The sequence below is a fragment of the Armigeres subalbatus genome, chromosome 1 (genome assembly GCF_024139115.2).
Source record: "Armigeres subalbatus isolate Guangzhou_Male chromosome 1, GZ_Asu_2, whole genome shotgun sequence".
In the NCBI taxonomy this organism is placed as follows: domain Eukaryota; kingdom Metazoa; phylum Arthropoda; class Insecta; order Diptera; family Culicidae; genus Armigeres; species Armigeres subalbatus.
In genome coordinates this window covers 243,525,716-244,102,431 of record NC_085139.1, presented here as the reverse complement: position 1 = coordinate 244,102,431, position 576,716 = coordinate 243,525,716, and the positions used below count along the sequence as shown (strand labels likewise).

General features: G+C 40.2%; 3 protein-coding genes and 1 pseudogene across 4 annotated transcripts; 2 read left to right on the top strand and 2 right to left on the bottom strand.

Moving 5' to 3' along the window:
- Nucleotides 1-74,255: 74,255 nt before the first annotated feature.
- On the bottom strand, nt 74,256-75,580 carry LOC134212265 (uncharacterized). Its single transcript, XM_062689973.1, has 2 exons — nt 74,929-75,580; nt 74,256-74,633 (listed from the first exon to the last, which is right to left on the bottom strand). The coding sequence occupies exons 1-2, from the start codon at nt 75,421-75,423 to the stop codon at nt 74,409-74,411; spliced, it is 720 nt and encodes a 239-aa protein (XP_062545957.1). The 5' UTR covers nt 75,424-75,580; the 3' UTR covers nt 74,256-74,408.
- Nucleotides 75,581-128,859: 53,279 nt separating this feature from the next.
- On the top strand, nt 128,860-439,039 carry LOC134206233 (mucin-2-like). The gene is made up of 8 exons (XM_062681921.1): nt 128,860-129,570; nt 195,828-196,311; nt 422,243-422,817; nt 422,879-423,083; nt 429,297-429,748; nt 429,812-430,080; nt 430,147-431,212; nt 431,276-439,039. Exons 2-8 carry the CDS (start codon nt 196,303-196,305, stop codon nt 437,547-437,549), a joined length of 8,850 nt encoding a protein of 2,949 aa, XP_062537905.1. The 5' UTR covers nt 128,860-129,570; nt 195,828-196,302; the 3' UTR covers nt 437,550-439,039.
- Nucleotides 165,423-171,318, bottom strand: LOC134212257 (uncharacterized). Of its 2 annotated transcripts, none has more exons than XR_009979232.1 (2): nt 171,135-171,318; nt 165,423-165,729 (listed from the first exon to the last, which is right to left on the bottom strand). XR_009979232.1 is itself a non-coding variant. In XM_062689955.1 (2 exons), exons 1-2 carry the CDS (start codon nt 167,013-167,015, stop codon nt 165,659-165,661), a joined length of 1,191 nt encoding a protein of 396 aa, XP_062545939.1. In that variant the 5' UTR covers nt 167,016-167,055; the 3' UTR covers nt 165,423-165,658. The 2 variants fall into 2 exon arrangements, 1 of the variants encoding a protein (XP_062545939.1); XM_062689955.1 differs by lacking the exon at nt 171,135-171,318 and adding an exon at nt 165,896-167,055.
- Nucleotides 439,040-512,693: 73,654 nt separating the features above from the next.
- LOC134206239 (mucin-5AC-like) overlaps nt 512,694-576,716 on the top strand; it is a 111,116-nt pseudogene continuing 47,093 nt past the window's right edge.

Below are 576,716 nucleotides of genomic sequence, written 5' to 3'. Positions count from 1 at the left end.
TCGTAAACTACCCAAAAACAAGAACTACTTGGGATACAAACATATACAAGAGAGGGTCACACACTTTATTCTCCAATAACTGTCTCCATTGAGGTTGATCCATGGACCTTGACTCTATGGGTTCGTAGACTACCTGGAGCCCATGACACAACATTACTAAACATATACCAAGAAGGGTCCATACTTGTTTATTTTTCAATAACTACCTCCCTTACGGAGGTTGATCCATGGACCTTGACTCTATGGAGTTCGTAGACTACCTGGAGCCACGACAACAACATGAACTACTTGGAATGCAAACATATACCAAGAAGGCGTCACACAACTTGTTTATTCTTCAATAACTGCCTCCATTACGGAGGTTGATCCGAACCTTGACTCTATGAAGTTCAGACTACATGGAGCCCGACAACAACAAGAACTCTTGGAATACAAACATATATCAAGAGGTGTCACACCTTGTTTATTCTTCAATATCTACATCCTACGGATTTGATCCACAGACTTTGACTCTATGAAGTTCGTAGACTACATGGAGCCCGACAACAACAAGAACTACTTGGAATACAAACATATACCAAGAGGGTCACACAACTTTTATTCTTCAATGACTGCCTCCATTACTGAGGTTGTGTACATGAACATTTGTTACCTAGCGGATTTTATGGAGTTTTAGATGTCTCGAGTTTCAGCTTTCAGCTATAAAAGACATTGAAATATCACCACAAGAAGTTGAAAAGGAACACGGGTACCCTGTCGGACCAAGGTGTTTAGACTTGTAGTCCTCTACGTTCACGAAATATGGATAATGCTCGAGGAGGACTTGCAAGCACTCAGGTATTCGAGACGGGTGCTTAGGACCATCTTTGCGGCGTGCAAGAAGACGGTGGTGGCGGCGAAGAATGAATTACGAGCTCGCCCAGCTCGAGCGAACCCAGTTTCAGAAGATATCTAAAGTCGGAAGGGTACGATGGGCGGACATGTTATGAGAATGCCGGACGAAACCCTGCGAAGATGTTTTCGCTTCTGATCAGGCAGGTGTATTGTTATCTGTTTATATGTAACTAAATAAATGAAAATGAATATACCAAAAACCAAGTCATTCGGTTGTGATGCTCCCGGGACGGACGGGAATAGCGCGGAGTGTCTGTTAATTACAATCTAACTTCATCTTACTAACTACATTATGGATAAAATTTAATATTCACGCAACCAATTTATTAATATAATTGCAAGAATTGAGTTTAGGTTTGAGGCAAGAATTTCTAAGAATTTCTGAAGGAATTGTTGAAGACATTTTCTAAAGTATTTAAAAAATTCCTGAAAAAAATCCAAACAAATAGCTATTAGAATTTCTATACAAATTTTGAATCATCTGAAGGAATTCTTTCGAGTGTTATACCAGGAATTTCTCTGAAGAATCCTTTGAAAATTCGGACAGTAGTAAAACAAAACCCTGTTTTAAATCTGGATTTAAGTAAAAAAAACCAAAAACATGAGGATTGCAGTTGATCCATCATCATACTTCTTCGGATATTCACGAGAATTCCTTGGGAATTTACTTTAGGAGTAACTTGATTTCTTCTAACCATTCGGGTGATAATCCATGAATTAGTTCAAAAGTGTGTCAGGAAAATCCTACCCCAGGAATTGACTCGGTTAGTTACTCAGAATTTTTTTCTTCATACCTCCGAAAATTCTTTCACTTGCATTCGAAATATCTTCAAAAATGTCTTAAGGAATTTTTTGAAAATTCCATTAAAATTATAACCCTCAGAATTTTCTTCAAGAATGCCTTCACATACTTTCATAAATTTTTCAGGTACTCCATCGGAAATTCCATACTCAGCTTTCTAATTTCTGGAATTTCTGGATTTTCGGAATTTTCGAACGAATTTCTAAAGGAATTTCCCAATGAATTCCTGAATAAATTTCGAAATTTTAATTTCCAAATTCTAGAAATTACTTTACAGATAAATTCGATTTTTTTAAAATGTGAGGGGAACTGTACCGGTTTTGGATGTTCCTAATTTGGACAATTTGCGAATAACTCCAAAAATAAAGTAATTCGGAGGGTTTTATAGTTCTAACAAGAGATATATCCTCACGATTCAACGCTGCTTTTAACTGATCGTTTATTTGGGAAAAATATGTATTTTTCAGGGTTGAGAATAGGCACTAAGTTGGGCAAAACCGTGCACTTCCCCTATCAGGATATTCCTACAAAAACCTTTTAAATTTTTTAAGGAAAACTTGCGTCTTGAGAATTTCTTCAGAAATTCGGATATCCTTTACTCACCGCTAACGCAAGTCAGCACATCTGTATTGGAGGCCCATACGGTCTCATTTTTGAATATCACAGTATCCTATATCGAGTGTGCGATTTGACCAAAGCCAAAAACGTTTCCCTCTCGATATCTTAGAAACTGTTACGAATCTTGATAAAAATAACTGGTTCGGAAGAACATTCAAATTCACGTCTAAAATCTCACAAACAAGTTTCAAGAGCTAATTGTGATCTTCTGTTTTGGGTAGAACTAAGGCCAGGTGGCCTTGCAGTGCATAGAAGTCTTCTCCATTTCTTCATTTCGCAATTATTGTTTTCCTTTTTTTCGATCAATCAGAAATTAAAGTTTGTAGCATTGATAAATGCCAATTGATCTCATGTACAGCCAATCGTTTTGCAAGTAACTTTTTAGCAGTATAACTTTAAAGTATTTCATAATAACAAATAAAACACACATCAAATACTTTTATAGTTATTTTTCAGACGGTTTTAATCAAGGCATGGAGTGTTTCAATAAATTCATAATTAAAATTTCAAAATATCCGGAATTCATAACCTGCTTCAAAAGGTTTTGAAAAAGGCCTATAGAAGGATCAAAATTCATTCATGTTACATCTTTTATAAACTGAAGAGCATGACTATTGTCGCAATCAAGCCGCAATAAATAACAGCGAATCCAAAAAGTGGTTTGAATTTACTTGGGAAGTATACTTACTTTTATGGATGGTGCAAAGGCTAGAAAGATCTCCATCCTGAGCGTTGTCCTATCGCTTTAACCTGTTGCCGGTTAGATTTCGGTCGATTTCTTTAATTTTTTATTGAAGCTTCGCCATGAGCCTCTGGGTCTGCCTGCTGGGATCCAGCCTAATGCTTGTTTACAGATTTCGTTTCCCCCTACGTAGAGTGTGGGCAGCCAGCCCATTTCCGATCCCGAATTTCTGTTGCTTGGCCTCTAGTGACAACGACAGGCTCGTTGTTTGAGATCCAGTTTGAGGCCACCAGGCCAGAATTATATCCGCAGACATCTGATGATGAACACCTGCAGTCGTTGAGTGTTCTCCTGATACATACTAAGTTTCGCTCTTATAACAGCACAGATTTCACGTTAGAGTTGAAAATTCGTATTTGGTGCGTTCACTTATCCCTGTTTTCCAGATATTTCTTAAACTCGCAAAGAGCACCTTGCTTTCTTGACCGTGCGCCTATGTCGATCTTGTACTGCCGTCGACGCCATTTGGCCACCAAGATATTGGAAGTTTTCAACATCCTCCACTGGTTCCATGGCTACTGTAAAACTGGTAGGTGTCACCGTGTTTACATCCAACGATTTGGTTTTGTTGACGTTGATGACTAAACCTGCCGAAGAGGGCGCTCGGCAAGGTCGTTGAGCTCACTCTGCATGTCAGAGCGCCGTTGAGCGAGAGTGCAACGTCATCAAAATTCGAATCGTTTAAATGCTCCATGGTTATAGGCTGCCATAACAGCCTGCGTTTGATTCACGGTCAATCGCACCTCAGATTCTCGTCGATTACGATGAGGAACAGAAACGGTGATAGAATAAATCCTGCCTCACACCAGCTACGACCCGGATGGGGTCGACAAGACCCATTGTCCAGCACTCTACACAAAAGGCCTCGTGACCTGATGTAGGGCCGATGATTTTCTCAAGGACCTTGCGTCTTGGGCGCCCACATATTCTTGATTGTGTCTCGAAAGCTTTTTCGTAGTCAGTGAATCAAATAGGGACTCTTGGAATTCGTTGACCTGCTCAAAATGATACGGAGCTGATAATAGTCCACACAGGATCTTCGCACAGAATCCGGTCTACCTCCCCGGAGAGTCGCATCGATCTTCTCCTGAATCGGCTAGGATAATTTTGCATAGAACTTTAAGAATGGTACACACAACATAATGCCTCGCCAGTTATCAGCAAGTCAGGTCACCTTTTGGGCACCTTCACTAAGATACCTTGCATCCAGTCGACCGGGAAAGTTGATTGTCCCAGATATTACGAAATAAACGATGCAGTAGTTGAGCGGATGTCATGGGGTCAGCTTTGAGCATCTCGGCTGATATCTATCGACCCCTGGGGCTTTTTCGATTTCATGCTTTGGATGGCTGTTTGAATCTCTGCATGGGGATGGAGCTTCGGTATTGACGCGTGTTATACGTCGGATCCTGGGCAGATCATGCCGAGGTGGTGGTGGCCTGGCTGGCACTTGAAAAGTTGTTCGAAGTGCTTGAACCAGCGTTTCAGCTGGTCAGTTGGTGTCAATAACTAATCATTCGCGTCTTTCACAAAGAATGTCTGGTTGCTGCGCTCTCTCTCTTCGTCGGCCAGAGCGTTGAGCGTTTTACTTCTTAGCAGGAGTATTGTTGACGGCTAAGACTTTGGCTCCTCTGGTTTTGATCGCTCTATCGCTTTCGCTTCTCTTCTTCTCTTCGCACCTCTATTTTCCTCCAGGTCTCACCGGTGATCCATTGTTGTGATCCATGAAGTGCTTTCAGATTCATTGGTAAGTGGTAGGAGATTCCCATTAGTTCTGAGTCTAGTGTAAATAGTGTAGAATCTTGCTTAGTTCCTCCACCATGGGTCTCTAGCCTCCTTTGTACAAAACCACTGTGAATATCTTTCAAAGCAACAAGAGAGATGTCAACCTCGGACTAAGAATCTTTTAGTGAAGAATAAAAAGGACTGTTGGTTGGATAAGTAGGCTTATCACCTGGACTTCATCTTATGGCTCGTATGTTCATCCCATGAACAACCAGCAATTAAAAGGAATTTGATTTATTCTAATTTTGTGCTGTATTTCTTTGCTTCGCGATATATTGTAGAAAAGGCATCTTATATTTTAGTTTTCTTTTCGTTTGCAATATATATTTTAAAATTGTAATATACTCGTGGGAATTGGGTTCTTTGAACTATACTATCGAGACCGTGATACTAGAGTGATACAGGTAAACGCGCGTCTGCTCGTGTGCAGTCAGTGATAAAACTGAATCTTTATTCTTTCGATTGCCACTGCTGTACCAGACAGCCAGTGGTGTACTAGGCGATACAGTTTCTCCCCTTTTTTGAACATATTAACAATCGATTGAAGCAAAACTTCACTACTGCTTAAACATAAACAATCAAAAACTCGACTGCCGTAAACATTTCAACAAGCGGCAAAACATAACTGCCGCTAAACAAACTCTGAACTCGGCAAAACATGACTACCGATAAACTAGTCCACTTTTGACCGCCTCCGCAGTTAAACTTTTTTAAAACACACAATAGTTCAATAATATTTAAAGCGACATCTTTCTTGAGCTTGAGCTTGAGCTGAGCTTGATTGACTGCTCGTAGTTGCTACTCCATTATGACAGATCAGCTGTTCTTCACAGGGTTAAAAAGCGACATCTTTCTTGAGACGCTTTAGTCGCTCCGAACGTCGGACACTTTACACGGTTCTTCGATGGTGACGATCGTTCTTCACTCGCTTCGATGGACCAGCCTGCGGATCAACCTGCTCGGGCAGCAAACTCAACGACCCTTGCTGATCATCGTCTACTGACGTCCACTTCGACGCGCGAAACACCAAACCTCGCCTCAGGACCACGACCCGTGACCCTGTTACGACCATCCCGTCACCGTAGATGAAAGAATCCGAAGGAAAACCATAAAGTCCTCTTCGTCGTCGCTTAACCTAACGTCTTCGTCATCGTCCTCTACACGCTTTCTTCGCTGGACCCTCGCTCCTCCCCAAGAACAAACCTCGGCGCTTTGTTGCCCACCAGCTTCAGCTGATTTCGATGAGCAGTAAACTCTCCTCCAGCGAAACCTGAAAACACGTGAGGAGATACGTCTGAGAAATTTGGCTTCTAACCTCTACGAATATCCGTAGGTCTGTAATTCTTATAAACAATATCTCAGGACGCAACTTGTCAATCCAGTCATGTTTCTTGGGACTAGGACTATTTACAATACATTTATCCACTTCCTTTGGTTTCGTCGAATGATGCTTAAAACTATTCTTTGGATGGAGTAAATCAACAGCGTCTTCGGCTTAAAACTAAACAACCTTTCGGAAGACAGTATATCCATCTCCAAACAAAGTTCCGGTAGCCAAACAAGAATGACACCATATCCTCAGTACTACCAGCCAAATCCGGATCTACGAAATTTCTTCAAACCTTCCTTCACAACCCTGACCATACGTTCCGCTTGACCGTTGCTCGATGGATTATACGGTGGACTCTTCATCACCTTGACTCCATGCTTCTCGAAGAAATCAATCAACTCTTTCGACTAGACGGTGGTCCGCCATCCGTAACAACTCGTCAGGTAACCCAAACCTTGCAAAAACGTTCAAAACGGTCTTGACTTTCTGGCGTATTCCAAACTTCATGTATTCAACTTCAATCCATTTTGAAAAACTATCCACAATGACCAGGAAAACCTTCTTGTCGAAGTAGAAGAAGTCTGCATGAATTCGTGTAAACGGTTTTGTAGTAGGAATCAACTAAATTTGAAACTGGCTCAGTAACTGCATTCTCTGGCAACACACACTGCGGCTTGACGAAACTCTCGATGTCACTGTTAGCCATACCAGTAAACTGTCCTCCTTGCCATTTGCTTTATCTTGGTGATTCCTGAATGATTCCTGTCAACAACTTCAACATCTGCTTTTGTAAACTAGCAGGAATAAACACAGATCCTGGTACAATAAACAACCATCGACCAGTTCAAGATCTTGATGCTGAGCATAAACATCCAACAACCTACGCTCCAACTTCTTTGGCCATGCTTCATGAGGAAACGATTCTTTGAATAAACTCATCTTGCTCTTTTTCAGATGCAATCAAAACGTCAGGAAACTCATCGTAAACGTTCAAACTCTTGATAAACTCCGTTACGAAACTGGCACTTCATCGAAAGGAAACCTTGAGCAAAATCTGCATTGCCCATTTTCGATGACGGTCTATAACAATGTCAAAGTCGTATATGTTCAGTTCCATTACATATCTTTGCAGACGCGTCACGAACAACAATTCTTGCCTTCTTTCAAATATGCCTATCAAAAGTTTGTGGTCATGTATACACAGTAAATTTCTTTCCAAACAAAATTTGTGGAACTTCTTTATGGTACACAACGAACGCTTCCAAGTGCAATATTGGTGGGATTTTTGCGAGTTAGTTAAACTGAAAGAGGTAAAACTAAGACCTCTCCTCTCCTTTGGTTTCGTGAGCAATCACACCACCTAACCCATAACTGCTAGCATCTGTCACAACACGACAGGCTTTTGCAGATCAAAAACTCCAGAAGTTTTGAAGACAACAACGACTGCTTACTTTCTTCAAGCACGACGACTCATCAGTCCAGACAAACAACGTCTTTTTCAGTAAACCATATAAGCAGCTTAAACGTGAGGATAAATTGGGTATAAACTTACCGTAGTAATTTATCAACCCAAAAACGCCTTCAACTCGTGACATTATTCAGACATGGCTCTGAATTGTCTCCACCTTTTCTGGACGGCAACAAACCTTTATCATCAACACGTGACCCAGAAATGGCAACTAGTCACAAACCATTTGCATTTTGCAAGTTGACTTTAATGTTGAATTTAGAAAGTCTCTCTAAAACCAAATTAAGCTTTCTTAAACAGTCTTCAAAATCCTCACCACCAGCAAAACATCGTCTAGTAGCAATAAACCCGTCAATGCCTTTCAAAACTTGATCCATGACTCGCTGAAATATAGCAGCACTTGAAGAAGCACCTTGTGGTAAACGATTATACAAAAACAAACCTTTGATTGTATTAATCACCATAATTTTCTCGACTTTTCCGACAACAACAACTGTGTATACGCTCCGGTCAGATCCAAGGAACAACTTTAGCACCAGCTAGTAAACAAACATATCTTTGCCAACGGCAGCGGATAGGTTTTGAATGATCACCTTGTTGATCAAAACCTGATCGATCACCATCCTAATTCCGCCATCCTTCTTCACTACAACAATCACCGGTGATGCCCACTCACTTGCATCGATCGTGTTGACGCCATCTTTCGTAAACTCTCTAAAAGTTCGACTACTTTGTCTTTTAAACGTAATGGAACGTCATGACACGCTTGAAAATCGGTGCTGCTCCTTTTTCAACACTAGATCTGCCTCAAAACCTTTGATAGAGTAAACATTGACTTACAAAACACATTGGCAAACTTACTTTTGATATCTTCCACGACACGTTCCTCTGAAGTCGGCAAAGACAGCTGGTTCAGGTTTGCACCGCACAAACGTTTTCCTCCATTCAGGAAGAAGATATCCAGCCAATCTCGTCCTAACAACGGTGTAAACGACTTCACAGCGTAAAACAACCAGTCCATTCAGCTCACCGTTACCGGAATCTGTCCTTCAACACCAAACGACTTCCATTAATCACTGCCAACTTTCGTACACTTCGCAACGGAATATCAACGTTCTTCCTCGTACGTCTCTCTCTGACGACGGAAACTGCAGCTCCACAATCTATCTCATATCTACTCTTACTCCTTTACAAAACTGTCGGAAACACGGTTCGTTGATTTTCCGATGGAAGAGATCAACACACAATCCATCTCCTCATCATCCGAGATAGATCTGTTCAGCCGACGCAAACTCTTCTGATACTCTTCAACTTCGGCTTTGCTGCTGGAGAATCCACAAACTTCGAATTTCTTCACCTTATCCTTCAAGTCATAGCAAACGACGTGTGACCATCTCTGCACAAACTGCAGTGAAACTTCTGCGATCGGGATGAAGAACGATGTCCACGATCAAACGAACCGAACGACTACGGCTCCTAAAACGCTTTTGTCCACGACTTCTACCACGGATCTACTACGTGACACCACGCTCTTCTCGCTTACCAGGCCTTCACACTCCTCGACCGGACTCACGAAACCAGCTTTCGATTCACTCCAGCTGCTCCCTGTTGATGATGATCTTCCGCCGCTAGCGTCAGACCTTCCTCATCAAACAACGTTGTTGAACATCCGGGTCGCGAATGCCACACACAAGCTTGTCGCGGATTGCGATGTCCTTAAATTCGCCAAACTCCACATCTCCTTGTAGCTTCACTGCGAGTGAAATCCTCCGCACTTTCGGTAGAACCTTGCATTCGTTGATAAAACTTGTAACGCTGGATCATGTCGCTTTCAGTTTTGTCGTATCGCTTCTTCAACGCGTCGGTAATCTCCTTAAACGACCACAAGTCCTTTCCAGAGAGAAGCTTCAACTCGCTGTAAACGTCCTTTCCGCATGCCGCCAGAAACGATGCCTTCTGTTCATTCGCATCCGTCATCTTGTTGTCGATGAAAATCCAGTCCATCTGCTCAGATCTGGCTAAACGGAATCGTACCGGGTATGTACGGCTCACGTGATTCACTAACATACTGGCGGATGAAAACGACGCGTGTGGTGTAAAGACATTCGAAGTTGTTGATAGAGTGGATTTGATTCATTGTCACTCTCGATGATGGTGTTAATGAACGAATGATGGATCGAAATTTGCAATTCATGAATTCGAACTATCGTAAATCGTAATATATTATTCTCTTTAACCCGTATAGGCCCAGGTGAAGAAAATCAAATTAAAAATGCCATTGCTCATCAGATATTTGACGGATTTGCTTACAGCATTAGACTCGTACAGGATTAGTTTCCGGGAACATGTTGTTATAATCAGAAATGTCCCTGTGGCCGGAGATTTCCCGGGGGGTCATTGGTCAAATGCGGTCAAATTGGCCATTTTTGGGAATTACAGTGAGATTTGTCGAATTAACGAGATAATTCTCCTCAAATTCACACAAATGATTGTCACTATTTCCGGGCATCATGTCTAGAGCAGAACAGTGCTTCGGAGCTCGGATTGTGGCCACCGATTGATTACGGATGAAGCCGCCGAGGAAGTGGCCAAAATAGAACCATTCTGATTCAGGCAATATGTTGTCAAACTTCATGAATTTCAAATGCATTGCGAATAAGATCTTTTGTTATTTCTTTCAAGACAACTGGCCACTTTGAGCCGGTTCCGGAAGACCCTGGGGAACGGGATACCGCCAAAATGGAACCAGTGCGACCGGGCAAGATGGGTATCAAATTTCGAATTTCAAAATGCATTGCGAATAAGATGTTTTGGTCTCTCCAAGTCAACTGGCCACTTTGAGTCGATTCCAGAAGACCCTGGGGAGCCGGGATACCGGCCAAAAATGGAACCATGCGGACCAGGCAATATGGGTGTCAAACTTGAATTTCAAATAGCATTCGAATAAGATGTTTTGGTCTTCCCTTCAAGTCAACTGTACTTTGTAGCCGGTTCCAGAACCCTGGAACCGGACCCGCCAAAAATGGAACCAGTGCGGATCGCAATATGGTTTCAAACTTCATGAATTTCAAAATGCGTAAGATGAATTTTTGTTCCTTTCAAGACAACTGGCCACTTTGAGCCAGTTCCGGAGATCCCTGGGGAACCGGGATGGCAGCCAAAAATGGAGCCAGTGCGGAACAGGCTATGGGTGTAAACTTCTGAATTTCTAATAGCATTGAATAAGATGTTTTTGGTCTTCCTTTCAAGTCAACTGGCCTTTGTAGCCGTTCCGGAGAACCCTGGAGGAGCCGGGATAGCGGTCAAAATGGAACCAGTGCGGACCAGGCAATATAAACAAAATAATTCTCCTCAATTTCACACAAAATGATTGTCACTATTTCCAGGCATCATGTACTAGAGCAGAAGAGTGCTTCGGAAGCAGGATTGTGGCCAACCGATTGATTACGAGATAGCCGCAGAGGAAGTGGCCAAAATAGAACCATTCTGATTCAGGATATGGGTTTCAAACTTCATGAATTTCAAATGGCATTGCGAATAAGATGTTTTGGTCTTCCTTTCAAGTCAACTCCGCTTTGTACTGGTTCCGGAGAACCCGAACGGATGCCACAAATGAACCAGTCCGGACCAGTGTGGTGTCATTTCGAATTTCTAATAGCATTGCGAATAAGATTGGTCTTTCTAAGTCAACTGGCCACTTTGTGGTTCCGGAGAACCTGGAGGAGCCGGGATAGCGGCCAAAATGGAACCATGCGGACCAGGCATATCAAAATAATTCTCCTCAATTTCACACAAATGATTGTCACTATTTGGGCATCATGACTAGAGCAGAAGAGTGCTTCGGAAGCGCTAAGTTTGGTCAACCGATTGATTACGGATGAAGCCGCAGAGGAAGTGGCCAAAATAGAACCATTCTGATTCAGGCAATATGGGTTTCAACTTCATGAATTTCAAATGGCATTCGAATAAGATCTTTTGGTCTTTCTTCAAGTCAACTGGCCACTTTGAGCTGGTTCGGGCCCCTGGGAACCGGACCAGCAAATGACCAGTGCAGATTGGGTATCAAACTTCATGAATTTCAAATGGCATTCCGAATAAGATGTTTTGGTCTTCCTTTCAAGTCAACTGGCCCTTTGTAGCAGGTTCCGGAAGACCCTGGGGAACCGGATAGCGGCCATAAATGGAACCAGTGCGGACCAGGTAATATGGTTTCAAACTTCATGAATTTCAAATGGCATTCCGAATAAGATGTTTTGGTCTTCCTTTCAAGTCAACTGGCCACTTTGTGGCCGGTTCCAGAAGATCCTGGGTGGGATGGCGAAAAATATGGAACCAGTCGGGTCGGGCAATATGGGTATCAAACTTCATGAATTTCAAATAGCATTGCGAATAAGATGTTTTGGTCTTCCTTTCAAGACAACTGGCCACTTTATAGCCAGTTCCGGAGAACCCTGGGCGAGATAGCGGCCGAAAATGGAGCCAGTGCGAACAGGCAATATGGTTGGGTATCAAACTTCTGAATTTCATGCATTGCAGTAAGATGATTTTGGTCTTCCTTTCAAATCAACTGGCCATACTTTAGCCGGTTCCGGAAGACCTTGGACCGGATAGAGCCATAAATGGAATCAGTCCGAACTATGCAATATGGGTATCAAACTTCATGACTTTCAAAGGACGCGAATATAACATTTTGTTTTCTTTTCAACCAACTACCCACTTTGTAGCCGGTTATAGGTGACACTAGAGATCGAAACAGTGGCGAAAGATGGAATCAATTGGGACAAGACAAAGTGAGTATCAAACTGCTTTATACAAAGGACTTCACGATTTTTTTGTGTTTTTTTATCAACTCATCCGGTCACTGTGTGGTTCCGGGAGCCCAGAGGACCAGGTTGTAACAAAAATGGAATCAGTTAAGACCAGGCAACATAATATTAAACTTCATGAATTTCAATTGACAAAACATGACACTTTCCACCTTTTGGGAGTCCCTGAGGGACCGGGATAGTGACCAAAGAAAGACCGATTCCGACCAGACAACGTGGCTAACATATTTCATGTATCTCAAAGGACTTCATGGATTAAAATTTTTGCTTCTTGTATCAGCTCACGGTCACTTTGAAACCGATTTCAAGTTTCTGGAGACGCGAGATAGATTGGAACCAGTCTGGACCAGGCAATATGATTATCAAAATAATTAATCAAATAACATTCGAATATTGCATTTTGTTCTCTTCAACTGCCGTTTTGGCAACATTCCAGAATTCCCTGGGTCGGATAGCGACAAAATTTAATTAATTGAACCAGGTAATATTGTTACTGGTGAGTAATTGGGCTTGTTTCATAACGGACGCAGATCCGGATAGTTAACCTTCTTTGGGCTTCGGAAATGTATTCAATTAGTTTTCGAATGAATGTGTCATCGGTCTGAATTGATTTCATTTTGGGTTATTCTCCGTCCCTCGGACTTCCGGAGCCACCAATAACCACCAAAACGCTATATTCGCAATTGAAATCCATGAAGTTCAAACCCACATTGCCTGGTCCTGACTGATTCCATTATTCGTCGCTATCTGGTTTCGGAATACTAAAACCGGTTACAAACAGGTCATATTCGCAATACCATTTGAAATTCAGGATGTTTGATACCCATTTCCTGGTCCGGATTGTTTCCATTTATTGCCGCTATCTCGGGTCGCCCTGGATCTTCCGAAACCGGCTGCAAAGTGGCCAGTTGTCCTGAAAGGAAGATCAAAACATCTTTGATTTGATACCCCGCTCTCGGAACCGGAACAAAGTGCCAATTGACTTGCAAAAGACAAAACATCTTATTCATGCCATTTGAAATTAAAGAGTTTGATACCCTATTGCCTGGTCTCTGGTTCCATTTATGGCCGCTACCCGGTTCTAAGAGTTCTCGGAACCGGCTACAAAGTACCAGTTGTCTTGAAGAAAGACCAAAACATCTTATTCGGAATGCCATTTGAAATTCATGAAGTTTGATACCCATATTGCAGGTCCGACTGGTTACATTGTGGCCCTATCCCGTTCCTCAGGGTTCTCGGAACCGGCTACAAAGTAGCCAGTTGACTTGAAAGAAAGACCAAAAGATCTTATTCGCAATGTCATTTGAAAATCATGAAGTTTGATACCCATATTACATGTCCGACTGGTTCCATTTATGGCCGCTACCCGTTCCCCAGAGTTCTCGGAACCGGCTACAAAGTCCAGTTGACTTGAAGGAAAACCAAAATATCTTATTCGCAATGCCATTTGAAATTCATGAAGTTTGATACTCATATTTCCTGGTCCGCACTGGTTCCATTGTGGCCGCTATCCGGTTCCCCAGGGTTCTCCGGAACCGGCTACAAAGTAGTTGACTTGAAGGAAAACAAAAGATCTTATTCGAATGCCATTTGAAATTCATGAAGTTTGATATTCATATTGCCTGAATTAGAATAGTTCCATTTTTGGCCACATCCCTTGGCGGCTCATCCGTAATCAATCGGTTGGCCTATCCGAGCGCTTCCGAAGCACTCTTCTGCTCTAGTACATGATGCCTGAATAGTGACAATCATTTTGTGTTGGGAGAATTATTTTGTTGATATTGCCCGGTCCGCACTGGTTCCATTTTGGCCTATCTAGGTTCCCCAGGGTCTTCCGGAACCGGCTACAAAGTGCCAGTTGATTTGAAAGGAAGACAAAATCATCTTATTCGCAATGCCATTTGAAATTCATGAAGTTCGATACCATATTGCCCGGTCCGCACTGTTCCATTTTGGCCGCTATCCGGTTCCCCAGGGTCTTCGGAACCGGCTACAAAGTGGCCAGTTGACTTGAAAGGAAGACCAAAATGTGTTATTCGCAATGCCATTTGAAATTCATGAAGTTTGATACCTATTGCCCGCCCGCACTGGTTCCATTTTGGCCGCTATCCCGTTCCCCAGGGTTCTCCGGAATTGGCTACAAAGTGACCAGTTGTCTTGAAAGGAAGACCAAAACATTATTCTGTGCTATTTGAAATTCATGAAGTTTAATACCCATATTGCCTGGTCCACCGATTCCATTTTTGGCCGCTATCCGGTTCCCCAGGGTCTTCGGAACCCTACAAAGTGCCAGTTGACTTGATAGGAAGACCAAAATCATCTTTATTCGCAATGCCATTTGAAATTCATGAAGTTTGACCCATATTGCCCGGTCCGCACTGGTTCCATTTTGGCCGCCATCCGGTTCCCCAGGGTCCTCGGAACCGGCTACAAAGTGCCAGTTGACTGAAAGGAAGACGAAAACATCTTATTCTCAATGCCATTTGAAATTCTGAAGTTTGATACCCATATTGCCCGGTCCACTGGTTCCATTTTGGCCGCTATCTCCGTTCCCCAGGGTCTTCGAACCGGCTACAAAGTAGATTGACTTTAAAGAAAGACCAAAAGATTTATTCATGCCATTTGAAATTCATGAGTTTGATACCCATATTGCCTGAATCAGAATGGTTCTATTTTTCCCTTCCTCGCGCTTCATCCGTAATCAATCGGTTGACAATCCGAGCTCCGAAGCACTGTTCTGCTCTAGTACATGATGCCTGGAAATAGTGACAATCATTTTGTGTGAATTTGAGGAGAATTATCTCGTTAATTCGACAAATCTCCTTGGTCCCAAAATGGCCAATTTGACCGCATTTGACCGTGACCCTCGGATAACTCCGGCCACAGGACATTTCGATTCCAACAACATGTTCGAAACTAGAAACCTGTACGAGTCTAATGCTGAAAAATTAAGCAAATCCGTCAAATATTCGATGAGCAATGGCATTTTAATTTGATTTTCTTCACCTGGGCCTATACGGTTAAGAGTCTTGTATTCGAATCAGCTTCAATCGATTTGAATCGTGTCAAGTACTAGAGTAGTAGAGACAACCGTTCTATTGAGGTCGAAATACGTATAGGTAAATTTACAATCAAGTGGTGGAATCCAATGGAATAGTGCTGATAAGTAAAAACATTCCACTAAAAGTATTAAAATAGTTATCTATATAGCTCCTAAAAAGCTGGCTACGTTCTTTTTTCCATCGTCTACTGTGAAGAGCTCAACCAGGGCACAAGGTCACCGGTGCAACTTGTGTGTACTTCATGCACTTCGGGGGCATACAAACAGTCATGAACACCGAAAGCTACGACGAGCCGAATTCAAACAACAAACAGGTACCCTTTTGCTCTAATCGCAGCCACTCAAGTTGCACACACGCATGCCGACAGGCAAATAACCATCAAAAGGTACAAATTGCCTATCAGGCAGGGTAGATACGGTGGGAGATCGTTCCACTCGGAACCTATCGTCTCCCGTCGCCCAAAAAGGCATGATAATCTTCAAGTCTACGCAATAACGGTGGACAAGGTGTAAAAGGGTTAAGATGAGCACAGCCTCGCCCGTTGGCTATATGATGAGAGGTAAAGTTTTCGATTATTCAGTTGGTGCATTCCACAAGCTCGGACCTGAGCAGTGAAGTAGAGCACCTGATGTTAAAGCGCGGTACGCGCATTACCTGGTGGCTTGCAGATTCAGATGAGGAAAGTAGGAAAAGGGATAAAACGACGGGACTAAGAAGACCTTTCCATTGGGAAAGTAATGAGCAAGTTGCATCATTACTAGGTATATTATTATGCTATAGCGTTTTGATAAGTTGGTACCAGTGGGCATAAACGGACAGGTACTAGGTACTGATTAAATATGGATACAGAATTCTCTTAACTTAAAACCAAAAATTTCGTTTTTATTGATCCGGTAGAAGAGGAATATTTTGCAGTAAGAAGGAGAGTAGAACATTTTCCTATTAAAAATGAAATTACAAAAACAATGGCATGTAACTGTCGGACAAAGCTACTTTTGTCTCTGGGACAAAGCTTTGGTTTTTTCATGATTTCGTTTTCCCATTATATGGTAACAGGATGTAATGTTAGGCCTGGGTGCAACGTTGGCTCATCACGCAAATCAATCAATAATTCAGCAATAATACATCGTTTTGTAGAGAGATATCTATCAATGCTTCTTTGTGAAAGTGTATCAAGCTGACTTTATTTATAATACGCAGGATTCATGCACCTCTTCAATTGATAAACGCAATAAATCTGCGTAAAAAAAGCTTTAACTCTTTTTCTTAGCAATCACTTTAGTAGGCAGGCAGTGCAAGAGATTTTTCTTTTGCCTAATAAAATAGTTTTTGGAATGGACACATTAGATGAACGAATAACAATCACACTTTTTTAGCGTTGCCAAAATTCGGCTGACGATTTTCACTTGAAGCAGCACATTATAATTACCTACCTTACCTTACGGCTTATACAAACGATTTACAGTGAATAATGCACCAACATTTCATGGGCCGAAAAAGCATCCAACACCAGAGCCGAGATTAGGAAAATTGGCCGAACATAAAGTCCATTTCGCACAAAACTTTTGATGGATTAAATAATAGATTTTGAACAATTATTGTTGTTTTTGAATACTAGCGTAATAACCAAAAGTAAGAAAGTGAAATTTTAACATGTCTGTTTCACCTCCGTTTCCCTTACCGCCTTGAATGACCATAGCGTCGTCGGATACTCCCAGTAGGTACGAGCTGCGGACTACAACGAAGCGAAGAGTTGTGAGGAGTGGTTTGTGGAATGGTGTTTTTGGGTTACGCAACCGGTCCCCGGTTAATAAATATATTATTATTGTTATTGTATGCATGGCGAAAATGCCATCGATTTTCCTTTTTCTTTCCAACTTAGTTTTTGAGGTTTCCTTCCTCGAAGTGACTTTGTGGCTCGATTTTAGCCACGGACAGGCTTTTGCCGGTATTTGCACCTTCAACGGGAACAGAAAGAGAGAGTTTTTTACTCTGATGTTCTGCAATGGCTAATTGTGTTGGAGAAAGCAAAGGATAGCATTAGCATAGTCACGTATATTTTTTTTATATACTTGTGACAAGATGTCGGAGCCACGACTATTATAACTAACATAAATAGGAACGAGGAAGGATGTGTTGAGGTAACCATTTTTCATTGATTTAGCTTACACTTATGTACCTAGATAATAATGGCTAAACAATTTGACGTCATTCCAACCTCGGCTGCGCCCACACTCGTTGTTTTGCACCTGGTCTGCCTACCTAGATCGCCAATTTATAAAATTATCTATCCAGAAAACTTAAAATATGAGCATCTTTCGGTGTAACATACAACTTTCCAAATTTTATTAAAAGTATACTACCTACAGAAGATTCTATGCTTCCGCATTAAACATTATAGATTCTATGATTTCCTGTGAGAATTCATGTGAAATTGCTGGAGGAATTGGAGGACATTATTGACGCAAGATATTTACAGATTTGTGCTCAGTAGAGCTACTTTGGTGATTCGGCTGATCAAAATGAATAATTATAACTGTGCAATTCAACATCGCACATACGAATCACCCATCATGTTTACATTGCTTGCACTCGCGACTGACCTCTTGATGAAGAAAGAATCGACTGACCGCGAATGTGTCTCTTGCATGCGATGGTTGCTACGATCTGTCATGTGACTGAAGAACAGTATATTAGACTTGTTCATGTTTATAGGCCTGTCCAACGCCACACATCTCCCCTCTTCTCTAAAAACAAAATAACGACTGGCATTTATATTTAAAGAAAAAATAACTTTACCGACATATTATTAATGATGAGAATACTCTCTCACAATGATAAAAAGGCATCTTGAACCAAACGATCACTTCCGGCGCATTATTGTACAGCGAGCGTCTAATTTCGTAATCGAAAAACACTATGGATAAACTATCATTATGGTTGCCCAAATAAATATGGAAAATCATTCTCAAGACATTCCCGCATTCTCGCAATGGTAACACCACACATCTCCCCTCTTCTCTAAAAAAAAATAACGACTGGCATTTATGTTTAAATAAAAAATAACTTTACCGACACTTTACCGAGCGTCTAATTTCGTAATCGAAAAACACTATGGATAAACTATCATTATGGTTGCCCAAATAAATATGGAAAATCATTCTCAAGACATTCCCGCATTCTCGCAATGGTAACACCTTTTTTAATAACCCTTTTTTTGCTTCTAGTAAAAATCATCAGTACTAATACTACCTTTACTTTCTTTGAGCACACGTCTATTTCAATATGAAACTATAAATGTCAAACAACCAGCCACAAAAACTGGAAACCGATCCGGAATAGTATCGATAAACTGTTCTTAACTATAGGCGGATATCTTTTCTCAATGCAATCAATCTCCACGAGCACCTTACGAATCCACGATAAAATCTTAATTCTTATGGGCGTTCTACCATTGTGGGGAAATTAAGATCTTTTCTGCGGACGTTCTACTACAGAGTTCTCACCATTTCGGCCTGTAGTAATACTATTCTTTTTTGCGGGCGTCCCACCAACGCAGAGAAAGAATCTACTGAATGCGGGCGTCCCACCACACTGAATTGTGATCATTCCGATTCACAATAACACCATTCTTCTTGCGGGCGTCCCACCAACGCAGAGGAAGAATCTACTGAATGCGGGCGTCCCACCACGCTGAATTGTGATCATTCCGATCCACAATAACACCATTCTTCTTGCGGGCGTCCCACCAACGCAGAGGAAGAATCTACTGAATGCGGGCGTCCCACCATGCTGAATTGTGATCATTCCGATCCACAATAACACCATTCTTCTTGCGGCGTCCCACCAACGCAGAGGACGAAACTATTGAATGCGGGCGTCCCACCACGCTGAATTGTGATCATTCCGATTCACAATAACACCATTCTTCTTGCGGGCGTCCCACCAACGCAGAGGAAGAATCTATTGAATGCGGGCGTCCCACCACGCAGAATTGTGATCATTCCGATCCACAATAACACCATTCTTCTTGCAGCCTGCCACCAACGCAGAGGACGAAACTATTTAATGCGGGCGTCCCACCACGCTGAATTGTGATCATTCCGATTCACAATAACACCATTCTTCTTGCGGGCGTCCCACCAACGCAGAGGAAGAATCTACTGAATGCGGGCGTCCCACCACGCTGAATTGTGATCATTCCGATCCACAATAACACCATTCTTCTTGCGGGCGTCCCACCAACGCAGAGGACGAAACTATTGAATGCGGGCGTCCCACCACGCTGAATTGTGATCATTCCGATTCACAATAACACCATTCTTCTTGCGGGCGTCCCGCCAACGCAGAGGAAGAATCTAATGAATGCGGGCGTCCCATCACGCTAAATTGTGTCATTCCGATCCACAATAACACCATTCTTCTTGCGGGCGTCCCACCAACGCAGAGAAAGAATCTATTGAATGTGGACGTCCCACCACGCTGAATTGTGATCATTCCGATTCACAATAACACCATTCTTCTTGCGGGCGTCCCACCAACGCAGAGGAAGAATCTACTGAATGCGGGCGTCCCACCACGCTGAATTGTGATCATTCCGATCCACAATAACACCATTTTTCTTGCGGGCGTCCCACCAACGCAGAGGAAAGAACACTTGAACGCGGGTGTCTTTTCACGCTTAACTAAAACAATAAAACTCTCTTTATTGAACTCCTCGCTGAACTAACATCCTTAAATTTTTCAACAGAAAGATCAACAACATTCAAAAAGTACTTTTACGAATTTTTGGCAACACAGGCCACCAACAAAATTCACCTAATCGAAATATTGCTATCTAAGCACAATACATCTAATCCACGCGGCATTGCAAATATTTTATGTCACAGTATCATTCGATTTCACTACACTCAGATACAAGAAGCATTGCGATTGCATATTTTCGGTAAATTCAACTATTGCAATCAAGAAGAAAATTCTGAAAACAACAACATTGAACATAACACATAGTTTTGAAAGTGGAACTTGTAAATAGTAATTTACGGAACAACTCTTTCTCATAAGTAAATTTCAAATTTTCATTCGTTTTACTGAAAATCATTCCTATACTTTTTCAACGGTACTTTCAATTTTATCAATAATTTTATTGTGTGTGTATTGATAATCATACTTTAATTCAAAAAGCTTTACTAAAACCGGTTCATATATCGCCTTGCTGCGAAGTTAATCATATTTCACCATCGCACACTTGGAATAATCCATCAACAAACAAATCCTACTCTACTCTTCTACTACTCTATTTAACTAATCTAAAGAAAGCCTTACGAAAGTTACTCTGTTTTACATACCAATCAAAGAGTATGAACCATAAAATGCCAGCACATAAACGTCCCAAACATCCGATGTTTTTTTAATGTACAAGAACAGCACCCAAAGGCAGGGTCGTTGGATAAAATCAAAACATCAAAAATCATTGTCAGAAAATCTCCATAATAAGCTGTAAAAAAGTATTCTTCGCATAGATGTGTGCATTTTGAGCGCAGTTGAGAGAGTACACGTGCAGGGAATCAATATTCGAGCAACGCCTAGCAATATACTCTTTGTCATCAACAGAGTTTGTTACTGACAAACGCACTTCGCAACAAGCCTTTGTCAGAACCCGAAAACAATACGACAAGAATCATTTCCATTGCATGCTCTGATACTTCCGAAAATACGATGCAATTTTCGTAATCAGAGTTAGGTTCTCAAATATTTCCATAAAAGCAGAAATTACGATAGCATAAAACCGAAATTTGCTGTAAAGATAATGCAAAATAACGGTATGAAAAGTTAGCAACAAAATTGTCTTCTTTTTTGTTTCTGACAAAAAAAAAATAGGATCTTTGTCATTATTATCTCCGACAAAAACAAAGCTTTGTCGTCGATTCTCTTTTGTCGCTTGTTTCGCAAGCGCATCCAAGAAAAATTGATTCCCTGTACCCGTGAAAATAAACTCATACTATTGAGGTTTTTTATCATTATCATTGTTTACAAAGCATTTCTTTGTTTTCTGTTAGAAATGTCAGTCTTGCCTGTTTGCTGCTAGATTATTCATGTCATTACATTCTAGGCATAAAATGCTGAAGAAAACATTAATAAAAAGTAAAACGTTACAAACATCATTTTGTGTTCGGATCTACCGGAATTTTCAACCAGAATCATATCAAAACAAAACTTTAAATGTATATAAAATATCTTATAGCTAACTACCAACAGAACTCAATAAGTGAACGGTATGAATTAATTTTACATTCGGCGCAATCACTTATGCATTGCGGCAAATCGAAGAAATAGTTGTAACTAATTAAAAAAACAACACAATGACAATTCCACGTGAAAAAATCGCAATGTGTGCACTGACAGGAGAGTTGCGGGTCTGTAGCAAAACATTCTGAAAATTAGAATCTCTCGAGTCCGCGGCTCCCAGCCCGAGAGCGGCATCCACACAAATATAACGAAATCATTACTCCTTACCTATGCAAAAAAAAAGCTTCGTCGCTCCAACCTCTTTTCGGCTTCCCGTGAAGTTCGTTCAAAACTGCTAAGCACACATCTTTACACAACATGATGGGTGATTCCACAAGCAACGCCAGCACACACTCCTGGCAGGATCGCCAAATGTGCAATTCAACATCGCACATACGAATCACCCATCATGTTTACATTGCTTGCACTCGCGACTGACCTCTTGATGAAGAAAGAATCGACTGACCGCGAATGTGTCTCTTGCATGCGATGGTTGCTACGATCTGTCATGTGACTGAAGAACAGTATATTAGACTTGTTCATGTTTATAGGCCTGTCCAACGCCACACAATAACTAATAACGCTATTCGGACGATCATTTTCGGCGTTTTGGACGGAAGGGATAACGATCCCTCATTAATTCTTTGTCAGTATGAAAGGGTCCAAAATAGGGGGTGAGGTCTGGCGTGATCCGACTGAGGCCCCCGGAGTTATGACTTTTTTTTTGTTCATTCGCCTGGCGCGCAGTCTTTGGACTGCAAAATGGAGACCAGTGTCATGCGGGCGTTGGATGCCTACGGACGTTCTTCTCCAGGCCGAGTCTCAGTGTGAATCAGCCCCGTGGCAAGATATGCTTCTCAGCGTAGCGAACATTTTCATGAATATGTCCAGCATACATTTTGAAAAGTACTTCCCCCGAATCGTTCCTTTATAAGCAACTGGATTTTATCCAAAATATTGTTTGCTACACTTTTTCAATTTGTTTAAAAATAATACCAGCTATTATGGGCATGAAAATATAATCCTAAAACATCTTTCAGCACACCATTTATTTCATTTCAATTTCACTAATGAATGTTGTTCGATTTGCATCCCCGGACCATTTCAACTGTGATGCTCAACACAGTATAAACAATAATAATATCTTTTGTTTGATTCGGAGAAGGAGAACAAGTTACGAAAAATGATTTAGTGTAGCGCATGATTTCACCTGTAGATTCCCTCCAATTCGTAAGTTCATTATATTTTATCATCAAATAACATAATTCCCATGGTCAAAGATGTACATCTTGCAAATTATTTTGAAAACAATTTTTAGATTTATCCAAAACAAATAGTAAACAAAACACATGATGTTTATTTTCGTACAATAACAACGGACGGTAATGAGCTACCGTCCGTGGACATGGTGGCTATTGTCAAACCCCTTGTGATAGTATAGGACGCCAGGGGGTGGTGTGAATCAATCAGGTTAATGACTGAACATTGCAGTGCGGTGGTGGTTTCTGAGGCGGGGTCACGCGAAGGAGACGCACGGTACTTTTTAGCGCTATAGCCAAGCACTTTTTGCCTGTAGGCTCAAATATTAAATAGAGGGACACGGGGAAGAATGATTTTCATATAAACTGATTTGAGGCCTCTCACGGTATCATTCAGAATGGCTGCCTTGCGGAACGGGCTTGGTGGTCATATGGCTGCCACTTCTGCCTCATACGCAGGTGATTTGTGGGTTCAATCTCAGGTTCGTTCCATTTCTTCTACTTTGTATTTTTCATATATTTCTCATGTTCTAGCAAACCTGCAAAACCATTGGCGTAACTAACGAAAAATTCTAGAGGGGGCTAATTTTTGACGTAGAATTACGTCCTTTGCGAAGATATGGAGGTAATTCTGCATAATCAAATTTGAGACCTTCACGAAAAGTAAGGATTTTTGAGATTTTGGTATTGGATTTTCCCCAACTATTAAAAACAAGTCATGTTACTTAAAAACAATGAATTAGAATGCGCTAGCCGTCGCCGTAAGTATCAGTCTTCTTCTTCTTCTTATTGGCATTACATCCCCGCACTGGGACAGAGCCGCCTCGCAGCTTAGTGTTCATTGAGCACTTCCACAGTTATTATCTGCGAGGTTTCTAAGCCAAGTTACCATTTTTGCATTCGTATATCATGAGGCTAACACGATGATACTTTTATGCCCAGGGAAGTCGAGACAATTTCCAACCCGAAAATTGCCTAGACCGTTGGCGTCAATAGCAGTCATGTGATTTTTTCTTTCATTTATTTCTGTTTGTAGTTGGAAAGGAACATTATTGTACACAAATCGGTTTTTCTCAGATACATTAGTAGAGGTTGAGCCGAGACGAACATACTTCAAAGTGAAAATCATAATCGCTTGGCGACGCCGCAGAAGTTTTTTCTCCATGGATGGCAAATCATCTGAAGTTGATGTCAGAGTAGACAAAAGAAATTTTATTTCAAAATTCTGGTTTTGCCTATGATTGGAAAGGCGCATTGTCGGTTCGTTTCAGAACCATCATTCCACCGGAGGTTGAGTGTGAGTGATGAATTTTCTGTCGTCAGATTCCAGAAAAACTTTTGGAGGCTGATAAAGAGCTTATTTCGCCATAATTTGGCTTGTTCAGCTAAAATACTAGCTTATTCAACTTAAATTGTGTGTTGTGTAGTAAGACGCCTGTGGAATTTTATCCATCCGAAAGAATTCCAATTTCTGTCTCATTTAAATTTTTGTTACCTCTTCTTGAAAACTCAAAATTTGGCTTTTCTGAAATAGCAGAAAAATCCCCCAAATTACCATTCAAAGCTACAAAAAGAAATGCTTTCAAAATATCTGGATCTATACAGACATATGATACGTAGTATTTTGCTCTCAATTTTTCAGAAGAATTCTTATGATAATTCGTTCAGAAAGGCCATGCATGTTTAAGAACTATGAACACACTAGGTTTAATTAAATATACTCGCAAAACTCTTTATCCAACCAAATTTAAGAAATTGTAGGGAGCGGAACCATTTGGGCAGCACCACCTATTCCCGTCCGTAACGTTAATAACTCGACCGCGTTCCAACCAAATGGTTTGATTTTTTGTACATCACTAGATATCGACAGAGACTAACCATGCACTAAAAAACAAGCAATTCGATTGTAATGCGCTCGAGTAATGAACGTTGCTGACGGGAATAGGGGGTGCTGCCCAAATGGTTCTCTACCCTATTTGTTTTCTTAGTCTGTTGCTTCCATTTTTTTTATTCAATCAGCATTGCATCAGCATGGAACCACTGTTCCTACTCCAATTTCCTAAAGTAATGATATATGGCGCTGTAGAATCAAGGGAGCGTACTATTTTTCGTGTTTAACATTCCTATCGTAAGATACAACAATTGTTCGAAGTTCGAAAATGTGTTAAAATAGATTCAATGTTTCGTAGAGAGAGATGTGAATTAAGAGAACTCATTCCTGGCAGTTACGCCTATATATGATCAGAGAGCTAGATAAGTACAATATTCATGCAAAGTGGCAAAAATTCCAGGGGGGCTAATTTAGTTCTAGGTGGGGCTATAGCACCCCCTAGCCCCCCTGTTGTTACGCCAATGTGCAAAACTTGACTAGTTCTATCAGGAATCAGGGGAAGGGTCATTTGGCCGAAACCCTTTCGGACGAAAGCCATTTGGCCGAATGCCACTAGGCCGAAAGTCGTTTGGCCGAATATACCGTTTGGCCTAACAGACCATTAGGCCGAAAGTTATTTGGCCGTATGGGTAATTTGGCCGAAAGGGTCATTTGACCGAAAGGGTCATTTAGCTGAAAGGGTCATTTGGCAGAAAGGGTCGTTTGGCCGTAAGGGTCGTTTGGCCGAAAGAGTCATTAGGCTGAAAGGGTCTGTATCGAACAACAATTCTGTCGGTTCTCGAATACGGTAGCTTCTGCTTCCAGTCCGCGGCGAAAACTCACATTTTCATTTTTTATAACTTCATCTGCTTTTGTTGCGGAGACTTCTCTGTTTGTCTGATGTCTTTGAATAGCCTCAAATTTCAAAACCCACGACGCCTGATATGTACACCATATAACGCAGCACGATTCCAATATAGAGCGCACTAGTGCACAGTATAATGACCGGAGACATAGAGGATTACGACATTCGCTAGTCGATTTGAAAATAAAACCCAGCTGCCTGTTGGCCTTGGATATAATGCTTTCATAGTGAAGTCGGTATGAGAAAGCTGGATCGAGGATGACTCCCAGTTCACGGATATGATCAGTGCGCTCAAGATGCTGATTCAATATGGCATAGTTATGTAGAATTACATAGAAGATAATACGACTCGATACAATTGGCAACGACCTAGGCGACGAATAAAGGTCACAATTGGAAGCTTGGAACATGGAACTGCAAGTCGCTAGGCTTCCCAGGTTGCGACAGGATAATATACGATGAATTACATCCCCGCAACTTCGATGTCGTAGCGCTGCAGGAAATCTGCTGGACAGGACAGAAAGTGTGGAAAAGCGGGCATCGAGCGGCTACCTTCTTCCAAAGCTGTGGCATCACCAACGAGCTGGGAACCGGCTTCATAGTGCTGGGAAAGATGCGCCAACACGTGATTGGGTGGCAGCCAATCAACGCAAGGATGTGCAAGCTGAGGATAAAAGGCCGTTTCTTCAACTATAGCATCATCAACGTGCACTGCCCACACAAAGGGAGATCCGACGACGAGAAAGAAGCGTTCTATGCGCAGCTAGAACCGTTACGCTGGGATATGGATACTCTGAAGTAGTGCGTAACGGTGTAAATCCGGTCATATCGCCAGGCTCGGTTAAACACTGAAACTGACAATATGACGTCTCTAACCCCGAATCTCAAGATGTCAGGCGACCCGTGCCGAGGGGATGAATGGCCTGGGGGTGAAACAATTAGCCAGGCAGTTAACGGAGCCTGTAATGCTGGATAGACACCTTTTTTCGTGGTGCATTACGGAGAAAGATCTGCCACACTGTACTCTAATTCTTACTATTCTTGTTAATACTTATGAGTGATGGTCGGAAGAGTATGGAACGACTATAATCTGCTTTTAGATGACCCACCTTTTGCCACTTTTGGATGGAGTCAATGGAGTAAATTATAAAAACGTAACTCAATCTTAGGCTGGTTTTAAAGCCGATGACATGAATCTCAAAGCTCCAGAGCACTGATTAATTAGGAAAGAAGCGGATACGAATTTGGTGGATCTGCTGAACCCTCTGACTGATTAGAGCTCTGTGTAAAGGTGAGATTCAGAAATGCCAAACGCAATGAAATCAGATCTCTGTACAAAAACGAATCCGGAACTCATAAGAAGACGCAAAAATATGTTTGAACTGCAGTACCGATGCATGGTCAAAATCAGTATAATCCCACTTATTGTTGAGCCGAAACTGATTGAGGGCGCCCCTTTGAGAAAAATATAAATAGCGGTACCTTAATCTAAAGAGGCCTAACATTAAGTTTGAGAAATATCTGATTGAAAAACGACAGCTTCATTGCTTGTCAATAGAAAAGGAGAAGAACGGCATGCACTAAACAAATGGCACGGGTATACTATAAAAGCTCAATTAAATGGACGCAGTGGTTCATCCCGAACAAAAAAAAAAATGCGCAGCTGGAGCAGACATAACGATGGATGCCCACTGCGGGACGTCAAAATCGTCATCGGTGACATGAACGCTCAGGTACGAAGGGAGGAAATGTATAGATCGGTCATCGGACCGGATAGTCTGCATACCGCATCGAACGACAACGGCATAAACATATGCCGATGCATAAACTTTGCAGCCTCCCGCGGAATGGTAGTCCGCAAGAATATCCACAAGGCCACATGGAAATCACCTAATCAAGTAACGGAAAACCAAATCGACCACGTTCTAATCGACGGTAAATTCTTCTCCGACATCACGAACGTACGCACTTACCGCAGTGCGAATATTGAATCCGACCACTACCTCGTTGCAATATGTCTGCGCTCAAAACTCTCGACGGTGATCAACACGCGTCGGAGGCGTCCGCCGCGGCTAAACATTGGGCGGCTACAAGACGGTAGACTAGCCCAAGACTACGCGCAGCAGCTGGAAGTGGCACTCCCAACGGAAGAGCAGCTAGGCGTAGCATCTCTTGAAGATGGCTGAAGAGATATTCGATCCGCCATTGGAAGCACCGCAACCGCTGCACTAGGCACGGTGGCTCCGGATCAGCGAAACGACTGGTATGACGGTGAATGTGAGCAGTTAGTGGAAGAGGAGAATGCAGCATGGGCGAGATTGCTGCAACACCGCACGAGGGCGAACGAGGCACGATATAAACGGGCGCGGAACAGACAGACGGAACAGGAGGAAAAAGCGCCTGCAGGAAGATCTAGACCGTGAAGAGACGGAGCAACTGTACCGCGCTAATAACACACGAAAGTTCTATGAGAAGTTAAACCGTTCACGTAAGGGCCACGTGCCACAGCCTGATATGTGTAAGGACATAAACGGAAACCTTCTTACGAATGAGCGTGAGGTGATCCAAAGGTGGCGGCAGCACTACGAAGAGCACCTGAGTAGCGATATGGCAGACAACGGTGGCGCTATGGTAATGAACCTAGGAGGAGATCGGCCGGCTGAAAAACAACACAGCCCCTGGAGTTGACCAACTACCAGGAGAGCTGTTTAAACACGGTGGTGAGGCACTGGCTAGAGCGCTGCACTGGGTGATTATCAAGGTTTTGGAGGGTGAGGCTCTGCCGCAGGAGTGGATGGAAGGTGTCGTGTGTACCATCAAAAAAAGAGCGATAAGCTGGATTGTAGCAACTACCGCGTAATCATATTGCTGAATGCCGCCTACAAATTTAATGCCGCCGCCTAACAGCAATTGCAACACGCAAAAAAAAGCGTTCATGAATTCGTGAACTGACAAGTTCACGGTGTATTTTTTCGTGAACAACAGCCACGGATTCGGCAACACAGTGACGTTTTCTGGAACGTTCTGGAAAACGTGACTGGTGTTTCCGATTCCATGATTTAAATCACGGTGTATTTTTGCTGGTTCACGAGTTCGGGAACGCTTTTTATTTTGCGTGAAGAGAGTTCGTGGGGCAGTACCAGGCGGGATTTATGGGTGAACACTCTACCACAGATCAGGTGTTCGCCGTACGTCAGGTATTGCATAAATGCCGCGAATACAACGTGCCCACACATCATCTATTTATCGACTTCAAAGCCGCATATGATATAATCGATCGGGACCAGCTATGGCAGCTAATATGTACACGAAAACGGATTTCCGGGTAAACTGATACGGTTGATCAAGGCGACGATGGATCGGGTGATGTGCGTAGTTCGAGTTTCAGGGGCATTCTCAAGTCCTTTAGAAACGCGCAGAGGGTTACGGCAAGGTAATGGTCTTTCGTGTCTGCTATTCAACATCGCTTTGGAAGGGGTAATACGAAGGGCATGGATCGACACGAGTAGTACGATTTCACAAAGTCCGTTCAGTTATTTGGTTTCGCCGACGACATAGATATTATGGCACGTATCTTTGAGAGGATGGAAGAAGCCTACATCAGACTGAAAAGTGAAGCTAAACGGATTGAACTAGTCATCAACACGTTTAAGACAAAGTACATGATAGGAAGAGGGTCAAGAGAGGACAATGTAAGCCACCCACCACGAGTTTGTATTGGTGGTGACGAAATCGAGATTGTTGAAGAATTCGTGTACTTGGGCTCACTGGTGACCGCCGATAACGATACCAGCAGAGAAATTCGGAGACGCGTCATGGCAGGAAATCGTATGTACTTTGGATTCCATAATACGCTCCGATCGAATAGAGTTCGCCGCCGTACCAAACTGACTATCTACAAAACGCTTATTAGACCGGTAGTTTTCTACGGACACCAGACCTGGACGATGCTCGTGGAGGACCAAGGCGCACTGGGAGTTTTCGAAAGGAAAGTACTGCGTACCATCTATGGTGGGGTGCAGATGGCGGACGGTACGTGGAGGAGACGAATGAACCATGAGTTGCATCAGATGTTGGACGAACCATCCATCGTTCACACCGCGAAATTCGGACTGCGGTGGGCCGGGCACGTAGCCAGAACGTTGGACAGTAATCCGGTGAAAATGGTTCTAGACAACGACGAGAACAAGGAGGCGATGTGCACAGCGGGCAAGGTGGATCGATCAGGTGGAGAACGATTTGCGGACCGTCCGCAGACGTGCGTGGCTGGCAACGTGCAGCCATGGACCAGGCTGAATGGAAAAGACTTTTATGAATTGCACAAGCCACTCCGGCCTTAGTCTGATAATAAATAAAAAAACATCCTATTCAGTTCAAAGATATCGAATGACTCATGGTAAATTTTTCTGCGTGCCCCATAATGACATTCTAGAATGCGTGACATGTTCTGAAGCTCGGCTCGTAAGATCTAAGCAACAACGGCCTTCAAAATGTTTTCGGCAGCTATCAAAACGCTTCCCAACAGATCCTTGGATACCTGGCAAGAAACGTTGTACCGATCCTTCAGCATTTCATCATTTAATTCGGATAAAGTTAAAATAGCTGCAATGAAGAACACGAAGGACTCGTCTAGGTTGAGTCATTATGAATCAACTTGCAGTTAGCGCAAAAAACGGAACATTAATATTAGTAATGACGATTTTGTTAATGTTAATGATGATGTTATTAATAATAATGACGATGTTTTCTAAGACGATGTTCCTTTTGTTACGGTAGTTAGAAGGAAACATAAGAAAAGTGCTCCTAAAGCAACTAAAGTTGTACAAGCGAAGGAACGTGAGACGCGGCCTGTCATTGTGGTTAAACCGAAACAGTCTGGCCAGAGTTGTGACGACACTCGAAAGTTTTTGAATACTACGTTAGATCCAAAGGTAAGGTACACTGGGGGAAGTGGAAAAATCGATAGTGCATGTTTGAATTAGTGTAAAACCAGTTTAAATATTCTAAATGGGTTCAATCAAAATGGGCTATCAAAAACAGTCAATTTTGCACCAACTGTGCGGTAATTCATACCATTTTGGTCGCTTGAAATTTGTGGAAAGAGATTTAAAAATAAGGAGTTGTTTTTCCACTTAACCCAGTGGGATGGGGTAAGTGGAAAACCCATTTTACCTAGATCTTCAATTGTGATGAGTAGTTACATATAACTAAAATCAATACAAGAATTGCTCTGAGTATCTTTTGTGGAATGATTTCATTACCTTAACGGAATAGATACTCAAGGAATTCTCGTAATAGCTAGGGAGGGCTGGTTTTGCCTTCTCGAACACTAAGTGAACGTAAAATCTATATGTTCGCCCCAAAGATGAACTTTTTATAGGAAAAATGGGACTTACAGGGTTATAAACTAATCAACTTAGTTTAACGAATTGAAATGATGTCTGTATGTGCGTATTTGTATGTATGTGTGTGCGCAAAGCACGTTCAAAATTATCAGCTATTCTTAAGCACTTGTCCTTAACCAATTTGTTCGCAAAAAGATTGCATTCAACGGCGATACTTGTTATGAATAAAAATTAATGTGAATTATAGAAAATATTTACCTGTCAGTGCTATTTTTAACTTTTTTATACATTTTTTTCATATGTAAAACATGTGAAAGGCATCAATACCGATAGGTGGATTAATCAGGAATTTTCTCATTTATATTAGTCCAATCACCACTGGAATCACAATGATAACAAAGAAGGAGCATATTAAGATTCACAGCTATCGAAATAAACCCTGGAGGGAAGAAAAAATTTGCGTTATTAGAGCATTATCCACTTCCCCCGCAGTGTTTGATACCAGGGGTAAGTGTAAAATCTTTGAATTATTTGCTTTCATGGTACAAACCACTACAAACTGAATGGGATTAGTTTAATTGTATTGTAATAGTGACCTGTGATATAAATTCACATGAAAATGGGACAATTGGTGCAAATAAGAATTCAACTTTTCGCGAAATCTTAAATTACAGTTCAAGCGTTAACCGTGTTAGTGTATGTATTATACAAATTTCAACATAGTAGTAGTGTGAGCATCAAAGTATATTCTTGCATAATGTTATGATGTGGTAAAAACTGTAAAGTATGTACAATTCCAATTTTTCGAGTCGATTTTTACACTTACCCCCTTTTTCCACTTCCCCCAGTGTACCTTACACAAGATAAGTAACTTTAGAAACGGGAAAGATGGCTCCATTATTGTTGAGCGTGCAACTGGTTATAATACAGATGAAGTGAAAAATGGCATGCAAAACGATTTGGGTGAAAACTACACTGCTGTTGTTCCAACATCGGTGCCAAGATTGAAAGTGTTGGGTATGAGCGATAAATATTCCTCCGATGACTTCATCGAATTTCTAAAAAGTCAGAATGAGGACATCGCAATAAATGATGTAAAAGTAGTAAATATCTATGAAAATCCACGCTTCAAGTACAAGCAATTTAGTGCCGTAATTGAAGTAGAGAAAGATACATATACCTAGCTGTTTGTTAACCGCGAAAAAGGTTAATGTAAGGTTCGATCAGTGCCTTTTTGTACCCGCGATTAATACTTTGAGATGCTTCCAAAGTGCAGCGATAGTCACAAAACTTCTGAGTACACGTCAACTGTATTGAAATGCGTTAATTGTTTAAAAATGAATCGGGAACGCAACATGAAGTTGGACGTCAATCATCCAGCATTTAGTACTGAGTGTAAGATCTACAAGAAATTGTTTGATCAAAAGAAACGCGGCTTGCGTTTCAATGAATAGCAACCAAGTTCCAGTAGTACAGTGAACCAATTATATGTTTTGTATTTGAATATTGCTGGTTTGTCTACAAACTACCTAGCTCTACGTACGATTGTAGAAGAAAAACGTCCATTTTTGGTATTTTCAGCAGAAACGCATATTGTAGAGTATGAATCATTTGATCAGTACAGTATACCGGGATACAAAGTCGCTGCTTGCTTATTACATTCAAAACACACTGGCGGAGTTTCTATTTATGCCAAAGAATCGGTTCAATTTAAGCTTCAATTAAACGAAGTCTGGGATGGAAATTGGTTCTTTGGTATTACAGTTGCACGTGGCTTGAAGACGGGTAATTATTGTGTTTTATATCATTCTCCCAGTACGAGTGACCAGCGTTTTAATGAAATTTTAGAGAACTGGCTAGAAATTTTTATCGATTTTAGCAAATTAAATTTGCTTGCTGGTGATTTTAATATTAATTGGTGTGACGATAATTCGAATCATTTAAAGCGTCTGACTGAGTTTTACAATTTTACAAACAAAAAGTTGTTGATTACACGCGTATTTCCCGACACAGTAGAACTATAATTGATCATGTTTATTCTAACTTTGATTCTGTAAACTCAGTTACAGATATTTGTTTAAAAGTAACCGATCATGAAACATTAGTGATAAATATAGAAAATAATGATATACCGTGGACCAGAGCATTTATGATTATTCATAGATTTAATCATGATTAATGAATAATGGGTTATTTAATCATTATTCATTAATCATAATCATCCAAAAAATATGATTTAATCATTAGTCACTAATCGTCAATCATATAATTTTACATTCAATGATTATTTATTATTTATTCAGACTAAGGCCGAAGTGGCCTGTGCGGTATGTAAGAGTCTTCTCCATTCGGCTCGGTCCATGGCAACACGTCGCCAGCCACGCAGTCTACGGAGGGTCCGCAAGTCATCTTCCACCTGATCGATCCACCTTGCCCGCTGCGCACCTCGCCTTCTTGTGCCCGTCGGATCGTTGTCGAGAACCATTTTCACCGGGTTATTGTCCGACATTCTGGCTACGTGCCCGGCCCACCGCAGTCGTCCGATTTTCGCGGTGTGAACGATGGATGGTTCTCCCAACAGCTGATGCAACTCGTGGTTCATTCGCCTCCTCCATGTACCGTCCGCCATCTGCACCCCACCATAGATGGTACGCAGCACTTTCCTTTCGAAAACTCCGAGTGCGCGTTGGTCCTCCACGAGCATCGTCCAGGTCTCGTGTCCGTAGAGGACTACCGGTCTAATGAGCGTTTTGTAGATGGTCAGTTTGGTACGGCGGCGAACTCTATTCGATCGAAGCATCTTGCGGAGTCCAAAGTATGCACGATTTCCAGCCACTATACGCCTCCGAATTTCTCTGCTGGTATCATTTCAATTCAATCATTAGTCACTAATCATATTCAAAATTGTTTTGAGTTTATTCATTAATCATCAATTTTAATCATTGCATACATTACTTTTATTCATTAATCTTTAATCATAATCATATAATGTTATACCTTTCAATAACCCAATTTGAAAGAAAGGTTTCTTGACTATTGATCACTATGCAAATCATTCAATTTGATTATTCATTATCACTATTCATTATTCATATCTGTTGGCGACATTCGAACAGTTACGGTACATTCGGTGATATGCAGCTCATCTGCCGAGATAATGAAGAGATGCAAGCTGAGTCGTGAGAAGTCTACAGCTGCAGGAGAGGTCGTTGATAGCAGAGGCGCGGTCGGGTTCCAAGACGTGGGTAGGACAAAATTTGTTTCAACGATCATTTAAGAAAACGCCGAAGCATTAAAAGAGTACGTTTCACACACAGCTCTGAATCCTGATCGAATTTATCTGTGTTCAGTCAAATATCCTCCATTATCATATAATGATCAGAGTTAACCGACAAAATTCCGTAGAATTTACGAGAAAGCTTAAAAGCGTTTCTCTAGAAAATTTTGAAAAGTTTTCAAAATTAATTACGTAGACTTTCCCGAGGGATTTCTTAAGAGTGTTTCGTGAAAATTCCAACCAGCTCGTGGAGTTTTTCGAGGCAATTTTGAAAGCTTCCCGATGAAATTGTAAAGAGTTTATCCAAATTAAGTACGTAGATTTTTTCGATGAAATTCCGAAGAGTTTCTCAAAGTAACTCTAAACATTTTACCGAGGAACCTTCGAAGTATTTCCCAACGAAATTTCGAGGAGTTACATGAGGATTTTTCGAAGAACTTCCTGGTAAAATTCTGAAAAAAAATCCCTTGGGAAGTCCGAAGCGTTTCCTGAAGAAATTACGAAGAGTTTCTCCAGAGAATTTGGAAGCGTTTCCCGAGGAAATTCCGAAAAGTTTCCCAAATAAATTCTAAAAAGTTTCTCGAGGAAATTCTGAACGCTTTTCAGAGAAGCTTCCGAAAAGTTTGGCAAGGAAATAACAAAGAGTTTCTTGAGAAAATCTCTACGAGTTTCCCGAGGACATTTCGTAGAGTTTGTTTAAAGGAGAAAATCAAAATTTCCTTTGGAAATTCGGAATCGTTTCTCGAGGAAATTCCGAAAAGTTTTTCAAAGAAAACTGAATAGTTATCTGATCCGAAGAGTTTCCTGAAGAATTTTCAAACAGTTTTCCATGGGATTTCCGACGAGTTTCCCAAGGAAATTTTGAAAAGTGTCTCAAATCAATTACATGGATTTTCCCGGGAAAATTCAAAAGTATTTCCCGAGGTTTCGCAGAGCAATTCCGTGGATTTTCCCGTGAAAATTCGAAGTGTTTCCCAAGTAAATTCGTAATTTTATAATAAATTTAAAGAGCTTCCCGAATAATGTTCCGATGGTTTTCCAAGGAACAAATTTCTCACGGTTCAAATGACTGTTGTCTTCCTTTTAGAAGACAAGGAAGACTACAGTCGTTTAAATCGTGTAACATTTTCCCCTTAGAACCTCGCAAATAATTATTCAACAAATTTCTACTTGGAATTTAGAAGAGTTTCCCAAGAAAATTTCGAAAAGTTTTCCAAAAAAAAATCGAAAGGTTTCCCGATAAAGTTTTTATAGAACATTCCGACGAGTCGAGCACATTCCATAGAGTTCTTTGAGCGAATTTTGAGGAGTTTCCCGAAAACAGTTTGAAGAAACTCACAAAGTAATTCCGAAGTATTTCTCGAGGAAATTTTAAAGAGTTTCCCGATGATTTTTACCGGAGGGACTCTTCCTTGGGAATCCGGAAGCGTTTCCAAAGGAAATTTTGGAAAGTTTCTCCAGAGAATTCGGAAGTGATTCCCGAGAGAATTCCGAAAAGTTTCCTAAAGAAATTTCGAATTAAATTCCGGACAATTTTTCGACGAAATTTCAAAGAATTTCCCGAGGAAATTCCGAAGAGTTTCCAAACAAAATTTTGAAAAAATCTATGGAAATTCTGAACAAATTTTCGTGAGAATTCTGAATTTGTTTTGTAGGAATTTTTAAAATGTATTGCTGGAAACTCGAAAAAAAAAACAATGAGCCAGGAGTTTTGAAAAAAGGCGCTAACATGTTCTTCATGACAGATGATTGACTAGATATACATAAACTGTAATAAGTAACGTTTAATTGCCTTTAATCTAAAATTTTCTCAGGGAAGATCAAGAGAATAAACTATTTCGAATTGCTTTGAAATGAATGATGTCACTGACAATGAAGACAAACCATACGTTTGAAAGCTAGTGCTAGTGCCAGCAGATAGAAAATTATCCTAAAAATGGGAAGCAGATATTAATGTAGCACATACTGCAGATTGTTTCATTTATTGTTTGTTATATCTTTAGAATCATGGGTAGGACAATGCTCAGGTTGTCCTACCCATGATTTTTCGTGCGTAGGACATGTCCTACCTGTCCCACCCACTCCCGGCGCCACTGGTTGATAGTATGCGATGTAAACAAAAATATGTAGGAGGTAAAATTGAACAAATCATACAGAACGATCGAATTGAATTGTAGTCAGGGCATAGTTTGATTATTATTATTGGTGTACCAAAAAAGGAGTAATCGTGGTGGAGAAAATCTGGGATTGTTGTACGAGGGTGAAGAAGGAACTATCTCTTGTGAGTAGTATGATTATTTATATGCGCATGATTATAAGAAAAATATATTCTAGTTTAAGTACGCCGCAAAGCTACTATAAAAATTTAGTGCGCTTCTTCCAATTCCGAACATTCTTAAAAAGAGATATACGGATGTGACCTCAAAAACGATGTCGGATTCGCAAGATTCAACGATGACGATCTGTGGTGCCTGTAAAACAACTTTCGAAGTGGATGTGGAAATAATCGGTTGCGAAAGCTGTGACAATTGGTTCCACATGAGATGTGTAGGCGTTTTCAGCGACGAAAAGGCAAACAAGTGGTATTGTCAAGCCGCTAAATGTCAGCAGCGTTACGTCGAGCATCTTAGAATGGTAGAGAAAGAAGATAGAAAGAAAAAGATCAGTAAGAAACCAGTAAGAGACGATTCAGATAGGTCTAGTAATAAGTCTAGAAATAATCCAGGTCCAAATCTCAAATCATTTTTAGCGAAGCGTTTGAAAGAACTAGAAGAGGAACATAACGTAAAAGAAAGAGAAATGGAATGTGAAATGATTATTTTAGAAAAACGAATAGAGATGGAGTTATCGATAAAAGAAAAAAGGTTGCAGTTACAGAACGCCATCAGGGTCAAACAGAGAGAAGAAGAGAAAGCATTACTAGAGAAATGCCTGGAAAACGAGAAGAAACACTTAGATACATTATTGATGATGCGAAACTCATTCGAAGTAAACATAAGTAAGGTGCGACGGCAAATTAGGCAAGTGGAGGAGAAGAACAAAGAAACTCAGAGGGTAAATGTGTCTAGAGCATCACTAAGGAACAAACTGAAGAAAAAGAAGATTTCAGAGAAACATCGGTTTGTTCTACAGTTAGAAGATAACGACGAAAGCGGCGAGGAAGAGGAGAAAGAAGTAGAATTCACAGAAGAATCGAAAGAAGAAAGTGAACAAGAATCCAATGAAGATACCGAAGAGGAGGAGTCAACGGAAAGGAATGAGGAAGAAGAGAAAAATAAGAAACCAAAACAGAAGAAAACAGCCTTAAACGGGCTGGGGCAGCAGCGAGGTGGTCCAACGAAGGCACAGATGGCAGCGAGGAACGGAGTTACGAAGAAGTTACCTGTGTTCACAGGTCGACCAGAAGAATGGCCGCTGTTTATTGGTTCGTACGAGGCTTCCAATGAAGCATGCGGTTTCACGGAAGTCGAAAACCTGGTACGTCTACAGGACAGCTTGAAAGGCCAAGCGTTGGAAAGTGTTCGAGGTCAGCTTTTATTTCCAAAGTCGGTCCCGAAAGTCATTAGCAAACTGCGGCAGCTATATGGCCGCCCAGAGCAGTTATTGCAGTGCCACTTGGAGAAGGTGCAAAAATTGGAACCCCCGAATGCAGAAAAGTTGGCAACTTTTATTCCGTTTGGAACAGCAGTGGAGCAACTATGCGAGCACTTGGAAGCCGCTGGATTGAAGCAGCATCTGGCAAATCCGATATTGGTGCAGGATTTGTTGGACAAACTTCCGACGAGCAATAAGCGTGAGTGGGTCCGATACAAGAAAAGGAAGAAGAACGTCACGCTGCGCACGTTCACCAACTTTTTGTCGGAGATTGTCGCAGAGGCCTGTGAAGCAAACGTTCAGTCAACTCTAGAAGTGAAACGAAGCCAGAAAGTTATAATTGTAGAAGGAGAGATATAGAAATAGGACGTGCTTACGACTATAGTGAGACAAAGTCTGTTTCTATGTAGACAACAAAACCAAACAGTTACGGTACATTCGGTGATATGCAGCTCATCTGCCGAGATAATGAAGAGATGCAAGCTGAGTCGTCACCAGTCTACAGCTGCAGGAGAGGTCGTTGATAGTATGCGATGTAATCAAAAATATGTTGGAGGTAAATTTGAACAAATCATACAGAACGATCGAATTGAATTTTAATCAGGGCATAGTTTGATTATTATTATTGGTGTACCAAAAAAGGAGTAATCGTGGTGGAGAAAATCTGGGATTGTTGTACGAGGGTGAAGAAGAAACTATCTCTTGTGAGTAGTATGATTATTTATATGCGCATGATTACATATAAGAAAAATATATTCTAGTTTAAGTACGCCGCAAAGCTACTATAAAAATTTAGTGCGCTTCTTCCAATTCCGAACAATATCGATCGTTAATCGTTAATCATACTTCAAACGTTTTATTCATTAATCATAATCTTTAATCATTGACAAAAATGAATAAATCATCAATCATAATCGTTAATCATAGAGTTAAATGATTTAATCATTACCAATTTAATCATTCATTGGAAGCTTTATTCATTAACGCTCTGCCGTAGACCCCCGATAATTTGAACGGTACCTCATTTAAATTAACGGGGTTCATTATTAATTTGAACTTCTGGTTACTCTATGAGAATCAGTAAAACTGGTTTCTGGCTGCTCTCTTTGCTGTTTTGTTTTGATTCTTTCACGATGTTCCATTTTTCTTTTCTCGATGCCACGTGCTAAATGACGTTTGAACCATTTTTAATTTGAACGATGTTCAAACCAACGGGGTTCAAATTAAAAAGTGTTCATATTAAAAACGGTCATATTAAAGTTATGTCCATTTAGAATCCGGAATAATAAAATCATCTGTATCTCGGTAACGGATTGACGTACAAATAAGGTCAAATAAGGACATCAAAACAAGGGTAATTAACTGTACTTTAAGAAAAACATATTGATACAAATCATTTCTTCTTGTTTCTAGTGAAAATTCGCAACTTCTTCTTTATTCCTCTCATCAAAAGTTGTACACCTCCGGAGTCAACTTCCTTGGTACATTTGTTCCACATTTTGGTCATCTGAGTCGCGTCCCGAGCTGTTTTCCCACTTTTCCAACTTTTCTTAAGCTTCCGCTTCATTACTGCCCAAAATGTCTCGATGGGCCGGAGTTGTGGGCAGTTGCGTGGATTTATGTTTTTATCGATGAAATCTTCGATATTATCGCGGTACCACTGGATGACTTTCCGGCTGTAGTGGCAACTCGCCAAATCTGGCCAAAACTTTACGGGATCTTTATGGGCTTTATGGAAGGTAGACCGCGGTTTTTGAGACATTCCTCCTTGTACAGCTTCGAATACATCGTCTTATTCGTCACAAACACTTAGGTCTTTGCTCCACAGTTGCATATCCCTTGCCAAAATCGTCTAATTTTTTGCAAGTTTGTCCAAAAAGCAAACTTAAACTTCGCAGGAACTACTAATCGTGCCGCCACAATGAAACATTTTTGGCTTGGAAGCTGTCAGAAATCCATTTTGACGTAGGTTCCATCGTCGATGAGCAGGATTATCAACGTGAGTGCGCAGATTTTGTTCTCTCCTTTCGGCTTTCATCTGGAATAATTTTTGACTCGCTGCACGAAACATCGTGAAATTTATACCACAACAAGTGGGCGCCTAGGTAGACAAACCGCTGTAAAAGAATTCTTGCAGCGGTCACTTTCCGTGCCGATGCAACACAATAAATGATTCCGGATTCTAAATGGACATAGCTTTACCGGGGGTTCACTGAAAATGATTTTGTTAAATTGAAGTGTTGAAGGAAATATTCGAAACAAGCTGTTTTGGATCTTGTTGCGAGAAACGTGGAATTTCAGGATTTTTCCGGAAACTTAGATCAGAAATCAGCTGTTCTAACGAACGTTCTAAAAACAAGTACCAATAAGTTAATTGAACATAAATTTGTAACTTTAAATAATTCGAACGGCTGGTACAATTTAGATCTTTTGCGTCTAAGACGTAAAAGAGATAAACTGTACAATAGATTTTTGAGAAAACATAGTTGTAACAATTGGAACAGGTACAAGAACGAACGGATCACCCAATCACTTTTGATGAACTTAATGAATCTTTGAGAACCGGACACGTGCCGCAGGTTTGAAAGGAATCTCTTATAATTCCTATTCAAAAAGTTGCTGGAACGATTAAAGCCGAAGAGTTTTGTCCCATCAACATGTTGCACACATTAGATAAAATATTAGGACTTGTTGTGAAAGGCCAGTTGTTAACATATTTGAATAATAATAACTTGTTAATACAAGAGAAATCGGAATTTCGAGATAGACATTCTTGTGAGACCGCATTGAACTTAGTGGTAGCCAAATGGAAAGGAAACATGGAGTGTAAAGATACTATCATCGCTGTATTTTTGAATCTTAAACGCGGCTTTGAAATAATCCCTAGGCCCTTATTGTTGGAAAAAACAAGCGCTTTGGAATTTCGGGTTCAGAAGCTATTTGTTTGACAGAATCCAGAGGACTGTTTTTAATGATTTTGTTTCAAATCCCATGGAAAGTAATCTTGGTGTTCCACAGGGAAGTGTATTAGGGCCCGTTTTATTTATTATGTATATTTATGACATGGGGCGGGTCTTACGTTTTTTGCAACATTATTCTTTTCGCGGATGACACAGTATTATTCATTGCAGCTAGAAATATCGATGATGTTGTTTCACGCTTGAATACAGATTAGCATTCTCTAAGTAGATGGTTGAAGTACAAACAGTTGAAGTTGAATATAAGTTAATACATGGTAATTTCGTGAAATAGAATCATTAATAATGTTTCTGTTGGAATTGATGATGAACCACTTGATCGCGTACGGGAAATTAAATATCTTGGCGTGATTATTGATGCTAAATTGAAATTTGATTATCATCAAGAAAAGTATGGAATTTTATGTCGATTAAAGAACGAATTAACTGTTGCTAGTAAAATACAGTTGTACAAATCGATCATCTCTCCTCACCTGGACTTTTGCGCCTCCATTTTATTTCTGGTCAATGAAACACAAATATCGAGGTTACAGTGTTTGCAAAATAAAGTTATGCGTTTGATTTTTAGATGCAATAGATTTAATTCCTCCTCCTTTTTGTTGGACGTTTTACAATGTTTTTATTTGACTATGGTGTTCATTTTGTTCATTGCTGCCTCGATATTCATAGATATAATACTAGAAACGCGGATGAAATAAGGACACCTTATTTTTTGTATGGAGCCTGTTTCTTTTTACTAACTTATGTTTTTTGCTGTATAGCGATTTTATATGAATGTTATTTATATCTGTGGAAATAATCGGATCGTTAATTGTTTGCCAAATCTGATAAAAATTGATCATTATTAAACCTTTTTAGGGGTATGTGGCGGGACCATAATCATCATCATCATCATTACACTAAAGGTCATCCAAAAGTTCTTGAGTTTAGGGCGTCAGATCTACAATCAAGTAGAAGCGCAATGGTTGTTTCAAATCAAGCTCAGGTCATCCCGCCCAGTTAAAGAAATCGAATGATTTATTGGAATTTTTTTTGCATGCCCCATAATGACATTCTAGAATGCGTGAAGTGTTCTGAAGTTCGGCTCGTAAGACATACGCAGCAACGGCCTTCAAAATGTTTTCGGCAGCTATCAAAACCGTTCCCAACAGATCTTTGGATACCTGCCAAGAAATGTTATAGCGATCTTCCTGCAAACGTTCTTGAGTTCCGGTCGTTATGGAGCACGCAGAAAACAATCCAAAAAGACATTTTCGATACTCATGAACGCGGGAAGGGTTCTAGCGGGGCGGAACCTATGTCAAAAGAAAGCTCTACAATCCCCTTTGAGAAAAGTCCGGGGTCATGAAATTTTGTCAACGCTTTACTGAGAACGAGCACTTTAAAGGAAGTGACTGTCGTTCCGGCCTTTTAAGGGTTAACTGGTTTAAGGCCTCTCACGGTGTCTTTCAGAATGCCTGCTTTGCGGCTCATCAACACAATCTTACAATTATCCACCACCACACTCCGATTAGCACCGATCAATTTATTTTTATTATAAAAACCTTACCTCACCATTCTTTCACTTGAAAAGGTAAAACAACTTAGTTTTAATTTCAATAATGTCGCACAATGTGAATAGGCAGAAGAAAGAAGGAAGATTGAAGATGGAAGAAGGAAGAGGGAAGAATTAAGAAGGAAGAGGGAAGAAGGAAAAAAGAAGAAGGAAACAAGAAGAAGGAAGAAGGCAGAAGGAAGAATAAAAATGGAAGAAAGAAAGAAAGAAGAAAAAAGCAGGAAGAAGTAAAAAAAATAGAAGAAGGAAGAAAGGAAAAAAATTAAATAGAAGAAGGAAGAAGTATGGAGGAATAAGAAAGAAGTAAGAAGGAAGAAGCAAGAAGGGAGAAATAAGTAGGAAGAAGGAAGAAGAAAACAGTGAGAAGGAAGGAGGAAGAAGGAAGAGGGAAGCATGAAGAAGGAAGAGGGAAGAAGAAAGAAAGAGAAAGGAAGAAGGCAGAATGAAGAATGAAGAAGGAAGAAAGAAGAAAGAAGAAGGACGAAGGAAGTATGAAAAGAAGGAAGACGGAAGAAGGAAGAAGGAAGAAGGAAGAAGGAAGAAGGAAGAAGGAAGAAGGAAGAAGGAAGAAGGAAGAAGGAAGAAGGAAGAAGGAAGAAGGAAGAAGGAAGACGGAAGAAGGAAGAAGGAAAAGGAAGAAGGAAGACGGAAGAAGGAAGACGGAAGAAGGATGAAGTAAGAAGGAATAATTAATAAGGAAGAATGAAGAATGAAGAATAAAGAATGAAGATGGAAGATAGAAAGAAAGAAGAAAGAAGGAAGAAGGAAGAAATATAGAAGAAGGAAGAAAGGAAAAAAAAATAAAATAGAAGAAGGAAGAAGTATGGAAAAATAAGAAAGAAGTAGTACAATTATCCACCACCACACTCCGATTAACACTGATCAATTTATTTTTATTATAAAAACCACACCTCACCATTCTTTCACTTGAAAAGGTAAAACAACTTAGTTTTAATTTCAATAATGTCGCACAATGTGAATAGGCAGAAGAAAGAAGGAAGATTGAAGATGGAAGAAGGAAGAGGGAAGAAACAAGAAGGAAGAGGGAAGAAGGAAAAAAGAAGAAGGAAACAAGAAGAAGGAAGAAGGCAGAAGGAAGAATGAAGATGGAAGAAAGAAAGAAAGAAGAAAGAAACAGGAAGAAGTAAAAAAAAATAGAAGAAGGAAGAAAGAAAAAAAATGAAATAGAAGAAGGAAGAAGTATGGAGGAATAAGAAAGAAGTAAGAAGGAAGAAATAAGTAGGAAGAACGAAGAAGAAAAAAGTGAGAAGGAAGGAGGAAGAAGGAAGAGGGAAGCATGAAGAAGGAAGAGGGAAGAAAAGATAAAGAGAAAGGAAGAAGGCAGAATGAAGAATGAAGAAGGAAGAAAGAAGAAAGAAGAAGGAAGAAAGAATAAAGAAGAAGGACGAAGGAAGTATGAAAAGAAGAAAGAAAGAAGAGGAAAAAGGAAGAAGGCAGATGGAAAAGGAAAAAGGAAGAAGGAAGACGGAAGAAAGAAGAAGGAAGAAGTAAGAAGGAATAAGGAATAAGAAAGAATGAAGAAGGAAGACGAAATAAAAAAGAAGGAAAAAGGAAGAAGGGAGGAGGGAAAAGGGAGAGGGAAGAAGGAAGAAAGAAGGACGAGGAACAAGTTCTCTGTTCTTAGTCCACTTTTCTGTTTTCACTGTTTTCTTCTCACTTCCTACTTCTCATTGCTCACTATTCACTACTCGAAATCTGAGGTAATTTTTTTATAAACCTTCCGGCCAAACGACCCAAATGGCGTTCGGCCAAACGGCATTCCTCTGACACCCCATGAAGGTACTGGGTGTCAAATCAGAATCTAAAATTAGGGACCGTCATGAAATCTGTAAGATTTTGAACGTTAGTGCCTTTTATATATCAATCGATTCGGAAACTCTCCAGCAATTTGTCAATTTAATTGAATCTTTTCGGCTAAACGACATTCGGCCAAATGGCATTTGGAAATTGAAAACAAATTATCAATCAGAAGCCTGAATGCGTCCATTTTTGAATGAATAAAAACCAAAAATTGCGAACTATTTAAATTATACATGTTCCAAAACCTGAAAAAAATAATGGTATCTTCCAGTGCCGGGAAATTTCAATGTCAATCAGGGTTCGTATCGCTCACTCAATCTCAGGAGCACAGGTTGCTCCTTCATGAAAATTTTTGGGGAGAAATCACTTTTCGGGAAAGAAAAACAGCCTGGAGAGTGACAACCATTTTTCGCTCACTTCGATTGCCGTTGGTTTGCTCTGTTTCTTTCATATTCGAGTCTTTTCGTGGCATCTTCAATGCAAATGGTAGTAGCTTATGTAGAACAAATAACCTAATGCTTTCATACAGATAGCGTGATGAAACGAAAAAGGATTTTCGTTTCTCATCCAAGGCTAATTGTAGAGAAAGATTGATGGGTGAAGATGATCCTCAACATAAACAACGAAAAAAGATTCTCCCTTGACCCGAGAAACGCTTGCTTTGGTCTCATTGAAACGAAAAGTTGAAACCCTCATGTCAATTGATCTTTTGACCCGAATGTGAACTTTGCCTTGAATACAGAGATCTCCGTTGAGTAACCCCTGTCTTTTTAGTTTTCAGTGGCCAAATGAATGAAACGAAATTTATCAGCACTGGTATCTTCGAAATATTGAGAATGTAGCTAAAACTATTTTGGAAGCCTATTCCGACTACAAGCTTTATCAGGATAAAGCTATAATAAGGAGGCTCTTGATGCAGAAGCTGTCGTGTAACATCTAGTAATCTAAACTATAAATCTTAACTATAAGCGTCACTATTTAGAAAACCAAGAATATCAAACGAATGTAGGAAGCATTTTTGACAAACTACATCCTACTTAAATTATTATTTGGGCGTTCTTCATCATCATCGGATAATAGTAAAATTGTGGAAAATGGGATTACATGATAACTTTCCCTTAAAACCACAAACGCTCATTATTGATGAAATTTATTCGTTCAACGATAATTCAAACTACGGACAAAATTAGCTCAAATCCTATTTTCGGTTGCATATGAAATGCTTGTGGTAGATTGAAGTGGGTTACCCCAGGAAGCTAACTGGACGACTTGATACTTTGAAACTTTCCACGCCTTTTTTGCGTGTATTTTCACCACAGCTTCTTATCCCGTCAGCCCAGTTCTCAATAGGAAACAATGGGAAAGTTCCAAAAAAGTGAGCTAAATTTTTTAACTCGTCTTCGTCTAACGAAAATGTATTTGAGTCATAATTTTGATCCCATAGTCCAATCTGGCCAATTTTCAATAGAAAATAATGGGACAGGACTCCCCGTCGAACGGAACTAACTCGGCCAATTCATTCATTTCATTTCATTTATTTAGTTAACATGTAAACAGATAACACTGCACTATGACTAAAATAAATACTCCCCCTAAACAATTAGAAAATTCCCATAAGAAAATAGAAAATTGCCAATAAAGAAATCAGGGTATGAGCAATAAATAAATATAAAATGTCCACAAATAAAACAAAATTTCCATAAACAATTAAAATTTTTCCACAAAACAAAAATAAATAAGCACTTTTAAAAGCAAAAATTGCAATTATAAAAGAAGAATTTTCCATAAAAAAATTAAATGTTCCACGAAAAAAAAAAATACAAAATTTCCATAAATAAATCAATATTAGCAATAAAAAATAACAAAATTTTCCACAAAATAAATATATTTTTTCCATAAAAAAATAAAAATTTTCCACAAAATGATCAATAAAGAGCAATAAAAAATAAGAAAATTTCCATAAAGAAATATAAAAAAGCAATCAAACTGTGCTTTTTTCCATAGATGACCCCTTCTTTAAAAGCGTTTAAAGTTCATGTAAAATTTCATCAGCTTTATTTTTTTTATTTTTTAAGGAATTTTCCTTATTTTTTATTGCTTTTTATTAATTATTTTGAAGAAAATTTTAACTTTCTTGTGGAAAAAAATTGTTTTGTGGAATCTTTTGTAATTGTTTATTGCTAATATTGATTTATTTATGGAAATTTTGAAATTTTTCGTGGAACATTTTCATTTCTTTATGGAAAATTTTTCTTTTATAATTGCTATTTTTGCTTTTAAAAGTGCTTATTTATTTTTGTTTTGTGGAAAGTTCTTAATAGTTTATGGAAATTTTGTTTTATTTGTGGAAATTTTATAATTATTTATTGCTCATACCCTGATTTTTTTATTGGCAATTTCCTAATTTTTTATGGAAAATTTCTAATTTTAAATGGAAATTTTATTTAGCTGCCACTGCACTATGGTCCAGGATACAGATTTACGCGGAAAGATGCATTTTACGCCAAAACTATATTTTTTAGAAAAAACTGTTGTTCTACAAAATTGTTCGAAATAGTAAGGCCATCATTATGGTGCGATCAAAAAATAGGGTGGCCCATCATATAAAAAAAATTAGAAAATATTTTTATCATTTTTCGGAATATTGACATGATATGTTCTACAAAGTTGTAGCGTAGCTTATTCCAATCAATTTTGCTATGAGAACTTTTTCTGTAGCTTTTAAGTTGGCTGATTTAGAGCAATTTTACTTAATTGGATTAGGGTGTACCTCACAAAAACAGTATTTTTGATCTACTTTTTTGGTTTTAGATTTCTCGAAAAAGTCGTCCTCAGGTGACTTTTAGAGCTTAAAAAATGCAACTTTTGATGGATAAATATGCTCAATATCTTCTACCGATCAAAAGTTATAATCGTTTTTCTGTCAAAATTACATTTTTTTCATAAGTTGATATCTCCGGTTAGGGCAGACCAAAAAAATATGTTCGCACGGAATTTGAAAGAGAAATTCATATTTCTTATTATGTCAAAAAATTGGAGATATGTTATTTTTTTATCTCAAGTTTTACCAATTTTACTAAAATCATGTTTTTTCAAAAAAATTGATATAACTCGGCAATGGAAGAAGATACAGACGATATTCTTATAACAAATCACGCGTTTTGGAAAGCCCCAAAAGTCTTCAGAAGGTGACATTTGTGAGAAATGAAAAATAAAAAATCTACAGCTTTAACACTTTTTATAAGTTTTATCATTATCATCGTATTGCAAGATTTACGAGAAAAGATGCATTTTCGGCCTAAAGCATACTTTTAAGAAAAAAAATTTGTTCCACAAAGTTGTTCTGGATACTCGGGCCCTTATTATAGAGTTACCGAAAAATAGGGTGGGCCATTTTATAAAAATGTGAAATTTTATTTTTTTTACTTTGCGGAATATTGACATAAAATGTTCTACAAAGTTGTAGCGCAGCTTTTTCCAATCAACTTTGCTATATAAACTTTTTATGTAGCTCCTAAGCTTACTTGTTTAGAGTAATTTTACTTACCAGAATTAGGGTGTCCCTCAAAAAACAATATTTATGATCTGCTCATTTAATTTTTTATTTTTCACGGATGTCACCTTCTGAAAACTTTTGGGGCTTTCCAAAACGCGTGTTTTGCTATAAGAATATCGTCTGTATCTTCTTCCATTATCGAGTTATATCAATTTATTTGAAAAAACATGATTTTAGTAAAATTAGTAAAACTTTATATAAAAAAATAACATATCTCCAATTTTTTGACATAATAAAGAATATGAATTTCTCTTTCAAATGCCGTGTAAACATATTTTTTTGGTCTGCCCTAACCGGAGATATCAACTTATGGAAAAATGTAATTTTGACAGAAAAACGATTATAACTTTTGATCGGTAAAAGATATTGAGCATATTCACCCATCAAAAGTTGCATTTTTTTGAGCTCTAAAAGTCACCTGAAGACGACTTTTTCGAGAAATCTAAAATAAAAAAAGTAGATTAAAAATACTGTTTTTTTGAGGTACACCCTAATCCAATTAGGTAAAATTGCTCTAAATCAGCCAACTTAAGAGCTACAGAAAAAGTTTTTATAGCAAAATTGATTGGAATAAGCTGCGCTACAACTTTGTTGAACATAACATGTCAATATTCCAAAAACTAGAAAAATATTTTCTATTTTTTTTATATGATGGGCCACCCTATTTTTTGGTTGCACTATAATGATGGCCTTACTATTTCGAACAATTTTGTAGAACAACAGTTTTTTCTAAAAAATATAGTTTTGGCGTAAAATTCATTTTTCCGCGTAAATCTGTATCCTGGACCATAGTGCACTGAATCAACAATTTGACGCCACAATGCACGGTTCGAGGCCGCATCTCTCCATCCTCGGATACGCCCCACGCTCGCCAAGTCGTTTTGCACCTGGTCTGCCCATCTCGTTCGCTGCGCTCCACGCCGTCTCGCACCTGCCGGATCGGAAGCGAACACCATCTTTGCAGGGTTGCTGTCCGGCATTCTTGCAACATGTCCTGCCCATCGTACCCTTCCGGCTTTAGCTACCTTCTGGATACTGGGTTCGCCGTAGAGTTGGGCGAGCTCATGGTTCATTCTTCGCCGCCACACACCGTCTTCTTGCACACCGCCAAAGATGGTCCTAAGCACCCGTCTCTCGAATACTCCGAGTGCTTGCAAGTCCTCCTCGAGCATTGTCCATGTTTCATGTCCGTAGAGGACAACCGGTCTTATAAGCGTCTTGTACATGACACATTTGGTGCGGTGGCGAATCTTTTTCGACCGCAGTTTCTTCTGGAGCCCGTAGTAGGCCCGACTTCCACAGATGATGCGCCAATTCGGCCAACGCTAAGTTCTTAAAAGTGGGTCTACAAAATTTTGTACACACACTCATACATACAATATACATACACACTACACACATAACAGACATCACCTCAATTCGTTGAACTGAGCCGATTGGTATATAACACTATGGCTCGGAGACGCCTTCTATTAAAAGTTTGGTTTTGGAGTGATCATATGAGATAGGTCATAAATTAGCTTAGCTTAGCTTAGCTTAGACTGACTGTACATATCAATGGTTGCTATTCCGTGATTGATCGGAACTGGTGCAAATTGCACTTCGATCCAAGTGGATAGTGGTTGGGATTTACCATCTATTCTCGAAGTGCACGTTCCAGCAGCTCTCAAATGTTGAGCAATAACGGCACCGGCCAAGTCCTTACAGTCATTTGGGAAATGAAGTGAATGTTAATGTGTGATTATTGTTGCTACTATAGACCGAGAATGCCTCTGCATCTCCACAATTACCGCAGTAAGGAAGTTGTGTTAATTGGGTAGGGTGTAATCAGTAACATAGGTCGGGATTCACAATGGAAAGTGATGTGACCTATGCAACTTCTATACAACAGTATTAGCTTTTCCTTATCTTGTTCAATTGTTCATCCTTCGCGAGAATAAACAATCAATTGCTCAAAGTGAGCGATTGTTCATTTGAGTTTTGGATTAAGCGCCCGCGTCATTATTTTTAACGAATGGAAAGAAGAAAAGAAGTGGGATTGAAATTGAAAATATGAAGATAATCACGGCTATTCAACAACATTATGTAGAAATCGGAAAGCTAATGTCAATCAGCAATCAGCAACCCTTATTTAATCTCAATTTGAGGTTAAATAAGAATGCACAGCCATACACATTTAGTTAATTTATGTTTATTTTACGTGTGTGCGTGTGTGTGTATGTGTGCGTGTGCGTGTGCGTGCGCGTATATACATCCATGTTATACATATTTGATCCTAGCGTGTATTTAGTAAAATCGTTTTTATAAATTGTAATCATGGAACGGACTCACCATATTTGCAGCTCTTACAATAGGTTATGCTTCGCTTAAAGACTTCAGTTTTTCAGTACTGAATCTGTATGCCATTCAGATCATCAAACCCATTAAGATCATTTCCTTGGAATCATCTGAACAGTTCAAATGAGTGGACATTTTTCTTCCTTGACTTCTTGACTTATTTACCATATTTAGTTTTCTGTGAAAATATGTGAAGTGTTAATATATACATTTAATTGATTGTTGTTTATAACCAAGTTATTAGTCAAGGGTAAAACATTGCAATAATTGGTCGAAAGAAAATAGCTATATGATGTTGAAATCTTTGAATTGATAGTTTTTGGTGTCAATCCTTAGAATACTGTTTTCCTGATTTGTAATCTAATCTGGACACCCATTTTCAGAACTGTATTGCTTTCCAGACATTTCAATTCCTATTTTATATATTGTATGAAAACGTCATTATGTGTTTACATATATTGAAGATTATTTAAAAAAGAAGTGGGAATTTTTATCATGCATATTTTTATTTTGGTGATGTATAATTAGTACGCAAGAAAAATCTGTCACACGCTGATTGGGTGTGGGAATCTGATTAGCAATAAATAGTGGAAATTTTATTTAACATTTCGATAATTTGAGTACAATGGGATATCGAACATTAAGTGTAATTAAGGACATCTACATATCTACATTTAGCACATTTTTCAAGTATATTTATTCTGTAACGATACCATTCATGATTAACGTTTTTCATTTCTAGTCTAAACGTTATTGTATTTCAGTTGATTGCGAATTAATAACACTTAAAAATGCCCAAATTAGCATACCCATTTGTTGAATCAAATTTTAGAAATGTACCGTTTGTTATACATCTCCTTAAGGTTAAGTCTTAATTCTATAGCTTAAATGATCATTTTCACTTGAATTGAAATTTATTACAATTATACTATTACCAATACGACCATTAAATGACCGATGTACACTTGTGAATGGGTTATGCATCCATGATAATTATGCATTATGCTTTTATTTACTTTTCATTTGACGTTGAGTGATTAATTGTTTAAACATTGACAATAATTTAATATTACGATATGATGAAAATAGTTTACGCTGTTTACAAGACATTTTTTTTGATTATTGATTTGAGAACGTAACTGCTTTTTCTTTGAATCTTCGTTTTCATCTTCAGATAATGATAAAAACAAAATAAAACATAATATATAATATATATTATATGCGTAATAAATATTGAAAATCATTCACGATTCAATAATTTAGGGAATATATTCTTACAGCAAAATCAGTTTAACGTAATCTGGAAGTATAGAATTCGATGATTTTTATGCAAATTGTAATAATGTATCCTAATTTTTTACTTAAACAAATCACAAAGAGCATACACTTTATTGAAATTAGAAAAATCTAAAAGCGTGGCATCTGCTTACTATTTTATTATGTTAATGAGACTCTTTTAATATGCCAGTAGCCATTTTTGTACCATTTATGAATGTCAAAAAATCAATCAAACATTGAATGTGCTATTATTAAAATTTACCAATGGGATCTTTATATTATGCTTTGAACGATTTCCAAAAATACACACCCATAACAAACATGAATAAATACAAAATAATTAAATAAAATTATACTTAGCGCATTCAAACCGACCATTTCACTGACTTGAAATTGATAGTATCCTTCGGGAAAAGTCCGTACTATTGAATCACACGATCGTAAACCCAATAATATCTATTGGTAGGATGTTCACACACTTCAACTAGGCAATAAACATCGCATTCTGAAGTTGAGCAAGTTGAGTTCCGGACTGCAAACCCTGATACACTAATTCCTAAAAAGTTGGAAGTATTCGAAAAAAAAATGACAAGCCCATATGAGATAGGTCATAAATTGTCAAAATACTAAACGCTGAATTTAAATGTAATTAAATTATGCAACACACAATCCAATCAGAGTTATTTTTGACTTCCAAAAAAAAAAAAGAAATTCAATGGTCCATCGTCCAGAGGAAAGACCTAATGCTCAGTTCGCCATACTGATGATGCCGGTTTGCGTATCCGTCCGTTCATCTTCTATCATCGCGCTGCGGCTGATCGACAGTCTGGCACGACGTGGCCTTTACGTAACCGACGACAACATCGTGATCGGACGGAACTCTCTCGACGACCACACTCATGCATATACAGGGATTCCGTGTGGGCTTTTACTTCCCTTCCTCTTTTTAGCCTTGCCGTCCAAAATTTCAACCTGCCTTCCCGTGCGGGTACGGCTAGTGTTTTCGGTGGACAGCGCGGGTGTAGGAACAACATCATCAGCTTCCAAAGTTGAAGGCGAAGCGAAAAAACAGTGAAATGCTATTTTGAAAATGAGAGTAATTTGCATAGTCACCGCTGTCTAACCAAAAGCACGCGTCTTTCGAGCCGTGAGGAATGTCATCGCCGGCAAGGCACCCACAAAAAAAACATGATCTCGAATGTTTCGGGAGCTCACGTAAAAATTTGAAGTAGTGGCGAAACGTTTTCCACAGTGCATTTTGACCGGATCCGAGTCCGAAATTTCTCCGTAGATCACGATCACGCAAGTCGATCCGGGCGAATTCGAAGGGCGGGAGGTCACCACCGACCGTAGCTAGTCAGTGCCATATTGGGGAGAAAGACTAACGACGTCGTTTCATCAAGGTGGATGATGTTTTGAAATCGCAGCCTCTTTGGCATGGAATGCGATTATGCGATTGATTATGATAATATTTCACTGTTCCATTCGCTAAGGCTGGGAGATATGCTGGCAATGCTTTCGTTTTTTTGGCAGCGATGTTCTTGTGCAATGCGACTACTGAATTATCAGATTTCCCATAGACCGGTTGTTTCTATAATGATCGGAAATTTTTAAACTGTGTTGTAGGAGTAGGCGGAACTGATTGGGAAAGATTTGATCATCATAACTTCATCATTACGTATATACTTGTTGGAAATACAATAACTAAAAACAGATTATTCCCAATATATCTGTCCAAAACGTGGGGCTCCCTCTCCAAGCTACTGTAAGATGTGGGGCTTGCCTAGAATGTGGTGGGGTTTGACAGTGGGCTCTGTTAAACAACGTCAAAATCGATATATCGAGCTCATTGTGTAAAACATATTACACAAAAATTTACAAATGTGGAAAATACAACAAAGCGCTTACATATTTTACTATTATTTAGGTTTCAAGAGTTAAAATACAAAATTTAGAGCACAAATTGCACATTTGAAAAAAAAATAAAATAGTGATGAAATTGCTAAGCGCTTTGCCTTGGATAACCAGAAACTGAAAGCATAGAGCTATATGCTAAGCTTCGGATAGTCCAATAGAAAAAGATGAAAAGGTACATCTACCTTACTGCTATGCTTAGAATTGAGAAAAAATCATTATCTAACCTAGTGAGATTATTAGAAATCGATCGCTTTCGTAATGCTAACTTCACAAGCCTTTACATAATCGATACCCATAATTCATCTTCACACATCGTCAAGAGAGCAGCGAAAGCCATTTCGGTCCACCTGAATCGTCTCGATCGTTGTTACCCGCAGCTGAGTATGCACCTTCCGCGCGCACGAAGGGATTGGATGAAGCGTGAACGTCTTCTCCATATTCACCGGTCGGTTGGTAATGCGACATTTAGCATTCCGGCGACACATTCGTATTGGGATATGATGCATCTGTTGAACGTGATGACGACGATTGACACGCACCGATGGTGACAAATTGTGGCAACTGTCCAACCAACGGCAATATTGTACTCTTTTTTTACGGTCATTGATCAGCATCACATCATTAAAACTAAAGTGATTTGCTAAAAAACTACAAGCGATGAACCTCGTTTTTCATCAGCATTTCGTTCGATGGTGGTGATAATAATCGGAGGTTGGTCGTCGTTTTTTCCGATGTCGCAAAACGGATTGTATCACGGACGGAGAGTTTTCCCCAAATAATAAGATTATTACCTCACCGCAGCACACCGGTGGGGTTTTGTTTGCGACTAAAATCTACTCCGGTGGCCATGCCCCTCTGTGAGGAGGTTCATTTCTTCTCATCATCCAATTTGAAGACGACCGTGTAGACGGGTGTGGCGTTCGTTTGTAACAATAACCTACTTTTCGATGTGTTTTTGTTTAGAGAGCATTTTTTCCGCCTCGAAGCTGGACCTGCCTCGCGGTTAGTTGGTTATGGTAGAAATTTTACCATAACAATTGCTTGATTGGTGATTTTTGCCTATCATTATTGCTCGTAGTCGGTGTGGCGAGGTAGGCAGTGCAGTGAAAAAATGCGCACAGGAATGAGCTATCACGAGAGAGAATGCGATTATGTATTGTTTGTAGATATGTTTAGGGGAGATTTGTTTTCTGAATAAAACGGATGTGTTCATAACTCTGTTCTTAAATAAAGAAAAAGCCCAAAGAAGTATTAATTAGTGTTTTTGGAAAAAATAGTACATGAAGGATCCATGACAGTCAAAACTAAATTAATCCACAATAGTGTCTATACCAGACCCCAATCTCACTTACAAACATTGTTCACACGAAAATTGCAACAGCTGGAACTTCTGCAAAGAGTTTTCTTTCTTTCCTTCTCTCTTGGAAACAGTACATCATAATCAATCAGCGGCTATATCAAGCAGGCTCAAAAATATGCGCGCACGCTCCGCCGACTTCTCTAATTCGTGTGTGCGCATCATGCGAAATTATTTCGGTGACGGGTAGTCTTGTGCACCGTCAGAGCGGCATTATTCAACCGAAAAAAAAAATGTTCAAGCTTGAATGAGGTTTTACATTTAATCGCCGCTGGATTCAAGGATGGTTTTGCATGAATCCGTATGATGGTCCTGCCAGAGCGACCGTGTACCGACTCAAAATGCACTAGCTCAGTCCTGGTGTGGGGTTGGACTCTTAAAAAATCTGACTCCATTGAGCGAGATACTGTCCGTCCACTGAAATAGATTGATTCCACACACAATTTGCCGGTATGAATGTTAAAAATCGCATGTTTGGAAAAAATAGGCATTTAACAGGATATTTATAACACATCAACTGAAACTATTGTACAGGGAACGGTTACCATATACGTAATTTTACGTTCAATTTGCGGTCGTGTTTTTTTTAGTCCATGAAAGGTCTGTAAAAGTAGTAAGGCAGACAATTATAATGTGCTGCTTCAATTGAAAATCGTGAGCTGTATTTTACAATCCCTCCGAATATTCCTCCGAGAATTCCTCTGCATGTTTCTCTAGGAATTCGTCCGGATATTCCTCAGGAATTTGTTCAGATGCTACTCGAGGAATGTCTCCTGATATTTCTTCAAGAATTCCTCTGGATTTTCCTCCGTATATTACTCCGGAAATTCCTTCAAAAATTCGTCCAGATATTCCTCTGGATGTTCCTCCGGATATTTCTCCGTATATTGCTCCGCAAATTCCTCCAGGAATTTTGTACATTCATTATTCCAGAAATTTCTCTAGATATTCCTCCAGAAATACGTCTAGGTAATCTTCATCTAATTGGCATTACATCCCCACACTGGGACAGAGCCCGCCTCGCAGCTTAGTGTTCATTAAGCACTTCCACAGTTATTAACTGCGAGGTTTCTAAGCCAGGTTACCATTTTTGCATTCGTATATCATGAGGCTAACACGATGATACTTTTATGCCCAGGTAAGTCGAGATAATTTCCAATCCGAAAATTGCCTAGACCGGCACCGGGAATCGAACCCAGCCACCCTCAGCATGGTCTTGCTTTGTAGCCGCGCGTCTTACCGCACGGCTAAGAAGGGCCCTCAGGGTCCAGGTAATACTCCAGGAAATTCTTAAAATATTTCTCCAGGAATTTCTCTGGATGTTCCTCCGAGTATTCGTTCAGATATTCCTTTAGGAATTCGTCCAGATATTCCTCTGGGAGTTCCGCCAGGAACTCGAACGGATATTACTCTACGAATTCCGCCAGATATTCCTCCAGGAATTCCTCTGAATATTCCTTCAAATATTCGGATATTCCTCAAGGAGTTTGTCCAGATATTACTCAAGGAATTTCTCCCGATATTCCTCCAGAAGTTGCTTTAAATTATCCTCCAGGAATTCGAGCGGATATTCATGCAGGAGTTCTTTCGGATATTCCACCAGAAATACATCCGGATATTCGTCCAGATATTCCTCCAGGAATTTGTTCAGATATTCGATAAAGGATTTCCTCTGTATATTGCTCCAGGAGTTCCTCCGGATATTCCTCCAGGAATTTCTCAGGAAATTCCTTCAGAAATTCGTCCGGATATTTCTTCAGGAATTCGTCCAGTTATTCCTCTGGATACTTACTTACTTACTTATGGATCCTGTACACCTCCGGTGGTGCAAAGGGCCGACTTGAAAGATCTCCATCCTAAGCGTTGCCCGGCTATCGCTTTAACCTGTTGCCAGGTTAGATTTCGGTCGACTTCTTTTATTTCTTTATTGAGGCTTCGCCGCCATGAGCCTCTGGGTCTCGTTGTTTGAGATCCAGTTGTGAGGCCACCAGGCCCGAATTATATACCGCAGGCATCTGATAATAAACACCTGCAGCCGTTGAGTGTTCTCCACTGATACACACCATGTTTCGCTAGCGTTTAGAAGGACAGATTTCACGTTTGAGTTGAAAAATCGTATTTTGGTGCGTTTACTTATCTGCCTGTTTTTCCAGATATTTCATAAACTCGCAAAGGCAGCCCTTGCTTTCTTGATCCGTGCGCCTATGTCGATCTTGGTACCGCCGTCTGACGCCATTTGGCTACCAAGATATTGGAAGCTTTCAACATTCTCCACTGGTTGCCCGGCTACTGTGAAACTGGAAGGAGTCACCGTGTTTACATCCAACGATTTGGTTTTGTTGACGAGGAGGAGCGCTCGGCAAGGTCGTTGAGCTTACTCTGCATATCAGAGCGCCGTTGCGCGAGGAGTGCAACGTCATCAGCCAATTCGAAGTCGTTTAGGTGCTCCATGGTTATAGGCTGCTATAACAGCCCGCGGTTTGGTTCACGGTCAATCGCATCTACCAGAATCTCATCGATTACGATGAGGAACAGTAACGGTGATAGAATACATCCTTGCCTCACACCAGCTACGACCTGGATAGGGTCAGACAGGACCCCCTTGTGCAGCACTTTACACGAAAAGCCCTCGTACTGTGCTTTGATGAGGCCGATGATTTTCTCAGGAACCCCCTTGCGTCTCAGGGCGCCCCACATATTCTCGTGATTGAGACGGACGAAAGTTTTTTCGTAGTCAATGAATACCAAGTAAATGATGCAGAATGATGCAGAGCGTGACGATATGGTCGACACAGGATCTTCCGGCACGGAATCCGGCTTGATGCCGCCGGAGAGTCGCATCGATCTTCTCCTGAATCCGGGCTAGGATAATTTTGCACAGAACTTTGAGAACGGTTCACAGCAACATAATGCCTCGCAATTCATCGCATACAGTCAGGTCACCCTTTTTGGGCACCTTCACTAAGATATCTTGCATCAAGTCGACCTGGAAAGTTGCGGTGTCACAGATATTACGAATAAAAGGATGCAGTAGTTGAACGGATGTCATGAGGTCAGCTTTGAGCATCTCGGCTGATATGCGGTTGACCCCTGGGGCTTTATTCGATTTCATGCTTTGGATGGCTGTTTGAATAAGTGATGGAGCTTCGGTATTGACGCGTGTTATACTTCGGATCCTAGGCAGATCATGCCGAGGTGGTGATGGCCTGGCTAAAACTGGTGTTCGAAGTGCTTGAACCAGCGTTTCAGCTGGTCAGTTGGGTCGGTTAATAACTGATCATTCGCGTCTTTCACAGGCATAGTTGCATTCATTTTCGCCCCGCTTGAGCGTCGTGAGATATCGTAGAGGAGGCGAATGTCCCCGGTTGTGGCGGCTCTCTCTCCTTCGTCGGCCAGAGAGTCTGCCCACGCTCACTTGTCCCGTCGACATGGGCGTTTTACTTCCTTTTCAAGAGCCGCGTATCGTTGACGGTCTAAGACTTTGGCTCCTCTGGTTTTCGATCGCTATATCGCGGCTTTGGCTTGTCTTCGCTCCTCTATCTTCCTCCAGGTCTCATCGGTGATCCATTGTTTTCTCTGGGTGCGTAGTTCGCCCAGATTGTTCTCGCTGGTGGCGATGAAGGCATTCTTGATGGCGGTCCATTGGTCTTCCACGCTGCCACCTTCCGGAATATCTGCAACACGCGTCTCCAGTTCTTCGAGAAAGGACCGTTTCACCGCGGCATCTTCCAGTCGGCGTGTGTTGAATCGTCGTCCAACTCCTTCCTCCTCCTCCTTTTATTCCGTATATCAAGAAGGCTCTGTTTCCATTTTCGGCTGATGCAGATGTGGTCGATTTGATTTTCTGTAAAGCCGTCACGGGAGACCCACGTGACCTTGTGAACCGGTCGATGAGGGAAGAGTGATCCCCCGATCACCACATCGTTATTACCACAAAATTCTGCGAACATTTCTCTGTTTTCGCTCATTTCTCCGAGACCATGACGTCCCATAATGCGCTCATGGTTCGAGTTGTCGGATCCGATCTTCGCATTGAAGTCGCCCAAACAGATCTTGATATCACCCTTCGGAATTCTATCTACGACGGCATTGAGTTGACTGTAGAAGTTCTCTTTGTCTTACAGATCGGCAGCATCGGTTGGCGCATAACATTGGATTAAAGTAAGATTTTGGACCCGTGTTCTAAATCTGGCAACGATTATCCTTTCACTTATAGGTTCCCACTTCAGAAGCGCAGAGTGTACCTGAGCGCTTAGTAGGAAGCCGGGGAGCATGTTCACTTCGTAAATCAGAGTATAGCAGAACTGTGCCATTTTACCCTGCTAGGCTAGTGTTAAAACGTTCCATGTTCCTATTCGTGTCCGTTGTTTCGCGCTAAGAGTCGTCGCCGTAAAAGCAGTCCGTATTCTTTCCCCAAGGCTCCCTATCCACCGGGAAGGCCATATTAGCTATAGCTTCCGGGGAATAGCATTTCATACTCAGCCGCTGGATTCCAGAACAGACGCTGTTGGAGCCGCACCTCCTTGGTGGACAGACGCTTGATCAGTCGGGTCAAATTTTTTAAAGTCCCAACCAGCACCCTAGTCCTGGCTTTGAGCGGCATACGGTCGCTTTGATAGGGCCTGCTTGGGGACACATGCAGCTTTTTATAGAAGCTCAACAGGGCCCACTGTCGAACCCCACTACATCCTAGGCAGACCCCACGGGACGCACCCTCTCACTCTAGCTGATGTCAGAAGGACAACAGTGCCCAGGCTGCACTACCAGCTAAGTACGCAACCCTTAGCTGGCGGTCAATTGACATCGGAAGACCCGTGGAAGCGTGAGATTGGAACTTGTGAGGACCAGAACTATTTTACGCGCCCCTTCCCGGATGTCAACTCACCATTTCACAGCCCACATTCCTCTGGATGTTCCTCCGTATATTGCTCCGAAAATTCCTCCTGGAATTCGTCCATATATCCCTCCAAGATTTCCTCCAAGAATTCCTCCGGATATTCCTCCAGGAATTCCTTTGGATATTTCTCCAGAAATGTCTGCGGATGTTTCTCCAGGAATTCCTCTGGAAAAACCCATGGTTTTGTTTTTTGTTTTCCACCAGAAATTCCTCCGGATATTTTTCAGGGAATTCCCCCAGATATTCATTCAAAAAATACTCTGTAAATTTTTCTAGGAATGCTTCCAGAAGAATTAGTGGAGACATATCCAAAGAAAATCCTTGGAGAATATCGGAAGACACTCCTGGAGGAATATTCGAAGGAATTCTCAAACGCATATTCGTACAAATTCAAGAAGTATCAAGAAGAAGAAATTCAAGAAGAAGTATTTGGAGAAATATTTGGAGGAATATTCGAAGAAATATCCGGACGAATTCCTGGAAGAAAATTCAGTGGAATTTCTGGAGGAATATCCGGAAGCATTCCTGGAGGAAAGTCCGGAGGAATTCTTGGAGGACTATTCGTAGGACGAAATCCTGGAAGAATATCCGAAGAAATATTTGAAGAAATATTGGGAGGAATTCCTGAAGGAATATCCGGAAAAATTTGTCATTTTTTCCAATAGCTGGACGAATACTTATTTGATTTATTTGTCTAGAATGTTTTGTTTGTCTGAATTGTCTTATTTGTTTCATTTGTCTTATTTTTATTATTCGTCTTAATTGTCTTATTAGTCTTATTGGTCCTATTGGTCTTAATTGTCTTATTAGTCTTATTCGTCTTACTGTCTGCTGAGTCTGATTAGTCCTATTGGTCTTAAAAGTCTTATTAGTCTATGAGTCTTATTAGCCTTATTAATCTTATTAGTCTTATTGGTCTCATTTGTCTTTCATATCGTTGATATGTTGATATTTTTTGGTGAAAGCTAAACACACACTTTGCCTAATTTTGCATAGCGTTACGGCCTACTGCATTTCAGCCATCATCAGATTCAAAATTTATTAAACACAAAGCTAACAATTTTCATTTAAAAAATACTAAATACAATTTTCTTCTACCCACTTGCAATAAATCAATTGTTCACCACCAGTGTGGTTTTCAAACTAAAAACCCCTCTTTTTTACCTAATTTTATTTGCTAATTATCTAATACTAAACTAAAATGAATGCATCTCTTATATTAGGTGTTCCGTGTTTTCTTAACACTATCATCCTTATTTGTTATGTTACAATTTTAGTTAATATTAATAAATTTAAATTGCCTCTGGCAGTTAGAATTTTTTCTCTAGTTTAATTGAACCATGTAGAAATTACAATGTTTTCAATTTAAGCTAAACTTAATCTAATTTATACAGGGAGTGAATCGTTGCAATAGAAGATTGCAACGATTTTTGTCTGAAATTGGAAATTATTTTGTTGGACATTAGTTGCAATGTCTCAATTGGGTTCTGCAGCATGACGTCACGAATGAATTCGGTCATCGTCAAATGAACTTTTTTGACAGTTCAGTAGTACTTTCCATTATAGACACTATAGGCTCCATTGACGAGCGCAGGAACGATTGGGTATTAATTGACGTCACACGCTCCGTTGCTTGGATTGCAATCGTGACGTCATGCTCGTTTGGCTACACTAACTGACAGTTCGTTTGGCTACACGCGTCTTCGCCTCAGCTCGTCGATGGAACCTATAGTGTCTATACTTTCCACTGACTCCGACGAGGACTCCGACAAGGTTCGAGGTCGTGATTGGTTGGCTGCCCCCGAGTCCAACGTGAAGTACTACTGATCTGTCATCAGTTTGAGGTTAGATACAGACGCTGCAGAACCTAATATTAGAAATTCTATGAAGTTCATTGGTACTATACCACGGAGGCAACTTTAGAATCATTTTCAAAATTTTATTTAGAATCCTCCGCCTTCTTTCTGGTATTGCTGCAAATACATCTTCTTCTTCTTCTTATTGGCATTACATCCCCACACTGGGACAGAGTCGCCTCGCAGCTTAGTATTCATTAAGCACTTCCACAGTTATTAACTGCGAGGTTTCTAAGCCAGGTTACCATTTTTGCATTCGTATATCATGAGGCTAGCACGATGATACTTTTATGCCCAGGGAAGTCGAGAGAATTTCCAATCCGAAAATTGCCTAGACCGGCACCGGGAATCGAACCCAGCCCCCCTCAGCATGGTCTTGCTTTGTAGCCGCGCGTCTTACCGCACGGCTAAGGAGGGCCCCAATGCTGCAAATACATATTGATAACAAAACATGATATTAATTTTTTTGAAATAAGAGTAAAAATAACAATTGAAAATGACAAAAATTTGCACCGTAATATCATAAAAATATTAGGTTTTGAACTTATCAATATCTTGAGCTATTAGTTTGTTCTTGTTAATAGCAAAACCTGATATTTTATTATATTTTGTGCAAGTTTTTGTTATTTTTACTCTTATTTCAAACAAATTAATATCATGTTTTGTTATCAATACCCGGGATTCTGCTACGGACGGCAACTTTCTGGCGTCGCAATGCGGTTCATTTGCACTTTGAACAAAATTCTTTACACAACAACCTTCCCTTGTATAAAATAGTAGTCCTGAAAAAAAAAACAATTTATTGGTCCTGCAACAAAACCAGATCCAGAACCATGCAAGAAAGTTTTACTAGAGTACCGTTGACATCGACGATAGCCGCTCGATGGTTTGCGGCTAAACCGCTACAGATGCAGAAACCACCGCCAACGATGCGATCAACGCCATCGTTCTGTAGGCTCTCCGTTCCCATTCTCCGTTCCCGCTCTCCGCTCCGAAATGACGCGCGAGCGCAAAACATGGGCCTTTTTATAAGTACCCGGAGAAAATGAAACGGTGGGTCACAATTTTAGATTCTTATTTGACACCCAGTACCTTTGGGAAAGACGTTTAGACTTTTAAATTGAGTGTTGTGACAATGAGTGAGCAAAATCAATACAAGGACTCTTTCGTTTCGGATGGCCACTAAGTGATTCTTCGGAAGCTCCGGAACATCCGGAGAAATGGTCAGTTGGAAAAGTTCGTCGTTTGAAGCTGCGATTTTAATAAATCGGTTGTTAACGTAATGTGAGAGCAAAATCAATGCATAGAACACTCATCGACACCGGATGGCCAATAAGTGGCCCTCCAAAAGTTTCAGAACATCCAAGGAAGTGGAAAATTGTGAAATTCCATGACTTCAAAAGATCTCTTATTGTAGCATTGTGAGAGCAAAATCATTGCAAGGACAACAAATTGAACCCGAATGGGCATCAAGTGGTCCTAGGAAGTTCCGGAGCACCCGGAGTAGTGACCAAATCGGAAATCGTCCTAGACTGCTGTGACTTTTTATACACCATTTGCTCTAGCAACGTGAGAGCCAAATTCCACTAAGTGGTCCTGTGGAGTGGCTAAAGGCCAAGTTTTGAAATTCGTTCTCAAAAAGTAGCGACTGATTCACAAAACAATTTTTGTATCAAAATGAGAGCAACTTCTTTGCGACTTTTTTTTAACAAACTAGAAAGCTGTGAGTTTTTATAAATAAAATATTGAAATATGAACGAAAAAACTGATTAGACAAGCCAGTATCTCCATCAAGTGGGGGGGGAGGGGGAACATCCGGAGGAATTCCGTAGGAATTACTGGAATTACTTGCATTAATTATGCACTTATCTTGCTAGAAAATCGATTTCAAAAAGTTGCAGCCAATTGCAGTTGCACCGTTAAAAATTGTTTATAGCGACTCATGACCCATCATGGAATCTATTCTGACATGGACACTCTGGAGTCAACTTGACTGGTGAATACCGGATCATCAAGAACATACGCTTGAGATAATTTGAAGAGGTTTGATATCCATATTGATGATGTTTCATTGAAAAATGGTCTAGGCCACTTATGACCCCTCGAGAAACCTGCTACCTGTTCTGGAATCGCCAATCGAAGGCTTGGACCCGAAAGGGTGGACCCAAAACAATAAAGGTCAATCTGTTGATAAAATTTAAAGAAGTTTGATACCCATATTGCGGATTACCTACTGAAATCTACGATCAATCATCTAAGTAGGACATGTCCCTGAAAATCTTACTCGGCTGTTCGGCCACATGGAGAGTTGACGTAAAGTCAATGTCAACTTCTCTCCACGAACAGCCTAGATAGCCGTGTGGTGTCGGCAGCTGGTTATCTGGCTAAGAATAACATTACGGATTGCCTGTTTCAGTGGTAAAAGTCCACCATACAGCAGTGGTGGAAATACTCGCTTCACGAGTAAGAAAAGAGTGTAATTGGACCTACCAAAAATGCCACACTCGTGCGAACCTACTGCCTGCATTTTTCTGGCGCTTGCTTTGTTCGCGAGTACGGGCAGAGCAAAAACAAAAAGCCGGGCCTGTATTTTGTTCGGGAGTAAAAACACGGTCGCGAGTTTTTGTGATTACTTCGAATGCAATGGATAGATTTGACTCGACATAAACACAATAACATGTGTTCTTGCTCGAACATCAATTAGATATAAATTCCGATGTTGTTTTATGACTTTTAGCAAATTGACCCAAATGACTCGCGAAGCTTCACGAACAATTTTCGGGGCTCGTTTTTTTGTTTTCTCTGCGAGTAGTAGGTAGGCAAGAAAAAGGCAAAACAAATGCTCGCGAGTCTTTTGCATTGCCTACTTCTTGTTTTGTGAGTAAGGTTCGCAAATTTCCACCACTGCCATACAGGTGACCCCTAATTCTCGGTGTGATGCGGCTTTATGCTTACCGTCCCTACGAATGAATGGTTAGGGGGTCTAATAAGAACCTAACCGCAAGCGGAGCCTGTGAAGCACCAGGGTCCCCTTCACAGTTTAGCCCTCGCTGCGCTAATCGGAGCTATGGCGTAGTTGACTTTTTGCTTCTCCGAGATAATCGGCTACTCTTATTCAATCTCAACGTGAGATTAAATAAGAATGGGGTTATGAATATGTGTTTTTCTTAGTTTTCAACAAATTGTCACCTATATGGATTCGCATTATGCGTTTTTCACAGTACAGTATACTCTGTGTTTCGTCTTCGGCTACTCTTGTTTAATCTCAACTTGAAGTTAAATAAGGATGGGGGTATAAACAGGTTTTTCTACTTAGTTTTTCAAAAAATTATCACCTATATGGATTCGCATTATGCGTTTTTTAACAGTGCACTCTGTGTTTCGTCTTTGACGTTCGTCCATTGTTACGTCCTCAGTGTTTTTGTGACACCTCTCTTTAGTCCCTAGCTGAATGTGTGTGAGTCTACATAATTGGCTTTCCTATAAATGGTGTATTGTATGCATTTGCATTGTGTGACTTATCCAGTATATTTTATGCTTCGCGTTTCATTGCGTTTTACAAAATACATTGTATGTATGTAATATTGATTGTATCCTCCTTCTCCAGAAACCTGTTCCATTCTCCTTTCCAACTTCACTGCCTCATCTTTTCCCCCTTTCACTTCCTTTCCGTCAGGTAAATGATGAGAATGGCCAGTGAAGGCGATGGCACAAATCTCCCAAATTGAAGGGAACGTGCCTACAGAACCGACGTTCTGATAACAGATACCTGGAAATCTGGATTTCCCGGATATAAAAGTGACCGGATCGGTCCATACCGATAATAACTTGATAGAAGAAGAACGGTTAAAGGCGGCTCACCTCCTGTCTCGTAGAAGGGCCGTCGTGTCAGGTCACCTAACACCAGGACTTGGCCTACTTGCGGATACATGCAGCTTTTTATAGAAGTTTAACAGAGCCCACTGTCAAACTCCACCACATCCCAGGCAGGCACCACAACTCGCAGTTAACCTGGGGAGGGATCGTCAAGCCCTTTGACATAGTCCTTGCTGCTCCCAGTTCCTACGTATACTCGGGAAATTCTCGACTGTCGCAGACGTCTTAAGCATTTTTACCTATGCCCAATCGTAATACAGATTTTCAGGTTTTTATACAAAATTGTAAGAAAATCTGACGAACGCTGCACAGTGGGGAAAATGCGACCCAAAAAGGTACCTATTTATTGCGGCTACTTGCTGCGCCGGAAAAATACCATTCCTAAAGGGAAAATCCACGACAAATCAAATGGTGTTATTTTCATTCGCCGGAAATTATGGGAACTGACCGTTTAGGCCCATTTACCCCTAAAAATCATATTTTTTCTATGACAGCTACAATTTAAAATCCATGGCGGCTAACTATTTCTATGTTTTCTGATGCTTACTAAGCAGATAATACGAATGTTATCTATTTCTATCTTATATCATGACTGGAAGTGACCGTTTTGCCACATTTACCACTGGAATCGTTTTTCTATGACATCTACCATTTAAAATCATATGCCGCTGACTATTTCTTTGTTCTTTGTGCTAGTTTAGTAGAAAATACAAATGGTATAAAATCCAGCCATGAAAAATGACTGGAAGTGGATATTTTGTCCCATTTACCCACGAAAATCGAATTTTTTCTATGACAGCTATGGTACACCCAACCGGCGGTTGTTAGATTTTCTAACAATTCTGTATAAAATTCTATCAAAACCTGTATAAAAGCTGGACATATGCGAAATTGTTAGATTCTTATGCAAAAATGTAAGCTCTCTAACAAAAATTGTTAGAAAAGCTTACAAAATTGTTAGATTCTTATACAATACTTGTATAAAAATCTAACAATTTTCGCATATGCCCATTTCTTATACAGGTTTTGGTAGATTCTTATACAGAATTGTTAGATAATCTAACAATCGCCGGTTTGGTGTATCTATTCTGACCTTATACCATGACTGGAAGTGGCCGTTTTGCCCTATTTACCCCTGGAATCGTATTTTTCTATGACAGCTACCATTTAAATTCAAATGCGGCTGATCATTTATATGTTTTTTTTTATGCTAGTTTAATGGAAAATACGAATGGTATACACGTTAGGAAATGATATTCTAAACCTAGCCACCCAACATGCCACATCGACCGACCCAGCGGACGATGTACAGGAGAAGGAGGACAACGGAGGAGACAGGAAGCCACCCATCCGGCTAGCAACGAGGAAACAGCTGACGCGGACAACAACGGATCGAACGATATCGTATCGACGGGGACTTCGTACCGAGACCGATTATGCTGACTAAGTAGATTTAATTAATAAAAGGTTCTTCGTTAGGGAAATTCAGGCAGTCTTTAGTGTGAAATCGAAAGTGCAACTTATTGTTAAATATTATAAACGAAATAAATGTTTTTTTATAACACTCTGACCCTTCAGAGCATTATTGGCGCAGTCGACGGCAGTGTGTGGAAGTAGTGGCAGCAAATTTCCAAAGTGCAAAATTATACAGGACTTAGTGCGGAAACAGTGCTAAGAGCAAAGAAAAATCTAAGTGCCAGTGTAAATTCGGACTTAGTAAAAATAGTGAATCCAGTGATGCCACAAATCGGTGTTGAGCTTAGCGAATATAAGCACAACCACTAACAGTGACTACAGTTGGCTACACTGGCATATGCCGGTCGCGTTAATTTTGTGCTCCGACAAATAAATGTGTTTTTGTTAATTTTTAAAGTTATAATTCGGTAAAAAAGTGATGATTCGGAAGATAAATGTCCCAATATTCAAATAAAAGTGGATGTCTGCAATACATTCAAGTGCAGGCCCAAGTGATAGTGGATTACGAAGAATGTTCGCTGCTCAGATTTTTTTTTCATTTGTGTTGCGTTGTCTCGTCGGGAAAGGTGCGCCAGTGTTAGAGGAAATATTTTTATAAAATTGAAGTGCAGTGTACCGACATGTATTGTGCTGCCCATGCTCCATAGACCTTGAGAAACGGGGTCTGCTCAAACATATCCGATTGTCAGAAATATCTCCGTAGCAATACGGGAGATCCTCAACTCCTAAACTCATCAGCGAACCTCAAGGAAGCAGACAAATCCGGTGAGATTTTTCCATGTATTCATTTTATATTGCAATTGAAAGATTTTATTCATCGATCGCATTAACATTCATTTTCATCTTCTAACAAAAAATATAAATACCACCCAACAAAATACATAAGTTCTAAACATAAACATAAACCAAACTGGCATCTATGTTACTGAGCTAATGCTCCGTGTTCCAAGTGTTCCTGTTTTCAAGCTTTTGTAGCTTTTAAGTTTTTCCAACAGATGGCGCAAAACAATGAAAGTTTATGATGAAAGTTTGAGCAGGAGATGGCCAACGGTTTAACACTTACTACACTGCGGATAGTGGGACATCTTCATAATAATAATATTATATTTTCAATCTTTCTTATTTGTTTATGTTTTATTTCAGCATTAGCCATATATTTCCCATTAAATTTCACACATTTTCTGTATGTTCTCTTATAATCTACCTATCTTGCTATGTCTCTAATGAAAGAGAATGTTTTTTTAAGCTTCATTAGAGTGATTTTTTTAAATTTGATATTAAGTTCATCACTGCATGCACGAAAAAGGCACAAACAACGCTAGTAAACCAATCAGGGTTTTCATATATACAAATCCTTTCATTATCATGTTTTTTATATGTTCGTATATTCACTGCTTCACATTTCCACATTCTTAAAATCTCATATTTCTACATAATTTCATAAATTCGTATTTTATATTTTTATACTTTCATATTTTCAGGTTGTTTTCATAGATCATAGTTCCATAGTGTCATATTATCATGTTTTCATTTTTCATATTTTTATGGTCGCATATTTTATACTTTCATATTTCTATAGTTCAATATTTTTGTGTTAAAATATTTTCATATTCCTTTATTCATACTTTTCTATTTTTTATATGCTATAAACATTTGATGTTTTTATATTTTCATTTTTTTTTTTTTAAATCTTCATGTTTTCATATTTTAGTATATTTATTTTTGAATACATCCATATTTCCACTTTTCCGTATTACCGTATTTTTACATTATTTCATATTTTCGTATTAAGGAATACATATTTTCTAATTTTTCTGTTTTTATAATTTCATTTATTTATATTTTAATATTTTTATATTTTTATACTTATATATATTATCATACTATCATGTTTCCCATTTTCTTAAATCCATATTTTTATAACTTTATATTTATGTATTGTCATATTTTCGTATTATTGTATCTTCGTATTTTTTTCATATATTTATATTTTCACGTTTACATGTTTTTATAGTTACATAATTTTATATTTCGTCATTACACACAAAAAAATATTGCGGTTGAAACTACCATTCCGAGGGTTATTTTAAGAATATGCACTGACGATTTTCAGCAGATATCAAACCCGTTTGATTTTACCATGCGCGCAGTAAAAATCAACTGTGGCCCATGCGGAATGTTGTCATATGAACTGAAACAGTGGTGAATTTCTCTGAAACCATGGTAAAATTTACTGAAATTTCATGGTAGTTTTAAAAACAGAACGTAGTCTACAAAATAGTAGTTTTTACCACGGATTTTTTTTTCTGTGTAGGATTTATTCAAATACTTTCAAATTTCAACGTTTTTTCTTTATTTATTGCTAATATTTCCATACATTTTTTTAAATTACCACGGAGCTCCATATATTTTAAATAATCTCACATAAACATTTATAAACAATCATCTTGTCAGAAATGTCTTCACTTTCAGGAACATTGGGTGCTGACGAAGATTCTGAAGCAGCATCACACAACAAAGTCTAATATTACTACAATTTATTATTTCAGAAATATGCTGCAGATTGCAAAATCAATGCAATTGTCTTGCCAAAATCTATTTATTCATATTACATTCAAGAACAACACATCACCTTTTACAATATCAATACCAATAAAAATATAATATTTACGCTTTTTCGCCAAGAAAAGCACCCCTTAATAACCCATCCAAACTCCAACTCCAGATACCTATGAAGGTCGCGCGAGTTCTCCGCATCTTCTTAAGTAGGTATCTAATCAACATTTCCCACCCAAATCCCCACTGATCGTAAGGACCTGGCCAGGTGTTGAACAAAGGGATCGTTAAATGAAAAACATGCCAAGCCCCAGGCTGTTTTTCTGGCGCATCTAACGTCCCTATCGACAGCCAACCCAGGATAGTGTGCGGTCAGATATGCTATGCTATGCTAACCACTAACAGTGACTATCAAGTGATAACTCAAACCGAAGTCGGACCTAGTGAACATAGGCCAGCTTCACCAGTCAGTAGCGCTTGGATACACAGCAGCCCACGAAATACCAAACGGAGCAACGTTCATCAAGAACAACCAGATTATGGGCGAAGTCACTGGTGAGCGGATATCATACAGTTTGCATGATCCGGAGCGAAGGGAGGACCCAGACACAACCTACAACAACGCGCGGCAGAACACAAGACTCCCTGATGATTCAACAAGTGGTTATCTTGTAAGTACAACCTTTTCATTTCTATCTAAAAAGTGTTATTTTAAAAATTGAAAAGCATAACCAGGCATTATTAGCCAAACGAAACAAAACGTACAATAATTTCTATAAAACACCTTACCTTATACCCACATTCATCGTAACATAATCAAAAATGACTGATTCAACTAACGCACCTGGCATTGCACCTGCTATTCCAGCCGGAATCACTACCGATCAGTTAATTGCTCAGGTTACCCAATTAACCGACAATCATAATAGCCTCATTTCGACGATTAATGCTTTACAGAAAAAAGCAACGAATCCGTTTAAAAGTTTCATAACTCCAGATCAAATTAGGATTATCCCAGAGTTTAATGGGAATAGAAAAGAAACTCTAGCCTGGCTTGACACTCAAGACGCGTTAGAACTCTTTGAGGAATTTGCATTAGAGCCATGCTACAAGCAGATAATGCGAGTAGTAAAGTCCAAGATTGTTGTAGAGGCAAGAGAGGTACTTATTGCCTCCGACAACTAACAGAGTGGAACGAAATAAAAGAAGTACTCCTTAATGCATTCGGAGACAAGCGGGATATTTTTCCCATATTCAATCCCTGTTTTACATAAAACAAGGAAAGAAGTCTCTTAATGAATATTTTCATAAAGTCAAAACCATAGACACTGCTATTAAATCAGCAGCTGCTCAAATGGCTCCACTACAGAGGAGCCACGGAAGCGGTCAACAAACTAATCAGTTTGATGACGCAAACCCGTTATATTGACGGACTAAATGGCGAGAATATTGCCATGTACGTTCGTAGTTACAGGCCAAAAACTCTCGAAGAGGCACACGAGATAACAATACAACACTCAAATGCTTCTTTTCGACAAAAAATGGATACCAGGCAAATCCCCGAAAACTTCAAAAGTTCATTTACCAAAACTAAATTCCCAAATAACTTTCAACAACCAGTTAACCCCCATGGAAGCAATCCAAATCTTAAAATGATGAATATTAAAAACGGGACCCCAAACAATAACAACTACCAGCAAGCAGGGCAAAGTAAACCAAACTCAGGGAATTTTAGAAATCATTCACCGTACAAACAGATGATTGATAGCGACGTCTCTATGAGAACAGCTCGCTCCAGAACACAAATTAACGCACACGATAACAACCATATGGAGGCACCCGAGTCTGAAGCACCCGAATTTGATACCCCACCGGGCGGCGTAGACGACTCCGTATCCAGCTTTCCACGCTAGCTAATGGCTGCCAAGGTAGGTAATACCCATCGGTGGGGAAGAAGAATTTTGACAACTACTGGAGGAAAACGTCAAATGTTCATTGTGACGTACTGATTCAAAATCGTGAGAAACAGAAACAAACTGGAAAAATGGTTTTGTTTTGCTGTGTCGATGATTGTTCTTCGATTTCAACGAAGCAAAAAGAAAAATCCTTATCATTTCATCGCTTCCCCAATCGTCAAACCAGGCTTGGGACTACTAGGAGATATTTGTGGATTGAAGCTGTTGGATGCGTAGATATCAACTTCGAACATGCCCGAATTTGCAGTCGTCATTTTAAAGGTGGTAAGTGCATTTGAACACAATAATATAAATAAAGCCACTAATTAATCCATTTGCATATAGGTCGCCCAGCTGAACTTTCAGATACCAGTGCGGAAAATTGGATTCCGACGTTATACTTGCACGCGACGAACAATTCTAATTGTAAAGCTGACACTGTGGATGAACAGAATCGAGGTGAGCATTTATTACACATTATTTTGTATACTTATCAAATGATTTCATTATATTTTAGGTAAATCCTATCCAGACAAATCACCATACGCAGCACCTGCAACTTTTGAAGGACCTTCAGTTGATGGTGACGAGTTTCCTTCCGGATCCGAACATAACCTAACGGCGGAAGTTTGCAGCAACTTTATTGTTTACGAAGAAAATTTACCAGAATGGTCGAGTGTGAACTTTGACGGCGAAGCTATCTTGGTCGAGGATACAGTGGAATGTAGCAATGTTGAGGATGAGGTCGAGAAAAATGATGGAACAGACCTGCCCATAGAGGACGATTTCTTCAAATATTTTCCAGAGGAGGAGAACATTGGAGAAGAGTACGCAGGAGTGGAGTACGTAGAGGAAGAGTATCTTACGGAAGAGTACCTAGAGGAAGAGTACCTCAGGGAAGAGTACCTTACAGAAGAGCGCTTAGAAGAGGAATATCGGCAGGAAGAGTATGTTACAGCAAATGAGGAATACGAAAACATGAAAGAATTTGTGGACGAAAACGAGTTTTGCAATTATCCGACTCAGGAAACGAATAATAACAGTGTTAACAATTCGGGGGGTACCACACAAAACATTGAAGAACTAAATGAATTGAGAGCTAGAGCTAGTTCACTGAGATTTGATCTCAATAGTTTTAAAGGGAACGACAAAAAAACTGCTCATTTCACGGGATTGCCAAGTTTCACTTCATTGAAACTATTGTACGATTTTGTAGAAAAGCGCATACTAGTTTTTTCTTCAATTCTCAGTAAAGAGCAGGTATTTATACTGGTTTTAATGCGACTCAGATTGAACATGTGTTTCACGACGTTATCGTATTTATTTCAAGTTTCCGTGACTACTTTATGTAAGTACTTCTATTCAGGTCTATACTCGTTATACGAACAATTGAAATTGCTAATCAAATGGCCATCGCATTATTTACTAGAAATAAATATGCCACCCCAGTTCAAAAACTTTTAATGGTGAAACAGTCACATCTATTATAGATTGTTTTGAAATATTCACCGAAAAGCCAGGGTGCAAAGATGCATTAGTGAAGATGTATTCAAACTATAAACACCATTAAACCACAAAATTACTTATTAGTATAACTCCATTCGGCTCAGTTTCTTTTATTCCGAAACCTTATTCTGGTCGAACATCGGATAAACAAGTCACGGAGACTTGTGGATATATGGATCAAATTCAAGAAAATGATTTGATACTAGCAGACAGAGGTTTTACAATCCAGAAAGTTGTCCTCGACAAAGGCGCTACCTTAAGAGTTCCGGATTCTTCTAGCAGAAAAAAACAGTTGAGCTCTATGGCTGTTGAGAGAACACGATCATTAGCATCAGTAAGAAATGAGATTGAACGGACCATTGGAGCATTGAGAGGAAAATATGAAATATTAAATGGACCTATTCCGATCACTATGCTCAACCATGAACATAATAATGTTAATGTTTTAGAAATGGTAGTCACTGTTTGTTGCGCTCTTATAAATTTATGTCCACCAATAATAAAATGAAGCCTGGAAGTTTAAAAGATTGATTTATTAAACAATGGTTTATAAATTTTATTCATATTATGCATACTCAAAGAAATGAAAGTTCCTCGAGCCTACCTTGGTTTTGGTGATGAAAAGTAATGCGCAAGCATTTCCGGAACTAGAACACACTCAAAGAATCTTGCTGCTTTTAATGAATTAGCTTCCCAAAATGCCTGGTTTCTTTGAACTTTTATGAAAATTGTAAATTTGTGCGCCCAAATAACAAAGAGTCCATATGATGCATCGGTTAAGAAAATTTGCATTTGCACCTGATAATAGAACTCATGGTTGTGATTCATTTTTAAATTACCATGCGAGTCTTTAAAAATGCATGGGTTTTGTCGAAGTAATAAGGATTGAATACCTTCCTCTCTGTCGAGTTTTTCAAATCGGAATGGGCACTTCACTTCAACAACAACTTTTGAGCAACAATCACATTTAAACAAGAAATCTGGCGAGGCTGCAAAGTATGGATATGAAGGATTTATCACCAGACCACACTTTCTATTTTTGAAATTTCTATGGCTTTGATATTCAAACAATTTTATAGCTTCCTTCACACCCCGATGCTCATTACGCTTGCCATACAAAGTAGCGGGATAATCTTGAACCGCATTTTGTCCACAAATTGCTTTAATTAACGTCGAAGACGGTTTTTCAATTTTGGTCTTCACACATTTCCCAAAGTTCGATGCAGTAACTCTGCCGTACCTTAATTTAAACCATAAAGAATCTGCCGCTTGTTCACGTGTCAAAATTTCAATTTGTTTACAATTATTATCGTCGAAATTCCAATCCATTTCTCTGCCATATTCTATCAAATCCTCTAAAGAATGCGTCTCAAGGCTTTCGTTGAAAAGAGATTGAAATGAAAAGTTGTTTCTATGTACTGTCGTTTACTATTATCCTCACTGCAATCGTCGCAGCAATCGTTTAGCTCAAAAATGCGCCACCAACAGCTACAGTTTGCCCTGAGTCATTGATTTTTCTGATAAGCTCCTGCAGTTCGCTTTCGGATCTTTGAATTCTGCTATCTTGCAGCTCGCAGTTTGTCCGTACAGTTTGTCCAAATGTAATTCGGTCAACAGAAGCATACAGGTTTTCGTGAACACTGCCCGATGGTGTTGTCCAGTATGACGGAAGCTGCGTAACAGAAATCTAAAACGAAAACAAATAGTAAAATAAAATAGCTTGCCACCAACAAAAGATATTTTAGTTACTAGATAAAGATTGTCGCTGTCGTCGCTGTCCGGAACATCTTTTGCTGGCGAGGATAGGGGAGCTAAATGTCAAAGAAGGAAAATCCATACGATTTGACAGCTTGGTACCCAACATGTTCCGGACAGCAGAAAAAAGGGAACCGAAGCGACAATCTTTATCTAGTAACTAAAATATCTTTTCCACCAACACATATCGGGGACTGATTTGCGATTTGGGCATATGCTTTACTTACCTGCTTTCCCAAGCACGTTTCCCTTGCGAAGTTTAATGCATACAATACTGCAGCAACATGCGAGCAAGTTTCACCTGCTCCGGCGGTGCAATCGCAATGTGCACACAGAATATCTCCCACTTCGTTTCCATCTCCGGCTTCATTTTGAACTAGAATCCAGCACGTCGCAGGGGGTTCATTTATGCGCATACTATGAAGCACCGTTCCCAAAACAGCAAAAATGTTTTCTCGTTTGAATCCTTTTACTTCTTTTACGAAGCCACGTTCAAAGCTTTTATAAGCCTCCACCGATTTTTTGTTTCGCACTGGTTGATCCGTTCGAAACGATAAGGTGCTGAGTAAGTATGACAATATCCCATCGTAATCCACGGTGAGCGGCAGGGTTTTTGTACTGTATTTGAAGTTATACGGATCTTCGCCACCAACCACTAATATTTTTTCCTTATACCGCTTAATATCTTCAGCGCAAAGTGTAGAAACTTTCGATGATAACATTTTTGTACTTCGTTACTCTCACCGCACAACAGAAGCCATACCAAGAAGAACGGGTACGTGTGAAAATTCAGTGACAGATAGAACTGTCAAACAACCAGTTAGTGTCAAGTGCCCACCACAATTGTACCCACCGAGGCAGCCATTAGCTAGCGTGGAAAGCTGGATTAAATGCCGACGACGACGATTACTTCGTCGACGAGGAGTTAAATTTTCTCCTGGCTCAAATGCACGACCCAAAGTCGTAAACAACAACTTTTTGCCATACGTAACGGTCATAACTAGTAAAGGCGAATTAAAATTCTTAATCGACACAGGAGCGAATAAGATTTATATTTCATCAGAACGAGTCATATTGGCCAATTGCGAAAAGGAACAGGGCGTTCGGGTAATAAACATTCGAGGTTTATACGAAATCGACTATTCTGTTCCTTTGACCCCTTTCAAATTAAGAAGAAACTGAAATTCTATGTTTTCAAATTTCATAATTTTTTTGATGGCATGATAGGATACGAGTCCTTGAGAGACCTAAAGGTACAACTAAACATTGCAAAGAACACACTGAAAATCGGCAGGAAAGAATTTAAGATGAAACAGAAATTTTTAAATAACCATAGAATCAACGCTACCGAACAGGAATTTCAATACTTGACTATTAGAACGGAAAATGATGGTGATTTCGCTATTACGGATGAACAAAATTTTGGACATTTTTCAATTTTACCCGGATTATATAGAAGTTTAACAGGAAAAGCAATCGTTGCCATTCAAAACCATTCCAAAGAACCTCTGGAAATAAACATGAACGAAATCCAAATCAAAGCACAAAAGTGCGATACCAACGAGAATCCCAGCGCAGAAATGCCTTCAATAAACATGGAATACAGATTTAGGAATGAACATATGAACGAAGAGGAAAAGAAAGTCCTCGATGAATTAATTCACGAAAATAAAGAGGTCCTTTACAACGAAAGTGAAAAAATGAGCTTCACTCACAAAATCAAACACAAAATCCGTACAACTGATAACCTGCCAATTCACGTGAAATCTTACAGATACCCCCAGATTTTTGAAACTGAAATACAAAAGCAAGTAAAGATAATGCTAAGGGACGGCATTATCAAAGAATCAATTTCCCCGTACACAGCCCCTGTATGGGTTGTGCCCAAAAAGGCGGATGCCTCAGGAACAAAAAAATTTCGTCTAGTTATCGATTATCGAAAACTAAACGAAAAAAACCCAGATTAATCCACCTAGCGGCGATGATGCCTTTCTCGTGCATCGTAAAATGTACTGAAAAATCACATAGGAAAGGTCAAAAAAGCACTTTAGGGGATAGATCGCATATTTTCTATCATTTTGCATGTTTTTGCATTAATTACTATGCATTCCCACAATTCTTGAAAAAAATTTTTTCGGTTTTGAATTTATTTTTCCAAGGGGGACCCTTGGGAAAAAGCAATGATTTTTCAATAATTCCGAAATGCAATGTCCGATCAGGCCAATTTTCAATAGCAAACAATGGGACCGCATTCCCCGTCGAATGCGACTTGTTGCGAGTAAATCGGTTAATGCTAAGTTCCAAAAAGTGTGTCTACAAAATTTGTACACATACACACATACACACACACACACATACATACATACACACAAACAGACATCACCTCAATTCGTCGAGCTGAGTCGATTGGTATATAACACTATGGGTCTCCGAGCCTTCTATCAAAAGTTTGGTTTTGGAGTGAAATTATAGCCTTTACGTATACTTAGTATACGAGAAAGGCAAAACCATTAATGATAAATATCCCATACCTGAAATAACCGATATATTGGACAAGTTAGGCAGGGCTCGCTATTTTTCAACTATCGACCTGGTATCTGGCTTTCATCAGATACAACTCGATGAAGAAGATAGAGAGAAAACCGCGTTTTCCGTAAATTCAGGAAAATACGAATTTACAAGGATGTCTTTCGGGTTGAAGAATGCCCCAGCAACCTTCCAACGCGTAATTTACTGCATCCTTAGAGATTTTATTGGAGTATGCTGCTTCGTCTATACGGACGATATAATCATTTTCTTCACCTCTATGGAACAACACAAACTTCACCTAGATACGATTCTAAAACGATTAAAGGAAGCCGGACTAAAGATACATTTGGACAAGTGCGAGTTCTTTAGAAAGGAAGCTCAATTCCTAGGTCATACCGTTACCGAGGCTGGAGTACGACCAAACGAAGATAAAATCAAAGTTATCAGATCATGGCCTTTACCTAAGAACATTAAGGAAATACGACAATTCCTCGGAACCTTAGGTTATTATCGAAGATTTATCCGAGATTTTGCCAAACTAGTAAAACCTCTGACAAAGCTTCTTCGAAAAGACATAGACTTTGAAATCACTCCTGAAATAGAGGAATGTTTTCAAAAATGCAAAGAAATTTTGGTAAGAGATCCAATACTGATCTACCCGGATTTCTCGAAAATTTTATGTTAACCACAGACGCAAGTGACTACGCCATCGGAGCCGTATTGTCACAAGGAACTCCTGGCAAAGATCGACCAATAGCCTTTGCATCAAGAACTTTGAACGTAACGGAAGAAAAATATAGCACGACGGAAAAAGAACTTCTAGCTATCTAGCTAGCTAGCTATCAAACATTTCAAACCATATCTGTATGGTCGTAGATTTAAACTCGTGACTGATCATAAACCCCTGGTTTACTCATTAACAAATTCAAATTCAAAAATAATTAGATGGAAGTTAGACCTTAGCGAGTTCGATTATGAAATTTCCTATAAACCTGGTACCGTCAACTGGGGGGAAGATGATCATTTTTAAGACAAAACATGCAATAACAATGTGTGTTTACATTTTGAATCGAAACAAATATTTTCAAAACATGTACTGCTATACGTTGCAATAATCAACAACTTTAGTTTTCTGAAATGCATTCGCATTTATTAAAATAAATTAAATTATCACACATTTTTTGAGTAATCTGGTTTGGGGTGAAGTTGATCAAGATAGCTCTACTAAAATCATTATGACCTAGTAGTCAAAATACACTAGGTTATTTTTATGAATGTTGAATTTACTACGTAAAGAAGTCTACGAAGTCAATATTTGAAACGAAAATAGCGTCATTTATGACTATCTCTATCTTTCTTCCACAAAATACATTTTCATGATTATAATCGAAAAACTCGGATTTCTACCTAGCGGTAACATTACTTGAACGGAGAATATTGTTGACTACCGTTTCATAAAAAAAATTGGCACTTTTGACTGACACATCAATTGATCATCTTCACCTCAATGATCATCTTCCCCCCAGTTGACGGTAAGCAAAACGTTGTAGCAGACGCTTTGTCAGGAATACGAACGGAGGACGAAGTTAATGCCAACACATCTAGCGAAGACGAAACTATTTAGAAACTATCCATTCAGCCGATACTAGTGATGACTACTTCATAAATTGCACAGAAAGAGCTATCAACCTTTTCAGAACAAAATTGATATTCAAAATTGGTAACATTGATACCGACTTGCATGAAGAACTTTTCCCAAATTTAACAGATACACTATAGTCAAACCTCAGTATACCGAAACAGATTTAGTGCATGCTTTTAAGAATTACCTTAACCCTAAAGGAGTTAGCTGCATTAAAGACCCAGTCTCTCTATTGCAACTCATACAGGAAAGATACAAAAACCACTTCTCAGCTAATAAAATATTTAAGGTTTTCATTTCAGTGAAACTACTGGAGGATATCAGACGGGATACAGAACAGGACGAGCTTATAGCAAAAACCCACGAATATGGACACCGTGGAATTAACGAGAATAAAAAACAGATTCTAAAATCCAAAAGTACTTTTTTGCAATTCCTGATTATAATACCTGATTTACAATTCGCGTTTGAGTGATAAAATGACCTACTTTTCCATACCAAAAAAATGGGTGCTTTAATGATCATTATGCAACTCAAATGGGTTGCATAATATTTATTATAGCACTCATTTGGGTGCTAAAATGAAAAACCAACAGCAAAACTGTATTTACATGACTACATTTTGCTGAATTAGCTTGGGTAAGTAGTGTATAGTGTATTCTCTGCGTCGCGTAATAAATGAAATAGTTTGATGGACATGACATCAAAAAATTCCAAAGGCGAGTACATCTATTGCCGCACGGCTTATCAAACTATGCAATGTGGCACGGTAACATGGAATCTGATTGTTCTGCAGCAACATAATATATTGGCAAGAATGATCATGTGGAGTAAAATAGAATGTACAGTTTTGGTACAGATCTATCAAATTTAAGTACATTTTTCGTCATTGCAAAATAGCGTGTGCTACTCGTTGCAAAACTCGATTTTTTCAGCACCCGTAGTATTTATCCAACTCGGCAAGCCTCATTGGATAAACGTACAACTCGTGCTGAAAAAATCATCTTTTTGCAACTTGTTGCACAAACTACTATTTCCCAGAGCTTGACAAGAAGCTTAAAATTTTTATAAACTCATGCGATACATGCAAACGTAGTAAATACGATCGCAAACCCCCAAAATTGATCCAAAAAAGTACCTTTGGTGATACTGTCTTCGACAGAGTTCATATCGACGTATTTTTTATGAAAGGGCAAAAATGGCTTACTATAGTAGACTCCTTCTCGAAATTTGCAAACGCTATACCATTGCCAACTAGAACCATAGTTGATATGAAGCGAATAATTACGGAACACATTAGACAGTTTGGAAGGCCGAAGACTATAGTATGTGATCAAGAACCCTCGTTCAAATCGATCGAATTTATCGGTTTTCTAAGCGACCTAAACGTTGAAATTCACCACGCGAGCAGTTCACATGCTAACGGAATCGTAGAGAGATTTCACTCTACCTTAATTGAGTTAGGGGGAAAGACGGCTTTGGCAGGTTTTGTTCTATTATTGGCAGGGGGGTTTTTGTCGACCGAATTTTATGAAATTCGGCGACAATATTCTTTGATATGCAAAGAATGTTTATGCCAAATATGAGCCTAGTCAGTCATAAAAACCCCTGCCAATAATAGAACAAAACCTACCAAAGCCGTCATTCCCCTATATAGAACGCTTCATCCAAGATTCAAAGATCTGGACACCAACGAAATATGTAGTCGACATCTATAACAACACCTTTCATTCCGCGATAAGCCAAAAACGAAAATTCGGCGAAACCAAATAACTGGACGGACTTCGTGAAAATCGTACCACTTGTGTCAATCCCTGCCCTTCGTATTACTCCCTCCAAAACGATGTTGAATAGCAGACACGAAAGACCATCACCTTGCCGTAACCCTCTACGGGTTTCGAAGGGACTCGAGAATGCTCCTGAAACTCGAACTACGCACATCCCCCGATCCATCGTCGCCTTGATCAACCGTATCAGTTTATCCGGAAATCCGTTTTCGTGCATTAGCTGCCACAGCTGGTTCCGATTGATTGTATCATATGCGGCTTCTAAGTGGATAAATAGATGATGTGTGGGCAGTGCCCACTGGGCACGTTGAATTCGCGGCATTTCTGCAATACCTAAGTACGGCGAACACTTGATCTGTGATAGAGCGTTCACCCATAAATCCGGCCTGGTACTGCCCCAAAAAACTCTCTTGCAATTGGTGTTAGTCGACGGCATAAAATTTGGGAGAGTACCTTGTAGGCGGCGTTCAGCAATGTGATTGCGCGGTAGTTGCTACAATCCAGCTTATCGTCCTTTTTATACATGGGACACACGACACCTTCCATCCACTCCTGCGGCAGAACCTCATCCTCCCAAACCTTGGTAATCACCCAGTGCAGCGCTCTAGCTAGTGCTTCACCACCGTGTTTGAACGGCTCTCCTGGTAGTTGGTCAACTCCAGGGGCTTTGTTGTTTTTCAGCCGAGTAGAATCTATTCCGACCTTATACCACGACTGTAAGTTGTCATTTTTGCCCCATTTACCCACTGGAATCTATTTTTCTTTGACAACTACAATTTGAAAACGATTTAAGCTAACGATTTCTTTGTTTTTTGATGTAGAAAATACAAATGGTATAAATTCCGGCCTTGGATCATGACTGGAAGTGGCCATTTTGCCCCATTAAACTTCGATTTTTTTTTATGACTGTTACAATTTCAAGTTGATTGTGGCTAATTATTTCTATGTTTTCTGATGCTAATTTGAAAGAAAATATAATTGTCATATATTTCGGCCTTAAATTATGACTGGAAGTGGCCATTTTGCCATTCACTTCTTAAAATCTATTGCGGCTAGCTAATTCTACGTTTTCTGATGCTTAAAGTAGCCTCACACTTCAGGAAGATTTTCCGCTGTTCTCAATAATTAAAATGTTGTAGTCATGATCCAAGGCTGTAATATGTTACAACCGTATTTTTAATTACAAATTAGCATTAGAAAACATAGAAATACCTTGTCGCAATTGGTTTTAAATCGCGGCGGACATACAAAAAATGGGGTATATTGGCCAGGTTTGTAGTTCCTACTGAATTTGCATTAAGAATCATAGAAATAATTAGCCAAAATCGATTTTAAATCTTAGCGATCATATGATAAATTGACTTTTAGAGGTAAAAGGGGCAAAACAGCCACTTCTAGTTACAGTCCAAGGCCGGATTGTATACAATTTAGACCATTCGTATTTTCTACTAAATACGCATCAGAGAACACAGAAATCGTTAGTCGAAATTGATTTTAAATTGAAGCTGTCATAGAAAAACTACGATTTTCGAGGGTGAACGGGACAAAAAGGGCATTTCCAATTATGATCCAAGACCGGAATTTATACCATTCGTATTTTCTACTAAATTAGCATCAGAAAACATGTAAATAGTGAGCCGAAATTTATTTTAAATTGGAGCTTTCGTAGAAAAATACGATTTCAGGGGTAACTGGGGCAAAACAGCCACTTTCAGTGATACTCAGTGGTCGGAATAGATACCCTTCGTATTTTCTACTGACTAAGCATCAGAAAACATAGATATAGTTAGCTGCAATCGACTTTACATTGTAGCTGTCATAGAAAAATTTTTTTTTTAAGAGTAAATAGGGCAAAACGACCAGTTACCATAATTTCCGGCGCATAAAAATAGCACCATTCGATTTGTCGTGGATTTTACAAGCGGCAAATAGCCGCAATAAATAGGTACCTTTTTGGGTCGGATTTTCCCCACTGTGCGCTGGTTGGGGGAAGTCCATTGATTTTTTCTCCGATATTAAAACCAACGACATCATGCCTCGATAAAACATGATCGGCACATAGCTCTAAATCGGTGCTTCTTTGGAGTTCTTTCAAACTGCCGTCAGCAAGCACACCGCCCGCCCAACTGAAGCGGATGGACGACGTCATGCGGCTTATCCAATTCAATTCGGTACCGAGTGGTGGAGAACCGAAAACTTCCTCCAATCGATTCTGCGGTACGTTACAACTTACAATTGAATGCCATGTGCATTATACCGATTATAGCTATGTTTGGTTTGCGAGAAGCAAAGCGCGGAAAGAAACTGGCGTGCCTTTTCCGTCCATGATAGACATTGCCGCAAAGGCTCAGTATGCAATCATGTGTAATATGCTTGCTGAATGTTTGTTCGGTGCATTCCGGTGCTTTGTCAGCAGTAGAGAAAAAGTGATATGTTTGGTTAGTCGAGTAAATCAATATAGATGAGTTGTGTTTATTTTCTCCCGATGAAAAGCATTGATTTGATTGATGATTATGCTGTAACCGATGCATCGTTTCATGCATTAATCGGTAATATGAACATTTTCACATTTTAATTTGCAACACTTTTGGCCGATGTCCATTGAAATTAAAGTTAATGTTTCTATATGCTTTTAGAATCACGAAAACAATGGAAAAATATATTAATTTGAAAAAACCAATTAGTTGAGCTGTTTTAGTTCAGATGAAACTTCAAGATTCATATATTTGTAGCCTTCACTGCTTTATTCATAGGTAACGGAGATCTAGTCTTTATAACAGCAAACTTTAATTCATCCTTGTCGGTGGATTGGTTGAACAATCCATGTGCTCACCGGGCAAATATTTGAGGTAATAAGTAGTAAAGTTTATTTCCATACCGGTGATACCGGTTCAGTGGCAGAAGCAGCCTCCACTCTCAAATCAAAGTAAAACATTGATGATAGCTAATTTATTCACATGTGCGTGTGACTTACTTCTCAGGTTTCTTCTGAATCCCATCATCTATCACATCGCATCGCATCGGCTTGGTTTGGATTGCGTGATAGCCCCCGTACCATAAAATCATCATACCTACCTGCCTACTATCAGTTTATGTCATTTCTGATCACCGAAAAAAAGGAACTTGGCTTGGCTTGCGGTCGGTCTCACACACGGTGCCCCCAAAAGATGCTATTTCGTAATATTTTTCTCCGGTAATGTGCCCTTCCGCATTTCTCTGTCCCGCTGAGGTCCCACAAGGGGCGTGGGGCGGTTCCGACAGGTTCCGGCGAGCGGACTCACAGTGTGATTCGGGTGGATTGATGTCACACAAGTGGTGTCGAAATTTTGCGCTGTGTTTAAAAATCGAAAGTGCAACCTGTTTTCGATTTTTTTTCTTGAAAAAATATTGGACGATGTTAATATATTTGTTTGAGTTGCGACTTATCACCCTTGTCCTGACAACTTTGATTATGCATATGGTATGCGATGCGTATTTGAGGTCGAGAGTTTCCGTCAACAAATCTGACGCATCATCTCAGGATTCACATTTGGGGTCCGCCGCGAAGGTTTGCACGGGTGCCGATGATCACTGGTGGTGACATTGGATAATCGACGAGTTGTTACGTAAGATGTGTATTGGAGAGATGAGAAAGTTTGAATGCATATTGTTGGGAAATAGAAATGAACGACCGATGAGTATTGCTTAAACTGTTTGACGCATGGGCTCAGATTGGATTCTGTCGAACCCTGGAATAGGTTCTGATTTTTTTAAATTTTTATTAAAGAGATTATCAGCCCTAGGCTGACTCAACTCATTTTTACTGAATTCTCCGAGGTTCTATTCGTATCCTTGAAGACACTTTATCAAGTATTCAGAGTGTCAGTTATCGTAATTGTCCTGGATTGGAATCACTGGAATGCAAATAGGATGGATAGCTTCGTTGCTCTCATAGATGATGAGGATGGAGTGCTATTCCAGACAATTTAGATCCTTAAGATTCTTAAACTTCGTCTTTAGACTATATGGTCCGTATTCTGTGGGACTCTGTTTGAATTCTGATAAAATCGGTCCATATCTTCAATAAAATCTGTCGAAATCCTGAAGGGATTCTTTAAAAACTATAGAAATCCACCCCAATCCTGCAAAAATCCGAAAGAACCCTACGAACACTCTGACATTTTATCCAAATTCTACAAGGACTTCGAATTCCTCCAAGAATCATGTATGCATCCTTTGACGATTCTGTCTAAATCTTTCGATATTTCTATTGGAATCCGGCAAGTATTCAGTCGGATTCCGGCAAAGATTCTGTCCGAATGCGGCAAGGATTCTGTCCGTATCTGGCAAGGATTCTGTTCGAATCCGGCAAGGATTCTGTCCGAATCCTGCAAGGATTCTGTCCGCATCCTGCACGGATTCTGTCCGCATCCTGCAAGGATTCTGTCCGAATGCGACAAAGGATTCTGTCTGAATCCGTCAAGGATTCTGTCCGAATCCAGGAAGGATTCTGTCCGAATGCGGCAAGGGTTCTGTCCGAATGCGGCAAGGATTCTGTCCGAATCCCGCAAGGATTCTGTCCGAATCCAGCAAGGATTCTGTCCGAATCCGGCAAGGATTCTGTCCGAATCCGGCAAGCATTCCGTTCGAATAAGGCAAGGATTCTGTCCGAATCCGGCAAAGATTGTGTCCGAATCCGGCAAGGATTCTGTCCGAATCCGGCAAGCATTTTGTCTGAATCCGACAATGATTCTGTCCGAATCCGGCAAGAATTCTATCCGAATCGGGCAAGGATTCTGTCCGAATCTCGCAATGATTCTGTCTGAATCCGGCAAGGGTTCTGTCCGAATCCGGCAATGATTCTGTCCGAATCCGGCAAGACTTCTGTCCGAATCCGGCACTGATTCTGTCCGAATCTGGCAAGGATTCAGTCCGAATCCGGCAAGGATTCAAACCGAATCCAGCAAGGATTCTGTGCGAATCCGGCAAGGATTCTGCCCGAATCCGGCAAGGATTCTGTCCGAATCCGGAAAGGATTCTGTCCGTATCTGGCAAGGATTCTGTCTGAATCCGGCAAAAATTGTGTCCGAATCCGGCAAAGATTCTGTCCAAATCTGGCAAGGATTCTGTTTGAATCCGACAAGTAATATTTCCGAATCCGGCAAGGATTCAGTCCGAATTGGACAAGGATTCTTTCCGAATCTGGCAAGGATTTCCGAATCCGACAATGATTCTTTTTGAATCAGGCAATATTTCTGTCCGAATCCGGCAGAATTCTGTCCGAATACGGCAACGATTCTGTCCGAATCCGGCAAGGATTCTGTCCGAATCCAGCAAGGATTCTGTCCGAATCCGGCAACGATTCTGTCCGAATCCAGCAAGGATTCAGTCCGAATCCGGCAAGGATTCAAACCGAATACGGCAAGGATTCAGTCCGATTTCGGTAAGGAATCTGTCCGAATCCGGAAAGGATTCTGTCCGATTTCGGCAAGGATTCTAACCGAATCCGGCAAGGATTCTGTCCGAATCCGGCAATGATTCTGTTCGAATCCGGCAATGATTCTGTCCGAATCCGGCAAGGATTCTGTCCGAATCCCGTAAGGATTCTGTCCGAATCCCGCAAGGATTCTGTCCGAATCCGGCAATGATTCTGTTCGAATCCGGCAAGAATTCTGTCCGAATCCGGTAAAGACTCTGTCCGAATCCCGCAAGGATTCTGTCCGAATCCGGCAAGGATTCTGTCCGATTCCGAAAAGATTCTGCCCGAATCCGGTAAGGATTCTGTCCGAATCCGACAAGGATTCTGTCCGAATTTTGTAAGGATTCTGTCCGAATCCGGCAAGGATTCTGTCCGAATCCGGCAATGATTCTGTCCGAATCCGGCAAGGATTCTGTCCGAATCCAGCAAGGATTCTGTCCGAATCCCGGAAGGATTTGGTCCGAATCCGGTAGAGATTCTGTCCGATTCCCGCAAGGATTCTGTCCGAATCCGGCAAGGATTCTGTGCAATTCCGAAAAGATTCTGCCCGAATCCGGTAAGGATTCTGTCCGAATCCGACAAGGATTCTGTCCGAATACTGTAAGGATTCTGTCCAATTTCGGCAAGGATTCTGTCCGAATCCGGCAAGGTTTCTGTCCGAATCCGGCAGAGTTTCTGTCCGAATCTGCCAATGATTCTGTTCGAATCCGGCACGGAATCCCGCAAGGATTCTGTCCGAATCCGGCAAAGATTCTGTCCGAATCCTACAAGGATTCTGTCCGAATTTTGCAAGGATTCTGTCCGAATCTGGCAAGGATTCTGTCCGAATCTGGCAAGGATTCTGTCCGATTCCAGAAAGGATTCTGTCCGAATCCGGCAAGGATTCTTTCCGAATCCGGCAAGGATTCTGTCCGATTCCGAAAAAATTCTGCCCGAATCCGGTAAGGATTCTGTCCGAATCCGACAAGGATTCTGTCCGAATTCTGTAAGGATTCTGTTCCGAATCCGGCAAGGATTCTGTCCGATTTCGGCAAGGATTCTTTCCGAATCCGGCAATTATTCTGTCCTAATCTGGCAAGGATTCTGTCCGAATGCTGCAAAGATTCTGTCTGAATCCGGCAAGGATTCTGCCCGAATCCAGCAAGCATTCTGTCCGAATCCGGCAAAGATTGTGTCTGAATCCGGCAAGGATTCTGTCGGAATTCTGCAAGGATTCTGTCCGAGTCCGGCAAGGATTCTGTCCGATTCCGAAAAGATTCTGCCCGAATCCTGCAAGGATTCTGTCTGAATCCGGCAAGGATTCTGTCCGAATCCGGCAAGGATTCTGTCCGAATCCGGCAAGGATTCTGTCCGAATCCGGCAAGGATTCTGTCCGAATCCGGCAAGGATTCTGTCCGAATCCGGCAAGGATTCTGTCCGAATCCGGCAAGGATTCTATCCGAATCCGGCAAGGATTCTATCCGAATCCGGCAAGGATTCTATCCGAATCCGGCAAGGATTCTATCCGAATCCTGCAAGGATTCTATCCGAATCCGGCAAGGATTCTATCCGAATTCGGCAAGGATTCTATCCAAATCCGGCAAGGATTCTGTCCGAATCCGGCAAGGATTCTGTCCGAATCCGGCAAGGATTCTGTCCGAATCCTGCAAGGATTCTGTCCGAATCTGGCAAGGATTCTGTCCGAATCCGGCAAGGATTCTGTCCGAATCCGGCAAGGATTCTGTCCGAATCCGGCAAGGATTCTGTCCGAATCCGGCAAGATTCTATCCGAATCCAGCAAGGATTCTGTCCGAATCCGGCAAGGATTCTGTCCGATTCCGAAAAGATTCTGCCGCAATCCGGCAAGGATTTTGTCCGAATCCGGCAAGGATTCTGTCCGAATCTGGCAAGGATTCTGTCCGAATCCGGCAAGGATTCTGTCCGAATCCGGCAAGGATTCTGTCCGAATCCAGCAAGGATTCTGTCCGAATCCGGCAAGGATTCTGTCCGAATCCGGCAAGGATTTTGTCCGAATCCGGCAAGGATTCTGTCCGAATCCAGCAAGGATTCTGTCCGAATCCGGCAAGGATTCTGTCCGAATCCGGCAAGGATTCTGTCCGAATCCGGCAATGATTCTGTTCGAATCCGGCAAGGATTCTGTCCGAATCCGGCAAGGATTCTGTCCGAATCCGGCAAGGATTCTGTCCGAATTCTGCAAGGATTCTGTCCGAATCCGGAAAGGATTCTGTCCGAATCCGGCAAGGATTTTGTCCGATTCCGGAAAGGATTCTGTCCGTATCCGGAAAGGATTCTGTCCGATTCCGGAAAGGATTCTGTCTGTATTTGGAAAGGATTCTGTCCGAATCCGGCAAGGATTCTGTCCTAATCCGGCAAGGATTCTGTTCCGAATCCAGCAAGGATTCTGTCCGAATCCAGCAAGGATTCTGTCCGAATCCGGCAAGGATTCAGTCTGAATCCGGCAAGGATTCTGTCCTAATCCAGCAAGGATTCTGTCCGAATCCGGCAAGGATTTTGTCCCAATCCGGTAAGAATTCTGTCCGAATCCGGCAAGGATTTTGTTCGATTTCGGAAAGGATTCTGTCCATATCCGGAAAGGGTTCTGCCCGCATCCGGCAAGGATTCTGTCCGAATCCGGCAAGGATTTTGTTCTAATCCGGCAAGGATTCTGTTCTAATCCGGCAAGGATTCTGTCCGCATCCGGCAAGGATTTTGTCCGAATGCGGCAAGGATTTTGTCCGAATCCGGCAAGGATCCTGTCCTAATCCTGCATAGATTCTGTTCGAATCCGGCAAGGATTCTGTCCGATTCCGGTAAGGATTCTGTCCGAATCTGGCAAGAATTTAGTCCAAATCCGGCAAGGTTTCTGTTCGAATCCGGCAAGGATTCTGTCCGAATCCGCCAAGGATTCTGTCCGAATCCGGCAAGGATTTTGTCCTAATCCGGCAAGGATTCTGTCCGATTCCGGAAAGGATTCTGTCCGTATTCGGAAAGGATTCTGTCCGAATCCGGCAAGGATTCTGTCTGAATCCGGCAAGGATGCTGTCCGAATCCGGTAAGGATTCTGTCCGAATTCGGCAAGGATTCTGTCCTAATCTGGCAAGGATTCTGTCCCAATCCGGTAAGGATTCTGTCCGAATCCGCCAAGTATTCTGTCCGAATCCGGCAAGGATTTTGTCCTAATCCGGCAAGGATTCTGTCCGAATCCGGCAAGGATTCTGTCCTAATCCGGCAAGAATTCTGTTCGATTCCGGGAAGGATTCTGACCTAATCCGGGAAGGATTCTGTCCGAATCCAGCAATAATTCTGCCCGAATCCGGGAAGAATTCTGTCTTAATCCTGCAAGGATACTGTCCGAATCCGGCAAGGATTCTGTTCGAATCCGGCAAGAATTCTGTCCGAATCAGGCACGGATTCTGTCCGAATCTGGCAATAATTCTGTCCGAATTCAGTAAGGATTCTGTCCGAATCCGGCAAGGATTCTGTCTTAATCCGGCAAGGATTCTGTCCTAATCCGGCAAGGATTCTGTCCGAATCCAGCAAGGATTCTGCCCGAATCCGGGAAGGATTCTGTCTTAATCCAGCAAGGATACTGTCCGAATTCGGCAAGGATTCTGTTCGAATCCGGCAAGAATTCTGTCCGAATCTGGCAAGGATTCTGTCCGAATCTGGTAAGGATTCTGTCCGAATCCGACCAGGATTCTGTCCGAATCCGGCAAGGATCCTGTCCGAATTCTGCAAGGATTCTTTCCGAATCCGGCAAGGATTTTGTCCGGTTCTGGAAAGGATTCTGTCCAAATATGGCAAGGATTATGTCCGAATCTGGCAAGAATTCAGTCCAAATCCGGCAAGGTTTCTGTCCGAATCCGCCAAGGATTCTGTCCGAATCCGGCAAGTATTTTGTCCTAATCCGGCAAGGATTCTGTCCGATTCCGGAAAGGATTCTGTCCGTATTCGGAAAGGATTCTGTCCGAATCCGGCAAGGATTCGGGCCGAATCCGGTAAGGATTCTGTCCGAATTCGGCAAGAATTCTGTTCGATTCCGGGAAGGATTCTGAGCTAATCCGGGAAGGATTCTGTCCTAATCTGGCAAGGATTCTGTCCGAATTCAGTAAGGATTCTGTCCTAATCCGCCAAGGATTCTGTCCGTATCCGGCAAGGATTTTGTCCTAATCCGGCAAGGATTCTGTCCGATTCCGGCAAGAATTCTGTTCGATTCCGGGAAGGATTCTGACCTTATCCGGGAAGGATTCTGTCCGAATCCGGCAAGGATTCTGTCCGAATCCGGCAAGCATTCCGTTCGAATAAGGCAAGGATTCTGTCCGAATCCGGCAAAGATTGTGTCCGAATCCGGCAAGGATTCTGTCCGAATCCGGCAAGCATTTTGTCTGAATCCGACAATGATTCTGTCCGAATCCGGCAAGAATTCTATCCGAATCGGGCAAGGATTCTGTCCGAATCTCGCAATGATTCTGTCAGAATCCGGCAAGGGTTCTGTCCGAATCCGGCAATGATTCTGTCCGAATCCGGTAAGGATTCTGTCCGAATCCGGCACTGATTCTGTCCGAATCTGGCAAGGATTCAGTCCGAATCCGGCAAGGATTCTATCCGAATCCAGCAAGGATTCTGTGCGAATCCGGCAAGGATTCTGCCCGAATCCTGCAAGGATTCTGTCCGAATCCGGCAAGCATTCTGTTCGAATAAGGCAAGGATTCTGTCCGAATCCGGCAAAAATTGTGTCCGAATCCGGCAAGGATTCTGTCCGAATCTGGCAAGGATTCTGTCCGAATCCGGCAAGGATTCTGTCCGAATCCGGCAAGGATTCTGTCCGAATCCGGAAAGGATTCTATCCGAATCCGGCAAGGATTCTGTCCGAATCCGGCAATGATTCTGTTCGAATCCGGCAAGGATTCTGTCCGAATCCGGCAAGAAATCTGTCCGAATACGGCAACGATTCTGTCCGAATCCGGCAAGGATTCTGTCCGAATCCAGCAAGGATTCTGTCCGAATCCGGCAACGATTCTGTCCGAATCCAGCAAGGATTCTGTCCGAATCCGGCAAGGATTCTGTCCGAATCCGGCAAGGATTCTGTCCGATTTCGGTAAGGAATCTGTCCGAATCCGGCAAGGATTCTGTCCGATTTCGGCAAGGATTCTAACCGAATCCGGCAAGGATTCTGTCCGAATCCGGCAAGGATTCTGTCCGAATCCGGCAAGGATTCTGTCCGAATCCCGCAAGGATTCTGTCCGAATCCCGCAAGGATTCTGTCCGAATCCGGCAATGATTCTGTTCGAATCCGGCAAGAATTCTGTCCGAATCCGGTAAAGACTCTGTCCGAGTCCCGCAAGGATTCTGTCCGAATCCGGCAAGGATTCTGTCCGATTCCGAAAAGATTCTGCCCGAATCCGGTAAGGATTCTGTCCGAATCAGACAAGGATTCTGTCCGAATTTTGTAAGGATTCTGTCCGAATCCGTCAAGGATTCTTTCCGATTTTGGCAAGGATTCTGTCCGAATCTGGCAAGGATTCTGTCCGAATTCAGCAAGGATTCTGTCCGAATCCCGCAAGGATTTTGTCCGAATCCGGTAAAGATTCTGTCCGAATCCCGCAAGGATTCTGTCCGAATCCGGCAAGGATTCTGTCCGATTCCGAAAAGATTCTGCCCGAATCCGGTAAGGATTCTGTCCGAATCCGACAAGGATTCTGTCCGAATTTTGTAAGGATTCTGTCCGAATCCGGTAAAGATTCTGTCCGAATCCGGCAGAGTTTCTGTCCGAATCCGCCAATGATTCTGTTCGAATCCGGCAAGGAATCCTGCAAGGATTTTGTCCGAATCCTGCAAGGATTCTGTCCGAATCCGGCAAGGATTCTGTCCGAATCCGGCAAGGATTCTGTCCGAATTCTGTAAGGATTCTGTCCGAATCCGGCAAGGATTCTGTCCGATTTCGGCAAGGATTCTGTCCGAATCCGGCAAGGATTCTGTCCGAATCCGGCAAGGATTCTGTCCGAATCCGGCAAGGATTCTGTCCGAATCCGGCAAGGATTCTGTCCGAATCCGGCAAGGATTCTGTCCGAATCCGGCAAGGATTCTGTCCGATTCCGAAAAGATTCTGCCCGAATCCGGTAAGGATTCTGTCCGAATCCGACAAGGATTCTGTCCGAATTCTGTAAGGATTCTGTCCGAATCCGGCAAGGATTCTGTCCGAATCCGGCAAGGATTCTGTCCGAATCCGGCAAGGATTCTGTCCGAATCCGGCAAGGATTCTGTCCGAATCCGGCAAGGATTCTGTCCGAATCCGGCAAGGATTCTGTCCGAATCCGGTAAAGATTCTGTCCGAATCCCGCAAGGATTCTGTTCGAATCCGGCAAGGATTCTGTCAGATTCGAAAAGATTCTGCCGCAATCCGGTAAGGATTCTATCCGAATTCGGCAAGGATTCTATCCAAATCTGGCAAGGATTCTGTCCGAATCCGGCAAGGATTCTGTCCGAATCCGGCAAAGATTCTGTCCGAATCCGGCAAGGATTCTGTCCGAATCCGGCAAGGATTCTGTCCGAATCCGGCAAGGATTCTGTTCGAATCTGGCAAGGATTCTGTCCGAATCCTGCAAGGATTCTGTCCGAATCCGGCAAGGATCCTGTCCGGATTCTGTCCGAATCCGGCAAGGATTTTGTCCGAATCCGGAAAGGATTCTGTCCGAATCCAGAAAGGAATCTATCCTAATCCGGCAAGGATTCTATCCTAATCCGGCAAGGATTCTGCCCTAATCCGGCAAGGATTCTGTCCGAATCCGGCAAAGATTCTGTCCGATTCCGGAAAGGATTCTGTCCGATTCCGCAAAGGATTCTGTCTGTATTCGGGAAGGATTCTGTCCTAATCCAGCAAGGATTCTGTCCGAATCCGGCAAGGATTCTATCCTAATCCGGCAAGGATTCTGTCCTAATCCGGCAAGGATTCTGTCGGAATCCGGCAAAGATTCTGTCCGAATCCGGCAAGGATTCTGTTTGTATTCGGAAAGGATTCTGTCCAAATCCGACAAGGATTCTGTCCGAACCCGGCGAGGATTCTGTCCGAATCCAGCAAGGATTCTGTCCGAATCCAGCAAGGATTCTGTCCGAATCCAGCAAGGATTCTGTCCGAATCCAGTAAGGATTCTGTCCTAATCTGGCAAGGATTCTGTCCCAATCCGGTAAGAATTCTGTCCGAATACGCCAAGTATTCTGTCCGAATCCGGCAAGGATTTTGTCCTAATCCGGCAAGGATTCTGTCCGAATCCGGCAAGGATTCTGTCCTAATCCGGCAAGAATTCTGTTCGATTCCGGGAAGGATTCTGACCTAATCCGGGAAGGATTCTGTCCGAATCCAGCAAGGATTCTGCCCGAATCCGGGAAGGATTCTGTCTTAATCCTGCAAGGATACTGTCCGAATCTGGCAAGGATTCTATTCGAATCCGGCAAGGATTCTGTTCGAATCTGGCAAGGATTCTGTCCGAATCTGGCAAGGATTCTGTCCGAATTCAGTAAGGATTCTGTCCGAATCCGGCAAGGATTCTGTCTTAATCCGGCAAGGATTCTGTCCTAATCCTGCGAGGATTCTGTCCAAATCCAGCAAGGATTCTGCCCGAATCCGGGAAGGATTCTGTCTTAATCCTGCAAGGATACTGTCCGAATCCGGCAAGGATTCTGTTCGAATCCGGCAAGAATTCTGTCCGAATCTGGCAAGGATTCTGTCCGAATCTGGCAAGGATTCTGTCCGAATCCGGCCAGGATTCTGTCCGAATCCGGCAAGGATCCTGTCCGAATTCTGCAAGGTTCTCTCTCCGAATCCGGCAAGGATTTTGTCCGAATCCGGTAAGGATTCTGTCCAAATATGGCAAGGATTATGTCCGAATCTGGCAAGAATTCAGTCCAAATCCGGCAAGGTTTCTGTCCGAATCCGCCAAGGATTCTGTCCGAATCCGGCAAGTATTTTGTCCTAATCCGGCAAGGATTCTGTCCGATTCCGGAAAGGATTCTGTCCGTATTCGGAAAGGATTCTGTCCGAATCCGGCAAGGATTCTGTCCGAATCCGGTAAGGATTCTGTCCGAATTCGGCAAGAATTCTGTTCGATTCCGGGAAGGATTCTGAGCTAATCCGGGAAGGATTCTGTCCTAATCTGGCAAGGATTCTGTCCGAATTCAGTAAGGATTCTGTCCTAATCCGCCAAGGATTCTGTCCGTATCCGGCAAGGATTCTGTCCTAATCTGGCAAGGTTTCTGTCCTAATCCAGCAAGGATTCTGTCCGAATCCGGCAAGGATTCTATCCTAATCCGGCAAGGATTCTGTCCTAATCCGGCAAGGATTCTGTCGGAATCCGGCAAAGATTCTGTCCGAATCCGGCAAGGATTCGGTCCGAATCCAGCAAGGATTCTGTCCGAATCCGGCAAAGATTCTGTCCGAATCCGGCAAGGATTCGGTCCGAATCCAGCAAGGATTCTGTCCGAATCTGGCAAGGATTCTGTCGGAATCCGGCAAGGATTCTGTCCGAATCCGGCAAGGATCCTGTCCGAATTTTGCAAGGATTCTGTTCGAATCCGGCAAGGATTTTGTCCGATTCCGGAAAGGATTCTGTTTGTATTCGGAAAGGATTCTGTCCAAATCCGACAAGGATTCTGTCCGAACCCGGCGAGGATTCTGTCCGAATCCAGCAAGGGTTCTGGCCGAATCCGGCAAAGATTCTGGCCGAATCCGGTAAGGATTCTGGCCGAATCCGGTAAGGATTCTATCCGAATCCGGCAAAGATTCTGTCCGGATCTGGCAAGGATTCTGTCCGCATCCGGCAAGGATTCTGTCCTTATCCGGCAAGGATTCTGTCCGAATCCTGCAAGGATTCCATGCGGATCTGGCAACGATTCTGTCCGCACCCGGCAAGGATTCTGTTCGTATCCGGTAAGGATTCTGTCCAAATCCGGCAAGGATTCTATCTGAATCCGGCAAGTATTCTGTCCGAATCCGGCAAAGATTCTGTCCGGATCTGGCAAGGATTCTGTCCGCATCCGGCAAGGATTCTGTCCTTATCCGGCAGGGATTCTGTCCGAATCCTGCAAGGATTCTATGCGGATCTGGCAAGGATTCTGTCCGCATCCGGCAAGGATTCTGTCCTTATCCGGCAAGGATTCTGTCCTAATCCGGCAAGGATTCTATCTGAATCCGGCAAGGATTCTGTCCGAATCCGGCAAAGATTCTGTCCGGATCTGGCAAGGATTCTGTCCGCATCCGGCAAGGATTCTGTCCTTATCCGGCAAGGATTCTGTCCGAATCCTGCAAGGATTCTGTCCGGATCTGGCAAGGATTCTGTCCGAATCCGGCAAGGATTCTGTCCTAATCCGGCAAGGATTCTGTCCGATTCCGGCAAGGATTCTGTCCGACTCCGGAAAGCATTCTGTCCGACTCCGGAAAGCATTCTGTCCGTATTCGGAAAGGATTCTGTCCGAATCCGGCAAGGATTCTGTTTGAATCAACTCATTCGCATTTGCAATTATGATCGCGTTTGGCATATTAGTATTGCCAGCCGCGATCTGTCAAGGTTTTTGTTTCTTCTATCATTCGAACTTTATCTTGTCATAAGACGAGTTAGTACAATCCCATTGAATTCCACCACTTAATTGTATCTTGACAGATACGTATTTCGACCTCAAATTTAAGGCCGTCTTCAGTGTCTCGTACTTGACTCGCCTTAGTCGAGTCAAGTACGAGACACTGACGACGGCCTTACATATGAGGTCGAAATACGTCTCTGTCAAGATACAATTGTGGTGGAATCAATGGGATTGTACTAACTCGTCTTATGACAAGTGAAGACATTCCACTAAAAAGCTCAAAATAATTTTCTTATCATTCGAACTTTATATCAAAAATGGAGCTCTTGCACACTTTGATAAAAGCGTGAAACGAATATTCCATGTTTAGCAAAATTGCTATTCTTACATTCTAGTTAGTATGTTGGACTACTTTTAATATATAACTTTTCGTACCATTTGCAAAACATGTTGCGTTTCAAATTTGTTTCCGTGTTTGTCTAAAGCATTCAAGGTGCGCCTTCTCTCTCTCTCATTCCGTCATAATACAGCACGAAAAACTTACGTGCCAATTTGTATCCAAAAAACACTATCGTATTCGACGCAACATAATCGAACCGGATTCGCTGATAACTGGTTTTAAAGCATCGTTATTGTTTTCGTCGAGATTAGCATATGAAGATTGCACACTGTCAATCGAACTCGATTGCTAACATGTGGTAGCTGACCCAGAAATCCATTTCAGGATGTCGTCAATTTGTCGATAACATAATCGCTATTTGTTATGTAAAAGGCTTTCGATTATGTTCACGTGCCATTACAGCGAACCTTTCATTACTCAATCTGATAGCGGGTAATCACTAGGAAGAAGGCCCATTTGAAAACAACTCCCAAGAGCGGCACTGTGATGCACCTTTCACCTTTTTACCTTGCCAGCCGGAAGAGAATGTGGATGGCATGGGAATGGAGAAAAAAACGACGACCTAGCGACCCCATCATCACCGCGGGCGTAAAACTGGCGAAATTATGCATCCACGTGAGCAGAGTTTGCGCATTAATTAATTAATTCAAACAGAGGGTAAGTAGGTTCGGCTGCGCATCTTTTGCGAAGTGGCTGATTGGTTTCACTCCAGTCAGAGGAGAAACAGCGATGAGTCTCATCAGCCGTTTGTAAACGCCCAGCAGCGCGGAGAGGTCGTAAAATCGGTACGCGCAGAAAACACCTTTTCGCGCTTACTCCGACTACCGTAAAGATTACGGGGCCTCTGGGAGGCAAGTAATAGATTCATTTCACGCAAATGCAGAATCGACCTCGCCTCCGCGATGAAGTTATCAGTGAGGTATTTTCGAAATCGATTTCCGCTTTGCAAAATTAAATATTTGAACACGAATGTTTGCCGGGGCGTTCGACGATACCACCGTCGGCGTCGCCCACTTGCGAGATAATTAGGCAGTGGTTTGAGTACCGGTGAGTGAAATTTGTTTGTTGGATCAGCAATCTCCAAAATTAACAGATTTGTTGATGGTTATGAAATTTGATGAGTCAGTAGCTGCAATTTGATTAAACATCGTGTGTAATTGATCAAATATTGAACTCACGGAGTCAATTTGTTCCTTCCGTTGGTGTGGCGAGAGATAATAACCACGGTAAATCATGTAGCTACCTTTATGTCCTTGATGATCTTTTAAGATGAAAGATAATGATGGATAGATTCTCAACATGATAGAAACTCAAACTACTGTAAAATCTTCGAAAAATTCAGAATCTTCAAATGATTAGGAAAGCATTCTCCTTAGATTCGAATAGAATTCTCGCACGATACGGGCAGAATCCTTGCACAATTAAGACAGAACCCACGATTCGGACACAATCCTTGCCGGATTCGGACAGAGTTCTTGCCTGATTTGGACTGAATCTTTCCCGAATTCGAACAGATTCCTTTGCCGGATTCGGACAGAATCATTACATGATTCGGACATTTTCGGAGTTCGGTCCTACAAGAATTCTGTCCCGAATCCTGCAAGGATTCAGTTCCGAATCCTGCAAGGATTCTGTTCCGAATCCTGCGAAGATTCTGTCACGAATCCTGCAACTATTCTGTTCCGAATCCTGCAAGCATTCTGTTCCGAATCCTGCAATGGTTCTGTTCCGAATCCTGCAAGGATTCTGTTCCGAATCCTGCAAGGATTCTGTTCCGAATCCTGCAAGGATTCTGTTCCGAATCCTGCAGGGATTCTGATCCGAATCCTGCAAGGGTTCTGTCACGAATTCTGCAAGCATTCTGTTCCGAATCCTGCAAGGACTCTGTTCCGAATCCTGCACGGATTCTGTTCCGAATCCTGCAAGGATTCTGTTCCGAATCCTGCAAGGATTCTGTTCCGAATCCTTCAAGGATTCTGTTCCGAATACTGCAAGGATTCTGTTCCGAATCCTTCAAGGATTCTGTTCCGTATCCTGCAAAGATTCTGTCTCGAATCCTACAAGGATTCTGTCTCGAATCCTGCAAAGATTCTGTTCCAAATCCTGCACGGATTCTGTCCTGAATCCTGCACGGATTCTGTTCCGAATCCTGCAAGGATTCTGTCCCGAATCCTGCAAGGATTCTGTCACGAATCCTGCAAAGATTCTGTCCCGAGTTCGCAAGGATTCTGTCCCGAATCCTGCAAGGATTCTGTACCGAATCCTGCAAGGATTCTGTTCCGAATCCTTCAAGGATCTTGTCCCGAATCTTGCAAGGATTCTGTCCTGAATCCTGCAAGGATTCTGTCTCGAATAGGATTCTGTCTCCAATTCGGCAAGGATTCTGTTCCAAACCATGCTACGATTCCGTTCCGAATACTGCAAAGATTCTGTGCCAAATACTGTAAGGACTGTATTCGGAATCGTGCAAGGATTCTGTCTCGAACCCTGTAAAAATCCTATCTCGAGTGCTGCAAGAATTCTGTTTCAATTCCTGTGGACATTCTGTCAAGATAGCTGCAATGATTTTGTCCTGAATCTTACAAGGATTCTGTCCTGGAAACTTCAAAGATTCTGTCCCAAATTCTGCAAGAATTCGGTCCCGAATTCTGGAAGAATTCTGTCCCAAATTCTGCAAGGATTCTGCTTTGAATCCTGCAAGGATTCTGTTCCGAACTCTGCGAGGATTCTGTTCCGAATCCTGTAAGGATTCTGTTCCGAATCCTGTAAGGATTCTGTTCCGAATCCTGTAAGGATTCTGTTCCGAATCCTGTAAGGATTCTGTTCCAAATAATGCAAGAATTCTATTCCGAATCCTGTAGTATTCTGTTCCGAAAAATCCTGAAAGGATTCGGAATAGAATACTTGCATTATTTGGAACAGAAATCTTGCAAATCCTTGCAGGATTCGGTACAGAATCCCTGCAGGATTCGGAACAGAATCCTTGCAGGATTTGGAACAGAATCCTTGCAGAATTCGGAACAGAATCCCTGCAGGGTTCGGAACAGAATCCTTGCAGGATTCGGAACAGAATCCTTGCAGGATTCGGAACAGAATCCTTGCAGGATTCGGAACAGAATCCTTGCAGGATTCGGAACAGAATCCTTGCAGGATTCGGAACAGAATTGCAGGATTCGGAACAGAATCCTTGCAGGATTTGGAACAGAATCCTTGCAGAATTCGGAACAGAATCCCTGCAGGGTTCGGAACAGAATCCTTGCAGGATTCGGAACAGAATCCTTGCAGGATTCGGAACAGAATCCTTGCAGGATTCGGAACAGAATTGCAGGATTCGGAACAGAATCCTTGCAGGATTCGGAACAGAATCCTTGCAGGATTCGGAACAGAATCCTTGCAGGATTCGGAACAGAATCCTTGCAGGATTCGGAACAGAATCCTTGCAGGATTCGGAACAGAATCCTTGCAGGATTCGGAACAGAATCCTTGCAGGATTCGGATCAGAATCCTTGCAGGATTCGGAACAGAATCCTTGCAGGATTCGGAACAGAATCCTTGCAGGATTCGGAACAGAATCCTTGCAGGATTCGGAACAGAATCCTTGCAGGATTCGGAACAGAATCCTTGCAGGATTCGGAACAGAATCCTTGCAGGATTCGGAACAGAATCTTTGCAGGATTCGGAACAGAATCCTTGCAGGATTCGGAACAGAATCCTTGCAGGATTCGGAACAGAATTGCAGGATTCGGAACAGAATCCTTGCAGGATTCGGAACAGAATCCTTGCAGGATTCGGAACAGAATCCTTGCAGGATTCGGAACAGAATCCTTGCAGGATTCGGAACAGAATCCTTGCAGGATTCGGAACAGAATCCTTGCAGGATTCGGAACAGAATCCTTGCAGGATTCGGAACAGAATCCTTGCAGGATTCGGAACAGAATCCTTGCAGGATTCGGAACAGAATCCTTGCAGGATTTGGAACAGAATCCTTGCAGGATTCGGAACAGAATCCTTGCAGGATTCGGAACAGAATCCTTGCAGGATTCGGAACAGAATCCTTGCAGGATTCGGAACAGAATCCTTGCAGGATTCGGAACAGAATCCTTGCAGGATTCGGAACAGAATCCTTGCAGGATTCGGAACAGAATCCTTGCAGGATTCGGAACAGAATCCTTGCAGGATTCGGAACAGAATCCTTGCAGGATTCGGAACAGAATCCTTGCAGGATTCGGAACAGAATCCTTGCAGGATTCGGAACAGAATCCTTGCAGGATTCGGAACAGAATCCTTGCAGGATTCGGAACAGAATCCTTGCAGGATTCGGAACAGAATCCTTGCAGGATTCGGAACAGAATCCTTGCAGGATTCGGAACAGAATCCTTGCAGGATTCGGAACAGAATCCTTGCAGGATTCGGAACAGAATCCTTGCAGGATTCGGAACAGAATCCTTGCAGGATTCGGAACAGAATCCTTGCAGGATTCGGAACAGAATCCTTTCAGGATGCGGAACAGAATCCTTGCAGGATTCGGAACAGAATCCTTGCAGGATTCGGAACAGAATCCTTGCAGGATTCGGGACAGAATCCTTGCAGGATTCGGGACAGAATCCTTGCAGGATTCGGGACAGAATCCTTGCAGGATTCGGAACAGAATCCTTGCAGGATTCGGAACAGAATCCTTGCAGGATTCGGAACAGAATCCTTGCAGGATTCGGAACAGAATCCTTGCAGGATTCGGAACAGAATCCTTGCAGGATTCGGAACAGAATCCTTGCAGGATTCGGAACAGAATCCTTGCAGGATTCGGAACAGAATCCTTGCAGGATTCGGAACAGAATCCTTGCAGGATTCGGAACAGAATCCGTGCAGGATTCGGAACAGAATCCGTGCAGGATTCGGAACAGAATCCTTGCACAATTCGGAACAGAATTCTTGCAGGATTCGGAACAGAATCCTTGCAGGATTCGGAACAGAATCCTTACATGATTCGCAACAGAATCCTTGCAGGATTCGGAACAGAATCCTTGCAGGATTCGGAACAGAATCCTTGCAGGATTCGGAACAGAATCCTTGCAGGATTCGGAACAGAATCCTTGCAGGATTCGGAACAGAATCCTTGCAGGATTCGGAACAGAATCCTTGCAGGATTCGGAACAGAATTCTTGCACAATTCGGAACAGAATTCTTGCAGGATTCGGAACAGAATCCTGACAGGATTCGGAACAGAATCCTTATCGGATTCGGAACAGAATCCTTGCAGGATTTGGAACAGAATCCTTGCAGAATTCGGAACAGAATCCTTGCAGGATTCGGAACAGAATCCTTGCAGGATTCGGAACAGAATCCTTGCAGGATTCGGAACAGAATCCTTGCAGGATTCGGAACAGAGTCCTTGCAGGATTCGGAACAAAATTCTTTTAGGATTCGGAAAAGAATCCTTGCAGGATTCGGAACAGAATCCTTGCCGGATTCGGAACAGATTTCTTGCAGGATTCGGAACAGAATCCTTGCAGGATTCGGAACAGAATCCTTGCCGGATTCGGAACAGAATCATTGTAGCATTCGGAACAGAATCCTTGCAGGATTCGGAACAGAATCCTTGCAGGATTCGGAACAGAATCCTTGCAGGATTCGGAACAGAATCCTTGCAGGATTCGGAACAGAATCCTAGCAGGATTCGGAACAGAATCCTTGCAGGATTCGGAACAGAATCCTTGCAGGATTCGGAACAGAATCCTTGCAGGATTCGGAACAGAATCCTTGCAGGATTCGGAACAGAATCCTTGCAGGATTCGGGACAGAATCCTTGCAGGATTCGGGACAGAATCCTTGCAGGATTCGGGACAGAATCCTTGCAGGATTCGGGACAGAATCCTTGCAGGATTCGGAACAGAATCCTTGCAGGATTCGGAACAGAATCCTTGCAGGATTCGGAACAGAATCCTTGCAGGATTCGGAACAGAATCCTTGCAGGATTCGGAACAGAATCCTTGCAGGATTCGGAACAGAATCCTTGCAGGATTCGGAACAGAATCCTTGCAGGATTCGGAACAGAATCCTTGCAGGATTCGGAACAGAATCCGTGCAGGATTCGGAACAGAATCCGTGCAGGATTCGGAACAGAATCCTTGCACAATTCGGAACAGAATTCTTGCAGGATTCGGAACAGAATCCTTGCAGGATTCGGAACAGAATCCTTACATGATTCGCAACAGAATCCTTGCAGGATTCGGAACAGAATCCTTGCAGGATTCGGAACAGAATCCTTGCAGGATTCGGAACAGAATCCTTACATGATTCGCAACAGAATCCTTGCAGGATTCGGAACAGAATCCTTGCAGGATTCGGAACAGAATCCTTGCAGGATTCGGAACAGAATCCTTGCAGGATTCGGAACAGAATTCTTGCACAATTCGGAACAGAATTCTTGCAGGATTCGGAACAGAATCCTGACAGGATTCGGAACAGAATCCTTATCGGATTCGGAACAGAATCCTTGCAGGATTCGGAACAGAATCCTTGCAGGATTCGGAACAGAATCCTTGCAGGATTCGGAACAGAATCCTTGCAGGATTCAGAACAGAATCCTTGCAGGATTCGGAACAGAATCCTTGCAGGATTCGGAACAGAATCCTTGCAGGATTCGGAACAAAATTCTTTTAGGATTCGGAAAAGAATCCTTGCAGGATTCGGAACAGAATCCTTGCCGGATTCGGATTCGGAACAGATTTCTTGCAGGATTCGGAACAGAATCCTTGCAGGATTCGGATCAGAATCCTTGCCGGATTCGGAACAGAATCATTGTAGCATTCGGAACAGAATCCTGGCAGGATTCGGGACAGAATCCTTGCAGGATTCGGGACAGAATCCTTGCAGGATTCGGAACAGAATCCTTGCAGGATTCGGAACAGAATCCGTGCAGGATTCGGAACAGAATCCTTGCACAATTCGGAACAGAATTCTTGCAGGATTCGGAACAGAATCCTTGCAGGATTCGGAACAGAATCCTTGCAGGATTCGGAACAGAATCCTTACATGATTCGCAACAGAATCCTTGCAGGATTCGGAACAGAATTCTTGCAGGATTCGGAACAGAATCCTTGCAGGATTCGGAACAGAATCCTTGCAGGATTCGGAACAGAATCCTTGCACAATTCGGAACAGAATTCTTGCAGGATTCGGAACAGAATCCTGACAGGATTCGGAACAGAATCCTTATCGGATTCGGAACAGAATCCTTGCAGGATTTGGAACAGAATCCTTGCAGAATTTGGAACAGAATCCTTGCAGAATTCGGAACAGAGTCCTTGCAGGATTCGGAACAAAATTCTTTTAGGATTCGGAAAAGAATCCTTGCAGGATTCGGAACAGAATCCTTGCCGGATTCGGATTCGGAACAGATTTCTTGCAGGATTCGGAACGAAATCTTTGCAGGATTCGGAACAGAATCCTGACAGGATTCGGAACAGAACCCTTGCAGCATTCGGAACAGAATCCTTATAGGATTCGGAACAGAATCCTTGCAGGATTCGGAACAGAATACTTGCAGGATTCGGAACAGAATCCTTGCATGATTCGGAACAGAATCCTTGCAGGATTCGGAACATAATCCTTGCAGGATTCGGAACAGAATCCTTGCAGTATTTGGAACAGAATCCTTGCAGGATTCGGAACAGAATCCTTGCAGGATTCGGAACAGAATCCTTGCAGGATTCGGAACAGAATCCTTGCAGGATTCGGAACAGAATCCTTGCAGGATTCGGAACAGAATCCTTGCAGGATTCGGAACAGAATCCTTGCAGGATTCGGAACAGAATCCTTGCAGGATTCGGAACAGAATCCTTGCAGGATTCGGAACAGAATCCTTGCAGGATTCGGAACAGAATCCTTGCAGGATTCGGAACAGAATCCTTGCAGGATTCGGAACAGAATCCTTGCAGGATTCGGAACAGAATCCTTGCAGGATTCGGAACAGAATCCTTGCAGGATTCGGAACAGAATCCTTGCAGGATTCGGAACAGAATCCTTGCAGGATTCGGAACAGAATCCTTGCAGGATTCGGAACAGAATCCTTGCAGGATTCGGAACAGAATCCTTGCAGGATTCGGAACAGAATCCTTGCAGGATTCGGAACAGAATCCTTGCAGGATTCGGAACAGAATCCTTGCAGGATTCGGAACAGAATCCTTGCAGGATTCGGAACAGAATCCTTGCAGGATTCGGAACAGAATCCATGCAGGATTCAGAACAGAATCCTTGCAGGATTCGGAACAGAATCCTTGCAGGATTCGGAACAGAATCCTTGCAGGATTCGGAACAGAATCCTTGCAGGATTTGGAACAGAATCCTTGCAGGATTCGGAACAGAATCCTTGCAGGATTCGGAACAGAATCCTTGCAGGATTCGGAACAGAATCCTTGCAGGATTCGGAACAGAATCCTTGCAGGATTCGGAACAGAATCCTTGCAGGATTCGGAACAGAATCCTTGCAGAATTCGGAACAGAATCCTTGCAGGATTCGGAACAGAATCCTTGCAGAATTCGGAACAGAATCCTTGCAGGATTCGGAACAGAATCCTTGCAGGATTCGGAACAGAATCCTTGCAGGATTCGGAACAGAATCCTTGCAGGATTCGGAACAGAATCCTTGCAGGATTCGGAACAGAATCCTTGCAGGATTCGGAACAGAATCCTTGCAGGATTCGGAACAGAATCCTTGCAGGATTCGGAACAGAATCCTTGCAGGATTCGGAACAGAATCCTTGCAGGATTTGGAACAGAATCCTTGCAGGATTCGGAACAGAATCCTTGCAGAATTCGGAACAGAATCCTTGCAGGATTCGGAACAGAATCATTGCAGCATTCGGAACAGAATCCTGGCAGGATTCGAAACAGAACCCTTGCAGCATTCGGTACAGAATCCTTGTAGGATTCGAAACAGAATCCTTGCAGGATTCGGAACAAAATCCTTGTAGGATTCGGAAAAGAATCCTTGCAGGATTCGGAACAGCACCACAAAGATGCAATTCAGTCGAAAGCAAGTGATTCGTTATGCGGATTATAGCCTGCTTTCGTCCCGATCAATAACTGCATTCGTTTATTTGCAAATATTTTATCCAACACTTTAATAGCACTTCCAAAAAAAACACAAGATGGGATTGCGTATTTTAATAGAGTATAGGAGCTCAAAAATTATTCTTGGTATCCTGCAACTTTGCGTCTTGGTTAATATGACACAAAAGTACATATTTTGAATAAGCTTCTAACAGTGAGAATCAATGGCCAAATTTAAAAGATATTTTAGTTACTAGATAAAGATTGTCGCTGTCGTCGCTGTCCGGAACATCTTTTGCTGGCGAGGATAGGGGAGCTAAATGTCAAAGAAGGAAAATCCATACGATTTGACAGCTTGGTACCCAACATGTGCCGGACAGCAGAACAAAGGGAACCGAAGCGACAATCTTTATCTAGTAACTAAAATATCTTTTCCAAATATTGACATCCTTGAAAAGAATTTCCAACTATAACATCACACATCTCTTACCGAATCATATTTAACGACACATAAAAATAAGCATTCAACCAAAAATGACTTTGGGGGCGAACCGGTCCGATTGCTGCAACTTTGCAGCGAAACGAAGCTGCGCTGTGCGGTCCTACGCTGAACGATCTGCCAGACCGGACCGGCCAAACTACTTTCACTCTCGTATGTGCAATTTTTTCTCCTCTTTCTGAATGGCAAGATGAACGACAACAACGACGACTACGACGACAATCACCAGTCTGAGTCTGACTACATTCGACGAAATTGTGCGATTTATTTGAATGCCCGAGCCCGGTAGGTGCAAAACCGTGCAGCGAATTTAAAAACATTATGCCGTGCTGCTGCGGTGACCATGTCCAATAAACAGCAGGTTGGTAAAATTTGGTGAAAAAAATGTCGATTGATTGCCCAGTTGAGAAATGTCACGGTGGCGATGAGATAAGTGCAGATTGGTTATTTTATTGAGTTTTACTAAGATGAAAAAATGAGCGTGGCAACGCATTGAGCAAACCAGCTTGTTTACAAATAAGCAAATGTATTTCAAGTGTCTCCCAATATTGGCCCCATATTGGCAGTCGTTTTTCTTCTATCGGTAATATTTGAAGACGCATGTAGTGTAATGAGTTTCATGATCACCTCAGGATAAACTCTATATTATGAATAATGAACAAAACACAAAACTCGAATAATGAAATTGATTAATCGATATTTAGCCTTTATTTCCGGACAAAGCAAAACAGAAGTGAAATGTAATCATCAGTGAGACAATTTCGTTGCCCTAATTGAAGCCATTACTGCTCGCTTAACTATTTTTAAACAAAACAATTTGTCTAGTGATTATTTAACATTTTCAATTTTAGTTTTCATTTGTTAGCTTTAGGTTACGTTTCCAATAATTTAATGTTGACTCTTTATCCCAGTTATCTACGCATTTCTCTGAGTATTGGTCGGTGGTGTCGTGCACTGGCTAAATAAATGAATTCCAAAAAGTTCGTACACAAATAATAATACTTATTGAATTCAAATTCGTAACATAAAAATCCGGCATGGCAATTGGAACAAAAACAGCCAAACATAAATTCGCCCTCATTAAGGTGTCCATTGTTTTCAAATCGGTTCGCAGGGAAATTGAGACATCGACAGTCGAGATAGATACAAACAGAGATGACCAGCTCGCAGAATCAGTTTCAGTAGCACCTCTAGCGAAAACAAAAAGCAAACTATTTGAAACTGAGAGACAACACGTGCTGAGAAATGGTTATGACCAGGTGACACAGTTATTGCAAATTCGTTCCAGCAAATCTGGCCGGCAAATACTCGAGCTGTAAACAACTTGGGTTAATGTTGCCTTGCCATGGCAGCCGGTGAATGGTGGTAATTTAGGTGAATCAACTTTCTGCGGTTTGGTACTCGCTCTAAACACGCAATGAATGTATCACAACAAATTGGCGAGTTGGAATTCGAGGAAACATGATGTGGCTGTACGTCACCAACGGAGTTGATTATGTTACCGAATTGCTAGGAATTCCTACTGCTAATGGTGGCATGTACAATACTTTAGAGTTTTTACTATAAGTACGTATCAGTTTGCGTTTCAAAAGAATATTTACAGTTAACTATAATGTGGATCTTTTCATAATTGTTCGCTACAATATTATTTGTGGCACTATTTATTTTTATAATCGGTATAACAAGACGGCTCTAGTTTTGACATAAAAATTAGATTCAATGAAGATCAGCCTCAGTTGTTTTCAATCGTAATTTTGATGTAGTCCAATGTAAATATCAAACAATAACTGGTTAGTTGGACTAATGGTCAATGTTTCTGTCTCGTTCACGGAAGGTCGTGCGATTAACACCAGGCCAAGCTCTTATAGAAGGCAAATGTTGAAATTGAAAAAAAAATCATAACTCTGTTCGCTTTCAACCGATCAATGTGAAATTTTGAGACAAGTTCCAGTTTTTATTCTAGTTTCTATTCCTCTTCAAGTGGTGTCTAGATTCCGTATGGTTCCGGAATTATTCCAGATTCCGTTGGAGTACCTGCGATATGGCATTTGGGGTATTTCAACAAAAACTTTTTTTTTATATTTTATATTTATTTTATTTTATTATATTTATTTATATTTATATTTCTCAAACTTTTCCCAAAAACAAAGCTATACTAAATACGGTTCTATTAGGTTTTTTTTTAGATTTTTTGAAGCGCTTATACGCGTCACCAGGGTGCCCTCAAATGCCCCAGGGAAGCCGTATAGGAGGGGACATTTCAGTTTTTAACTGAAAACATGTGACAGCTCTTTCTTCATGATTTTGTTACCGGCGGGTAACAAATAATAAATAATTCAGAATTATGATTGCGGGAAAATAGGGTAAATAATTGTAAAGTTTATTCGCGAGTTTTAACGATCATTTTATATTGACGCGCATGGGGCAGGCGATATGTGCGTGAGGCGCACCCGCGCACCAGGTGCGATGAAATCATTTGGGTGCTGAGTGGGTGACGAGATCCACTGAACTGGATAGAAGAGTAGGAGAAAAGAAGCGATTATCGGTTTTGGGCGGGAAGGTGTTGGTGAACGCTTGGTATGGCGGTGGATGTAAACCTGCGAATCGTAAAGCATCAAAGGAGGATTGGCATTTTTCTGTCCGCAAAGAAGGACATTTTTATGACAATTGAGTGAAGCGATAGTGAGGGTTTTTTGTCACCCAAGTTCTAACCAGAAGATTTCGGGACTGTTTTGGCCAACCGAGCCCCGAGTGGACCGTTGAAGACGAAGCCCCGGTACATCTGCAGTGCAAGTGTCTATTGATAGTGGCCCGTGTATTAGGAGTTAGCCACTCCGTGGTCATCCCCGTACCTCCGGATGATATATTCAGCAGCGTCGGTTTATCAAACGGAGCCACCGAAGATTCCCCGCCGGAATCACTCCCGGGAACGCCATTCTCTGAATCCCGAGATTTTCAAGTTGTTCCACCGTACGACGATCGCTAGGACGCGATCGCATCCGAGCCGTATTCTTCTCAGCCGCACACTCTATTGGATTACTGCCGACACCAACGAAGCCCCCGCTACGATTGCCTCAATAAAACCAAGTCCGACCGTGAGTAATTTGCGTAAGTTAGGTTCCCGTGATCCGAAAGCTCCCCAGCGTCCGTACGCCCTGAGACCCGGAATCCAAAAGAGGTCTTGAGCACCCACCCCACGGACTGCCGTTGGCTCTAGACCAGCAGTCTGGGGTCTGCTGCCGGTTTCCCTCCGAACCCGAGCTTTTAGGTTCCGGGGTCAAAAAGTAGGTCTTATAATTTCTCACAAATAATCTTCTGGTATGTCTGAAAAGTCTGTAAGACCTCATTGATCACTTCCAGAACCTCATGGAGTGCCCAGGGGGAGCCTGCTGGAATGGATATTTTCATTTGTTGACTCAAGCATGCCATGCGACTGCTCTTTTTTATATGATTTCTCTTTCTGGTGATTCCACAAAGGACGATTAATCTCACTGGCCACTTCCAGAATATTACGTGGTACCCCGGGGGAACCTGTAGAAGAGGACATTTTCTACTTTAGACCAAACGTGCGATAGCTCTAACTTCACGGATGTTTAGAAATAAAGTGAAACAATTGCAATTTCACGACGCTATTTCAAAGGTTGAATGTTTATAAGCTTGCAGCGTGCCTCATATGATGGAAGTGGGAATGTTGTCCAACCCAATTTACGAAGAGAAAATAATAGGAATTGTTTTTGTACTGATTCTAATCTTTCTTCGTGTGTTATTGGAAATGCAGACCATACAATGCTGCAATATTCCAGTATAGACCTTACATAAGCAAGAGACCGCATCGTGCTTTCGTGCTGTGCGGTTCATTCTCTCTTTGCGGAAGGAAGTTTTTAATACTACCCGAAGCTATTTTAATTTCAACAGTGCTTCTCAGCGCTATTTGTACCCACTGATCCCGTTACGATCTTTGCAAGGACCCGTGCCTTCGTTTTACGTTGGACCCGTTTGCGGTAGTCAAATTCCGACAAGCAGTGGTAATCCTGTAGGGACACCGTTCTGGGAAAAAACCTCTTAGAAGGTCACGTCTCTACGCTCAGCAATGAGTATTAACAAAAACAAGAGGAAGGGGGAGTCTCTGAATTCTCCACTTCCTTCAAAGAAACAAGGTTTCAAGACCGTCCTGCCCAAGCGCGGAAAAAATAGAAGGAAGCTGGAGACTTTAGATATTCCTTCTAAATCTATTGAGCAATCAGTTCGATTTGATTAATGATTAAATTGAGCAAATCGAATCTACCTTTAGCCCAGGTGATTCGATTCATGCGAAGAAACAAAGGATTCCGCCAATTGTGGTATCTGTTGCCGAGTTTTCTGGCTTTCGGAATGAAATCTTGAGTAACCTTCAGGGGATCAAGGTTTCATTTCAGATTGCTAGGAAGGGTGACTGCCGCGTTTTGCCGGGATCCTTTGACGATCGCAAACGTCTTCTTCACTATTTAACTGAGAAGCACCATAAATTCTTCACATACGACGACAAAACTGAGCGATTGTTCAAAGTCGTCTTGAAAGGTCTCCCCAGTGATGACAAATCACTGGATGATTAAAATTGAAATTTCTCACCTGTCATAAGACGAGTTTATACAATCCCATTGAATTCCACCACACCACTTAAGTGGTGGAATTCAATGGGATTGTATAAACTCGTCTTATGACAGGTGAAAACATTCCACTAAAAAGCTCAAAATAATTTTCTTATTGAAATTTCTCAATTACTTGGATTTTCACCAGTCCAAGTAATTAAGATGAAAAAGAAATCCCACTCTGGTACTTCCCAGAGGGGCATTTCTCATTTTAACAAAAGTGAACTAAATAATATGAAAAGTTTGGAAAAGGCCTGTATTATGTCTCATGTCCGTGTTACATGGGAACATTTCCGCAGGCCTGGGGGAAATTTCCAAAACCCCACCCAGTGGCGTAAGTGCCAAAAGTGGGGTCATGGAACCAAACATTGTCACATGGATGCTAAATGCATGATTTGTGGTGGAACCTCTCACGCCAAGGACGCATGTCCTGTGAGAGAAGATTCCAATAAATTTAAGTGCGCAAATTGTGGGGGCAATCATAAATCCAATTTCTGGGAATGCCCTTCACGCAAAAAAGTTTTGAATTCCCGTGCAAAATTGATGACGGGAAATTCCAATCGGATCCCAGATTCGACGGGTAGAAATTTTTCAAACGCTCAAATTTCGAAACCGGTTACCGGTCGAGCAATTCATACCCACCACAATTCACAAACAAATTTTGCCGCTCGTCAACGGGTAGCAAGCACTTCAGTAAATTCCAATTTTTCCAATGTACCTACGTATGCAAATATCGCTGCTGGTAGACAAAATTTCTCTACACAAAAAATTGTTATCGGACTCCGTTTTAATGGATCTAAATAATTTTGTGAAAGTTCTAAATTGGAATGCCCGCTCTCTAAAGGGTAAGGAAGATGAATTATTCAACTTCCTAACAGTTCATAATGTGCATATTGCCATTATAACAGAAACTTATTTAAAGCCCGGACTCTCCATTAAAGGAGATCCGAATTATTTTATCTACAGAAATGATCGTCTTGACAGCGCCTGTGGTGGGGTCGCCATTGTCATTAATAGACGTATCAAACAACTATTATTTTCTTCGTTTGAAACCAAAGTTTTTGAAACCTTGGGAGTTTCTGTTGAAACAAATTTTGATCAATTTTCCTCCATTGCAGCCTGTTTGCCTTTTCAATGCAATGGGCAGCAAAAGAATTTGTTGAAAGCTGATCTTCAAATTCTGACTCGCAACAAATCAAAATTCTTCGTAATTGGTGACTTCAATGCCAAACACCGTTCATGGAATAATGCTCAAAGCAATTCCAATGGCAAAATTTTATTTGAAGATTGTTCTGCGGGATATTATACTATTCAATATCCCAATGGACCAACTTGTTTTTCTTCCAGTCGAAATCCTTCTACAATTGATTTAGTTTTAACGGATTCAAGTCAGCTGTGTGGCCACTTGGTAACTCATGCTGACTTTGACTCTGATCACCTTCCTGTGACGTTTGAAGTCTCACAAGAAGCCATTTATAATCCAATCAGCTCTACTTTTAATTATCATAGAGCTGATTGGGATTTATATAAAACGTATATCGATAGGAATTTCGATGTTAATATTCCTCTCGATACCAAAAGTGATATTGATAATGCTCTCGTATCTTTGACAAATTTAATTGTCGAAGCCAGAGGCATTGCAATTCCTAAATGTGAAATTAAATTCAACTCCATTATTATTGACGACGATCTGCAGCTACTGATCCGTCTTAAAAATGTGAGGCGAAGGCAATACCAAAGAACTCGCGATCCCGCGTTGAAAGTTATTTGGCGAGATTTGCAAAATGAAATTAAAAAACGATTCGCTATTCTGAGAAATACCAACTTTGAGAATAATGTCTCGAAGTTGGATCCCAGTTCGAAATCAAAACAAAAATTCTTAAAAACCCTCAAAAGCCAATTCCAGCGCTTAAAGAAGGAAATAAAATTTTATTAACAAATGGCGAAAAGGCTCAAAAACTTGCTCAGCAGTTCGAGAGTGCCCATAATTTTAGTCTAGGTCTCACTAGTCCAATTGAGGATCAGGTTACACGGAGCTTCGAAGACATTCTCAATCAAGAGAATGTTTTTGACCCTTCGTTGGGAACTAATTTGGATGAAGTGAAATCTATTACTAGGAAATTTAAATATATGAAAGCCCCGGGTGATGATGGTATTTTCTACATACTTATCAAAAAACTTCCTGAGAGCTCTTTATCCTTTTTGGTTAATTTATTTAACAAATGTTTTCAATTGGCATACTTCCCAGATAAATGGAAAAACGCCAAACCGTCTAAGACGAATTAAGTACTGTCCATTTAATTCCACCAGTTAATTTTCGTTATCTTTGCAGATACGTATTTCGACCACAACTGTGTGGTCGTCTTCAGTGTCTTGTACTTGACTCGACTTGAAGAAAACAATCGCAACTTACACTATTTATACTACGCTAAGTACCTAATCTAATCTTATTTGCCTACTATATTTACCTATACAGTAAATTACTTTATTGTTTAGGTAGAAACTTGAAGAGCCAAGAGCTGCCATTTCCTGATCCTTATTCAACAGCGCTGTTTGTACCTGTCGGTGGATTTCCAAACTCTCAGCTACATCGAGTTTCCATGGGGAAGAGACATTTCTTAAGATTTTAATATTTGATGCCGTAATTGGGTGATTTTCCTTATACACATGCTCTGCTACCTTAGATCTAAATTCGTAATGTAATCCCTTATCGTTTTCTCTTTTCGCCTTACTCACTTCCGCCATATGTTCCTTGAACCTTATATCTAATGATCTTTTGTTTGGCCTACATAGATTTTTTTCACATTGGGAACAACTTATCTTATAAACGCCTGCCTTATTCAACATTTCTACTTTATCCTTCGTTGAACCCAATAGAGACTTGAGTTGGTTGCTTCTACTGGAGAATACTAGATCGATGCCGAATTTCCTTAGTCGAGGGCGTAGCTGGTTGGTGATGTGTTTATCATATGGGACCGAAACTCTTTTCAGCGGCTCCTCTACCGGTGTCAGCGTTGTATGTCCCTTTCGTCGTAGGGTCCTTTCCTTCTTGTTGATGATCGCTCGTATAGTCCTCTCCTGGTATCCGTTGATCTTCGCTGTTTCCAAGATGTATTGTAGTTCCTTCGTTTTTCCTTCTTCGCTCAGGGGTATCGTCTGCATCCTGTGGATCATGTGATGAAATGCTGCCATTTTATGTTGGTACGAATGGTTCGATGTATATGGGATGACTCTCATGGTGTTCGTGGGCTTCCTGTAGATTTCGAGGCTCAATGTTGTATTTGCTTCCCTGATGACTAGTAGATCCAAGAAAGGTAGTTTACCTTCTTTTTCCTCTTCGAAGGTAAATTTGATGTCCTTATGCACGTTATTTATCGCTTCCAAAATCCTGGGTAGATCCTTTCGGTTGATGATGCTGAAAATGTCGTCGACGTATCTCCACCACTTCTGGGGTAGTATTCCTTGTTCTTGTAGGTGATAGCGGATTTTCCCATCGGTGCTCCTTTCGTCTGTTTGTAGTAGTTGCCACGAAATGTGAAGTAGTTCTCCGTCATGCATAGCCTTGCCAGATTTAGGTACATCTTCACCTTTCCTCGCCATGTTGTTTCCGTCCTTTGTGTTAGCAGCCAATCCTCTAGAAGATTCAGAGCATCTTTCGCTGGAACGCTAGGGAACAATGCCGCTACGTCGAATGATACCATTATGTCCTCTTCTTCGATGTGTCCTGATTCCAACAGCTTCTGGGCGAACTCCTGGGTGTTGATGACTGACCTGCTGGGGAATGGTTTCGGCATACTTTGGAACTCCTTTACCAACCATTTGGCTATGTTTTGGGTAGGGGAACCCACTGATTAAACCATCTCTCGCATCTCCTTGCCGGGTTTATGGATTTTTGGTAGTCCTTTAATCCTAGGTAGAACCGGGTTTACTGTCTTTACTCGGGCTTCTCCGATGATCGCCTTACACTCCTTTATTGTTTTGTCCGTGAGTCGTATTAATCCTGGTAGCGGATCCACTCTCAAATGTCTATAAGGTCCTCCGTTGAGTTTCGTCGTCATCTGTTCGTCGTAGTCCTCTTTATCCATTACCACTACTGCGTTTCCCTTATCGGCTTTTACGTAGTATACTGGTTTTTCCTTAAGCTCCTTTAGAATCCTCCTTTCGTCATGGTTCGTTGTCCCGTGCCGTCCTTCTTTGATGGCGTCTGCCACGATGTTCCTCGCTGTATTTTGATCCTGTTGCTCGATGTTTCGGGAAATCGCTGTCTCCATGTCCACGATGATCTGTTCCACGTCTGATTTCTGTGTGATCGCATACCCCAGTCCCATGCTTTTAACTGCAATTAGACAGTTACATCAGTTTTGCAGTTATCGGACAGCTGAACTTCAAAACGATTGAAATATCGAAGATACCTGCATTGCATTGCACATTTAGGTGCTTTTTGACGTAAACTACGTCTAAGGGGAAGACTCAGATACAGGGTGTAAAACCGAAATTTCCAAATTTTAGACCGTCACGAAATTAGGATAGATTTCAAACGCTAATAGCGTCTATATCTTTCGATGGATTTTCGACATTTGCTTATCAATCGATTCAGAAACTCTCCAGCAATTTGCCAATTCTATAGATACTATTGATTATCAACGTTAAACTATTGAAAATGTTGTTTCTTTCCAAACCAGGTGAAAAATTCAATCCCGTTCATAAATCACCAACACGGAATCAGATTGCAGTAAGGTACGGGCCTTTTGATCCACTGCTTCGTTTTCCCTGTGTATAAAAAGCCCCGTGTTTCGCGTGCGCGCGTCATTTTCATTCTGGATGTCACGGCGAGCGGACCAGGGCGTCCAGAAGCGGTCTCAGTGACAACGGCTGTCTCAGCGGATGAAATTTTTTCGGTCGGTGATGGTGGCGGTCGTGGAAGCAGCAGCACATCATTTTCATCCGTGTCCCATCTTCGGCGGATCTGGCAATCGACGGCGTTCGTTGAGCCGAATCATCGGATGGCGGTTGCGCAGCCCAGTGGCTGCTGTTAATAAGGCACATAAGTAACAATTAATCGGTTCTTTTCAGGACCATCATTATATTTGGGAGGGAGGTTAAGTTGAAATAATTTTCCTAAAGTGCAACCGTTAGGAACTGGAAAATTCTTCGGTGAAATTTTCTAGCGTAATTCGGAGTTAAATGATTTTAGTGATTGAGAATGTTTATATTAGACGAACTTTCTTCATAGAACAAAGCATAATTGTTTGGCATCGGTAGCGGAATCATAGCATTAGTGCCGGTCCGAGCATAGGCTGTCATCGTAAGATTGCTACAGCAATTTATTCACTAATGTGGCGTTTGCAACGATTTGGATGTTGTCGGCACAACATGAAATTTTCCTGCGAGACTCTATTTTTTTTTATTTTTCCTGTTGATGATTGAAAAAGAAATCGGTTCCGAGATGAACTTTATTCAAAGCGCAACGCTAACGTCGGTAGTTGAATCCCAAGCAAGTATCGGAAGGAGACCATGCAAACAATTTATTCGCATTATGACTGAAGAAAATTGTATGGCGTCAGTATTGATGTTTGCTACAGATTTTTTGACGTAAACTTCGTCTAAGGGGAAGACTCAGATACAGGGTTTAAAACGGAAATTTCCAAATTCGAGACTGTCACAAAAGTTAGGATAGATTTCAAACGCTAATAGCGTCTTTATCTTTCGATGGATTTTCGACATTTGCTTATCAATCGATTCGGAAACCCTTCAGCAATTTGCCAATTCTATTGATACTATTGATTATCATTAATGCTTAATTTTTTTCTACAACAAATATGATTTTGAAAAAGTATCACCGGCGCGTGCTTACTCGCAATCTACATGCTGATACATTTACAGTTACATCAAACAACTGAAAACCGAAATACGCCACTCCAAAATTACGAGGTGACAATGTTAGAAAAAGACAAAAGATAGGAAAAATAACACGATGTGTAGTGCCTCCCCGAGTCACCTTAAGGGAAGATCCTTTAATTACGTAACGCAAAAATTGGGCATTTTCAACCCCCCCTCCCCCCTATGTCATACTTTTTGTATGAAGCATCTAAAAATTATGTATGGATCGTCACACTTCGCCCAACCCCCCTCCCCCCTCTAAGCGTTACGTAATTTGTGGACGCTCCCAAGAGCCACTTTCATTGATGGTAGCCGATCGTTAGTACTTCATATCAAATATCATATCATATCATAGCATATCAAAGAATATTGTGGCCAAATTTCATAAAATTTGGTCAACAAAAACCCCCCTGGCAATAATAGAACAAAATCTGCCAAAGCCGTCATTCCCCCTATTTCATACAAGAAAATTTAATCTGAGCGCTGCTAATGTTGATGACGATGACCGCGCGACCCACACTATCGTGACTTAAGAGCTACTTTCATTGGTGATAGCCAATCGTTGGTAGGGGAAATTACGGCTTTGGCAGGTTCTATTATTGTCAGAGGAGTAACTGTAACTAATTATGCTTAAATTTGGCATAAACATTCTTTGCATATCGAAGAATATTGTGCCCCTGACAATAATAGAACAAAACCTGCCAAAGCCGTCATTCCCCCTACTTCATACAAGACGACCGCGCGACCCACACCATCGCCGGGAATAAAATTTCCGGTAGGAGCTCCGTCCAGTGTTGCCACTTATTTTTCGAACCTCACCTTCATTTTCAGGCGTAAAAATCTTTTTCATCTTTATTTGTGAGCAAAAATTCTTGAAAAAATCTTTATGTACTTAAGGCTGAAGCGCATGCCATCCGTTCGTCATTTCGCCCGTCAAATTTGACATTTTTCCCGTGCATAAACTGTCAAATTCGACGGGTTGATTGGCGAAAGGGTCTTTGTGCTCCAGGTTTAAACTTGAATAGGTGCTTAATAGCTGAAATATTCACTTTTTTTTAATATACAAATGTTTTTAAATCTGTTGGGTTTTTTAGAAGCAGTTAGATATTTGTAATAAGAGTATATTTTGAAACGAGTTTCGAGGTATTTTTGTACCATCCCATTTATTGCAAATCAAGGTGATCAAAAGTTATAAACCATTCAGGTTTGTAGTGTGAATATTTTGACTTTTTGCATTTTGAATTGAATTGCAACGTTAAAGCCATCTTGGCAACTCCTTTCTTTTTAACATAACATTTTTTAACGCAAAATAATACTAAGTCGATTACTAACCAAAGTTTTAATAAAGTTATTCGGCCAAAACAGCTTTTTGACAGCTGCTGCTGAATGAGGGATGAGATGAAAAATGTTGATGAACTTTCTTAATAATGGATTAATGGAAATGCCAGCTTTCCTTCTCGCCGTTTACCGCCCAGCGATGTCTCCCAACTTTTCGTCGTAAACCGATACGATCTGATTAGTTTTGCAAAGAGTTGCACCCCTGAGCTCCCGCAAAAGTTTGGAAACTTCTTCATGGTCGAACTGAGACTGGTAATGTTCTCCAAATTCTTTGGATCGATGATTCAAGCTGTCTTAAGAACGGGATCATTCAAGAGTTTGATTGTTTGTTTCACCAGCTCCACATAGAAATTACATGCGAGAGAATAGAAAGTTTCCTTCAGCGGTTAATCAAGAGGTCCTGCCAGATTATCTGCCGATAGCCCTTCGTAGGTCTTTATTTTCTCGCGAAGATGTTGTTCAAAGTTTTCCCAAGTAGCACAGATTGTCACAATTGGATTGCGGTGATCTATATGCGACAACAATTTATGTGAAATTTTATTAACTGTAACTGTATATGTAACACTAGTGCAACCAAAAAAGCGCAAAAAATTTGAAAGCCATTGTCTATGATATTTTTAAGAAATTCATCTTTCTAGATGTTGGAAAGGATAATCAGATAAAGCGATTTAATTTCACTGTACATGTTCGTATACTCAGGGCTTTCCGAAAAAAAATCCGGAAAATACGACAATATAAATATTTTGCATTAAAATATCATGAGGAGATCAATTTATGCTTTTTATAATAAGAGATCAGTATCATGTGCCATTAATTTGTTCTTATCCATAGCATATCTTGATATTTAAATGATATTTCGGTGCAATTTTTTGATATTGTTGCCTGTTCTTTTATCTCTTATATCAATCAAGTCCAAGGTGAATACAAACAGGTGTAGCAGTACGCCAATTTCATGATTCAGCCATCTTGGATTTTTGTATGGGGCAGCCACCGAGTTTGTTTATGTTTTGCACTGAAAATGAATTTTTCACCCCCGCGCTAGTCTCTCCCACCTACTGCCGAAGTGAGTGAACCCTGATATAAGAACCCTGATCAAGTCTATCCAGTATTTTGCGCTCAATAATGGCGGCCGAGTGAGTGCCTTTTGACATTCAAGAGGTAGAAAATATTTACATATTTTAATCAACGTAGGCCATGATTCATCGAAAAACATTGGCACTCATCCAGTGTATACAAACAAATGTCAAATATTCTTGATTTTGTTCTTCAAATATTTGGCAGGTAATTTTCGAATGCATATTTTGTTATAATTTTATTTTATTTTCTAGGCATGTGAAAGCCAAAAGGTTTGGACGAATCGGTAATGATAATGATCAATGAAAAGGAAATCTGAAATCAAACTCCTGGCTGAAGCGATATTCAGATAGTATAAGGCTGAACTCACTAAAACCTAGACTAAAAACAACTCCTTTGGCACAAACCTATTTCCTCCGGCCAGCAATCAAGAAAGACTTCATGAAGTGACTGTTAACCGTTGCATGAACAACGTGTACATTGGTGCCATCCTGTGCTCACAAAAAATTCCGACACCACCTGTACTACAACACTCTTCATTCAGGACGACGGTATTGTCCGCCGTGAATAGGCATGGGGCAGGCACATCATTACCGACATGCCGCTATCTCCAACAGATATCTCATACTATGTTAGGCTGATTCTCAGCGGATTTGTCGGAGTTTCTATTATTAGGAATCGGTGCAAATTTATATCCTAAACCCACTTTTAATAATCCACGCAATACTCAATCGTTGCTCCTTGAAGTAATGCCAGAGCCCGGAGAGGAGTTGATTTCAGAAAAAAATAGTGAGTCCAGCGTATAGTAAACTCATCGTTACACTACTTGACGATAGTCTCATCTAGATTTCCTTTCGATATCTTGTAGCTTCCGCATTTCTAGAAAATAAAATAAAATAATTATAAAAAATGTTTTTGAGAACGCTACCATATCCTTGAATAACACAATGGAAAATATTTGACATTTCTATTTGTTCGTAGATTCCCGATGAGTGCCAATATTTTTCAATTAATCAAAGCCTACGTTGATTAAAAAGTGTAAATGTTTTCTACCTCTTGAATGTCAAAAAGGAACTCACTCGGCCGCCATTATCGAGCGCAAAATACTGGATATAATGTTTTTTTTATTCTGTTCATGGCTTCTATCCGAGATGGGATCGTTGAGGTGACGAAGGTGGCGCTGGGCAGTTCAATAATTGTCACAGTTCGAATAGAACGTAAAGTACATGATTAGCTTTGAAAAACGATCAACATTCCGTTTGACTACTGAGTCAAGTGATAGCCATCTGGTAGCTGACGGATTTTACTGAGTGATAACTGCCTTATCGGTCAAGATATCGGATTAAAGTATCGGCCAAAAATGAGAAAAAAAACGAACACTTAAATTCAAAATGCACAAAAATCTTTAAAAATCTTATTTCCTCAAAAAAATCTTTAATCTTTATATAAAGATATCTTTATCAAAAAATATTAAAAAATCTTTATAAATAAGATAAATCTTTATATGTGGCAACACTGGCTCCGTCGATGCCGGAGGTGGTACCACGGTCTGCTCTCTGCGACATCTCGAACGAAATGGCTCGCGCGCGCGGAAGAGCTGCTTTCTTGTAATCAATAAAGTTGAACCTGTAGCCACGCCCCTTTGGGGGTGTGTGACGGTTACACAATATTTGCAGTGATACCGGAGGACAAAGAGGCGGGACTAATGAGCCATCTTTATTGATTATAAGAAAACTGCTCTCCCGCGCGCGCGTGGCATTACAGCACCTAAAAACTCATGGATGAGTTGAATCATCGTATGTTTTCTGTATGTATGTAGAATCACGAGGGCGCGTCAAACGGAGAAGCTGCAAAAATGTTTTCGCATGGATGACTATCTACCAAAATTATAAGTCTTTCTCTGAATCGTGCTCTCGTGATTCTACTACCGACGGAAAACAATCTGCTATCACCAAGCAATTAAGTTTTACTTTGATCAAAATTTATCTCGCCTCAAGTTGTGACTTAAGAGCTACTTTCATTGATGGTAGCCAATCGTTAGTAGGGGAAATTACGGCTTTGGCAGGTTTTGTTCTATTATTGTCAGGGGGTTTTCTGTAACTAATTATGCTCAAATTTGGCCTAAACATTCTTTGCATATCAAAGAATATTGTGGCAAAATTTCATAAAATTTGGTCAACAAAAACCGTCCCCGACAATAATAGAACAAAACCTGCCAAAGCCGTCATTCCTCCTACTTCATACAAGAAAATTTAATCTGAGCGCTGCTTATGTTAATGACGACGACCGCGCGATCCACACCATCGCCGGGAATAAAATTTCCGGTAGGAGCTCCGCCGATGCCGAAGGTGGTACCACGGTCTTCTCTCCGCGACATCTCTCCGGACAACAAAGAGGCGGGACTAATTAGCCATCTTTATTGATTATAAGAAAACTGCTCTCCCGCGCGCGCGTGGCATTTCATTTGAAATGTCGTGGAGAGCGGTCCCAGCATCGCACGCAGAGTTGAATTCCAGCTAAGCGAATTCTAGCTCGAGTCGTGGATCATGTGGTCGTCGTCGACATACTTGGAATTAATCGGTTCTTCTCAGGGCCACCATTCTACACAAAGGAAGATTGAGGCGAGGCGAATTTCATTCAAAGCCGTCCGTAGCAGAATAACGTGCGCGCATTTGTTATTCCAGCATTCCCAATTGAAATTTTCTATCAAGATAATGATTTTTCAGAATTACCATTTTACACAAAAGAATTAATTTTCCAGCATTGTTGACGTAAACTACGTCTAAGGGGAAGACTCAGATACAGGGTGTAAAACCGAAATTTCCAAATTCGAGACCGTCACGAAATTAGGAGAGATTTCAAACGCTAATAGCGTCTTTATCTTTCAATGGATTTTCGAGATTTTCTTATCAATCGATTCGGAAACTCTCCAGCAATTTGCCCATTCTATTGATACTATTGATTATCAACGTTAAACTACTGAAAATGTCATTTCTTTCCAAAACGGGTGATAAATTCAATTCCGTTCATAAATCCCCAACACGGACATCAGATTGCAGTAAGGTACGGGACTTTTGATCCACTGCTTCGTTTTCCCTGTGTATAAAAAGCCCCATGTTTCGCGTGCGCGCAACATTTTCATTCTGGATGTCACGGAGAACGGACCAGCGCGGTTCCAGCGATAACGGCTGTGGTTTGGTCTGTTGTGGTGAAAACTCATGGACGATTCAAATCAAGCCCAACTCAGCACCTAAAACTCATGGATGAGTTGAATCATCGTATGTTTTCTGTATGTATGTAGAATCACGAGCGCACGTCAAACTGAGAAGCTGCAAAAATGTATTCGCTGTATGACTATCTACTAAAATTATGCCTTTCTCTGAATCGTGCTCTCGTGATTCTACTACCGACGGAAAACAATCTGCCATCACCAAGCAATAAGGTTTTACTTTGATCAAAATTCATCTCGCCTCAAGTTGTGACTTAAGAGCTACTTTCATTGATGGTAGCCAATCATTAGTAGGGGAAATTACGGCTTTGGCAGGTTTTGTTCTATTATTGTCAGGGGGTTTTCTGTAACTAATTATGCTCAAATTTGGCCTAAACATTCTTTGCATATCAAAGAATATTATGGCCAAATTTTATAAAATTATGTCAACAAACCCCCCAAAGCAAAAATAGAACAAAACCTGCAAAAGCCGTCATTCCTCCTACTTCATACAAGAACATTTAAACTGAGCGCTTCTTATGTTAATGACGACGACCGCGCGACCCACACCATCGCCGGGAATAAAATTTCCGGTAGCAGCTCCGCCGATGCAGAAGGTCTGCTCTCCACGACATCTCGAACGAAATGGCTCGCGCGCGCGGAAGAGCTGCTTTCTTGTAATCAATAAAGTTGAACCTGTAGCCACGCCCCTTTGGTGAGTGTGTGACGGTTACACAATATTTGCAGTCATACCGGACAACAAAGAGGCGGGACTAATGAGCCATCTTTATTGATTATAAGAAAACTGCTCTACCGCGCGCGCGTGGCATTTCAGCACCTAAAAACTCATGGATGAGTTGAATCATCGTATGTTTTCTGTATGTATGTAGAATCACGAGCGCGCGTCAAACGGAGAAGCTGCAAAAATGTTTTCGCATGGATGACTATCTACCAAAATTATAAGTCTTTCTCTGAATCGTGCTCTCGTGATTCTACTACCGACGGAAAACAATCTGCCATCACCAAGCAATTAAGTTTTACTTTGATCAAAATTCAATGCGAATAAATTTATTGCAACGTCTCTCTCCGACAAAGTGTGCAGAATTGAAAATAATGGCGTCGAAAAGTAAAGTTCGCAACATTCTGACTTTGGATTTTTTGTTATGACTGATTGGAAATGCGTATTATTGAAAACAAATTGGACTAGGGATAATGACGGCTTTGGCAGGTTTTGTTCTATTATTGGCAGGTGGTTTTTTATGACTGATTATGCTCAAATTTGGCCCAAACATTCTTTGCATATCAAAGAATATTGTGGCCAAATTTCATAAAATTCGGTCCACAAAAACCCCCCTGCCAATAATAGAACAAAACCTGCCAAAGCCGTCTGTTCCCCTATTGAAAATAATTGGTTATTATCATTGCACCAAAAGGTTTTTCGTAGTTTACGTCGGGCGGTCATGTCTTGCACACAACCCTTCTGATTTTTTATTGCATCTGACGTCGTCGTGACGATTGTCCATAAGAAATTCCATTGGCCGAAAGCGACATACGGCCAAACTGGTAATTTGACTGAAAAATAATTTGACCTAACAGGTCGTTTGGTCGAAATGGTCATTTGACAGAATGGGCCAGAAATATCGTTTGGACCAACAGGTCATACGGCCAAATGTCAATAACTGAACAGGTAATTTAGTCAAAAATATATATCAGTTTGGTCTAATGACATTTACGGCGGAAAGGTCTTTTTGTTAAACGACCGTTGAACTAAATTTCGTAACCTCTCTACTTTTCAAATCGATACTAGTCTTTAAGCCAAAAGTTATCTGTCCAATTCTCAATAAACCGAATTGAACAAAACTGTTATCAGGTCGGAAAGCGACATACAGCCGGAAAAAATCATTGAACCGGAAAGATCATTTGACCGAAAATGCCGTTTGGTAGGAATGGTCATTTGGCCGGAAATGTCCTTTCTGCAAAACAACCCTTTCGTCCAAACGGCATTTTCTGTCAAATGACCTATTCGGGTAAACACCATTTTGGCAAAAATGATCAATTCAGCCGGACGACACTTTTCAAAGAAGGTTGCAGAAAGGACATTTTTGGGCCAAATGGCTCTGTTGACAACACTATTCATCGCACTCTACATTATTCATCTAAGAAGTCTCGCTCTACATTTCAAAAAGACCTAAGTAACATTTTTTCATGAATTAATTTGAATACTGCAATCAATAGCTTTCATGTTGTTCTGTTGATTGCGCTATTCAAATTAATTCATGAAAAAAATGTTACTTAGGTCCTTTTGAAAAGTTAAGCAAGAAGTCTGTATCATCGGCCGCAAGGATCGCTGCATAGATGACAGATAACGAAAACGTGAAAAAAGAACAAGAACATTCGTAAACATCTGGAAGCACATAGTTAAAATCCCTAATAATAAATTTGTTACTTTTCTATTATCTTATTGGATTAAACTACGAGATTTTGTGAGTATAAAGCTAACTTAGAATACAGGATAACTTAAAAAACTAATTTAATAAACATGCAGGAATAGAAAACATAAATTAGGCGACAAAGGCATAGTTGTTATGTACCGACGGATAATGTTGTATATGAGACAAATAATGTAAGTAAATTTGAACTACCGTAAACTGAATAAATTAATTTTCTAGCTAAGAGCTAACTCCAACAAAAAACCGAGTTTGCTCGTAGATGTCAGAAAAGATTTCCGTCCCGTAACAACAACCCCACATCGCATAAGAATGCACGATTAAAAACCGATCCAAATTTCATCAAAATCGTATTGTGGTGCAAAGCTCATCAGCTTATTTATAAATTGTTCTGTAAAGTAGGCTATTTAATGATTTTATTACAGTTTCATTTGTTGACATCACATATTCCTGCAAACAAGCTCAAATGAAATCGGGTTATCTGTCAAACAGAGCTTGTTATCACAAACTATATCGCAATGTACAGTCACTCTCAAAATTGAGCGTACAGTATGGATTAGATGACTACATTCGAATATTTTAATGGAAATTAAATGGTTGGCTCGGATGTTTTTAATGCATTTCAATATTCATCTCTTCCTTCAATGTATGTGTACATAAAATTGTTGAATTTTTTTCTCTAAAGCTTATTTATTTGAAAATAATCTCAAAATACGCCCATTAGATGTGACAAAATTGAGCGTACAGCGTTTTTTTTTTCTATAAAATTTCTTATTATGAACACGATTAATGTCACTTGTCATAAGACGAGATAGTACAATCCCAATGGGATTGTACTAACTCGTCTTATGACAAGTGAAGACATTCCACTAAAAAGCTCAAAATAATTTTCTTAACGATTAATGTATTTAAATATTATTTTTTCATGATTATATTTATAATAATAAACATCCGCTACTTAAACATTCAATGTTTTGAAATTAAACCATGTTTTAATCAAAATGGCGAACAAATAAGATGTTTAAACAATGCTATTTAACAATTCAATGCTACTGGGCAAAATAGATGCTTTAAGATATGGATTTCACCGGCATCGTGTCTTATATATGGTAGATAATCGAAATCGAGCGAGACATACGATTAATTTGGGAAAATTCAGTCGGTAAATGATGAAAACAGATGGAAACATACAGAGAAAACGACAAATGTTGGGAATGACATAATTCAAATTTAGTATGTCTTTAACTTAAATTTGTTTTAAAGCTCGATTATTGTCTCAGGTCTATCATTCAGAGTAATATTATTGAATCCAATCATTCACAGTCAAATTGTAAAAGTACAAGGTGCATGTTAAGGTACCGAACATAAAAACAGCTTTTCTATCCCGTAGAGCACTTCTGATTGAATATCGAAAAGATAGCCTAAAATCGTAATTTCATAATTAAATTTGAATTAAACCCCACGATCTGTTACCATATGGGATACAATTGGATGATCTCCATGTGGCGAGTAAAAATAAACTTGTTTAAGAGTTCAGCAGCTTATTTAATGATATCTTGGTGAATTTAAATGATTCAACCAAATTTGTTCCTGCGGTGACTGAGTCTTCAAATATAAAATGCCATCTTATAATGTATCCGTGTGCTGCTCTTTTATTAATATTATTATTATTGAGTGTCCTGAGCTTATAAGCTACCTATACATCGACTTTTAAATAAAGTTATACTTAATTTGAAATAAGCCATTCCCAACATTTGTCGTTTTCTCCGTATGTTTACATCTGTTTTCATCATTTACCGACTGAATTTTCCCAAATATATGGTATGTCTCGCTCGATTTCGATTATCTATCATATATAAGACACGATGCCGGTGAAATCCATATCTTAAAGCATATGTTTTGCCCAGTAGCATTGAGTTGTTAAATAGCATCGTTTAAACATCTTATATGTTCGCCATTTTGATTAAAACATGGTTTAATTTCAAAACATTGAATGTTTAAGTAGCGGATGTTTATTATTATAAATATAATTATGAAAAAACAACATTAAAATAAATTAATCGTGTTAAGAAAGAAATATAAATATAAGAAATTTTAAAGAAAAAATTCGCTGTACGCTCAATTTTGTCACATCTAATGGGCGTATTTTGAGATTATTTTCAAATAAATGAACTTTAGCGAAAAAAATCAACCATTTTATGTACGCATACATTGAAGGAAGGGATGAATATTAAAATTTCCTTTGGAATTTTCAAATATATTCATCTAATCCATGCTGTACGCTCAATTTTGAGAGTGACTGTATAACGAACAAACTTGCCTAAAAACAGTGCACATCGCATACACTACCGTCAAATATGGTATATTAACAATATGGTCCGCTTCGTGAATTCCCATATATTAGGCAAGAGACAGCACATTCACACCATCTTGCGTCAGAAAAGGGAACTAACGCCTGAAAACGATAGCCAAGGGATAATTGCAAAAATTAGGCTCATTTTAAAATGTTAACATTTAAAAAATTAAAAAAAAAAATTTCAAACTCAGATATCAAAATGGGGTCAAGGTATGGTTTCTAGCATATTATTTCGATTTGTTAAACTGCATATTGTATCATACGTTTAAGCACCCCTCGGAATGTCTCTTCACTACATTGCTTACCTTTTGTGACACCGCGGCGCTACTGCGTTATCTCTTCAAAGCAGCAAGAGTGGACTATATTGGTAATAGAGTATATTTGCTACCGTGGAACGTCGGATAAGTAATCGCCTCCCCTTTTGTACGTAAAAAGCGTTTTCGCGTCTGGTATTCGTTGAAATTTGTGCGCATCGTCTTCTTCATTGGCATTACATCACCTACTGGGACATTGTCGCCTCGCAGCTTAGTGTTCATTAAGCACTTCCACAGTTATTAACTGCGAGGTTTATAATCCAAGTTAACATTTCTGCATTCGTATATCATGAGGCGTACATGATGATAGTTTTATGCTCAGGGAAGTCGAGACAATTTCCAATCCGAAAATTGCCTAGTATAGCATGTATAACATTATCCAAATAATTGTGAGAGACACTTGAAGACCAGATCATCCATTTACATTTCAATATTCCTACGAACAAACATGTGGTAACAATTCGTAGAAGACCACACTAGCAGTCAATTACCCCGCAGAGACGATTCTCACGCAAAGGAAAAGCATATGCATCGGATGCATAAATCAGTTCGATGGCACCAAACACTTTATGCAATAATGGCTATTTGCCTAGCTCAAATTACAATGCGTCCCAAGCGCACCGTCGTACTGTTACCAGGGCGCACCAAATTTGCCTTCTCCTTTAATTCTTTTCTACCACATTCAAACTGATTTCAAGTGCCTCCCGTAGGTGAGCTGTAGCTTAAGATCCGATCAATAAAGACATTCTGAGTTCAACTTTCAAACTGAACGCGTCATTCTTACGGAAAGAACTCCAGTGCAATATAAACCACATGATGTAAAGTAAATCATCTAGACCAACGTCGGGAATCGAACCCAGCCACCCTCAGCATGGTCATCCTTTATAGCCTTGCATCTTACCGCTAGGCTAATAATGTTTAGCACATTGGGATTCTTATTGCGAATGCTTTGTATGCCGTTGCTTCCTATGGTGACTATTTCATAATTGTTTCTTATATTTGTGTTCAAAGCAACATTTTACAGACCATTTGTATTACTATTATATGGTACTCCCCTTACGAAAATATCTTCTATCAATCCAGAATCCAACCTGTCAACTCCGGATTAAAATTCCTAAAAACTTTGATCATTAGACCGATCTGCTCGTTACCAGCAACAAACTTACCTCACGCCAAACAAGTTATGAAAATAGGGCCGACTTTCCAGTTTTCACAGCGCTTGCCACATAAAAAAGTAAGTTATCAAAAGCTATTAGTTATCATAAACATGCTTATCAACAAAACTATCGAGGAAACTCACCTCGATCCTCAACCACGGCACATGTTATCCATAACACATATCCTCATTCAGCAAACCCAAACTCTGCCTCGTTATGTCATCAGAGAGGAATTTTCTGACTCCGGTTTTATTTCGTATCGCCTTTTTTGTTATTTCCATTAAATGGATCGGTCTCGGCGTGCTCCCCGCACACAGGCCGCAGCTTGGCGCGAGAGCCTGTTTGGCTGTTTTGATCCGATGCCAAAGTGCTCCCAAAACAGAAGTTAACTGAGCAGCGTTGTTGGGGTGTGAGGCGAATTCGATCGTTTTTTTTCTCACTCAACTTTGGATACCAGCTCCGCTCCAATGTTTGTCACCAATAGATGTTGTTGATCGACAAAAAAGAGAAGAGAAAAAAAGCGAACCAACTATAGGCTTTTTCGCTTCACTGAGAGACCTTGTCGAGACCCTTGCGGAGCATCTCTCGACGTCGCGACTCTTGTTCGCGAACGGCGTCGATTGAGCGAGCGCCAGTGCGTGTTCTCTCGGGTGGATGCAAGAAAGTGGAAAACTCGCAGCCGCAGAAAAGTATCGTTTTCATCGTTTTGGAGCACTGCACTGGGTCGCGAGCGCGCGTGCGGGGGCTGCTGTTTGAACTTCTTGGAGCCCACCTTGGAGGTCCGCGCGTTGGTTGCAGCCCGTCAGTTGATCGACGACTTTTATTGGATAAGCAGCGTTTTCCAGCGAGCTCCCGAGCAGTGCCCCGTATATGTGGATCCGTACCCCGAATAGTCTCTCGAGTGTGGTCTAACGGAGGAGGAGGACCTTGTGATTTGATTTTTTTGTTGGTACGGTGTGTGATTGACAAATTTGTTTTGGGGAAGTTTATAATCCGATTTGGCGTGACTTGGTGGTGTGACTTATTGAAGAAGTCCGGTTTGGAAGTGCACTTTTGAGCGCAGGAAAAAGTGAAGCAACACACGGAACGGAAAGCTTTGTGCGAAGTTATTCGGTGCGATATTATCCGGGCTCAGAGATTTGGGTGTGAGACCCGAAGGAAGGTGTGCCCTCAGGGGGGCTAAGTTGAGGATTTGATCTACGGTGATCTACAGTGAAGGGTGGTGAAATTGTTGTTGGCTCGATCGCAATCGAAAGTGAATGTAGCTCTACGAGACCAGACCAGTCGAGTAGTCTCAGTGTCGACCTTTTACTGCTGATAGCGCGATCACACAGTTGTTGCATGCTCCCGACAGTTTCGTAATAACAGGCAAGTGAATGGAACAGTGACAGTGGTTACGAAAGGGATTGCAGAACCGAACTCCGACAAGGATATCGATTACAGCGTTCGCCGAAGCAATTGAAGCTGAGTTTCTGCTGAAGGAATCGCGAATAAGCTGGTGGAATCCAGAGCAAAACTCGAATACAAAGTAAGTTCCATATAAATATAGAAAACGAAAGTGATCTTCAATCGGCTGGGAAATGAACTCGCAATCTGGATCAGTAAAAGGAGATCAGATTGATAATTAATTTAAACCAACAGATGTGCGATTCTGAGTCTTGGAATAAATGTGAAGTGTCAAACTGGAGAATGGCTCTGCAGGGGACTACGACGATCGCGGTTTTAAATGAAATCGAGAGTGATCACCAGTCCGTTTGTATCGGACACAGTCGTAGGGGCCATGACTCCAATCTACGGTTACCTGTCCGCAACCAGCATCTCCCGCGTTCGTCTCCTCTGCCCAGTAGCAGCATCAGTGGCACAGCTCGCGAGAGGCTACCACATGCAAAAGGAGGTCTCAAGAAGTCGTTGCGCAACTCCGGTTTCTGGGCAACAGAGCGGGTATGCTTTCCGATGCAATCTTGCCCGCTGCTGGCTGCATTGTACGAGCGCCTCGAGAGTGCGCGGCGGACGGATGTGAATGTGTCTGTGATAAAGTGCATATTAGAGGCTGTAGCGTGGATTGCACTTGTAAGAACGATTCTGGCGCTGCGGGCCGGTTGTGAGGCGGTGGAAGTGCCGCTTGTAGGCCGAAGATTGTAACCTAGTGAATGCTGTGTGCAATTGAGCAATGCACTGCACATGGATACTGTGGTAGGGGGTCCCAAGATGATCTTTAGACTGCGGCTGTTAAATGCCAGTGGGAACTTTACCAGCCTGGAATTCTAAAGAATTGCTGCTAATAAAACACCGCAATATCAACAAATTTTCATTCCAACATATATAAATCTACACTTGTCAATTTTCGCAGGAATTCTGCGCAAGACTAACGAAATGCATGGCGAAATTAACATTTCAAGCAGCCTGTTCAATTATAAGCACGTATTCAGTTGTATCTTTTATTTCTTTTTATCGAAATCGAAAGCCAGATATCAACCAGGTTCCACTCGTTTGAATTGCAAACACGGTGACCATTTCGAGGGCGAGAATTTCAATGAGCGATTGTTTGTCAGCTGGCACGCTTCCAACCTTGATTTGGTAAATAACTTTCAACGACGGCTGTGCAAAACTAATGGCCGCACTGATTGGAAATGACTCATGTGGAAATAATTTGTATAAACATAAATGAATTGTAAGTATTGTTATATTACTCTGCTCTATGTGTCTTAAACAGCCATCTCGTTCTAAGAAAACGGAATCCACTTTATTCAAACTATGTGAAATTGCATACCTTTCCCTACTTTTACCTAGTCCAACGTGTACTTTCGCACAGCAATACTGAAACCACTTTATAATGTTTTTAAACGCCTAACACCATTTTTGGAGTAATATCGAATTTATACCTGTAACCTATGATAGACGGAGCATGTTGCAAAGTAAGATCTATCAAATCGAGCTCTAGCTTTATCCACTTTTCGAGCTAAGGCAATGTAGTTGTTATTATAAATCTTGGTTATTCAAGAATTTTCGTATTGAATCAATGATACTAGTTTAATTTAAAATATTAAGAAATTATCAACTCTTCTCTGCAAATAGTTCAAAGACTCGAAATTTCTTTTTTGCGACTAAACTGTATGCAGTGTAAGCAATTGTTTTAATAGATAGCTAAAAGACACCTGGACGCCATCGTCCTAGGTTAAACTGACTGAAAGAAGTTCGAGTTATGAACTGGATTCGACTCAACAACTTAGAAGGTTGAAGTTACTCTTGCGCATACTTTCGTCTATGCGTCTACAAGGAATGTTATTGGCCTGTTGTGATGGCTATCTTTCTGTGCAACTATATTTGCCTCTCTTACTTACTTTCAAACACTCTTGCGTCAAATCCTTAACGTTCTTGAAGACCTTCCCTATTTTACGAATTTCAGATTTTTCTTATTGGACGATGCTTTGTCCAGTTTAGCGCATTTGACTATTTTAGCATAAAAAACAACATCGTTAGTTAGTTACTTATCGTACCAATCCATCACTGGTTTCGTGTAATCATTGGCGGCACCAGAGTTCTGGAAATGGTGGGGCACCAGCATTGTTGGCTTAATTGATTCATTTATAATTTGGCGTCAGTAGTAGGAACTATAATTGGAGGTGTTAATCAATCAAGCGATAAATCAATAAAATGTCAGGAAGCTTCAAATGTCACGAAATTTTAATTAAATTTTATCGTCTTTAAATTGTTTAGTAATTTATTGAAAAGGTCTCTAGGAATTCTTTGGAATGTTTTTCCAAAAACTTTCAATTCCTGATGATATGATAATGGATAGACTGTAATCGAGATTTTTGGGGGTTTTCCCCTTAGGAACTTTTTCGAAAATATTTCAGGAATTCCTTCGGATACCAAGATATTCCATTTCCTCGATAATTTCCTCAGTATTTCCTCCAAACATTCTTTCCATAACTTGGACAAAAGTTCAGGAATTGCCTTAATAATTTTTGAATGAATTCGTAGCGGAATTTTAAGAGAAACTTCCGATATTCTTAAATTTCTCCAAGAATTTCTTTCTATATTCCTCCATTTTTTTCGGAATTACCTCCAGGTATTTCTTGAGGAAACCCTTTGTTCTCTATTCCGGAGATAAATCCAGTAATTTCTTTAGATATTCCTTAAGAGATTTCTTTGAAATTTCGAAGATAAAACTCTTAGAAAATTCCGAAAGTTACTTCGGAGATTCCTTTACGAATTCGTTTAGGAATTTCTTTAGGAAAAAATCTTTCGGAAATTCCTTTGTGAATTTCTTTGAAAATTCATTTAGAAATTTCTTCAGAAATTCATTTAGGCATTTCTTTAGCATATGTTTTAGAAAACCATTCAGAAATTATTTTGGGAAGTCCTCCATGAATTCACTCTGTAGTAGGCTGTAAAATATGTAGAACGTCATAGTGGACTTTTAATACGAGTAAATAAATCACTTCGACTTTGGTATCGCTCCCGGAAGGATGTCCTACATTATATAAGCGAATCCTTACAGTGGTGACGAGCCGAAACGAACCGAAAGATTTTTGAAGATCAGCTTTAAGCGAATTACCATGGGGCATCAAAATCCGTACACTTAAGCACCTTAGTATATGAAAAAGTTTCTAGAAAATAGAAATTGAATGCAAATGAAACGTTTGTCATTGACACAGGAGCATGAAGGCTTCTTCTTTTGAAGTGTTTCACATTTACACAATAAAAACTACGATAAACATAATTAAATAATTAATGAAATCAGCTGCTCCTGAATCAAAATCCGTCCACCATGGACGGGTTTCGAATCAAAAAATCGAAATCCGTGCAGCTATTTTTTTACTAAATATGATTAAGCAGACTGATTAAGTAAACTATCAATATGCACCTTGAGAAGTGATCCCTTCGATTTGTATTCCGTTCATCTTATAGATTGATTCGCAATTAGCAATTAACATACAGATCCATTAGGTGCAATTATGCTCCACCTGCAAAAAAATGGCGGCAGAAACTCCGCGTTTGGTGGGTGGCGATATGTTTTTGATTTGTGTTGTTTTAATTTCAAAGCCTACTTTCCATTTCAATGCCCTAAAAGCTTGCTGTCAAGTATCTGAACAGGATAAGATAAATTATTTCTAAATTAATTAGGGTAAAACGTCCTATCGTTGTGGTATGTCCTAATGTTGCGGTAGTGTTTAAATAACCCATCCTGAATATGATAGCATCAACAACAATTATGGTTCTTTTAAGACTCTTCGAATCAACCTCTAGCATACCTTTTGTTTGACAAAATTCCGTTCAAAATTATGTGAAATAACGTTTTCAGCGCCGTAGCGTGTGGTTGGCCAGGTTGGCCCCCGCCAAGGGCGCCTGGCCTTAGGGGGCGCCAAAATCCAGAACAATTGAAAATGATGACAAATCTTTTCACGCGATTGGATACCACTTGAAATGAAACTTGAATTGAACAGAAAATACAATTGAAAAGAAGAATGGAACAAGTTTCTGGGGAAGGAGCCCTATAAGAGGACTTCAATACGCCAAAGCGGAACACAGAGTTCACTGTAAAAACCGTGTATAATTTTTGTTCGTGACTAAGAAAACTAAGCCGTTTTCAAAATAATAGATACTCGGAGTTTGTTTGAATTTAAGATGAAATCTCTCATTTTATGCAGGCAAACTATTTGAAGTTCAAAAACGGACCATAACGATAACATTTGATACATTTTCGATTCCTCTACACCCAACCGGCGGTTGTTAGATTTTCCAACAATTATGTATAACAATCTACCAAAACCTGTATAAGAATTGGGCATATGCGAAATTGCTAGATTCTTATACAAATATTGTATTCATTTTTTGTATAAGAATCTAACAATTTCGCATATGCCCAGTTTTTATACATGTTTTGGTAGACTCTTATACAGAATTGTTAGAAAATCTAACAATCGCCGGTTGGGTGTAAATCAGACACTTTTATGATGGTAAAAAACAAGCAAAGCCGTTGAATATTTGATGATATTTTGAATTTGTTTTTTTTTTATTTGTTTCTATATAATCTGGTAAAGCTTAAAAAGCACTTAACGAAAACATGCTGAATCCGAGAATCTGCGTCAAGGGATTTCAGTAATGATGGCAACTGATCTACTTTAAAGTTTAAATTTATTGGCCTGACCTCGTCAACCAATGTCACCCAACTAACCACTTCATGAATTGATATATCTTAATCCGAACCTAGAGTTGGTTTTTTCTTAATTCGTCTTGGTCTAATCGCTATTTTTATCTTCTACCAATTCAAACCACTGACCAAGGTCTAATGTTAATTCCAAAGGTCATTCGATCTACTCCTAGGTAGGGTTTTTCTTGATGCGACTACGTCCGATCCACTAGTGCGTGAATTCCCAACAAAGAAGTCTGGATTTTTTGTCGGTAACACATGCGATATTGGATCCAGTTTTTTTTATTTGCGTAGGTTTATTTAATCTTTCAGAAAATCTTTAAAATTTATAAAACAGGGATTATTGAAAATATTCTGGTCTTTTAAAATTCCTACTTCCTACTTACTGGAACATATGCAGGAATTCATAAAGCAAACATTTATTAAATCCACCACGCGAAAAAAAAATATTAAAAAAAAAACTTTCGTTTATTTGGAAGGCTTGCCGTTAAGCATTACGGTGTCAAGTTTTAATTACAATTTTTCATGATTCTTATGCACTAATGTTAGTTTTGCGAAACAGAAAGACTCGCAATTTGGTTATGGAATACTATAAAATAGTAGAAAAGGAAGGGAATTCAAGGTGCTTAAGTGATAACGATGCTGATGTTCACATAGTTGCCATTCACTTCTGTAACGGAACGAACAAAACAATTTATTTGGGCGATAACACCGAAAGGACAGAGACCTGCCAACCTTTTCCTTTTCCTTTGGTTGTTTTCTTCGGACCCGGAGATGTTCCTTTAGATCAGATTAAATACAGCCATCTACCCAACTTCCCATTCCTGCTGCCAGCTGATCAAGGTTTCCTGACGAACTAATAGGAAAAAAGCATTTAAGGTTATTGTCCAATCGTAAACATTACCTTCCATATCGCCTACCTTATCCAAAGAGTCCGCTTTCTCATTTCCCAGGATCGAGCAATGAGCAAGGACCCAGACTAATTGATTTCCAAAATATCCTAGCTCTTATAATGCTTTTTGTTTTGAACATGCATGAAACTAAGGGGCGCCCAATAAACGTTTCGCCAAGGGCGCTGGGAGTCCACGCTACGGCTCTGAACGTTTTCCATTAAAAAAATGCTTTCTTTGAGCCTATTGCGGTAGTGCTAAGGTCCTATTATTGTGGTATCACTCTCCTTAAAAAATACAGGCAATATCGTAACAATAGGACTGACCTTCAAAAAATACCGCAACAATAGGCAACTGTGTTCTATTATTGTGGTATTTTGTTTTTATTGTGATAAAATCAAAACAACATAAGTTTAGCACAATTGACGTAATATTTACGAAACTAGAGTTAACCACCATCCTATTCGACTACTGCAATATGCATAACTTCACTAAAATACCAAGATATGCGCACGGCGTGTTCAGTAGAACAATATTATCACAAAAAAATTAGCATGGCTAAAATTTCAACTACGTGAAAATATAGCTTCTTATCTTTCATTTCTTGGCTATTTTAAAAAAATCTACCGGGTGGTCCTGAACAACTTTTTTTTCATTTCCAAAAGGAACCCACATTCTAATCTAATACCAGCTGCCAGCTACGAGTCAGTCACGAGTTGACTCTTTCAATTATTTTTTAGCAATTCTTCATAAATCAAATGCAATAAATGAATATTCTTCATGTTCTTTTATTTTGAACTTAAAAGGCTCAAATATGGAAAAGCATGACGGAGCCAAAATTATTAAGTTCAACATTTGGCTAGCAAACATACTGCTTCGCAAGGGTTGAACCCACTAATATTTTTAACAGTGTTTGTTTAGTTTCAATTTTATACTTTTTGGATTTTAATGAAAATTAGCGAAAGTCGTAGAAATTATTCCAGATAATTGAGAAATTTCAAATTGATTGTTTGAGCTCAAAAAACGACAGGATTCCGACATTCAAGACATAACGATTTCTGAAAACCTAATGATTTTTTATAACATTTCCAAGATAATATAAAACTATTTTAACTTACCGAGATAAGCATGCCAAGACCATGCTGCAGGTGGCTGAGTTGTATTCCCGGTTCGGTCTAGGAAATGTTTAGGTTGGGCATTTCCTCGGCATTTCTATGTGGGATGGTTTTATAAAGATATTTTTGGTTTTGAAAGTAAGGAATACATTTTATTCTATGGAGTTTTTATAAATATTAACGGGGCTTAATAATTAGTAAAGCTTTTCTAAATTACGCTTCTGGTCATTGTTGAGCTACATAGATTTTTTCCACTAGATAGATGAATAAAAGTAAAGCTCATCGATTACTTCAAAGTCTGGTGGTTGTACCAAGAGTCATGAAAATAAGTGTCTTTTTAGAAGAAGATGCATTTGATGCATAGGGCAGGAGATTGATTTTCGTTTACTGGTTAACTTTTCTGAACTCTTAGGCAATTTAGATTTTATTAGAGTCATCCCTTCAGCACGATTTTTGTGTCTAAAAATTCAAACTCTTCTCCAAAAACTTCTAAAACTACCGTGGTTCTGTCTGATCGTCCAGGTTTTGTGTTTGCGTTTTATGTTGGTGGTATTCGGCTTGACCAAATAATTGAACGTTATAGAAAGTGACTGCCAAAAGCAAAATAGCAATAATGCGACAACACAATGAAAAGTGGACTAATTTTTAAATTGGTAATGAATTTCGAGTGAAAATAATCGTTTCGAATTAGTATTTCTCCAAGCTCACGCAGTGCAATATCATAGAAAGTTGCATGTTTGCCACAACATTTGTAGTAAAATGAATTTGCTTGTCTGGATGAATCACTCGTTCTCATCAACTATGCATCGCAGCGATATGATCTCTAGGACAAAATACAGTACATATTTTTAAGTTTTTTGCCTTTCTCGTACAACTAAGTTGTACCGAAAGGCTATCATTTCACTCCGATAACGAACTTTTTATAGAAGCCTCTGAGACCCATAGTATTATATACCAATCGACTCAGCTCGACGAGCTGAGCACATGTCTGTCTGTCCGTGTGTATGTATGTGTGTATGTGTGTGTGTATGTGTGTGCACAAAAGCTATAAAAAACATTAGACAACTTTTTGTATAGTAATCCTTAACCGATTTTCTCGCAACAAGTTTCATTCGACAGGGAACAAAGCCTTGTTGATCACTATTGAATTTTATAACGATCGGTCATTGCGTTTAAAAGTTATGAAGAAAATGGTACATCGAACCATATAAGCTCCATATAAGGTTGGTGTCTCAACTAAATGCGAGAAAGGCACCACCAACGCTAGGTGGATGATTCTGGGTTTTTTACCCATGTCACTTTTGTTGAAATCAGAAGCGATTTTATTTTAAACTAAAAGCTAGATATTTACTTCCATTTTTGCCTTTATTGTGCACTTAGCATGACTCATTTTGCTGTTTACCGTATATCAATTGAAATCTGATTTCTATTTGAATGAGGTATTAAGGATATCTATGAGCATGTTGAAGTTTTTAGTGATAAATTGAAGTTACACAATCAAAAATACGACAGAAAAAAAGTATAAAAAGTGAATTATGTGTATCTGCATTACTTCTCCTTCTTCGTTTTGGCATTACATTCCCCACTAAGACATTGCCGCTTCATAGTTGAGTGTTCAATCAGCACTTCCACAGTTATTAACTGCGAGGTTTCTAAGCCAAGTTACCATTTTTTTACCATCAAATTTACCACCAAAGTTTCAATTTTGGTATATATTTGGGAAAGAATTGGGTGACGATGCAGAGCATAATCTCCATCCAAGCCTTTCTTAGCTGTTTGCAGGGGATAACATAAATATATCGAGTTCGGCTTCGTTAAGCACTTTGACGCTTGAGCTCCAACTATTAATTTAGACTATAACTTGGTAATTTCGGTACCCCTGAGTTTATATACGATTATTGGAATAAAAAAATCCCGGAATCTCATTTTAAATGGGACGCGATAAATAAAAATCGATGGTGTTTCAACTAAAAAGTTCCGTTTCAGAGAGAAAAAAAAAGTTTGTTCGAGACCCCTCGGTAGATTTTTTTCAAATAGTCACGAAATGAAAGCTTAAGAGCTATATTTTCACGTAGTGAATGTTTTGGCGATGCTCATTTTTTTGTCATAAAGGTCCCCCATACACACGCCGTGATGCGGGTTTCGATAAAAATTGATATATTACTACCATCAGTCACACATCCATTTCGGAAAACTTTGAAGGACATTGACATTATTAAATAGATCTTGACATTTTTTAACGTAGTTGGGGTTTTTTAAATATGATATTGAACACGCATTTCAACGATGTTTTCTTCTGGTCGCTATATTAAAACATTCGTAGAATTATTTGGATTCTTTGGTTGAAGGCGGTCATTGTTTGGCTTATTTATCATTACGAAATGATTTCTAAATTGTATTGAAAAAACATTGGCTTCTCATATAAAAAATCACTTTGATGCAAGCGCCTAATAAGGAAAATTTCTAGATTGGAATATTCTAATGTGCTTATTATATACTACTTCTATCAATACTGCTACTGCTTATAAAATAAGTGGAAATTAGATAAGAACCAAACTAGTCATAGATCACTTGATGAAATGCTTTGATGTTTTGAATGAAACTAATGTGTTCAATCATTGCCGTTTCTTTTATCTTCATTATCATTTATCTTGCACATAAGGTAAAAGCAATACATGAAAAACTGGGTGCTATTGCTAAAATTTGTGAAAAAGGACTGAAGAAGTACGAAGTTGTTTTAGCTTTTAGGTCTAATCATATTCGTTTTTCAACACATACTTAACTTGTTTTGTAAGTTTTGGATTAAAAAACATTGATTAGGAAGCTTTCGACAAATTGAAGTTTTCTTAACCAACATGCCAATCATGCCATTCTATGTTCCAAGCTTACAACCATTTGTGGCAACTGCTGCGACTCCAGTGGCCTTGAATGCGGTATCATTCAGTAGGAAAATCTAAATCTAAATTGAAAAAAAAATGCGTGTGCTGGGAAGAGTACTTTGCACAAAAGTTATGACAAATATTGTAAGAGATTTATTTGTTTAATATGAAATTGAAATTTAGTCAACATCTATAGCGTTGTTTATTGAAAAGAAAGAACGACATGATATGTCATAGATATTTTGTAACTCGCTCATGCACCAGGGGAAAGGTTCGGTGGAACAACATTTAAAAACATGCAACCATGAGCGAAATTAGCGTTACACTTCGTGTAAGTTACTATCGGAATAAATTTTTTAATACTCGTTGATCATGCTAAATGTTTAAATATCCAGGAGATTTACTGTAAGACAAAAAACTTCCTCTCGCATTTGAGGCTTTTATTCTGCTTCTAGCTATGATAATTCCCACAAAGGATTCAGTTCCTTTTCAAAATGAACAAGTAGAACGATTTGAACTACATATAACTATAACAAGTTTTATTTCAGATGAATTTAAAATAAAAACTTTCAGATATAGCTAACCCAGAACTTAACGATTCAGTAAGAGAATCGATTTTTGCAAGAAAAGATAAAAGAAAGAAATTATGTGGATCATAAGCGGAGCGCCAAGCATTTTAAAATTGAAGTCGGATTTTATGAATTTGCTAAACATTTCATCAAATGTAACAAATTTTTGTCTACCGGACATGAAGAACAAATTCCTAAGCCAATTTCCACGGGAGTTCATAAAGAAATTTCCGAAGGAATTCTCCTAAAGAAGTTTTGGAAGGTTTTCCTGATATCGAAGTATTTGCTTAGGAATTCCAACCAAATTTCCAAAGGGATTCCTAAAGGTATTTCCCAAGGTATTTCTGAAAAAGGAATTCGGTAATTAATGAAAGAATTCGTTAATTAATTTTCAAAGGAATCTCTAGGGGAAATTCCGATGGAATTTCTGAATGAATTCTCAAAGAAATTTCGGCAGAAGTTTTCAAAACGCAAGGATTGCTTAAGGGTTTTCCAAGGTATTCCTTGTATAGGAATATTTGAAGGGATTCCTTTGGAAAATTCTGAAGCAATTATTTGAATTCCTTCTTTGAATTTTCGAAGAAATGTCTTTAAAGAAGATGTCCAAAAGAATCTCTGGATCCATCTGCAAAGTAATTTACTGAGATTTTTCCAAAAAAAATCTTTCCCTGATTATAAAAAACTGTCGGGTATTTTTTCTCAGAACAATTTGGCATGCCGTGTAATTAAAATATAGCGCAATCATTCAATTTGGTTGGTCGTGTCCCAGCTTAATTCCACCAGTGCGTGTAATGGCATGATGTTAGATTCGACCAAAACATAGTGTCGGCTTCGTGGGACCGAATAAAGGATAGCTGGCACTTCTGGCAGCATTCTCCTTTATTTATATATTCAACCGTTGATTGTGCTGGTCGTTATGTACGGTTTTCTAAAAAAATCATCGAAAAACGCCTTTCACCCCTAAATAGTCTTTGCCAAGTACTTTATAGGCAAATTCGTCTTTAAGGCTAGTAAGCGGCTGTTAAGGTCACTCCGGCTGGAGTCCAAGTTTCAAAGTGTTCGCGTTTTAGGGGGCACACCACTCGATACGGAAGCAACGCACAACTGTCATTTTTATTGTTTCACGCATGCTGCGACGTAGCAAAGCTAAATCAACAAAAATGACAGTTGTGCGCCGCCTTCGTATCGAGTGGTGTGCTCCCGAAAACGCGAGCACTTTGAAACTTGGATTCCGTCAGGAGGGATCTTAAGTCATATTAATCTTAAATGGCTCTACATTCCAACTGGAACTTGGCCTGCTTTTCAACTTAGTATTCGATTAGCATTTTCTCAGTTTATAATTGAACGCTTTTCAATGCCCGCCATTGCATGATTATGTATCTTGTGTGGCAAGTAAAATGGATACACTATGCCCAGGGAGTCGAGAATGTTTCCCACCTGAAAACATCCTAGACCGGATCGAGAATCGAGCTCGCCATCTCCGGATGGGCAAACCTACGGCTTTGCTCGCAAGGCTATTGCAGACGCTGCTGATAAGTACTGTGCTAATAGATAAGATGATGATGATGATGATGGTCCCGCCACATACCCCTACAAAGGTTTGAGCTAGACGATTTATCATTAAGATATTTAATTGTGATCAATTTAATCAAATTTTACAAATCAGTAAACGATCCGATTATTTTCACAGATAGGGATACGGCAGGTATTTTCGTCTGTTCGTCATAGTCTCGAAAACCAATAAAAGAGACGCTTTTTTGTAAAACTCATACGTACCAAATCGTAAGCTCAGGAGAAACGTTCTGCTATAGTGGAGTTTTAGCAAATGTACGTTGCTTTCGTTGGTTTTAGCCCCTATGACGATGGACGGAAATACCTGCCGTGTCCCTATAAACAACAATACAAATTATCATCGCTTTCCAGCAAAAAATATGAATAAGTAAAAAGAACCGTTGAGTTCTACTGCAGACGTTTGCAAGCATCATCAGTGAGACAGCGAGTCCGATACAAATGCAAAACTTGTGATACCTCTCGCATGATGCCAAAAGTTTCGTCAGGAAACGAGTACTCAAACCATTCTCGCTAGTACCAAACAATTTACTGTAAAAAGCTCGACAATATTCAAAACTTGTGTTACCTCTCCGTAGATACCAAAAGTTTCGAGAAAATCGCGTTCTATCTGAGAGCTCACTACTTTTCTATATTATCTTTCAAACAGTTTCAAATATTTCAAATTGAAGTGATGTACACAACAAAAGTTATTTATACCTGTATTACGTGCACGGTTCTCAAACTTTCGTAGACTACACATAAAGAATAAAAATTAAAACACATCAATAAATAAAATACCATCATCATCATCGAAGCGAACAATATAGTTTATAAGCGGCCTAATGAAATAACAAATCAAATGATTGACATTCGTCCAAACAAAAATATCCGTTATCACAAAGTTCGTCAAGTTATACAATTAGCCAGTATGTAATATAAACTTTAATATATAGCTGTTTACAAAACAACTTTCACGTTTGATATATAAATGAGCTGGCATTTAGGACGCAATGCTGAATTTTAGAAAATAAAAAAACTTACATATGATTAATTTTGAATGACTTTACCATCGCATGCAATTCGAAAAGAAGGTATATCACTTAAGACTTCTAATAGCTCTGCATTTCTTGAATATCAGTAAGTTCATGGCATGCAAATGAAGCTAGACGGCTTACGCTATTAACTGACCACAAGGCTTTCAACAGTTGTTTATAGAAATTAAAGAATGTTTTCATAGTGGTTACAGCTACGTAGACTTCATGGCGACTTTCAAGCATTGGGTCGGTTGTAAGTTCGAGTCTCATATTCCCTCTATCCCTAAGCTTCCTAATATAGTCCACCTTGAAAGGAGAATAGGTATTTAACTTTCATTCACTTTAAAATATATTCTTGTCATTTATTTCCTAGCTAATTACTCACAATTTTGGGAAAATATCATACAAGTGTTTTAAAACATTATTTTGACATCTAATCTAATCTAATGTTTGTTATTTACATTGATTTTAATCGAAAACTTTATGGAAATGTTGGAATGCAATTGAACGCAAATGTTCCTCTGTTGTAATAAGGTTTCTTACCTAACTTGCGTACGACTGCAATATTTAATTGATATTTATGACAAGGAGCAACTTTTCCTGAATTTTGTGGGCCGTGTAATACTGCAATGGGGTTCATCTTTGTTGAAAAAATAGCTATTCTTGCTAAACATCGATTGAAAAAGCTTTTATTTAATTTAAATTAACAAGGTGCAGCACTCATTTCAGTCACAGCGATTATCCGGCATACCCCAAGTCTCTTCGGCATACGCAATATTTTACTCATTCTCTCAACATCTTACCCTCATTCTCTCTCTTTCTCGGGACGGTAGAAAATGCGATGTAAACAAAAATATACACGTTCCACGACAACGTGATGCCAGATGGTATTATTCATAATAGTTTTTATTTGGTCGAGAAGATATATTCACTCATTAAAATTCCTTCCAAACACTTGAAAAAATATTTATTTCACTTTTTGAAATCATTATCTCGATTTCTCGATTAAATAATATTACAGCGTCAACGTATTAGACAGTTTTCCTATTAAAGATGAAGGATTATTTTAATACTGAAAAAAGACTCCTGGCCTTTTGGCAGCACTGTGCGGCTAGAAGTTCTAGGACCGAGGTTATTTTTGTGCGGTTCGAAGATACATTTTAAAATGTATTCTAATATGTTTATATAAGTTCTAGTGAAAAGAAAAAATAGGAAGAATTGAAGCGCGTGTGTTTAGAATTATTGTGTGGTGATTAACAGCTTCAAGCAATGGTTGTATCAAGCCCTGTGGCGATTTTCAGGTAGGTGTTTATTCGATGATACCGTTTTGTAAAAGTGGAAAGAATCACTCCGGCTCAGTGGTGTTGCAATGAAGAGCGAAAGTTTGAAATCTACATTTTTATTTTTTATAATTGGGTTAATGTGGAGTAAAATAAATGGTTAAAAATATTTAGTATTGTGCGAGATGAGTAGGAGACATTTTTAAAATTATCAATCATGCTAGGAATCGGGTCCAATGGCCCAAGTAGTGATTTACCCTATTTTCTGAATGTCTAGCATTGTTAATTGTTTGCTTAAAATATACAAAAAGGAGGACATTTCAGGGCAAAATGAGGACATCCGAATTTTATCGAAAAAGGAGGACATGTCCTCCTTTAGGATACCATATGGTCACCCTATATAAGTATCAAATTTCAATTTACCATCAATAATCACGCCAAGATACGGAATGGTCACGGAATGATTGCGCTACTGAAATTCCTTGAGCAGTACGGTGCTGACAAATAGAGAAAAATTCGTAACGCTAATAACACCGGGTGTGTAAAGTGAATGGAGCTGTCACTTCCACACAGAAAAGTAGCATTTCTCCCATACTGAATCAGCTGTCAAATTTACTTTCGTAATTTGATCAAATTTTTCGTGATCTCTTTCCGTATGATTTCGTAATGCTAATAACGCCAGCTATGTATATGAATCTGCCATATTTTTCCTTGCGGAAAAATATTCCCATCCTGGTACAATAGGAAAAAAGGAGGTATTTTTGGCCAAAATTATGAATCCTGCAATAAACGATGGTATTCATCATAAAAACAATTTTCGGCATAGTAACGATTTTTGTCATATTCTACAAAACCAACGGAATTTGGTCACTTTTTGGCTTGCAATAAGCCTGTTTGATGCTGAATAAAATACTAATGGTCATATACTGTATATTCGTGTCACAGACAAATGGACGCAACACAGATTTCCTAAAATGATCAAATATGACATCAACGAAATGGAATTTCATTTATTTGATATTTCATTGAGATTTCTTTCATAATTATAAAAAGGTATTGTGGCAAAGAGTTATTCAACACACTACTCATCCAACACGTTATGACACGTTATGGTTAAATCTATAATTCGCTCCTATAATGTAGTAATGTCAAAATTGTAAATTTTGAACAACTTCCCTTCTCACTGCGTAACATTTTTTATATGATGATTTTTTCTTGAATTTTGCACAACGTTAAGGCATAACCCTCCCTCTTAAAATGTAATGTAAATTGTGTTCGTCACCAAATTCAATTAAAGTGGCATTATTGAGTAACTCAGATTAAAATTGAAAAATAAGAAGTTTACCAAAACACCTGATTATTTCCCCTAGCGGTAATGTTGTCTTTCTTGTACATTAAAAAAATTTATATTGGCCATAACTTTTGAGCCCATAGTCCGATCCAGCCTATTTTTGATAGGGAACAATGGAGCAACGTTCTCTGACGAATGAAACTTGTTGCGAGTAAATCGGTTTAGATAAAGTGCTTAAAAAGAATTAGGATCATTTTTGCTAACACACATACAGACATTCACACAGACATCACCTCAATTCGTCGAACTGAGTCGATCGGTATACAACACTATGAGTGTTCGTGCTTTTTTTTTAATGTTTTTAGAGCGATCATATAGCTTCTACGTATACTTAGTACACGAGAAAGGCAAAAATGATCAATTTTTTAAAATTTATGTATCTTACAAAATGGTGAATTTGGGCAAAATTCTATTCATGGTTCAATAGTGTAGTGCATGATGTTTTACTGCGGGGTATTGTGGGGTACCAAACTGTTTTGTTCATTAAATATTGCGTAAAATATGCTTTTACAAAACTACTAAAAACTAAATTCTGGACGGAGCTATTATTACATTATCATGCCTATTGCATAGATCTGTTTAAGTGCTTTGTAACTATATATAAATATGTTACTTTTGAGACGAAAACATGGCAAAGCTGTCCGTTTTCCCAAAAAACGTAAAAATATCTTTCCTAGGAGGGACCAGTTTGAACGCCTCCCACCCCTCCCCAAAAAATCTAAAAAATAAAAACCTTCCCGATTATAGAAATATAGGTTATAAGCTGTCCCAAGTAGCACACGCAACATCTTCCTAAAAGCACCTTGTTTCTATTCAGTTTCATCAAAGGCATTGGAAAAACATCAAAGTACGAAAATATTGCATCAAGATGCCAAAAACGTTCGAATTGTGATCAATGTTTCATTAGCATTGCAATGTAGTATGTGTTTGACATTTGGAAACAAACAACTAAAGAATACTGCACTTCATGTTACATACACGAAACAATATCATTAAGTTGTATATTTTTTACCATGTAGTTTCAATGCGTTCAACATTTTGACTCACATTTTTTTTCCTGTGATAGTGCAATCAAGTAACAGGAAACCCGAGTGCAAAACTTCATAATCGTATGGTTTTATGGTGAGTTAACATGCAGTCCCTTCGAAGTGTTGAATGGTGCTGTGGTAGAGTGAAGGACTTTCAATCACAAGATCCATAAATCGAATCCAGTTTTATATTTTTATTTTATTTTTTTACTGCTATAGTGTTTTGCAACATTATTGCAATTTTACTGCAATCGAAGGATGTTTCCATAGGCTCCACCTCTTGCGCTTTTTAGATTGCAAGAGAGTTATATTTGATGGCACATACGCAAAGACTCTTTCTTTCAGAATAGTTGCAACACAGTGAAATGTTCAGTAGTGAAACAAGTTGTGCTGCTTGGGCGCTCCCTTCGGTGGGGTTTGATCCCGCAAAACCAGTAATTTTCAGGTCTCCAGATTGCGATCAACAACAGTACCTACACGGAAACGGTTTCAGGACATTTGGCCGAATGGTTTAAAAAAAAATTATCTCAAATTACGAGTAATGAAGAGTGCGAACTCACTTCTTAGAGTAGTGTAAAATGGTAAGGGGCCATCCACAAAGTACGTCACGCTCCTAGGGTGGAGGGGGGGGGGTTCCGAACAGCGTGACGATTCATACAAAAATTTTAGAGGTCTAATACAAAATGGGTGCGGAAGGGGGGGGGGGGGGTTAAAAATAGCCAAATTTTGCGTGACGTACTTTATGGATCTTCCCTAAGTGAGTATTGAGAAGTACGAAATAGGGAATGAGAAGTTGTAAGTAAGAGGTGAAAATTAAACAGTGAGAAGTGAGAAGTGAAAATTGAAAAGTGAAAATAAACTGAGAAAAGAGATATAAAAAGTGAGAACCAAAGAACGAGAAAAAACGAATGCGGAGTAAGAATCGAGAACTGAGAAGTGAGAAGCGGGAAGTGAAATAAGTGAAGCGAGAAATGAGTATTGAAAAGTTTCTTATTTCTTATTCCTTCTGTCACCATTTTTTATCTTTTTATTCTTTTGTTTTTGTTTCTTCTATCTTCGTTCTTTCCTTCTTCATTCTTACTTTTTCTTTCTTCCTTCTTATACCTCCATTTTTCATTTTCATATTTTCATCTTCCTTCTGCCTTTTTCCTTCATACTTCTCCCTCCTCCTACCTTCCTTCTTCTTTTTCTTCTTCTTTGTCTTTCTCCTATTTTCTTCTTTTTTCCTTCTTGTTCCATGTTCCTTTTTTCCAGTTTTCATATTTTTTCTTCCTTCTTTTTAATCCTTTGTCCATGTTCTTTGTTCTTCTTCTTCTCTTTCTTTCTTTCTTTCTTCTTACTTTTTTCTTTTTTTTCTTCCTTCTTCCTTATCCTGTCTAATTTATTCCTTTTTCCTGCTCCCTTTTTCCTTTTTCTTTGTTCCTTCTACCTTTTTCCTTCTTCTTTCTTCCACCTTCCTTTTTCTTTTTCCTCCATCCATCTTCCTTCTTTCTTTTTCTTCCTTCATCTTTCTTCTTCCTTCTTATTCTTTTTCCTTCTTCCTTCATTCTTCTTTGTTTTCTTCTTCTTCAATGTTCCTGTTTCCTTTTGTCTCATCTTCCTCTTCCTTCTCCCTTTTTCTTTTTCCATCTTCCTTCTTTCTTCTTCATTCTTCCTATTTCCTCCTTCTCATTTATAACTTCTCACTTTTCACATCTTACCTCTCACCAATAACTTCACAATACTCATTTATAATTTCTCACTTGTAACTTCTTACTTCCAAATACTACCCTCTTATTTCTCACTACTGACTACTTAGTTCAGCACCTCGTTTCTCTCTTCTCACTACTCACTTCTTACTTCAATTTTTGGCTACTCACTAATCACTTCTCCTTCGAACATCTCACATTTCACTTCACACACATGAGCAAACAAATGACCTAAATCGAAATTTGGAAACATGAGACGTCACGAAAATGATAGGTTTATAAGTCGATCAATTTCTCAACAGGTTTTTATGATATAGCCATCAATCGATATTATCCAAGATTCAAATCCACATTTGAAATCAAATAATCAAATATTTTCAAACAATAAAAATGCATATTCCGACAAAAAAATCGAAAAACTCGATCTCAGTGGCAATGGGAAACTATACAACGGTGTTCCAAGCGGAGATTTTTGCTATAATTAAATGTGCTAATATCTGTGTAGAAAGGAAATATAGATATGCAAATATTTGTATCTTCACAGATAGTCAAGCGGCACTCAAAGCATTGAGAAGCTTTAAATGTACACACTTAGTTTTTATTTCTGCAGCTCGGCAAAAATCCGCACAGCCGTGCGCCAGCAAAATAAAAAACTGATATTTCAGCAAAATTGGCGTTTGTTAGCTGATTTTCGGCAAAATATTTGCTGATTTTCAGCAATTTTGACAGAAATCTCGGTAAAAAATACATTTGCTGGGGCACGGCTGTGCGAATCTCGTTCAACATTTTGCTGAGATCCCGGTAAAATAAATTAAGTGTGTACATCAAAACTTGTTCGGGACTGCATTCTTCAATTGAGAAAAGTGTGCCAAGAGAACTCCGTAAATCTGTACTGGGTTCCAGGACACTGTGGCATTGAAGGTAATGAAAAGGCAGACGAGCTTGCAAAACGAGGTTCAAGCACACAGTTTATTGACCCAGAACCTTTCTGTGGTATATCATACTGTACTATAAAAATGGAATTGAAATCCTGGGAAGCACAAAGGTTGATGACCAACTGGTTGGTTGCCGAAAAGTGTGCTTTATTTATAATTCCCAATGTTAAAGTAACCGAAAAGCTCTTGGAGCTCAGCAAGAGAGCTCTTTGCACCTTCACTGGCCTAATAACCGGACACTGCCCGAGCAGATATCACTTGAAAAATATTGGCCAGATTCAGAATGATCTCTGTCGTTTCTGTAACATGGAACGTGAAACCTCGGAACAGCAATTTTTGCAAAATAATGTTTCTTTCTTTGGTCTTGAGCCTATGTCGGAGATGGGACCCTGCCCAGAATATTATCGATTTTTTTAATATTTTGTGACACTGAGATTGCGTGGAGGCGCATGGTACCTATATCATTGGTTAGTGTCGCAAAAAACGTATCGCCGGGCAAAATCGTTAGGTGTTTTCTCAAAATGAGGAAAATCTCAGTATTCTACATCTTCCTAATCATTATTTACACACTTTTTGCGCCTAACTCCACAAATTGATGTTTAGTTTTGTTACGTCTGTCTCAATCAGTTAGTTCTGAGAGAGACCGAAATGGAGTTTTTATCTACCGACAAATTCATCTCAATCGTCCCAACCTTGACCCAGCATGGCCGAAGTAGGGCCAACAGGAAGTGATAACGTCTTCATCGATCATCTTCAATTTCCTGATTCCATTTCATATAGCGTGGTAGGTCCCTATACAATTAGTGCAAGCTGAAACAACTTTATCAGAACAGAAAAGACAAACGACTTCAATGGCCTCGAGCGCGACGAACCCGACGACGACCCGTCGAAGCGAAACAATCGCCTTGTCAATGCATCTCTTGCGTTCCGCGTGATTTTTGGTTTAGTCAGTGCATGAAGACCGAGTTGCGAGAACAGGTTCATTATTTATCGTAAATCATTTCACAATGTCGGGGATCGCTGTTTAAAATGCACTGCTGGAATAAAATGGAACCACTTGAATGATTTACTATTTTTATTTACTTTCGCATTTGCATTTATCCTTTTCACTTGTCAGCCAAAATATGTCTTAGGAATATTTACATGGAATGTGTCAGTACACTAGTTTTGCAATTTAATAGTGAATACTCCGCCATCTCCTCATATTGAGATTTCACCAGCATGTCGGATAAGAGCACTGGATGACCTTGATTGAGTGCTTCGCTGCATACCTTCGACATGAAAGGCAAACAGATACTTGTTTTTGAGATTGTGGAACAAGCAGGAGTACGGTAAAGCCGATCTGAAAAGAGGTAGTCAAACCGTTGAACCAGACTCCCAACATTCAGTTCTATGATGTAGAATGTAGTTTTTTTTTCTTATGAAATAAGCTTCATGCTACACATACAATAAAAAACAATTCAGGTTTTTCATCATTGAAAAATGGAATGGGATATAATTTGTCCAATCAAGAGAGAGCAACTGTCAACGGAATTCAAGCTTCCAAAAAAAAAATTTAGTTTGGCATAGATGGATGAAGAAGAAAAATAGCAAATCTATCGGATTTGTTGGATATGGAGAAATGATTGAATCTTTTTATTTAAGTTTATTGTGTCTGAGTATTCTCGCCATAGGATCAAATCGTTCATGGGATCTACTGAAAACTATTTCAACTAAAAGTAAATTCAGTAGCGAGCACGACCCTGATCAAATTGTTCACCAGAGCGAACACTGCATCCAACAGCGCTGAACCTATTGATGGCCGTTTTCCTTCTCAACCGACAAATCAAGTCAGCGCACGACAATCTCTTCCTGAAAGTGGATCGGCTATCAACTAACAAGGGTGGGACAAATTCATCGTTTTAACGCCGTTTGGACCCATAAAAATGATGAATCAATCGTGGTCTGAAAATTGTATTAAACACGAAGATTCAGATGTTTCATCGGGGGTCAATTTCTCAACAATTAAAATGTCGCACCCTACCAGGTGAACCAGCTACTTGCTGCTGCCCACATCACCTCCATCAGTTTTCCATCTCTGCATCTATGTTCAGATTACCGACTGTATGGGTATGGTACTTGAATGAACGAATGAAAACGAGCGGACAAGCAAAGGTTTAATAAAAAGGCACTTGTTGTGTTACATATATCGAGCAGTGGCAGTCTAATAATTTCGATTACACGAACCCCAGCCTAGCCTTCCTCCGGTTAATGCTACACGAGATACTGAGAGGAAGGGGGGCGAGTGCAGTGGATAGTTAGCCATTGCTTACAGGGAAGGAATCGGTGAAAATTTTGCGCACGAGTTTTGAAAGTTGTTGCAACTTGTTTGAGATCAACTCACTACTCCCCGGGTGGAGGGAATATATGAGTGTGTGTGTGTTTGAATGCATTTGGAGTTCGATGCATTCGGGTAAGCAAATGGGCAACATCGTAGCGCACAATGCCCTAAAATAATGGATTTAATATTACCTAAGCGAAATTTCACGACGTCGATGATGATGGCACTGCACTCGGTGCTGCATTGCAACTAATGTGGTAAGGAATTTGTTGGACGGTAATGAGGTTCAACATTAATTTGATGTGATGCAATTCTGGCGCAATAATTCTCAGTGCTGCAGACTTGAAAAATGATTTATGCGATCCAAATGATCAAAAGTAGCCATAATTCGTGTCCATTTTGTGAATCAAATAATTTTGATACATTCGAAAACTGATTGGTAATAGAGATATCAATGCATAAAATTGGTAAGATCTTATTTTTCTTTTCGTCAACACACTTAATTTAATTAAGAAATTGAGTGAGTCGAAATAGTTTTTATGCGTTAAAGCAAAACGAAATTGGTTCGATGACATAACAAATGAGTCATGTAAAAATCGACTCTGAATTTGGTTTGCTATAAACCTAGATATAAAATGACATGAAACGAGAAAAATCAGTCATGTTTCAATACATAGTGGCACTGAAGTTTACTCCGTGATTCATAAGCCCCTGAAGAGTTACCTATCGTTGCGTTCTCAAAGCGGTTTTGTCGTATTATGATTCACAATTATTTCTTTGAACTGATCTGCGTGATTGAATGGGTTGACCTTCGTCGCGACGAAGCGAAATGAATGCCAATAACTAACCGACAAAAACGTCTCAATGGGACTATAAATCAGCATCACCGTGCACTTTAGCGATGACGAAAATATAAGTGCGACTTGAAACAAAAACAAAATCAGCAATAAATAAAATCAGAGCTCAGATAGCGTTATGTGTAACAAAAACATAAACGTATTAAAAGTTGACGAATATTTGGTTGGATAGAAAAAATCGTCGGTGGTGGCTTTTGTTATTGCCTTGTGCAGCTTTGCGTTAAACCGAAATATCTCAGCGGAAAAATTAAAGAAGTTTGGTGATATTTTGACCATAACTGCTTCAATTCTGTGTACTGTGTACTTAGAAACGTTATTTATGAGACTTGTGTAACGATTACCAAATCCTCAGTGAAATTTATCGACAGTAAAAAAATCTGATATCTGGAATCTTAGTTGTGTATCTGTTTTTTTGTTCGTCTACGGATAATAATGTACCTATATATGATTTTTCGTTGAAAAACGTTATTTTAAGGGTCATTTTCATTTTCATTTTCATTTATTTAGTCTACATCTAAACAGATAACACTGAATTAACAATTTGACGCCACAATACACGGTTCGAGGCCGCATCTCTCCATCCTCGAATACGCCCCACGCTCGCCAAGTTGTTTTGCACCTGGTCTGCCCATCTCGCTCGCTGCGCTCCACGCCGTCTCGTATTCCGGCTTTATTTAGCTACCTTCTGGATACTGGGTTCGCCATAGAGTTGGGAGAGCTCGTGGTTCATTTTTCGCCGCCACACACCGTCTTCTTACACACCGCCAAAGATGGTCCTAAGCACCCGTCTTTCGAATACTCCGAGTGCTTGCAAGTCCTCCTCGAGCATTGTCCATGTTTCATGTCCGACGACCCGAGCAGCACAAGTCAGACAACTATAGTTGCAGCAACTTGAATGTGACTAAATCCAGTTAAATATGAGTTACAGTAACCTATATGGAACATGTGTGTTGCTAGGGGAGGACTACCTTGTTAGCGTCTTGTACATGACACATTTGGTGCGGTAGCGAATTTTTTTTTTGACCGCAGTTTCTTCTGGAGCCCGTGGTAGGCCCGACTTCCACAGATGATGCGCCTTTATATTTCACGATTGACATTGTTATCAGCCGTTAGCAAGCATCCAAGGTGGACGAATTCCTCGACCACCTTGAAGGTATCCCCATCTATCGTAACACTGCTTCCCAGGCGGGCCCTGTCGCGCTCGGTTCCGCCCACAAGCATGTACTTTGTCTTTGACGCATTCACCACCAGTCCAACTTTTGTTGCTTCACGTTTCAGGCGGGTGTACAGTTATGCCACCTTTGCAAATGTTCGGCCGACAATGTCCATGTCAACAGCGAAACAAATTTATTGCCTGGATCTGTTGAAAATCTCCCACCGGCTGTTACCCCCGGCTCTCCGCATGACACCTTCTAGCGCAATGTTGAACAACAGGCACGCCCATCACCTTGTCTTAGTCTCCGGCACGATGCTAACGAGCTGGAGTGTTCGCCCGAAATCTTCACACAGTTTTGCACACCATCCACCGTTTCTTGGATCAGTTTGGTAAGCTTCCCAGGGAAGCTGTTCTCGTCCATAATTTTCCATAGCTCTACGCGGTCTATACTGTCGTATGCCGCCTTGAAATCAACGAACAGATGGTGCGTTGGGACCTGGTATTCACGGCATTTTTGAAGGATTTGCCGTACAGTAAAGATCTGGTCCGTTGTCGAGCAGCCGTCAACGAAGCCGGCTTGATAACTTCCCACGAACTCGTTCACTAATGATGACAGACGACGGAAGATGATCTGGGATATCACTTTATAGGCGGCATTAAGGATGGTGATAGCTTGAAAGTTCTCATACTCCAGCTTGTCGCCTTTCTTGTAGATGGGGCATATAACCCCTTCCTTCCATTCCTCCGGTAGCTGTTCAGTTTCTCAGATTCTGACTATCAATTTGTGCAGGCAAGTGGCCAGCTTTTCCGGGACCATCTTGATGAGCTCAGCTCCGATACCATCCTTACCAGCTGCTTTATTGGATATTAGCTGTTGGATGGCATCCTTAACTTCCCTCAAGGTGGGGGATGGTTGGCTTCCATAGTACGCTGAACTGACGTAGTCATCTCTTCCGCTGCCTTGACTTTCACTGCTTGTACTCTCAGCGCCATTCAAATGTTCCTTGTAGTGCTGCTTCCACCTTTAGATCACCACACGTTCGTCCGTCAAGATGCTCCCAACCTTATCCCTTCACATTTCGGCTCACGACGCCTTTGCGGGATGCGTTGAGCTTCTGGTAGAACTTGCGTGTTTCTTGAGAACGGCACAGCTGTTCCATCTCCTCGCACTTCGCTTCTTCCAGGCGGCGTTTCTTCTCCTGAAAAAGTCGGGTCTGCTGTCTCGTTCCACGTTCTGCCGGGTACCTTGCTGCAGCGCGACCGCCCGCGCTGCGTCCTTCTCCTTCAGAATCTGTCTGCACTCTTCGTCGAACCAATCGTTCCGTCGACTTCATCCCATATACCCGACGTTGTTTTCCGCTGCGTCGTTAATGACTGCATTAACTGTATCTCAGCAGTCCTCAAGAGAAGCCCCATCGAGCTCACCCTCTTCTGGCAGCGCTGCCTCGAGATGTTGCGCGTATGAAGTGGCGACATCAGGTTGCTTCAGTCGCTCTAGGTCGTACCGCGGTGGTCGTCGGTACCGAACATTGTTGATGACGGATAGTTTTGGGCGCAGTGAAACCATCACCAGATAGTGGTCAGAGTCGATGTTAGCGCTACGATATGTCCTGACGTCGATAATGTCGGAGAAGTGCCGTCCATCAATCAGAACGTGATCGATTTGTGATTCTGTCTGCAGCTGTGATCTCCAGGTGTACCGATACGGGAGGCTGTGTTGGCAGTAGGTGCTGCGAATGGCCATATTATTGGAGACGGCGAAATCAATTAGTCGTAGGCCGTTTTCGTTCGTCAGCCGGTGAGCGCTGAACTTCCCAATAGTAGGTCTAAACTCCTCCTCTTGGCCAACCTGAGCGTTCAAATCTGCTATGATGATTTTGACGTCGTGGCTAGGGCAGCTATCGTACTCATGTTCCAGCTGCGCGTAGAATGCGTCCTTATCATCATCAGTGCTTCCGGAGTGTGGGCTATGGACGTTGATTATGCTGAAGTTGAAGAACCGGCCTTTGATCCTCAACCTGCACATTCTTTCATTGAGCGGCCACCACCCGATCACGCGCCTTTGCATATCGCTCATCACTATGAAAGCTGTTCCCAGCTCGTGTGTGTTGCCGCAGCTCTGATAGATGGTATGATTACCTCTAAACGTTCGCGTGCATTGATCCCTTCCAACAAACCTCCTACAGCGCTACGATGCCGAATACACGGTCCTTGAGCACATCGGCGAGTGTGCGTGTGCTGCCGATGAAGTTGACAGATTTGTAGTTCCACGAACCGAGTTTTCAATCGTTAGTCCCTTTTCGTCGCAGTGGTCTTCGCCGATGGTTCCGGTCCGTACTCTCTTGTTGATTGTTCGTTGCTTATGATTTTTTAAAGGCTGGCTTGCAGGGCCTGACACCAAACCCCCTAAATTTCCGGAGGACCATTCCTCCTTATTTCCGGTGGACCATTCCTCCTTATTTCCGGTGGACCATGGTGCACAGTTTCACTTAGAGTCCCTCGCTGGCACTCGGACGATGATCAGCCGCCCCTAACATGGAGAACAGACGCTGTTGTGAGCCGATCCTGACATGGAGAACAGACGCTCAATAAGATTTGCACCTCCGGAGAGGAGCAAACCCCCCCCCTTCCCTGTCAGCATACGACCATAGTTCCCACCGGGGTTGGTAACCCGATCTTCCCTAAGGTTGCTCGTATCCCGGCCAGCACCGCGGGGAGGTAGGGATAGGAGTTGCTGGGTAAGAGGCTAAGGACCGCGAGATGGGGTCTATTTTATTCCTTCAGGTACGCGAAGTACCAATGGTACGCTTTACCATTTGACAGTGCTTAAACATAGTATAATATCCCAGTGGCAATCTAAATGGCTTGCAACGAGAGAATACAAGCTGTGAGAAGTGAAGTATACAGTGGCACCTTTCAAATCAGCGTTCCTTGGAAATCGAAGAGAATACATCATTCTCGCCCGCCTTTGTATCGGGCACACCAAGCTTACACACAGGTTCCTTATGGAGATCCTCCTCCCCGATGCGAACATTGTATTGCTCTGCAGTCAATGAGACATCTGATCGTCGGTTGTCTAGTTTTAGACGAAGAACGAACAAAAGCAGATATCCCAACGAATCTACGAGAGGCTTCAGCAGACGATCCAGAAAAGGCGAAGAATATAGTGTACTTAAAAAGTATCGGATATTATGACGCAATTTAAAAAAATGTTACTCGTTAGGGTAAAGAAAGATAAAGAAAATACTTTAAAAAAATTTAACTCGAATAACCAAATGTTAAAAGGACCACTCACATATAAATCAATAAAAAAAATGAACTGTCACTGTCTCTGCGACCATGGTTCTTATATTACTCTATCGGCTCCATTGACGCTTCCTTACCTTACCAACTTAGCCCGACGAATTGAGTCTTTAAATCTGAATCATCGATAAAGTCTATAAATCTAAATCATTGAATGGTGATAAAAATTTCTTATTAACTTCGTTTGAAGAAATTACTTTTAGACTTGTTTCAGATACTCTTCTAGGAATCCCTCCTAGAATTTCTCCAGCAAATCCATTGGAATTTATCCAAAAAATCTCCCTGGGACTCACGCCACGAACTCCATCGCGAATTTCGTCAGGAGATACTTTAGAAAATTCTCCAGGAAACCATTAGGGATTTCCTTCGGATACTCGCAACAATTTTTTTTCGTAAATTCTTCCTGAAAAGCTAGAAAATTTGTTGTGGGAATTCCAAAACGAATTCCCGGGGAATTCTTGAAAAATGTTCGAGAGAATTTATAAAGAGATTTCTGAAGGAATCCTTGAGGTAATTTCCGGGAATTTTTGAGGCAAAAAAACTTGATAGAATTTTTAGGATAATTCATGGAGAACTTTCTGGAAGAAATATGGGGAGAGTTTCCCGAAGAATTTCCGGGGTTATTGTTTTAACATATTGCTGTAAATACAAGGACAAATTTCTCGGAAAATCCTGAAGGGATTTTAGATGATGTTTTGTAGAAATTTTAGAGCAAGTAGAAATTTTGTGAATTTCGGGAGAATTTCTTGAATAATTTCCAAAGAATTTCAGGAAGAATTTTTGCAGGTAATTCCGAAAGATTGTTGAAGAAATTACAGGATGAATATCTGGAGAAAAAGCCAGATGAATTACCAGACGATTTTCTCAAGTCATTTCCGGGAGAATTCCCGAAGAAAAAAAACTTTGAACAATTTTCCGGGAGAGATCTTGGAGGAACTTTGGGAAGAATTCCCGAGGCGTCAGTGGTGGTTATCGAGGGGTTCCACGTGAGTTTCTGAAGAAATTCAAAGGACATTTCTGGAAAGGCCTCGAAGTAATTAATGAAGAAATCTTGATGAAATTTCTGAAGCATCTTCAGAGAGAATGTCAGTAGGAGTTTACATGGAAATTTCTGAATGATTTTCTGATGGAAGTTCTGGGAAAGGAGACGTGGAAATTTCCAATTTTTCTAAGTGAATCGCTGAAGAAATCACCAAGGAAATAAGGAAAGTTCTTGAGAATTATTTGAAAGAATTTACGGAGTTTTTTTATGTTTGAAAGTTTAGAAAGTTTTTGGAATTGTTTAGACGTGTATCGATCCTTTAATGACACTATCATGCTTTTCCACAGCAGTAATGGGCAGAAATGGTCACCGTTGTGCTACAAATGATCTACCATCCCATTTTCCAGTATATTGACGAGAAGATATTTAGTAATCTAATAAACATTCTGAAGCCGCAGCCAACATGTAGTGCTATCTCCGCCCTCTTTTCTATACCCACCTTTTGCTTTCCGAGCGTTTCGGCATCGATGTCACTATCATCAACATCACTATCATCATCCTTGGAAGGATGATATGGAAGGCTGGACATTCAATAACAAGCTTATTTATCAACGTTCATCAGCTTATCAGAGATAATGGATGAGTTCGAAGATTACCCAGTCATAAACCCACGGATAGTAAATCATCGGCTGGGAATTACCATCCTCTAAATGTTACAATTGTAACCTAATTTAAAAATAGTAGCTAGAGTGCAATGGCATATGTGGAAACAAATAATTAGTGTTGCGTAACTTAACCGTAGCTATTGTTTTATTTATTAATTACCGACCTACTTTTTCATGAAGACTTGTTAGGCAGCAGCAAGCCTACAATATGCAAGATAATCAAACTGTCCTACTAGTAAGCTACTCGAAGAAGATTTTAGAAACACCATCTGTAGTATGATTTTCAACTTTGCAACAACCGTTTGTTGTGGTGGCTATTTTGGCCACTTCATACTACCTTTGATGTGGGGGAAATAAATTAAAAAGAACTTGTTAGTTTTGAGACAAGTTAAAACCATAAAAAAACTGTTCTACTCTCTATATTCTTGAGCGCAAAAACCAGACATTTGCCAACTAGGTATCTTCCCTGAGAATACATATGAAATAAAATAAATCAAAATTGTTTAAATTTAATTATTGTCTTTTTTCGTAGTTTTGTACAAATTTACAAAGAAATAATAACGCATAATACATTTGCTTCTATCAGTATCGACAATCACATACTGCTTCGGTAACGTTTTATGTGGTGTAAATCGTCCAATGGAGAGAATTTAAGGGAGAGACAATTCATATCCACCCTGAAACATAAAAAAATTAGATATCGACAGATATTGAATAATATTAACTACTCACCATGACTGAGAGAAGAATACACTTAGTCTTCACATAAGTTCTGTCAAAAATGCCAACATGCTGTTTATTGATTCTGTCGTTTATCAAAGTGCAGTAGACGTTCGATATCTACAATGCTTTTTAACTGCAATTCGATAGCAACAGTTTTGCAATTATCGGACCGCTAAACTTCAAACTGATATCAGACTCAATGACAGCTGCATTGCGCTGCACATTTAGATGCACTTTTAGTGCATCTGACGTTGATTGACAACCGTTTGACGTCTAGAATGCGTTGCAGTTATCGAACGGCATTCGTTAACTGAAAAGTAAACATTTTGCAGTTATCGAACGGCTACTGTACAGTGAAAAGTCAAAGTTACTTGGATCATTTTTACTAAAACAGTTAGACTTGAATCACCAGTTGGCGCAGCACTTCTTCTTCTTTTTCTATGGCTCTACATTCCAACTGGAACTTGGCCGGCTTTTCAACTTAGTATTCTATTAGTATTTCCTCAGTTATTAATTGAAAAGCTTTTCTATGCCCGCCATGGCAAGTACAATGGATACACTATGACCAAAGTGTTTCCAACCCGAAAACTTCCTAGACAAGACCGAGAATCGAACTCGCCATCTCCGGATTGGCGATCCTACGCCTTTGCTCTCAAGGCTACTGGAGACCCCTGGCGCTGCACTATAGAAAAGTTATTCGCCAGCGACTTGTATGGGATAATAAAGAGTGGGCTATCTTGTACCTAAAAATCTTTGGTACCATGGAGTACCATAAACATCTCGTATTCAAGAGAATTCAGTTTACATGATGCGCTTATTCCTATTGAATCAGATTGGGTATTTGCCAACGAGAAAAACGTTGCAAAATCCTATGTTGATATGGTAGATAATTTAGGTTGAACTGGAAAACGTTTTGAAGAGCCTTGTACATCCCGTATTCCTGAAAATAGATTACTGACTCAACAATAAGGATGACTCAACGTGAATGAGTGCTTAGAATTATCAATCAATGTGGTATAGGATCCAAACAATTTAAATTCATCCGCATGCTCTAAGAAGCGAAATCTTCAATGATTCACAGCCAATCTAAAGCGTTGGGTATGTATGACCCATACGTCCCTGAAGGGTTAAATCAGATGTTAAATTATTACGTAGCATATGAAGGACCCCACGCATGTGCCATGATTGAAATATATTGAAATTTTAACCAAAACCGTGCAGAAAACTAAACGTGTACGTACTATCGAGGTAAATTGTACGTACAATCGAGAGTACGCACCATCGAGGGTCCATACTATCGAGGTATGCCTGTAAATAAATCTTCATAAAGCGTCCATAAAGCGCATATTCTCATAGGAATCGGAGTTAAACATGCCCAGGAATTGGTGCCACATATTGTTGATTTATAAGGACCTTGGTTTCAAACGTGAATAACGCTTCTTCCACTGATTTTTCGGAAGCCTGAACATCGCATACTCACTTTTTACAGTGAGAAATGATTCGTGAGAAGTGAGATTTATGTCACTGTGAAAAGTGAGTGGTGTGAAGTGAGAAGCGAGTGATCTCACTACTCACTTTGAACGTCTCACTTTTTAAAGTGAGAAGTGAGAAATAAGTAGTGTGAAGTGAGAAGTGAAACGTCTCACTTCTTCCTCCTTATTTCTTATTTCTCACTGTGAAAAGTGAGAAGTGCGAAGTGAGTAGTGAGACATCTCACTTCGCTCTTCTCACTTTTCACTGTGAGAAATGGGAAATGAGAAGTGAGAAGTGAGACGTCAAATGACCTTTTTGGCCAAAAGACCTACTCGGGCTCAAGTGCATTCCGGGCAGGGTTGTTACGGAGATCATGAAATACTTTCCACGCCAAATCCGCGCCAACTAAAATCAAATCTGCGCCATTTCCGCGCGACATGAAATCCATTCCGCGCGGTTCATAATACCCTTCTAGATGGGCCTATTTACCAATAGAAGAACTCAACAGCCAAAACTATTTCCATAAGCATTGCTTTTTAGATCAGATGATGGTTTTGGTATGTTTTGTCCTGTTATTGTCAGTGGATTTTTTGGATCGAACTGTATACAATTCGGCACAAGAAGCACTGATATACAAAGAATGATTAGGCCGGATTTGATCACAATTGATTATAGATAAACTTGCAAATAATAAAAAATCTCCAAAAACCGTAACTTCTTCTGAAGTAATAAAAAATGCAAAAAAAAACTTATTCGCAATTTTTGAAAAATTTATTCGCAATTTTTTACCATTTTTCATGGAATTTCCGTTAATATCTGCTGCAGAAATTCATCATATGTGCGCAGGTTCAACCCAAAAATTCCTGTGATTTATCCTCCGGGAATTCTAGTGGAAATTTTCCTACAAATGTTGACAGAAATCCAACTGCTCTTGGAACTGCTGCAGAAGTTACTCCAAAATTGTCTGCGGAAATTCTTCCGAGAACTTCTGTAGAATCCTGATATTCTTACTAAAGTTCCCCTGGGAAATTATGCGAAAATTCATTTAGGGAAAATCTTCAGTGCCTACTTTATGAATTCCTGCAAGAATCGCTTCAGAAATTGTTGTAGAAATTGATTGTTGACTTCCCAAAACTCTCGGTGTTATTTTTGAGGACTTTTACAGAAATTCCTGTGATCATCGCTATAACCTACCTGATTTTTTTGTATATTCGAGGCGGCATTCTTGGGTATTTTTTAGGTCATTCCTGCTGTCACCGCTAAACAAAAAATTCCGCGGATTTTCTTTAAAAAATTCATTATAATTTTTCGAATTTCAAATGCTGTAATTTGAAAATTTATTTACAAGGAATTAATGAAAGGATCCTCATAAGGTCTGTTGGTAATCCTATAAAAATACTATCGGAGTTATCCGAAAATATCGCAAAAAATCCTCCAGAAATAACTTTTGAGAATCATCTTCTAATTTTTGAACGACTTTCTGCGGAATCACTTAATAGAATGAGGCATCAAATCAAAGAACATTTTTGTCTTTTCAATTGTTGTATAACCCCTTACTCGTTCTAGATGAATGCTATGAAAGCATTTTTTTTTGTTGGTGCGTAGAACCACTGCGTCCATTGAGTTGAACTTTTGTGGTATACCCCTGATTACTCTTAACTATGTATTCGCATCTTGTAGGTTGATCACCATTTGTCAAGTAAACCTAAGGCGCGTATTTTCCCAGTCCGGTATAATTGAGTTAATGAAACCCACTAGTTTTCCAGGATTTCCAGTCCAAATATCTCTTGGTTGCATAAAGCCACTACATATTTAGAAATTTAGATCTACCCTTGTACAATGCATCACAACTGCAAAGCAGATGTTCCGAGGTTTCATGTTCCATGTTACAGAAACGACTTACTTTTCTGTTACATAACATTATAAATCTGTTTGATTGATCACACTTTTCGGCACCAATGAAAGCAATATAAAATGTTCCAACACTATATAAGAATTCCTGACGAAAAAATAAAAAAGTGATTCATCGTAAAAGAAATAATCAGAAAATAGATGTTCATGTCCTTCAACAGACATGTTTTGTGTGCGTCATGTTTCAGAATGGATTAAAAATGACAACAAATGGTGCCCCGCTTCTCATTATATTTGTTTAAAGAATGCTTAAGAGTGTAATGCATTTAAGACAGGCTTAGATTATACCTAAAAATAAGGTTAACAGCCTTCAAACGTAAGTTTTGTTTTTAACAACATTTGCTTGAGCTTGAGCTTGAGCTTGATTGACTGCTCGTAGTTGCTACTCCATTATGACCAGATCAGCTGTTCTTGCACAGGGAAGCAACAGATGTTTGCTTGGGACTAGCACACATCTTCAATGTACGTACAAGTACTGGTGATCTCATTTGTTAGGTCATACTGGCGCCTGCCACGTCAGAATGCAAGTCAATATAGGGAAGGGGGAGGAAATGATGATGCAATCACTCGCCCACTGCAAGCCGAATATACCTCTGCACTTGCCACGAGCTCATGCGGAATTTGTTGGAATTTCTGGGTTAGGTTGGAGAGGCAGAGGTCCGTCTTGGTTAACGAGCTGCCAATGCGATAGATAGGAGAAGGTGACTGATGGAATTTCTAATTGGATGTAGGAAACGAGCTCTATAGTTCATTTCCAATTCTAGCAGATTACTGTTAGAATACTCAAGTTGAAGGTATAGGAATAGTAATGAAAACGGTATGGAAGTCCATTTCCAGTTCTAGCGATTGCTAGAACATAAGAAATAAAGAGAAAGATAAAAAGTAGGAGAATGGAACGGACCTGGGATTGAACCCATGACCTCCTGCGTATGAGGCAGAAGCAGTAGCCATATGACTACCAAGCCCGCTTCGAAACAAGAGAGATCACGCACTGAACTGATAATTTTATTGCCGGCCGCGCAATGCAGAACACAATAATTCGGCCGACCACGCGATCGTTCTGCTGTCCGAAACAAGAGAGATCATGCACTGAACTGATTAATTTTATTACCGGCCGCGCAACGCAGAACACAATAATTCGGCCGACCGCGCGATCGTTCTGCTATCCGAAACATGAGAGATCACGCACAGAACTGATTAATTTTATTACCGGCCGCGCAATGCAGAACACAATAATTCGGCCGACCGCGCGATCGTTCTGCTGTCCGAAACATGAGAGATCACGCACTCCGTAAGTTTTGTTTTCAACAACATTTGCTAATAAAAATAAAGCCCAGATAGACTAGATAGATAGACATTTTACTATCGTTCTTAGATCTAGTATTTTATTTATTAAATTTTCGTCTAAAACTAAATCCGCGCGAAACCCTAGAATCACTATGTAAATCCGCGCCAAATCCGCGAAAACCGCGAAATTCGCGAAAATCGCGTAGTCGTAAGAACCCTGATTCCGGGAATACCTGCCGATACTCTACTTATATTTTCCTTTATCAGTTTTTTATTGTCTCTGACTTATTGTTTACTGTACCACGAAGCTCTGGCCATCCGGAAAACGCTCCCTGTTGCACCATAAGGCCCGATGTCCACGTAGCGGTTTTTCAAGCTGCGTTGCGTTGGGAATGCACACGACAAGCGGTAATTTGCCGCAAAACTTGTACCGTCAAACCTTTCTGTCACGCCAAAAGTCGTCCGCCTGCCAGCTGTTGTCAGTCTATCAGTCTGTCATTTTCCATTTTCTTCCAATATGAATCGAATTATCGATTCACATAAAGACATCCAACGGGAAATATTTAAAGTATTACAAATATGAAAGTTTGATTTTGATTTGTATGAAACTCATCGCCCCGAACAAGAATCAATGAGTAATGCTATTAAAAATATGTTATGAACTTTTACATACCTATATGATCAAATTGAAATCGTGCCACACAATCCGATTGTTTTCAATACAGAGAGGGAGAAATTTGGCATTGCTTGGGGGCTCCCATACAAATTAAATACCAATTTCTTCATAAATCGAGAATTAATCAAGAAAATGGAACCAAATCTGACATGTGGAGGTTTATTGTTTCTCCCCCTTCTGTAAAGGAGAACCCCCATACAAATGAAACAATTTATGTTGCATAACTCGAGAACTAATTAAATTATAAATCACGAAGTTCGTCGGGTTTGCTAGTAATAAATAAATATTGTTACAATTTCATAATGTTCTCTATTTTTTATTTCCAACTTGAATTTATTACTTCATAGGGGGAGATCAATCTTGAATAATAGTGGATCCAGGCATGTATTTGTTCTTGTCGTGAATCGATCATCTGTTGCGTTGCCCATAACACTAGAAGAGACGCACTGTCCGGGTCTTACTGTGGCTCGCCACCATCTCATTATCTGATGCCATTTCTTTTTGCAATTGCTATCCTTCCGTTGGCATTCCTAAAAACATGTATATCTATGAGCAATAGAAAAGCTAAGACACACTTTTTTGAATTTAACCTTGTCCGATTTGCTAGCAACAGGTTGCATTCGACGCTGAATCCTTCCTAATTTTTCGCTATTGGCAATTGGCCATTGCGTTCCGGATTTATTAAAAAAAAACATTGGAAATTGTTTTTCAAAATCGAGTTTTTTTCATAAACTGCTGCAATTCACTCAAATGAACGCAAATAAATGTGAATTGATGGAAATAACTGGATAACTCCCTAAAGTGCAATTTTGACCTTTCTTATGTGTTTTTCTTGTTACTATTATGTGTTTTATAGAGATGAGTGACGTTTAACGCTCGCACACTGATGTGCAATTCGGCATGTGTAAATACATGTTTGTTTTCCTTCTGCTCATAACCTCGAAATTGATTGAGTCATCACAATGGTTGCGAAGGAGTCAAAAAATATATGAAAAATATACTCATTTTTACCCAAACTTTGCTGAGTAGCACCATCTAGGAGTGTTTGTTTTCCTTTTATCGCCACTCACACATTCGGACGTGAGAATCTCAATTGTTTTATAATATACGAGAAAGGGATCATCACCGCTAGGTGGATTATTCTGGTTTTTTCCAATGTATTTCCAGTGAAAATTCCAATCATTTCTCGTAGAAATTCCGATATATTCTTCTCTTGAAATTTGTTGGGAATAAGATGAAATTGCAGTGGAAATTTATAAAAATATTTGAAAAAATATTCCGCGAAAATCCATAAAAAAATCAAGTTTGGTTTGGAGGCAAAGTGTTGCATTTCTGCTATAGAATTTCTTATGAATTTCAATGTTTAATGAAAATTGCTATACCGGTGAACCAGATGTTATTATCAGCCTAAATAGCTGTTGGTAATTTGGTAATTTTGCTCAAGCCTTTCCTACTAAAGCTACACTATAAATTAATTGATCGATTTCTCCGTCGGTTTTTTTTTCAACTTGCACAGAGATGAAACAGAAAATGATATTTTGAGATACTTGTTTTTTTTTTTTATCTATTGTGTTTATTTGACAGGCTCAGGCGTGTATAACACTTAACGGAGCCGAGACTTTATGATATTTACAATCGATATCATCTTATTATCAACAGTTAGTAAGGGGAAAGGGTATAGACCAAGATACTCGTGGCGACTCAAGGTTAGATTGCGTAATTTCAGGACGGACTAGGTTGGGATTTAGGTTTGAGGTATTTCAGCTGCTCATCCGGGAATTTGACGTCAATAACGGTATGGCGTAGCGTCGGGCTCGAGTTGTGGTTCGTCAGGGAGCATCTTCCGGATGGCCATAGCTTCGTATTACACAGAACAATAAGACAAAAACAAAAACGAGAAAGAAAAAAAGATAGGGGAATTAGACTTTTATGTCAGACGAGCAAAAAAAGGCATAGATGGCCTGCATATAAACCACATCGCGATCCCCCAAAACACCTCTTACTTCCCTGTAGGGTTGTTTACCTCGGGCCACAAGGGTATCCAATAGTTGCTCTCTGGAGGCGTCGTTTTCCGAGCAATACCAAACTACGTGATCGATGTCATCGTAACCGGCTCCACACCTACATAGGTTGCTATCAACCAGGTTTATTCTATAGAGGTGTGCGTTTAGTGAATAGTGATTGGACATAAGTCTCGACATCGTGCGAATGAAGCCTCGGCTTAAGTCCTCACCTCTGAACCACGCTCGCGCAGAAACTTTAGGAACTATGGAAAAGAGCCACCGTCCAAGTTCATTGTGTGACCAAATCATTTGCCAATTTTGAAGAGTACTCTGACGGACTAATGAGAAAAACTCGTTGTTCGAGATTTGTCTATCATAAACTTCTCCTTCCTGTGCGCCCACCTTTGCTAGCGAGTCCGCCTTCTCATTGCCATAGATTAGGCAATGGGATGGGACCCATACAAAGGTAATCTTAAATGATCTTTCGACCAAATCACGCATCTGCTCTCTTACAGTTGTAAGAAAGTAAGATGCGTGCTTAACAGGTTTCATCGACCGGAGTGCCTCGATAGAACTAAGACTATCCGAGAAGATGAAATAATGGTCTACGGGCTGATCGGAAATTATCCCCAAAGCGAAATTAATTGCTGCCAGCTCAGCAACATAAACCGAACACGGTTCTTGAAGTTTTCGGAAGGTGGTTGAATTTACGTTGAAAACACCGAAGCCAGTGGATCCGTTAATGCGAGAACCATCAGTGAAATATCTGTTATTGCAATTGACATGTTCATATTTTTCAGAAAAAATGGAAGGGATAGATATTTGTCGAAGATGATCTGGTATTCCTTGAATAGCGTGTTTCATGGACAGATCGTATTCAATTGAGGAACTGTCGTTGACGAAGTGAACTCGAGGTGGATTATAACATGGAAGACAGAGATCTGTCGATATGTAGTTGAGATAGACTCGCAGGTATCTTGAATGATGAGCCAGTTCAAGCATATTATCGAAGTTTTCTAATACAAGTGTGTTACTTGTTCCACATTTGATCAGTATTCTAAGTGAGAGCTCCCAGTAACGGTGCTTTAAAGGAGTGACTCCAGCAAGCACCTCCAGGCTCATGTTATGCGTTGAATGCATACAGCCAAGGGCAATACGCAAACAACGATATTGAATTCGTTCCAATTTGATTAGGTGGCACTCAGCTGCAGAGAGGAAGCAGAAAGAGCCATACTCTAAAACAGAGAGAATAGTCGTTTTATATAGTTTGATGAGGTCTTCCGGGTGAGCGCCCCACCATGTTCCGGAGATAGAACGGAGAAAATGGATCCTTTTTCGGCATTTCTCTAACAAATAATCAAAATGGGTCTTCCAGGTACACTTAGAATCAAACCAGACCCCAAGGTATTTAGAAGATAAAGATTGGTTTATGTCATCTTTCGACAGCTTTAGTTTCAGTTGAGCAGGGTACCGCTTCTTAGTAAACACAACCAATTGAGTTTTTTGCGGAGAGAACTCGATCCCTAAATGTCTGGCCCAAACAGTCAGGTTATTTAGGGAATTTTGCAATGGTCTTTGCAGGACTTCTGCACATGAACCTCTTAGGAGATCACGGCATCATCTGCAAGTTGTCTAAGCGTGCATTGTCCTTCCAAACAATTGTCAATATCTTTAACATAGAAATTGTAAAGCAAGGGACTTAAACATGAACCTTGGGGAAGGCCCATGTAGCTATTTCTGGAAGTTGTCAGAGTGCCGAGAGTAAAGTTCATGTGTTTTACTGACAACAAATTGTACAAGAAATTATTCAAAATAACGGGTAATCCACTACTGTGCAGATTTTCCGACAGTACTTCTATGGAAACAGAATCAAAAGCGCCCTTAATATCCAAGAAGACTGAAGCCAGTTGCTCCTTGTGCGCATAGGCCAGCTGTATATCTGAAGAGAGCAACGCTAGACAATCATTTGTTCCTTTACCTTTTCGAAAACCGAATTGAGTATTTGACAGTAATGCATTTTGCTCGACCCAATGGTCAATTCTTGAAAGGATCATTTTCTCCAATAATTTTCTCATGCATGATAGCATGGCAATCGGTCGGTATGAATTGTGATTAGACGCTGGTTTCCCAGGCTTTTGAATAGCTATTACTTTGACCTGGCGCCATTCTGGTGGTACGATGTTGTACTCCATGAAACAGTTGTACAGGTCAAGTAATCGTCTTTAGCGATATCTGGGAGGTTTTTAGAAGCTTGAATTTGATCTTATCGCATCCCGGAGAAGAATTGTTTGATGACAGAAGAGACATAGATCGTTCCAGCATTGAGAATGGTCCACCCAAAGAACCGGGATCAAGCGTAGATTCTCGAAATCGCGGTTCAGCTGGTACGGAATCTGGACAGACCTTTTGCGAAGTTGAATATCCATCGATTGGAGTATTCTTCACTCTCGTTGGTGGAAATGCGGTTCCGCATGTTGCGGGCCGTTTTCCAAAGTGTTGTCATTGAGGTTTCTCGTGATAGTCCCTCGACAAAACGTCGCCAGTAGCTACGTTTTTTAGCCTTGAGAAGATTTTTGAGCTTTCTTTCAAGCCTCAAATACTCTTCGAAAAGCTCAGACCTTCCGTGTTTACGGAAAGCCTTGAAAGCATCAGATTTCTCGGAATACAACTTAGTACATTCATCATCCCATCCAGGAGTGGCTGGTCTTCTTATGACAGATGTACTTGGAACGCGTCGTTTCTGAGCTTCTAGTGCGCTTTTATGAATCAATTCGGTAAGGAATCGATACTCATCCAGTGGAGGAAGAATATTAGTTGATTCAATACCAATGTTTACCGCCGATGCAAATTTTTGCCAGTCAATGTTTTTCGTGAGGTCGAAAGGAACATTAACTGGCACTGATCGTTGATAGCCGCTTTTGATTGTGGTGACTATCGGCATGTGGTCACTACCATGGGGATCTTGGATTACCTTCCACGTGGAATCTAATGATAGTGAATTAGAGCATAAAGACAGATCTATTCGACTTTCCTGACCTTGAGGTCCTATTCGAGTTACTTCGCCTGTGTTCAAAATATTCAAGTTGAAATCGTCGCACTTTAAATCATAGAAAATAGGCGCTCTGTTATCGTCTCTAGTTTCGCCCCATGCAATACCATGTGCATTCATATCACCCAGTATTAAAACTGGGGATGATAAAAGAGAGACTGCGCTCCAAAGATGCCGACGATTAAGTGAGGCATTTGGGGGAATATACACTGAAGCTATGCAAAGGTCTTTATTCTTTACATTTACTTGGCAAGCGACGATTTCTAAACCATTAACAGTCGGAATGGGAATTTTGTAGAAAGTGTGACATTTTTTGATTCCCAAAAGAACGCCACCATAATGATCATTCCGATCTTGGCGAATAATGTTAAAATCGTGGAAGTTGATTTCATCTTCAGAAGAAAGCCATGTTTCACAGAGTGCAAATATATCGCAATCGGAGTTGCGAATTAAAAACTTAAACACGTCCAATTTATGTTTCAGACTATGACAGTTCCACTGCAGCACAGTGATTGTATCTTGTATGGCTGTATTATCCATCGAAAGATACAAGTCCTGCAAGAAGGGGCCATGAAACAGTCAATTGCTTCAGATAACTTTCAACTGTTGGAATAAAGAGGTCAATGATTGGCCTCAATGAATTCGGAATATTGAACCAGTTCAAAATACGATCCACAAGATCCTTAAAGGATATCAATCCTCGCTTGGACGAGATTCTTTTCTTAGAAGTACGAGTAGCAGTTTTCTGCTCAGAGATATTCCTTGCCTGATGTTTCTTTGTAACATCAGTTTTAGGCAATGGCGGGAATGTCTTACTGCAACATGGGTCAAAAGGAGCAGTATAGACAGGCTGCTTCGGAATTTTAAATAATCCCCCATTACCATCAGATTTCGGCAAGCTTCTAGGGATGATTTTTGTTTTCTTACGGCGCAATCCCGGGGAAGACAGTTTCTTCCTCTTTTCGGGTACGTGTACCTCCGCAGAATCATCCATATCGGCTACGTCAGAGTCCGATTCGTCTATGGAAATGACATCATAAAATCACTTACTTGAACGGCAGCTGAAATAGCAGCCGTTGCGTTGGCAGTTGCGGATGTGTCTTGCGACTTCACCATTTCTGCATACGACTGCTTAGAGCGCTGTACTAATGAACGCTTAACTTTTTGGGTGCGCTTTTTGTACACCGGACATTCTTGCAAACCATGGGGAGGGTCCATGCCACAATAAGCGCACTTTGTAACTTGTTGTTGGCAGGTCCTATGCTTTTCAAAACATTTGCCACAACGGGGCTTGTTGTCGCAAAACTCGGCAGTGTGCCCCAACTGTTTGCAGTTGGTACAATTGAAAACTCTGGGTACAAAAAGACGCACCGGAAACAACATATTTTCGATATCTACATATTTTGGGAGTATCAGAACCGGCAAACGTTACCCGTAGCGAACCTGACTTCGAATATACTTTTTACCATCTACCATGGCTGCTGAATGCAATTCCTTGCAGTCCAGAATATCCACGGTAGATTGCAGGGCATTCTTTAAACGGCCTTTTCCTGCAAGCACATCCTTACAAGTCAGGCTCGCTGCGTTAATTACGCCTTCAATCTCGACCTCCCGCGAGGGCACATAAACCAAATATTCCACATTATAGTTCTGGTCTTTTGCGATAGCATTTGCATCCTGGTATGTAGGTGCGGTTACACGTAGTTTGTTCCGATTGATTTGATGAAAATCAGTTTTCGGAAAACGACGCGTCAAATCACGTTTGATTCCTAGGAAATCAATACTTTTCACTTTCTGCCGAAAGTAAACAACCCAAGGCCCAGGCGAAGAAGCCTGGTAGAATCGCGTGCGAACGACATTGTCTTTGGGAGGCGTCTCGCCTCCGTTTTCTTCGTCCATGAAACGTAATACAAAATCCCAAAAAAAAAAAAATAGAAGAGAAAAAAAATAATACTAATAGGTTTTAATTATAATAATAACAAAACAAACACACACACAAAAAAAAAGAAGAAAAAAAAAAATTCAAAGTTTTTAATAATAATTCAGGCAACCTTTTTTGCGTTTCGTCCCACTCTAATGCAACGGTGCCACCCTTGCCTAACGACAGGCAGAGCACACAAAAGCTTCACCACTGGTGCGTGGATGAAAGTTAAACGAATGCAAAGAGACAATGGGATACAATCTTTTTACTTAGCCTGTTTGCTGCCTACCCGAGTAGGTAGCGTTGTCGATGACGACCTGATGCTGATTGATACTGATCGTCGTCGCAGCACTTGATGAAAAAAAAAAAAACAAACTAACGAGACTGCAATAGCATCGCTAGAACAGCTCGCTTCCTTAACTAGTCGGCTGGATAAATCACCTTGTAACTAGCTTTACACTCGCGTAGGCAACTTAACGATATAACCCGCCGAATACTAAACGGGGAAAAAAACTCTAGCGGTATAAAGCGCGTCACGTGATGAGACACGGGAGTAAAATACGTCCGGCTCGTCCAGAAACACGACAAGGAATGATTGAGATACTTGTTGATCAACACGTCAGTCAACTTGATTGGTACGCAACGAAAATAGGCAGCAAATTGGTGATTGTAACAACCTGCAAAACTCCACTCCACTCGTTCGTGAGCGGACTTTCCGAGCAATATCTCATTCAAACGATCGTTTGATCGGAAGAAAGTGGCCATTCATTGCGCCGTTCGGTTACCAAATGACATCGATGACAAACGGAAGGTAACAGGCACTTACTGCTGGATAGGTTGTAATCGTTGCTAATCCGTGTGCGTGAGCCCCCTTTTTTTGCTTTCATTCCACGATCGAGCTTTCAATTGGCACAATGGCGAATCAAATGGTGGTTTGATCCGCAAATGATCTCAACAGAGCCGGAACTGTTTTTCGCGCGAGATTCCACCTCCGCGCCGCCGCAACCACACGCGCTAGTTGACAGGTCGTCCGCCTTGGGTTCCGAAGTCGGCTGCTGGTAATCGATTCACGGCGAATAGAGATCGGTTTAGTTATGTGATGCGATGAGTGATGTTACGAAATCGCGCGGATCAGAAGTGCAAATTGTGCGACAAAAATCGCGTCCCTGCTTTGGTCAAGGTTGTTTCGCGAAGGCAACCAAGTGCTTTTTTGATGTTGGAGCAAACACTTTCTCCGTTGTCGTGATCGGCGGTTCGGAAATTGGAATGGCAGCCGCGCATAACCCAATCAACCTTCAACACTTGACGAGGGTTACTCAATATGTGAACGACTCTCCCTATTTGGAACCGAAATATTTGCATCATTTTGTCCAGTCGAGGCCCGTGAATACAAAAAAAATCGATGGGCAATTTCAATGAAATAAAGATTGCCCGAGCCTGATTAATCAATTTGAGAAGAGCAAAAAGTTAATGAAAAATGTGCAACAGCGCTGAAACGAGGATAATTGTGCGCGTTGCCGCGCGCATGCTCCGACCAGTTAGACGGATCAGTACCCCACGGTGGTAGATGCATCATCTGCGGACCCAACTTGTTCGACGAGAAAGTGCATGTAAGTGATCACCACCCATCCAGTCACTTGGCTGAATCTTTGCAAAGGAGCAAGTTGTACGATCAGTTGTAATCTGCAATCGCCGGCAGATTGAAAACACCTTTTCCAATCGGAAGAAAGGCCATCATCAGTGCAGTAGTAATCGCACGCCGCGCCGGTTTTTATGGAGCACGTTGAATCGACGTAGGAGCAGACAGAGGTCCATCACCTGCGCGGCTGCCAGTGGCCCTGAATTGTGTTGCGCAGCATCTTCGTTGGCAGGCGACCGCCTTCCAGCTCGCCCGCGGTGGGGTAACAATGCAAGGGAAAATTCAAACGAAGCACGATTTGTCGATTTCATGGGTGATTTCGGAATAGGGTGGAAAATTGCTACCAATGGTCAGTGGGAGAAATTGCTGATCAAAAGTGGTCATTTACCGTGAAGAAAATTGAGTTTAATCCGATCTGAGTAATGTGTTCAAATTGTATCTGAATATCAGCTATCAATAGGCTTATATTGAAGATGATCCTGTGCGTATCATGTAAAACCGGTACGATCAATACAGAACGACCAAAGTATGTCGAAATTAACAACGGATAGTTTATCTTGTTCCCTCATTCAGAGGTGTACGTCGATTCATAAATCGCCAGCAACGTCGTTTGTTGCAATTACTCGGAAGTGATGTAAGGTATATTGGCTGGCAATTTCGTATTGCGTTTGGTTCTCTAACAAAATTTTCAAGGCTTTTTTTTTATTTTTTGGATTTATAGTATTACATGATGAATTCTTTGGAATATCTGGAAGAATTCCTTGAGTAACTTTCTTTTGAAAGTAGCTTTTGAAAGAATTCTTGGAGAAACCTCTAGAGTACATCAAAAAGAAAATGTGGAGAAATTTCCGGATGAATTTCTGTAGGAACATCTTGTGCTTGTCCTGGAGGAAATACCGAGCTATTTCCTGTAGGAGCTTTCAAGGGAATTTCTGTAGAAATTTCCGGCAGAATTTACGAGAATATTCTTGGAGAGAATTTCGTAGGAATTTCTGGAAGTTCTTGCGGAATAAATCCCAGAGGAACCTAAAAATACTCTGGGTGAACTTCCAGAAGAGTCGAGAAACTTCTGGGAAAATTTTGGTAGATCGTTTGAAGGAACTTATGAAGGAACTCCTGGTTGAACTTCTGGGAAAATTCTCGTATGATTTTTCGGAGGAGTTTCTGGAGCAATTTTCCAAGAAATTTCTGGAGAAACTTTCGTAGGAACTCCTGCCGATACTACCGGAAGAATTCCTGGAGAAAATTTCAGAGGAGGCCCTGGAGGAATTTCCAATGTAATTCCTGGAGAAACTTTCAAGCCAATTCCTGGAGGAAACACCTGGGTCTTCCGGAGGAACTCCTGAAAGTTGGGAAATCATGAAGGAACTTGCGGAGGAATTGCTGATGGGAGTTTCAAAGGAACTTCTTATGAATTTTTGAAACAAACCTTGGAGAATCTTCCATAGAAACTACTGGAGGAACTTTCGAAAATTTTCTGAAGAAGCTTCCCGAGGAATTCCTGTAGGATCTTCCGGAGGTATTTCTGTAGGAGTTTCTATAGGAGCTTTCAAAGAAATTCCTGGAAGAACTGTTGCAGAAATTTCCAGAAGAATTCTTGGAAGAACTTCCAGAGCATGTCCTGTCAAACTCTTGGAAGAACTTTCAAAGAAATTCCTGGATAAACTTGCAAAAGCATTTCTCAAGGACTTTCAGGAAAAATTCCAGGGAACTTACGGAGGAATTCTCAAGGGAACTTCCAGAAGAGTCGAGAGAGAAATTTCTGGTGGATCGTTCAAACGAACTTATGGAGAAAATTCTCGTATGATTGCACAGTTCTGTTTTCTCCATGCGTTCTGATTTGTCCAATAAAAATCCTATTCGACTAGATGCTGATGTCATATTAGAAATTTGGAGACAGTACTCGTCGATAGAAAATCCTTCCGCACGCGATGGCATATGAGCAAATCAAACCACCTTCCTTTTGCCAGTGGAGATATATCAGCTTCCACACTGATATTCTTCCCTCCTCCTCTGCTCGCTTTCAAATCGACTTCTATAAAAACATTCTTCATGCCTGCCGTATCCTAGCGGAACTATCAATTCTATACTTTCGCCTCTAATTCTATCATGAACATGTTAGACGTACATTTGGAAGATGATATCAGCATTTCCATATAATTGTAATAGTTTAACTTCACGTAGAAGTAATACACTCAAATCATTAATTAGTAATTATTTGGTATTATTCTTTATACAGTTTGTTATTGCCCAAAGATGGTCTAGTAGTCTAAAAATTTGAACATATCGACATACGGAGAGTGAATCAAGAACAGAATATAATCAGAACTCATCGAGATAGAGAGATGTCGAGATAGGGAGTTTATCGAGATGTAGAATGCCCAAATGTATGTAGATGGAAGGGACCGAGGAAACCATCGACATAGGGAGAGATATTGAGATATAGAACATCGAGATGTAGAGAGTCGACTGTATTGTACAAATTTTTGAGAATCATAATGTATTACATTTATCCGCAATGTTTTATGGAAGTATGAAAGAAAATTCCCAAACATCCCTAATCCAGCTGCCGAGAGCGCGGTAGCTGTTGGCAGATTTTTACATCGTTTTGGTTATAACGTCGGACACTTTACATCGCAAATCGCTTTACATCTCCTTATTAAAAAAAAGCGGGGAAGGGTCGTTTGGCCGAATAGGACATTTGACCGAATACGACATTTTGTCGAGTCCAACATTTGGCCGAATAGGTTATTTGGCCAAACAGATCATTTGGCTGAATAGGTCATTTGACCGAAGATGTCATTTGGCCGAGAAGGACATTTGGCCAAATAGGGCATTTGAAAAGTGAGAAATGAGGTGTGAAAAGTGAGAAATGAGGAGTGAGAATTGAGTAGCGAGACGTTTCACTACTAACTTTGCACTACTCACTTTTCACAGTGAGAAGTTGAAAATAAGCGCTGAGAAGTAAGATGTCTCCCTTTTCATACCACATTTCTCGCTTTTCAAACGATCAATTCAGTCAAATGTTCTGCTCTGCTCTACCTATTCGGCCAAATTTTCTAATCGGCCGAATTTCCTATTCGGCCAAATATCCTATTCGGCCAAATGTCCAATTCAGCTAAATGTCCTATTCAGCCAAATGACCTATTCTGCCGAATGTCATATTCGGCCAAACAACTTTTGGCTTAGTGACCTTCCAAATGGCATTCGGCTAAACGGGCCTTCCTCAATAACGCTATTCTTCTTGCGGGTGTCCCACCAACGCACAGGAAGAAACACTTAAATGCGAGCGTCCAACCACCCAGAATTGTGATAATTCCGATTCACAATAACACGATTCTTATTGCACGCGTCCTACCAACGTAAAGTGTTGCTTTTTGCCGATTTCGTGCGCTTTTTTAATAGCATCGTTTCTGTGGATTTTTTCGCTGTAGTTTGTTTGGAGAAGACGTTAGATATGAAAATAGCCTTTTTTGAGAAAATCTGTAAAATGATTAATCCACCTAAAAGAGAGATAAAAATTTTGCTTAACCATCGACACCAGATATGAGCCTAGTGTCTTCTGGAATGTTGTAGCGAATGGTATTTGAAGCCACTTTGCCAAAGACACGTGTAGTTTGTCTGGTCAATTCCAAATCTTCTTCTTCTTATTGACATTACATCTCAACACTGAGACAGAGCCGCCTCGCAGCTTAGTGTTCATTAAGAACTTCCACAGTTATTAACTGCGAGGTTTCCAAGTAATTAGGGAATCAGAAAGATTTCCAAAACGGTTTTTTAAACACGTCCTTACAACATGTGTCCATCTTCAAAAGCATATCCACCTTCTAAACTATTGTAAGCTTGTTATCTGCTTGTCGCTGTCATTAGAATAAAATGCAATTTCTATGATATTTGTCAACTATAACAGGAGAGCGTTGCTAAAATATTTATTTTATGTGATATATACGTTCCGGGGTTTACCCGCCTTTTTGTATTTTTTTTTCCAATTTTTGCCCACCTTGACCTACTATGCAAAGATTTGTTCTATTTTTCCGCTATAACATAAATAAAAAATAGTATGGTTGAAATATTCTTTCCCAAGATGCTTCACTTCAAGGTTGTATTTATAAAAAAATAACTTGTTTTTTTTAAGTTAAGTATTTTTTCCACAACCTCATACCATGAAAATGGCCCACCACTGCTCCATCATTAGCGTTTGTCAATAAAAATCAACGACTCAGTAACATTTGATTCTAGGTTTAATAGATTCGACTGAAAATGTGAAAAATCGGTATATTTTATCTTATATTCGCTGTATCTCAGAAACGGTATTGGTGGTTTAACCCGTGTCGGCCAGAATGAAGGAAAAAAAAACAAATTGCTGCTATTTCGTCATTCTATGACGTATTAGCCTGGTTTTATCACTGCTTGTACGGATCCCAGAATCCAGAATACATGTTGGCACTTGTGAAGTGGTCTTCCTATCCGGAGTTATTCTGGTGGGTCACTGGGTCAGATGCAGTAAATTTGACCGGGAGTTGTGTGTTTTTGGCGATATAAGTCCAAGAAAGTTACGTTCATTTCGTCCCTATTTATACCAAGTCGGTAGATTTGTATAAAGGGATTATATCAGAACCAACAATCATGGTGACACCTGTTCGAGAAATGGCCAACAACAGGTTTCTTTGAATATTTTCGCTCCATATTAGCATTATGGGTATCAAACTTCAGCATTTTTCAAGACAAGTTGTATTATGACACCCGGATATGATTATAGGAAGATTGGCCACCCTGGAATAGTTCCGAGGCCCTTGAGGAAGCCTCCGGAAGTATTAAAATAGGCCATTTTCGAAATGACACAAACTATGGCAGAAACCTGTTGTTGGAACATGTATTCTGAATTTTGGGATCCGTACGAGTAGAACATGAGCATGAGGTTTAGGGTCATTTGGCCGAATGTCGTTTGGCCGAATGCCATTTGGCCGAAAGGGTCATTTGGCCGAACGCCATCTGGCCGAATGCCGTTTGGCCGAATAGTTGAAATTCTCTGGATGAAGATGAAACGAAGAAGAAGGAAAGAGAAAAAAGAAAGAACCATAGAAGAAGAAAGAATCAAGGAAGAAGAATCAAGAATCAGAGAATCAAGCAAGAAAAAAGAAAAACAAAAGAAGCAGAAAGAAAAAAGAAGGAAGAAGGAAGAAAGAAGATGGAAGAAGGAAAAAGAAAGAAGGAAGAAGGAAGAAGAAAGAAGGAAGAAGAAAGAAGGAAAAGAAAGCAGGAAGAAGAAAGAAGGAAGGAGAAAAGAAGAAAGTAGAAAGAAGGAAAAAGGAAGAAGCAAGAAGGAAGAAGAAAGAAAAAATAAAAAAGAAGGAAGAAAGAAAGAAGAAGAAAGAAAAAATAAAAAAGAAGGAAGAAAGAAGAAGGAAGAATGAAGAAAGAAGGAAGAAGGAAGAAGGAAGAAAAGTGAAGGAAGAAGGAAGAAGGAAGAAGGAAGAAGGAAGAAGGAAGAAGGAAGAAGGAAGAAGAGAGAAGGAAAAGGAAGAAGAAAGAGGAAGACGAAAGAAGAAAGAAGAAAGAAGGAAGAAGGAAGAAGGAAGAAGGAAGAAGGAAGAAGGAAGAAGGGAGAAGGGAGAAGGTAGAAGGAAGAAGGAAGAAGGAAGAAGGAAGAAGGAAGAAGGAAGAAGGAAGAAGGAAGAGGGAGAAGGGAGAAGGTAGGAAGAAGGAAGAAGGAATAAGGAATAAGGAAGAAGGAATAAGGAATAAGGAAGAAGAAAGAAGGAAGAAAGAAAAATGAAGAAGGAAGAAAGAAAAAGGAAGAAGGAAAAACGAAGAAGGAAAAGGAAGAAGGGAGAAGAAAATAGGAAGCAAGAAAAAGGAAAAATGAAGAAGGAAGAAGAAAATAGGACAAAGGAAGAAGGAAGCAAGAAGAAGGTAAAATGAAGAAGGAAGAAGACAGAAGAAAGAAGGATGAGGGAAGGAAGAAGAAGGAAGAAGAAAGGAGAAAGAAGGAAGGAGGAAGAATGAAGAAGAAAGAAGGAAGAAGGGAGGGTGAAGAAGGAATAAGGAAGAAGGAAAATGAAGAAAGAAAAAGGAAGAAGGAAGAAGGAAAAGGAAGAAGGAAGAAGGAAGAAAGAAGAAGGAAGAAAGAAGAAGGAAAAAGAAAGAAGGAAGAAGGACGAAGAAAGAAAGAAGAAGGAAGGAGGAAAAATGAAGAAGGAAGAAGGAAGAAGGAAGAAGGAAGAAGGAAAAAGGAAGAAGGAAAAAGGAAGAAAGGAAGAAGGAAAAGGAAGAAGGAAAAAGGAAGAAGGAAGAAGGAAAAAGGAAGAAGGAAGAAGGAAGAAAGAAGAAGGAAGAAGGAAGAAGGAAGAAGGAAGAAGGAAGAAGTAAGAAGGAAGAAGGAACAAGAAACAAAGAAGAAATAAGAAGGAAGAAAAAGGAAGAAAGAGAAATAATGAAGAAAGAAGAAGAAAAAAGGAAGAAGCGGGAAGGAAGAAGGAATAAGAAAGAAGGAATTGGAAAGAAGAAAGAAGAAAGAGCAAATAAAGGAGAATGAAGAAGGAAGAAAGAAAAAGAAAGGAAAAATAAAAAAGAAAGAAGGATGAAGAAATGCGAAAAAAAGAAGAAGGAAGAAGGAGAAGGAAGAAGGAGAAAGAAGAAGGGGAGAAAGAAGAAGGAAGAAAGAGAAGAAAGAAGAAGGAAGAAGTTCTCTCTTCACTTTTCTCTTCCCACTTTTCTCATTTCACTCCTCACTTCTTGCTTCTCATTACTCACGTTTCATTTCTCACTTTTCGTTACTCGTAATTTGAGGTCAATTTTTTTAACTATTCGGCCAAACGGCATTCGGCCAAACGACCCATTCGGCCAAACGGCATTCGGTCAAACGACCCATTCGGCCAAACGGCATTCGGCCAAATGGCGTTCGGCCAAACGGCATTCGGCCAGACGGCATTCGGCCAAATGGCCTGACACCGAGCATGAGCATGAGCATGAGATGACCGTACAATTCGTAGTTGCTACTCCGTGATTGACCAGAACTAGCGGAATTGCACAGAGAACCAACAGATGGGACTTGGGATTAGCACTCCATCCTCAATGTGCAAATTCTGAAAGCTCAACTTTCAATGGGTCAATAACGGCGCCGGCCACGTCCTTACGATCATCTAGGGAAGGGAAGGAATGTTAGTGTAACAACCGTTGTTTTAGAGACCGACGAATCGTCTGCATCTCTACGGTTGTTACGGGAAGGAGTATTGTAAGTAGGAAGAGGAAGTGTCATTACTTAGATCAGGATTCACCTTGGTAAGTGATGTAATCCAAGTAACTAGCATGTTAATGTTGACGCGAGAACAAAGTTACGACGTATTTTGTTGTGTTCTTGTTCACCCAACGAAAGGGCAGACAATCAATCGCTCCGGTAGAGCTAATGTAAATTTATCTTTTAACTGTCCGCGATAATCTGCTACCTATAAACTACAACCTATAAATGAGCAATTAGTTGCAAAGTTGTTTTGCAGTTGCAAAGTTGTTTTGTAGTTGCAAAACCTACATTTATTTTCAAAGAAACTCATTTCTTCGACGCGGGGGGATTCAAGAGACAAAAATGTAAACTCTCTCTAAAAAATTATATTGGGCTTTTCTGTGGAATGTATTCACGAGCGGAAGCCACCAGACGTGTTTTGTATGTTTTATCTCACAATCCTGTACAATAACCCATAAAAATCATTACAACTGGGCATATGAGAAATTGCTAGATTCCTCTACACTCTATCTGACATCTGGCTGAAAAAAATGTGACACCTATTTTTAATACATAATTGAGAAATATCCACCCTACAAATTGAACACCCCACAACATTTTCACAATATATAAATATACAGTACTGGGTGCTGCGGATAGAGCCACTTTTCCGCGCTCAAGCGAGTAGAGGGATATTTTGAAATCACTTCCATAAACAAAATTATTTTGCAGTTACTTGGCTGTCAAACATTTCCCGCTCTTCGAATTTCTCTTTCCACGCTGCATGAGGGCGCACAATTGCGCTAGACTCTACATGACTTTACGATTGTTTACGTACTTTCATGCTCCAATCAGCTGCTGAATCTCGTGAAATTTCGTAACGAGTGCTTTTTAGTTGCATTCCTACTAATTTTCCACTCGAAATATAATGTGAGAATATTTGTTACAAAGAATACAAAACTTAAACAAAGTTTATTTTTATTTTTTCCCCAAATAATAACAATACTTCTCAATATCAGATCAGAAACGAACATAACCACAATCTTCAATGTTTGGCTCCGGCACAATAGAAATTTTTGGCTTCAGTTTGACAACCAAATCGATTCTATCCGCACCACCCAGATACAGTATATTGAAGAAAATGTACTCAACCTTCTTATTATGTATGGGCAAGAATCTCATTGATACATGAAATGAGAAACTAACAAATTTCGTATATTAGTAATCACAAACACATACGCTCACAACACCAGTTCCGTTTTCCAAATAAAACCACAGACCAACTAACTCATCGTGCGTTGATTCTGATAGTAAATCAGTTGACGCTAACTGCACCAAATTCTCTATTTATCTCATATAAACAATGCCAATTACATCGCTAAATCAACTCAACAGTAATGGTAATGAGTCATCCGCATGCTCCGCCCATAGACACGGTAGCCAGGATTGCGTGCACAACCGAATCTAACACGATCCGGCAATCGTATTGAGATTTAAGGTCAACATAAATCCTAAATCCCTCCCACACAAACCATCATACAAACACAATTCTTCACCAATTTGGTCGAAATACTGCCAAAAAAAAATCAACGGAAGACATACGGTACCTAGAACCCTCAAATCTTCTATAAAATTGAACTATCGAAATGTTATTAAATTATCTTAATCAAACTGGCTGCCACACATTATCACAACAGCTCATGTAAATATGGGTCTTCATGTGAGGAATAATAAAATAACTTACCGTACTTACGCCGATCAGCTGTTTAACATCGGTATGAATCATCTCGACGGATTTCGAAATACAGTAATGTCCTGATTTTATCACCCCCACCATGGGGGATCCCCATACAAGCGAGCGGTTGATCTGCGAAATGGTGAGTTGACATCTGGGAAGAAGCGACTTACACAGCTCTGGTCCTCACAAGTTCCAATCTCACGCTTCCACGGGTCTTCCGATGACAATTGACCGCCAGCTAAGGGTTGCGTACTTAGCTGGTAGTGCGGCCTGGGCACTGTTGTCCTTCTGACATCAGCTAGAGTGAGTGGGTGCGACCAACGGGACCATCGTCCTTAACCCCTAATCCCGGTTTCCCGTAACACAGTAGATCACTTTGACGTAGTGTGTTGCGGTGTAAGATCTACCAAACAGAGCCCTAGCCTAGCCTAACGCTAAAATCACTCTAATAAAGAAAAAAAAAAAAAAAAAAAAAAAAATCCCTAGCCTAATCCATTTTTCTAGCTAGGACAATAAGTTGTGGTAATTAAGGATTCGTCGTATTTACTCCCCGCTACCAAGAGCAGTCTCAGAAATAAAACATAATTAATGTTACCTTCCAGACAGTTGAAAGACTCGAATTCCTCTAGTTTGAGGCTAAACTGTATGCAGCGGAAACAACTTTTCAAGCAATTAGTTAAAAACCTCGGTATCCGGTCCTAGGCTGAACTGACTGCTAGAAAAATCGAGTTAGGGGTTTGAATACGAACTAACTCTTCTTGAACTGGTGAACAATGGTAGTGAGAGGAACACACGGGAGTTCTTATTACTGAACAAATTGCTTGAAATGGTCTTGTAGACAGAGCTGAGTCCCGGGTTTCCATTGTTTTACTGATGATATTCTAGAAGCAAGACAAGGATGTGGCTAGGGCTCCGATGCATGGCCAAAAACAGTATCACTGTTCTGTTTTCTCAAGAAAGGATTGATTTCCTATTGATAAGGGGCGCGCCTTCAATGGGATTGCTCTCTATGAAGGGTCTAAATAGCGGGACCTTGTCATGGTTGTCTTGAGAAAACAAAACAACAACTGTATCGAAACCGATACTGCATTGCTTCTCAATAGCACTGGAGTAATTCGACATGCACTTAAACACTAAGGATACGGGTAACGCTACAATAGATCTAATAATTGGTCGCAGTGACACACCCGAACAGGAAAAAAAACCCTAATCCCAAGGCGTTAAGCGACCCGTGCCGGGGGGATGGATGGCCAGGGGGGTGAAATAATGAGCTAGGCCTCTAACGGAGCCTGTGGGGTACCTGGGCACCCTCCACAGTAATTGTCCCTTACCGCGTCATGCTGGGCTCTGGCGTGGTGGACCTCTTTTCCCGAGCAACTCGTGGGACCAAAATGGGCAACCAAGCCAATTCTTCAATTAGTGGTAGTAGTGTAGGCGACAACCCCTTCGCAAGAGGTGGGTTGTTCAGGTCTCCGCCTAGGAGGTCAATAGTCGGCAGCTCAGTGCGCAGCGCCAACGAGGGTCATTTAACCTTCATCTCGGCTATAAAAATACCGGTAGAGGTTATTGACGGCCCATGGCTTGTGGAGGCGATGAGCCGCAAATGCGATGGGCTGTCGGCCTTCGAGGTGGCGACGGAACAGCTGGACGCCATCATCAACTTTGCGTCATCGAAGCATAATATCTGTAAGGACCTCAAGAGGAGCTTGCTGAAACTTCGAAAGTCGATGTTGGACGCCAAGCTGGAGAGGGCGGTCGGGACGGCCAAGTCTAAACCCGTGAAATCCGCAGAGTCAAGGTCTACCCAGACTGAGGCCCAAGGATTCGCGGACTCGGGCAAGGTCGAATCGACCGAGGGCGTGCCAGCGAAGACGGTGGTGCCAAAGTCTACCCAGACTGAGGCTCAAGTATTCGCGGGCACGTCGGGGGTGACTGCTCCAACGGAGCAGACACAAAAACGGGGGAGACAGTCTCCAGGGGATGAGCTCCCTGGGGGCCGCTCCAAAACGCGGAGGGTTACTACCCCGAACAAGGGTAGTGGGGCTGGGAAGCTGAGCCCCGGCCAGGTACCTCCAAAACCGGGGGAGGAAGGACCTGGAAAGGTCCGTCCACCCAGGAAAGACGGTGGTAAGGGGTTACGGCAGGCTGAGAGCTCTCAGCCGCACCAGACCAGGGAAATAGAGGGGGATGACGCCTCCTGGACCCTGGTCAAGAACAAGAGGAAACCGAAGACGTCAAGGGCCGAAAAGATGGCCCAGGCGAATGAGGGTGGCAAGATGTCTAGGGTAGGCGCCAATCGCTCCAGGGGCGATGCCTTAGTCATCAAGACGGACGAGGCTAAGTACTCGGACGTCTTGAAGGCGATGAGGAGTGACGTCAAGTTCGGTGAACTCGGCGCCGACGTACGTCGAATAAGACGTACCCGGATGGGCGAGATGATCCTCGAGCTGAAGCGGGGCGTCTCGCAAAAGGGCGTCGCCTACAAGAAGTCACTCACGACGGAGGTGAATCTGAGGGTATGCTTGCCACATGTGGTCTGGACACTACCCCGGACAACCTAGTTCGGAGGATGTGTAAAGATGAAGTTGGCTGGAACGACGTTTTATCGGCTATCGCCCAAATCGTCTCGAAGCTACACAGAAGGTGGCGCGTGGACTTAAGGATGGCTAGTTCAGGCGCAAATAAGAGGTGGTCCAAGGGATCGGAGTCGGCTTCATGGGTCATACCGGTGGTCATGCTCTGTGGTCGAACTCGATCCTTTTATCGAACAAGTGGCTGCGCGAAGAACAACATGGTATCGTCGCTTTCGCGGCGTCGATCAACCGGGCGGGTTCCGAGCCCGAGGACGGAAAGGGGTTCTCGTCAAGGCTGGGACAGGCGTAGGCACCGCGTCGGCAAGTCCCTCTGTGTGTTGGCGAATAGATCCTATTGCAGAGAGGTCAATTTGGGGTGCATGCGGCATCATCATTCTTGATACCAGTCGTGCAGAGGGAAGCAGGCACGAAGTCGACCCTTCCCACCTTCCGAGGACATAGGGCGTGGTAAGGCCATCTGGAAAGCCGGCAATGCGCAGGCACGATACCATGGTGTTCTTCTAAAAAGCGAGTCACGATGTTCGATGCTGCAAGGACATGCAGCTAACCTCGAGGGTGCGTTGTGCACTGGCCCCCCTTTGAAGCATTACTTTCTGGTTGTACCGAAAGGACGATGGGCTTGGCGGCAATGGAAACGGTTTAGCGGGTCGGGGATGTAGTCCTGCCTCCCTCGTTTGCTGTTGGAGGTGGTCCCTAACCCCGCACTTCCTGGACAACCCAGGATGTCTGTTGAGCACATTCCCCCTCCATTGCTTAGGAAGAAAAAAAAATACAAGTGAGCGGTCAAAAATAAAATGTGACTCTTAAAGAAATTTTCAACATAGTTTCAGCTGGATTTGGTTAAACTAGCTAGAAAATATCATATCTAGTACCCCTCTCTCCCTTTAAAGGAGCATCCTTCAATTACGTTATATTTTTAAAATAATAATTCGACTATGTAACGCAAACTAAGTTGGAAAGTTTTTTTTTTCTAAGAGGAAGGAAGAAAGGTTGTCCACAAACTAAGTAAGCAATTAAAGGCCAGCATGGCCCCTCCCCAGATCCTCATTTTAGACTTTTGTATAATAAATATATAAATAGATATTTTTTCAACTTTTTATGCTGACTCTCTGCTGCTTCTTTAACTAGTGTACCTAAGGGTGCAGGTGAGTGAATAATTATTTCATCAGTATGAGCTGTATGAACTGTTGCAGGAATTTTATACCATCCCTACAAATTTAGGTACACTTCTTATGTACTTTTGATATGAACATCAAACTTGTAGGGACTAATTGGTTCCTGGACATTTATAGCTATCAAAATATAAAGGAATCTCACAATTAATTCCTCATCAATATCCAATGAATTGTTTGAAAGTGTAAAAATTGAGAAAGCTTTTCTACACACATTTCCAGTAGTACTAGAACCAACTCCACCTGATCGTGGTGGTCCGCTCTAATGCCAAAGTTTTCTTAAAATCTAGCTTTCACTTTTTTTTTGTTAAATATCTTGGCTGTGCATATGCACAGCATATGTTTCGAAATGGACAAATTGATATGAAATTTGCGAAAAAGAATCCACGTGTCTTGGAGGGACTCGAACCCTCAACCTCCTACTCTCTAGATAGGCGTGATAGCCCCTACACAACAAGACCACTTAAAGGTCACGTTTGCGGAAAAGCCATCAGAATCCGAGTACCAACCTCCACCGCGGTTAGCTCTCTTTTTTGCAAATTGAATATCTTTCGTACGGCCGAGTTGCCGAATAATATGCAATTAATTGTAATCAAGTGTCGGTCTTTCACCGTCATTAGTCGTCTGAGTACACGCGACCGCTTACGTTAAGGCAATCAAACTCATCAAATGCTTTAGCCAAGCAAGCCTTTGGCACAGCAGAGTGCGATTGAATTCGCATTCTATACCGTCCCGCCCAGACAGTTCCTGGGGGGCATGGAGTGCGATCCTCTCGTTTAATAAACAATGTGCACTCGCTTGGCTGTGGGTATACAATAGTAAAGCACATGTGGAGATTGGACAAATCAAGCATCCGAAAGATATTCAATTTGCAAAAAGAGAGCTAACCGCGGTGGAGGTTGGTACTCGGATTCTGATGGCTTTTCCGCAAACGTGACCTTTAAGTGGTCTTGTTGTGTAGGGGTTATCACGCCTATCTAGAGAGTAGGAGGTTGAGGGTCGGAGCCCCTCCAAGACACGTGGATTCTTTTTCGCAAATTTCATATCAATTTGTCCATTTCGAAACATATGCTGTGCATATGCATAGCCAAGATATTTAACAAAAAATAGTTTTCGTACGGCCGAGTTGCCGAATAATATGCAATTAATTCTAGCTCTCACATTTTTTTCTTTCTTCATATTGTACTTTTAATAATTTAGTAACCTTGCATCTTTTGAAGCTACAGCTCAAGCAAGACGCTTACCTTTGTTATTTCTTGAATAGAGTACCCGTAAATGTGTCGATTGTTAAAGGGTTGAAGATTTCTCGCTTAACTTTTCAAAAGGACCTAAGTAACATTTTTTTCATGAATTACTTTGAGTACTGCATTCAGCCTACCAATATGAAACCTTTGATTGCAGTACTCAAATTAATCCATGAAAAAATGTTACTTAGGTTCTTTTGAATATTTAAGCGAGATTTCTTAGTTATTCCCTACAAAATGATTTACCCTAAAAATAGACTATTTTGTTGCTTGTTAATCATGCCTGTCTAATTTTTTGCACACTATTTGGAAGGTTATATAACCTTTGTAAAAATGTATTAATATCATGGAAAAAATATGAAACAAGTATTCACAGAAATAGTTGGAAAACAAACATTTTTTCTGAAAATTTGTCTAATTTTTAATCATTTTTTTACTTCTTCAAGAGAGACTTGAAGACTTCAAATTTTGGATTTTTCTTAATTATAATGTTGGTAATCTATTAAAAATAATTATAAATGATTTTGGAGACATTACATTTTCGATTAATGACCGCCTGAAATCGTATAGTGGCCCCAAGGTGAATTTTGGGGCGATAAAACAGAAAAAAAGACAAAATTGGACAATTTTACGTTTTCAATTTTTTAATTTGTTTCACAAATATAAATCAGTTTTTGCCTTGGAAGGCAAAAATGCGTGAACGGAACCTGTAATTTCTTGTTGAAAAGGCTTACAAAAAGCTTGACAAGAACTCATAAATGATTCATAATTAACCACAGGCGGTAAAAATTATTTTATGATAAAATTTTCTAAGATTTTAAAAATATTTTTGGGTAACGAAATCGGATGGGAAACGTGATAAATTTGGAGGTAGACAAAATCGGGAGTAGACAAAATCGGAGAGTGACAAAATCGGGTCAATACTGTAATATGAAACAAAAGTAAAGATAATGGACAAAACTAATGTAGGAAAAAAAAAAAAGATTTGAAAAACCTACTAGTAGAAAATGGGAAAGATAACATAAAACAACCCCTGTTTTGATCACGATCGCACATCAAAAAAGCATGTGATAAACGATGATAAACGTTATAGATTTTCTCCTTCTAAAATCAGACGAGAATTGGCAAATATTTTCAATCTAAAATGTAAAACTACATTACTTCATTTTTTTTTTAAACTATTTTTATTTGCTAATTATCTAATACATGCATTTATCTCTTAGACTAGGTGTTCCGTGTTTTCTTAACACTATCATCCTTATTTGCTATGTTACGCTTTTAGTTATTATTAATACATTTCAATTGCCTCTGGCAGTTAGGATATTTCCTCTGGTTGAATTAAACCATGTAGGAATTACAATGTTTTCTACTTAAACTAAACTTAACCTAATTTATACTAAGGGTACAAGGAGCTAATCGTTGCAATAGAAGATTGCAACGATTTTTGTCTAAAATTGGAAATTATTTTGTTGGACATTTGTTGCAATGTCTCAATATTAGAAATTCTATGAAGTTCATTGGTACTATACCACGGAGGCAACTTCAGAATCATTTTCAAAATTTTATTTTGAATCCTCTGAAGTGCCTTCTTTCTGGTATTGCAGCAACTAGTCCATATTGGCACAACATACAACATGGTTGGTCTTTTTGTTTTCAAATCAAACATTTGTTCTTAAGACAAAGTTTTGATTTTCTGTTTATAAGTGGATATAGACACTTAATATATTTGTTACATTTGGCTTGAAGGCCTTCAATGTGATTGTTAAAAGGTTATTTCTGATCTAGCAGAAGTCCTAAATATTTAGCTTCGCTAGACCAATTAATTGGAACCCCATTCATAGTGACAATATGTCTGCTAGAAGGTTTCAAATAAGAAGCTCTCGGCTTATGTGGGAAAATTATAAGCTGAGTTTTGGAAGCATTCGGGGAAATTTTCCATTTTTGCAAGTAAGTGGAGAAAATATCCAAACTTTTGCAATCTACTACAATGACACGAAGGCTTCATCCTTTGGGTGAGAGACCTGTGTCATCTGCAAACAAAGTTTTTTGACACCCTGGTGGTAAATCAGGTAAATCAGAAGTATAAGGGTTTTACAATATGGGCCCCAGTTTGCAGCCTTAGGGAACACCAGCTCTTACAGGTAATCTATCAGATTTCGAATTCTGATAGTTTACCTGCAGTGAGCGTTCTGATAAATAATTTTGGATCAGTTTAATAATGTACAGAGGAAAATTAAAATTTATCAATTTTACAATCAAACCTTCATGCCAAACACTGTCAAATGCTTTCTCTATATCAAGAAGAGCAACTCCAGTCGAATATCCTTCAGATTTGTTGAGCCGAATTAAGTTCGTAACTCTTAATAACTGATGAGTGGTTGAATGCCCATGGCGAAAACCAAATTGCTCATCAGCAAAAATAGAATTGTCATTAATATGAACCATCATTCTATTTAAAATAATCTTTTCAAACAGTTTGCTGATTTGATTGGGCGATAACTAGAAGCCTCAGCTGGATTTTTGTCCGGCTTTAAAATTGGAACAACTTTGGCGTTTTTCCATTCATCTGGGAAGTATGCCAATTGAAAACATTTGTTAAATAAATTAACCAAAAAGGATAAAGAGCTCTCAGGAAGTTTTTTGATAAGTATGTAGAAAATACCATCATCACCCGGGGCTTTCATATTTTTAAATTTTCTAGTAATAGATCTCACTTCATCCAAATTAGTTTCCGACGAAGGGTCAAAAACATTCTCTTGATTGAGAATGTCTTCGAAGCTCCGTGTAACCTGATCCTCAATTGGACTAGTGAGACCTAGACTAAAATTATGGGCACTCTCGAACTGCTGAGCAAGTTTTTGAGCCTTTTCGCCATTTGTTAATAAAATTTTATTTCCCTCTTTAAGCGCTGGAATTGGCTTTTGAGGTTTTTTTTAAGAATTTTCGTTAATTTCCAAAAGGGTTTCGAACTGGGATCCAACTTCGAGACATTATTCTCAAAGTTGGTATTTCTCAGAATAGCGAAACGTTTTTTAATTTCATTTTGCAAATCTCGCCAAATAACTTTTAAAGCGGGATCGCGAGTTCTTTGGTATTGCCTTCGCCTCACATTTTTAAGACGGATCAGAAGCTGAAGATCGTCGTCAATAATAATGGAGTTGAATTTAATTTCACATTAAGGAATTGCAATGCCTTTGGCTTCGACAATTAAATTTGTCAAAGATACGAGCGCATTATCAATATCACTTTTGGTATCCAAAGGAATATTAACATCAAAATTCCTATCGATATATGTTTTATATAAATCCCAATCAGCTCTATGATAATTAAAAGTAGAGCTGATTGGATTATAAATGGCTTCCTGTGAGATTTCAAATGTCACAGGAAGGTGATCAGAGTCAAAGTCAGCATGAGTTACCAATTAGCCACACAGCTGACTTGAATCCGTTAAAACTAAATCAATTGTAGAAGGATTTCGACTGGAAGAAAAACAAGTTGGTCCATTGGGATGTTGAATAGTATAATATCCCGCAGAACAATCTTCAAATAAAATTTTGCCGTTGGAATTGCTTTGAGCATTATTCCATGAACGGTGTTTGGCATTGAAGTCACCAATTACGAAGAATTTTGATTTGTTGCGAGTCAGAATTTGAAGATCAGCTTTCAACAAATTCTTTTGCTGCCCATTGCATTGAAAAGGCAAGTAGGCTGCAATGAAGGAAAATTGTCCAAAATTTGTTTCAACAGAAACTCCCAAGGTTTCAAAAACTTTGGTTTCGAATGAAGAAAATAATTTGTGTTTGATACGTCTATTAATGACGATGGCGACCCCACCACAGGCGCTGTCAAGACGATCATTTCTGTAGATAAAATAGTTTGGATCTCTTTTAATGGAGAGTCCTGGTTTTAAATACGTTTCAGTTATAATGGCAATATGCACATTATGAACTGAAAGGAAGTTGAATAATTCATCTTCCTTACCCTTTAGAGAGCGGGCATTCCAATTTAGAACTTTCACACAATTATTTGGATCCATTGAAACGGAGTCCGATAACAATTTTTTGTGTGTACTTTCTACCACCCTGAACAGCTTCTGGTATGGTATTTGCTTTGAACATTGCATCAATCATGTGATGCAATTGTTCAGTTAAAAATCAAAATCGGAAGCAGTCATGCTACCTGAATCGGCAACATGACCATTATTTTCCGTTGGGACATGGGTATAAACCTCATTTTGAGAAGAGAAATTTTGTCTACCAGCAGCGATGTTTGCATACGTAGGTACATTGGAAAATTTGAATTTACTGAAGTGCTTGCTACCCGTTGACGAGCGGCAAAATTTGTTTGTGAATTTTGGTGGGTATGAATTGCTCGACCGGTAACTGGTTTCGAAATTTGAGCGTTTGAAAATTTCTACCCGTCGAATCTGGGATCCGATTGGAATTTCCGTCATCAATTTTGCACGGGAATTCAAAACTTTTGGGCATTCCCAGAAATTGGATTTATGATTGCCCCCACAATTTGCGCACTTAAATTTATTGGAATCTTCTCTCACAGGACATGCGTCCTTGGCGTGAGAGGTTCCACCACAAATCATGCATTTAGCATCCATGTGACAATGTTTAGTTCCGTGACCCTACTTTTGGCACTTACGGCACTGAGTGGAGTTTTGGAAATTTCCCCCAGGCCTGCGGAAATGTTCCCATGTAACACGAACATGGTACATAATACAGCCCTTTCCAAACTTTTCATATTATTTAGTTCACTTTTGTTAAAGTGAACTAAATAAAATTCTGAGAAATACCCCTTGGGAAGTACCAGAGTGGGATTTCTTTTTCATCTTAATTACTTGGACTGGCACAAATCCAAGTAATTGAGAAATTTCAATTTTAATCTCATCCAGTGATTTGTCATCACTGGGGAGACCTTCAAAACGACTTTGAACAATCGCTCAGTTTTGTCGTCGTATGTGAAGAATTTATGGCGCTTCTCAGTTAAATAGTGAAGAAGACGTTTGCGATCGTCAAAGGATCCCGGCCAACGCGGCAGTCACCCTTCCTAGCAATCTGAAATGAAACCTTGATCCCCTGAAGGTTACTCAAGATTTCATTCCGAAAGCCAGAAAACTCGGCAACAGATACCACAATTGGCGGAATCCTTTGTTTCTTCGCATGAATCGAATCACCTGGGCTAAATGTAGATTCGATTTGCTCAATTTCATCATTAATCAAATCGAACTGATTGCTCAGTTCGATAGGAGAAGAAACAATGTCAACATTAGATTTAGAAGGAATATCTGAAGTCTCCAGCTTCCTTCTATTTTTCCGCGCTTGGGCAGGACGGTCTTGAAACCTTGTTTCTTTGAAGGAAGTGGAGAATTCAGAGACTCCCCTTCCTCTTGTTTTTATTAATGCTCATTGCTGAGCGTGGAGACGTGACCTTCTAAGAGGTTTTTCCCAGAACGGTGTCCCTGCAGGATTACCACCGCTTGTCGGAATTTAACTTCCGCAAACGGGTCCAACGTAAAACGAAGGCACGGGTCCTTGCAAAGATCGCAACAGGATCAGTGGGTACAAATAGCGCTAAGAAGCACCGTTGAAATTAAAATAGCTTCGGGTAGTATTAAAACTTCCTTCCGCAAAGAGAGAAAGAACCGCACAGCACGAAAGCACGATGCGGTCTGACATTACTTCATTTAAATGCGGTTGCGTAAACCATTACGACTACGACAATTTTTCGATTAAATTATTTTTGAGCGTCTTAGAATATTTTTTCCATATTATAAGAATCTTTTTTCCATTTACTTGATTTACTATGATGAATTTTCTATCGACAGATACGTCTTTCACTTTCTACTTAAAAACTTCTTCAGTGTTTTGTTAACGACAAACTACTGAAGAAGTTTGCAAGTAGAAATTGAAATACGTATCTGTCGATACATAATTCATCATACTGGAAGACTATTTCTTGTTGATCGTAACAGATAAATTTCCGTCTGGATATTTCGTTGAACTTCAAGAGGCTATTATATAATGCTATTCGATTATTTCAAAGCTAGTAAGATTCACATCGAGTTTTTTTCGTATTCCCGTAATTTTTAATTCTAAGTAATAGCCTATTCAGATTGGGCTATTTATGACTTTGTTAAGTGAGAGGGTATCCAATTATTACGAGGTGTTCAGACTGCATCAAGATAATATATCTTGACGTTGCATCTTGACTCATTTGCACGCTAATACATGGTTGAATTCAAGGAGAGTTTTATAATTCAATTTGCGAAATCAAGCATTTGTGTTGCGACAATCAAACATTTTTTCTGAACAAAGTTTCTACAAAAAAAAATATGAAAAGGGATTTTCGAAGAATATTTGAAGCTCTCATTAAGGATAATGAGCGAAGCTACATTCATTAGTTGGGTGCGCCGTTCTTCGGGGAATCAGACTATTCCTCAATTTATTTTTAGCTTAGCTTAGCTTAGCTTAGCTTAGACTGACTGTACATATCAATGGTTGCTACTCCGTGATTGATCAGAACTGGTGCAAATTGCACTACGATCCAAGTGAATAGTGGTTGGGATTTACCAACTATTCTCGAAGTGCACGTTTCAGCAGCTCGCAAATGTTGATCAATAACGGCGCCGGCCAAGTCCTTACAGTCAGTTGGGAAAGGGAGGGAATGTCAGGGTGTGGTTATTGTTGCTACTAGAGACCGAGAATACCTCTGCATCTACACATTTACCATGGGAAGGAAGTAGTGGTAGTTGGGTGGGGTAATCAGTAACATAGATCGGGATTAACCATGGAAAGTGATGTGACCTATGAAACTTCTACACAGCAGTATTAGCATTTCCTTAATTTGTTCAATTGTTCATTCTTCGCGAGAATAAACAATCAACCGCTCAAAGTGAGCGATTGTTCATTTGAATTTCGGATTAGACGCCCGCGTTATCATTTCATTAACGCAAGAAAAGTAAAAAAAAACGGAATTTAATTTGAAAATAATTGATAGTAATCGGAAAGCTAATGTTATTCAGCAACCCTTATTTTATCTCTATTTGACGTTAAGTAAGAATGTAAATTTACGTTCATTTTACATGTCGTTTATTTTGCATTACTTTCGCGCGCGTGTGTGTCACTTGCATTGACCAGTATACCGTAATCAGGATCTCACTGGTATTAATCCTGATGTGCCGGTTGGCACTCGTGTTGGGCTTGTGCGCTTTGAGCGGCACACGTTCGCTTCCCAGTCTACATAAAATCGCACATGGTGCAATACAAGATGCTAAATTGGAGACGATATACATACATGTTGTGTGGAAAAGTACATCTATCGCCTGCACTCCAGCATCCTACACGACACCATATACGTTCATGTGTTGACTGGGTTTGATAGGGCCTGCTTATGGACACATGCAGCTTTTTGTAGAGGTTTAACAGAGCCCACTGTCAAACCCCACCACATCCTAGGCAGGCCCCCTAACTCGCAGTGGCCATGGAGAAGGACGTCAAGCCCTTGGACATAGTCCCTGCTGCCCCTACTATTCCTCAATTTATTTTTAAGTTTAAAAAGTATTTTGATTCTGTACTTTGATCGAACGGAGATTTGATAGAAAAATTTAGATACTTTTGGGAATTCTCACAAATAGATAAAAAAAGGACGATTGGACCAATTTTCAAGAAATATTATCGAACTAAAATGTATTTCCACCAGTATCTCCATGTATGAAGGGCAACTCAGCAATTTTTTTTTTTTTTTCAATAATGGAAACTGAACCATTGCGTTCTACTCGACAATCAATGATACAGCTTCTAACAAAATCGAATCGTTTGAATGTGATATAATTTAAACTGGATTTTGGATGAATTAATGCATTACCAATCCATGTTTTATTCAAGGTTATTCTACTTTATATATACCTTCCATTCAAATCGTACAGTTGTCCCACGTGAAAAATGTTGAAATCCAAAGTATATTAAGCCATTCAAGGAGCAGAATTGAAACAATTTATGAAATCATGTTTATTCATCAAATAGGGGAAATGACGGCTTTGGCAGGTTTTGTTCTATTATTGTCAGGGGGGTTTTTGTTGACCAAATTTTATGAAATTCGGCCACAATATTCTTTGATATGCAAAGAATGTTTAGGCCAAATTTGAGCATTATTGATTATAGAAAACCCCCTGACAATAATAGAACAAAACCTGCCAAAGACGTCATTTCCCCTATATTCGTTTTACAACCATTCCTACGTTTTAAATTGTCTTCCGCATTGGCGCTTGAACTTTGAAAATTTATTCGATTTGTTCTATTAAATCTAGGTTCAAGTTCAGTTAATTCTAGAGAGGATCTGTTTTTTAAACAATTCATGTTGAATAAGTGGAGAATAAATAATTTTCATCATTATTTTTCATCATATAAAATGCTTCCCACAAAACCATCACAATCCGAGTTATTCTTTAGCGCTCAGAAGATTTCCATCTAACATGCATTCGACCCTGCTGCGACAGAAAGAGCATGACTGTCAACTACGAAACGAAATGAAAACAGAGAGAATTTTCTTTTGTTTTGTTGAATTTCTCCCTGCATCCCAGTTAGAACGAAAGCTCTCTCGTAATAATTGTTCGTAATAAATTCTTTATGGCTCTTTTAGCGGGTATCTTTTGACAGCGCAAAATGTATGGAATATTACGTAAATAATGACATCATAAAGCGTATTTATCCTGAAACGCCAATTATTATGTCATTAATGGCGTAATCTGAATAGGCTATAAAACTGTCAGTACGATCTAGTTGGACTACAACTTGTAGATATGTTATAAAAATATAATCGGTATATAGTCAATCCACTCCTAGTTCCAGCGATTGTTAAAAATTGTCCAATCTCCGGAAATAAATGCTTGCAAACAATAACTTCGTGAACCAAAACTCCATTCATGCACGACATACCAGCTCCAAGTGCTTCAATTACTATCATGCAAAGGTTAACTGCTCCTGATTGTTCCACTCGTCCGGTCAATGTCGGGTAACAATTGCATTTCCAAAGCAGGTCTATCCAATCGCTTGGAAGCAGCATAAAAAACCAAATAGACACCTGACATCGAGCTGCATATGCAGCACGAAGCACCAAGAGTCAAAGCTCGCGACGTATAACAGCGGCAACCCCTCCTATTTATAGCCCTGGTCTATTAACCGTTGCGTTCACCTCACATTAGTGCCGATGCAGACTTCCTCAAAAAACTCGTAAACACTACCGGCTCAGACAACTTTTGTGTTCAACCATACGATCACCGCGGTGGGGCCACCGCCCTCCCCCTGACGCCGTCCATCATGTATCATTTTTAATAATCAATATTTTACCTTCTCCGTTTCCTTTGCAGTCAATCACCGCTGGAACCTGCTGCGTGTGATTGGAATTTCAAGTGCCATCCACCCACCAGCCGATCGCAACATTCTCGAAAGAATAGAATAAAAATCCACCGCATCCGGCGGCGGCGCACATCCGGCCCTTCCGATGGGTCCACGCCAGAACCCGCTTCAGTGAATTCCTCAAGCGTGCTTCATGTCAGCCCTTGGGGCCACGTGCCTTCGATAATATCGCGCGAAACAGTTAGACAGCGGTTCCAGGAAAAGCGTAAACAAAGTCATAAGTGTGTTTCTCCATTTCCCAATTCAGTGATTGACTAAGAAAAACTGTTTATCCAATAGAAAGAAGTGCGACTCAGATTTTGGAGGAGAGAAGAGTGTGCGTGTGTAGGGGGTACAGAGGAAGGAGCTCTCGCATAAGACGAGGAGCAGCCTAGGCCATAGGCAAGCGGCAAAATTACTCCGAGCAGCAATTAGAAAGACGCAACAATGTTTCCGGTAAGTGCAATTTCGCAACGCATCCCAGAGGCCAAACAGTCAGTGTTTGGGTAGCTAATTTGGGGTTGATGAATCATCGTCATTCATAACCAGCCGTTAGGTTGGGGAGGGCTTGTTTGCGTTTGGAAGCATCTTTACCTCGACGAGAGCAGTTAACTTCATTGGGGTTGTTATGCTGGAGTTTACATCGAGTGCACATGTTTCGCGAAGGAGATTGAGATAAGTGCAAAAAAATGTGTGGTGATCTGCCAGAGTCAGGTTTCAAATCACTTCATGTCTGTGTCAATTGGAGTGGTCTGAAAGTTATTATTCGTTGAGGTTATTGACGAGATGAATTTATGTAAGACTGCAGATTTTGTGTGGTATGTAGGTTAGTGCATTTTGCCGTGTGGAACTTCAACGGAACGCGGAACATATTTATGAGAGCGAAAATTATACGTTCTATTTAGTGCTACGCTGACATATTAAATAAAAATCAGAAGGGATGTGTACAAGACACGACCGCCCGATGTAAACTACGAAAAACCTTTTGGTGCAATGATAGTTGTAGCGTCATGTAAATACACCCCCGGAAATAATCATAAAGCATTAGCTGATTTTCATAGAAAATTGTCATGTTTGAGGATCAAATTCTCGATTTCTAGCGATTGGATTGAGGACATTTTTGGCATTCCAGCCTAAAATGGCCTAAATTCTCAGGTCATGATTGTTTTCTGTAAGTAAGTTTACTGAAAAGGCACGTTTTAGTTGGAAATAATTATAAAGCCACTACTTTCATATGAAGCTCCAAACAAATAAAGTGACTTTATAATTATTTCCGACTGAAACGTACCTTTTCAATAAACATGCTTACAAAAAACAATCATTTATTGAAAATTGGGGTCATTTTAGGCTGGGATCTCAAACATTTCTTCAATTTAATCGCCAGAAATCGAGATTTTGATCCTCAAAATCCTCAATTCTCAGCGAATGCTTTATAATTATTTCCGGGTGTGTATCGGGTTTTGAAACGCTACAGACATCATCCATACGAATACAATTATTGCAACATCCGACGCACGCTTGTGATTCCGCTACTGAAGCCAATTTTCTTCTATCGCCAAGCGATTATGTTTTGTACTTTGAAGAAAATTAGTCTCGGATCAACTCTCTCCTGTATAAAATCATGTTACCAACCAATTATTTTCAATAGTCCAATTTATTTTCATTAAAATACATTTCCAATCACTAACAGCAACAAAACCAAAGTCGGAGTCTTGCGAGTAAATTTCACTTTTTGTGGACGGTGCCGACGGCCGACACTTGGACCGATACTGACGCTATTAAATTTTAGTCTCAAAGTCTTGCAAGAAAATTTCCCTGGATGCCATGAATTTGCTACAGTCACAGTACAGCTTTTTACTTTCTTGCGACTATATTAGTGGTTTAGAGGTAGAACTGATTTATATTCAATAATGTGCTTCTTCAAGCATTATCAGCAACCATTGTAAGTTTGAATCTTGCGATAAAAAATCTGACTTGAGAGCTGCTTCCTCCTGCGGATGGAACCGCTACCATACACCGTCGACCGACCTCCTTGAAACCTCGATAGAAAATGACGCTTTCGCGCAAAACATGGCTGTTTTTGGGGGAAGGGTCGTTTGGCCGAAACCCATTTGACCGAATGCCACTAGGCCGAAAGTTGTTTGGCTGAATATACCATTTGGCCGAACAGACCATTAGGTCGACAGTCATTTGGCCGAAAGGGTCGTTTGGCCAAAATGGTCATTTTTCCGAAAGGGTAATTAGGCCGGAAGACTCATTTTGCCGAATAGGACATTTAGCCAAATAATACATTTGCCCGAATAGGTGATTTGGCCGAAAGGGTCGTCATTAGTTCGTGTTTGTTTTGATCAGCTGTTCGGCAATGCAGACACGAATAACTCGCAGCATGCTGTCAAACTTCCAAACCAAATTTGCCGCTTGATCCTCAATAGCCGATTGACAATATAAATATCTACCGGGGCTGAAATGAATATTTTGAATTGCTGTTGATTTGCATCGATAAATGATGATTATTTTATTTTATATACTAAACAGATGCATATCTTTTAGAAATCTGACTTCAAAATGTTAAATCCATGCACTGCAGTGTGTAATTATTTTCATATTTTGAGAATTGAATATCAATATGCCAAGCTTAAAATCCATTTTGACTCCGCATACAACAATGCTGACACTTATCGACGCTTGCTGCTGTTCATGCATATGACGTTTTATTCATTCGCACATTCAAATTTGTAAAGGACTGATGACTTGATTATGTGTTGGATGTCAACTGTTTGAGTGTAGTTGAAATGACTTTTTCTGTCCCTGCGAAAGGGTCATTTGGCCGAAACCCGAGTAGCACACTTGTTCCAAGTTAGTTACCGCCACTTATATGTGATCGAATTTAGTCACAATTAATTTGCGGCAACCAAATCTGTTCAAAATGTGCTACTTGGGAAGGTTCATTAGGCCGAAAGGGTCGTTTGGCCGAAAGGGTCGTTTGGCCGAAAGGGCCATTTAGCCAAAAGGGCCATTTGGCCGAAAGGGCCATTTGGCTGAAAGAACCATTTGGCCGAAAGGGTTGTTTGAACGAAATGGTCATTTGGCCGAAAGGGTCTTTTGGTCGAAAGGGTCGTTTGGCCGAAAGGGTCATTAGGTCGAAAGGGTCATTAGGTCGAAAGGGTTATTTGGCCGAATAAGACGTCTCACCACTCACTTCGCGGTTCTTACTTTTGACAGCGAGAAATGAGAAATAATGATCCTTTCGGACTAGTGACCCTTTCGGCCTAATGACCTTTTCGGCCAAATGACCCTTTCGGCCAAACGATCCTTGCGGCCAAATGATCCTTTCGGCCAAACGACCCTTTTGGGCAAATGATCCTTTCGGCCAAATGATCCTTTCGGCCAAACGACCCTTTCGGGCAAACGACCCTTTCGGCCAAATGATCCTTTCGGCCAAACGACCCTTTCGGCCAAACGACCCTACCCCCTGGCATAATTGAATTTGATAATCTAACTACGATTAACATTATACAAAAACAATTTAATAGCCTAGTTGTGGACTAACTCCCGGATCGTTAGCTGGTCTGAAGCTAAGCAACGAACCCTGAACCTTTCTTCACACTCACCAAAGCGTTCGTGTAGTGTTTTCATCCCTGCCAGACGATTTTGCAGACCATCCTGCAGGAATTTGTTTTGTACCCGTTTTAGTTTAAGATGGTGGGTTTTGGTGCAACCTTTCCAGATCTGTATATCGTAATCGATCATAGCGAGGATGATTTGCTTGTAGACGGCAAGCTTATTTATCAGGGAAAATGACGACCGACGGTTGATCAAAGGATTCAGTAGTTTTAGCAAGACGTTACACTTTGTAACCGTCTTGTCAACCTGTTGCCGGAATATAGGCTTGCTGTCGAGGGTCAAGCCAAGGTAGTCAGCCTCATTGGCCCATTCCACAGTCGTCCCATTGAGGGTGATTATACAGTCCTCTGACGGAACAAGTTTGGGTGATATTGAGTAGGAGAAAATGATGACAGGATCTTCACCGCGTTGTACAGATCTTCCAGCTGGTTTTGTACAGATCTTATTTTTTTGGAGTTTTGCCACTAGTGCTCTGATCACTCTACCTTGGTAGACGATGGAGGTGTCATATGCGAACAGATACAGAATGCTGCCTTCTGGAGGTTCTGGCATGTTGGAGGTGAACAGATCAAACAGCATGGGTCCGAGCTTACTGCCCTGGGGGACGCCTGCGACGATATCGTGCGTATTGGAACTCGCTCCACTGATTGAGTTGCGGAATGTCCTGGCCGACATGTAATTATTGTTGATGATTTTCACCAGGTAGTTGGGAAGATTGAAACGATGTGCAATACATTGTCGAACGCTTTCTCGACATCGAGTAAGGCCATGGCGGAGGTTTTTGAGATAAATTGGTTCCATCTGAGGACGTTGGTAGCTCGGGTCAGTTGGTGAACGGTTCATCAACCGCGTCGGAAACCAAACTGTTCCTCGAGAAAAATGTTTTTTTTTTGTATCTTTATTAAGGAGACTTTCAGCCCTAGGCTGGCTCGTCTGCGGATCAAAATGTTGAGATTATCGGCAGACTCAAGTAGCCGGTGGTGAATCGATTTTTCGAATAGCTTGGATAACCCTGAGAAAAGGCTGATGGGACGATAACTTCTGGGAGAGAGAGGCTTCCAGATGGGGATGACTTTCGCAGAATTCCAGGACGATGGGAAGTAGCTGAGTCGCAGACACTGATTGAAGATCAGCGAAAGGTGCTCAAAGAATGGAGCACTCGTGTGTTTGAGCTCGAGATTTAGGATGCTGTCGAAGCCTGGGGCCTTCATGTTTTTTGATGATTTGATATGGACCGTCATTTAGTTAGCTGTGATCTCCAACTCTTCCGAAAAGTTGTTTAGAGTCAGATGGATGTTTTTCGCAAGCTCGCTGACGGCTGCTTCATGTGGATTGATGATGATGTCCAAGATTGTGTGAGCTGACAAAATGACAACCTATTTCGGCGACCTGCTCTGCAAGAGTTATCATGCGATCCTTAGAGCCATTGTGGGATCAAAGGTGGAATGGGCCGAGGCTTGAATTTTATAATTTTAGTTTGCTTCCAGAACGGCTTAGCAGTCTGGGAGAGCGCGAATCTTATTGTAAAAATCACTATTTCTGAGGTCCACCAGCCCGGCCTGGATAATTTTGACCATGTGATTGCACCGGGTCTTAAGCGCAGGCAGCCCAGTACATTTGTACAGCCTGCAAGTGACATTCGCAGATGGATCAAATCTTTGGTGAGTGCATCAATGGTTAAGGAGTTGCTTACCTGACGGCTAGGGAGATCGCCACCTGGATGGCATGCGGCAGCTCGTCGACGTCTTCGGATGACACTGGCTGTCGCTGGTAGTCGCTGTTCGTGTCCACGTACCGTTGAAACCAACACCTGCCGACTTGGTGATAGTTACGCCGGGTTAGCTCGTGCCGATTCATTGAAGTTCCAACTTCCGCCACCATCGAATAGCATCAGTCACTGACAGATATTCTGGCCAACTATTATCATGTGTAATTGTAAACGATTTGAATAAACAACAAGGGAGATGTGGAGTTAGATAACTTTTTGGTCATTTTGCTAAAAATAATTGGATTTCCGCAACTAGTATTTCATTACAATATATACGTCCAATCAGGTGAACATTATACCATTTCGATAACCTATTGTATAGAGTACTTTATGGTACAGAACACCAATCCGGTTAATTTTCCAAGAAGTCAAAACTATTACTTGAATAATTTTTGGGACTGTGGGGTAAAAGTACGCAGGGACGGGTGGGGCAAGAGTACACATATGAATCTTCAAGTTACGATGTTAAACCCGTATCTCCGGCCGAAATAAGACTTCTTCCAAAGCGTAAAGATCCACAACTAAGAAAAAAGGGACAGAATTTGAATTTATCACAAGTTTTTAGGATAAGTTGAAGTAATTCGGTGTTAGAAAGGACTTAGCGAACAAAGCACTGAAATTGTATTATGACTTGTTGTACACCTAAACATAGTACGAAAACACAATTTCATCTAAATGATAATTTCATTAAATCAAAAGAAACATTCATAAATTACGCAACGTTTAGCTGGGAGGGGTTGCGAGATGTATGACGATCCATATATTTGTTAGAGGATTCATACAAATAGTGTAATATAGGGGGAGGGTTGATGAAATAGCTAAATTTTACGTTACGTGATTGGTGGACTTTCTTTAAGGAAAATGCCTTTGTATACGCCACGCGAAACCTGATATATATTTTTACCTTTGTAGTTTTTTGTATATAAAAAACAATGGTTTTTCGTATGAAAGTGCACATTTTTAGGACCCCCTCCCCCTTTAAGAGTTACGTAATCTTTAAACATTCCCTAATATATGCTCATTAAACATCAATTGAATGTTATTAACTCTTATTTGTGTTAATATATACTTAAAGCACATGATTGGATAAATGCGTACTCTAACCCACCCGATGCGCTCTTTTACCCCACCGGTGAGGTAAGAGTGCGTTTTTCACTTGTCTTGCAATAAGGATTCTACTAAAACGAATCTCAATTAATTCAATATGTCTTCCACTGGGTAACATAAAGGAAGAGTATATGAATCATCGACACTGATTTGATATGCAGAAGCTTGCTTCATAAGGGCCACATGATCGATTGAAAACTAAGTGCGTACTCTTGCCCCACTCTACTCTACAGGTCTCTGGCGATGATGAACTGCCGCCGAGTGAGATTGACTATATCGTGCCGTCGTCGACTTGTGTGGTACAATATGCCGCGATGAACGCGACAATTCCAACAGAGGTGGTGACTTCCATTGCTACGGCTTCGATGATTTTGAGCTTGAAGTCCGGCAGCAGGCGGCAGGCGATGTTGCTCCGCAAGGCGATTGCCATTCATTCCCCTCTGGGGCTTGTTATATCGAACCTCACCAATCTAAATCCAGAACTGTTGCGCCTCGGGCTTCAGGTGGATCTCGGTGATGAAGACCTGGAACTCCTCCGGAAGTTCCTCCTGGAACTCCTCCGGAAGTTCCTCCTGGAACTCCTCCGGAAGTTCCTCCTGGAACTCCTCCGGAAGTTCCTCCTGGAACTCCTCCGGAAGTTCCTCCTGCAACTCCCCCGGAAGTTCGTCCTGGAACTCCTCCGAAGTTCCACCTGGCACTGCTCCGGGAGTTCCTCCCGGATCTCCTCCGGGAGTGCCTCCTGGAATTCCTCCCGAAGTTCCTCCTGGAACTCCTCCGGAAGTTCCTCCTGGAACTCCTCCGGAAGTTCCTCCTGGAACTCCTCCGGAAGTTCCTCCTGGAACTCCTCCGGAAGTTCCTCCTGGAACTCCTCCGGAAGTTCCTCCTGAACTCCTCCGAAGTTCCTCCTGAACTCCTCCGGAAGTTCCTCCTGGAACTCCTCCGAAGTTCCTCCTGGAACTCCTCCGAAGTTCCTCCTGGAACTCCTCCGAAGTTCCTCCTGGAACTCCTCCGAAGTTCCTCCTGGAACTCCTCCGAAGTTCCTCCTGGAACTCCTCCGGAAGTTCCTCCTGGAACTCCTCCGGAAGTTCCTCCTGGAACTCCTCCGGAAGTTCCTCCTGGAACTCCTCCGGAAGTTCCTCCTGGAACTCCTCCGGAAGTTCCTCCTGGAACTCCTCCGGAAGTTCCTCCTGGAACTCCTCCGGAAGTTCCTCCTGGAACTCCTCCGGAAGTTCCTCCTGGAACTCCTCCGGAAGTTCCTCCTGGAACTCCTCCGGAAGTTCTTCCTGGAACTCCTCCGGAAGTTCTTCCTGGAACTCCTCCGGAAGTTCTTCCTGGAACTCCTCCGGAAGTTCCTCCTGGAACTCCTCCGGAAGTTCCTCCTGGAACTCCTCCGGAAGTTCCTCCTGGAACTCCTCGGGAAGTTCCTCCTGAACTCCTCCGAAGTTCCTCCTGGAACTCCTCCGGAAGTTCCTCCTGGAACTCCTCCGGAAGTTCCTCCTGAACTCCTCCGGAAGTTCCTCCTGGAACTCCTCCGGAAGTTCCTCCTGGAACTCCTCCGGAAGTTCCTCCGGAAGTTCCTCCTGGAACTCCTCCGGAAGTTCCTCCTGGAACTCCTCCGGAAGTTCCTCCTGGAACTCCTCCGGAAGTTCCTCCTGGAACTCCTCCGGAAGCTCCTCTCGGAATTCCTCCGGAAGTTCCTCCCGGAATTCCTCCGGAAGTTCCTCCCGGAATTCCTCCGGAAGTTCCTCCCGGAATTCCTCCGGAAGTTCCTCCCGGAATTCCTCCGGAAGTTCCTCCCGGAATTCCTCCGGAAGTTCCTCCCGGAATTCCTCCGGAAGTTCCTCCCGGAATTCCTCCGGAAGTTCCTCCCCGAATTCCTCCGGAAGTTCCTCCCGGAATTCCTCCGGAAGTTCCTCCCGGAATTCCTCCGGAAGTTCCTCCTGGAATTCCTCCGGAAGTTCCTCCCGGAATTCCTCCGGAAGTTCCTCCCGGAATTCCTCAGGAAGTTCCTCCCGGAATTCCTCCGGAAGTTCCTCCCGGAATTCCTCCGGAAGTTCCTCCCGGAATTCCTCCGGAAGTTTCTTCAGGAATTCCTTCGGAAGTTTCTTCAGGAATTCCTTTGGAAGTTTCTTCAGGAATTCCTTCGGAAGTTTCTCCAGGAATTTCTCCTGAAGTTCCTCCAGGAATTTCTCCTGAAGTTCCTCCAGGAATTTCTCCTGAAGTTCCTCCAGGAATTTCTCCTGAAGTTCCTCCAGGAATTTCTCCTGAAGTTCCTCCAGGAATTTCTCCTGAAGTTCCTCCAGGAATTCCTCTGGAAGTTCCTCCAGGAATTCCTCCGGAAGTTCCTCCGGAAGTTCCCCCAGGAGTTCCTCCGAAGTTGCTCCTGGAACTCCTCCGAAGTTACTTCAGGAACTCCTCCGGAAGTTCCTCCAGGAACTCCTCCAGAAGTTCCTCCAGGAATTCCTCCGGAATTTCCTCCAGGAGCTTCTCAGGAAGTTTCTCCAGGAGCTTCTCCGAAAGTGCCTCCAGGAACTGCTCCAGAAGTTCCTCCAGGATGCGATCCTGGAATTTTTCCGGTAATTTTTCAACATATCTTCAGGAATTCTATCGGAAGTTCCTATATGAGTGTTTGTTCAAGAAATCCCCGAGAAGTCCTGTAACTCTTAAATAGTTGCTCTTGTAATTCTCTCCGGAGCTCCTCCAAGAATACTATATAATATAATATATATTAAACTATATATAATACTAATATATATAATATAATATAAATTACTGCGCAATCTCTACAGAAATTACCACGAGGGGTCTTCAGATGTTTTTTCACATGGGATTCCACTCAACGTTCTTCTTCTTCTTATTGGCATTACATCCCCACACTGGGACAGAGCCGCCTCGCAGCTTAGTTTTCATTCAGCACTTCCACAGTTATTAACTGCAAGGTTTCTAAGCCAAATTACCATTTTTGCATTCGTATATCATGAGGCTAACACGATGATACTTTTATGCCCAGGGAAGTCGAGACAATTTCCAATCCGAAAATTGTCTAGACCGGCACCGGGAATCGAACCCAGCCACCCTCATCATGGTCTTGCTTTGTAGCCGCGCGTCTTACCGCACGGCTAAGGAGGGCTCAAGATTATATAATAGGGAGGAGGTTCGGTTGTGGGCACCCTTTTGTGTTTGGTCCATAACTTTGGCCCTGGTTGATCTTATGGCGACATTTGCATAGCAATCGAAAGCTGAACTTATAACCTTACTACTAGCAAAGAAATTAATATGATTTCATCGATTTAGAATAAATATTGACAATTTAGGAAATTTGACATTTTGGACATTTTTGTTTTGTGGTTCGGTTGTGGGCACCCTTGAAAACTTAGCTAAAAATAAAGAAGCATGAATAAAAACCGCCCAGATTTAAGGACAAGGAATAGTTTATTCATACTAAAAGCCAGGAGACGCTAAAAATCTCAAATCAATTCACCTAGCAGTGATGATGCCTCTCACGGTGCATTAAGGAGGATGTTGAAAAAATCACATAAGAAAGGTCTAAAATAGCACTTTAGGTAAATGGGTTTTAATTTTTCATTGATTTACGTTTTATTGGTATGCATCACAGTAAAAAATCCTGATTAATCACCCTAGCGGCAATAGTGCCTTTCTCGTGCATTATAAAAATAATATTTTGGCCATAAATTTTGATCCCATAGTCCGATCTGACCAATTTTCAATAGGAAACAATGGGAAAGCATTCCCCGTCGAATGCAACTTGTTGGAAGCAAATCGGTCAACACTTTGTTCCAAAAAGTGTGTGTATAATGACTAGACATGCCCAAAGAACAAAAATAATAAATAAACTCATTATTTCGAACAATTATGTCGAACTAATTATAAAAACTGCCTTAAAACGTTATTAAAAATAAGTTAAGGGACAAGTAAAACGATATTGAATGATTTATCAATAAAATGAGGGTGCCCATAACCGAACCAATAAAGGTGCCTACAACCGAATTTCGCAGCCTTTTTGAACGAGAAGAAAAAAATTCGCGCTAAAATTTTGATGGCAATCGACATTGGGCCTCAAAATAGATTAAATTTACTGTGTAAATACGCATTAGAACTCACTTTTGAATTAAATCCTTTAATTTACAGTCACTCTTAAAATTGAGCGTACAGTACGGATTAGTTGATTACATTCGAAAATTTCAAAGGAAACTAAATGGTTGGCTCGGTTATTTTTAATGCATTTCAATATTCATCCCTTCCTTCAATGTATGCGTACATACAATTGTTGATTTTTTTCTCTAAAGTTCATTTATTTGAAAATAATCTCAAAATACGCCTATTAGATGTTACAAAATTGAGCGTACAGCGAATTTTTTTCTATAAAATTTCTTATTATAAACACTATTAATGTATTTTAATATTGTTTTTTCATGATTACACTTATAATAATAAACATCCGCTTCTTAAACATTCAATGTTTTGAAATTAAACCATGTTTTAATCAAAATGGCGAACAAGTAAGATGCATAAACAATGCTATTTAACAATTCAATGCTGCTGGGCAAAATAGATACTTTAAGATATGAATTTCACCGGTATCGTGTCTTATATATGATAGATAATCGAAATCGAGTGAGACATACGATTAATTTGGGAAAATTCAGTCGGAAAATGATGAAAACAGATGTAAACATACAGAGAAAACGACAAATTTTGGGAATGGCATATTTCAAATTAAGTATAACTTTATTTAAAAGTCGATGTATGGGTAGCTTATAAGCTCAGGACACTCATTAATAATGATATTAATAAAAGAGCAGCACACGGATACATTATAAGATGTAATTTTATATTTGAAGACTCAGTCACCGTAGGAACAAATTTGGTTGAATCATTTAAATTCACCAAGATATTATTAAATAAGCTGCCGAACTCTTAAAAAAGTTTATTTTTACTCGCCACATGGAAATCATCAAATTGTATCCCTTATGGTAACAGATCGTGGAGATTAATCCAAATTCAATTATGAAATTACGATTTTAAGCTATCTTTTCAATATTAAATCAAAAATGCTCTAGGTACGGGGTTGAAAAGCTGTACTTATGTTCCATACCTTAAGATACACCTTGTACTATTAGAATTTGACTGTGAATGATTGGATTCAATAATATTACTCTTAATGATTGACCTGAGACAAAAATCGAGCTTTAAAACAAATTTAAGTAAAAGACATACTAAATTTGAATTATGTCATTCCTAACATTTATCGTTTTCTCTGTATGTTTACATCTGTTTTCATCATTTTCCGACTGAATTTTCCCAAATTAATCGTATGTCTCGCTCGATTTCGATAATCTATCATATATAAGACACGATACCGGTGAAATTCATATCTTAAAGCATCTATTTTGCCCAGCAGCATTGAATTGTTAAATAGCATTGTTTATACATCTTACTTGTTCGCCATTTTGATTAAAACATGGTTTAATTTCAAAACATTGAATGTTTAAGTAGCGGATGTTTATTATTATAAGTATAATCATGAAAAAAACAATATTAAAATACATGAATCGTGTTTATAATAAGAAATTTTATAGAAAAAAATTCGCTGTACGCTCAATTTTGTAACATCTAATAGGCGTATTTTGAGATTATTTTCAAATAAATGAACTTTAGAGAAAAAAATTCAACAATTTTATGTACGCATACATTGAAGGAAGGGATGAATATTGAAATGCATTAAAAATAACCGAGCCAACCATTCAATTTCCTTTGAAATTTTCGAATGTAATCAACTAATCCATGCTGTACGCTCAATTTTGAGAGTGACTGTATGACACTTTGAAAAAGGCAAAAAAAAACTTTCGTGTTGTTTTTCTTGTACGAAAAATTTATTTGTTTCTAGTACAAAGTAGAGATGCCCATCCGGTTTGATATTGAGCACAAAACATCATGCTATTATAGCAAACAAATGACGGTTGTCAGAATGACAGCATCTCTTATCTGTCGGAAGATACATAGGGGTGCCCATAACCGAACGGTGCCCACAACCGAACCTGCTCCCTAATATATTACAGATTATATAATACTTACGGAAATTGTCTGTTACCTCAAAATTATTCAAGCCTTCATTCTTTAAATTTAATTAAATCTAGACTGCCCAAGTTAGCTCTTTCTGAGTAATTGGATCTCTTTAAGTTTGCAAGACACCAATTTTCTATAGATTTCATAGATTTTCCAAACTTTAAAGAATCATCATGGAATGCGGGACGTTTTCCGGGACGCCTAGCAATGCGGGACAAGTAGGCTGAATCCGGGACTGTCCCGCATAATCCGGGACGTCTGGTCACTTTATTTTAATACAAAGCTTAAGGAAACAAAACCGTCGACTGCGATTGTAAGCCACAACAGAGGTCACATTTTATAAACTGGAGAGCATGCAACACTACGTTTCCTTACTCCGCAAGAATGGTCTGTTCATACTCGAGTATACTGCCTGTAATCGCATATTTGTCCCATCTTTGCTGGGTTTTTCTATTCATATAGGACAGATATGCGGTTACAAGCAGTATATGTATTTGGTAAGTAATTGAATCAAATTTTACTTGGCAGCTTTTCTTTTGGGGAATTGAAGCCTTAACAAAAATAATTAAAAGGTGCTTTTCATGAAACAGTTCACTTATTTGACCTTTTGTGTAGCCCAATATTCTGAATCGCTCGATAACTCATAGAATGAAAGGTTGGCATCATAAATCACTGCCAAAACGAAACGTCCAATTGTCTGTCCAGCGTTCCCAAAACTATAATTATGTGTACTCAGATTGGTTGTGAATACAAATTTGATCGAACCAACCAGCGCCCGCTATGAAGAAATAAACCGCATACCGCGCAGCGTCATCCACTGCCACGAAAGGTGACTGAACGAACCACCCCCGAAAATGTGGCCGCCACAATTGCAACTAGGCCGATTAGAGTAAACCGTTTTGTTCCACGCTGCCAATCATAACACGGTTACCTACTTTTTCCGTCCTGACGTAACCGCGGTCCTAAAATACGTTCGCACTGGCATTAGGGTGTTGCACTAACTTTGGCATACAATTCCTACTTGATATCATAGATTTGATAGAAAAAGAATGAAGAAAATTGTTATTTTCTAATGAAATTGACAAATATTTGCTAATATTTGATTATTGACCCCTATCAAAACATATTTTTGAACCTACTCAAAACGTTTGATTGTATTTAAAAATAGGCTTAACGCCACACCGCACGGCATACAAAAACAAGGCACTATCGACACGTACGTAAACATAAATTTTCACTGTAAACAATTGACGTAACTGCTATCGTTGCTCGGGACGAAGCAAGCCAACGCTGGCCTTCTTTTGCACTCGTTCATACTGCGAAAGCAATCACGTCACCTTTGAACTGTCATTTTCTTTACGAGCCTACCTTGATTCTGTATACCGTGGCCACACCCTATACATAGATCATAAGCTACGGGCTCATATTATTGAAGAGTTTGTGATTATGACGAAAGAGATAAATAGGTCAAACTTTGAGCTGTGTGGTGAAATTGAAGGCAGACTTGGTATTACAGCCTGAAGATCAGAAGCCCAGTTAGTTCACGATCTAGACAACTCAACATTTATCAAAGAAAACTATTCACTAATGATGTGCGGTATCATTAGGAACCGTGTTGTGACACAATCCCCGGTAATATCTTCCACTCCAAAATATTTGCTTGCGATGGTTCGGTTCGTTCGTGATCTACCATATAATATGTTCGATTGCGCAACAGTTAACTAGAAGGGCAATTACACATTTTGCGCCACACACGCATTCCAGCATTCCAATTACACACTTCCATGCACCGACACGCCAACTGTCTCCAGGTCTTATTCACTCACTGACTTCTTTTTAGGGTAGCTTGCGACGACGACGACGACGGTTGACGCTAAGTACCCATTTTTAGCCCCACGAATCGCTTCCTTCAACTGTGCAATCGGCGTTGCAGCGATTTTCAAGCCAGGATCCACCTGATTTCGGAGTTGCACCATTCGTTCTTTGCAACGAATGGTCAAGGAACCCCGATCGGATTTGTCCATCGCTTCATGTGGGGTGGTCTACGCGCGCGTACGCTTGGCTTCTGCAGTCGCAGGGCAACCACCGCACCGTAAGTGAACGAGTGTAGTGTGACTGTAATTGGGCAATTACAAATCTGTTATTGCGATCTCGTGCAGAGCGCGGTGCGTCCCGTCCTGACGTTCGGCAGTAAGCGTTTCTATGATTATGTGACGCGCTTATGCTGAGGCACTTGGCGGCTCATCTTGGCGGAGAGGATGGCCATCTCGGAGATGTTGCCGCTGATGGTTATGTCTGATGTGACGGTTGAATCGGAGATGCCGATGCCGACAGGTCGTCATTGCGTCGCATTATAATTTTCATTTAGCTTGATGTGTTTCAATTTTTTCTTGCCGCCATAATAAAAATGCAAATATGGGAAACAAGCTTGATCGATCAATATGGCATTTGCAGGATTACACAACATTGCTTCAGTGAGCTCTTCCTTATTTAACACTTTTGAACATGTTCCAATCAATATGAATTTTAGTTTTTCTGATTGATTGCATCATTTCTATAACCTTCCCAAAGTGAGAAACATTATTGGGATTGCTGAGAGAAATAATTCGAATGGATTTCAAATGAATCTTGTTTAAATCATATTATAATATTTTGAATATTGTACCGTGGATAATCAAATTTCAGACGCACTCAAACTTCGGACGCTTCAATTCGTTTGGGAAATTTTCTGAAATATTTCATCGAAATGTTTCGTCAAGCCGAATCGGAAGGACTAATAATTTTTGCTTGTTTTAGTATAGTTATATTCTAATTAGACATGTTAAAACAATACGACGAAATGATTAAAAGACAGTCTGAGCGGTGCAGTGAGAATTGTTTTCAATTATTCTTCCCGATACTGTGTAATCAGTTGTCCGAAGTTTGAATCTTTGTGTCCGAAATATGAATCCAAGACCGCCGATGTCCGAGGTTTGAATCAAACAGAACCCGGACATTTTCATAAATATCAAACATTCTTCGCAATATCTTGCACTTATTAAATACGTAGGTCAAAGATGAATACTATACTTAGTGATTACAATGCTAACTAAAACGGTGTGATTTAAAATTTGAGTAAACAGGATGATTGCATATCAGAAAGTGCTTAAGCGTCCGAAGTTTGAGTTTGCACGGTAAAAAAAAATATATAAAATTTCAAAATAATAAAAATAATGGATATTGAAGCACTCTTGAAGAGCGTGAGGTAATCCAAAAAGAGTTCGCGACGTTAGGCATAATTAACGTTTGACATAATTCTGTCTTCTTTATGCCTACATTCATGAAATAAGGTTTCCGAGCATCTTGAAAGGAAGTTTCTGAGCCTCTTGAAAGCAGGCTTCCGAGTTTCTTGAAATTAGTTTTCCGAGTCTCTTGAAAGGAGGCTTCCAAGCCTCTTAACAGGAAGATTTCGAGCCTCTTGAAAGAAGGATTCTGAGCATCTTGAAAGGAGACTTCCGAACCTCTTAAAATAAGGCTTCTAAACTTCTTGAAAGGAGGCTTCTGAGCCTATAAAAAGCTTCTTGAAGATGGTTTCCGAGCGTCTTGAAATGAGGATTCCGAGCATCTTGGAAAAAGTCTGCCGAGCTTCTTGAAAGATGGTTTTCAAGCATCTTAAAATGAGGATTTCGAGCTTCTTGAAAAATTGTTTCCAAGCCTCTTAAAAGGAGGCTTCCTAGCTTCTTCATAGAAGGTTTCATATTCTCTTGAAAGGAGGCTTCCGAGCCTCTTGGAATGAGGCTTACGAGCTTTTTAAAGATGATTTCCGAGCCTCTAGAAGTAAGGCCTCTTGAAAGATGTTTTCTAAGGCTCTTGGAAGGAGGCTTCCAAGCCTCTTGAAAGAAGGTTTCCGAGCATCTTGAGAGAGGAACATCCCGGAGGATCTTCCGGAAGAATTCTCGGAGGAGCTTTCGGAGGAATTCCCCGAGGAACTTCCGAAGGAATTCCCTGTGGAAATCCCGGAGAAATTCCCGAAGGAATTCACGGAGGAAATCCCGGAGGAATCCCCGAAGGAATTCCCGAAGGTATTTCCGAAGGAATTCCTGGACGAATTCCTGGAAGAATTCCCGGAGGAATTTCCGAAGGAATTCATGGAATAATTCCAGGAGGAACTCATGGAAGAATTCTCGGAGGAATTCGTGAGGGAATTCCAGGAAGAATTCCCGGAGGAATTTATGGAAGAATTCTCGGAGGAATTTCCGAAAAATCCCCGGAGGAATTTCCGAAGGAATTCCCGAAGGAATTTTCAGAGGAATTTCCGAAGGAATTCCAGGAGGAATTTTAGAAGGAATTCCTGGATGAACTTCAGGAGGAACTCCCTGAGGAACTTCTGGAGGAACTCTTGTAAAAATTTCTTAAATAAATCACAGAGAAACTCCAAGAGGAACTCACGAGAGAATTCATGGAAGAAGTTTAAAAGAAATTCTCGGAGGAATTCCCGGAAAGTTTTTTGAAGGAATTCTCGGATTGGATCTTGGAGGTATTCTCGGAGGAATTTTTGAGAAATTCCTTGAAGAATTCCCTGAGCAATTCCTAGAAGAATTTCTTGGAGTTTTCCCGGAGGAATTCTTGGAGGGATTCCCGGAGAAATTCTTGAAAGGATTCCCTGAGGAATCTTTGGACGAATTCCCGAAGGATTTTTTTAGCAATTTTCAGAGGAGTTCTTTGAGGAATTCTCTGCGGAATTCCCGGAAGTTTTTCGGAGGAATTCCTGAAGGAGATTTTTGGAGGAATTTTCTGTGGAATTCTTGGAGGAATTCATACAGGAATTTTCGGAAGAATTTCTGGTGGAATTCCACGAGGAATTCCCGGAGAAACTCCTGGATTAATTCCCGAAGGAATTACTGGAAGAACTTCCTGAAAAATTTTTGGAGGAATTCCTGGAGGAATTTAGTGGTGAACTCCAGTTAACTCTTAATAATTGAAAGAAATCAATTTAATAAAGTAAGCAAAAAAAATGTTGAGCTAAGAGAATTCTAAGAACTCCCGTAGCACCGATTTTTTTTTCGGAAAATTGCTGGAATGCATTAAAACTAATGTAAATAAAAGTCATGTTGTAATGCACGAGAAAGGCATCATCGCCGCTAAGTGAATCAATCATTGTTATTTGTTTGATTTTTCAGTTTGACGTTTCTATTCGGACATCAGTGTGCGTGTATTCAGTCCACCCGGCCGGGATATCCCGGTGCAATGTGAACTGGCAAAAATCCCAGCATAAAAGCGAAAGCTTTCTGACCCCGGTCCCGCAATGAGAATAGGCCTTTAAAAGGATGCTTCCGAGCCATTGGAAAGAAGGCTTCGAAGCCTCTTGGAAGATGGTTTCCGAGCGTTTTGAAAGAAGGATTCCGAACTTCTTGAAAGGAGGTTTTCGAGCCTCTTGAAAGATGGTTATCGAGCATCTTGATATGAGGCTTCCGAGTCTCTTGAAAGAAAGCTCCCGAGACTCTTAAAAGGAGGCCTGAGCCTCTTGAAAGTAAGCTTCAAGCCCTTTGAAAGGAGGCTTCCGAGCCTCTTGAAAGGAGGCTGGAGGCCTCTTGAAAGGAGGTTTGAGGCCTCTTGAAAGGAGGCTTGGGCCTCTTGAAAGGAGGCTTCCGGGCCTCTTGAAAAGAGGCTTCCAAGCCTCTTGAAAGGAGGCTTCCGAGTCTCTTGAAAGGAGGCTTCCGGGCCTCTTGAAAGGAGGCTTTCGAGTCTCTTGAAAGGAGGCTTCCGAGTCTCTTGAAAGGAGGCTTCCGAGTCTCTTGAAAGGAGGCTTGAGAGCCTCTTGAAAGAAGGCTTCCGAGCCTCTTGAAAGGAGGCTTCCGAGCCTTTTGAAAGGAAGCTTCTGAGTCTCTTAAAAGGAGGCTTCCTGAGCCTATTGAAAGGAGGCTTCTGAGCCTTTTGAAAAGAGGCTTCTGAGCCTCTTGAAAGGAGGCTTCTGAGCCTCTTGAAAGGAGGCTTCCGAGCCTCTTGAAAGGAGGCTTCCGAGCCTCTTGAAAGGAGGCTTCCGAGCCTCTTGAAAGGAGGCTTCCGAGCCTCTTGAAAGGAGGCTTCCGAGCCTCTTGAAAGGAGGCTTCCGAGCCTCTTGAAAGGAGGCTTTCGAGCATCTGGAGAGAAGGCTTCGAAGCTTTTTGAAAGATGGTTTTCGAGCATCTTGAAAGGAGGCTTCCGAGCATCTTGAAAGATGGTTTCCAAACGTCTTGAAATGAGGATTCCGAGCTTCATGAAAAATGGTTTCCGATCTTCTTGAAAGAAGGATTCCGAGCTTCTTGAAAAATGGTTTCCGATGCTATTGAAAGCAGGCTTCCTCGCCTCTTGATAGAAGGTTTCCGATGATGTTTAAAGGAAGCTTCTGAGCCTCTTGGAATGAGGCTTACGAGCTCTTTGAAGATGATTTCCTAGGCTCTAAAAGTAAGGCCTCTTGAATGACTGTTTCCAAGCCTCTTTAAAGAAGGTCAACGAGCCTCTTGACAGGAAGACTACGAGCCTCATGAAAGGAGGATTCCGAGCTACTGAAAATATGTTTTCCAAGCCTTTTGAAAGAAGGCTTCCAAGCCTCTTGGAAACAGGGTTCCGAGCCTCTTGACTGGAGGATTACAATTTTTTTAGGGAGAATTTCGAGCCTCCTGGAATGAGGCTTACGAGCTTCTTGCAAGATGGTTTCCAAGCCTCTTGAAAGGTGACTTCCGAGTATATTGAAAATAGGTTTTCAAGCCTCTTGACATGAAGATTCCAAGCCTCTTGGAAGGAGGCTTCTAAGCCTCTAGAAAGGAGGCTTTCGAGCTTCTTGGAATGAGGCTTACGAGCTTCTTGAAAGATGTTTTCCGAGCCTCTTTAAAGGAGGCTTCCGAGCATTTTGAAAGAAGGCTTCCGAACCTCTTGAAAGAAGGCTCCCGAGCCTTCCTTAGCTGTGCAGTAGGATGCGCGGCTACAAAGCAAGACCATGCTGAAGGTGGCTTTGTTCGATTCCCGGTGCCGGTGTTTAAAATTTTTGGATTGGAAATTGTCTCCATTTCCCTGGACACAGAATTACCATCGTGTTAGCCTCATAATATATGAATGCAAAAATGGTAACTTGGCTTTGAAACCTCGCAGTTAATATTCGTTGAAATGCTGAATGGACAGTAAGCTGCGAGGCAACGATGTTCCAGGGGGAGATGTAACGCCAATAGGAAGAAGGTGACCCACAGTGGTACATGTACCCCACTCAAGATAAGAACCTCTGACGTAGAGAAATACTAGAACTTTTACCTTAGTAGCGTAGCCCCTTTACCGTAGTAGCAGCATTTCGCGGTCCCGAGGGGATCAAGGTAAGAAGGATAAGAGACTGTGGTAGTCTGTAAATTGTAGTTATTTTTTATACTAAATCGATTTTTTGGAGAGCTGTCAAAAATCGAATTTTAAAATATGCGGAGAAGTTGCTCCCTCTCCAAGAACTTGGTTTGATAAAAGTAGAAAAGGGCTCTTTGATTCTTTGAACACTTTTTGTATTTGCGTGAATGGAGTGCGCGTTTTTTCATGTTACAAACAGTAGAACGATCGTGCGCGTTCGAAATAAATAAATGAATAGTCGCTTACGAAGGCGACTTCCTATAGATAACCTTATCATCTAACCAAATATCCCTTTCCCGTGGCACTCACGGAGATGCAGAGGATTCCTCGGTCTCTTGTAGCAATTAGTGTTGGACTAATTTGCCTCCCCTTGACTGTGAGGACGTGGCCCGCATCGTTATTGGTCTTGAATTATTGAAACTCCAAATCATGTACAGTGAGAATGGTTTTCTAATCCCAGGAAAGCTATTAATTGTGTGAGCTGTGCAAATTTGTTGTTCCTCGGCCAATCACGACTAGCAACTACGATGTGTACAGGCAATCAAGCTAAGCTAAGCTAAGATTGCTGTGTTTTTGCGTTAACGAATTTTGTTATGGAATTGAGATACAAGTGTGCCATGGCTATATTCGGATGTGTATTTATTCGCTCTGTCATTTTTTCGTGTTCCAGCATCCCATGTGTTTGTAAAGTGGTAGAAAAGAAAAGGTGTACTGTAATTACGGCTAGCCCCACGGCTACACCCTCTTAGGGTCGGCGTTCTACTTGCTGCAGGGATGCTCACTTACCTTCACCTGGTTGACCGAATTCAAAGTGGACAAATCACGATAGAAGCAGACCCACTGATAGGGAAACCAAGGCTGTTTTCCATAGAAAGAATATAGCACAAAACACACTCAATTAGACTTGAACATTATTTATTTAGATTTTTGTACACTGACAGAAAGGGGGGTTTCGTTGCGGCCGGCCGGTGGTACCGTTGGGGCCCATGCGGGAATGAGTGAGAGAGGAGAGGTTGCTTTACTTGCCAGGTGTCATGCTTCTTGTTCAAGCGGTTACGTCTCGACTTCCTAGGAGTGTCTACTCGGATTCCAGACCGTCGCTCACGTGGCGTGTTACGACGGGTTGCGTTTGGTCTGGTACGGTCCTTGATGCTCTTCGTACCTGGGGCCAATTTCCAAACCGTGGCTCACGTGGCGTGTTACGAAAGGGGGGTATGGTCTGGTACGGTCCCGGATATCCTTCGTACCCTCAAGGTGCGCTGTTGCTGTGCTGGATTGACCTCGTACGAGTTCGTCTGCTAACGATCCAATGTATGGTTGGGCAACTTTGGTCACCGACGTCCCAATCGCTCGCTGACGGGATAGTAGCCCATAGGATTTTGAGCAATAATGAGCGGGGGCGAACCCGCCGGGCCTCACTATCACCCTCACCGCCAAAACGAGGGCTACCGTCGACCGTGGCGTGTGGCTCAACGATATCGTGGCTCGTTGGCCACCACCCAAGTAGCACACATGTCCCACATAGATTACTGCAACGGATATGCGACTTGATTTGGTCACTATCAAGTTGCTGCAACCATTTTAGTCTGATTTGTGCTGCTCGGGCAGCGATGGGCTCGCTGGATGAATGTCACCTCGGGATCCCAAATATACAGAAACAGTGGGATTCCCACACGGCTTCCAGTCGATCTTCTTATATTGGCTTCACTACACGGCGTCTTTCGGGGTCTGGGTGACTTTATCACGACCACTTATCTGGACACCACTTCCACACGCGGGAATCTATCAAAAAAGTTCTTTTTTTAGAGAAACTGTTCCGATCGACCGTTTACGTTGCGTTCTCTCGACTTTCTGCCCACAGTCCTCGTCGTCTCGGTCGTTCCTTCATTTCTCCCCTTTCCTTCCTTCTCTCCTCTCGCACCTCTTCTCTCCCATAGTTCACCGGAACTAATATCAGGGGTACCACCTCTTTAGTGTTCAAGACTTCTCTATACTTCACGAGGGATAAGACTGCTACCTTTCTGATTTACAAAGTTGTAGTAGGGATTATTTCGACAAAAAGGGTAACTATTTTTTAAGCAAGAAACTAGCAATTCTTCTATAAATGTAACAATAGTGCCTAACTAATACGTATTTTGACGTCCCTTCGCTATTACTAACTTCCTACCGTGCTGAACTAACATCAATCCTGTCTAACATCCTGGCTCCTATTTCATGAGTTGACTACCATGTTTCCAAATTGTTCCGATCAGTCGGTAACAGTACACATAAGGAATTGTCCAGTGGAGTTCCTCAATATACAACCAACTCGGTAAGCTCGTTCCATTATTTTTGTAATCCGGTTTGCATAATTCGTAAGTACGTTGCATTTTTAGGTTTTCCAATTATTTTGCACTCTAGAATTTTGTTGGTGTTCAATGTAATGTTCAATAATGCATCAATTATGTGTCGTGACCAAGGTCGTGCCACAAAAAATCGAAGTAAAATTTTCTACGCTGTACTTAAGCAGCCTCTCGTTTCAACTTTCAAACCGTTTTTAATTTTTAAATTCCTGTGCATTTTTAGTTTCGCATGGGCCGCCCACCTCATTCTTTAGGCGTGACGTAAGTCATGGGCGTTAACACAGTTTCTCTGTATCATAATTATAAGAATACTATGATGGTGAACATTCTAAAACTAGGAAACGATAATTTTTATTTTTCATCAAGGAAAATATGAGAGCCTTCTACGGCATCGATAATGTTGAGCAAAATGTCTCAGAGGCACACTTGATTGGCCAAAATAGAGAAGAAATTGTTTTTGAACGGGAAAAAATCAAACGGACCACAACTATGGGGGCTGAAAATGACTTGAAGAATAAATAATAGAAGAGCAAATGTCCTTAAGATAAAAATTGTAATGATGTATAATTAGCGAGTGCTTCATCTTCTGAAGTAAACATGATATGTAGTTTTCTTTCTGATTTTAGCAAAGTGGAAAAATCTGTGTAAACAAAATATTTCGCCTAAAGCACTTTTTAAGTGTGAGAATCTACAGAAGGCAGTTTAATAATAAATTTTAAACTTTTTATCCACTGATGCTGAAAATTTTAAATGAATAGATTTGCGAATGGTTAGAGTATAGAAATAACTATCAGTACAGAGTTAAAACTTCACTCTTCCATTTTCTTCCATTATAATCACTTTGTATCAACAGATACGTATTTCGTTATCTACTTGAAAACTTCTTCAGTATTTTGCTATCGACTTTGGGGCAATAATCAGCAAAAACAAGACGTGTTGTTAGATTGCATGAAACGGTCCAAGATTTTAGAGCGATGAAGTGAGTGCTTGTGTTATGAATAATAAAAATTGCTTGTAGAAATAACAGCATAATAATTGTCAAATGGAGATTTAGTTGCTTTTTCGTATAACGGAAATCGCATGTTGTAACTATTATGCACCAGTGTACCTCTAAAAAGTGTTGAAAAATTGTTCAAAGTGAACACCTTCTTCATCAACGTCTCTTATATATGTGTGAATTTAGTGCGCGTGTGATCTTATAACCTCTAGCATGCAGAACGATCGCGCGATCGACGAAATTTATTTTCTGCTTTGTGCGGGTCAATAAATGTATAGGCAAGAGAAAGTTTAGTGCGTATTTTCTTCAGTAGGCAGAACGATCACGTGATCTTCGAAACATTTTGTTCTGCTTTGTGCGGTCGATAAGTCAATTAATTAGTGCGCGTTCGATTGTGCATTTGTGTAACCTCTAAGTTAAAAATTAATATTTTTGTTTTAAATTTTTTCGATAAAATTTTGTATAAAATAGGTGGTAAAATGAACACGTTAAGGCCTTGCTTTGAATTCAATAAAAAACGAGGATAATTTGCTATTTTTACCACTTAGTTCAATAATTCACCTCATATTCATATTGCACTGAACGCTAATAAACATTATTTTATATAATTTTTGTTCGAAATAAGAAACATCGAAATGTACAAAAATAGTGCGGGTAAAATGAACACTGCCTGGTGGTGAAATGAACTCGACAGTCGATAACAAACACTGAAGAAGTTTCCAAGTAGGAAACGAAATACGTATCTGCTTGTTGACACATGAAAGTGAATAGTGGAAGTAAATGGAAGAATAATAGTCTTTTAACCTTGTAGCATTTCCCCTAAGACGCTTTAAAATAATTAATCATCTTTAAAATCATTTAATTTTCATTTTTTAACACCAGCACCGTAAATATAACCAAGTAAGATTACGAGAGCTTTTTTTAAAAAACTGGTATATCTTTTCAAAAGCACCTAATTATCAAAATAATAAAAAAAAAAGAAGAAGGAAAGTTGCAATATCAGTTATTTTGAAATCAAATTAAGATATTCAAAGTTTTATCTTTGATGTGGTTTGTTTCTTGAACTTCCTCTCCACAATTGCACAACTTTTTTTTTTTCTCCTTTTGATGGCACAGACCTGTTGGTCCATATTTGCCAAGTGTCAAATTAGATTGAATTAAATGACCATTTTATTTAAAATGACGGTTACGCGAATGTTAGACTATTTGACTATTCTCAAAGCATATGAAGGAAACCAAACTACAACGGAGCATGTTCGGACAGAAATCAATGGTTATATTCACAAGTGAAAGTTAAAAAATTCAAACATTAATCTTTGCCTGGTTGATAAACTCTGATATTTGGAGGTATTCATCAATATTTTTTTTCTTCAAAATGATATTTAGGTCTATTTTATTGTGGAGCACGGGGAATTTGTTTCTAATCGTCGTTTTAGTTTAGCACAGTCATATAGAATATGGTGAAGAGTTTCTGGTGTATTACAGGTTGAACAAAGGTCTGAGTTAATTAAATTCCATTTTACTAGTCTGTCTTTTGTCGCTGTATGAAATGTTCTGATTCTATTGATAATAATTGTCTCTGTTGTTGATAACCTAATATTGTAATACCATGGTTTTAGTTCTATTTTATTCATTATTTCATAGTGTTTCATTCCTTTTTCTTGGGATAGGGATTTGTACTCATTGTTCCATTCTGTAACAAGTTCTTGTTTGAAATTCAATAAACAGTCACCCATAGTAAGTGCGTAATTTTCCTGTTGTATTCTTTGTATGCCTAATTTTGCCGCTGTGTCGGCTCTGTCATTACCTGTTAAATTGATATGTCCTGGAATCCACTGTATGATTATTTCATCAAAATGATTGTAACTAATTAATGTAATGAGTTTATTGATTAAATAATTGTCTTTGTTAGTGTTTAATAATGCTCTGCAACTACTTTGAGAATCGGTGAAAATTACTATTTTTGTATGATTTGTACAAATTGCATATTCTATGGCTTCAATTATTGCGACTAATTCTGCGTTCATTATTGAGAAGTGATGACTAAGTTTGAAACTAAAAGACTTTTTGTTCTCTTCGTCATAGAAACCACACCCTACACCCTGGCTGGTCTTTGATCCATCTGTAAAAATCTTAAATTGTGTAAAATAGTTTTCTTCAATAATCTTTTGAGTTAGAAATTTCTGCATTGCAATAGGAGTATTGTGTTTGTTCAGATTTTTTATGGTAGAATGTATGATGAGTTTGTCAATATCATTAATTTGCACCGTATTATTATTTGGAATTTTTAATTGAAGAATGTGAAAATTATTTAGTGAGGCTATTTTTTCTAAATACATATGTGAATTTGGGTAGCTCATTAGAATTAATGAGTTCAGAAAGTTTATCTAAAATTGGACTATTACTGTAATACAATGTTTTGAGAATTTCTTTAAAAGTTAAATATTGTGCTCTGTATTTTAAGGGTAATTCACCTGCTTCTGCATATATAACATGTATCGGTGTTGATTGTAAATATCTAAGGCTTGTTCTGATGGACAAATTTTGAACTTTTTCTAATCTATTGAAATCTGTTTTTGAAGCCGAGGAATAAACTGAAATACCATAATCTAAAACGGATCTAATTATTGAGTTGTTGATTTTTTGTAAGGTTTCCGGATGACAGCCACCTTGTTTTCTACTGAGCATTTTAATGATATTAATTTTTTTCTTTGCCTTCATTGTGGTTTCTGTTATGTGGGTTTTGAAATTAAGCCTGTGATCTAACCAAATTCCGAGGTATTGATGGACTGGTTTCAATTCTATTTGATTATTGTTAATATGTACATTTAAATTATCAGGGATGTTATTCGTAAAACAGACTGTTCCTGATTTATTAGGGTTTATTTGCATTTCTAAAGTTTCAAGCTCGGAGTTTATTATGTTTAAAGATGAGTTCATTTTATTTTCAGCTTCCGTTATATCGTTTCCTTCTGATACTAAGGCAAAGTCATCAGCAAATTGAATTAAGATGCTTTCTATTTCAGTTGAGTGGAGTTTGGACGTGTAAATATTGAATAGAATGGGAGATAAAGGACATCCTTGCGGAAGTCCTTTATTTGTCTGCCTACGAATACTGGTTCCATCATTAAGTGTTAAGATAATAGTTCTTTGCTTTAAATACATGTACAGCCAGTTAATTAATTCAGATGGATAATTGAAATCTATGAGTATTTCTAAAAGTTTAGTAATATTTACATTATCAAAGGCCTTTGTTGAATCTAGAAAGGTAACTAAAATAACCTTTCTATTGTTTTTGCCAGTATTAATCAATGAAGTCAAAGTATTTACACAATTTACAGCTGAAGTTTTTTCTCGAAATCCAAAAGAATACTTAGGAATAATGTTATTATCAATGGTAAATTTAGTTAAAACTATTTCAACTTTAATATTTATAGTTTTAAGAAAAGTAGAAATCAAACAAATTGGTCTGTAAGATTCAGGTAGATTTTCTGGCTTGCCGGGTTTTAAAATTGGAACACATTTAATATTCAACCAGTCATCGGGTATATTTGTAGTGGAAATAACTGTGTTACAGATCAATTCTATTTTTTTCAATAATTCGGGACTGAGTTGTTTTAATATACAGTAAGACACATTATCTAAACCTGGGGACGAACTTTTTTTCTTAGACTTGATAACATTAGTTATATCATTATAACTAATTGTTAATTTATTTACAGTGGGTAAAATAGAAAATTGAACTTCGTTGGTTATGTTAGGGAAATTATTATTCATAAATTGAGTCGATAAATTTACATCATTCAATAATATTACATTTAGCTTTTTATTAAAACCACCGCTGATCAGTTTAACTGTTGACCATAGTTGTTTAATATTTAATTCAGGAGTCAAAGTATCAGTTAATTGATGAAAACATTTCCTTTTTTCTTTTCTGATTTTAGCCTTAAGAATAGTTCTTGACTTTTTGAAATCTAAGAAATGTTCTAAGGTTAGACTATTACAGTATGTTGCTAATTTCCTATTTTTTTCGTCGTATAGTTCTTGAATTTCAAGAGTCCACCATATTTTTGGTTGAAATTTTTGGTTAGGTTTATATTTCGCATTTGTTATTTTGTGGTTAAATATGTTAATTAGTTCTTCTGGAGTATTTATTGTACAAGGGTCAATTTTATTTAAATTTTCTATTGCTTTTTTGTTGTTAACTAATTCTTTGTTACAGAGATGTTGCTTTGCTGCATTTATTATTTGGAAATTTATGATCTTATGATCACCACAAATTTCCTCATCTAACACCGCCCAATTAGTTTTAGGAGCTATGCCAGATGAAACAAATGTTAGATCAATCGCTGATGGAGTCGTATTAGGGGGTTTTATCATGGTCGGGGAGCCATCATTAATGGAAATAAGATCTCTATTCTCAATCATATCAACTATTAGTTCTCCTCTTGGACAGATTTTAGATGCATTATTCCATAATGGATGATGTGCATTGAAATCTCCTGCTATAACTGTACCTAAATTAACTTTATCGATGAAATCTAACAGAAGTTTGAGGGGATTTTTAATTTGATTGTTATTAATTGGACTTGGGGGAATGTATATTGAAATAAACAGATGTATTAATTGTTTGAATAGCTATTGCTTCTATTGGATGGATATTTGGCATTTTTAGGAGTTTGAAGTCTATTTCATTCTTAATCAGGAAAGCAACTCCACCATAACCTTTGTCACGGTTTTTTTTTCGGAAACTTATATCCTGGAAAGTTAAAATCTTCTTTTCGTTTGAGCCAAATCTCTGATAAAAAAGCTATGTCGATTTTGTGTAATTTTAAGAAATGTGTAAGCAAAGACCGGTTTGAATTTGGACGATGACTGTTTATATTATTTTATAGAATGTTCAAATTCCTGAATTTAGACATCTTGTGTCTTATTATCAGGTGGTTCACGTAATCGCAAAATTTCCGGGTTATCCAGCTCATTCAGCTGTTTATTAATATTGATGAGTAGTTGTCGATTATCTGATTTACTATTTTCTTCATTAGTCGTTGAAATATTGTTCATAATTGTTTCTTGAATTTCCTTGATTTTGGTGATCAGTTTTGTGACATTCAATTGTTTAACTATTTCTACTTTGAGTTGGTTAACAATCTTTTTCATTGATTATGGGAGTTTCTGTTTGGATTTCTGGTTGGGTGAGAATCGGGAACTGAGAGTTATCCTGGAGCCTGTATTGAATTTGAGAGGGTAATGGATATGATCTGGCGGCTTCTGCAAATGTTAATTTATTGTATGCCATAGATTTTCTTATGTTATCCTGTCTACCTTTTTCCCTGCACTCTGGGTCAAAAGCTTTATGTCCTGCTTTGCAATGCCAACAGCAAATGCTAAGTGACGTACAATCTTTTCCTTCATGACCTTCACAAGAACAATTAATGCATCTTACTTTTGGGGACTTGCATGCTTTTGTGGAGTGCCCGTATCTGACACATCTTACACAGCACTTCATGGGAAATACGTAACAATCCACCTCATATGGCAGATCAAAGATTCTTACCTGACGGGGAAGCTTTTCCCCTTCGGCATAAATCTTGATTGCATATGTCGGAACCAAGTCTTTTTTGTTTAGTTTCTTGATTCTCTCAATTTTCGTTATTTTGATTCTGTCAGATTCCAGGTTATTCAAAATTTCCGATTCAGATATAGACGGCGGTACATTCCTGATGACACCAATGGTCTCTTTGTACATAGTTGGCACAAAAATTTTATATTTGAAGTCCTCGATAAGCACCCTTGAATTAATTAATGGTTCTGCGTGTCTGGGATTTTCAAAAATGATTTTGAATCTGTTTCTACCGGCTTTTACGAGATCTTTGTATGTTACTTTGATATTGCGTAGGAGTCTTGCTATTTCCATAATATGAATTGGTTCGGAGTTCTGTTCATTCGGTTCAAGAATGAACGTTTTGAAAATTTTGTTTTTATGCCAACCGTCCCTGAGACCATCGTTGCCATCTGTTTTGTTCTTGCTCTTGTCCTTATTTTTGTCTTTGACCTTTTTTTCATTTTTGTTCGTTCCGGTGTCCATTTTCTGTTTTTTGCATACTACGTTACCGTTAGTATCCATTTTCCTGCGTAAGTTACCTTCCGTTTTTCCTTCTGTAGCTGAATCGTAGTCTGTTATTGTCTCGTCATCTTCAAGGGGACTAACAAATCCCCCGCTCTCATCTTCACTGTCGTTCATCAAACGAGGATCATTTGATCACTCGTTGACTTACGAAAACACTCCTATCAGCACTTGATAAACAAAGCAAAGATCTATGGAATAGCAAAAACTTGTTCACAAACCACCTCTATCTTCACAATACACCGTATGCAGAGAAATCACCACCACAACGCCGACAATAGTCAAAAGTTGTGGTTTATTATTGTAGATCCAGTTGAAAACCGAACTGAGCTCTCGCGACAAGCGCATTTTCTCCTATTTCCGGATGTCGCAACTGCATCGCGAGTAGTGCGCATCTATGCCATAGCCGTGCGCCATCATGCGCACCACTCGCGATGCAGTCGCGACATTCGGAAATGGAAGAAAATGCGATTGTCGCGAGAGCTCAGTTCGGTTTTCAACTGGATCTACAATAACAATCGTATTAAAAACGCCGCGAAATTCGACACTTGAGAATATTTTCCAACGTCCGTCTTGCACCAAATTTGGAGGGAGGCTGAAAGTTTTGTTTTTGATAGGTTGTGTTGACATTTTTTCTGCACAACTTTTATCATCAATTTGTGTAAGTTTGACACAAGTGTTCATTTTACCTGCATACATGCCATGTGATAAGTAACTCTTCCTATTGCGATGCAAACCAAAACTTCTACCATTTAACCCTACAACATGTTTGTGAAGGTTGTCCCATTTGCCGCTATAGTTTGAACCAATAATGTTATGATGGTTATGAATTTATTAAGAATTAAAGCTTACGGAAAAATGGTTGAAAATTATATCAGACCCAATTTTCACGGCCTTGTCTGATATTTTGGATAGGTAGTAATAACTATTCGTTCGTACTCAAAACCAAAATATTACCCCGGATAAGTACCCCCTACCCCCCTGACAATAATAGAACAAAACCTGCCAAAACCGTCTTTTTTTTATTCAATGTTATTGGCATATCGGTCTCGATGCGTCTCGTATAGAGGAAGGGAGCATCGTGTGTGCGAAAGCAGGTGGGGAAAGAACGGAATCCGAAAGTGGTCGCTAAGCCGCGACAAGTGTGGAATGGTTTGATAGGTGTTGAAGTATGCGAGGGCCGTCTTCGCCGTACATCTTTTCTGGGGATGGCTCGGGCAGTGAATGAAAGTCACTGTTACTGGCAAAAACGGAGGCAACTGTTCGCACATTTATTAATCGGCTAATACTCAATTAGTTCTAGAGATCGATGTTCATCATTTGGAGAATCGTCGTTGTGTATGGTTTGTACACACTACACCGAGTCTCACCCGATGCCACCATGTGATGCTATTGGATAGTACAAACACCTTTCAAAGCATTTTACACATGTCGCTGCCTAGCGACCACTTTCGGCTTCCGTTCTTTCCCATCTACTTTCGCACACACCATGCTCCCTTCCTCTATACGGTCTATACGGTCGGGTATAACTAATGTCTAATTATTTTATTTCGAGAAGACTTGTGCATGGTTAAATAGTGTTTTAATCTAAATATAGCCAACTGTTCATTTTACCACCTCTTCCCCTATGGTGGACTAATGAGGGATCAAATGTCACCATATTGAGTTAACAATTCAAAATCTAAATATCCTAAAAATATGATGGAGTGTCTGACTTCAGATTGTAATCGATTGAAGTGATTTTGTGAATCATCAACGTACGTATATTCTATACATATCGCAAGTCAGTGAAAAAGCCGCTTGGTGTCGTTTGAAAGAACCCCGAGCAATGGGCTCTTAAGGATCCTATACTGTATAAAATTCTCGAGAACCCATTGGTCGAGGATCTGCCAAATGGCACCAAACCGCTTTTTGACTGTCTTGTGATATTTTATTCATAAACGAAAAACGGAAATCAATTCATATGTACAGTTTGTTGAAGGATATCCTCAGTTATTGGGTAGAGGGATATCCAATACGATTTGTGTTCAATTAAATCTGCTAAACGAAATCTTAGGCTGAAAAATAGGTAATTTTATTAGGGAGCTTGGTGAGATTTGGCAGATCGCCGGCCAATTATTACAGTTTTTAGCTATTCAACCAAAACGCTTCACTGCAAGGATTTTACTGAAAAAATCAGTGATCACGCTTTGTGTTCTACAGGTATGATTAGCAGAAAGAATAGATTATATTCTAGGTATCTGCTAGTCACAACTACTAGTCATATTTCAAGATTGAAATCAATTTAAAAAAGTTCCTTGATTCGCGCTCACTCGTTCGACTGATATGTGATAATTTCTGCTTACTTATCACGTTAGCAAAAATTTAAAAAAATGGATCTGGTGGATGTAGCTTTTACATGAGTGTTAATCAAGGTGTTAATCTATTATTATTTGGGCAAGTAATTATTTGTTGATTCTTACCTAAGAGGTGACTGAACGCTAATGACACTGTTAGCAGTTCAAACCGAACCATACATAGGTATACCAAAACTGAAGCAAATAATCATATTTGAGAAAAAAAAATCAGCAAAAATCTGCATTCCACAAAAAAAAGTGTGTTTATGACCAAACGCCATTAATCACATTAAATTTGTAATCAAATGTGTTCACTTATAATAGCCAGCTAGAGCCACTTAAACACAATACTGATTAATTGGCTCAACGATTGAGCTGATTACGTTCGGCTCGAGTTCAATGGCCAACACCACGAGGCACAAACGTAACGCTTCCTTTCTGCATTAATCTGCATACGCATATGCAGACGTAAGTACACCCACCATCGATTACTGGTGCATTGTTTTCGTTTGGTTTGCAATTGATAAGCAAACACAGGCATGCCAATCATGCTTCGGTGCAAGCGGATATAAAATCGAGCAAAAATATTGGATGCGAAAAGCCATATTATTGAAAGAATGACAGTATTCGAGAAACATTTCGGCATCAAGAAACATCAAGAAACATTTCGGCATGATTTAAAGTCTTAAATCTGCTTCAGATTTCTTCGGCGAAAATAACTTATTTTTATTATTCAGTCATAACACACAAAAAGGTTTCAGCCCACATCACAGTATCGTCAGTTACGTTCGGTTAACCTTCCCTGAGGGTAACATTGTCGGTTGCAACTAGGACTGAGATCATGTAGCATTTTTTTCACGCCAGTTGGCCTCATACTGCGATCGTAGTACCTACATGTGGTACGCGGATCTCCTTTCGCTCTCATTTGTCGCCGATCAAGGTCGCCATCACCACCCATTTGATGCGAGGCGGATGAAGTGAGTGAGAGATATTAGACGTCATCAATATAAATCTTGTGGCTAGCGACCGGTTGGGTGACAAATGAAATGAAATGGTGGCACGCGGGAAGAGATGACTTGCGGTTTGTGGTCGGGGGATTCCTATCTTAATACGGTTGTCTATTGGCAAAGTCGAACTCGTTTGTTTGCTTAGCGACCATAGGATGAACACGCTTCGATCACGATGATGTAGGAAAACATGGTGTGAATTAGGACACATTTCTTCCCATTGAAAATGAAGCTATGCGATTTGATTGTTCCAAAAGTGATGTGAACGTTAAACGGCAAAGGCAAGATTTCGGGTAATGATTTCATTCCTTGAGCATCGAGGACATGGATGCAGTCGTAAGAAAAGTAAAAACAAACACAATGGTTGATGTTTTTGATACCTTGTGGAGTGTGGACATTTATCACATTGATCTCCGGGTTCCAAAGCACAATCCTTTTCAGCTTTGAAAAGATGTCCTACATCCCAACCAGAGATTGCAATATTTTATAGCAGTCTTGCATTAGTTTCGCGTACATTTTGCCACAATTTGAACAGATTGCATTAAGTAAACGGAAGGCCCTTGTACCGTTTTAACTCAAATCCCGAACATTGGCGTTTTGAAGCCCTAAAACTAAAATTTTCATCTTTTTCAGGTAGGTATGATCAAAGCTACAAACGAATTCAAAATCCTATGGAAAGAATTACACGAATAAAGCTAAATTGGCCATTTAAAAGCGAGTGTTCGGAAATCAGCACAGCCGTGCGCCAAAAATGACGTTTGTTAGCTGATTTTCGGCAATTTTTTTGCTGATTTCCAGCAATTTTGACAGAAATATCGACAAAAACATGTTTGCTGAGCACGGCTGTGCAAATCTCGGTAAAATATTCAAATTTGCTGAGATCCCAGTAAAAAAAATAAGTGTGTGGACCTTGGTGTGGACTATATACTTACCAGATGAGGAATGATGCACACAAAAGCTATCATAATTCACGTTTCATGCTATGTGAATGTGAGATTCATCATTTTTGTATTTATTTATTTATTTATTTATTTGTTTAATAATTTATTGGCACATCACCATCTGGCATGAAGCCTTAATGATTTTTTTTTATTTTTTGAAGGGTGAAATAGCCAGTTTGAGTTGGCTTTGTTGACCATGCTCAAATTGGCGTAAGAACTCATGTCTGTTCTTATACGAATTTAACATATAGTAAATAAAGATACAAACATATAATATATATAATATATGATCCCACTTAATGTTGAGCCGAAACTGATTGAGAGCGCGCCTTTTAGAGCTGGTATAAGCCATTTCTCGAAGGGTATAAATAGCGGTACCTTAATCTAAAGAGGCCTTACATTATTCTTGAGAATACATCTGAATAAAAAACGACTACTTCATTTCTTCTCAATAGAAATGGAGCAGAAAGACATGCACTAAACAAATGACACGGGTATACTACAAAAGTTCAATGAAATGGACGAGTGGTTCAACACGAACAAAAAAAAAGTATGAAATTCTGTGGTCGGCTTACATTATGAGATTTGATACGAAACGCTTAATACAAAGAATGTAACACAAAATTTTGGATCTAGTACCCATTTCAATTTTTCTTCTATTCCTCTATAACTCTCTATCTCAATGGTCCCTTCAATGACGAGATGTGGAGGGGCGACTGTAATTCGAACATGTTCATGATAGAATTAGAGGCGAAAGTCTAGATATGATAGTTTCGTTAGGATACGGCAAGCAGGAAGAATGTTCTACAGAAGGGGATTTGGAAGCGAGCATTGGGCAATATTTGGGATGGTATAAATCTCACGACCTTCCTTTCGACAAACTCCATGGAAGCTGATATCTCTCCACTGGCAGAAGGAAGGTGGATCGATTTGCTCATACAGTCAAACCTCCATGAGTCGATATTGAAGGGACCATCGACTCATGGAAATATCGAGATGTGGAATAGAAAATCCTTGGGAAGCTGTTTCAAGGGACCATCACAGTAACCCAGAAAATATTTTTCAATATAGCATAATTTGCTTCCATGAGTCAATATCGAGTCATAGAACATCGACTCATGGAGGTTTGACTGTATACCATCGCGTGCGGAAAGGTTTCTATCGACGAGTACTGTCTCCACATTTCTCATATGACAGTGGTGGTGGCGGAGCTAGTAGGCCAGGGTGCCATTGAAGTGCTCTTCTCTATTAGTACGCTGTGCATTGCCGGAGGGAGCGTAAATATTGCAAATTGTCGTGTCGTGCATTCTCAGCGCGATCAGTCGGCTGTCCAGGCTCGACGTGAGTGACCTGGATGTGCTCCCTTACTGCAACAGCGGTGCCACTCCTCATGTGGTCCATATGAGCGAAAGCGACAAAGCCAGGTAAGGAAAGCTGTGTGTTCTCGGGGTTAGCGACAAGAGGTCCAAAGACATAAGGTCGAAAGGACAAAACGTCGTTATGTTATGTGACTATCACATAACATAAGTGGATCTTCAAACAAAATCCCTATCAAAAAGTTGACCCCCTTTCGGTGGGCCAAAACTGTTATAACGAGCGTCGGGAACATCGTTCTGTCATTCTCAAATGTAAACAAATACCATATGATCAGAAAATTAGAACACTTTGTTTCAAAGAGTACAAAGGTCAGGATAGGCAACCGATGTGTGGAGTAATTCAGTTTTAGCATGCATATATTTTAAACATTATCGAGAAATGGGAGATAATATCCAAAAATAAATATCTTCTGCGCTTCTGACAACAATGGACAAAATATAAAATAAATATCGACATTTTCTTTATCTGAAACAGCCATTTTCAGGCGATTTTATAACAATATCTTTTTCCTACCGATTACTAGTATCGAAAATGAAATGATCCTAAAACCGGTTCAATAAGTTTGTGTATGAATTGAAGAAAATTGAAGTTTTTTCAAAAAGTGTTAATTAAGATGTCGTTTAAAACTGTTCTACATTAGAAACTAATCTTCAAATATGCAGTTTTCGGCTTTTTCAAAGGGATGGCGAGGGATACACCAATGTAGGTTTACAAGTTGCAAAAATGAGTTGCGAAATGAAATGAGTAAAGTTTTCAAAACTAAAGTTTTATTATTGACTAGATGCCATTCTTGTTAATACTTTTATACCGTATAGACTGCAATGTTGAATATATGTAAATCCTCTAACCTAAATCATTAACCAAGTATGCGAAAACAAACTCGCGGGATGGCAACGGGAGACGTTTTTAGTTTGGAATAACAATGAACTATATTAACGATGTTTCTGATCATTTTGAGAATTGAAAAGCTGTTTCAACACTAATTTACTTAATACGCTTCAACTGAGCATTAGGTTAGTTTGAATAACTTGACAAATTGCTTGATAATATTCTGGTAATAACGTTTCCAAATTTGTACGGATAAGGCGAAACATTGATTGCATGTATTGTTCAAACAGCAAAACACTGATATTGTGAACCAATATTGTAATACTTCATTCAAAAGTTTGATGTTACTGTAGTATGATAAATCGAAGTTTTATGTTTAAATATTTCATAGCTAATTACAGAGTATCAAAAGACTATTCGTATAATTATGTTAATAATCAATTTTATAACAATCTTATATTTTTATAATGATTGTAACCTGACCTTCATGAGTCGATATTGAAAGGAACAGTTGATGCATGGAAATATCGAAATGTGGAATATAAAATCCTTGGAAAGCTCTTTGGAGGGACCATCACAGTAACCTAGAAAATATTGTTTTCATATGGCATAATTTGCTTCCATGTTCCGTCATCGAGTCATAGAACATCGACTCATAGAGGTTTGACTCTAATAATTTTAACGGTCTATGTTAACTATTTGAGGCAACGATTCTTTTATTTGACATTTTTCTCATGGTTATGCAGAAAGAAAGGTTTAAGCTCAATAACAAAAAGTTTCTTTACTATGTGCGTCTTGTTCTGTGTCTAGTGGGCTTGGTAGTCATATTGTTACCGTTTCTGCCTCATACGCTGTGTCGTTTCCTATATCTCCATCTTGATATTCTAGCAGTAATTGCTAGAACTGTAAATAAACAAAAAGATAGTTTCCTACATCAAACTAAAATTCCATCAATTGCTTTCTTCTGTCAACTCGTTAACTAAGATGAACCCGTGCTACTCGAACCTTCTCCAAAAATGTCAATAAAGTCCGCATGAACTCGTGACAAGTGCAATGTATATTCGGCTTGCAATGGTTTACTGTTTAGAGTTGCATTGCAGCTCACTTTTCTGATTCACAGTGCCCGGTAAACGGTGACATCAAGATCAACGAATACAAAACGAGCTGTCTTTCCTCAAGATCGGTAAATTTTTTTACCAACTAGTTGACCCGGCAGACGTTCTACTGCAAAGTAGGCAAAAGTGTGCGTTGTGAACTGCCCATGCGAAATTTCCATACGAATCTCATTATTTTCGCATGAGGATATATCATTTGAGCCCGTCGGAAACGACAAAGAATCTGCTGAAGGAATGACGGAAATCCATCCAGCCGTTTCGAGTTATGCGGATACGATTTGATTTTTAATATCCAGAGATATTATTTACATCAACATCAGCACTTTAAACCATCAATATGGAAGAATTGGGTTACAAAACTTTAAGACAATACGAAAATTATTAATCTTTTTTTGTGGATTGTCTTTACCGGTCATAAGACGAGTTTAGTACTATTCAATTTTATTCCATATTTGACTAATTTTGGTGTGAATAATAATCAGATAAACAGTAAAAATCACGCGACCCCTTGCTAATTCAATACTTTTATACCATATCTTTTGACGTTTCAATGTTCCGTATAATACATTTAATCTGTTATAAGGGTACAACTTTTGCTACCCGAGTTACACATATGTTATGTGACTATCTTCTTCTCCATCTTCAATGATTCTACATTCCAACTGGAGCATCGCCTGTATTATATTAGCATTTCCTCTCTTATTTATTGAAAGCGTTTCTATGCCCGCTATTGCATGAGTATGTATCTTGTGTGGCAAGTACAATGGATAAACTATGCCCAGGGTGTCGAGAAAGTTTCCAACCTGACCGAACCGAAAATCGAACTTGCCAACAGAACTACAGTGAACTCTCCCTTACTCGATATTGAAGGGACCATCGAGTTAGGGAGGTATCGAGATAGGGAACACATTTATATTTGGTCGAATGCCGTTTAGCTGGACAGTCAAAATTTGTTTTTTTTTCTTATTAAGTGAGGTGAGAAGTGAGATGTTAGACGTGAATGGTGAACAAAAAGAACTGTGAAGTGAGAAATCAGTACACTGTAGTGAGGAGGTGAGTACTGACAAACGGAAGTGTGTTTTGAGTAGTGAGATATGTGCACTAACATGTGAGTAGTGGAATATGAGAAATGAGAAGAAAGTGGTGAGAAGTGAGTTTCGAAGTAGGAAGAATGGTGTGAGTAGTGAGAAAATTAGAAGCAAGGGGCGGGTGAGAAGGAGAGATGATAATTATGAAGCGAGAAGCGAGATGTTGAGAAGTGAGAAGTGAGTGGACAGATATAAGACAAAAAGCAGAAGGAAGAAGAAAAAGAAAGAAAGAAGGAGAAAGAATCTCGTTTCTCACTTATTGTTCCTCGGTCCTTACTTCTCACTTCGTACTACTTTCTTCTCGTTTCTTATTTCTCACTTTTAACTATTCACTACTTACTTATTACTACTCTCTTCGCATATCTCGCTTCTCACCTCTCTTTTCCCATTATTCACTTCTCACTTCTAACTATTAGTTCCTCACCTCTCACTTCTCACTTTTCATTTTTCACTTCTCACTTATAACTTCTTATATCACTTTTCACTTCTAACTTCCAACTTTTCACTTCTCACTTTTCTCTTCTCACTACTCGCTTGGAACTTCTCACTTCCCACTACTCACTTCTCATTTCTTACTTCGCATTTATCACTTCTCATTTCTCACTTTTCATTTCTCATTTGGAATTGCCTTCTACTCACATTTAACTTTTCACTTCTCACTTCTCCCTTCATACTTTTCGCTTCTAACTACTCACTTCGCACTTCGAATTTTTCACTTCTCACTTTGTATTTTCATTTCTCACTACTTATTTATCACTTCTTATTTCGCACTTCTCGCTTATGACTTTTCACTCTAACTTCTAACTATATCATGCATGTACTGTTTCTGACGACATCGAGTTTGCGAGGTGAAAATGCATTGAAAAATTTCTTCGTTTTGCAGAATATTGAGTAAGGGAGATATCGACTTACGGAGGGAGCGCAGTATGCTAGATTCAAGGGACTTTGAATTTAATCGAGTAATGGAGAGTACACTGTATCCAAATATTCATAATAATGTTTCAAAGTATGTAATTACTGATTGTTCGTGCCGCTGTTGGAAAAACTTGATAGATGTTTGAATAAACGAGAGGTGGAGTCAATGTTGGTCAAACTGCTTGACCGTTTGTACGTTCCATGACACACGATATCGATGCTTTGGCTACTGAGCGGAGCGCGTTGAGTTTCGTGGGGTTCGTGATTATTTCGACGTTGATGGACCCGAGGTTGTACGACGTGAGAGCCATTTATGGAAGAGAATCCACGCCCTGCTCGTCGTCATATTCGTCGCATGGGTGATTCTTGTCGGGTGGACATCCTCCGCTTCGCCAGCTTCTTGTGGATGTTGACGAGTCATCCGTTTCGTTGTCGGCGGTTCGGTTCTGCGAACGAGTCACAGGCTTTTAAAAAAAAGTCGCCCAAGACAGTTTCGACGTTGCATGTACGTTTGTGTGCCCAATGACGACCAGGGATTGAATCCTAAAAAGAATAAACAAGTCTCTCACTTATCATCTCTGTATACATATACGAATATACGATATGTAGCATACCGCGAAAGACTTTTTTCCCAAGCTGTCATGATAGAGAACCGATTCGGGGGGCTATACCCCATGATTAATTTCTTTTAGAAAGCTCCAAGTGTGGGGAGCACTGGCTCTGATTATGCATTTCAATTTGTTCTACACAGCTGGGTAGTAACCAACACAAAATGAACAAAAACAAAGCGAGGATCGCCATTTTCCTGTGGAGGCTGCCTATCCTATTCTGTTTTTTCGCACTTGTATACAAGTTTGATAAATTTGTTATAGGGTAGTGAGCTAATTCCCGTCGTAGTAGGTAGTGCTTGGTTTTCAAATCTAATTTATACGCCAGCCCAACTACTTACTCTAACTAAGTTGTATGTAACACGTATTTTAGAGTTCCTAGTTTTCATTGTGTACTATTAGCGCATTGAACAAATCATAGTTTATTGAGAATCGGCAATCAAAAATACCCTTCAAATTTTTCAAATTTGTCTTATGAAAATCTGTTTACGTCCATGAGAATTTTCATTCGTCCAGTCTGAAACTCGATGGATTGCTGTCAAATAAATCTGTTGGTATTGGTGTGCGATTTCTACAAGTACACCAAATTAGTTTTTTATGCGGTATCATACCGTGTTAAATAAAAATAACATAAATTCAATTAATATTGGCCTGTTCTTAATATGATATATGTACATTGTGAAACATAGAATAGAATATGTGTATGGAGCATGTTCGCGATTATCCAAGAAACACCTGAAGTAGAGTCCTTCAGATCTACACGCGTAACCAAGGTCTACACGCGTAACCAATGATCTACAGGCCTATTTTGTAAATGTCATGTACCCATTGTAGTACATATAACAGAATCTGCGTATGGAAGACAATCGCAGTTATCCAAGAAATACCAGAAGTGGAGGCCTTCAGATTTACACGCATAACCAATGATCTACAGGCCTGTTTTGTAAATCAACTATACCCATTGTGGTACACATGATAGAATCTGCGTATGGAAGATCTTCACGGTTATCCAAGAAATACCGGAAGAGAAAGCCTTCAGATCTACACGCGTAACCAATGATCTAAAGGCCTGTTTTCAAATGTTATGTACCCATTGTGGTACATATAACAGAATCTGCGTATCGAAGACGTTCGCGGTTATCCAAGAAATACCTGAAGTGGAGGTCTTCAGATCTACACGCGTATCCAATGATCTACAGGCCTGTTTTGTAAATGTAATATACCCATTGTGGTACATATAACAGAATCTGCGTATGGAAGATCTTCACGGTTATCCAAGAAATACCGGAAGTGAAGGCCTTCAGGTCTACACGCGTATCCAATGGCCTGTTTTGTTAATGTAATGTACCCATTGTAGTACATTTAACCGAATCTGCGTATGGAAGACGTTCGCGGTTATCCAAAAAATACCTGAAGTGGAGGCCTTCAGATCTACACGCGTAACTGAAGATCAATTTTCCGGTTTCAAATATGGTACATGCTCTCTGTAGTACAAAGAACAGAATGCGTTCACTGCATATGTTCTTGGTCATCCAAAAAATCCGTCGTTGTCACCAGAGGCCGATAGCAACAGAAATTCGGAATCGGAAGTGGGGCTGGTTCGGCCACACTCTACGTAGGGGCGGAAACGAAATCTGTAAACAAGCATTAGACTGGAACCCAGCGGGACATCGCAGCAGAGGCAGACCCAGAGGCTCATGGCGGCGAAGCCTCAATAAAGAAATAAAAGAAGTCGACCGAAATCTAACCTGGCAACAGGTTAAAGCGATAGCCGGGCAACGCTCAGGATGGAGATCTTTCAAGTCGGCCCTTTGCACCACCGGAGGTGTACAGGATCCATAAAAAATAAATAAAAAAAATCAAAAAAATCCCTGGAGTAAGGCCTTCCGATCTACACGCGTAACTGGAGATCAATTTTCCGGTTTCAAATATGGTACATGCTCTGTAGTACGAATAACAGAATGCCCTCACATCATATGTTTTTGGTCATTCAAAAAATCCCTGGAGTAAGGCAATTTGATCTACACGCGTAGCTGAAGATCAATGTTCCGATTTAAAATATGGTTCATACCCTCTTTTTTTTTTTTTTTTAATTATAGACTCTTTAAAATTTTATTCGAGTCTGTCAAGAGCATGCTCTCCTCATATTGAATACATTTGTGTTGAACTTGATGTTAAACTTAAAAAAACACACAAATAAAGGGATGATTCAAATATGACGTCCACTACTTTTTGAAATTGATCATCAGCTACGCGTGTAGATTGAAAGGCCTTACTCCAGGGATTTCTTGGATGCCCGACTAGAAGAGCATAACAAAAATTTAACACAATTTTAACATATTGTGATATTTATAACTTATTTTGATACAATTTTGTTCTCAGTAGCCATTATCTTTCAAATGTTGTAACAGGATTATATCATAATATGATTTGAAAAATGCTTAATACCGAATTGCCCAATAGTAGGCAATTAAAATAGATATAGCAAAGTCTACCAGCCATAGGTATCACAACGCTGATATAATTTGAGAAGGTTGCCTTATTTGTTATGTTGTTAATTTCATGTTCTCGAAAAATATTCTTGTTCAGACAAAAACAAAAAAAAATTATGATTGTTGATCACAATCTGGAGACCTATCACGACCTGTAAAAATTCCAACTGCACAGAAACAATATATTTTGTATCTGATTCTGTTATAAATTTCTAACAGAATATGTTATTTTTATGATAAAACAGTAACAGAATTTGATTGGTTTCTGTTGCCAGTAGGGCAGTTTTTGATAGAAATTTAGTTATTTTAACAACATCCTGCATCCTAACAAATTTTGTTATAAAAACTTAGTATAACATAATAACATAGTATGATATAATTTTGATATGACCTTATAGTCGGGTGACCATGAACATATGAAGTAAATGAATTCTGGTCTTTGTACTACAGAGAGCATGGATCATATTGGAAACCGGAAGATTGATCTTCAGTTACTCGTGTAGATCGAAAGGCCTAACTCTAGGGATTTCTTGGATGACCAAGAAAATATGCTGTGAACGCATTCTGTTCTTTTGTACTACAGAGAGCATGTACCATGTTTGAAATTGGAGAATTGATCTTCAGTTACGCGTGAAGATTTTAAGACCTAACTCCAGGGATTTCTCGGATGACCAAGAACATATGATGTGAACGCATTCTGTTCTTTGAACACCAGAGAGCATGTACCATATTTGAGGCCGGAAAATTGATCTTCAGTTATGCGTATAGATCGAAAGGCCTTACTCCAGAGGTTTCTTGGATGACCCAGAAAATATGCAGTGAACGCATTCTGTTCTTTGTACTACAGGGAGCATGTACCATATTTGAAACCGGAAAATTGATCTTCAGTTACGCGTGTAGATCGAAAGGCCTTACTCCAGAGATTTCTTGGATGACCAAGAACATATGCAGTGAACGCATTCTGTTCTTTGTACTACAGAGAGCATGTACACACATGCTTAACATGTACGTGGGTAGTGCTGCCAACAGATTTCTGTTATGAAATTATTTCTCCTGTTTCAAACTTTTGGAATAGTGGAAAATTTTAGAGTGAATGACGAGTGTGTATGAAAATTTTTATTTGGAAGACTTTTCTTTTATTACACTAGCGGAAAATAATTGAAAAACCCACTTTTATTGACTGCATAATGTATTATCAGATGTGTAACATAAGATTATTTCAGTTCAAACCGCCAGTTTGGCAACGCGTTTTTCGACTATAAACAAGGCGACGAAGAAAATAAATTTCAAACGCTCTAAAGTTTGAAAAAACAGATCATTTGAATGCCCTCCGGCAGTTATTTTGCAATTATTATTCACTTGAGCAATAAACATTGCTTTTATTTAGTGCGCAGTGAAAAATTTATGTGAAAAAGTGCGGTGAAAATCAGTGAATTTCGTTGATTTTGGTGACGGTGTTGCGCATCTTCTACAGCAGTGAACGAACTGGATTTTCCTTCGTCGCACGGATAACGTAGGAAATTATGCAAAAGTCACAGCCGCAAAGTTAAATTTAACTGTATTTCAAGTAAGTAACACCGGAATGTAATTTAAATGAATGCAGATCGTAGTGTACACTTTTTTCTATCTTGCCAGATGATTAGTTCATTATTTTAGTTTACGATTCGCGAGTATTTAGTGATTTAGAATTTGATATGACGAGTGCTAGCGCCATGGACGAATTAGCGCATAACCCTAACGGCTAGTTATGATTCTGAACAGTTTTTGCCTCTCTTTTATCGTTGTTCGTTATCAAATGAGAGCGATTTCTGCCTGGTGACGACGATGATGAGCTGTATGCGCTTTGCATGTGCAACAACGGGAATGGGGACGTCATTCTAATGATGCTCGGTAACGGTGAGCCAGATGGTTCGGTCTGACTCTGACTCGTAGCTCGGGAGAGGCCTCGATGCTGGTGGTGGAGCGACCGCTCCATTCATGTTTTTCATCGTTTAAGTCCATGATTTTTTGTGCGAGCGTCTTGGTTTTTACCTTAACGAACGCACATTGTGCTCCACGGTGACACTGGAATCACACAACATCTTCTTTATTCAGCTCTGAAACAGTAAGGCAGAGTCCAAGCGATTTCTCAAAAGGACGACTTTACTGGGAAGCGCGAGTAATAGATTAGAAAAGTATTTTCTCGTCTCATCGCGGATCACTAAAGCGCGACACAACACGGACGGATGAAGAATGTATCATTGAATTTAATCGCGTCGACTTTCGGAGAGCGCAATCGAAATTACGTCTGCTCGTCTTAGTTACCAAACAGATTGACAACTCGACCCAAGTCAAGTCACGAGTGTTAAATGCACGAAATTGGCCAGTTTTTTTGAAATTGTTTCAACATTGTTCCCGGACGCCAAAATTCATGAAATTTTGGATTTAGGCTCAGTTTTGATAATATATTGAAGACATGTAATAATCGCAATACCCTCAAAAACCCAATTGAAAAAAATATGTATTGTTTGATTCAAAACCTCAGCTTTTTGTTGTTGCTGTTCTCAATGACGTATTGGGTAAATAGGTGAATCAACTGGGATTTTTAAAGCTCTCGGATGTAGCTGTTGATTCCAGTAGGAAAACCTTTCTTGGGTTTTCCAACGCTTTCTGTTTGTCCCTTTTTCTATAAATCCCAGTTGAGTTGAGGAACTTACTATAAACTTGTAGCATTACAATAGTCTATACTAACAATATCTTTTTTTCAATTTCTTACAGGTGAGTGACTTTATACCAGAAGATAAATGTTGTAGGTAAGAATTAATATGACTGAATAAATGGAATGATTTATGGTCTCATTCAACGAAGTGGAGTTCATGAGACCTTAAAAAAATCAGCAGTTTGAACTTAATAGGTCTCGTGACTTCCTGATCGTCATTTCAACCGGACAGTGTACTTCCCAACATGTAATTAAGTTCAGGTTTTCCTTAATATGTTCATATGCTTATATGATTATGTACATTCCCTATACATATCCTTCTGCCTGTGAAACCAATGTTCTCTTGAAAGAAACTCATGGGGACAACAGAACCTTTTTTTCAATTTGCATCACGTTTTAGAGAGTGGGAGGGGGGCTTTGGGACAGAAGGTCAAAGAACACGGTATCACACGATACCTTAATCATAGTTTTGCTTGCGTTCTCAATATTATAATTTCTATTTGAACATATTTTGTAATTTAGAGCTTTTGTTCCTTCGATCTTTTGCCCTTCCGACCATTTGTCCATTCGACCTTTTGTCATAGATTTGTGGCCCGAGCAACACACATGTTGTAAATCAGTCTATTATACTCATATACGACTAAATTTAATCATATATGAGTTATTTCAACCAAATCAACGTGAATTGTGCTGCTAGGGTGGTCTGCCGGAGCGTTACGGCCCATACAAATCTTAAAAACTGTTCATACAAAAAAAAAACAAATCAATCAACCTAGCCGCGATGATACATTTGCCGTGCAGTGTAAAATGTATTGAAAAAACCGCATAAGAAAGGTCAAATAAGCACTTTAGGAGAATAGTCATCACGAGTCAATTTCTGGGGTCGTAAACTGTGTTTGTTTATTATTTGTATGGGGCGTAGAGTTGAACTTTGGTGGTACAACTCATCCTTGTAGGTTGATATTTATCAATAACCATCCTAAAACACGTTTTTTTTCAGTCCGGCAAAGTTGAATTTATTTGATTTGAAAACTTGGATTTTCAGTCCAAATTTCTCTTGATTGCATAAACCCACTGTTTAGATCGGTATTTGTGCAACGCACCAGAACTGAAAAGCAGATGTTCAAAGGTTTCACCTTCCATGTTACAGAAACAACTAATAGAATTCTGTATCTGGTCAATATTTTTTAAACGATGTCCATGTCCACTCTGTCCGGCCATTGTGCCAGTAAAGTGTAAAATGCTCTCCAAGCTCCAGGAGCTTTTTGGCTATTGAAACATTAGTAGATATTCAAAAATCTCTTGGATTGAACACACTTTATGGCGACCAACCAGTTGGTCAACAATTTTCTGTACTATCGAGGCATATTTGTCTAACATAATAAAACTATTGCAAAAAAATTATTTGAAAAACTTCATTACTTCTGCAAGTTACTCCACATGGCGTCATAACATAAAGTGATGTTTAAATGTAATGATGCCAGATAGAAAAAATGACGAACAGCCTTACCAAATGCAATTGATTAGAATTAGGTTTAAGTGTTGCAGTTTACCTCATTTGCACCGTCAAATCATGCCTTATTTTGTCACAATTATGTCAAAATGTCTAATTTGGAATAATCTCTCTAAGATAATCGATCTACCCGGATCAATCAATTGAAAATAATTGCCATAATTAGCAAACCCAATGTTCCGCTCGGCAAACAATTTTCTACTCCATATATTTGAATTTCATTACGCACTGCTTGTCACCGCGCAAACTGCTGTGATGTGCTCCGTAGTTCTGCATTTATTTTACCCAATTTCCGTCTTTCCTGCGTTTGCATGGCAATAATAATTACCAATTCAAGGTTATGGGTGTGCAACCTCTCAATACGTCTCAATAGCTATTAAAAGTGTTGCGGGCGTGGGTCGCTCCACACAACCGAAAGCAGATCCACGGAATCCGCCTTTAGGCACTGAACTGGGTAAAAGGAAGCTAAAAGGTAATTATTATTACCCACTCTTCCGACTGTGCATTGGAGCTAATGTTCACATCTTCAACGCGAATGGTTCATACGAGATAGCTCCCAAATTCGGATCTCGGCAAATTCTCCGAACGGAGAAGGTGCAAAGCGAAACAACAATCGTAAACAGAGATTTTATAATCTCGTCGCGATTATGAAATCAGCGTGAGTCGATCGCACTCGAGTCAACTTACCATTTTTTTGTGGGTTGGGTTTTTCTTATTCAATTTCTGTTTTGATGAAGATTATGTGCTCAAACGACGATCGTCATCCCCGTGTAGGCAGAGATGCCGAATACTAAATTAAGCGTTCGCGCGCGCGCGCGGGATGCGATGATGATTTTGAATGCGATTACGACGAATTGTCGGCTGTTTGTGCGACTGTGAGAGAATATACAACAAAAAGCGTTATTCAAATCGATGTTATGCCCACGAGCCGGCATCGTTCAACGCTGAATGTCGTGGACGATGGTGAATCCGTCTTTGATGTTATGCATTGGCGAATTTTTCTACGGGTTGTGAAGAGGAAGTCGCGTCAAGGTTTTTCCCATCTATGAAACATTAGTTCTGTGGCTTAGAATAAGAAATGTCAAAGTTGGGATTTCCAACCCTTGCTCTCTAACAATAATCTTTAATAACTATTCCTAATGTGCGATAAAATGTAATTTATTGAAGGGGCATTTTTTCCATACCTAATTGCATGCCCACTGCCGAAATAAAACACAAAAGTGGGAAAGAGAATTATTTGCGCTTTTATTTTTTGTATTCAAGAATAAGTTGAAAGTTGGAATCCACGACCAGTAACTATATTTTGAACATGTACACTGTACAGGCAGCCAATTGGGGCCCTCGTTAGCCTAGCGGTAAGACGCGCGGCTACAAAGCAAGTCCATGCTGAGGGTTTGGATTGGAATTTGTCTCGATTTCCCTGGGAATAGAAGTATCATCGTGTTATCTTCATGATACGAATGCAAAAATGGTACATTGGCTTAGAAATTTCGCAGTTAATAACTGTGGAAGTGCTAAATGAACACTTGCTGCGCGGCGGCAATGTCCCAGTGCCCCCAATGCCAATAAGAAGAAGAAGACAGGCAGTCAAATGGATTGTATTGCAGTTTCAACATTAATACTGTGGATAATATTTATGGCCTTCAGTCAACTATAATTATCACTGGACGACAAAATCAGAAAAAAAAAAGTTTGAATTCCCGATGCTCATGTGTTGCATTTGAAGTTCTCGACCTCTAAAGTCGACTGGTTACTGGCGTTTTTCGTTTGATTGGGAAAATTCCAAAATTATTTGATCACCGGGGATCTTCGCTTTAACGGCATTGAAGTCACTTGCATGTTTGCATGATTGCATGTTCAAATAAGCTATAATACTAAGTTATTGCAATAATCTAAGTAATTACGATATCTTAATGTCCCTATGAGTGTTTTTCAGGCAAAAATGGGCTTCTTAAGCTAAACGATAGGTAGGGATTGTGAAAATTGTTCAGCAGCATATAAGCATAAAAGCATATGGAGACGCATGATACATTTGTACGATGACTCATCTTGTGACTAAACATTTACGCAAATTGTATCTCATCCGGTTTATACAGCGGGCTTGGTAGTCATGTGGCTATTGCTTCTGCCTCATACGCAGGAGGTCGTGGGTGCAATCCCAGGTCCGTTCCATTCTCCTACTTTGTATCTTTCTCTATATTTCTCATGTTCTAGCAATCGCTAGAACTGGAAATGGATTCCATACCGTTTCCATTACTATTCCTATACCTTCAACTTGAGTATTCTAACAGTAATCTGCTAGAATTGGAAATGAACTTAGCTCGTTTCCTACATCCATCAGTTGCTTTCTCCTATCTATCACATTGGCAGCTCGTTAACCAAGACGGACCTCTGCCTCTCGAACCTAACCCAAAAATTCCAACAAATTCCGCATGAACTCGTGGCAAGTGCAGAGGTATATTCGGCTTGCAGTGGGCGAGTGATTGCATCATCATTTCCTCCCCCTTCCCTACATTGACTTGCATTCTGACGTGGCAGGGGCCAGTATGACCTAACAAATGAGATCACCAGTACTTGTACATTGAAGATGTGTGCTAGTCCCAAGCAAACATCTGTTGGTTCCCTGTGCAAGAACAGCTGATCTGGTCATAATGGAGTAGCAACTACTTGCAGTCAATCAAGCTCAAGCTCAAATTGTATCTCATCCGTTTTAATAAATGAACTAGTGTGCAAGCATTTGTACGGAACTTGTATTATGGAAAACTTGATCCTAATTGCAAGGTGGGAGTAGAATTGGAAGGAGACTAGTAGACGAAAATAGCTCAATAATATCAAATGTTGGTTAGATAGCAAAACATGATTGATATAAGAAACAAAAGATCAATATCAATATTTTGCACTTTAATATCATGAGGAGATCAAGTTATGCTTCTTGTAAGAAGTGATCAATATCATGTACCATTAGTTTGTTGTTATCCATAGCATATCTTGATATTGATAAATTTTTGATATTGTTGTCTGTTCTTTTATCTCTTATATCAATCAAGTCCATATCACGTTTTGATATTCTGTTCATGTCTTCTGCCCGGGACATGTTCTTGGTTTACATGTAGAATCATAATTTCAAACAGCAGGTTCTCAGCAATTTTCACCATTTTGTTTACACGGTTGTCTTATCCACTTCATCTAGTTTCCTGTAGTTTGCTAGTTTGTTATGTTTCTAGGGACCCTTTTTTTTTGCTAGGTCATCTGAAGTAAATGTAGTAAAAGTAGTAAAAGTACACTGATCGACACAGCTGGTCGAATTGAAAAGTGTCACACATTTTTAGGAACTTATCCTTAACCAATTTGCTCACAACAAATGCTTTTGACGCAGAATCCTGTTCCTTTGTTACCTATTAAAAATTAAACAGATCGGACTATGGGCTCAGAAATTAAGGTCAAAATGCACTTTTTTAAACAAAAAATGATTAAGAAAGTGTATTCGACAGAGAATCCTGTCCTATTGTTTCTTATCGAAAATTGGCTGGATCACACATTTGGAATTCCATCCGAACCCGGAGCTTTCTTCATCTTCAAACTTTTCACCACTGATGCTAGCTCGTCATTGTAGACTTGCACACCTGCAGCGGTTACTCGGTCTTCATCTTCGTACGGCGTACGCGGTCACGTCGTAGAACCATGCTGCGGGAAAAGACCGTCCACGATGATCTTCAGCTTGTCTGGACATATTTCGGCTGGCGTCGCTGGACCCCCGATCTTCTTTGTTATGACTCGATAAGCGTTGCCCCAAGGATCAGTGTCAGCTTCTTGGCACAACTGCTTGAAGCAGTTGGACTTGCTGATTTTGATCGCCCGTTTGATAGCCGCTCTAGCTGTGTGTGTGTTTCTTGGGTTACCCTCTCTTCTAATGCCCTGATCCCCCGGGACTTACTGGACGTCAATACTTCGGTGGGGGGCTGTGCTCGTGCACTTCACGTGATCAGCTTCTTGCAAGCACAACTAGTTCGTTACAATTTTCTCATCGAAGTATTTTTTATTAGGTATGCGCGTCTCTTGATCTTTGACGCTCACTGTCTCTCTTCCTCATGCCACTGCACCACTGCATCTTTGAGCCATTCAGCTCTCGTCGTGCTCGGAACCTATTTAGATAGTCCCCGGCAGCGAATCTATCGTACTCCGACGGGAAGTCTCCCGGTGGCAAGAACTTCCACGAAAACCGACGACCCGTGGAAGTTTATTGCGTGTCCAACGCTAATATCTCACCAAGAAAGTCAGAGGTACTTTCTCACTTAACCAGAAATTCCGGTGGAGCATAGCCTCCGGTTCAATGGCGCTTCGACTGCCCAAAACCGATTATTCAACGCGTCAAGAACTACGCATCACGGAAACTCACCCGAATGGAACTTTTCTTTTGAAGACTTTTTCGTTGAGTCATTTAGCTCCCATCTGAACTGCGAACTACTCAGATGATCCCCGGCGACAGATCTGTCCTACTCTGACAGGGAGTTCCCCGGCATTGGAATTTCACTTAGAACCGTCGATTCGCTTCCATGTAACGCCTGTTGAATATCCATCACCACTTTTAACTTTTCTTTGGTGTTTTCCAGATCAGCGCAGGATTGGAGCCTTTTCCTACTTCAGCGAGTGAGCGGTCAAGTGCCGAAATCGGTCCAGAAATTCCAGGTGGAGCATAGCGTCCGGTTCAATGGTGCTCCGACGACCCGAAACCAGTGCTCTAACGCGTCACGATCTACTCGGCCTAGTCCCCGACAATGGATCTAGCCTACTCCGACTAGAAGTTCCCAGGGCGGAAACCCTTCGAAACCAATATCGCGGTTTACTCAGATAGTCCCCGGCGGCGGATCTATCCTAACCCGACATGAAGTTCCCCGTCGGCGGAAGCTTCCCCGTAACCGACCGTGCTATGATCGCTTCCAGATGCCCTCTGGTCTTCACGCCATTTTCGCTGCAGCGGCAGCATGATCTGCGTTACCGCTTTGCCTATATCGTTCCACGTATTCTCGTTCTCGCACATTTCTTGCACGATGTTCTCGGGCTACCCGCTGAAATCACACTTCGTTCTGTCCTGAATCGAGGACAGTCGAAAAACACGTGTTCCGGTGTCTCCTCGCAGTTCGGACAGGTCGGGCAAAGGGGGGACTCTGCGTGTCCGAATCTGTGCAGATACTTCCTGAAACATCCATGGCCCGACAGGAATTGTGTCAGGAAGAAGTTGACTTCCCCGTGTTTTCTGTCCACCCACAACGACAGGTTCGGAATGAGCCGATACGTTCACCTTTCTTTCGAACTACTGTCCCAAGCCAGCTGCCTTTTCCTCATCGAATCGGATCTCACAATCATGCGAGCACCAACCATTCCTTCCAGTCTGTAGCACTCACAGTCCTCCTCCAATAAAATGTTTATGGGGGTCATTCATACTATGAAACAAACCGAATCCATCGATATGGTACGATGTACACTTGCCACTTTCATGGCCCTCAGACTATAGTTGCTATTGAGCTGAGTCAGATTCCTCCTCTTGATTACACCAGCCGCCCAGACAGGAGCTGATCGCTTTTAGTTGCCTTCTCGCAAGCATAATCGACGTGGCTATTGAAATTGAGCCGGTCGTCGATCATTACCCCCAGATGCTTTACCTCTCGCTTCGAGTCGATGGTGACTTATTCGACCGTAATCGTACTATGCTGTACTGCCTTTCGGTTTCTGATCATCATCATCATCACTTCAGTTTTGTGATGGGGCAATGCCAGCTTTTTCCCGCACATCCAGTTTTCGATTATTTCTATCGCCTGCGTTGCTCATCGTACTTCCACCTCTTCTATTATTTCTTCAAATACCATGAGAACCACGTCGTCCGCAAACCCAACGATCTTTACAGCTCTTGGCACTATTAGCTGCAATAGTCCATCGTACACCACGTTCCACAACGTCGGTCGGGTGGAGCCTTCAGGAACACTCGCTGTTATGCCTATTCTCTTCAGCTCTTTATGTGTGCCGTAGACCAACGTCCTATTCTCGAAGTAGCTCTTCAGAATTCTGCACAGGTACCCTGGAACCCTCATCCTGTATAGGGAGCTGGCTATTGCTTCCCAGCTGGCACTGTTGAACGCATTTTTCACGTCTAAGGTTACCACAGCGCAGTAGCGGTTTTCTCTTTTGCTTCTTGGCTGCTTCGACGACTATCCGGATGGCGTCAACTGTGGACCTGCTATTCCGAAACCCGAGCTGCATGCTTTATAATCTGTTTGCAGCTTCTGTGAGGATCGCCAGCCTGATAAGGATGACCCTCTCAAGGAGTTTTCCGACTGTGTCTAGCAGGCAAATAGGCCTGTAGGGCGATGGATCTCTGAGTGGCTTACTCGGCTTCGGCAGCAGTACTAACTTTTGCCGCTTCCAGCAATCGGGGAAGTTTCCTTCGTCTATGCATTTCTGCAATGTGGTGCGAAACATATCCGAATTTACCTGGATCACCGTTTTCAAGACCAGATTGGGGTTATCATCTAGTCCCGGAGCCTTATTAGTTGTTATGCTTTTTGCTGCCGTAACAAGTTCATGGTTAGTGACACGGGCTTCATCTCTACTGGTGTTGGCCTCACCATACGGTGTGGGAGGCCAGACTGATGATTCGTGATGCGGAAACAGTCTCTCGATAATTGTTTTAAGTTTTTTCTGGGCTCCTCTCTAGCGGTATCGCTGGGCCTTTAATCTTAGCCATAGCGACCCTGTATGCATCACCCCATGGGTTTGCATCCGCGTTGTGGCAGAGCTCTTTCATGCAGGCTGCCTTACTGAGCCTGATTTATGTTTTGAGCGCGGCTTTGGCCGCCCTCAACACTGTTCTGCGCTCTTTTTTTTTATTCCTTTCTTTATTTGGTCAGGCACTCTGTGTTACTTAACCGCTACTGTGCCGAGATCTACTGTGATATTCTGCTGTACAGAATCCACACAGAGTCTATTTTTAGATTTCCACTACTCATTATCATTGTCGTTGCCAGTCCATCTCATCGTGTGTCCATTGTGTCCGTTTGTCCATGTCGTGTATCCAATGATTGTTGTATTGTTCGATTGCCATTTATCCGGGTAACGTTGGAGGAATGCCTCCGAGAAGAACAAGTTGTCAGTCGTCATCAGGCAGCCGTGACGGTAAGGCGCGTCTCCCAAACGCCACCGTATGGGCTGCGGATCCGGCGACTGACGAGGGTTTGGTGGAGGGGCTGGGAATCGAACCCATGACCATCCGCTTGTAAGGCGAACGTGTAGCCAACTACGCTACGGGACCCCCATGGTCTGCGCTCTTCTACAGAAATACATCGTTGTGGGCTCTCTGCATCCTCTTCCTTGCTCAATGATTGCTGCGACGGAGTTCGGCGATCGTTTCATTCCACCAAAAGATTTGTCTACGTGCATTCCGTGGCTGTACTTTTCTCGGCATGGTTGCATCGCAGGCTCGGGTCAATACTGCAACCAGCTCGTCTGGACTCAGATTTTGCAGATTGCGCTCGAATCGCATTGCTTCCGCAATCACATCCTTGTCAAAGGCTTCTGTCTTCCACTTTCGCTTCTTGATACTGCTCTCGCGTAGTTCCGAATATACCCCCCCTCTGACACAATATAGGACCGCTTGATGGTCGCCATGCGTATAGTCCTCACAGACTCTCCAGTTCGTGTTACTTGCTAAGGCAGAAGGCAACATCATGATGGACTCTCTGCCATCCCTTTGATATGTGCTCGTCGAACCTTCATTGATCAAGTCTACGAGTGCGAGTGCTTCGAGTAGACTCCAACCTCTATGGTTAGTGCAACGGCTGCCCCACTATACTGGCCAGGCGTTGAAGTCCCCATCAATGACGGCTGACCTCCTGTTGATAAGCTCCTCTGCTACCATATCCAGCATCCGGTTTGACTGATCAATCGTCCAACGTGGTGGTGCGTAGCAGCTACAAATATAGATTCCGTTAACTTTGGCGATCACGAAGCCTTCAGCTGTACGATACACAATTTCTTGGTAAGGGTATCTTCCTGCCGTACATAGCGGCGGTTCCTGCTTCATCCGTTACCCAATTACCGTTTCCTGGTGAGATCCAGTATAGATCAAAGATGACTGCAACTTCGCATTTCGAGTCCCTCGCGGATTGGCACAGCAGGTACTGCACAGTATCACAGTGGTTGAGGTTAATTTGTATTACCTCCACTGCAATTTACTTTACATCGTCTGTTTTGGATATTTTTGGCCACCAGTAACATGGTCCTCGCGTTCATCGCTTCTACAGATCCGGCATTTTGGTGGCTTTTTGCAACTTTATGCCTTATGACTTTTTTCTCCGCATCTTCTACAAAGGTTTGATCTATCAGGGCCCTTGCAGTTCCGTGCTAGGTGCCCAAACTCTTGGCACCTGAAGCACACCTCTGGTTGCTGAGAGAGGCTCAACGAACACACCGACCAACCGACGTTTACTCTGCCGATTCGAAGCAGCATCTGCCGGAAGCTTTATAGCAGCGATCTGCGTGCCTGTCAACATCGCCCAACTCGAGTTGTTCCTTCATTGCGCTAGTTACCTCGTCCAATTCCACACAAAGGAGGCTCGCTTCAGGCGGCATAGCTCTCACCTGTGCCTTATCGCCCACCACCTTCTCCGTTAGCTCTTTATATGATAAACTCTTATTCTTGGAGTCCTTTTTCAGCTCAAAGATCTCAGTTTTCAATCTCAGTCTTTAGTCTTCAGAGCGGCTTTAGCAGCCACGAACGTCACCCGTCGTTCAAACACGCTCCTCTTTTGTGCGTGTTCGCTGCATCTACCTCCTCGCAACTGCTTGAATCCACCAGTAAGCCGGTGGCCTCCCTCCTAGGGTGGACTTTCCTAGGCATGGTGGCATCGCATGCACGCGAGAGTACTGTTACCAGCTGCTCGCCGCTCAGACCGAGAGTATTGTGCTCGTGGCGGAGCGCTTCCTTAAACACCTCGTCGTCGAAGTACGATGTCTTCCACATACGAGGGCTAGGCCTCGCCCCTTCTTCCGCTGAATGTTGGTCGTATAGTCGATACTGTAGCGAACCTCCATGACCTCCAGGTGGTCGCTGTGAGTGTAGCCATCATGTACCCTCCAGTTCGAACTACTCGTTTGGCCAGGACCCCAGAACGTAACGTCGATAATCGACTCGGCTCCGTTCCAGCTGTAGGTACTTTTGGTACCGACATTGGCCAGGTACACATGGAAGCTCCAGCGGTATGACCAGCCGAATAATCGGCTGGGTCATTGATGAGAGCAACTTACCTATGCGTGCGTATTCGGCGAAGATTGATGATGAAAGAGGACAATTGCTAGACTGTCACGTTATCGAGTCCAACGGTTACTGTGATTCGTTACTAACGCATGCACGATTGCTCATGCGTATCGCGCATCTCTTGCATTGGGCAACACATATCCCACAAACATGGCCAGTGATTCCAGCAGGATCTGCCCCCGTTGATTCGTGGAACGGCTTCCCCATTCCACGGCCCAAGCTTTGAAGTCCCCCGTTATCACCACCGGCCTACGCCCCATCAAGTTAGCCGTCAAACTATCTAGCATACGACTGAACTGCTCGATCGACCATCGAGGAGGCGCATAGCAGCTGCAGACTTTGGCAATGACGAAGCCCTCGTGTGTCGAAGACACCAACTCTTGGACTGGGTATTTCCCCGTTGTCCATATCGCCGCCATTTTGGACCCATGGGTGACCCAATTACTGTTCCTGGTGGGTATCCGGTAAGGATCTGCTATGATGGCGATACCCGTCCCCCATGCAGCAACTGTCTGACACAGCAGTTGCTGGGTTGCATCACAGTGGTTCAGGTTTACCTGCGTTACCTGCACTGTGATTTTGCAGCACGCTTAAACGCCGGGCACTTCGAACCCCCCATGGGGTGCTTGCTGTCCGCAGCTTTGATGGAACAAATCAAACAGTTGGGAGGGTTCATGCAGCATTGTGAATTATGTCCCTCCAATCTGCAGCGTCGATAGAGTTTGCTTCTGACAGGGCATTTACAGTCCCATTGCTTGTGCCCCGGTTTCAGGCACTTGAAGCAAACTTCGGGTTGCTCGTATATGCCCACAGGGCACACCGACCATCCCACCTTGACGATCCCTAATTTGACTACCTTGGAGGCATCCGCTGCAGATAGCCGAACCAATGCTACCTGCGTCCCTGCCGGACCTTTCCGTAGCCGAACGGCTGCGGTGGACGTCTCCACTTCACAGTGTCACCGCAGTGCCGTGACGAGCTCTTCGACTTCAGTGATCTCGTCTAGGTCTCGTCAAACAGTGGCTGTTGTACAATGTTAAAATAACACTCCCGCATCCTGCCCTATCTCCAGACCCTTAACTCATTGAAAATTTGTGGGATCCTTGGACAGAAAGTTCGAGATTAAGCTAATTTACTTTTCCCGTCAAAAATTATATCTCGTTTTCAGGGCCGGATTTAGCCGCAAGGGGGCCCCGGGGCCGACAGCTTGTGGGGGCCCCAAAATGTACAAAAAAGGTTGGTGGTGGTACATAAGATTTGTGGGGGCCCGAGATACTTGAGTTTAGAATTTGAGATCAACAGCTGCTACAGAAATTGTTTTCGTTACTAAAAGCTTTGATATGCATTGCGTTATAGCTTTTACATCTCCTGACAATTCAACAGGTATCGTAAAATTGTGTAGTTGCAAGGGCACGGCAAATGCTGGGTAAAGCGTACCATTGGTACTTCGCGTACCTAAAGGAATTAAATAGACCCCATTTCGCGGTCATTAGCCTCCTCCTTAGCCAGGAACTCTTATCCCTGCCTCCTCGTGGCACTTGCCGGGATACGAGCAACCTTAGGGAAGATCGTATTACCAACCCCGGTGGGATCTATGGTCGTAGGCTGATAGGGAAGGGGGGATATGCCCTCTCCGGAGGTGCAAATCTGGTCGAGTGTCTGTTCTCCATGTTAGGATCGGCTCACAACAGCGTCTATTCTCCATGTTAGGGGCGGCTGATCATCGTCCGAGTGCCAGCGAGGGACTCTAAGTGAAACTGTGCACCATGGTCCACCGGAAATAAGGAGGAATGGTCCTCCGGAAATTTAGGGGGTTTGGTGTCAGGCCCTGCAAGCCAGCCTTTAAAAAACATAAGCAACGAACAATCAACAAGAGAGTACGGACCGGAACCATCGGCGAAGACCACTGCGACGAAAAGGGACTAGCGATTGGAAACTCGGTTCGTGGAACTGCAAATCTCTCAACTTCATCGGGAGCACACGCATACTCGCCGATGTGCTGAAGGACCGTGGATTCGGCATCGTGGCGCTGCAGGAGGTTTGTTGGAAGGGATTAATGGTGCGAACGTTTATAGGTAATCATACCATCTATCAGAGCTGCGGCAACACACGAGCTGGGAACAGCTTTCATAGTGATGGGCGATATGCAAAGGCGCGTGATCGGGTGGTGGCCGATCAATGAAAGAATGTGCAGGTTGAGGATCAAAGGCCGGTTCTTCAAATTCAGCATAATCAACGTCCATAGCCCACACTCCGGAAGCACTGATGATGATAAGGACGCATTCTACGCGCAGCTGGAACGTGAGTACGACAGCTGCCCAAGCCACGACGTCAAAATCATCATAGGAGATTTGAACGCTCAGGTTGGCCAAGAGGAGGAGTTTAGACCGACTATTGGAAAGTTCAGCGCTCACCGGCTGACGAACGAAAACGGCCTACGACTAATTGATTTCGCCGCCTCCAAGAATATGGCCATTCGTAGCACCTACTTCCAACACAGCCTCCCGTATCGATACACCTGGAGATCACCACTGCAGACAGAATCACAAATCGACCACGTTCTGATTGATGGACGGCACTTCTCCGACATTATCGACGTCAGGACATATCGTGGCGCTAACATCGACTCTGACCACTATCTGGTGATGGTTAAACTGCGCCCAAAACTATCCGTCATCAACAATGTTCGGTACCGACGACCGCCGCGGTACGACCTAGAGCGACTGAAGCAACCTGATGTCGCCACTGCATACGCGCAGCATCTCGAGGCAGCGTTGCCGGAAGAGGGTGAGCTCGATGGGGCCCCTCTTGAGGACTGCTGGAGTACAGTTAAAGCAGCCATTAACGACGCAGCGGAGAACAACGTTGGGTATATGGGTCGAAGTCGACGGAACGATTGGTTCGACGAAGAGTGCAGACAGATTCTGGAGGAGAAGGACGCAGCGCGGGCGGTCGCGCTGCAGCAAGGTACCCGGCAGAACGTGGAACGTTATAGACGGAAGCGAAGACAGCAGAACCGCCTTTTTCAGGAGAAGAAACGCCGCCTGGAAGAAGCGGAGTGCGAGGAGATGGAACAGCTGTGCCGTTTTCAAGATACACGCAAGTTCTATCAGAAGCTAAACGCATCCCGCAAAGGCTTCATGCCGCGAGCCGAAATGTGCCGGGATAAGGATGGGAGCATCTTGACGGACGAACGTGTGATGATCGAAAGGTGGAAGCAGCACTACGAGGATCATCTGAATGGCGTTGAGAGTACAGGCAGTGAAAGTCAAGACAGCGGAGGAGATGACTACGTTAGTCCAGCGGACGATGGAAGCCAACCAGCCCCCACCTTGAGGGAAGTTAAGGATGCCATTCAACAGCTAAAGACCAATAAAGCAGCTGGTAAGGATGGTATCGGAGCTGAGCTCATCAAGATGGGCCCGGAAAAGCTGGCCACTTGCCTGCACAAACTGGTAGTCAGAATCTGGGAAACTGACCAGCTACCGGAGGAGTGGAAGGAAGGGGTTATATGCCCCATTTACAAGAAAAGCGACAAGCTGGAGTGTGAGAACTTTCAAGCGATCGTCTTCCTTAATGCCGCCTATCCTAAAGTGATATCCCAGATCATCTTCCGTCGTCTGTCACTATTGGTGAATAAGTTCGTGGGAAATTATCAAACAGGCTTCGATGACGGCCGCTCGACAACGGACCAGATCTATACTGCAAGGCAAATCCTTCAAAAATGCCGTGAATCCCAGGTCCCAACGCACCATGTTCATTTCGAGCCGGCATACGACAGTATAGACCGCGTAGAGCTATGGAAAATTATGGCTTCCTTGGGAAGCTTACCAGACTGATCAAAGCAACGGTGGATGGTGTGCAAAACTGTGTAAAGATTTCGGGCGAACACTCCAGTTCGTTCGAATCGCGCCGGGGACTAAGACAAGGTGATGGACTTTCGTGCCTGTTGTTCAACATTTCGCTAGAAGGTGTCATGCGGAGAGCCGGGTGTAACAGCCGAGGTACGATTTTCAACAGATCCAGTCAATTTATTTGCTTCGCGGATGACATGGACATTGTCGGTCGAACATTTGCAAAGGTGGCAGAACTGTACACCCACCTGAAACGTGAAGCAACAAAAGTTGGACTGGTGGTGAATGCGTCAAAGACAAAGTACATGCTTGTGGGCGGAACCGAGCGCGACAGGGCCCGCCTGGGAAGCAGTGTTACGATAGACGGGGATACCTTCGAGGTGGTCGAGGAATTCGTCTACCTCGGATCCTTGCTAACGGCTGACAACAACGTTAGTCGTGAAATACGAAGGCGCATCATCTGTGGAAGTCGGGCCTACTACGGGCTCCAGAAGAAACTGCGGTCGAAAAAGATTCGCCACCGCACCAAATGTGTCATGTACAAGACGTTAATAAGACCGGTTGTCCTCTACGGACATGAAACATTGACAATGCTCGAGGAGGACTTGCTAGCACTCGGAGTATTCGAGAGACGGGTGCTTAGGACCATCTTTGGCGGTGTGCAGGAAGACGGTGTGTGGCGGCGAAGAATGAACCATGAGCTCGCCCAACTCTACGGCGAAACCAGTATCCAGAAGGTAGCTAAAGCCGGAAGGGTACGATGGGCAGGACATGTTGCAAGAATGCCGGACAGCAACCCTGCAAAGATGGTATTCGCTTCCGATCCGGCAGGTACGAGACGGCGTGGAGCGCAGCGAGCGAGATGGGCAGACCAGGTGCAGAACGACTTGGCGAGCGTGGGGCGTATCCGAGGATGGAGAGATGCGGCCTCGAACCGTGCATTGTGGCGTCAAATTGTTGATTCAGTGTTATCTGTTTAGATGTTAACTAAATAAATGAAAATGAATGAGTTGCAAGAAAATCGGGGTTTCAGTACTCAAAGCTTCAATATACATTCAATTAAATTTATTACTCCCCATGGGAGGTCAACGGATATCGTAAGATAGTTTTGAGATATTCTGGGTCATCCAAACTGCCCTTGAGTTCGGGACGTAAAATATACAGCTAGTTAGAAGCTATTTTTGGTACTCAAAGCTTTGATATACATTTAATAATATCCGTTAAAACTCCTGGGAGTCCAACTGACATCGTAAGCTAGTTTTGGGATGTTTTGGGTCACCCAAACTGTCCTTGAGTTCGGGACTTGATATCTACAGCTGTAAGACAACCTTTTTTCAGTACTCAAAGCTTCAATATGTATTCAATTATATTCATTACATCTCTTGAAAGGTCAACAGATATCATATGATCGTTTTCAGGTATATCTAAACTGTCCTTGAGTTTGAGACCTGATATCTACAGCTGAAAGGAAATAAATTGTCAGTACTCTATGGGACTGATGTGCGGCAGTATATGTTCCCTATCCTTGTAGAAAGGGATCGGATCCTGTGCACGATGGTTGGCGACGGTTTCAATTGTTTGTTTCAATTTGAACAAATAGAAGACTTCCATGATATTTCCTTCTCATGCTTGGAGATCTTTCGACAGTATTTTAGATTCAACTTAAAGATTTTAAAGCAGACTATGCGCACCGGAGATTCCTTCACTTTCAACTATTTACCCTTTTTTTAATACTCCATCCAACTTTGAATATGAGATTGAGCCACCATGTGCCTATTTCCTTTCTATTCTTGAACGATATTAAAAAATAACGCAACTATTGGAACACTGCACCAATAAGCATCCCGGAATCCAAAACCAAGTAAATGCATGCTTTGCTGCCTAGCAGCATTAATAGCCGGAGATGATGACAGTTTTGCGTGGCTTCTGTTTTGAACAGAGTACTCTTTTAAACGCGAGTCTACTAATGTATTAATAAGATTCAATCTATTGATAAGATCTATTAATAAGATCCATATACATATCATGATTGAGTGTTAAGTCCTTATAATATTTGCAGCCTAAATCATGAAAATGTAAAGCAGTATTTAACACTTCAGGTTTTACAAAGACAATCCTAGAAGCACACTTGTTATAGATAAGTTACTGTGATCTACATATGCGTTGTCAAATCATGTCATATTTGATTTGTTCTAACTTAACCGATCTGAATTGTGCTACTCGGGAACGTGAATCATGATTTCTAATTGTGATTCTGGGGATAGTGGCCAACCTGAAGGCACTTCAGAAACCTTGATTGGAGAATATTGTCCCGATTGTCTTTTCAAATACATACACCCAACCGGCAGTTGTTGGATTTTCTAACAATTCTGTATAAGAATCTACCAAAACCTGTATAAGAACTGGGCATATGCGAAATTGCTAGATTCTTATACAAATATTGTATAAGAATCTAACAATATTGTAAGCTTTTCTTACATTTTTTGTTTAAGAATCTAACAATTTCACATATGCCCAATTCTTATACAGGTGTTGGTAGATACAGAATTGTTAGAAAATCTAACAACCGCCGGTTGGGTGTATGTATGAAAACAAACAAACATGTTTATCACAATCACCCACTTCCAGTTTACTCAATTCGTTTACTCACCCAGGTTAGATTTCCCTTTCACTGCGTCACCTAAGAAGACAATCAAACTTCTTTCCGTTCGTCAGCGTGTTATGTTTCGAAAGTCATCACACAGAACACAATGAGCCTTGGCGTTATTATCCAGCCATTATTATATTGCAAGCTGTTGTTGTCATGACACTTACCTACAGTGAATCAGATCACTTCACTACATTCCGCTCCATAGTGAGAAAAAAACTCGTTTCCAGAGCACCCTCTTGACATGACACTGGGCCACACGTTCTCCGCTTGTCACATCCACGACGGCAAAGGCGACGACGAGTTATGGTATGGGAGGTCTGATTCGATTGGAAAAGGCCGCATGACAACAACAGCAACAACAACAATAGCGGCAGAAGGCGAACAATCAACATTCAACAATTTTTCTGCGTCTGGCAGCTTGAATGCAAAAATTCTTGCTCCCTTCCGTGCGTCTCCGTCAAACCCCGATCGTTCGAGCAATGCAGCAGCGTGTCAGCAGCGAAGTTTCACTCTTGCTTTTATCCCCATAAAAAAACGACTCCACATGCCCAGATCTAGTACTCCTTGGAGTGCTGGTTGATATACTGGTCGGGTTGCTTCATAAATATCTTGGGCAACTTGAACCTACATTTCTGGCATGCTAATCTCTCTTGGTCGATCGGGGCTATAAAAAGTATGCACCATAGTTAGGGTGGATGTTTTTTTTTTCATGAAATTGCAAGGTTATTAAAATTGGAATCTAGAACAAGATTTACGAAAATATATGTATACATGTTATGAATATCCATATCTGAGTCAATTCGGCGACATGTTATAAAACAAAAAAAAAAAAAATAATCAAACAGTATTAAAACCGGATTGTTCTTACGAAATTAGCAATCAGAACAAATTGATTAAAAATGTCTCATAGTAGATAACAGATTTTTTTGTATTTATTATGGGAAAGTTACATTACTATCTACTGTTCGGGGTATTTAGCAGCAACAACTGAACATGTATGCACAAGAGCTCAGCGCTTGCGACGACGGTATCTTGAAAAAGTCCATTACTAAGAAACGCACGTCTCGACTGCTGCACCGTATGCGATGTACCCACATGCATTTACAGTGGGACCGGTTTATTGTTTTTCGATCATACACGGCTGTTGCATACATTGGCTTCATTTAACGAGAAAAATGTCTCTCTCCATTAGAAACGACTGGTTTCACTTTTATTAAGAATTTCTACCCCATCTTTTTTTCTAATGATCGATTGGAATTCAATTACATAGCAATTCCATGAAAAAATTTCGTTTGGTATTCCCAGCAGAGGTCAATTAAGATAGTATGCGGTTTGTAATTTGAATTGAATTTATTTTGATTGGATTTGAATTAGACAGGAATTTGATTTGGATTGCGTTACGATTAGAACTAAACTTAAATTTGTTGAGCTTTTGCCTATATGATCGCTCCAAAAATGAACTTTTTATAGAAGGCCCGGAGACCCATAGTTTTATATACCGATCGACTCAGCTCGACGACGACGACGGCCATTTCTGACTATGGGCTCAAAAGTTATGATCAAAATACTATTTTTGTAACACACGAAAAAGGCTCCATCACCGCTAGGTGGACTAATTTGGGTGTTTTGGATTTAATTTCGATTTGAATTGGATTGAGGTTTAATTCGCATTATATTTTGAATGTGAATTCGGATAAACAACAATTGTATTAGATTGTATCGCCATTAGATTGGATTACGATTCCATTTTCAATCAAAATTAGAATCTTATCTTAATGTAATAGATATTGGATTTATAATTACTTATGAGTGGGAAGGGTCGTTTGGCCGAAACCCATTTGGCCGAATGACACTAGGCCGAAAGTTCCCAAGTAACATCCATACAGCTCTTTGGCATTCGATGTTATTTATTGTGGTTTTATTACGACAATAGACATGCTCTTCAGTTTAGGAAAAGCATTTGCCAAGCAGACATTATGATTACCCTTCTGGCTGTTGTCAAAACTTTTTGAAGCAGATTATAAATTCCGGAAACTAGAAAATTTAAAAAAGAATTTATTATGGCACTGCATGCCTTGATTAAACCAATCCGGGTAATAACATCAAAGCATTTTGATGTTTGATTTATTTGTCATGATAAATTCCTTTTTAAAGTTGTTTTGTAACTGTAAAAGTTATTTACAAAACAATTGGCTTCGCATGAGATCAATAGTCATTTGTGATAGCAATCAGACATGCAGAATAAATAAACAAAACAAAAATAGTTGGAAAGTGAAGACGAATGATTAGAGCAGAAAATCCTTTCCTTTCTTACATAATATAATATATTTGAAATATCAGAATCTTGTGTGCTTACTCACAATATGCATGTTGACACATTTTCAACTACGTAAATGTTCTCGATATCGAAATTTGCAATTCCGAAATTGCGAAGTGACATATTGGAAAGAGACGATAAGCAATGGATATGGACGAAATAACACGCATTGTAGACTCGCCCTAGTCACCTTGAACCTTTCACTTTTTCATTGGAAATTTCACGGAAATGTTCTTTCATGTTTCCGACAAACTGCCATCGCAAGCGATTATAAGTACTTTATTTTTTACTTACGTGTATCAATTTGAAGTCTCTAGCCGTAGCTCCCAACTACGCACTTTGTTTTTTTTATGTAACATGAACTGCCAAATTCTCTCTGATTAAGGTCATCATATATGTTGAAAATGGCAAGCACAGAAGCAATTTTGCATGTAAATCAGTGAATGTCAGTATGAATGTCACGTCTAAAGATTTAGTATTTCATAATAGGCACTCATGTGCCTCTGAAACGACCTGTACCTAAACCTCCTTGGTCGAATTGTCGTCTACGCAGTCTAAAGAGGCTGAGAGCAGCTGCCTTAAGACAATATTCCAATCATCGTAACGCCTACACGAAGCAACATTTCACCCGCTGCAGCAATGACTACCGACTGTACAATCGATTCTTGTACGGTAAATATGTTGTACGAATGCAACGAGACCTACGACAAAATCCGAAACGATTCTGGTCGTTTGTTGACTCTAAGAGGAAGGACTGGTCTTCCATCATCGATGCACTTTGAAGAACGTTGGGCTCAGTCATACGAGGATAAATGCGAATTGTTTGCATCTCATTTCATGCACGCGTTCAACAGCCATGTTGCGACTAATAGTCAAATCGAAAATGCCACCCGACAAACGCCAGAGAACGTTTTCGACTTTCGCTGCTTCCGGATTAACGAGCAAGATGTTGGATCTGCAATAAGAAAGCTGAAATCATCTGCAGCTGTTGGACCCGATGGTATTCCTTCACTTATTCTGAAAAGATGCTCAAGCACGTTGGTGTCACCTCTTACGTTACTATTTAATTTATCACTACGACAAAGCCAGTACCCTACGCAATGGAAATTTTCGTACATGTTCCCAGTTCTTAAGAAAGGTGACAAATCGAACGTTGAGAATTATAGAGAATATTCGAAATTATTATTAACGAAGCTTTGTTTGCAAGCTGTAAAAACTACATTACGACATCTCAGCACGGATTTTACTCCAAGAGGTCAACGTCAACTAATCTTATTGAGTTTGTGTCACTCTGTATCCGCAATATCGATTCAGGCAGACAAGTGGACGCAATCTATACTGACCTCAAGGCGGCGTTCGATAGAGTTGATCATGGTATCTTGCTCAGCAGACTCGCAAAGCTCGGAATTTGTCACGACATGGTTTCCTGGCTTGAAACATATCTCACTGATCGCACGGTTTGTGTCAGAATCGGAAGTGCTGAATCTGCTATTTTTTCAAACCCCTCTGGAGTGCCTCAGGGCAGTAACCTTGGACCCCTGCTTTTCTCTCTATTCATCAATGAAGTTGCAAATGCTTCCACCCGGCTGCCGTCTATTCTTTGCTGATGATCTTAAAATATACATGGTAATCAACAGCATTGGAGATTGTGTGCAACTGCAGGAGCTTGTAACCAAATTCGAGCTCTGGTGTACCACTAACAATCTGACGCTTAGTATTCAAAAATGCAAATCAATTTCCTTTCACCGTAAGATGCATCCAGTACTATTTGAATACAGCATGTCCGGGATTATTTTGGAACGAGTGGACAGCATTAAAGACTTGGGAGTGCTTTTAGATCAGGGGCTTTCTTTCAAGCACCACTACAATGAAATCATTAATAAGGCCAACCGTACGCTCGGATTCATCTTCAAAATTGCGAATGACTTTCGAGACCCATATTGTTTACAATCGCTCTACTGTTCGCTCGTACGATCTCAACTAGAGTATTGTTGCATCGTCTGGTGCCCCTATCAGACTTACTGGATCGACAGAATTGAGTCCGTACAGAAGAAATTCGTTCGTCGTGTCTTGCGACACCTACCTTGGCGCGATCCGGTGAATCTACCCCATATGCGAATCGATGCAGACTGATAGGAATTGACACTCTGGAAAACCGACGTCGAATCGCACAAATAGCTTTACTGCTAAATTATTAACCGGATTCATAGATTCTCCAGAAATTCTGCGCCAGTTCAATATCTACGCACCGGAACGGATAATGAGACCACGGAATTTTCTTTCTCTTGAAGCCCGCAATAGACAATACGGCTCACATGAACCGATCCGTGCAATGGCTGCATCCTTCAACACGGTGTACGCTGAATTCGACTTCAATCTTCCATTGGTAACCTTCATCCGGCGGATTAATTAGGATATGCGAATTAGTTAATAAGATTTTATTCATTAAGACAATGTTTTGTCAGATGAATTTAAAAGCAAACAATAAACAATAAACAATAGTTGATTTTATCGTAGCACAACAATTTGAACAAATGCATTCTGAAAAGTCACCTCGCCATATTTTTCTCATTACATATGAGTTGCGATTTTGAGTCCAAAAATATATTTATACTGCATAACATTCATTACATGTATATGCACATTGGTTACAGGTATACGATATTTAAAAACGAGTCAGCTACAAACAATAAAAAAAAAACAAATAATAATAATTTAGCAGAAAAATGCTAATTTTGTGTTTCCGAAAAAATTGTTCTTTCGAAAAATAATTGTAAAAACGAGGTTTTCCGAGCGCGCATCTGTTTATTCTGTGGATCGCACCATATGACACAGTAAATCTCAGTCGGCACTAAAAATTGACGCACCATACATCAAATATGCGTTAATTATGTTTCTCGGTAATTAGGAATATTTCGAAAGGTTTTGGTGGCCGAGCTCGTATCCATGTTCGGTCATATTACGATCTTGAAGTCCGTCTTACATTTACCCTTCAAAACCATTGCAAGAGTGGGCCAACTAGGCAGATACTACTCTTCAAGAAGTTTTGGTGTAAGCTCTGAAGAAGCAAAAGCCTTGACTAAGGTTTTATTGATGTAGCATTCAAGGGCGTAGCCAAGGGAGGCAGGGGGGCCGTCGCCCCCCCTAAATTGTGGAAAGATTGCACGGGTACTGAAATGAATTCCCTCAAACATGTGCACTTTACGATCCAATCATATACAGAAATAGGTGGTTGAAATTCAAAAGATTCCCAAAACTTATTAGGGCATTCAGGATCCATAATATATGAAAGTTCAAAACAACTCGAAACATTTCGGGCTCAAAAATTCTTCTTGAAATCCTTCTAGAAGCTCCCCTGGGAACTTCTGAATTCCTCCGGAAAGTTATCCACAAATTCCTCTGAAAATCGTTCGAAAATCCTTCTCATGTAATTGTAATTCCTCCTTATCTAGAAACCCCCCACTAATTTTTTTTAGGAAATTCACGAGGAAATTCCCTGAAGATTTCTTTTCTTCTCTCCAAGATTTACTTCTAGATATCTCTTCGGCTATTCTCTCTTCAGGAAGAATCCGGCATTTCCTTCAGGCATGCATTCGAGATTTCCGTCAAGAATACATACGGAATTTCTTCCCAAAATTCTACCAGAAGTTTCTTCAAAAATTTATGACGAAAATCCTCCGATTTAGCTCCATAATTTCACTTGTAAATCTATAAGAAATTCCTTCGGAAATTCTTCTAGGAACTTCTCCGGGCATTCCTTTCGGAACTCTTCCTTTAATTCCTCCGGGATTACTTCCAGGAAATTTTCCTGGAATATGTACCTCCAAACATTCAATAGCGAAATCATCTAGCATTCCAATCTGGAATTCTTTTCGCAATTACTTCAGAATATCCTTCAAGAAATCCTCTAGAAATATCTTCATGAATTTCTCCTGGAATTCGTCCAAGTATTTCCCCAGAAATTCTTACAGGTATTTTTTCGGGAGTTTCTTCAGGTACTTCTCCAGGAATTCCTTCAGGAATTTCTCCGGGAGATTTTCCGCGGATTCCTTCCGGACTTCACTCGGAATTTACTCGGATATCTGCCAAGAGTTCTTCCAGAAATTTCTTCGGAACAATCCGCAGGGATTTTCTTCAGCAATTCATCTGGGAATACTTTCAGGATTTCATCTGGGAATTTCTGCATTAATTCCTCCTGGTATTTTTCTGGGAATTCCTTCAGATATTTTTTCGGAAATTCCTTTAGGAACTTCTCTAAAAATTATTTCAGGACTTCCATGTGGGAATTCCTCCGGAAGTGCTTGTGGGAGTTCCTCCGGGAGTTCTTCCAAAAGTTTTTCCAAGAAATTCTCCGATAATACCTCCAGGAACTTGACAGGGAATTCCTGAACTATATTTAGCAGGAGTTTCACGGGAAATGGAATTTCGGAAGTTCCTTCAGAAATATTTTTTCTCTTCCTCTAGGGTATTCCACCGGATGTTCCTCTGAAGTTCCACCAGTAGTTCCTTCGGGAATTCAATCAGGCTTTCTTCCAGGAATTCATTTAGCATTTCTTTAGGCTTTTATCTACAAATTCCTCCAGAAGTTCCTCGGAGAATTTCTCTGGGAGTTCTTACGGGAATTCCTCCGGGAGGTTCTTTTAAGAATTCTTCCAGGAGTTCCTCCTGGAATTCTTACGGAAGTTCCTTTGGGAGTTCATCCTAGAATTCTTACGAGAGTTCCTCCAGGATTTCCTCCGGAAATTCTTCCTGAATTTCTTCAATAAATTCCTCCAGAAGTTCCACCGGCAGTTCCTCCGAGAATTCCTCTGATAATTTCTCCGGAAATTCCTATAGAAAATCCCCCGGGAGTTCCTTTTCAGAGAAACACCCGGAGAAACTGCCGGTGAAACTCCCGGAGGGATTCTCGTAGAAACTGCTGGTGGATCTCCCGGAGGAATTCCCGAAGGAACTGCCGGAGGAGCTCCCGTAAGATCTCCCGTAAGAACTCCCGGAGGAATTTCAGGAGGAACTCCTAGAAGAATTCCTAGAGGACCTCCCGGATGAGCTCCCAGAGAAACTATCGGAAGAACTTCGGAAGGAATTTCCAGCTTAATTTCTGAAGAAAGCCTAAATGATTTCCTGAAAAAAAGCCTGAATAATTTCCTGGAATAGCTTCCGGAGAAACTCCCGGATGAATTGCTGGTGGAATTCCCGAAGGAACTCTCCAAGCAATTTTCTGGAAGAATTTCTGAAGAAACTCCTGGGAGAATTTTCAAAGAAACCCCGGGGAAACTACCCGAAGCATTCTCGGAAACAAGATCGGGAAACAAGAAAATTCATTTTATAGACAAATCTCGTCTAGCTGAAACCTTTGTTGGGGTTTGTAGCTGGACCATCATCATTATCAGAGGACCTCCCGGAGAATTCCCTGAGGAGCTCACAGAGAAATTCTCGGAGGAGCTTCTGGTGGAAAATCTATATAAATTCCTGAAGAAGCCTAAACAAATTCCAATTCTGCCGAAATTCCGGGATGAATTTTCAGAGGAACTACCGATACAACTATCGGAATAATTCTCGAAAGAAATCCTAGAGAAATTCTTGGTGGAAATGCCGGTGGAACTCCCGGAAGAATTCCAGGAGGAATTTTTGGAGAAACTTCTGGAGAATCTCCCAGTGGAAATCTTGAAGTTTCCACCGAAATTCTTTCAGGATTTCATTGCGAATTAATCTAGGAATTCCTCCGAAAGTTCCATTGATTATTTCATTTTTGGTATAATTTCTGTATAAATTTCCGGTGCAGTTCCTGGAGAAATTCTTTGAAATTTTCACAAGAAATTATTCGAAACAATTCACGGAAAATTTTATGGAATTTACACAAAAAATTCGAAGATTTTTCGTGAAATTCTCAGGAATGTGTACTGGCAATTCTGCGGAATTTCCTCGGAATTTCCACGGAATATTCTTATTCTTAAAAATTATGGGAAACAGCACGAAATTATTTGAATTATTGCAGGAAATTCTGCAGAACTTATAAAGAAGTTCGTGAAGATTTTCTTGGAGTAAATAATGGTGGAATTTTCGGATCAATTCCCGGCAAAATTTATGGTGGAATTCCTGAAGACACTGCCGAAGAAGTTGCTGGAGGTATTCCTAAAGAATCCCTGATAGAATTTCGGATAGAATGCCAGGAGCAATTGTCGAAGGAATTCCTGGAGAAAGCTTGCATATTGATTTTCTGCCTATTTTATAATAAATATTATTTCAGAGAGGATTTGTTTAGAAATTCAGATGTATGGTTCTAGTTTTCTTAAACTTATGGAAGAATGCAGGATTTTTATAATAATTGTTTTTGCCGTATTTATATTCTTTCTGAATACTAAGTTCGTTAATATTTTTCTCACTTTATTTAAAAATATCTGATGAGCAATAAATCACGCATTTTTAAATCCATTATTATTTTAATCATTATTGTTTCGATTTGGTTTGGATTTGGTTTCATGTGTTAATATTCATGTGTTTTTATAAACTACTATAAAACTACGATTTAGAAGATCAAATAGTTGACCCCCCCCCTTCTCGAAATCCTGGCTACGCCCATGGTAGCATTCATCTCCTCTTGTAGTAAATAATTAAACTTAAAATGTTACTTGGGTTGTTTGGCCGAATATCCCATTTGGCCGAATATCCCATTTGCCCGAACAGACCATTAGGCCAAAAGTCATTTGGCCATATGGGTCGTTTGGTCTAAAGGGTTATTTGGCCTAAAGGGTCATTGGGTCCCTCCTTGGCCGTGCGGTAAGACGCGCGGCTACAAAGGAAGACCATGCTGAGGATGGCTGGGTTCAACTCCCGGTTCCGGTCTAGGCCATTTTCGGATTGGAAATTGTCTCGACTTCCCTGGGCATAAAAGTATCATCGTGCTAGCCTCATGTTATACGAATGCAAAAATGGTAACCTCGCAGTTAATAACTGTGGAAGTGCTTAATGAACACTAAGCTGCGAGGCGGCTCTGTCCCAGTGTGGGGATGTAATGCCAATAAGAAGAAGAAGCAGGTCATTAGGCCGAAAGGGTCATTAGGACTGACCCTTTTGGCCTAATGATCCTTTCGGCCAAACGACCCTTTCGGCCAAATGACCTTTTCGGCAATCGACCTTTTCGGCCAAATGAGCCATTCGGCCAAATGATCTTTTCGGCCAAATGACCTTTTCGGCCAAATACATATTCAGCCAAACGACCTTTTTGGCCAAATAAACCTTTTGGCCTTATGACCAGTCTTGTAAAATGTCATCTGCATGTCATTTGATTAATTTGTTCATAACTTTCTTTAGAAGCCAAATGTATTCCATAATTTTAGATGTACTCGTAACGCTTGAGTAGGGCTATATTTTTGTCTAAGGGTACATTGCTCTAAATATAGCATCTGAAGCTGGAGAGTGAAAACTCTCGAAAATGTCACGTGTCATTTGACATAATGTCATTTGAATGACATTTTGCCTCCCAAGCCCCAGATTACACATTTACAGCAATGTCTTGTTTGACTAAGTTGTAGGCACATTTAAGCGCTATAAGTTCGTCATACATCATGATTTGACAGCTACCTTCTGGAAGAAGTTCTGGGAAAATTATACAAACGAATGCAAATGACATTTTACAACACTGCTTATGACCCTTTCGGCCAAACGACCTTTTCGACCAAATGACCCTTTCGGCCAAATGACCCTTTCGGTCTAATGACCCTTTCGGCCCAACAACCCTTTCGGCCAAACGACCTTTTCGGTCAAATGACTTTCGGCCTAATCGTTTGTTCAGCTTAGTGGCATTAGACCAAAGGGCTTTTGGCCGAATTGGTTTCAGCCAAACGACCCTTCCCCATTTATGAGTCATTTTCAAACGAAAATAAAACTAGGTTCATATTTGCATAAGATTTAACTTGGATTGGATCGAGGTTTGTGTTGGATTCAATTTAAAATTGATTGAATATGTGGGTCTGGATTAGATGAATATTTTAATCAGATGGATAAAAACTAAATTTGCATTGTACAGCAATTAAGTTTGGGTGTAATTTGTATTTAAATAAAAATAAATTGAACTTCAACTAAAGATAGGATTTGATTCAGAAGATTTTCGGATCAGTAAATAAAATATGGATATTGGCAGATTCTGTTTGAAGCCGAAAAAGATTTACTATGTGAGACTATCAACCCAACCGATAGAATCTAAATCCTAACAGATTGCTTCCCTTTTCAAATGGAAAACGTTATGATACAGAGGAGATAATCCAAACCCGTTGATACGTGAATCTTCAAACTACTCAAATTCTACAATGATTTAAAAATCAATTTATTGGAAAACGATTTACATTAATGACAATGGGCTTAAAATATTGATTTTAGTCGATAAACTGTTTGCATAGGATACATATCTGTAAAAGGTGTTTCTTGTAATGAAAATTTATTGAAGAAAGAAGATCCACTTTTGTAGCACCCCTATTTATGTTTCCATTATCTACTACTCAGCAAAAATCCAAGCAAATCACTTGATTCTTAGTGCATGATTAGTATTTATTCAATTTTTGTTAGCGTGCATTTTAGAACCTACGCCAAGTTCCTTACTAGTCATGACGAATGCCAGAAATCCGGAAGGGTAAATGGCAAGTAAAAGAATGAAAATCAAACAGGTTCGACTGAGCCTTGCATCTGCCTTGGAGGCAACACGTTTGTGTGTGCCTTTCGTTCGAACAATATGCTGGATGCCAGTTTTATAAGTGGAGTAAAATTTTTACAACTTTACAGCGTCCCAAGTTATGATCATCCTTCTTGTTAACGCATGCACGATTTCAGCACAACTGTTCGAAGTAGGGTATCCAATCATGGTTTGAACCAAATGGCGGGTTTTAGATGAGCCGTCAAAACAAAGTTGATTTATTTCATAAAAGGGACGTGTTAGAACTGCGATTTCTAGTTTATATGAAAGCTTAGTTCATTATTTTTCCAAAAACATCCTGGGTGCACATATTTATGCATAGTTTTATTGAAAAAACTTAAAAATTACATAACTTTGATTCGTACCATGGTTTGAATTAAATTCGTACCATGGTTTGAACTATTGCAGCAGCCAGCAGCTCCTAAATATAATACTAATCACATGCATGAAACGCTGAGGAAATCTATAAAAACACGACTTAATCCACCTACAGTGAACGCAACCCTTCTTACACTTTTGAATGGTTGTGTGTGCCCAGTGCATATTACAATTTCTATGCATATGACCTTCAATTGAATGTAAAATAACTGATATTATCATGCTTTTAACGATTTCAAAATAAAAAAAGGATATTTCTGGAAATTTAACAATTTTTAAAAAATACAAAAAGACTGCAGATTTGATTTGTCGCCTTAAATGGCAATATTACAGCTTCTGTTTAAGCCCAAAAGAGTTCAAATCGGGTCATAGACGGCTGAGATATTGGTGTGACAATTCTTCATTAGTAGTCTGAAAATATGTCTCATATTCGTATTTCACAGATATCTCTGAAACCGAATTTCCGATTGCAGAAAAAAAATTAATGGGTCCAATGACAAAAACATAGCTTTTGTTTAAAGATAAAATCGCACAAATCGGTCCAAGGACGACTGAGATCTTGATGGGGCATATTTTACCAATGTGTGAAGTTGATACGTCTAATGCTTTATGTTCGTATTTCAGAGATATCTCCGGAACCCAATGTCTAATTGCAAAAACAAAATACAATGGTTTCAATGGCAAAGTCATAGCTTTCGTTTAAAGATAAAATCATGCAAATTGGTTTACAGACGGCTGAGATATTCATGTGACATTATTTTGTTAGTTTTCTGAAAATGCACTTCATGTTCGTATTTCTCACATATCTCTGGAACCAAATGTCCGATTGCAAAAAAATTGAACTCGTACAATGACAAAGTCATAGCTTTCGTTTAGTGTTAAAATCGTGCAAATCGGTCCACGGACGGCTGAGATCTTGATGTGAGATTTTTGTAACGCACACACATACGCACACACGCACACACGCACACACACACACACATACATACATGTGCTCAGTTCGTCGAGCTGAGTTGATTGGTATATACGACTTGGGTCTCCGAGCCTCGGATAAAAAGTCGGTTTTTCAAGCGATCTTTATACCCTTCTTAGGGTGTAAGAAGGGTAAAAGCAAATTTGTATTACCATTCATCTTCTCGCATTCGATTAGTAACTCTAAACGTGTGAAATCGTCTAAATTATCGATATGAAAATTGCGATTTTCCATATTGGAAATGTAAACAAAATGCTCCAGCTAGGCGCATGCAGCGCTCCTAGCGGACAGCAGCAGAACATGACTGCATTTACAAGTTCGAACCATGGTACGAATTTAGTTCAAACCATGATCAGTTTTTAATTTCAAAGCCTTCTTTCCAATTCTATGCCCTAGAAGCTTACTATCAAGTATCTGAACAGGATAAGATTAATTATTCCTACATTCATTACCTTTAACCTCTTTTAATTTATTGATATCTGATGAGGTGGACGGATTTCGGTCCCGCACGTTATAAAAGTTAGTTATTAAGAAACCGCTAAATAAACTGGAAGCAAATTAAATTAGTTCCTTATTTAGTACGCCACAGTTTGGCGACGAGGAAAAGAAACTTGTCAAGATGCTACAAGAATTTCTGCTTGGACATTTGTGGACTGGACCATATAGCCCCTGTTCCAACGGAGCAGCTGAGAATGCAGTGAAAACTGTCAAGGCGGCATTGACGAAGCTTTCTTCCGACCCAGAATACCAAACAAAGACAGTAGCATCGCGTTTGTGGTCTTTTCTTGAAGTATACCGTGCCACGAAACATTCTACCACAAATGAATGTTCGGGAGAGATATGCGTTTTAAATTAGATGCGCTGAAGAAAAGTATTGAGATTCTCACGTCCGAATGTGTGAGTGGCGATAAAAGGAAAACAAACACTCCTAGATGGTGCAACTCAGCAAAGATTGGGTAAAAATGAGTATATTTCCATATATTTTTTGACTCTTTTGAATTCATTGTGATGACCCGATCATTTTTGAGGTTATGAGCAGAAGGAAAACAAACATGTTTTTACACATGACGAATTGCACATTAGTGTGCGAGCGCTAAACGTCACTCATCTCTATTACCAGACGTCAGAGGAATATGAATCCAGTTCAAAGTCGAACAAAGTCGGTAAGTTTCAATATTAACGAAGTTGTGTACTAGACTGGCCCAGGAAACAAAAAGTTGTTTAATTTCACGGGGCACCCCCCAGGATTGTGTCTTTGGGTGAGAAAATCAATCTCTGAAAATTTCAGCTCAATCGCTTGTTGCATAAGCTGGCGCATTTGATTTGAAGTTTGTATGGGGATTTCAGCCAAAATGTATAGGAAAATACACCTCCGTCACTCATTTGATCTGGAAATTGGTTCTGATTGCTCGATTGACCTCAGAATTGCAAAAACTGCAGTTGGTATGCTACAGAACAATTTCACAGAACATTGTATGATGATTAAATGAACTTTTATATAGGTTTTGGCTGATGCGATTCGATCAAAAAACCCAAAAATACACAAATCAGCTCCTAATAAACCAGCCGAAAATTATATAAAAGTTCATTTAATCATCATGCAATGTTCTGTGAAATTGTTCTGTAGCATACCAACTGCAGTTTTTGCATTTCTGAGGTCAATCGAGCAATCAGAACCAATTTCCAGATCAAATGGGTGACGGAGGTGTATTTTCCTATACATTTTGGCTGAAATCCCCATACAAACTTCAAATCAAATGCGCCAGCTTATGCAACAAGCGATTGAGCTGAAATTTTCAGAGATTGATTTTCTCACCCAAAGACACAATTCTGGGGGGTGCCCCGTGGAATTCGACAACATTTTTTTCTCCCCATAGTAATCTGGGCCAGTCTATTGTGTACGCTAGAAATTATCGTAAACCAAAGAAACCGGCTTGGGTGTGAGCAACTATAGTATAAAAGTTGGGATCCGTATTGTACGAGTGTAATGCTTTAGGACTAGGACTGATTAGAAGAAGAAGCCATCAATAAAAAAAATAAATAAATATAATATCCCTTCGACGATTTTGACGACGAGCGAAACGTCCAACCTACCGTTACTGAAAGAGAAGGTGAAGCTACAAACGAATCAAGTGACGGTTCTGTATATGGAGATGATTTTGTTGAAGCAGTCGAAGAGCTACCCAGAACAGGTCAACGACAGGCGGATGGAACATACATGACCAGGTCGAATCGAATAGTCCGCCCGCCGCGCTACTTGGAGGGGCAGTAGATGTGGTGTATTGAAGCACCACTGTAATTCAAGTTGAGCCATCGGTGTCTATCTGAAAACGATTGCTGCTGAATAAAACATTGATCATAGTAGGTGCTGTTTAGAGGTAGCTGATCATAAAAGTTATTTATTAAGAAACCGCTAAATAAACTGGAAGCAAATTAAATTAGTTCCTTATTTAGTACGCAACAGTGCCACATCTAGGAGATATTGCCATCTCCTGACGATGTGGGTTTTGTTATAGCAAAAGAAAACGGTGTTTACTTTTCTAGCTGCTACTGTCCTCCTAGATGGAGAGATCGAAGTAGGTCGTCAAAAAATATGACGCGAATAAAATTCATCCTTCAGTTCTTGAATCAATTTCGAAGGTTTTCAATTGATTCAATTATTATTTCATCTTTTATGTTTTGGGATTGCTACAAGTATAAGAAAAGTGATTGTGAAAACTATTAATAGATTCGAAAATTGAATTTATATGACTGTTTCAAAACAACAGGTGACAGGTGGTGACACTGTCAGAATTGGAACAGAATTCTCGCTTAACTTTTCAAAAGGTCCTAAGTAACATTTTTTTCATGATTTAATTTGAGTATTGCAACATGAAATACGTTGATTGCATTATTCAAATTAAATCATGAAAAAAAGGTTACTTAGGACCTTGTGAAAAATTAAGCGAGAATTCATCTGTCATTCACATACAAAATCGTGTTTCAAACGAGCAGGAGACCTGTCAATTGCGGCACATGTCGCCACTCTTAATTACATACACTCTGGTTGAGTAGTATCTACTGGTATTTGACTGTAGTTGCTGGCTCCGTGCTGAGTTTCTCAGCTACAGTGAAGACGGTTTTCTTACAACGGACATTGAGAAGCTTGGTAACCCGTATATCCGTATATCCATAGGCGATATACGTACATGTTGTATGCGGAATTACATATATCGCCTCGAATTTAGCGTCTTATGTAACATCATATACGATCCTGTGTTGACTAGAAAGCTCCTTGAACATGAAGTGGCTCATGGATGGCGACATTAGCTATGCTTATTGTCGAGTGCTGCAGTTCTGTTTTAGTAACGATATTTATCAAGTATTAGCCACAAAGTAAACATCTAGTCCGTTGCTGATCGTCCTTCTCGAAAACCGCTTTGATATTCGCCGATAAAGGTCTCAGCAAACGGACGCAATCTGCTAAGCAGAACTCGGGAGATTACGGGTACCTATTGAGAAGTTTTATACCTCGATAATTAAATAGGGGGCCCTTCTTAGCCGTGCGGTAAGACGCGCGGCTTCAAAGCAAGACCATGCTGAGGGTGGCTGGGTTCGATTCCCGGTGTCGGTCTAGACAATTTTCGGATTAAGAATTGTCTCGACTTCCCTGGATATAAAAGTATCATCGTGTTAACCTCATGATATACGAATGCAAAAATGGTAACTTGGCTTAAAAACCTCGCAGTTAATTACTGTGGAAGTGCTTAATGAACACTAAGCTGCGAGGCGGCTCTGTCCCAGTGTGGGGATGTGATACCAACAAGGGAAGATCCATTAATTACGTAACGCGAAAATTGGGCATTGGGCGGCCTCGGCGAGTTAGGGGGCCTGTAAGGGCCCAGACCGTAGCAACCTGTGTCGTCGTTGTGGTGAGGAAGGGCATAAGGCGCATGAATGCGATAAGCCACCAAAGTGCCTCATCAGCGCCAGCAAAAAGCAAGCCTGGAACCACGTTATGGGTGGGTCTTCGTGTCGCATCGGAGAAAAAAATAAGAATAAGCCGTGCAAAAAACAAAGCTGAATCTTAACCATTGTGCAACTGCTCAGCAACTGCTGTGGCAGTCGGTCTCGGAGTCGAGGACCGATGTCGCCCTCCTGTCCGACCTGTACAACGTCCCTGTCGATAACGGCAATTGGGTGGCGAACGGGTCTAGAATGGCGGCTATTTGCACAACGGGTGCCGGGGGACGGTGCCCGATTTAAGAGGTCGTACACTCCTTTGCTGAGGGTGTCGCAATAGCCAATCACTTCGACAGCGAAGTTTTCCCGCGGAAGCCAACACTGAAGGTCTAAGCGGGGATGCGTTGGTAGCTGTCCTATCACGCGCGTGCAACGCCACCATGCCGAGAAATGACAGACGCCCGGTATACTGGTGGAGCGCCGAGATTCCGGCCGTTTCTGTCTCAAGGCTAGACGAAGAATGCAACGTGCCCACACCGATGATGAAAGAGCAGACCGCCGTGAAGTGTTTCGAGCTGCGAAACTGGCCTTTAATAAGGCCATCAAGAGCAGTAAGAGAGCGTGTTTCGACAACCTATGCGAAGGAGTCAACGCGAATCCGTGGGGTGACCTACAGGATAGTGATGTCCAAGACCAAAGGGAGATCTTCATCCCCCGAACGGTCCCCGGATAGGTTGGCGAGATACTCTTCTCGTCCCGAGCCACAAGTCCATGGCCTCCTGGACCACAAGCCCAAGTAACACATGCAACATCATTGAATTAGCAAAGTAATAAAAACGGTTCTTAATGAGTTTGATTGTAACTTCGAGTTACAAATTAATAATAACGCTGTTCCCAATGTTTCACATTTCAATGTTGTACTCAATGTTTTCAAAACACTTAATAAAAACGTTTGGTTTCGGTCATTCACATTTCCAACCGAATTAAAACTCAATGAAACCATAACAAACAGCATGGTTTGATATTGCTCAGTAATATTGGAACCCATTTGCAACAAATGAATTGACCGAAACCTCATAATGATTGAAGGATTAAATTTATTGGTTTATACTCGTTTATTTACAATAAAAGATTTGAAACGAAGGTGTCTTTCAACAATTAGCTTTCTAGTTATAATTGGAATGTTAAGTAATACCGAATTCATTGAAATTCTAAGCCCTTTTATTTTATACACCGTAATCCGGAGCACCGGTTTACCCAATTCGTCAAATGACCAGTTCCGAAATTCTAAAGCACATCACTCTTCTTGAAAATACGACAACCAATCGAGTTTTTCACCTTTTTCGCCTTGATTACAATCCTGGTAAAATAATCTTCGAAATGCATTATCCGCGTTATCCGATTCTCACCTGAATTATTGTTATTTACACATATCAACAAAAACATTGCACGTATTCACTTACCGTCTTCGAAAAGTTTACTCAGAAAATATTATCGAAACTTTATTACCGTCAACGAACAGAAATTAAATTAAAATGCAAAATTTTCCAACTACGATTTGTTATTGTTACCGAATAACTTATCTAATACCGTTCAATCACAGCGAGGTATAATTCAGTGTTCTTATCTTTTGCTTAATATACTTATATATAACACAAGAATTCAATCAATTGGAAAATGTTCATTTAGAAAAGAAAAACTGAAGTTAGAAACCGTAATCATTCAATTCCTCACATAGCATTATCCACAGTGTTTTAATTCAAAAAATGAAATAGCTGAGTGTTTCAATTATTGATTTGTTAATCGGCCGATAAATCCGATTATGAATCAATCATCATAATCACGATCGTAATATATGTTTCAAATATAATCAAGTTTGATAACTTAAATTTTTTTTTCAGTACAACTTTTAGATTTGGAATAGGTGTATCGGTGAAGAGCAAAAGTTATTAATATGGTTGATATAATATTAGTTAATCTATCTTTCAGCATGATTTAAATAGATTTATTTCGAGACAATAAAAAACGCTTGTGCATTTCTTGATGGTGTTCAACAATAGGCGGCAAAATTAGCTGTTCAACATTTCTCGGTTCCCTCTAATTATCGAGGCGGCGATCTATCGTGGTTCAATGGAAACGGATATTTTATCACAAAATATGCATAAAATATTTATTCATGTGAATAGTTATGCATGCAACAGAAAAGAGCCAGGAAGTCGTCTAAGAAAAAAAAACCTCCTAATAGGAAAATGCTGACTTTAAAAAACAAATCTGCTTAAAGTGAATATGTGGTATTTGCACTATGTAAAAAATCTTTAAACCAATGAAGAAAAACACAAAACCAAAAATCTTGGAAGAAGACATTTAAGTAGTTATTTAGAAACTACAACATATAATAAAAAAACAAACTAACAACGTCTCGAATTTTGCTTTGCTATAGTTAATTGTTTTTTTTTTTCTATTTTGAGGGAATAAAACTCAACACAGGAATATTCTATTGCTCAAGAAAAAAAACTGTTTCTACTGGAGCTTTTGGATACATTTCGGGGAAAAGTAAAGAAACATCAACATTTTGTAAATATTCAAATTTCATTCAAAACATCATTATCGTAAGAATCATTCCTTAACAATTTTATTAAAAATTTTACACAAATATTTTTCTGTGGAAATAGTGTATATCAGCGCAAGGCGCACTTTCACCCAGTAGGCAAAGCTAGGTGGCAGGATTGGACGGCGTGCGTTAAGGCCTGCCACGGTTTTAGGGGAAGGAAGACAGCCTTACCATTAGCCCACTCGCCGTTTTGAGTTAGTGTCACCCGGTACTACTAAAAGGGAAAATGTCAGACTGCCAGCCCTCGCTTTCACAATATTACGATATCAAAGACAAGGTCCGTTAACACGCGACCAGAATGCCAATAATCAGGATCTCACTGGCATTGATCCTGTTGCGAAAATTGGCACTCCCTAGGCACGGACAAATGCACCTCTTTGTAGATATTTAACAGAGCCCACTGCCAAACCCCACCACGTCGTCGGGGAGGGGTCGTAAAGCCCTTGGACATAATACCTGCTGCCCCCAGATGGGACTCCTTTGGAAGTACAATAACGTTTGATTTCCGAATAGTAAAGGCATGGCTCTCAAACGATGGTAGTGCCTAGGGTCCATCCACAAAGTACGTCACGCTCTAAGGGGGGAGGCGCTGCGTGACGACTCATACAAAAATTTTAGAGGTTTAATACAAAAAGTTTGACGAAGGGTGGAGGGGGCGGGGCTCGAAAATCGCCATTTTTTGCATGACGTACTTTATGGATCTTCCCCTAAGACGGCGTGTGCAACGATATAAGAACTTCGCAGAAACCGTTATGACGAAAATGGCCTACTACGCTGATAAGGGATACGCCCGAAAGCTGACGGACGTGGAACTCAACACACAACAACCGCAACAATGGTAGCTACCCGTATGTTCTGTTGTGAACCTCAACAAACGGGGAAAGGTGCGGCTGGTATAGGACGCCGCTGCAACGTGTTTACCTAAATTCGTTCCTACACAAAGGTCCAGATTTATTGACGTCGCTTCTAGCAATTCTCGTCCAGTTTTGGGAATTCCACATCGTCGTTTGCGGGGACATTCGAGAGATGTATCTGCAGGTTCAATTGAGGGAAGACGTTCGCTTGTGCTTCTTCTGGAAGGATGATACGGAAAACGCTGAACCCTGTATCTATACAAAGTTGGTGTTGCCATTTGGAGTATCATGTGCTCTAAGTATTATGTCAGGCCTGCGGAGACCATCCGAAAGAGAAGTACTTAGGGACCCTTATGATGATCTTCGACCCTTTAGGACTTATTGGCCACTTCTAGATGTTTTTGAAGGTGGTACTACAAGCAATTTGTAAAACGTCCATCAGATGAAATGATTCTACCAAAGAAAGACAGTCTGAAATGTGGATGCAGTGGCTAAAATTTCTTCCCGAAATGACAAAGGTAGAAATCAAGTTTCTTTCCATCCCGCGATCAGAGCTTCAAGCTTGTGTCATCGGAGTAAGGTTGGCGATCCTTGAAGTATCTGGAGGTTGGCCGAAACCCATCTGGCTAAAAAGGTCGTTTGGCCGAAAGAGTCATTAGGCCGGAAGGGTCATTTGGCCGAAAGGGTCGTTTGGTCGAAAAGGTCATTTGGCCGAAAGGGTCGTTTTGCCGAAAGGGTCATTTGGCCAAAGGGTCATTAGGCCGAAAGGGTCATTTGGCCGAAAGGGTAGTTTGGTCGAAAGGGTCATTTGACCGAAAGGATCATTTGGCCGAAAGGGCCGTTTGGCCAAATAAGACATTTCGCCGAATAGGTCATTTGAAAAGAGAGAAAATTAGGAGTAAGATGAGCGACGTCTCAATTCTCATTCCTCATTCCTCACTTCTCACTGTAAAAAGTGAGAAGCGCAAAGTGAGTAGTGAGACGTCTCACTACTTACTTCGCGCTCCTCTTTTTTTACTGTGAGCAGCTAGAAATGAGGAGTGAGAAGTGAGATGTCTCACTTTTCACTCCTCATTTTTCACTTTTCATTGTGAAAAGTGAGTAGTGCGAAGTAGGTAGTGAGACGTCTCACTACTTATTCCTGATTTCTCACTTTTCAAATGACCTATTCGGCCAAATGACCCTTTCGGCCAAACGACCCTTTCGGCCAAATGACCCTTTCGGCCAAATGACTCTTTCGGCCTAATGACCCTTTCGGCCAAATGACCCTTTCGGCCAAATGACCCTTTCGGCAAAATGACTCTTTCGGCCAAACGACCCTTTTGGCCAAATGACTCTTTCGGCCAAATGACTCTTTCGGCCAAATGACCCTTTCAGCCAAATGATCCGTTCGATCAAATGGCCCTTTCGGCCAGATGGGTTTCGGCCTAATGGTTTGATCAGCCAAGTGGCAATCGGCCAACTGGCTTCCGGCCGAATGGATTCCGGCAAAACGACCCTTCCCCGCTGATGGCACCAAATGTAAAATAAGTACCTGATATGAGTCAGACAAGTCGATGTTTCCTCGGCCCGGATTTTCTCAAGAACCCTGAAGAAGAATGGCATGTGAAAATATCCGCAGGTAACGCTACCACGGAGGAACTACGTCCAGATTTAGGTCGGTGCGAAGGCACCCAGCTTCGAGGAAGTACTGTTGGAGCATTGATAACTCCCAAACTAGTTAAGGCTAGAAACTATATATTTCGACTTGCCTAAGGTAGTTCGTACGCAGATACTGATGCCGATGAAGTAGTTACCGGATTGCTCACATAATTCGTCCACTGGTGTCAGCTTCCAACGCACTCCATGGACATAACCTCCAAGCTTTTCAATGCTACCGCTACCACATACTTTTTTTGTGTTGCTTTTTATCGATGAGAAAATTGGCAACGAGGAAAAATAAACTCAATTTTTGTTTGATCCAGAATATATTCAACGACAAATATGCCTACCTAAATAGCTACTCAAACCAACCCAACAATGAAGAAGATAACACTTAAAGTGTCACTTCTAAGCAAGCGTCATCAACCGAAACCGACACCCAATAGTTATTCAAATCAATGCAAATTCATCCTCCGTCTATTCTCGCTATGCAAATTTAACTCCAACCAAAAGAGGCATCCGCGATGAAAGAGCCTAAAATGTCAAGGTCACGGTCGGACCACTGCAGAAGTGTCCCGTGGCAAATAAAAGCAAAAGTGGGGTGAGCCAATCCAGTTTATGGTCATTTTTGATACTTGTTTGGATACTGACTGGTCCGTCCGTTCGGGGATTAACTATGATTTGCTTTTGTGAAAAGATGGAATCTTGTTTGACCAGTTGGATCAATAAATTCCGTTTGACAAACTCAAGGTGTGAATCATCTGCTCTGACCAGCTTCACGTTGTGCAACCATTAGTGGAAGATTTTTGGTGATGTTTGACGAGTAGGGGATCTTTATAATCTGTAGCTTTAACCCTAAGCTCGAATAACGTAATATATTTTGCAAACCATAAAAACATTATTTCCTTTGCATTTCTAAGTAAAGGCTTATTCTTTGAGAGTAGTTTAATAAATTACTAATTTAAGATAATTCATTACTGTTTCACGATTTTGAACCCCTGAAACAATTTATTGTCTGTTGCAAGCCCCACTTCCACCAATAACTAAGATTAAGACTCTAGAATCAACACGCCCCTACTCGAGCCCAACTTTCACTTCATGCGAGAGCAAAATTTCAACAATTTGCGCAAAAAGTGGCCCAACATGCGTTAATTGCAGTGCAACACCATGTCAGGTATTCAAGTACCGATCAAACCGCTCCATGATTGATGGATGCTGCCGTTGCTGCTGGTTGTCGGCCCTCAAGAATGCTGTTCCAAAGAACTGGTATGATGAAACTCCTCCGAGACAGACTCGCACCCTATCTATGGACACTTATCAGCGTCGTGCACCCCCGGAGGGGGTGCTTCCAAACATCCTAGCATTTAATTTCATACGAATCTCTCATGTAGATTTGCCTGCGATTCTGCGTCGGCTAAGTCTGCGATCCATGCAGACATGCGTGCCGTCAAGCACGGTGTGCTGGTAGGGCTGTTTTCGAAGGAACTGCCGCGCGGACTCGTTCGACAACTATTGCACCAAGAGTCGCATTTTAATTATACGTTTATCTCCGCTGGTTCGCTCGCCGTCTATCGAAAGCTGTGCAATGGAGGTGGTTTCTGGGTCAGCTGCACGCCGTTGACGAATAACGCACGGATCACATACCACCGTCCACTTTTGGTTTTGATGATGGCGATAGAATGGGCAACAACAGCAGCAGAAATAAAATATTTGACTCGTTTCGCATCGATGACCAACATCTGGAGATATAAATAAAGAAAAACATCATCTCGGATCGAATGCAGCTGTGCGAGTTGAGCCACATCGAAACGCAGCTGATGACAACGCGAAGCAGTGATGCGATGGTGGTGGCGCAAGACATCAAAGATCCAACAGCATTCTAAGACTGCCAGTTGGGCTAAAAACGGCGATTCACGCAGCCCAGTAGGATTTTGCAATGGAATGAAAGTAGATTCTTGAGTCAGACACGCGGGGATTAGTCATTCGTCGCGGAGAATGCGGACTTGAAATGTGATCGTAGTCGTTGCAAGCCTTGTCTTGGAATTCTTTGGAAAAGTATGCACGGTTCAGTTTTTTTTTATAAAAGTGGCGCATTAACATTTATTATTTATTTATCATCAGACTAAGGCCGGAGTGGCCTGTGCTGCACATAAAAGTCTTCTCCATTCAGCTCGGTCGCCAACCACGCAGTCTGCGGAGGGTCAGCAAATAGTTCTCCACCTGATTGATCCATCTTGCCCGCTGTGCACCTCGCTTTTTTGTTCCTGTCGGATCGTTGTCGAAAACCATTTTCACCGGATTACTGTCCGACATTCTGGCTACGTGCCCGGCCCACCGCAGTCTTTCGATTTTCGCGGTGTGAACGATGGATGGTTCTCCCAACAGCTGATGCAACTCGTGGTTCATTCGCCTCCTCCACGTACCGTCCGCCATCTGCACCCCACCATAGATGGTACGCAACACTTTCCTTTCGAAAACTCCCAGTACACGTTGGTCCTCCACGAGCATCGTCCAGGTCTCGTGTCCGTAGAGAACTACCGGTCTTATAAGCGTTTTGTAGATAGTCAGTTTGGTACGGCGGCGAACTCTATTCGATCGAAGCGTCTTGCGGAGTCCAAAGTACGTACGATTTCCAGCCACTATGCGCCTCTGAATTTCTCTGCTGGTATCGTTATCGGCGGTCACCAGTGAGCCCAAGTACACGAATTCTTCAACCACCTCGATTTCGTCACCACCGATAGAAACTCGTGGTGGGTGGCTCGCATTAACATGCTTCTTCGTATTATATCCAACGCAATCGTAACCTAACCCAAAACCAATCCACATAATCCTTAATGAAATCCCATTAAAAGTCATCTGGCCGAAAGACATTTAGTCGAATGTCGTTTCGTCGAATGATATTTGATTGAAAGTAACGAAAAGGTAAACCCAATTCAAATCCAATCCAAATCCAATCCAAATACAATCCAAATCCAATCCAAATCCAATCCAAATCCAATCCAAATCCAATCCAAATCCAATCCAAATCCAATCCAAATCCAATCCAAATCCAATCCAAATCCAATCCAAACCCAATCCAAACCCAATCCAAACCAATCCAAACCAATCCAAACCAATCCAAACCAATCCAAACCAATCCAAACCAATCCAAACCAATCCAAACCAATCCAAACCAATCCAAACCAATCCAAACCAATCCAAATCAAACCAAACCAATCCAAACACAATCCAAACCAAACCAATCCAAACCAATCCAAACCAATCCAAACCAAATCCAATCCAACCCAATCCAAACCAATCCAAACCAATCCAAAATGCAATCCAAAACCAATCCAAACCAATCCAAACCAATCCAAACCAATCCAAACCAATCCAAACCAATCCAAATCCAATCCAAACCAATCCAAACCAATCCAAACCAATCCAAACCAATCCAAACCAATCCAAACCAATCCAAACCAATCCAAACCAATCCAAACCAATCCAAACCAATCCAAACCAATCCACATCCAATCCAAACCAATCCAATCCAAACCAATCCAAACCAATCCAAACCAATCCAAACCAAACCAAACCAATCCAAACCAATCCAAACCAATCCAAACCAATCCAAACCAATCCAAACCAATCCAAACCAATCCAAACCAATCCAAGTCCAATCCAAACCAATCCAAACCAATCCAAACCAATCCAAACCAATCCAAACCAATCCAAACCAATCCAAACCAATCCAACCAATCCAAACCAATCCAAACCAATCCAAACCAACCAAACCAATCCAAACCAACCAAACCAATCCAAACCAATCCAAACCAATCCAAACCAATCCAAACCAATCCAAACCAATCCAAACCAATCCAAACCAATCCAAACCAATCCAAACCAATCCAAACCAATCCAAACCAATCCAAACCAATCCAAACCAATCCAAATCAAACCAAACCAATCCAAACACAACCAAACCAAACCAATCCAAACCAACCAAACCAATCCAAACCAAACCAATCCAACCCAATCCAAACCAATCCAAACCAATCCAAACGCAATCCAAAACCAATCCCAACCAATCCAAACCAATCCAAACCAATCCAAACCAATCCAAACCAATCCAAACCAATCCAAACCAATCCAAACCAACCAAACCAATCCAAACCAATCCAAACCAATCCAAACCAATCCAAACCAATCCAAACCAATCCAAACCAATCCAAACCAATCCAAACCAATCCAAACCAATCCAAACCAATCCAAACCAATCCAAACCAATCCAAACCAATCCACATCCAATCCAAACCAATCCAATCCAAACCAATCCAAACCAATCCAAACCAATCCAAACCAAACCAAACCAATCCAAACCAATCCAAACCAAACCAAACCAATCCAAACCAATCCAAACCAATCCAAACCAATCCAAACCAATCCAAACCAATCCAAACCAATCCAAACCAATCCAAACCAATCCAAACCAATCCAAACCAACCAAACCAATCCAAACCAATCCAAACCAATCCAAACCAACCAAACCAATCCAAACCAATCCAAACCAATCCAAACCAATCCAAACCAATCCAAACCAATCCAAACCAATCCAAACCAATCCAAACCAATCCAAACCAATCCAAACCAATCCAAACCAATCCAAACCAATCCAAACCAATCCAAACCAATCCAAACCAATCCAAACCAATCCAAACCAATCCAAATACAATCCAAACACAATCCAAACCAATCCAAACCAATCCAAACACAATCCAAACCAAACCAATCCAAACCAATCCAAACCAAATCCAATCCAACCCAATCCAAACCAACCAAACGCAACCAAAACCAATCCCAATCCAATCCAAACCAATCCAAACCAATCCAATCCAAACCAACCAAACCAATCCAAACCAATCCAAACCAATCCAAACCAATCCAAACCAATCCAAACCAATCCAAACCAATCCAAACCAATCCAAACCAATCCAAACCAATCCAAACCAATCCAAACCAATCCAAACCAATCCAAACCAACCAAACCAACCAAACCAATCCAAACCAATCCAAACCAACCAAACCAATCCAAACCAATCCAAACCAATCCAAACCAACCAAACACAACCAAACACAATCCAAACCAATCCAAATCCAATCCAAACCTAATCCAAACCAATCCAAACGCAATCCAAAACCAATCCCAACCAATCCAAACCAATCCAAACCAATCCAAACCAATCCAAACCAATCCAAACCAATCCAAACCAATCCAAACCAATCCAAACCAATCCAAACCAATCCAAACCAATCCAAACCAATCCAAACCAATCCAAACCAATCCAAACCAATCCAAACCAATCCAAACCAATCCAAACCAAACCAATCCAAACCAATCCAAACCAATCCAAACCAATCCAGATCCAATCCAGATCCAATCCATATCAAATCCAAACCAATCCAAACCAATCCAAACCAATCCAAACCAATCCAAACCAATCAAAACCAACCGAAACCAATCCCAATCCAATCCAAACCAATCCAAACCAATCCAAACCAATCAAACCAACTGAAACCAATCCCAATCCAATCCAAACCAATCCAACCCAATCCAAACCAATCCAAACCAATCCAAACCAATCCAAACCAATCCAAACCAATCCAAACCAATCCAAACCAACCAAACCAATCCAAACCAATTCAAACCAATCCAAACCAAACCAAACCAAACCAATCCAAACCAATCCAATCCAAACCAATCCAAACCAATCCAAACCAATCCAAACCAATCCAAACCAATCCAAACCAATCCAAACCAATCCAAACCAATCCAAACCAATCCAAACCAATCCAAACCAATCCAAACCAATCCAAACCAATCCAAACCAATCCAAACCAATCCAAACCAATCCAAACCAATCCAAACCAATCCAAACCAATCCAAACCAATCCAAACCAATCCAAACCAATCCAAACCAACCAACATACAACCAAACCAAACCAATCCAAACCAATCCAAACCAAACCAATCCAAACCAATCCAAACCAAACCAAACCAATCCAAACACAATCCAAACCAAACCAATCCCAATCCAATCCAAACCAATCCAATCCAAACCAATCCAAACCAATCCAAACCAACCAAACCAATCCAAACCAATCCAAACCAATCCAAACCAATCCAAACCAATCCAAACCAACCAAACCAACCAAACCAATCCAAACCAATCCAAACCAATCCAAACCAATCCAAACCAATCCAAACCAATCCAAACCAATCCAAACCAATCCAAACCAATCCAAACCAATCCAAACCAATCCAAACCAATCCAAACCAATCCAAACCAACCAAACCAATCCAAACCAATCCAAACCAATCCAAACCAATCCAAACCAATCCAAACCAATCCAAACCAATCCAAACCAATCCAAACCAATCCAAACCAATCCAAACCAATCCAAACCAACCAAACCAATCCAAACCAATCCAAACCAATCCAAACCAATCCAAACCAATCCAAACCAATCCAAACCAATCCAAACCAATCCAAACCAATCCAAACCAATCCAAACCAATCCAAATCAAACCAAACCAATCCAAACACAATCCAAACCAAACCAATCCAAACCAATCCAAACCAATCCAAACCAAACCAATCCAACCCAATCCAAACCAATCCAAATCCAATCCAAACGCAATCCAAACCAATCCAAACCAATCCAAACCAATCCAAACCAATCCAAACCAATCCAAACCAACCAAACCAATCCAAACCAATCCAAACCAATCCAAACCAATCCAAACCAATCCAAACCAATCCAAACCAATCCAAACCAATCCAAACCAATCCAAACCAATCCAAACCAATCCACATCCAATCCAAACCAATCCAATCCAAACCAATCCAAACCAATCCAAACCAATCCAAATCAAACCAAACCAATCCAAACCAACCAAACCAATCCAAACCAATCCAAACCAATCCAAACCAACCAAACCAACCAAACCAATCCAAACCAACCAAACCAACCAAACCAACCAAACCAATCCAAACCAATCCAAACCAATCCAAACCAATCCAAACCAATCCAAACCAATCCAAACCAATCCAAACCAATCCAAACCAATCCAAACCAATCCAAACCAATCCAAACCAATCCAAACCAATCCAAACCAATCCAAACCAATCCAAACCAACCAAACCAATCCAAACCAATCCAAACCAATCCAAACCAATCCAAACCAATCCAAACCAATCCAAACCAATCCAAACCAATCCAAATCAAATCCAAACCAAACCAAACCAATCCAAACACAATCCAAACCAAACCAATCCAAACCAATCCAAACCAATCCAAACCAAACCAATCCAACCCAATCCAAACCAATCCAAACCAATCCAAACGCAATCCAAACCAATCCCAATCCAATCCAAACCAATCCCAAACCAACCAAACCAATCCAAACCAATCCAAACCAATCCAAACCAATCCAAACCAATCCAAACCAATCCAAACCAATCCAAACCAATCCAAACCAATCCAAACCAATCCAAACCAATCCAAACCAATCCAAACCAATCCAAACCAATCCAAACCAACCAAACCAATCCAAACCAATCCAAACCAATCCAAACCAATCCACATCCAATCCAAACCAATCCAATCCAAACCAATCCAAACCAATCCAAACCAATCCAAATCAAACCAAACCAATCCAAACCAATCCAAATCAAACCAAACCAATCCAAACCAATCCAAACCAATCCAAACCAATCCAAACCAACCAAACCAACCAAACCAACCAAACCAATCCAAACCAATCCAAACCAATCCAAACCAACCAAACCAACCAAACCAATCCAAACCAATCCAAACCAACCAAACCAATCCAAACCAATCCAAACCAATCCAAACCAACCAAACCAATCCAAACCAATCCAAACCAATCCAAACCAATCCAAACCAATCCAAACCAATCCAAACCAATCCAAACCAATCCAAACCAATCCAAACCAATCCAAACACAATCCAAACACAATCCAAACCAATCCAAACCAATCCAAACACAACCAAACCAAACCAATCCAAACCAATCCAAACCAAACCAATCCAACCCAATCCAAACCAATCCAAACGCAATCCAAAATCCAACCCCAATCCAATCCAAATCCAATCCAAACCAATCCAATCCAAATCCAATCCAAACCAATCCAAACCAATCCAAACCAATCCAAATCCAATCCAAACCAATCCAAACCAATCCAAACCAATCCAAACCAATCCAAACCAATCCAAACCAATCCAAACCAATCCAAACCAATCCAAACCAATCCAAACCAATCCAAACCAATCCAAACCAATCCAACCAACCAATCCAAACCAATCCAAACCAATCCAAACCAACCAAACACAACCAAATACAATCCAAACCAATCCAAACCAATCCAAACCCAATCCAAACCAATCCAAACGCAATCCAAACCAATCCCAATCCAATCCAAACCAATCCAAACCAATCCAAACCAATCCAAACCAATCCAAACCAATCCAAACCAATCCAAACCAATCCAAACCAACCAAACCAATCCAAACCAATCCAAACCAATCCAAACCAACCAAACCAATCCAAACCAAACCAACCAAACCAACCAAACCAATCCAAACCAATCCAGATCCAATCCAGATCCAATCCAGATCCAAACCAAACCAACCAAACCAATCCAAACCAACCAAACCAATCCAAACCAACCAAACCAACCGAAACCAATCCCAACCAATCCAAACCAATCCAAACCAATCCAAACCAATCAAAACCAATTGAAACCAACCCAACCAATCCAAACCAATCCAACCCAATCCAAACCAATCCAAACCAATCCAAACCAATCCAACCCAATCCAAACCAACCAACCAAACCAATCCAAACCAACCAAACCAATCCAAACCAACCAAACCAATCCAAACCAAACCAAACCAAACCAATCCAAACCAATCCAATCCAAACCAATCCAAACCAATCCAAACCAATCCAAACCAACCAAACCAATCCAAACCAATCCAAACCAATCCAAACCAATCCAAACCAATCCAAACCAATCCAAACCAATCCAAACCAATCCAAACCAATCCAAACCAACCAAACCAATCCAAACCAACCAAACCAATCCAAACCAATCCAAACCAATCCAAACCAATCCAAATCCAATCCAAACCAATCCAAACCAACCAAACCAATCCAAACACAACCAAACCAAACCAATCCAACCAATCCAAACCAAACCAATCCAAACCAATCCAAACCAAACCAAACCAATCCAAACACAATCCAAACCAAACCAATCCCAATCCAATCCAAACCAATCCAATCCAAACCAACCAAACCAATCCAAACCAATCCAAACCAACCAAACCAATCCAAACCAATCCAAACCAACCAAACCAATCCAAACCAATCCAAACCAACCAATCCAAACCAATCCCAAACCAATCCAAACCAATCCAAACCAATCCAAACCAACCAAACCAATCCAAACCAACCAAACCAATCCAAACCAATCCAAACCAACCAAACCAATCCAAACCAACCAAACCAATCCAAACCAATCCAAATCCAATCCAAACCAACCAAACCAATCCAAACCAACCAAACCAATCCAAACCAATCCAAACCAATCCAAACCAATCCAAACCAATCCAAACCAATCCAAACCAATCCAAACCAACCAAACCAATCCAAACCAATCCAAACCAATCCAAACCAACCAAACCAATCCAAACCAATCCAAACCAATCCAAACCAACCAAACCAACCAAACCAATCCAAACCAATCCAAACCAATCCAAACCAATCCAAACCAATCCAAACCAACCAAACCAACCAAACCAATCCAAACCAACCAAACCAACCAAACCAATCCAAACCAATCCAAACCAACCAAACCAACCCAAACCAACCAAACCAACCCAAACCAACCAAACCAATCCAAACCAATCCAAACCAATCCAAACCAATCCAAACCAATCCAAACCAATCCAAACCAATCCAAACCAACCAAACCAATCCAAACCAATCCAAACCAATCCAAACCAATCCAAACCAATCCAAACCAATCCAAACCAATCCAAACCAATCCAAACCAACCAAACCAATCCAAACCAATCCAAACCAATCCAAACCAACCAAACCAACCAAACCAATCCAAACCAATCCAAACCAACCAAACCAATCCAAACCAATCCAAACCAACCAAACCAATCCAAACCAATCCAAACCAACCAAACCAATCCAAACCAACCAAACCAATCCAAACCAACCAAACCAATCCAAACCAATCCAAACCAATCCAAACCAATCCAAACCAATCCAAACCAACCAAACCAATCCAAACCAACAACCAATCCAAACCAATCCAAACCAATCCAAACCAATCCAAACCAACCAAACCAATCCAAATCCAACCAAACCAAACCAAACCAATCAAACCAACATAAACCAACATAAACCAATCCAAGTCCAATCCAAACCAATCCAAACCAATCCAAACCAATCCAAACCAATCCAAACCAATCCACATCCAATCCAAACCAATCCAAACCAATCCAAACCAATCCAAACCAATCCAAACCAACCAAACCAATCCAAACCAATCCAAACCAATCCAAACCAACCAAACCAATCCAAACCAATCCAAACCAATCCAAACCAATCCAAACCAATCCAAACCAATCCAAACCAATCCAAACCAATCCAAACCAATCCAAACCAACCAAACCAATCCAAACCAATCCAAACCAATCCAAACCAATCCAAACCAATCCAAACCAATCCAAACCAATCCAAACCAACCAAACCAATCCAAACCAATCCAAACCAATCCAAACCAATCCAAACCAATCCAAACCAATCCAAACCAACCAAACCAATCCAAACCAATCCAACCAACCCAAACCAACCAAACCAATCCAAACCAATCCAAACCAATCCAAACCAATCCAAACCAAACCAAACCAATCCAAACCAATCCAAACCAATCCAAACCAATCCAAGTCCAATCCAAACCAATCCAAACCAAACCAAACCAATCCAAACCAAACCCAAACCAATCCAACCAACCCAAACCAATCCAAACCAATCCAAATCCAATCCAAACCAATCCAAACCAATCCAAACCAATCCAAACCAATCCAAACCAATCCAAACCAACCAAACCAATCCAAACCAATCCAAACCAATCCAAACCAATCCAACCAACCAAACCAATCCAAACCAATCCAAACCAATCCAAACCAATCCAAACCAATCCAAACCAATCCAAACCAACCAAACCAATCCAAACCAACCAAATCCAATCCAAACCAACCAAACCAACCAAACCAACCAAACCAATCCAAACCAATCCAAACCAATCCAAACCAATCCAAACCAATCCAAACCAATCCAAACCAATCCAAACCAATCCAAACCAATCCAAACCAATCCAAACCAACCAAACCAATCCAAACCAATCCAAACCAATCCAAACCAATCCAAACCAATCCAAACCAATCCAAACCAACCAAACCAATCCAAACCAACCAAACCAATCCAAACCAATCCAAACCAACCAAACCAATCCAAACCAATCCAAACCAACCAAACCAATCCAAACCAATCCAAACCAACCAAACCAAACCAAACCAATCCAAACCAACCAAACCAACCAAACCAATCCAAACCAATCCAAACCAATCCAAACCAATCCAAACCAATCCAAACCAATCCAAACCAATCCAAACCAATCCAAACCAATCCAAACCAACCAAACCAATCCAAACCAATCCAAACCAATCCAAACCAATCCAAACCAATCCAAACCAATCCAAACCAATCCAAACCAATCCAAACCAATCCAAACCAATCCAAATCCAATCCAAACCAATCCAAACCAATCCAAACCAATCCAAACCAATCCAAACCAACCAAACCAACCAAACCAATCCAAACCAATCCAAATCCAATCCCAAACCAATCCAAACCAATCCAAACCAATCCAAACCAATCCAAACCAACCCAAACCAATCCAAACCAATCCAAACCAACCAAACCAATCCAAACCAATCCAAACCAATCCAAACCAATCCAAACCAATCCAAACCAACCAAACCAATCCAAACCAATCCAAACCAATCCAAACCAACCAAACCAATCCAAACCAATCCAAACCAACCAAACCAATCCAAACCAACCAAACCAATCCAAACCAATCCAACCAATCCAAACCAATCCAAACCAATCCAAACCAATCCAAACCAATCCAAACCAATCCAAACCAATCCAAACCAATCCAAACCAACCAAACCAATCCAAACCAATCCAATCCAATCCAATCCAATCCAATCCAAACCCAATCCAAACCAATCCAATCCAATCCAAATCCAATCCAAATCCAATCCAAATCCAATCCAAATCCAATCCAAATCCAATCCAAATCCAATCCAAATCCAATCCAAATCCAATCCAAATCCAATCCAAATCCAATTCAAATCCAATCCAAATCCAATTCAAATCCAATCCAAATCCATTAGAAATACAAATACAAATTATTCTCAAAGCAATCAAAATTATATTCAATTATAAGCCAAAAAAAAAAAATCCAACCGCAAGTTTATGCCAATAAAAAGGCGTTCAGAATTCAATCCAAATCCATTTCACTATTTCTAAAGTCCACAAAAATTCTTCCATAAAAGTCAATCCAATGTCTTTCCAAATCTATTGCAAATATTATTCCAAAACAATTAAAAAATCCCACTACCAATCGAAGCCAATCCTATGCAAATTTTATCAAAATATTCGAATTGAAAATCTGTTTTTTTCTCTTAGCTAACGGGGAAGGGTCATTTGGCCGAAAGCCACTCGACCGAACAGACCATTAGGCCGAAACTCATCTGGCTGAAAGTCTTTTGGCCGAAAGGGTCGTTCGGCCGAAAGGGTCATTTGGCCAAAAGGATCATTCGGCCGTAAGCATCATATGGCCGAAAAGGTCATTTGCCCGAAAGGGTCATTTGGCCGAAAAAGGCGTTTGGCCGAAAAGGTCATTTGACCAAAAGGGTCATTTGGCCGAATAGGTCATTTGAAAAGTGGAAAAATAGGAATGATAAAAGAGACTTCTCACTTCTCACTCTTAATTTATCTCTTCTCAAAGTATAAATTGAGAAGCGCGAAATGAGTAATGAGACGTCTCACTAGTCACTTCGCACTACCCACTTTTCAAATGACATCTTCAGCCAAATGGCCTATTCGGCTAAATTTCTTATTCAGCCAAATGACCCTTTCGGCCTAATGACCCTTTCGGCCAAATGACCCTTTTTTTTTTCCTGTTCGGGTGTTCCACTGCGACCAGTTATTAGATCTATTGTAGCGTTACCCGTATCCTTAGTGTTTAAGTGCATGTCGAATTACTCCATTACTATTGATAAGCAATGCAGTATCGGTTTCGATACAGTTGTTGTTTTGTTTTCTCAAGTGCACCATGACAAGGTCCCGCTATTTAGACCCTTCACAGAGAGCAATCCCATTGAAGGCGCGCCCCTTATCAATAGGAAATCAATCCTGTCTTGAGAAAACAGAACAGTAATACTGTTTTGGTCATGCATCGGAGCCCTAGCCACATCCTTGTCTTGCTTCTAGAATATCACCAGTAAAGCTACAAACCCGGGATTTAGCTCTGTCTACAAGACCATTTCAAGCAAGAGAATTTGTTCAGTAATAAGAACTTCCGTGTGTTCCTCTCACTACCATTGTTCACCAGTTCAAGAAGAGTTAGTACGTATTTAAACCCCTAACTCGATTTTTCCAGCAGTCAGTTCAGCCTAGGGACGGGTACCGAGGTTTTTAACTAATTGCTTGAAAAGTTGTTTCCGCTGCATACAGTTTAGCCTCAAACGAGAGGAATTCGAGTCTTTCCACTGTCTGCAAGGTAACATTAATTATGTTTTATTTCTGAGACTGCTGTTGGTAGCGGGGACTAAATACGATGAATCCTTAATTACCACAACTCATTGCCCTAGCTAGAAAATGGATTAAGCTAGGGCTCTGTTTGGTAGATCTTACACCGCAACACACTACGTCAAAGTGATCTACCGTGTTACGGGACTAAAGACTAAAATGACCCTTTAGGCCTAATGGTCTGTTCGGCCAAATGGTATATTCTGCCAAACAACTTTCGGCCTAGTGTCATTCGGCCAAACGACCCTTTCCCAAAGAATCAAATCATTCTACTTCAAATCAGTCACGGTTTAGATTTACTATGACAATAAATTCCAATACTTCGAAAGATATGGTTTTGAAAATTATGACAAAATCGAATTGCACACTTGAACTGATAATGAAAGGCTTGCCAATTAACATGACCAGCCAACTAGTAAGAGGAACACTTGCGATTTATTGCCATTGATTACACCCTACTCGGCATGGTATGTTACTCGCTGAAGAGTGGCGAAAGGCAAAGGATATCGAACGACCTTCAGGGGAATTTTATGGCAATATCTGCACTCTACCCTGCGGGGCAAGTGATTCGGAACCAGTTATTGAGTTATGCGTCCACCGTTTCCACCCAGTCAAATCCAAAACCAGATTTTAATGAGCGCGATTGACTGTGGCGAATTACCTTTTGGGTTCTTCTCGAGGGGAGGTTAAGTGCCTTTGCTGTGATCAACCAGCAGCGCTACCAATTGACGATCACATATTTCAAGGATCTCACCGCGGTGCGTGAAAATTGCTCATTCGGAACGGTGCGATGATTTGTTGCGAACTGACCGTCCAATAGATTGATGTGGGGCTGTGACAAACTTTTCAGCAATTTAGTCGCACTCAGAGGTTTCAAACTAAATGTCATCACGTAACTTCCGCAATCGGATCACGTTGATCGCGATCTGTCGTCGTCTGCTGATGAATTGTGTTGTTTTTTGTCCCTTGGTAGACTACAAAAGGCAGTTGGGGCATTAGCTATTTTGGATGCGTCCACTTGACCGTGAGAAGACCACTGCAAGATCATCCAAATCATCCGGGTCGTTAACATTTGGGAACATGATGCCATCGCTGTTCGAATGGCCTCCCGGTAGGCAAGGTTACTGACCCTTCTGGATGACCTCCACGGGATCAACTTTCCTACTTTAACTATCCAATAGTCAACTGACAGAAAGACAAAAGTATGAATGGACGCGATGCACTCCGTGTAGGCACGTCGTTGACACGGAGAGTTATTCTCGGCACGTCCGAAGATCGGTCGCTTCTTCACCGATGAGTCTGAGTCTCCGTCACTCGTACGGAATTTTAAAATGCATCTTTATTGGTGGTGCTTTATGGACCTCCTATCAGCTCGTACGAAGTCAGAAAGTTGTCGCGGTCTTTGCGGCGATCGAGGATTGCATCTCAATTAACGGCTGGATGCTAATGCCTCGGACGAACGATACGGCTCTGTGCTTCCATCAGATGTGACCGAGCCATCCATCCTCTTATCGATGGACGATGAAATTGCTCAATGTTTGATAATTACCAATTCGACACTTGAGATTGCGCATCCACGGCACGAGCCGCCATCGGTAATCGTGGATTAGTGTGCAGTGCGATAATAGTGCTGCAATACTTCAGTGTCGTAAAAGAAAGTTGACATTGGTATGTGAAATGGTGGTCGAGGATGTTTGCCAGATGAGTGTATTACGTTTGATGAAAATTGTTTCCGATTGGATAAACCGAGCATCGTCGATTGCAACCACTACTGGATCAATAGTATTCATACTAAAGTCATCAATAGAATGTTTATAGAAAATATTTGAGGGAAACCTAATTTAATTTAAACATAATTTTTAAAATTTCTCGATAATTAGTTGTATTTCCACGTTTTACTAATAATATTTAATTTCTTCCTCTTTTCAGGTGAGCCATTCTGTCTCTTACGAAGCGACATATCATCCGCACATCGAACGGTATGGAGTTATTGGAATTAAAAATAATGTAATTTGGAACGAAGAAATCCAAACATGATCGACTTCTTCTATCCTTTTCTTGTTGGTTAAGTTGACCTGAAGATAAAGCGTATTCTCGTTTAGGCAATCAAAATCAAATGAGGGTACGTTTCGTAAACGTGACTCAAAAAATGAAAACCCACGTAGGATGGGTGCAAAACATTTTTTTGTTTTCAATTATAAATTATGAATCTCTTTAACCGATTCAATACGGATGGGTCATATACAGGGAATGTAAAATAACAACATTGTCTTCTCTTGTTTATGTTGGGAAAAACTCAACTCGCAATAAGCGTTTGTTCCAAACTGCAACAGAATAGGACAATGATCGTCTGCCGCGCTTTTGGATAAGTAGTCGGATTTCGACAATGTTTTTGGTTAAATAAGTATCAGTTATCAATATTTGGACATAAACTTTACAATCAGTTGACATGATTTGTGTTTTACTTCTAAAATATACAAGTTATCGCAGTTTGAAAAGTTCTCAACAATTACCTCTCCATGTTTGTTGCAAATAAAGTGGAACGCAACATTGTCTTTATCCTCTGTAGATGAGAACAAAGACTTATTGCTGTTGTTTTTTTTGCATTTTTCAGCGACAATTAAATTCCTTGGTCATATAGATCTGACCCAAGGCAAAAAATCAGCTGTCAAAAATCCGTTTTAAGGGTTTTAAGAGATGGAGCCTTGCTCTTCAGCAAAAATATTCAAAATTTACTATTCCATCCAGGTAAAATATTGCACAGGTTAGGTTACGGGCAGTATAATGATCTATTGCATCCAAACTATCCTTGAGTGCTTGAGTTGTAATTTTGATGTTCTAAGGAATTAACACCATGCTTTACCATAGTCTGGTTAAATGATTAAAATTGAAACACTTTATGATAGAATCCTGCTCCTGTCCATCGGTATAACAGATCTTTTTGAATATCTACGATACTCCAAACACTCCTTGAAATAAGATCTTAATATTCAAATCGATCAACATGAAGATCTTCGAAGTCTCAACTGTTTTTATGAGTTGGAATAGCTCCAAGGAATTTCGTTACACCATTAGGGGAAACTGGCGTTTTTGAGGACATTTTCGGCAGTTTTGCAAAAGTATTCACAACAGTACATGTAGTTCGGATCTCAGACTACCAATCCAGCTGTAAATATTTTTGAAAGTGTGTCTGAAACACCACCAAAAATGTCAAAAGGTCGTTTTGCCCCGGAGGTGCATTTTACCTCAGTTTACTCTAGAGCCACATTACAGAATTCGTTGGACATCTACGACACTCCAAACATTCTTTGAGCTAAGTTCGTAATATTCAAAACGATTTTTATGAGTTGGAATAGCTCCATGGAACTTCGATACATCAATATAGACACATTATAGAGTTCGTTGAACTAGCACGACAATCCAAACTGTCCATGAGTTCAATTCTTTATGTTGAAATCGATCAACAAGAAGATCTACGATGGTATACCATGAATTTACCGCCAAAAATATTGTATGCCGAAGGACATCTAGAGAAAATCCATAAAGTACGTTTCGTAAAACAATTACCATACTCAACACCCCTCCCACTTCGTCACACTTCTTGTAATGAACCTATTACTTCCCGTCCTACTAAGGATGAGACGCATTTCTCGAAAAAATAATCACCAGTTTCCAGTGTATTAAATATTTCTTTCGATGAAGAAGATTATTATGGACTATTGATATCTTTTGATATACTGCTTCCAAAACGTTTACTCTTAGTCTGCTGCATATTTTCAACAGTGCACCAAAGCTTAACGTGTCGCTTCGAATCTGATAGTTTTGGATGATTCAACAACTTAAATGAAAGTTTCACTGAAGCGTCTTTTGTTGACGATCTCGCAGAATCACATCCACGCTAACACTACTTTTTTTCCATGCTAAGGCCGGAGTGGCCTGTGCAATACTTGAAAGTCGTCTCCATCCAGCTCGGTCCATTGATGCACGTCGCCAACCACGCAGTCTGCGGAGTATCCGCAAATCGCCCTCCACCTGATCGATCCACCTTGCCCGCTGTGCACCTCGCCTTCTTGTTCCCGTTGGATCGTTGTCGAGCACCATTTTCACCGGACTACTGCCGGACATTCTGGCTACGTGCCTGGCCCACCGCAGTCTTCCCATTTTCGCGGTGTGAACGCTGGATGGTTCTCCCAGCAGCTGATGCAACTCGTTGGTCCTCCACGAGCATCGTGGACTACCGGTCTAATAAGGGTTTTGTAGATAGTCAGTTTGGTACGGCGGCGAACTCTATTCGATCGGAGCGTTTTGCGGAGTCCAAAGTACGTACGATTTTCTGCCATGATGCGTCTCCGAATTTCTCTGCTGGTATCGTTATCGGAGGTCACCAGTGAGCCCAAGTACACGAATTCTTCAACCACCTCGATTTCGTCACCACCGATAGAAACTCGTGGTGGGTGGCTTGAGCCTCTTCCTATCATGTACTTCGACTCCGACGTGTTGATGACTAGTCCAATCCGTTTAGCTTCGCTTTTCAGTCTGATGTAGGCTTCCTCCATCCTCTCAAAGTTACGTGCTATAATACCTATGTCGTCGACGAAACCTAAAATAACTGGACGGACTTCGTGAAAATCGTACCACACGTGTCAATCCCTGCCCTTCGTATTACTCCCTCCAAAGCGATGTTGAATAGCAGACACGAAAGACCATCACCTTGCCGTAACCCTCTACGCGTTTCGAAGGGACTCGAGAATGCCCATGCACTACGCACATCACCATCGCACCATCGTCGCCTTGATCAACCATATCAGTTTATCCGGAAATCCGTTTTCGTACATTAGCTGCCATAGCTGGTCCCGATCGATTGTATCATAAGCGACTTCGAAGTCGATAAATAGATGATGTGTGGGCACGTTGTATTCGCGGCATTTCTGCAATACCTGACGTACGGCAAACAGCTGGTTTGTGGTAGAGCGTTTGTCCATAAATTCCGCCTGGTACGGCCCCACGAGCAAATGGTGCTAGTCGGCGGCAAAATTTGGGAGAGTACCCTGAAGGCGGCGTTCGGCAATGTGATTGCGCAGTAGTTGCTACAATCCAGCTTATCACCCTTCTTGTACATGGGATACACGACACCTTCCATCCACTCCTGCGGCAGAATTTCTTCCTCCCAAACCTTCGTAATCATCCAGTGCAGCGCTCTAGCCACCCAAGTAACAATCAGTTACCACAAATAGACATCATTGTCGAACTAGCGTTTAATTAAAGTATTCGTAGCTGAACAATATGTAGTATGGAATAACAAATTGGGCAAACATCGTTGACATTTGTAACCAGCTTCTGCTCTGCTTTCAGCTATGTATCTGAATAATACTTTTATAAACGCTACCGACTTATTTCTTTTTAAATCGAAATGTATATTGAACAACTAGCTAAATACAAACAACTTAAACTTGCAAAGTTTATGCTGTTCATCGTGATGCATATGTTTAAATAATTTGTTTTTGAAGCATCGAACAAACGTTTGAAAACTCTATTACAATCTACGCACGAGCATGAGTTTATTAAGAAGTCTAATAATTGACGTTATCAGTAAACATAATTGCTTCTGTTATGTAGATTTCAATTTTGTTTATTTATATAATTTTGAAACGTTGAATAAACGTTTGATAATTCGCTTATTGCAGTAACAACAATGGCTTTAGATAAACGTTGTACGAACGTTTATTCCACTCTACAAATAAATTTATTTTTAGCGGACTTATTCTTTTTAAAACATTTTGCACTTTGCCATTCACTAGAGAATAAATTATTATATTTATACTTACTTCGAGAATGGTAGAAGAAATCTGCAGGAAAAATCTACCTCTATGATGGCAGATAGAAGGCAGCAGCTTCACAATTTACTAAATCAAACAATAAAATCAAGACTGATAATTCACTTTTCGGAATGACATTACACTAATTATAACGTCATTGAACTCCTATTAAGCTTTTGTTCGATTGTTAGCAATTTTGTTGAGTAATGACCAACTACCTCATTACAGCTGTTCAACCAAAATTGTTCAACAACGTATGGTTTATATTTCTAATTCAGCTTGGTACTTTCCAAGGTGACAAATATAGCTGATGGTAAACAAGAGGGCTGGGGATTCAAAGGTCGTTGGATCGATACCGGTATCCTGTTCATAATTTATTTTTCATCTTATTTCCAGTATGTTGAACAATGCCTTAATAAGTGTAACAATGTAATGAAATAAATGTATTTAGAAAAGCATAATTAAAAAAGCCTAATCAGTGAGTTGCTGACTAGTTGAATTTACATTATGTTTGGTTTTTGAACAAAGTTGATGAATAAATATTTTTATCTACCATTTAAGTAAAATTGAAGAGAGGTTGCTAGTTGTTGTTGAATAAATACTCCATTTTTGGGCGAACAATGCTGGAACAAATGTTGTCATGTATGATAGTATAATTTTTAATCAACGCTGGCTGAATAAATCTGACCATACTGATGTTTATTCAACTGGCAATTGTTACTTGGGCAGTGCCTCACCACCGTATTTAAACACCTATCCTGGTAGTTGGTCAATTTCAGGGGCTTTGTTGATTTTCAACCGGCCAATCTCCTCCTGGATTTCCTGGAGATTCGGAGCCGGAAGTCGCATGTCATTGCCATACCGCCACCGTTGTATGTCATATCGCCGTTCAGGTGCTCTTCGTAGTGCTGCCGCCACCTTTGGATTACCTTACGCAGGTTTGTAAGAAGGTTCTCGTTTATGTCCTTACACATATCGGGCTTTGGGAAGTGGCCCTTACGTGAACGGTTTAACTTCTCATATAACTTTATTTATTGTACATGGTCTTCAACTTATAAATTGCACAAACTGATTGTTTGACTTAATCCTATTTTTAAAAACTAATTTGGTAACATCAAAGTCGAAAAAGCAACACACTTCGTTGAATAGTCTGCAGTATAAGTCCAATGGATTATTTTGACCGTAGTGGCCAGTAGTGGTGCGGTGGCCACGGATCCATAACAGTTGACGATTCCTGAGTGGACGAGACGGTGCATGAAATTGAACATTCTTCAGGATGTAACGGCAGTCGATATTGCACGTTATGACGTCGAAAATAAACATCCTCTGAAGCATCACTCGACGGTCTGCTAATGGTTGCAAGTCAATCAAAGCACAACGATTTCGGTATGGAGGCAGGTTTGGCCATAATAAGCGGCACAAGGCGTAGTTGATGAAGCGTTTTTGTATTCTCTCGATGCGTTCAATGTGAACGGAATGATACGGAGCCCAGATTTGCACTCCATATTCTAGTATGCTCCGAATTAATGCACAATATAATGATTTGAGAGCATGGACATCATCGAACTGTGCTGTATTCCGCCGTAAGAATCCAAGCATAGCATTGGCCTTAGCAATGGTAACTGATAAATGTTCCGTAAAACGAAGCTTACTGTCGAGAACGATTCCAAGGTCTTTGATCGATGTAACCCTCTGAAGCGCTGTGTGATTCAGACAATAGTCATAGGTTATAGAAGATCGGCAACGAGTGAATGTTATGGCTTTGCATTTTTTTTTTTCTCCTGTTCGGGTGTGCCACTGCGACCAATTATTAGATCTATTGTAGCGTTACCCGTATCCTTAGTGTTTAAGTGCATGTCGAATTACTCCAGTGCTATTGATAAGCAATGCAGTATCGGTTTCGATACAGTTGTTGTTTTGTTTTCTCAAGACCACCATGACAAGGTCCCGCTATTTAGACCCTTCATAGAGAGCAATCTCATTGAAGGCGCGCCCCTTATCAATAGGAAATCAATCCTTTCTTGAGAAAACAGAACAGTAATACTGTTTTTGGCCATGCATCGGAACCCTAGCCACATCCTTGTCTTGCTTCTAGAATATCACCAGTGAAACTCTTGAAACCCGGGATTTAGCTCTGTCTACAAGACCATTTCAAGCAAGAGAATTTGTTAAAATATAAGAACTTCCGTGTGTTCCTCTCACTACCATTTTTCACCAGTTCATGAAGAGTTAGTACGTATTTAAACCCCTAACTCGATTTTTCCAGCAGTCAGTTCAGCCTAGGACCGGGTACCGAGGTTTTTTAACCAATTGCTTGAAAAGTTGTTTCCGCTACATACAGTTTAGCCTCAAACAAGAGGAATTCGAGTCTTTCAACTGTCTGTAAGGTAACATTAATTATGTTTTATGGCTTTGCATTTAGTCGGGATCATCTGCATACCATTGATCTTGCACCAGTTTGCAACATTCACAATATCAGTATGTAAAGCACAACAGTCTACTAGCGATTTTATGACACGGTATATTTTCAAATCGTCCGCATAAAGCTGTTTTCCGGAGCTCAGGTTGCTACATAGATCATTGATGAAAAGCATAAAGATAAGCGGACCTAGAATACTTTCGTGCGTTATTAGCGCGGTACAGTTGCTCCGTCTCTTCACGGTCTCGATCTTCCTGCTGGCGTTTTTTCCTCCGAAAAATCGAGTTTTGTATGTTCCGCGCTCGTTTGTATCGTCCCTTGTTCGCACTAGTGCGCTGTTGCAGCAACCTCGCCCATGCTGTACTCTTCTCCTCGACTAACTGCTCACATTCGCCGTCATACCAGTCATTTCTCTGATCCAGAGCCACCGTGCCAAGCGCAGCGGTTGCTGTGCTTCCAATGGCGGATCGAATATCTCTCCAGCCATCTTCAAGAGATGCTGCGCCTAGCTGCTCTTCCGTTGGGAGTGCCACTTCCAGCTGCTGCGCATATTCTTGGGCTAGTCTACTATCTTGTAGCCGCCCAATGTTACGCCGCGGCGTTCGACTTCGACGCGTGTTGTACACCGTCGAGAGTTTTGAGCGCAGCGGACGTTCGTGATGTCGGAGAAGAATTTACCGTCGATTAGAAAGTGGTCGATTTGGTTTTCCGTTTCTTGGTTAGGTGATCTCCATGTGGCCTTGTGGATATTCTTGCGGGAGATGTAAGTGCTTCGGACTACCATTCCGAGGGAGGCTGCAAAGTTTATGCATCATTGGCCGCTATCATTCGATACGGTGTGCAGACTATCCTGTCTATACATTTCGTCCCTTCCTACCTGTGCGTTCATGTCACCGATGACGATTTTAACGTCCGCTTCTTTCTCGTCGTCGGGTCTCCCTTCGTGTGGGCAGTGCACGTTGATGATGCTATAGTTGAAGAAACGGCCTTTAATCCTCAGCTTGCACATCCTTGCGTTGATTGGCTGCCACCCAATCACACGATGGCGCATCTTACCCAGCACTATGAAGCCGGTTCCCAGCTCGTTGGTGGTGCCACAGCTTTGGTAGAAGGTAGCCGCTCGATGCCCGCTTTTCCACACTTTCTGTCCTATCCAGCAAATCTCCTGCAGCGCCACGACGCGACGTCGAAGTTGCGGGGATGTAATTCTTCGTAGATCATCCTGTCGCAACCTGCGAAACCTAGCGACTTGCAGTTCCATGTTCCAAGCTTCCAAACGCGATCCTTTATTCGTCGCCTAGGTCTTTGCCGATTATATCGAGTCGGATTATCTCTTATATTGTTCGTAATCATTGGTTTTCCAGGCGGCTTATTGGGCCTGGGCAAACCTCCTGTCTCTTCGGAGGCCCGTCGTGTCAGGGCTGTTAGCGTCCCACCTAACACCAGGACTTGGGCTTGTGCGCTTACTTGGTGGGGCCTTCTTGCGGATACATGCAGCTTTTATAGGAATTTAACAGGGCCCACTGTCAAACTCCACCGCATCCTAGGTAAGCCCCACAACTCGCAGATGGCCTGGGGAGGGATCGTCAAGCCCTTGGACCTAGTCCCTGCTGCCCGTTCCTCAAGGAACATGTAAGGATGAAATTTGCGGGGAAATTCCTAAAGGAAATTCCGGTGCAAAACGTTGCTAAGTTTTCCATGTTGGACTATGGAATTTTAGAAGGAATTTTAGAAAAAAAAACTTAAAGTAGCCACACCTCGGGAATTCGGTCCGCGCATTTTTCCCCACGTAATTTTAGGATAAGACGGTATAATGCGCCCCACCTGGCCAAAACGCCCCCCTTTGATTTCTAGAAAACTATAACTAATTAAAGGTCAAAATCAGTTGGTACCTATGAGTATTTGTAGACCCATCATACTATGTGAATGTGAAAGTATTTTTGTATTACACAATGAAAATAATAGCAAAATTCAAAAGTTATAGGGTAAAGTGCCCAATAGTGGACCCCCAACCAATAGTGGACCCTCCAGCCATTTTTGCCTTATTACTGCACAATGTCAACATTTTGCTATGAAATTCTATCGGGAGAACCTACCTTACAGTCCTATGATTTGATTACATGCATTGGAAATGCTATGGAAAGTAAAATGTGATGTTTTTTACAATTCTATAAAAAATAAACACGAGAGTGTCCATTATAGGAATATTTTGGGGGGTCCATAATAGGGAAGAAGAACTTTCTGAAATGGGACATGAAAATCAAATGAAGTGTCGACTATAGGGAAGCAATTTCCTATTATGGACCCCCAAGGGGTCTACTATAGGACGAATTCGGTTAGACTTTAAAATGTTAATTTCAACGAATAACGTCGTGTGTTTGGGTGTTTTATGTATGTATCGTGAAGAGGGGATGCAGAGCTTGTTGTTAGATATCAAGCAGAGTTAATATGTTGAAAATCTCTAAGCCTTATGACAGGAAGAGCAAAATTCCGCTACTAGGGGGTCCACTATTGGGCATTTTACCCTAGTTTTGATGTAACTTTTCATGTTTGTTTGCTCATCATTTTGGAGCGACTCTGGCATACTGTCCGCGAAACTTGCACTGGAGCACTCAGTTGGATAACAAAATAACTTTTCCCAGTGGTTAACATGATTTAAAATTGCTTCCATCTACAAAAATGTAACGATTTTGGAAAACATGTTTCACTGGCCAAAACGCCCCAGAGTAGGCAGGACGATATGCCCTTACCAACTGGACACAAGCGCAGCGAGCCTATAGCAGTTGCTTCCAAATTGTATGGAAAATATTGAAATATAATTCACACCTGCCTAAATGGACCTATGTTGGTTTTTTAATGTCAAGCACATAGGGATTTGTAGCCTTTTTATGGTGGGATAAATAAAATACTAATGAAGGGCTATGAAACGTATTTAGATAAGGTGGGGCGTATTGCTCAGCCACTTTATGAAATCCATTTTTGCAGGGCTTTTCAAAAAAGCTTTATTACGTGTTATCTGTAATATTTTTTTATGACTACTCACCGGCAATACATTTGCGACTTCCTGGACTACCAAATAACACAAAGTTTGCTTAAATTGCGTTGAAAAGTAAAAAGATATCAAGGAGTTACCTTAGGGGGGCATATTATACCGTCTTTCCCTAAATGTTTTTGGGATTTGGGCACGGAAAATTAAAATCCCGGCCCCATTAAAAATGTACAGGGCCCAAAATCCGGCGGAAAGTTTTCCCGAGGTATAAGGATACCTTTATCGAGAAAAAAATTGCGAATTCTGGAGAATTTTCATGACTTTTGTTTTGTGTGTTTTTTCCGAGAAAAAAAACTTTTGCAGAAATAGTGATTGGAATTTCAATATGATTTATTAGATGAACTCTTGTAGAATAAAAAATCTCCTTTACATGAATTCTATACAAGATTCTTGGTATATAAATGTGATCGGGATCATAGAATATAATTAAATACAAACATTCGCCCATAAGTGAATTCCACTATCCGCAAAAATCAGTGCACGTACTGGACCATTTTTATTTATCATGATCAGATTAATCCGATTAGTCAAGGCCAACGCACTGCCAGTGCACTGGATGTCTTGGATCATATGTTTCGAATCAAGACAAATACGATGCTACGTACACCAACATATCCAATGACAGATGGAACTGAAAATGTTTTTGGCTTTCTCGTATACTAAGTATACAAGGCTAAATAATCACTCCAAAACCAAACTTTTGATAGAAAGCTCGGAGACCCGTAGTGTTATATATCAATCGACTCAGTTCTACGAATTGAAGTGATGTCTGTTTGTGTGTATGTATATATGTGTGTATGTGTACAAAATTTTGTAGACACACTTTCTGGAACTTAACATTGGCCGAATTACTCGCAACAAGTTCCATCCGACTAAGAATCCTGTCCCATTGTTTGTAATTGAGAATTGGCCAGATTGGACTATGGGATCAGAAGTTATGGCCGAAATACTATTTTCTATGCGCAAAACATGCTAAAAAGCTCACTCATATTTTTCAGTATTTTTTTGCACCAGCTAGGCACCAACTCCGCTAGGTGGATTATTCAGGGTTTGGGTTGGCACTGACCCGACTGACCCAGGTTTAAAAAAATCAGAAGGGTTATGTACAAGACACAACCGCCCAACGTAAACTACGTAAGGCAGTTTGTTCATTGAGGATTGTAGTGCCGTCATGTATGAATATTTTTAGAAAATTCATTTGATTACTTATGTCACTGGTTTCGAACAAAACTAGCGTATCTTAAAATATGAAAATTGTTGGATAGGACAATTGTTTAAAAAATTTACTATGAAAACCCAAATTTAGTCCTCAGTGGTAATGATGCCTTTCTTGGATCCGAATTGCCTACATTTGGGTTTTGAAGCATTTGATGAAATTTTCAATAGAAGAAGCCCTAGGGGAGCATCTTTTTCCGATTGCAACATTTATTATTCAGAAACATTCCAATCATAGGCATATCTTGTTTTTCATGCATCACTATCACAGAAAAAGTAATGAAAAATAAACAGCACGTAAAAGTTGACATGCGAAAATTTACGCTATTCTACGCTGAAATTGTCCTCTTGCTAACAAGATTGCTTACAACTTGTATGCAATATTGACAATTCACGTCGAATATTGTATACATTTAGGCTATATTCCGTATGGAATTACGCTAATAATGGTGTTCCATTTATGTGCATGATTGTTAGCGTAAATTTCAGTGGATTTTTCTATCTGTGTAGAAATCATAAAATGTCAATCATGTACCAAACCCAATTAATTTGGTGGTGATGCGCGCGAGTAGTAAACGTTGCGGACGGGAAAAGAGTGTGTGTGTTATTACAATCTAACTCCCACTGTCTGGCAGTGTCACCAGTGTTGGTAAAATCTCAAAATCTCAAATCTCATCGGCGATTCAGACCATGCGTGAGTCAAATCCCATCAGAATCATGGCCCAGAGATTTGCTCATGATTCGAATCGCAATTTGCATCATTGCATTATATTTACGTGTTCTTCATTGTTGAATGCATTGAATTAACTTTTATCGCTCTGAGCAATGGCTAAAAAATTCATATATGAACAAAACATACGCCTCGATTGCGTTTTGACGGTTTTTAGAGCGAAATCATTTTTCGGTGAGTGAGCGAAGCGATGCGATTCTGGCCGAGAAACTCAAGTGCGATGCTCCCCCTACAGAATCGCAGGCGAGTTAGCTCGTGCATGAAACCTCGATGATTCAGATTTGAGTATGATTCTACCAACACTGAGTGTCAATATGGATAAAATATTCGTGCAACCATTTTATTAATATCATTGCAAGACTTTTGAATCAGGGATCAAGAAGGTGATAACTCTATTGTAACTCATAAAGTCCGTTTCAAGAACGTATGCGTTCCGAAGCTTTTGTCGTGCACAATAAGTACCGCATGATTCATTCCTGCATTCACACTTCCTGAATCAAAGTTAAATCCTTCTGATTTAGGCGCGCATTTAATTTAACAAAATATTATTAGTCCGATATAAATATCTTTTAAAATAAGCCCCCCCCCCCCCTTGGGATTGTTTTGCTCAAAAATAACAATTTGAGGGGGAACAAAAAAACATTTCAGGTAAATTTTGAGAATTTTCAAAACATTCTTTAACAATTTTTTTTTCAATTTTTTTAAACATTTTTTTAAACAGGGAATTGGCAGTGATAACAATTGATCGTCTCATGCCTGCACAAACATGCCCCTATCTGCATCACTTTTTATACACCATGCACTACATTACGCAATTTTTGTTTCGACCGCGGTCACTGGTCCGGCTCCATTGTTCTACTTTTTGTGCGAAACACCGCACAAAAAGCAAAGTCCAAAAGCCAACCGCACTGAACGGCGACGACCGAAACGTGGCTCTTGCGGGCAAGAAAAGAGGGTGCTGCCAAAATGATCCGATACCCTATTTTAGCGTCCTAACCCAAAGTTTCAATATAATTGACAAATTGGTAGAGAATTTCCGCGTCGATTGGTATATTAATCTCAAAATCCATCAGAAGATAAAGACGCTATTAAAGTTCAAAATCTTACATGATTTCGTGACGGTCTCGAATTTGGAAATTTTCATTTGTCACCCTGTATCCGAGTCTTCCCCTTAGACGTAGTTTACGTCAAAAGAATTCGACATAAGTTTTCCGATTCGTACATGAAATTTCTAAAAATTATACATGATTTCAATTTATCAATAACTTTTTCAGTCACTATACGGACATTTTTTGAGCATCGTGTACTGGGAAATGGCTTACAACACGTTACAAATTTCGAAGCCATGTTATTAGCATCCTGTCTCACAAATGATTTGGGAATGATTTTCTCTCCCTTTCCTCTGTTCATGGCTGCATCTGTCAGGCACTCAGGTAGAGCCAGTGTTGATGACTATATACTCTCTATATATACCCAATGCTCATGCTTTCACCTCTAACATAATTGTAATTCAGGTATACATGAACCGATGCCAGCGGAAGTGGTACATAAACCAGTTTTGTCCATTTTGAGTTTTTTACACCAACGGTTTCTATTTGCAAGGTTCTAGTAGAGGGATAACGAAAAAGTGATTTTTGACAACAAAATCTGGAGATATGCACATTTTGATCGGGGGTCTCGTGGCGTAGTTGTCTACACGTTCGCTTTCGCAAACGGATGATCATGGGTTTGATTCCCAACCCCCCAAAACAATCTTCGTCATGCCGCTGAAAGATAATCACATGGTGGACAGTGCATTGGGGAACACCTGCTCATCACGGCTATCGGACAGCGACTGACACTGCATTTCTCGGAGGTGTATCTCCAACGACTCGGACAATGGAAACAGACCAACGGCAAACGAACAAATGGACCTCTCTTTGTATTTCGCAAACAACATGTGTTCGCCACTGCTTAGTCGATAAAGTAGATGTGAAACACAATCGACATCTAATAATTGAACAGAATAGGTAGCAAAGATATAATATGTTCAAAGACATCAGACTATGCACTAGCTAAGTGTTAGCGTTGCAGTCGAATTGATAATAATGATAATAAAAAGAAATTCGCTCGCGTAGTGCCCAACAGGACAAATAGAGCTAAAATAAATAAATATATGCATATTTTATTTTCTGATATATATCACAATGGCCCAGGGTTTGCAGAAATCGCTCTCAATAGATATCGAACAACGATAAAAGAGAGGCAAAAACTGTTCCGAATCATAACAAGCCATGATAACAAATTTATCAAACTTGTATACAAGTGCGAGAAAGCAGAATCGGATAGGCAGCCCCCACAAAAAAATTTGGATTTTCGCTTTGTTTTCGCTCCTTTCGTGTTGGTTACTGCACAGCTGTGTAGAACAAGTTGAAATGCATCATCAGATCCAGTGCTCCCCACATTTGGAGCTTTCTAAAAGAAATTTATCACATCCCGAATCAGTTCTCTATCATGACAGCTTGCGAAAAAAGTTTCTCGCAGTATGCTACGTATCGTATATGTATACAGAGATAATAAGTGAGAGACTTGCTCTTTCTCTTTAGGATTCAATCCCTGCAATGACCATTTCGTTGCAAGAAAAAGTGGTACAGTAGGGTGGCTCAAAAAACACTTTTTCAAATTTTTTGATGGGCCGCCCTTTTATTCGGCTCTATTTGATGCCCTGATGCTCTGGACAAAATTTCAGCCAAATCGGTCAACGTTTGGGCAGTGCTAAACTCGTTGGAAGTTTATATGCAAAATGTATGCAGAAACATCCAAAAACAGTGATTTGCAGTTGGACGGCACAATTTACAATCAAGAACCATGATACTCATTCAGTTCTTGTAGAATTGAATACAGAATGTTATGCTGAATACCGCGAGAAGATTAGAGCTTATTAGGCAAAGATATTAGCATTTTACTGGAGTGTTGTAGGGGTGAATTTCTTTCTTTTCAAAGGTAAAAGAAACGAAATTTGCTCAAACCCCACTTCAGCGAAATGCTTATAACTTAGCCGGGGAAACACTAAACTTCTCGCGGTTTTCTGCATAATATTCTGTATTAAATTCTACAAGAACTGAATGAGTATCATGGTTCTTGATTGTAAATTGTGCCGTCCAACTGCAAATCACTGCTTTTGGATGTTTCTGCATACATTTTTGCATATAAACTTCCAACGAGTTTAGCACCGCCCAAACGTTGACCGATTTGGCTGAAATTTTGTCCAGGGCATCAAATAGAACTGAACAAGAACTGAACGGCCCATCAAAAAAATTGAAAAAAGTTTTTCCCATACTAATTTGAGCCACCCTAATGTACAGTTTTACCCACTAAAATCAGCTTATTTATTAGAAAATACGGAAAAATGAATGTTTTTGCGGCAGATAAATATAGCATTAAATATTTTGAATTTTAAGATAGTTCACTGCCGTTAAAAATGATTTCAAAAATGCACATGTACCACTTTTACTGTCAACGATTTTGGGTTTCTGTTTCATTTTGTTCTCATAAATTGAATTTTATCAAAAAACTTCGCTTATTTTTCACTATTATCTTTAGACACATCAGTCATAACATGTTGGTGCTGCTTGTAGAAAATTGCAAATATGAATTAATTATTCGATATTTTTTGGGAAAATGCGTCTCCTGAAAAATTTACTCAATGTAACATATACCACTTTTGCGGGCACCGGTTCACATCATGATAATAAACATTTTAATATGTATCTTTTATCACCTTTTATGACTTGATAACAATAATTCATTCAATCGTAACTCTCAAACAGATTGTTTTCATGTTGATGTAAAAATTTTGACAGTTTCATGTACTAGTGTTGGTCTAGGTGTTGGTGATGAAGGGCGGTTTATTTTTTCAGTTATAAAAATTTAATTTGAAATATCTCGCGAACGGTAATAGTTAGGAATAAAATAAACAACAGCATTTTTGTTCAAAATTGACCAAGGAATCATAATTCAGCGTCAAATATATGTGTTGTCTTGGGAATAGTCAATTTTTTCAAAAATGAGCCAAAAATTGCTTCAGTTAAAATTTTTTAAATTTTAAACTTCTTCATCAAATTGATATTTTTAAAATGTGTGTTTTGAAGTCAAGTTTTTGTGGTAAAAATTTAGTAAAAAAAGTAAAGATGGGTTTTTAAGATATTTCCATTTTTACAATAATTAACGATTTTTTTCAGTGTAAAATAATTTTTTGACCAGTACAATATTTTCTTCATAAAGCCCTTTCAGTCTCCTACAATTCGTTATCAGATAGTTTTTTCGTACAACGATCGGTTTCCAAGTTATAATATTTTCATAATAATTTGCTCGAAAACACATTCGACCTTTGTCAATCATGGTAAAATTTCGTTATTTATATGTCATTTAGCGTGGCGTTGTGGAGTCAAATTGTTGATTCAGTGTTATCTGTTTAGATGTAGACTAAATAAATGAAATGTCATTTAGCGTGGAATGCGTCCATAGTAGAATATTGAAATTTGTGTTGCTATGATGCACACACGTTTTTTTTAAAGTGAAGTGAAGCAAGATTTTAAAGATAAAACATCGTTTTATTACCTTTTCTCAACTTTGATTATAACTATCTCAAAAATTATAACTCGAAGGGACCTGAAATTTTGGGTTTTTCTTTTATCTTGCGTATCTAATTTAGAAAAAAAAGAGTGAAAAAATGATTGGTGAAAGTCGAGCCGCCTAAATCTTCATAGTACATCGCCAAACCGATGAAACTGCTCTCCGCGAAATTTCGTTCAAAATGACGCGCGCGCGAAAAAGTAGCTTTCTTGTATATGTCTAATAAAGTGACACCAAGCTCTGACCCTTTTTTCGCGGAATAATGCGTTTCGGATTTAGCATTAAGAAAATTTGCTGTTCAACTCAACGGATAGTTTATTGATTCAACTATGTAACGTGCGATATTAAATGGACTGTATTTTTCTTTACGGGCGATATACGACGATGACACACTCGTATTGATTGTCTTGTAGCCTACTCTAGCAGGTTCTTGATGGTTGACAGCTTTCTCAATTATCTAATCAGGAACCATGGTTCCGGCCAGGATTAGAATGGTGACCAGTTTTCTTTCCGTGATCCTCTTCTAGATTCTGTCAAGCTCCTCCACTCCTTGACACTTGAGCTGCTCAAGTAGGTAGTCATCCGGTAGCAATACGGCGTCAGCATTGGAAACAACGTATTTTGCCGAAGTGTATGAATTAATTGACCCGGACTTGAGGAATGATACCGCAACGAAAAAGGACAAACTGTTTTTACTGGCGTGTCAACCAAATTATTTTCGCACCACCGTGCGTCTCCTTGTCTCCAACGAAAAAAGTTCGCCGTTTCACTACCGCGCAGCTCTATTTGTATGAAACTCCATGCCACCGTGCATCTCCTTTGAGACAAATATTTACGGTATAATGCGCCTCACCTGGCCAAAACGCCCCCTTTGATTTCTAGAGAACTATAACTAACTAAGGGTAACAATCAGTTGGTACGTTTAAATATTTTCAAAACCATCATACTATGTGAATGTGCAATTATTTTTGCATTACATAATGAAAATAATAGCAAAAAACAAAAACTTCAGTTTTGATGTAACTTTTGATGTTTGTTTGCTTACAATTCTGGAGCGACTCTAGCATACTGTCCGCAAAACTTGCAGTGGAACACTCAGTTGGGCAATAAAATAACTTTTCTCAGTGGTTAATATGATATAGAATTGCTTTCTCTTCAAAAATGTAACGATTTTCGAAAATATGTTTCACTGGTCAAAACGCTCCAGTGTAGGCAGGACGATATGCCCTTACCAACTGGACACAAGCGCAGCGAGCCTGCAGCAGTTTCTTCCAAATGATATGGAAAATAGTGAAACGTAATTCACACCTGCTTAAATAGACTTGTGTTGTTTTTTAATGTCAAGCACATAAGGATTTGTAACCTTTTTATTATGGGATAGATAAAATACTAATGAAAGGCTGTGGTTACGGTGGGGCGTATTGCCCACTGCCCAGGCACTTTTTGAAATCCATTTTTTCACGATTTTTCAAAAAAGCTTCATTACGTGTTCTCAGTAATATTTTTATATGACTACTCACAGGCAATGCATTTGCGACTTTTTGGGCTACCAAGCAACACAAAGTTTGCATAAATTGCGTTGAAAAGTAAAAAGTTCTCATAGGTATTGCCTTAGGGAGGGCATATTATACTGTCTTACCCTAATGAGACCAATAACCGAACCACCAAGGGAATGTACCGGTTTGGATAAAAGTGACCGTATCTCTGGCGCCTGAGGCTGGATTTTCACGCTCCTGCCTCTGACCCTGGTCTTACCGCCACTGATCAACAATGATCGCACTAACACCTTTACAACTGGTGTACCTTATTGACTCATATTCCGAACACTTGCATGTATTCGTGTTATTCTCTTATAGGATCTTGAATTCGTTTTAATCTTCATTCTCAGTGTGAAAAACCGATGAAAGTTTTGGCGCTAAAACGCCAGGGTTCGGAATATGAGTCATGTTCGGTATTTCAGTCAAAACGGAACTTATTTTTTTGCAGCTAATGTTGCATCTGATATCGTCCGAATGACGTCGTCATTCTCAGCCGTAACATTCACTCTTTGAAAAGTCAAGTCATAAAAACTAACGTACCGCCATTGGGGGTGACAATGGGTCCTGGGGGGTGAGAATGGGTCATCGCTCTCACCGGCAGTCTGGAGGTCGTAGACAAAATCGTTCAAAAAGGTCTCTTATATTTTAGTCTTCTTGCACTCAGATGCATTTAATATATTCTACAAGCATTCTAAGTAGTTGAAACAGTGAGCCATTCTCACCCCCATTTGACCCATTGTCACCCCCGACGGTAGGTATATGGCGACTGCTTTGTAAGAAAGAACTTAGAACAGTGTTAACTGAAAAATTGGCCATTTTAATGATTAATTATCTGACTTATAGGCAGATTTAGGCATTTACATGTTCGTTATTTTGAAACTTTATTTTGTATAGAAGAATCCAAGGACTAAAACTTAGCTTGGTCTGGCTCATTTCTGTGCCACCTTTTAAAATGTTGTTTACCATAAATATTTCTTTTTCTCAGCTACAAGAATAAAGCACAATTTCAACTTCCAATCTCTAGACAAGATTCTGCGACCTAGTTTTCCAAAAGGTTAGCCAGAATCCAAACCACGACTGAATGTCACCTCAAAACAACAACATCACAGTGTCACGTGAACGAAAAAGCCGCAATCTGCTCCCCGCAAGTGCATCGAGCTTATAAACACTGAATGACATAAACCTTCCTTCATAAAACCAAACAATCTCCTCTCTCTTTCCATGCTGCGGTAGATAGGTCTGTGATATAATTCCGGTGCCGGCATTCGCAGTGGAGTTGTGTGCACATGCCCAACCCCAGTCAGCTGGTGGTTGTGGTGGTTGACATTTTAGCTTCCAGGTTCAACAACGAAGAAACACAAGGTGTGGCCGTTTCCAGTAAACGTGGCTTTACCGTTGTGGTTAAAGTAATATACAAAAAGCAGCAGCAATACTATGTACCTATGACGTGATGTCGAGGTAAAAAATCGAAGAAAGTTTGATGGGAACTGCGGAGGGTTAACGGGGATTACAAGTAGTGAGCCACTGACGATGACGGCCGGAAGGAAAGCCTTAATCGATGGTAATCTGACCGAGCCAGCGGACCTTTTGATTGCACCGCAAACTGCATTCGTTAAACCGAGACCTCTGTAGGTTGGTGGACCGGTGGCACTGACTTGTCTGTGCCGGTAGTTTGGAGCGGCAAGATCGCATAAAAATGACTCGCAATGTCTGCTGAAAAAACAACGTGGGTGCAAAAAAGGGCTTTACGGGGTTGACCTTTTGTGGAAGCCCGAGTATGTCGCAGTGGATTGTCAATCAGCTATTACAGGTACAGGAAGAGATGACATTCTCGCGGAAAATATATAAAATGATTTATATCGAACCAAAAGTGTAAATTATTTGATCTGATGATTGGTTTTTGCTCGCTACAAGAACACGAAAACATTTTTGGCGTGTACCGCCAGCTTACTAACTAAACTAACAATAAACTGCCTCTCGCAAACCGAGTTATTGTTGGTCGAAGAAATCTTAGGCATTTTCAACCAATTAGCCAGAAAATCGGTATAAATTTAATTACTTGTTGATAGCTAGACCCACCCCAAGCCTAAAAAGAAATTCAGCCGCTTCTCGTTTGAGCACGTAAAGGTAGAGCTACGAGATCGCGTTCTGTGTTCTACCGGCACTGGTTTTCACTGTAGCGATTGGTAGTGGCCCGACTGGAGCGGAATGGACACTCATGACAATATTTTCCTTCTTGAGGGCCTCTCGAAGCCCCCACATGTCGATACCAACATTTTCAATGGGGTACGCTGAAAGCAGCTGTCGCGTAACTGACTTCAAACAGGTGTAGATAGAGACTGACCCTTTCCTTGGAAGACTAAAATAATATCATTCGAAATTCAGAAAGTATTTCTAGGAACTTTTTCAAATGGGCGGTGTTGTGTCTGTCCTTGATTTTTGGAATTACGATTGTGCTCTTAATTTAAACTATTTTAGTCAACTAACGTACTCAACAGAAAGAATAGATTGCGGTCTATCAGGTAGTAACGTCAGTTGAACGAAATATGTTGAATAGAGAGAGTAAGAGTCGTTTCAAATTTCAAGGTCAAATACAGTTACGCCTATTTGAAAAAAAGATCCTAGATTTCTTAGAAATTCAGAAGATTTGTTCTTGGAAGTTTGGAAGAATTTCCATTGAAATCGGAAAAAAATCCCATCTCTGAAATAAATATTCGGCGAAAGTTCATAAGAATTTGCTCGCGGAAATTCAGAACAGTGTTGCATGAAAATTCAGAAGAATTTCCGGTACTATATGAAACATGACTGTATTTAACCTTCCAAATACAGTTTTGAAGGTTCAAACCAACAAAAACCAACAGCGGCTCTGTCGCCAATTTTGTTTCATCCTTTTCAATTCCCAAATGAGCTTGAAACGTCGGTCATTACTAAACTGTCCGTTGTTTCGTTTGGTAGGTTGGTTGTAGGTAATTGCATTTTCGCGAGCTTTCTTTGTCTTTTTTTCTGCTGCGAACCGAAGCCGAATAATGAACGTCCGCCCGCGGGAGGCAGCAGCTGGGAAACTTACTGCGAGTTGATCCGTGAAGAAAGTTTATTGTCAACACGAAAGACTGCCGCGGTGTCGTGTCGACGGAATCAATCAATCGTTTTGACTCAATGTCGATGTCGTCGTCGGCGGCGGTAACGGCACTGTAAAGTATTTAGCGAAGGTATTTCGCAATCGCGTGCGCGAGCGCAGTTGGTGCATTTTTATGGGTGTGGGACAAAGTTGACTTTTGCTACCTTGTTCGTATGGCGTGCTAAAGCTACTACTGAAGTGGGATGGAAGTGCGAAAAAATGGCAACAACGACTATAAGTTAAGGTGTTTCCGTATTTTGGCTTGGTATAACTGCACATTGCTGGACGCGTCCAGACAGCGAATTGGGGATATGTGAATGTGGAGAAATTACGTAAGTCTCAGTGATGCCGATGCAGTGGCAGATTATTTTTTTGAAACTTTTGAGTGATCGTGAGAAAGTGGTCAGTGAATACAACAGCAAAAACTGATTATGTGGAACATCAGCAGATGAAAGTAATGCCATTCTTTTAATATGATGAGTCAATGATTTCAATTAATGTATTTCCTTGTGTGCAACCTTCAAAGCATTTGAAGAATTTAAATTTGGTAGTGTGACTATATTAATCTTCGTATTTTTTGTTTTATTCCAACCTTATCATCTTTATTGCAATAACTGAACACAAGATTCCTATAGATTTTAAATTTATATAGATTGCTCAGTTCGATAGGAGAAGAATTATTTCCAATGTTAGAGTTAGAAGGAATATCTGAAGTCTCCAGCTTCCTTCTATTTTTCCGCGCTTTGGCAGAACGGTCTTGAAACTTTGTTTCTTAGAAGAAAATGGAGAATTCAGAGGCACACCCTTCCTCTTGTTTTTATTAATGCTCATTGCTGAGCGTGGAGACGTGACATTCTAAGAGTTTTTTTTCCAGAACGGTGTCCCTGCAGGGTCCTACGTAAAACGAAGGCACGGGTCCTTGCAAAGTTTGTAACGGGATCAGTGGGTACAAATATCGCTGAAAAGTACTGTTGAAATTAAAATAGCTTCGGGTAGTATTAAAAACTTCCACGATGGAAGCACGATGCGGTCTGGATTTGACCAAAGACTAATTATTGTTTAGTTTGACAGACAACAAATTGTAACGGGCTTGGTAGTCATATGGCTACTGCTTCTGCCTCATACGCTTCTAGCATTCCATCTAGTTTCCATTCCCATGATATACCTTCAACTCGACTATTCTAGTAGTAACTGCTATAATTGGAAATTAACGAAAATAAAAGCTCGTTTCCTATCCAATAAGACATTCTATCAGTTGCTTTCTCCTATCTGTCACATGAGCAACTCGTTAAGCAAGACGAACCTTCTGCCACTCGCACCTAACCCAAAAACTCCAACAAATTCCGCATGAACTCTTCGTGGTAAGTGCAGAGGTATTCGGCTTGCAGTGGGCGAGTGATTGCATCATAATTTTCTCCCCATTTACTAACAGTGACTTGCATTCTGACGTGGCAGACGCCAGTGTGACCTAACAAATGAGATCACCAGTACTTGTATATTGAAAATGAGAGCTAGTCCCAAGCAAACATCTATTGGTTCTCTGAACAAGAATAGCTGATCTGGTTATAATGGAGTAGCAACTATGGGCAGCAATTAAGCGCAAGCTTTAGTTTGACAGACAACATAAAACGTTCTGCTTGGCCGAACAATTCATATTTGTTGAGCTTTTGTTTTCATTACATTCACGAATTGGGCCAGCACATTAGATAGAGTCTTTAAATTAAGAATATATCATAAGGTACACCGTGGGAAGTGGAAAAGGTAATTTGAAAGTTCAAGTTTCTATTATTGTTTAACCAGTTTAAATAATTTAAATTCAATCAATCATTATGAAGTATCAAAAACAGTCAATTATGCACCAACTGTGTGGTAATTCATACTATTTTGGTCGTTTGAAATTTATGGAAATTGATTTGAAAGTTACGAGTTGTTTTTTTTAACTTACCCCGGTGGAATGGGGTAAGTGGAAAACACAAATTAACCAAGTTAACAAAGTTAAGCCTTGTTGAGTAGTGACATATCATTAATATCAAAACGGTAATGTCTCTGAATATCTTTTTTTGAATAATTTGAATCGAACACAAAGTGTACTTAAAGTCTATATGTTCGCACCCAAGATGAACTTTTTATAGGAAAAACGAGACTTGCAGGGTTATAAACTAATCGACTCAGTTTAACAAAATAAGGCGATGTCTGGTGTGCGTGTTTGTATGTATGTGTGTGCGCAAAACACGTACAAAATTATAACCTATTTTTAAGCACTTGTTCCTAACCAATTTGTTCGCATAAAAATTGAATTCAACGGCGAAACTTGTTATAAATATAAATGAATATGAATTGTGAAATAAATTTGTCTATCAGTACTATTTTATCTTTCTTATACATTTCTTTTAAATATGTAAATATGTGAAAGACATCAATACCGATAGGTGGATTAATCAGGCGTTTTCTTATTTATATTAGTCCAATCACCAATAGCCACTGAAAACACCATGATAACAAAAAAGGAACATATGTAGATTCACAGCTACCGAAATAAACGCTGGATGGAAGGTAAAATTTGCGTGATCAGAACATTATCCACTTCCCCAGCTGTGTTTCATACCAGGGGTAAGTGTAAAATCTTTAAATTATTTGCATTCAAGGTACAAACCACCACAAATTAAATCTAATTAGTTTGATTGTTTGGTTACCTGTGAATCAAATTCTCCGGAAAAAGGGACAATGTATGTAAATAAGAATTGATTTTATGAATGTAAAAATGAACTTCTCGCGAAACCTTAAATGACAGTTCAAACGTTAACCGTGTTAGTGTATGTATTATACAAATCTTAACATAGTGTTGGTGTGAGCATCAAAGTATATTCTTGCACAATTTGGAGGTGTGGTAAAAACTGTAAAGTATGAACAATTCCAATTTTTCGAGACGATTTTTACACTTACCCCCTTTTTTCACTTCCCCCAGTGTACCTTATATGTAAGACTCTTTAAAAAAAAAGATTACAAGAAATTTTACCTAGTAATATCGATTGTATAACATCTCGCCGAAAACCATTTCGCTGTTGAACATTTCGCGGAATAACATTTGGTTGTATGTAACTTTTCGCGGTCAACATTTGGCAGATTGTACCTATTTGCCGAATGACTTTTCGCCGAATAACAATAGCTTAGTATGATCATTCAGGCCTTCCACAATAATTACCTGCGAGATTTCTAAGAGAAGTTCCATTAAATACGTTACGCAAAAATTGGCCATTTTCAAACCCCCTCCCACCTATGTCACATTTTGTGTAGGGAGCATCTGAAAATTTTGTATGGATCGTCACACTTCAGACAACCCGCCTCCCCCTCCAAGCATAACGTAATTTATGGGATGATCCCTAAGCCAAGTTACCATTTTTTTTTTGAATCCGTATAACATGAGGTTGATATCATCGTATCGTACTTTCATGTCGACAAAATTTCTTATCGACGAAATTCCTAGATCGGCCCAAAATTGTGACCCAGTCACCATCAACATAGACTCGCTTGACAGCCGTACAATATCCCGTACGGCTAAGGGAGGCCTCCTAGAATATGTAAAAGCAGTTTTCGAAATTCTAATTGCCACGTACAAATCTTTTATTATATCCGGCAAACGGGCCAGATATCATGAAGGAATTGTCTCCTCTCTTTACTTCATTACGATTAGGGCATCTTTAGTAGAGTTATAAATTGTGTGGGAGTTAGGAAATGAAATTGAAATCGTAAAAATGCCTTCTTCAACACACGTTATAGTTTTAAAAATTCGAACAGTTTCGTCGGGAAATTTATAACTGGAATACTGCTCAGTTGTATTTTTGCACGAATTTACAACAGAATTTACTCGAGTTTTATTTCGTTCAAAACAATAGAAGATGACGTCATCAGTTACAAAAAATATTATTTCATCGACATCATAACCGTTTGACATTTGAATTGGCCTGGGAAGATTATTTTTTCGTTTTTCAGTATAAAACATGTGCAGCTCATAACTGCTACTGAAGATGCAATTCAGGCCTGGTTGCGGGTCACTTTTTAGTGACTTGGTCACTTTTTTGGGGCTAGTCACTATTGACCAAGATTTTTTTTATAAAGCTTTATGTATCCATGCGGAAATGAAATTACGGATCATGGAAAAATGATCGCTCTGAAACTTCGCCAGCCATTTAACTCGCTGCTCTTATTGGCATTTCAGCAGTAGCTAATTGAAAGTGTTTTAAGTCACAATTTAAAAATTGGTATACAGTCATGCAAATCCCTGTCGACCTGGAGACCTGGAGACCTGTCGATTTCAATTTTTTTTCAAACTCAATCTTTATACAGTAGGGGAAGGTGGGGATACTTGACCACTTGGGAGACATGATTCTCCCCTGTTTTACCAAAAACTAAAATAGCATTGTTATATTGTTATAGCGTATTATTATAATAGATCTCTCTAGACAAACGATCGTTATGTGGCGAGTTATTTTTTTGATTGACAACCTTATTTACTCTATTATTTACTGTGTTTTGTCCCTTCAATAGATGTTTTAGTGGTCACGCAAAATTTGAACAACTTCTCCCAATAATGACCAAATGTTATCATTTTTTTCACAGCACAAATCCATAAATAAACCGAATGATCTTCATTGATAAAAATGTCAACATTCCACCACAATTTCAGAATTTTTGGATTTTGAGTTTTTGCCTCAATTTGAGGAGAATTTATCCCTCATTAGTCATCCAAATGAAAAAAATTCTAAAAAAAATCAAAAAAATATAATTTGTTCTCATTTTTTTTGTAATTGGAAAGATGTAATGAGGGGTTTGCTCTAAAAAAAATATTGGGTAGATATCATAGAAAGTAGATCAAGTCTCCCCAATTTTGAAGTTTGCACGGGCTGTCGAATTCCATTGCAAAAATCGTTCATGAATACGCACTGCAAGTCGGAAAATCGGCGTATTTTTGCGTTCAAAGCGCATGGTCCTCATTACAAACAGGAGGTCGAGCGTTCAATCCCAGGCTCGTTGTACTTCATAAGTTTCGTTTCGTTTTCTCCCAAAACGATCCGTACTGTTGTTCCTGTCGCACTAAAAATTCCAAAAACTTCCGTGGCACCAGTGACAAATCGTAGAATTTTCTGCAACTTTCTAAAGTAGAATCCAATGATCGCAGATCGTAGTTTTTCGCCGAGAAATCATTTTCGGGAAAGAAATACAGGTGTTATGAGCAGGGTTTCGACTTTTCATTTCAATGAGACCAAAGCAAGCGTTTTTCGGGCCAAGGGAAAATCTTGTTTCGTTGTTTATGTTGAGGATCATCTTTCACCCATCAATCTTTTCTCTAGAATTAGCCTTGGAAGATAAACGAAAATCTTGCCTATTAAATGAAAATTCTTTTTCGTTTCGTCACTTTTACCTCTCACTCAGTTTTCGCGAGAATTACCACAGAACAATTACAAAATTGTATGGACGCGCTGGGATTCAAACCCAGAATAGTAACAATCATAACTGTGGGGATGCGCTTATTCTAGCCACACCATCACACTATCTGTATGAAAGCATTAAGTTATTTGTTCCAAATAGGATACTACCAATTGCATTTATGCACAACTTGCATCGAGTCTTGCCACGAAAAGACTCGAATATGAAAGAAAAATAGCAAACCAACGTTTAGCGGCAATCGAAGTGAGCGAAAAATTGTTATCACTCTCCAGGCTGTTTTTCTTTCCCGAAAAGCGATTTCTCCCCGAAAACTTTCGTGAGGGAAAATCATGTGCTCCTGAGATTGAGTGAGCATTACGAACCCTGGTTCTGAGTGATCCTAACCATATTTCGCTCACTTCCAGTGGCGTAAAAATTTGATTTGCTTGCAAGACTACTCATAGTTTTGAGTAGTCCTGCTTTTGACTGATATTGAGTATAATTTCTGTGGGGTTAAAAGAGAGGGCAATACAATTTTACTTAGTCACTGATTAGACAAAAGTTAGCGTGTACGATTTTCTTTTAATAGAAAAGAGTGGTGAATGAAAGATGTTTTCCGCCACAATTTACGGAAAAAATATTCTTCTTCGACCAAAAAAACGTTTGATTTTGAAAATATAACTATAACTGTAACACTATTGCTTTTTGCATTGAAACTTTTCGTTTCGTCGTTGAAGACAATGACATTTGTCTTCAGCGACTGCTTCCCCGATAGACCTTTTATACATGTTTTTCACTCATACATGAATAATACTGTCAAAACTTGCATTTGACCATGAAAAAATCAGCTAAAAGCTCTATTTTTTGACATCGTTGCACTCACACAAACAATCGACATTAATTGTCAAAAATCAGGGTTACCAACTTTATAACTTTCCCCTTGTCGCCGAGTCTTGCGCTGAGTGCTCGGCGCGGAAACCCAAAGGTGGGAATAAAATTATAGGATTTATGCGCAATACTAAAAGTTCAACTCAATGGACGCAGTGGTTCTACGCCCCAACAAAAAAATACTATTAAAGATGCCCTTAGATGTTGTTATGAATAATCCTTTATGTGGTGTCAGGCCATTTGGTCGAATGCCTAAATTTGGTCGAAGAAATTTGACCTCAGATTACGAGTAGTGAAGAGTGAGAAATGAGAAGTAAGTAATGAGAAATAGGAAGAAAGAAATATAAATTGGGAAGAATTAAGTGAACCGAGAACTGAACTTCTTCCTTCTTCCTTTTTCTTTCTTCCACCTTCTTACTTTTTTCTTCCTTCTCCTTTTTTCCTTCTTCTACGTTTTTCTTCCTCCTTCTCCCCTCTTCCTTTCTTTCTTCTACTTTATTTCTTTTCCTTTTTTCCTTCATCCTTCTTCTTTCTTCCTTCTTCCTTTCTCCTTCTTCCTTCTTTCTTCTACTTTCTTCCTTCTTCCTCCTTCCTCTTTGCTCCTTCTTTCTTCTTCCTTCTCCTTTCTTCCCTCTTCCTCCTTCCTTCTTTCTTCTTCATTCTTCCTTCTTCCTCCTTCCTTCTTTCTTCTTCATTCTTCCTGCTTCCTTCCTTCTTCCTTCTTCCTTCTTCCTTCTTCCTTCTTCCTTCTTCCTTCTTCCTTTTTCGTTTTCCCTTCTTCCTTTTTCCTTTTTCTTTTTTCTTTCTTCCTTTTTCCTTTTTCCTCCTTCCTCCTTGCTCCTTCTTCCTGCTTCCTTCTCCTTTCTTCCCTCCTCCTCCTTCCTTCTTTCTTCTTCATTCTTCCTTCCTCTTTCTTCCTTCTTCCTTTTTCTTTCTTCCTTCCTCCTTCTTACTTCTTCCTTCTTCCTTTTTCCTTTTTCCTTTTTCCTTCTTCCTTTTTCCATTTTGCTTCTTCCTTCTTCACTTCTTCCTTCTCTTTCTCCCTTCTTTCTTCTTCGTTTTTCCTTTTTCCTTCTTCTTTCTTTCCTCTTCCTTCTTTGATTCTCACTTCTTGTTTGTTTATTCTTCATTTAGAGATGATCTTGCTTCGTATTGCTTGCAACTCGCTGTTTCACTTATCACCTTGCACCAAACATCTCACTTCTTGCCAATAACTTCACACTACTCATTTTTCATTTGTCACTTCTCACTTTCTGCTTCCCACTACAAAGATTTCTTACCTCTCATTACTCACTTCATACACACTCAATAAGGAAACGTATTTCAATTATTGGGACAAATGACCCTTTCGCCCAAATAGCATTCGGCCAAACGGCATTCGGCATTCACTTGATCAGTACTGTTGCTGATGAAGAATGTGTATAGCCGCCAGACATTCTAAATACTCACGCTCCTCTAATGTGGACGTGTACAATACGCATGTGGAAGTATTGGCTTGATAAATGGATTGCGAGTGATTTGACTATGCGTCCAATTTGGGAATCTCGAGCTCGTTCAGTAGCCGCTAGGTTGCGAAGGCCGACGGAGGTCCTTCGTAGCTTAGTTGGTTAAAGCACCAGTCTAGCGTACTGTAGGGTCATGGGTTCGAGTCCCATCGAAGGGAAAGTGGTTACCTCCAATACATTTTCCAAATCAATATCTTCCACATAACGTACATATTCACATATGAGTTTTCATAACATTGTAAATTAACGGCATTCGGCCAAATGATCCTAAACCCTTTTATTTTTCCTTTTGCCTTATACCGAGAAAACGTATTCATTTAAATCATCCCTTCGCTTTGTACCGGGCAGAAGCTATCATTTAAAAAAGACATTGCCCCTTTCTCCGCGTTGTACCGGGCAGACGCGTTCTATTGAATAAGGTATTATCAACTCCTTTCGCCTTATACTGGGCAGATGCATCCATTCAAAAAAAGTTATTATCTTTCTCCTTGCCGGGCAGATGCTTTTATTCATACATGCCAATTTCAAGAAGCCATTCCTTCCTCACTTTGCCTTTATACTGACCGGATGCGGTCATTCAAAGAAAGCATTAATACCGTCGTTCGGGGAGACATTGGGCCTAGGGGGTAAGATTGGGCCAAAAACAAAAAATGGTTCCACTTCTAATATCTCAGAAACGGTTACGAATTTTTTTGAAAACTTCAAACGGTTCGAAATGGTATTAAAATTCACGTCTAGGAAATCACAAAACAAATTCCAAGAACTAATTGTGTTCGTACGATAATGCTTGGAATTTAAATGTAAAACTATTGAGCGAATGAACCCGTATTAAAATAGTGTCAGTAATGCCCCACAAATCTATTACATAACTAGTTTTTAGATCGATGGATACCTGGTTATCATGTTACGATAATCTGTTGTTGTTTTATCGAATTTTATTATTATTTATATAACGGTTCTAGTTTTTCGTAGCAGCGAGCAATGCACGCAAAAAAGGATTGAGATTGGGCCAAGCTTTCAGTTGATTTGCCATACATAGTTGGTAAGAGCCGTAATGTAATGTAAGCAATTATTTTGAATGAACGATTGAATCGTTTCAACGTCACCGCTGAACTATTTCATTTGGCCCAATGTCACCCCCTGTGCGGGGTGAGAATGGGCCAGTTTTAAACAACATATAACTTTGAAGAGTTTCCATAATTCATTATTTTTACCCCACACAGCGGTAAATTTATTATTCAAGCTTGTACCAAACTAATTAAAACTTGATACCAATGTTAACTACTAGAGCTTTGTGACATTTACTTGGAACATACCACATTTTGGCCCAATGACACCCCCGTTGGCGGTACCTTCTTTCTTTGCTTCAAATCACAATCCAAAAAAAATTAGACGGGATTGCCAATGGTAATTACGCAGAATTCAGTAAATATTTAAATGATAATTATTCAAACTGAGTTCCGCCAAATGGCATTCCGCGGTGAAAAGGTGTAATCCGTGAAATGTTTTTCGAAAAAAAGATACATTCCACGAAATGTGTTTTAGAGAGTGGTACCGCGAAAAAAATCCGCGAAATATTTTTCGGCTAAATCAATAATATCAATTTAAATTTTAAATTAAAGAACAATGCTACTATTTATGTTTCCTTCGGGATCAGTGTCGTATTCGTATGGGAAAGCTTTCATTTGCACCTTGATAAATGAATGAACTATTTCCAGGAAGAAAACTTTTTTATTGTCTTTATTAAGGAGACTTTCAGCCCGAGGCTGGCTCGTCTCCGATAGAAGAAACCTTATTTCTAGAAATGATGCATATCCGTAATGTTGTTAAAGGTGGCCGCTAAATGCACTTTATCACGACCCACGTTGATATACAGTTTGTTTTGTTTCGATCTCATTTCTCTTTAGTCATATAGGGACACGACATGTATTTCTGTCCATCGTCATAGGGGCTAAAACCAACGATATCAACGTACATTTGCTAGAACTCCACCATAGCAGAACGTTCCTCCTGAGCGATTTCGAACGGATAAGTTTGGCAAAAAATTGTCTCTTTTATTGGTTTTCAAGACTATAACGAAAAGACGAAAAATGTAAACAGACACCTGAAGTTATCACTCAGGGAGTGGGGTTGACAGATGGCCGACTCACTAAACCCACCCAAACACTTCATGGCGGTCCGCTCTTTCATCCTCGGTACGGGCACGTTGCATCCTTCGTCTAGACTCCACCAGTGGCAAGGTGTCACGCGCGTGGTGGGACAGCTACCAACACATTTCCGCTTAGATCTTCAGTGAAGACTTCCAGTCCCAGGGCCGCGGTGAAAACTTCGCTGGCGAAGTGATTGGTCCTCCACCCACGGACCTGACAGGTATCCTCGGACCTCGGATGTTGCACACCATAGTCCACCCTCCAGTCCAAGTCTGGTGCCAGACCAGGACTGATAAACGTTACGTCAATCCATTCTGCACGTGCTAGCGGAACCATCATTGACTAGCACTACGCCTTCGCTTTGCTAGCGCCTCTAGTAACGTCTGACCTCATCCATTGGTGCAGCGGTTGCCTCACTCCCAAGCGTAAAAATCTACCGCTTTGACGACCGGATTACGATTTACTTGGTCGAACGATAGCCTATCGATCATCTTGATAAACTGCCACCTTGGTGGGGCATAGCAGCTACAATAGAACACACCATTGATCTTAGCTATCGTGTCACCCTCAGCAGAGGAGTGTACCAACTGTTGGATCGGATACCGTCCCATCGTGAAAATAGTTGCCATCCTAGACCCGTCCGCCACCCAATTGCCGTCGTCGACAGGGACGTTGCACGGGTCGGACTGGAGGGCGACATCGGTCCTCGACTCCGAGACCGACTGCCACAGCTGCTACTGGACAGTTGCACAGTGGTTAAGATTCAGCTGTGTTACTTGCACGGCTTATTCATGTTTGTCTCGGCGATGAGACACGAAGATCTACCCATAATGTGGTTACAGGCTTGCTTCTTGCTGGCGCAGATGACGCACTTTAGGGTCTTATCGCATTCCTGCGCCTTGTTCCCTTTCTCACCACAACGATGACAAAGGTTGCTACGGTCTGGGCCCTTACAGTTGTAGGACTAGTGCCCCAACTCTAAGCACAGATAGTACCTGTTCACTGAAGGCGGCTGGAGTTTGCTCACAGGGCATACCGACTAGCCGATATTCAACTTCCCTCGTCTTTTTGGCTTCCGCAACCAGTAACCTAAGGTAGACTAACTGTGTGCCAAAAGGACCGCCTCTTCGGTGTACAAAGGTCTTCTCGACCTCTGTACCACACTGGTCTCTGACGGCAGAGACGACACGAAAGAATCTAACAATTTCAAATATGCCTAATTCTTCTACGGGTTTTGGTTGGTTCTTATGCAGCAGCGGCAAGATGAATACAGTACTAGGTACTCCAATCTGCCAAGTTTGTGGAAGAGATGAAGGCGGGGGTTAAAAATTCATTTTCAGTGCAAAACGAAGACAAACCGGCTGGTTCTCCCATACTAAAATCCAAGATGGCTGAATCGTGAATTTGACAGATTGGAACACCTAGTGGTATATTCATCTTGAGCAGTGGTTCTCAAACTGTGGTACATGTACCCCTGCGGGGGTACCTTCGATGTCCGCAGTCCCCAGGGTACCTCTGGCAAAAATGCGTAATGGCGGATGTATTACAATTCCAATGAAAAACTATTACAAAAAGTATCGATAATTTTATGATTTTTGATTTCAAAACATGGTATTGTATACAACATTCTTGGTGATCAATATATCAAAGCCCGTTGAATCCTGCACACTACACCAGCATAGTGTATAGAGGACTGTGGGACAAAATTTCAAAAAAGCAAAACGTCAAGTGACATAAATCTAGTATCTAAGGGTTCGAAAGCCTCCAATCCATCAATCCTTCTTATTAGCAGCTCGTAAGATTCCTTTTGGAAAGAACAGAAACATTTTTTCAAGATTCTTGGAAGCCTCCTTCCAATAATTTCGGAAACCTCTTGTCAAGAGTGGTAAAATCTCAAATTATCAAATCTCATCGCCGATTCAAATCATGAGTCAGTCTAATCCCATCAGAATCATGGCCCAAAAAATCGTGATTTACATCATTGCATGATTTTTTCACGTTCTCCTTTGTTGAATACATTAAACTCGGAAGCCTCCTCTCAAAAGGCTCGGAAGCCTCCTTTCAAGAGGCTCGGAAGCCTCCTTTCAAGAGGCTCGGAAGCCTCCTTTCAAGAGGCTCGGAAGCCTCCTTTCAAGAGGCTCGGAAGCCGCCTTTCAAGAGGCTCGGAAGCCTCATTTCAAGAGGCTCGGAAACCTCATTTCAAGAGGCTCGGAAGCCTCCTTTCAAGAGTCCCTCTCCGATGGGACAAACGCGTCCATTATTGCTCTGCGATCGGTTCCAATAAGGTCAAAGTTGCGTCGTCCGCAAATCCCAGGGGCTTATGCGACCGTGTGCTGTTTCTTTACATGGTAGATCTCCTAGTCGCACTCTTGAGTGTAATGTTGAACAGTCAATTCAAAACGCATCAACCTGCTTTAATCTAAGATCACAAACGAGGTTGACACTTCATCTACAATCCGAATACTTGATTTAGAGCCATCAGGCGTTGCACGTATCAGTTTAACCAGTTTCGCCGGAAAACCGTGTCCAGATATTATCTGCCACAGCTCATTTCTTTCCACGGAATCGTACGCTGCTTTGATATCAATGAACACATGATGAGCTTGCAAGTTGTTCTCCCGTAATTTGTCAAGGATCATCCGCAGACGTATTGCTGAATAAGTATTATGGAGAATACAGTCTTCAGGACAACTCTTGATTTATAATCTCATATGTTTTCGTCGTTGTGTTGTCAAATGATCATTTCGAATCAATTTCACTTTTCCATTATCGCAACCCCGAAGCACACGTCAATCTGCTGCTTTGATGATTACAAATGTGTTGCAATTGCTCTTTCAAACCAATTGCAGTTACGACCACAGAAAAAACTACTTTTATGAACATTCACCGCCATTTATATGAATTCGACTTTGCACTGCATCATGCAGTCTTTATGCGTTGGCTTAATGGCGGCCATAATAATTAGGTGCTAGGAACCATCATCCAAATGCCGACTTCTTCCTCATCATAATCAATTCATTAGAAGCAAATGCATGTAATTAGCCGCTTGAAGTGTTTACTGCGAGCGTACCCAAACATGACTCACTTCGTGCCGAGGAAATTTTTCTTTAGGACAGTTTACCACCAGCATCCAGATCATGTGCCGTCATTGCAGGAAAACTTCGACTGTAATTTGTTTTCCTAATCACACAGCTCTGCAGCCTCAGCAGGTTGCAATTATCACGCAAACCATCGTGTTCGTGTTTGGAACCACTCGCTTTTTTCCTGGTGCGAACGATGATGGCGACGACGACGACGATGATGAGATGCTTGGTACATGGGCTTGAAAATGGAAAATCGCGCAGCAACATTCTTTCCGGTTTGGTGATTTATCGGCGCTCAAAAGTTGTTTCGTTTTCCCGGTGGTGATCATATTTATAATGATCATTGCCTGCCCCATAAGTACAAGATAGAATGGCGTTGGAAAACGAAGAGGAAATTCAGTTCAGTGGGCCCGCGGTGGTTGTTTGGAAAAAAGAGTGGAAAGTGAGAAAGTAAACACACTATTATTAAACACCATATTCAAGTAGAAATCGTCAATGAAGTCTACAGGATTAAGAAGAAATAAGTCCAAGGTTCTCCGTAGCTCAGTGGAAGAACGCATACCATGCCAAAGTACACAATATACCTAAGATTTAAAAGTCCAATTTGTCATTCTATTTATCTCAATATGCTCTTTTGTCAATATCTTGATAAGTTTTTATTTCAAATTTTGATCGAACTTTTGTCTGCTTTTCAAATTCTAATAGACTACTTTCTGTCTAGTCATGCACGGTAGGATTATTTTCGATAAACCCACATGTCGATGGTCCAATGGAGAGCATACGGAGATTAGGTGAAGTATCAGTTTGTAGCATACATAATTCAATCAATGGAAATCCCTTAACGAAGCGTGAAGTGTGGAAAGTAATTAATTCAAGACGATTTACACAGTCACTGACGGCGCAGCGGTGTTTAGCCGGGTGTTGGCGGAAAATGTTTTTACCACCGAGTTGTTTCTATCACGCACCTTGAACTTGACTCAGTAACAATGGGAGCGGAAGAATTACGTGGGTCTCTGAATTCAGAAAATCATGCTTTGAATGATCAACTGTTTATTTCACCAGATGGCTTATACATACTTTTGCTATATAATTATTAAATGTCCAAGGATGGTTTCCTAAATTATTCGAATATATAGAAAGAATGAAAACGGTTCATAAAGCGAACAATGACTCCTCAGCTCTCCATACTCTTCAGGGCATCGTCCGAGTCATAGGAAGAGTGGGCGTATGCCGCAGTTTCCAAAGAATACTGATGCTGAACGTTTGTCACGTAGGTGGTACATGTGTACGCTCGCTCATGGCGGCGTGATCAATATCAGTTTCAGCGGTGTGCGCAGTTTGTGGATCGTTAAACTGAATAGCTGTAGGAACAACTCTTGGCACTCTGTGGAATAACAACTTTTTTGGCTATGATAGAATTATATAATAAAATAAAACAAAGCTAGCATTTGTACGACCGCCCATTACTCAAGAAGCGACAGCCCAATTTTTGCTAATTAGTATACTTTTTCTTCTTCTATTTATGATGAAACAGGAAAATGTTTAAAATTAAAATTCTATATCTTCGACGGAATGGTTTTTCGTACATGTTGTATGAGAATTTCAAATCTTGATCATCTGTATATATAAGACGAGGTTGGCCTATCATTCTATAATTGAAAGATCATATGTGCTAATTTTTGTTTGTTTACCTAATTAATAAAAAAAATGTTATAAAAAATTAAAATTGGAAAGTTTTAAATCATTCTGAAGAACCAATTTGTTTTTTTTTTTTTGAATAAGTGTACGCAAAATAATGTAACGGAAAATTATCAGTTTTTGGCTAGACAAAGTTCGCCGGGTCAACTAATTTATTATACAAAATTGTTTTATATCTTTATTAGGAAGACTTCCAACAAAACAAAATGTGTATACTGTATTGAAAACTATACTGCATTGGTAACATTGGAACCAGTGCTGAATCATTAGCAGACGATCACAGCATACAAAAAATAAGGCAGGCTTAGCATGTATACAAACATTCAGTTTGAATGTAAACATGTGTCGTCAGTCGTCACTACTATCTTCGTACAAGCTGAACCGAGATGATGCTCTAAAAAAAAAAAAAAAAAAATTCTTTATATTGAATATATTTGTCGCACACATAAATTTTTGCAATTTGGCGACCCAAATATATGCAATTTGTACCCACACATAAATTCAATAACTGCATATTAGAGACCACACATACATTTTATTTGATTATAGATTATATTTGTACTTCGCGTGGAGAGTGGTTATGTGTGCACTAATTAGAATCATGAATTAAATTAATGGATTTTTGCCAATAAAAATGTGTGGAATTTTTGTAGTGTACGGTCTCAGCATGCTTACTTTTGTACTCTCAAGGGTGGTATGGACCTCCCTGATGTATTGCTTAATTGCGGGCCGGGGGTACGGACTGGCGAAAGGGTTTTGGTTTTAGTGGGTCGGGTAAGAGTTACATGACATACCCATCCCCACACTACCTGAGTACCTCCTCAGGTGTCTGGTTGCAGATTTCCGATTACCCTTACCCAAGCAAAAAAAAAAGGGTGGTAAGGACTTGGATGGATCACCTAAGGTCACTCCTGACCGAATCCAAGTTTCAAAGTGCTCGCGTTTTGGGGGGCACACCACTCGATACGGAGGCGGCGGACAACTGTCATTTTTGTTGATTTAGCGTTGCTGCGTCGCAGCATGCGTGTAAAAATAAAAATGACAGTTGTGCGTTGCTTCCGAATCGAGTGGTGTGCCCCCGAAAACGCGAGCACTTTGAAACTTGGATTCTGTCAGGAGTGATCTTAAGTACTGTATTTGCACAGGACAAGTAGCAGTCAAGGAATGATTTTGCTGCTGACATTCCTTGAACAGTACGGAGCTGGCAAGGAAAATGAATAATTTGGGAATAGCAGGCGGATTGCTGTGAAGAAAACACAAACCGTCATCTTTCCTTGCGAAATAATGTACTGACACATTATTCCGCAAGTAAAGTGACGTTTTTGGCGGAAATCAATCAGTGGCAGGTTGTTTGCGTTCTTCAGAAGGCAGCTGAACTTTTCAATGCCAGGACTAATCGCTTTTTTTCTGGCCAACCTGCGCTTTCAAGTATTGTATGATGAATACGATAGGGCAGCTTGAGCATCTGACGTACTTGTAATGCGCGTACATATAATGAGTTGCCACCATCAGTGCACCCAGAGTGTGTATGCATCTCTGTAGTAATTTTTCAGTACTACAAAAGCTATTCCCAGCTCTGGTAGATGGTATATCGCAGTTTTGGTAGATGGTATAAAAATTGACCAAGCCGCCAATTATTTTATACCACGCCGATATGGCTATTGAAGGAATAGACCTATTGTTTTGAAAAAAGGAACCGGCGGGAACAATTCATGATCGAATTTTCTTAAGAATACCGTAACCGAATTTCCGGTAGAAATTCTAGAGGATTACTTGAAATAATTTCCGCGGAAATTTCTGGATGAATTCCTGAAGGAGGAGAGGAGGAGAAGGAGAGAAGGAGGAGAAGGAGAATGATTTCTAGGTGAAATTTGAGGGAATTTTATCTAATTATCTAAGTCGATTTCCGGCAGTAATTTCCTGAAAAAATATCTGTGGGAATTGCAGGAAAAATGTCTTGAAATGTTTCCCGATGAGATACCAGGTGGAATTTTTGATAAATTTTCAGGGAAATTTTTGAGAATAAAAAATAGTGAGATTTGCTCTAAAAATTTCTGGAAGAATAACCGGACGAATTACCATAAGAACATGATAAGGAAAGTTCAGAAGAATTCCTAAAAAAGCTTTTAAAAAAATGTAAACGATTCCCCGGGGAATTGTTTTGAGAAATTTTAGAGAAATATGTGGAGGAGTTTCTGGGTTAAATTCTTAAGGATTTTCTGGAGAAAGGTGTGTTAGATTTTAGGCTACCGCTTCTGCCTTATAAGCAGGAGGTCGTGGGTTCAATTCCAAGCTCGTCCCTTTCCTACTTTGTATTTCTATCTTAGTTCTTTCTGTGTTTCACGTTCTACCAAAACGATTCCTACTGTTATAACCTTCCTCACTAACAATTCCAAAAAATCTCCCGTGGCACCTATGAGAGGTCGTAGAGTTCTCTGCATCTTTCTTAAGTAGGTGTCCAACTAACCATCCTTCCCCTTCCTCAGCATTCGCAAGGACGTGGCCAGGACAGATCTTGACTATTGGAGAGTGCATTGCTTCCATCTAAGAGATAGCATGGGCGTAGCCAGGATTTCGAGAAGGGGGGGGGGGGAACTTTTTTTGTCTTCTAAAACGTAGTTTTATAGTAATTTTATAAAAACACATGAATATTAACACATGAAACTAAATCCAAACCAAATCGAAACAAAAATTATTAAAACAATAATGGATTTAAAAATGCGTGATTTATTCTTCATCAGATATTTTTAAATAAAGTGAGAAATATTAAGAAAGAATATAAAATCGGCTATAAAAATTATTATAAAAATTCTGCATTCTTCCATAAGTCTTGTCTTATGCATTCTTCCATAAGTTTAAGAAAACTAGAACCATACATCTGAATTTCTTAACAAATTCTCTCTGAAATAATATTTATTATAAAATAGGCAGAAAAATCAATATGCAAGCTTTCTCCAGGAATTCCTTCGACAATTGCTCGTGGCACTCTATGCGAAATTCTATCAGGGATTCTTCAGGAATGCATCCAGCAACTTATTCGGCAGTGCCTTCAAGAATTCCACCATAAATTTTGCCGGGAATTGATCCGAAAATTCCACCATTATTTACTCCAAGAAAATCTTCACGAACTTCTTTATAAGTTCTGCAGAATTCCCTGCAATAATTTAAATAATTTCGTGCTGTTTCCCATAATTTTTAAGAATAAGAATATTCCATGGAAATTCCGCAGAATTGCCAGTAAACACTCCTGAGAATTTCACGAAAAATCTTCGAATTTCTTGTGCAAATTCCATAAAATTTTCCGTGAATTGTTTCGAATAATTTCTTGTGAAAATTTCAAAGAATTTCTCCAGGAATTCCACCGGAAATTTATACAGAAATTATACCGAAAATGAAATCAACAATGGAATTTTCGGAGGAATTCCTAGATTAATTCGCAATGAAATCCTGAAAGAATTCCGGTGGAAACTTCAAGATTTCCACTGGGAGATCCTCCAGGAGTTTCTCCGAAAATTCTTCCTGGAATTCTTCCAGGAGTTCCACCGGCATTTCCAATTTCTCTAGGATTTCCTTCGAGAATTATTCCGGTAGTTCTATTGGCAGTTCCTCTGAAAATTCTTCCGGGAATTTCGGCAGAATTGGAATTTATTTAGGCTTCTTCAGGAATTTATATAGATTTTCCACCAGAACCTCCTCTGAGAATTTCTCTGCGAGCTCCTCAGGGAATTCTCCGGGAGGTCCTCTGATGATGATGATGGTCCAGCTACAAACCCCAACAAAGGTTTCAGCTAGACGAGATTTGTCTATAACATGAATTCTCTTGTTTCCGAGAATGCTTCTGGTAGTTTCCCCGGGGTTCCTTTGAAAATGTTGAAAATGCTCCCGGGAGTTTCTTCAGAAATTCTTCCAGAAAATTCCTTCGAGAGTTCCTCCGAGAATTCCACCAGCAATTCATCAGCGAGTTTCTCCGGAAATTCCTCCGGGAGTTCCAACAGAAGCTATTCCAGGAAATTATTCAGGCTTTTTTTTTTCAGGAAATCATTTAGGCTTTCTTCAGAAATTAGGCTGGAAATTCCTACAGAAGTTCTTCCGATAGTTTCTCTGGGAGCTCATCCGGGAGTTCCTCTAGGAATTCTTCTAGTAGTTCCTCCTGAAATTCCTCCGGGAGTTCTTACGGGAGCTCCTCCGGCAGTTCCTTCGGGAATTCCTCAGGGAGATCCACCAGCAGTTTCTACGAGAATCCCTCCGGGAGTTTCACCGGCAGTTTCTCCGGGTGTTTCTCTGACAAGGAACTCCCGGAGGAACTCCCAGAGTAATTTCCGGAGGAACTCCCGGGGGATTTTCTATAGGAATTTCCGGAGAAATTATCAGAGGAATTCTCGGAGGAACTGCCGGTGGAACTTCTGGAGGAATTTATTGAAGAACTACACTGCCGTAATCTGGAAAAGTGACGTAACAGCCATTTTGCAACATGCATGTTTTCCATTTTTCTGTTAAAGAGCTCGATGAGTAGTACTCGTTAACACCATTTTTGGAAAATGGCGTATACGTCACTTTTTCAGATTACGGCAGTACAGAAAGAATTTCCGGAGGAAATCCTGGAGGAACTCTCGTAAGAATTCTAGGAGGAACTCCCAAAAGAACTTCCGTAAGAATTCCAGGAGGAACTCCTGGAAGAATTCTTAAAAGAACCTTCCGGAGGAATTCCCGTAAGAACTCCCAGAGAAATTCTCCGAGGAACTTCTGGAGGAATTTGTAGATAAATGCCTAAAGAAATGCTAAATGAATTCCTGGAAGAAAGCCTGATTGATTTCCCGAAGAACTACTGGTGGAACTTCAGAGGAACATCCAATGGAATACCCTAGAGGAAGGGAAAAAATATTTCTGAAGGAACTTCCGAAATCCCATTTCCCGTGAAATTCCTGCCAAATATCGTCCAGGAATTCCCTGTAAAGTTCCTGGAGGTATTACCGGAGAATTTCTTGGAAAAACTCCTGGAAGAACTCCCGGAGGAACTCCCACAAGCACTTCCGGAGGAATTCCCACATGGAAGTCCTGAAATAATTCTTAGAGAAGTTTTCCGAAAAAATATCTGAAGCAATTGCCAGAAAAATACCAGGAGGAATTAATGCAGAAATTCCCAGATGAAATCCTGAAAGTATTCCCAGATGAATTGCTGAAGAAAATCCCTGCGGATTGTTCCGAAGAAATTTCTGAAAGAGCTCTTGGCAGATTTTTTTTTCCGAGAGTTGACCAGTTGTAGTTTTAATAGACTGGTATCTCGGCTGGGCTCTCCATGTGATACACAATACTAGCAGACGACTCAAGCTATGTTGCTCACTAGGTCACTGCGGCCTGGGTTTGTATTGTGATCATACCGATACATTATTCTTTCTATCTACAGTCTGTCAATTATAAACCGAACAAATAATGGAAGCTCAACATGTACATAGATGTTTTCTGAATAAGTAGTTAACATGTAAATTTAATTATTAGTTACTTGGAGCCGACATTCAATACCTAATAGTAGTCTATGTTGACAACAGGTGGTACTGTTGCCATTTCCAAGTAACAATTTCGAATAAAGATGTAATGATATCATTCTGGTAGGGTAGTTTCAAAATAGATTAATTTAAGTACTATTGTAATAAATTGACACATTGAGGAGCTTCCCTTATTTTAACACGGTTGAGTATCGGATGTTTGTCAATACGTCGTCGAGTTAATTGTATCCTATCAGTCACAGTAATGTCATATGTTAAAGTTTCAGTAGTCTACTAGTGATCATTATACAAAATTTCTGTCCAGTTGTTCCGTAATTGCTTTTTTTTGGTCAAGTTCTATTCCCTTTTCTAATATTCAAACCTTTATTATTTATTAAAATAATGAGGTCTAAAATTCAGTTATTCAGATTCAGGGTATACAATATTCAATATAATAGTGGATGAACGCATCATATGGTCTATCCTCATTTCCGTAAGTGGTCAAGTTATTAGTCTTGTAGCAATAATAGTGGTACTAGTTATTCTCTATCTTGTGAGTGCAATGGTCTCAATTAACTATTCTAAACAGAACTCTGTCTCTTGTCTTTCTGTCCACCGATGGTCATGTATTTATTTTCGGTTTTTATTATTTATTTGATATCATTAAATTTCAGTCATTTATTTTACTATCGGTCATTTATTTTATTATAAGGTAAAGGTCAGCGAATTTGTCTTTAATACGAGAAACACTAAGTCATGTCCCCTATATATCCGCTAATTTTTCTAACTAACCTAATAGAAGGAAGAGAGAAACAGTTTTTTGCGTTGATCCATGCAGCTAGAGAGACTAAAATAAAAAGATTATCGAGAAGATATAATAGATACATTCACTATCTCCAATGCCAAATTAGTAAATCTACAAATTCTACTTTTCACTACTAAAATTCTACTTCAGCTATTATACGGGTACAAAATGAATTATTGTTAGCTACTACTACAAGTATAAATAGATGTATGCTATTTGGATAAGCGTTTGTTTCAGGGTCTTGTTAGTATTAGAGTTATGTTAGTTAGACCCCTACTGAGCCCTGCCGGCACCTCCAAATTTACTAATAGGCAGTTGTTGTTAGATCGTGCGACACTAACCATTAGTTAACTTGGAGGCATGGTACCTCAAGTGTTTGGTATAACTGTTGACCTTATTTAAGTAAGATGTGATAAAGTTTCTCTACGGAGCTTATTTTCAAACCATTACCATTAAAATAACGATATTCTTGTGAAGGAGATATAAAAATGGAAAAATATCTTAATTTTTAATTTAGTGTTGAATTTAACCTTTGTTTAAAAAAGCACTCTATTAAACAACAAAAATAAAAATAAAATAAAATATTTTTAAGACACTTGAAATATCAACGTCAAGCCCCTTATCCATAGACAGGGAAGAACTCTTGGCAGATATCTGAGTAAATTCCGAGTGAAGTCCGGAAGGAATTCTAGTACACTTCCGCGGAATATCTCCCGGAGAAATTCCTGAAGGAATTCCTGAAGAAGTACCTGAAGAAACTCCCGAAAAAATACCTGTAAGAATTTCTGGGGATACTATATACTTGGGAATACTTGGACGAATTCCAGGAGAAATTCATGAAGATATTTCTGGAGGATTTCTTGAAGGATATTCTGAAGTAATCGCAAAAAAGAATTCCAGATTGGAATGCTAGATGATTTCGCTATTGAATGTTTGGAGTTATTCCCGGAAAATTTCCTGGAAGTAATACCGGAGGAATTAAAGGAAGAGTTCCGAGAGGAATGCCCGGAGAAGTTCCTAGAAGAATTTCCGAAGGAATTTCTTATAGATTTAAAAGTGAAATTATGGAGCTAAATCGGAGGATTTCCGTCATAAATTTTTGAAGAAACTTCTGGTAGAATTTTGGGAAGAAATTCAGTATGTATTATTTATTTTATTATTTTTATTTTTTATTTAATCAGACTAAAGCCGAAGTGGCCTGTGCGGTATATAAGAGTCTTCTCCATTCGGCTCGGTCCATGGCTACACGTCGCCAACCACGCAGTCTACGGAGGGTCCGCAAGTCATCTTCCACCTGATCGATCCACCTTGCCCACTGCGCACCTCGCCTTCTTGTGCCCGTCGGATCGTTGTCGAGAACCATTTTCACCGGGTTACTGTCCGACATTCTGGCTACGTGCCCGGCCCATCGCAGTCGTCCGATTTTCGCGGTGTGAACGATGGATGGTTCTCCCAACAGCTGATGCAATTCGTGGTTCATTCGCCTCCTCCACGTACCGTCCACCATCTGCACCCCACCATAGATGGTACGCAGCACTTTCCTTTCGAAAACTCCAAGTGCGCGTTGGTCCTCCACGAGCATCGTCCAGGTCTCGTGTCCGTAGAGGACTACCGGTCTAATTAGCGTTTTGTAGATTGTCAGTTTGGTACGTCGGCGAACTCTATTCGATCGGAGCGTCTTGCGGAGTCCAAAGTACGTACGATTTCCAGCCACTATGCGTCTCCGAATTTCTCTGCTGGTGTCATTTTCGGCAGTCACCAGTGAGCCCAAGTACACAAATTCTTCTACCACCTCGATTTCGTCACCACCGATGCAAACTCGCGGTGGGTGGCTCACATTGTCTTCTCTTGAACCTCTTCCTATCATGTACTTCGTCTTCGACGTGTTGATGACTAGTCCGATCCGCTTAGCTTCCCTCTTCAGTCTGATGTAGGCTTCCTCCATCTTCTCAAAGTTACGTGCCATAATATCTATGTCGTCGGCGAAACCAAATAGCTGGACGGACTTATTGAAAATTGTACCACTCGTGTTAATCCCTGCTCTTCGTATTACCCTTCCAAAGCGATGTTGAATAGCAAACACGAAAGACCATCCCCTTGCCGTAACCCTCTGCGGGTTTCGAAGGGACTCGCGAATGCACCGGCAACTCGAACTACGCACATCACCCGATCCATCGTCGCTTTGACCAACCGTGTCAGTTTATCCGGAAAACCGTGTTCGTGCATTAGCTGCCATAGCTGGTCCCGATCGATTGTATCATATGCGGCTTTGAAGTCGATGAATAGATGATGTGTGGGCACGTTGTATTCGCGGCATTTCTGCAGTACTTGGCGAATGGCGAACACCTGGTCCGTGGTGGAGCGTTCGCCCATAAAACCCGCCTGGTACTGCCCCACGAACTCCCTTGCAGTTGGTGCTAGTCGACGGCATAAAATTTGGGAGAGTACCTTGTAGGCAGCGTTCAGCAATGTGATTGCGCGGTAGTTGCTACAATCCAGCTTTTCGCCTGTAGATGGGACACACAACACCTTCCATCCACTCCTGCGGCAAAACTTCCTCCTCCCAAATCTTGGTAATGACCCAGCGCAGCGCTCTAGCCAGTGCCTCACCACCGTGTTTAAATAGCTCTCCTGGTAGTTGGTCAACCCCAGGGGCTTTGTTGTTCTTCAGCCGGCCAATCACCTCCTGGATTTCCTGGAGATCCGGAGCCGGTAAAATTAGGTCCTGCGCGCGTTCTCCCAGGTCCATCACCATACCGTCATCTTCGTCTGCCACATCGCCATTCATGTGTTCTTCGTAGTGCTGCCGCCACCTTTGGAGCACCTCACGCTCGTTCGTAAGATGGTTCCCGTTTATGTCCTTACGCATATCAGGCTGTGACACTTGGCCTTTACGTGAACGGTTCAACATCTCATAGAACTTTGTGTGTTATTAGCGCGGTACAGTTGCTCCGTCTCTTCGCGGTCTCGATCTTCCTTCTGGCGCTTTTTCCTTCACAAAATCGAGTTTTGTCTGTTCCGCGCCCGTTTATATCGTGCCTCGTTCGCCCTCGTGCGATGTCGCAGCAATCTCGCCCATGCTGCATTCTTCTCTTAAACAAACTGCTCACATTCGCCGTCATACCAGTCGTTTCTCTGATCCGGGGCACCGTGCCAAGTGCAGCGGTTGCGGTGCTACCAATGGCGGATCGAATATCTCTCCAGCCATCTTCAAGAGACGCTGCGCCTAGCTGCTCTTCCGTTGGAAGTGCCACTTCCAGCTGCTGCGCGTATTCTTGGGCTAGTCTACCATCTTGTAGCCGCCCAATGTTAAGCCGCGGCGTCCGACTTCGACGCGTGTTGTACACCGTCGAGAGTTTTGAGCGCAGACATACTGCAACGAGGTAGTGGTCGGATTCAATATTCGCACTGCGGTAAGTGCGGACGTTCGTGATGTCGGAGAAGAATTTACCGTCGATTATAACGTGGTCGATTTGGTTTTCCGTTTCTTGGTTAGGTGATCTCCATGTGGCCTTGTGGATATTTTTGCGGGAAAGAAGGTGCTTCGGACTACCATTCCGCGGGAGGCTGCGAAGTTTATGCATCGTTGGCCGTTGTCATTCGATACGGTGTGCAGACTATCCGGTCCGATGACCGGTCTATACATTTCCTCCCTTCCTACCTGTGCGTTCATGTCACCGATGACGATTTTAACGCCCCGCAGTGGGCATCCATCGTATGTCTGCTCCAGCTGTGCGTAGAACGCTTCTTTCTCGTCGTCGGGTCTCCCTTCGTGTGGGCAGTGCACGTTGATGATGCTATAGTTGAAGAAACGGCCTTTAATCCTCAGCTTGCACATCCTTGCGTTGATTGGCTGCCACCCAATCACGCGTTGGCGCATCTTACCCAGCACTATGAAGCCGGTTCCCAGCTCGTTGGTGGTGCCACAGCTTTGGTAGAAGGTAGCCGCTCGATGCCCGCTTTTCCACACTTTCTGTCCTGTCCAGCAAATCCTGCAGCGCCACGACGTCGAAGTTGCGGGGATGTAATTCATCGTAGATCATCCTGTCGCAACCTGCGAAACCTAGCGACTTGCAATTCCATGTTCCAAGCTTCCAATCGTGATCCTGTATTCGTCGCCTAGGTCTTTGCCGATTATATCGAGTCGCATTATCTCTTATATTGTTCGTAATGATTGGCTTATTGGGCCTGCGCAAACCTCCTGTCTCGTCGGAGGGCCGTCGTGTCAGGGCTGTTTAGCATCCCACCTAACACCAGGACTTGGGCTTGTGCGCTTTGAGCGGCACACGGTCGCTTTGGTGGGGCCTACTTGCGGATACATGCAGCTTTTTATAGAGGTTTAACAGGGCCCACTGTCAAACCCCACCACATCCTAGGCAAGACCCACAACTCGCAGATGGCCTGGGGAGGGATCGTCAAGCCCTTGGACATAGTCCCTGCTGCCCGGGAAAGAAATTCAGTATGTATTCTTGACGGAACTCTCGAATGCATGCCTGGATTATGCCGGATTATTCCTGAAGAGAGAATAGCCGAAGAAATATCTAGAAGTAAATCTTGAAGAGAAGAAAAGAAATCTTCAAGGAATTTCTTCGTGAATTCCCTAAAAAAAATTTAGTGGGGGTTTCTAGATAAGGAGGAATTACAATTACATGAGAAGGATTTTCAAACGATAATTTGTGGATAACTTTCCGGAGGAATTCAGAAGTTCCCAGGGGAGCTTCTAGAAGGATTTCAAGAAGAATTTTTGAGTCCGAAATGTTTCGAGTTGTTTTGAACTTTCATATATTATGGATCCTAGATGCCCTAATAAGTTTTGGGAATCTTTTGAATTTCATCCACCTATTTCTGTATATGATTGGATCATAAAGTGCACATGTTTGAGAGAATTCATTTCAGTACCCGTTCAATCTTTCCACAATTTAGGGGGGCGACGCCCCCCCCCCCTGCCCCCCCTTGGCTACGCCCATGAGAGATAGTGATTAGTCCCAAATCAATATCTGTGGTAACGGATGAAAGTAATGGGACTCTCAATAGTCAATACAATAGTCCAGGCTTGTACCACCTACGAATTTGTGCGAATTGCTCAATGCTAATGCTAATGCTAAAAGGTGTGTTAGATTTTCTAGAAGAATGCAGTTTAATTCCATAAGAATTTCTGGGAGAATCCCTTGAGAAATTTCCGAGAGGATTCCCGGGGGTAGATGGGCGCAGACATGTGCGTTGATGGGCGGCGGTGGGATGGGTCAGTGTGAACTAATCAATTGCATTAAAATTTCTCCTGCGGAAGGTCCTGCAGAACATCCTTCGAAAGATCCTTCGAAATTACCATCGAAATTTCTTCCAGGTATTCCTTTGAAAGTTCCTCCAAAGATTTCTTCGGGAGTTCCTCCAGCAATTACTTCGAAAGTTCTTTCAGGAATTCTTTCGAAAGCTCCTCCGGGAATTCCTTTGAAAGCTCCTCTAGGAATTCCTTCGGAAGCTCCACCAACAATTCCTTCGGAAATTCCACCAGGAATTCTTTCGGAAGTTCAACCTGGAATTCCATCAGAAGTTCTTCCGGGAAATCCTACGGAAGTTCCTCCAAGAATTCTTTCGGAATTTCTTTCGCAGGGTCCTCCGGGAATTCCGGGAATTCCTTCCTCCTTCTTAAGTTCTTCCAGCAATTCCTCCAGGAATTCTATCGGAAGTTCCTCCAGGAATCCCTTTGGAAGTTTCTCCAGGAAATCCTTCGTAAATTCCTCCAGGAATTCCTTCGGAAGTTCCTCCAGAAGTTCCTTTAGGAGTTCCTCCAGGAAATCATCCAGGAATTCTTTCGTAAATTCTTCCTGAAATGCCTCCGAAAATCCTTCAAAAAATCCTCCAGGAAATCCTTCTGAAGTACCTCCAGGAATTTTTTCGGAAGGTTCTCCAGGAAATTTCTCGGAACTTTCTCCAGGAAATCTTTTGGAAGTTCATTCAAGAGTTTCTTTGGAATTTCCTACAAGAATTCATTCGGAAGTTCCTCCTGCAACTTTTTCGGGAGTTTCTCCAGTAGTTCCTCCAGAAAATTATCTAGGAATTCCTTCGGAAGTTCCTTCTGTAGTTCCTCCGCAAGCTCCTCCAGGAATTCGTTAGGAAGTTCTTCCAGTAATTTCCCTAGGAATGCCTTCAGAAGTTTCTCAAGGAATTCCTTCGGAAGTTCATCTAGGAATTCCTTCGAAAGCTCATCCAGGAATTCCTTCGGAAGTTCTTTCAGCAAATCCTTCGGAAGTTCCTTCAGCAATCCTTCGGAATTTTCCCCAGGAATTCTCTCGAAAGTTCCTCCAGGACTTCCTTCGGATGAAAAAGCAGGACTTCCTTTGGATGTTAATGCAGGAATTCCTCGGCAAATTACTTCAGGATTTCTTTCGGAAGTTCCCCCAGAAGATCTTTCAGGAATTCCTTCGGAAGTTCCTCCAGGAATGCTTTCGGAAGTTCCTCCAGAAGATCCTCCAGGATTTTTTTTCGGAAGTTCCTCCAGGAATTCCTTCGCAAGTTTCCCAGGTAACTCCGAAGGAATTGCTGAAGGAACTTCCGAAGGATATGCTGAAAGAACTTCCGCAGGAATTCTTGGACGAGTTTTCGAAGGAATTCCTGGATGAACTTCCGAAGTTCATCTAGGAATTCCTTTGGAATTTTCTTCGGGAATTCCTTAGGACGTTCCTCCAGAAAACCCTCCAGGAATTCCTTCGGAAGTTTCTTCAGCAGCGTCTTCGGAAGTTCCTCCAGGAATTCATTTTGAAGTTCCTCCAGGAATTCGTCCGGAAGTTATTTTTAAATTCTTCCAGGAATTTTTTAAAAGTTCTTCCAGGAATTCCTTCGGGAGTTCATCCAGGAATTCCGGCGAAAGTTCATCCAGGAATTCCTTTGGAAGTTCCTTCAGGAAAGCCTTCAAAAGTTTGATCGGGAATTCCTTCGGATTTTTCTTAAATAATTCCTTCGGAAATTCTTCCAGAAAATTCCTCCAGGAAATCTCTCGAAAGTTCATCCAGGAATTCCTTCGGAAGTTCCTCCAGGAAATCCTTCTTAAGTTCCTCCGGGCATTCCTTTGGAAGTTCCTCCAGCAATTCCTTCGGAAGTTTCTCAAGAACATTCTCAAGGTATTGCTTTGCAAGATCCACTAAAGTACTGTTAAAAAATAAAATAATTTTCTGGAATATTACGGAGCTGACCAATCAACCGAATAGTTTGGTAATTGCAGAGGTATTTCATTGAGGAAAACACAAACTAATGTCTTCCCTTGCAGAAAATCGCAATGCTGCATTATTTTACAGGTGAAGTGAGGTTCTGATATTTTTTTAACTTTATTAAACTAGCAGAATATCGCAATGATGCATTATTTTACAAGTGAAGTGAGGTTCTGAAATTTTTTTTAACTTTATTAAACGTGTTTTTGTTTAATTCTAGAAGTTCAACACTAGTACGTTTTGAAAAGCTTTCTCTGTTGTTCTCCATTCTGTTTTATTTTTGCTTGTGATTACTTGGCTTGAGGTCCTCCGCAGGCATTAGGACTATATTCAGCCACCCTAACAAGCGAAATAGACGCTGTTGTGATCCACGAATTCTTGGTGAATGCTCGATCAGATTTGCGCTTCCGGAGAGGAATAAACGACTGAAGGTCCCATAAGTTTATTATTTTCCCTTATTATGCGTTTTTTCAAATTAGGGGTCGTTCAACAATGATGTCACAGGTTTTAGGAGGGAGTCTAAGATTTTGTGACAGTACATGTACAAGGTATACAAAAATGCGTGACAGGGAGGGGGAGGGGGTCTAGAAATCCCAAAAATTAGTGGACGTCATATTTGAATCGCCTCTTACGTGATGTTAAACAAAAAGCAGTTCCGAGGATTGACTATCGATTGACCAGCACCAGGATATGGGGACTCTGCCAACTATGCCAATTACAACCACCAAAAGGCCGAAAAAAAAAGAAATATAAAAAATCACTAATGTTTTTTTATTAACTTTATTAATGTGTTTTTTTAAATTCTAGATTATTCTACATTCTTATTAAGTTCAACACAGCATCACTAATGCTTTTGAGAGAGTGAGGGCAAATAAACAATGAAATTAACAAATTACATCGAAAAGCTCATCGAATATCGTTTTGGAAATTCATGAAGTTTTCAATGAATTCATGAACCATGTTGGGGCGAGTTCTTGAGGGAATTTTGGAAACATATTTGAAGGTATTTGTGGGTTGATCTCTGAAGGAAAGTATGTTGAATTCTAAATTTAATTTCTAAAAATTTCCCAGAAGGTGCGTGGGAGGACTTTCCTAGGAAATAGTGGAAAACTTCCGGGGAATTTTTTTAAGGAACTTTTTGAGGGATTCCTTTAAAAAATTCTAGAATAGTTTCTTAAGGATCTTCTAGAAGAATTCCTAAATAAACTTCTTGAGAAATTCCTGGAGGAACTTCTGGAGACATTCCTGGAGGAACTTCCGGTGGAACTTCATGAGGAATTCCTAGGAGAACTTCTGGAAGAATTCCCGGAGGAACTTTAGGAGGATTTCCCGGAGGAACTTTCAGAGGTATTCTCGCAGAAACTTTCGGAGCTATTCCCGGAGGAACTTCCGGAGGAACTTCATGAGAAAATCCCGGAGGAAATTCGGGATGGTTTCCCGGAGGAACTTCCGGACGAATTCCTGGAGGAACTTCCGAAGGAATTCTTGGAGGAACATCCGAAGGAATTCCTGGAGGAACTTCCGAAGGAATTCCTGGTGGAACTTCCGAAGGAATTCCTGGAGATCCTCTCGAGTAAGAAGGTAAGACATAAAAAAAAACAATTGTAATAGCATCATTTATTAATAACAACCGTTGATCACATCGATCAATGATAAATTATTTGGACATTCGTAAGAAAATTATAAATTATAACAGCATGAGATAGATTTCAAAATTTTGTTGGAAAATTTAGTTATATTCACAATATCCTGAGCCAAGGTGAGAGTAACGTATGTTGAGAATTGTGTTGAACTCAGTAACAAAACATGATATAAATTCGTTATTCTCTCCTGCTTGAGTTAGTTCGTGATACGCCACGTGCAGCTTTTGATTGCAGTACTCAAATTAATTCATGAAAAAAATATTACTTAGGTCCTTTTGAAAAGTTAAGCAAGATTTGTTTGATGATTTCAACTTGAATATTTCACCGTGGTGATCAAAATCGAATAGGGCGAAAGGTCGAGAAAGCTACATTGATCTCTGTCTATGGTCAAATTTACTATTATTAGATTGTCATTGGAAGGTTTTAAAAGATTCTCATGGTAGTGATAGCATGTCAATTGTTACCATAATCAAAAGTGGCTATCAACGATCAGAACCCTTTCATCCTATCGAGGGACATTGACTAGCAAAAATTTACATCGGTAGTAAAAATGGTATTGAATCAACAGATATTCTTCCACCATTGGATGAGTGGACGGCATAAAGGCTCCCCCAGACCTAAGCGATTTCATCGCCGCGACGGCGACAACTAGTCGCCGCGATTCTATCGTTCGGTCGCTGTCGGCAATGTTCTATTTACGCTTCCATATCAACGGCGACAGAATCGCTGTCGCCAAGCGATAGAATCGCGTGGCGACTGTCGCATCGCGTGTGTTTGGGGGAACCTTAAAACAATCCTTAAAAAATTTCTCAATGCTCAAAAACGTAGCAACTGGCAAGTGGCGACGTTTTGTCGAGGGACTACTACAAAAAACCTCAATGACAACAATTCGTAAAATGGCTCACAACAAGCGTCTCCAATAGCGAGAGTGATGAATACTCCAATCGATGGATATCCAACATAAAAAATCAAGATTCTGTACCATCTCTCGCACTTAGTTTCATAGGGGCGTAACTGTATTGATCGATTTCTCTTCGTCGATGATTTCTTTATATTATTGTGTCGATTTGTGCTAGATTACCGATGATTTTATGGTTTGGTGTGATAAAGTATGATTGTATCTTGCACCAGAATCAATAATCACGGTTGTAGCTTTTGAAACAGTTGAGTTATTAACAAAATATAAAATCGATTAAGAGAAATCGATCAATACAGTTACGCCCCTATGAAACTAAGCGCAAGATCTGATCCAATATTTAGAGAAACTTTTTCTGACACCGGTTGCTTAACCAGACTTCTGAACGCTGGAACTATCAATGTCTCCTCTTTCATCAAATATTTTTATACGGCATGCGATAACATTAAATCAAATATAATATATCAATACACTATCTTTGAATAAATTCAATTATCGAAAAAAAAACCTGGTATCGTAAATAGTCGATAAATTGACTTGAGGAACTATGTTGTGGAGTACAATATTCTACCATTAGAATGGAGGCCGTTTTCAATGCTATCATGCATGAGAAAAATATTGTAAAAAGTATTATTTAATAAATCGACCATTGGGTCGAGCAAAATGCATTACATTGATAATTAAAAAAAGTGGCAGGTTTCTGGCACACAGCAGCAACAAACACAGCAGCTTTCTAAGTCAAATTGTCAGAATTGGGCCGCTTGTTGGTACCACGGGATCAATTAATGGTCCTTGCACAGACTGATGTAACAAAGAGTTATGAAAATATCGCATCTTTCTAGGATGAACGAATTTTTGAATTGCTACAGGGTTTTTAGGATTGAGAATATATGAATGCCACCCGGTGACCATCGCTACACAGGAAGCTAAACATTTATCTTTTCTGATACATCTTAATATGATGATACGTCACGAATATGGAGATGTTTGAAATGTTCGGTTTGTTGCAAATCTTCGGCCAAATCTTCGAACTACAAATAAACAAAACATTAGTGGCTATTCACAAGAGATCTATTAAAGCTTCTTCAATTATCCCAATATCTCCAGCTGAAGTCTAACCAAAGGCTCGGTAGCAAATCAGAAGTTCAAGAATTCTATCTGCATTCACATTCATCTTTTTCCGTTTCATTTGCTGCAACTTTAAGAAACATTCAACCGTCGACCCAGCTACCATAAAACTGTAAAACATTTATAAAAATGTATGGTACAGTAGACGTTCGATAACTGCAAGTCATTTAACTGCAATGCTTTTTAACTGCAATTCGATAGTTGCAACAGTTTTGCAGTTATCGGACCGCTAAACTTCAAACTGATGTCAGACTCAATGACAGCTGCATTGCGCTGCACATTTAGATGCACTTTTATGGCATCTGACGTCGATTGACAACCGTTTGACGTCTAGAATGCATTGCGAACGGCATTCGTTAACTGAAACGCTGCAAATATTTAACATTATTCTCAAAAATAATAAGAACGAAAATATTATAAACAGGGGATTTGAACAGCTAATACATTCACTTTCAAAGCATTTTCTGTTTCAAACAAAGAACAATACTTTTCGATTTCAATACCATAGCCTTCAAAATACAATGCGGAAAACTGTTGTTTATAACAACACTTGTTTCGAAAGTGTTTAGCTGTTGAAACTAATAAGTTCGGTGTTGAGTTACTCAAAGTGTTTCACACTCGAGTCTCACATGTTTGACCAGTGGGACAAATCAAAGTGTGAAACACTTTATAGTCGCGTGTGTATTATTTTGAGTGTAATTAGATCGAATTTTCCTTGAGCATATTCCTTGAGAACTTCATACTAAGCTTAACATAGGGCGATAGAATATGCGTAACTCTTCAAGTGTCATTTTTCTTACGAGCCTACCTCGTTGTCCGTATACCGTATCAGACGATAATGATTGCAATTTTCATGTGAAAACTTTTCGCGTGAAAACAGTAGGCGAGTTGCCGCCGGCGACAACTTCTCAAATTTTGTACTCAAACGATAATAGACACAGAATTGTCGCAAGAGAGAATTCTCTTCGTCGACTTCCCCTCTTTTGAATAAATGAGACAAGCAGAGGATTTCTTCGCAGTTCATCAGCTCAGAATGCTTGTTTGCAAAGTTTTCTATCGTTCTGAGGTGATAAACCTCAAAAAAATTCGCTGCTTGTTACTTTTATTTAAAGCAGGGGAAGTCGACGAAGAGAATTCTCTCTTGCGACATTCGCCCTTATTCCAGATAGAGCTAAAATTGTCAACAGTCCCGTTATATCTTCTATTTGGCGTTATGGTTTCATGGTAGTAAGGAAAAAGAGTTCAAAATGTAACGGTAAATGCTTCAAATCAAGTTACGATTTTCAAACGATTTTTAATCGCTGGCGAGTTTTTATTACTTGGTAATGCAAAAGTAAGATCGCGGGTGAGTTTTGATCACCCACGATTTAAAAATAAAAGATTTTTCGTATCCCTGATTGGAACAAAAAAGGAATATGGTTGAATACATATCAAAACTATGAGTGACGGGATAGTTAGTGTTGTGGCTTTAGATAGCAAGTTTAGGATTCAAAGGCCGTTTGGTTGTCCTAACACATCCCAAAAAATATTATCGAACTTATATTGGTCATATCTCCATTATTAAGTACGAAATCAAACGAAATATATTGAAAAAAGCTCTTGAAAAAAAAATTAAATGGTTTGAAGCTACATAAATGATCCAACGATGTGTGTCTCTTAAAGCTATGTCCATGTAGAATCCGGAATCATTTATTGTTTTGCAGCGGCAAGGAAAGTGACCGCTGCAAGAATTCTTTTACAACGGTTTGACTACCTAGGCGCCCACTTGCTGTGGTATAAATTTCACGAAGTTTCGTGCAGCGTGTCAAAAATTATTCCACATGGAAGCCGAAAGGAGAGAAAAAAGTCTGCACACCCACGTTGATAATCGTGCTCATCGACGATGGAACCTACGTCAAAATGGATTTCGGACAGCTTCCTAGCGAAAAATTCTACATGGTAACGGCACGAGGAGTAGTTCCTGCGAATTTTAAGTTTGATTTTTGGACAAACTTGCAAAAAAAAACGAATGATTTTGGCAAGGGATATGCAGCTGTGGGGCAAAGACCTAAGTGTTTGTGACGAATAAGACGACGGACTCGAAGCTGTACAAGGAGGAATGTCTCAAAAACCGCGGTCGACCTTCCATAAAGCCCATAAAGGTCCCGTGAAGTTTTGGCCAGATTTGGCGAGTTGCCACTACAGCCGGGAAGTCATCCAGTAGTACCGCGATAATAACGAAGATTTCATCGATAAAAACATAAATCCACGCAAATGCCCACAGCTCCGGCCCATCGTGACATTTTGGGCAGTAATGAAGCGGAAGCTTAAGATAAGTGGAAAAAGTAGAAAAACAGCTCTAGCCGCGACTCAGATGACCAAAATGTGGAACAAATGTGCCAAGGAAGTTGACTCCGAAGGTGTGCAACTTTTGATGAGAGGAATAAAGAAGAATGTGCGAATTTTCACTAGAAACAAGAAGAAATTATTTGTATCAATAACTTTTCCTTAAAGTAAAGTACAGTGAATTACCCTTGTTTTGATGTATTAACCTTCTTTGTACGTCAATCTGTTTCCGAGATACAGATGATATTATTATTCCGGATTCTAAATGGACATAGCTTTAGTGCAAATTTTGGATTCAAATCCGTTTAGCTTCCTTTTTCAGTCTGATGTAGGTTTCCTCCATCTTCTCAAAGTTACGTGTCAGAATATTTATGTTGTCGGCGAAACCAAATAGCTGAACCGACTTCGTAAGGATCGTACCACTCGTGTCAATCCCTGCCCTTCGTGTTACGTCAACGCGATGTTGAATACCAGGAACGAAAGACCATCACCCTCTGTGCGTTTCGAAGGGACTCGAGCATGATCTTGAAACCTGAACTACGCACATCACACGATCCATCGTCGCCTTGTTCAACCGTATCGTGCATTAGCTCCCATAACTGATCCTGATCGATTGTATCATATGCTGCTTTGAAGACAATGAATAGATGATGTGTGGGCACGTTGTATTCGCGGCATTTCTGCAATACTTGACGTACGGCAAACACCTGGTCTGTGGTGGAGCGTTCGCCCATGAATCCCGCCTGGTACTGCCCCACGAACTCTCTTGCAATTGGTGCTAGTCGACGGCATAAAATTTGGGAAAGTACCTTGTAGGCAGCGTTCAGCAATGTGATTGCGCGGTAGTTCCTACAATCCAGCTTATCGTCCTTATTGTAGATGGGACACACGACACCTTCCATTCACTCTTGCGGCAGAACCTCCTCTTCCCACACTTTGGTAATAACCCAATTGCAGCGCTCTAGCCAGTGGATCATTCCTGGTCAACCTCAAAAGCTTTGCTGTTTTTCAGTCGGTCAATCTCCTCCTGGATTTCATGGAGATCTGGAGCTGGAAATGGTATGTCTTGCGCGTGCTCCAAGGCTCGTCACCACGCCGCCCTTGTTTCCTGCCTCATCGCCATTCAGGCGTTGTTCGTAGTGCTGCCGCCACCTTTGGATCACCTCATCCTCGTTCGTAAGAAGATTTCCTTTTATGGCCTTACACATGTGAGGCTGCGACACGTGGCCCTTACGTTAACGGTTTAACTTTGTTCAGACTTTAATTTCTGTAAGTTCTCGTGAACTTCCAAATCCATTACTCACTTTATTCGCTGAACAGTATTCAGACATTTATTAATTTTACGAAAAAAACGAAAACAGCTTCAGATGAATCTCCATGTGACGAGTGTGTATATGAGTCTGTTTGGGATTTGAGTTCAAACGGTATAGATTATTAACTTTATTATGCATTTCATTATCATCGATTCGTTCTCTACTTTGGCATTAAACCTTTGCTAAATTACTCATAAATCTGTCATTTGACAAAAACAGTCTTCTTTATCTATTTTTACTTTTCGAGCCTATGACGCAACGCGACCTATCATTTAATATGTTATTGTTTGGCATTCTTGCTAAGTACCCGGACCTCTACAGTCGTCCGATTTTTGATGGATGATTACCCCAATAACTGATGCAATTCATGAATGCTCCATGCAAAATCTACAATCTGTTTCTTTTCTTTGCAAAACTTCAACGTGTCCAATGATCGTATGGTGGATAAACAATTTGGTACAATGGCAACGGTTTTGATTGCCAACACTAACTTTCCTTTCACTGTACTCCATTCTCATCTCATATACATATACATATATATTAGACCGCTTCATGTTTTCAAAAAGTATCAAAAGTTCAACCGGTCAGCCCAGAATCACAATTCTTATACAACAATAAGTCTCCTGTAAAATTTTCAGCTTATTCGGATAAAATTTCAAAGTGGCTCAAGTTGATTTAGTGTTTTGGGTTATTTTAAAGTTTCGAAAAATCTAACAAGAGATATAAACGTCGAAAACTATCGCAACAATCTCTATACGGAAGCTTTCGGTGAGCTCTACAAGTCTTGTGAACATTGCGATTCGTTCCGTCCACGTTTTGTCCATGTTAAAGTGATTTTCAAGCTTTTAAGTGCATAAAAATACTGTTTCCCCCAGACGTCGTTGTTCTACAAAATCCTTGAATTTAAGACAAATGATTGCTAATTTATTATATTATTATTCCTATTTGAAATTTGAGTAATATAATTGCCAATGTGCGATTTAACGTTAAATTCTTAAAAATCAGAAGCTGAACATTAGTCGTAAATTTGCACGTTAGGTTTTCTTCAAACAAGTTGTTCGAACAAAACATAAATCAAATCATATGTTATTTAATGCTTACAACAAACGGCTTCAAAATTTTGTTAATTTCACCATATGTCTGCATGCTGTTAACATCGAGTGCATCATAGTAACAAGTGGAATCGAAGATTCTTTGTTTGAACAACTTGTTTGAAGAAATCTCAGCTTGCAAATTTATGACAAATATTCAGCTTCTGATTTTTAAGAATTTAACGGTAAATCCCACATGGGCAATTATATAACTCAAACTTCCAGGGAAAAAATAGGAATAATAATATAATAAGTTAGCGATCATTTGTCTTAAATTCAAGAACTTTGTAGAACAACGACGTTTGAGGGAAACAGTATTTTTATGCACTTAAAAGCTTTAAAATCACTTTAACATGGACAAAACGTAAACGGAACGAATCGCAATGTTCACAAGACTTGTAGAGCACACCAAAAGCTTCCGTATAGAGGTTGTTGCGATAGTTTTCGACGTTTATATCTCTTGTTAGATTTTTTCCAAAATTGAAAATAACCCAAAAACACTAAATCGACTTGAGCCACCTCGAAATTTTATCCGAATAAGCTGAAAATTTGACAGGAGACTTATTTTAGCATAAGAATTGTGATTCTGGGCTGACCGGTTGAATTTTTGATACTTTTTGAAAACATGAAGAGGTCTAATATATATATATATTAAAATCAAAACAATATCTCAAAGTATGCATTTCATATTTTGCAATACCTAATGAAAATGTGTTTTTCTTTCGATTCTATTTACAGGTGAGTGTGCTGTTCTAATGTGATACTGATGTTAGGAAGTGCAGAACAAAAATCTCGATGCGAAAAGTGTAAGCCGAAAAGTAATTGGAATAAGAAATTAATAACGTTTCATTTCTAAATAATAATCATACACTGGGGACGGTTTTTACGAATAAAAATCAGGCGGAATTTAAAAAAAAAACTGTGTAAATTAAGGTGAACCGAAAAATTGATGAAATCTTATCGCTTAAAAAGCGTCCCCAGAGAACACAGCACAACATTTGAATTCTTGAGATCACGTTCCAATAGGTATATATTTTTTCTTACTGCTCACATCCATGGAATTTGGGCGTAGTCTCATCTGGCGAGCTCGTTAGCATGATTCGGCATAAGCTCGAAGACACCCACACCTCATTCTTCTGCCAGCTACATTATTAGCTTTGACTTCAATAAGAATAATTTCTTTCTCAAAAGTACGCCCATACACATGCGATAATTGCCTCATTAGCCATACTCCAACGATATGTAAATCAAATAAGCAGCAAGCATGATTCATTCCGCTACTACTGGTGATCTAATTCTACTGCCGTTTCTCGATGAAACAGTAAGAAAGTGAAAGCGTCCAAGATATGAAGTGATAGCCAAACACAACCCAACAATTTTTATGTGTAGTGCTTAAAATAGCTTCAGCGGCGCTTACAAGTAGGCTCTCAACGATGCTATTGCAGCACTATATTCCCGTCATCACTGTGATATAAGGGTTATAAAAATAGGAAAGGTGTGCCTTTCTGGTTATATTGCCTTTTGGCAGACCCAGGACCCAGCTCGCGAGAAGTCAAGAGCTATGAGATAACATCTGGTTAAGGCACCAGCATCCATTTCCCTGTTAGTAAAAGTGGTGCGATAATAAAACGGAAGAAATGATTGGCTGTAAAACTCTTTGTATATAACATGCAGTTGTAAATGGACAATTTCTGAAATACTTTGTAACGTTAAATCGTCTAGACAAACTTGCAATTTAGTCGCTCTGACGACGAGGCAGCCAGTTATGTTAGTTCAGAATCTCATACATTAAATTAAAAACAAGTTTTTGTAGCTTTGTGTGCATTGTTTATGAAACTAAAACCAAAAGGAAACATATTCAGATTAATTCATACGTATATAAGGGTATAAGAAATTGATTTGAATATTGTATAACAGTAATCGTAACAACAAGAAAGAATCGGAGTCCCGACATTCAAATTGACTGGTTGAAAACTTATTTATAGTTTGATCGACGATAAGACTCTCCCTTGTATTAATTTTTGTTCAAAAGTACAATAGTTTTGTTTGCTATGGAGTTACTCACATAAACCAATGGGAACTGTTTAAGTAAGGGTTATAATTGTCCATATTTCGGGTATTGTCCACCCGATATGGTTATTAATTTACAAAGATCTGGAAAACTTTGATGTACATATGTACTAGGGTGGCTCAAATTAGTATGAGAAAAACTTTTTTAAATTTTTTTGATGGGCCGAATTCTTTTTCGGCCCTATTTGATGCCCTGATGCTCTGGACAAAATTTCAGCCAAATTGGTCAACGTTTGGGCGGTGCTAAACTCATTGGAAGTTTATATGCAAACATGTATGCAAAACATCCAAAAACAGTGAATTGCAGTTGAACGGCACAACTTACGATGAAGAACTATGATACTCATTCAGATCTTGAAGAATTTAACACAAAATGTTATGCAGAAAACCGCGAGAAGATTAGAGTTTGCCCGGGTTAGTTATTAGCATTTCTCTGAAGTGGGGTTTGAGCAAATTTCGTTTCTTTTACCTTTGAAAAGAAATAAATTCACCCCTACAGCACTCCAGTAAAATGCTCTTCTCGCGGTTTTCAGCATAACATTCAGTATTGATTTCTACAAGAACTGAATGAGTATCATGCTTCTTGATAGTAAATTGTGCCGTCCAACTGCAAATCACTGTTTTTGGATGTTTCCGTTGACCGATTTGGCTGAAATTTTGTACAGAGCATCAGAGCATCAAATCGAACCGAATAAGAGGGTGGCCCATCAAAATATTTGAAAAAGTGTTTTTGAGCCACCCTAATATGTACATTATGTGAAAGATTTTGATTTCGAAAATGTATTATTCGCAAATTTTATAATACTAAGAATGGTGTTATTCGACCTATGGCTTTCTGTAATAGGGTTCCAAAATATCTGTAAGAACCGTGAAGCTTCTGAACAAAAATCGCCTATTCCTTACAGCGTTTCGCAATTTGCGAATGTTTTTTTGCAATTGGAAGGAATTGTCGAATGGGCTTCCAATGGAATTCCGAAAGAATTTCCAATAGACGTAAATGAATGAAAAAAATTCGACTGAACTTCCAATGAAAATGATTTTCCGTCGGAAATAAGGATGAATTGCCAATAAACTTCCCATGGAACATCGAATAAATTTCGAATGCAAATTCGATCGAGAATTTTCGGAAAATTTTGTGGCCCCTATACAGTGAGTCCAAAAAGTATTCGTCTAGCTGTGCGTTTTCTTGAAAATGTCAAAAATAGAATCTAGTAAGCTCAAAAAAATAAAACTATCGATTACATTGTGTAGCAAAATAATCAATTCATCTTTATTTTTAGAAATCAAACAGAAGAATAAAACAATAACAAAAACAAAGGTAACAAAACATAACAATTCATTACATACGGGCTCAAAAAGTATTCGTCTATTCAGGTTTAGCGCGCTTTTGAAACGAAAACAGGAGTTGTAGAATGGAATTCAATATTTCGTTGGATTCCCCTGTGTATCTATGACGGGCTGTAGTTCATGTGGCATGGAACTGACCAAATTAGCCGTAACGGGGGACGGAATATTCTTCCATTCTTCTTTCAACACTAATTTCAATTCGTTGTTGTTGGAAATATGACTTTCACGAATTTCACGAAAAGTTTGTCGTCCAGAACCTTCAAATGGAGTTAAATTGGATTCATATCTGGGCTCTGAAGAGGCGTTTTGAGTTGATTGGGGTATTATAGAGTAGCTACAGCTTAGTACTTTGGGCTGTGTGCTCGAGGTAATTATCACCCCGTAAGATGTATGTTCCCTGTAAGCCTAATTTCTCAGCAATGGAGTTCAAATTTTCTTTCAAAATGCGGATGAACATTTTGTGATACATAATTCCTTCAATAATGTGAAATTTTCCCACACCGGTTGCGCTCAAGCACCTCAGAGACCATGACGGAGCCCCCACCATGCTTTACTGCTCAAAAGAGATTCTGCGCCTGTATCTCAATATTCCTTTTCCGCCATACCATACATCGGCCATTTGATCCAAATATGCTGTACTTGCTTTCGTCAGATAACATGACTTGATTCCGAAAGTCATCCTTCTTCCAGCGATATTTTTAGCTGAAATCGAGCTGTTTTTGATAATTTGATGGCTCACTTGAATTTTCTTCCGTGATACTCGCCCATTATACCCATACTTTTCACAGGTATTTCTGTTCGTATTGGTTCATATCTGAGCACTTCTTCTCTGAGCACCACTCACTTGCCTATATGGGTGAACTCGTTTTTAAGGATTTTTTTATTTTCCGCACAATAAATCGCTCATCGTTATCAGTTTACCATCGCTGACGACCACTCTGTTATTTGTTTTGATAGATTTTTGTGGCGCTGATGCGACCAATCCCCAATTAAATGGTTGCATTCTTGCTACCCTTGGTCTACCCACATTTCATGCAAAGTCATAAGTCAACTTGCACTAATTATGCAGGCGTAGAATAAGTTATTTTTTTCATTGGGACTCATCTTTTTACTTTTCCCACCCATGGTGCTTCTATTTTCCGCGCCAAGTTCAAACAAACAAACAAAAACATTATTTAATCTGTCATTGAGTATTGACAAAATGTTGCTAGACATCACTAGAGTGTGCTAGTGTAATTACATGCGAATAAAACTATTATATTCGTGTTTCGCTCGATTATTTTCTGAATAGACGAATACTTTTTGAGCAAGCGAAATTGACGAAATTTAGATATTCTCTACATACCAGAAAAAGTAATTGAAATTTCTATTTGTTTTTGAATAATAACCATGTGTTGATAAGTTTTCTACCAAATTTAGAAGAAAGTTTTTTGATTTCACTTCTATCACGCATAAGTTTTACATCTTACTAAAAAATATGCAGCTAGACGAATACTTTTTGGACCCATTGTATGTCAAACACGAAGAATGCGATATACTGAAACGCGCTCCACTGAAGTCCAAATCAATACTCTTCCGTGGGGAGACAATGGGGATGCGAATCCAAACGGGAGAAAGGAAGATGAAAAATAAGTCTTTTTTCGCGATTCGACCCGTCTTAAATTGAAAAAATCACTTCATCGGAGATTGTTAGGATCTGTCTCATTTGGAGAATTAAACTCAAAAGTGACAGTTCGAAAATTAGCAAATAACCCGGTCATAAGAATGGCTGGTGCTACCCAGCAATTCCAATAAGACATCGATGCAAAATGATTCGATATCTGTCAAAAGTAATCTTGCTCTGTGAGCAGGGTTATTCGATAATTATTGAAATGTCACTTTTAAGTTAAATTTCAGTTTAATTATCCAAATGAGACAGACCCTTAGAGTCTTCGGATGTATAAGCCATTTTATGAGACAGATTCGAACAGCTGATCGAAATTTTGAGTGGACGGCTCGGTCTTTGTTTTGGTAAATTTGCATGTAAACCATCATCATTTCGTCATCATCATCATCATTTCATTTTCGCAAATGTTCCTTGTAAAATGTAAATATTAGTATTTGGTCTCCTGTCATTTGAGCTTTCTATAAAATGGCTTATATATACGGAGTTGTGAAAAACCAAAGTTAAGGAAAACGTGGTAGTACCGTCGACAAATAATTAGTTGACCAGTTGATATTTAAGTTGTAAAAAGTTAACCGAACGCCGGTAAATAGTGGAAGTGGGAGAAATACTCCAAATTTACCTTATCGACTATCGGTTGTAAACTGGCAGAATTCCATTAAAATTGGGTATTTTGTTGGGTATATTCGAGCACGTGCATTTTTACGCATTGATAAACCCCTTGGATAGAACACCAACGCCACCCACCGTGCCCGAGGTAGTGAACTGTACGAGGACGCAAGTTATGACGACACAGTTGGTCCTACTCGCTAGCTAGGACGTAATCCATTGGTGAAGCGTTACCCGTCAATAACACGTGTCAATAGAGGTAATAAACTATAGAGGAAGCTTGTCGCTGTCGTCACTGGCGAAACATCTTTTGCTGGCGAGGATAAGGCACTAAATGTCAACAAAGAAAAAATCAGTACGTTTTGACAGATAGGTACCCAACATGTTTGGGTAAGATAACAAAGGGAACCGCAGCGACAATCGTCCTCTATAGTTTATTACCTCTATTCACGTGTCACATCGACCAGATCAGCCAAGGCGCTGCCCAACTAGCATTGCATTCGACTGCCACCTGGCGGTTAAGTCAAGAGTGACGTCATTGGAGAGCACCGTGCAAGGAAGGGACTTCGTGCAAGTTGTGAGTTAGCAACTAAAACAGGTCAGAACAAACTATTGTAACTTAAGTTAAGCTGATAGGCCCCATTTCTCGTCCCGGGACACGCTAGGAGCAAAATATCCTGAATACAGATGTAAAAGCTAGACCCATACGACTCCTGAGTTTATCCTTTGGTAATAATAATCTTTTTCGAAATGAACGGTTCGTTAGATACAATTAGAATTTTATTTTCTTAGCTATTTTTACTTAATTTCACCTTGTTGGAACCTTAGTCGTTTTTTTAATCTTCGGAGTCTTCTTGCTAGTGGGTGTCCATTTGGAAATAAGTGTTCGAGCCATTCGATCGACCCGCCCTCCGGGTAGAGTCTCTTGCCGGACTGAAAGTACGATCGCAGTCTTCCTTAGACGGAAATGGCGCTTAAGCTGCGAGTGGCGAGTTCATTACATTGGCGTGGCGAGTTCATTACATTCGTTACAAATCAACGAATCAATTTTGGTGAATTTTCAACAGAATAAAGATAAAAATTTGTATGATTTTCCAATGGAAAATCGGTTGATTTTCTGATGAAAATTTGGATGAATGTTCGATGAAAACTTGGATGAGTTTCGAATAAAAATTTGGATGAATCTCCGAAGGTATTTTGGATGAATTGCCGGTAGAATCTTTGAAAAATTTCCTTTGGACTTTCGAATGAATTTCCAAAGAAAATCTGAATCAATTATTGATAGAAAACCAGTGGTGTTAATAATGGAGAAGTGGTTGAATTTCATATCCAGCTTTCCACGGTCGCCATATTGGCTGTGCAATAAAAGATTTGACAAGGCGGATGGCGGATGCTATAAAATATTCGACACTGAACTGAAATGTTCGTACAATCAAACATGTGATTGTAAAACCACGGCTGTATATGAAAAATCCTACTTGCGGTGAATACGTAATGGCAGTTAGGTCCCAAACAAGATTTTCGGCAGTCTGCTGCGTCCTATCGCAATAAGCGATGATCAATGTACAGGGCAAGTCCAAAATAACTGGGATAGACAAATTTTGGCATAATTAGATGTGTTGTAACTATGTTAATAATTATCCGGTTTTGACAATTCGGGGGTGCCTAAACTAGAAATTTAATGTAGTTTCACCATATGTTCATGAAACCGACTATGGCCATCTGATACCGGAGATATTCCGGATTTTTCAGAGGTAGGTTCAGAACCGTAAATTTGTGGTGAGAATTTGGATAAGTTGTGGTTAAAAACAGAATAATATCAGTAACCACAAATAAAGTAGGCTTTTTCTGATTAGAACCATATGTTGAAATTGGAAATCGGACCAGAGAGTGAGATGTGCACTATGTTTTTATGTCTGGACTCTGCAGCTCGGCAAATATCCGCACAGCCGTGCGTCAGCAAAATAAAAAACTGATATTCCAGCAAAAATGACGTTTGTTAGCTGATTTGCGGCAAATTATTTGCTGATTTTCAGCAACCTTGCCCATTTTGCTGAGATCCCGTTAAAAAAATTAAGTGTGTGGCCATTTGTTTAGAATCGGTGCCGATCGGGCATTTTAAAAAGGACCAGGCCACAAATTATTTTGAATCAAGCTTTTTGACCAATCTTCCATTATGATTACATTACAGAAGTCTTCTAAAACGTGAAAAATGAAAAACCAACCAAAAATACGGGTTCTGAAGTCGCTGGGGTGCCCTTGCGGAACCCGTAGCTCTTTTTTCATGGTTTCTTATCAGGAGCGAGGTATGAGTATAAAAAGGACCATTGACCGCTTTGACCGTTTCTGGGAGCTACGGAATGTCCCAGGGGAACCAGTAGAAGGGGACATTCTAGTTTTAGCGCCAAAACTGGTCATTCGATAGCTCTTTTTTCATTGTTTTCTGCCGTCAATGGTCCATTTTATACTCATACTTTGCTTCCTGATGAAAAACCATGAAAAACGAACCGTCGAATGACTAGATTTTGAACCAAAACTCAAGTGTCCCATCTATTGAAAGGATGCTTCCGAGCCTCTTGAAAGGATACGTCTTCTCATTTCCGGCTTTGATTTACTGGATAAAGGAAAATGAAGGACCACTAACTGGTAAAATAAAAAGTATGTGAAGAAAAAAAAACCTTCAAATAACATTGAAACCATCAGATTTTTTCTCGATAATTCCACTATAATTTTCCATGATGATGCTCCTATTCCAGGACTTTAATCATAAGATAGCCAATACTGTTACTTATAGAACGTTAATCCGACTAAAATCTTCGGATCTACCTTTGGATAATGGCTTTCTCTATCCTGCGAAGGAGTCATTTACTTTCGGGCTTTGTTGACTTGACTATTTGTTTATTTTTCTACAACTAGTCAAATATTAAATGAAACGGTCACATTTAATCTACAATGTCGATTTAGAATGAGGACGTCACATGTTATTCAATTTCGATCTATATTGAAATGGAGGGTCCGATAAAAAGAGACACTTATTCGACCTTACTTGAAGAATAAGCTCTATTTGAAGGGTAAGCTTATTTTGCCAGTCTCGTGTTCAAGAGGCTCGGAAGCCTCCTGTGAAGAGGCTGGGAAACTTCCTTTCAAGAGGCTCGGGAGTCTCCTTTCATGAGGCTCAGAAGCCCCCTTTTAGGAGGCTCGGAAGCCTCCTTTCAAGAACATCGGAAGCCTCCATTTGAGAGGCTCGGAAGCCTCCTTTAGAGAGACTCGGAAGCCTCCTTTCGAAAGGCTCGGAAGCCTCCTTTCAAGAGGCTCAGGAAGCCTCCTTTCAAGAGGCTCGGAAGCCTCCTTTCAAGAGGCCTGGAAGCCTCCTTTCAAGAGGCCTGGAAGCCTCCTTTCAAGAGGCTCAGAAGCCACCTTCAAGAGGCTCGGAAGCCTCCTTTCAAGAGGCCTCAAAGCCTCCTTTCAAGAGGCCTGGAAGCCTCCTTTCAAGAAGCCTGGAAGCCTCCTTTCAAGAGGCTCTGGAAGTCTCCTTCAAGAGGCTCGGAAGCCTCCTTTCAAGAGGCTCGGAAGCCTCCTTTCAAGAGGCTCGGCAGCCTCCTTTCAAGAGGCTCGGCAGCCTCCTTTCAAGAGGCTTGGCAGCCTCCTTTCAAGAGGCTCGGAACCCTCTATTCAAGAGGATCAGAAGCCTCCTTTCAAGAGGCTTGGAAGCCTTCTTTCAAGAGGTTCGGAAGCCTCCTTTCAAGAGGCGAGGAAGCCTCCGTTCAAGAGGCTCAGAAGCCTCCTTCAAGAAGCTCAGAAGCCTCCTTTCAAGAGGCTCGGAAGTCTCCTTTCAAGAGACTCCGGAAGCCTCCTTTCTAGAGACTCGGAAACTTCCTTTCAAGAGGCTTGGAAGCCTCCTTCAAGAGGCCTCAGCCTCCTTCAAGAGGCTCAGGAAGCCTCCTTTCAAGAGGCCTCAAGCCTCCTTTCAAGAGGCTCAGGAAGCCTCCTTCAAGAGGCTTAGCCTCCTTTCAAGAGGCTTGGAAGCCTCCTTCAAGAGATTCGGAAATCTCTTTTAAGAGGCTCGGAAGGCTCCTTTTGAGAGGCTCGGAAGCCTCCTTCAAGAGGCTCAGAAGCCTCCTTTCAAGAGGCTCCAGCCTCCTTTCAAGAGGCCCGGAAGCCTCCTTTCAAGAGGCTTGGAAGCCTCCTTTCAAGAGGCTCGGAAGCCTCCTTCAAGAGGCTCAGAGCCTCCTTTCAAGAGGCCTGGAAGCCTCCTTTCAAGAGGCTCAGGAAGCCTCCTTTCAAGAGGCTCAGAAGCCTCCTTTCAAGAGGCCTGGAAGCCTCCTTTCAAGAGGCTCAGAAGCCTTCTTTCAAGAGGCTCAGAAGCCTCCTTCAAGAGGCTCAGCCTCCTTCAAGAGGCTCGGAAGCCTCCTTTCAAGAGGCCTCAGCCTCCTTCAAGAGGCTCAGCCTCCTTTCAAGAGGCCTGGAAGCCTCCTTTCAAGAGGCCTGGAAGCCTCCTTTCAAGAGGCTCAAGCCTCCTTCAAGAGGCTCAGGAAGCCTCCTTTCAAGAGGCCTCAGCCTCCTTTCAAGAGGCTCAGAAGCCTCCTTTCAAGAGGCCTGGAAGCCTCCTTTCAAGAGGCCTCAGAAGCCTCCTTTCAAGAGGCTCGGAAGCCTCCTTTCAAGAGGCTCAGAAGCCTCCTTCAAGAGGCCCGGAAGCCTCCTTTCAAGAGGCTCAGAAGCCTCCTTTCAAGAGGCCTCAGAAGCCTCCTTTCAAGAGGCTCAGAAGCCTCCTTTCAAGAGGCTCAGAAGCCTCCTTCAAGAGGCTCAGAAGCCTCCTTTCAAGAGGCTCAGAAGCCTCCTTTCAAAGGCCTCAAGCCTCCTTTCAAGAGGCCTCGGAAGCCTCCTTTCAAGAGGCTCGGAAGCCTCCTTTCAAGAGGCTCAGGCCTCCTTTCAAGAGGCTCAGAAGCCTCCTTTCAAGAGGCTCAGAAGCCTCCTTTCAAGAGGCCTGGAAGGCTCCTTTCAAGAGGCTCAGAAGCCTCCTTTCAAGAGGCTCGGAAGCCTCCTTTCAAGAGGCCTCGGAAGCCTCCTTTCAAGAGGCTCGAAGCCTCCTTTCAAGAGGCTCAGAAGCCTCCTTTCAAGAGGCTCGGAAGCCTCCTTTCAAAGGCCTCGGAAGCCTCCTTTCAAGAGGCCTGGAAGCCTCCTTTCAAGAGGCTCGAAGCCTCCTTTCAAGAGGCCTGAAGCCTCCTTTCAAGAGGCTCAGAAGCCTTCTTTCAAGAGGCTCGAAGCCTCCTTTCAAGAGGCTCGAAAGCCTGCTTTCAAGAGGCTCAGAAGCCTTCTTTCAAGAGGCTCGGAAGCCTCCTTTCAAGAGGCTCGGAAGCCTCCTTTCAAGAGGCTCGGAAGCCTCCTTTCAAGAGGCTCGGAAGCCTCCTTTCAAGAGGCTCGGAAGCCTCCCTTCCTTTTCAAGAGCAGTAGAATGCGCCCGCACAAATTTCAGTGCTTTTTCTCTTAAAAATTTAATTGAGCTGCGCGTCGAAAATCGAAGGATTGTATTATGTAATTACTAACATAATAATATGTTCGATTATTATATTGAGCAATAGCAACCAAACAAGACAAGCAAACAGATTAAAATCCAGCAAGAAACTGTTGCCCGAAACGGGAATAACAGACTTCTTAATAAATAAGAAGTCATCAATTATTAGGTTCCTATTCAAAGCTTTAATTACTGTTTTGTCTCTTGTATGTGAGTCAAACAACATTTTATAAATATGCTAACGAAGCAAACAACAACAGGCGCCAAGTTACACAACACTTCTTTTATTATCGGACCATTGCGTTCGTTGCCCAGTTAGATTAGCATCACATCACAAGAAAGATTTATTACCAGGTGACAATTTTCCAAAGCCAATGACCCCCAATGCAGTGGTTTGTGGCACCTTGCCCCCAGATATTTAGTAGCCAGACCATTCAATTGCATAACCGCTTCACTATCTCTACGACGACCGTCCGTTACTCCGCCAAGCTGCCATACCGCAACCAGCCCCGCCACCAGACTGGATGATGAATGAAAAACCGCCAAAAGCGTGCGCTCGCTCAGCTTGGCTCTGCCAAACATCTTCTCCGTCCAGTCTTCGCGCAGGAGGGCCGAAGCTCAATAACAACGGGCCATCAAATTAGCAACCTTCATCGGCCATTAGCATAATAATGACCAAGCGGGGGTCCGTCTTTCTTATCTTCGGCCAAGGCAACCCCAATCTGGTGGCATCAGCCGCAGCGGAGCTTCACGTTTACATTATCAGATGAGTGCATTGACACACTTTTTGACGAGTTTTGTTTGTTTAGCACTGAACGTAGAATTACTTCTCATGGTTTCTCAACTTAAAATGATAAAGCAGTCAATTCTGAAAGAGAGTCATAAATTTTTGGCGCAACAATTTGAAGCAAAACAATAAAGCAAATCCAACAGTGGTGCTCAAAATTTAACTAAAACACAATTTGATTGAATTGTTTTCTTTTATGAATTTGATATTATTGATTTTTTTGTAAATTAGATTATTTTTCATAATTCTGAATGGATTTGTTCAAGCAAAACGCAGGCAATGCCACAGTGCGATGCGGTGACCGATTTCAAACCCGTCCACCACGATCAAACGAAAAACGCGCCACAAATTGGCGAAATTAATGCAACTCTGCGCCACTTATTATTGCATCGAAATGCACCCATTCAGGGTTCTGTTTTTCGAGTTTAAAGTAATGTGATTTCGACATGTGCATAGGACCCGAAGCTGATTCATACATATTCAGTGCACGTTGTTACGTCCTACACACTCGGTGGGAACTTTTCTCACAGGACGTCACAACTCACAACAAAACGAGCGCGACGACAACGATGACATTGATTGTATGTAACCGAAGGCAAAACTTGTGCAAAAACACTTGCGGCAAGTGCTGCGCATGTCGATCTAGATTCCATGCTTTCGGGGCTGACTGCCGCAACTTCGTCGGATCCTACGGCTGCTGCCCGGACGGACGACGGCATCACCACCGGCCGGTCGGAATTGAAGTGTTGTAAAGCTCGCTGGATGGTGGTAGCAATGTGCTTTATTTTCGTAAGATCCACTCTTTAGTCTGGTAGTGAGGAATGCTACCAACAACCGGTGGAAGTTTGTGAGAAAATAAATAATTATGATGAAACACTTCAGGTTCTGTTCTCAGCCAGTTCCATTCTGACATATGCTGAATCCACATTGCGAGAACGCGGTGGCACTCAACAGTGCCAGTTTGCGACACGAATGCGAGAGGATTTTGCAGATGATTGCTAGTGTGAAATCGTTCAATTTGGAAGTGCAAGTCGACCAGTTATTTGATGAATCCGAGAGACCGTTCACTGCAGGCAGTCATAAATCTAAACTGGCATGAGTACTGTTACATGTTTATATATAACTCGTAATTTCAAGGTTAACCTCTTAATGCACAAACTGTGCATAAGTAATGCATTTCAACTGGATATAATTAATGCCTAATGAGTAGAAACATTATTGAACACAAACATGTCTAATGAGCAACGGTCTTAAGAAAAATATAATCTAGAAGTCATCAAAAAACGCGGCGGCGCACAGTGGCGGGCCCTCATACAAATCTCGGACAAAACCTGAGATTGCGTTCAATACTTCACCACAGAGTAATTTTGAAACGTTAAATTTATTTTGAGGTTAAAATGGTTATCCGACATACTTTATGTTATCCAAGGGCTTCCGCAAGCCGAGGCCGTAGGATCTAGAACAAAGACAGCGTCCTCATTCCAACATTGTACCAGTCTATTTCCCGCTTTGGCGCAGCTATGCGCAATTCACCACACTAACCACCGGAAAGTAGACAAATAATAGATTTTAATATATAATACCAGATCTTTTCGAATTTTTCCCAAAAAAGTTTAGCCAAATTTCATTTTTCTATACATATTTGTTCGGGAGTCACCAAGACACCAAAAATTGAATTTTCAAGCTACAATAAAAAAATTATGGAACTAACTCATTCAATTGAACTAGCTTCATTCCAAATATTTGCTTCATTCGATTGTTAGATGCGTTATTGGTAAGAGGCCGATGGACCCACCGCTGGCGGGGGCGTGCTCACATGAATTTCCATGGAACAAATATTATAACGATTCTGAGTATCATCGGTAAATTATTCTGAACATCCAAGCGAAATTCTCTTGATTGTAACAGATTTATTTACATTTACAACATTATACGCGAAAGGTTATTTGGATTTGAGTGGAAAATTTTTGAGAATTCCCACAAAGAGAAACTCTGAATTCTATGTAAGTTTCAACAACAATTATTCTAAATTTCCAAGACAAATCCATCAGAATTTCATCGGAAAAATCTTCTCAACTCCAAGGATTTTCACGAGAAACTCCACTGATTATCATTATTTACACTTTAAGGTTTATTGAAAAGTGACATGGTAAGTCTGCAGACATCATTCGGAAAAGGAAATCTGTCACCAAAAACATGATACGGTAGGTAGTGTGAGGATCGGTATTATAGAATATTTTACCCGACTCATGAAATCCAAAACCCTTTCACTAGTCCGTATCTGCCCCGGCGCACAATTAACCAATACTTCAGGGGAGACTGTGCTATGTGAATGGGATAATTATCATATAATCACAAGTAGAAGGGTAAAAGAGATAGCAAAGGGTGATGATAGTGGAATTGGCACTATGCTTGCCTGCGTCCTTGTCCGCCATCAAGTTGGACGGAGTCGGGAAGATTATGTGAGTCGAAGCTATACTGCTTTACTTACTTACATAATACTTGATGGGCTACAGCTCTTCGATGAACCTACGCCGAATGGAGTATCCTTATATTATCCTTATATATCCACTGGACTCGATCCTGGGCCAATCGCTTCCAGTCGCCCTGAACATTGAGCCTCCTCACTTCCTCTTCAACTGCAAAAAGCCATCGTGGGTAACATCATTATCGCACGTCACTTATGTTCCAAGATACACAAATTCTTCTACCACCTCAAATTTTTCACCATCCAGCACCATTTCACTACCACCACCACTACTGAACCCACGTTGATTGCCAGCGACCATGTACTTCGTTTTGCTGGTATTGATCGTCCAATCCTCGCTGTCTCCCTCTTAAAAGGCACAAAAGCCCCTTTTCCACGGCACGGCGATTAATTCCGATAATATCGATTCTTCTTCTCCTTCTTCTTCTTCTTCGCTGGCATTTCATCTCCCACTGGGACATTGCCGCCTCGCAGCTTAGTGTTCATTAAGCACTTCCACAGTTATTAACTGCGAGGTTTCTAAGCCAAGTTACCATTTCTGCATTCGTATATCATGAGGCTAACACGATGATACTTTTATGCCCAGGGAAGTCGAGACAATTTCCAATCCGAAAATTGTCTAGACCGGCACCAGGAATCGAACCCAGCCACCCTCAGCATGGTCTTGCTTTGTAGCCGCGCATCTTATCGCACGGCTAAGGAGGGCCCCTCGATATCGTCCGCAAATCTCAGGAGCATATGCGATCTTGTGATAATGGTATTGCTTCTTTGCACACCAGCTCTCCTAATCGCTCCCTCGAACATAGCGTTCGAACAGTAGATTCGAGAGTGCTAAGGTAACAAATGACGTCGATATTTCATCCGCAACCCTTACACTTGATTTCGATCCGTCCAACGTTAAACGAATCAGCCGTATCACTTTCGCCGGAAAACCATGTTCAATCATAATTTGCCAAAACTCTTTCCGTTTCACTGAATCCTACACCGCCTTAAAATCAATAAACAGATGATGTGTCTGCAAGTTGTACTCCAAGAATTTATCAAGGATTTGTCTCAGGGTAAACATTTGATCCGTCGTTGATCGGCCCTCACGAAAACCTGCTGAAAAACTAGCAGGCATTTCCTCGTCTTCCAATATTTTCGACATAATATGGTGCAGAACTGCATAAAGCTGCTCACTGCCATATCAGCCGGGAGCTGGTCCTTCCCCGTAGCCTAATTGTTTTTCAGCTCTTCAACAGCTTTTTTAACCTCATCTAGTGTAGGCGACTCCACAGCTTGTCCATCGTCGCTAATATTTATTCTGTTCACCGATGCACCGTCACTTCCACTATTCAACAAAGTGGCAACAAACCTGGCAGACACTTCGGTTTTATCTGTCAGCAAATTCCCTTGTTGGTCGTTGCACATGACGGGATATGGCGCTGTCTTTCTCCGCACGCCATTGACTGACTCATAAAACCTCCGCATATCGTTCTGCTCCATTTTTTCCTGCGCCTCACTAATAATTTGTTCTTCGTACTCTTTTTTCTTCCTGCAATGGGTACGTTTTTCAGCTGCTCTTGCTCCCTTGTACCGATCTCTTCTCGATCGGGTACCCGACACCAACATCCGGCTTCTTTCAACGTTCTTCTCGTCTATCACTCTCTGACACTCCACATCGAACCAACCCGTCCTGGGTCGCCTCTGTGCAGTGCCTACCACTTCTCGTGCTGTTGTGCTCACCGCTCCATGGATCGACTCCCATAGATCGTTGATGTTGTCGCTAACGTTGATTGCACTTATCCGTTCGTCAAGCTTCTGGCGGTACTCAGCCAATACTCCTTCCGCCGACAATCGCTGGATATTGTAACGCATCGTTCGCTGTGATCTTTCGTTCGATACAGTTGACAACCGTGATCGAATTTTACTAGCAATGAGGTAGTGATCAGAGTCAATGTTCGGACCTCTGAATGTGCGCACATCGATAACATCCGAGAAATGGCACCCATCCACCAGAACATGGTCTATCTGGTTGTGAAGGCTCTCCCTACCGATTATGGGACGGAAAAAGTCCTCTCTACCGACCTGAGCGTTAGCGTCTCCGATAACAATTTTCACGTCATGCTTTGGGCACTCTCCATAGGCTTTATCAAGACATTCATAAAACGTGTCCTTCACGTCGTCGGATTTATCGTTTGTCGGTGCGTAAACGTTGATTAGGCTGTAATTGAAGAATTTGCCCCGTATCCTCAACACACAGATTCATTCGCTAATGGGTTTCCACCGCATCACTCGCTTCATCTGCTTGCCCATCACTACGAAACCAACTCCATGCTCTGCTTTTCCGCCGCCGCAGTGATAGATGTTATATTTGAATGCAGTGTTGGTCGTGGGGTCCACGGCTCGGAATACAGGTTCTCCGGATCTAGGCCATCGGACTTCTTGAATAGCGGCCACGTTCACTCAAACCTTCTGCAGTTCGCCAACCCAACCCACCATTTTGCAATCTTATGATATGTATCTGTTTTCTTGGTAACAAAACGTGCCGACCACTTTTTAGGCACCTTCAAAAACGTCGCCAACAAGTATATTATTAAACTTTGTTAGCAGGACATTAAATCATTTTAATCTGCATGAAAAACAGAGCTCAATTTTGGGAAATAATGTGATTTTTGAGTTTAAAACATTTTGTTCACAGTTGATCTTATGGCAATGTGACCAGACGTCCCGCGTTTCGCGGGACGCTGCATTTTTCAACTTCATTTTCCAAAGTTATATTAATTTATACGGTCTCACAAATATTTTTAAATATTTTTTTGGCCCAAAATCTATGCGGAATGCACTTCTTTTATGTAAATTTCCAAGCCAGTGACGTTATACAGATAGGCGTCCCGCGTTTCGCAGGATGCTTGCTGGTCACATTATTTTATAGTCATTTTTGCTGGCGACGAATTTGGCGTCAGTTTGCTTTGTAACGATTTCAAATCATCGAAGAACATCGTGTGACATCATCATCATTTTTCCGATATCAATTATAGAGTTTTTTGTTTCAAAACAATATTTCTCCATTTTTAATAATCATACTCCACTATTTTCATTTAAGTGTAGACTTACTTTACAAATCAAGATATATATTAGAGTGGGGCGTCATGGTCATTTTTTCAAATCAATTGTTTTTCGAAGCCATTCTGGTTCCTGAACAACTTTGCAGAATTTGGGACCGATTGGTTGCTTCCTCGCTTTCCGCATCGCGTTTGAAGTTTGTATGGAAATTAGTATGGGAGAAAGTATATTTTTGCATTTCTACTACTGCAGGTTTCAGTTCATCGTAAACCAAGTGGCACATTGAATTAAAGTATAACCCAAAAGGATGCTGAAAAACTTTGCTGAAGAAGGCACGTTGCTGGACCGTCCACGAAAAAAGGTATAACGCTTCGAAGATTGAGTGTTCAAACCATATGCAAAAAATCATTTATTCTGCTAGCACTGCCGAACTACGTGGGACAATAATTTAACTGAGTGTTATTTCAAAATTATTGATTTTATAGTACTTAGGAGCTAATGGGAGATATTCGGAATGATTTCACAAAGTAAACATTCCGACTAGAAGGAAAATGGGTTTTGCCCTCTGACAATTACAGGTTGTCCGGTAGTGCTGGCAGAAACATTGATTTCTTGCATATGGTTAAAATAATCATTTTTCGAAACGTAATAACTTTTTTTGTAGACCTTCCAGCTGCGTACCTTCTTCAGCAAAGTCTTTCGGCATCTTCCTGGCTATATTCTAACGTATTGAGTCACGTGATTGATGATAAATTGAAGCCGCTAAGAGCAAAACTGTAAAATGTACGTTTTCCCATACTAATCTTCATGTAAATTTAAAACGCGATGCGGCATGCAAGGTCGCAATCAATCGAGCCCATATTTTGCACAGTTGATTGGGGTCCGAATCAGAAAAACCTTGATCTCACTTGATCGGATGAAGTTTGCGTTTTTCCATAAAACTGCACCCACTCTAATATATATATATATACAAAAAAGTTATGAAAACTAATCAGCGCGTAAAACAATAAATACTACGAAAATAACACTATTCTGAGCATAGAAGCTTTTCATCCTAAATGTATGCAATTTGTAGTGAATTATGTTTTTAAATCGTATAAATCTCGCTTAACTTTTGAAAAGGACCTAAGCAACATTTTTTTCATGAATTCATTTGGATATTGCAATCAATAGACCAATAAGAAAGCTTGTGTTTGCAGTACTCAAATTAATTCATGAAAAAAACGTTACTTAGGTAATTTTGAAAAGTTAAGTGAGAAATAGTTACATAATGCAATAGAAATTGCACACATTCAGGTGACAATATCGTTTAAATGTATGCTCTTTTTTGCATTCCTTTTATGTACATTACTTTCGTGTAAATTTCAAAAACTTTTTCTATCTGTGTAGTTGAGCTTTCGATTAGTAAACGTTGCGGACGGAAAAAAGGGGGGGGGGGCTGCCCAATGACGTTTCCTTTCCTTGAAAATGTAGGCAATTAACTTTTGGATGCATTAACCACACTAAGTCGAATCCAACAGTCGGAATCGCGAAAAGAATCATTACCACATGGGTTTTTAAAGTGAAATTTTTAAGTTATCGTACCGTCGTCGGGGGAGACAATGAGTCAATTGGGGGTGAGAAAGGGGTCACTGTTTTAACTACATATATTGTTAGATTTAATGTATATGAGGACAAGAAAACTTAATTATAAGAGACCTTTTTTTAGGGACGCTCTTTAGCCGTGCGGTAAGACGCGCGGCTACAAAGCAAAACCATGCTGAGGGTGGCTGGGTTCGATTCCCGGTGCCGGTCTAGGCAATTTTCGGAATGGAAATTGTCTCGACTTCACTGGGCATAAAAGTATCATCGTGCTAGCCTCATGATATACGAATGCTAAAATGGTTGGCTCTGAAACCTCGCAGTTTAGAGGTTCATTCGGAAATTCCGTTATATATTTCTTTGGAAATTTTCATAAGTTCCTTTAGGAATTTCGTTGGAAATTACTTCTGGAATTCCTAGAGCAGATTATTTCCGGTATTTATTTGAAAATTCCTCCAGTAACTTCTTCGGAAAATTTTCGAACCTTCGGAAATTTGTTTAAAATTTCCATAGTAATTGATTTTGAAATTCCTTCGGGAATATTAATTTTATTTGATTTTTTTCAGAGTTCTTTCGAGAAAACCTTTAGAAATTCTTTTGAAAATTCTTCTAGGAATTCCTTTTTGAAAATCACATTAATGTTCTACTGCGAGAATTCCTTAAAGAATCCATTCGGAAATTCCTCCTGAATTAACTTTATAAATTCCTGCAGGAGTTTATTCGGGGGAATAATTTAAAAATTACGCTAATAATTCCTACGACACGAATTGATTTCTTTGGAAAACCATAAATTTCTTTGAAAATTAATCCAGAAATTGCTTCGAAAGATCTTCCTCAATCTTGAAATCCTCAAATCTATATATATAAAAATGAAATGGTCTGTGTTCGTATCCGCATAACTCGAAAACGACTGGATGGATTGTCTTCATTCCTTCAGCAAATATGTTCGTTATCGTTTCCGACGGGTTTATATGATATTTCCTCATGCAAAAATTACGAGTAAGGTTGAGTAAATCGTGAAAAATTAAAATTAAGCATCGTAAGGAAATTTCACATGGGCAGTTCAGAAACGCGCATTTTCGCCTACTATGCAGGACAACGTCTCCCGGGTCGACTAGTATTTTGTATTTTTTAAATATATTCCTGAAGAATTTCCGAGGAAATTCTCAAAAGAGGTAGCAGTCACTCTGTGGACGAAGAATTTTCCATGGCAATTTAAAAAGATCTCGCACCAATTTCCTATGGAAACTCCCAACAAGTTTCCACTGAAATCCAAATTTTTTCCTCATTTCGAAAAATCTCCCGCGGAAAATTTCTGGTAAAAACTCTAGTTCAGTGTAAATTTGACAAAATATTTTGTTGAGTATTCTGGAGTACTCAACCGGAACTTTCTGAGAATGTTCCAAACAATTTCCTGTACATAATTTGGAACAATTTCTCATGAAAATTGTGAAAAGTTTCTCATGTAAATTCCAAACAATTTTACTTGGGAATTACAAAGAACTGCAAAGTAGTTCCTGTGGAAAATTCGAAAATGATTTCCAATAATGAATATTTTGGAAAAGAATTTTCTAGAAAAGATGCTCCCGTTGATTTTTTGCAAATATCCCGAAACAATGAAAAAAAAATCTCCGAGGACATTACAGTGACCGGCATAATAAAAAGCCCACTCGCCGTTTTTCATACAAAATGGTCAACTTTGGAGATCTAGATCAAAACTAAAAAAAAATATTTATATTTTTATTTTTCAAATATCTTGAATTCTATAGGTTGTAAACTGATGACTTATTCAGCAAAAACGCGTATTTTAGCAATACAAAAAAGTTTGCGGAATATACTTGTACACTAAGAGTTGTAGTTTTCAAGATATTATAAAATCAAGTTTTTGCCAAAAAAAACGTTTTGGGAGTTCAGCGCGTGATCCCTCTTGTTTCGGACAGCAGAACGATCGCGCGATCGGCCGAATTATTGTGTTCTGCATGGCGCGGCCGGTAATAAAATTAATCAGTTCAGTGCGTGATCTCTCTTGTTTCGGACAGCAGAACGATCGCGCGGTCGGCCGAATTATTGTGTTCTGCATGGCGCGGCCGGTAATAAAATTAATCAGTTCAGTGCGTGATCTCTCTTGTTTCGAAGCGGGCTTGGTAGTCATATGGCTACTGCTTCTGCCTCATACGCAGGAGGTCGTGGGTTCAATCCCAGGTCCGTTCTATTTTCCTACTTTTGTATCTTTCTCTTTATTTCTCATGTTCTAGCAATCGCTAGAACTGGAAATGGACTTCCATACCGTTTCCATTACTATTCCTATACCTTCAACTTGAGCATTCTAACAGTAATCTGCTAGAATTGGAAATGAACTATAGAGCTCGTTTCCTACATCCAATTAGAAATTCCATCAGTTACCTCCTCCTATCTATCACATTGGCAGCTCGTTAACCAAGACGGACCTCTGCCTCTCCAACCTAACCCAGAAATTCCAACAAATTCCGCATGAACTCGTGGCAAGTGCAGAGGTATATTCGGCTTGCAGTGGGCGAGTGATTGCATCATCATTTCCCCCCCTTCCCTATATTGACTTGCATTCTGACGTGGCAGGCGCCAGTATGACCTAACAAATGAGATCACCAGTACTTGTACATTGAAGATGTGTGCTAGTCCCAAGCAAACATCTGTTGGTTCCCTGTGCAAGAACAGCTGATCTGGTCATAATGGAGTAGCAACTACGAGCAGTCAATCAAGCTCAAGCTCAAAAAAAAAATCGTTTTAGTATTACCGCGAAAAAATTTTACCCTATGAATCAATATGGTCAAAACTTAGGTGTACTAAAATTCAAGTTATATCTGAGCTCTGGTCAAATTTCCAGCAAAATTGGTTAACACGCAATCGAGATCTAGATCTCCAAAGTTGACCATTTTGTATGAAAAACGGCAAGTGGGCTTTTTACTATGCAGGTCACTGTATATAAAAAATCACCACGCAGATTCACGCCGATTAAAATGACGCCGCCGCCGACCAAAATTCTGACAAATGCCGCCGCTGCAAATTTTCGGACCGGCGCACACCTCTACACCACGCCACTGCCACTGGCTGAAAATGATCTATCACGCCTCACCGTAGATAAAATTCAATCGGCGCACATGTATAGATATGATATCAAGTTAAACCATGTATGGAATTTCCGAATAAACTATCAAGGTATCCCAGGAAGAACCCTTGTGAGAAACTACTGTTCCAGAATAAACTTCTTCGGAAATCCCAGTAAGACGTCTCAGAGGAAATTTTCGACCAAAAATTTTCCTTATTTTAGTAACGCTGCTAATTTGTTTCTCAAAAAAAACAAACGGTTACCGACAAGTGCATAGAATGGAACTAAACTTAATGTAAACTTAATTAAACAGTAAAATATCTTGCCGAAAATTCTATTTTATGAATCACCATTTCCATGATGGAATTAATTTACTCCTTCTAAAATTATTCATAAACATAATAATTGCTTGTCATAAGACGAGTTAATACAATCCCATTGAATTCCACCACTTAATTGTATCTTGACAGATACGTATTTCGACCTCAACAGTAAGGCCGTCTTCAGTGTCTCGTACTTGACTCGACTTGTGACAAGTATTTACTTGTATTAACTCGTTTTATGACAAGTGAAGACATTCCACTAAAAAGCTAATAATTAAAATAATTTTCTTATCAAAATAATTGTTCAATTAAGCGGATAGCTAAACTGCTTTCTAAGAAAATCTTACCTATAAAATTTCAATTATTGCTGATAACACTCTGATGCCGATGACATACTCACGCGAGTGCATATGCGAACACGTCCAAGACGAAAGAATTCCTCTTGCTGATATTCTGCTTTATGAGGGCTTGAACGCGCTCCGCATCGCTCAGCTGTTTCAGATGTTCCTTCAATTGTTTAAAATGATAATATAATATGTGTTACGTAAGACTGGCAAACATTTATGACACGCTGCTTTTTCAAAGTTTTGCTGCTAAATTCGTTATAAGCTCACGATGGTTCAGTTGTGAAATTATTACGTAACATATGAAGGACCCCCGCATGCGCCATGATCAAAGCGTATTCAAATTTTTACTAAAATCGTACAGAAAAATTAACGAAAAAACAAATTTTTAATGTACGTACTATCGAGGTATGCCTGTATACAGAAAAACTGTTCAGTTTGGATTACATCCGCTGGATGGTGATATATGGGTCAACCAGTTTTGTTAGATATCTCAGAATATGTGGGATTTAAAAGTGTCGTCTTTCACAGTTATTTGGGATTTGAAAACCAATGTGTTCAGAAAAGTGTGTTTGAGAGTCATATGGCTACCGTTTCTGCCTCATACGCAGGAGGCCTTGAATCTTGCCATCGATTTTGCGCCATTTCATTCTCCTACTTTGTATATTTTTCTATAGGGTAACGGTGCGGTAGTGGAGGTATTAGTAGATCCACAAAAGAAAATATTTTTTAAAAATTGATGGTCATGGGAAATTTTCGGCTTTTATATCTTAGCCAGCGCCGTAGCGTGGGGTTGGCCGGGTTGGCCCCCGCCAAGGGCGCCAGCCCTCAGGGGGCGCCGGAATCCAGAATTACGGTATGGGAAACAGAACAGTTTTATTCCTTACATGGCCAAATAATAACAAACCGACCAAAAAGTCCAAAGGTCTATGGCGGAGATATTTCAAGAAATCTAATCTTTCTTCTATCTCAAATATACAAGTCGAATGATTTGGTCTTAACTTAACATTTCGGTTTCTCTGAGCCTTTCGGAACCGGTTACAAGGAACTAAGAAAAAGGGTAGAAAATTTATATTCAAAAAATTATTTGAAAATTGTAGATCGGATCGGATCGGATCGATCGGATCGGAATTGTAGATCGGGACATATCGCAAAGGAATATACTTGTAATATGAAGCATCTTCAATCCACTAAACTTTTTAATCTTACTGTTCTACAAGATGAGCCAACATAGTGAAGAAAATCACATTAATAAAAAAATATAAAACTTTAAGCTGGGATTCGAAATGTTATTGGATTGTGAAATATTGCACATTTTTTCATAGTAAGAGAGGGGCGCCCAAAAAAGATTTCGCCAAGAGCGCCGGGAGTCCACGCTACGGCTCTGATCTTAGCCAATAGATAAACTAATAAATTTGGTAACAAAAATGAGATTGATGTCATTTAACATCAAAACGACCAAATATTGCTTGCACCACCAATGGGTACACTGTTCCTTTAGTGGCGGTAAAAAATAATTTTGGTTCACATAATGGTGCTATCCATTTATTTCTTATGGAACTCGCCACTATAGGTACAGTTGCACCACTATAGGTGCAAGGGAGTCAATTTTATGAAGGAAAATCATTGTTTTCAATAGTTTTTCAAGCTAAATTTTAGGATAAGTTGCATTTAACAGGATATTTAATGCACGATGCATCAATTGAAACCATCGTAAATAGCATATTTATGATAAGTCTCATTTAAACCCCACTACCTCCACTAAGGGTACGGTTACCCTATTTCTTATGTTCCTGGAACAGGCCTTACGTTTTCCATTTCAATCCTGTATCTTCAACTTGACTAATCTAGCATTAACTGTTAGATTTGGAAATGCAGGAAAAACATGTTTCTTACATCCAATTAGAGTCGGGTGTCCCGTAGCGTAATTGGCTACACGTTCGCCTAATAAGCGGACGATCATGGGTTCGATTCCCAGCTCCTCCACCAAACCCTTGTCAGTCGGCGGAGGTTCAACCCAAACGGTGGCGTTTTGAGGTACGCATCTCACCGACACCCGATGACGACTGATAAATTGTTCTTCTCGGAGGTATTTCTCCAACGTACGCGGATAAATGGCAACCGAACAATGCAACGAGCAATTGGATTTACGATCACGATATGAACAAATGGATACAACTTACGATGAGATGAACCCGGCAATAATAACAATGTGAATGTCTGAAAATAGATTTTGTGTGGATTCTGTACAGCAGAGTACTACAGTAGATCACGGCACAGTAGCGGTGAAGAAACACAAAGTGCCTACCAAATAAAGTAAGAAATATAAACAATAAATCCAATTAGAGTAGAGTGGGGCAAGAGTATCCAAGTAGCCGAGAAAAGCTCAATAATATCAAATGTTGATAAGATAGCAAAATGAGATAGGGACATGATTGATATAAGAGATGAAAGATCAGACGACAATATCAATATTTTGCACTAAAATATCATGAGGATATCAAGTTATGCTATTTGTAATAAGAGATCAATATCATGTACCATTAGTTTGTTCTCATCCATAGCATATCTTGAAATTAAAACGATATTTCGGTGCAAATTTTTATTGACGCCTGTTATTTCTTTTATCAATCAAGTCCATATCATGTTTTGTTATTCTGTTCATGGCTTCTGCCCGGGTACGTACTTAGTTTTCAATCTAAAAAGGTGGCCCTTAGGTAGCATCCATAAATTATGTAACGCTAAGGGAAGGAGCGGGGTTGCCCAAAGTGTGACAATCCATAAACTTTTTTAAAATGATTTATACAAAAAGTTTGCCATAGGGGGGATGGAGGTTTAAAAATTTCTAATTTTTGCGTAACGTAATTAATGGATCTTCCCTGCAGGCCTCTAGCGCTCATCCAATTCTCCACCGTGCTGATCGCGTGTGCTGCGGTCAGTTCTACCTCGGGAATTGGCTCCCCGTAGACCTCCAAGGTTACGTCATCTGCGAAACCGACGATCTTAACACCAGGAGGGAACTTTAGCTTCAGAACCCCGTCAAAAATAAAGTTCTATAATACCGGGCCCAGTGTTGAACCTTACGGAACTCCTGCGATAATAGAAACGCTTCTCTGACCGGCATCGGTTTCGTATAATAGTCAGGGAATCAATATTCGAGCACCGCCTAACAATATACTCTTTGTCATCAACAGAGTTTGTTACTGACAAACGCACCTAGCGACAAACCTTTATCAGAACCCGCACACAATATGACAAGAATCATTTGCCTTGGTTGCTCTGATATTTCCGAAAATACGATGCTAATTTTGTAATCATTGTTCGATTCTCGAATATTTCCATAAAAGGAGAAACTATGATAGCATAAAACCGAAATTTGCTCTAGAGATAATGCGAAATAACGGAATGACAAGTTAGCAACAAGATTGTCTTCTTTTTTGTTGCTGACAAAATTTTTCGGATCTTTGTCATTATTATCTCCGACAAAAACAAAGCTTTGTCGTTGGTTCGCTTTTGTCGCTTGTTTCGCACGCGCATTCCAGAAAAATTGATTCCCTGATAATAGTACACGGTTCTGGAAATAGCTTTCCAAAATCCGCTACAGGCCTACCGGCAGGCTAAGCCGGTGTAACGAGAGCGCGATGGCATCCCAGCTTGCGCTGTTGAATGCGTTCTTCACATCAAGTGTCACTAACGCACAGTATCGAATATCTAGCCTTTTCTGTTGGATCGCTATCTTGGCGGTCTTTCCAACCCTTGCGAAAACCGAACTGGTTACTAGACAGGCCGTTCGTACCCTCTGAGTACGGGGTCAGCCTGTTGAGGATGATACTCTCTAGCAACTTGCCCGTCGTGTCTATAAGACAGATTGGTCTATGCGCCGATGGGTCGCCCGGCGGCTTCCCGGCCTTCGGCAACAACACCAGTTTCTATCTTTTCCATCTTTCGGGGAATCTACACTCATCTAGGCATCTTTGCATAGCTAGTCTGAACATGTTCGGGTTCGTTATGATTGCTGCCTTGAGAGCGCTGTTCGGAACACCATGGTGGTGTCACACGCGCGTAATAGGACAGCTACCAACGCATCCCCGCTTAGACCTTCAGTGTTGGCTTCCAGTCCCAGGGCTGCGGTGAAAACTTCGCTGTCGAAGTGATTGGTTCTCCACCTCGGACCTGACAGGGATTCCCGGACCTCGGATGTTGCACGCCATAGTTGATCTTAAAGCGAATTGCTAGATGATCACTATAGGTGTAACCCTCGACCACCCTCCAGTCCAAGTCTGGTGCCAGATCAGGACTGACAAACGTTACGTCAATCCATGACTCGATCCCGTTCCTTCTGAACGTGCTAGCGGAACCATCATTGACTAGCACTGCGTCGAGCTTCGCTAGCGCCCCACTCCACTGCCCAAGCGTTAAAATCTCCTGCTATGACGACCGGCTTACGACCCACTAGGTCAGACGATAGCCTATCTGGACAAAGTGAAACTTTAGTAGACATAACATAATAAGCGATTCACTTACCCATCCCGGATCGGATTTTGTTGGCAATGTTGTCAACTACTGAGAATGCCCTCTGTAGGTCAACCGAAGTTGGACGAATGATTCGAAGAGCGAAGTCTTAAAATTAATTCCTTCAGATTCATAGTAGGAGAATTCTTTAAGGATCCTGGCCTCAATGAAGTTGCCACTGGCAACGCAAGTGTTTCACGAGTTGTTTTTTATAGGAAAAACTAGGAAAATTATCCATAGAGACATCTTCTTCGTACCGATCGTCAGGCGTGGTCATTGTCTCAGCTTCAACGATCGCATCAGAAATAATTAGACGCTTCAAGATCTCGTGCGCTTGCTTGATCAAAGTATCTCTGGATGTCTTGATATGAGTGCAGAACTCACGGCAGTGTAGTTCGAGAGCAGATTGAACAGGTTCGAAGGCTTGATTTATTTAAATCATCATTGCTGGATCCCTTCAACTAATAGAACCATTTGAGCATGAATAACATGCTATTCCAGCGCTCAGTACTGGTAGTTTTCATGATCGTCATGTGAAGGCGAAAACAGTTTCAATTTCATTTTCAAGAGACTGTCGCATTACTAGCAGTCATTATAGGAATGTTGCTTTGTTTTGAAAGTTTATTTTTTAATAGTTTGAAAAGATCAGTGCAAATAACGATGATTATATTGTTCCTGATTTTAGAGTCAGAAGTAACATTATTGAAGAAGAAACAGCTAGTTTAATGCGCCATCATGAAAAAAAAAATCCGTGAGAATTTGGCAAAATTTCTTTCATTGTTTATGTTTTTATGAAGGCGGGACAGAATAAAATGTAATTATCGCGTGAACTCTCTCAATGAAAATTAAAATTTCAGTACTGAATTGTAGCGTAAACGTCGTCAATGATGTATATTTGTGCAAAGGTTCATTCAATTGTTGTAAGTGTTTGTTGCACGGAGTGTCTTTACTTACTATAACCGCATATTTGTACCATCAATATTGAATTTCCTATCTATATGGGACAGATATGCCATTACAGGCAGTTTAGCAGATATATGTAGGTGAAAATATTTCGAGGTTTTTTATACCGGCAGCAAAATTTGAGATACCTTCAATACCGGTATTTTCCGTCTCTAATTCCGGTATTTTCGGTACTCAAAATTAGCCGGTACCGGTATCACTGGTTTCGGTACTACTGGTTAGACCACCCTAGTCCCGTCGTGCAAATAGCTGCCATCCTAGACCCGTTGCTCGGCGAGACCTCGCGAAACCCCCTTGGCTAAGGGGTCTACCACTTCCATGCTTAACGCATCATCAAAAGAGTTGTTTGGTTTTGCTTCACTCATTGTAACTGAGTCCCTCTTGTGGCTGCTGTCGAATCCTACTGGGGTAGTTGCCTTTAATGTTCCTATGGTTTTCTTTACATGCGTTACGGCATGCAGGGAGGCCATGCAAGGGTTGACACTTACGTGTTCAAAGCCAGATCAGCGCAAGTCAGGAAAGGGCATCTGAGCCTACTCCCACCCAGCAGGCAAAGCTTGGTGGCAGGATTGGACAGCGTGCTACAAGGCCCGCTACGGTTTTAGGGGACGGAAGACAGTCTAGCCATTAGCCCACTCGCCTTTTCGAGTCAGCGTCACCCGGCTCTACAAAGAGAGTAGAATGTCAGACTGCCAGCCCTCGCTTTCATAATATTACTTTATCCAAAACATGGTCCGTTAACATGCGGCCAGAATTCCATAATCAGGATGTCGCTGGCATTGATCCTGATGTGCCGATTGGCACTCCTTGGGCTCCTGTGCACTTTGAGTGGCACACGGTCGCTTTGATAGGGCCTGCTTGCGGACACATGCAGCTTTTTGTAGAGGTTTAACAGCTTTAACGAAGTGGGTAGTGCGACATCCTATTCGGCCAAATGACCCTTTCGACCTAATGACCTTTTTGGCCAAACGACCCTTTCGGCCAAACGACCCTTTCGGCCAAACGACCCTTTCGGCCAAATGACCTTTTCGACCAAATGATCTTTTCGGCTAAATGACCTTTTCGGCCTAATGACCCTTTCGGCCTAATGAACCTTTGGCCAAATGACCTTTTCGGCGAAATGACCTTTTTGACCTAATGACCCTTTCGCCCTAACGACCCTTCCGGCCTAATCACCCTATGGGCCTAATGACACTCTCGGCCAAATGACCCTTTCGACCAAACGACTCTTTCGGCCAAACGACTCTTTCGGTCATATGACCCGTTCGGGCAAATGACCCGTTCGACCAAATGACTTTCGGTTTCGGCTTAATGGTTTGTACGGCTTAGTGGCATTCGGCCAAATGGCTTTCGGCCGCATGGGTTTCGGCCAAATGACCCTTCCCCATCTTTATTAGAGTAGTTTTTCTTATTGGCTAGAGTTCATCACTATGTCCATTACGTAAATCTTCGGATTGTGGCCGATGTGGCTGAATTGAACCCAAGTGCCCAGGAACCCTTAAAATATTATTTGCATCATTGTTTTGTAAAATTATTATCTGTTTTGACACTAGAAGCAAAAGTATTAGAACGCTAGAGGCGCTGTTATGTCATACAGCATTTGTGATCAACATGAATCAACCGAGCAATTCAGATGCACGGAAGCCTTTTGTTCTGAAGTGCTCAACATTTACACATTAAAAACATTATAAAATAATGAATTAAATCAACACCTTCTGAATAGAAATTCATCCACCGTGGACGTTGTAATTAAAACACAGTTACTTTTGGTGGTATAATGTTCTTATACGAAAACAAATGGCGCCAGAAACTCTGCGATTGGTGGGTGGCGATTTGTTTTTGATTAATTTTGTTTAAATGGCAAAGCCTACGGTTCATCTCATTGATTTAAAAGCTTACTGCCAAGTATATTAACATGATAAGATAATTTATTCACAAATTATTTACCCTAAGCCCCCTTCATTGAATCAATATCTCATGAAGTGGACGGACATCGGTGCTGTAAGGATTTCGGTCCCCCACGGTACATATGGGTCTGTGTCCCGGGAACCGTGAAAATATCATTTCGATTTTTGCTTTGTGAAATCATGAAGTTTGATGTGTCACACGACCTGCTTTGACTTAAAATGGAAGATGACCCAAATCCAGTATAAATCAAAAATTGGGATTCATCCGGATCTAACGCAACTTGTCGCGAAGGAATCGGTCGAAAAGTGTGGTTTGTACAGACCCTAAAAACAGACGTCGAAGACGCAAAGGTTATCTGATATTCAATGTTTTACGTATCAACTGGAATCAACATTATTCTTGTAATTCCAGTCTTCATCATCATTATTATTGAATCATTATGCCCTTTCTAAGTAATTCTTAGTAAAGGAGGTTCCTCGTTTCAGTCGTCGTTTAAGTCTTTAATTCATTCAAGAATCGTCGAACGTATATTAACGACAAGGTCAGAAAAATGGTAGGCTAGGTGTACCAGTTGTGGCTATAGCACCAGTTGTCGCACTAGTGCTTTATATGCCAAATGACCAATCAAATCACCGCGAACCAAGTTCATATCGATAAAGCATATTCATATGATACGATAACACCTTTGATTTCCTCCAAAACAAGCAAAGCATAATTGTAAAAAATGATTTTACCTAATTTTTAACGTCCTTTGCACCAGTTATGGCACTAGTGGTCCCTACTTGGCCAGTCCCATAAGAAAACAATGGGATTTGCCAAATAAGGAACCAAAATTAAGAATAGTGCCACAACTGGTGCATGCGTTCCTATTATGGATTAAACAATTTTGAGCATAATAACAAATTTTATTGTGGTTTTCACATCTGTTCTAAGGAGCAGGAAGTAAAACCTTTCGCTTGATATATAAAGTCCACCCACATGCCCTTTACTTATTTTTTTTAAAATAGTTGCTCTTATGTATGGCGACAATTGGTACACCGACCCTAGCTAGCTGCGTCAAATCGAATGGCCAGCATGCAGCACAAAACAGCATGTACATCAAACCATCGAATGGATCATCGCCAGTTGGTACGAGTGCAGAGACTCGATCGGGCCCAAAGGCTAATGATCCTGGGGTTGCAGATTCTGCTATCGTAATCTGTTCCACCATTTGGCGAATTCGTTGTCGTTTCGAAGTTGAAATGCTAACGACGCCAACCAACCGCCGACGACGATGGGCACCATCAGCAGCACCTCATATGGGCCTCTCGCTTGGCAGACAGCATGGGAATGTCGCTTTGTCGCTGGTTGAGGTCATACTGCAGTCAATCGGAGTGGTTATTTATGAAACTGGTTCAACGCGACGACGATTGTAGTAATTTGTGCTCATGTGAACTAGATTTGTGGCCAACGGGCATGGGGTACTAAATCGATTAGTCGCTCGATTATGCGCGCCGTGTAATGCCGTGGTGAATACACAAGAAAGGGACGTTAGGGGCTAGTAGATGACATTTCAGGCAAACAAGCTTTCGTGTAGTTTTCAAACATATATCAAGGTTGACAATTGTTGAAAGAAGGCAGTGTTATTATAGGCATTACATTGCTTTCGGGTAACTAATCAGATCACGTTTATAGAAATGAGTTGTATTGCAGATTTCGGAGATCTCATTTACGTTAAAAACTGAACATCAGGGAGAAATATCACAACATCGTAGTCAAAATTTGTTCCAATTTATGTTTTCATGAAAACGTGATTGAAAAAAAAAATCGAAAAATATATTTGAAGGCACAAAAAATTATACCCCGTAACACCGATATGCACAGCAAATGTCGTCCTTTACGGGGACCGAGTTATCGTATTTTGCAATTGACCATCGATCACCATCACGCACCGATGCCCTCGTACGCATCTCTACGAATAGAGGGACCCTTTTAAGAGCCCAAAACCAAAACTGTGAGTTTCAACACCAATCGATGATGATGGTAACAAAGTGGCATTGTTAGGAACTGATATCGAGGCCGCTTACCGCATTGAAGCTGATCAACTTCAAGATCCACGATCCGAAGAAAAGTGCCGGCGAGGACTCAATCATTTCGGAATCTCAATTGTAAACAAAGTGGTGAGAGAGGCGCATCGATCATTATCGCACGTGGACCTCGACCGCGACGCAATGCTACCGGATGTGAGTGATGCACCTGCGCGTATGGTTCTTCACTCGATTGACCGTGAAAAGTGGAACCGCTTCGAAATGAAATGACCTTTGCGATTGGTTTTGTTTCCATTGGTGTCGAAGCGAGACGAAAACATTGCATTGTGGATGAGTGCCCCTATAAGTGGAATTCAAGAAGAAAAAGGGTAATCGATGTGTTCACATTCAAGGGGTTGAAAAAAAACCTTGCTGGCTGATTTCCGCGGAAAACCGTGAGGCTGGGCTCGGTTGAAGTCGATGAGATTGGAATGCGCTTACGAGTACAGGGAAGTAATTGAGATAGAAGGGCACTCTTTCGAGTGTACTCTGGCAGAAGATGCTTCAAATTGGATGATATAGACACCAAGAGAGGCGATGGCCGTCATTTGCGGAATGCTGCAAGCACATTTATGAATTTTCTACCGAAAACAAGTTTAAATATTGTCGATTGTACATCTGGTTGTTATCACTGACGTCCAGTTCTAGATCACGTCACGGTTGAAGACCCTTTTGACGGGTATAAAGCCATTACAAATATCTTTCAATAATGACCGTTGTCTACACTCGAACGGGAAAGAATCAATAAAAGAATAAATTAAATAAAAAACACTCATCAGATTTGTTTAAAAAAGTTCTAAAAATTCGTAATTATTATTACCTCCTCAAATTAAAAAACTTGACCACAAAAAATCCAAGGGGTTAACTGCCATTGGTTTTCTAAATGATTTCAGCCTATTATCAGCATGCTGATGGCCAACGACCAAGTCTAACCAGTTTCTCGCGCCATTCAACCAGATCAAATCAAACGACATTTCTCAGCTTCAATGACATTCACGCTCAGCCGAAAACCACAACCATTGCCCAACGTATACAACACCACATTTCCATTATCTCTGGGTCTATCGGTCAGTCGGTCAAACCACAGGGGCGTCAACACTGCGCCGTGTTGCACCCTTCTTCTTCTGGCTTCTTGGGCTGGCGAGGGAGCCCATTAACCGCGCGCGTTGAAATAACAACCGTCCCAAAACGGTAGCAATTGTCTGCACAAACAAACGGTCCACTTTATTGCATGGTAGTGGTGGGTACCCGTGTCGAGGTATCAAGCGTAACCCTCTAACAATGAATGATAAGGCAACTTTTGACTTCCACCGACAAGCCATTCGGGTTAAGCGCGTTGCTTAGGATAGGAAGGGGTCGGACAACTTCTCACCGTCAAGACATTGGCCGACAACCATCAACGGCGCGCGGCTTGTTTTGGGCATGACTTCCTTCGCAGTTCCCCCGCAATTTGTCAGTATATACAATGCAGTGGAATATAAACAAAGTCTTCATGAAAAGAAAGATGAAGTAATGTTTTTTTCTTCTGTCGGAATACGCTGGACAACGATTACTAAATAGTTAACGCGGCGGGCCGCACACGCTTCGAGCGATGAAATTGTAGTCGTTGATGAAGTGCCATGGCGATTGTCCAATTGGATAGGCTCATTTATTAATGATGCGGATTAAAATGAGTATTGCATTAAGTTATGGATATGTGTTACGATAACGGTATTGTAGGACACGGATTAGTTATTTGTTACAAATGCAGCTAGAAATTTGTTTGTTAAATATCAACCACGAATGTAATAAGTGGGTTACAAACTGAAAATGTATATTTTTCTAATTAGCTGTTACCTTGACATACGGATTAAAACGAAGTTCTGCAGAGTTTCAAGAAGAATAAGAAGAAGACATACATAAATAGGCCTTAAGAATCACCTTAAGCTGTGGCCATGTTTGGTTGTCTTCATTTATTTCTTTATGGAGGCTATGCCGTCAATAGCCTCTGGGTCTGCCTCTCTTGCGATGTCTTGCTGGGTTCCAACCCGAGCAAATAGAATAGCTAAATAATAACAAACTATGCTATCCATTCTTATAATTTCTTAAAAACGACAGCTAGACCTTTCACCTTATTTGATAACAAATTTAGTAATCGATTTTGTTCTTTGCTTTCTTACTGATAACAAATACGTTTTTCGGTCGTTTTGAAGTACACTCAACCCTCTTTTTACGTCACTTATTGGGGGGACGTAAACCGAATGTGACGTAAAAAGAATTTTTGCTAAAATTTCTAGTATTTCACTTTATTTATTGATCGTTTAATACTTTTAAATACATTTACTTACGTTTTACATGAGGTATCGTAAAATCGCTCCAAATCCAGGCATATGAGATGTTTTAAGATCTCCAAATTTTCCTGGAGTTTAAATCAAATTGTCTACCGAATCAACCAAGGCTTCCTGGTGTCCCCAGCCTCGGTGTCAACCCAATTTTGTCCTCCGAATTATTTGTCTTTCAATTGCGTCTTCAATTCCTGCATGTATGAAGTTGTAAGATCTCCAAATCGTCCTGGAGTTTGAATCAAATGGTCTACCGAATCTACTGAGGCTTGCATGATGTCCTTAGTAGCGGTATCATCCCAATCATGCCCTCCGAGTATTTGGCTTTCACTTGCGTCTCAAGTCCAGGTATATGAGATGTTTTAAGGTCTCCAAATTGTCCTGGAGTTTGAAGCAAATCAACCAAAGCCTCCATGATGTCCCAAGCCGTGGTATCAACTCAATTATGTACCGAGGATTTGTCTTTCACTTGCAACTCAAAACAGGACCAATGAGATGTTCTAAGATCTCCAAATTGCCCTGGAGTTTGAATCAAATGGTCTAATGAATCAACAAAGGCTTCCGTGGTGCCCTCAGCCACGGTATCAACCCAATTATGCCCTCCGATTATTTGTCTTTCTCTTACGTCACAAATCCAGGCAAATGGGATGTTTTAAGATCTCCAAATTGTCCTGGAGTTTGAATCAAATGGACTACCGAATCAAATCAGGCTTTCACGATGTCCCCAGCCGCGGTGTCAACCCAATTTTGTCTTCTGAGTATTAGTCTTTCACTTGCGTCTCAAATTTTAGCATGTAAGATGTTGTAAGATCTCCAAATTGTCCTGGAGTTTGAATCAAATGGTCTACCAAATCAACCAAGGCTTCCATGATGTCTTCAGTCGCGGTATCAACTCAATTATGTTCTTCGAGTATTTGTCTTTCACTTACTCCCTTGGTGGGACGGGAGCCCAATGCCGGCTATTGTGGTCAAGCATCAACCAAGAAGCAAAAGTGGTCAAAGAGTGAAGAGAGTTGAGGATTTCGGTTGTGTTGTGCCTTATGGCGTTGGGGATGACTAGTCCAAGACAAACATTCAGCAGTGGGAGTGAGAGTAATACGAAGCAAACAGAAAAGCAAACAAGAAAAAACGTAAAGTGTAAAAGGGGATTTGTTGACGTAAAGCGTAAAGCATTCACTCGTGAGGAACTATTGAGTTAGTGGAGTGCCCAAAGACTAAGGGGTGAAGGTTAGTCGTTCATCTACAGTACTCTTGAAGAGGAAAAGGAGTGAATGTGCTCACCAAACAAGTGTACTCAGGGTATTTTTCTCTTCGTTTCTCGCAGAAGTTAGCGCTCACTGCAATTAGCGCAAAATAAACGCTGCCATATGGCAGCAACGGCGGGGATTGCATCCCCATGGCTGAACGATCCACCTCCTGGTGGAACAAACATCATTGATGGTAGCCACACGGGTCCCACGCTCCCTCCCTTCATGGCCGGAGGGAATATGCATGGGGCGTTACACGTCCTAAGGATGTCAGCGGAAAGTGGATCACTTCCAAATACGCCTTTCCTCATTCGGAAGTCTATTCAGCAATACCTAAACGGAAGAATCGACGGAGCGTTTCCCGAATCCCAGGGTGCCACCTACGCACTGAAGGTTAGAAGCTTACGGCAGTACGGCTTACTTTTGCAAATGAAAAAACTGATTGATGGAACCCGAATCACTGTTATCGAGCACCCGAGTCTAAACACAACTCGGTGCGTTGTCAGTTGCCGCGATGTCATCAGAATGTCCGAAGAAGACCTGCTTGAAGAGTTAAAAGAACAGAGAGTTATAGAGGTTGTAGGATAACTCGAAAAAATGGCGAAAATCGGCAAAACACACCCTCGATTATTCTCACCTACATTCGGCTACACGGCTACATTCGCTGTCGAACCAGGCCCTATTACCCGTCCCCGATGCAGTGCTTCACTTGCTGGGGGTTCGGGCATACGGGTAAGAGGTGCCAATCGAAGCATTCTGTCTGCGGAAAGTGCTCCGGTGTACCCATCATTGCTGGTGATCGTAACTGCCAACTTGAAAAATTCTGCGGAAGATGATCAGTGATCATGATCATGATCAGTCAAGATCAGTCAAGCGAACATGCCCTATCTGAGAGGTCCTGTCCTATCTATGAGAAAGAGAATAAAATCCAAAGAATTAGGGTTGATCAAGGGCTGTCGTACCCCGATGCCAAACGGGCTTATGAAGTTAGGAACGGGTCTGGTGCATACGCTAATGTAGTTGTAGCTGGAAACGAAGAAATTCTGGAACAAATGAACAGCAAAATTGATTTTCTTACCCATCAACTGAAAGAAAAGGACGTTCTCATTAATGAGCTTCGTAACTCCCACCTCCTTTTTCAAAGCCAATTAGCGGCAAATCCGTCTACTACAGAATTCGGCAAGGATCGTACAATAGAAGAGCTAGGAGACTCACTCATATTACAAGGAAATCAAATCCAGGAACTGACCAAACAGCTCAATACTTTCTTAACTGCGGTCATGCCCGCCAATAGTATGTCCGTCGTTAAAAACACTACCCCTAGCGCAATAATAGCTCCCATCGGAACCCAACTGATTGAAACTCAATCCCAAATCGCGGTAGAATCTGCAACCCCGAAAGACGATAATCCCAGCATGGTCGGAGTTTTTATGACCGACTCGAGTGATACCTCTCCGGATTCAAGCCCCAATAAGCTCAAATCAATCGAAAGGAAAGAGGTCTGACACGCCTTTCCCCTCCGATATGATGTCCAATAAACCACCAAAACGACAGAAAAGCAGTCTTAGCAACACCGATGCGAATCCCCCCAACCATAAGAAAATAAAACCTCAAGGAGTTACTTCGGGTGCGCTGTCGAAAAAGAAATAAAATCTGCTTCGATCTATTAATCAACGGCACAACACAACACAAGAGTAAAGGACGTCAACGAATTCCAACCTCCCTTGCTATCACAGTTATACCGGAGGCAGCCAGCCCGGCCCTAGCCGTTTGATGCCGAAATGTCTGGATGCTGTCGATCTTCGCCAGCCAACTCTGGATCCACACTTTCTACCTCGGTCAATTACGTTTTTGACGGGGTCACATGGTAGAATCTATAAGAAACAAAGTAAAATAAATAAATCAAAACTAGGACTACTATTCCCAGCCGTTCTCCGCAGGGAATCACACAAAACAAAATGTAAAAAAAAAACACCACACAAACACCTCCTCTATATTTTTTTTTTGCATTGAATAGTACAATATCCCGCAGAACAATCTTCAAATAAAATTTTGCCGTTGGAATTGCTTTGAGCATTATTCCATGAACGGTGTTTGGCATTGAAGTCACCAATTACGAAGAATTTTGATTTGTTGCGAGTCAGAATTTGAAGATCAGCTTTCAACAAATTCCTTTGCTGTCCATTGCATTGAAAAGGCAAATAGGCTGCAATGAAGGAAAATTGACCAAAATTTGTTTCAACAGAAATTCCCAAGGTTTCAAAAACTTTGGTTTCAAACGAAGAAAATAATTTATGTTTGATACGTCTATTAATGACAATGGCGACCCCACTACAGGCGCTGTCAAGACAATCATTTCTGCAGATAAAATAATTTGGATCTCTTTTAATGGAGAGTCCGGGCTTTAAATAAGTTTCTGTTATAATGGCAATATGCACATTATGAACTGTTAGGAAGTTGAATAATTCATCTTTCTTACCCTTTAGAGAGCGGGCATTCCAATTTAGAACTTTCACACAATTATTTAGATCCATTGAAACGGAGTCCGATAACAATTTTTTGTGTGTACTTTATACCAACCTGAACAGCTTCTGGTATGGTATTTGCTTTGAACATTGCATCAATCATGTGATGCAATTGTTCAGTTAAAAAATCAAAATCGGAAGCAGTCATGCTACCTGAATCGGCAACATGACCGTTATTTTCCGTTGGGACTTGGGTATAAAACTCATTTTGAGAAGAGAAATTTTGTCTACCAGCAGCGATGTTTGCATACGTAGGTACATTCGAAAAATTGGAATTTACTGAAGTGCTTGCTACCCGTTGACGAGCGGCAAAATTTGTTTGTGAATTGTGGTGGGTATGAATTGCTCGACCGGTAACTGGTTTCGAAATTTGAGCGTTTGAAAAATTTCTACCCATCGAATCTGGGATCCGATTGGAATTTCTCTTCATCAATTTTGCACGGGAATTCAAAACTTTTTTGCGTGAAGGGCATTCTCAGAAATTGGATTTATGATTGCCCCCACAATTTGCACATTTAAATTTATTGGATTCTTCTCTCACAGGACATGCGTCCTTGGCGTGAGAGGTTCCACCACAAATCATGCATTTAGCATCCATGTGACAATGTTCCATGGTCTTGACCCCACTTTTGGCACTTACGGCACTGGGTGGGGTTTTGGAAATTTCCCCCAGGCCTGCGGAAATGTTCCCATGTAACACGGACATGGGACATAATACAGGCCTTTTCCAAACTTTTCATATTATTTAGTTCACTTTTGTTAAAATGAACTAAATAAAATTCTTGAGAAATTACACTCTGGGAAGTACCAGAGTGGGATTTCTTTTTCATCTTAATTACTTGGACTGGTGAAAATCCAAGTAATTGAGAAATTTCAATTTTAATCTCATCCAGTGATTTATCATCACTGGGGAGACCTTTCAAGACGACTTTGAACAATCGCTCAGTTTTGTCGTCGTATGTGAAGAATTTATGGCGCTTCTCAGTTAAATACTGAAGAAGACGTTTGCGTTCGTCAAAGGATCCTGGCAAAACGCGGCAGTCACCCTTCCTAGCAATCTGAAATGAAACCTTGATCCCCTGAAGGTTACTCAAAATCTCATTCCGGAAGCCAGAAAACTCGGCAACAGATACCACAATTGGCGGAATCCTTTGCTTTTTCACATGAATCGAATCACCTGGGCTAGAGGTATATTCGATTTGCTCAATTTCATCATTAATCAAATCGAACTGATTGCTCAGTTCGATTGGAGAAGAATTATTTCCGATATTAGAGTTAGAAGGAATATCTGAATTCTCCAGCTTCCTTCTATTTTTTCCGCGCTTTGGCAGGACAGTCTTGAAACCTTGTTTCTTTGAAGGAAGTGGAGAATTCAGAGACTCCCCCTTCCTCTTGATTTTATCAATGCTCATTGCTGAGCGTGGAGACGTGCCCTCTAAGAGGTTTTTTTTTCCAGAACGGTCTCCCTGCAGGATTACCACCGCTTGTCGGAATTTTACTTCCACAAACGGGTCCAACATAAAACGAAGGCACGGGTCCTTGCAAAGATCGTAACGGGATCAATGAGTACAAATAGCGCTAAGAAGCACCGTTGAAATTAAAATAGCTTCGGGTAGTATTAAAAACTTCCTTCCGCAAAGAGAAAAAGAACCGCACACCATGAAAGCACGATGCGGTCTACTGCGTTAATGATTTAACAAATATGATTACGTATAAAAAGAACATATTAAAATATTGATCACGTTTCGGCTCAAATGGTAATGAAGGCGAATATAAAAATTAATGTTTACGCGAAGCATTCGCAATACCTCGTGTCATGAGTGAATTGCCGACTTCATGCCAAAGCCTGGGCGGTAAAACTGTCACCTCGTAAAAAAAATGCGGCGTTGATACAGGCAAGCTGGAAAAAGGAAATAATTTTTTGTTAAATATCTTGGCTGTGCATATGCACAGCATATGTTTCGAAATGGACAAATTGATATGAAATTTGCGAAAAAGAATCCACGTGTCTTGGAGGGACTCGAACCCTCAACCTCCTACTCTCTAGATAGGCGTGATAACCCCTACGTAAGGCCGAGTTGCCGAATAATATGCAATTAATTGTAATCAAGTGTCGGTCTTTCACCGTCATTAGTCGTCTGAGTACACGCTTACGTAAAGGCAATCAAACTCATCAAATGCTTTAGCCAAGCAAGCCTTTGGCACAGCAGAGTGCGATTGAATTCGCATTCTATACCGTCCCGCCCAGCCCGTTACTGGGGGGCATGGAGTGCGATCCTCTCGTTTAATAAACAATGTACACTCGCTTGACTGTGGATATACAACAGTAAAGCACATGTGGAGATTGGACAAATCAAGCATCCGAAAGATATTCAATTTGCAAAAAAGAGAGCTAACCGCGGTGGAGGTTGGTACTCGGATTCTGATGGCTTTTCCGCAAACGTGACCTTTAGGGCCGATGCCCACGTAGCGTTTTTTCAACGCTGCGTGCACGTGGCGTTGAAAAAACGCAGGTGTGCATCGGTGCGGTGACGCTGCGTTACCGCTTTTTCCCGATGCACATCTGCGTCCTTTTAACGCCGTGTGCACGCAGCGTTGAAAAGACGCTACGTGGACATCGGGCCTTAAGTGGTCTTGTTGTGTAGGGGTTATCACGCCTATCTAGAGAGTAGGAGGTTGAGGGTTCGAGTCCCTCCAAGACACGTGGATTCTTTTTCGCAAATTTCATATCAATTTGTCCATTTCGAAACATATGCTGTGTATATGCACAGCCAAAATATTTAACAAAAAAATGGTTTTCGTACGGTCGAGTTGCCGAATAATATGCAATTAATTGAAAAGGAAATAAGTATTCGTAACATACACACAAAAATAACATATTTCCTGGCAATACTTACAAAGAACAAACTCCACCTTTTCTTTCTCAAGAGATAGCTTAGGAGCCTGCGTTGCATTTCCATATTGTCCCCGCGACATGATGCAAGTGAGTTCCTTCGTTTGCAGTTCCATTTTGAGATGTTGTAGTAGTTGGGTTTGATCGACCGGAAGGATTATTAGATGGACGACTTGTTACCGATCGTCCGAAGAAGCCATCTGGCCACAATCTCAACATAACGAATTTACCAAAAAGATAATCTATTTCGGCTTCGATTGAAAGCTACCGATGTTTTTCCGGATCCAGGAAATTATCCGTGACTTTTTTTTGTGTCTTTATTATGTCTTTATTACTTTCAGCCCGAGACTGGCTCGTCTCCGAATCCGTGACGTTTTTAAAAGGAGTTTCTGGCTGCGGCAGAAGCTTTGACGTAAGTGCGTCTTGTAACTAGGCGTTTTGTGCTGTTTAGTTTAGCATTATCTACCGTCAGTTTATGCTTTCCCTTTTTCTTAACGTTTTCGGACGTGTCTGAATAAGTAGACCATTGTTACAATTTACCAGTTGATTACAATTTATTGGACTGAATTAAAATTAACCGGATGACTCATGGTGCTCTCCGCCATTGAATGCTTACCCAACCAGTAGAAAGTAACAGATTTATATCAGAACTTGTTATTCTGTTACAGCAGTTTTTCTATAACAGCGGTTGTTATAAAACATGTAGCATTTGAATTGATCACGAGTGGTTGACGAAGGCGGTTGTGTGTCGTTGCGCTCCGCAAGTATTTATTTTTTTCTCGTCGTGTAGCCACTCGTATCGCGGCGTCTTAACAATTTTAAACATCAAAACTTGACGTGATAAATATTTTTATTTTACATACCCGCGCGTTCTCCTCGCGTTCAACTTTACCCGCCGTGCTTATCTTTTAAATATTTTGACCTGACCCGCGCGCATTTCGCGTTTAATTGTGCCATGAAGTGTGGAATAAGAAATTGTGCGCAAAGTGACAATCACTTTTTATGGCGCTGTTATGGATCCTGCAAACGCACCTTTCATGCAGCATGCATAGGCGTCCAAAGGAATCACGAAGAAGTGCTACGCACTTTTATGCTGCCTCTCTGTAATGATTGCCAAGAAAAGTTCGCGCAAGAACTTAATCTAAATAAATTATCAATGTCTCTGAAAAACATTTCTGAGAACATTGAACACACATTAGTGGCAAATCATAAGGTGCTCACAAATTTTGAGACCTTAAACAACACACACGATGAGGCGATTGCTCACGTCGAAACAATGCTTACCAACATTGAGCGGGGCGTCATCAATGTCACCAACAACAACAGAGCATACGCTACAGAAATTAAAAACAAGCTATCAGCATTTTTGGACACACCTCTTCCGGACGACCTCATAGTAGAAAAGGCGGTTAAATCAGCTACAGCAGCAGCAGTGGAGGCGATGGAAACAACAACAATTTCAATGGGCCTTATTCCACAACTAATAAATGACCTCAAAAGCGACCTGGTGCCATCTTCCTAGTCCTCACTGAATCAAAAACTTGGATGAATTATTGGATGAAGTGAAACATGTTTCTGCTGCTGTTTCCAACTTAAGTAACAGTGCAGAAATAAATTCACCTCATTTACACAACACTTTGGCAGACGAGCTATATGACGTTTCGACTACTGAGCTGTCTCCACATCAACAAGAACTGCATCAACACCAACAACATCAACAACAAGAACAGCAACAACAATCTTTCCAAGACTCCAATGAACGGCAAAAGGCATCAGAACATCTACAACATCAACAAAATCGACAATCCCAGCAAGACGTGACCAATAATGCAATCATGGACCTGTTTGCTGAGCGTCGAGCCAAATTCTCTAAATTGAGCAACGAAGCTCAATCGAAAAAAGACCTTACCTCCGCTGGTTGGCGAATGCTGGGAAATAAATGGTATTGGAGGCCAGACTGGTCGACATACGACAAGAAGCTGAATAGGCAAAAGCTCCAAGAAAAAGCAGTTGATAAGGCTAGACAACGAAGGAAACGAAGAAAACAACAATCCGTTCGTATTAGCAACAAACCACCTGCAACTTTCAAAGATCATACTCAAGGACACATGGGTAAAGACAAGGAACTACTTGCTATTGCTAAAGTTAAATTTGCCGGTCCACCCTCTATCACCGATCATCCTATCCCTGGTCTATCGGTCCCAAAACTAATTAATTTTAGAAAGGGTGAAACTATCAACCCATATCGAGCAGAACCACCTATTCAAAAAGAACAACATCAACCAGAAAACTATCAACAGTCACAAAGCCAACAACAACAGCAACAGCCAGCACAACTTTCTTGCAGCAGTGAAAGCCGACTTCAAATGGATATCGAGCACCCTCCTCTGCTGGACCCAATGCGACCACCTATAGTAAGACTCACAGAGCAATCTGCGTCTGGTGATCGACGTTTTTTAAAAGCACGACTACGGGACCCAAAAATTATGGACATTGTGCGTATGTTCCTGTCATACTTGCACGACCAGCCACCTACAGTATGCATTCGTGGAACCACCAAAACCAGCGCCACTGCAATGCTAGCATCTGAAGAATTACCAACAGACTTACAACTTACAAAATTTTTCTGGATGTACACGAGGATCTAGGAATATCTCGCAACGACGCCTTGGCAGACCTTCAATCACACCGTTCGTTCCTTTCCAGTGAACGCACTCAACAACTTCAACGCACTAGGGAGGCCGCATATAAATTCTACAGCCCACCAAATTTTCATCGGCAATGACGCACTCTCCGGAAGTAACATTAAAAAGTGAAGAGAACACGCTACATGAAACATCAGAAGAGGTAAATATTTCGTCGACCGTCATACTTCCAAAAACTTCTCCGCAGAAACAGAATTCGACTGAAGTTCTAATTTATTGTCAGAATTTCAATCGAATGAAAAGCCCAGCCAAAATGAAGGATATATTAAAAAATTTATTAAGCTCATCCTTTTCGATTATTCTGGCAACTGAAACAAGCTGGGATGAAAGCGTTAGGAGTGAAGAAATTTTTGGAAGTAACTTTAATGTATTTAGAGATGACAGGAGTTTTCTAACGTCTCAGAAAAAGTCCGGTGGTGGTGTTCTAATAGCTATTTCAGCAAACTTTAATTCAGAAATCATCACAACAAATAAATTCAATGAATTTGAGCATGTCTGGGTAAAAACCCAAATAGCTGGAGAAATGCATATAATCGCATCGGTATATTTCCCACCTAATCATGCTTGTAAGCACAACTATGAATCTTTTTTTGAGTGCGCTGAACAAATACTATCAGAACTGACTTCAGTAAAGCATTTGATCGCATAGATATACCCATGCTTCTATTCAAATTGAAAAAAACTGGAATTGAGCCGGGACTACTCAAATGGCTTGAATCCTACTTAACTGATCGCCAATTGATTATAAAATTTAACAACAATAGATCAAAACCCATTCAAGCCACTTCCGGTGTCCCCCAGGGCTCTCATTTGGGGCCTCTATTATTCATAATATATGTAAACGACATTTCCTTCATTCTTGACAAACTTAAAGTATTAATCTATGCAGATGACATGAAGCTCTTTTTGGAGATAGGGTATAAAAATGACCTCAACATATTCCAGAACAAAATATGCACATTCTACGAATGGTGCAATAAAAGCCTATTGCAACTGAATGTAAAAAAATGTAACCTTATATCATTTAGCAGAAAAAGAACAGAGAAATACGTTAGAGTTAAGGATTTAAGAATTATCTTAGACTCCAAACTAACATTCATCGACCATTACAATACCATTATTCATAAAGCAAATAATATGATGGGTTTTATAAAACGTTTCTGCTATAACTTTCATGATCCATATGTAGAGATCAGTACAATAATATAAAAAAAAAATATTGGAATAACAATATAGAAATTTAGATTATTCCCAGTTATTAGTTGATTGAAATGGAAATAATAATGAAAAAGCGTGACATGCGCGAAAAGAAAAAGTTTAATAATTCTGTCTATATTATTATGTTTGAGAATTTATTAGAGTGTTACTCCAAGAGAGAGAGAGCCCAGAGAAATAAAGGTATTTGAGCGGAGCGAGAAATTTGCTTCACAGCATCATAGAGGTAGAAGAAAGTAGCTCAGTTTTGTGACTATAGTTATGGAGAACGGGTGTGTGTGAAAAGTGTAAAAAAAAAACAAAGAATTGGAAAAAAAATAAAAACATATTGCTTCTCCTAAACGGTGTTTTAGTTGTTAGTGAAGAAAAAAAATGAAATCCGACAATGGCCAAGTCGGTGGTGCATCTACGCTCCCTAATCAGTGTGTTTTCGTGAAATGTGTTTTCCGCTCGGTGGCCATTTTATGGTTTTGTCGATTGGCGCACAAAAAAAGAGCTTTGATCATGGTTTCGATGTTGCCTTATTCATGTAAGTTTCTTTATTTTCTATACTTTACGGTTTCTGCTTCTATTTGGTGTTGGTGCGAAGAAAGAAAAAAAAAATGAAAATGAAGATACAAAACAAAAAAAATATGGATGACGTGACAATACAGGGCTGTTGAAGATTTTGTTCTGATTCTTACAATACAGGGCTGTTGAAGAATGATATTGCCAAATGAATTTAATTCCAACTATTATCAAATTGAAGATGGATATTTATTTGCACCGACAGGCAGTACAGGGTTGTTGAAGAGTTTGTTATCATTCTAACAACACAGAGCTGTTGAAGAATATTATTATGATGTTTTCAAATAAACTAATTGTATCAAAGTTTCAAAAGAACCACATAAAATATGGTAAATTTTAAAGTATGTAATCCAACATTATAAACAAAAAAAATGATATTGTGAATTGCGTTTTAACGGTCGAAGCAAATTGATACCGCATCATTGATTTATTTACTCTAAGCTGATTCCGGGAGACAATTAAGCGTTAGAGAACGCGTAATATAGTTAAAGAAGGGTTGTTAAAATTATGACTTCAGCAGAAAGAAAATCCGTTACGTTTGATTTGGTTAGATCAGTTTAGAAAAAATCTAATGCTTGAACGTGTGGACACGTCACAGAAGTCTTGTGAATATTTGATCCTATTGCATCTGTTGGGAGGAAATGCAATTCTTGAGCTGGTCACTGATGTTTTTTTTGCATTCAATTAGACGTTTGAGAGTATCCGATTTGATCAGCTTGTGGGCGTTTGATCCGGTTGGATCAGTTGAGAGAAAATCAATCCTCGATCGGGTTGGTGCGTTACTGATGCCTTTTGCATTCAAGTGGACGTTTGATCCGGTTGGATCAGTTGAGAGAAAATCCAATCCTCAATCGGGTTGGTGCGTTACTGATGCCTTTTGCATTCAAGTGGACGTTTGATCCGGTTGGATCAGTTGAGAGAAAATCCAATCCTTGAGTGGGTTGGTGCGTTACTGATGGCTTGTGGACGTTTGATCCGGTTGGATCAGTTGAAAGAAAATCCAATCCTTGAGCGGGTTGGTGCGTCACAGATGGCTTGTGGACGTTTGATCCGGTTGGATCAGTTGAGAGAAAATCCAATTCTCGATCGGGTTGGTGCGTTACTGATGCCTTTTGCATTCAAGTGGACGTTTGATCCGGTTGGATCAGTTGAGAGAAAATCCAATCCTTGAGCGGGTTGGTGCGTCACAGATGGCTTGTGGACGTTTGATCCGGTTGGATCAGTTGAGAGAAAATCAATCCTCGATCGGGTTGGAGCGTCACTGATGCCTTTGCATTCAAGTGGACGTTTGATCCGGTTGGATCAGTTGAGAGAAAATCCAATCCTTGAGCGGGTTGGTGCGTCACAGATGGCTTGTGGACGTTTGATCCGGTTGGATCAGTTGAGAGAAAATGCAATCCTCGATCGGGTTGGTGCGTCACTGATGCCTTTTGCATTCAAGTGGACGTTTGATCCGGTTGGATCAGTTGAGAGAAAATCCAATCCTCGATCGGGTTGGTGCGTCACTGATGCCTTTTGCATTCAAGTGGACGTTTGATCCGGTTGGATCAGTTGAGAGAAAATCCAATCCTTGAGCGGGTTGGTGCGTCACAGATGGCTTGTGGACGTTTGATCCGGTTGGATCAGTTGAGAGAAAATCCAATCCTCGATCGGGTTGGTGCGTTACTGATGCCTTTTGCATTCAAGTGGACGTTTGATCCGGTTGGATCAGTTGAGAGAAAATCCAATCCTTGAGCGGGTTGGTGCGTCACAGATGGCTTGTGGACGTTTGATCCGGTTGGATCAGTTGAGAGAAAATCCAATCCTCGATCGGGTTGGTGCGTTACTGATGCCTTTTGCATTCAAGTGGACGTTTGATCCGGTTGGATCAGTTGAGAGAAAATCCAATCCTCGATCGGGTTGGTGCGTTACTGATGCCTTTTGCATTCAAGTGGACGTTTGATCCGGTTGGATCATTTGAGAGAAAATCCAATCCTCGATCGGGTTGGTGCGTCACTGATGCCTTTTGCATTCAAGTGGACGTTTGATCCGGTTGGATCAGTTGAGAGAAAATCCAATCCTTGAGCGGGTTGGTGCGTCACAGATAGCTTGTGGACGTTTGATCCGGTTGGATCAGTTGAGAGAAAATCCAATCCTCGATCGGGTTGGTGCGTTACTGATGCCTTTTGCATTCAAGTGGACGTTTGATCCGGTTGGATCAGTTGAGAGAAAATCCAATCCATGAGCGGGTTGGTGCGTCACAGATGGCTTGTGGACGTTTGATCCGGTTGGATCAGTTGAGAGATCCAATAATCGATCGGGTTGGTACGTCACTGACCAAGATCAGTGAGTGATATGCGTACAAAGTTAGAACTTATAGACTTATGAGATGTGGAGAAGTTTTTCAATGTTTTTTTCTGATTTTGATGCAGGATTGATGTTCTAGGGCTTGGTAAGCTCTATCCATGATCGCATGACCAAGATCAGTGAGTGATATGCGTAAAGTGTTAGAACTTAGAGACTATGAGATGTGGAGACGATTTTCAATGTTTTGCCTTTCTCGTACAACAAAGTTGTACCGAAAGGCTATAAAATTGCTTCAAAAAAGAACTTTTGATAGAAGGCCCGGAGACCCATAGTGTTATATACCGATCGACTCAGCTCGACGAACTGAGGTGATGTCTGTATGTGTGTATGTATGTATGTGTGTGTGTGTGTATGTGTGTATGTGTACAAATTTTGTAGACACACTTTTTGGAACTTAGCATTATCCGATTTACTCGCAACAAGTTGCATTCGACGGGGAATGCGGTCCCATTGTTTGCTATTGAAAATTGGCTCGATCGGACATTGCATTTTGGAATTATTGAAAAATCATTGTTTTTTCCCAAGAGTCCCCCCTTGGAAAAAAAATTCAAAACCGAAAAAATTTTTTTTTCCGAAAATGGTGGCAATGCATTTTAACTAATGCAAAAACATGCAAAATGATCGAAAAATGTGATCTATTCTCCTAAAGAGCTTTTTTGACCTTTCTAATGTGATTTTTTCAATATAATGCACGAGAAAGGCATCATCACTGCTAGGTGGATTAATCTGGGTTTTTTTTTTTATTTTAATGCAGGATTGATTTGCGTACAGAGTTAGAATTTCTAGACTATGAGATGTGGAGAAGATTTTCAATGTTTTTTTTTCTGATTTTAATGCAGGATTGATGTTTTAGGCCTGGTAAGCTCTATCCAGGATCGCATGATCAAGATCAGTGGGTTATATGCGTAAAGTGTTAGAACTTATAGACTATGAGAGGTGGAGAAGATTTTCAATGTTTTTTTCTGATTTTAATGCAGGATTGATATGCGTACAGAGTTAGAATTTCTATACTATGAGATGTGGAGAAGTTTCTCATGTTTTTCTGATTTTTATGCAGGATTGATATGCGTGCAGAGTTAGAACTTATAGACCATGAGATGTGGAGAAGATTTTCAATGTTTTTCTGATTTTAATGCAGGATTGATATGCGTACAGCGTTAGAACTTATAGACTATGAGATGTGGAGAAGTTTCTCAATGTTTTTCTGATTTTGATGCAGGATTGATGTTCTAGGGCCTGGTAAGCTCTATCAATGATCGCATGACCAAGATCAGTGAGTGATATGAGTAAAGTGTTAGAACTTATAGACTATGAGATGTGGAGAAGATTTTCAATATTTTTCTGATTTTGATGCAGGATTGATGTTTTAGGGCCTTGTAAGCTCTACCCATGATTGCATGACCAAGATCAGTGAGTGATATGCGTAAAGTGTTAGAACTTAAAGACTATGAGATGTGGAGAAGATTTTCAATATTTTTCTGATTTTGATGCAGGATTGATGTTTTAGGGCCTGGTAAGCTCTACCCATGATTGCATGACCAAGATCAGTGAGTGATATGGGTAAAGTGTTAGAACTTAAAGACTATGAGATGTGGAGAAGATTTTCAATATTTTTCTGATTTTGATGCAGGATTGATGTTTTAGGGCCTGGTAAGCTCTATCAATGATCGCATGACCAAGATCAGTGAGTGGTATGAGTAAAGTGTTAGAACTTATAGACTATGAGATGTGGAGAAGATTTTCCATGTTTTTCTGATTTTGATGCAGGATTGATGTTCTAGGGCCAGGTAAGCTCTATCCATGATCACATGACCAAGATCAGTGAGTGATATGCGTAAAGTGTTAGAACTTATAGACTATGAGATGTGGAGAAGATTTTCAATATTTTTCTGATTTTGATGCAGGATTGATGTTTTAGGGCCTGGTAAGCTCTACCCATGATTGCATGACCAAGATCAGTGAGTGATATGCGTAAAGTGTTAGAACTTAAAGACTATGAGATGTGGAGAAGATTTTCAATATTTTTCTGATTTTGATGCAGGATTGATGTTTTAGGGCCTGGTAAGCTCTATCAATGATCGCATGACCAAGATCAGTGAGTGGTATGAGTAAAGTGTTAGAACTTATAGACTATGAGATGTGTAGAAGATTTTCAATATTTTTCTGATTTTGATGCAGGATTGATGTTCTGGGGCCTGGTAAGCTCTATACATGATCGCATGACCAAGATCAGTGAGTGATATGCGTAAAGTGTTAGAACTTATAGACTTTGAGATGTGGAGAAGATTTTCAATGTTTTTCTGATTTTGATGCAGGATTGATGTTCTAGGGCCTGGTAAGCTCTATCCATGATCGCATGACCAAGATCAGTGAGTGATATGCGTACAGAGTTAGAACTTATAGACTATGAGATGTGGAGAAGATTTTCCATGTTTTTTCTGATTTTGATGCAGGATTGATGTTCTAGGGCCTGGTAAGCTCTATCAATGATCGCATGACCAAGATCAGTGAGTGATATGCGTACAGAGTTAGAACTTATAGACTATTAGATGTGGAGAAGATTTTCAATATTTTTCTGATTTTGATGCAGGATTGATGTTTTAGGGCCTGGTAAGCTCTACCCATGATTGCATGACCAAGATCAGTGAGTGATATGGGTAAAGTGTTAGAACTTAAAGACTATGAGATGTGGAGAAGTTTTTCAATATTTTTCTGATTTTGATGCAGGATTGATGTTTTAGGGCCTGGTAAGCTCTATCAATGATCGCATGACCAAGATCAGTGAGTGGTATGAGTAAAGTGTTAGAACTTATAGACTATGAGATGTGGAGAAGATTTTCAATATTTTTCTGATTTTGATGCAGGATTGATGTTTTAGGGCCTGGTAAGCTCTATCCATGATTGCATGACCAAGATCAGTGAGTGATATGCGTAAAGTGTTAGAACTTATAGACTATGAGATGTGGAGAAGATTTTCAATATTTTTCTGATTTTGATGCAGGATTGATGTTTTAGGGCCTGGTAAGCTCTATCAATGATCGCATGACCAAGATCAGTGAGTGATATGCGTACAGAGTTAGAACTTATAGACTATGAGATGTGGAGAAGATTTTCCATGTTTTTCTGATTTTGATGCAGGATTGATGTTCTAGGGCCAGGTAAGCTCTATCCATGATCACATGACCAAGATCAGTGAGTGATATGCGTAAAGTGTTAGAACTTATAGACTATTAGATGTGGAGAAGATTTTCAATATTTTTCTGATTTTGATGCAGGATTGATGTTTTAGGGCCTGGTAAGCTCTATCAATGACCGCATGACCAAGATCAGTGAGTGGTATGAGTAAAGTGTCAGAACTTATAGACTATGAGATGTGGAGAAGATTTTCAATATTTTTCTGATTTTGATGCAGGATTGATGTTTTAGGGCCTGGTAAGCTCTATCAATGATCGCATGACCAAGATCAGTGAGTGGTATGAGTAAAGTGTTAGAACTTATAGACTTTGAGATGTGCAGAAGATTTTCAATATTTTTCTGATTTTGATGCAGGATTGATGTTCTAGGGCCTGGTAAGCTCTATCCATGATCACATGACCAAGATCAGTGAGTGATATGCGTAAAGTGTTAGAACTTATAGACTATGAGATGTGGAGAAGATTTTCAATATTTTTCTGATTTTGATGCAGGATTGATGTTTTAGGGCCTGGTAAGCTCTATCCATGATTGCATGACCAAGATCAGTGAGTGATATGCGTAAAGTGTTAGAACTTATAGACTATGAGATGTGGAGAAGATTTTCAATATTTTTCTGATTTTGATGCAGGATTGATGTTTTAGGGCCTGGTAAGCTCTATCAATGATCGCATGACCAAGATCAGTGAGTGGTATGAGTAAAGTGTTAGAACTTATAGACTATGAGATGTGGAGAAGATTTTCAATATTTTTCTGATTTTGATGCAGGATTGATGTTCTGGGGCCTGGTAAGCTCTATACATGATCGCATGACCAAGATCAGTGAGTGATATGCGTAAAGTGTTAGAACTTATAGACTTTGAGATGTGGAGAAGATTTTCAATGTTTTTCTGATTTTGATGCAGGATTGATGTTCTAGGGCCTGGTAAGCTCTATCCATGATCGCATGACCAAGATCAGTGAGTGATATGCGTACAGAGTTAGAACTTATAGACTATGAGATGTGGAGAAGATTTTCCATGTTTTTCTGATTTTGATGCAGGATTGATGTTCTAGGGCCAGGTAAGCTCTATCCATGATCACATGACCAAGATCAGTGAGTGATATGCGTAAAGTGTTAGAACTTATAGACTATGAGATGTGGAGAAGATTTTCAATATTTTTCTGATTTTGATGCAGGATTGATGTTTTAGGGCCTGGTAAGCTCTACCCATGATTGCATGACCAAGATCAGTGAGTGATATGGGTAAAGTGTTAGAACTTAAAGACTATGAGATGTGGAGAAGATTTTCAATATTTTTCTGATTTTGATGCAGGATTGATGTTTTAGGGCCTGGTAAGCTCTATCAATGATCGCATGACCAAGATCAGTGAGTGGTATGAGTAAAGTGTTAGAACTTATAGACTATGAGATGTGGAGAAGATTTTCAATATTTTTCTGATTTTGATGCAGGATTGATGTTTTAGGGCCTGGTAAGCTCTACCCATGATTGCATGACCAAGATCAGTGAGTGATATGGGTAAAGTGTTAGAACTTAAAGACTATGAGATGTGGAGAAGATTTTCAATATTTTTCTGATTTTGATGCAGGATTGATGTTTTAGGGCCTGGTAAGCTCTATCAATGATCGCATGACCAAGATCAGTGAGTGGTATGAGTAAAGTGTTAGAACTTATAGACTATGAGATGTGGAGAAGATTTTCCATGTTTTTTCTGATTTTGATGCAGGATTGATGTTCTAGGGCCAGGTAAGCTCTATCCATGATCACATGACCAAGATCAGTGAGTGATATGCGTAAAGTGTTAGAACTTATAGACTATTAGATGTGGAGAAGATTTTCAATATTTTTCTGATTTTGATGCAGGATTGATGTTTTAGGGCCTGATGAGTTCTCACTATGATTTCATGACCAAGATCAGTGAGTGATATGCGTAAAGTGTTAGAACTTAAAGACTATTAGATGTGGAGAAGATTTTCAATATTTTTCTGATTTTGATGCAGGATTGATGTTTTAGGGCCTGGTAAGCTCTATCAATGATCGCATGACCAAGATCAGTGAGTGATATGCGTACAGAGTTAGAACTTATACACTATGAGATGTGGAGAAGATTTCCAATATTTTTCTGATTTTGATGCAGGATTGATGTTCTGGGGCCTGGTAAGCTCTATACATGATCGCATGACCAAGATCAGTGAGTGGTATGAGTAAAGTGTTAGAACTTATAGACTTTGAGATGTGCAGAAGATTTTCAATATTTTTCTGATTTTGATGCAGGATTGATGTTCTAGGGCCTGGTAAGCTCTATCAATGATCGCATGACCAAGATCAGTGAGTGATATGCGTACAGAGTTAGAACTTATAGACTATTAGATGTGGAGAAGATTTTCCATGTTTTTCTGATTTTGATGCAGGATTGATGTTCTAGGGCCTGGTAAGCTCTATCCATTATCGCATGACCAAGATCAGTGAGTGATATGCGTAAAGTGTTAGAACTTATAGACTATTAGATGTGGAGAAGATTTTCAATATTTTTCTGATTTTGATGCAGGATTGATGTTTTAGGGCCTGGTAAGCTCTATCAATGATCGCATGACCAAGATCAGTGAGTGATATGAGTAAAGTGTTAGAACTTATAGACTATGAGATGTGGAGAAGATCTTCAATATTTTTCTGATTTTGATGCAGGATTGATATGCGTACAGAGTTAGAACTTATAGACTATGAGATGTGGAGAAGATTTTCAATGTTTTCTGATTTTGATGCAGGATTGATGTTCTAGGGCCTGGTAAGCTCTATCCATGATCGCATGACCAAGATCAGTGAGTGATATGCGTACAGAGTTAGAACTTATAGACTATGAGATGTGGAGAAGATTTTCCATGTTTTTCTGATTGTGATGCAGGATTGATGTTCTAGGGCCTGGTAAGCTCTATCCATGATTGCATGACCAAGATCAGTGAGTGATATGCGTAAAGTGTTAGAACTTATAGACTATGAGATGTGGAGAAGATTTTCAATATTTTTCTGATTTTGATGCAGGATTGATATGCGTACAGAGTTAGAACTTATAGACTATGAGATGTGGAGAAGATTTTCAATATTTTTTTGATTTTGATGCAGGATTGATGTGTTAGGGCCTGGTAAGCTCTATCCATGATCGCATGACCAAGATCAGTGAGTGATAAGAATAAAGTGTTAGAACTTATAGACTATGAGATGCGGAGAAGATTTTCAATATTTTTCTGATTTGGATGCAGGATTGCTGTTTTAGGGCCTGTTAAGCTCTATCCATGATCGCATGACCAAGATCAGTGAGTGATATACATAGAGAGTTAGAACTTATAGACTATGAGATGTAGAGAAGATTTTCAAAATTTTTCTGATTTTGATGCAGGATTGATGTTCTAGGGCCTGGTAAGCTCTATCAATGATCGCATGACCAAGATCAGTGAGTGATATGCGTAAAGTGTTAGAACTTATAGACTATGAGATGTGGAGAAGATTTTCAATATTTTTCTGATTTTGATGCAGGATTGATATGCGTACAGAGTTAGAACTTATAGACTATGAGATGTGGAGAAGATTTTCAATGTTTTCTCTGATTTTGATGCAGGATTGATGTTCTGGGGCCTGGTAAGCTCTATACATGATCGCATGACCAAGATCAGTGAGTGATATGCGTAAAGTGTTAGAACTTATAGACTATGAGATGTGGAGAAGATTTTCAATATTTTTCTGATTTTGATGCAGGATTGATGTTTTAGGGCCTGGTAAGCTCTATCAATGATCGCATGACCAAGATCAGTGAGTGATATGAGTAAAGTGTTAGAACTTATAGACTATGAGATGTGGAGAAGATTTTCAATATTTTTCTGATTTTGATGCAGGATTGATATGCGTACAGAGTTAGAACTTATAGACTATGAGATGTGGAGAAGATTTTCAATGTTTTTCTCTGATTTTGATGCAGGATTGATGTTCTGGGGCCTGGTAAGCTCTATACATGATCGCATGACCAAGATCAGTGAGTGATATGCGTAAAGTGTTAGGACTTATATACTATGAGATGTGGAGAAGATTTTCAATGTTTTTCTGATTTTGATGCAGGATTGATGTTTTAGGGCCTGTTAAGCTCTATCCATGATCGCATGACCAAGATCAGTGAGTGATATACATAGAGAGTTAGAACTTATAGACTATGAGATGTAGAGAAGATTTTCCATGTTTTTCTGATTTTGATGCAGGATTGATGTTTTAGGGCCTGGTAAGCTCTATCCATGATCGCATGACCAAGATCAGTGAGTGATATGCGTAAAGTGTTAGAACTTATAGACTATGAGATTTGGAGAAGATTTTCCATGTTTTTTCTGATTTTGAGGCAGGATTGATGTCTTAGGGCCTGGTAAGCTCTATCCATGATTGCATGACCAAGATCAGTGAGTGATATACATAGAGAGTTAGAACTTATAGACTATGAGATGTAGAGAAGATTTTCAAAATTTTTCTGATTTTGATGCAGGATTGATGTTTTAGGGCCTGGTAAGCTCTATCAATGATCGCATGACCAAGATCAGTGAGTGATATGCGTAAAGTGTTAGGACTTATATACTATGAGATGTGGAGAAGATTTTCAATGTTTTTCTGATTTTGATGCAGGATTGATGTTTTAGGGCCTGGTAAGCTCTATCAATGATCGCATGACCAAGATCAGTGAGTGATATGAGTAAAGTGTTAGAACTTATAGACTATGAGATGTGGAGAAGATTTTCAATGTTTTTTCTGATTTTGATGCAGGATTGATGTTTTAGGGCCTGTTAAGCTCTATCCATGATTGCATGACCAAGATCAGTGAGTGATATACATAGAGAGTTAGAACTTATAGACTATGAGATGTAGAGAAGATTTTCAAAATTTTTCTGATTTTGATGCAGGATTGATGTTTTAGGGCCTGGTAAGCTCTATCAATGATCGCATGACCAAGATCAGTGAGTGATATGCGTAAAGTGTTAGGACTTATATACTATGAGATGTGGAGAAGATTTTCAATGTTTTTCTGATTTTGATGCAGGATTGATGTTTTAGGGCCTGGTAAGCTCTATCAATGATCGCATGACCAAGATCAGTGAGTGATATGAGTAAAGTGTTAGAACTTATAGACTATGAGATGTGGAGAAGATTTTCAATGTTTTTCTTATTTTGATGCAGGATTGATGTTTTAGGGCCTGGTAAGCTCTATCCATGATTGCATGACCAAGATCAGTGAGTGATATACATAGAGAGTTAGAACTTATAGACTATGAGATGTAGAGAAGATTTTCAAAATTTTTCTGATTTTGATGCAGGATTGATGTTTTAGGGCCTGGTAAGCTCTATCAATGATCGCATGACCAAGATCAGTGAGTGATATGAGTAAAGTGTTAGAACTTATAGACTATGAGATGTGGAGAAGATTTTCAATGTTTTTCTTATTTTGATGCAGGATTGATGTTTTAGGGCCTGGTAAGCTCTATCCATGATTGCATGACCAAGATCAGTGAGTGATATACATAGAGAGTTAGAACTTATAGACTATGAGATGTGGAGAAGATTTTCAAAAATTTTCTGATTTTGATGCAGGATTGATGTTTTAGGGCCTGGTAAGCTCTATCAATGATCGCATGACCAAGATCAGTGAGTGATATGCGTAAAGTGTTAGGACTTATATACTATGAGATGTGGAGAAGATTTTCAATGTTTTTCTGATTTTGATGCAGGATTGATGTTTTAGGGCCTGGTAAGCTCTATCAATGATCGCATGACCAAGATCAGTGAGTGATATGCGTAAAGTGTTAGAACTTATAGACTATGAGATGTGGAGAAGATTTTCAATGTTTTTCTGATTTTGATGCAGGATTGATGTTTTAGGGCCTGGTAAGCTCTATCAATGATCGCATGACCAAGATCAGTGAGTGATATGCGTAAAGTGTTAGAACTTATAGACTATGAGATGTGGAGAAGATTTTCAATATTTTTCTGATTTTGATGCAGGATTGATGTTTTAGGGCCTGGTAAGCTCTATCAATGATCGCATGACCAAGATCAGTGAGTGATATGAGTAAAGTGTTAGAACTTATAGACTATGAGATGTGGAGAAGATTTTCAATATTTTTCTGATTTTGATGCAGGATTGATGTTTTAGGGCCTGGTAAGCTCTATCCATGATCGCATGACCAAGATCAGTGAGTGATATACATAGAGAGTTATAACTTATAGACTATGAGATGTGGAGAAGTTTCTCAATGTTTTTCTGATTTTGATGCAGGATTGATGTTCTAGGGCCTGGTAAGCTCTATCAATGATCGCATGACCAAGATCAGTGAGTGATATGAGTAAAGTGTTAGAACTTATAGACTATGAGATGTGGAGAAGATTTTCAATATTTTTCTGATTTTGATGCAGGATTGATGTTTTAGGGCCTGGTAAGCTCTATCAATGATCGCATGACCAAGATCAGTGAGTGATATGAGTAAAGTGTTAGAACTTATAGACTATGAGAGGGGGAGAAGATTTTCAAAATTTTCTGATTTTGATGCAGGATTGATGTTCTAGGGCCTGGTAAGCTCTATCCATGATCGCATGACCAAGATCAGTGAGTGATATGAGTAAAGTGTTAGAACTTATAGACTATGAGATGTGGAGAAGATTTTCCATGTCTTTCTGATTTTGATGCAGGATTGATGTTTTAGGGCCTGTTAAGCTCTATCCATGATCGCATGACCAAGATCAGTGTGTGATATACATAGAGAGTTAGAACTTATAGACTATGAGATGTAGAGAAGATTTTCAATGTTTTTCCGATTTTAATGCAGGATTGATGTTCTAGGGCCTGGTAAGCTCTATCCATGATCGCATGACCAAGATCAGTGAGTGATATGCGCACAGTGTTAGAACTTATAGACTATGAGATGTGGAGAAGATTTTCATTGTTTTCCTGATTTTTATGCAGGATTGATGTTTTAGGGCCTGGTACCCCTAGTAAAAAGATCCCAATAGAATTACAATATAAATTATTGTAGCAGCACGATGTAATAAATAGTAATTACGCCTATTGTTAAGTCAGTTTTACAATAGAAAATAGGGGTTGTTATTAGCAACACTATAACCAGAGACAGGCGGAGTGAAAAACTGTCGAAATGGTAGCGTATGAAACTGCATGAAATCGAGAAAATAATACTAACAGCACTTGAAGTTTTTGCTTGCTTCTTATGGATGCAAAAAGTAAACAAATCGAAATGGAACCGCTTTTGACGGTTCGATTGGAAACAAGATGGCGTCTTTGTCGATCTCTTATTCTAGTATTTCTAGTTATTATGTATATCGATTTTTTCTCGATCAAATTTTTGCCATTCCTATATTGCAATTCTATTGTTAATATTTTACTGGCAATAGACTTTTTTGTACGTCTAATGGAACGACAATATGACACTTTAATTGGTATGATATTAAAACAATAGAATTCAATGCTCATCAATAAAATGTATTGTATTTTTATGATATTTTGTTGCAACTCTATTGTATTTTTCATCCGGGAAGCTCTATCCATTGCATGATTGCATCAGTGAGTGATATGCGTACAGAGTTAGAACATATAGACTATGAGATATGGAGAAGATTTTCGATATTTTTTTCTGATTTTGATGCAGGATTGCTGTTCTGGGACGTGGTAAGCCTCATTGATATTCAAATTATCGTTCTAATTTAATTTCGTTGAGCTTCAACTTTTGCCAGCCATATCTTGGAATAATATAATAAATTTAATGTAGATATTATGTGTTATAATATTATGTGGTTTAGTGATTGAGAGTAGAAGAGGGAAAGGATGTAGAGATCAGTACAATAATATAAAAAAAATATTGGAATAACAATATAGAAATTTAGATTATTTCCAGTTATTAGTTGATTGAAATGGAAATAATAATGAAAAAGCGTGACATGCGCGAAAAGAAAAAGTTTAATAATTCTGTCTATATTATTATGTTTGAGAATTTATTAGAGTGTTACTCCAAGAGAGAGAGAGCCCAGAGAAATAAAGGTATTTGAGCGGAGCGAGAAATTCGCTTCACAGCATCATAGAGGTAGAAGAAAGTAGCTCAGTTTTGTGACTATAGTTATGGAGAACGGGTGTGTGTGAAAAGTGTAAAAAAAACAAAGAATTGGAAAAAAAATAAAAACATATTGCTTCTCCTAAACGGTGTTTTAGTTGTTAGTGAAGAAAAAAAATGAAATCCGACACCATACACAATTAAAACATTATATATTGCTTATGTAAGGTCGATACTGGAATATTGCAGCATTGTATGGTCTCCATTTTCAATAGCACACGAAGAAAGATTAGAATCAGTACAAAAACAATTCCTATTATTTGCTCTTCGTAAATTAGGTTGGACAACATTCCCACTTCCATCATATGAGGCACGCTGCAAGCTTATAAACATTCAATCTTTGAAAGAGCGTCGTGAAACTGCAATGGTTTCATTTATTAACGATATAGTTTCGCAGCGTATTGATTCAACAAACATTTTATCGAAATTAAATTTCTACATACCATCTCGACAACTGCGTCATCGACATACATTTTAATTAATCACTGCCGTACAAATTATGCAAAATTCGGACCTCTCAATCAGATGATGGCTATCTATAATCAACACTGCGAAACTATTGACTTTACAATGTCTCGGCAGAACCTAAAAAAATATTTTGTGACAATTCGAAACCTACACATCTAAATTTACATTAAATCGCAAAATTAAACACTACTTAACCAAACTACTTTTATTTTTATACACTATAATACCGTATTTATAGCATTAAGAAAATAAAGAAAAACATGTATATTGTATATGTACTAGTCTACGTCGGTTGACGAAATAAATAAATAAATTAGTAGTTAAAATATCAAAAGTTGTAACAAAATCTCTTCTAGTTTTAACAGAAATATTACTAAATATGTTGTTCATTGAACAAAACTATAACTCGATGTGTTAGATAAAAAGTGATGAAAATACCTTATCCCGACCAGTTAGTCAGAACAAAATTTTACCAGAATTAAATCAATATGTTATACAAATAACAATACATGCTGTCAAAGATGGAGGAAAGAATGTTATTGAAAAGATTATGATTATCCATAATGTAGGCAATCAACTTTGTCCAGCTGGTTCAACTTTGAATGTAGGTTCACTTATACAGTTATACCACAGACAAACAGACATAACACATTGAACATTTACTCATCAAATACATCGTCGTTCAAACACTAACGACATCTGCTGCTTTCAGTTAGTTGGGCAAATCTCGAACCAGATGGCGGTAGTGAGCAAACGTCAAACTTGAGCAAAAACGATGCGCGTGCCACGAGTGATCGATTGGCCAACTAATAATTATTTGAATTGACCAGTAAATCAGTGAACGATGGAAATTTGTCGAGTGTTACGTCTGTTTGTCTGTGGTTATACTGAAGGTGGTAACTTCGTTTTTTCCAATTCCTATCTACCAAAAATGTAAGCAATTTTTTTTTTCAATAAATCTAAACACAACACATTAAGGGGAGCCAGACCTAAGCGATTTCTTCGCCGCGACGGCGACAACTAGTCGCCGCGATTCTATTGTTGGATCCCTGCAGGCAATGTTCTATTTACGCTTCCATACCAACGGCGACAGAATCGCTGTCGCCAAGCGATAGAATTGCGTCGTGACTGTCGCGTCGCGTGTGTTTGGGGGAGCCTATATGTTATAATCATGTTATGACGATCATGAAATTTTCTTTCCTCCATCTTTGACAGAGAATTTATAAAACAAATATTGCTAGTGTTGTTATTTGTAACACATATTGATATAATTGTGATAAAATTTTGTTCTGACTAACTGGTCGGGTACTCTTTGAGCAGCGATTTGTACAAAGTTTTGTACTTTTTTGCTTGCTCGGCCATTCCACAAGAGCATCCTAGAAAATAATCACTGAGTTATTATTTCTGAAGAATAAAGCAAATAACCTACCATGAAACTTGCTGCCTTCTGAAGTAGCTTATTATTCCAAACTCTGTTTCATCACGAAAAGTATATTCTGCGTTTCAGTATCCCAGTCGGCCTTTAAATCATCGATTGTTCTTCTGCGGCAGTACGTCCGAATAAGCTGTTTATTCGGGGTTGGTATCTCTGACAAATAGTCTTCGTCCGTGTCTGTACTCGCTCCTTCCATGTATGAATCCAAGCCGATTTTCGGGTCCACCAGCAAATCGGTGGTAGATACGTTATCCTAAAGATCAATGAACTCTGAATTCGGTTTGGCATTTTTTTCCCGCCGATGGTTTCACTGGTTCCTAAAATATAGGTTATGGTAACAAGTGATCAAATTGCCTTACCTTTAATTCCGTAAGTGCTTCCACCAGAATCGCAATGTTATTGTTTGTAGCACTTCAAAGCAAGTTTTTTTGCCTCCGTTGTTTTTTACGGCCTATTTTTCACCCATTGCGATTTAAAATAGGGTTATTAAAATTTATCACGCAGTAGCAGACACGTTTTTTTGCAATTACAAGTTTATTTGTGACATAAAGTGAACCATTAGGAATGTGCGATGTTTTCAGATATGCGATTATACGATTATGTTTAATCGATTATTAGATTGTCCATCATCCTAATTCCAATTTGCCAATTGAAGTTTACGTTCCATTGTGTGCTTGGTTGTAGGACAAAACGTCGAAGGTCAAAAGGTCGAAGGACAAAACATCGAAGGTCAAAAGGTCGATAGGACAAAAAGTCAAAGGGTCAAAAGGTAGAAGGGCATCGAAGGACAACGGTCTTTTGACAAAAGTGAAAAGGACAAAAAGGAGAAACATAAAATCTGAGTCGAAGGGGCAAAAGGTCGAAAAATAATCTGAGTCGAAAGGTCGAAGGACCAAAGGTCGAAAGGACGAAACGTCGAAAGAACATAAGATAGAACTAATAATTGTAGGACAAAAGGTCGAAGGTCAAAAGATCGAAGTGTTAAAAGGTAAGATGGGATAAGAGGTCGTAATTATAAAAAATGACGTCTAGTATTAATCAACCAATATATTGCACAATTATGTTTATTTGTGTTATACCCGATAATATTTAGTTGCAGAATTTTTCCTTTTTTTGATCATGGGCTTTTCTTTAGAGTTTCTAGCGGTCTTGGTAGGCGTATGGCTACTGCTTCTGCCTCATACGCAGGAGGTTGTGGGTTGAATCCCAGGTCCGTTCCATTATCCTACTTTGTATCTTTTTCTATATTTCTCATTTCCAGCAGTCGCTAGAACTGGAAATGGACTTCCATACCGTTTCCATTACTATTCCTATTGACACTTAATTTTTTTTCGACGAGCTCGGTAATCGAATTACCGAATTCTCAACAGCTAAGCTCTCCGTAGTCACCTCAGTAAAAACATCACTCTTTTACCGACTGCTCGGTTTTGTGCGCTCGAAGGCAAAATGTCTAATATTACTGAGCATATCGGTAATCTTTACCGGGCACTCGGTTAAAAAGTACCGACGAATCTTCATTAAAAAGAACTGGGCTCGGTAATAAAAAACACCAACAAATTTCTCAATATTAAATAGAACATGAAGAAAAGTTTTACCCATTATTATTTTTGTATTTATTCAAAATTAGATGAAATATTATTATACACACACTTTGATAAGTAAATTATCACATAAAATTTTCTAACGGTTGCTTCTCCTTTTGCAAGCTGCTAGCCCTATCACAAATCTACCGCATTCCAGTAATGTTGTCTTCAACAGCTCTTTGTAGCTCTGGAATTCCGTTAAAAATTGTCTGCGCAATGTCTGGAACAGTCTTGCAATTTTTTTCAATCGTTCTGACAATGGCATGAACGGGTGTTAAAAACGGCATTTTCTCTATTGTGCTGAAAATTCAAATAAAAGCTATTTTACAAATGATATTTTTAAAAACTTCACTAGTATATTGTTCAAATTAAAGATACTTACATTTTTTCACTCGATCTGGCACTTGAATCAAGCCACAGATTATCTCGAAAAATATTGTAGTTCGGAGAACTCTAAGTATGGCGCCATATTGAGCGTCACGTAATCCCCATTGGGTACCGAGACGTCAGTAAATATGGTACCGTAAGCTCAGTAAACATATCTTTTTTACTGTGTGATCGGTATTTTGTCTTAGACAAGTGTTGACTGATTTGGATTACCGAATTGCTCGGTAATTTTCACTACCGATGATCAGTATATACATTAGATTTGCTGAGAAACCGGTATAGATGATTACAGATATCAGTAAACTCTAGAAAAATAACTGATCTATCAGTAAAAAAATAATTTTACCGAGTAGAATCTGTAAAAATTATTACCGAACTGAAATTCTGGATTTAAGTGTGTATACCTTCAACTTCATTATTCTAACAGTAATCTGCTAGAATTGGAAATAAACTATAGAGCTTGTTTCCTACATCCAATTAGAAATTCTATAATTTGCCTTCCCCTATCTATCACATTAGCAGCTCGTTAACCAAGACGGACCTCTGCCTCTCGAACCTAATCCAAAAATTGCAACAAATTCCGCATGAACTCGTGGCAAGTGCAGAGGTATATTCGGCTTGCAGTGGGCGAGTGATTGCATCATCATTTCCTCCCCCTTCCCTACATTGACTTGCATTCTGACGTGGCAGGCGCCAGTATGACCTAACAAATGAGATCACCAGTACTTGTACTTTGAAGATGTGTGCTAGTCCAAAGCAAAACATCTGTTGGTTCCCTGTGCAAAAACAGCTGATCTGGTCATAATGGAGTAGCAACTACGAGCAGTCAATCAAGCTCAAGCTCAAGCTCATGCGCTTTTCTTTAGAGTTTCGCACATTTATATTTATTGGTGTTTCACCTGAATATATTTTCTTGTAAATTATTTCCTTCTTTTAATCATTGGCTGTTCTTTCGAGTGTCGTATTATTATTATTTATTCAGACTATGGCCGAAATGGCCAGTGAGGTATATAAGAGTATTCTCCATTCGGGTCGGTCCATGGCTTCACGTCTCCAACCACGCAGTCTACGGAGGGTCCGCAAGTCATCTTTCACCTGATCGATCCTCCTTGCCGGCTGCACACCTCGCCTTCTTGTGTTCGTCGGATCGTTGTCGAGAACCATTTTCACCGGATTACTGTCCGACATTCTGGCTACGTGCCCGGCCCACCGCAGTCTTCTGATTTTCGCGGTGTGAACGATGGATGGTTCTCCCAACAGCTGATGCAACTCGTGGTTCATTTGCCTCCTCCACGAACCGTCCGCCATCTGCACCCCACCATAGATGGTACGCAGCACTTTCCTTTCGAAAACTCCTAGAGTGCGTTGGTCCTCCACGAGCATCGTCCAGGTCTAGAGTCCGTAGAGAACTACCGGTCTAATAAGCGTTTTGTAGATAGTCAGTTTGGTACGGCGGCGAACTCTATTCGATTGGAGCGTCTTGCGGAGTCAAAAGGAGGTACGATTTCCAGCTTCTAAGCGTCTCGGAGTTTCTCTGCTGGTATCGTTATCGGCGGTCACCAGTGAGCCCAAGTACACGAATTCTTCAACCACCTCGATTTCGTCACCACCGATAGAAACTCGTGGTGGGTGGCTTACATTGACCTCTCTTAAGCCTCTTCCTATCATGTACTTCGTCTTCGACGTGTTGATGACTAGTCCAATCCGTTTAGCTTCGCTTTTCAGTCTGATGTAGGCTTCCTCCATCCTCTCAAAGTTACGTGCCATGATATCAATGTCGTCGGTGAAACCAAATAACTGGACGGACTTCGTGAAAATCGTACCACTCGTGTCAATCCCTGCACTTCGTATTACTCCCTCCAAAGCGATGTTGAATAGCAGACACGAAAGACCATCACCTTGCCGTAACTCTCTGCACGTTTCGAAGGGACTCGAGAATGCCCCTGAAACTCAAACTACGCACATCACCCGATCCATCGTCGCCTTGATCAACCGTATCAGTTTATCCGGAAATCCGTTTTCGTGCATTAGCTGCCATAGCTGGTCCCGATCGATTGTATCATATGCGGCTTTGAAGTCGAGAAATAGATGATGTGTGAGCACGTTGTATTCGCGGCATTTCTGCAATACCTGACGTATGGCAAACACCTGGTCTGTGGTAGAGCGTTCATCCATAAATCCCGCCTGATACGGCCCCGCGAACTCTCCTGCAATTGGTGTTAGTCGGCGGCATACAATTTCGGAGAGTACCTTGTAGGCGACGTTCAGCAATGTGATTGCGCGGTAGTTGCTACAATCCAGCTTATCGCCCTTTTTGTAGATGGGATACACGACACCTTCCATCCACTACTGCGGCAGAACCTTATTCCTCCCAAACCTTGGTAATCACCCAGTGCAGCACTCTAGCCAGTGCCTCACCACCGTGTTTAAACAGCTCTCCTGGTAGTTGGTCAACTCCAGGGGCTTTGTTGTTTTTCAGCCGGCCGATCTCCTCCTGGATTTCCTGGAGATTCGGAGCCGGAAGTCGCATGTCCTGCGCGCGTGCTCCTAGGTTCATTACCATACCGCCACCGTTGTCTACCATATCGCCATTCAGGTGCTCTTCGTAGTGCTGCCGCCACCTTTGGATCACCTCACGCTTGTTTGTAAGAAGGTTTCCGTTTATGTCCTTACACATATCGGGCTGTGGCACGTGGCCCTTACGTGAACGGTTCAACTTCTCATAGAACTTTCGTGCGTTATTAGCGCGGTACAGTTCCTCCGTCTCTTCACGGTCTCGATCTTCCTGTTGGCGCTTTTTCCTCCGGAAAATCGAGTTTTGTCTGTTCCGCGCCCGTTTGTATCGTGCCTCGTTCGCCCTCGTGCGGTGTTCCAGCAATCTCGCCCATGCTGCATTCTTCTCTTCCACTAACTGCTCACATATGCCGTCATACCAGTCGTTTCTCTGATCCGGGGGCACCGTGCCAAGTGCAGCCTGGCTGCTCTTCCGTTGGGAGTGCCACTTCCAGCTGCTGCGCGTATTCTTGGGCTAGTCTATCGTATTGTAGCCGCCCAATGTTAAGCCGCGGCGTCCGACTTCGACCCGTGTTGTTCATCGTCGAGAGTTTTGAGCGCAGGCATACTGCAACGAGGTAGTGGTCGGATTCAATATTCGCACTGCGGTAAGTGCGGACGTTCGTGATGTCGGAGAAGAATTTACTGTCGATTAGAACGTGGTCGATTTGGTTTTCCGTTTCTTGGTTAGGTGATCTCCATGCGGCCTTGTGGATATTTTTGCGGGGAAAGAAGGTGCTTCGGACTACCATTCCGCGGGAGGCTGCGAAGTTTATGCATCGTTGGCCGTTGTCATTTGATATGGTGTGCATATTTTCCGGTCCGATGACCGGTCTATACATTTCCTCCCTTCCTACCTGCGCGTTCATGTCACCGCTGACGATTTTGACGTCCCGCAGTGGGCATCCATCGTATGTATGTACGCTTCTTTCTTGTCGTCGGGTCTCCCTTCGTGTGGGCAGTGCACGTTGATGATGCTATAGTTGAAGAAACGGCCTTTAATCCTCAGCTTGCACATCCTTGCGTTGATTGGATGCCACCCAATTACGCGTTGGCGCATCTTACCCAGCACTATGAAGCCGGTTCCTAGCTCGTTGGTGGTGCCACAGCTTTGGTAGAAGGTAGCCGCTCGATGCCCGCTTTTCCACACTTTATGTCCTGTCCAGCAAATCTCCTGCAGCGCCACGACGTCGAAGTTGCGGGGATGTAATTCATCGTAGATCATCCTGTCGCAACCTGCGAAACCTAGCGACTTGCAATTCCATGTTCCAAGCTTCCAATCGTGATCCTGTATTCGTCTCCTAGGTCTTTGCCGATTATATCGAGTCGCATTATCTCTTATATTGTTCGTAATGATTGGTTTTCCAGGCGGCTTATTGGGCCTGCGCAAACCTCCTGTCTCGTCGGAGGGCCGTCGTGTCAGGGCTGTTTAGCGTCCCACCTAACACCAGGACTTGGGCTTGTGCGCTTTGAGCGGCACACGGTCGCTTTGGTGGGGCCTACTTGCGGATACATGCAGCTTTTTATAGAGGTTTAACATGGCCCACTGTCAAACCCCACCACATCCTAGGCAAGCCCCACAACTCGCAGATGGCCCTCAAGCCCTTGGACATAGTCCCTTGGATATATAGTCCCATAGTCCATAGTCCCTTGGTCAAGCCCTTGGACATAGTCCCTGCTGCCCAGTGACATTAACTCTAACCAAATATTATATATTAACAATATAGGGGGAAAGACGGCTTTGGCAGGTTTTGTTCTATTATTGGCAGGGGGTTTTTGTAGACCAAATTTCATGAAATTTGTCCACAATATTCATTGATATGCAAAGAATGTTTGGGCCAAATTTGAACCTAGTCAGTCATAAAAAACCCCCTGCCAATAATAGAACAAAACCTGCCAAAGCCGTCATTCCCCCAACTAACAGGCTTTAACCCGACAGGCTTTAAAAGTTTGTGTCCCAATGAGGATATTTGGAACTATGGAACATAAAATTTCCCAGAAAAAATATTTTAAGCTCTTTTTAGTGGAATGTATTCAACTCGTCTTAGACGGTTGATAAAATTTCCCGTAAAAGCCTTTCGGTTAGCTTATGGAATTACTACTCCACGATCAGTTTTCAGATGTTTCGGATAGACATATAACAGATCAAATATTCAAAGCATAGGTGGACCAACAGAAGACGTTAATAGCCATCTTCAAGATAGTTTGAATATTACAAACACAGCATAATAATCTTTCATACATATTTATTCATACATTACAATAATTAGAAAAGGACAGGAAGCTCTCGATGCGTCTGTTCGGGATCTGCTGTGGCACATTGATTGATAAGCATGCATGAGAAAGGAAAGGTATGTAGCTAAGAGTCGGTTACCGAGGAAAGAAGATAACTTTCCTTGTTGGTGCTTAAGTTTATTTTCCGGAGTCTCACAGACCCGGTCCTTACTAGGGTAACAAGTTACCAAATCGTTGCAAAAAAAGTGAAAAAATCCAGTTGCGTCTAAGGTCCTGACATCTGTACTGGAATATCCCAGATGTGACAAAGGCCATTAATGTAGACTTGAATTAAATGAACGTGGAGGCATCCTCATGATTGGCTCTTCATCTTGACTTCTGCAGATCATACTACCGTTTCACTTCACGAAATTTGTATCTTCCACAGCGGGAGAAACCATGTAAACGACAGCATTAGAGTCAAAGGCTTTCTCCCATTTTTTTACTTGTCACTTCCGTCTTTGTGTCTTCATTTTGATCCTCCTTACAAGTAGGAACAAATCCAAATCGGAGGAGCAGTACCATCAAGTGGTAATAAAACGCCTTGTTCTTGAACATTTTGGTTTTCGAAGCGTACGTCATCATCTCGGCAAACTGCCTGGAAACATTACTGTTGAATTGAGTTCATGATGAAGCAGTGACATTTCAATAACAATCAAAAATCAGAGCTAACTTGATCATTTTTACTGCAATGGTCCGACTTTTCACCGCTAGTTTGCGCTGCCGTCAATAATAGTTGTTCGCTAGTAGCATGTATGTGATATGCTAGAGTGGGCTATCTTGTACTTTAAAATCTTTGCTCTAACTGAACAGTTCTACACAATGTCCGTAAATTTTTCAAAACTACATTTTTAATATAGTCCTTTACATAAGTAGGAACTATTCCAAATTTCTTAACATTGGAGATGACCCACTTCCATGAACTGCACGCATTATATCCTTATAAACACAAAATCGAATATTAAGCGAATAGTTTTCTGGAGCACTAATTCTTCTTTAACTATCTACCGGTTGAAATTTAAATGCCACTTCCAATACACCGAAACACGGACTCAAAAGAAAACCAAAATCACACATAACACTAAATTACTTACCTAATTTCCGGAGTTATGAATTTCACGGATTTTAATTATACCTCGCACCATGAACGCCTTCATCATCGGTGGCAAGTCCAACCAAACAAAAGAACCAATCTCACACGCTATTCCATTGCATGATTTTCTTTCGCCTTCATTCAACCATCATCGCCGCCGATATAGTCGTGGGAGAAATCTCCCGCGCCGGGTAGTGTAAACTTTCAATTTAGTAAAAGTTTAATCTTCACTGCACACAGCCACTAGCAGGAATGCAATCGCCATGTTTACCGCAGCTACGAACATAGACAGATCTCATAATTCAAGCTCCGATGATCACATTTCTGCATGCCATCTCAAATGACTAAGGCACTGGCTCTGTTTCCGCGATTTCGGAAAATACGTTCGCATCCAAAGAGCCGGCAATTAAAGTCGATCGTAACGCGATACCCACAAACTATACCAAGATACTAATCTCCCGTTTTCCCCCACCTCTGTCCTCTTCCAGCTTCAACGAGGAGCGGCAACATGGTTATTTCTCGGGCTAACGACGACACTGGTACTGCTGGCCGCTAGGCCGGCCTCAGCCGCAGAGAACAACCAACGGGTGGTATGCTACTACACGAACTGGTCGGTCTACCGACCCGGAACGGCCAAATTCAACCCGCAGAACATCAACCCGTACCTGTGCACCCATCTGATCTACTCCTTCGGCGGTTTCACCAAGGAAAATGCCCTCAAGCCGTACGACAAGTACCAGGACATCGAGCAGGGCGGCTTCGCCAAGTTCACCGGACTGAAGACGTACAACAAAAACCTGAAGACGATGCTGGCCATCGGCGGTTGGAACGAGGGTTCGTCGCGGTTCTCCCCCCTGGTAGCCGATGCCGAGCGCCGGTCGCAGTTCGTGAAGAATTCGATCAAATTCCTACGACAGAATCACTTTGACGGACTGGATCTGGACTGGGAGTACCCGGCGTTCCGCGATGGATCGAAACCGAAGGATCGGGAACACTACGCCCTGCTGGTGCAGGAACTGCGCGAAGAGTTCGAGCGGGAATCGAGCAAAACGGGTCGACCAAGGTGAGTTTTTTTCTGTTGTGCAATTCTTCTAAAAATAATTCTCCATTATCGACTGCCGTAGGTTGCTGCTGACGATGGCCGTGCCAGCCGGTATCGAGTACATTGAGAAGGGCTACGATGTGGCCAAGTTGAACAAGTACCTGGATTGGTTCAATCTGTTGACCTACGATTACCACAGTGCGTACGAACCGGCCGTCAACCACCACTCGCCGCTGTACTCGCTGGAGGAACCATCGGAGTACAACTTCGATTCCGAATTAAACATTGTGAGTATCCTTGGGTGGGAGTTCTGAAGCGCTTGAATAATGCAATTCTTATCAAGATTAAATTCATGTCTATATCAAATCATCGAGCTAGAAGTTTCCCAAATTTCTGGGAGAGCTTTCCAATGTATTAAAAGAAACATTCCAAACTTATATTGAAAGATTTTCTAGCTTTTTAAAGATGTTTCCGAGCTTTCGTAAGAAGTATTCCAAGCTCCTAAAAGGAACTTTCTAAGCTACTGAGCATATGAAAGAAGCTTCCAAAGCTTGTGTGAAAGGCATTTTAGAAAAGCTTTCCAAGCCTTTGGGAGCAACTTTTCATGCTTCAGCAAGAAGCTCTCAAAGCTTACGGGAAATTTGTCCAAGCTACCAGCAGGAGAAACTTTCCTAGGTATCAGGAGAAGTTTTCCAAGCTTCCAACACTTCTCCTGGCACCTATATCGCATCCCCTGGAAGCTTAAAAAACTTCTCCCACAAGATTAGAAGTTTTTCTTAAATTCTTGAAAACTTCTCCCTCCTGGACTTTCAATGTTTCAGGAAGAAAATTTAAAAACTTTTGGGAGAACCTTTAAAGCTTTTTTTTATTGTCTTTATTAATGAGGTTTTCGGCCCTTGACCGGTTCACCTCATAAACCTTTAAAGCTTTTAAGTAAAACTTTACAAGTTTTTGAGCAAACTTTTCGATCTTCTGGTAGCTTTATGATAAAAGCCAAAAGCTTCTGGAAAAAGCTTTCCTAACTACTGAGATAAGCTCCCAAGCTTTCCCAGATGGAAAAAAGCTTTCTGGAAAAAGCTTTCCCAGCTCCTGGAAGAAGCTTTCCCAGCTTCTGGAAGAAGCTTTCCCAGCTTCTGGAAGAAGCTTTCTCAGCTTTTGGAAGAAGCTTTTCCAGCTTCTGGAAACTTTCCCAGCTTTTGGAAGAAGCTTTTACAGCTTCTAGAAGAAGCTTTCCCAGCTTCTGGAAGAAACTTTCCCAGCTTCTGGAAAAAGCTTTCCCAGCTTCTGGAAGAAGCTTTCCCAGCTTCTGGAAGAAGCTTTCCCAGCTTCTGGAAGAAGCTTTCCCAGCTTCTGGAAGAAGCTTTCCCAGCTTCTGGAAGAAGCTTTCCCAGCTTCTGGAAGAAGCTTTCCCAGCTTCTGGAAGAAGCTTTCCCAGCTTCTGGAAGAAGCTTTCCCAGCTTCTGGAAGAAGCTTTCCTAGCTGCTGGAAGAAGCTTTCCCAGCTTTTGGAAGAAACTTTCCCAGCTTCTGGAAGAAGCTTTCCCAGCTTCTTGAAGAAGCTTTCCCAGCTTGAGGAAGAAGCTTTCCCAGATTGAGGAAAAAGCTTTCCCAGATTGAGGAAAAAGGTTTCCCAGCTTCTAGAAAAAGCTTTCCCAGCTTCTGGAAAAAGCTTTCCCAGCTTCTGGAAGAAGCTTTCCCAGCTCCTGGAAAAAGCTTTCCCAGCTTCTGGAAAAAGCTTTCCCAGCTTCTGTAAGAAGCTTTCCCAGCTTCTGTAAGAAGCTTTCCCAGCTTCTGGAAGAAGCTTTCCCAGCTTCTGGAAGAAGCTTTTACAGCTTCTGGAATAAATTTTCCCAGCTTCTGGAAGAAGCTTTTCCAGCTTCTGTAAGAAGCTTTTCCAGCTTCTGTAAGAAGCTTTTCCAGCTTCTGTAAGAAGCTTTTCCAGCTTCTGGAAGAAGCTTTTCCAGCTTCTGGAACAAGCTTTTCCAGCTTCTGGAAGAAGATTTCCCAGCTTCTGGAAGAAGATTTCCCAGCTTCTGGAAGAAGCTTTCCCAGCTTCTGGAAGAAGCTTTCCCAGCTTCTGGAAGAAGCTTTCCCAGCTTCTGGAAGAAGCTTTCCCAGCTTCTGGAAGAAGCTTTCCCAGCTTCTGGAAGAAGCTTTCCCAGCATGTGGAAGAAGCTTTCCCAGCTTCTGGAAAAAGCTTTCCCAGCTTCTGGAAGAAGCTTTCCCAGCTTCTGGAAGAAGCTTTCCCAGCTTCTGGAAGAAGCTTTCCTAGCTTCTGGAAGAAGCTTTCCTGGCTTCTGGAAGAAGCTTTCCTGGCTTCTGGAAGAAGCTTTCCTGGCTTCTGGAAGAAGCTTTCCTGGCTTCTGGAAGAAGTTTACCCAGCTTCTGGAAGAAGCTTTTCCAGCTTCCGGAAGAAACTTTCCTAGCTTCTGGAAGAAGCTTTCCTAGCTCCTAGCTTCTGGAAGAAGCTTTCCTAGCTCCTAGCTTCTAGAAGAAGCTTTCGTTGCTTCTGATAGAAGCTTTCCAAGCATATAGAAGAAGCTATCCGAGTTTCTAAAATAGACTTTTCGAGAGTCTGGATGAAACTTTCCCAATTTTTCCAAACATACTTTTCGAACTTGTAGCAGAAGCATGACGAGCTTCTTTAAGAAGCCTTTCAAACTTCTAGAAGCAGCTTTCCTAGCTTCTGGAAGAAGCTTTCTCAGCTTCTTGAAGAAGCTTTCTCAGCTTCTGGAGAAAGCTTTCTCAGCATCTGGAAGAAACTATCCCAGCTTCTTGATGAAACTTTTCCAGCTTCTGAAAAAAGCTTTCCCAGCTTCTGGAAGAATCTTTCCCAGCTTCTGGAAGTAGAATTCCTTCCTAGCTTCTGGAAGAAGCTTTCCTAGCTCCTGAAGAAGTTTTCCTAGCTTCTGGAAGAAGCTTTCCTAGCTTCTGGAAGAAGCTTTCCTAGCTTCTGGAAGAAGCTTTCCTAGCTTCTGGAAAAAGCTTTCCTAGCTCATGTAAGAGCTTTCCTAGCTCATGTAAGAAGCTTTCCAGCTTCTGTGAGAAGCTTTCCAGCTTCTGTGAGAAGCTTTCCAGCTTCTGTGAGAAGCTTTCCAGCTTCTGTGAGAAGCTTTCCAGCTTCTGTGAGAAGCTTTCCAGCTTCTGTGAGAAGCTTTACAGCTTCTGTTAGAAGCTTTCCAGCTTCTGTGAGAAGCTTTCCAGCTTCTGTGAGAAGCTCCAGCTTCTGTGAGAAGCTCAGCTTCTGTGAGAAGTTTCCAGCTTCTGTGAGAAGCTTTCCAGCTTCTGTGAGAAGCTTCCAGCTCTGTGAGAAGCTTCCAGCTTCTGTGAGAAGCTTCCAGCTTCTGTGAGAAGCTTTCCAGCTTCTGTGAGAAGCTCCAGCTTCTGTGAGAAGCCTAGCTTCCAGCTTCTGTGAGAAGCTTCCAGCTTCTGTGAGAAGCTTCCAGCTTCTGCAGAAGCTTCCAGCTTCTGTGAGAAGCTTCCAGCTTCTGTGAGAAGCTTCCAGCTTCTGTGAGAAGCTTTCCAGTTTCTGTGAGAAGCTTTCCAGCTCTGTGAGAAGCTTCCAGCTGTGAGAAGCTTCCAGCTTCTGTGAGAAGCTTCTGTGAGAAGCTTCCAGCTTCTGTGAGAAGCTTTCCAGCTTCTGTGAGAAGCTTCCAGCTTCTGTGAGAAGCTTTCCAGCTCTGTGAGAAGCTTCCAGCTCTGTGAAGCTTCCAGCTTCTGTGAGAAGCTTCCAGCTCTGTGAGAAGCTTCCAGCTTCTGTGAGAAGCTTCCAGCTCTGTGAGAAGCTTCCAGCTCTGTGAGAAGCCCAGCTCTGTGAGAAGCTTCCAGCTTCTGTGAGAAGCTTCCAGCTCTGTGAGAAGCTTCCAGCTTCTGTGAGAAGCTTCCAGCTCTGTGAGAAGCTTCCAGCTTCTGTGAGAAGCTTCCAGCTTCTGTGAGAAGCTTCCAGCTTCTGTGAGAAGCTTCCAGCTTCTGTGAGAAGCTTTCCAGCTTCTGAGAAGCTTCCAGCTTCTGTGAGAAGCTTACCAGCTTCTGTGAGAAGCTTACCAGCTTCTGTGAGAAGCTTTCCAGCTTCTGTGAGAAGCTTACCAGCTTCTGTGAGAAGCTTACCAGCTTCTGTGAGAAGCTTACCAGCTTCTGTGAGAAGCTTACCAGCTTCTGTGAGAAGCTTTCCAGCTTCTGTGAGAAGCTTACCAGCTGCTGGGAGAAGCTTACCAGCGTCTGTCAGAAGCTTACCAGCTTCTGTGAGAAGCCACTAGCTTCTGTGAGAAGCTTACTAGCTTCTGTGAGAAGCTTACTAGTTTCTGTGAGAAGCTTACTAGCTTCCTGTGAGAAGCTTACTAGCTCTGTGAGAAGCTACTAGTTTCTGTGAGAAGCCACTAGCTTCTGTGAGAAGCTTACCAGTTTCTGTGAGAAGCCACTAGCTTCTGTGAGAAGCTTCACCAGCTTCTGTGAGAAGCTTACTAGCTTCTGTGAGAAGCTTCACTAGCTCTGTGAGAAGCTACTAGCTTCTGTGAGAAGCACAGCTTCTGTGAGAAGCTTCACTAGCTTCTGTGAGAAGCTTTCCAGCTTCTGTGAGAAGCACCAGCTTCTGTGAGAAGCTTCACAGCTTCCTGTGAGAAGCTTCCAGCTTCTGTGAGAAGCTTCCAGCTTCTGTGAGAAGCTTCCAGCTTCTGTGAGAAGCTTCCAGCTTCTGCAGAAGCTTCCAGCTTCTGTGAGAAGCCCAGCTTCTGCAGAAGCTTCTCCAGCTTCTGTGAGAAGCACCAGCTTCTGTGAGAAGCTTCCAGCTCTGTGAGAAGCCCAGCTTCTGTGAGAAGCTTCCAGCTTCTGTGAGAAGCTTTCCAGCTTCTGTGAGAAGCCTCCAGCTCTGTGAGAAGCTTCCAGCTCTGTGAGAAGCTTCCAGCTTCTGTGAGAAGCTTCCAGCTCTGTGAGAAGCTTCCAGCTTCTGTGAGAAGCTTCCAGCTTCTGTGAGAAGCTTTCCAGCTTCTGTGAGAAGCTCCAGCTTCTGTGAGAAGCTTTCCAGCTTCTGTGAGAAGCTTTCCAGCTTCTGTGAGAAGCTTCCAGCTTCTGTGAGAAGCTCCAGCTTCTGTGAAGCTTCCAGCTTCTGTGAGAAGCTTCCAGCTTCTGTGAGAAGCTCCAGCTTCTGTGAGAAGCTTCCAGCTTCTGTGAGAAGCCTCTCAGCTTCTGTGAGAAGCTACTAGCTTCTGTGAGAAGTTTCACTAGCTTCTGTGAGAAGCTTTACCAGCTTTGAGAAGCTTCCAGCTTCTGTGAGAAGCACCAGCTTCTGTGAGAAGCTTCCAGCTTCCTAGCTTCTGTGAGAAGCTTCCAGCTTCTGTGAGAAGCTCAGCTTCTGTGAGAAGCTCCAGCTTCCAGAGAAGCTCCAGCTCTGTGAGAAGCCCAGCTTCTGTGAGAAGCTTTCCAGCTTCTGTGAGAAGCTTTCCAGCTTCTGTGAGAAGCTTCCAGCTTCTGTGAGAAGCTTCCAGCTTCTGTGAGAAGCTTTCCAGCTCTGTGAGAAGCTTCCAGCTTCTGTGAGAAGCTTCCAGCTCTGTGAGAAGCTTTCCAGCTTCTGTGAGAAGCTTCCAGCTTCTGTGAGAAGCTTCAGCTTCTGTGAGAAGCCTAGCTTCTGTATGAAGCTTTCCAGCTTCTGTGAGAAGCTTCCAGCTTCTGTGAGAAGCTTTCCAGCTTCTGTGAGAAGATTTGCAGCTTCTGTGAGAAGCTTTCCTAGCTTCTGTGAGAAGCTTTCCTAGCTTCTGTGAGAAGCTTTCCTAGCTTCTGTGAGAAGCTTTCCTAGCTTCTGTGAGAAGCTTTCCTAGCTTCTGTGAGAAGCTTTCCTAGCTTCTGTGAGAAGCTTTCCTAGCTTCTGTGAGAAGCTTTCCTAGCTTCTGTGAGAAGCTTTCCTAGCTTCTGTGAGAAGCTTCCAGCTTCTGTGAGAAGCTTCCAGCTTCTGTGAGAAGCTTTCCAGCTTCTGTGAGAAGCTTCCAGCTTCTGTGAGAAGCTTCCAGCTTCTGTGAGAAGCTTCCAGCTTCTGTGAGAAGCTTCCAGCTTCTGTGAGAAGCTTCCATCTTCTGTGAGAAGCTTTTCAGCTTCTGTGAGAACCTTCCAGCTTCTGTGAGAAGCTTTCCAGCTTCTGTGAGAAGCTTTCCAGCTTCTGTGAGAAGCTTTCCAGCTTCTGTGAGAAGCTTTCCAGCTTCTGTGAGAAGCTTTCCAGCTTCTGTGAGAAGCTTTCCAGCTTCTGTGAGAAGCTTTCCAGCTTCTGTGAGAAGCTTTCCAGCTTCTGTGAGAAGCTTTCCATCTTCTGTATGAAGCTTTCCAGCTTCTGTGAGAAGCTTCCAGCTTCTGTTAGAAGCTTTCCAGCTTCTGTGAGAAGCTTTCCAGCTTCTGTGAGAAGCTTTCCAGCTTCTGTGAGAAGATTTCCAGCTTCTGTGAGAAGCTATCAAGCTTCTGTGAAAAACTTTTTGAGAAATGTAATAAAATTCTAATCCAATTATCGCCACAAATCAACAGGACTACAGCATCAAGTTCTACCTGAACGCTGGTGCAGATCGCGACAAGCTTGTGCTGGGAATTCCAACTTATGGACGCTCGTACACGCTCTACAACCCGGACGCTACTGAGATCGGATCGCCTGCCGATGGACCTGGAGAACAGGGCGACGCCACCCGTGAGAAAGGCTACCTGGCGTACTACGAAATTTGTACTGCCGTGAGGGATGATCCAGAGTGGACGGTAGTGCAGCCAAACCCGAATGCCATGGGACCGTACGCGTACAAGGGTAACCAGTGGGTCGGATACGACGATGAAGCCATTGCCCGCAAGAAGGCCAAATACGTGGCGGAGAATGGGCTGGGAGGTATCATGTTCTGGTCCATCGATAACGACGACTTCCGCGGAACTTGTCACGGAAAGCCATACCCGATCATTGAAGCCGCCAAGGAGACGCTGCTCGCCAGCACAGAGTGAGTAGCGCCGAAGATTTTCAGGTGAAACTAATGAATGAGATTGTTTTTTATCGTTTTCAGCATCGGTGTCAATGACATTGCCGCCCCCAGTCGTCCGAGGAAGCCATCGAGATCGCGTAGTCGGTCGGGAACATCGAGCCGGAACCGTTTGACCACCGATAACAATAATGAGATTAAATCGTCGTTCAAGAGCACCCAGAGCAGGAAGAATAGTCGACCGGTGGCGCGAGCTACGACGACTACCACGACTTCTACGACGGAAGGTTCGCTGTACATCGGAGGACGTACGACCACTCCACAGCCACCGACTACTCCAGATCCAGGAGCAGGTTTGATCCATGCATGATCAGGTCAATCAATAGAAGCATTCTGAATTTATTTTCCTTTCGTTTTAGACTTCAAGTGTACCGATGAGGGATTCTTCCCGCATCCACGTGACTGCAAGAAGTATTTCTGGTGTTTGGACGCGCCTAGCCTTGGTTTAGTGGCTCATCAGTTCACATGTCCGTCCGGACTGGTGTTCAACAAGCTGGCTGATTCCTGTGATTATGCTCGCAACGTCGTTTGCGCTAAGACCGCACCTTCAACCACCACGACAACGACCACAACTTCCACAACCACCACAACGACTCCAGCGCCACGGAACCGTGTTACCGCTGCAACAACCCGAAACAACTTCTACAACCGAGCACAGACTACAACCACCACTACGGAACCGCCGATTGAGTTCGAGTACTCCGATGAAGAAGATGACGAAGTTCAGCCGGAGGAAGATCCAAAGGTGATCAAGGAGTTGATCGCGCTGATCAAGAGGGTCGGTGGCATTGAAGAGTTGGAGCGTCAACTGCAAGCCCAGGAAGACGGTTCGATTGTGCTGAAGGATGAAAAGACGGACCAGATCTCGACGACTCAGTCTACGATCAGCAAGAGTTTGTACGAACGAGTGCTCAGCAGAGCCGGTAACGGGCTACAGAAGTTCCGACCAGCGTTGACGTTTACGCAAACGGACAAGAGTGGTTCGACGGAAAATAAATACTCGTCGGTTGTGAGGAATTCGAACAGCCGGGGAGCTCCGCAGAACGATGGAATCGAGAAGCTGCCAGAGTTCGAAGGAGTATTCAAGGAGCGGCCCAAGTATGTGACCCTGAACCGAGCACGGCCAACCAAGGCTAGCGTGGAAGAGGATGTGGATGATCGATACGACGAAGAACCGTTCGAGGAGGAGGAAAACCAGCCGTCCACTTTCGCCACCAAGAGACCGACGTCCAGCCCGAAGTATGTTAGCATCCGGAGACAGCGACCGACAACGGCGGCCGACGCCGAGGTCGAAGAAGAAGAGGAAGATGAGAATGTGGCTGCACCGGTCCCACAGCAGCAGCAGTACAGTAGTGTGAATCGCAATCGTTTTCGCCAAACCACGACGGAGGAACCTGCGGATGAAGTGGAACGAGTGCCGAGCCGGTGAGTCGATGATTAAGTGCAAGAATGCAGCAGAGTAATTTTGGTTATGCTTCCGCATTTTAGGTACAACACGATCGAACGTCGTCGAGCTACCGGGCAGTACAACCGTCTGCAGGAAGGCGACAAAGATGATGTAGGCACTGATTCGTCTCTATTGGTACCATCAACCGATTACGAAACCATTTACACTACATCGTCTACTACCGATGCACCAGAACAGTTTATCACGTACAGTACACGACAGTATGCCAGCGTAGACCGTAGCGGTACGACCGAGGCTACGCCACAGACTGGCGGCCCTAGTGCTACGGATCTTACGCAGCCCATTCCAACAACCACCACCACTACAACAGCAAACGAAAACAATGTACAATACTTCAACACAGACTTACAGACGGATCCTCCCGAGCGGGACAGTCCAGTTGAAACCGTTTCCGATCTAGATTTAAGTAGAACGGCAGACTCGGACAGCCTGACGACGGACGACGCGGTGACCGTAGATTATAGCAAGAACGAACCGACCTACGAGGTAACCACTTTACTAAACCTAGGTGAGATTGTTACTGGTAGTAGTGTTAGTGAGTTAGATACGAGTGATTTTAGTAGTAGTGTTGGTACTAGTGGTGATAGCGTTAATCCTAGGATTCAGGAAGGGGAGGATCAGCTTAGGTTGCAGACGACTTCGCAGCCTGCAGCGACGACCTATGGTAATGAGGTTCCAACCACCACCGTTAGCCCCACAGCAACAGCAACCGTTAGCTCCACTAGCGAGAAATTGGTCGGTACTAACGAAGAACAGTCTAACTCGATTTATAAATTCCCATCAAGAACTAGGAAAACCACCACAACCACCACCACCACCACCTCTAGTCCCCTAGAAGTTGTCACTAATAAACAAGAGTTCGAATTAACCCAAACGCAGGCTGCCCCGCGTCCGTTCGGAGGGGCAGTTCGGCGTACGCGGCCAACGCGCCGCCCTTCGACCACTGCAACTACGACAACTTCAGCTCCCGAAGAGTTCACTACGCTCCGTTCGGTTAAGGTGAGTTATGCCAATAGCCCGAGATTTGATCTTTCAGGTAGACGTAGAACTAGTGTTGCCGCTTCGACAACTGTCGCAGCGAATCCTAGCAGCAACGAGGTAGGTAGTGCTAGCGATTCCCTGGTCAGCGAACCGAGTCCACGCCCGACCCGTACCCGAGGCTTCCGGGGCCGCGTACGGTTCGGATCTTCTACTGAATCAAGTTCCACTTCGACTGAATCGGCTGCTGTTGCCAGTGAACCAACCCGCCGCCGGCAACAGCCGTCGGATTCTTTTGCCCGTAATCGTTTCTCTTTGAATCGGCCTTCTAGCCGTGCACCGGAAGAAGCGCCCAGTACTACTACCGAACGACTAACCACCGAGGAGCAGCCAGTTGAGCAATCAACTGCCAGGGCTTCGCTCAGGAGGTTGAATTTCAATCAATACAGCGGTAGATTGAGTACCGAACCGACCACGACCACCACGGTCGAACCGGAAATCGAAACGGACTCGCCAGTTATCAACTTGCAACTCAAATCGCACGCCGGGATTGATGAAGATCTGTTCAAAACTCAGGAACGTATTCTGCTAACTCTGGGAACGGCCTTGCAGTACGGATTCAGCAATCGAAATGAACTGAATGGTCGACGGATTCAGGATAGCGAACCTAAAGTAGTCAAAGGTACTGTCGATGATTCGCCGATTACGAATGTGAATGTGATTCGCGAACGGTCTACAGAGAAGCCTCGTTCTCAAGATACCATTGATAACCGTCTTGCCGAAGATATCAATGAAATGGCCACCGAGCCTGCTGCCGTGTCATCTACGGATCGTTCTTCCCCAGCGGTTGACAGTACGGCAAGCGACACCGAACGACCGAACGACTACACAACGGTGTACAGCGTCAACACTGCCGAAGTGGAAACTACAACTCCTGGACAACGCAAGTTCTTCGGCAACCTCCGTGGACGAACTTCAACGACAACACAGACAACGGAATCACCGGAAACCACGCTGAAGGTTGTTTTGTCAGAAGTAAATACCAACAAGACATTCATCCCTGGAAAACTACGACCGACACGCCCGAGTCGATTCCGAACTTCAACGCTTGCTACCTCATCGGAATCTGTTAATGAAGCTTCCACTTTGAGATCCAAGTTCCCGCCGAGAAAGTCCTTCACAACTCCGAGTACAAATGCCCTTGCGAACGAAGCAGCCGATAAGCCATCGCGCAGACCATCAGCCTTCATTCGACGACAAAGACCAACACCGGCAAGCGCAACTTCAACACCTGCAACGTCCGAAACTTCTTCCGAAACATCTCCCGATACCGAAAACACGGAAATAACTGAGAGAACTCCTGGTATCTCCACCACAGTTGGTAGACGTCGATTGGGTCGTCGAAAGCTCACGACTGCGGCTAGTACGTCTGAAAAACCTGAAGAACTAGTCCACCGAGAACGTCCGGCTGGATTTACCAGACGACAGCGACTTCCATTCGGCCGTTCCACAACACCCAGCAGTACTGCTGCAACATCCAGCACGGCTCAGCGTGCGACCAGAACGACAACATCTGAACCATTCACAGCCGAGCCCACCTACCCGGATAGTGCCGTTGAAAACTCTGACTTCACCACCGTCATCTCTGACGTATCCAACGAGATCGAATCCACCTTCATCACCAATGAAGTGCTCTCAAGTGACAACTTCCTCCGACAGCGGCTTCCCGATTCGCGCGAGGTGAACAACTCGGAAGAAACCACCGACTTGCTGTCAACCGTCGTAACAGCTGAACCATCCACCGAATCAACTCCAACTCGACAGCTGCCTAAGCGGCCAGCCCAACGCTTCAGCGACAATCAACAAATCGAATCAGAAGTAGTCCCCAGCCGCAGTCCAAACAAGGCCTTCAGTGCCACACGCAGGAAATTCGGCGCATCGACTACAACCACGACAGAAGCCCCGGAAGTTTCCACCATCAAAAAGTTCGTTCCGTCACGTCAGAACCGGCCATCGTTCTCGCTAGCCCGGGCACGTGCCTCGACCACTACCGATAACCCAACCGATGAGGAACAACCGGAGCAACCGGTGTCAAGCTCAACTTCGCGAACGTTCTCCCCAACCCGTCGACGAAACCCACTGAACTTCGCTGGTCGCAGCTCGACCACCGCCTCCAGTGCCGGCGATGAAGCGGAAGTGACCTCCAGCAAGCCAGTGACTCCAACGCGTCGACGACCAGCGTTCAACGTGAGTCGAACACCACGACCCCAATCGTTTGAGGATTCGTTCGACAAAGCTTCGGTGGCGCCACCGGTAGCGAAGCCAAGTCCGAGCCGAGGAAGCCGTCCGTCATCAGCATTACTGCCGCGAAGGCCGAATCTGTTTGCTCGAACCACAACCACTACTACCGAAGCGTATGCGGAGTTTGGAGGCGATGAGAAAACTACGTTGGAAGAAGAGTCCAGCGCCGAACGGTACGGGCCGAGCACCAGAGGTTACAGCGAGATAAAGCGACCTTCCTCATCGGAAGAGCGGGATGGAGTGACGGGACGATACAGTGGAGAGGTTGAGGATAGCGAGAACGAAGTGCAACGACAAGGTAAGAAGCTGTTTGGACAACTGGGAAGTGGGAACAATAACTTGGAAGATGAGGGTGGACGATCAAAAGAACGAGGATCGGCTGAGGCTGTTGGCTTTAGAAGACCCGGACCAAGAATCGTAGGTTCAGGAAGTCGAGTGCAAGCGCCAAGAAACAATACGAGGTTCATTTTCCATAATAAGGATGAGGTTTCATCGACGACAGTCAGAGCAATTACGACAAGGGCCAGGAGGATTTTTGGAAATGTTGCAGGGTACAAGCCGAGTAACGTAACGAGCGCGAGTGCTCCCGCTGCTGGCAGTGCAACCACGGCTAAGCCAAAGCTGACAACACGCGGACGGCCAGTGTTTGGTAGGGCACGATCTACGACCGCTCCTGGAGCAACCGGAGATGATAAGGCTGTTACGCAGCGAGTTAATGACTCACAGCAAGGAGCGTCAACCACCAGACGTTATCAGCCGAAGAAACCTACACGGAAGCCAAGCTTCACTACGGTTTCGTTACCGGTCGGTGGTAGTAGAACCAGAACGAATTTGTCAAGCTTGTTCAATCGTAACCAGCCAGTAGTACTAACAACCACCGAGCAGAGCTCGGATCTAATCCAACCAGAGACGACATACGCAAGTGTAGACCCACAGACACCGGCGATATTGTCAGTGCTGCCAATCGAGCAAATTGTACCATCACTGCCGCCAACTACCACACCATCCACACTCGATAACGAGAATGAAATCGAGAACACCACATCATACGAAGATACAATCAACACAGTCAGAACCACCACCGAATATTACACAGCATCCGATGAAACTCTCTACACGACACTCAATACGGCCGACACTATTTACACCATTAATGATAATATCGATATTGATGATGTCAATGTATTGCAGGAACGTAGTAGAACATCCACCACAACGGTCCGACCAACGACGCTCTACCACGTGTTCTCGATCGACAAGGAGAGCGAATCGATGCCGTCGTCGACGGAAATTTACCGCACCGAGGAGCAAGAGATCGAACTGCCATCGTCGAACAAGACGGACAAACTGGTCGAGATCCATCGTGTGGTGGAGATCTACACAAAGAACACCAGCAATCCGGATGAGATCCCAGTCATGCAGAAACTGGGTGAAATCAATCGCAAGATCATTATCCGGCTTGTTGAACCGAAGAATAAATCAGCGGAAGCGATCGAGGAAGACAAAGAGAAGAAAAGTCGAACGCTAGTGTTTGCTGATAACATTTTTAACGTGGAGACGTCTACAATCCCGTTGGAGGGATTGTTCGATGCCGATAAAGAGGGAAAAACCGGTCGCACGGAATTCCAAACGACAGAATTGAATCTGGAGGAAGAGTTGACCACCGTCGCACCACAAGTGGAGATTGAGCGTATCTCTAGTGTGGACTTCGGGACAACGGAGCGTGATCCGCAGGAACTGGTTACGATAACACCTCTGATTGCCGAAACGGAACGCTACACTCAGGTAACTACTTCTCCGCTAAAGCCAGATACTGACCGAAGTGTAGATTTTGAAGACACCACTGTGAACGATGAGGAACCAGCAACGGATTATTATGCTGATGAGTTGCCATCGACGGTGCCGGTTCAGCCTTCGACTACGACCACATCCACTTCGACGACAACGACGACGACCACGACTACCGAAGAACCAACAACTGTGCCTCTCACAGAGGCTCCAGTGTCATCTTCTACGCAAATTGTTCACAAGTACACGCTCCCGGCAGAATTTGCTTTCATTGAACCCTCAGATGAACCAACCACAACCACGGAGGCCCCAACAACTGTGCCGCCAACTACCACGACATCGACTTCAACCTCTACCACAACCACCACTACAACGACAACAACGACCACAACTACACCAGAGCCCCCAACGGAGGCTCCGGAGACTCCTGCGCCGGAGCGTGTACGACCGCTGGTTATCCCCAGCGTGGAGACTAAGAGGAAGTACACGAAGCGTCCCAAAACGACCGTTTATCGACCCCAACTGGACTTTGTCTACACCAACGAAAACTCTAGCGAAGATGAACCGGCCGTTGCAGTCGAACAGGTAACCGAACCACTTCCTAGCACCTCCACTCAGAAAGTACAAAGCACTAGTAGAAAGTACGTTCCCTCGGGAGCACTCCGTTCTGGTGATGGTTTGTCCTTCCGAAAGTCCAAGGATATTCAGGTGGTACCCCTGCCGAAGGCAGCCGCTTCCAAAGCCACTACCCTAAAACCAAAGTTCACAACGACGACGGCAGCTCCGAGAACAACCCCCAGTAGAACGACAACGACGACTACCACTACCACCACGACGGAAGCACCGGTAACTAAGGTGGACTTCAACATCAAGTACGTGCTGCCGGTGTTCACGCCGGATCTCGTAAGCGAGCTCAAGATCGAAAGCAAGAACGATAAGTACAGCGTGCCGCTGTCATCGCTCTACAATCCGGACTTCATTACGAAATCCGTCTCGGGAGAACAACGGCAGGAGCGCCAGTATTCGCCCGTCTACCGGCCGGAGCTGGACAATGACGAGCTGACGCGGGCACTGACCAGCGATCCGGATCCGGTCGCCCTGGAGGCCGCCAGCCTGGATCGGGAGATTCTCGGCGATCGCAGCACCAACGACAGCGAGAGCGACGAACGCCTCGAAGTGCGCAGCATACCGTCGTACTTCTATCGGCGAGCCGGGGAGGTCAGTTAAACCCCTAACTTCCCTCCACCCCGATCGACAAAATCCGGCAAACAGACACAACTCTTCTCACACTCGTATCTTGAATGTTGCATGCTGGGAGAAAGAGCGAGATAGAGTACTGGACCCGTATTATACGCGAATGCATTTCGGTTCTGTTGGCAACCTTGTCGCACGTATGGTGCACGGTTGCCATCGTATTTTATAAACATATTTCTAATCCTCTGAAACAACGAGATGCCATAGATTTTAACTAATTTATTGTTGTTTCTTCTAACCCCTGATTAATTCGGTGAACACGTGACCCTTTCCCGTTGCTCTAATCTGCTTGTTGTATGTGTCCTCTCCCCTTCCTCCCACGACTGGAATACCTACTCGTCCGATGATATTACCATGGTAACGAGAGTGTTTATTTGTATATGTGTGTATGAGTGTGAACGTATTTATTCTAACCTCAAAGGGAACCTTCGGCTCCCCGTGTTTGTTTAATACTCTTTTCCTTTCCTCCCTAGTACATAAGATTGTGTGTTCAGCAACAGGCATATATCAGCAAACAGGATCACCGAATTCACCACTACCAGTGTGATTGACTGCTCTGTTCATGATATTGTCAATGTTGTTGTTGTGGCACCCTGTGAATCTTTTCTCTAACATAAATCAGTGTGAGTGGTTGCGAATAGGTTAACCTCATTTATTAATCACAAAAATACTCTTTGATGCACCCCTGCACGGCGAAGTGTTGTTGTTTGATTCTTATATCTGCACCATTTTGTATTTTAATCAACAACCCTTTCAGCTGTATTGTTTACGTAAACGAACATTCACACTAGGAACAAGTTAGGTTTTAGCAAAACAACGCTAGTCTTTAAGTAAACAAAAAAACACAAAACACAAGATGGCGTCTTGAAACGGCCTCCGACCTGTCACAACAGCTAGCTTGCACTTGCACAAACACACAGCGGAGAACCAATAGTGAAGCGAGTGCAAAACAAATACAAAGTGTGCTGTGCCAAAGAGTTACAGCGTGAACAGGTTTAAAATCAATAAAAGTGTATAGGTTAGGTTAGAAATCCTCTTGAAACCCGTAGATAGTTCTGATTAGGTTTAGGGTTCTTGTTTTTTTCTGACTCCAACACTGCCAGAGGACATAACTTCTCTAGATGATACTGTTCCCTTCGGACAGTTGAACGATTTAGTGTAAATAACATTTATTAAAGCACCCTTCCTCTGTCGGGTGTTGCTATCACCCTGCTATAACTATCCTGAGCAAAACAAACACATAAACGAGTCGATCAATGGAAGACGAAAACAAAAGAATATGTACATAGTTAAATAGGATGTAGTCATATTTAATATTATTTCGATTAGATTCGAAACAAAGCGGAACGCTGCGAGAAAATACTCTCACACAAGTATAGACAAAACATACCAAGAGCTGTTAGCACTGTTTTTGTATACATAAAAACACTGGAACAAGCGTACGAAAATGTTCAAAACAAACACCACACGTTTTTTGTATTTATTCCTCTAGTTTTAAGAGTCATTTCGTTTGTGCCTGCGAAGCGGTTAATCACTCTCATAGTTTCATAAGCGGTACTCATTCATCAAGTTCCGAACGAACTCTCATCACATGGTTCATCATCGTCGTCGGTCGTGTCTTCCTTCATCGGTGCAGTGACTACTGGTTCAAAGTGAAGAAGCGAAAGAAAAACCGAACTGTCAGTATTGTCACTAAGATGACTGCGGCGGAGTTCCTGTGTCAAATTTTGTCGAAAGACATGTGCGTCAACTGTAAGTAGGCTATGTTTTTATCCTGATCGTGCCTTGAATTTCTTCGAACAACAACGGAGGTGATAATACCCTTTTAGGCATAACAGACGATAAACATAAAATGTGTCAGAAACAAAATGGTATAGAGATTTACCAACAACACCCGTTGGAAATGCCTAATGTCGCACATCCGAGCAAGGTTTTATTATTTCATCGTTTGGGATCTGCATTTCAAAAATTTCAACAAGTGAGTCCGCCCAGTAAAAAAATTGTTTCTTACTGCCTTAAAAATATATCTGGCCAATTCAGTTAATCGTGGTCCAACAAGCGGGCAGCTCAATTCAATCGAAGTCTAACTACAGATAACAGATATTTAGGCTAGAACAAATTTCATTGAAAATCCTGTGTGAACTTTTGAATTGATATACGTTGGCCCACTACTGCCATCTACTCAACTGATTGCCTACCTACGCAGCCTATGTATTTGACAGCCGCATTCGGGCTGCATTTTCAACAACAATGATCCTTGCGTCATCTCTAATCGATTGCCAAACGCGGTCCCAATGAATCATATACAGTGGTTGGTTTCCTACCTGCCGCTGTCGTGTCCATGCGCTATTGTATATGCGCAAAATAGCCAGCATAAGTTAACCGCCAGAAATTTGTATGGCGAAAGACATCTAACGCGGGTTTTCTCAACAGTAGGAACTTTTCACGAAAAACTATTTGGTACCAGTCATGTAAGAAGGTGTCCGCTACTACGCCTACAAATATTTTTTCGATTAAGGTGCACTGCATATTTTCGAGATATTAAACATTAGATGCCTTTCGCCATACTTATTTCCAAAAGTTAACTCTTGGTGTGCCGCTGTAAGCACGCTCAAAGCAGGCGATTCATTGAAAATATATTTGACTTAAGGACATAGTTGGAAGAGTACCACGATGGCAGTCAAGATGGCACCGGACCTTCCACGGGTCAACCCCACACCTCCCGCACCCCTCTCCCGCCAGCATTCGAATGCTTCGAACAGCATCGAACAAAAGTTTAATATTCAAATTACTAACCTGTTCACAGCATATTTATTCACTTCCCGTGATAATGAACATGTTTATCCAAAGGGTCCTATATATTTCGGCTCGAATTATATCATAAATCAGCAGTTTCGTGCCAATTTATTAGCCGTTCGCGATTTGGTGGGGTTATCACTGCACTTCACTTCTTCTCAAAGGGCACTGGAAAAATCAAGATTTTACTCACTTCTCCGCACATGAACACCCCGAAATGTTGATGGAATGCAAATTAAACATCGATTTTCGAAATCAGTCACTTGTTTAAACCGAAAACTTAATATAAACTGCTGTTTTTGCCCGAAAAAACGAATAAAAACTGATCGCGGAGCAAATGTAAACAACGGCACCGGCAGCAGCAAACTAATAAACAGGGTGGTTCAAAAAAATATTTTGCTCCGCCACACTCAGTCGATTATGATTTATAATTTGGGTGTTATCCGATGGTTTGGGCTGGTTTGGTTAGAGGCTTACCATGCACAGGTCGTTTTAGGTTTGTATGACAGTTGATATTTTTTTTTTTTCTTCCTAAACAATGGAGGGGGAATCTGCTCAACAGACATCCTGGGTTGACCAGGAAGTGCTGGGTTAGGGGCCACCTCCAATGAGGGAGGCAGGACTGCATCCCCGACCAGCTAAACCGTTTCCATTGTCGCCAAGCCCATCGTCCCTTCGGTACAACCAGAAAGTAATGCTTCAAAGGGGGGCCAGTGCATGACGCACCCTCGAGGTTAGCTGCGTGTCCTTGCAGCATCGAACATCGTGACTCGCTTTTTTAGAAGAATACCATGGTATCGTGCCAGCGCATTGCCGGCTTTCCAGGTGGCCTTACCACGCCCTATGTCCTCGGAAGGTGGGCAGGGTCGACTTCGCGCCTGCTTCCCTCTGCACGACTGGTATCAAGAATGATGATGCCGCGTGCACCCCAAATTGACCTTTCTGCGATAGGGCCTATTCGCCAGCACACAGAGGGACTTGCCGACGCGATGCCTACGCCTGCCCCAGCCTTGACGAGGACCCCTTTCCGTCCTCGGGCTCGGAACCCGCCCGGTTGACCGACGCCGCGAAAGCGAAATATTCAAGAACTTCAACTCCATAGACAATCCATATAGAATAGTCGTTCCAATAGTTGGAAGTCGATTTTAAGCGAGGTTGCGAATCTTTAGCATGATCATTAGGCTTCTCAGAAGGCATCAGTGAAACGTGCAATTCAACAAAATACCCAGAATTTGTCTGTGACATCGCACCAGGGGCAGATACTTCTAGTCTAGTCTAGTCTACACAATCGCGTAAGTGTGACGTGGGGGTGAGTGGGGTATAAAATGCTATTTTTGCGTTACGTAATCAATGGATCTTTCCTGCGGTGCGGCTTTCGTCCAGTGCTAGGATAGGATGTGACAACTCATTTGAGACTGCCTTGTTGTTTTTTAGTCGGTTTCTCTGACGAGGTGATCGCCAGTGCACCCAAATTAATTTGGTACAAAATCTTCCAAATATTATGTATCAAAACTTAATGATTTTATTTCCGTTCCACCCATTATGTATGTAAGAGAAGCGAAAGACTAACAAAGAAAAGTTTTCGCTAATGAAAATATGACTTTGAGTTCGAAAATGGCAGAAATCAACAGTTTTAAACCTTTACAACCTTTTAGATAAATTTATATGGCGTTTGCAGTTTAATATAAATTAATTTTGTACCAAAAAACTGGAACTCAAACATTAACGTAGTTTGCCTAATGTCAACTTTACAAACCAGCAACACGGCCAAACTAACAACATGCTGCCCTACGAAAAACGCGCCGCCGCCGATCGAAGTAATCGATTGTCATTTTCAACCAATCAGCAACCGGTACGATTGGGACAGAAAATCGGTACGATTTTTAATGACTACTTGGCACATCCTATCCTAGGTCCAGTGAAGTCTCAGGAATGTTGCTTTCAGCTATGTGGGTTCTCTTTTCGCCAGCGTTTGGAGGGGAGGCACTGTAGCCAGTGTAATAAAAGGTTTAGTTTCCCATACTAGTTTTCATACAAACTTGAACCGGCTTGCGCTTAACCAGTTTTTGTTCAAATCGGTTTTTGAAGGACACTCGGAGCATGGGACGGAATCGAGTGAGCGTGGTGGTGCTGGGTCGTTTTTTGAACCACCCTACTAATATTCTTTGTTTTTTTTTATAAATACGACACCAATACTACTATAGTATATGACAGTTTATATTGTACCAATACTTTCAAAGGCTTGTTTTGGTACCCAACCCACCTTCACCTTAACGGTTGCGGATGTTTACACACGTATCAGATGCCTGCCTCAATATCTGTTATCTGTGGTCTAACTAAATAGTCTAACGAGTGAGATTCGCGCTCAACTAGACACTAGTGGAAATAACTTTATCATCTCTGGTGCATTGCATTACATACGTACGTATTTGTTGATCAACTATAAGTCTGTATTATCTCAATAAAAGGTCAGCAATGGGGACTCAGCATTTGTCTGTATAAGATTTTTTCGTGCTAAAGAATACGAAACAAAAATCAAAATCAAATTCCAGATCTTTTTAAGGTGAATCACGTTTCTAAAACTATATCATATTTTCAGAGGCATATATTGTCTGTTCACAAATTACGTAACGCAGAAATCCGAGCTTTTGACCCCCTCCCTCCCCCTCGTAACAAAAAGTAACATTTTTGGAACCCCCTCCCTCCTTCATATAACGCGTAACTGTGAAAATTTTAAAGGGCAAAATGAAAAAACAAGGATATCAAGAATGCAGCTTGTAGAAACGAAGAATTTGCGACCATGGCCATTCAAATAGTTTAGCAGCGGAACTGTTCTGTCAAGAAATACAATATTCGCTTGGTATTTCAACGCATATTAGTCTCGCTATGTGCTAAATAACGATATAATTTGTAAATTGAACTGGCTAAGCTAAAACGCAATTGCTTACAATGAAAACCCTCTTGCCTCTATTAACTTAAACTTGGTTTGTTAGATCTAATCATAAAATACGTGAGATAAAAATTTTCGAGCAAAACTGGCTGTCTTTCAGAATTAAAAAATACAAATGTCAGTCATAGTCCAATCAGTGATAAAAAAACATTCAAATAAATTTTTATTCGCGTTATGCGTAACATTTTGTAGTACCCACCCCCTCCCCCACCTTTTAATGTAACAAAGTATAACGCAAGTTGGACCTCCCCCCTCCCCCCAAAAGCGTTACGTAATTTGTGAACAGACCCTAACTCCAAAAGCAAACGAGTGGCAACAGTAAATATCAGTTTTTCATCTATGCAGCATGCATGAAAAAATTGCTTTTTAGATGTGGTTATTACCTATATATAAGTTATATAAAATATAAATATAAAACTTCTACTACCAAAAATGTGAAGTATGGGCGCTAATTGTAGCTGCCATTTTAGTACTCTGTCGTGATTATCCTTAAGTGATTCCCGAAAGGTTATTAATCCCGAATGTTCTCTTTCATATTTCTGGAGCTTATCAACCGAATAGATCAATGCGAGTTTTCCCAAAAACTCACAATTCATAGACTGTTAGAATTGAACACAATAAGCCGGAAAGAAATTTCCAATGATATTATTGGAATCAATCGCTTAAGACACATGTGTACTAATTTAATCACAATTTTTTTTCTTTTTTTTCTTTTCTCATGCATTCTATCCACTATCTATTGTTATCGGTATTTGATGGCTTTTATCACAGAGAAACAGACGTCTCACTCAACATATATCGTACACCTTTTTAACGGTTTATTTAAGGTGAAGGTGGGTTGAGTACCAAAACAAAGCTTTGAAAGTATTGGTACAATAAAAACTGTCATATACTGTAGTAGTATTGGTGTCGTATTTATAAAAAACCCAGATTAATCCACCTACAGTGCGATTTTGACCCTTCCTTAGTTATAAAGAAATTTTTTCCAGACTCCAGTATTTAAAACGAGATAAAACTACTCAGCTTCCCACGGCGATTTACCGTGAAAGTGACAAAATAATTGCCTACCCAAAGGCGGATGTCATGGGTTGAGTGACAACTCAACGAATGATAACGTACTGTACTTCATGCTGCCTATCTATAAGGCTCTCGTCGGATTGAATAACTATTGTGATATGGTTAGTAACTTACGTAACGCTGGTTGTATATATTGTACTCGGAATATACAGAGACCTCGATATTAATAAATCCAGAACTAACTAAATCAGCCATTGATCTGAGCGAAACTCAATAGCGTTCAATAATAACATATATTTCGCCTTATGGATGGCTAATTTGGTAAAACTAAACTTGTTTAATACCTTAAAAATGAGCGAGATTTTTATGGCAGTAAATTTCAGAATTTGCACACATACGCACACATACATGTACACAAGTGATCTATTAGTGTCTCAAAACATGCTCACAATTGCTATCTAGCTTCCACTGAAGAAATTTTTGAAATCCCTTTCAATTTTTACGTTTTTGCTTTTCTGAGAAGATTTTTTTGTACATGCTTCTATATGTTCCTCAATTAAAATCATTTGTTTCTTTGAAACAAATCAGAAAAATAGGCATAACTCCATGTCATATCATTTGTTATAATTATATTTTCAATGTAAAAGTGAATTTGTTTCAAATACCATACATTTTATTTAATAATTCACGAGATTTCTTGATAGATTAATACGTAACACACCCTCGTAACGCATACAAAGTGAAATTATAGACACTTCCGAAGGAAGGGTCAAAACAAAGGATACTAGTAGGGTGGTTCAAAACGACCCAGCACAACCACGCTCACTCGATTCCGTCCCATGCTCCGAGTGTCCTCCAAAAACCGATTTGAACAAAAACTGGTTGAGCGCAAACCGGTTTAAGTTTATATGAAAACTAGCATGGGAAACTGAACCTTTTATTACGCTCGCTAATGTGCCTCCCCTCCACACGCTGGCGAGAAGAGAACCCGCATAGCTGAAAGCAACATTCCAGAGACTTCACTGAACGAAAACCGCATCGCAGGAAAGTTCCATTGATTTCGTAACGCAAAAATAGCATTTTATACCCCACTCACCCCCATGTCACACTTTTTGTTTGAAGCATCTGCCCCTGGTGCGATAGTGTAGACTAGACTAGACTAGAAGTATCTGCCCCTGGTGCGATAGATATCACAGTTGTCTATGGAGTTAAAGCTCTTGAATATTTCTTCCAGTCATATGGTGTCCCCCCCTCGCCATCGCCCAATGACGGAGTGCCAGAATCAGAATAATGTTTAATTCAAGCTCGCCATATCAACTGTCATACAAACCTGAAAAGACCTGTGCACGATAAGCTTCTATTCAAACCAAAACCATCGAATGACACCCAAATTATAAATCATATTCGACTGAGCGTGGCGGAGCAAAATTATTTTTTGAACCACCCTAGTTATTAGTTTGCTGCTGCCGGTGCCGTTGTTGACATTCGCTCCGCGATCAGTTTTTAATCGTTTTTTTCGGGCAAAAATAGCAGTTTATATTAAGTTTTCGGTTTGAACAAGTGACTGATTTCGAAAAGTGATGTTTAATTTGCATTCCATCAACATTTCGGGCTGCTCATGTGCGGAGAAGTGAGTAAAAACTTGATTTTTTCAGTGCCCTTTGAGAAGAAGTGAAGTGCAGTGATAAACCCACCAAATCGCGAACGGCTAATAAATTGGCACGAAACTGCTGATTTATGATATAATTCAAGCCGAAATACATAGAACTCTTTGGAAAAACATGTTCATTATCACGGGAAGTGAATAAATATGCTGTGAACAGGTTAGTAATTTGAATATTAAACTTTTGTTCGAAGCTGTTCGATGAATTCGAATGTTGGTGGAAGAGGAGTGCGGGAGGTGTGGGGTTGACCCGTAGAAGGTCCGGTGCCATTTTGACTGCCATTGTGGTACTCTTCCAACTATGTCCTTAACTTTTTGTAGGTGGTCGATCGGCCACCGATGGCACTTCCATCGATTTTGCTTGTTTTTGACGTTTACACATTACCTCCATCTGGTTGCCGCTTGGCCACTCACCGGGATTTTAGCATAGTTTTCGTGACGATGATTTTGATTGCATTTTGTTCTAAGTGAGACGTCTGTTTCTCTGTGCTTTTATGTTATTCGGCACACGATCTCCATCTGTAAGGCCTACCGAATTATAAATTTTAGACATCATCTGCCTTTTCTTTATCTTTGGTTATGCACAATAGGGTGGTCCAAAAAATCGATTTTGCTCCACAGCTAATCTGATTCTTTATCATTTTCTGAGTGTCCTCTGAAAATTTGAGCTCATTTGGATTAAAGCTGATTTAGCACAAGCCGTTGCCAATTTGCATGCAAATGACATTAAGCGCAGGTTAAAGAAAAACCTATAAAGCTAAAAGGAATACTCAATAGCATTCACTCAGCGAAAACCGCATCTGAATTAATCGTTCCAATAATCAGTAATCGAATTTAATCTTCAACGTGGTTTTCTGAACCTAATTGCGTATCTCCGCAACAGGCAACATTGCTGCTCGTGGCGCGAAAGATAGCACACACAAATTCAGACTACTATAGGCCTACAGGCTATACGGCACTGGAATTGATTTCCTTTTCAGTCCCCATGTACATGTGGCATATATTAAGTGAGATCCAATTCTTACAAAGTCACTCTGTTTTTCTGAAAAACTTTAGTTTAGTGGCCGTAGGGCCAACGTAAAAGATCTCCATCCTTGAACTGAGCCCAAGTCTGATTTCTATAGACTTTCATTATTTCTCTCGGCAGAAAATCCTAGATCTTCCTCTGCTGCGATGTCCTGCCGGAATGCTGTCCAGCGCTTGCTTGCCGATTATATCTTCGCTCTTACGTGGTGGTGTATGGCCGGCCTATGTCCATTGGTCCACCACCCGACGTTGGCTGGCTTTGGTTTTCAACCTTCTCCATTGTTTGCCTGGCTATCGTGGAATTGGAATTGTTCACATCCAACGATTCGGTCTTGTTGACGTTGATGAGGGGAGCGTTCGACCAGGTTATTCAGTTTACTCTACATGGTGGAGCGCTATTGCGTTTGTAGAGCTGTGTCGTCATCTGGATCCATGTCGTCATCTGGATTCCAGATTGTTCTATGGTGGTCGGCTGCCAGAGCGGCCCATGATTTTGTCGATTCCTATGGAGAACAGCAACAGAGACATAATACATCCATCCTTGCCTCACTCTAGCGATTCCAAAGCAAGGGACGCCCCACAGTTTTTCGTGATTCAGACGATCAAAGGCTTTTCCGTGGTCAATCAGTATCAAATGGAGGGACTCTTGAAATTCATTGATCTGGTTGGTTCTGGTTTGTTGGTTCTCACATGATCGTCCGGGGTGAATTCCTGCCTTTTGTCGTCTGGAGAATTATCAACCTTTCCCTACACGGAAGAAATAAACTACCCAATAGTGAGTTTAATTCACCCAACCTCGAACATCCGTACGGGAAGCCAAAATTGAGTAAGTAGGGTCGAAGTAGTTTGCCTTTACTCCCATGTTAAAAAAGTACCCAACGGAAAATTTATTGACCCAAATTTAAGTTTAATTCACTCAATTTCGACCTCAGATAATAAAACTCAAAATTGGCTTCCCGTATTGAACTGGCGTCGTTGGATTGTTTGGCTCTTTTGTTTTTGACAACAAAAGAAAGAGTGGATGAAAGAGAAGAGAAAAAATAACTCAAAAGTAAGTTTAAAATTACTCAATTTTGGGTACTTTTTTTCTTCCGTGTATATTCGAATTAGGGGCCGTACACATATTACGTAAGCACTAATGGGGGGAGGGGGGTCGGTCAATATCTTATAAATAAAAAAAAATCATTTGTATGAAAAAAAATCTTACATGGGGGGAGGAGGGTTCGAAAAATCCAGAAAAATTGATTACGTAATAAGTGTACGACCCCTTAGGATAAGTCGTTAAAATTTGAAGAAGTTGTTCTAAGTGGTCGAGCCAACGTATCAGCTGATCAGTTTAATCAGTCAGTGACTAACATGTCGTTACTTTCTCTGCCATCAACGGATTTGTCCTTTCTCCAATTAGACATCGTGAAATAAGTTGAGGCCAAAACCCATTCGGCCAAACAAGCCACTGAGCCGAACAAACTATAAGGACGAAATCAGTCTCGCCGAAAGGGTCATCCGGCCGAATAGGTCATTTGTCCGAACTGGCTATTTGGTCGAATTGGTAATTTGGCCGTTTTGGTCATTCGGCCGAATAGGGTAAAGTGCCCAATAGTGGACCCACAACCAATAGTGGACCCTCCAGCCATTTTTGCATTATTACTGCACAATGTCAACACTTTGCTATGAAATTCTATCGGGAGAAACTACCTTACAGTCATATGATTTGATTACATGCATTGGAAATGCTATGGAAAGTAAAATTAGATGATTTTTTACAATTCTATAAAAAATAAACACGAGAGTGTCCATTATAGGAATATTTTGGGGGGTTCATAATAGGGAAGAAGAACGTCCCGAAACGGGACATAAAAATCAAATGAAGTGTCGACTATAGGGAAGCAATTTCCCATTATGGACCCCCAGGGGGTCTACTATAGGGCGAATTCAGTTAGACTTTAAAATGTTAATTTCAACGAATAACGTCATGTATTTGGGTGTTTCATGTATGTATCGTGAAGAGGGGATGCAGAGCTTGTTGTTAGATATCAAGCAGAGTTAATATGTTGAAAATTTCTAAGCCTTATGGCAGGAAGAGCAAAATTCCGCTACTAGGGGGTCCACTATTGGGCATTTTACCCTAGGACATTTGGCCGAATATGACATTTGGCAGCATAGGACATTTGGGCGAATAGAACATGTTATTTGGAAAGTGAGAAGTCTCGCTACTAACTTCTCAATTCTCACTGCTCACTGCAAAAAGTGAGAAGTGACAAGTGAGTAGTGAGACGTCTCACTTCTGATTTCGCACAACTCACTTTTCACAGTAAGAAGTGAGAAATGAGGAATTAGAAGTGAGACGTCTCACTTTTCACTCCTCATTTCGCACTTCTCACTGTAAAAAGTGAGTAAGGAGTCGTCTCACTTCTCAATTTGCACTACAGTCAAACCTCCTAGGGTCGATGTTCTATGACTCGATATCGACTCATGGAAGCAAATTATGATGGTACTTCCAGAGACATTTCCAGAGAGTTTTTGTTCCAAAGCTTGATATTTCTATGAGTCGATGGTTCCTTCAATATCGACACTTCTCACTCCACATTTCTCACTGCTCACTGTAAAATGTGAGTAGTGAGAAGTGGGTAGTGAGACGGCTCACTACTCACATTGCGCTTCTCACTTTTTACTGTGAACAGTGAGAAATAAGGAGTGAGAAGTGAGGCGTCTCACTTCTCACTCCTAATTTCTCACTTCTCACGGAGAAAAATGAAAAATGAGAAGTGAGTAGTGAGACATCTTACTTCTCACTCACTTTTCACAGTGAGAAGTGGGAACTAAGTATAGAGGAGTGAGACGTCTCACCCCCTTTTTTTCACTTTTCAAATGACCTATTCGGCCAAATGTCCTTTTCGGCCAAATAACCCTTTCGACCAAATGACTCTTTCGTGCGAATGCCCCTTTCGGCCTAATGACCATAACAGCCAAACGACCCTTTCGGCCAAACCCTTTCCCCCTGGATTGATCCACGCACCTACACACTTAACTCATTTCACCGTATTCGGTAACTTTTACCGAAATCTCAACAGCAGAACTGTTCGGTAATTTATTTTACAGATTTTTTGTAATTTTTTCCATTGCTCAACTGTCAAAATCACCGAAAATCAGTTAAATTATTTACCGAACAGTTCTGCTGTTGAGATTTCGGTAAAATTTTACAGAATTCGGCGATTTATTTTAAGTGTGTAAGTTCGAATGTACTACTCTATCGTGAAACATGTTGTGTATTAGGGTGGCTCAAAAAATCGATTTTGCTCCACAGCGCTCATCTGTTTCTTTATCATGTTCTGAGCAGTGGTGCGAATTCTCAATCTCAGTGACTGAAATTTGTTGAAATTGATACCATATCCTCTTCACACTCACTTCCTAACAGTGAAAACTGAAAATGGTTGGCAGCAACAATCAAAGAAAGAGTAAACAAAAGCCCTCTCTTCTCATTGCACACGCAGCCCGCAGTGACAGTCCATTCAGTTCACTCGCTGCTGCGTGAATGCGACGGCCCTATATAAATGCATGGGTGAATACTATCACTTGAAAGACAATGACAGGAGATTTGTGCCGAATGATCATCAGCTTCAGCCCGCTGTTGGCAAACCGAGCAAGCTAATCTACTCCTGCTTTGTCTTGCTGACTGAAAGACACCGTCATAGGCGAAGAGGAGCAGAGAAAAATACAAAACAAAAGAATCACACTCAGCAGGCATTGTTGATAAATTGCACCACTGGTTCTGAGTGTCATCTGAAAATTTGAGCTAATTTGGATTAAAACCCAGCGGATGACAGATTTTAATACAGTTCTGCATATGAACCTTACAGAAATTGTATAATTTTGGAAGATTTCAATACAATTTCTGTATTGAAATTATACAGATTTGTATTATTTTAATACAATATTTGTATAAAAAGCTTACAGAATTGTATATGTCATGATTTTATACAATAATTGTCAGATTTGTTTTTTGGGTGTAGAACTCTTTCTTCACATAAAATGATGGTTCGTTGAGGTTCAATGATCTGCAGCAACATGCCGACGACCACCACCAATGTGATGTTTTCCCGTTGAAACTGCTATCAGCGCCTTCGTAGTGCTATGTCCGCTCAACTGCGTCTTCTCTGCGTGAAATCTTGTTCGAACTGAGAATTAGATCCAAACCTTCAAGTTGCTCAATTTTGATGTCTGTGCTAGTGATGCATGTACGTGATTGGTTGCTTTACCTATTTCTAAACTTTTTGACGTAGGACTTACGTCTCTCTTTACTATACCGGGTGTAATTTCAAAATATTCAAATCGACCGCGTTACGCTGTGTTGAAATATTTTAAACGTTAATAGCGTTCGTCTCAGTGGACGAATTTCTGCGGTAAGCCCCTCAATCGACAGATTGCAAGTATGCCTTTCATGTCCATGCTTGAAAAGACCCGAAAAACTTGTTTCAATAGGCATGAAACTGTTTTCAATGAAAAACATTGAGCTCAAGGGAACCTATAAATATGGGTACCGCATAATTCTTGCATCATTCCATTACCACGTTCTGATTGGTGCAGACACCAGCGAATGAGCAGCCGCTGGGTCTGCCGAGAAGCCATAAAATAGCGCAACGCGATTTTTTCCCTTCATTCTGACCGGGACAAGCGAAGCAACTGCATCATCGATGGAACAGCACTTTTAGTAGGGAATGAAGTCTGCACCGACCGCTTTTTCGGATCGTCACCATCGAAGCGACCATCATCATCCGAAACCTAGCCAGCACATCAGCAGTCCACCCTACAGACCCGACAAAGCAGCAATGCTGAGCAGATACCGGCAGCAGCAGCAGAGTCGAGCCGAGACCGGCCGGCATCGGGGCTGAGCCGAGACAGGCTGAAGAAAAGCCACATGATGCAGCATGTATGTCCAAAAAACAAACGGTTCTTCAGAGAGCCAATAATAGAGATCAATATCAATGCTTTCAAAACCTTCGGGATAGAAATTGTACTTGGGTGCCAAATCCAATATTCTAGAGATAAAATTTTATGCGTGATTTTCATAAATAGCGTCAAAACTAACAGTAGATATTTTTTTCTGATTTAACCGCGAAGTGGACGAAGGACTTCGCTTGACCATGCCTTTAAAGATTCATAAGATGTCCAAATCTCTCACTTAATCTTATTTGGATAAAGAAAACACCGATTACAGCTAAAACATTAATAAACTATCAATCGATTTTTCATCAAATGTTGGGTTTTTTGGCATTGATCAAAAAATATCTAGATAAACATTGTTTGCTACTGACCGCACACAAAGCGAACGTGACTGAATGATCGTCCCATGTTACCAATTCTAAATCTTATCACCCGAAATCCCATGTCCGGGTGTTTCCTTCCTTCTTCTTCTAACAATGTTGTCTCAGAAAAGAACACGTACTTCCCACCTGAACTGCAATTCTAAGCTCGCTTGCCCGGCTTATTGGCCTGTATCTAGCGAAAGGTCCCGTTAGGAAATAGACGCCAGCAGCGAGCAACAAGCGTAAAAAAAGAAGCCCTTCTCGAACGCGTTGATGATGATGACGCTTTGGCTGACAAAGAAGCGGGATACAAGACACTAGCTGATTGGCCCACCAATTGGGAAGCAGAGAAGATTCAAAATAAGGTATAAAAGAAAAGTGCATTCGCTCGCAGAGCATTCAGTCTTTTTTATACCATCACTAGAAATTCGCGGTTATTTGAAAAGATCGTTTTCTTACTTTTTGCACTTAGCCGAAGCAAACAGCCTTTTTCAAGGCTCTAAGGGTTAAAAATAATGTTCTCCTTCAGTCGCTATCGCACGGATTAGAAGGCTCTTCAGTGGAAGGGCTGAGATACAGTCTACATCCCCTGCTGAGCCAACTTGTGGTTTATTTCAGGCAGTCCTTCAGTGGGAAGGTTGCCACTGTCGAGGCTAATATTTCGTGACCGGACAGATACTTCCTGAATTCTTTTTGATGATTCTTGTTCGAGGTAGATTTGATTTCTGTGTCGGTTTGATGAGAAGATTTTGCCAAGGAATGGTATGCAACGCCGATTATTTATCCAAAAGGGTTGATGTGAGAAATTTGGACATATTATGTATCTTGAAGGCATGGTCAAGTCAAGTCCTACGTCCACTTAGCGGTTATGTCATAGACATTACCCACTGTTCGTTTTATCAAAATTTTCATAAAATATTATAATTACTGAGAATCTGCATTTACAAAACAATACAAAAAAGTGTGGACTCTTCCATGATCGAATGGTTTAAAAAACTTGGAAATCCATCGAGAGACGCCTGACATATTAAAGCTCAAAATCTATCATATTTTTATGACGGTCTCCGATTTTCGCAATCGCAAAGTGTACCCAATATAGAAAAGACAGACGTAGTCCTACGTCGAAATTCCAGACATAATTTACTGAGAAATTGGTGACGTTATTTTATGATGCATTTCCACCGAATCATATAAGGCATGCGAAGAAAAAGTTGTAATAAAAATAAAGAATAAACAAATGAAGATTTTATGCTCAGGTTTTAACTGGGGTGGCATTGTGCATTTCGATTCGAACGTAATTCTAGCGAGTCGAACATGTTTGGCATTACGGGTTTCGATTCGATCTCGAAAACGACTCATCGTTCGAGTATGCTCGAGGAGGTATTAGAATAATGAGATGTTTTGGCATTATGGAAACTCGATAGCACACTGAAAAACGACTCAAGTCGAATGAAAAACATTCGTCACCTTTATAGCTTTCGAATGTTGTTCGAGATTTCTTTCTTGCTGAAAGTTTTTAATAATATTTGTTATATCTACGAAAAGAGAATAAATGTTTTATTATTGTCTCTTGAGGAAAAGAATGTCATTAGTATACCTACTTTTATAGTTTCCAGACAATATGCAATCTCTAATTATCCCGAAATCCGCGTAAAAACGACTTCAACTAAAATCGTTTTTTTTTAGTTTTCACGTATTTTTTGACGATTTCGATAAATCGCGTGAAAAATCTACGAGGAAAATCTGCGTAAAAACGTGTATATTCCAAAATTTACGTAAAACAGATGAGTGAATTAAAAAAACGCGCATGAGATAACCCAAGAGCATTTAACTGAAACACATGAAAACATCAAAGTAATTTATTATCGAATCCTTCTTTAGCTTTAAATTATTTGGTTATTTGGCTCAAAATTGGATCTGTGGCATAAACTCGAATAAACATAAAACCACAGAGAACAGACATGGAGGCTCGAACAAAATTTCTTGCAAAACATGTGTAAAAAAAACAAGCCGAACCTCAACGCCATCGACGTCGACATTGCAACTCATAATCTCATTTTGACAATACGATGGCGCTAGTATGCTCTTGCATGCATAAAGATACTAGCGCACAGTGGCATTTTTTTATGACGCTAGCGCTGATTCTGAACGGGATAACGGCGACATTCCAAAGTTATTTCAAAATGGACAGTTAAAAGTATAGATAGTGGAATATATAGATGAGCGGAGATAAATCCTCTGTCTCCAAACGAACTGTCAAACGTGTCTCCAAACGAGCATGACGTCACGATTTCAATGGAAACGTTAAGGGCTGTGACGTCATATGCGCGTGTGCACGGGCAAAAAAATCAACTCAGCCATGCTTTCGCTCATCTATAGAGTCTACTATCTATAGTTAAAAGTTATCACAACATAGTGAGTGCAGCTTCAACGTCAGGTTATCCGACTTGTCAATATCCCCAACTCAGCCATCTTGGATTTTTGTATGGAATTTATGCTCGTTTGCACGTTTTGCACTGAAAATGTATGTTTCCCCCCCGCGCTGGTTATTCCCATCTACTGACGAAGTCGGATAACCTGTACATAAAAAAAAATCTTGGTTATCTCTACAGCGGGGGGGTACTAAACACGGAGACAGCTATCTCTTATTCTCTCTGTTTACATTTCGTTTGACAGAACATACTCGATTGAGCTAGTACAGCACCATTTGAAATCTTGTACTGCGACTGAATGAAGTCGAACGAAATACATAATGCCGCAATTTTTTCGAAACGAATCCAAAAACTTACGAATCGAGTGATTCGATTCGAGATGCACAATGTCACCTCTGATTTCCGCAATTATACACTTAACGATAGATTTAATTGAGTAATGCAACAATTCCCTTATTAAAGGACCTATTTTTACCTGCACCTTCATCATACGTTCTTGATTTATTGTAGTGACTAAGTGCGTGAATTATTTATAATTTCATAATTGGGTCCTAAAATGAAGAATCGATTTCCGATTTTCTTTTTGAGAACAATGAAGCTAAGCAACCTAAACGCTTCAGATTTTTTTCTGACTCAGAAATCGAAAAGAACGTTGTTTAATTTGAAATTGTAAAATAAATAGATAATGTTTCCCAGACATTTACGATCTTGTTGGACGTGCCAGATTAACTGGTATAATATGCATCCAAACGCACTAGTAAAACATCACAGGGCACTTCGATCAACTTTTGACAGTTAATCATATGTCATATTCAGAGATGCCAGATTTGAAGACATGTCTTCAATTTGAAGACATTTGAATATCTGTGAAGACATTTATTTCGTGAAGACATTTTGAAGACTTTTAAAAAAAACGAGCAATAGGTAATGTTTTCAACATAACCGTGAGTAGACGTAGGACTTGTATGTATAAACGTAACGTATTTACATTTAACTTCTAACTTTTGGATCTTTGGAGTTTGATTATAGGTATTGATATTGGAAACGACAACTTCCATGGTGTGTAGAATTATTAGTAATTTGTTTATTCAAAACCTCTGGAAATAAAACTAATAATTAAATACATAATTAGAATTGCTTTGTTTCTAACTATTAGGCCCTTATTTACTCAAGCAAATGTAGGTTATTTATATTTTTATTAATGATAGTATTTGAAGTTTCAAAATACTATTTATAAAATTTTCAGATTTGGGCAAAATGTGCTATTTTAGGGGAACTGTCCCGTTTTCCAAACAAAGAAATATAGCACCAATTTCGTTGCTTCTTTTTGCTAACATGCGTGCTTACTACTGAAAAAAAAAATCACAACAATAAGAAACAAGTCAAGGAAATTATTCAATGTTTTGATTCCAAACTCTACGTCAAGTTTAATAATACAATTCCTCAGAAAATGCAAAACAAAGGATAAGATAAAGATTATTTAAATATTCTTTTGGAAAATATTTTTTGCGAACTTTTTTAAAACATTTACATGTAATACAGCGAAATTTTCTAATCTAAAATGTATATTAACACTATTGCTGATTGTGCATCTTCAATTGCTAATGCCTTCTGCAAACAAATGAAAGTAATTATTTTAATCTAATTTTTATTTTCATCAGTGTAGTTGATTTTGTTTCCTGGGGAATCAGAACTGTTATAGTATTACCATGTTTTAATGTACGTGTCGTTTAGTACCAAGCTTAACTTAACTTAACATATGGTCAGTCATATGACATGACTCGTACCCATCCCGGGATCATGTGGATTATGAAACCAATCACCTGGATGAGCAGACCAAATCTCTCTAATTTTATTTTTCTTCATCCACCACCGCTGCCCTCGCTGCCTCAGCCATCGTCGGCCTCTAGCCGTGAACTCCGAGCGATACGATGGGCGATTGCATCCATCGCAACCGACACCACTGCATCCGACCATCATCAAGCACATAATGACAAAAAATGCGCCCACTTCTTTCATGCATATTCGCAGACCCACCGGCAGTTCTACCGCTGGTGACTGCATGCTGTCGCTGTGTAGATAAACACTGCTGTCACAAATTGTAATGACTCGCACACGGCAGGCACTGCTTCTTTTATACACAAAGAAAATCTTCCGATAGACCCGAAGGCCCGTGACATACCGCATTCTGATGTCCGTGTTAGGAATGCACGAGATTGGTTGCATATGAAATTTTTACTGGATTTGACAAGAATTGAAATTCCCAATAGCTTATCGTTCATAATCTTAAGTTTCAATGAAATAGGCAAATTGCTGGAGAAAGTCCGAGTCGATTGATATACAAATCTTAAAAATCCATCGAAAGATAAAGACGCTAGTAACGTTCAAAATCTTCCCTTCCAGCGTAACGCTCTCGATTTCCAAAAATCTAAATGACACCCAGTATAGTAAAGAAAGACGTAAGTCCTACGTCAAAATTGAAGACTTATCTACTTATTTGAAGACAATCAATAAGCCAGCGAATATAAAATACAATTTCATTACTTACTTATAAGCTTATAAATTCTGCGACCTCTATGTAAACTAGATATATAAATATTACAAAAGTTATAATAGTCTTTGTCTCGAGCTTAGAATCTCAAGCAATCAATACATTCACACTAGCCGATTGATAACTGCAACGCATTTAAGACCTCATACACACTTAACTTTGAGCTGTGCGCTGGTGAAAAAAATCCCGATGGTAGCATTCGTTTGTATTTTTCTTGGCGGCGTCTTTAAAAAGGTATTTCGATCATTTCGGATCGCAATGACCTATCTAATTTGCGGTATGTTTGCCTTCTATGACTAGATTTAATCTATTCAATTTTTGAGCTAGAACCAGTTTTTTTTTCTAAATTCATTCTGAATGGTATATGCATACCATCATTCCACATTCCTCTAAATATCCGCCGGGAAACTCTTTGAATTTCCCGTGGATTTTTGAAAGACTTCTCAGTGAAAATTTAGAAGAATATTTCGTGAATTTTATAAGGAGAATTTCCGATGACGAATTTCTTTTCTAAATTTAAGAGAATTGAAATTGAAAATTCAGTTAAAATTATCGTGGAAATTTATAATAATTTCCGTTAAAAAGAAATAAAGGAAATACTCCAAATATTAAACGGGAAATTCTTCTTAATTTCCACAAGTTTTACTGAGCTCCCACAAAAAAATCCCTTTTGATTTCCACAAGAAATTGGTCTCAATTAATTCTCATAGAAAATTCTTACGAATGTCGAAAAGAAATTGAAATTGTTTTGGTGTTAAATAGATATTTCTCAGATCTTCCATGGTAAATTACTACAGGAAAATGCTCTTAAGGTGGTTATACAACAAAGCCACAAATCGGCCATCTTGGTAACCACGTGCTTTTTCTAGTGATTTTCAAGAGCACGAATTGAGAGAACAACGACGCCCATGGGGATCACAACATCTGTAGATCGTTTGATTACTCATGCTAAGCAATCGACTTTAATTTCAGCATTGTACAAAAAATATTACGCTGGTTTTGAGCGTTTGATAATAGGAGTAGAAAACCGTGTGGTGAATTTGAAATTCACCACATGGCTTGATTGTATAATCACCTTAAAAGAAATCCGGAGGAAACTTATTACACACCTTCGCTGAATTCTTCCTTGAATTCCTTTGGTAATTCTTCAAGAAATATATTTGGACATTCTTCCAGTATTTTATCTGAGAATTCCTTTATGAATTTCTCCAAGAAATCGTTCTAGTGTTGTTTCTGAAATTCCTCCCAAATTTCCTACACGAATTTGTCCGGAAGTTTCAGGAATTTCTCCGAAAAATCCTTCAGGAATACCTTTGGAATTTCTTCTTTGGAATTTCTTCTTTTCTCCTCCGTAAGGTCGTCCGAGAATTCCAGTGAAAGAACATCCAAGAATTCCTTCGGAAGATCCACCTTAACTACTCCGGTAGTTCCTCCACGAATTCCTCCAGCAGTTCTTTCAGGAATTCCTCCGGAACTACTTCCAAGAATTCCTTCGGAAGTTTCTCTAGAAATTTCTTCAGGAATTCCATCGTATATTCCTTCAGTAATTCCTCAGGAATATCGTTCAGAAATTTCTCCAAAAAATCCCTCCGGAATACATCCCGAAGTTCCTATAGAAATTCCTTCTTAAGTTTCTCCAAGAATTCCTTTTGAAAATCCTTCAGCAATTCCTCCGTAAGTTCCTTCAGAAATTTCTCCAGAAGTTTCTTCAGTAAATCCTCTGGGTTTTCCAACAGGAATTCTTCGGGAAATTTCGTCTGGATGTTCTTTAAAAATAAATTTGGAAGAATTCCACATGGAAATTCAGTTAAAAAATCCGGTGGAACTTTAACCAGACTTTAACTAAAATCCAGGAGAAACTCGATATACACTATCTCGTGAAAATTTTATAGAATATTCTCCTGAATTCTATCAATTTGAAAGTTTAAAAAAAAATAACTTTATTCCACATCTATACAATAAGGACATGATTGAATTTACAAACCTATTGGATTTTTAAATTTCTCGCTAATAATCTTAATTTTTATATTGAAGACATTTGAAGACATTTGAAGACATATTTAAACGACTGTGAAGACATTTGAAAATATTCTCTGGCATCCCTGGTCATATTCATTCGTTCTGAAATATTGCTTTTTCAGCAAAAAAAATTACACAGCCCCAAAAATGTCTTAAAATATCTCAAACACAAAAATATCATTTGATCAAGGCCTCTAATTTTTACTGACTTAATCTATTTTTCAAATTTAAGTAACATCGGTTCCTGTATTCTTGATGGTTGCACTGTCGTTTGCAATTATAAACGAAGTAGGGATTTAGGACCCAATTGACTTAACATCATTCAAAATATCAGCTGATTTTACTTACTACGTGTTTAGTAGGGTAACTGAAGTAACATCGACGCATTACCTGATTCAAACCGCATTAAAGTGTTTACTACATGAAATTTTATAAATTTCGGGAATTCTACCCAGAAATCGCATCATTTTTTTTTTTATCTTCTCGGGGAACTATTGAATATGTTTTTCAACAACTTGTGTCGTAAATAAATGCAAACATGTCTGCTGATGCAACCCTTTCAGTAGCTCTTCTCTCGTCAATGAATTTATCTAATAGTTTCGACATGACCAGATTCCAGTGGAAGATGATTTGATACGTGAAAGTGTTCTATTTAAAAAAATTCATGATTCTCCAATATTTATTCAGATCCCAAAAAATGCTGGATAACAAATGCCCTTCAAAGATTTTGCTGTCATTTACTCGGCGGACGAAACATCTACACTTACTGTTGCTGTGGTATCGGGAATTCGGCAATTAAATACGATAAAACTTAATATTTCATTGGAAAATTCAAAACATAGCGAAGTTTGTACCATGTTTTCAGAAATTGTCTTAAAGAGCCTTCCATCTCGGTTCCTTTTCCAGAATTTCTTATTGTTGGCCAGGGTCCTGCAAAACGGCACCAAGCTTTTTGACTGACTTGTGATATTTTGTTCGTAAAAGGGGACGGAAATCAATTCATACAAATTCATGAATGCATTTATTGAAAGATATCCTCAGTAATCTAGAAAAGGGATTACCGATACGATTTGTGAACAATTGAATCTACTACCATACCGGTTGGAGCTTGGTGCGATTTAGCCCCAGCCAGTTCAAATTCTATAAAGACTTCTTTCAAAAACTATTCTAACTAAATTCTAAATTAACTTGTTGGACTTGTTCTCGGGTTGGCTTAATAGACTAGTGTAGACGCGAAGGAATAGTTGCTGCTTCGCTTGGCAAGAATTTTAATTAGCAGCTGTAGCATAAAATATCTTCGAATTAATTTATCGAATAGAATCAAATTTTATTATTGACTTCATAGTATTCACATAGCGACAACTCCGTAATATTTTGCTAGCTGTATCATTCAGCGTCACTGGAAAGTTGCTCGTAAAAATTAGCATTCATTAGAAACAACTCATAAATAATGCATTGAACTAGCATCTTATTTGGATACCGCTGAATAGTTTCAAGGACATCCACTTCTACAATAGATTCCGGATCTCGAGCCGTTAATCAACTAGCTTTTAATGTCTACCCAGAAACACATCGAACTTCTGATGAAGATAGCGATGCTGAAGATGATGATACACCTCTCTACCCAGATATTAATTCTCCGTGGCGAGCTCTCAAACTGGTCCTACATATAGTGCCCATTAGTAATAGCAGTGCACGGTTGCACTCGCAAGACGCGATAATAATGAACCATTACCGCTGGGGCCGATCAGGCGAACGATGATCGTTCGATCAATCGCGGGGACGAGCAAGGTGGTCTACCTTGGATGAAATTAGTTTTGCACATCGAGATAAACGCCTCCTATCGGGACTGGACAGGAAGCATTTTAATTTTCAATAATATCATGATTCATTACCCCATCATCGATAACTGATGGTCGTGATCTGTTATTGGCACACGGGAGTAAATTATGCGGAGTTTAACTGCTCATGTACCACTACCTTCATATGAAATGGCTCTACGTGCTCTTTTTATAAGCAATTCTATAATAATGAGGTTTTTATATTCTCCTGTAAACAATTTAGGAGATATAGACATGTTCGAGTTTTCTTGATTATTTTCCTCGAAAAGGCAAATATCACGCCGATTGGCACCGGAAACCAAATACTGCAGTGCAGTTAATTCAATTATACTGTATCAATAACAATATACATATCTGAACCGAATCAGAGGAATTAGACGATGTCGAAGCAGCGTAGCAGCGATAGCAGAATAAGCCGCCAAAAGAGTCGTTGACCGGCAAACATTGTAATTGCAATTCATGTTGATAGTTATGCCATTGTAATTGTGGTTTTTCCGTAAGCATACCATTCGAGCAGGAGTGCATAAAGAATTTATGACCATTACTTGATAATAATCTGTTTAGCTCTGGGGAAACCAATAATAATTATAGTTGATGAAAAAACAATCTGTGTCTCAATATTGATCTACTATGAACTAATTTAGGCGCCAGCTCTGGGGCTTCTTGTCTGGCGCCACAAGAAAACACAATCTCATCGCAAGCTCTACGATCTGTACTGTACAGTAATGGATCTGAAGAATTTCTGATCAACATCGAACAACTAACAAAGTCACACTGCACTTGCACTACCGGGGTCACACTTCGCTGCATCTTCGAAGGTACTTTGCCACCCAGCTTAAGGTGCGCCATGCATAGGAAAATTCTATTGTTGGAACCATCTAACCCAGTAAGATATTTCAGAAGCAACCGCCGTAAGAGCAGTGCCACCGGTCATTGGCATCGCAGTCTATGTCTTTGTCAATTTTTATGCTATTTTCTGTGCTGATGGTAGAATCTCATCTGCAATATTGCATGTGCTGTGCATGTGTGAAGTAATCGGATAAAATGGATATGCATTTTAGCACCTAGATGAAACTCCAAGTCACCATGTAGATGAATGCGATGCTAAATTAGTATTGCGTAAACCTTGTAAGTGCATGTTTGTACCAATCGAAGCTCAGACATTTGCAATGGTGCAATTATTGTTCGATGGAACAATTTCCAACGATGGCTGCTTTAAGTGGAAATTGTCATAACACATGCACATGACTTTGTCATTTGAGAGTTGATGTTAGCCTAGATTAATGGATACTTGCTACACCTTAACTGGCGAGAAAAACAATAAATTGGTTCAATTGTTAATTATGATTCGCAACGCCGCCATGGAGCGCCATAAGGTTCGGTTGGCCGAGTTGGTTTTCGCCAAGATCCCTTAGTAGGCGTTGAAATCAAGAATTCAATAACAAATTTCCAAAGCGACAAAACAACCACTCTCGCAATTTTATAGCACCAAGTTTATTTACAGAATTTAATTTGTTTTTTTTTCTTAGAATTAAAATCTGGTTCAGTTCAATCAAAGGTAATTGCCTATTTCCGGGGATTAAACCACCCGACTTGGACGTTAATTTACAATGTTATGAAAACTCATATGTAAATATGTACGTTATGTGGAAGATATTGATTTGGAAAATGTATTGGAGGTAACCACTTTCCCTTCGATGGGACTCGAACCCATGACCCAACAGTACGCTAGACTGGTGCTTTAACCAACTAAGCTACGAAGGACCTCCGTCGGCCTTCGCAACCTAGCGGCTACTGAACGAGCTCGAGATTCCCAAATTGGACATAGTCAAATCACTCGCAATCCATTTCTCAAGCCAATACTTCCACATGTGTATTGTACACGTCCACATTAGAGGAGCAAATAGCTTACACAACCTCACTTGGTCAGTACCGTTGCTGATGAAGAATGTGTATAGCCGCCAGACATTCTAAATACTCACGCTCCTCTAATGTGGACGTGTACAATACACATGTGGAAGTATTGGCTTGAGAAATGGATTGCGAGTGATTTGACTATGTCCAATTTGGGAATCTCGAGCTCGTTCAGTAGCCGCTAGGTTGCGAAGGCCGACGGAGGTCCTTCGTAGCTTAGTTGGTTAAAGCACCAGTCTAGCGTACTGTTGGGTCATGGGTTCGAGTCCCATCGAAGGGAAAGTGGTTACCTCCAATACATTTTCCAAATCAATATCTTCCACATAACGTACATATTCACATATGAGTTTTCATAACAAAATCTGGTTGTTTAATGTTTTTTTTTTCTCAGGGATCAATTATTAACTAAATGAAAACCAATTCAAAAAGTCAATTATAAAGAATATTTATAGCGGAAATAAAGAATGTTTCCTTATTTCCACATCAAGTGACTTCAAGATCCAATTTTTGCCTTTGCCATACAGCAAAGTTATACCAGAAAACTATAATGCTATAATTTTACTCCAAAAGCGGAATTTCTATACGAGGCTCAAAGACCCAAACGATTCAGCTAGAATAACTGAGCAAATGTCTGTCTGACTAGCGTGTTTTCATAAACTGAAACACTTTTTTCCGAATCTTCAACTTTGAGTGACTGTTACTGCCCATGATCGCATATTTGTAACATTTGCATTTTTGTCGATTTTTAGTTAAGCTTAGGAATCGTCTCCAATTTGTTAGTTCTTTAAGCTGATTAAGTGAAATTTAAAAGTTTTTTCTAGAAAACCCGAAAAATCTACCAAGTTGTTTTGTAACATTGAGCAAAGTGATCGCATAACAGTAACACTGGCAAATTCTGTCGCCAGTATGCCATGTTCCTCGAACGAAAAATTTTGCAATTAATTTTCACTGAATCAACAAGTAATGTAAATAACGCTATGGAAGATTTCAACTGACAAAAGTTTATCTGTATTTTTTGGCGAGTTTTAGAAAATTAATTAGTTTTCCATACTGATGCATATCAGAAACGTGAACGGTCCATTTCTCCCATGCCTACTTTTGTCGATTGTTACAAATATGCGATCATGGGCAGTGTAACAGCTGTAAGGGTTAACAGATTTCAGTAACTTTTGTATATGTTAAATTTGGACATCTAAGAAAGATTTGTACAAAAAATTACCGCGATTGAATCTCATATACATAAAAATGAATTTCTCTCTGTCTGAACCTTATAGACTCGGAAACTACTGACTACAATTTAACTACGTGAAAATTTGTATGCAGAGGTTTATGGGACCAGGGAAGGTTCTTAAGATGGTTAGAGACACCTCCCCACTTTGGAAAGGGGAGCTCGCATACAAATGAAATAGAAATTTCTGCATAGCTCGAGATCTAATCAGAGATAAATCAATTTTAGGCGAAACGAAGTTCGTCGGGTCTGACAGTGAAAAATTAAATATTTTCCAATAGGGAGTAAAATTGAGTTGCATGACTTTTTGGGGGCTACTTTTTACACACTGTATACATTAAATGAATTACTTTTGTAAATTTCGCATTCCTTCCACCTAATTCCCAATTTTCGGTGCTTGCACAGATGATGGAGTAGAGGAAATACACGTGCGAAACAAAGGGTTACCGTGAGTTTTGGATATTAAAAACAACGTATACCAAGTGAAAGTTTCAGCAGCTGGAAAAAGCTTGAGATTGGCCCGTGAAGGTTTTTCTCGTTTTGATAAGTATTATGGTAAAAAATAGTATTTTTTATCAAAATGTTGAAGTCACGATATGCTTATAAACAGAATTTATGTTTCAAAATATTGAAAAACTCAAGTATACAAAATAGCTCCGCTTGTCAAAAGAAGCGCCGCACGACGGTATGAGTTTTTGCAATCATCATGTTACTAAATATTTACAATGTTTCTAAACATTTAGTTAATATTTACTGATATTTAAATAATCTTTGAATTAGCAAGCTTTTTAACCTTATTTCAGTTAGGAACGATTCAACATTTGCGCATTGGTCCTCTATCCTTGGCATTTTTCTCTTAACTTCTACCAAAAATATGTTTGCCACATCACGGACATAGTAGATTGGTTTGCGTTGACCCTCTAGTAATTTTAACGAAGCACAATACACCTTCTCCTCCATTCCTTTATTTACAATCGACAAATAACTTTTGTTTTTGTAATTTTGATTTTAAAACACTGTGAAAAAAACAATGTTCAAAGAAACTTAATGTCAAATATAGACCGCTCCGATAATAAAAAATACACTTTGTTTATTTAATAATTCAATTTTTGTTTCAAGTTTTATGGTTACATATGACCCAAAATTTTATTTACTCTCATATAACATCGAGGATTTGAGAATGTTTCGAATATATGTCTTGTTCTATGAATTTTTACTTTCCATTATTTGAAGATTTTTCACGACATGTTTTTCAGCTATTACTTTAAAAAATTCATAAATATTTCTACTTAATCAATTTGATCTGTTTCTTGCACTAATTTTATAAGCAATATGGATTTTGAAAATTTAATAATTGCAATCGGACGACAATTGGGTCCTAAAGCCCTACTTCGTTTATGGTTGTAAACGATAGTGCATCGGTCAAGAATACTTGAACCGATGTTATAAAAATTCTGGTAAAAGTATAAATTAGTAAAAATAATATTTTTGTGTTTAAGACATATTAAGGCAAATTTAGGGCTGTGCAACATTCCAGAACTAATGAACCATCAGCAAAACACGTCAGGCCCATATATTAACTGTCAAAGGTTGAGTCAAGTGCCCGGCGGTGTTTTGCTAGTGCGATTGAATCATATTATTCCGTACGTCAAACAAGACCGAACATGCCGATGAAGCATTTTTCATCTATTTTTAAATTTCAAATTAAGCAATCGTCCTTTCGATTTTTGAGTCGAAAAAAAAAGTGACGCATTGATGATTAACTTCATCATTCCCTGAAAGAAAATCGAATATCGATTCTTCATTTTAGGACCCAATTAGAACAATTTCAAATTAATAGCAACTAGCCCCAAAAAAACATTAAATATTATTTCGAGCTCTCGTTTCCACTAATGCATCCAGTTTTTACTTTTACTTTACTAACTCGTCTGATTATAAAGCCGTATCCGTACTCATGAGGATTATTTCACTTTCAAAATAATTTTTGAGGTTTTTCGGAATTTTCAGGTCATTGTAAACATTTTCCAGCCAAATCTCTTCGTTAGTGCTACAAGACAGACATTTTTATGCATCTATATTAAAAATTATGTTGATCTAACAGTCATACATGTACATATGTACATGTACTCGAACAAACGAAAAAAAACAGTCATACATTTCCGTTCTTAGATGCCTAAAGAAGTTAGTAGCTATTTTGCATCTTCAACATTTGCGTTCCACAAATGTTCCATTCCAGGTCATCCAAGAATTCAATAAAGTCTACACGCGTAAACAAGACCTTAAGATCTACACACATAACCAAAGGGATGATATCTCTTTTAAAAACTGGTTCATGTCCTATTTGATCCATAAAACCAAATTGGATATGTCTTCAATAACTGTCCAGTTTCAGGTCATCCAAGAATTTTCTGGAGTATAGGTCTTAAGGTCTGCACCCGTAATCGAAGAACTGTTATCTCTTTTTTTAAATGATTTATGTCTGATTCGATCTAGTGAACCAAACTGAATATTTCTTCAATAGCTGTTCCTTTCCAGTTTATACAAGAATACCCTGGAGTATAGGCCTTGAAGTCTACACGCGTAACCAGAGGGTTATTCTCTCTATTTGAAAATGGTCCTTGCCCTTTTCAATCCGTAGAATCAAATTGGATATGTCTTACATAAATATGTTGTACCAGGTCATCCAAGAATTTCCTGGAGTAAAGGCCTGGAAATCTACAGGATCTATTTAACCAAATAGGATTCCACTTCAATAACTGTTCTGTTTCATGTCATCCAAAAAGTATAAACGCTAAGGTCTACGCGTGTAACCAAAGAGCTGCTAAATGGGTCATGTTCTATTTTATCTATTTCATCAAATTGGATACCCTAGCAGCACCAGATTCAGTCACATTCAAGTTGTTGAAGCAGTTTTGTCTGATTTGTGCTGCTCGAGCACGCCTTCAATTGCTGTTCCTTTTCATGTCATCCAACAATTCTCAGGAGTATGGGCCTCGAGGTCTACACGCGTTATTAGATTGTTTATATATTTTTAAATGGCCCTGCTCTAATTGATCCTTGAAATCAAATTGGATACGCCTCCAGTAACCTTGAGTTTCAGGCCATCCAAGAATTCCCTGTAGTATAGACCTTGAAATCCACATACGTATCCAAAGGTTTGTTATCTCTTTCTATTGATCTATTAAACCAAATTAAATATGCCTTCAAAAGCTATTCCCCTCCAGCTGGTCCAAGAATCACTGGAATATAGGCCTCGGATCTACACGCATAACTATACTGCCGCTAACCGCAAGTCGAGCACATTTGTATATGGAGGCCCATATACAGATGTGCTCGACTTGCGGTTAGCGGCAGTATAAGTCTGTTTTTAAATGCTTCATGCTATTTTTAATCCGTACGCCTGGAGTTGCCTTCAATAACCTTTACACTCCAGGTCATCTAAGAATTCCTTGTAATATGGGTCTTATGGTCTACACGCGTACCGAAAAATCAGTTTTCTCTTTAAACAAAAGTTTGTGCCCTTTTTGAAAGAGCCATCCCAGAATTCCCTGGAGCACATGACTGAAGTCTCTAATGACTTTTTGAATTTGAATGCCCTTGTGATTGATGCCCTTGTGATCCATAGAAGAGAAACAATGAATACACCACTTGTCATAAGACGAGTTTGTACAGTCCAATTGAATTCCACCACTTGATTGTATCTTGACAGATACGTATTTCGACCTCAACAGTAAGGCCGTCTTGAGTGTCTTCGAGAATTCTTTGGAATTACCAAGTAAAGCTCTTTGGATTTCCCAAGAGAAATTGTTTGGAATTTCAGCGGAAAATTCTTCGGATTTTACATGAGAATATCATTACAAAATTCACGAGAAGTTGTTCCAAACTTCTACGGGAATATATTCAGAATATCCGCTGAAAGTTCCTGTTGAGTTTCTGTTGAATACTCTTCCAAATTTACAAAGAAAATGTTTCATAATTGAAGGAGCTTGTGACTGGAAGAAAGAATGCTTTAACGTTGACTATCTCAATCTAGAATAGAATTGGTCCGAAAACGTCGTTTGCCCTAACAAGTCGTCTGGCCGCAGAAGTCAAAAATGGCCACTCGTTTAACGAAATGTCAAATGACAATTGAACAAAATTTTGTAACCTTTCTACTTTTTAAGTCGATACTGGCCTTCAAGCCAAAAGTCATCTAGACAAGTTCCATTCAGCCGATCACAACTGAACGTTTATCTGAAACTGTTATCAGGTTGAAAATGGTTTAACCGATAATGTAGTTTGGCCGAAAGCGACATACAGCCGAAAAGAACATTCGGCCGAACTGGTAATTTGACCGAAAAAGTTTGTTTGCCCTAACAGGTCATTTGACTGATAACGCCGTTCGGTATTTGATCAAAAATGCAATTTTGTAAGAATGGTGATTTAGAGGTGTGCGCTGACGCCGAAATTTTTGCATCGGCACACCACCGTTTAAAATTTGTCACGCCACTGATCTACAATTTTCCACGCCGATTCAAATTCGAAGAAGTCCGCAGAATTTCCCGATAGATATCTCAAACTCATCATTTTTCACCAGGGAATCAATATTCGAGCAACGCCTAACAATATACTCTTTGTCATCAACAGAGTTTGTTACTGACAAACGCACTTCGCAACAAGCCTTTGTCAGAACCCGACACAATATGACAAGAATCATTTCCATTGCATGCTTTGATATTTCCGAAAATACGATGCTATTTTCGTAATCAGAGTTAGATTCTCGAATATTTCCATTATAGCAGGAACAACGATAGCATAAAACCAAAATTTGCTGTAAAGATAATGCAAAATAACGATATGAAAAGTTAGCAACAAAATTGTCTTCTTTTTTGTTTCTGACAAAAAAAATCGGATCTCCGAATTTTTATTATTATCTCCGACAAAAACAAAGCTTTGTCGTTGACTCTCTTTTGTCGCTTGTTTTCCAAGCGCATCCAAGAAAAATTTATTCCCTGCTTTTCACTCCACAGAATTGTTCGTGAAAATAGACTTTTTGAACGAAGAAGGGTCGTTTGGCAGAAAGCCATTTAGCCGAAATCCAAATGTTGTTTGTCCTAACAAACCATTTAGCTGAAGCTCATCTATCCTAAAGTTATTTCGCCGAAAATGTCATTTGATCGAAGATACATACGGTCGAAAATGTCGTTCGGCCGAACAAATTCTTTTGGCTGAAAAAAAGTTCGTTGGCCGAATAGCTCAATTGGCCGAAATGGTCGCTTGGCAGAAAGGGCCATTTGGCCGAAAGTGTTAGAGTGTTTTGCAGAAAGGTAATTTCGGGTCAAATGGCTCTTTCTGCCAAGCGACAATTTTTACCAAAGAGCATTTTCGGCTAAATGATCTTTTCGGCAAAACGAAACTTTTGGTCAAACGATCATTTTGGCCAAACGGCAGTTTCAGCCTAAAAGTCTGCTAGGGCAAACAACTTTGTTTTTAAAAATACGAGCTCGGCTGAATGTCCCTTCCGGTTGTATTTCGCTTTTGGTCAGATTCAGTGTTGTGCTGAATCATTATCAGACGATAATGATTGCAATTTTCATGTGAAGACCAGCGACGACTTCTTAAATTTTATACTCAAACGACAATAAACAAAGAATTTTCATTCAAACAATAATCTTTACTATTATCAGCTAATTGCCAACAGTCCCATTATATCTTCTATTTGGCGTTATAGTTTCATGGTAGTAAGGAAAAAGAGTTCAAAATGTAACGGTAAATGCTTCAAATCAAGATACGATTTTCAAACGATTCCTAATCGCTGGCGAGTTTTATCACTTGATAATTTAAAAGTAAGATCGCGGGTTAGTTTTGATGATCCACGATTTTTTCAAAAATTTGATTTTACCATGTCTGGTCAGATTACATTTTCGGTCGAGTCATGTTCAACCCAACAACTGTTCGGACAAACGTTCAATTTTGCCAAATGGAATTCGCCTCACCGTGTTATTCTGCCAAGCGCCATTCGAACAAATGATAGTCGTTTGGCCAAATAGGCCATTTGAAGTAAAATGCCGTTTGCCGAAATGGTCCTTTGGCCGAAAAAGTAATTTGGCCGAAATGATCGTCTTGCTGAAAGGCCATTTGGTCGTATGGTCCATCCCAAGGACAAAACAAAGAATTTCCCGTAGAATCCGAACAAATCCGTTAAATATTCCGAAAACCTAAACAGCTTTCTGTAAAAATTTAAAAATTAAATATTGAAATTCTGATGAAGTGTAGTGGAAATTTCGGGAAATTCCTCGCGCAAATTTTGAAGAGTTTTTCATGCACGCAAAATAATTTTGTATGATCGAAACAACTATTTTGTTTGTTGCATCAAACATCGAGGACATTGTTGTTTCAACCTTTAACCTTTTGTCTGTGCTCTGGGGTCAATATGACCCCAGGCCACTTTGAGTGGCTGCCATCTTTTTAGTTTTCAACTGATTCTCCTAATTTTTGGTAGTTTGGTAAAACTCGCCAAGATCTGTCTCCTAGGTGCAAATTCGCTTGAAAAATCTTGAAAATATGCGCTACAGTGTACTTTTTTCAAAAAACTTACGTTGTGCTCTGGGGTCAAATTGACCCCAAATTGAAATTGCTATAACTTTTTTAATGTTAGGCCAATTTTGGATTTTTGGGGCTGTTTCGAAAGATAATTTAATCATCTTTCAGGTCGTTACCAAATATTGACTATAGGTGGGCGGGTACATCGCGGGGAGAGGTTTTTGTGAAAAAGGGTACAAAACAGTGATTTTTTATGCTTATTTTACTTATATCTGAAAATCCTACCCATTTTGAACTGCACCTTTTCAAAAAGGTGCAGAAAGTCGTGTGCTTTGACATGAGGCATTCATTAGTTCAGAGCTTGGTCGCTAGGTAGCGGTATATTTAAATTCATTATTTTAGACTACTCAAGTAATTCCGATATGTATATGGAATTTTCCTCATTGTAAATATTCTTATCAAACAAATATGAAATTTGTAAAGATGACGTCTTTAACAAAGTTCGTCTGGTAAGAATGAACTGTCATGTGACAGAATTAATAATTAGAAAATTTACAAATAGGCTTCGCTAGTGTACTTGCAATATTCTTGCATATATGAAATATTGCTTTAGCTTGAGATCCCTCATACCTACACCCAAGTTGTATTTGGCAACACTGTTCAGGATGTCTAGCACTACAAAGCGGTGTTCAATATAATGAGCACTTCTTCCAATTTTTTAATTTGTGCGATAAGAATATTTACACTGAGAAGAATTCTATATATATCGGAATATCCTGAGTAGTCTAAAATAATGAATTCAAATATACCACCACCTGGCGGCCGAGTTCTAAACTTATCAACGCCTCATGCCAAAGCACATGCCTTCCTGCATAACCTTTTTAAGAAAAGTGCAGTTCAAAATGGGTAGCATTTTCGGATATGAGCTAAATAATCATGAAAAAATACTGTTTTTGTACCCTTGTTTACTAAAACCCCTCCTCCCAATGTACCCTCCCACCTATAGTCAATCTTTGGTAACGACCTGAAAGATGATTAAATTATCTTTCGAAACAGGCCCAAAAATCCAAAATTGGCCAAACATTAAAAAAGTTATAGCAATTTCAATTTGGGGTCAATTTGACCCCAGAGCACAGACAACGTAAGTTTTTTTGAGCACAGACAGAAGGTTAAATTTGTTGTTACAAGACTGATTCACTGCTGTGGCGGTAATGTATAAGAATTAATGATAGTCCGCCAAATATATTGGATATTTCTTACCGTGTTTAGCTCACGGATCACACCCCTCAGTATCGTCCCGGTAAACAATACCGTGAACGCGTACTAGTAATTTGGAACTGTCACTTACTCGGTGAAAGAGACAAGATAAATTTGGACTCGACAGTAGGGGAAGGAGGGGCAAAATGCCCTAGCTAAGCAAACACTGATTTATTGTCTTATTTGTAACGCTATTCATGGGTATTTTTACATTATGCAACAGTTAAACAAGATAGCTAGTTGATGCCATTCAAAAATTGTCAAAAATCTCAATCATATTGATAATATTAACATTTCAAAATTGGTGATATTCTGTTGCCGGAAAACTCATGAGGCAAAACGCCTTTAGCTGGCAACTACTAGGGAACAAAGTACCATGCGTCGGCGAATCAGCATTCTGGTATGGATAGTGCGTGGAGACGCAAGTACATTGTAGGTTAGCGCCACTAGGGCGTTTTGCCTCGCCAAAATATTAGATGTTATTTCAAAATGTGGAAATTTTCGGTTTTTCCGACCTTTCCATACACTATTTTGAAACTTTTTTCGCCTAACCTACATAATTTTAGATCTAGTTTTGTTACGGACATCTTAATGACGGTAAATATGACGGAAACCACAAAAGGCGTTTTGCATCGGGGGGGGGCGTTTTGGGGCCTCTTCCTCTAAGCGATAGCAAGGAAAACGAAGAAAGTCAGGCAGTTAGTTGGATATAGTTGAACGCAGCTGATGTCTTGCGATTTTGTGGCTTGAAACAATTTGGCTGTCTCGGCTGTTTCCATCCTGCATCGTATGACTGAAACAATAATAATATCGTTTTTATGACATCCACTTCAAAATATGGAAAAAATGTATAAACTGATCAACATAAATCATTCTGCTTACATGAAGTAAGCATGGAACGGAGGTAAGGTGGATGGCTGTCACTTGCCATGTAGCTAGTTCGAATCTTTTTTTTAACTATTTTTATTTGCTAATTATCTAACACATGCATTCATCTCTTCGACTAGGTGTTCCGTGGTCTAGGTGTTTTGTCTAAAATTGGAAATTATTTTGTTGGACATTTGCTGCAATGTCTCAATATTAGAAATTCTATGAAGTTCATTGGTACTATACCACGGAGGCAACTTCAGAATTATTTTCAAAATTTTATTTTGAATTCTCTGAAGTGCCTTCTTTCTGGTATTGCAACAACTAGTCCATATTGGTACATCTATACAACATGGCAGGTCTAAAAATTTGTTTGTAAATCAAAAGTTTGTTCTTAAGACAAAGTTTTGATTTTCTGTTTATAAGTGGGACACTTAATATATTTGTTACATTTGGCTTGAAGACCTTCAATGTGGAGATATATAAGCTTGCCAGTGCTTCCACACTGATATTCTTCCCTCCCCCTTCATACGGGAGCTTGGCAGAAGGAAGGTCGTGTGATATGTGCCATCACAAATATTGCCCTCCGCTCGCTTTCAAATCGACTTCTATAAAAAACATTCTTCATGCCTGCCGTATCCTAACGGAACTATCAATTCTATACTTTCGCCTCTAATGCTATCATGAACATGTACGTCCAAGTTTGGAAGATGATATTAGCATTTCCATATCATTGTAAATCGTTTAACTTCACGTAGAAGTAACACACACGAAATCATTAATTTAGTGATTTTTAAATGTTAATTTTTGGTCCAGCAGAAGTCCTAAATATTTGGCTACGCTAGACCAATTAATTGGAACCCCATTCATACTGACAATATGTCTGCTAGAAGGTTTCAAATAAGAAGCTCTTGGCTTATGTGGGAAAATTATAAGCTGAATTTTGGAAGCATTCGGGGAAATTTTCCATTTTGGCAAGTAAATAAAAATATAAAAAAAATCCAAACTTTTTTGCAATCTACTACAAATGACACGAAGGCTTCGCCCTTTGGCTGAAAGGCCCGTGTCATCTGCAAACAAAGATTTTTGACACCCTGGTGGTAAATCAAGTAAGCCAGTAGTAAAAATGTTATACAATATGGGCCCCAGTACGCTGCCTTGGGGAACACCAGCTCTTACAGGTAATCTATCAGATTTCGAATTCTGATAGGCTACCTGCAGTGAGCGATCTGATAAATAATTTTGGATCAGTTTAATAATGTACAGAGGAAAATTGAAATTCATCAATTTTGCAATTAAACCTTCATGCCAAACACTGTCAAATGCTTTCTCTATCAAGAAGAGCAACTTCGGTCGAATATCGTTCAGATTTGTTGAGCCGAATTAAATTCGTAACTCTTAATAATTGGTGAGTGGTTGAATGCCCATGCCGAAAAGCAAATTGCTCATCAGCAAAAATAGAATTGTCATTAATATGAACAATCATTCTATTTAAAATAATCGTTTCAAACAGTTTGCTTATTGAAGAAAACAAACTGATTGGGCGATAGCTAGAAACCTCAGTTGGATTTTTGTCCCGCTTCAAAATTGGAACAACAATGGGCGTTTTTCCATTTATGTGGAAAGTATGCCAATTGAAAACATTTATTAAATGAATTAACCAAAAAGGATAAAGAGCTCTCAGGAAGTTTTTTGATAAGTATGTAGAAAATCATCCAAGGCTTTATTTTTTTTTTAATTTTCTAGTAATAGATATCACCTCATCCAAATTAGTTCCAAACGAAGGGTCAAACACATTCTCTTGATTGAGATTGAGAATGTCTTCGAAGCTCCGTGTAACCTGATCTTCAATCGGACTAGTGAGACCTAGACTAAAATTATGGGCACTCTCGAGCTGCTGTGTAAGTTTTTGAGCCTTTTCGCCATTTGTTAATAAATTTAAACGCTGGAATTTGGCATTTGTTAATAAATTTAAGCGCTGGAATTGGCTTTTGAAACTATGGAAGAATTTTCTTTAATTTCCAAAAGGGTCTCGAACTGGGATCCTACTTCGAGTCATAATTCTCAAAGTTGGTATTTCTCAGAATAGCGAAACGTTTTTCATTTTGCAAATCTCGCCAAATAACTTTCAACGCGGGATCGCGAGTTCTTTGGCATTGCCTTCACCTCACATTGAAGTCACCAATTATGAAAAATTTGAATTTGTTGCGAGTTATAATTTGAAGATCAGCACTCAACAAATTCCTTTGCTGCACTGGAAAAGCAAGTAGGAAGCAATTAAAGAGAAGTGTCCAAAATTTGTGGGGATTCCGACTGGGTTAGTTGCTAATTTTCAGGATTTTCGGCTTTCAGTCGCATGAAAATGTTGATAATTTTAAATCATTGCCAACGTTTCGATCCGGGGGTTTGGATCTTCATCAGGGCCTGTCATTTATTGGCGATGCGTTAAACCCCCGATACGATCCAAACCCCCGGATCGAAACGTTGGCAATGATTTGAAATTATCAACATTTTCATGTGACTGAAAGCCGAAAATCCTGAAAATTAGTCCAAAATTTGTTTCAACAGAAACTCCCAAGGTATCGAAAACTTTGGTTTCAAATTAAGAATATAATTTATGTTTGATACGTCTATTAATGAGTATGGTGACCCCACCACAGGCACTGTCAAGAAAATCATTTCTGTAGACTTTCATTGTTCATAACAGGTTGTCTTCTATTCTCAAAAATAAAATCAGATCCAGTTTGGTTCGAATTGGATCGAATATTAGAGTTGGATTTTACTGACCCGAATATGGAAATTATGGATTAATATTAGCTTCGATTGGTAAGTATTCTGGTTTCTTAAGAATTTTTGGAACCGGGTACAAAGGGCTCCAATTGCTGATACCGGGAAGAAGTAATATGGGTTCTGTTTGAATTCAAGATAAATTTGCTTCACTTGTCATAAGACAACAAGTTAAGACATTCCACTAAAAAGCTCAAAATAATTTTCTTAATAAATTTGCTTGTTTTGCTTAGGAAAAACTCCATGTGGCTCAAAAAAGACTATTATGGCCGTATTGTGCCAAGCGACATTTTCAATTGCAGAAATCCCGAAACTTATCCCAGTGCAATAGTGGTAACACAAAGCAAAGTCGTGAAATATTAGTTAAATATTATATTGACTTGGTATGAGGTATGTGTATTTAAAATAATGGTTCCCATCTGACAATTTTGATGAATATGAAAATTTAAGACAGATTTGCTTTGCTAGAACTTTTAGTTTATTGTTTAATTTATTGTGGGAAACTTCCCTTAATGACTCTCAGTGTTCATAATGGGTTTTTCTTCTATTCTCAACAATAAAATCAGATTCAGTTTGGTTCGAATTGTATCGAATATTAGAGTGGGAATTTACTGACCCGAATATGTCCAGAGGTTCCTAAAACTACTGACAGACCCACTCAATAGTTTGATTTTTCTCAACTGAATAGGTTTGATGCTGATTTCAGTCACCAACTGACTCACTCCAGAGTTGATCCGACTTTGTGCGATACCGATTCCGAACATCGAACGTCATCTAGAGCTGGGTTTGATTGACCCAACTAGGTCACCAGGTATCTCTAAACCATTGACCTCCCCACTCCAGGGTTGGGTTTTCTTGATCAGAGAAGGTATTGAACTTCATTGACGCGACTTAGTCCAGTAATTCCTTAAAACCACCGATCAAACCACACCAGCTTCGGATTTCTCTTGATCCGAATAGGTCTGTAATCAGCTAATGATCTCATATTACAATATTTTTCAAATTAAACACAATTGTATAATGAAGTTTTGATCAATCTAATTAGCTTAATAATCCCATTTATTATTTTAATTTGATGCTGAAAGTTCATGTCTTTGGTCGTAATTACCATTCGGATTTTCATTTGTTGAAAGTTGGCTGGCTGATTCATTTCACACCTATGTGTAATCACAGTGGAGCTCAAGACGAATTAACAAAACCTTTGCAATTGGTTAATGCGATAGCGTGTTAATGTGACACATGAAGACCCAAATCATTTGCTTTATTTAGATTTAATCTTAATACATGGAGCGTGTTAATATAATTTGTCAGTTAAGTAATCTGTCATTGAAAACAACTTTACTTTCCATTTAAAGCAGCCCACCAATCGTCATTAAGCCGGATTAATAAAATGTACACCGACTCGAACAGCGTCTACAGTTGTCTAATTATATCTGCACACTTCATTGCCCATTGGCGCTGTTGAAGTCGTTGCTCAAGAAATTCAAAGATTTTTATCGAAAACCAGTCAAATGGGTAGCCAAAAATAACAGACGTTGTGTGCCTTCAACCTCAGCTAAGACGCCACTTTTGAACATGCTACCTGGGCGCAAGTACTTTTCGAACTCGTACAAGCTTTAATCTGATCGCATGTCGTCCGGGCCGGAGGGATTAAGCAGCAGTTCTAATACGTTGAGTTACAGACTGACAGTTCACAATAGATAATTGAGAACCGTATCCACATCGAACGTGGTGATGCATTCGATTCGCGTAGAGTAGAAAGGTGCTGCTGTGGCAAACTTTCACTTTTAAAACCTCGTTAGATTGGCGCCCAACGGATCCAATGCATCGGATTCAGCACTACTCCAATGTACTGTAAAGATAAAACTCCACCAACAGTCCTCGCATGGGTCGTGATATTTACCGATGTCACGCGAAACCATTACATCATCATACCTTTCTGGAGGTAACGATATCGAACAGTAATGGATTTTTTTTTTTTTTTTTTTTTTTTTTAACTATTTTTATTTGCTAATTATCTAATACATGCATTCATCTCTTAGACTAGGTGTTCCGTGTTTTCTTAACACTATCATCCTTATTTGCTATGTTACTTTTTAGTTATTATTAATACATTTCAATTGCCTCTGGCAGTTAGAATTTTTCCTCTGGTTGAATTGAACCATGTAGGAATTACAATGTTTTCAACTTAAACTAAACTTAACCTATTTTATACTAAGGGTACAGGAGTTAATCGTTGCAATAGAAGATTGCAACGATTTTTGTCTAAAATTGGAAATTATTTTGTTGGACATTTGTTGCAATGTCTCAATATTAGAAATTCTATGAAGTTCATTGGTACTATACCACGGAGGCAACTTCAGAATCATTTTCAAAATTTTATTTTGAACCCTCTGGAGTGCCTTCTTTCTGGTATTGCAGCAACTAGTCCATATTGGCACAGCATACAACATGGCAGGTCTAAAAATTTGTTTGTAAATCAAAAGTTTGTTCTTAAGACAAAGTTTTGATTTTCTGTTTATAAGTGGATATAGACACTTAATATATTTGTTACATTTGGCTTGAAGGCCTTCAATGTGATTTTTAAAAGTTAATTTTTGATCTAGCAGAAGTCCTAAATATTTAGCTTCGCTAGACCAATTAATTGGAACCCCATTCATAGTGACAATATGTCTGCTAGAAGGTTTCAAATAAGAAGCTCTCGGCTTATGTGGGAAAATTATAAGCTGAGTTTTGGAAGCATTCGGCAAGTAAGTGCAGAAAATATTCAAACTTTTTTGCAATCTACTACAAATGACACGAAGGCTTCGCCCTTTGGCTGAAAGGCCCGGGTCATCAGCAAACAAAAATTTTGACATCCTGCAGGAGGGTCAGAAGCAAAAATGTTATACAATATGGGCCCCAGTATGCTGCCTTGGGGAACACCAGCCCTTACAGGTAATCTATCAGATTTAGAATTCTGATAGTTTACCTGCAGTGAGCGATCTGATAAATAATTTTGGATCAGTTTAATGATGTACAGAGGAAAATTAAAATTAATCAATTTTACAATCAAACCTTCATGCCAAACACTGTCAAATGCTTTCTCTATATCAAGAAGAGCAACTCCAGTCGAATATCCTTCAGATTTGTTGAGCCGAATTAAGTTCGTTACTCTTAATAACTGATGAGTGGTTGAATGCCCATGGCGAAAACCAAATTGCTCATCAGCAAAAATAGAATTGTCATTAATATGAACCATCATTCTATTTAAAATAATCTTTTCAAACAGTTTGCTTATTGAAGAAAGCAAACTGATTAAGCGATAACTAGAAGCCTCAGCTGGATTTTTGTCCGGCTTCAAAATAGGAACAACTTTGGCGTTTTTCCATTTATCTGGGAAGTATGCCAATTGAAAACATTTGTTAAATAAATTAACTAAAAAGGATAAAGAGCTCTCAGGAAGTTTTTGATAAGTATGTAGAAAATACCATCATCACCCGGGGCTTTCATATTTTTAAATTTTCTAGTAATAGATCTCACTTCATCCAAATTAGTTCCCAACGAAGGGTCGAAAACATTCTCTTGATTGAGAATGTCTTCGAAGCTCCGTGTAACCTGAACCTCAATTGGACTGGTGAGACCTAGACTAAAATTATGGGCACTCTCGAACTGCTGAGCAAGTTTTTGAGCCTTTTCGCCATTTGTTAATAAAATTTTATTTCCCTCTTTAAGCGCTGAAATTGGCTTTTGAGGGTTCTTAAGAATTTTGTTAATTTCAAAGGGTTTCGAACTGGGATCCAACTTCGAGACATTATTCTCAAAGTTGGTATTTCTCAGAATAGCGAAACGTTTTTAATTACATTTTGCAAATCTCGCCAAATAACTTTCAACGCGGGATCGCGAGTTCTTTGGTATTGCCTTCTTCTCACATTTTTAAGACGGATCAGTAGCTGAAGATCGTCGTCAATAATAATGGAGTTGAATTTAATTTCACATTTAGGAATTGCAATGCCTCTGGCTTCGACAATTAAATTTGTCAAAGATACGAGAGCATTATCAATATCACTTTTGGTATCGAGAGGAATATTAACATCAAAATTCCTATCGATATACGTTTTATTTAAATCCCAATCAGCTCTATGATAATTAAAAGTAGAGCTGATTGGATTATAAATGGCTTCTTGTGAGATTTCAAATGTCACAGGAAGGTGATCAGAGTCAAAGTCAGCATGAGTTACCAATCGGCCACACAGCTGACTTGAATCCGTTAAAACTAAATCAATTGTAGAAGGATTTCGACTGGAAGAAAAACAAGTTGGTCCATTGGGATATTGAATAGTATAATATCCTGCAGAACAATCTTCAAATAAAATTTTACCATTGGAATTGCTTTGAGCATTATTCCATGAACGGTGTTTGGCATTGAAGTCACCAATTACGAAGAATTTTGATTTGTTGCGAGTCAGAATTTGAAGATCAGCTTTCAACAAATTCTTTTGCTGCCCATTGCATTGAAAAGGCAAGTAGGCTGCAATGAAGGAAAATTGTCCAAAATTTGTTTCAACAGAAACTCCCAAGGTTTCAAAAACTTTGGTTTCAAACGAAGAAAATAATTTATGTTTGATACGTCTATTAATGACAATGGCGACCCCACCACAGGCGCTGTCAAGACGATCATTTCTGTAGATAAAATAATTTGGATCTCTTTTAATGGAGAGTCCTGGTTTTAAATAAGTTTCTGTTATAATGGCAATATGCACATTATGAACTTTTAGGAAGTTGAATAATTCATCTTCCTTACCCTTTAGAGAGCGGGCATTCCAATTTAGAACTTTCACACAATTATTTGGATCCATTGAAACGGAGTCCGATAACAATTTTTTGTGTGTACTTTATACCAACCTGAACAGCTTCAGGAATGGTATTTGCTTTGAACATTGCATCAATCATGTGATGCAATTGTTCAGTTAAAAAATCAAATTCGGAAGCAGTCATGCTACCTGAATCGGCAACATGACCGTTATTTTCCGTTGGGCCATGGGTATAAACCTCATTTTGAGAAGAGAAATTTTGTCTACCAGCAGCGATGTTTGCATACGTAGGTACATTGGAAAAATTGGAATTTACTGAAGTGCTTGCTACCCGTTGACGAGCGGCAAAATTTGTTTGTGAATTGTGGTGGGTATGAATTGCTCGACCGGTAACCGGTTTCGGAATTTGAGCGTTTGAAAAATTTCTACCCGTCGAATCTGTGATCCGATTGGAATTTCCCGTCGTCAATTTCGCACGGGAATTCAAAACTTTTTTGCGTGAAGGGCATTCCCAGAAATTGGATTTATGATTGCCCCCACAATTAGCACATTTAAATTTATTGGAATCTTCTCTCACAGGACATGCGTCCTTGGCGTGAGAGGTTCCACCACAAATCATGCATTTAGCATCCATGTGACAATGTTTGGTTCCATGACCCCACTTTTGGCACTTACGGCACTGGGTGGGGTTTTGGAAATTTCCCCCAGGCCTGCGGAAATGTTCCCATGTAACACGGACATGAGACATAATACAGGCCTTTTCCAAACTTTTCATATTATTTAGTTCACTTTTGTTAAAATGAACTAAATAAAATTCTTGAGAAATGCCCCTCTGGGAAGTACCGGAGTGGGATTTCTTTTCATCTTAATTAGTTGGACTGGTGAATATCCAAGTAATTGAGAAATTTCAATTTTAATCTCATCCAGTGATTTATCATCACTGGGGAGACCTTTCAAGACGACTTTGAACAATCGCTCAGTTTTGTCGTCGTATGTGAAGAATTTATGGCGCTTCTCAGTTAAATACTGAAGAAGACGTTTGCGATCGTCAAAGGATCCCGGCAAAACGCGGCAGTCACCCTTCCTAGCAATCTGAAATGAAACCTTGATCCCTGAAGGTTACTCAAAATCTCATTCCGGAAGCCAGAAAACTCGGCAACAGATACCACAATTGGCGGAATCCTTTGCTTTTTCGCATGAATCGAATCACCTGGGCTAGAGGTATATTCGATTTGCTCAATTTCATCATTAATCAAATCGAACTGATTGCTCAGTTCGATTGGAGAAGAATTATTTCCGATATTAGAGTTAGAAGGAATATCTGAATTCTCCAGCTTCCTTCTATTTTTTCCGCGCTTTGGCAGGACGGTCTTGAAACCTTGTTTCTTTGAAGGAAGTGGAGAATTCAGAGACTCCCCCTTCCTCTTGTTTTTATTGATGCTCATTGCTGAACGTGGAGACGTGACCTTCTAAGAGGTTTTTTTCCCAGAACGGTGTCCCTGCAGGATTACCACCGCTTGCCGGAATTTTACTTCCGCAAACGGGTCCAACGTAAAACGAAGGCACGGGTCCTTGCAAAGATCGTAACGGGATCAGTGGGTACAAATAGCGCTAAGAAGCACCGTTGAAATTAAAATAGCTTCGGGTAGTATTAAAAACTTCCTTCCGCAAAGAGAGAAAGAACCGCACAGCACGAAAGCACGATGCGGTCTGAACAGTAATGGATTCCATCCATGACAAAACCACGATGCAACTTGCAGCCTTTTGTCTGTGCAGTCTGGTTCGGTTTCGATGTAAACAAATTTGATCAATCATAACAAATCGGCACGTAGCTAGCGTGTCCATAACGGACACAATGAGCAGCTGTCACGTGTTCGCTTTCGTAACCCTTGGTAACCCTGCTGACTGATCTCATAATGAATCGAAATTCCAACGACAATTTGCAACGACGATGGCGGCGAGCGACGTGCAGGAGCGCAGCACTCTGGTCCAGTAAAGGTTGTGAGTCAGATCCAAGCAAACCATGCGCAAACGTTCTTGGTTGCGCCTGGTCTACTGTCTATGAATGACCCACCGACCGACATACTACGATACTACTCTAATACTACCAACCTCCTTATTCCCAAAGCTGTCAATTCGAAAATTGTTATGATTATCGTTGCATGTTTATGGTTAGTTGCGCGCCGTAGGCGGCTAAAATACCGTTTAATTAAGTCAAAGCGGCGTAACTGTGAAGCCAAAACAGCTGCGCTGTGACAGCTTAATAGAACTCGTGGGAATGTTTGCCATTTACCGCCAATTTTTTTTTTTATACAAAGACTTCCCTAACTGATTCGAATTGACATCGACCTTCAAGGCATCGGTGCCCGATTAGTCAGCGGACAGCAGTTTTGTCTGGGGGAAGATATACAACTTTGGGCAAAAAGTACCGACTCGTATTCATGATACGGTGTCAAGTTCTTTATCCCTCTCGGATGGGATTTCCCAAGCGGCTGCTCCGATGGTTTGAGCGCGTGATCAAGTGGAGCACCACCGAATGACCTTGACTCACATTCACCTTAAACGTTAGAGAGACTCTCGAATCGAATGGTGGAGGGCGCGGAACACTTTTACGCGATCGTGCCAGCTTTGTTGACCGTGGACTTATCTTGAGCTAGAAGTTGTGACTGTCATATTACTGCTGGTCCGCTTATGCAGTCATGGCAAATATTTATAATTATTATCGCGTCCCACATTGGGACCGTCGATTTATATGAGGTTGTCTGATAGGGTAAGACACCCAGAAATCGCCCTCCCCCCAGTTTTCGCCCACCTATTTTAAAACCTTCATTTCTCGAAAACTAGTTGTTGGAAACAGTTAAAGTTCAGGTTTTTTCATAATTGATTGATGCTTGTATGGAAAAACTTTAACTGTAACTGTTTTCAACAACTAGTTTACGAGAAATGAAGATTTTAAAATAGGTGGGCGAAAACTGGGGGGAGGGCGATTTCTGGGTGTCTTACCCTACCAGTTTGCAGTTTGAAGCGAATTTTAAAGTGATATTCAATTGATCAAGTAATGAATGTAAGATTTTTTTACGATATGAAAACGTGCAAAACAACTTCTACAGTAAACATTTGGTTCGGTGGCTCTTTGCTAGTTATTTCAGAAACATGTGTTCTACAATCGTTCTACACACAATCCCGATTAAAAATAAATCCCAGAAAAATATGAATGGTTGACACAAGGTTGCCGAGTTGTGGCTCATAGGTATTTCAGACAGGGAAGAATGGTCAGATTTGATAATAACCATAAAGATGTCGATGTATTCAGAAAAAAATGATCTGTAAACAAGAATCTGAGGTTGATGTGATTTATAGGATAATCAATTCGGAATCTTCAGCTTTTTCTTCATAGAAAATAGATAAGCAGCTACTTTTCAATGTTGTAGATAATCCTATTTCAAAAAATTTTGCTGGCCAACATTCTATCACATTCGATTACCATTACATGATTTAATTTATGAATTTAGCCTGTTACTGGACGATTTTAAAAGGTTTTATCATAAAGTGCCACAGAAAAATGCTTAGATTTTGTTCAAGCTGTGCAATTTAGAGAGATTCAAATTTTGATTATTTCGCTCCCCTATGCTTAAGTGACTGCATTTCCGGTTTAGTCTTTCTAATTTTTTAGCTAATTTGGTTTAATTTTGATTGTGCACTAAGGTGCGGCTTATTTTTCGATTGTTCCTGAAACCTGAAATCTGTGTTCTGAAATACTTTTTATGGCAAAAAACGTTTGCTTAAGAGTTTGAACCCCTGAAGGTAGATGTTTGACCTTACAAAAATAGCTTGTAAAGAAATAATTTTAACTATGTCAATTTTCACCAAACTTTTCTAAATGCAATGCAATTAGCAGTTTGGCATTGGTTTTAAATTTTTGTATTTCATTTTAAAGAAAAATCAGATTTCAAAAAGCTAAACCTTTTCTGAATATCAAACAAATTGTTGATAAATGAAAACAAAGATGAATTTGAATATTTTTTTTGTATAAAAATGTTTCTAGGACTTAAACTTGTATATATTGTGCCTTGTAACAAAATTAAAACATTCTTCGTGATCATTTTCCAAGGCACTCATAGATGTGCAAAGTTTATCCGCAGTACAAAAAGCACATGCTATCAAAGCATTCACTGCCAGAATCCCCCACGTAGCGGCCAAATTTTCAAAAATATCAAAATAGCTTTTTTTATGCAGGTATGTTTTTCTTAGCCGACTATCTGGCGCTTATTTTCCGTTGCGACTAAAAATAAGCGGAGGAGTAGATTTTTTTATGTGCGGTACAATATTTGACAAAATACTAAAACCATGTTTGTTTTTCTGTCGGAAATTTGACTGACAACCGTTTCGTACATCCTCAGTACGTGATTTCAAACGGTGCCGTAACTACACCCAAAAAAATCTGCACGTTGTTTCCACCTGAAAAAGTACGTAGATTTTTTCCACCTGAAATTCACGTAACGTTTACCTGATTTTTCGATAGATGTTTATTCTACGTGAAGATCAGGTAAGTTGTACCTGAGTTTTGGATAGTATTCACCGGACACGTAAGTTTCACCTGAATTTTCTGAAGCATTTGCGGTTACGTGTGCACGTAAAATGTACCTGAAAAATCAGGTGGAAACAACGTTTAGATTATTTGGAGTGTAGGTCATCGAGTGAGTTCTGTCTAGAGATCCTATAATGAGAGATATGCGAAAGCGGCCATTGTAAACCAATCGAACATTGAAAACTGTCAAAACGTGAGCCAAATGAACGTTGTTATTGTTGCAGATTGAGATGAGGTTGAGAGGTATTGAGATAGATTTTAAGAAAAGTTTCATCGAAATTTTACTTTGGCGAGTAGAAGTAATCTAGTTTATGTATCGTGTTTCGCCTATTTGTATTGCACTTTTATTTTAGTGATAATGCTTATTTAAACACTGCTAGTGGACAGACAAGCATATTCCAAATTATTATAAAATGTAAAGTCATATACAAGCTTCAACATTTTGAGCTGCGGCAAGTGCTGGAAGCGTTTGCTAACAAAATTAACAGCGTTGCTAAATCGTCTGGAAAAGTATTTGCATATCTCTCATTATAGGATCCCTAGTTCTGTCAAACGAGATGTGAACAGAGAGAACAAGGGAGAGTTATCTCTGTGTGTAGTATTGAAGGTGAGCGTCCGAACACAGTGACGGCGGCGTTTTCGGCGTCACGCCAAAAGCCATTCTAACCGACGGCAGCGGCGTGAATCGGCATAGCAAATTTTTTAGTAAATTAATTTCTTTTAAAAAAATTGCTTTTTTCGGAACATTTCCAAGAAATAGACGGGAAAATTTATTGAATTTCGCCGGAAAATGTCTAATGTCCTACACCTTTTTTTTAAACTTTGTTTATATAGGGCCCTCCTTAGCCGTGCGGTAAGACGCGCGGCTACAAAGCAAGACCATGCTGAGGGTGGCTGGGTTCGATTCCCGGTGCCGGTCTAGGCAATTTTCGGATTGGAAATTGTCTTGACTTCCCTGGGCATAAAAGTATCATCGTGTTAGCCTCATGATATACAAATGCAAAAATGGTAACCTGGCTTAGAAACCTCGCAGTTAATAACTGTGGAAGTGCTTAATGAACACTAAGCTGTGAGGCGGCTCTGTCCCAGTGTGGGGATGTAATGCCAACAACAAGAAGAAGTTATATAAAAAAAAGTCCTTCATCTTATTCTCAAAGATTTTCCAAAATATTTATTTGGAAATTATTTTCGGATTTTCCACGGAACTACTTTGAAGTTTTGACAATTCTTCGGAATGTTCAAGGTTTTTGAATTTCCAATGAAATTTACATGCGAAAAACCTCAGAATTTTCACGGGAAACTCTACCAAATTTCTGCAGCAAAATGTTTGGATTATCCACGGAAAGTTCCTGCTGAGTTACTGTTGAGTATTCTTCGAAATTTACATTGAAAATTCTTTGAAATATTTGCGGGAGACTCTAAGGAGCTTTCACAGGAGACTCTCTGGAATTTCTACGAGAATTTCCGCGTAAGATTGTTCAAAATGTTCAAATTATTTGGAATTTCCATTTTGAATTTGTTCCAAATTCATTGGAATTTGCTTGGAATGGCCGTAATTTGGCGGAAAGACATTTAGCCGAATAACAAGTTAAGCCGAAAGTCATCTAGCCGAATTGCACGGTTAAACATCATAACGATTTGGCCAGAAATTTCATTTGGTCAAAACGACACACATCGATACAAAGCGACAGCTGTTAACCCTAACAGGCCGAAAATGCCGTTTTTCTGAAATGATCATTTGACAGAAAGGGACATTCTACCCAACGGGTCATATTCGAAAGGGTAATATGATCACGAATGTCCACTCGTTTGGCCAAATACATTTTCGGCAAAATAGCCTTTCTGTTAAACAAACATTTCGGTCAAATAACCTATTTGGCCAAACGACTTTTCGATTAAATGACCAGTACTGTACTGTAACAGCTGAATGACATTTTTGGTCGCATGTCCATTTCAGCTGTATGACATTTTTGGTCAGATAGGTTTTGGGCTAATGGTTTGTTCAGCCAAATGACAAATTCGGCCAAATGGCCCTTTCCGTAGTTTAGCCGAATGAATGCTTGTTCGAAACGGTTATCAGGTTGAAAATGGTTTGACCGAAAATGTCAAAGCCGAAATTTGACCGAAATAGCCAAAGAAGTTGTTTGCCCTTATAGGTCATTTGGCTGCAATTTCCGTTTGGTTGGAATGGTAGTTTGAGCTTGAACTTGATGACCGTACATTCCGTAGTTGCTGCACCGAGATTGATCAGAACAATCGTAATTACACAGAGAGCCAATGGATGGAGCATGGGAGTTGCTTTCCAACATCAGTGTGCACAGTCCGAGAGCTCTAAACTTTTCAATGGTCAATTACGACGCCGGCCACGTCCTTAAGGTCATTTGGGGATGGAGAGGAAATGATTATGCAGTCACGTCACACCCCCACCTCTGCAATCGCCTGCACGCAGAGCCGTAGCGTGGGATCCCATCGCCCTTGGCGAAACCTTCATTAGGCGCCCCTTTACTTACTTAGGAAAATAATATATTTGCATTTTGTGGAGAAAGGCCGTCTTCACATCGTACTGCTTGACCATCATTTTTCGTTTCGTCGCAACAGGCATCACTCGTCAGGGTCCGGAACGCAGCTTGACTGACCATCATGTACTTCAATGATCGCTGGAGGAATACTAACTTCGTCTAATTGTTGGCAGGTATCCAGGAACTTGACATCGCGACTCACAACTATTTTTCAGCTTGTTTTATCCAGCAAACGATACGCTTTCGAAACATCACTGTATCTAAAGAACTTGAGTTTTCCTGCTTTGCTTTTCAGCTTCTAGCGCTCTTCGTTAGGCATATGACAGAATACATCCACTTCGATTCGTTGTAGGTACATGCCCTTGATTTGGGTTTCCTACCAAACCATCGTTCATACGGTGTGTCGGAGATTCAGCAAGAAGGCAGGCGATTTAGAAGGTAGATGGCTGTAACTACCGCCGATTTCTGCGCTCGGCCACTCTGTTTTGCTACGGAGTATACTTAGCAGTGAACTGGCCATCAATCCCGTTCCACTTCGGATACTCCACTGTCGGATCGCAGGATTTTCGGTTTCTGGTTGAACTGGGTTTTTGCCATCTCCACGTACTCTTCCAGCTTCTCCAGTGCTTCGGTTTGTTCCGCAGAATGTAAACGACCGTATATTTGCTATAGTCGTTAACAAACGTCAGGAAATATCTCCGTCCTCCAATGGTTTTGTCCGTATCGGTCCACAGATATCGGCGTGAACGAGGTCCATCGCCGCCGATGTCTTGAACGGCTTTCGCTGCATTTTACCTTGAGCACATGCTCCACAAATCTCCTTACAACACGTGCACTCATTGGGCCAGACCCGTAAGCTTCATGACAGCATCACAATCTCTATGGCCAAACCACCGATGCCAAACATAAACGCGCTCGCTGGCCGATGTGGCCAAAGCTGCAGACTTCTTGTATTGATGGATCACGAGTGCACCTCCTTCTAACTCAGCAACTGTACTAATCGTTACATTCCTTAAAATTTGTGCATCTGTCAAACAAAACTGTGGAATCTTTCTTTACCAACCGCTTGACCGTCTCGTCCAGGTGGTCAAGAAACTTGCGTAAATTAGAGAAGTAACGTACTCCAAGATCCTCTATACCAACATTTGAAAAGGGCGTAACAGCCAAAATTTATTCCTTCTGATTCTTCGTCTCCATATATAGCTTTATAAGCGTCTGTCTCAATTGGATGATTAAACTCAAATTAAACTTAAAAGTGACAGTTCAATAATTATCGAATAACCCTGCTGGATGAGCAGGATTACTTTTGACAGATATCGAATCATTCTTGATCGATGTCTTATTGGAATTACTGGGTAGCACGCAGCCATTCTTATGGCCGGGTGATTTTTAAATTTTCGAACTGTCAGTTTTAAGTAAATTTGATTCGGGAAATGAGACAGAGCCTAAGTGGAGAATGGAGAATCAGAAGTAATGAATTTTGGCTGTTACGCCCTTTTCAAATGTTGGACTAGCATTGATCCTCACGTGGTAGCGCATTTCCGATACCGAAGGCTCAGCTCCTCGACTCAACCATATTTTCCCACACACTATTGACTTTCTGTTGCTTGGTTACCTTGGATGATTTTTTTCTTATCCACTATCTAGGGTTTTATTTTTTTTTGCAATTGATCTACACAGATAAAAATATGTTGTGATTTTAAATGTATTTTCATGCACATATTTGGAGCATGCAAATAAACGTAACATTCAATCGATCTCACTATTCTTTTAAATCGAAATAAATTTAAACGGTGCTCGCTTGTAAAATTCAATCAAATTTAATTGAATGTCGAATGTTAATTCGTTTGATGGGGTAACCTGCAGTTTTACACGTCGTTGAATTTTCAAAATTATTTGCTGTGTACATATGGACGGGTTTCTTGCAAAAAAAGCACCTGTCAGAATCCACCTTCGATCCTACTTGCAATGCGGTCTCCAATTCGTCATCCATCTTGATCCGATTCACCCGTTTCTGCCACTCATCGATCGGCTTTCCTTTCACGAGGTTCAGCGTCAGATCTATCTCCACCCTTGTCTCCAAAGCGGTAACGATTTATTCCTCCGTTAGGCTGCTCTGCAGAATGGCTACCAGCCACTGGCCATCAAGCACGTGGTTGGGCTAAAGATAGTTCAACTTCTCGATAAAAATCCGTCAGGTCCAAAATGTGAGTTTCTATGTTCCCATTCTTGACGTCCAAATGTAATCGACAAATCTTGCGCATCACGGATACCTTCGTGGTGAGTGTCTTGACGTAGAATTTTTCCAAGCTTTCCCATGCTTCGGTAGTAGATTTGGCCTTCAGCTTCAGCTTGGTACCCCTTGAGCTTCGCAAATGACAACCAGCTTGTACGATTCTTCTGTTAAAAAAAAATATCTTCAAACTTCACCGGTCTTGATTCGAATGCTGGGCCCATAACCTATTGGCACCCCTTGGGAAGTTTATCGTACCGGTATAATGAAAACACGTCTGTCTTCAGCTGTGGTTTGGTAGGAAGTTATTTTATTAAGGCTAATTAAACATTAACTGACATTCGAGCAATGGTTGCTTCGATACTTCTGCGTTACGGTGCTGCGTTACAACTCCAAAACACTTCACCCACACGTGGGCATTCGCATCCACTGCCTGGTTCTTAAGGTCACTCCTCACGGAATCCAAATTTCACGCTCGCGTTTTCAGGGGCACACCACTCGATACGGAAGCAACGCACAAATGTCATTTTTATTATTTCACGCATGCTGCGACGCAGCAAAGCTAAATCAACAAAAATGAAACTTGGATTCCGTGAGGAGTGTTCTTAAGGTGACTCGGGGAGGCACTACACACCGTGTTATTTTTCCTATCTTTTGTCTCTTTCTAACACCTCGTAACTTTGGAGCGGCATATTTCGGTTTTCAGTTGTTTGATGTAACTGTAAATATATCATTCACCTTAAAAATGATCTGAAATAATGTGAATAGGAAATACACGTTCTAGATCTTCCAGAGAACCATCTGTTGGCATGTGTAGACATTTTTGACCGTATGTTCTTCTCGGCCTAATGACATTTTAGGCCATATGATTTGTTCAGCTAAATGGCTTTTTCGACCATCTAGTTTCTGGTCTAATAACCGTTTCGGTCAAACGTTCAACTCGCTCACGTGGTTATCGATTTTATCTTCCGAATTCCGACTTCCGAATGGCTTTTGGCCGAATGATTTTTTGCCAAACTACCGTTCCTCCATATGTAGTGTGATGATTCGCACCCCAGTAAGGGCAATTGTAATGCAGAAGGTTCCTTGTTAGTCCACTAGGTATCTTTAGTAACGTTCTATTCTAATTCTAAATGCCAAGTATTCTTTCTGTAAGATCTCTGATCATAGACTGTGATCCTGTCTTTTTTATTTCCTTTATTGATTCGAGCTTCATATATGAGACGGGTTGCAAGAAATCGCTCTCAATAGATAACAAACAACAATAAAAGAAAGGCAAAAATAGTTCCGAATCATAACAAGCCATGATACCAAATTTATCAAATTTGTATACAAGTGCAAAAAACAGAATCGGATAGGCATCCCCCACAGAGAAGTTATGATTATCGCTTTGTTTTCGCTCATTTAGTGTTGGGGACCGCACAGCTGTGTAGAACAAGTTGAAATGCATCATCAGAACCAGTGCTCCCCGCTTTTAAAAAAAAAATTATCATGAGGTATAGCCTCCCGAATTAGTTCTTTATCAAGACAACTTGCGAAAAAAGTCTACATTGTTCGTTCCTTTGCTGTTCGTTTACTACATATCGATTATCCCTAGTTACATTTTAGTTTTAAGCTTGCTTTATTTATAGAAGTCATGAAGGGCAAATAATGGTTTTCATGACCGTTATAAAACTAAAAATGTTACTTGGGATGTAAACAGAGATGATAAGTGAGAGACTTTTCATTCTCTTTTGGATTCAATCCCTGTATAGGAGCATTTTTGAGTATCATACATTACCTAAACCTCGTTCCATGGCACGTAAATGTCTCAGAATTCGGACATAGAAAAGTGGGCAAGATTATTTCCACACATGATTTAAAATTGCTTAAGCGACGAACCTTTGGTTTGAAAATAACGTTGCTACCAAATAATTTTGGAGTTTCATAAACCAATCGTCAAGCGTCAATGACTGATTGATTTATAAAGAATTAAACTCAAATTGCAATCGTTAACAAATCGTTCAAATATTGCCTAAAGTATTATCACTAGCTGCAGAGCACTGTCAATTTAGCTAACAAAACTATCGAGCAAAATAAGAGTGGCTGATCTGGTTTCTTTTCTTTCAATCGTACACCTTCTAACAAATAAATTTGAATAGACTTGGCCGTTCTGGACAGCTTTATCTGATGGCAACATGTTGAATGGCCTAACTTTTTCCAGCTCTATGCAGACACCCACCGCATTCCGTTACAAGTTATCCATTTTTTTAATCAATTCGAAGTCAACTGCACAGCAATGCAAACTGGGTTATGCAATATATGCAAATTTAATCGGCTATCTTCTGCCGTCATCGCACGTTCAACAGTGGACCACCATACGGGTTTTATAACGCTTCAACGTTTTGCCAATATCTGCAACGAACGGACAGCTGAAGAGCAGACGAAGAAAACCATCCCAACGGATCGAAACTGGAAAATCGGCAATAGATTCCCCGGCTACCACCATCATCGCTACCGCCGCGGCGGCACTTGTCGTAAGACCTAAACTGACTTAAACGAATCCAATTACAAACGAGTCCCAACTTCCGCAGTTTGCGACCATCATCGCACCAGACTGGAATTAAATTTACTTCGAACCAGTTTCCACGGTGCAGTGGTGTGGCTTGCAAAGCGAATTGGCGCTTAAGCGGGAAGCAGCTATCCGATCTCCGCTGGACTTGATTCGCTTCCTGCATCACAAATCTAGTTGCACCGCGGTGGAGCGCCCCCCCTCGTTCGACGAGATGGTGAATCAATCATCGGGCAGCTAAATTGAGAAGTGCGGTCACGGAAAGCAACGAACGGAAAAAGAAGTGTTCGTTGGAATGGTTTCAATGGTGCGGGTTTATAGCACTGCTGATTTGAATTTTTCTACTGGAGGAACAATAGACCATTCCAGTAAATTAATTTTAATATTTTCGTAAAGTTTCATTTTCTAAAATATACAGATTCAATTTCTGTCTAGTTATGCGCAGACGAATATTATAATTAATGCATGTGGAGGCGCATGGCAGTTTGTTAGAAAAAAATGACAACGATATCCTGACTTTAATTTGTAAATGCATAAATAATTTATTTCTCCAACAAGATTACAATTAACTTGATTGAGAGATCATTAGTTGAATAATGGAAATTGTCTTCAACAACTCCTCATAATTCAAAAACCCGTTAGGACAAACTAAGTAGTGCAAAACTCAAAAATCAAAATCGGCGGGACCGATCTATTGAAAAGTACTTATCAAGGTACTAACATGCATGCTGAAAATCGACTTTCAACTCAACGCTCACAGATGGTATGGTTACGGTTTGCGCGACTTGAAAACCTAAACTCTTATGCACAAGCATCGCCCAAGGAAATGTGTGCAAACAAGCTTTCACTTTCCTTCGCCGCAGCTGATGGTTTCCTTTCGGTTATGTTTTGGGCCCCCGGGAGATGAGGTGAAGGTCTTTCTCCGTGTCTGCCTTTCTGCCAGAGGAGGAGGCGAGTTCGATTATGTCAAGCAGTGAGGTAGGTTGGTGATACCGAAACGAATGGGGACGGCAAGCCCCACATATAACAACGGGTTCGGGCTGCGGCGATCTGAACTTCTTTCCCTTATGTTCCCTCGGTTTGCTCGTTCGTTCGCGACCACGATATTACCTCATAGGGGAATGAAAGTGAGAGTGAAATAATCGATCAGCAAGATCCGAGCCGGACCGAACGAAAGTAGGATGCTGGACAGCTGGTTTTTGTATCTTCATAAATCGGGTTTGCTCTCGTACTTCTGGGTTTTTCGGTCAGGTCAGGAATCAACGAGGCAGGTGTTGTCAGGTCGCAAAAATAGGCTTCCGTTTCTTGATCGTGAGATAAAAATTTAATATGGACGAGGATTGAGGCTGTTTTTTTTTGCGAAAAAGGTTTCAGTTATGTCATCGATTGAGATAGGAATATCGATGTGGTGTGATACTTTTTATTTTTCACTATAGCTGAATCTGTGTTTCAGAGTTGATTTTCAGGATTTTAGTACTCTTGCAGTAGGAAAAGAATGCAATTTTTACCCAACCGACTGCTGCATAAGACAAGAAAGACTTTGAAAAGAAATGTGATTCTTCAGTAAATTGAGGCACTATAAAATGAGTTTCAATCTCTTTTTCGTATCGACATTGGACGTAAAAAACTAGACATAAAGTGAAAACACAAAAAAGTAGCATTATAAAGAGGAGAAATAGAAATGTCTGGAGTATGTTGTTATAATTATTTGAGAGATTGTAGCTTAAATAGCTTACACAACCTCACTTGATCGTACAATTGTACAGTAGAGTTGCTGATGAAGAATTTGTATAGCCGCCAGACTTTCTAAATACTCACGCTCCTCTAATGTGAAAGTGTACTAAATACATGTGGAAGTGTTGGCTTGAGAAATGGATTGCATGTGATTTGACTATGCGTCCAATTTGGGAATCTCGAGCTCATTCAGCAGTCGCTAGGTTGCGAAGGCCGACGAAGGTCCTTCGTAGCTTAGTTGGTTAAAGCACCAGTCAAGCGTACCCAAGCAACATTTTAAGTTTTATAACGCTCTTGTAGACCATAATTTACTCTTCAAGAGAATTATGGAACCAGCATAAAACCAAAATGTTACTAGGGTACTGTAGAGTCATGGGTTCGAGTTCCATCGAAGGGAAAGTGATTACCTCCAATACATTTTCCAAATCAATATCATCCACATAATGTACATACATATTTACATATTTCTCAGATGCGCCATGTGGTATTCCAAACCACAAACTATTTTACTGTTTTTACCACAATCCCACAACCACAATCAATTTTCCAGCGGTATTCCAGACGCACTTTGCGATTTCTCAAAGCACAATCCATTTTCCAGCGGTCTTCCAGACAGCTTGTTGCAATACAAGCCACCTTGCCTGTTATTTTTTTAAGCCATCAAATATTTTAACACATTAGCACATCATGATATGGATTTGATTGATATAATAGATAAAAGAGCAGGCAACAATATCAAAAAATTTCACCGAAATATCATTTAAATATCAAAATATGCTATGGATAAGAACAACCCGATCAAGAATGCATAACAAAACTATAACAAGGGGAGTTATTTATTTCAGAAAAATAATGTAACAAAATGTGTTATAAAATTGGCTGGTTAGTTGTTAAAATAACAAAAATTATATCAAAATTCCCTCTAGCCGTAACATAATTATATCAGAGGTTGTTACCTTCATTTCAACATTATAACAACCATTGATATGATTATGAGGTACAAAAATCTACTTTCATGGTAATTGCCTACATCACGTATAAAAATGTGGTACGCTACAACGCCGGATTCCCATCCATAATGTAGGCAATTAACTTTGTACTAGCTATTAAAATCAAACATTGAGTCAAGTTATACTGGAGGTGATTACCTCCCCTTTTTTCCAATACCAAAAAATGTAGGCAATTATTTTGTGTAAATATACATAACTAATGTTGTTATAATTTTGATATTAAATAAAACTGGCCGAAGACACATTTTTATCGTATTATCTAATTATAACACACGTTGTTTTAAATAACAACCATTGATAGAATTGAGTTATAATTTTGTTATGTATTCCTGATCGGGTAAGAACAAACCTTAAAGGCACATGATAAGAAAATTATTTTGAGCTTTTTAGTAGAATGTCTTCACTTGTCATAAGACGAGTTAATACAATCCCATTGAATTCCACCACTTAATTGTATCTTGACAGATACGTATTTCGACCTCAACAGTAAGGCCGTCTTCAGTGTCTCGTACTTGACTTGTAAGTCGAGTCAAGTACGAGACACTGAAGACGGCCTTACTGTTGAGGTCGAAATACGTATCTGTCAAGTTACAATTAAGTGGTGGAATTCAATGGGATTGTATTAACTCGTCTTATGACAAGTAAAGGCACATGATATTAATCACCTCTCACAAATAGCATAACTTGATCTCCGCATGATGTTTAAGTGCAAAATATTGGTATTGTCGTCCGATCTTTTATCTCTTATATCAATCATGTCAATATCTCATTTTGACATCTTATCAACATTTGAAATTATTGAGCTATTTTCGTCTACTCGGGAAGAAGGGGCCAAGTCATGGCTTGCTGCCCACCGATTGACACGCTGAGGTGTTAATGTACAATCACACGCTGATGGTAACTTACTCAAACCCCACAACGGCCACTTGATATTACCTTCTTGGTGTTAGCCGTTCATATGTCATCAGGTAGATCTTCAAAGAAATTTATATATATATATATATATGACACATAACGCCTGAGACCAAAATCAGACGTTCAGTTTGACTTCCAGAATCTCTAATTTTCATCAACGTTGCTTGGTGTACATTATATGCGTTTAAAACAATCTTCGGTTTCTTATGGTTTTGCTTCCAGGACATGAACTTCTGGCATTCTGCCTTCTGGTGACTGACTTCCTTACAGACGAGTTCGGTGATCTAGTGGTTATTGCTTCTGACTCATAGGCCTATTTTGTATCTCAATCTAAATTATGTCTGTGTTTCATGTTCCACCAAAACAATTCCTAAACTGTTATACACTGGATGCTGCGGGTAGAGCCGATTTTATGCGCTCAAGCGAGTAGAGGGATATTTTGAAATCACTCCCACAAACAAAATTATTTTGCAGTTACTTGGCTGTCAAACATTTCCCGCTCTTCGAATTTCTCTTTCCATGCTGCATGAGGGCGCGGGACTCTAAATGACTTTACGATGGTTTACATGCATTCCTGCAGCAATCCTGCTCCTTATCTGCTGAATCTCGTAAAATTTTGTAACGAGTGCTTTTTAGTGGCATTCCTGCTAATTTTCCACTCGAAATATAATGTGAAAATATTTGTTACAACGAATTCAAAACTGGAACTAAGTTTATTTTTATTTTTCCCCAAATAATGACAGTACTTCTCAATATAAGATCTGGAACGAACAAAACCACAATCTTCAATGTTTGGCTCCGGCACAATAGAAAATGTTGGCTTCAGTTCAGTGACAACCAAATCGATTCTATCCGCACCACCCATAGGTTATACCTTGCACACTAACCCCGAACAATTCCAAAAACCTTTCGTGACACCTATGAGCGGGGTTAGAGACAAAAGGTTGAAAGACAGAAGGTCAAAGAGACAAATGGTGGAAAAGGACAAAAGGTTGAAAGAGACAAAAGGTCGAAAAGAACAAAACGTCGAGCGGGACAAAAGGTCGAAAGGAACAAAAGGTCGAAAATTGAAAAAAGGTCGAAAGGGACAAAAGGTCGAAATAGACAAGAAACTGAAACGGAGAGAATCAATCTCGCACAATACAAGTTTTATTCATTTCTTAAATCAACAATCTTTTTATCTCTAACAGAACTATTTAGATATTCATAATATTGATACATAGTAAATACTCCTTCTTCGAAAACTGTTCATTCTTCAACATTAATTGATGAGATGAGTGTATTACTTCTGCTTAAAATTGAATGCATTTCACAAACTCCTTTGGAATACACCCCACAACTTGTTCTTGTCAACGGCCTTTTGTCCCTTTCGACCTTTCGTCCTTTTCGACCATTTGTCCCTTTCGACTTATTGTCGTTTTCGATCTTTTCTTCCTTTCAGCCTTTTGTCCTTTCGACCTTCTGTTCCCTTCGACGTTTTGTCTTTCCGACCTTTTGTCTTTCGACCTTTTGTCATACACAGAAAAATAAAGAACTTTAAAAAAAGTTTTAAAAACTCAACTATGAGTACGAAGTTCAAATTTTACACTCAATATAAGGTAATTTTCTCACTCCCTCTCATGAATGATATCATAAACAAAGATCGCTGCATCGACCCAACGCCTGCTGTTCCGTAGAAGAAGCCAAATTTGAGTTGTTTTCACCATAGTCTCGGGTGAGTGAAAATAACATAAATTTGAGTTAGTGAAACTTCATAGTGGGTGAAAAGTCAACACGGGAGTAAAGCCAAAGTACTCAATGGTTTTTTTCGCATTTTACTTATTTTTGGCTTCTTCCACGCAAAGGCGAATTTGAGTGAAAGGAACCACAAAGTTAGTTTTTTCGCGGTTCCGTGTAGAATGTTGGAATGCGCCTTACTACTGGCATAGCGATTAGTCCCAAAAAATATCTGTTCACCCAACCAGCGGATGGCAGATTTTAATACAGTTCTGCTTAACAACTTTGCAGAAACTGTATAATAATTGAGCATATACAAAATCTGTATTATTTCAATACAATTATTGTATTGAAATAATACAGATTTGTATTATTTTAATACAATATTTGTATAAAAAGCTTACAGAATTGTAGATGTCCAGATTTTATACAATAATTGTCAGATTTGTATTTTGGGTGTTGTAACGGATGAAAATGATGCTACTCTCATTCAATAGTCTAGGTTTTTACAACCCACGAATAGACCAACGCAAAATGAACTCCCCTAGGAAATTACGACCTTTATGTAAATGAACGCAAAATGAGCATTTGTTCGAGTGAATACCCCATTCAAGTGTCAAATTCCATTAAGTGAGTGAATTTAATGCACACAGGTCTATTTGAGCGAATTGCTCAATGCAAATGCTAATAAAAAAGTCATAAGCACCGGAGTTTGTGTTGGATTTATTGTTCTCTTCCGACATTTCAATCGCTTCATGGTGATCTTCTGTTCGTTTTTATTTTTATTGTTGTCTTACAAACAAAACATCTCGACTTTATTCCATCGTAGTAAATCCTTTCTTGGCGATGGTTGAAATAAATTATTTCTGGAATATCCTCGACATGCATGTAGATTCCACGTATACCTCTGTCTGTAAACAAGTATAGCTGAAATTCGGCTGGAAACGATCACGAACAGTTCATTTGATCTTTTCGAACTTCGACAGCACCGAAGATAGTTCATTTTCGGTGGCAGATCATACACTCTCGCATAAAGGCGAATATCCTCCCGCTACGGACATGCGAATCACCACATGTTTACCGTCAGCATACGAAAAAGTTTTTTTTATTAGCACACGGTGTCTCTATGGGGAAACATTATTTTTCAAAAATCAGTATCTCTGAAACACCCACCACGTGAAAGTAGATGCTCTCCTCTTTCATATAGTGGGTAAACTAAAATGTTCTATCGGGGGATCTAGAACAATTTTTATTTTTTTCACTATTTTTGGTGCAAATTCCATAGAAATCTCAAATGATAGCCGATTTAACCCTCCCAAAAATGTATGGAAAAATGACCCCCGATAGAACATTTTAAAAATGCACTTACGAGAAAGCGGAAAACCTATACTTTCGTGTAGTGAGTGTTTTAGAGATACTGATTTTTTGAAAATAAGCCTCTTCGGACAAACACACCGTGAGCAGACTAAGATCGGAGTGGCCTCTGCAGTGCATAAAAGTCTTCTCCATTCAGCTCGGTGCATGGCTGCACGTCGCCAACCACGCAGTCCTCGAAGGTTCCGCAAATCGTCCTCCACCTGATCGATACACCTTTCTCGCTCTGCACCTCGCCTCCTTGTTTCCGACGGATCGTTGTCGAGAACCATTTTCACCGGAATACTGCCCGACCAACCGCAGTCTTCCGATGTTAGCGGTGTGAACGATGGATGGTTCTCCCAACAGCTGATGCAACTCGTACGCAGCACTTTCCTTTCGAAAACTCCCAGTGCGCGTTGGTCCTCCACGAGCATCTTCCAGGTCTCGTGTCCGTAGTGAACTACCGGACACATAAGCGTTTTGTAGATAGTCCGTTTGGTACGGCGGATCGAATCGATTTGCGGAGTCCAAAGTACGTACGATTTCCTGCCATAATGCGTCTCCGAATTTCTCTGCTGGTTTCGTTATCGGAGGTCACCAGTGAGCCAAAGTACTTGAATTCTTCAACCACCTCGATTCCATCACCACCGATATAAACTCGTGGAGGGTGGCTTATGTCGTCCTCTCTTGAGCCTCTTCCTATTATGCACTTCGCTTCCGACGTGTTGATGACTAGACCAATCCGTTTAGCTTCGCTTATCAATCTGATGTAGGCTTCATCCTTCCTCTCAAAGGGACGTGCCATAATATCAGTGTCGTCGGTGAAACCAAATAACTGGACGGACTCCGTGAAAATCGTACCACTCGTATCACCCCCTGCCGTTCGAATTACTCCCTCCAAAGCGATGTTGCAACGAAAACGAATGAACGAGTAAACCAATGCGTCCCCAACGAGATGTGATGGTTCACGGTAGTTATAAGCTTTTAGCTTTGCTTTGACTGAATACACATAGCTATGGTTGCTACTCCGTGGTTGACCAGAATCAGTGAAATTGCACAAAGAATCAACTGAATGATTGGTTGGGATTGTTCAAGCATTCTCAGTGTGCAAGTTTCAGTGACTCAAATGTTCAAATGATCAATAACGACGCTGGCCACGTCCTTCTAGTCAGTTAGGAAGAGGGAAGGAAAATTAGTAGGTGGTTTTTGTAATTCGAAGACCGTGTTTACCTCTGCGTCTCCACAAAAACCACAGGAAGGATTATCAGTTGGTCGGTAGGCATCGTTGGATCTGGATTCACTCTGATAAGCGATACGACCGTGCAATTCTTTTTACACAATGATTTTAACTAATTATGATACGGCCTCATAAAGCTGAACAAATTGTCTACCGAGCAGGAACACGATCAAACGCATATCAATTGATTTTCCGAACACCAAATAGATATTTTATTATTTCCGCGACGACTAAAATACGCACTGCACTTACTTGCTCGATGGCTACGGCTATAGGGTATCCAATCATGGTTTGAACCAAATGGCGGGTTTCAGACGAGCCTTCAAAACAAAGTTGATTTATTTCATTAAAGAGACATGTTACAACTGCGATTTCTAGTTTATATGAAAGCTTAGTTCATTATCTTTCTAAAAATATCCTGGTTTCACATATTCATGCTTAGTTTCATTGATAAAACTTAATAATTACATAACTTTGATTCATGCTATGGTTTGAACTAAATTCGAACCATGGTTTGAACTACAGGCAGCAGCTCCTAAATATAATATTAATTACATGCATGAAACGCTGGGGAAACCTACAGAAAAGCAAATATGTTTTACTATCCATCTTCTCGCATTAGATTAGTAACTTGAGACGTGTGAAAATAGTCTAAGTTATCGATATAAAAATTGCAATTTTTTCATATTAGAAATGTAAACAAAATGCTCCAGCTAGGTGCATGCAGCGCTCCTAGCGGACAGCAGCAGAACATGGCTGCATTTACAAGTTCAAACCACGATACATTTGAATTCAAACCATGATCAGTTTTTACCTTGTACAAATATTACTATTTTAACTATTTAAAACTCTTTCTCAACTGTATGATGATATCAACCGATTACAGAAAAAAATGGCTTTTTACGCTAGCCATAAACTGTCTGATCACCCCTAAATAATGACAAATACTGTGTACACACGGCATACAAAAAACACCGTGCTGTGTACAGATTTTATAACAGCATCATAGTAGCCGTGAAATCCTATTTGTAATCCGTCACACATTTTCGCATGTAGAGGTATTGCTCTTTTCACAATTGTTTAGATTTCTGTGATAATTCTATTGTGTCGCCAGCACTAAATTGTATTCCGACTTCCGACGTTTTACTTCCGACATCATGAACGTCAGAACAAAATTTGAATTTGCTACCAAAACATTGTCGGAAGAGCGTTCGGAAGTGTGGAAATCGACTTCCGAACTTCAATTTGGTGCCAGCGACGTTGTCAGCGACAAAAAAAGCTCGATTTTGTGACAGATAACACCGTGCAGTGCTGCATATTTATTTTATTTTTCCGTGCGAATCTTGTCGGAAGTCGGCCTTGCTGCCAGTTCATCAGCGTCATATAAACAGTTTTGGTCTAAATGCACAATACTCATCCCGTTTTCGAACTTCGCACTGTCAAACGCTTTGGGGCGATGATGAACACAAACTATTTTTGTTGTTGACACTCGAACTTGATCACTGCCAGATGCAAGGCTAATTAAAATTAGGTGTTTCAAAAACAAATATTGTATGGGAAAATTAGATAACCTTTATGTGCAGTAACCTTGACGGACTGCGAAATCGTGTGCGAAATTCGACTGTGATAATAAATTATTCAAAGTAAGTCTAAATAGGAGTAAATGTCGCAATAAATTAGTTGAATTATTTTTTGGATTAATACAAATTTTTATATTTTAGACATTTTTAATTAAAAAGAAAGTAATTGCAGAAAGAAATGCATGAAGGAAAACGCAAAATTATACTTTTTTCTCAGCGTCAAGACTACACTGTTATTTATAACTTTGAGCTCACAAATTGTGTTACTTATGTAGGGACATCGGAAGATTTTGACCATGGGGCAACAATGGTTCACCCACAAATTTAGTTATTTGCAATTTTTAATGTGTTTATTTTGAGTTTGTAAATAGCCTTCTCCAGCATAAACCCTTAATCCCCACGATGTATTATTTGCTCTTACATTTAAAAAATGACCCCCACACTTCAAACCTCAAGTAGTCAGCTATTTGGCCGAAAGGCCTAAAGGCGATTCACTCAACCCCTATACTGCCGCTAACCGCAAGTCGAGCACATCTGTATATGGGCCTCCATATACAGATGTGCTCGACTTGCGATTAGCGGCAGTATATACTTGATAAATTTTCTCTATTCAGGTCGATTCAGCTATCTGAAACATTTTCATTTTGGCCTTGAATATATATGTACAAGAAAATAGAATTGTGGCGTTTTGTAAATTCAGACAATTGTTTAATAAAAAGCATATCCACGCAAAGGCGGGGCGTTTGGGATGTTGTGCCTATGCGTGATGCGTAGTGTATGAAGAAACTAGAGACCAATGGTTAAACCGCTTTAAGGCTACCTTACACCTCGGGAAAATTTTCCGCCGGATTTTGGTCCCCGTGCATTTTAAATGGGGACGGGATTTTGATTTTCCGTGCCCAAATCGCGAAAACATCGCATATGCAAAAATACATGGGGAGATAATCTGCGATCCAAATTCCCGAGGTGTGAGGGTGCTTTTAGACAATGTTTGCCAATGCCTTTGAATCTATAATAGTTCTTGATCAAATTATCTTTATTCCAGAAGAGCGAGTGATAACTTGAACGACTGGAATCAGCGTCGAAGCTGATGGTGATTCGTGGCCGTTGCATTGTCATTAACGTTTTCGGACAAAACTTTGATTCCGAAGAAAGTTTTCGCTCTAGCGCAACTAGCAGCAACTGACTGTGCGGTTTCAGTAACATTCTAATATTGTTGAATTAGGGTAACGGTACCAATAGTGGAGGTATTAGTAGATCCACAAAAGAAAATATTTTTTAAAAATTGATAATTATGGGAAATTTACTGCTTTATTATCTTAGTCAATAGATAAACTAATAAACTCGCTAACAAAAATGAGATAGATGTCATTCAACATCAACAATTACCAAATATTGCTTGCACCACTATGGGTACACTGTTCCTTTAGTGGCGGTAAAAAATAATTTTGGTTCCTATAGTGGTGCTATCCATTGGTTTCTTATGAGACTCACCACTATTGGTACAGTTGCACCACTATAGGTGCAAGGGAGTCAATTTTGTTAAGGAAAATCATTGTTTTCAATTGTTTTTCAAGCGAAATCTTAAGAAAAGTTGCATTTAACATTATATTTAAAGCACGACGCATCAACTGAAACCATCGTAAAGTCTATAAATATGATAAATCTCATTAAAACCCCACTACCTCCACTATTGGTGCTACCTCCACTAAGGGTACGGTTACCCTAGTTTGTTTTCCTGAAATATATTAAAAAACGAACAAGTTTAAATGTAGAAAATATATGAAATACCTGTTATTGGAAAAGATAATGACATTCATATGCGTATGAATGTAAACAATTTTTTTCAACAAGTCAAAGCATACTTCGACTCCAAAATTTGAAAATTATAGTGGACACCGTATATGTCAAAAGGGGTGAATCAAAAATTATAGCATGATCTGGATAAAAAGCTGGATTGATCTCACTCCTGTGTCATAAAACGCGTCCATCACGAGCTTTTTGAAATCATGCTACTGGTGGGTGTACGAATGTTTAAATAAACTCTATCACTTCCAGTATACCTAAATATGCCATTCATACTGTTTTAGGTTCATTTCCTGCCAATGAGATGGTAATTTCTACTGATTTCAAAATGGTTCAAACCATGATTGGATACCCTACTCTTTGATGGTTCACGGTAGTTATTGTAGGAAAACATACATTCTAAGGTTTACCAAATTAAGCAGTATTCCAATTTGAGATTATTTTCTTCTTTGAATTCATTTTCATTTTATTCCTAAATAGCCCAGGATTACGCAAATATATGTTTGCTTCAAAGTCACGTTTTAAGTCTCCATAAGTCACGTTTTAAATAATAATGATCTTTAGTTTCCATAGTATAGCCACAGATAACAGATATTGAGGCTGGCATCCGATATGTGTGTAAACATCCGCAACCGTTAATTCAAATGTATTTTAAATTGGGACAGCGTTTGGCAATCGTTTGGAGATGGCGCAAGGATCATTGTTATTGAAAACGCAGCCCGAATGCGGCTGTCAAATTCAGTGGCTGCGTTCGACGGTTGTTAATCAGCTGCGTCCGTGTGTACTGCCGCAATCAGTTGAGTAGATGGCAGTAGTGTGCCAACGTATATCAATTCAAAAGTTTACACAGGATTTTCAATAAAATTTGTTCTAGCCTAAATATCTGTTATCTGTGGTATAGCCATAGCTCATATCAAAACTAAATTTGAAAAAAAACTTCGTTAACTGTTTTTCTGCATGTCTCAGCAGATTATCGACGTTGTCCACCTCGGACAGAGAAGCGGTAAGGATCCAATGGACTCTGTTTTTCTACTTTTTCAGTGCCATTTTCTAAACCACTGCAGAATAAAAATACTTCAAACAATATATGATAAATCAATACATTTTAATTCAGTTGATATGATCCGAAACAAACAACCCACATATTGAGACCTTGAAAAAAATATTCAAAATTTTTTTTTTTAAAGAATTGTTTACTTCTGCCTTGTTTTTACTGATCCAGTAGAAATAGTTTCCCTTTAGGAGCTCGAAAAAGTCTGTGGTTAGTAGATCTTAAAATTCTGGGCAAAAAAATATGTTTCTAAGCTAAACGTTTTCGGCATTTAGCATGATTTATCAAAACCGCAAATAAAAATGTACTTGCTGATGCATTTATATCTTTATGAAAAAAAAACATTTGCAGGTTGCGGCTGTTTGTTAATTTGAATCGTTGAAATTTATATTTATTTACTTGTAGGTACACGAAAAAAATGGAAAACTCAAACATAAAAATTTAAATATCATGCATTTAAGTAAACAGTTTGAACTTCTTTGCCACTTTTAGGTAGTTTATTCTCACTATCTTCCATGAATCATAAAAAAAAACAAATAAATCCGCATCCACCAACATCAAAGATTCCGTGGAAGAGGTTGAATTCCAGTCTAGTTCAAAGTGAGCCGAAATTGTTTTTGAGCCGATTAAAATTTAGTACGGGAGTAAAGTTAAGTTGTTTACCGGCATCATTCGCATTATGCGAATCGCAAATTCACGTACTTTTGGCTTCTGGAAGAGCAAATTTGAGTAATGTAAACCCAAAAGTTAAGTGACAGACAGCTCCAATCGAGAGTCTCACGTTTCCCGTCTAATGTTCTCTCTAACAGACAAATGTTCAAACCAAAAATCTGTTTCACCGAATCCCACGTGATCCAATTTCATGTAATTGGCCGAAATATCAGCATTTTGTTTTTCCTCCTTTTTCCACCGAGACCAATAATGTTCACTTTCACTTGGATTGCACAGTATCCGGTAATGTATACCAAACTTTATACATTTTTACTGAACTCATTATTTTAATAAATGTCTTTTAAGAAGAAACTTAACAAGGCCAAAAATTAAATAGCCTTAAAAAGCTAAAAAGGTATTCCTACTTGTGACAGTCTAGTAGGATCTTCACTCACTTTTGTGTGTGCAGTTTTCATTTGGATCTTAGTAGTCGTTGCAATTAATTCGTTGCCTATCTAAACAGTCGGCTCTCTAAATCTCGATGTTATATATCTCGGTCCCTTCAATCTGCATACATTTTGGGTAACATCTCGATAACCTCCCTATCTCGACATCTCTCTATCTCAATGTGCTCTAGTCATATTTTGTTCAGGATTCTCTCTCCCTATTATATATTCAAATTTTTTGGCTACTAGACCGTTTTTGGACAATAACAAATACATTAGAAACAAATGATGACATTTGTTTTATTATCGTGTTCAGAGCAAACGAGCTTTTTTCCGTCTAGTACCCCTTTCAATTTTCAGAATTATTGTATCTTACACCAGCCGTAACAATCACGATCGTAGCTCTCTTCAACGATTTAATATCCCGTAATAAATCAAGTGTGTCAAAAGCTATTGCGATTGTTGCTTCTAGTGCAAGAAACAATCATTCTTTATCACACTAAACCATTAAGTTTTCGGAAAATTATCACAATTCGCTACATTAGTAAGAAGAAAACATCAACGAAAAGAAATCAATCAATGCAGTTACGTCCTTATGATTCTAAGCGCGAGATTCAATTTATATATTTTTTTGTGTTGTAAACCTTGTACATATTTCGAAGTAGAGTAGAGTAAAGGGTGCGACTGTTGTTGGCAACATTAACAATATTCGCGTAATTCAGCAAACATACACCATTTATGACTATGAACATGAATTTCCCCACAGATTTGTTTTATTGATTAAATATTGACAAAATTCAATTTAATCTCAGTTAAGTAATCCCGACACAAGTACAAGACACTGAAGACTACTTTAAAATTCGAATGAAAGTACGCGTGAAGATGTCTCGTCTACTATATGAAGCTAAATGAAGCGATTGCAATAGTGATAACAATAACAAAGTTCCAGAACGCAAAAAAACATATGAACTTAAGGGAAATCTTCAAAACATCGGTCATAATCAATTCCTTTTCAGCTTGTTTCGAACCTAACGAAATACGATAATAGCAAAGAAATCGATTCAATAAAAACAAACAATTACTGATATTCAAAGCTCAACAGTGTATTTATTTCTTTTAAGTTCTAAGACTAGTTCATAAGTGATAGTGCTTAGATTAAGAAGCGAACAATCGACAGTAGATTAAGATTTTGTGAAACTTTCGAAACTATTATTTATGTGGAAAAAAAAATCAACTGTACCCTACTGTTGCACAAAAAGTAAAAGAAAAATCATCACAAAGTAAATTGGCGCCCAACGCACTACCCTCACGCAATTCACCATTAACGCACCGAATCGCAATCAATTCCACACCAGATTAGGGGAAGGCCAACAAACCAATTACTCAAATATTGCATTTTCCTAAGCAAACCGATGGAAAACAATATCAAAGGAAAAAAAAAAGCTAGACTGCGAAAGCCGCGAATTATAAGACTGCGTAATGAACCATCGATACGATGATGGTGGTTCGCAACAGGCAAAACTCGATGAGATCAAATTCAACTTAAATTAAAATGAGAGGAAAAAAATCGAACGAACGAACTGAACTGAACGGTAAACGAAGGCGCAACGCCACTCATAATTGAAGCAATTTCCAGCCGTTTGGAAATTAATTAATTCGATATGGTAAAGTGGCGGCACGTGTCACAACGGACGGATCGGATATCGAAATGTTGCTTTTGGTCTTTGATGCAAGCCATTCGAAGCAAACCGGAAGGTGTTGTGGGAGATTATTTGTTATGCTTTTTTAATGGAGATTTCCGCTTTGTTTTTTCCTCGATTCGTTGTCGTCGAGCGGAAAACATCCGCAATGTTATTGACAAACAACCAACGTAATGAGCGATTTGAATGCCGAATAACCGTGCTTTCGATTGTGTGCTGATTGATCGGTTCATAGTATTTTTGAAGGAGATATTTTGGGTTTTCTGGGTCTCTGACTAGACGTAGACGGCTCCACAATAGAAATCCCGCAGGTCTTCTTACAAGAAGTTCCACTCGGCTGGTCCCACAGAGTCCCACAGAGCTACTAAGAAGAAATCCCAATGGCTTCTGAATAGAAGTCCCCAGGGGCTTCTGAATAGAAGTCCCCAGGGGCTTCTGAATAGAAGTCCCCAGGGGCTTCTGAATAGAAGTCCCCAGGGGCTTCTGAATAGAAGTCCCCAGGGGCTTCTGAATAGAAGTCCCCAGGGGCTTCTGAACAGAAGTCCCAGGGGCTGCTGAATAGAAGTCCCACAGGGCTTCTGAATAGAAGTCCCCAGGGGCTTCTGAATAGAAGTCCCCAGGGGCTTCTGAATAGAAGTCCCCAGGGGCTTCTGAATAGAAGTCCCCAGGGGCTTCTGAATAGAAGTCCCCAGGGGCTTCTGAATAGAAGTCCCCAGGGGCTTCTGAATAGAAGTCCCCAGGGGCTTCTGAATAGAAGTCCCCAGGGGCTTCTGAATAGAAGTCCCCAGGGGCTTCTGAATAGAAGTCCCCAGGGGCTTCTGAATAGAAGTCCCCAGGGGCTTCTGAATAGAAGTCCCCAGGGGCTTCTGAATAGAAGTCCCAAAGGGCTTTTTTGTATTTATTTGAGAGGTTTTCAGCTCTATGCTGGCTCGCCTCTAAACCCAAAGGGCTTCTGAATAGAAGTCCCAAAAGACTTTTGAATAGAATTCCCAAAGGGCTTCTGAATAGAAGTCCCAAAGGGCTTCTGAATAGAAGTCCCAAAGGGCTTCTGAATAGAAGTCCCAAAGGGCTTCTGAACAGAAGTCCCAAAGGGCTTCTGAACAGAAGTCCCAAAGGGCTTCTGAACAGAAGTCCCAAAGGGCTTCTGAACAGAAGTCCCAAAGGGCTTCTGAACAGAAGTCCCAAAGGGCTTCTGAACAGAAGTCCCAAAGGGCTTCTGAACAGAAGTCCCAAAGGGCTTCTGAACAGAAGTCCCAAAGGGCTTCTGAACAGAAGTCCCAAAGGGCTTCTGATCAGAAGTCCTCAAGGGCTTCTGATCAGAAGTCCTCAAGGGCTTCTGATCAGAAGTCCTCAAGGGCTTCTGAATAGAAGTCCCCAAGGGCTTCTGAATAGAAGTCCCAAAGCGCTTCTGAATAGAAGTCCTAAAGGTCTTCTGAATAGAAGTCCCAAAGGGTTTCTGAATATAAGTCCCAAAGGGTTTCTGAACAGAAGTCCACAGGGGCTTCTGAATAGAAGTCCCAAGGGGCTTCAGAACAGAAGTCCAAAGGGCTTCAGAACAGCAGTCCCAAAGGGTTTCTGAACAGAAGTCCCAAAGGGTTTCTGAACAGAAGTCCCAAAGGTCCCAAAGGGCTTCTAAACAGAAGTCCCAAAGAGCTTCTGAACAGAAGTCCTCAAGGGCTTCTAAATAGAAGTCCCAAAGCGCTTTTGAATAGAAGTTCTAAAGGGCTTCTGAATAGAAGTCTCAAAGGGTTTCTGAATATAAGTCCCAAAGGTTTCTGAATATAAGTCCCAAAGGGTTTCTGAATATAAGTCCCAAAGGGTTTCTGAACAGAAGTCCACAGGTGCTCCTGAATAGAAGTCTCAAGGGGCTTCAGAACAGAAGTCCAAAGGGCTTCAGAACAGCAGTCCCAAAGGGTTTCTGAACAGAAGTCCCAAAGGTCCCAAAAGGCTTCTAAACAGAAGTCCCAAAGAGCTTATGAACAGAAGTCCTCAAGGGCTTCTAAATAGAAGTCCCAAAGCGCTTCTGAATAGAAGTCCTAAAGGTCTTCTGAATAGAAGTCCCAAAGGGTTTCTGAATATAAGTCCCAAAGGGTTTCTGGACAGAAGTCCCCAGGGGCTTCTGAAAAGAAGTCCCAAGGGGCTTCAGAACAGAAGTCCAAAGGGCTTCAGAACAGCAGTCCCAAAGGGTTTCTGAACAGAAGTCCCAAAGGTCCCAAAAGGCTTCTAAACAGAAGTCCCAAAGAGCTTCTGAACAGAAGTCCTCAAGGGCTTCTGAATAGAAGTCACCAGGGGCTTCTGAATAGAAGTCCCCAGGGGCTTCTGAATAGAGGTCCCCAGGGGCTTCTGAATAGAAGTCCCCAGGGGCTTCTGAATAGAAGTCCCCAGGGGCTTCTGAATAGAAGTCCCCAGGGGCTTCTGAATAGAAGTCCCCAGGGGCTTCTGAATAGAAGTCCCCAGGGGCTTCTGAATAGAAGTCCCCAGGGGCTTCTGAAAAGAAGTCCCCAAGGGCTTCTGAATAGAAGTCCCGAAGAGCTTCAGAATTGAAGTCCCTAAGAGCTTCTGAAAAGAAGTCCCCAAGGGCTTCTGAATAGAAGTCCCCAGGGGCTTCTGAATAAAAGTCCCCAGGGGCTTCTGAATAGGCTTCCAAAGGGCTTTTTGTCTTTATTTGAGAGGTTTTCAGACCTAGGCTGGCTCGTCTCTAAACCCAAAAGGCTTCTGAATAGAAGTCCCTAAAGACTTTTGAATAGAATTCCCAAAGGGCTTCTGAATGGAAGTCCCAAAGGGCTTCTGAATGGAAGTCCCAAAGGGCTTCTGAATAGAAGTCCCAAAGGGCTTCTGAATGGAAGTCCCAAAGGACTTCTGAATAGAAGTCCCAAGGGCTTCTGAATAGAAGACCCAAGGGCTTCTGAATAGAAGACCCAAGGGCTTCTGAATAGAAGTCCCAAGGGCTTCTGAATAGAAGTCCCAAGGGCTTCTGAATAGAAGTCCCAAGGGCTTCTAAATAGAAGTCCCAAAGGGCTTTTTTTTTGTGCTTTATTAATGTGTTTTTTTAATTCTAGGATTAAGTTCAACACAGCAACCCAAAGGGCTTCTAAATAGAAGTCCCAAAGGGCTTCTAAATAGAAGTCCCAAAGGGCTTCTAAATAGAAGTCCCAAAGGGCTTCTAAATAGAAGTCCCAAAGGGCTTCTAAATAGAAGTCCCAAAGGGCTTCTAAATAGAAGTCCCAACGGGCTTCTGAATAGAAGTCCCAACGGGCTTCTGAATAGAAGTCCCAACGGGCTTCTGAATAGAAGTCCCAAAGGGCTTCTGAATAGAAGTCCCAAAGGGCTTCTGAATAGAAGTCCCAAAGGGCTTCTGAATAGAAGTCCCAAAGGGCTTCTGAATAGAAGTCCCAAAGGGCTTCTAAATAGAAGTCCCAAAGGGCTTCTAAATAGAAGTCCCAAAGGGCTTCTAAATAGAAGTCCCAAAGGGCTGTTAAATAGAAGTCCCAAAGGGCTTCTAAATAGAAGTCACAAAGAGCTTCTGAACAGAAGTTCCAAAGAGCTTCTGAACAGAAGTCCTAAATGGCTGCTGAACAGAAGTCCCATAGGGCTGCTGAACAGAAGTCCTAAATGGCTGCTGAACAGAAGTCCCATAGGGCTGCTGAACAGAAGTCCCAAAGGGCTTCTTAAAAGAAAGGCTTCTGATTAGAGATCCTAAAGGACTCGGGATTACAAGTCTTAAAAATCTTCTGAATATCAGTTCCAAAAAACTTTTTAATAGAAGTCCCTCCGGGCAAGAAGAATAGTTGCCCCGTCAGCCTGTCAAGTCTTATATTTCTTTTTCTTTTTCATTAAAACTGCAAACCACTCTGTCAATTAATCTCAAAACTGATAATTTAGAGTAAGGATAATAATTAATTCAAAAAAATATTTAAATTGACGAAAATAATAAAAAAAATACTCGTTTTTTGAAACATATACACAAATATAGCTCTGAACTCTTAATTAAGGTGTTTATGCACAAACGACTACTCCACCAAAAAATTTAAAAAAATTGAGATAACAGGAAAAATGTTAGGAAATTTGCACTATTCTTCCGAAATCCAAGAAAAGTATGATTAGCCAAAATGCCAGCTACGATAACAAAATTCATGTATCATAAGGCCGATACCAATGTTTTTCGTCTAAAAATTTGTGAAATATTTAGTCAATGAATCCGAGGGAAACAAAAAAATGCAAATTGCGAAAATCTTGACATTATCATCCATTTAGTGAATGAAAAACATATTTCATTAAAAAATACTTGTAAAGAATAAGTTTTCTAAATATTTTATCACTTCATCTGAGTTATTCTTACTAATAACACAATTTTAAAACAAGATATCAATAGTTTAGGAACTTCTTTTTGCATAATCGGCCGTTATCCAAGAGCCATAAATAATTATCGAAAACGTTAAACATTTAGTACTTCGAGTATCAAAACCTACAATGATCGCAAAAAGGAACGTATAATGGCATACAGAAAAATTAGAACAATTAATAAACCACAAAATTTCAAATATAAACTACACAAAATTTATAATATCTCAAGAAGTAGAAGCCATGGCTATCTTGGAAAGTAAACTATTCGAATAACACTTGCACTCTGAAATTAAGATAAATTTCCCACAGTTTTGGATAAAGTGATCTTACAAAATGACATAAACACAAACGGTGAAGCACAGCCTGTTAAAAAAAATCCAACTAGCATATCAGCGCACACAATCGAAAACACTTAGTCACAATCAAATCCTAGTCTCAATGTGAATAATTGCATGCTAAATCCTTCCCAACATATTTCTACTGTCTTTCAAAATGGTAAAACTCAACAGCATTATATGACAGTTCATCTCGAAAATTAGAATCGTCTGAGACCAACTACGCCTCAGTAGATCATCATTATCTTAGTTTCTTTATCCATTTACAGCCATCAATCCGCCAAATAATCAAAACAACCAAAACCAGCCAAATTATCCACCGTTTTATTCAACACTAATGCACTTTCGTTTATTCCTTTTTCACTTCGCTTCCGGATAAAACACACATCCACTCGTCCAGGTGCGTCCCCAGTTCCGTCCGGTACTACGACGGCCCGGTGGTGGCCTCCCCAGCAGCAGCAACAGCAACAGCAACTCGGCAACAACAAGCGCGACCCCGACAGCGGACGCGTCCGAACACGGCAAGAGCACGCGAAGATCTGAGAGCGTCGATGCTGCCACAACCGATTCGAGCCTGGCGCTGCTCCAGACGACGACAACCGCCGCTACCTCGCTATTGTCACGCCGTAGAAGGCCAACGACATACCTGAGCAAACTGAACAGCGCCAACCGCCAGCGGCCGGCCGTCCTCGGCGGGGGATCACCCGCGGAGGAAGCAGGCGTCGCCACCGCCGCCGCCACCACCGTCCAGCCGGGCGTTGTTGATGTTGCTCAGCTGCCACCGAAATCAACGGCAACAGCAGCGCGGCCCAAATTGGGAGTGCGTAGGAAATTTGGACCCAGCACGAGAACCGGTTCAGAGGGTGGCGGCAGCGGCATCGAGCGGCCCACAACCACTAGCACCAAGTCGCCGGATCTGGGTGAGTGAGCTCCTATTCTCTTGTTTTATTACCTGGTGGAAATTATGCATCCAGTCCGAAATGAACATTCCATTCGTTTGCCGCGCTGTGATCAAATCATGCCGTGCGTTGTTATTGTCGCCACTCACTGGAAGGTGAGTGGAGTGGATGGAAGTCTTAGCAGCGCGAGAGTCCCCATCGTTGTTGGTTGGGGGGAAGAAAGTGCGGGCCCCACTCGGTTTGCGCTCGCTTGCTTCGATGTTTATTTCGTAGCAATCACGGTAATGATCACTTTTATGGGGGTTACAATATTTACTAGCAATCGTCGAAATTGGGCAGAACTGAATGGCCGGCAGTGGGAAACAAAGAAACTGAAAGTTGTTTAGGGTAAATCGCATGTCCATGTCCGCAGCGGGGTAGGCTGGTAGGTAAGGTACGGCCTTCGCGGAGTTTACCGTAAATAAAATGCGTAAAAAATGGAAAGGAAAGGAAAAACGTGATCCCACCCACATCAATGGGTACCGTGTGAATCAATCAAATGTATGGAATTAAACCTGAATAAAAAATATTCTGAAGAATTTACAACCTTTGAAATGCAATTTTTCCGAATAATTTTAGTTCAAAATCTAATTTTTCTTATCTTGATTTTTAAGAAGGTTTTCATAATTAAAATTGAGAAAATATCGAGAAACAAATCGAGCAAATATTATAATGATTTTAAATTACTTCAGATTTGGTAAACCGTCCCCAGTAACATTTTGGTGTAATTTTGTCTGACGTCTACCCAGATTAAAAATATAATTGCGGTCTGAGCTCGCTTGAGCAAACCAAGAGCCTGCGGGATTGTGCATGAAAAATTCTAATAAGTAATGTCGGCTCGTATTACATCTATGACATACACCATTGATCACTAGAACCGTTTCCGAACGGCGAACAATATGTGCAGGTTGAAGTCGCTGTTATTTGCCTGTCCTGATACTGTAGCCCCATGGCTCCATGAAGCTCTGGCATTCATCACGACTTGTAGTTAACTTTCCTATGATGACCACTGAAGCAAAAAGATCGAAAGTCACGTAACGTATACAAATTGAACTGTCACGAGCCCTCTTCGGTGACGATCGCACTCGACGCGATGAGCATCAACAGTTGAGATGCGCTTAGAAGATGTTTGCTCCTTTGTCCACACTTCATTGGCCAACGAGATTTCTACAATCACTGATCGCCGCTCGCCACGCGCCGCCTCGCGCTATATCACCACTCTGCATCAAATCGGCAGATGAATACCAAACACGTAAAGACAGACAGAGCGAGATGAATAAAAAATTGTTATTCACAATTCAACTTCAGCTCCAGCATCCCTTGGTGGACACGACTCCGAGCAAACGACTTGTTTGAGGTCATCGTTTGGTCGGCCGGCGGCCGGCGCGGCGGTCCGTCAATCAAGCCCGTCCATGTGAAGAGCCGCGACGCGCGGGTCGAATTTCGCAACCACCGACGACATCTTTTATGTGGTTATGGGCTCGGGCAGCCCTCGGGGCCTTCAAATGCCGCATTACCTAACCTCTACTAAGATTCGACCCGGGAAGGGGCCCCCATTGTACATGCATGCTACACAACCTCGATCTAGTGGTCGCCGTCTTCGGTCTTTGTCTGCATATATCTTCGTCCGCTAATGACTTGCCCAAAAATTTATACATCCCTCATTCGCTCGAGCAAACACCGGTCCATGATGAGTGCATGGGTGGATGCTGGGGAAACCAGTTTTACGTTTGGTTACAGGGTTTAAAGAGAAGGCCTTGTCGAAAAAAAACACGATCGTTGGTGGTTTTATGCAGACTACGCAATTCCTGAAAAAAAACTAACCCAACCTAGCGACATTTTTGTCCAATCGTGGTAATGATTACGCAATCGATTACACCGATTGACATCGAAAGTAAAATCGAACTGTCGGAATAACAACAGTTTGTAATGCGTGTTGTGGGACGCGGGAATCAACCGTAGATTGACGCTTGTTGATATACAGTATGTAAAAAAAAGTTTATCCACCCCTACTGCCATCTTACTATTTTCCAGTTATTCAGTTGCTAAGAAAGTTATTCCTATGATTATATAATTTATTCAGTTTAAAGTTCTTGTCATTTTACATGATATTTTTCCTTCTTTGAAAAACTATGAATACGGAAATACAAGTATTTAATACACCCAGTTTTTTACACGGTTTGGTTTTAGTCAAATGAGACCTTTAGCGTCAATGGAACTATGATTAAACCCCAGTAAAAAAATCACAGAAAAACAAAGAAAATTTAGGTGATATTTAAAATGCTGTGAAAGTTTAGGTTAACCAAGAAATTAAATTATTCCAACCGTGTAAAAAATATTGGATAACATTGTTCAATGTTTTGTGTTGGCTTCAATAACAGCTTGACATTTTCGCGGTATTGATTCAACAAACTTAGCAGTCGTTTCAGGTGTGATTTTGTCCCATTCAGTTGCAATTACTTGTCGTAATCGCTAAATGACTTGTTGGATGTTATTCTTGAACCTGAACTTTCAAAATAGACCACAGATGTTCTTTTGGGGTAAGGTTAGGTGACTGCTCTGGCTATTCCAAAACGAGCTCCAAAATATTATTCAAACAAATCCAACATTTTAAGCAGGAATCTAAAATCAACTACATAGAAGGTTTTTTTGTGTGTACAGCCCTCACCTGGCGCATCTCTAAACAAAGAAAGTGGAAGAAACCCATAAAAAAATATGATGTTATGTTATCAGTGTTGCTTTTGAGGGAATGCTATCTATGCCGTTTTGTATTTTCATTAATCGACTTCTCTCAAGGTCTGTAGCAGTTAATGACAGTTAATGGGTTTTTTTTTTTCATACAGTTTCATTTTCATGATTTCTTTTGTTACTAATTCCGAAGGCATTAAAATTTGTACAATTTCATCAGTGGATTGAACAGAATTAGTAACTTGGTAGGCAAGTATTTCTTGAAAATTAGGTCACGCCTCTACGTCAGTAAAATTAAGCGCAAGAACAGACATTCTAATTATTTGATTCTTTTCAAAACATCAAGAATCATTCAGTCTTTCTCAAAAATTCTGAATATTTCGAAATCATCCACTGTATAAAAACGACGGCATGAAAAAATAATTTAAAAATCAACTGAAAAAAATTAAGTTAAGGGCAGTTTCAAACCAAGGGAAAATTGAAGGTTAGATTTAAGGTCCTGACGTACTTTTAGGCTAATTTACACATCCGGCCTTAGGCAGGGTACATTAACTATTGTTTGTTATTTTCAATTGTTCAGAATTGGGAAAGTTTTTGATATTTATCAATAATAAAATACTTAATGCATGTCGATGTAAATGAAAATAAAATTTCAAAACAACACTTTTTTTTAATATTGTCTGCGTCTTTTTGAAGAGTGATATATTTGTAGTTTACTATTTTTACGCAAATAACTTAATACAATAAAAGGTTATGGTGGTGAATGATTCCCGCGGGAATGGCAGTCAGAAGGTGCGTTTAGGGGAGCAGTTTTCATACAGTTTCATTTCAATCACAGTTTCATCAATGAATTAAACGCAACCGGTAACTTGGTTGGCAAGTACATCCTGCAAATCAGGTCAGGCCTCAACGTCAAGAAAATGAAGCGCAGGGACAAACATTCTAATTATTATAAATTCAGTAGAAAACCGAATTATAGCCGCTATTGAAATTGGATTTTTCTCACAATCCATACGTTAAACCTAATTTCGGAAGTGGTGCGCTGTATGGCACATCACCAAATAAAAACAGCGCACCACTTCCGAAGTTAGGTTTAACGTATGGATTGTAAGAAAATCCAACTTCGTTAGCGGCCATAATTCGGTTTTGCACTGAATTGATAATAAAATACAGGTACACCGTCTTCGACCAGAGGTCGTACAGACTGAACACTTTAGTAAACACCTAGCATTAGACAACGGGCATATAACACCCAGTGGACCAGTGGAGAATTTTCCAATCACGAAAAGTTTTGCTCCTTACCGGGCGGAAATCGAACGAATAGCACATGCGTCTAGACGATTGACGTCGCTAACCGCACCACAAAATTAAGTGAATTTACGATTGCTTTTTCCAGCGAAGTAAGTAATTCTGTTTTTCAAATCTGCTTAACTACATATTTACCAACCGATTGATTCTTTTCGAAACATTAGGAATCATTCTCCTCAAGTCAATCTAGTCATTCTAGAATCAAGTCTTTCTGAATAATTCTGAATATTTCGCAGTTTCAAACTGAGGAAAAGTTTGTTCGGATTTCGGTCCTCACGTACTTTAAGGCTAGTTTACAGATCAGGGGCTTGTCTGCAAGTTCTCGCCCATATGTGTGGGCGGGATTTATGGTATTTCTTTGTAGGAAGTTTGAATTTCGGCCCCTATTTAAAATACTTACAATCCGGCGGAGATTTCCGAGGGTCCGAGTTGTGAACATAAATTACCCGGGATTTGGTTTACTTTTGGCGACGAAATTGCATGAGTCGCGCCGTTTTAGAAGCACATGGGAACAAAATAAATGGACAAGATTCCCGATGTGTGAAGCTAATTTTAGTGTTATTTAAATCAATTTCGATAAAAAAGTATGAGGATTTTACATTTAAGCACATGCGCCAACCATATTCATGGAAACAATAAATTTTACATTTTATTAATTTTATTTTATTATGTTTCATTTTTAAACACATAGGGGAAATGACGACTTTGGCAGGTTTTGTTCTATTATTGTCAGGGTGGTTTTATATGACCAATGATGCTTAAATTTGCCTTAAACATTCTTTGCATATCAAAGAATATTGTTGCTGAATTTAAAAAAATTGGTCAACAAAATCCATTTTAGGGTGTTTTTATGAGATATTGCGAAAAAAGAATCGGCTGCCGGTGAGACTCGAACCCACACTATTCCATTAAGTACACGAATGTATTACCAATTATACAACAGCTGCCCTTGGGGGCCGTACATATATTACGTAAGCACTTATGGGGGGAGGGGGGGTCGGTCAATATCTTACGCTTAATATACATAAAAATTCATTTGTATGAAAAAAATCTTACAGGGGGGGATGGGGGTCGAAAACCCCAAAAAATTGCTTACGTAATAAGTGTACGACCCCTTGCGAGAAGTTGTTCCATAACCAGCTAATAACGATGTCAATTCGCAGTATCTATCGAATCTGCTTTGGCAAAATTTCACACCCTGTTCTCTCTACCCAACTATGTGTATCAGAATTGAACAACAGTCGGTTGCGTTTGAATCACAATTCGTATTGGGGCGGGTTTGCTTCTGCAACGACAATAGAGGCTCGCTTGCCACCGAGCGCACTATGGGGCGGCTCCATACAAGTAGGTGGCCGAAAATATTTTCATTTCATTTCTGCAATATTTCACACTTATATCGTAGATTATTGTCTAAAAGATGTGAAATACTTGTTTTGCAGGTCGTTATTACTTCTAAGGTCTCCAAACTCCCTGGAATACAGACCTTTGATCTCTATGGAATATATCCCTTTTATCTACGAATGTCTCATGTACACAGCAGTCTATAGATGTGTATTTTATTGCAGCGCAGACCTGTAGAGTTCAAACTAGAAAATTGCATACTGTTTTTATGTGAATTGAGTTGTACAGATGTTCTAAGTTGCACAAGGACTCCGTCAAATACAGGCCATTGCATCTACATACGTAACAGGTTGTCTTTGTAGGATTTTTCAGATTGGTTCAGGCTCTTAACCCGTAAAACAAGCAAAGGGAATACAATATAAAGCTCTATTAAAGCTAAACGAACTCCATGCAATAAAAGCTTCAAGATATATAAGTATACTGCAACAACATTTATTTATTCATTATGTACATGAACATCCTCAACAAAATCATCATTTATTTCTTCAAGATCGATTAAAATATCTGCTATGGTATATTTTTCTGTACTCGAATCTGTTGTATTGCAAGAAGTTTCAGTCACTAAAAACTTTGAACATCTTCTGGATATTCCAGATTAGATTTATTTTGAAGTCGCTTACCTAAGTTGAGGGAGCTTATCAAAGGATCCGACGAGTTCATAGCACGAATGAAAACGTCATGTTTATTTATTTCACCTAGGTACATACCAATAATTATCGAAAGATGTCCTTAGGTACAGACATTTTTGCTTCTTGTATTCACATATTGGATTTTAATTAATATCAAAATTTTACTTTTTATGAAATAATTTCAAATGAAGCCTAGAGTATTTTCGTAACCCTCAAGAGTATATTGTTTTTTTTTTTTCATATTTATTTGCTTGATACTTGATAGATAATGAGTTGCCTCCTCTTGGTGAGCCTACGCCAAATGGAGTATCATATAGCTGCATAAGCTATCGTGTACACGGCCTACCACGAAGCCTACGACACTTTTCGTGTTATCTACTATCTCTATTTTAACTGTTCTTGATGCTCTTTTGTCATACGCATGGGATTTGTATCCAGCCCATCACAGTCTGCCGTGTATTATGAGAATAATTACATTTAATGTTTCAAAATTAATGACTTTTTTCGAAAAAGTGATCGGAATCGCAGATTTGCAGCCATAAGCAGCTGGAATTTGTTTTAATGCCTTCTGGGAGGTCCAAAGAAAGTCGTAGTGGTAGTCGCTAAGCGAAACTTTGAGAATCTTTTTGTATGGAATTGGGTCATTTTCGGATGTTTCACTACCTATTTTTCCATAACTAACCTGTTCCTCGCAAGTCCATGAAACAAGCTTTCAGAAACTTTTTAAAGAGTTGGAAAAGAGCTACTGTAGCCGAAGATATTGACAGTTGAATAATGCATTGATTTTTCAAGAACTAAAAAGTGTCTGGCTCTAATGCCTATATCTTGATAACCATATGACTTAGAGTGCTGATATGCTGGGGTTTAATGCTCCAAAGCATTAGCGTTTAGTAGGTCAACTTGAATTACGAATCAGAGAAAGTCGATTTTTTTATTTTCGGTCACCTGATTCCCCATAGTGGAGCGTCCGACCAGCTGCGGTGTGTAATACTGCAGGGTATCATCGTTTATCTTTTTCTTGATTGATGACTTGTGAGGGAAGTAAGATTTTTTATTTTTTTTGAGAGTTGTTTAATTTTGATACACATAGTTAAGTTTGCGGGTTGGGCAGAGAGAATAGGGTGTGAAATGTTGCCAAAGCAGTTTCGATAGATACGGGGAATTGACTAATATCCCATCGTTATTAGCTGGTTATGGAACACCTTCTCGCAAGGGCAGCTGTTGTATAATTGGTAATACGTCCGTGTACCTAATGGAATAGTTTAGGTTCAAGTCCCACCGGCAGCCGAATCTTTTTTCGCAATATCTCATAAAAACACCCTAAAATGGCAAACTTAACTATGTGTATCAAAATTAAACATCTTTTCCAAAAAAAGAGAAAAAATCTGACTTTCCTCACAAGTCATCAATCAAGAAAAAAATAATAATGTAATAATGTAATAAGTACATATTATCAATGTTCTTTCCTTTCTGAGATTCTTGTTATTCTTATTCCTAGATTTTCTAGTTATTTTTAATTGTTCAGAGTTGGGAAGTTTTTGATATTGATCAGTAATAAAATTCATGTTTAAGAGTAGATTAAAAATTTCAAAATTCCACAATTTTTTTGTTAGAAATGCGTTATTAATGTAAATAATGTTCCTTCGTGTTTTTTCCGCGCCCCTTTGAAGAGTGAATTATTTGTAGTATTTTTCCACAACTAACTTAATACAATAGAAGGTTATGGTGGTGAATGATTCACTCTAAAAAAATTCTCTAACTTTTTACACGGAAAATGAAAATTAAGCCCATAAATTTTGAAATTTCCACAGCTCTTGAATTTTCTCACAAGGCTTTTTGACATGTCCCGTTTTGCAAGTACGTTTGTCCCTTTTTTCACCAAAATAATCTGGTCAGCCTAGTCATTTCCGATCTAACTAGGCTGACCAGATCATTTCGACGTAAAACGGGACAAGCGCGTTTGCAAAACGGGACATGTCAAAAACCTTTTCATAAAATTCAAGAGCCGTGGAAATATCAAAATTTATGATGATGATGATGATGATAGTACCATCTATTGTAGCAAGGCACCTGCCGATAGCACTGGCCATATCTGACAAACGATTTGATCATGATTATACTATTGTTTGTATTTCATCAAACTCCTGTATGAAGGGCCAAAAATGGGTGGGGTGGTTCCATAAGCAGAGACACTTATGCGAATCCGTGAAAATATAAAAATTTATGGGCTTTAATTTAATTTTCCGTGCAAGAAATTAGAACTAATTTAGAGAACTAATTTTCACAGTGAGAAGTGAGAAATGAGGAGTGAGACGTCTCACTTCTCACTCCTTATTTCTTATTTCTTACATCTCGCTGTCGAAAGTGAGAAGAAAGAAATGAAGAGTGAGAAATGAGACGTCTAACTTCTCACTCTTCATTTCTCACTTCTCGCTGTAAAAAAGAGGAGCGCAAAGTGAGTAGTGAGACGTCTCTCTTCTCATTCCTAATTTCTCACTTTTCAATAAACTATTCGCCTAAATGACCTATCCGGCCAAATGACCCTTTCGGCCAAACGACCGTTTCGGCCAAACGACACTTTCAGCCAAATGACCCTTTCGGCCAAATGACTCTTTCGGCCAAATGACCCTTTCGGACAAATGACCCTTTTGACCGAATGACCCTTTCGGTCAAAATACCCTTTTGGCCAAATGACCCTTTCGGCCAAACGACCCTTTCGGCCAAATGACCCTTTTGGCCAAATGACCCTTTCGGTCAAACAACCTATTCGGTCAAATGAGCCATTCGGCCAAATGACCCGTTCGGCCTGGTGGCATTCGGCCAAATGGCTTTCGGCCGAATGGGTTTCGGCCAAATGACCTTCCCCAGAAAAAGTTCTCTCATATCGTTGATTTTTTGTGTCGATGTGGTGATAACAGTGACGTCATCGGCATACGCAATGACTAAATCATATTCCAAACCTTTGCTTTTAAATTACCTTTTAAATTAAACTACCTGAAATCGATGGAAATTTTGGTTCTAGGACGATAAAACGCCAGTGTTCGGAATATGAGCCATGTTTGGGATTTAAGTCAAAACGGTACCATGCGGCTTTTCTGTATCAATTATTATTCGAGAATGAAAATGTGTGTTTTTCTCACTAGACGTGATGAATTATTTTCGATTGTGTTTTCTAATTTAGAGCAAACAGATTTCTCTTGTATATAAAAATTTATTTCCAATAATGCGCATTTCCTATAACTAAAAGCAGCAAGACCAAAGACAGAAATTTGTGAAAACAAACAGAAGGTTGTATCTGAGACAAGAACGCCAATTGGGCGTAGGTAAAAAGTGTAAGATATTAAAATGCGTAAAAAGTTATAGTATTTAAATTTTGAAATTTTGAATATCTCTACTGACGCTGATCTTACGCTGCTGTGACCACTATCGAATTCATGGTTGCAATGCGAATCAAGCGTCTACCTCCGACAAGCTCTTGTGATTCTGCAACCGATGGGTTCAACTTTCCACCGTCGTCGCCTAGCAATTATGATTTGCACTTTGAAGAAAATTCGTCTCAGCTAAGCCTTCTCTTGCGTAAAATGTAAAATGACGATTCTGAAAAGAATCGCTTTGTTTTCAGTAGTACGCCTTTTCAATCAAGAACAGAAAGAAACAAAAATAAGAATCTAGAAAGAAAACTTCACATGACTGCTTCTGACGTCAATCGATGATTTGCTGGTAAAACACGATAGAGCCCATCCAATCAAATAACCATTTGCAGTGTTTCCCTCCGATGAGCACTTCCCTAGCAGCACACATGTTCAACGGAAGTTACTACAACTGATATGTGACTAGATTTAGTCACAATCAAGTTGCTACAACCGTTTTTGTCTGACTTGTGCTGCTCGGGTTGCGCTGCTACAGACGTCAGACGATTATGTTTTGTACTTTGAGGAAAATGCCTTGACCCTGGTTTTGCTGGGGAGCACTGGTATCGAACGAACGAAAGGGGTAGCCAGCGGACGCCAATGGAACCGCACTGGCGCGGCCTCGGTCTCGATTGCAATCGGATATTGGCAAGCCAAGGTCCGGTTTTCACGCCCGATCGGCAGAACCACCGGAACGACAAGCAATCGGAGCGGAAGGCACGGAGGAAAGAAAACTATGCCATCTACATTTAGAAGGTGCTGAAGCAGGTCCACTAGGGTACTTGTGTCTCGTCGAAGGCGATGATCTTCATTGACAGCTTCGTAAACGGCATCTTCGAGCGTATCGCTGCTACAACAAACGCTCAACGATCAACAGCCGCGAGATTCAGACCACCGACCGCCTTCTGCTACCGGACGAGCTGGCCATAGACGCCGTCTCGAAGGGAACCAAAGCCATCACCAAGTACACTAGCTTCAAGTGAACGAGAACGAGAACGTAGCTACACCCAAAACGGGCCTCTCTAGGGCCCAAGCCGTGCTCACAGAAGAGAGGTATTTTTGTAACGCGCTATTGCTACACTGGTACTGACGCCAACGTCGGCTACTCGATGATTTACCGCTAAAACACGATAGACGTTACCCAGCGAATACATTTTTGCTGCTTCTTCCTCCGACGAGTGCTTTTGCCGCAACCAACTCCAACTTTCTGCCGTCGCCTAGCGGTTATAATTTGCACTTTGACCACTCACAACAATCAAACGTTAATTCAAACCTTGCGTAAAAACATCACTTCACTGCTGCTGCTGTCCAGAAGTACCTAGCTAGATGATTTACCGCTAAGATGCCACCATTTGGAATACATTTTCAGTGCCTCCTATGTAGCTTTGACTTCAACAGAGAATCACCCAACACAGCTCAACGTCCTTGCACTTTAGAATCCTGCTTACAACTGCCAGCAGTAATGGCTATACCTTAAGCCCTCTGTACACCTCCCGTGAACATGAACATGAACAAGAGGTGAGAAAGAGCGATAATTTCACAGTGAACATCGTCGTGGACAATCGAGTCTAGTTGGAAGTGTTGAATTATTGCCCACGAATGCAGGCAGCAAGTAAGTGTGCAGTAGTAAACGAAGAAAATAAAAATGAAACATATTGTCGCATATATGTATATGAATTATTTGAGTGGGTAATCTACGGAACGATGTTGATCAAGTTGTTTAATTTTAATCATCTTTTCGTTTAAATGTTCGGGAATTTTGTTATGAAAAGCCAGTAGGTACATATACTTAAAGATTTCTGAATGGCAAATTTTCATCTGTGCTACCAAATGTATACATTTTGCACCGTTCAAAGCTGAATTACAAATTCCGGTGATCAATTGACCTGAATCCAAATATTATCTTTCGACTGGTTCGCTTCAAAGGAGTTCTGGCAAAACTACCCACGAAGCATGTAATTCACATGATTCATTCTGTTCCACACATTAATACAATAATGTTCAATTATGCAATTATAGTTAAGAAAATACGAATTTACGAAAAGAGAAGTAATTTCTTCTAATTTTCTATCTAGTGACTTCTATCCCATTTGAACGATTGATTTTGACATGTAGTAACAAGTTTAATTTGATGAGGAGTTATTTTTTTTTTTACTTTTGCTAGATATAATTTTTGACTTTCTCTTTTGGCTTACATTTGTTTAATACTTTTCTTCATCTCATTTTTTTAAATTTATTATTCATTTGTTCGAATAGTGTTAATTAATGTTTGAATATTTGACCAGTTCGCCAATAAAAAATCCCAATTTTTGCTCAAGTTTTAGTGTATAAAATTCAATTGATCACGTATCGTATATCCGTACCGTATTTAATTGTTGTGTTTACTATTGAAAGTCTTAATATGTATTCAATAATTTTTGCTGTGCTAAGATTTTGTTGATAGTCATTATCCAAATTATGTAAATTACTCACATAAACTGTTTCAAATAAACAACTTTATTGAATAAACTCATATAGGTATACCTAATCTCAAACATTCTGAATGATAATTATTATTAATATCTGTACCTCGTGGATGGTCATAACGCAAAGAGCATACGAGCATGTGTGTACCAAAAACCAAGGGCAGACAGACAGGCAGGATGAAAACGACAGAGAGGCAATCTACACATCTACACATATGGCGTATATGGTGTATATATCAGAGGGGAGAGAAGCTTTCTCTGGTAAATCAGGTAAGAAAATTCCACGGAGCTCGTTCACGTTCGAATGGCAAAAGCATTCTGAAAATCTGTTCACCGTGAACGACAGAGACGATGCACAAGCATATCGGAAGCATATCAAATGATTCAGTAGTAGCAAATCAGAAAAAGTATGCCAAGCATTTATAACTAATATAGCTAAGACTTTGAATAAACAAAAGAATTAATAAACAAATAAATGAATGACTTAAAATTAATGGGTTGATAAATTAATAAATAAACAATCGATTTAATTACAAAATTATTGATTTGAAAAACTAATAAATGGATAATATTTTAGATTAATAAATTCAGAAATGAATAAATTTATAAATTATTGAATAAAAAAAAAAAAATATAATAAAATAATCAAAAATAAAATAATTAAATAATAAAAAATATTTCATAATAAGTTTATAAAGGTATGTTAATAAATTATTAAATTACCAAATTGATAAATAAACAAATTTATAAATTTATAAATCAATAAAATAATAAATTAATAAATTGATGAATAAAAAAAAATGATAAATTAATCAATTTATAATTAATAAATTACTAAACTGCCGCTGCAAGCATAACTGTCTAATATTTTCATGATTTGCTATCTATATGGAAAAGTTATGCTTTTATTAACAGTAAATTAATAAATTAAAAAGAAATTAATAAACTAATTACTCAAAAATCTAATATATCAACAACAATAAATGATAAATCAATAAATTTATTTTGAAACCTAGTAAATAAGTTACTCAATAAATAAGCGAATGAACAAATTATAATTAATGAACAATGTAAAATATACACAAAAACAAATTATATTTTTTCCTTCATTGCACACTAGGTAATCCGCTTTCAAAAGAGGAAAAAATAATAACTTTCTTTACGGACAACTTACAGAAGAGATTAAGGGCTTATTCAAAAAGGAATTTTCCAAAGAATTTAAGAATCAAGGACGTGGAACACTTCTGTATGTAGTTATGAGGCTCGTTTTGCCCCAATGTCCCATACATCACGAGTTTACATATTTTTTGTCATTTTATCTTTAGGACATTGCTCTAAAATTGTGTTTATCTCTTCACTGTGGATCGACAGAAGGGCACTACATATATTTTGCTGGAAAAAGTTGAAAATTTCAGGGATTTTGGTGTTTAATAAGCGTCAAAATGCATTTTATTTGAATTTTCCGGCCACGTCAATTTGAAATCGTCGCAAAGCAAATTGTCGCCAGCAAACATGGCCATAAGATCTGTCAGATCAACTACGAACAAAATTGTTTGATTTCAATAATCAGATTATTTCCAGAAGTTGAGTACTTTTTTTGCATGTTTTAATGGTTTGGCTTTGCATTAACACAGATTTAAATTAAAGATATTGGCGACGATTTTAAAGGTTAATAAAAAGTGATCGACGCGATTTGTTACCAGCGAAACTGAAAATACTATTAATTTAAATGATATTTGCCAATAATATAATGAAAATAACAAATAATCATATATTTCATTGAATGTATTGAATTATAGGGGACTTTGGGGTCATACAAGTCTAAAAGCTCATTAAATATATATATTTTTTTACAAAATAGGATAACTTTTTTCACGGACGACAGAGGAGAATGAGAGCTTATTCAAAAGAAAATTTTCAAAGAAATTCAGTGAGTGATTTTTTATAGACGCGGGATACTACTGTATGTAGTTATTGAGCTCGTTTTACTCCAATGTCCCATAAATCAATTTTTTCATATTTTTCGTCCTTTTATCTTTAAAATATTGTACTAAAATTGTGTTTTCCTTTTCATTGTGGATCCTCAAAAAGCACTATACATATTTTGTTGGCAAAAGTTGAAAATTAAAGTGTTTTTGGGGTAAAATAATCATCAAAGCGCATTTTTGTGAATTTATTTTTAATATAAAATAATCTTCTAAGCTTGTTGACCTCAAAAACCGCTCGAATCAATTTTTTCAATGCAATATACGAGTATTTGTTATTTTCATAGTATTGTAGTATTGACAAATTATCATTAAATTAATATTACTCCATCATCTATTAACTCACAATTATTGAGCTATATAATTGCATAGTGGAATTTGGGCGAAAAGTCATGAGAAAAGAATATTTCCGATCTCCTCCTATCTATTATCACATCGATTCTCAAATAATATGATAACTTTTGTCTAGTATGGGTATGGTTTGAAAAGGTTTGGCATCGGCTCTATTCAGAAATATTTAAAAATCGTGTTTTACCCAATAAATTACAAAACATTTGCGAAATGATGTACTTCATTAGTTATTGTTTCACAAACATTTATCAATGTCTGTACAACATTTTTGGACAATAATATCAACAATTATCTGTAAATATTTTTTATTTTTACAGAATACATGAAAAATTCACATAAAATGCACTTTGATGCCTATTTGACCCCTAAATCCCTTAAATTTCTAACTATTACCATATTTAGTGCACCTCTATGGATCCACAGTGAAGAGATGAACACAATTTTAGAGAAATTTCCTAAAGATAAAATATAGAAAAAATATGAAAACTCGTGATATATGGAACATTGGGGTAAAACGTGCTCAATATCTACATACAGAAGTGTTCCACGTCCAATGAAACAGCACTCACTGAATTTTCTTGGAAAATTTTATTTCGAATAAGCCCTTGATTTCTTCTGTAAATCGCTCGTAAAGAAACTTTAAAAAAAATCCTCCTTCGAAATCGGATTTTCCCATTATGCATTGGCTCTACATTCCACTGAAACTTGGGTTACCTTCTAGAGTAATAATTTGAAAGCTGTCAATCGCATAAGTATGTATGTGTGGCAAGTAAAATGGATACACTATACACTGGAAGGGAGCCGATAATGTTTCCAACCCGCAAACATTCTAGGCCGGACCGAGAATCGAACTCGCCATTTGTGTTGGCCTTTGCTCGCAAGGCTAACTGGAGACCCGTATAAATTAATATAATTTAATAAAAATAGAACACCAATAAAAAAACAAATCTTCCAGTCGTATTTCTTTTGTATATAAATTAACTATTACATCAACTATAAACCATAAAATAATAAAATATGAATAAATACAATGGTTTCTAGTTAGCCTTGTCGGCAAAGGCGGAGTATTCTCGATTTTCGTTGCGGTCTAAAAGATTTTTTTCGGGTTTTCAGCAATCTCGACTCACTGGCCATAGGGTATCTTTGTACTTGCAACATAAGACACATATCCATGCAATGGACGGGTACAGAATAGAAACATCAAATAATAACTGTGGAAATGTTAATGAAATATTGAGTAAAGAAGCAGGCCAAGATTCAGTGGTAATATAGAGCCATTGAAGAGGTAGAAGAAGAAGAAAAAGAATGAATTATTTTTTATGAATGAAGTAATCTATTTATGAAAATATAAATTTTTGCGATTGAATATACGAATGATTAAAGTATTAAAATTAAAAATATTTAAAAAGAAAAAATAATATTACCAAATAATAAAAAAGAAACACAATTCATTTATGAGAAACTACTGAGTTAGTTTCCTTCCGACCAAACCGATACGAGTGTTAAAATGAGCGACAGCGACACACAAAGCAGGAACCCACCAACTGATTCAACGAGAACAGTAAACACTCTCTCAGACCGCATCGTGCTTTCGTGCTGTGCGGTTCTTTCTCTCTTTGCGGAAGGAAGTTTTTAATACTACCCGAAGCTATTTTAATTTCAACGGTGCTTCTTAGCGCTATTTGTACCCACTGATCCCGTTACGATCTTTGCAAGGACCCGTGCCTTCGTTTTACGTTGGACCCGTTTGCGGAAGTAAAATTCCCACAAGCGGTGGTAATCCTGCAGGGACACCGTTCTGGGAAAAAACCTCTTAGAAGGTCACGTCTCCACGCTCAGCCATGAGCATTAATAAAAACAAGAGGAAGGGGGAGTCTCTGAATTCTCCACTTCCTTCAAAGAAACAAGGTTTCAAGACCGTCCTGCCCAAGCGCGGAAAAAATAGAAGGAAGCTGGAGAATTCAGATATTCCTTCTAACTCTAATATCGGAAATAATTCTTCTCCAATCGAACTGAGCAATCAGTTCGATTTGATTAATGATGAATTGAGCAAATCGAATCTACATCTAGCCCAGGTGATTCGATTCATGCGAAAAAGCAAAGGATTCCACCAATTGTGGTATCTGTTGCCGAGTTTTCTGGCTTTAGGAATGAGATTTTGAGTGACCTTCAGGGGATCAAGGTTTCATTTCAGATTGCTAGGAACGGTGACTGCCGCGTTTTGCCGGGATCCTTTGACGATCGCAACCGTCTTCTTTAGTATTTAACTGAGAAGCGCCATAAATTCTTCACATACGACGACAAAACTGAGCGATTGTTCAAAGTCGTTTTGAAAGGTCTCCCCAGTGACGACAAATCACTGGATGAGATCAAAATTGAAATTTCTGAATTACTTGGATTTTCACCAGTCCAAGTAATTAAGATGAAAAGAAATCCCATTCTGGTACTTCCCAGAGGGCATTTCTCAAGAATTTTATTCAGTTTATTTTAATAAAAGTGAACTAAATAATATGAAAAAGTTGGAAAAGGCCTGTATTATGTCCCATGTCCGTGTTACATGGGAACATTTCCGCAGGCCTGGGGGAAATTTCCAAAACCCCACTCAGTGCCGTAAGTGCCAAAAGTGGGGTCACGGAACTAAACATTGCCACATGGATGCTAAATGCATGATTTGTGGTGGAACCTCTCACGCCAAGGACGCCTGTCCTGTGAGAGAAGATTCCAATAAATTTAAGTGCGCAAACTGTGGGGGCAATCATAAATCCAATTTCTGGGAATGCCCTTCACGCAAAAAAGTTTTGAATTCCCGTGCAAAATTGATGACGGAAAATTCCAATCGGATCCCAGATTCGACGGGTAGAAATTTTCAAACGCTCAAATTTCGAAACCGGTTACCGGTCGAGCAATTCATACCCACCACAATTCACAAACAAATTTTGCCGCTCGTCAACGGGTAGCAAGCACTTCAGTAAATTCCAATTTTTCGAATGTACCTACGTATGCAAACATCGCTGCTGGTAGACAAAATTTCTCTTCTCAAAATGAGGTTTATACCCATGTCCCAACGGAAAATAACGGTCATGTTGCCGATTCAGGTAGCATGACTGCTTCCGATTTGATTTTTAACTGAACAATTGCATCACATGATTGATGCAATGTTCAAAGCAAATACCATTCCTGAAGCTGTTCAGGTTGGTATAAAGTACACACAAAAATTGTTATCGGACTCCGTTTCAATGGATCCAAATAATTGTGTGAAAGTTCTAAATTGGAATGCCCGCTCTCTAAAGGGTAAGGAAGATGAATTATTCAACTTCCTTTCAGTTCATAATGTGCATATTGCCATTATAACTGAAACGTATTTAAAACCAGGACTCTCCATTAAAAGAGATCCAAACTATTTTATCTACAGAAATGATCGTCTTGACAGCGCCTGTGGTGGGGTCGCCATTGTCATTAATAGACGTATCAAACATAAATTATTTTCTTCGTTTGAAACCAAAGTTTTTGAAACCTTGGGAGTTTCTGTTGAAACAAATTTTGGACAATTTTCCTTCATTGCAGCCTACTTGCCTTTTCAATGCAATGGGCAGCTAAAGAATTTGTTGAAAGCTGATCTTCAAATTCTGACTCGCAACAAATCAAAATTCTTCGTAATTGGTGACTTCAATGCCAAACACCGTTCATGGAATAATGCTCAAAGCAATTCCAATGGTAAAATTTTATTTGAAGATTGTTCTGCGGGATATTATACTATTCAATATCCCAATGGCCCTACTTGTTTTTCTTCCAGTCGAAATCCTTCTACAATTGATTTAGTTTTAACGGATTCAAGTCAGCTGTGTGGCCAATTGGTAACTCATGCTGACTTTGACTCTGATCACCTTCCTGTGACATTTGAAATCTCACAAGAAGCCATTTATAATCCAATCAGCTCTACTTTTAATTATCATAGAGCTGATTGGAATTTATATAAAACGTATATCGATAGGAATTTTGATGTTGATATTCCTCTCGATACCAAAAGTGATATTGATAATGCTCTCGTATCTTTGACAAATTTAATTGTCGAAGCCAGAGGCATTGCAATTCCGAAATGTGAAGTTAAATTCAACTCCATTATTATTGACGACGATCTTCAGCTACTGATCCGTCTTAAAAATGTGAGAAGAAGGCAATACCAAAGAACTCGCGATCTCGCGTTGAAAGTTATTTGGCGAGATTTGCAAAATGAAATTAAAAAACGTTTCGCTATTCTGAGAAATACCAACTTTGAGAATAATGTCTCGAAGTTGAATCCCAGTTCGAAACCCTTTTGGAAATTAACGAAAATTCTTAAAAAACCTCAAAAGCCAATTCCAGCGCTTAAAGAGGGAAATAAAATTTTATTAACAAATGGCGAAAAGGCTCAAAAACTTGCTCAGCAGTTCGAGAGTGCCCATAATTTTAGTCTAGGTCTCACTAGTCCAATTGAGGATCAGGTTACACGGAGCTTCGAAGACATTCTCAATCAAGAGAATGTTTTTGACCCTTCGTTGGGAACTAATTTGGATGAAGTGAGATCTATTACAAGAAAATTTAAAAATATGAAAGCCCCGGGTAATGATGGTATTTTCTACATACATATCAAAAAACTTCCTGAGAGCTTTTAATCCTTTTTGGTTAGTTTATTTAACAAATATTTTCAACTGGCATACTTCTCAGATAAATGGAAAATCGCTAAACTTGTTCCAATTTTGAAGCCGGACAAAAATCCAAATGAGGCTTCTAGTTATCGTCCAATCAGTTTGCTTTATTAAAAAAAACTGTTTGAATATATTATTTTAATGATGATGATGATGATTCATATTAATGACAATTCTATTTTTGCTGATGAGCAATTTGGTTTTCGCCATGGGCATTCAACCACTCATCAGTTATTAAGAGTTACGAACTTAATTCGGCTCAACAAATCTGAAGGATATTCGACTGGAGTTGCTCTTCTTGATATAGAGAAAGCATTTGACAGTGTTTGGCATGAAGGTTTGATTGTAAAATTGATGAATTTTAATTTTCCTCTGTACATCATTAAACTGATCCAAAATTATTTATCAGATCGCTCACTGCAGGTAAACTATCAGAATACTAAATCTGATAGATTACCTGTAAGGGCTGGTTTCCCCCAAGGCAGCATACTGGTGCCCATATTGTATAACATTTTTACTTCTGACTTACCTGATTTACCACCAGGGTGTCAAAAATCTTTGTTTGCAGATGACACGGGCCTCTCAGCTAAAGGGCGAAGCCTTCGTGTCATTTGTAGTAGATTGAAAAAAGATTGGATATTTTCTCCACTTACTTGCAAAAATGGAAAATTTCCCCAAATGTTTCCAAAACTCAGCTTATAATTTTCCCACATAAGCCGAGAGCTTCTTATTTGAAACCTTCTAGCAAACATATTGTCACTATGAATGGGGTTCCAATTAATTGATCTAGCGAAGCCAAATATTTAGGACTTCTGCTGGACCAAAAATTCACTTTTAAAAATCACATTGAAGGCCTTCAAGCCAAATGTAACAAATATATTAAGTGTCTATATCCACTTATAAACAGGAAATCAAAACTTTGTCTTAAGAACAAACTTACAAACAAATTTTTAGACCTGCCTTGTTGTATGCTGTGCCAATATTGACTAGTTGCTGCAATACCAGAAAAAAGGCACTTCAGAGGATTCAAAATAAAATTTTGAAAATGATTCTGAAGTTGCCTCCGTGGTATAGTACCAATGAACTTCATAGAATTTCTAATATTGAGACATTGTAACAAATGTCCAACAAAATAATTTCCAATTTTAGACATAAATCGTTGCAATCTTCTATTGCAAAGATCAGTTCCTTGTATCCTTAGTATAAATTAGGTTAGGTTTAGTTTAGTTTGCAATTCCTACATGGTTCAATTAAACAAGAGGAAAAATCATAACTGCCAGAGGCAATTGAAATGTATTAATAATTACTAAAAAGTAACATAGCAAATAAGGATGATAGTGTTAAGAAAACACGGAACTTCAGTCTAAGAGATGAATGCATGTATTAGATAATTAGCAAATAAAATTAGTTAACAAAAAAGCTTTTTCAAAACATGTTTGATATGCTCAAAACCTCTCTGAAGTAGAACAGGATAAATCCAATCCTTCCATGCAGATTTGTAGGGAGCAAAACTGTTAAGTGCCCATTGAATCGATTCAGTAGTTATGATTCTACGTGGTTGAGCCCAAAACCCATAGCTACATGAAAAGACATCAGGATCATCCGAAGATGTTATATCGACACATCCAGGGAAGTGCGTATCAAATAAGTGCTCTAACGATTCTTCATCAGAAGAAGTGTAGTCGCAATTTGGCTTGCGAATTTCGCCAACTTGGAAATCCTTGGATCTCGCAAGAATTTTATTCAATCGACTGGCTTCACTCAAATTGGAAACATTTGCACAAAGGTTTTTCCAGCCGGATCGTTCAGCAGATCGTAGAGCCTTCTTGTAAGCTTTGCGAGCCAACTTGAAAGAATCCGTCCCTGCTGAATGGCGTCTGTTCCAACTCCTTCTACACTGCTTCCTTAGCTTAGCCAAATCGGAATTCCACCAAGGGGTTCCTCTTGAGGTTTTTACAGAACGCAAAGGGCAAGCTTCTTGGAAAGTTTCCACGATGTGCAACGTTGTAGTATCAACTGCATCATCCAAGTCGGTAGGAGCTTCAATCGAAGGTAGATATCCATGAAATTTGGTAGAGAGTAACTCTGTATAAAGATCCTAGTTGGTTAAACGAGGATTTCTAAAACGCAAGGCCGCCGAAGTAACATTCATTAACAATGATCAAAGTAGATGTAGCGATGGTCAGTTATAGATTCCTCATCTGACACATGCCAATTCGTCAACTCGTGACTGATTCTATTGGAGCAAAGGGTTATGTCTAACACCTCTGCTCTATTAGATACCATGGAGGTTGGGCGATTCCCTATGTTAAGTGAACCAAGTTCAGTACTACTCAAGTACTCCATCAAGCTGAAGCCTCTCAGATTGATATCCGAGCTACCCCAGATGATGTGATGAGCATTAGCATCACTGCCGACAATTAGCGGAAGGCCTTTTGAAGTGCAATATATGACAACTCGTTTGAAAGCATCCGTAGGGGATGGTTCATCATGTGGTAAATAAACCGAACAATAGACGTATTTCCTGACGGGGGTTCCGCCAGTTGCAACAATAGCATTGTTAACAAGCACACATGCACGCGGCATTGTTCGAGAGTTTGCCATTTCTTTACTAAAAGCAGCAAAAACCGGGTTCACTAGGTTACCTAGGTAGAAGCTACCCTTGCGAAAATAGGGTTCCTGCACCAAAGCCGCTTGGGATTTGCCATTTTGCATAAGTCTACAAAGATTAATCGTTGCTGTTCTTTTATGCTGAAGATTGATTTGAGCTATCTTAACTGAAGCCATTGCAAATTAAGATAACGCACTCCACAACTTCAGCATTAATATGAACAGCAACGATGAAACCAAATTGGTATCTTATCAAGAAAGTCGAAGACGAAACACAGAGTACAATGTGTATAACGCATAAAGCGAATCCATATAGGTGACAATTTGTTGAAAAACTAAATAAAAACATGCTCATAATCCCACCCTTATTTAATCTCAAGTTGAGATTGAATAAGAGTAGCCGATTATTTCGGAGAAGCAAAAAGTCAACTACGCCATAACTCCGGTTAGCGCAGTAAGAGCTAGATACTGTGAAGGGTGCCCTGGTGCTTCACAGGCTCCGTTAGCGGCTAGTTTATTTTTAGACCCCCCTAACCATTCATTCGTAGGCACGGTAAGCATAAAGCCGCATCACACCAAGAATTTGGGGTCACCTGTATGGTGGACTTCTACCACCGGAACAGGCAATCCATAGCGTTATTCTTAGCCAGATAACTGGCTGCCGACACCACACAGCTATCGCACAGCTGTTCGGGGAGAGAAGTTGACATTGACTTTACGTCAACTCTCAATGTGGCCGAACAGCCGAACATAATCTATTCAGTTTAAAGTTCTTGTTATTTTACATGATATTTTTCCTCCTTCGAAAAACTATGAATACAGAAATACAAGTATTTAATACAGTTTTTTACACGGTTGGGTTTAAGTCAAATGAGACCTTTAGCGTCAATGGAACTATGATTAAACCCCAAGAAAAAATTCACAAAAAATAAAGATAATTTAGGTGGTATTTAAAATGCTGTGAAAGTTTAGGTTAACCAAGAAATTAATTTATTCCAACCGTGTAAAAAATATTGGATAACATTGTTCAATGTTTTGTGTGACCACCCCGTTGGCTTCAATAACAGTTTGGCATCTTCGCGGTATTGATTCAACAAACTCAGCAGTTGTTTCTGGTGTGATTTTGTCCCATTCAGTTGCAATTACTTGTCGTAATCGCTGAATGCTTGTTGGATGTTATTCTTGAACCTGAACTTTCAAAATAGACCACAGATGTTCTTTTGGGGTAAGGTTAGGTGACTGCTCTGGCTATTCCAAAACGAGCTCCAAAATATTATTCAAACAAATCCAATATTTTAGGCAGGAATTTAAAACCAACTACATAGAAGGTTTTTTATGTGTTTAATGGAGAGATTTGCAGCCCTCACTTGGCTCATCTCTAAACAAATAAAGTGGATGAAACCCATGAAAAAAATATGATGTTATGTTATTAGTGTTGCTTTTGAGGGAATGCTATCTATGCCGTTTTGTATTTTTCATTAATCGACTTTTCTCAAGCTTTGTAACAGTTAATGACAACAGGTGCTCCTCCGGGATTTTTTTCATACAGTTTCATTTCCATGATTTCTTTTGTTACTAATTCCGAAGGCATTAAAATTTGTACAATTTCGTCAGTGGATTGAACAGAATTAGTAACTTGGTAGGCAAGTAGGTATTTCTTGAACATTAGGTCACGCTTCAAGTCAGTAAAATTAAACGCAAGGACAGACATTCTAATTATTTGATTCTTTTCAAAACATATAGAATCATTCAAAGTCTTTCTCAATAATTCTGAATACTTCGGAATCATCCACTGTATAAAAACGACGGCATGAAAAAATCAACTGAACAAAATCGAGTTTAAGATAGGGAAACCGAGGGAAAATTTGGACGGATTAAAATCTAGATTTAAGGTCCTGGCGTACTTCAAGGCTAATATACACATCCGGCCTTAGGCATGAGCATGAGCATGAGCATGAGCAGGATAGCCGTACAATTCGTAGTTGCTACTCCGTGATTGACTGGAACTTGCGAAATTGCACAGGGAACCAATTGAATGGAGCTTGGGTTTAGCTATCATTCTCAATGTGCAAATTTCGGAAATTTAATGCATTTTACTAAGTCAATTACGGCGCCGGCCACGTCCTTACGGTCATCAAGGGAAGGAAGGATTATTAGTTCAACTCTCGTTGCTACTAGAGACCGAGTATACCTCTGCATCTCCACGATAGTCTTAGGATAGGATATTGTGTTAGTATGAAGGGATATATTATCTGGATTCACTTTGGTAAGTGATGCGATCTATGGGATAGGAATATATGAATGAGAATTAGAAGTACTAGAGTAATGAGAAAGTATTAAAGTGAATTCTAATGGGATTCATTTTTTACAATTAGAATTTGAATTCTATTGGATTCTAATACCACGCACACGTCTACCATACCATCGCTACCCGCACATCAACCTCACACATTCTTACTTGTATGAGGCCTGCACGAGCATAGCGACCGTATATAGCATTCGTATGCAGGTACAAATGAATACCAATCTATTTTTACATTTTATTTACTGCTACTAAGTAACAGGCAGCTTTTTATAACAATTCTATATTTAGAATCATACTTGCTAGCAATGAGAATTTGATTTGCAAAGAGATTATGATTATTGAAAAGTTATATGATTATTGAAAATTATCTAATAGGAAATTGGAAAGGGCCAGGGATCAAACCCTTAATCTCCTGCTTATGAGGCAGAAGCAGTGACACAAGGCCACCAAGCACCCTTCTATACACATCCGGCATTAGGCAGGGTACATTAACTAATGTTTGCCATTTTCAATTGTTCAGAATTGGGAAAGTTTTTGATATTAATCAAAAATAAAATCCTTAATGCATGTCAATGTAAATGAAAATAAAATTTCAAAACAACACCCTTTTTCATATTGTCTGCGTCCTTTTAAAGAGTGATATATGTGTAGTTTACTATTTTTACGCAAATAACTTAATACAATAAAAGGTTATGGTGGTGAATGATTCCCGCGGGAATGGCAGTCAGAAGGTGCGTTTAGGGGAGCAGTTTGTTGAAAAAAAAAACAAATCAGGGCATTCGGTCATTTCCTATCTAACTAGGCTGACCAGATCATTTCGATGTAAAAACGGGACAAGCGCGCTTGCAAAACGGGACATGTCAAAAAACCTTTTGATAAAAATCAAGAGCCGTGAAACTATCAATTTTTTTAGGCCTAAATTTCATTTTCCGTGTAAGAAATTAGAACTAATTTAGAGAACTAATTTTCACAGTGAGACGTCTCACTTCTCACTCCCGGCTTCTAACTTTTCGCTGTCAAAAGTGAGAAGAAAAAAATGAAGAGTGAGAAATGAGACGTCTAACTTCTCACTCCCCATTTCTCACTTCTCGCTGTAAAAAAGAGGAGCGCAAAGTGAATAGTGAGACGTCTCTCTTACTGACTTATGAATCCTGCACACCTCCGGTGGTGCAAAGGGCCGACTTGAAAGATCTCCATCCTGAGCGTTGCCCGGCTATCGCTTTAACCTGTTGCCAGGTTAGATTTCGGTCGACTTCTTTTATTTCTTTATTGAGGCTTCGCCGCCATGAACCTCTGGGTCTGCCTCTGCTGCGATGTCCCGCTGGGTTCCAGTCCAATGCTTGTTTACAGATTTAGTTTCCGCCCCTACGTAGAGTGTGGCCGACCCAGCCCCACTTCCGATTCCGAATTTCTGTTGCTATCCCAGGCCCGAATTATATACCGCAGGCATCTGTTAATGAACACCTGCAGCCGTTGAGTGTTCTCCACTGATACACACCATGTTTCGCAAGCGTATAACAGCACAGATTTCACGTTAGAGTTGAAAATTCGTATTTTGGTGCGTTCACTTATCTGCCTGTTTTTCCAAATATTTCTTAAACTCGCAAAGGCAGCCCTTGCTTTCTTGATCCGTGCGCCTATGTCGATCTTGGTACCGCCGTCTGACGCCATTTGGCTACCAAGATATTGGAAGCTTTCAACATTCTCCACTGGTTGCCCGGCTACTGTGAAACTGGAAGGAGTCACCGTGTTTACATCCAACGATTTGGTTTTGTTGACGTTGATGACTAAACCTGCCGAGGAGGAGCGCTCGGCAAGGTCGTTGAGCTTACTCTGCATATCAGAGCGCCGTTGCGCGAGGAGTGCAACGTCATCCGCGAATTCGAAGTCATTTAGGTGCTCTATGGTTATAGGCTGTCATAACAGCCCGCGGTTTGGTTCACGGTCAATCGCATCTACCAGAATCTCGTCGATTACGATAAGGAACAGTAACGGTGATAGAATACATCCTTGCTTCACACCAGCTACGACCCGGATAGGGTCGGACAGGACCCCATTGTGAAGCACTCTACACGAAAAGGCCTCGTACTGTGCTTCGATGAGGCCGATGATTTTCTCAGGAACCCCCTTGCGTCTCAGGGCGCCCCACATATTGAGATTGAGACGGTCGAAAGCTTTTTCGTAGTCAATGAATACCAAGTAAAGGGACTCTTGGAATTCGTTGACCTGCTCCAGAATAATGCGGAGCGTGACAATATGGTCCACACAGGAGCTTCCGGCACGGAATCCGGCCTGCCGCCGCCGGAGAGTCGCATCGATCTTCTCCTGAATCCGGGCTAGGATAATTTTGCACAGAACTTTGAGAACGGTACACAGCAACATAATGCCTCGCCAGTTATCGCATACAGTCAGGTCACCCTTTTTGGGCACCTTCACTAAGATACCTTGCATCCAGACGACCGGGAAAGTTGCGGTGTCCCAGATATTTCGAAATAAACGATGCAGTAGTTGAGCGGATGTCATGGGGTCAGCTTTGAGCATCTCGGCTGATATGCGGTCGACCCCTGGGGCTTTATTCGATTTCATGCTTTGGATGGCTGTTTGAATCTCTAGCAGTGATGGAACTTCGGTATTGACGCGTGTTTTACGTCGGATCCTAGGCAGATCATGCCGAGGTGGTGATGGCCTGGCTGGCACTTGAAAAAGTTGTTCGAAGTGCTCGAACCAGCGTTTTAGCTGGTCTGTTGGGTCGGTTAATAACTGATCATTCGCGTCTTTCACAGTCTCTTTCCAGAGAGTCTGCCCACGCTCGCTTGTCCCGTCGACATGAGCGTTTTACTTCCTTCTCAAGCGCCGCGTATTGTTGACGGGCTAAGACTTTGGCTTCTCTGGTTTCCAATCGCTCTATCGCAGCTTTGGCTTCTCTTCGCTCCTCTATCTTCCCCCAGGTCTCATCGGTGATCCATTGTTTTCTCTGGGTGCACAGTTCGCCCAGATTATTCTCGCTGGTGGCGATGAAAGCATTCTTGATGGCGGTCCATTGGTCTTCCACGCTGCCACCTTCCGGAATAACTGCAGCACGCGTCTCCAGTTCTTCAACGAAGGACCGTTTCACCGTGAAATCTTCCAGTCGGCGTGTGTTGAATCGTCGTCCAACTCTTTCCTCCTGCCGACGAATTCGCGCTATGCGCAGGCGTATTTCGCCGATGAGGAGGTGATGATCAGACGCGATATCGGCACTACGTTTATTCCGTACATCAAGAAGGCTCCGTTTCCATTTTCGGCTGATGCAGATGTGGTCGATTTGATTTTCTGTAAAGCCGTCACGGGAAACCCTCGTGGCGTTGTGAACCGGTTGATGAGGGAAGAGCGATCCCCCGATCACCATGTCGTTATTACCACAAAATTCGCATTTCGCTCATTTCACCGAGACCATGGCGTCCCATAATGCGCTCATGGTTCGAGTTGTCGGATCCGGTCTTCGCATTGAAGTCGCCCAAACAGATCTTGATATCACCCTTCGGAATTCTATCTGCGACGGCATTGAGTTGACTGTAGAAGTTCTCTTTGTCTTGCAGATCGGCAGCATCGGTTGGCGCATAACATTGGATTATAGTTAGGTTTCGGACCCGTGTTCTATATCTGGCAACGATTATCCTTTCACTTATAGGTTCTAACTTCATAAGCGCAGAGTGTGCCTGAGCGCTTAGTAGGAAGCCAACTCCGCGATGCCGGGGAACGTGTTCACCTCGTAAACCAGAGTATAGCAGAACTTGTCCCGACGGCGTTCTGTGTTCTCCAAAGTTTGGCCAACGGACTTCACTCAGTCCCAGGATCTCAAGCTTCATGCGGCGCCCTCATTTGCAAGTTTTACCAATTTGGGCTAGGGTTAAAACGTTCCATGTTCCTATTCGTGTCCGTTGTTTCGTTGCCGTAAAATCAGTCCGTATTCTTTCATTATCGGATTCTCGAACAAATTGATGTTTCGGGAACAGTAGGTTGTTGGCCAAAGGTTCTCTATCCACCGGGATGGGGCTGCCATCTTAGGTATAGCTTCCGGGGAATAGGATTTCATACTCAGCCGCTGGATGCCAGAACAGACGCTGTTGGAGCCGCACCTCCTTGGTGGACAGACGCTCGATCAGTCGGGTCAAATTTGTTTAAAGTCCCACCCAACACCAGGACTAGGCTAATGCGCTTTGAGCGGCACACGGTCGCTTTGATAGGGCCTGCTTGGGGACACATGCAGCTTTTTATAGAAGTTCAACAGAGCCCACTGTCGAACCCCACCACATCCTAGGCAGACCCCACAGGACGCACTCTCTCACTCTAGCTGATGTCAGAAGGAAAACAGTGCCCAGGCTGCACTACAAGCTAAGTACGCAACCCTTAGCTGGCGGTCAATTGTCATCGGAAGACCCGTGGAAGCGTGAGTATTGGAACTTGTGAGGACCAGAGCTATGTTAGGTGCCCCTTCCGGATGTCAACTCACCATCCCGCAGCCCCTCTTTACACAATGCGCCTTTCTAATTACTAACAGTAACCAAACGATTGCGCGGCTACAAAGCAAGACCATGCTGAGGGTGGCTGGGTTCGATTCCCGATGCCGGTCTAGGCAATTTTCGGATTGGAAATTGTCTCGACTTCCCTGGGCATAAAAGTATCATCGTGTTAGCCTCATGATATACGAATGCAAAAATGGTAACCTGGCTTAGAAACCTCGCAGTTAATAACTGAGGAAGTGCTTAATGAACACTAAGCTGCGAGGCGGCTCTGTCCCAGTGTGGGGATGTAATGCCAATAAGAAGAAGAAGAAGAAGAACCAAACGATTGTCCGAACATTGCATGGAAATTTCTCTTGAGTGTTGCTGCTGTCGGCAACGGCCTCTCGATGGCCCGCTTTATGCTGGGATTGCTGCTACCGGTCCTTGATTGTGACTGAGTCCGGTCACTTATGAATTACAGTAAACTATGCGGTATTTCCCAAATAACATTTTAGATTTTAAAGCGTTCATTAAGACTATTATTTACTCTTCAAGACTGCTACAAGAGCAGTATAAAACTTGAATGCTACTTGGTTGTGTTGTGTGCTGCTAGGGGGCCTCATCTTTGCGACAGTACTGTGCGGCCCTCGTGTTCGCTCTCCGAGAAATCTTGATTGAACTGAGGATTAGATCCCCGCCCGTAAGCAGAGTCTCTTCATTCTCGTGCATACATGGATGAGACAGTGTGTCATGAGCTACAAGAGCTCACGTAGCATCGTTTCAGTGCGACGGGAGAAGCTAGCGCGCATAAAATAACTGAGTGAGCGTGTCTCAATGTACGTAGTAATGCATTGTGGGCGTTACTTAGGTGACGATATTATTGAATGCAAAGGTTTGCCATGGCGCATGAGCTGATCGCTTTGAGATGTCTCAATGCGACTCACCAATGTTAATGTGAGGTACACAAGCTTCGTGAGACTCGCGTGCGCTAAATTTTATGTGCGCGTAGCAGTCGATGCTCAATCTCATCCTTTTTTGTACGCGTGCATGATTGTAATGTCTGTGCTTGCGATGCGTATACGGGATTGGTTGGTTTACCGAATTTCAACGCCTGGCGAAATTCATTTTGCAATAGATTTAACCAATCGTTTTTAATAGTTATGCAAAATCTTAGAGAGTTCGTCGATCGATTGAGCTAATACTTCCTGACCTCTTTTCGTGACGGTCTCAAATTTGAATCTGCAGAATAAACCCGCCAACCCCCCATACCAAAGGACGTAATCTAACGTCAAAAATAATTGTACTAACTAATTAATTTTGGGCGAGGAAGTTCGACGGGTCAACAACAGCCAGTTAGAAAATAAAAGCTTCAGTGCAAAAATGAAAACAGTCGTCCGATTTTCGTGGATTACTCCCCTCCTCCACGTTACGTCCGCTATATGCACCCCACTAAAGATGGTACGGAGCACTATCCTTTTAAAACTACAAGTGCGTGTTGTTCGTTGCTCGTGAATTAGCGAGCAAAGTGGATCGATCAGACGGAAGATTATGTGTGGACCCTTTGGACACTGCGTAGCTGGCGACGTGTACCCATGGACCGATCGAAAGGAAGTAATCTTTTATGTAAGGCCACTTCGGCTTTATTATGAATAAATAATGCCGAAAATAAAAATAAATTTTGATTTGATAAATATTTTTTTAAATCTTAACATTTTTAGCAAATCTTCGATAATAAATAAATAATATTTCATTAATTAATCACTGAAGAAATGGACAATTGCTGAAATTCACGTTAATGAAGATTGAAACAATTCTCGAAACTTTTGAGATCTTTTCCCAAACGGAAATCTCCAGATGGCTTCCACTATCCAAGTCTTGCAATGCGCACCATGATTCAATCACCCACACATTCCTTTACCGTCAACCGGCGGTGTATTCAATGGTCCGAACCCCAAACTTGTTTCATTTGCACGCAAGACAAGAGCTTGGAAGAGGTGACACTAATAAACCTATAATTTGCATTCATGTGCAAACGACGACGATGACGAGGCGACGACGCCATGTAATCACCCCACATCGATTGGTTTCGTCGCTTGATTGCGCAATCGAGTCACCATTAGTAGAGGCAGGCAATCAGTGAACTTCGGCTTCGACTACCATCATCGGCTCCATGATAGCGGCGAGGTTGTTGGTTGGTGCGACTTGAGAAATTACCTCGAACCAGGATGCTGGACACGATTACGAATCCTATACTCACAATAAATGAAGCTGTGTGCTCGTCCACAAAGCGTGCCACCTTCGTCGTAAATCTTCGCCATCTGACTCATCATCTTTCTGTATCTGCTCGACGTGTTTTTCATCTTGAGTGAATGCTATTTGAATTTTATTCAAATGCCGACTCGTTTTCCTTGAAATAGTCTTTTTAGTGATTCAGCCGGATAGAAGAGGATGAGCCTCTTCAAATGAAAATGAAGAATGCTTGTTTGAATTGTATTGAAGTTTGTTTCCTAGTTCAAAATCTATTCCACAGATCTCAAGGATTCTTCAGCGATTTTTCTTATGAAAAAAAAAACTTCTGTGTCAAATTTAGGTGATACTTTAATTAGTTTTATCAGTTCTTCTAGTTGTTTAGTTCAAAATTATTCATCTGAACATTAAATCATTCCAATGTCCATTTACTTCATTCCAGCTCGGTGTTCAGCCTAAAACCAACAACAAAAAATGCATTAATTAACGCTACTGTGTCACTTCAGGTGCTATTTCACAGCACTTGCAAGAGCTCGAACCAGATACGTCGCTCGATTCCCACAATTTCAGTTGTTACCTAGCTGACTCGTTGGTCCAGTTCATCGTGTCATGCAAACCGAAACCCTAACAGAGCTAGTTACTCCACCTAAATATATTTATGCACATTTCGAAATCTGTTTAAGTAATTCAGCTTAATCGTCTTCGTCTTCGGTGATCTCATTCATTCCGACGACTTCGAAGCACAACATTCTCACGGTAGATTGCAATAATGCCGCGAACTTTTCAACACGGTGCCCATCAAACTCAATTGTCCTGCCTCGGTGAGCTCGACATTTTCGGCAAGACATCGGCAATCGATAAATACATAATATCTGCTTTGAATCAATTTTTTTACCACTCAAAACGATGCGCATGATGGGTCGTACTAATTGGTAATAACAACCCCAACATCATTTGAATTAAATGCTGTCGAGATCAATCAAAAGACCTTTGGTCTTTTGTGGAACGGAGACTTGTAACATATCAATTAAACCATTGCATTGCGATAGATTTGAGGCACTTGAGTGTTAAGGTCGATTTGAAATATTATTTATTTGGCATTGAGCTTAAAATTCACAATTATGGATTTTGAAACCAAAAACATTTACTTTGAATTCTGAACTCTGAATTCTGAACGCTGAAAACTGATCTCTGAATTCGGTATTTTGAAAACTGAACCCTGAACCTTTGTTTGGAGCTCTGAATTCTGATTTATTCTTTATTCAAATTCTGAACTTTGATTTTGAAATCTGAATTTTTAAAATTCTGAATTATCATTTTTTTGGGAAACGACTGTGGGGTTTAATCATAGATCATTAATTAACGGCTACGCAGTCTCATATGACAAAACATAAGACAAAAAGCGAACAAATCATTATTCCCCTGAAGAAGATACTAATCCCGTTTTAATCATATGAGACTGCGTAGCCGTTAATTAATGATCTATGATTATGAGTTCTTATATCTGATCTCTGAATTCTGAACTTTAAAATCTTGTTTCTAAATTTTGTGCTCTGAGTCTTGAACTCTAAAACTGAGCTCTAGATTCTGCCTCTGGATTTATGATTTCGATTTTCGATTCTACGGATTTCGGATTTCCGAAATTCCGATTTCCGATTTTTGATTTTCGATTCCTGATTTCTGTTCTCCGGTTTTTCTGATTTATCTGATTTTTTATTTCAGATTTCCGATTTTGATTTGGAAATTTAGATTTTGGATTTTGGATTACAAATTTCGGATTATCTGATATCTTATTTCGGAATTCGGCTTGCGGATTTCTGATTTTGGATTTCTTATTTCTGATTTCTGATTTATCTCATTTGATTCATTTCTGATTTCGGATTTTGGATTTCGAATTTCGGATTTCGGATTTCTGATTTCTGATTTCTGATTTCGGATTTCGGATGCCGGATTTCTGATTTCGGATTTCGCATTTCCGATTTCAGATTTAATATTTCTGATCTCTGATTTCTGATTTTTTATATCTGCTTTCTGCGGATTTCAGATTTCAGATTTCAGCTTTCTGATTTCGGATTTCGGATCTCGGATTTCGGATTTAGGATGCCGGATTTCTGATTTCGAATTTCTCGGATTTCGGATTTCTAATTTCAGATTTCTGATTTCGGATTTTTGATTTCGCATTTGGGTTTTTGATTTCGGATTTCTAATTTCTGATTTTTTATTTCTTCTTTCTGCGGATATCTGATTTCTGATTTCGGAATTCGCATTTTGGATTTCGGATTTCTGATTTCACATCTCGGACTTCTGGATTTCTGGTCCATGATTTCTGATGTCGGATGTCGGACTTCGAATTTCGGATTTCTGATTTCAGATTCGGATTTCGGATTTTTGATTTCGGATTCCTGATTTTTGATTTCTGATTTCGCATTTCGGATTTCGGATTTCTGATCACTGATCTCTGATTTATGATTTTTGATTTCTGCTTTCTGATTTATGATTTCTGTTTTCTGATTTCTGCTGTCTGCTTTCTGCGGATTTCTGATTTCTGATTTCTTATTTCTGATTTTGCTTTTCGGATCTCCGATTTCGGATTTATTATATCTGCTTTCTGTGGAATTCGGATTTCAGATTTCTGATTTCTGATTTCTGATTTCTGATTTCTGATTTCTGATTTCTGATTTCTGATTTCTGATTTCTGATTTCTGATTTCTGATTTCTGATTTCTGATTTCTGATTTCTGATTTCTGATTTCTGATTTCTGATTTCTGATTTCTGATTTCTGATTTCTGATTTCTGATTTCTGATTTCTGATTTCTGATTTCTGATTTCTGATTTCTGATTTCTGATTTCTGATTTCTGATTTCTGATTTCTGATTTCTGATTTCTGATTTCTGATTTCTGATTTCTGATTTCTGATTTCTGATTTCTGATTTCTGATTTCTGATTTCTGATTTCTGATTTCTGATTTCTGATTTCTGATTTCTGATTTCTGATTTGGCATTTCGGATTTTTGATTTCGGATCTCTGGTTTCTGATTTTTGATTTCTACTTTTTGCTTTTTCCTTTCTGCTTTCTTTCGGATTTCCGATTTCGGATTTGTGATTTCTGATTTCGGATTTCAGATTTTGGATTTCTCATTTCCAATCTTTCGGGTTTCGGATTTCGGATTTCGGATATCGGATTTTGCATTTCAGATTTCAGATGTCGGTTCTGATTTCTGCTTTCTGATTTCTAATTTCGATTTTCTCGGATTTCGGATTTAATATTTCGAATTTCAGATTTCGGATTTCCAATTTCGGATTTTAGATATCTGATTTCTGATTGCCGATTTATCGTGTTTAGGATTTGTGATTTCGGATGACGGATTTCTAATTTCTGATCTCTAATTTCTGGTTTCTGATTTCTGATTTCTGATTTTTGATTTCTAATTTCGAATTTTTTTCGGATTTTTTATTTCAGATTTCGGATTTCGGATTTCTGATTTCTTATTTCTAATTTCTAATTTCTGATTCTTATTTCTGTTTTCTGATTTCTGATTTCTGATTACTGAATTCTGAATTCTGAATTCTGATTTTGGATTTTTGATTTTTGATTTTTGATTTTTGATTTTTGATTTTTGATTTTTGATTTTTGATTTTTGATTTTTGATTTTTGATTTTTGATTTTTAATTTTTGATTTTTGATTTTTGATTTTTAATTTTTGATTTTTGGTTTATTTTTTATTTGGATATTGGATTGCGGGTTACGAGTTTCGGATTTCGGATTTCTGATTTTGGATTTCGGATTTCGGATTTCTGATTTCTATTCTAATTTCTAATTTCTGATTCTTATTTCTGTTTTCTGATTACTGAATTCTGAATTCTGAATTCTGATTTGTGGTTTCGGATTCTGGATTTTTAGTTTTTGATTTTTGGTTTTTGATTTTTGATTTTTGATTTTTGATTTTTGACTTTTGATTTTTGAGTTTTGAGTTTTGATTTTTGCTTTTTGGTTTTTGGTTTTTGGTTTTTGATTTTTGATTTTTGATTTTTGATTTTTGATTTTTGATTTTTGATTTTTGATTTTTGATTTTTGATTTTTGATTTTTGATTTTTGATTTTTGATTTTTGATTTTTGATTTTTGATTTTTGATTTTTGATTTTTGATTTTTGATTTTGATTTTTGATTTTTGATTTTTGATTTTGATTTTGATTTTGATTTTTGATTTTTGATTTTTGATTTTTGATTTTTGATTTTTGATTTTTGATTTTTGATTTTTGATTTTTGATTTTTGATTTTTGATTTTTGATTTTTGATTTTTGATTTTTGATTTTTGATTTTTGATTTTTGATTTTTGATTTTTGATTTTTGATTTTTGATTTTTGGTTTATTTTTGATTTGGATATTCGATTCCCGAGCAGCACAAGTCAGACAAAAATGGTTGCAGCAACTTGATTGTGACTGATTCCGGTCACATATGAGTTGCAGTAACCTATGTGGAATATGTGTGCTGCTAGGGTTGCGGGTTTCGGGTTTTGGATTTCGGATTTCAGATTTCGGATTTTGGATTTCGGATTTCGGATTTCGGATTTCGCATTTCGGATTTTTGATTTCTATTCTAATTTCTAATTTCTGATTCTCATTTCTGTTTTTCGATATCCGAAATCCAAAACTCGAGAAATCTGAAAACGGAAATCAGAAATCCGAAATTAGAAATCCGAAATCCGAGAAATCAGTAATCGGAGATCGGAAATCGGAAATCCGAAATCTGAAATCTGAAATCCGAAATCCGAAATCCGAAACCCGAAATCCGAAATCCGAAACCCGCAATTCAATATCTAAATCAAAAATAAACGAAAAATCAAAAATCAGAAATCAAAAATCATAAATTTGTTTTATGATTTTTGATTTTTAATTTTTGATTTTTGAGTTTTGATTTTTGATTTTTGATTTTTGATTTTTGATTTTTGATTTTTGATTTTTGATTTTTGATTTTTGATTTCTGATTTCTGATTTCTGATTTCTGATTTCTGATTTCTGATTTCTGATTTCTGATTTCTGATTTCTGATTTCTGATTTCTGATTTCTGATTTCTGATTTCTGATTTCTGATTTCTGATTTCTGATTTCTGATTTCTGATTTCTGATTTCTGATTTCTGATTTCTGATTTCTGATTTCTGATTTCTGATTTCTGATTTCTGATTTCTGATTTCTGATTCCTGATTTCTGATTTCTGATTTCTGATTTCTGATTTCTGATTTCTGATTTCTGATTTGGATTTCTGATTTCTGATTTCTAATTTCTAATTTGTAATTTCTGATTTCTGATTTCGAATTTCTCGGATTTCGGATTTAATATTTCGAATTTTGGATTTCCAATTTCGTATTTCTGATTTCGGATTTCGGATTTTGGATTTCTGATTTCCGATTTCTCGAGTTTTGATTTTGGACTTTTGATTTTTGATTTTTGATTTTTGAGTTTTGAGTTTTGATTTTTGATTTTTGCTTTGTGATTTTTGATTTCTGATTTCTGATTTCTGATTTCTGATTTCTGATTTCTGATTTCTGATTTCTGATTTCTGATTTCTGATTTCTGATTTCTGATTTCTGATTTCTGATTTCTGATTTCTGATTTCTGATTTCTGATTTCTGATTTCTGATTTCTGATTTCTGATTTCGAATTTCTCGGATTTCGGATTTATTATTTCGAATTTCGGATTTCCAATTTCGTATTTCTGATTTCGGATTTCGGATTTCTGATTTCCGATTTCTCGGGTTTCGGATTTCGGATATCGGATTTTGGATTTCGGATTTCAGATTTCTGATTCCGGATTTCGGATAATATTTCGGATATTTCGGATTTCGGATGCCGGATTTCAGATTTCGGATTTCTGATTTCTGATTTCTGATTTCTCGGATTTCGGATTTTAGATTTCTAATTTCCGATTTGTCAGGATTCATATTTCGGATATCGGATTTCGGACTTTGGATTTTTTACTTCCGATTTTTCGGGTTTCATATTTCGGATATCGGATTTCTGATTTCTGATTTTCGATTTCTGATTTCTAACTTCTGATTCCTTCGATTTAACGACTTCGGATTTCGGATTTCAGATTTCAGATTTCGGATCTTGGATTTCGGATTTTGGATTTTGAATTTTGCTTTCTGGTTTCTGTGGAATTCGGATTTCGGCTTTTGGACTTCGGATTTCGTATTTCTGATTTATCTAATTTTCTTATTTTAGACTTCTGATTTCGGATTTTGGATTTTGGTTTTCGGATTTCGGATTTCGGATTTCGGATTTCGGATTTCAGATTTCGGATTTCGGATCTTGGATTTCGGATTTTGGATTTCGGATTTTGCTTTCTGGTTTCTGTTCGGATTTCGGATTTTGGATTTCGGATTTCGGATTTCGGATTTCGGATTTCAGATTTCGGATTTCGGATTTCGAATTTCGAATTTCGAATTTCGGATTTCGGATTTCGGATTTCAGATTTCAGATTTCGGATTTCAGATTTCGGATTTCAGATTTCAGATTTCAAATTTCGGATTTCGTATTTTGGATTTCGAATTTTGGATTTTGGATTTAGGATTTCGGATTTTTTTTCTGATTTTTTTTCGGATCTCGGGTTCCTGATCTTTGAATCCAGGTTTTTATAATTTTTGGATTTTTTCTATCGAAAAGAAACTTATGGGTCCTGAGCACCCTTTGGTCCACATAGGGTCAACGTTATGCCTCATATTTATCAATCGCGAATAAACGTTGCTCGGTCCTCGAAGATAAAAGAAAGAAAAATCAACACAAATTCCTGTGCGTAGCATCTATTTCACGTCTCGTAACGCCATGGAATGTGACATAAATAAAATAAACGTGCTGTGGTTTTCCTGATTGACGAGATTCAACTATCGACAAACCCAACCCGATCGTGTCTACTTCGAGAAAAGGTTTAACCACAGGCAAACGTACACAGAGCTCGATGGTTTTACCTCGCTCCCCTTCAACAATGTTTATCAGAATGCATCGATGATAAATCTGTTTGTCTGTGGCTGGAGAATGCATGCGGTGACGTTCGGGCCTTCGATTAAGGCTTCGAGGCGTTTCCTCGTTCGCATCTGGTCGCATAGATTCGTATACTTTATTTGGAGATGCAATGCGTACGCCTAGCGGAGGAAAAGAAAATAAACGGTTGCAAGTGCGTTGGCCGGCTTCAAGAATTGGACATTCTAAATAAATGTACATACACGCATTGGATGTAGTAGTAGTCCCCCATCATAGCATGTGCGTGCAACCTCGCTAGTGCTATACACTACAAGCGAGATTGCAGCTAGTGATGTCCATTATTCATAGTATTCGAGCAGTAGTTTCTCCCATTATTAAACAGATGCTGTAAATTTCAGCAATATGCCATCGTTACTAAACAATCAGACTTTTGGTAGGCAAAGAAGTTCTTTATTGTGACTAAAATCAACGACATCGCATTTTTCTAAATTATTCATTTATGAGTTTAAAGTCGAGAAAATTCCATTCAGTCTTACTGTAAGACTTTCACATACAGATTTTGATTGTCGCATGCCTACTCAGTGCGGATGTATGTCACACCGCTAAGCTATTAGGTAGGTAGGTAGGTTACTGCTGCTCTTAAGGTGATTAATTTATTGAACAGTCAGTCTCATTCCGAGCAGCCTTCGTCACTGTTTGTAACGCATCAGCAAAAGAGTGTGCGACGCAGATTTTTCTCCGCAAATAAAGTTGCGCAATCGAATGACGCACTGCCAGTGCAATTACAACGCTGGAAGCATGTTTTAGGCAAGTTTTGCCTTCGATATATGCCGTGGGCTTCGAACATGAAAATCGGTTCCATTCGAGAACTGGAAGCCCAACCCAAACCAGTCCCATCTGAGCTCGAACCATCCGACGCGCACGACAGTGCACGCAGTCGGTATCCATTATTTTCCATATTTGTCCGGCGGAGTGCTAAACGGGGCAAATTACCACCAAGGGAAAGGCGTTCGGTGTGTAAGATGGATGTTCAACGTGGGAAAACAAGATACTGTTTTTGTTTTGTTGTTTTAATTCATGACTTGACAGCAAAAACATTCGAGAGTGAATCAATCACAAGAATATTAACATTTTGTTTGGTTTTTTCTCTACAAAGCTTTTGTAATGTAAACATAATCACGTGCCCTATTAACTAATTGATTATGTAGAAGATGATGCAGTGTGCAGGATTGATCCATCAGCAGGAAGGTCGCTGACGACGTTGCTATTGGATAAAATTTGTTTTGACATTCCGCGAAATTCCGTTCCATTTCAATCAAAGCTAGTTTTTGCTCAATAAAACGATAAAAAATCTGAATATACTTTCCTGCGGGTTTGCCAGCAGATGAGTGCTCTATGATTGCTATTCGAGAGTTATTTTATCTACATTGGTTTCAATTTGTTACATAACTTAGTTCGTAGGTATTATTCTTCAAAGCAGAAAACTCCCTTACTTATGTGAACAAGGGCTATCAGTTTTTCACTCCAAGTCACCGGTTGTCGTAACACTGAACTGCATAAAAACTGTAATGAAAGAAGAAAGTGGCCCTGCGGATTGGTAACAACATATTTTATCGTCATAATATACCAAGCCTCATGGAAAATAGATGTCGTTCTTTGGAACTAAACTTTATTATCCGCTTATGGCCAATGGGTCGACCATAGTAAAAACACTCTTACAGTGAACTTATGCTGATTAGCCTTAGGAGTGCTCTTCACCGTTTGGTTGTTATGGCCGTTACAGGTGCTTGAAAACGTGGAGAGAGCAAGCATAGCAGCGCCAAACACACCGAACAGGTCGGCAATCTTCGGCCAAGTCCGAAACAATCACATGTTTGATCGAGTGTTTTACTCTGTTGACGTGATTTGAAGTCAACCCCAGAAGCTCATCAGCGGCCACCTTCAAGGGCACCCTCGGCAGGGGTGGTCCTCGCCAACTATAAATGTCGAAAATATATTTTACTGGCTTTGATGTTGAAGTTGCCCATGCTAGTAGCCGAGCTCATAGTGTCCAATTAAAATGAAGTTGGTGTAAGGGCAGTGAAAACATGCACATGCTAATCCAGAAAATGGGCGTTTTGTTAGTTTGATTGAACCATTTGAACTGCACTCGACAGGTCGATGTACATAGAGAAAGTGTCTGCCGCTTGGTCGTACATAATTAAATTCTCTAGCTGGCTAGCAAGATAACTTTGATCAGCATATTCAGCTATTCAACGCGATAGATATAATGGTTGGAAGATTGAAAAAAAATCGTTAGCCGAAATCCTATTTTCTTCATCGAATGTAACTGCCAATAGAGCCAACTACAGCTCGATTGTCTTTGTTTGTACACGCAATCAGAGAGTGCAAGATTTTAATGCAATTTTGCATTAATTACATGCATTGTTTGCCATATTTTTGGGCATATACACAGGTTGCATTAAATCAATATTCAGCATTAGCTCCCCGGTCACGAGAAAATAGAAAATAGTCATGTGTTTGTGTATTCATTCATTCATTTATTTAGTTAACATCTAAACAGATATCACTGAATCAACAATTTGACGCCACAATGCACGGTTCGAGGCCGCATCTCTCCATCCTCGGATACGCCCCACGCTCGCCAAGTCGTTTTGCACCTCGTCTGCCCATCTCGCTCGCTGCGCTCCACGCCGTCTCGTACCTGCCGGATCGGAAGCGAACACCATCTTTGCAGGGTTGCTGTCCGGCATTCTTGCAACATGTCCTGCCCATCGTACCCTTCCGGCTTTAGCTACCTTCTGGATACTGGGTTCGCCGTAGAGTTGGGCGAGCTCATGGTTCATTCTTCGCCACCACACACCGTCTTCTTGCACACCGCCAAAGATGGTCCTAAGCACCCGTCTCTCGAATACTTCGAGTGCTTGCAAGTCCTCCTCGAGCATTGTCCATGTTTCATGTCCGTAGAGGACAACCGGTCTTATAAGCGTCTTGTACATGACACATTTGGTCCGGTGGCGAATCTTTTTCGACCGTAGTTTCTTCTGGAGCCCGTAGTAGGCCCGACTTCCACAGATGATGCACCTTCGTATTTCACGACTAACGTTGTTGTCAGCCGTTAGCAAGGATCAGAGGGAGACGAATTCTTCGACCACCTCGAAGGTATCCTCGTCTATTGTAACACTGCTTCCCAGGCGGGCCCTGTCACGCTCGGTTCCGCCCACAAGCATGTACTTTGTCTTTGAGGCATTCACCACCAGCCCAACTTTTGTTGCTTCACGTTTCAGGCGGGTGTACAGTTCTGTCACCTTTGCAAATTTTCGGCCGACAATGTCCATGTCATCCGCGAAGCAAATAAATTGACTGGATCTGTTGAAAATCGTACCCCGGCTGTTACACCCGGCTCTCCGCATGACACCTTCTAGCGCAATGTTGTGTTTGTGTATATAAAATCTATTTTTCTACTTCCACCGACAAATGAGCCGTTGTATACTTACCAACCTTAACCTTCTTACTTAAAAATTTAGCCCAAGACAAGTGTTGCACCTCGACCCTCTACTACGGTTAGCACTTCCTAACTGAAGCGCTAGCCATCTGGACTATAGGTATACGAAACACAACCACGTTGTGACTAATAAACATTAAAGGGAATCAGTGGTCTTTGCCACCCATTAGACACAGCACGTAGCCCTACGTCATATTTGCTTACAACCTGATTGGGCTGCTCCTTTAAGTTTCAACACATATTGCGCAGATTCCTCCTTCTTAGACTATCCTGCGCGAGAATTATTCGCGTGATTTTTCCCCCGTGTTACACACACATATGCATGGGCACTTTTTGACGTTTCTATGTTTGTAACCATTCTAAACTGACTGTGCACTCTGTAAACAAAAACAACCTGCTGTGTTGGAAATCTCTTCAAGCAATTTTGTGTAAAAACAAACTGTGATTCATAATTTCCCGTTTCCGTGAATAACTACCGTAAGTTGCGAGTTTTAATTCGGCATTTTTTCAATCGCCCAGTATCATTATAGTATGTTTTCAGAATGACGAGCTCCAAAAAACTGCGGTTAGACTTGGAGGAAAGCGGTGAACCAGCTGTACACAGTCCTGAAAGTGGTGCTCTTTTCTTAAATGAAGAATATTTGGAGCAGCTCGAAGGAACATCCAGTGATCCTCTGAGTGCTCATATAGATTACGATCCAAATTTATCTGAATCCCAATTTTCGGATGCAGAACAGGAAAAGAACTTGAACGAAGGTTTTTCGCGAGATAAGCTGCCTGCTGGTCTTTATGGGTGCTGGTTGCTGGTAGCCGTTCGGAATTTTAAGGGACACAGCTCCGGAAAAGAAGTAGGCAGATGGGGCGTCGCTGGAAATTCCGTGGATGAATTTATGAACAGTTGCTGGAAGCTATCACATACATTTTTGAAGCGGGAGGTGGTATTCACTTGCGACGAAAGTGGTGTAGCAAAACCATCATGGAGTGAGAAAGTTTCTCCAGAGGAAGACGACTTTGTGAGATTTGCACTTTTCAACGATAAGGTAAGCCACAGGACTCTTCGTCCGGATCAAGTAACTGAGACAATTCTCCAAAACTGGAGAACTAAGGAAATACACCTTCTACTTCATGTCTACTCAACTGCTGTGAACAACAAAGCTGTTTTTCAGTCTGTGCAAGATACGTTGTTGGGACCCGGCACATTCGACAAATTCGGAGCTGCTTCTAATGCAACAATAGATGAACTAAGCGCAAAACTTCGCGGTGAGCATGGCCTACATTGGGAAGCACATAATGTTGCATGGATGATGTGGGCAAATGTGATTGCAGTATCAGAGCCCCATGTGTCCAAGAAAGAATGATATACGATGCTCCTCCTGCCCATTTGGCTAAATTATTCCGGGCCAAAGAGCAACCACGAGTGCAATCTATATCCCGAAATTTCTCCATGGCCCACAGTGTTAATGACGGTTACCAATACGATATCTTAGCTATCAGGTGCAGTTTTAATCAGCTGGAGGAGATGCTTCGTGGCGTTAATAAGGAAATGCAACTTTTGAAGAAACATATTGAGTCACTGGAATCAAGAGCAGTTTTGGGGGATTCATTTTTGTCAGCAGCGGCTTGTTGAGGAAACGGGTTTTTTCATTGGCTTGGAATGTTACTGATGCAGAAGATGTTGATCACATGTGATTAATTACGCTACATTGAACGTATTATAAATCGGACACGAAATGATTTTAATCTGTTTGGTAAAACTTACCATTTATCGATTTTATTTCTGATGAACTGTTAAAAAATAAACGATAATTTTACTGCTATTTATTTATTGTTAAGTTTTATTTATTCATTCAAAAGAAAAGTTTACAAAGTACATCTTTTCTCTACGTTATCTTCAAATCCTAGTCGAATCAAATCAATCTCGAGACTTACACTTGGATCGAATCTACCTCCACGGATATAACCACATTTCCGAAATAGATTTTGCATATCACGGTTTGAGTACTTCTGAAATGTTTCAGCGACGCTCAGATTAAAATCTTGTTTTCCATTTTCCGGGTGGTCTCTCTTCATGGCTGGTTTTACGTTCCCAAATACGATTTCAATAGGATTATAAAAAAGGGCAATAGGCTGGTAAAAATATAGTGTATATTCCCAGAGATCTCAGGTACGAAATGATCATCGCATCGCAATGAATTCGTGCTCCATCGAGAATCCATATAGAGTGGTATCCAGGATATTGGTAAACATCTTTTGAATCAACGCAAAACTTTCGACAGCATTCGAAGAACTTTGCCCTGTTGAAAGTTCCTTCTGTGCTGAAAACCTCTTTTACTCCTTGTACTCCAATAAAACAGAGCAAGGACATTCGTGGCTTTCGCACATATTCACCTCTGCATATTAGACGTTTACCTCGAACTCCATATCCACGAGATCGAAGCATAGACCGATTATCAAAACTTACCTCATCCAAAAAGACAAGATTATGATAATTCCATCTGATGTTATTAAGCTCATTGCAAAATCTGATGATATCATCGGAACGGATTTGGATAGCTCTACGTTCCAAAACCTTGTATGTCAAACCCGCCTGGTGTAGAATGCGGCAAATTGAAGAAGCGGAAATCGACACTCCATAGTGCGCTTGGAAGAGCTTTTTTGACTCATCAAGATATAAGGTTGGTTGGGAATGATATAGCTGGACTAACCAGTTTCGTTTTTCAATTCCGAATTTCCTTGCATCAGCTTCGTATTCCTTCCGGGAAAAATATCCATTTCGCTGGAATGTGATAATCCAACTGAAAATAGTTGATATGTGTTTTCTATAGGTCATAGCTAGTTTGGATTTGGACAGACCGAGGAAAAAGTATCCATAGAGGACATGTTAGATTGTATTTACGGAAGCGCGCTTTCCGGAAACATTCTGTATAATGTTATCCATGGTTAAAAGAAACTATTGCAAATCTTGTGTTTATTTATTTATAGTGGATAAAAACACATATGTACGATAAACAATAACAAAGAGCAGTTATACTGCAAATGACAAGTCAGCTTGAATGTGTTGGTAAAAAAAAATTCATGCCTCTACGAAATTGCGCCAAAGTCTGAAAATTGGTGCAACAGGCAATATTTTGCTCGAAATTTTGTTCGAGCCTCTATATCTGTTGTTTGTGGTATTAGTACCATGTTTATTGTGTCCTTTTGGGTCATCAAGCTGCACGCAATCGGAAAGATTGTGTGAGTCAAAGTTATATTGCTGTACACGAATGTGTCGCATACGTGCCCCAACCAGCCGAATAGAAACATAAAACAAATTTTAAACGTAAGCAATACACAACCTTTCGATACAAATCTGGTCAATAGACTGACTCAGGCCGATGATATACTGACGCGTGTGCGTAATCGATTAATTTGCAACGGGTCTGGGTCATTTGGCATAAAGTCATTTGGCATAACGCCATTTGGCATAAGGTCATTTGGCATAACGGACATTTGGCATAATTTTGAACTACAAGAAAAGAGTGGGTCATTTGGCATAACGGACATTTGGCATAATTTCGAACTGTGAAAGCGAAAGGGATATTTCATGTAATGTTTAGCGTAGATAAAGTAAGTCGAGGCTAAGGTGTTTTCTGATAAATCTAGACTGATGGTAGACATTTTCCGGAAGAACGAAATAACAAAACGATAGAATTACTTCCGAGAGAGGGATCACATCCACCATTGACTTATTTCGGCCACATGGCTACTTTTAAAGTAGGGATTACATCCACCATTGCTTCAATCCGGGCATGCGCCTTAAGACCAGATCAAATCCACCATTGCCTTAATCCGGGCAAGCGCCTAACTTTAAAAACTCAAGCAACACACTTGTCGTAGACGAGTTACTAAAACCAATCAAGTCATATATGAGTTATTGCAACCAAATCAATCTGAATTGTGCTTTTCGTGCACATGTACCATTGATTTATTCCCGACAAGCGCCTACTTATAAAGAAGAAGTCACATCTACCATTACCGTGAACCGGGCAGGGCCTACTTTTAAAGCAGAGATTACATCCACCATTGCATTGCCATAATTCAGGCCACACACCTACTTTTAAAGAAGGGATTACATTCACCATTGCTTCAATCCGGACAAGCGCCTACTTTTAAAGAACAAATCAAATCCTCCATTGCCATAATCCGTGAAAGCGTCTATTTTTAAAGAAGGGATCACATCCACCATTGCCTCAATCCGGGAAAGCACCTTCTTTTAAAGAAGGAATCAAAACCACCATTGTCATAATCCGGGCAAGCGCCTACTTTAAAAGAAGGGATCACATCCACCATTGCCTCAATCCGGGCAAGCGCCTTCTTTTAAAGAAGGAATCACATCCACCATTGTCATAATCCGGGCAAGCGCCTACTTTTAAAGAAGGGATCGCATCCACCATGGCCTTAATCCGGGCATGCGCCTACTTTTAAATAAGGGATCACTTCCACCATTGCCTCAATCCGGGCAAGCGCCTCCTTTTAAAGAAGGAATCACATCCACCATTACCATAATCCGGGCAAGCGCCTACTTTTAAAGAAGAGATCATATCCTCCATTGCCATAATCCGGGCAAGCACCACCTATTAAGAAGGGATCACATCCTTCATTGCCCTAATACGGCCACACGCCTACTTTTAAAGAGGGGATTACATCCACCACTGCTCTAATCCGGGCATGCACCTACTTTTGCATTGCAAATGCATTCTGTCCACGAGAGGATCATGTCTTTTTAATATTGTTATCGACGTGTGTTATATTTACTATTCCGGGGTGTTTCCCGCACCACTTAGTCACCATTTAGCGAACGCAAAGAAAAATTATGCCAAATGTCCGTTATGCCAAAAGACCCTCACTTTCGACGTTGGTTACAATTATGCCAAATGTCCGTTATGCCAAATGACCGTTATGCCAAATGGCCTTTATGCCAAATGACCTTATGCCAAATGGCGTTATGCCAAATGACTTTATGCCAAATGGCCCGCTCCCATTTGCAACACCTCTACACTACACATTCATAACTGTGATCAACCATCGTGCTATCATTCTTATAGCCCAGCGGTGCCCTCCTTAGCCTAGCGGTAAGATGCGCGGCTATAAAGCAAGACCATGCTGAGGGTGGCTGGGTTCGATTTTCTTCCCTGGGCATAAAATTATCATCGTGTTTCCCTCATGATAAACGAATGCAAAAATGGGATGTACAACCATCTTTGACTATAGGATGTCAACAGAAAGCATCGCCCGCGTAAACACTATCAAGGATCTCGGCGTTCTGCTGGATGATAAGCTTAACTTTACCCAGCAGATAGCATCAACGACCGCCAAGGCGTACACGGTGCTTGGTTTCATCAAACGGAATACCCAGCAGTTTGAAGATGTGTACTGTCTAAAGACGCTCTACTGTGCTCTGGTACGCAGCATATTAGAATATGGTGTGCTCGTATGGGCGCCTTATCATACGGTTCAAATCGAGCGAATCTTGTCGAGCGAAAACTTGTGTTTTGTTCCTGGTATAAAAATCCTTATGATAATGAATATTTAAATTGTGAATTGGATACACTTTTATCGTGCTCAGAAGAGTCCACCCGGGGCTTATGTGAAACAGTCAAGGAAACAGTTGAAACTTGATGGTCAACTGTGATGAAAAGAAGAACAAGAGTGTCAAAACATGGAAAAAGAAGCTGTCTTTGCTGGTCTAGTCTCAGGTGACGACGTTCCGCATGAGCCACAGTTGATTTTACTGCTCACATAGTAAAATCAAACGGGTTTGTTATCTGCTGAAAATCGTCAGTCCATATTCATAAAATAACCCTCGGAATGGTAGTTTCAACTGCAATATTTTTTGCGTGTAAGCAGCGCAGCGGCAATTTCCCAATGGCGGATGTAATGCCACTAAGAAGAAGAAGCCCAGCGGTTCTCAACCTGGGGTACATGTACACCTGGGGGTACCTTCGTTGGTTCCAGGGGTACCTCGGACAACAATGTGGCTCGGAAGCCTTCTTTCAAGAGTCCAGAAAGCCTCCTTTCAGGAGGCTCGGATGCCTCCTTTCAAGAGGCTCGGAAGCCTCCTTTAAAGAGGCTCGGAAGCCACCTTTGAAGAGGCTCGGAAGCCACCTTTCAAAAGGCTCGGAAACCTCATTTCAAGAGGCTTGGAAGCTTACTTTCAATAATGCTCAGAAGCTTCCTCGTAAGTGGCTCGAAAGCAACCTTTCAAGAGGCTGGGAAGCCTTCTTTCAAGAAGCTCGGAAACCTCCTTTCAAGATGCTCGAAAACCTCCTTTCAAGAGGCTCGAAAGCCACATTTCAGGAGGCTCGGAAGCCTTCTTTCAAGAGGCTCGGTAGTCTCCTTCCCAGAGGCTCGGAAGTTTCTCGAAAGCCTCCTTTCAAGAGGCTGGGAAGCCTCCTTTCAAAAGGCTCGGAAGCCTCCTTTCAAAAGGCTTGGAAGCCTCCTTTCAAAAGGCTTGGACGCCTCCTTTCAGGAGGCTCGGAAGCCTCCTTTCAAGAGGCTCGGAAGCCTCCTTTCAAGAGGCTCGGAGGCCTCCTTTCAAGAGGCTCGGAGGCCTCCTTTCAAGAGGCCTGAAAGCCTCCTTTCAAGAGGCCCGAAAGCCTCCTTTCAAGAGGCCTGGAAGCCTCCTTTCAAAAGGCTTGGAAGCCTCCTTTCAAAAGGCTGGGAAGCCTCCTTTCAAAAGGCTCGGAAGCTTCCTTTCAAGAGGCCCGGAAGCCTCCTTTCAAGAGGCTAAGAAGCCTCCTTTCAACAGGCTCAGAAGCCTCCGTTCAAGAGCCTCGGAAGTCTCTTTCAAGAAGCTTGGAAGCCTCCTTTCAAGAGGCTCCAGAAGCTTCCTTTCAAGAGGTCTGTAAGCCTCCTTTCAAGATGCTCTGAAACCTCCTTTCAAGAAGCTCAGAAGCCTCCTTCCAAAAGGCTCGGAAGCCTTCTTCAAAGAGGCTCGGAAGCCTCCTTTCGAGATACCCGGAAGCCTCCTTTCAAGATACCCGGAAGCCTATTTTCAAAAGGCTCGGAAGCCTCTTTTCAAGAGGCTCGAAAGCCTTCTTTCAAGAGGCTCGAAAGCCTGCTTTCAAGAGGCTCGAAAGCCTCCTTTCAAGAGGCTCGAAAGCCTCCTTTCAAGAGGCTCGGAAGCCTCCTTTCAAAAGGCTTGGACGCCTTCTTTCAAGAGGCTCGGAAGCCTCCTTTCAAGAGGCTCGAAAGCCTCCTTTCAAGAGGCTCGAAAGCCTCCTTTCAAGAGGCTCGAAAGCCTCCTTTCAAGAGGCTCGGAAGCCTCCTTTCAAAAGACTTGGAAGCCTTCTTTCAAGAGGCTCGGAAGCCTCCTTTCAAGAGGCTCGAATGCCCCTTTCAAGAGGCTCGAAGACTCCTTTCAAGAGGCTCGGAAGTATCCTTTCAAGAGGCTCGGAAGCCTCCTTTCAAGAGGCTCGGAAGCCTCCTTTCAAGAGGCTCGGAAGCCTCCTTTCAAGAGGCTTGGAGGCCACCATTCAAGAAGCTCTGAATCCTCCTTTCAAGATGCTTGGAAACCTCCCTTCAAGAGGCTTGGAATCCTCTTTTCAAGAGATTTGAAAGCAACCTTTCAGGAGGCTCAGGAAGCCACCTTTTAGGTGGCTCGGAAGCCTCCTTTCAAGAGACTCGGAAGCCTATTTTCAAAAGCTCGGAAGCCTCCTTTCAAGAGGCTCGGAAGCCTCCTTTCAAGAGGCTCAGAAGCCTCCTTTAAAGAGGCTCGAAAGCCTCCTTTCAAAAGGCTCGGAAGCCTCCTTTCAAGAGGCTCGGAAGCCTACTTTAAAAAGGCTCGGAAGTCTACTTTCAAGAGACCTTTTAAGAGGTTCGAAACCTCCTTTCAAGAGGCTCGGAAACCTCTTTTCAAGAAGCTCGGCTCGAAAGCCTCCTTTCAAGAGATTCGGAAGTCTTTTTTCATAAGGCTCGGAAACCTCTTTTCAAGATGCTTGAAAGCATCCTTTCAAGAGGCTCGGAAGCTTCCCATCAAGAGGCTCAGGAACCCTTCTTTCAAGAGACTCCCAAGAGGATCGGAGGCCAAGAGGCTTTCAAGAGGCTCGGAAGCCTCTCTTCAATAGGCTCAGAAGTTCGAAGGGGTACCACTCAATAAAAAGGTTGGTAACCGCTTCTTCTTCTTCTTATTGGCATTACATCCCCACACTAGAACAGAGCCGCCTCACAGCTTAGTGTTCATTAAGCACTTCCACAGTTATTAACTGCGAGGTTTCTAAGCCAAGTTACCATTGTTGCATTCGTATTTCATGAGGCTAACACAATGATACTTTTATGCCCAGGGACGTCGAGACAATTTCCAATCCGAAAATTTTCTAGACCGACACCGGGAATCGAACCCAAACACCCTCAGCATGGTCTTGCTTTGTAGCCGCGCGTCTTACCGCACGGCCAAGGAGGGCCCCCGCTGGTAATCGCTGTTGTAGCCTATTCAGATTACGCCATATATAGTAGTATATTACATCGTTCCTCTTCTCTACTCTTGAAATATTGAGATACTGAATACTGAAACTATACCTAATCCATGAGATTCTGAATATGGAAGTAATTTTTTGTTGTCAAATACAAATACAGGTATACCTCGATTATATGTACTTTTTCGATGCAAAAAAGTCCATATACAGGTATATTCCGTTTTTATCAACACAGTCCGTGAGTTTCAGTTGATAAAATCGGAACAGTGACAAAATCGGAATAATTTTCTTAGACGATTTTTTTAAGCTAAAATTTTAGCAAAAATGATTTATTACTGGTAAAATGTGAGATTTTCAGGTTCTAACATTTTTAAATGCTAAAGGACTGCCCATAAACCACGTAAACATGCCAGTGAATGGCAAGGGTTAGTGAAAAGACATAAGAAATATATATATATTTATCATCAATGGTGACTGGTTGAGGTTCCTGACAAGTAAGGAGTGCATCAAGGGAACGTCCATAAATGATGTTACCAAAAATTAACCATTGTTAACTCCTTCTCCATTCGTTGTCCCACTTTTTGTATGAAATTTTATATAAATTGATATGAGTAGTCACACTTTTAGAATCCCTCTCCCTCCCTCTCCTCCGCGTGACGTAATTTATGAACGTTCCCTAAGATAAGGTGGCATCAGTTGATAACTTTACAATAAATTTTGAAAATATTTGACCTCCTCAACTCTTTCGGGAAGGATGGGTCATATATGCCCAGCGTTTGAGATCGGCTGTGAAAAACTACCGAAGACCGAAGAGAGCTAGGTCCCCAGTTTCTTCAGCAAAAATGTTCATCAGGATGTCGGCTATCCAGGAAAAACATTGGGGGTCAAGTTTGACTATACCCTGAAGACCTAGATATCCAACACCTTGGGAAGATTTTGCTTCTGACAGCTTGCAGATGAATCTGAAATTTTTGGATCCTATACCACATTGTTTAATAAATCAAGTTTAGTCATCTTCATCGTTGAGACAGTGATCAGTTTTCTGGAATACGAGATGTTCAAGGTTCTCCTAAACGTTTTTGAATTCAGCCCAGGGTATCTACTAAATCAACCAAGGCTTATGCAAAGTCATCATCGTCGTCATATACCCAATCCAGTCCAATAGGCACATGCGCATCATTTAAATCCAGGTTTCTCAATGATGTTCAAGGTATTCCAAAACGTTCCCAACTTAAACCCAAAGTATCTACTGGACAACCAAGGCTTCATGCAACGTCCTCAACATCGATATGTACCCAACATGGTTCAATAAGCATGTGCGCACCATGCACACTCAATTCTCTTGAATTCGAGATATTCAAGGTACTCCAAAACATTCTCAAGTTCAGCTCAAGGTGTGTACCTGGTCAATCAATCAAAGTTTTTGCAATGTCTTTGGCATAAACTTAATATATCCATTAGGAATAATGTAAACACAATTTTGTGGAATACGAAGTGTTCATGATTAAATCCAGACTCCCTGGGCATAGCGTTCCCTTTGTACTTGGCTCACAAGATACATACTCATGCAATGGTGGGCATAGAAAAGCTTTCAATTAATAACTGAGGAAATGCTAATAGAATACTAAGGTGAAAAGCCGACCAAGTTCCAGTTGAAATGTAGAGCCATAGCAAAAGAAGAAGAAGAAGAAGAAGGAGGTCCTCCAAAATCATCTTGAGTTAAGATCAAGATATCTATTAGATGTACAATAACTAAGAAGGTGTTTGTGTTGATCAATTTGGCTGCGGACATTTTTGTTGAGGCGTATAACGGACTTGGATTATTACATAAAACAATATGACTCCCAAAATATTTTAGCCAACCGTAAAGGCCTGCAATGGCTAGAACAAGTGATGATTGACGTCATATAAGTTAAATGGTTATAATCGTCAGCCTTACTGACCTTCCCGGGTTGAAAGTGAGATGACTTAAGCGCCACTCCCGAGGGAGACCATCCACCAATATTTGGGTTGCCCGACCGTTGAGACCTTTCAGGGGAAGAAGGCTCAGTTTCTGAATTTGGTCCAGGAAGTAAGGTGGCTGACTGAAACTGTCCGCAAAAAGAAACGCTACTAATGCGATTTGTGAATAAAATGACTTAGAACACGATTGCAATTAACGGCCAGTGATGAATTATGTAGAGGGGGTTTTATCATCACCGGCAAGTATCCCGAAATTCCCAATCGAACCGACCCGTGTCCGACTAAAAAGTTGCCCGGTTGGTTTCGGAGCCAACCTCCCCAGTAAAACAATTTCTACAACAAAAACTACAAACGGGACACGTGTGACATGAAAAACACTCAACTCATCTCGCTTAATTGGGACCAACATTTATTGCGTGGATCTATTTGTCCGCTTTCTCCACTCTTATACTGTACAACGGAAATGTTTCGACATCACATACGCAACAAACGAGTCGGTTCACTCGAACATCGGAACTTACTCGATTTGCGCGCGACGCGACACGTGCGTCGAGGTTTCCCTAGTCGTCACTAGGGGAACGGAAATAACGATTGCGCTTGCGTACGTCCTGCCTAGGGAGCGTGGAAACGGAAGCGTCCCTCTTCCGGCGTGTCCCGGGAGAACTTCTGAGCCTGATCAAATATACTATATTAACAATATGATTCACTCTCACGAAATTTTGGCGACACCACATGTGGCGCCAACTCGCGTCCAAAAGGATCGATACACACGTAAATCGAACTACCCAAAATATGACGATCGTTTACACACACTTCAAAATGTCATCATGAAAAAAAATAGGGATGCTTGATGTTTTTTTGCAAACTTAATCGATTATGTTTAACCGAATGCAAACGGAAAATCAAATGTTGTAGCAGAAGTGTGGTAGGCATATTTTTGTGGAAATGTATAATAAATTTGATATAGCTCGTTGAACTGTATCCGGCGGGACCATGCCGGTGTACCATATCGAAATTGACGCACGCTGAAGCAGTTGGAGAGCTATACGAGGTTGCTGTGGAAGTTTACATTCTTCTCGCATTGTACCTACTCGCTCTCTGTTTCGCACACCATGTTGCTGTTTGCTCATTTGACTGCAACACAGAGGCGTCATGATTCTTTGGGAAATTTGACATTAAAGAAGTCAATGGATTCTCTGAGACAAACAGCAAGTTATTTGCATGGCTTATTATACGTATCTAAAATTAGTTGAGATATCCTTTATTTGTTTTATTGTTTTTTTTTTGTTGAATATGGTTGAAAGTAAATTTAAGATACGTTGAAGAATAGCTTAAATATAACATATGGAATGCATTTAAATTTATATAGAATGAAGAATTATTCCAGCTAAGATATGACAGTTAGGTAGAAAAACTTATTGAGAGTTTTGCGTAAAAACGGGTTTGAAGAACTAACGAGAGTGGATTAAAAATTCAAGATGGAAATTGGAAGGTCACATTTTCTGTTTACCCGCTTTTTCCAATAGGCTCAAAACGAACCAAATATACTATATTAACAATATGATTCACTCTCACGAAGTTTTGGCGACCATACATGTGGCGCCATCCGTGCCCAAAAGGATCGATACACGCTGAAACTACTTGATGTTTTTTGTGCACATAATCGATTAAAGTTAATCGAGTGCCAACGGAAAATCAGATGTTTAGCAAAATTGTAGTAGACAAGATTTTGCTGATATGTATAATAAATTTGATCTTGCACGTTGATCCTCGTGTTGAACCGCCGGTACACCATATCGAAAATGACACACGGCGAAACATTTAGCAAGCTACACTCAGGAAAATCGACACATACTTTATGGCAAAAATCCATGTATTTTGAAATATGCATATCATGTGTTGGCACATATGTACTTAATTGCATACAAATTCACACATGGATACTATGACCCACATGAATAGTACGTGTGAACACTCATGCAATGCATGTGGGCGCATGAAATATATGTGTCGAATATATAGAATCCATTTCGCTACCCCCATTGCAAAAATCCATGTGTGAACTCATGAATATAATGCGGAGTTTTTTGTGAGTGTAAGAGGTTGCTGTTGAAGTTAATATTCTTCATTCACATCTCGCTTTATACTCGCTCTCTGTTCTCACACTTTTTTACTGTTTGCCGGTTTTCATCCTACATTGAGCTAATTCTGCAGCTCGTTTTATTTTTTTGTTTAAATTTTAAAAATATTTTAAGGCATCAAATAATATGATTCTTTGGGAAATTTGACAATAAATTAGTCAAAGAATCGACAAATCGAGAAAAAAAACAAGGTTATGCTTTTGGGAAGTATCATCAATTTGAAAAAGACACTTTTATACACACATCGCACAGGAGTTCATGCACTTTAACTATTTATATATATGGATTTTGCAAGCATTAAGTTCAGATTACGAGCTTTTGACATGTCTTTGTATTTCCCTGCTGACATTTCACGCGTCGAAAACAAAATTTTCAAACTTCTGACAAAGGTAGTGTTATCAATGTAGTGGATAAGATTGGAATGAGGAGTTATTGCAAAATTAAATACCACTGAGATTATTACCTTGTAACGATATGTACTCATTTATTGATTCATTTTGATCAGCGTGGATGGGGTTATCTTGTGCTGCATGGTAACGCAAAGGTGTTTTCGGTTTTTCGTTCGTGTTGGAACGAATCGATAACAGAGCAGTTTGCTGAGTATTGTTGCGACGAACGGTCGAGCTTAGAAACCTCGTCCGGGTCACGACAATCAAGATAGTCGAATAACATGTTGTCTGCACGGCTCATCCGTTTATGAACTCCCGGTGAACATTTTGGTTAAATTAGTAACAAGCTAATAAAATAATTATTTATTGCTACTTTTTATTGAGAAACAATGATCCCACGGTAAACTAGCTATTCAGTTTGCAGTCAACCAAATTGATCACACACACACGAACGTAGCACGAAAATACTTAAAGTACTTCTGGGGGAATACGTGAATGAATCAAATTGATGTTGATATACATCATTGTAGGATACCACAGTGTTATTGATCATATTAACTCAATTTTCAAGGAATATTATCAAATTGAAATGTATTTTCATCATATATGAAAGGCATTTAGAGGAAAGCTATAAGAAGTGCTTTTATATAACAAATAATATAATCTGGTTTGGACTGCGCTTTTGCAAATGTTTTTTGCAATTTGAACATGGGTATTTATTCTGCTTCGTCGACAAATTTTACAACAGAAGTTATATTCTTCATTAAATAATGCAATGAATGAAAATAATTGCCATTTAGCCCACATGTTTTCTTTTAATTTGTTCACTCCGTCAAAATATACAGTTAAAACAACCTTTTGTTGTGGTATGCCATATTGTGGACCTGATCTCATTATAATAGTAATTTAATTCAAAAGATACCAAATTATGTTCAACCAGTGAAAAAAAAACTGCACTTTCGTTATGTCATACATGGAGTTGGACAGAATGATCGGGACAGGCAATACTTTATTATAATTCAAATGATTATAACTCTGTGAAATATCAACCGATTTCTTTGGTTCTGCCAAGGTTCGAAAAGAAAACTCATCTAGTTTTGAAAATTTATTTGGATACCTGAGATATTCCAGATTTTTAGTCGCATTCTTGTTTAGATTGTTTTTTATTCAAACAAAGTTTGGTCTGTGGGGTAGGGGTATTGCTTTTTGCATTAAAACTTTTCGTTTCGTCACTGACCCACTGACACTTGTCATCAGCGACTGCTTCCGCGATAGAGCATTTGCACATTTATTCACTCATACATCTATATTGATGTCAAAATGTGCATTTGACTATTAAATTTTCAACTAAAAGCTCTATTTTTTGACACCGGTGCACTCACACAACCAATCGACATCAGTTGTCAAAAAATCAGGATTACCAACTTGACCACTATCTTCTTGTCGCCGAGTCTGGCGCTGAGTGTCGGCGCGGAAACCCAAAGGGGGGAATAAAATTTTGGGGCTTATGCGCAATATAATTTGAAGAACTGCCGTAAGACCCCGCCCTTCCGACACTGTCCAATGTGATTATACAACAAAGCCAAAATAGGTTATTTTGGGAACCATGTGCTTTTCCTGTACTTTTTAAAGAGCACAAGCTGAAGGACCATAAAGCACATAACAATGAAACAATGACAGTTTTTTTACTTACTTATACTGAACAATCGACTTTATTTGCAGTACTCTACAATTATTACAGCGTCAGATTTTGGTTTTTGGATCTTTGGGTAGAAAACAAGTTGTGAATTTGAAATGCCGACGATTTTCGGACCGGCGCATATCACTAATTGATGATTAGGAAGCTGCTAGGGCTGTGACCAATTAATCGCGAACAATCTTGCAAATCGGTCGAATCACTGCAAAGGATACAGAGAGCTCGACTAATTTTTATTAATTTTGCCTTCGGTGAAAGCATGGATACAAACCCATAGATTTAAAACTGAAATTTTAACTCAAAAAGAATATTGATGCATTTAAATTAAAGGCACTAGAAATATTTGTTCTTATTATATTATTAGAATCAAACAAATTTATCAAAACATATTTGGTAGGTGAAGTTGCGAATGCCTTCCTGCTTAACTAACATCAAACACTTTTTTCAAGAAAAGTACGAACTGTTGAGAACACCCGCGTGTGAAGTAAAAAAAATCGATCTTTTGATGATCGATTTATTCAGAAAAGTATGGACATCCCTGCACTGTCGTATGACAACTTTTCCACAGCATGACTGTCACTGTAAATTAGAAGGAAGATTTGCTAGAATAAACAAGAAGAAAGCACATTTAGATTCCTCTTCGCTCGCTAGATGGTGTTATTATCACCGGCAAATGGTTCGCCATTTCGTTGTATGGAAAAGCTCGAAGTGAACCATATTGTTAATATAATATATTTGGCCTGATGGTGGGGTCAGAAATGGCCACTGGGAGTTTGGTTGCGGTGCCACGGACGGATTAACGGCTTGGCAAGAAACCTTTAAATAATTCGTTACACGACCAACGTGTTATTTTAGACCGTTCACAAAAGCACAAAATAGCACAAATTACCTTTACTGGACCAAAGCCACACACGATAACACACCGCCTATTAACAATCGCACACACAATTACTGATAGCTACCACTAGGGAAAGGGATTTAAAATTAATTAAGTTCAACTAATTGATTGTCTTTCATGTCACTACCTATTCTGCCCATGATTTCATAGTTGACGTAACAACCAGCACCATCGATGTTGGGAAAACGCATTTTTATTAATTTTACACAAATCATCATATCAATGAACAAAATAGATGAACTAATCTGTCTAAATGGACAATATTAGTAGTTATTTGAAGGCCGCGGGGAATTAATTATTATTCCTTTGATTGAAGTGGTCAAAATATGCATACGACAGTTTATGCGATCAAACAATCTTTTTGTGAAATGTTTGTTCCCATGACATGGCGTAAAAACCAGGCTACTACGTGTGGTTATATAGCGCTAAAGAATAATTGTAGTTAGTTCCAACGATTTATTGATCACTTGTCATAAGACGAGTTTGTACAATTCCATTAAATTCTACCACTTAATTGTACCTTGACCGATACGTATTTCGACCTCAAAGTAAGGTCGTCTTCAGTGTCTCGTACTTGACTCGAGTCGACTTAAGTAGAGTCAATTACGAGACACTGAAGACGACCTTACTGTTGAGGTCGAAATACGTATCCGTCAAGGTACAATTAAGTGGTGGAATTGAATGGGATAGTACAAACTCGTCTTATGACAAATGAAGACATTCCACTAAAAAGCTCAAAATAATTTTCTTAAGATTTATTGATTGAAGAAGGGAAATCTTTTGAAAAGTTCAAGTTTCCGGGAAAAGATTTTCGGATAGCTCTTTCCGTGAAAATTGTATTGGCCAAAGTTCTCGTTCCAACCAAATTTAAAGCAAAAATGGTTCCAATCCCTATTTTAAAACACCCGAGTAGACGAGGATTAGAAGTAAATCAATCGTGATTAGATTGCAAAATGAGATATGGGTCTGATTTATATGTAGGATATAAAAGCACAAAATATCAGTCGACAATATATAAATTTGTTCTGAAATATCATGAGGTTATAAGTTAATGGTATTTGGAAGAAGTGATTAATATCTCGAACTATCTTGATATTTAAATAACACTTCGGTGCGTTTTTTTGTTGATATTTTTGCCTGCTCTTTTGAATCTTACATCAAAGTCCATATCATGTTTTATAATTCAGTTCTGTCCGGGTAAGGTAATGAAAAACATGAATAAGAATTTCATTGTTAAAACTAAACTAACAGCCGTGGAATCTATTAGGATCCTTCCCGGTAAATGTGCTCAAAATATACATACCAATATTATCAAGCTGTAACGAAAATATCCATAAATTACTACACTTTAGAGGAGGAATAGGGATTCAGATAAGTGTGATCCCATACACAATGTGCAATTTTGATGAGCTTCTAAAAAAAAGTGTGACACAAATAGCTAATCACTGCGTTACATAATTATTGGATTTTCATTCTTTTTTTATATTATACTTCCTTTTGAATGATCGCGATTGTCTTATTTTTTTGAATTTTGGCCACAATATTTAGCAAACAAACATTATTTTATTGATTCAAAATAATGTTAACATTTATCTCCAGAGCTACACCTCGATGGATGAAAGCTTATTTTGTCGGATTATACCGTGGATTTCACAAGAAATGCTTGCTTTAATTTTTGATTACAAAATCAGTTACGCCCAAATCATAAAGTTGTCCTGAAATACGACAAAGTAAAAATAAAACCTATGTTGTGCCTAATTGGTGAATTGTGAATGTCGAAAAAATATGAGACAGGTTTTTGCTCCATATTGCAGGAGGTAATGGAGGTACGTCAACTTATGCGATCAAATGACCATATTTTCAAAAACAATTATCGCCATAACTCGAATGTTTCCGAACAAAACATGAATATTTTTCATGGAGCATATGTATAATCGTACGAAGAATCCATATCCGCAAAAAAGTGTGTTTTGGTCATTTTGGCTTATACGTCAACTATGTGATCATGGGCAGTATTACAAGACACCACGGCGCGAGAACTTTGGGCCACTCCTGCCTCTTCCACGGATCAGTTCGAAGTGAACTTGATCAACTTGGGAATCCTCAGATTAACCGCCAAATTATAAATTGCATCACCGGACATCACGAAGCTAATTTCGTGATTCCGAAAATTACTCTCGCGCTCTAAATAATCATATTTGCGCATGTTCACGTCTCTTTCCACAAACAGCTTCAATCATCCATCTCGCTGTTCGGCCCCAAAATCTTAGGTGGAAAGAAAACGCCAAAGGTCAACGCATCCTGAAAGGATTCCCAACGGGTCGGGTCGATGCACGCGGGCGATAGCATGTGCTACAAGCCACCCGGCAGATTTGATGAATTTTTATGGGCAATGGACCAATCAATAAGCAAAAACTGCCGCTATGAAATGAACAGATCGCGCCACCGTAGACATGTTCTGTCAAACACACATGAATAGAAATATGCATATACAGTGCCGCCGTTGTTTTGATGCGGTGAGTGCAAAATGAGTTACCTTGATTGATCCATTAATTCCCACGGCCGCTCACAACGTCAGTAGGAATTAATGTAGTAGTATAACCAATTTTGTTTTGCGCTTCTTGCGAGTGTCGCTCATGAACGGAAATGAACGCTAATGCAGTGAATTTTGAATTTGTGCTCTAGGCTGGTTCAACATATTTGGCAAATTACTAAATTAATTTAAATAAATAACGGATATTACGAGTAACATTGAATGAAAAAATAAACATGAAACGACCTGCTCGTTACATGGTTTCACTAGGGTATCATATCTAACATCATTCATAAGTTGGATAGGTCAAAGCCGTTTTGAAAATTCGGTAGTGCAATGATCTGAGATTCATGACGTTTTGAAGAGATGTAATAAAGTCGGTATTGAGATGTGGAACAGAAATTCTTGGAAAATTGTTCGAAAAGACTGTCAAAGTAACCGTGGAAATATTTTTGAATGGTATCATTTGTTCCAACGATTCGATATCTTAGAACATCAACTCATGGAGGGTCCACTGTAGCTTGTAAAATAATTAAGTGATATCCTACCAGCTCGATGGAACTGCTGGAATGTTTGGGATGTTATACACTGATATATCATTTAGGACTTGGTTGAACGGGTAGATCACATGTTCGCAACTCCATGACATTTTAGGGAACAGGAAAGACTTGTAGTAGCTTGTAAAAGTAATAAGTACTATTCTATCGGCTCGACGACCTGCTGGGATGTTTAGCGATACACCACAAGTAGCATACGCATCATCTTCCTGAAAGCACATTGTTTCTATTCAGTTCCATTAAAGGCATAGGAAAAACATCAAAGAGAAAGAATTGTGATCAATGTTTCATTAAAATTGCAATGCAGTACGTGTTTGATATTTGGAAACAAACAACCAAAAAATACTGCACTTCATGTTGCAAACACGAAACAAAATCATTGGGTTGTATATTTTTTACCATGTAACTTCAATGCGTCTTTCAAAATTTAATTGTTTGTTTAAATTAAGTTGCAGATAAGTTGAGTGTGTCTTCATGTTTAATTTAGCATCGTTCAACGTTTTGGCAACTCACATTTTTTTTTCTTGGGATGGTGCAATCAAGTACCAGGAAACCCGAGTACAAAACTTCATAATCGTATGGTTTTTATGGTAAGTTAACATGCAGTCCCTTCGAAGTGTTGAATGGTGTTTATATTTTTATTATATTTTTTCTGCTGTAGTATTTTGCAACATTATTGCAATTTTAATGCAATCGAAGGATGTTTCCGTAGGCTCCACCTCTTGGGCTTTTTTTTATTGCAAGAGAGTTATATTTGATGGCACTTACGCAAAGGTTGTTCCTTTCCGAATAGTTGCAACACAGTGAAATATTTAGTAGTGAAACAATTTGTGCTGCTTGGGACAGGTACATCATTCAGGACTTGGTTGAGCAACTAGATCACATGTTCTGTATTCAAGGACGTTTTGAACAACCGAAAAGGCCTGTAGTAGCTTGTGAAAATAATGAGTTAAATACTATCGGCTAAATGGATCTGCTGTTCAACGATGCATGGATACATCGTCCAGGGCTTGGTTGATCTGGTAGATCGCATGTTCTGAACTGATTTGAACTCAAGGATGTTTTGGAGAAACTAAAAGGCTCATACTTGCGTGTAAAAGTAATGAGTGAAATCTTATCGGCTCAATGTACCTGCTAAGATGTTCAACGATGCACGAATACGTCGTGCAAGGCTTGGTTAATCGGGTATATCACATGTTCTGAACTCCAGAGCGTTTTGGAGATCCTGAAATAGTTTACGTTTATTCAAAATTCGATCAATTTATGTCTTATGATCACATAGATATTTTTGGACATAAATCCCAGCTTAGGAGATTTTGTTTGTAGACATATTTCCTAATGCACTCGAGGATATGTACTCCAGAACAGTTTGGACAGCCTAGAACATCCGAAAAAGTTTCTCAACGATTTTCGTTTTTTACGCCAGATAACAATGTAATCATTCGTCCTCAAGTAATAAAGTGCAAACAAACCCGCATCTTGTCTCTTTTATTTCGATGGGGAAAAGTCGGTGAAGAGAAACCTTGTCTTGTTATTTACGGCTTTTTTACCGCTAGTGCTTGAAATACTATAAATACAACAGACACTAAACCAAGTTATTTAATTTTAAAAGCTAAATCTCTAAAAAAATTATTGAATTTTCTTAAGAAAATTATCTTGCGCTTTTTAGTGGAATGTCTTCACTTGTCATAAGACGAGCTTATACAATCCCATTGAATTCCACCACTTAATTGTATCTTGACACATACGTATTTCGACCTCAACAGTAAGGCCGAGACACTGAAGACGGCCTTACTGTTGAGGTCGAAATACATATCTGTCAAGATACAATTAAGTGGTGGAATTCAATGGGATTGTACAAGCTCGTCTTATGACAAGTGAATTTTCTTGTTGATAAAAACGGAATAATTTTGTTGACAAAATCGGAGCGTGATAAAATCGGAGCGTGACAAATTCGGAACGTGATAAAATCGGAACATATCTGCAATCGAATTTTCCATATAATCGAAGCAACATTTTTTTTCTCAAAATTTGTGTTCAAAGATTAAATTTGTCTTAATACAATACAAAAATATCAATTTTCTGCATTACAGTCTAATCCGCATGTTTTGGCCCATTTTATGATGATTCAGTATTTGTTGAATTTTTTAAAGAACTTAATCGTTTTCAGCGGACTTGCACACCATTCTAAGGTTACATTAATAACGAAGACTTCGCCTAGCCTAATGTGTACACAATAATATACTTAGCCACGAATTCTAACTACAGTGCATACCTGTTTTATTTTCAAAGCAAATACTATGCGTCCGAGAAAGCTATGTTTTCGCTTCAAAATTGAACTTATCCTTATTCGATCGCAACAAATTGAATTCGACGGAGAATTCAGTACCATTAGTCTGCTATTGAAAATAAGCCAGATCTGACTATGGGCTCAGACGTTATGGCTTAAATACAATTTTTAGTTCAATCGAAGTTAATTGCCTATTTCCGAGGATTAAACCACCCGACGTTAATTTACAATGTTATGAAAACTCATATGTGAATATTTACGTTATGTGGAAGATATTGATTTGGAAAATGTATTGGAGGTAACCACTTTCCCTTCGATGGGACTCGAACCCATGACCCTACAGTACGCTAGACTGGTGCTTTAACCAACTAAGCTACGAAGGACCTCCGTCGGCCTTCGCAACCTAGCGGCTACTGAACGAGCTCGAGATTCCCAAATTGGACGCATAGTCAAATCACTCGCAATCCATTTCTCAAGCCAATACTTCCACATGTGTATTGTACACGTCCACATTAGAGGAGCGTGAGTATTTAGAATGTCTGGCGGCTATACACATTTTGTTATACAAAAACGCGTAGAGATAGTCTCTCTTTTCCGGCACTCATCTTTGGCCGATCTGTTTGCAACAAGTTGCGTTTGATGGGGATTCTTACTATGAATTTAAATTCATGTAAATAAGAGGGCCTATCCATCTATCAGTGCCATTTTCTCTAGTGCCGTTTGCACCTACACCTGTTAGAACCTGTTGTAAATATTTTGGACTATGTTTGTATGTTGAAGATAAGCCTCCTGTAATCCCGTTTCAAAATAAATTGTTGGTAATATTTTGGACTTTGTTCCTATGTTAAAGACAAGCTCCCCTTAACCTAAATTTAAATCTACTCGCGTTTTCAAGGACACCCCTCTCAATACGAAAGTAGCGCACAACTGTCATTTTTATTATTCAACGCATGCTGTTAATGAAAATAATAGTTGTGCGTTGCTTCTGTATTGAGATTTAAATTTGGATTCCGGCAGGCTTGTCTTTAAAGCAGGGTCATACTCTCCGACGGGTTTCGAAACTAAAATGTACTGCGTATTATAAAACCCGGGTTTATTTTTATTGATTTTATTTTCCATTTCCTCCCGAAGACAACCGCTGATGCCAGGAAGACTCCATTTGAGCCCTACATATCGTACTCAAAAATGCGAACGGCGTGGCTGAAAAAAAACAAGCTTTTACAAATTTAAAGCTCAAACTAAAGTTTTTCGAAAGTTTCCTTTTTTTTGGAAATATGTTTATCCGCTACTAAGAGTCCATTATTTCACCCTACACTACAATTTTGTTGGGAGGTTCCTTTCGCGTTTCCCCAACGCTTTTGTTATTGGCAGTAGCTTCTGACTGAACAACGGAATGAAAAACTAGACATCGTTACCAAAGTTTACGGTAATAATTATTAAAAAAAAAAAAAAAACTGAGCACATTCTTCATTATATTTATATCGTCTTAATTCA

Bases quoted from the DNA above. Each gene is read 5' to 3' on its own strand.
- LOC134212265 (XM_062689973.1), bottom strand. From the start codon at position 75,423: ATGTTATCATCGAAAGTTTCTACACTTTGCGCTGAAGATATTAAGCGG. The intron at 74,634-74,928 runs GTAAGTAAAGCA...TTTTCGTTTTAG, and splicing joins AAACGTGCTTGGGAAAGCAG to ATTTCTGTTACGCAGCTTCC.
- LOC134212257 (XM_062689955.1), bottom strand. From the start codon at position 167,015: ATGCATTCAACGCATAACATGAGCCTGGAGGTGCTTGCTGGAGTCACT. The intron at 165,730-165,895 runs GTAAACAACCCT...TGTAATACGAAG, and splicing joins GGATACCCTTGTGGCCCGAG to CTATGGCCATCCGGAAGATG.
- LOC134206233 (XM_062681921.1), top strand. The intron at 423,084-429,296 runs GTGAGTATCCTT...ACAAATCAACAG, and splicing joins TCGATTCCGAATTAAACATT to GACTACAGCATCAAGTTCTA. The intron at 430,081-430,146 runs GTTTGATCCATG...CTTTCGTTTTAG, and splicing joins TACTCCAGATCCAGGAGCAG to ACTTCAAGTGTACCGATGAG.